This window comes from Drosophila subpulchrella, chromosome 3R (genome assembly GCF_014743375.2).
Source record: "Drosophila subpulchrella strain 33 F10 #4 breed RU33 chromosome 3R, RU_Dsub_v1.1 Primary Assembly, whole genome shotgun sequence".
Taxonomy (NCBI): domain Eukaryota; kingdom Metazoa; phylum Arthropoda; class Insecta; order Diptera; family Drosophilidae; genus Drosophila; species Drosophila subpulchrella.
In genome coordinates, this window is record NC_050609.1 from 3,810,106 (window position 1) to 4,367,509 (window position 557,404).

Sequence of the window (557,404 nt, forward strand, 5' to 3'; positions counted from 1 at the left end):
ATAAGCACGTTTTATCATTAAATAATATTTCTTAAGCAGCTGGCAATGTATTGTCTTAGAAAACCCAATAGACTGTTAGACAGTTATGTAAGTATAAGTCGTCTCACCAATTGTGTACTTCACTTGCCACAAATGTAAGCATTCCTGCAAAAGCGTGCCCTAAAATATTTTGTTTTACAGTAGGTCATTTTTAAAGAAGTCGTAAAGAACAAAAACATGTTTTTCTAAAATTTTGAAAAATTAAGTTGAATATGTATAATCCTCATAAACTACAAGGAAACTATAATTTTTTCATAAGTATCCGCAAAGAATATTATAATTTTCAAAATATAGATAAAATTGTGCTAACTATTTGTCATTAGGCTATGATTATTCTGTTCACCATGTTTTGACAAAAACCTGTGCAGTTTTTACCAAAATTGCTGATTTTTGTTAGGTAGTGTAGTTTATCGGCTTTCGAGTTCAACTAGACCTGCACAACTACATCTGAACTGCACAGCTGGGGGGACAACAGAAGCTGTTCAATATTTTGCTTACAGTCTGTGACTTTGTTTCAATTATATTTGGCAAATATGTAATGAAAGGCTTTTTAGTATACTGTAAGCATGGCTAAAGGCACGTATAAATAGCTGCCCGATCAGATCGAAAGGCAGTTCTGGATCCAACAGAGTACAACACTATCTAAAGCACCATGCAGTCCTCCACTTTCCTGATGACCCTCTTGGTGGTTGCCATGCTCATGTTGTTCAGCGCCCCGGCAACTGAAGCTACTTTCCTCATCATCGCCTGTTTGCTGCGGTCTCCACTTTGCCCATTCATCACCACGACCACGGCTACATGATGATAAGGACGCCGTTAAACCACTGATAACACCTTGGACACTTTTAGAAAATAAAATAATTTTTTGTTGCATTACTTGTTGCTTTTTCATTGAGGGCAATTTTACCATTGTTTTTTTTATCGTGCTGTCAAATTTTAAATATGCCGCCGAAAAGTATACAAGACTTTTGATATTGCAAGAAATTGTATGAACGTACAACAAAAATAAAAGGGAACAGAAAAAAATAATTAATTGTTCATATAAAATTCATTTTCACGACACCTTGTAATAAAAGATAGTGAAAGTAATTTTTTGTCTTGTATTTTCTTCAAAAATATCATAAGCATTCACAATTTTTCGTTCACAATTGAAATGCAATTGCTGCACTAGTTAGCTAAGACTATGTTCAATTCCATTGGTAGTTTTTACATTATTGATATTTTACAGGGTGCAAATGGCCGAGTTGGCGACTCATTGGATGCGATTGGTGACGGTGGACTGTTGTACGTAGTTGGCCAACCACTCGCCCACCTGGGCCTTGTTGACTGCCAGCCACTTGATGTTGGCCTTCACCGCTTCCAGGGCCTGTTGGCGTGCCGTAGTTCCGGCTCCAGCCTCGGGATACTTGGCAAAGAACTGCTGCATCTCCTCCAGCTTCGTTTCCGTGGAGAAGCGTGCCGTGATCGTGGGGATCAGTCGACCCAAAGTACGCTCATTGATGCCGAAGCGCTCTACCAGCTTCTCCCAGTTCTCGCGCACATAGTCCCACACCAGACTCTGACCCACCGGATTGGTAGATATGTAGCCCAGCAGGGTGAAGTAGTCCTGCCGGCGCACATTGCTCTCGTCCCAGGCCCAGTTGATGTATCGCTGCAGGAGCCACGGCACCTGCACGGCTGCCAATCCGTTCATCAGCTTCACCTTCTCCTGGGCATCGGTCTCGTCCAGGTACAGCTTCCACATCTGATCCCAGGCAGCCTCCGTGTTCACCTGCTGCAGGCCGTAGTAGTAGACGACGTCGCGAATATCCGGACTGGGTCGGGTCTCCGGACTGGCCAGCCACTGGTTGAACAGCGTGACAACCTGCTGCAAAGAGCTCTCGTGTCCCAAACTGCAGGCTGAGCTCAGCACCTTGATGCGAAGGCGACTAACGAAGAGAAAAATATGATTAGTTAACAAATCTATCAAGTTTAAACAGCTCGGCTATTTAGCTTTTATCAATTTCGAAAAAGTCGACTAGCCAGTAACAGGAATCTATTAAAGAAATATACATTATTTCAAGGTAATATCTTACTTCTCCAGATGATCGGTGCCTACGGTAAAGGTGACACTCTCCGCAATGGGCGTAAGCAGTTTGCGGGCGTAGGTGGTGTAGTTGGTGTACAGATCAGTGTAGTAGACGCGATTTCTCAGCGAAGCCAGGGTGGCGGTGCCCACGCTCCAGGGCACGTAGTCCCTCTCGATCTCCAAGTAAGAGATCAGATCCAGTGCCAGGGAGTAGCTAAGCTGTCCGGCAGCGGCCAGAGAGTCGGCATCATTTAACAAGTGAGCGCGATCAGCTGTGGTAAACGTTTCCCGGGAGGCTTTCAGAGCACTGGTGATTGCTCCCCACTGCTCAGCGGCATAGTTCACTCGATAGTATCCGACCTGATTCGTGTTAATCTTAATCCAGCTGGCATCTCCCGAAAGCGTGATAGTGGCTTCGTTATCGTTGTGGTTAAAGATCAAAGATTGAACTTCGCTGTTAATGCTGCTCGTGTAGGTGATGGGAATCGACCAACGGTAGCTGTTGAAGGGTGGGAATGGGAAGTTAGGATTAATTACAGTGTTAAATTTAAGAGTACCCATATTTCGACTTACTTAAAGGAAGATGCTTCAGCCTCGGCTGCATAGTCATCCTCGTTGGCAAGGAATCTCTTCTGGGTGAGCTTGTAATTGTTGCCACTTTTCTCGACCTCCACAACTGGCAGACCCATTTGCTCCGTCCAGGTCTGCATGATCTGCCTGTAAGTTACATAGAGATTAAAGCTTTAGACGAGACATCCTTTTAAGCAGCGTGTTTTACTTACTTCACTTCAAAGTCCAGTCCTTCCTCCTCTTCAACGGCGGTGAGGTAATCCTCAGTGGTGGCAGTGCCGTAGATGTGACGGATTAGATAGCGAGTCGTCGCGTTCCTCAGCTTCTCCTCGCCCACCAGATTTTCCAGCATGCGAACCAGGGCGGCTCCCTTGGAGTAGGTGATAGTATCAAAGTACTCAGTGATCTCGGCCGGACTCTCAATTGACTTGACAATGGGATGAGAGGCCAAAGTGGCATCAATTGTCAGCACCGGGTGAAGTTCCTCAATCACGAACTGATTGTCCATGTCCCATTCTGGGTGCATCTGCTTCACACCCTTGTACTCGATGAACGAAGCGAATCCCTCGTTTAGCCACAGATCGTTCCACCAGTCCATGGTCACCAGATTGCCGAACCACTGGTGGGCCAACTCATGTGCCACCACAACTGCGACGCGCTGCTTATTCACGCTGGAACTGGTTGATTCGTCGTAGAGGAGAGCAGTCTCCCGGAAGGTAACCAGTCCCCAGTTCTCCATCGCTCCGGATACGAAATCGGGGATGGCCACTAGATCCAGTTTGGGCAGGACGTACGAGACGTTGAAGTAGCTGATGTAGTAGGCGGTAACTCCGGCTGCAGTGTCCAGGGCGTACTGGGTTTTCTCCACCTGTGCTGGCGGAGCATAAACCCTCAGTTCGATGCTGGTTCCCTCCACGGTGGTGTTTTTGAACGCGAAGTCAGACACTACAAACGCGGCCAGGTAGGTGCTCATGGGCACACTCTCCGCGAATGTCACCTCGGTGAGATCGCCGTCGACATACTCGCTGGCCACCGGCATGTTGGACAGCACATGGTACTGATCGCCACTGGGACGGGCCACGGTGATGGTGAACTGCGCCTTCATGGCGGGCTCATCGAAGCAGGGGAAGGCCATACGGGCGTATGTGGGTTCGAACTTGGTGCTCACGATCGGCCTGGAATGAGAAATATTGGAAAATACGTTAGTCCTATTACTTACAAGACCCTGAAAGGAAGCTGATATCTGTTATACTATATGTTAAATAATAAAGTTAACATTTCTTATTAGTACAAAGGATTCGGAATCCGAAATATATTAAGAAATGAGAAATACTTTTTTATAAGATACGATTAGATGATTCGTTTTCACAAAATCACCCAATAATAGGCCCATATTCTTATAGCAATGTTAGTGGGTTGCATGCTGGGGGATTTGAGTAGTTAGTAGCCCGGCTACCTTTTGCGGTTCTTCAGCTTGTCCAAGTAGGTGCTCTGATACATCCCTGTGATCCGATCTGCGAGAGATCCACTGAAATTCAGCAGCAGTGAGTAGTTCCCCGCCTCCAGAGGCTGCTCGAACTCCGTGACCCAGTACTCGAACTCCGGGTGGGCGAAGGTCAGCGAGGGGGTGATCTCCTTGAGTGGAGCCCCCGATTCGTCCAGGTGCTTCACCTCCACGGTGCTCACATTCAGCTGCTTAACGTGGACTGGGATGAAGGAGATGGGTTCCAGAACTTGCAGGCTGATGCTTATGTTGCCGGAATAGTTCTTCTGGTCGAGATCGGGTCGCAAGTGGACGCGGTACTTGCTGGGTCTTATTTGCTTTGGCAAACGGAATCCCAGATTTTGGAGCACCTTGCTCGCGGCTTTCACGGCGGGCGCTAAGGTGGCCATAATGCTCGACTTTCTGCTGGCGGGCACTTGAGTTGTGTGAACGCGGTTATCTATAGATTATTTGTGCGATTTAATAATCAGTTAGGCGCCAAATCACTATAAATTATTCATCTATTGTACTATCAAATCTCAAAAAAGCTAAAAACAGTGTGGCAGTGGGTCGAAAAAGAGTTGGTTAAAAGTGCTTTGTAATGTTAAATACTCCTAAAATACCATGTCAAAAGTACAAAAGGTGCAGAACTTGGATAGAACCAGTTGGTATATTTTACCCCAGAAAAAGCGCCCCAAATTCAAACATGATTTCACGTTACTTATGATTTTTCTTTGCATTTTCTAAAAATACCTGTACAATCTGACAATTATGGAAAAGACTGACAGATTTCTCAACAATATATTCCAATTAGAAATCAAAAGTTTAAATTTAAAAAAACAGTAACTACATATTTTCACGATTTTAATATTAAAATTTTATATAATGAATGTTAACATAACATAAACCAAAAACTACCAACAGCTTATAATTTTTTTTGTGAGTTATTATTTTTAGTAGACTACTTTTTTTACCTTTTCAAAAGTTTGGAAAAGCGAGTTTGCACTCATTTGAAAATGCATAGTATATTTTTTATTCTTTCTAAATAAAGCTCATTGCACTTGTATATTTTACTTATTAGGTGACCCCGACACTGACTGCTATTTTGCTTTTTCAGAGATATACTGATACTTTTTCTCACTACCCAAGACGAACCTGAGAGCACGCTGAGAATGGGCTTTGTGGAGAGCAACTGGTCCCGGTCCACGTAGACTGTGCGGATGGTGGAGTTCAAGGCCCACTGGGAGGCGTTCGAGTGCTGCTGCCTCTGGTGCTCCTCGGCTATATTCTTGCCCACGTAGACGAGGGCGCCCAGCAGGAAGCCGCAGAGGACGAGCAGGAAGACGCAGAAGGCGGCGAGGGTCAGGATCGTGTTGCTGGGGGCCTTGTGGGGCCGGTTGGTGTCCTTGATCCGGTGGTTATCGTCAGCGGAGAGACTGCTGCGCGGGCGTACGTTTTTCGCGGCATACATGACTTTTGTTTTCTTTCCTCTTTACAATATTTTCTTATTTTATTTTCACTGGGCTGGCTACGTTCTACAACAGTAAATCACTTGGTATTATTATTATTTAAAGGGTTCTATTTTTAATGTCACTGCCACGATCTATGCTCCACTTTAACTGTAGTTTTATCGCAGACTGAGGAGAGGCTGCCCCAAAACGCCACAACTTCATCCAATCCATTGTGTCATCGGCGAGGTAATTCGAGAGCATCATAAAAAAAAGTCGCGTACTGAATTACATGCGTCGCCGCTGCCATCATCAGTTTTTATAATCTCCGAGCAGCTTATAAACAAGCCCGGGTTTGTTTGCCCGGCTTTTATGGAGGTGCCAGTTTGGGAGGTGGAGGAGCAGGCGGCTTCCGTCACATTTCACTCCATCTCCAGGTTGAGATTGCCTCAATTTTGTCTCACTGCAGATCAATCAGATGCCTGTAATTTTGATCCCCCCATCCCCGCGAATGGTCACGTAATGAAGTTGGTCATTTCGTGAAATTGTTACAACAAATACTCGAAGCCATTTTTTAGTTTAGTTGGTGTAGTTGGTGCTGGAACTGGGCTGGCTAACCGCAAGATTTGCAATATGAATCCCCGGGCTTGGTGCAATGATACGGCCACCACAGGCAACTTTCTACAGAGGCGTCTCTACACAAAAAAAAATTTGATTCAAAGTACCCGAAACGTAAATATGCCGATAACATCAATTGTCTAGAAACTTGGGGCCATAGAAAATTAAATAAGATGAGTAATGGAACCATCTTTTGAGCGGGATCACTTATGATAAGCAGAAGCAGAATTCAAATGATATCATACATATTCGTATTACTTTAATTTGCTTTTAATGTATGTTTATGTTATTTAAGATCATTTCATTAAATTGGATCAATTTTTCCCCTGTGTACGATTGATTGACGGTTGAAAGGTTGTTGGCTTTTTGCTTGTCAATTTACAGAGTCTGTTGCACAAATCTTTGCAGATTGTGCGCTGGGAATATATTGCAGATGCCATTATTAGCAATGGAAATGAATTGAATTGGACGTCGAGCCGTGATCCACGTCTTGGGTTTTGACAATTATGTCAGGATAAAGGAGTGCTCGTCCCAAGGTATTCATTACGAGAGAACAATATACGATGCAGCGGCAGTATCACACGAACCTTATTCACTATAAATTGTGCGAAATGAGGAATTCGAGACTGCAGAATATGCTAATTTTCGTCAGCCGCCGGGCAATTGTCTCTGATACCCATAGTCTACCCACAGTATTGCCCCCTTCCATCTTCCGCGGATGATGTAATGCTGACTCAATTAGGGAGCGCGCATCGCACAAAGCCACCGCGCATCGGAGGCAACCAAATCGCATGACTACCACCTTATGAGCGGCTGAAAAATACAGCCAGAAGATCTGCAGACAATGGTCGGGTCTAGAGTACGTATATGTACCAGATGTATACATCTCCGACTTCCAAGAGGCAATCGGACACGCCCCATTGCACAAACGTGGATGCGGATATCGTGGCATTCTGAAGCCGATGAAGCGATGATCGCGGGGGCACAAGCCATAACATAACAGTTCTCATGCCTCACTAATGAGTCGCATAAATTTCACTTCTTTAAAGATCGAGTCGAGTGCACGCAGAATAAAAATGTTGAGGCACTAGAACATCAGCAAACCCGTATGTATTATATTGACCAACTAATTATTTTTAGAACTATGAAATTCTTACATTAAAAAGTAAATCAAATTCTTGGCATTTTTACATCAAACATGAATTTGTAGTAGTCCCAACACATTGGTATGATTTAATTTACAAAACATCAAAACCATGTCTTCAGTTCCTATGCCTTCACTTTTTTTGTTTATAATAATATTAAAACTTTTTTAAGACCTTTTTAAGGTAAAAATCATTTTAAAATCATGAAAAATGTATTAAATTTTTACACTGCATCATATAATTGCTTTCTTCAAAGCCAAAATGCATTGAAATTTTGATTGTTTGAAAATTGAAATTGAAAGCTTTAATTTGAAACACGTTCTTCAGACTTTTTAAGGTCATAACTTTCACAATACACAAAGTTACCGAGTAATAGCAACAAAAATGCAAATCGTTATACGTGACAAGAGCGCCCCAGAAACACCCAAAACTCGAAGAAAATCCCAGAGAAGTACGAAAGACAACCCATAACACCCGCGGTGGGATGACACTTGACAAAGGTCGTCTATACGTGCCTGCAATTTACGATATTCACAAAGGAGAAATTAAAATAAAAACAATAAATAAGCGGCAAATGGGTTGACAAAGAAATGATTGCCACAATTTGCATGTTTGGGGTTAACGGAATGTGAATTTAAATTGGTATCAATCAATGAGTTGCATCACTCTCAACAATGCTAGACCATAAAAATTAGCACACGAAACTTTAGCCTTGGCAAATTTTTTTTTAAATAGTACAATTTTGGTTATAGGCTAGCTTTAGGGGTTACTTAAAGTAATTTATTTATTAATTCGCACTGGCAGTCAATAAATATTGGGAACAAGTAAAATCAGTTTTGTTTTATTTACAAACATTTTACTTTAATAAAAACCTGTCGACTTGTAAGGTAAATAAAAAGCGTGTTTTAATGGGCGATCAATTAGATTGACAAGCAAATCACACTGAAAATTAACACATTTTATTTTAAAGATCATTGAACTTTAAAGCATAGAAAAAGGTGTCAAATGCCCTATCGATTTCGCCAATAGCAATTAATTTACAATATTAACACCAAGGTCCAATTAAAAACCCCACACTTTCGAAGGTTCTTTCCCACACTTGAGAAAAACCAAATTTCTATTTCGCCCAAGAAGAACAAAAAAGAAATCAGTGTCAATGAAAATGAAAAAAGATTTGACCACCGAGCTTCGAATGAACTTTCAAGAACAAAACAAAACGAGAAAACACGGCGAGAAACGGGGAAGGGAAAAATACTACGACAACAAGTTGCTTGGCAGTCAATGATGTCGACCCATTTCGTTTCGGCTTTTGGAAGAAAGTATTTTCTCAGCGGCCATTGAGTATCCGCCGCATTGGAGATGTAAACACGACGCATTTCTTGGCCAACAGCTAGAGGTACACAGCGAAAAAAGCATATTTACACTTAAATACAAAAAAAGTCTCAGAATAAATGAAATTTTTAGCGATCTTGAAACTAAGTAAGATGCTGAAATGTTTAATAGTTTTAAATATTTAACCGAATAAGCTAAGAAACCCCTTTAAAATAAGGATGTAATACGTTTTTATCTCAGTTTACTATTTTAATATTGTTCATGATAATATTATTCTAAACTTTAAGATTCGATAGTTATCTTGATATAAAAGTTTTTCTTTTACTTACAGATTTGTTTGAATGAAAAAAATTGTTGTTTTGATAATAATCGTATAAATATCTCGGAATGCAATTGAGATCAGATGATATGACGAATACGATTTCATTCTAATATTGGAATATCATACACAAGAAAATCATTTGGATACTTTCATATACATATATTAATAGACTTAATTTTATCTCGTGTAAAGCAATGGTTTTCGAAACTGTTTTGCCAGTGCAGCGACTGTGGCCGATTTAAGGCCAAGAACTTGCGCGGCAAGTGAACTATGTATGCATTTGGCTCCAAGCCTGTTTGCAGCGGGCAAAACAGAGGGGAAAAAAGGGGAGCGGTGCAACCTGTTTGATTTAGCCATGTGGAGTTCTCTTGGCCAGCTTGCGATGGCCCGTTGTTTATCGTACTGCCTGCCTGCCTGCTGAAAGTCAAAGTTGGCATAGAATCCAAACGGTTGGTCGCATTTCAGCAAATATTAAAATTAGTAATCGCATCAATGCGTCCAATTAGAACCAGAATTTCGATCGCATAACGGACACGGCGACAATGGAGCTTTTGGAGCGGACTCAACGGTATCTGATTGATCTGGAGCGCTTATTATCTATTATATTTGTCGCATTTCGCACTATGCCTTTTACTTGATTTACAGTTGGAATCACAGCTTTTCGTGTCACGTTTTGTCTACGAATCGCATTAATTGTCACTTTGCCGGGTCCGAGAAATATTCCCTCAGCTAATTTGATAACGGCAATTGGCGGACAACTATCATTCTTGATTCAAATCGTAGGCGCGCGCACTCGAGAAAGCCGGGAAGAAAGGGGATCGAGAATCGTACTGCGGGAGATTGAGATCGTATTCCAAGACGCGACCCGCTCTTTTCTGCGACCGTCGCGCTCAGCTTTGGACTTCCAAATGAATCCGAAGCGCGGCTCCAAAGCGGCCACGATATTCGAGCTTCTCCGGAAAGCTCTCTCATCAGCTGAGACCGGCTTTTGATGGCCCCATCAAGCGGTAAACTCCAACATTGGGGGTATTCGAACATGCTTGGGGTCGTAAGATAGCTCACACACAGAGAGAAATATCCAAGAACATTGTTCATGAATTGAGAACATTTGTTTTCAAAAACCCTGTAAGTACATTTCGGTACCAATGCTCTCAATATTATAACGAAATGTTCTCAATATTAGAACGAAATGTTCTCAATATTAGAACGAAATGGTGAGAAGAGAAAAGTTAAATTGAGCTTATACTTTACTTATATACTTTTGATAAGTATACACTACCGACTGGACTAATAGTTTATTTGTTGAGATATACTGTGCAAATACCGCCAATTCAACTTGATTCGAGCAAAATAAAAACATTAAAAATGTCGTTCTATTTTTAAGAACATTTTCAACTCAATTGAGAATGTTAGAATTTTCTCTGTGCAGTTTCGGCAGCTTCTAAAATTAATGTAAGCTCTCAATACAAATATTGAATTTGATCACAGAATGTTTGAGTCAACTGAATTGCTTATGTAATTTGGATGTTTTATAAACAATGTAATGCTATCACTCCCTAAATCCCTTCATTCAAATAGCCTTGTAAAGGTACTCACGTTTCAACTCCTTCGGCGTTTGTGTAGTTGCTTATGTAGCTTCCCACCAGGTTGTTAAGGTTGCAATCGAAACTGGCGGACAACGTGAAGGCCTTGTTTAAGCTCAGCACCTCCCTCAGATTTATCAAGATTATTTCGCGTACTGCGTCCAACACGACACTATCGATGGCCACCCGGATGCGCGCCATCATGTTCAATATGCTGATGCTGTGCACATTGAGGTCCTTGGCGTGCAGGACGATCAGATTGGTAACGGCGTTCAGCTGGAACTGAATGGACACGTCGCCCTTGCATTCACCCGTCTTCAGATTGGGCTGGATAAACACCTTGTACTTGATCGGCGTCAGTTCCGTGGGCAGGCGCCATTCGATCTGCATGGTTGTAAAGATAATTCAATATCCACCCGATCGATAATAAGCTTGTGGCCCTATAAAGTGAGCAATGCCATGATAAGGTGACGGTGGTCAGGTCGTAAACAAAGTGGACTTCGTTGCAACAATTTAGCCTTAGGGGTGTATACTAACTGAATATTGCGAAATTGGGTTCATAATTTAGGAACTTTTTTATTAACCTGAAGACATTTTTAAAAAGTTGTATATCTCAAAAAAGTTTTGAGACCCTCATTTTTATTGTTTTCTGTCATAATCTGTAGTCAGCAAGTGACTTTGAATGTATTCCTCCAGAACATCCAACATTCTTTTGGCTTCGTCCAACTGCAGCCACAAATTATCCCTATGGACGACCACAATTACGAGAGCAACGATCAGACAGGTGGACAGCAGGCCAAAGAATATGGCAACTCGTTCCGCGGTGATCGAGTCTATGAAAATATATATTTCTGAATTTTTCCGAAACTGGTCCTTCAATTGGAATAATTACCCTTAATCCTTTCATTTGTGTGGCCCATTCTTGTGACTCTTAACTCTGCGTTGGCCGCAATTAAACTAACTTAAAAGACCAATGGAATTAGCCATGTCTTGTATTACTATAAAAATGAAAAAAAAACGGCTGACCAAGCGATAAGCATTTGATATGACCAATATACTGGAAAACTTGATAAATTTGAAATTAGTACCCATGCCGACTTTATGATCACCGCTGACCACCATTTGGGAAAGCTTTTCTAACTGACGTGGGGGTTTTTCTGAACTATCAGGTATTATATTCGTATGTGCAAGTACCAAGTAATATAACTTACCTTTTCAGGATCTGGAAGTCCTGTCGGCAAAGTTGGGTAGATAGGAGCGCTGCTGGAGGATGTGGAGGCCGAACTGGACGATTCTCCTCCTGGAGAGGTTTCTCCTGGAGAGGATCCTCCGCTGGGAGTTGTTACACCTCCTTCGCCGGGTGAGCTGGTGGTTCCACTAGGATCATCCGTTGGCCTATTAGGATCTGCAGTGGTGGTCGTCGTGGTGGAGGTGGAGGTGGAAGTGGTGTCCGCTGTCAGGGCATCGATCTTATCCAGGGCGTCCTGAAGATCGTTCTCCAGATCGGCGTTTTGGACTGCCAGCACAATGGTGGCCACACAAAAGGCCGTGGAGGCCAGGCCTAAAAATATGGCCACTGACTTGACCGTCAGCCCTGTAATTATGTCCTATTAGTTTCAGTTACATAAGACTCTTTCTATATAAAACTCACAGGCAACCATTTCTAGGGATAATCCTTTCTCACGGAGAACTTTTGACTGCTTCCACTAGGCTGGACGCCAAATTGGAAACTGAATGCAAGTCGCGAATCTGACCTTACAATTTGGACTTAATAAAACTGATTGCTGGCCGATATCTAGACTATATACTAAATAGCACCATGTCCAGATAAATACAGTTTATGCTACACCATAACCCCGTGGTCTTTTACGTTCATGTTTACAACAAGGCCATATATCGACTTTTATGACTGGACAGTCTCGGGATAATTACGCACGGTCATGATTCCATTTTCCATTCTGACCCTATACTCGTAACCCATATCTACGGCAATTCTTGGAAGCCATAGAAATCGCCACTTGCCCGGATAAAATTGAAAATATAGGGGGGGTTTTATTTATGATTTGATTTTGAAATTTCATTTTATTGAACTCGAGCGGAAATTTCGCTGGTTTCTTATGCAATTCTAATTAGTGGTTAATTGGCTTGTTTTTATATACATAGAGTTTACAATAGATTTTTCTTGGTCAGCGGCGAGGCCGTTCCATTTAGCCAGTCGGTGATGTCAGCGTGGTTTCTGGCCAGCCACTCGATGTTGTATTTGATGGTCTCCACGGCCTCCAAACGTGAGTTTGCTCCTGCACCGGATTCGGGATACTTGACGAAGAACTGCTGCACCTCCTCCAGTTTCACAGAGCTTGCAAAGTTGGCCGTGATCTGGGAGATAAGTCGGCCCAAGTTGCGGTTGTTCAGGCCAAAACGAGCGACGAGCTCGAGCCACTGTTCACGGAAGAATTCCCAGACCACGGATTCACCCACGGGATTGGCGGCTATGTACTGCACACAGGTGAAGTAATCCTGGGAGCGGACAATGCTCTCATCGCCAGCCAGAACCAGGAAATTGAAGAGCGTCTGGCTGTTCAGAACACCAGTCAATCCGTACATCAGCTTCAACTTCTCGCTGGCATCGGTTTCGGCCAGGAACAGTTGGAACAACTGCTCCCAGTTCGACTGGCTGGTGGATTGCTGCATTCCATAGTAGTAGACGATCTCGCGAAGATCGGGCGAAGGTCGGCTGGTGGGGTTCAGCAGGAAGGCGTTGAAGCGCTGGGCAGCCTGCTCCAAACAGTCTGGAACTCCCAGAGCGCAGGCGGTGGTCAAAATTGAAACCCTTAGGCGGCTGGAAAGAGAAAAAATGGATTTTTTAATGATATAAAATTCGTGGGACTTTAACTATCAGACCTAGGAATTACTTACTTTCTCAGATGGTTGTCGGCATCCACAGTCCATCCCACCTCCTCGTAGACTCCGGCGATCAGACTCCTGGCATAGTTGAGGTACGTCACATAGCCCTCGCTGAACATGAGGCTGCGATGGAGAGACCTGAGCTTAGTGGCAGCCACATACCAGGGCACAAAGTCGCGCTCCTGGCCCAAATAGGCGGTCATCTCCAGGGGAATCCTGTAGGAGAGTTGGCTGGCATCGGCCAGGGCAAAGGCATCGTTCAGGAGGTGGGCACGATCGGCGATTTGGAATGTTTCGGGATAACTGGTCAGCTGCTGGATGAGCAGTGTCCACAGGCTCTCCTCGTAGTTCACACGATAATAACCCGTCTGATTGACATTCAATTTGATCCACTGTACAGTGCTGGCTACGAAAATGGGAACGGTTTCCACATCGTAGTCGTAGATAAAACTGCCCTCTGTACCTTCATCTGTGATGTAGGTGATAGGAACACTCCACTTATAGCCGTATTCACTGTCAGAAGGAGCCTCATCATAACTGGCGGGATTGGAGAGGAATCGCTGTTGAGTGACCTGGAAACTGCCATCGGCCTCCTTTGAAACATTCAATACCGGATAACCCATCTGCTCCGTCCAGGTGAGCATCAATTTTTTGATTTCCACATCGGTTACCACTGCCTCCACTTCGGTGAGGAAATCATCGGTTACCGTGTTATTAAACTGATGCTTCACCAGGTAATTGGTCACCGCCTCCTCAAACTTCTCGGAACCCACGAGGGTTTCCAACATGCGGATTACGGAGCCACCTTTCTCGTAGCTGATGGTGTCAAAAAGGGCGGTGATCTCATCGGGCGATTCCACCTTCTGGACAATTGGGTGAGAGGATAGCTTGGCGTCGTATACCAAAACGGGTTGCAGGGCCACAATTTGGAATTGCTCTATCTGTTTGGAGATTTTAAGAGATACTGCGTGAAAAATCGATCCTTAATGCATATATAATAAGACTCCTACCATTCCCCAGTCTGGGTGGACAGCGTCGACTCCCTTGTACTGCATAAAGCGGGCGAATCCCTCGTTGAGCCACAGATCGTTCCACCACTTCATGGTGACCAGATTTCCGAACCACTGGTGGGCAATCTCATGGGCCAAGGTCCCGGCTATCGATTGTTTGTTTGCCGTGGAACTGTAGGTGGTATCGTACAGCAGGGAAGTCTCCCTGTAGGTGACCAGTCCCCAGTGCTCCATGGCTCCCGAGGCGAAATCAGGGATGGCGGCCATGTCCAGTTTGGTCAGTGGGTAGGGCACCTTGTAGTACTGAATGTAGTACTCCGTGACGGCTGCTCCGAACTCCAGGGCGAACTCAACCTTGTTGATCTGATGGGAAGTGGCATAGGCCTGCATGGAGAAGTCCTCGCCAATGCCGTTGGCCCTGACTGTGGTGGAGTAGGAGGAGAAGTCGGACACAATGATGCACACCAGGTAGGTGCTCATCGACACGCTGGTCTCGAAGATGGCCTCGGTGAAGTCGCCCAAGTAGTTGGATTCCTAGCGGGGATATTCAATGGTCTTAATAGAATTTATGCAGAATCTAAGTCTGATCTCACCGTTTGCTGCATATTGGAAACAGCGTGGTAAGAACCAGAGGGATGAACCACAGTGATCTCAAATGTGGCCTTCATTGCTGGCTCATCAAAACAGGGAAAGCCCTGACGGGCATAGGTGGGTTCGAATTTAGTGGTGGAAATGGTCCTGTAAAAAGAATTTAGGTTTCAGGCAAAACTAACTTAAGTAATACCAGAAGGAACTAAAATCTATAGCACACCTTTAGGCTTAATTTAAAAACTACAAAAATTACCTAGTATCTCCCGCCTCATTTAGGTAGGTACTGCTGTACAGGCCAACCAGCTTGTCCTTCATCTGTCCACCGAATAGGATTCCCAGGGTAATACTGGCATCCTTCGGCAGCTCCTCCGTCAGCGTGATGATCAGAAACTGACGCTCCTCCTCAAGTTCGTACTTATCCACCTCCCGGTCGAGAACATAGACATTGGTGATGTCCAGGAGGTAGGAGTGCAGAATAATCTGGTTGGTGGCCTCCACCACATTGATGCTGATCCTCAGCTGACCGGTGAATTTGCCCGTTTCCATATCAGGATGCCAGTAGAGGTTGTAATGGGTGGGCAGCAGAGCCGTGGGCAGGCGGTAATCAATCTGATAATCAAACATAATAAATCGATTAAGCTGATTAAATTTTCCCAACCGTTACGCACCGTGTCTTCACGCTTCATTCGCTTGATACTTTCACCATTCCAGTCCTCGTAAATATCGATCTTGTTCTGGACATCTTGGAGGTCCTTCTCCAGCTTAGCCTTCTGCACCGCCACAACCACGGTGGCAGTGGCAAAGGCCACCACCGCCCAGGAGAGCGCCACCTGCAACCAATAACCCGACAAGAACATCTTTGCAATCGCACCTATCGCGAGCGACTAACTAGCGGCTAAGTCGATGGATCCAGCACTATCCACTCGTTGCCCAATATTCGACTCCTATCGATTGGGGCCACTCGAATTGGTTTATGTTCGCCCACACGATTGCGATAATGATTGGCCAAACAGCCGCGATTACGGTCAACCGGGCGATAGGGTACAAACCAGAGATCTTGGGTCCCAACGGAATAGAGGTGGGGACATACGGATCGAAAGAATTGGAATTCGCGTGGCTTATGACACACTATAAGTATTATGGGTTCAATCACATCATTCTATACTTTTACTTTTAGCTTAAAACCAATCTGTATTATTGTTAATTCACCATTTCAATTTATTTCGCTTCGCCTCACAAGGGAAAAATATATGTAAGTTATCCAAATGTACATATATATTTTATAGTCATTTTTTGTAACCTATTTTTTAAATAAATGAAATAAAAGTTTTTTTTCGAAAAACAAAAGTCATGTTTTTGAATTAACTTCTTAACAACATTTTGTACATTTGCCATTCATACTATGAATTTGCACTTTTTTGGTAATGTTGTGTAAGATAGACTATAAATGCTTTGATAATTCCCTAATCTTAAATAAGCTATTAGGAGATTAAAGCTGTCGGTTTTTTTGCTATATTTTATTTATAACAACTGAAATGAATTGGAATAATTGGAAACTCTTATACTCTAACTTCTTTTGTCAATACGTCCTTCTATAAAATCCTTTAAATAAACTAGCATATTTGGGGTTTCATCATATAACAGGGAATATTTCCATTGCTTGTAAAATTTAGACCGGATATTTGGGCCTGCAATAAAGTCAATCAAATCAGGTATTGTCCATTAGTCACCCCCACCCAATCCTTGTTATCAAATCACATATCAATGGATAATTGCTTATTTATAGAGCTGTAATTTCAGTTTTCCCCACAACTAGCTAATCTTTATTTCCACTTGTTCGGCATATGTTTGCTTTATAATGGCAATTAGATGAGTACAAATTTAATGCGGTCGATGGTCGCAAGACCACTTCCTCCTCGGACTTTCCTACAGTTGCTGCTTGTCCAGCCAGGCGTCCACGCCCTCCAGGTTCTCGGCCAGCCAGACGATGTTGTTCTTGACCGTCTCCAAAGCCCTGACTCGGGCAGCTGTTCCCGCTCCAGCCTCCGGATATTTGGCGAAGAACTGCTCCATCTCCTCCAGCTTGGTTTGTGTGCTGAAGCGAGCCGTGATCGAGGGTATGAGGTTGCCCAGATAGCGTTCGTTTAGGCCAAAACGATCCACCAATCGTTGCCAGTTCTCGCGAACATAGTCCCAGACCAGGGGTTCACCCGCTGGATTGGCAGAGATGTAAGTCAGGCAAGTGAAGTAGTCCTGACCCCTCACGTAATCCTCATTCCAGGACAGATCAATGTATCGTTGCAGGATCCAAGGAGTTGGAATGGCAGAGAGGCCGTACATCAGCTTGGCCTTCTCGCTGGCATCGGTTTCGTTAACGAACAGCTCCCACACTGTATCCCAAACCTCCTGGCTTCCCACAGATTGTATTCCATAGTAGTAGACCGTCTCACGGACATCGGCCTTGGGCCGATCCTCCGGCTTGGCCAGCCAGGTATTGAACTGCTCTCCGGCTTCCGAGAGGCAGGACTCCAGACCCAATGAGCAGGCGGCACTCAGGGCGGTGACTCGAAGACGACTGGGGATAATAATGGTATAGAAATCTTAAGATCCCTAAGCTGGCCAAAGAACACTTACTTATCCAAGTGATCCTCGCCAACGGTCCAGGTCAAGTCCCTATAAATGGGCTCAATCAAGGCAGTGGCATACTTCTTATACTTGGCATAACTGCTGGTATAGTACAGGGTTCTCTTCAGGGAAGTCAAACGAGAGGCAGCCACACTCCAGGGAACATAGTCAGCTTCCTTATTCAAATACCTAGTCAGCTCAAAGGCCGTTTCATAGGGCAACTGAGTGGAATCAGCCAAGGCAAAGGCATCGTTGAGAAGAGCAGCCCGATCTCCAGCGCTAAATGAGCTGGGTTCAGCCACCAGTTGATCGGCCAGAGCGGTCCACAGATCGGTATCGTAATTAACGCGATAATATCCCACTTGATCGAAGTTAAACTTGATCCACTGGACGGCAGATGGAACAGTTATAGTGACTGTCGAAAAAAAAGTTTAGAGATCAGCTATCTGGGAACCCGACCCGTGGATCTGCATACAGATGGCACCACTTACTTTCGCTCTGGCTGTGATAAAACCACGCACGCTGCACCACCGACTCCGAACTGGTGGTATATGTGATGGGGATCGACCACCGGTAGCTGTGCGAAAATAATGTATGTGCGAAATTCGCAATCAGATACCACATATCCAGGCAATAAGTTCTGCTCACTCACTTGAATTCCGAGGGCTCATGATCTTCGTTATAGTCGTTCGGGTTGGACAAGAAGCGCTTCTGCGTCAATTTGTATTCCGTGTCGGAGACCTTCTCGATCGTGACCACTGGCAGACCCATCTGCAAAAAAATAAAATAAAAAATCGATGGGGTTGAAACACTTGCACATTTCATGGGACTTCTACGGTTTTACCTGGACCGTCCATGTCAGCATGATGTCGGTGACATTGTAGCCCAGTTCCAGTTTGTCGATCTCTGAAAAGAAGTTACCCGTTTCGGCCGTGGAGTATTTGTACTCATTTAGATAATTGGTAACTGCCTGACGGAAGGTGGTCTCTCCCAAGAAATCCTCCAACATGCGCACCAAAGAGGCGCCCTTGGAGTAAGTGATGGTGTCGAAAATCTCAGTGATCTGATCGGGATTCTCCACCGTCTGGATGATGGGATGGGAGCCCAGAGTTCCATCTAAAGTGAGTACGGCGTGCAGGGTGCTCACGATGAATTGGTCACGCTATGGAGGTTAGACATGGGAAATCAGTTCCGATAGTCATTTTGTATCTTTGGGTCACTTGCCATTTGCCACTCTGGGTAGACGGCGTCCACACCGAGATACTCGATAAAGCTAGCGAAGCCTTCATTTAGCCACAGATCGTTCCACCAGTTCATGGTGACTACAAGAAGAAAAGTAAGGAAGAGCTATTTTAAATTATATGATATAAATTCAACCTCTTAAGCCAGTGGTCAACAGAAGCAAACAAGTCGGCCCGCGGGATAGAAAATGCCACAAAACACCCACGCAAAAATAATTAAATATGGTTCTGATGGCCCCTGCTATAAACCCAACCCATATTAACCCCTGTTCAGATTTTTATAACACCCCAGGGTATATCCCCAGTGGGTTAACGTACCCAAATTTCCGAACCACATGTGTGCGAATTCGTGGGCAATCACGCTGGCGATGCGTTGTTTATTGGACGCCGAACTCGTTTCGGCGTCGTACAATAGCGAAGTTTCCCTGTACGTGACCAATCCCCAGTGCTCCATGGCGCCGGAGACAAAGTCGGGAATGGCGGCCATGTCAAGTTTGGGCAGCGGATACGCAATTTGGAAGTAGTCGATGTAGTACTCGATGACTCCCTTGCCAATCGTCACGGCGAGGTCCACCTTGTCGAGTTGCTCTGGAGTGGCGTAGACGCTCATGGTGAAGGTTTCTCCAATGCCCTTTGTGTCGATGTCCACCTGCTTTGAAGTGAAGTCGGAGACAATGAAGCAGGCCAGGTAGGTGCTCATGGGCACACTTTTCGCAAAGGTGACCTCCTGGAAGGCACCCTGATTGACACTGGAATCCACGTTCATGTTGGACAGAGCATGGTAATCCTCCCCGGAGGGATGAACCAGGGTAATGGTGAACTCGGCCTTCAGCGCCGGTTCATCAAAGCAGGGAAAAGCCTGGCGAGCATAGGTGGGCTCAAACTTAGAGGTGGCAATCCACTTGCGGGTCTCATCCTCCTTCAAATACGACGAACTGTACAGACCCACTATCTTGTTGGCCATCGATCCCTCGAATCCGATATGCAGTCTCACTTCTCTGCCCTGTGGTAGCTGTTCACTCAACTGGAAAATCAGAAACTCCCTGACGGAATCCACTGTGGTCTCCAGGACCTCCAAAGTATCACTGCCCGTGTTCATTATGGCCACACTCGAAATGTTCAAGTTTAGGGAATGCAGGACAATCTTGTCGGTGGCCCCTACAACGGTGATTGTAATGGTCTCCTGACCACTGAACTCCCCTGTTTCGATGTTGGGGAACAGATAGAGATCGTAGTGGGTGGGTATCAGATTTCCGGGCAATCGGTAGTCTATTTTCTCTTCTGGAGCTGCAGTGGTGGCAGGTGAGGCAGTAGATCCTGGAGAAGCAGTGCTTCCAGGATCAGCTGTGGGTTCTGTGCTTATAGTGCTGCCAGGACTCGCAGTGCTCGAGGTTGTCGGAGCAGCCGTGCTCGTAAGCCCCGCCTCGAGGAGGTCCAACTTCTCCTGTGCATCGCGTAAATCACTCTGAAGACTCGACTTCTGGACGGCCAGGACAATTGTCGACACGGTGAAGGCCGTGAGCGCGAGGCCCAGGCCAATGGCTACCAACTTGGCAGTGATTATCATGGTCACGTTAATCCAGCACGGGCCGAGTCCAAAGCGAAACTAAGCAATCTCCACGGCGAAATAGCGACAGGTAACTTAGTTTGGGAACCTCAAGTGGGCCCCTATATCTTAATTGACTGGCTGCGTTTGCAGATTGCTAATCTAATCGCCCGTCGATGAGCCGCCTCAATGGTATTAGCCGGAACATATGTATATGAAACGACGGCGAGTGCGGCTGACAATCGCTCGAATTTATGGACCCTGTCATGGCGCTTTGATTAAACTTAGAAATGCCTAAGATCTGGCGCGTTTTTCCTCGGCCAGTCGGAATTCCAAGCTGCTGAGCCCCGAGGAACTTCCAGTGTCAAGGCCCATATGTGTGTGATCGTAACCCTCAGTTACTCAGGCTGACGGAGCCCAATTGAGCAATTTGTTTACTACCTGCGCCCCGTTTTCTGTTTTACCCGGCGCTTAGATCCTAAAAAACCCTTTTCCGGTGCTATGCAGACGAGACGTTCGACCTAATTAGAGAATCGGTATTTTCATTGTGTTAAAACCCAAACATCGAAATTTCCGCACACATTTTCGTAACGCCTGGACCTGGAGTGCTTATAATGACTTTGGCTTTACGAGCTGGAAATGGGAAGTTCCCCATAAAAAATATTTGCTAATTATGGGTATTGATTTTAATAATAGTTTAACTCGACGTCAATAAAAGTTTTGTTTTGTATATTTGTTGATTTAATAATTAAATGCTTCACTTTTACTAATCGCATTATCTTTGAAGTGCCGACAAGCTTATATAGGCTATTTGCAGGGTGTACCTTTTCTTTTCATTTATTATCTATCAGTCCATTATCAATCAGAGATTATATAAATTTATGTAACATCTTATCTTTATCAGGAAAACCTATCAACTTTGTATTTTTCTTTAAAACGAACATTCTAAGAAAATGCGTATTTTCAAAAAATATTACTCGTGTCGCCTCGTATCGTATCATGTATGAAATCCCGGCTCAAAAAATTCCCCTTATCAATGTCTGGATTTTCGTCCTTAACATCAACTTTAGCTAAATATGGAAACAAAGCCGACTCACCACAAAGCGCAATTAATTTTCCAGATTATACTTACTGTTTGTCATATGTTTTGTTATATAATTGGCTTGGCCAGTCCAAAACCCAAACAAACCCGAACCCAAAACCGGGCATTGATGTTGTGCAGTGGGAGAACTGGGAAATCCGGGCGTATTGAATGGAATCGGATGGGTTTCATTCATGAGCACGTAGGGCGCCGTTCCTAGGATCTACCTGCCTAAGCGTGGGAAAGTTGCTCACAGCGAGGAAGATCCTCCAGGTAGTCGCAGGAAACTGGGCTGCTGCTCCGCAATTGCATCGCGGGCTGCCAGTGGGTTTTTGTATTTATCCGTCGCTGGGAGTTCCTACCCCCTGCCCATGCAAAATTTCCAAGTGGAAAACGGCAAATTTCCGGTTTTTTGACCAGGCCCAAATTTCCCACGGGCCGGCCCCAGGAGGGCGCCCAGATCATGATCGCCAGGCTATATAAGTCTGCTGACCAGGATCGTCATCATTCAGTCGAGCTAACGACATCGCAAAGAAAACATCTAATATTATTATCACTATAAAATCAGACAACATGCTTTTTGCAATCACATTACTTCTGGAAGTTACCTCCACCTTCGCTGGAGTTTTGGAACCCATAAACTACTATCAGTACACCCAGTATCAAGCTCCACTCTCCTGGGAGGATATAACCGGAAAAGGATTAAAACAGGCTCTTGGAAGTTGCCAGCAGAGCTTCCAGTGGCAGCGATGGAACTGCCCTAGCCAGGATTTTGTACAAAAGAACTCCAAGCCAGAAGAGAAGTCTCCGAATAGGGAGGATGTCTATGTGGCGGCCATATCCATGGCAGCCATAGTTCACACTTTGACCAAGGATTGTGCGAATGGCGTGATCGCTGGATGTGGATGCACTGGGAACGCCTTGAATGTTCCTTGTGCCCATGAACCCTCCAAGGCACTGGAGCAGTACGTGAAGCAATTTGGAACAGGATCAGGAGCCACTGCTCACAATCGACGGGTGGTTGGAGCTCTTCTAGAAAGATCCCTGGAGCAGGAGTGCCGGTGCAAGCAGCCAGGACCTGTGCAGGGCAACTGCCAGGAGGAGGAGTGTGTGGCTGTCCTCAAGCCCTTCGAATCCATTGCCCAGGACCTCCTCCAAATGTACGACGATGCCATCCAACTGGACAGTGCCAGTAGCAATCTGAAGATCATGTGGGAGAACATTCCCCTCGACTCGCTCGTCTTCATGCTGGATTCGCCCAACTACTGTGAGCACGATGCCCGGGGATTGTGGAAGGGAACTCGTGGTCGCCAGTGCTCCAAGGATGGCAGCGGTTCTCTGGAGGAGCGCCTCTCCTGCCAGCAGCTGTGTCGCGTCTGCGGATATCGCGTTCGATCCCAGCACTTGCGAACCGAGCGGAGGTGCAACTGCAAGCTCGTATGGGGATTCCGACTCCAGTGCGATGTGTGCGTCCAGCTGGAAAAGCAGTTCTCCTGCTATTGAAAAGATGATCCATAAGGAAGCCGGGGCGCTGGTCGAGACCCATGAAGAAATAATACCATAATTTAAGTTAAATTATTTCAACCCACCGCTAATTTATTGCCACAACAAATAATATTAATAAATTCTTAATTTTATATATATTATACATAACATTTTGCAATCACTTTTCTTCAAGTTTATTGGGGTTTGGTTTTTTATGAAGTCATTATATCATCGAAATCGGAGTCACTTTCTGCAGGTGTTCGTATATAAAAATGAAATAGCCTCTTATTCACAGTCTTCTTTTAGCAGGTATGGTACTGGATATCTTTTAGCCAATTTAACATGCTAAATTCTTCAGTTGCCTAATAAAATCAACTGCGGGTTCCATTTTACCCATGATATAATTATATATATAACCCAATATCTAATTGAACTTTATTTCTATTCCGACCCAAGAGAAAACACAGTTAATCAACCCGATTTGTGTGTATGTTTATTTCGAAGCACTAATAGCCTAGAACCGAACTTATAGCAATGTGAGACTGTGTTCCCCCGATCTAGCTGATCCAGGTGGTCGGTTTGCCCTCAACCCGATAGCCATTGTAGGCGGCAGCCGCCGAGGAGGCAGCGGCGGCCAACTCCGACCTCCGACTGGGTTCGCCGGCCCAATATGAAGGCACCTCGTAACTTTGGACCATCTTGTTGCCATTCTTGATGGCCGAGATGATCAGCAGGAAGATGGCCAGCTTGCCCACCAGAATGGATTTGACCAGGAGCAACTTCAGCTTGGTGACCAGAAATGGTACAATGGCCGATTGGATGAGGAAGGGGAGGATGAAGAGTGGTAAGACTTTGGTGATCATGTCGTACTTCTTGCCACGACCTAAAAATATCACAGAGTGTGTTATTAAGTTTTCAGTAATTTTCGAGGTATAGAAACCCACCTTCTTCACTATTATCTAGGGTTAGCCAACGAGCTCCCATGATCTCCTTGAGATTCTCGCCATCCAGCTTTACGTGCACAATGTCGTTGCTCATGTCCAGACTGACATTGAGTCCAGGACCCACATGATACCGCTGTATGGTCTCGTTCTCTAGGTCAGGATCACTATCAGGTTGATCCGTTTCGGCTTCCACCTCCTCCCGCCGCTTGTTGCGATCCTTGCGCTTGCGTTTGCGCCGCTTTTTGCCAGCTAAGGATTCACTATCATCGTAATTTGGGGATTCGGTTTGAGCCTCCATCAAAGCCTGCGCCTGGGCATCTTGACGGATCTCTTGGACCAGTGAATCCTTAGGGTCCAGCTGTTCGGGATCCAATGACTCAGGCGTTTCGTTCTCCGCCATTTGGGGGGCACTCACGCGATCTCGCAGCCTTTTTTTGTACTCACTGGTCGTCTTGTTGCCCAGATAGGTGCTCTTGTAGTTCTTGTAGATGCCCATGAAGATGTGCGAGTTCTTGCGCAGCGCCTGCTTGTCCTCCGGCTCATAGCTGCTGGCCAATCCTCGGGCTGCCTCCTGGCTGGCGGTGGATGTCTCCTGGTTGCCATCAGTATCACTATCCTGGCCAAAGGCCAGCGAGCTGCAGAGCACGCACAGTAAAAGGAATCTCACCAAGTGGCCGTTCATCTCTGTTGCATGTCCAAGTTAAATTTGAGTCCAAGGTAAATAAAGCTGCCTGCAACCGCTGCAATGGCCAGCCGCAAAATGTGGCACGATCGGCGGCGGCCAAGCGTTTTATCAACTCCGAAGAAAGCTGAAGAAAAGCAGCAGCACGGCTGCTGTATAAAAGCCAAAGCTAGCTGCATTCTGAGACTGGAATGGAGTTGGCACTGGAATTGAGCACAGAGACAGCTGAAAGAGTCGAGAAGTTGCCGCTGCAAGTTGCAATGTTGCAGGTTGCCGCCGCTAGAACACGATTCTTGTGCTGGATCCTCTTCAATTAAATTGCCACTAGTCCAAGTCGATGTCTGTGTTACAAGCGAAAAAAATACAAATATCTAGAGTAGGCCTGCAATTTCTCAGTGATCTCGCTCATTGATTTCTTTTAGCTTTAATTGCCCCCGGGACCCCGGGACACCGCTGCATTGGCCATAAATAAAGCCGGCTGTCTAGGTAGCCTGCTAACGGTTCCCGACTCTATACTCTATACTCCATACCCCATGCCCCATTCTTTACCGCACAACTTCAGACGCCTCCAATTAACGCTTGACGGCCATCGCATGGGAAAGTTGTTGACAAAACTGGCGCAGGCGGCAGGCAGATCGCTCTCAAAATCAAAATCCAGAGTAGAAAGTAAATTCTATCCATCCATTAGCTTTTGCGAAAAATCCGCTTTACGTATTTGGTCACCTAATTTACTTTCACACAATTAGCAACCAAATACTCCAATTCGCAATAGGGAAATCTTTATGCGGATCGATTGCAGTAGCTATGGCTTTATTGTCCCAATAGCCGTGTTTTATGTCTACCATATCAAGGTTAGATAACAAGAAGCACATACTAGCTTATCTTATCGTTTATTAGTAAAAAAGTCGGATAATCCAATCTAAAGAGTAATACACATATGACAAACAAAATCCTTAAAAATTATGGTCATAACATTTCTGAGTCATAACCGTTATTTTGCTATTTTGACACCATTAAAAGTTTAAAAGTACATAGCATATTTATTTAAGTGAATTAAATTATTATTTAAGTTCTAAGCATTTATTTTACAAATGCAGATCTCTTAAAATTAATGAATTTATATATACAAAAACTCCAAAGACTGAAAAGAAGGTATGGGCTTGCTTTGCATTTTGATTTATTTCCGTTAATGAAAGTGAATTGCAGTGTCGAAGACGTGGTATGCCAACATTCATCAATGAAAATCCGTTACGCAGCCATCGTATAAGACAAAGTAGCCGTTTTTTAGTACAGCTATTGATTAAACATTAAAATGCAGTACCTCATTGTTAATTAGCTGATAAATCATTATCGACCAGCGACGAAAAATGAAAGCGAATCGATCGCTAAGACTTGGGTGCTGCCCTCAATATAGACACGCGTCGTGAAAGAATGCCCATGTCCAAGTTTTAAGTCCGAGTTCCATGTCCAAGTTCCTATGCAGCACACCCCCAAATGCGTTGGGCCCTTCAAAGGCAGTGAAAATAATGACAGACTGCATGCATATTCAAAGGAGTGCACAGCAAAAAATCATAAATAAAATTATAAATATAATAAATATCTAATTGTGTTGACACAGACATTAAACAAAAAAGTATATAAGATTATACTGAATATTGTAATTTCTAAGCATAGTTCAAATCACATTGCTTAAAAAGTTAATAAGATTCAAAGCAGAAAAGAAATCAATACAAAGCCAAAGCAAAATGCCATTTTTCTTAGATTATTCTGATGAAATATTATAAGTTCCTTAAAAAAATATAGTTATCAATTTGTTGTTTTTTCTCAGTGTGGCTGGCGGTATGAGTCGTATCGTATGGCAGCGGCACGATTTGCTTGTTTTGGCGCACGTTCGTGCCACGCTGCGGCTGCGCGATGTCCGGCTGCCGAATTTCAAGTAGCCGCCCAGTGAGCCGGCCCAAACACAAAACCCTCGTCGATAAAAGCCAATGTCAATGTGAGCCCTCCATTCAATTGTTAGCCAGTGCCGGAGTCGAGCAGTGCAGCAGTGTCAAACGGATTACCAGATACTCACCCTCAAGTAATCAACGATCATCGAATCAAGTCGAAATGGCCGCCAACCAGAAGATTGTGTTTGCCCTCGTTTGCCTGTTTTTGGCCTGTGATTTGGTGCTTGGTCAGCAGCAGGCGGCCAACAGCTCGGATGCGGATTCGGATGTGGCGGGTTAGTGGAAAAAATAGTTCTTGAAGATATATCAGAGAAAATTTTACGAAAGAATGACATGGTTCAAGGAATCTCTCAATGAAATCCTCTCTAAGAAACATATTTGTGTGCTTTTACTGGTATACAAAATAACTACGGTGGAATCTAATTGTGAAACCTTTATAAGTTTGTGAATAAAGTTAATTGGTCCACCCTTTCTTCCAGAAAGCCGTACTTTTGGCCACCATTTCCTGCGGCGCATCAGCTTCGCCCTGGTGCCCGGCGCCTTCGTCGTGGGCGTGATCACCACCCTGCTGGCGGCCTTGACCGTGGTCTCCATCAAGGGACTGGGCGTGGGAGTCATCCTGCTGGTGCTGGCCATCGGCCAGATGCTGTCCCGAGCCCTTCCCGTCCAGGCAGCCGCCGCCTATGCCGCCGCTCCCCTTCCCGTCCAGGCACCCGTGCCCGTGGTCTACTCCCACTCGCACACCCAGCAGCCCGTCTGGTTGGAGAAGGAGTGGTAGATCGAATAGTTCACCTTTGACCTGGATTTGATGCAAGATGAGGGAAAACGGCGAGCGGGTAGCGGGCCAGGATTCAAACTTACCTCAGCCTCAGCGAGCATGCAACCAAATAATAATTTAAGTCTAGTTTAAATTATTTATTTAACTTATTTATTGATTACAAGTAAAGGGATGGCAAAGGCATTCAGCAGAGAATTTTCGTTGTAAAATAATAATGAATATTAGTCTGCTGAATGAATGAATACAATTAAATTCTCAAATGTTTAAGAATGATTTCTGCTGAAAATTGTTCTATTGAAAAGATAATAAATAAAGGCATATGTTACTGAAAGAATTCAATTAATTCGATCTCTCATATTTTTTTCAGCAAAATCTACCACTTTTAACATTTCTAAAATGCCTATCAGTTGTGAAAATAACAAATCAATAATCGAAATTTCCTGCTGACAGCGCCCATGGATTTTATTGGATTGCGTATGTTTTTCGGCTGCCCCTGTGGAAAGTGAAATTTCTATCTCATTATGAATTCAGCGGAGGGCGTTCGTGATTTACGGTTCTTTTAACTGCTCTTCCGCAGTGCCACACGTATAGAAAGTAAATTTATACTCCCAGTTCCAAAATAATCGAATTGGGTCACACTTAGTCGGAACACCAACACCGATAATTGGCTGCCGCCCGGATTTCTCCTTGACTATACTCATACCTCATTATGGGTAGAGACTAATTAATTAACTCTCACTTGATCCATCGTCACTTAATTCAAGGCGTATCGATTTTCTAGCGATCTAGCCGCTCAATCATTTCGAATCCGGCTTTAATTGTTCCACTTTGTGGCAATTTTTACAATTTTGCACACTGTCAACAAAGTAACAGATACACTCGAAAGATTAATATGTATTTTAATTTATGTAAGTTAGTATAGAAATTTAAAAACAACTAATAAAATACTTAGTGACATAATTGGCAAAATAACTCAAATCAAATGGTATAGTAACACTTCCAAAGTTCTGTAAGCAGTAAAAAAATGGGTATCAGAATATATATTCATAAAATTTTATTATTCTTAAAGATTTTTATTTATTTTATTTTTTTTAGAAACAGAACGAAACAAATTTAGTTTGAAATTCGTGCAGACTAAAAAAATATACATTGGTTAAAATTATGTTCCTTGGGTTTCTTAACTTTTCTATTTCGATTTGTTGCCAATCATGTCCCGTTGAGTTACTTTTACTTGCAGACGCACTAGTGACACAGTTAATGCGAATGAAAAATGAGCCAGGTGCGCCAGATTCTCGGCTGGAACAGATTTGATTCTGGCAGAGATTAGTGGCATCACAAGTGGCCCCAGAATTTTGGCTGTAAACAATCGAATGCATTGGCCGTAAGTTAGGCAAGTGGGGCAAGTAGCAAGTGGCAAGTTGATAGCGGCAAGTGAGAGCAACTGCCGCCTGACCCGGTAAACTAAATCTAAGAGGCAGCCAAGCGTTGGCGAGGCAATCGCAAACCAGTTGGCCCGGCCGGAGGAAAGTAGTGGCCAAGAATCGACGAGACAATCGGGCTAGGATGGCAGCTGCTCTTGGCCAAGATGTGCATTCAGTTTTCCACTGTCACTGCTGCGGTGCAGTTGTGTTGTTTGGGAAAAAAAAAAACCAAAATATAAACAGAAAATGCGTGCCAACACAGCAAGATCCCTATCCTGGCACGTCCTGCTCGGACTTGGCCTGTGTCTTCTTCTAAACTTCACCCCACTTCTTGGCCAAGATGCAGTGACTCCTAGCGAAGACTTGAACCAGACCACCACAGGTCGCAGTCAGTCGGCGAATAGTGTGTCATACTTTAGGGCGTCGATTCCGATGCGAATCTACGAATGCCTACGGGAGTTCCCCATGCTACACTGCACGAAATTGTATGTGCTGCAAAAGATGGATGAACGCCGCCAGATGCCCAATAGCGGCAATCTCACCCGGGACTTTGTGGACCAGTTTTTCGGGGAGGAGACCCAGATGGGCAGTCTGGTGGGCAAGAAGTACCAGAAAATGTCCGAGAAGGAGCTCAACCAGCGGCTGGTGCTCAATTTCCAGCGCTTCTTCAAGCACCGCGACCTCAAGCTGCACTTCCTATCCGGAATGCTGGTGAAGATCGTCCCCAGCAAGGACAACAAACTGAAGTTTTCACTCAAGAAGAGTAAGTATTTATCCCAAAATTATTATATATAATACTTACCTTAAAATATTATATTATATTATAAATATTATAGTTTTGCTTTGATCTTTCATGAGAGTAAATATGCACAATACACCTATCTCATTAAAATTCATTCACTTGATTTCTAAGAACACCTATTAATTTACTTTCTCACATTTAAATATACTATATTAATGTGGCTTTTCATATAACTAGTTTGGTCGGGTTGATATTGAGCGTGGCTTTAATCAATTTAAAATATTCCGCGCATGCCCGAAATAAGTGATGCAGGATTTTATGCAGGGAATTTCAATTGAATAGATAATAAATATGTTTGAGAACCGGAAATTGACAGCATAACTAAATTTTCTCTAACACAATACGAAGTTTTAATACTGATTTACGTATATATTGTAGAATTTTGTTTAAATTTAACTCTGTTCTTTCCTTTAAAGCCCCCAAATCCAGGATGGGACGTGCCCGAAGACGTGAGACCGAAGAAATGGAGCTGAACCTGATGAATCTGCCGTCCATTAGCGGTGGAGGTGCCAATAGCGGAAGTGTGGAGAACTACGAACCGGAAGCGGAAGGGGATTCCAAACAGCAGGGCGTCTTGGGAGGCGGTGGGGGCGTGGCAGGTGGAGAGGGCGGCGGCGGAGGGGTGTTGGGTAAGCGAAAGAAGAAGAACTCGTACAAGGTCACCATGATGCAGGTGGCGGTGCCCATGCTGATCTTCCCCGTCGTCCTGCTGGGCAGCCTGCTGCCCTTCATCCTGCCGGCCCTCAAAATGGCCACCATCCTGTCGCTGGTGATGAACAACGGCGCCTTTATGGCGGCTCTACTGTACGCCGCCCGCACCCAATTCAACACCCACGAGGAGCAGCACATCAGCTACAGTTAGCTCCCTAGCTAATGTCCACCCTTTGTCCACTTTTACAATAAAAGCTCTATCCTGTGTCATGGTTTTATTTTTCCTTAGTCAATAGCACTTTTTTAAATTTCCAAACAGTATTTTTTTAGCCTTGGTAAGTATTAATTTAACAATATCTTTTAGTTAATTACAAAAATTTAATTACTTGGATTTTTAAATAGGGAATATCACCAGATAGCCAATATTAATTCAACCTCCCTTAAACATTTTTCAAGCCATATTTGTTGCTTAGGAAATTTAACCCCTGATATATATCATATAGTACTTTCGCAAAGTTTATTTCCCAAAAGCCTGCCCTTGTCCAAATAGCGAGCGTGAAAAGCTTAAAAAGCAATTAAATGCTAGCTTAGAACAAATTACAATAATAAAACTTTCCTATGGTGTTAATGGGTTAATAGGATGTAATAAATATAATAATGTCTGTCATGAATATAGTTTACCCGAGTTAAGAAGAATTGCATTTAAGTGGCTTGGTTATTTGAGCGTAAAATTGCCATAATAGTCGGGATTTACATGTATTGCGGTAGGTAAGTGTCTAATAAACTTCGCTATAAATGGATAATGATACTACTTAAGATAATTTGAAGAAATTCGTAAAAAAAAAATATTTCTTCAACGAACAAACTATCTAACAAATGCTTTAAGATTCCAAAAATATTGAAATCTTAGAGGCTCATTTAAAATTATCTTTTGTAGACCATTTTGCCACGAGGACCATTTCTTATTTAAAAAAAACCTTTCAATAACAAAATGCAAACAATTTTTTTTAAGTTTTATATACTTTTTTTAAATTTTCAACAATAGTTGGTTTTGAAATGTACAATTTTAGACCTACATAACTAACACAATGTACACACACATAAAAGTCGATGCTTAAAATAGATCTTAGCAGGTACGCTTAATTCTAGAACCTCTTGCGTAAATATACAGTTATATATAAGAATAGAGATAGATATAAAGATAGGGAGATTGTGGCAGATGTGTTCATTATCCCCGAACGACAAGTGCGAGAAAGCGATTGTGTAGAGAATTAATAAGGTGCATAATTTTTTAACACTCTGTTGCTGCCAACGAGTTGCTTTGACTAATCTCGAATAGTTTTCATTTGTTTTGTTCTTTTTGGAATTGAAGCCATTGATATATAAGATGTTCTTGCTGCCATCGGATCGGGTCTCACGGTCGGAATCCCCCTTGATTTTGGCTCTCTTTGTCCTTTCTAGTTTGTTCAACAGCCACCATTTGAATGCGTAGGCAGTTTGGAGAAATAGGCAATTAATATAATTAAATACTGCGGCCCGATGTGGCAACAAGAAGTGTAATCGTTTGGGTGAACTCCCCAGTCCTCCCCCAATCCTCTAATCCAGCTTGCACTCGGACTCCTTGTTCACCACATTGGCGCTCTTGCGATCCTCCTCGCTGATGTCCTTGTCGTCCCATCCCCAGATGGCGTGCTCCTCCTTCTCGTGATCCAGATGGGCCACCAGTTCGATGGTTGGGATGGCACTGTTGTTATTGGCATCCAGTAGGGCGGCAATGTGCGAACCGTCACCAGTGCGCAGGACTCGCTTGTAGACCATCTCCTGGGACACGAACTTCAAGTCGTAGGCTTGTCCTTTAAGAGGGAAACCAAATATGTACAAGTTAGTAAATGTTTTGGTATCATATGCGATCCAATAGAACTCACCGATCTTAGCCATCACATCGATGAAGGCCGTCGTCCAGTTGTAGCTGTAGGTGCCCAGCTCAGCTGCCTTGTAGTCCCAGGGGAAGACGTGGTGGTAGTTGTGCCATCCCTCGCCGATGGTCAAGGTGGACACCAGTTTGTTGTTCATGGCACTCACATTGACATCGTAGGGCTTCATGCCGTAGAAGTGGGCGGCACTGTTCACCAGCCAGGTGAAGTGGAGCGACAGGCAGAAGCGCAGCATCGAGCAGGTGAAGAAGCAGACGCGCAGCGAGCTGCCCATCACGTAGTAGGGGAAGATCATGGGCAGGGCGAAGCAGCAGATGGGCATCACCACAAAGTAGAGTCTGGAGAAAGAATATTAAACCATATTATAGTAGATACAAAAAGGAGGAAGAATGGTAGTCCACATTCTGTGTCAAGTTGAAGTGGGTTTAAATTTTTACAATAAGTATGAACATGTTTCTAAAGTTTGAAAATATTTTTTAAATTTAAAAATCTTCTTGGAGATTTAAATTCTCCCTTGAAAGCCTCGAAATGTAGGCTATGAAAAAGTTCAAAAAAGAAAACTTATATCATTGCCTACTTTCAGGAACTTAGAGCATTTGTCACACCAAACTCAAGAACACCCTTATTTATGGTAATTTAAACAAATAATTTTTTGGAAAAACTTCAATCTTCAGGAATTCTGTACTATAATTCATATAGTTTCCATTGCCAATCACTCACTTCTTCTGGAACATGACGACGGGATCCTGCTCAATGTCCTCCATGGAGATCTGCTTGCCCTTGCTGGTCACATCGGGGTGCTTCTTGCACATCAGCCAGCCCATGTGGGCGAAGAAGAAGCCGCGGCGGGAGTTGTGGGGATCGGCGTGTGTGTCGGTGAACTTGTGGTGCACACGGTGGTCGCGGGTCCACTCCCAGATGCTGTTCTGGAAGGCCAGCGACTGGCACAGCATCAAGAAGATGCGCAGCGGCAGCTTGGCCTTGTAGGCCTTGTGCGACCACAGACGATGCACTCCGGCCGTGATGCCCAGACCTCCGAGGAACATGGTGGCATAAACTGAGGGGACAAACCAAAAGTTATCTAACTGCAGACGGGACTCGGTGATACCCAAACTCACCTGGCAAGAGCTCCAAGTAGGCACTCTCGGCGAAGACCAGGTACAGACCGTACAGGGCCATCGAGTGGAGGATGATGAAGAGACCCACGTTGCGCCACACTATCTCCATTTCGTAGGGCTTGTTCTCGGGCGTCTTCGTCTCCGCCTTCTTGGCTACCTTCTGGGTGGGCGTGGTCGTGGCCGCAGGGGCGGCAGGGGCGGCGGGCGTGGCAGCCCTCTTGTTGTTATTGCCATCGGCAATGGCCGTCTCGGCCAATATAAAGGTACTGCCTATTATGTTGGGCGACATCTGCAAACACAACCGGAAAAGATAAAGTGTATTCAGTATATTAGTAAGCCAATTGGTATTCAAAAGTTTTCTTCCTGATTTATGGCCTGTCGTCTCGATTATGTGGAGCCGCCAGAGATGGGTGCTCCTCTATCGACAGTGCCTTTCCTCATTGAAATGCAGGACAGGCCACTATCTCTCTATGGCTCGCCATATGTAAGGCATCACCCCAGCTGCACGACTAATTATGGACCACAATTGAGGTGAGTGCCGAGCGGCGACCTTCGCCAGTTGGCCAGCTTCAATGATACTCAAAATGATACAAAGATAGCAAGCCGGAAGCGCAAAAAGAGAATTCCGAATAAAACGAAATCCGAACCCCAAGCCAAAACAACAAAATCCCCGCCGAAAAACAATCAATATTTTTTTTTATGTTGTACACGACCAATGGATTATTTGCATATCCATTCTTTACAAACGCTGGTGAGTCTATCAAACGTTTGGCAGTTATTGAAAACCAGAGAAGGTTGTTTAAGAACCCGAAAACATGTGGTCTATAAATAAATATTCTTCTTTATGAAAAGTTATTATAAGATTGCTTGTTGATAATTAGAAAAATTACTTCTAGAGCCTCAAAAGCCTGTACTGTTAATTTAGACATGAAAATTCTGGAAAATGGTGGAAACTTTTTCGAAATGCATACGCTTACATCTAAGGGTGACCAAGAGTCATTTGCGATTTAGGTAGACCATTGCGAATTTGAATAACTTTGTAATTATGCAGAGCTGAATTAATTCATGAGTGGAGGTCATGAGTTCAGTGCGACACATTGCACATACGCCCGGTGGGTCCATTAACCGCAATGCACTTTGAAGCCATGCAATTCGTGTTTCCACCTGCCTTTCGGATAATTGATATTTGCGGGTGCTCAACCGCGGCATCGCCACCTGAAGTTGGCAACAGAAATAAGTTGGTCAAATGGCTGATCTTCAACTCTCTAGAATAGATAAATTAGACAACCGGTTGACCTCAGCGCGGTTGCATGTCTCGTATGGATTCAAAACAAAAGTATTCTTACGGCTGGGGGCTTTGCGCATAGATTTGAAGCCATTAACTGGCTGCGGTTCAATGTCAAGTCGTGTGTTTTGAATTTTATTCGCCTGCTTAATTCAGGCTTTCGGACTAGGTGGCCAGGTGATATGTAAACCACTGGAAATTAGACTCACTATTAGGGGCAATTCGTTATCGTGGCAATAAGGGAAGTGAAATTGAATAAACGATATAGACCTTACTAGTTAATATCATGCATGTGCAACGCGCTGGCTGAATTAAACTAGTTTTGCCACGGGTCTTCTTCAGATCGAATCCGACAATCGGATGAGTCCAGCACTCCGTCATCCTTACCGGAATATTAGCATAGTTAAGTAACCACGATCAATTTATGTATAGAACAGCTTTTGTTTCGGGTTCGGGTTTTGGGATCTCCGTCTGCGAATCAAGGTTGGTTTTGCCAACGAGTTTTGGCGATTTTGGCAAGGTTTAATATTTTGGGTTTGGCTGGGGTAGGTTCACTTGGCTCTGGGCTTCTCGAGACGAACTCTGTCCGACCACGTCACAAATCAGTCAGAGTGGGGGTAATAAATATATAGTTATGGAACCTGACTCAAATCTAATGCGGGACTGTGATTGATACCACGGGTGGAGCCCCATTGATCGATTCGAGCAGCGCACGCAGGTGGCGACGATTGGCGCATACCAAATACACCGGACTGACTGGATGGCACCCAGAACAAAAACTGGGAACGTGACTTTGGTCTGGTCAGTGGTCTACGGTTCTCCAACTACCCATCTAAACAGATCTTCCCCCGACTTAATATGCTTATGGTCGCATTATGCGTGGCATCCATACTCATTAACGCTCACTTTGACGCATTCGCAATTAGCGTGTGCGGCTAAGAGCAAAGAGATTCGACTCTGTAGAATTCCATTCGGTCTATTTAGGGATAGCATAATTTTAGTATTATGAGGGTTACGTGAGGCGTCACTGGCCACCCCTTTTTGGTCTTGCGTCAGCCACTTTATAGGATTCCTTTCATAACTATATTTTACTGCGCGGTGGAGTGTTATTTCCTATAGTGAATCACATGGTCGATTGGCTATTGACGATCGAAGTTGAAATTCGGCTCAAACTTTTACGATAGTCAATCGAGATGCTATTTTTGTTTCCTGATTGCTTTGCTTCCGCAAAGACAAAGCCCAAGCAAAATCATACGGGTTCTTAGTCTTTATAGGAAGAGATTCCGATTTCTATTCCCTCAACCAAACACACACTCACCTTTAGGGATTGAGTTGCAATATAAAAGTGTAGAAAGTCGAAGTAGAGCACTCAAAATCCGCTGAGTTCGGTTCGCTCACAACACACTAGATCACTGTTGGCACTCGAGTTCGTTTCGAATCGCCTCGATAAGGACGACTCGTTAGGTGGTACGTTGGTTTTCTGAGTTTGTTTTCCACTTTTTACAGCCACAACACACGGCACGTCCACGAGGCGCGATGAATGCACGGCGTATGAGGGATCGGAGCAACTGGCAGTGCTTTTTAAGCGCCTAGTTCAAAGAATTCGCACAGTACCGCGATCGATCGTTAGACGCTGAGACTTTGAGACGCTGATCGAGTTGAGAGAGCAGGCGGACGGATACAGTGCCTCAAAAGTTAACCAACACCGAAATTTAAAGCCGTCTCTCCGCGACTTCGACGCTTCTGCCGCTGCTTCGGTTCTTGTGACGATCGTTTCGGATTGTATTTCGGATCACATCGGATCGGATCTCGGATATACGGGGCCGGGGTCGCTTATGCTATATCTTTTGCTTGTGTGCGTCGCATAATATTCGGCGCGTGGCTGTTAGGGAACTTTGTTTCAGACTTTCAGACCGCTCGATCAGTTAGCATAGAATATCCAGATCACTTGCACTTTCCGCTGAAACTTACTTGTAGCGGGGGGTAAGTCCCCGTAGAAATCAAATCAGTTAATCACGTACAAAAACACTTTAGACAATTTGTTGTCTTTTTTTTGGATCTTCACAGGTCAAGCGGCCTGAACTATCGGTCAAGTGAGCTTCATCACGTCCGTCGAAGATTTCTTTTTCGTTTTCTAGTCTTTTTCGAAGCTTTGCACTGCCTGCTAATGAAGTGCTTGGGAAACATGTTTTCGAATCTCGACGTTATTATATAACGTTCTTAATTCACTCCGGATCTGGGCCATATATAACGCGATGTATGTCAGATGCCAAACAGTTAACCAGTTTGCCACCTCGGCCTCGTCTCCACATGCATATTCAGATATTTGACGAACTGGTCACAGATTCTAATTGGTTTTTTTCGGTTTATCTTCAGACATTTTCCTGCCGCGTGGCCGACATTTAATTGTTATTTAGTCCGCCCAAATATTTGACCAGTCAACCCATGAAATGGGCCAATAATTGCTCTATTCTTTTGGGTGTTTTTTGTAGTGCTCGCTGGGCAAACAGCAATTACCGCATCGTAGGCCGAGAAAAGGAGGCCGAAAGTGCGTTTGTTGACAGTTTTCGCGTTCGCGGTTTCTGATAATTGCCGGGTTTTCACACCAACGCCGCAAAAGTTGAAATGAGCTGTGTCTAATTTTTTTTAGTGGCGGCCACTAAAATTGTTTGCCATCTGCCAGCATATGGTGTCAAAAACCCCTAGGCGAACCGAAGGTTTCGCGGCCCCGAAGGTCAGATAGTGCATCTTGCAGTCTAAAAGTGCATAGTGGTTAGTCAGTGGGTTAAATAGCGCCGGGTTAACCGGTTTGCCATCACGTTTCCAGTGATTCCCAGCCCAGTTGGCCTGTAATCGCACTACCCTCAAAAAAAAAGCAAAATAAACAAACGCGGTTTTACGGCTTTCGATTTCAATCAGCATAATTCCAGAGTTTATTTCCAACACGTGTCCCCTAAAGAGTCATTTAAAGTGAGTAATCAGAAAATCAGAGAGAATCAGAATTATTGCTCTAAGGAAAAACAGAAAATGTTATAATCTATATTATATTAACTATAATTTTTCATAGAGTACCAAAGCCTGTTAACTTGGTAAACTCACCAATTTTTATGTCTTCACACGAGGCAGAAAATGTAAGATAATAATTACTTTGAGTGAAAATATTTCCTGTTACAAAAGTCACAGCTTAAAGTCATATTTTAAGTTGTAAGTATAGAAAATGTGTGTTTTTCAAAACATTTTAAGTAAAATATTACTTAATTGCTAGGCGTCAAGGAAAGAGTTATCGCTTTTGTAAAATGTCATCTTCATAAATAACACTTTTCCTAATGGGGTAAATTAAAACATTGAGCCTGAACAGTTATTATTAATAGTTATTGCCTTTAATAATAATGAGCTGTTAACAATAGATATATAAACAAGGCTTTTTCCGTAGATCAATGGAGGCAAGTTCCCTTAGCGGAAAATTAATTACATCTATAGCTTATTTTTATTTGCATGAGCTGGCTGGTAAATAGTTTACTAAAATTTTACTGATACTCCAGTTTAATTCATTCCCACTGACGGGTACTAAGTGTGACTAATCACCGTAACTTGAGTATGTCAGTTTCTTAGAATCGTTAGCCACTGTGCCAAAGGCACTTGTGGAAAAGTGCTAAGTCAAGTGCCGAATTGCAACTGAACTCCCTCGCAAACCTCGAAGCCTTCCTCAATAAATTAAAGACGAAATTAAAAGAATTATCTAAATGACTATAGTCATTGCAAAGTGTGGTTAAAACTCATACAAATGTGACTGGCAAAATGGCAGTAGCATCTCGAAATTTGACAGGGAATCGTGTGACGGTGGGTCGTGAGTTAGCCAAGGTCGTTTGGTGTTCTTGAGTTCTTGGCGAGTTCTTGAGTGGCGAAAATTGCACAATTAAGTACAAGTACGATACTTGGATACATATGAGTACTGCCAGTGGCGGATCCACGGGGGGGGAAATTAGGGAAATTTCCCCCCCCTTGGAACCATAGAACCTGAAAATTTTACTTGTTTGCTAGAAAAATATTCTCTGCAAATATTCTCTGTAACCACTTTGTTTACCTAAAAATTGGGATGGATAATTTTTGTTTTATAATTTGTACTGTATTTCTCTCGCAATAATAAGTTTGAACCCCAAATCGAAGAATAAGTTCAATTTCCCTCCCCAAGAATCGTCTCTGGATCCGCCACTGGTACTGCGAACACGTATCTTAACCTGGTCTTAACCTGGCCCCAACCCTTGGGGCGTAACCAACTCAAATGAAATTTCACTTGTGCGGCAACAGACTCTGAAAGTGATGCGATGCCCGAACTAATTGCAGCTAATTGAAATGCACAATGGTGGCTGTTGCGAAAACACTGTTCAAATGACGCAGCCGCGGTGACAAATTGGCCGAGTCAGTAACTCTCGAGACGCGTTTTCAAGTTTAAAGTGCGTGAAAATCCGAATCAGTCCTACAGGTGCTCGCGATCGCTTTAACCAAATATTTATGCAAATTCCAGATTTGCCGCAGGAAGAACACAATGTCACGTCAACACAAGCCTCAAATGTGCCATGAAAAATAATAACAAAATCAAACAAAAGCCTCATTACATATCCGTAGATGTGCGTCCACATACTTAAACACATACATACCAAAGCAGGCAAAGATACAGGTACAAAAACCTGAAAAGGTTCATTTTATTGCTCTAATAATATATCGATTATATCTTTGATCTAAAGCATAGAAGATGTATGATAATAAGATCATCTATAAAAATCTCACAAGAGATCTTTTTGTTGACTTTGATATTTTTCTAAAATTCTTCTACACACAACTGCGCTTAAGTTTATATCACTATAAATTTTAATTATTAATATCAAACTTTTTCATTCTTTTTAATGTATTTCTTTCTTTCTTAACCATTTAATCTTATAAATTAAAAATATCATTGAATATATAGACAAGAGATACTTTTTGTTCTGTGTAGATACAGATCGGATAAGGAGAACAACCTAAATGGCTTTCCAGGGCAGCGCGTCATGGACTTTGCAATACCGATCTCATTGTCACTTGTCACAACGCGATCAGCAAAATCTGCATAATATATGTTAATACTTTTTTCTCGTTTATTTGCTTTTTCGGAATACATTTCTTTCAGCACACGCTTCTGGCGAATCTGTTGGCCGAATGCCGTTGGCCGCTTTGCGATTCCCAGGCCGTCCGTCTGGTCAATTTATCAAACATGGTTTTACGATTTCGAGGTGCTTGTCAGGCTGCATACAACCCAAGTCCATTAGGGTTTAGCACAAGATAATAAACCTGTACCCCTATTTTTAGACTATTCTTTCGGCCAACAGACCCACGCCCATTCATATGACTTCTCGTGGCTGGCACGTTTTTTTGTTGAATAAATGAATTTAATGAATAGATCTATAAACTTATTTAAGTGCACTTGTGCATACTTGATTAAAAGAAGTAAAATTATTATTTCTAAATATCTGGGTAATTCTGAATATTATCTTTTATAACCGAAAAGGTTCTTAAGAAACTTTCTACTTACACTAACTTATCCAAACTGAATTTCGTATTAACCTTTCCTTGAATTTAAAATTTTTTTATATATTTACTTTTTATATTGAGAATAGTGTTGCTAAAAATGGCATTGAATATGTTATCCCCGAGTAAAGGTTGTAAATAAACATTAACACCAAGTTCTTGGCCCAATAAGACTTGTTAGCAACATAGGATTTCCAGTATAAAAACATTGAAAAGCTTCTTAAAAGTGGTAAACCCAGGTAAATAATCAACATTCTTGAGAAACCCACAGGGCATTGCCCATTCGACGAAATATAAGAATACTCCATGCTAAACATTGATAAGCCATAAAACGAATTGAAGTCGCTGGAGCTCAGAAATTAGCAAATTAATCACGTGCCCCAAACTTTTTCTGCTCGCCCACGCCCGAATTTTTCGGACATATTTTTTTCGGTTTTCTATTTTGGCACAATAGCATTTCCGTACACTTCGAGCCTCAGAATCCCCGGCCCCTGGGGAAGTTTGGTTAGCTGGCTTAAAGAACTTGTCACCAAGTGCTCGGTTCTTTTCATTAACTATTCGATCATGATCAGCGTCGAAAAAAACGAGAGCCTGTTTAGAATTCTGCGGGAGATCGCAAACCTGATTGGCGTGTTAAAATGCCTTCAGCCTGTGCGCAGATTTATATATTTCGGGGTTTCTATTCTTCACTCTTTGCTGGTGTGTAAGTGGATTTGCATAAATATGCATGTGCTTTAAGCGAGCACTGATTACCAACATTTATTCGCGACCTGATACCCAATAGAAGTCGCCATGTGGCCCTTCAATTTAGTCTACTGAAAACCAGTCGGGCGACTCCATAAATCGGGGGGCAGCTCATTTAACACCCATCCACCAACGATATCAGTCAAGGCGAATATAAATAAAATACTGCCTAGAGATATGCGTCATAAACTTAATCAAGAATTTTTGTGATCGACGAACAAGAGATGCCATGGTTAAACACAGACATTAAACAGACATTGAGTTCGAAATTAAGGAAATACGATTTAGGACAAGATCTACAAATAGTTAGGAACTTACAATCCTAGCTTGTTGGATTTTATCGTCAAGATCAAGTCGTAGGAAATTCTTCGAGGATAGAACCAGTTTTTGGCCAACACGGGTCCCCTGTTAGAGCTGAGCTCACGGAGTATAAATATAAACACTGCAATTCAAAAAGATTGAATTGTACTCGTTTCCAGACTCCCCAAATATAACCGCGTGACCCGTGGTCTGGTGCGTACAAGGTTATCGGTTCCCTATTATTTACCTATTACCGTCAAATCGATTCCTAGGTCTCAGATGATTTTGAAATCCCCCGCCTCGTTACACATTACCCAGCCGATGGATGTGGAATCGGTCAGACTTCCGCCTCGCCTCGAACTCTTCCGCATAGATGTAACAGTAAACAAGTTGGGGACCGGACCTCTGCGGGGTTCGAACCCTACCAGCAATTAAAATATGTAAATGGAAACAAAGCCAAACAAAAAAGGCCAATGCTGCGCGAAAAAACGACGCCAACAGAATCGAATCGAAGCTAACCTCGCGCTTGTCTTTGCTGCAAATGAAGAGATGGAGATGAAGTCGAGACCGCATTGGAGCCATGTGACGGTAAAGAAAGACCAGGCAGTATATGGAATACCCTCTCTATTAGAGTTTGTAACTATATCACACAATCGGCTTTAAAATATCTAATAGCTAGCAGTTTCTAAAAATGGTAAGCGGGTTCCTGAAAACAAATTTTTTAAGGTAAAATTGTTTATACAACTAAGATTTTTAATCTTAAGAGATAAATAGTAGATCTTTCGTCATTTACTTTTTTATAACACTATATCCGATATAATGTATTTTCAATGATATATAAAATATCCATTAATATCTTATAAAAATATTATTTTTTCAGGTCCAACTACAAACAATATAAGAAGTATAAATTCCCTTCAGTTAGGGAAGTGAAAAAGTGAACCCCGAAATGGATTTGCTGTCTCGGTTTCGTCTTCAGCTGGCTGATTAAACATCAGGAAATACAAAATGCTAAGCAGGCAAAAGCAAATTGTAACAGGGCCCAAAGTCACAAACGAGTTCTCGGGCCAAATGCAAAAGCTTAGACCGGAGTCGAAGCCGAAAAGCTATTGATAAGCGGCCAAAACTCGTTCGCATTTCGACCGTTTCCATGGGCCGCGGGTGATGGTGGGGAGTAATAGAGGAGGGTTAATGCCAAATAGCCCCATTGACTGATTATTGTTATTAATGCGAATGCGGCGGAGTCTTGCTGGTTTTTTGCCATTTGCATTGACATTGACTTTGACCGAGAAATTATAAATCGGAGCCAATGTGACGCATACGTGCGATGCCTGGTTGCGTTTATGCGGCGTTGGTGGTGGTTATATGCAAATGCGGTATAAAGACTGCACTTTATTGCTTTTATTGGTACTCTACAGTGTGGTAAGGTAGTGATTAGCATGCAGCTAAGTATTGCATTTACATTCTGTTTCCCAAATTTATGAACTCGTGCCTGAAGAATATTGAACGCATAAATCTGATGGAAGTACTTGAAACCATTATTATTACCCAGGACACACTTGAGAGACCACCGAACCACCCAGTAACCCACCAACCCACCAACCCATCAATCTTGCCACCCATCCACCCACCGCAGACATTCGGCATTCAGTCATTGGGTCAAAGCCAATGTTCGTTCAAGTTCAAACCCCAAAGAGATTAGAAAAATTACTCAAGACTAGATCAAAAAACGACATTGACCGGCATGTCATGGCACCGGCACGGCACACAGTCAAAAATAGAAAACTTTAGTCGCCATTAGCAGAGATGTCGGTTGGTTGCTTAGTTTATTTGCATTTAGCATAGCAAGGGGCCAAACTTCTGCCCAGCCAAACCGATTCGATACGATCCGAGTGTCCGAGATCTTCGCATTTCGTTATTGTCTTCTACTTCCTGGTTGGATCCGCTTCGCTGCCGACTATTCGGCATTATCATTTATTAATTGTTGCATATTATAGCGACAAGCATTGACCTGAATTGAGAGATTTGATAAACACTACATACGTGAAGCAGAACGCGTAAGTAGATGCGAGTTTAAACCCACTAACTTTTATGGGATTTTTCTCATATAGATTCATGTCTGCTCATTTAACTCTCGATATCAACTGAGACTGGAAATTTACAGCTTAAGAAGCTTGACTGTGTAAACAATAATTTGGTTGAACTTCATTTATTTATTCTCCTCTGAATACCTATGGTAACATTTCTTGACTCGATGATTCGGCACAAAACGTTTCTAATGATATATTCTGGTTAAATCTCAAGCAATCGTTTTGAGCTTATAAGCATTTATACCTATTATACCATTTAATTTAAAATTAATGTTTTAAAAAATAACAACACGGCTGTGTACACCCCCGAAATTAAATAATGGTTGCGCTAGTGTATTATCTGAAGCTTCGGTTCTTTTCCTTATCTTAGTTTAAGCTTCTTTTTCCTACCTTTTTAATGAATATGGTTAGCACAAATATTATATCAGGACACTTGAACAGACCTGATCTTTAAACTTTAGAAAATGTACTCTTCTTTGTGGTAAAACTCCATGCCTCTAATACAGGCTATGACTTAACTTTTAATAGAACTTTTATAATTATTCTTAAGTCACAAAAATTTTGTAAGTAAACAAAAAAAACGAATAACCTTGAAACTCAAACTTGGAATAAATTTCAAATTAAAATTTCGTTACTTTACGGTATTTTTGTAAAACGACAAAGAATGTTTTGGTATATTGACACGAGTTGCAGCGGATGGTATATTTCAACGGCCGCTCGGCGGTCACATTGTGCGTTATCTCCAATTGGAATTGGATCCACTTTCTTCGCAAAACCCCCATTGTTTGCTTTTATTTGGCGCCACCCCCCCTTGAAGCTGAACTGAGTGTGGACATGGCAACGGAGCGGATTGCCGCCTGCATTTAGTCCCCAGCCAGCGACGAGCGATGACCGTTTGGGGCATAGAGGCCATCACACTGAACGGATCGGCGGTAAAGGAAAGTGGGGAGTACCTTCCGGGAAAGGGTGAAATTCTGGTGATTCCGGAAGCGGGAGCCATGAACTCCGTGGAGCGCTACCGGCAGGAGTGGCAGCTGCTGCTGCAGAACCTCGATGCGGAGCCGGAAAGCCTCCGGCAGGCGGCATTCGCCGGCGACCTCAAGATGTCCAAATTCCGGAGTGTCCACTGGGCCCTCCTGCTGCGCGTCCTGACCTCGGAGCACAGGAGCTGGGTCAGCCAGCGGCTCCAGCAGCGAGTGAGGTACGACAAGTTCCGGTCCGACTATGTCCGGAATCCCCACCAACTGGCCGTGGACTGCAACGATGATCCGCTGTCGCAGTCCACGCAAAGCGTCTGGAATCAGTACTTCAGCGACCAGGAACTGTTCGCCGTCATCCGGCAGGATGTGGTGCGCACCTTTCCGGGCGTCGACTTCTTCCGCAAGCCACTGGTGCAGAACGCCATGGTCAACATACTGTTCTACTACGCCAGGGAGCATCCTTACATGTGCTATCGCCAGGGAATGCACGAGATCCTGGCGCCCATCATCTTCGTGGTCTACAGCGATCACCAGTCATTGCTGCATTTCAGCGAGCTGGCCAAGACGGACATCAATCCCACGCTGCTGGACGTGCTGGATCCCGCCCACCTGGAGGCGGATACCTAGTATGTAATACAAGCAATTTGTAATGTCCATATCTTATCGTAAGTGCTTCTTCCAGCTCTTTGTTCTCCCGCCTCATGGCCTCCGTGGAGTCGTACTATCGCGTCTCAAATCTGGTCTCCACACCCGGTGGCCACATCGAGCAGCGAGCCGAGGTGCGTCGCAGTTTGCGGGTGCAGCAACCAGCCCTTATCGCTACCCATTCCTCTTTCAGAGCCCCGGGGACAATGGGACGCCGTCGGAGGCAGAGGTTATCGGCCAGCTGAACTTCATACGGGACAAAATACTCGCCAAGCAGGACCAGCACTTGCACCACTATCTCCAAAAGATGGAAATCCCGCTGCATATATTCGGCATGTGAGTTGGAAATGAGATATGGGGGTTCCATTTGATAACAACTGAGTTGGATTCAAAAAACGCTAAGATTGAATTCGATTTTAGTTTAAAATTGGATAGTTATTATAGCAATTTTTGGGATAATTTAGTAATAGCCCCATGAAATTGTATAGCATAAATATTATATGTCCATATAGACGGATGATGATGTCATTCACTAAAACTTAGAGACCTACCCACGATAACTATATAGCCGTAAACAAATTAAATTTATAGGGGAATTTCACACCTAATCTTTACTGGCAAGATCATACTGAGCTTTCGCTTTGATTCACAGTCTTATAACAAGTATTGAAATAACATATTTTTACCATTTGCATTGCAGTCGATGGCTACGACTTCTCTTTGGAAGGGAATTCATGTTACTGGACCTTCTGCTGCTCTGGGATGCCATCTTCGCGGACAGCGATCGCTTCGACCTGCCCAACTACATTCTGGTGGCCATGCTGGTCCACATCCGTGATAAACGTGGGTATTCCCTTTGGGTGCTTCCCGCTCTGAAATGATGGCGTAACGAATCCCGATTACAGTGCTCCTAAGCGACTATACCACATCGTTGACATATCTAATGCGCTATCCCGGCAATGTGGACGTACATCTGGTGCTGCGACATGCCCTGTTCATGCTCAATCCCAAGCAGTTCGACTATCCCGCGAATGCCTTCACCTGTGTGTCCTTCGCCAACAGCTCTGCGGCAAAGGAAGTGCCTCCACCAGCGGGTCATCGCCCAAGAACCGCCTCGGAAACCTCATCGGTGGCCACTAGTGGCAGCCAGATCGATCGGCAAATCACCTTCATGCAGGAGCGCAATGCGGAGGATTCTTCGGCTTTGGCCAAACTGCACGACACCCACCGCGTGGCTATGGACGGATATTTGGAAAATGTAAGTGTGAATTGGATTTTGTACAATTTTGAGTTACCACATCTTGAGGGAAGTTTGTTCTACCATTTTGTTTTTAAGTGGAAAAGATTCCCCTGGATCATTTTTGAAATTTTTATTCGCAATTAATTCATAACAAAAAAATTAACTACTATTAAGATGTAGTTTAAACTTAATGTTATACTTATTGCAAATACATTAAAATTTCCTAAATTAGTAATGCAGATAAGGAAAATAACATAACACGAATAATGTAACAAACCGTCTTAACATTATTTTACTTGCATACTCCAGAGTCCTGAGCTACTCCGATTGGAGCTGAAGAATGCCCAAACAGTTATTAAGATAGCTCGAAGCAAGTTGCAGAACTACCTGGGCACGGTGCGTCATCATGTGGGAAAGCAGGCGAATGGCAACGAGGAGCTCAGCCGGACGCTGGACGGGATCGAGGAACTATGCAGCTTCCTGGACGTTAAGTTCATGTTCCCGCTGCACGCGCGATCTGCGCCCATCGACCAGGCTCTGGAGGCCAACGAGCAGAAGCAGCTGAATACGAACAGCATGCCGCCCAAAGCCACTTCCGCTTCCACTCCCACGACTGCACCAATCGTGCCTTCTCCAGCTGGAGGCTATCAGATGCCCGAGAACGCCTTCATGCACAGCTCTATGCGACGTCTCCTTGGAGAACTAAAAGAAATCGAGCTGTCTACGATAACTAGCGATGAAAGACCGGGAAATGCGGTGCTCCAAAACGGATTGCCAGCTGCGGAGCCCCAGCAGCGGCACCAAAACGAATTGAGCTGATCGCAAGGTGATCTTCTAACGACTGAACTTGAATTTAGACTTTAATGGAGCAACCACAAAGTGGCTGATTCAGAACAATTGAAGAGTATAATTAAAAGACCATACAGTTTATATATATTTGGGTATGACTTTGAAAAGTCTGTTAACCTTAAATCAATCCAATTTATAATGTTCTTAAACAAAAAAAATATATATTTTACTGGTGCAAAAAAAAGGGTCCGGGACAAAACGTCGTTATAAACGTGCATCTTTCGGGAAAAAACAGATTCAATTTTCAGCTGGCTAATGTAAAGAGTTTGTGCTTATGATAATGAAAGGAAATTTTTTGTTTTCGCACCTCATCAGGATCGGTCAATCTTCTTTTAAAATAATTATCTTGCTTGCAAGTATTCATCTTTAACATACAATATTAACTGATTGAGGCGAATATTTAAATAAATGACGATGACAAAAACTATAACTATGTATGATGCTTATTTCTAGGGAGCTTTATGGCCTACGGTTATGGTTTACCAGTGAACGGAACGTTGCCATCTGGGCGCCGTTGGTGTTCGGACCACCTCGCATAATTGGGGTCGATGTTAAGTTTGCTTGCGGCTGATGCATGGGTGCCTTGGTAATGGTGATCATCTTGGAACTGCTGTTATTGTTTACCCGTATCTGCCTGAGCATGGCCAGAGTATTTCCATTGGTAATAAGATCCGCCTGTGGGGTGGATGGGGCTTCCGAGGAGCCCCCTTGGCTGAGTCGCCCGTTCCCGTTCATCCGACTCTGTGTTGTTAGCTTGTCCAGCGGCACACAACGCACGGCATCCGTGTCGTAGCGGTTGGTCACCTGCATTTGGGAGGAACTTAAGATCCGTCTTATATTCTCCGGCAGGTCCTTTTGACTTCCGTTGATGGTCACTTGGGTAGAGGAAGTGCCGCCTACCGACTTTTTCTGAACGGGTTCCACTTCGTTGTTATTGGTCTGAATAGTGTTGTCATCATCTTGGATGGTGATAACATTGGAATGCAATTCTACTTCAGCAGGAGCAGCGGGAACAACGGGAGCCGAAGCTGGGGGAGCCGAAATAGAAGGAGGAGCTGAAGGAGGAGCCGAAGCAGAAGCAGAAGCAGGGGGAGCAGAAGCAGAAGCAGGGGGAGCAGAAGCGGTAACAGGAGCAGGAACAGATGGAGGGGAAGTTGTAAGTGGAGCAGCTGCACTAGCTGTAGAAGACGATGTGGAAGAAGCTGCTACTGCAGTGGAGGCTGACGAATTTCTTTGCATGGCTCGAACTTCCAAGCCACACACAAGCTGCATGATTTTGGCCTTACCCTCTGCAGCTAAATCTGCCGGTAGGGCCTTCATGGTCGGCGCAATGCTATCGAAGAAGAGATCTAAAACATGACGGGGCTCTGGTGGCTGGACTGGTGCCGCCTTCACCGCCGGCGCCTGCGCCGTGGAATCGACTTGAGTGGCCGACTCCCGCTCCAGAGTTCGTAGGCGCGAAACAATATCGAACGAGGAGCATATCATGTCCTTCGCCATGTCCATCTGGGAGCGCTCCTCTTGCCGCTTGCCCATCGAGTCGCGAAGGGCGCGTAATATGCGACGAACCTCCATTGAGCGTCGGGATCGCTTTGCTGGTGGCTCCCCCATGCTCCCATCGGATCTACAAGTAAATATAGTGAATAATAATTTTGGCATTAGAACGCCACTAATTGATATTTAGAAAACAACTACAACCCACCTAGCACTCATGTCGCCGTCGCTTTCCTTGTCCAGTCCAGACTCCTGCCTTTCCGCCTCAACGGTGGAAGTGGTGCTAACGGATGGTGCATCGGCGGCAGCGGCGGAGTTGGCCCGATGCCGCTCCACACTCTCGGCGTGCTTGCGCGAAGCGTCGTGCTGGCGCAGATAGAAGACCTTTATCGGCAGCCGGGTATCGCAAACACGGCAGTGGCAGTGGTTCTCGTCATTGGCGTCAGGATCCAGCCAGCTATACTTGGCCTGCAGCTCTGCCATGGCCGCCTTCTGTCTAGCCTCGCCGCTGGCCAAAGCCGAAGCTGTGGCCACAGCGGCAGAGATTTCAGCTGGGCTCTTGGTCGCAGATGCTACCGGTGGTTTGCCACCATTCTTCTTCCGGTCGATGCGGAGGCGAATGTGTCGGGAAGTTCTCTGATGCTTGGAGGCCCACTTGGAGGAGGGCAGGTAGAGGGACACCTCGCAGAGCTTGCACCAGGCATAGTTCCCACGCTGCTCGCTCTTTTTGTAGGAGAGCCACGGGAAGCGGCCCTTCCACACCATTACCTTGCCCTTCATGGTGGCCGGAATGGGCTTGCCGAAGAGTTTGGAGGCCGGTCGAGCCGTCTTTCTTGTCAGCACTGTGCCAGAATCTGTGTTGCTCTGCTCCTCCTCATCTTCCTGATCCTCCTCCTCTTCCTGCTCCTCCTCCTCTTCTTCCTCTTCCTGCTCCGGTGCCACCTGTGCCTCTTCCTCTTCCTGCCGTTTATTTCTAGTCTGCTTCATTGAGCCCTGCGGCTGTTTTGCTTGGCGCGCCTTGAACTGCTTTAAAAGCTTTACATGCCGGGCACTGTACTCGTGCCGAGCCTTTGCCGATTCGTTGTGGAAGCGAACGCGGCAGAACTTGCAAATCTGGGTCTTGCGATCCTTAGAGTAGCAGAGCCACGGGTAAAAGCGCACACCTGCGCGGGCCTTGGCCTTTCTGGGCTCGACAGCGGTATTGACAGCGATGCTGGGATAAATTAGAAGATTATTTTGGGTTATTTGTTATTCAATTGAGTAAAAATAATTAAATGACTATAGAGGACCTACCCCTTTCCACCCTTCTGTGTTTCCGACCAATTGTCATCGTCATTGTCTTCGGTGCCGTCGCTGTCAGATCGAACCTCCGACTGGGGTCGCTCATTGGCGGGCACCTCCTCCTCAGCTTCCCCGCCTTCAGCTTCGGCATCGTCTTCGTTCTCGTTCTCGTTCTCCTTCTCTTTGGCCTCAGCCAATCCAGCTTCGATAACTGCCTTCGCGGCGGCCACTGCCGAAGTATGCTTTTCGGAATTCTCGTGGTTTTTGCGCTTGATCTCGGAGTTTCCATACATAAAGCGCTTGCGACAGACGCTGCAGTAGCTAATACTAGGGTCCTCGGGATCGGCGATCAACCAGGGATGCAGGTCGGCAAACACAGCCCAAATGCCGCGGACATCTGGGGAACTAGAGTGCACAAAACAACCACAAGGCAATTAAGAATGTTAATTATAGTTTTCGCTTTCTGTCAAGAAAATACCTACCCCTTTTCGGCAGGTGCCAATTGCTTTTGGCAGTGCAGCCTGGTTTTGCAGTGCCGAAGATAGCTAGTGATCGCCATTGTGCAGTCGCAGAGCGTGCATCGGCACTGCTGCGGATTTGTGTCCGGAATCAGCTCACACCACTTGCTGGGATCCTCGTCGGCGTTTATCTCGCCGTTCATCATCACTACGGCGGTGTCCTGTGCCTCCTCCGGCTCCGGCTCTGGCTCAGATTCCTTCTCTTTTTCCGGCTCAGCCTCCTCCTCGACACCGGTGGATTCGCTTGTGCTCTTGCTCCTTTTTCGCTTGCGACTCGTCTTCTCGGTTTCCTGGTTGCGCAGCGCCTCCATGTGACCCTTGGTGGTCTCGTGACGCTTGCGCAGATAGACGAACTCCACGTTCATGCGCACGTTGCAGACGCGACACATACCAATGGTCCCACCGGGCTGAGCGCGCTCCAGCCAAGGATGCCAGCGAAGCCAGCGCAACCAGTTGAAGTTGTTAAAGGCCTCGATCTCGGAGACCCGCTTCTGTTTCATGGCGGTCACATAGCTCTTGGTGCCGAACTCGTGCTTCACCTCGTTGTCGCTGGTCCTACAGGAAACCGGGATTCAATAAGTTATGGTTAAGAGCAGCAGATGATTTTGTACAGAGGCTTCAACAAAGTACTGCTTGTGGACTAATAACATTTTGTTAAATATTCTACCTGATCTAGGACATCTTCTTAAAAACAAAGAGTTCATTTTTCGTGAAACCGCAGACCAACGAACTTTGCATAACTAGTTGCATTTGTAACTACATATTAGAACACTGCACTTTGTGTTCGACAAATAAGACACGTAGGCAACTGAGTGCTTGGCTGAATGGGAGTTGGTGTACTGCGCCTATTTTTTAATTCGAATTTAATCTGGTAAGGCTTTTTAAATATTTTCAGTTTTTTTGGAATTCAATTATATGTTATGTAATCCAGTTCGATTTTTATCAGTTACACATTGCTGTCAAAAGATAACTTGCTCTTTTGTTTGTATGGCCGCGTCCAAGACTAGGAAATCAAGTGGGGCACTTATAATAGTATAGTTTCGAGAAATGTGATCTCTACTTTGAAATTTTAAACGTATTTTGTAAAAAAGGTTTGGAAAGATGCGGTCTTTGGGGATTACAAGTTCTTTGTTTCTTTGAGGCGTCCATATACGGGTCTTAGTTGTACTTTAAAAAGTGCGAAGATATAATTTTCTATGGGCCTTATCAGCAATATGATAATCAACAGGTTGTACTGCAGTCTTCTAAATTAATATGTACTGGTCTGTTAAATGTATTGACTAGAGACAAGGGATTATAAGGACTCGTTTAAGCCCAGGCAGTGGTTATAATCTTCTATTTTAAGCTAGTACTCACGCTCCCCGAGTGTGCTCCTCGCTCTTCTTGAAGGCCAGGTAGTTGGCCTCGCGTTCCTGGTGATAGAGCGACATGTTGTGCTGGTTGATGTGCCTGGAGCGGTTGTTCACGTTGATGTTCATGTTGCAGTAGAGGCAGAAGGCGAAGGTGCCGTCGGTGGGCTCGTGGAGGATCCAGGGCCATCGCTTCATCCAGATGAGCCAGCGCTGCGAGCGGGACATCTTTCGGCGCGTAGATCCATTGCCGCCACCAGTGCTGCCCTCGTCCACACTGAAGTCCTCGTCATCGTCCTGGCTGTCTCCCCCGTCCTGGTTGTCGATTCGCTCCAGCAGGCCCATGGGATCGTGGTACGAGTGGTTGCTCTCCGCATCGCTCGAAGGCTCTGTCTTTGTGGACATGGTGTCGGGCTCTCGATCCGGATCTTCCAGGAGGGGATCCTCGCTTTCCGGTTTGTCATCTGGGTTATTCAGCGCGGACTGCAGTTCCGCCACCATGGGAACATGGTCGTCGTCCACATCGTCAAGGCCAGCGTCATCCAGCATCGGCTGTTCGACCTCATCCACGTCCATCGCCGCCTCGCCCTCCTCGTCGTCCACAAGGATGACCATGGCCGCTTCCGGTTCCTCGACGGGATGATCCACCGCCACCGCCGCACCTCCCTCGACATCCATGATTTTCAGCTCGTGAGTTGCCGACGCCAATGGTTCGGAATTCGCAGACGCCATTTTGAGACCGGCGTCCCCTGAACCTTCGAAGTTTTTCGCCTGCGCGCTATTATCCTGATCCATCGCCGGGTGCTCCAGATCGCTGCTTGTCCAGGCACTTTGCAGATCTCTTTGCCAGCCGTCAAGCAATCACAGCATGCGTTTTTTTTTTTTACAAATAAGGAAAATTGCAAGCGAAATCTCGAACTTGTAGTCGCTGTTAAGTGTGACCGTTCGACCGCATCAAGCCGGCGGGTGGCGAACCCGCGCAAAAATACCTAGAACTGAAATGGCGGTTCTACACTGATTGTCGCGAAAGTGATCGTTTACACTAGATCACCATTGACGATCTTGCGAAGACTTCACTTTAATAACTAAATATTACATTAAATCTTCAATTGAATTTGATATACGTAATTTATTAAGATATATATTTATATATATGTCTTTTACTACCATGATCTCATAAAAAAATTATCTTTTTTCAACCAAGCAGTTTCTAACTTACTTAAACTGCCTTTGTTATGCGGAATTTAAAGAACTAAGTACAGCATTTTTATTGTATTTTATACTTTCTGGAGTGCATATACGCAAATATTTTATGTCTAATTTTACCTTATGCATAAATTTATTAAAATTGTAATCGAATTAAAATCAAGAAAAAAAGGCGTCAAACGCGTTTTGTGGCAGTTACGGGTCAATTGCAGCACGGTCATACCGCACTTGATTTTGTTTATATTTTGGAAAATCGAGTCCAAAATGTCGAACCTCCAGTTAACTCAGGAAAAACTGTAAGTATTGCTGTGCACCAGACCGGGGGTTTTAGCTAACCGACTGTATATCCCACAGAGATGCCCTACGCTCCGAGTACAGGCCACGCCGGCCGTGCGCCCTGCTGAAATACCCACGACCCAAGACGAAGCCCGAGTACCAGGCGATATACCCGTGGCTGCTCCCAGATGAAACTGATCCGCACTTTGTATTCTGCGCGGTCTGCGAGTGCCGGCTCAGCTGCAAGAGATCTGATCTGGGCAAGCACGAGGGCAGCATCAAGCACTCGGAAAATGCCCAAAGAAAAGCGATGCCGGTGAAAGAAAATCATACGGAGGCGGAGGGTTCCGCTGCCGGAGTGATGAAGTGGGAGTACAACGAGGACGAGGAGGGTCTGCTGCCATACGGAACAGATGCTCCAGACGACGAGACCGAGGAGGAGGAGGGCGATGCAGACGAAACGGAAGTGGATTGCGAGGAGGATGACGAGCAGCCGCAGGAACTGGAGGCCCAAAACGATCTCGAAACGGAGCCCGCCATCAAGCAGCAGCGTCGCATCTCGGAGACGGACTCACAGCACTCCGGCATGCTGGACTATCTGCCACTGCACGTGACCATCAACGAGTTGCCTGCGAGTGTTCCGTCCACTAGCTCCTCCTCCTATCCCACCTCTTCGACGGCCGCAACAACGGCTCCGTCCTGCAGGATCACCATTAAGAAAGTACCCGCTCCGAGTACTCCGCCCAGTGGGGTTTGCCAAGCTCAGGAGATCAGTTCCAAGGCCACTATTACGCCCATACACACCACGCCCTCCTACGCCGCCCGCCAGCTGCAGTCCTACCAGCTGCAGCAAATGTCGCCCATAACGCCGCCGCGCGACTCCCTGGAACTCTTCTTCGACAGCATATGCGCCACCGTCAAGAGCCTACCGCCCAAACTGGCCACCGAGGGTAAAATACGAGTAATGCAGCTTATCGGAGAGCTGGAACTGCGCGCCCTCGGCGAGCAGGAAGCGTCTTCTCAGTGCGCCGGACCTCAGGGTCTCGATCTCGCCGGAAGCTCAGCATCCGGAGCAGCCGAAGCGCCCGGCAGTGGTCAACAGAATGCCACGGTGGCCTCCACCACGAAATAAATCAGATGTGAAAAAGGTTTTAAACCGGGCTCAAGTTGGCGAATTAGAATATCTAGTTTTTTTTATGTTAACATTTTGTTAAATGCTTTTCTTTAATAAAACTATTAATTAGTTGTTGTCCTTTTTTGATAATTATTGTTTGTATAACACTGCTGGTGTTAGAAGAAAACTAATTTAAATACAAAATTAAGCAGAATTCGAAACTATTTCGTTTATCCTTAAATTACTACAAATTCTTTAAAAATTCGAAATTTAATAAAGGCTGTGTTGTGACATTGTCGTTAGGTTGTGAATTTTTTATTAAATGTTCTTTCTTCAAATCAATCATTGTAATACATATCTTGAGCAATGGAAGGTGGATAGTTTTAAATTTATCACAAAGAAATAACATGGTAATTCACTAGACCTGATAAAGTGATACGAATTACCGTTGTAAAGATAAGCAGTTTATCGAACGATTTATAATTCATGATGGGAATTTCCCAATAGTACAAACATGTTATTTATGTGTGCAAAGTAACCATTTACCCCAAGGAATACATCTTTGATTATCAGTTAGGGCCCCGTTAAAGAATTAGAATATAGCGCGAGAGGATTTATAAATATCAGTTAGTAAATCTTTATTTGTAAATTGTAAAAATGATCGAAAACAAGAGTTATAAGTAAGGCACTTAGTTTATTGTTAGGCAGGAAGGATCCCTCCTAGAAGGCTGCCTTGCCCTCCAGCATGGCTTTTCCACAGTAGAACGGAAATTGCACTCCCTGAAGCAGAATTTCCGATATGCCCTGCGAATGGTAACAAAACGAATCGGTTAGCTGTGTTTTTTTTAGGGAGTGGTCCGAAATCGGTTCCAGATATCGGTGTTGCCCATAAGCCCCGGTATGATAAGTGCCAGAAATGACTAATGGGCTAGAAATCTGAACGGCGCGATAAGAAAATTGCCTCATGCAACTAACTGGTAAGATAACTGACTCACCCCCGTTATAAACTTCTCCCCTAAAAACCCATATAACATATAACCACTTACCGTCAGGGCGGGAATGCAGGAGGCAAATGCGTAAACCCAAATGTAGAAAAAGGCGCAGAAGAATGCCACGAAGAAGGAGACGAACCAGAAGACCAGCAGCCAGAAGATGAACCACAGTGGATTAGGCATCGTGATGAGTTGTGTTGTTTGTTCAGAGCAGTTCCAGCTGCGCGATAAGATAAATACAAGGGTTCTTATTTAGTGGGAGGGCGAACAAACGCAGCTTATCAGTCGCAGATCCCATTAAAATTTTAAGACTTCGGAAAGAACACGACCGTACAGAACCACTTTTTGATAAATTGGGTGGATTTGTTATTAAAAAGCACATGTGGAATACGTAATATTATGCGCTATTTAAAGCTAACATATCGGTCGTGTATGCTTTAGCACACGTCTATATATACATAATTCAATTAATAAAACGTGACGTAATTTATATTTAACATCACTCTATCAATGTCGAAATTTAAGATAACGAATGCCATATCTATACAGTCGAGTAAGTCCTTCAATAAACCCCATTTGAGTCTGAAATCTCAACTCATTTAAAAATAGTTTTTAGTCACATGCATTCATAATTAGTCCTATTTAAGGTTTAAAAAGATGTGCCAAAGTGTGATTTAAATAATAAATACTATTTCGTGCCCTGGTAATGGCTGTCGTTTTTTAAATTGTAAAATATATAGCTTTCTCCAATAACTAATACGTAACTCTCGTTGAATATTATTAAAATATGCATACACTCAGGTTTTATCATCCAAACTGCATTTGAATGGCTTTCTTCTGCATTTAGATTTCACTTTTGAGTCGTGACAAACATGCAAACGACCGATTTGGTTAGGTTTTGAAACTGAATTTAGAAACTCTGACGTCAAAACTGATTATGCCCAAAAAGAGCCACCTGTGGAAGTGTAAGGCCAAGACCTCGACCGTAGATTTCGAACCAAATTCCACGATCAGGTGCTGATTACAGACCCCTCAAAACAAATGTCGTCATTATGCTAATTTGTAGTAAGTACTACTTCACGGGTGTGTCGTCTTAAGTCATCCCCGTCTGAAGTCATCATAAAAACAATTGCAGATCGCCGACAACCGGTTGACACAATTAATTAATTAGACCAGCTGAATCTGAAGTATGTGCCAATTAATAGGTGCACGTACTATGCGTAAGTATCCTACAAATACTTTTTACCGCGCACCCACGTAGAATCGAAAACAACTTAACAGCAATAGAGTGCCAGAGAGGCAAAGCAAACAATAACAAACCAAGTAGAAGATCGTATCGGAGGCCGAACGTCCGGGGGGATTCGAGAATTCTTGAAGACTGAAGACTGAGACCTGTAGAATCGAAAACCGGCGCAACAAGTTGCATGGCAGGGTTGTTACCTGTCGCACAAATTGTTTTCTTCTTCTTTCACCAGTGTTTTTGGACCAGTGTTGTGAAACGAAGAACCTTACAACAACATACAAACACAACGTAAGTGTCAGCAAACGTAAGCCACCGTAAGTGTCAGTAAAAAAGGGAGATAGCCTCAGCGTAAGGTCAGTAAAAAAGGGAGATGCAAGATCACTCTCTGCTCTCCGAGAGAAGCGGAGTGAGAGCGGATTCGAGAATCGAAAACCGGCGCAACATGTTGCATGGCCAGGGCTGTCACCTTGTCAGCAGAGCTTCGAATGAAAGCTTGATAAACAAGAAAGGAGTAAATTTCGGAAAGCCGAAGTTTGTATACCCTTGCAGCTATAATTATTATATTCTTAAAAATACAACGCGTCCGGGGGATTCGAGAATGTAAAACGAAATGAGAATCGAAAACCGGCGCAACAAGTTGTATGGCCAACTGCAGGCAGGGTTGTCACCTGTCGCTCTTGGCAGCAGAGTTTCAAATGAAAGCTTGATAAAAAAGAAAGGAAGGCAACTTCGGCAAGCCGAAGTTTGTATACCCTTGCAGTTATAATTATTAAATTTAATTCGAAATTCTTAAGAATACAAAAAATTATATTCCCAATAGTAATAAGATAATATGTCAAAAAACACCGAAGGTATAATTTATTTCATATTATTTTCCCATTCTTTCCATATTCTTGCTGATCAAGAATATATATACTTTATGGGTCGGAACGTCTCCTTCACTGCGTTGCAAGCTTCTGACTGAAATCATAATACCCTCTGCAAGGGTATAAAAAGCTTTTGCCAGCGAGGGTTGATTTGTAAGTTTGACACATTGGAAAAATTAAAAAAGTTATTTCTCTATGAATTTCCCAAAAACGCACCTTATTTAAATTTTAACTACCAACAAAAGTTATTTTTTCTTTAGTGGCTCAGAAAGTGTTACTATTTGTTGCAAGTGGATCGCATCAGTCCAAAATCAGCCTTCACTAAGTTACTATAATTAAAGATTTTTTTTAGTTTTCCATATATTAACTAAGAATAAATGCATAGATTCGTTGTTTGTATGGTTGAAAGCGCCAAAATCTTATTTATTATGCAGTATAGTCACATAGTCGTTTTGACATACATTTATAGCATTTTATATTTTTTTGGAATTCAAGAGGTAAATTTATGGCTTTTGATACTGATACTAAAATTGTATTTATATATGATATTTGAATTTAATAACTACTGATTAACAATAATATATGGTAAAATGTTTATTTATTAACAATGTGTGTAGTATGTGAGATAACACACTGTGAATACCCTTATCAGCTGAATTTATCAGTCAAACGTTTGGCCATTCCGTTTAGGCCTTTTAGCGCTTATATTACCCAATGCCGCATTCCGTTTCCCGGCAATCAATCGAAGCTAAGAATAAAAACTTGGCCAACCTCAGCTTCGTTTTGGAAAAGCTCTTCGCCGCAAGAAGAATTTCCATCAGACCAGCCGAAAATGCTAAACTGTTATACGCCAACAACAACTGTGTGCACACAGCTGAAGGCTAAAAGCTTTATGCGGCTGCCTGTCAATGTTTTCATATCAAATTTAGAGCCCCCTTTTCATTTCCATTTCCATTTGCACAGGTGTGTGTGTGAGCGTGGCCAAAAGTTTTTCATCCCGGACGCCGACGCCGCATTTTGCAGCTGTTGTTGTGGTCGGCTGCTGTTTTCTCCGATTCTCCGCATTCTGTTGCGAGTCGTCGGTCAAGCTGGTTCCGATTCTCTTCCGGTTAAGAACGAAAGAATATGTAAAGAAAAAATATATATAACAAATATTAATAAATAACTTTAACAAAATTAAAAAAATACAAATAATTCCAGACTTGTAACGGTTTAAACAGAGTTTTTAAATCTTGGCCAAATTGTGTAGCATACTTTGCGGCTCAAAACAGCTGCATGCCCCTGTGTGTGTGTGAGAGAGAGCAAAAGAGAGAGAGAGCTGACTGTGTGTGTGTGTTACGGACTTGAAACGTGTGCGATCGATTTTCGGTTGTCTCAAGAAAACAAACCAAAACAGTTTAATAAAAATTCTAAAAAAAATCGTATACTTGTTAATTTGCCTAACGCTTATTAGCAATTAGGAACAACAACATTTTCCCAATTGATAGCCTCTCAAACAAACAAACAAAGCGGCCACTTGAGATAATGAAATTTCGTACGGTTCGCCAGAGCAACAACAAATGCGGCAAAGTGTCGCAGGCCAAAGTTTTCGATTTTGATTGCGAACAAAAACAAGCTAAAGCTTCAGGCCAAAAATAAAGAGAGAGAGGGTATAACAGTCGCTCGAAAGCTGCGGACAGAGAGAGTGAAAGCGTAGCAGTCCCGCTATTTTGGCGAAACACGGAGAGCGAGAGAGAGCGGAAAAGCCTTTACCGTTTTTCCGCGCTTAGCCTGTGTGCCTGTGTGTGTGTGTGTGTGTGAGTGAGTGTTTGTGTTTTTCGAACAGTTTAAAGTACGCATTGCGATGCCATTTGGCTTCAGTTTAGCTAGAGAAATCGTCGTGTTTTGAGCGGCTGACACGTTTTCGGAGTCCAGCGGATCGAGCGGTCTACGCCACACTAGTTCTCAACGCAGTGCGCCAAAAAAAAAACCAAGAAAAACAGCTTAAATAGGCTAGATAAAAAGAAGACAACGGCCCAAAGTAAACACAAAGGCAGACTATTTTCATTTTCATAGGGAAGAGCCCTTCGCTTTCTGTCTTTTAGCCAGCTCTTTTAAACAAACACACACATACACTGGCATGCATATGGCATAACACGGCCAGAAAAGGATATTCATTAGCCAGATTTTGTGTGTGATAAAGTGAAGTTTTGGTGCTAAAAATCGAGTATTCAATGCCAGCAGTCCCTCAATTTACTTACAGTTTGGAAAATCAGTAAATCGGAGGTACGGAGAAGGTTTTAAAGAACCATCGTAGGGAGAGACATGCAGTGAGCGGCCAAGGAAAGAATTTTCAGCACACAATAAGGTGAGTCTTTAATCTCCAAAAAATACCAAACTCTTGTAATTGCTAATTTGCTTTTAAACCATTTGGAATAGCAATTAGTAAAACCTTAAAATTGTTTGTTAAATCACCCCAAAATGATTAATTACCCCTCTACCTAGTGGCGTATAATGATAATATTTAATAACCCCCTTTGTTGTCATAATATAACACTTTATGACTCAAAAAATTCAATTTTTGTAATAAGTCGAAAGCAAAATGGAACCTCCCCCGAGAAGTATTGTTTTGGTTGTGGAATTTCTTGTTCGACTTTAGCATTTAACGATTTTTGATGAGCTCTGTGATCCGTGAAGTCTCCAGCACGCACACACACACACAAAAGGGAGACAGATACAGGGGAAAAACAGGATACCCGGGAAATGGGAGAAGGTCTTACAAATTCATAATTTGTCTGTTTACTGGTCACTGGTATTGGTGGTTTATCGACAGGGGCTGCCCTAATGTCCGCCACCCCGCCATTTCCCTAAACGAAAGCTAAATAATTTTTTTTGGTTTTTTGTGGGGCACGTAGGCTCTATAACTTCCGCTCGGTCGGCTCACGCGCACACCTGTACCCACTCTCATACACAAACTTATACACACTTTTTGGCAACTCACATCGAGGGCGAGCACATTTAAAATTCTGATGAAAAGACACTTTTACTTTATTCATTCACTCGAAGCCACACAGAGGAAAAATCATGAAAATGCCAGGTGTCTTTAAGGAACCCATTTCATGTAGAGTAAGATGGTTCATAGGAAAGATAATAGAATCTTTAACAATGACCAAGACAATTGAAAACATTGGAATACCTTGTTAGAATACTGTTGGAATAAGTATTGGTTAAGGCTCTTTAAAATATTTCCTGGCTTTTAATAGAAGCAATTAAAAAAAATCACTTTTGTCCATAAATGATTTGTTCTTTTGTACTTTTTTTTATGATATGCCATTAATTTTTTCAGTGCATTAGCCATTGGTTGTTTCACTTCTTTCGATTCTTGTGTACCCGAGTGCGTGAGTTCGCTTAATTCGTGTGTGTGTAAATATTTTGCCTGATTCTCCAACGCACACACTCGCTTTCCCTCCCAGTCGCCCACATGTCGCTTAATTCAACTGTCGATTTATCACACTTAACCCAAACACACGCCGTGCACTATACACCGTACACTACACACTATACACTATATACTATCCACCGTAATCCGCACATATCATGCAGCATCATCATCATCATCCCATGATCATCGCGTCATCATCAACCGGCGGCTTATTAGGTACAAACGCTGATTAGTTGTCCAGATTCGTGCGATTGCGTGCTGGGCTCAGTTTAGTTTCAGACCTATTCCGTATTCGATGTTGTGTTTTATCTCTTTTGGCTGGGGAACTATTTACATACCGCCGCCAAAGATACATTTGTATCCATGCATCCATGGGATAGCGCGAATGCGACCAACTAGTTTGCTGGGCTGTGGGTGTCTGATATGGTTGTTATGGTTCCTTTTTATGGGTCTGTGAACTGCATTCTTGATTGAGATTTATGTTGCATATATGCGCTTTTATTACACAATTATTATATATTTTGTTACACGTTTTTCGTTCACAATCTACACGAATGTTGGTTCGTTTTGATTGTAAATTTAATAAAAATCTTTTTTATATTTTTGTGCACAAGTTATTCTTGGTAGTTTTTTGATTTTGCAGTTTTCGTAAAATAAATATTTTGTTCTACTATTTTTGGAAGAAAAGTCAAATGAAATATTTGTTCTGTACATATATTTTTATAAGCGACCCACATAAAATACTGGTCTGTGTTTTCTATTGATTATCACATAAATTTTAAAATATTTTACTGAAACTCACGACCAATTCCCCGGGAAAAAAAGTTGATTGGTATCTCTGGCCCAGTTTTTTATAGTTTGTTACCAAAAACTTATCTTTAGTTTGTTAAGGTACATCTTTTTTCATATGACTGATATACAACACAAAATACTTTTTAAGTAAATTACATTTTGTTTATAATATTCATTATTATAAGCATAGGTCAATGTATTTTTCTTGACGTGTTTAATTCCGGGCAAACATTGCACTTTCCAATTCGCAATCATCCATTGCTTAACAATTGCAACACGCATTTAAATGCCATTAATTCAATCTGTCATTTGTTTGCCTTCAGGAATTAAATGTAATTGGATGCCGCTGCTGCGGACTTCCGTTTATCAGTGGTTATCCATTATCCAACCGAATCCATCAATTCGTCGCACAATGCACCCCATAAACTGGCCTGCAATTCTCAAACTCCGACTCTTTTGCGCCGAGGGAAAGTGCAATTTCCCTGTGCCTAGTACTGAAACTCTCTGGCATGAGATGTTTAAGTTAATTGAATCAGTTGCAAAAAAATGATTAAATCACAAAGGAAACCGCCGGGCGTGGGAACTCCGACGCGGTTCTTTGACTCGAAATAACGTTCCGAGGGCTTTGCAAACATAAAGACCGAGCACAAAACACCAAACACACAGAAAGCAAACAAAGAAAAGGCGCGAGGCTTAAAGCGTGAAACACTTGAGAATTGTTTTACACTTTTTCGTTTGCTTTCGGGCTTCCATTCCTTTGTGTTGTATATATATTACCGGAATTTTTCCTCATATATTTTGCTGAGCGCTGAAAACCAACTGGCAGGCAGAATTTTCCCATTCGGCAACCAAGGAATTGGAGTTTCCCTGCAGCCCGTGGGGAGTGCAACGGTTTTCCACTTGGCTCCTTCTGCATTTTATGGCGAATCGACAAACTCATAAAAGTGTTGTATTCGTGTACCAAGCGGGTAACACGCGAAAATATGTAAATAAAATTCCATAAAACAATGCGAAGGACAAACAAACAGGCGAGCATAAAAAGCCAGTAATAAAATTGAAACAAAGGGGACAGTTTTATACCCTCGGCTAATATGAATATTGAATGTCGAGCTGAGAGAAGGCCAAAGAAAAAGTTTCGTATCCCATATTTCTTGTGTGAAAGAAAGTCCTATTGACTTAGGATTTCTAAGGCACAAAGTTCTGAAAATGTATTTCTTCAGGACTGAAAGTCCTTTTAAAATGTAAATGTATTAGGATTTCTGTTAATTTATGTGTTTAAAAGTTTTTCTCATATTATAGACTGTGATTCATTACCTTTTAAAAACAAATACACCATTAAGTTTTCGGATTAAGGAATGGTTTTGATTCCAATTAAAAAATGGTTTCAATTATTTTTCTTCTTAAAGTAATAAAACTTTACAAGCCAGGTTTAAATAAATATTTTTCAACTCAGCTTTATCCAAACTGTTCGTACCGTAATCCTCTACAACTCGGGTATTCCAAGGAGGAGTGTGTCTGGACTCGTACGAAGACAAGCACTTGGTAAATGGGTCGTTGCTCGTCCGTTGGAGCAGCATTAAAACGCAATTTTATTGCATATCCTCGGGGGCTTTGGGCGAGCCATCATGTCTTAAGGGTCCGGCGATGACAGACCCAGCTACCGAATTGAACCCAACCAAACCAAGCCAAGCCAAAGACACTCACGCAACACAAACGGAACCAAAAAAATAAAACAGAAAACAGACAGAGGGCCCCAGACAAAAGATACAAAACGCAGGGGCAGCAGGGAATTGTTTAACATTAGTTTTATGTGATCCTTTTACTTGTCTGTGCTTTAGCTACTTTTATGAGTTTTCTTGTGGTTCTGGCTCCTGAATGTTGGTGTTTCCCTCTTCGCCATTGCCCGGCGATAATAACGCGATTTGTTGTCTGCTGCAGTCTCATTAGATTTAATTTGTTTTACGCAAGAGAATCGGTTGCAGCAACATGGCACAGTGGAATGCGATAAAAAATATGTATCTTAACTTCATATACTGTGTTTATGCTACGCCTATTTCATGAAATCAATTCATAAACACCATTTCATGAATTCGATTACACACGAAAGTTGACTATGATTTCAGTCCCAATGCATAAAAAATTCTAGGTACAGCCTACTTCACAGCCTACTACTCTATAGAGCTCTATATCAAATTCAAAAAATTTGACAGCTTTACTAATATCATTTCATGAATTTGTCTGTGTTGTAAAAACAGGGGCTATTATAATTTAATGTATTGGAGAATGCATGAAATTCATAGCATAAACATAGTAATAGCTGCTTTAATCTGCTTTTTTACGATAACTTTTATTAAAGTCTTAAATTGATTTAAAGTATCTTTGTATGGTAATAATATAATAACTTGTGAGTGGTGTCTTTTCCCAGACATTAAACTAAAGTTCATAGTAAAGTTTCAAATGCTATTTGCTCTACACAATAATTACTAAATTGTTATTCCTAAAAAATGGGTCATATTTCAAATAGAACCAAAAATTTTTAAAAAGCACGATAGTCTCATATACATTCTAAAATAAATGCAAATATAAATTCCATAATATTTAGTCGATATTCAATAACGTTCCCGTCAACAAACGAAGTTTAAAGTGTTTTTATAACCCGTTTTGCGGACTAAAATGCGCATCAGTGGATGGGACTATAAGCTCCTACTTTCTGCGCCATTTTTACAGGCAGATAATCACTTATAAGCATACACACACACACTCACACACGCTCACGCTTTGAGACCGTGACGTGTACTGGGAATAAGCCGCTTGATGTGTGTGTCTGTCTGCGTTAGCCGGCGTGTGTGTGTTAGCCCTGGTGCTCTGGGCATTAAAAGTAACCCAGGGTAAAATAAAAGCAAGTGCCAAGTGTGGCGCATGTGCCACTCAAAGGCAAACAAATGCGAAGTTCTTCTGTTTCTTGGGGAATACGCGGCGTATGCGCGATTTTAGTGTGATTGTGTTCGCCCGGCTTTGCCTGTAAATCGCTCACCGAGGTTTTTGCAGCTGTAATCGCCGGTGCTACCAACTTTGGCTTTGCTTTAACGGGCACAGATTAAAGTTGATTTGCGTGAGCGATTTGAAAAGTCTTCGCGACCCTTGGATTTTCGATCCATTTGAAATGCTTTAAGTAAAGGCAATATTTAAGAGCCTATAAATTCAGTAATTCTATAAATCATATCAAGTCTGATATTATAAATGCCCATACATTTAGTAAACTCGAACGGAAAGTTAATTAAGAAGTAAACAAAAACAATTTAGTCACATAAATGCAAAACTTGTTACCACAAAAATGAATCTCTTTCATGTTATGGAAAACCAAATTAATTCCAATTCAATACATCAACATTCGAAGCCATTAATTTAGTTTAACTTTTTATCAAACGCAGCGAAGGAAAATAATTAAATGAATTAAAACGTCAGACCGCAATCACATTTTAATCATAATTAATGAGTTGACTGAATTTATGTTTTTTATAATCAGGAAACCAATATATATTAATTTGATTTTTTCCGGTTAAGTGCATGTACATATTTGTGTACTTAGCAGAAAAATATAATTTTTTAATCAACCCTAATTGCATGAGCCAGACTAATTGACAGGCGGCGAGTCAACATAAATATTAAATAACTGTGTAATTATTGTAACAAATTACAAATTATTGATGCGTTGCCCAATTAAAATTCAATTTAATTTTCACTTAATTTTTCGCATATTGTTTGTGCTGTTGCCGTCGTGTGATTGCTGTAAATTGTAATTGTTGCTGTGGCTGCAATTTGGCTGATATGCCATAAATTGAATAACTCAGGCAAGTGCACACGCCCATATGATATGTGCATATATATAATGTGCCTGGTCCCGGGGCCCCAGCGCCACTTTCTATGCCCCGACGGGCGGTGCTCTGATTATTGTAATAAGCAGCCCAATTAAAACTCTTACGCTCTTACGAGCATAATTATCGGGGGAGCCAGCAAGGGGGTCTGTTATCATCGCAGGCATCGCAGGCCACAATATTGATTGTTTACTCGGTAGCCCCTGTTTTTGTGGGTCCGTTGATGCGTGTTGTTGATGGATGCACCCCGATTGCATTATATGGCCTGAATGGCTTGAATGGCGCAAATTGAGTCAAAGTTGCGGCAGGACGTTGCACATTCACTACGTATTCCGGATGCTCACGACGTTCCATGCGATTAATTAACCCGCCTCAGGTAAATTGCTATTCTACTGGGTCCCTTGGCTTGGGATTTTGTGGTCAGGATATACACGTTCATATATGTAGCTAGATATGCAGGCCTTTATGGCCGTGACGTCACATGCCAGGATATGGCTGGTAGATGTGGCAGCTGTGGCAGATGGATGGTTGCCCTTTGCCAGTGGCGCCCCAAAGGCGAACGCTTTTATTTCTTGCGTCATTTCATATGAAAGCAGCACTCACATTTGACATTTTACAGCATCATCAGTTGAAAAGGGACAAAGGGATCAGAAAGGACCGGTCATCGGGGATTGGATGCTGAGTACTCATAATCATTTAGGCCAGAGAGAGCGAACACATGGCGCATACTTGACATTCAATATGATTATTGATATTTTATCACAGTGTGTGTAAAGTAACGTTCAATATATATATTATTCAAATTGAGAGGTTCATATAAATGGTTTGACTTTAATATTTATATATGTTGATATTATAATAGCTAGTTTAAATACCCATTTTATAAATATTCAAGCCATTGATTTCAAAAAATAAAATATTAATAGCCTGCAAATATAAAGTATTGCTTTCGTTCGCTTAAGGTTATTTATCTTCTGCTTGCCCTCTTTAAAATTCCATTACCAAATCGTATTTCATCTGCTGCTGCCACTCCGTCTCGTGGCGTTCCACATCTTCGGAGGGTTTTGCATTCTCTCTAGGTTAACGACTCCATATATTTCATAACCAAGTGCAAGCTGAAAAACACATAAATATGGAGCGAAACTGCCATAAATTCGAGTCGAGACCTGCGGTGCACGTTTTTGGGTCGTGTGCCGAGTACGTGTCCCGGGGACTCCCCAACTCGCTCAGGTTACTTAATATACAACTTTTGCCCCAAAAACACACACACAGACATGTCCCCTGTTTCTTTTTTTTTGTGTCGAAGGCAGGAGGCAGGAGCAGTCAGAAATGGCGGCTCCGCCTGAGTTCAGCTCAGCTGCTGTTGGCTGTTGACTTGTCATTCCCCGATTATTGATTTTTTATTTCGGCTTTAGGTGCAGCACACCCACGGGTAAACCAAGCCGAGAAACCCAAGACATCGACACCAAGGGCAGGGGCAGGGGAAGGTTGGAGGGGTGTGGGTGTGTGGGCTCGAGGGTTAGTGTCGTGTGAGTTGGGAGCCCGGCCGAGAGGGATTCGCACATGTCTTGGACGGCACGGGAAAAAAATGTATAATATTGATGAGCAATCGGGTACTGGACTAAAGAAAAACAGAGAACGGATCTATTAAAGAGATCACGATTTTCAAGATATTATATTCTTTTCGAACTCAAGCCTGTGGTCCAAAACTTTTTTAGTGCTTTAGTAGAATTATAGTTAACTTTAAAGATTTAATATTCACAAAATACCATAACTTGATTATCAACCAGTAGTCTCTTTATAATTATCTAAAAATGATTTAAGGGGCAATCAAGGAAGCTTAAGTATTGAAATAATTAAAAAATGCCTAAAACTGATAATCTGAATCTCTTGGTCATCCATCAAGTCACCGATTATTATTGTCTAAAAAAAATCTAATATTTATGTTATTCTTTCTTAAGGCCTAGTATTCAACCTAACAAAAAGTCGTCACAACATTTTTGTGACGTTTTTTTCATATACAATTTTTGGTTTTGGACGACTTTTTGTTAGGTTGAATACTAGGCCAAAGGAAGAACATTTTTTATAATTTGCGTACTTTTGAAAATGATATATTTAACGGAAGTGAAAATTTTCTACGAATTTTCTCCATGTGGGCATGGGATTGGGCGGGGAGCACGAGCAGTGCCAGGAAGGGAACTGCTGCCTGGGATGACGATGGCCACGACGACGTGGCTGCGGTGATATCATCAAGGTCAGTCACACGGGCGCAAGCGGAGGCAACCGGAGGCAAGCGGAGCGCCAACCTGAATAAGTCGCGCTAAATTGAGCGTCTCAGCGTTAACGAGCCCCGGTGACGGGCGAGTGCCACTAAAGCCAAACTCGTGCACCGGACGTACTGCCGGCGCCACCCACTCCCAACCACCTGCAACCCCCTCCGCCTACGCCCACTTACCACCCACTGCCCCTCCCCCCGAGGGGGTCACTTCAATCGCCGCAGCCGCCACATGCGGCGCCATGCAATAAAAAACTAAGCGCTACTGGCTGCCTACTCTGGTTCTCAATCTTTTTTGGTCTCATGCTGTGCAATTTCCACGATTTAGTGGGTAGTTTTTCCACACACTCATGCGATAAATGGAAAAAAGAAAATTATTAAGTCATTTCGTAGTTTTATTAAATGGATGTAGAGCTCCACCACCTTTTCTTCTTATTACTTGAACACTTCTTCCAAGTTTTATACCTTTTTAATATGGTTTCTAATTATTGAATAAAGAAACTTGCATTATCTTAAGCTAATATCTTATTAATATTTAAATAATGTCGAACTTATCAGCAAATACAATTCCTTCTAGAGGTGATTTTAATATTATTCTGAGCTTATATAAATCTATTGAGAACTTATGTTATAAGCTGTGTATGTTATTTCCTCGGAATAAAATTAATAATTTTAATTTCTGTCGTAAGATGAACGAAAGTTCGTGGGAACACGATGGTTCTTTTGTTTCCTCCGCCCCTGAGCCACGCCCGAGCATTTATTTTATAGTTTGCCTGGCGCCAGACATTCGCCTAATGGCCAGGCTAAAGGCCTGCGATCGGAGTCCTGCTGCCTGCCGAATGAAAAGGTCAAATGGTCAGTGAAAACTTGATGATGATTGTGCCTCATTAAAGCGGATGGCCATATTTTTCGGGGTTTAATGATTGCGTGGCGTTTTATAGACCGGAAGAGAATGCACGGAAATGGCCTGGAAAATATTGAATAAGATTTGCTTAGCAAGATACACATTGTTATTTCCTTAGCTTTAACTCAGTGGCTTGTCAAACATTTCCTTAATTTTCAAATTTCTTTTACTTTCTTCTATGTTTCTTCGCCAAAACTTTTATTCCTGCAAGAGACACCATTTTAGACAACAGTCCTGTTGGCATTCAGCCCATAAAAGACACCTGTCCCTCACTCCATGCCTTCAATTTCAGGGGGTATCAATTAGGCTTCGCTGACTGGCGGCGAACCTGCCTGCCACTACCCTCTTCAACTCATCAATTAAACCAGACACATCTAACCGCATGCACAGAGATTAAAGGTTGATTACCATGTATCAAACAAAAAAACATTTCTATTTTGAAAAAAAATATTGTTATGGTGTGTAAGTCTAAATTATTTTAAGACTTCCACTTAAAGCCTAACTTACTGAGTTTTGCAACTCTGTGAAAATATTTATGTTCAAATATGGAATACGTTTTTCTATAATGTAGTTTGTGAAAATATTTATGTTCAAATATGGAATACGTTTTTCTATAATGTAGTTTGGTGAATATTGAAGAAAAATAATAATCGAAAAAAATGCCTGCGATATTTCTTAAGGCCTGGGAAAATGTAAAGCTGCAAAATAAACTTTTTCCGAGTAAACGGTTTATAATTAATTTTTCATATTCCAAGAACATTTGTTTTAAAGTTGTGCAACTAATTTTTCAAGTGTATATAGCTGGTACTCACCCAAATAAAGGGAAACAACACTAATAGAAACAACATGAACGCCAAACATCAAGAGTCCGTAAACAAAAAATGAAAACACAAACAAAACAAAGTTAACTTTTCCCCCACTCACACCGCTTTCCACAAATATTTTTTTGTCTTTCCATTTTTTGGTGTATCTTATTTTTGTTTTTGTTTCGTTTGCCTTTGTGTTGTTTACCCTTTGGCTTTTACAGTTCGTTTTGGCGTTGGCCATGTTTTTTAGCATTTGCCAAATTTTGAAAACAAACGCAAGGGAAATAAACAAACGGATGGGGGTGGTGAAAAAAGGGGAAAGGTGGGAAAATAGAGAAAGTTGATTGGGAGCAGGGAAGAAGTGGTGGGGTGGGCCAAACCTTTTTTCCCTGCTGTTGCTGTGACCTTTGGCCAACAAAGCTGACCCGACGGCGAGAGGGGGAGGGGCGTAAGAGGGGGTGGGTGGTGCCTTTCACCTGTACCACCTGGTCATGTCCTTGTCATCGTCGTCATCAGCAACGCTCACTGCCCTTTGCGCGCCGAAACTTTTGAAATTATAATTTAATTTGAATGTCATTAAAATTTTCGCGCTCTCATCTGTCTCTTTCGAACAGCTATCGCTGTCCCGCTCGTCGGGCTATCATATCCATGGCAGCATTCGAAGGACTTTCCATGAAAAAGCTAAAAAAATAACAGAAAAATCTAAACAAGTAAAACTATTCCACAATAAAATTCTCTACATCTCAATTTAAATATTTTAGGTTTCTTTTTGTGAATAAATTGTGATGTTATAGTAGTATAAAATGGAAAACATCTCCGTTTTTTCGTTCATCAACAAACATTCAGGATTAATTAAGCTTAGATGCATATTTCTTTGAGTTATAAAAATAAGCTCATGAAATGTGGAATTTTCCCTGCTGCTGCCTCGAATTAAACTAAGACCGCTTCTCATAGCTAAAAAACACACTTCTCGGTTTCTTAGTAGATGCTTGAGCCAACTTTGAAGTTGCAACTTTATGAACACATAGTTGGCAAGAAAAACTGCTCGTGTCAGCTGAAATTAAGCGCTTAAATTGTGAGCAGTCAGTGGCTGAACGACATAAAATAAAATAAGATAAATACAACTTCTGGTCGCTTTTCCCTCCTCCTCAAATAACCCCTCGGTAACGTAGGATAAAAAATGCGCATGTTTACGGAAAAGTTCCAGAGAAAACTGCGACTCGGGAAAATTAAGGGGGAAAACTGCTGCAGCCGCAGGAAATTAAGGAAATATTCACTTAGGCCGGGACGTCTTATCTTCCGAGTAACAGGCGGCTCCCATGTTGAGACACCCATGGAAAAGCTACTGAAAGATTGCGACCGTTGCCTGGGAAACTCGGGGAAAATGCAAAGAACCTGGGGAAAATTGAGCTAATTTAGCTAAAATGTGCACTTTCTCGACGGGTGGTGGGGGCAAGGAGAACAAATTAAATTGCCAACTTGAAACTCGCATTTCGGTGGCGTCTTAATGCCATTTTAATTGTGCGGCTAAATAACATTTAAATTACTGCGGCGCCAGCTGAGAAAGCCTCTTAGTTCCTTTGTCCCTTTGCAGACAAGTTACCGGGCAAAGGGATACAGAATATTAAAAAAGGAAACCCTAAGACTCGGGGCGCTGCAGTTGCAGGGGGCGTGGCAGCGGTGTTATTACACCGAGCAACTTCTAATGGTCTGTCAGCATGCAAGGCCCAGTCCGAACCCAAGTAAAGTTTCTTGGCTTAATTCGATGCCAGGAGTTGCTGCAATTCGAAAACGTCAAGGACATGGGCTGCAAAAGCCATTTGCCACCCAAAAAAGCTGCCTCTCCTTGCCAAACTGCAGCCTCCCAGGTTTAATATATCGAGATAGGATGGAAAACAGGAAAATACTTAAGATCGTATTGTAATTTTTATATTTGGTATTCATTTTGGTATTCTTCGATTATTATGAAACTTAAGGAAGGAAATGGTTTCATATAAAACTCTACAAATTCAATAGGATACATTTCGTATTCTAAAATATTTCTGGAATATGGTAACACGTTTAATTATCTAAGAGATTTCATTAATAATGTTCTTTTTAATGGTTAAAACTCACAAAGAAATGTGAAACTAGTTTCAATTAAATTTCAAATGATGTAAAAGCTTTCAATTAGTTTCTTTGTGAAATTCAATTTTTTTGTTAACCATTTTTTCCTTTCATTGTAGGGGTACCCTTTTCCTTTGCGCCAGGGCCACAAAAATATCGAGTCAGTACAAAATGTCGAAGGGGTCCATTGGTTTACTCGACTGCCTCGGTTTGAAAGGATATTTGCTTAAATCGGTCAAGTGACTCTAATGAAAGCATATAAGAAAATATGTTTAACGACGTTGCAGGCAAAGCCTTAGAGAGCGATATGCGGCACTCGACAGAATCCTAGAATCCTGTGAGTGGGCCCCCCAAACGCAGGTGTGTGGGTAACCCAGTGGGTGGTGGGTGGATACAGGTGGCACTCAGAAAGTTTTGAATGCAAACCGAGACCAAGAAAGGAGGCAGCTTTGCATCTCTGCTCAAGTGGTAAACACACACACTAACCCAAAGGCAAACACATAAATATTGCAGCATACAAACGGGGGCAGACGACACGCACACAGACGCAGACACAAGCACCCAACAAGTCAGCTCGTCCTTGTGCTCGTATGTGTGCGGTGACAAAGCACTGAGAAAAATTGGGCTCACTTAAACCAAGCGATTTTCATTTTCAACGTAAATGTATATATCATAGAAAATATTTAAGTTAATGAAAAAGTTTCAATAAAAATATACATTTTTAAGGATTTATAATAGTTTTAAGTTATTTGGGATCGTTGTTATGTGTAGATAAATGTTTTTAGATATCTTACAGGGACGCTCGGAGTATTTCTTTGAAATATTTTAACAACAATTTTAATTGACTTAAATTAGGTCCCTTTTTTTCGTCCGTGTAGCCACAAAAGCAAAGTACCCTGCCAGGATGCCAGACAAATAGTTTAATGGCTGTTCTTTCTGTTTGCAGTTCAAACACAGCCGGAGCCGGAGCAGAAAAGCCGAGCAGCCGGAGCGGGCGCTGCAAAAGTGCAACAGCTGCGCAGGAAACCGAAGCGAACTGAGATCCCCGGACAAAGCGGACCACCACATACTCATATCGAAATCAAATCAAAACCGAGTGCCTAGCACCGAGTTCCCATCTGCCAGTTCCCAGTAACCATCCAGATTCCGGATTCCAAAGCTGCTGCGGCGGGAGAATGTGTAGTGCAACACACGGGCGGCAGCTTCAAGTGGCAATTGTGGCAGCAGCGGCGAACGCAACCGGATAATAAGTTGTGGATGCGGCTTGCAGCGCCGGGCAGGCATCCCGAGTCCGAGTCCGAATCCGCCAGAGAAACCAGTTCCGCACCTAGATACCCAGCGTGCAGGAATCGCGAATCGCGAATAGCAGCAACCAGAGACAAGTGGTCAGTGCCAGTGACGTCAGGCCAAAGTAGGACACCAGCACCGCCACCACCCATCGCCACCGCCCCAACCTCCCATCGCAGAGCTGCGCATCCGCGTCATGGCTTCCGCACGGCAGAGCAGCCTCCTGCCCAAGTCCCTGCCCCTGCCCCTACCCCTGCCGCTGCCCCTGGTCCTGGTGCTGTCGCTGCACCTGTCCGGCGTCTGCGGCGTCATCGATCGCCTGGTGGTGCAGACGTCCTCCGGACCCGTCCGCGGCCGCTCCGTCACGGTGCAGGGCCGCGAGGTCCACGTCTACACGGGCATCCCCTACGCCAAGCCGCCCCTCGAGGACCTGCGCTTCCGCAAGCCGGTTCCGGCGGAGCCCTGGCACGGCGTCCTCGACGCCACACGGCTGTCCGCCACCTGCGTCCAAGAGCGGTAAGTTTTCTTTTGCCGGTTCGAAGGATAATTTAAAGCTTTGGATACGAAAGTAATTGATAATGCCGTTTTAAGGATCGCGTTAATTCCACTTTTAATACTTTTTCCAATAATGAAAGAGATATAGTTATTTTTTGAGACAGTTTTGGATTGATTTTATTTAAAATATGTGAGCTATCTTATTTTAGAAAGACGTAGGTTTTTCGTGTAGATTTTAATCTGGTCTTTGGCTTTTAAATAACTTTTTATCGAAAATAAATTAACATTAATAAAACGTACTATACAATGGGTTGAACAACACATTTTCATTTGGGTGGATACTGAAACTTTATTGAAGAAAAATAGTATAATACTTTTCAGAAAAAATATGCAGGGAATTCCAAAAATAATCACTATAGGATGGTTTGCAAAAATGATACAATGGAATCGATTTTCATCTGGTTGGGTACTTAATTATTTCGGCAAAGACGGATACAAGTGGGTCATACCTTTCCGGAAATACAAGCATTTGTCATCACTGGCCCAGCGGATTGGCGGGGCTCAGAAAGGGTTGGATGTTGGCACGCTCCACTTCGACGTTTGACCTAGAAAGGCGAATCGCAGCCGGGCTGCAGCGGCAGCTCGCTGTTGACCTAACTGTTGCCAGTGACGTCATGCCGCATGCAAAAAGCCGGCCAAAACGGAAAAAGCCAATTGGAAACTTTGCCCAGCATGTTGGCAATGCCAATTGCAATCGCACTCTGTTTGCCATTCAATGTTTGCGGAAGGGGAAATATATTGTTTGCAGAGATACGACTGCTGAAAATAAAATATTTCATTTTATTTATTTTAAGGACTGATTTCAACGATGATCAGAATAAATGTATAAGAGTAATCATTTGTTAAAGAAATCTTAAATACCATAGCTGTTCGCATGGCAGGAAGAGAAAAACGAATAAAAAAACTTACCCCACTCCAATTCCATTTATTTAATCAAACTCATTTGGTTTGCTTTACTTTCGCTCTTGAAATAGAGAAGCAAAGTTTTTCCGCACCCCAAAGGGAAAGTCATCAAAGTGTGTGCGGCAAAAGGAAATTAGAAAAATATAGTGATAAAGGCGAACGGCAGCTGGCGTAGGAAACAGAAATCGCCTCTGCTCTCGGTCTGTGATAAATTACTTTTATGCGAAACGGCAAAGTTAATTTTAATGGACACGAAGCCAAACACACCTAAGCACACACTCAGCAGCATATATAGAAATACATATGTGGTATAGAGAGGTATCTATAGAGACGGACAGACAAATGCTGAGCTTTGTAGGAATGCGTAGGGATATCGATTGGAGCGATTCAACATTTATAAAGCGGAAAAACTATGTCAAATTGTGGGGGACTTGGACTACAAGGCGTGTGTGCCTGTGCCAGTGTTTCTGCGGCGATACGGAACCCAGAATAAGAGTAAACCGAGCCAAACGGAAGAGAGAGGGAATAAAAATAAATAACACAGCTGGTCGGTTCTTCGTAATTGGTATGACCGAATTTCAGATGGGGGACAAACAGCCTTTGATTTGCATATGGGTCACCGGCTAATCAAGAACTCTCTTCTCTTCTCTCTTCCGGAACCCAGTTACGAGTACTTCCCGGGCTTCTCCGGCGAGGAGATCTGGAACCCCAACACCAATGTGTCCGAGGACTGCCTCTACATAAACGTCTGGGCGCCGGCCAAGGCACGACTTCGCCATGGGCGGGGAGCCAACGGGGCAGAGGTAAGTTTGGGTTCATATGAGAAATATGTTTCACCAATAAATTAAGGTTACCATATTTAATTAGCTTAAGTACTTAAATTATAAAATAAATCATTTTTAATGGAATATACGCAAAAGCTAGGATAAATGGATATATTTGATTAATTTGCCTTAGTATAAAATTTAAAAAATTGTATTTCTACGAACAATACGTTTTGGCAATTTTATTAAAACGTTTTAATAAGATTTGGAAACTAGTTTTAAATTGTAGGTGTCTAAAAGTATGCAATAAATAAAAGAAGTCGACTTTTTGAATGAATGCATTGTACTTCTGTGTTTAAAGTATAATGTTGCATACTTTTAGGCACCTAAAATGTTACTCAAAAGTGATTTAAAAATGCCAGTGATTAAGAACGTTTAAAAACAAATAAGAATGTTTTCAATTGTTTGATTGACAATATCCTTACTAATAATAACATTTGCCATTTCCTTTTACAGCACGCGAATGGCAAACAGGCGGACACGGACCACCTCATCCACAACGGCAATCCGCAAAACACGACCAACGGCCTGCCAATTCTGATCTGGATCTATGGCGGTGGCTTCATGACCGGATCTGCCACTCTGGACATCTACAATGCGGACATCATGGCCGCCGTGGGCAATGTGATAGTGGCCTCCTTCCAGTATCGAGTGGGTGCCTTTGGATTCCTCCACCTGGCGCCGGAAATGCCGTCGGAATTCGCGGAGGAGGCACCCGGCAACGTGGGCCTCTGGGATCAGGCTCTGGCCATTCGCTGGCTGAAGGACAACGCCCATGCCTTCGGCGGAAATCCGGAGTGGATGACCCTCTTTGGGGAGTCGGCGGGATCCAGTTCGGTGAACGCGCAGCTCATGTCGCCGGTGACCAGGGGCCTGGTCAAGAGGGGCATGATGCAGTCGGGCACCATGAACGCCCCCTGGAGCCACATGACCTCCGAGAAGGCCGTGGAGATCGGCAAGGCGCTGATCAACGACTGTAACTGCAACGCCTCCATGCTGAAGGTGAGTTTGGTGATTAAAATGGGAACTATATTATATAGATATTTAAAATGGTAAGATAAAAAAGTGAATTTTCTTGTGTTATCCTTTAATTTTAAACCGGTAATATATATATATCCAGTAAAAACAACCCATCCTTAAAGACATTATGGAATATAACAAATTTTTTCAGTATCACAAAGTAAATACCACAAGGAAATATACATTTCTATAAAAAAACAGTATAACAAAGAATTTCATGATTAACTCCCATTAAAAGTCCAGCTGAAGACATTATGGAATACAGCAAATCTGATTAAAATTCCAACTAAATTATTTTAAGAACAAGCATATCTGATAAACAGATTTCGTTTGAGATAATAAACCTGTTTCCCTCGACTTTTTCATCTTTTATACTTCTAAAATATCCCTATTATTAATGGATTATTTTCCCTTCCGTTTCCAGACCAATCCCGCTCACGTGATGAGCTGCATGCGCTCGGTGGACGCCAAGACCATATCGGTGCAGCAGTGGAACTCCTACTCGGGCATCCTCAGCTTCCCATCGGCGCCCACCATCGATGGAGCCTTTCTGCCGGCGGATCCCATGACGCTGCTGAAGACGGCGGATCTGAAGGACTACGACATCCTGATGGGAAATGTCAGGGATGAGGGTGAGTGGTGCCGCAATTTCCTCCCGCCAGTGACTTCATCACGACTATGCCCATCCCCATCCCGACCCCGGGTCCATCTTATCTATATACCCTCCAATTTTCTGGGTCGTCCTTGCCGCCATTGTTGCATCCTTTGCGGCTGACGTCAGCGCTAAACTTTATCCAAAACAAAGTACTACCATTGCCAATGTTGTTTGCCAAGCTTTTTAGCCCAGCTTCCTTCCTCCGCGCCCCAAAAACTTTTACGCTGCAGCTCGGTGCTCTACATCCATTTGAGATTTTATTACTTTTCTGCAAAGCTATATATATATAGTATATATATTTATATTTATATACACTTTTTGTTGTGGCCTGGCTGGCAGACAAAATGCATTTTATTCCCGTCATTTTATGGGTGGGAAGGTGGCTTAGCCGGGGCTGCCTTTCAGAAATTTCCGCTTTTCCTCTGCACATTTCGAGCACTCGTAATGCATTCGGTGCTTTCAGTTGGCTCGAGTGCTTAATTTTTATGGTTTATTGCATGACACTGAGCGGCGAATCGAGGGGGAGGTTGGTGGGCTAGTGGGTTTAGGTTGTGGGTTTTGGGGTTTGGGTTTCTGGTTTCGAGGACTACGACTGGCAGTGGTTCTGGTCCTGGTTCTGGTGGTTACATTGTGCTCGGCTTAGTTCTGGCTTGGTTGTCGCAAAACTGCACTTTGTGTAATGTCCTGTATTGTTGGCTTTTTCGGCTTTGGCTTTTGTTTTCTCCCCTCTTAGCAGCGCACACAAATTACGTTTTCGTAAACTTTAAATTTCAAGTGTGGGAAATGAAAATGAAATGCCACTTTAGGTTGGAAACTGAATTTTTAATGTACAACCTTGTACTGCAATGTAAGAAGAGTACAAAAAAATAATAAAGTATCTTTGTTATTATATTTTGGTATATATTTTAATAAGCTTAGATTTAAAATGGCTTAGAAGTAGTTATAAAGTATATTCCCCAATTAATGTAGTATGTCTCTTAATTGTTTTTGAATCAGAACAAAAATTTAGTAGCTGAAGCTTTGAAGTAGGACATGAAGGGAGTTAAAAAATATAATTTTTTGGCTTCGAAAAAAGAGAAGGTACTACAAAGAGTGTGAATTCCTTACTGGCAGTTAGTAAAAAGCTTTTGTTAACTTTTTTCTTGAATCTACCTCTTTTTTTAACTCCACACAATAATTGCAAATTACGAATGTAGCTAACTTGGTACCCCGAGTGCGGCATGTGTCAACGCACCGGAATTACCGGAGTCAAAATACCGAAAAAATTCCAAAAGCCGCCGAAACTTGCCAGACTCGCCCATGCAAATTGCGGTGACCCCGGGAAAAAAGCAAAAACATCCGTGCCCACACACACACGCACTCAGATATGCCGCTCAGCTGTGCGGGACGGCATCATAAATTATTTAAATATATTTCGCTCAGGTGACAGCGGGTGGCGTTGGGAGTTGGGAGTTGGGCGGTCTGTGGGTGGTCTGTGGGTGGTCTGTGGAAAAGCGAAAGCAAAAAGCGAGCCCTCAACTTGATGAACGGAACGGGACGCGTGAGTGCCACACGTGCCACAGCGTTATCGGGGGCAGGAGGGGTGGTTTTCATTAAAGAGGGGCAACAAACTATTACCGCTAAAAGTTGGCTTAAAGTTCCGCCGTAATTATTTTTTATTACCCAGGAAGGCAAAATGCTAACCGATTCCCTTAGTTCGCTATAAGTTAATATAGACAATTGTTTGTTTTGAAACAAAAATCAATTTAATACACACCATTGAATCAAATTTAATCAAAACAATCAATCAAAGCAGTCGGTATAGGTACACACACATAGAATTGCAGCAGGTGATAAAGGATATATTAAAGTACTCTTTGTATTTATTTACGGATAATATTTGTTTAAATTTAATATTTCAATGAAAAATGTTTATATTTATTGTTAATGTTGTGGTCTTGTTTCCTTATTGCTTTACAAGTTTTCAAATGAAGTTTATATCTATAAAATCTTGGGTTTGCTTTTAATTTTCTGTTCTTAACTAACATATTTTATTTGGTTCAATAGTTCAGTTTAAAGATTTGTTTGTTTTTATACAGAAATTACCTTACATGAACTTTAATTGTGTGTATTCTTTATTCTAACAATACCTATACCACGTTATCTTGTTTTCTATGTGGCATAAGAAATTGGCATTTGAAACCCATTTCGAGTTCGTTTGGAACCCTTCCTTCTGCTGGCAAAGGCTGCTGTTGATTCTCCCATAATTTCCCCGCCTTTCCTTATCCGTATCCCCATCCCTTCGCTGGCTGTTATTCTTCCCAATCTGGTGCGTAACTCTTTGTGTGCATTGTGTTGCCAGCTTTTCCGTGCCAGGCCGTGTAAGTGGCGCACTTGTAACAAATTTTCCGTTTGCGTTTTCCTTTTCTTATTATTTTGCAAGCCGCCACCGCAGGATGTCGTTGGGTGGTGTTTTTTTGATGGGTGGCAGTGGGTGGGTGGTAGGCCCTTTTCGTGGGTTCTGTTTTTCGTATAACAGATTGAGGAAGATTCTCGGGGCTTTTGTGGCAGTTCGTGCTTTGGCTTTGGCTTTGGCTTTGGCTATGGCTTTCCTTTGCTTTCCTTTCCATTTTCTTGTTGCTGTTAGGCAGTGGATGTTGCTGGTGTTCTTGGTGTTGCAGGTTGCCAGTTGCCAGTTGCTGTTGTTGCGGCTACCGTCTTGCCAGGAGCAGAATAAGCCAGCAGACACGTGTGCTTTTCTGCTTTTCTGCTGTTCTGCTTTCTGCTTTTCTGCTCACTTTCACTCATTGCTCACAGCTGCTGCTTTCCGCTTTCTCTCTGCTCCTGGCCTTCTCTCCCGTTCGCTCTCTCCAGTTCTCCAGTTCTCCATTCTCCGTTTTCCATTTTCCGTTCTCTTTTCTATTTTCTCTTGGCCAAAAAGGTGTGCGTGCATGGCCGCCAGGCAACTGCCACCATTTTCCATGGGTACAAGTGCCGTTACTCAGCTGAGCGTGTGTGCGTGTGTGCTTGTGTGTTGTGGCTGTGTTTGTGAGTTCAAGGTCATCTAGCATTTGCAACAATACGAATACAAATTCAGATACATTACGATGAGCCGCGCACATGAAAGCATCCTTTTCTGTTTGTTTTTGACAAATTCGGTTGCCCTTCGCGTCTCTTTTGCATACTATATAGATATTATATAAAAATATATATATAATTATTTGCATGTGTCTGTGTGCGCACCTAATGCTTATCCTAAATAAAATATTTCCATAGTTCAACTAATTGTCCTGCATGGGGTTTTTGGTAATTAGTTTGTAATATATATATTCTGAAATGCATTCAGAAATGTTTGCCTAATGCATTTTTCAAGATGATTTTAAGATGAACTAAGGTTAAACAAGTTCATCATTTTAATTTATAGTTTCATATTTTTTTGGCTTTAAAAACATAACGGTATGAAACTGTTTAAGGTGCTTTTAACCGCATTAAGAATTTTCTTTGGGCTGAAGTGCATCCGAAAAGTATGCAATGAACTCGAGGCGCCAACTTTTCGGTGCTTAAATAATTCATTTTCGGTGGCAGGTCCTCTGACTCGCGATTGCATGCATATCCTGCGAGAGTGTGCATGTATTTGTGCTGGTGCTTGTGTGTGGTGGTGTCTCCTTCGGCTGTGTGTGTGCAAGACAGCTTGTTTGCTCGTTAATTGCTTCGCGTTCCGAGACGGCCAACTTATCGCCGGGCTCCGTAGTTGTAGACCCGAGTTGTAGTCCTGAATTGCGCCCCTGGCATGGCCAAATCAGCTGGCGTTGTTTTTGCTGCTGCTAACTCAATTATACACTCATTAAAACCGTATTTACATTTCGCCTGCGTGCATAGTATATGAGGGAGTGAGTAAGATTTGCCGCAAAAAAAGCTAAGAAATTTGTGGCCACAGAGTGAGTGTGTTGTTCGCAATTTAATTAAAAGCGTATGCCCGCCATCCAGTAATAGTTGAAAGGCGCAAGGTCGTTTCGACATGTAATGGAAAATAGGCTTATGCATTTTGTACGACTCTTCAAAGCATTTGAATTAAATTTATGATTCCCTGTAACTCAATCAAATCAGAATGATATTATCGACATATAAACTTAAACGATCCCTGCTTTAATGTAAATATATGGGCGAACTCTCCCCTTTTTCTGGGAAATACTTATCGACTTTAGTAAGCGACAGTTTCCATCAGCTCGTTCAAGATTGTTTGCAATTCAAGTCAAAGCCCCTCGTGCCTGGCTTTGCATAAGGTTTTGACCTTAATGGAATCGAAGCAAACATAAACACAGTGGGCCAGCAAGATAAATTGGGAATGGGTTGCACGTGCCCTCGCTTCTCGGCCCACACAAACACAGATACTCGACCATTTGTCCTGATGTTGCTGCTGCTGCTGTAAGTGTTGCTGCTGCCGTTGTTGTGTTGCTGCTGTCGTCGCTCATAGGCAGCAATTATGGTTCGTTAGTGTGGCCCGTATTTGAAGTGTGCGACAAAGACAAAAGCCAGAGAGAACAACAACTGGGCCAACAACAAGTGCCATAAAAATTAAGTTAATAAAAGGCAACTACGAGCCGCTTTGTTCTGTCGCCCTGCCTTTCGTACCCTTTATTATTAGAGGGAAAGGGTTTATTGTTTATGAGAAAATATAGGAAACCGGGTATGGTGTAGAATGTTCATTGAACATTGTTTAATAACGCAATATCATTTGTATTTTGACAATTTATTGGTCAACCAATTCTAAGATTACTTACATAAAATGTCCTCGTGACTCTGTCATAACTGAAATAATAAAAGCGAATAATTTTTAGATATTAAAATATTTTTTTTTTTATTTTTCTTTTTGTGGATTTTGTGTAGAATTTCAAAACGGAAACTTTAGTTACTTTATATATGTTGCTCTCATCAGAGAATATGTGAGTTCCAAACCATCCTGCAAGCTCAGGTATCTTATAGTACAATTCAGTGGTCTTTCTTGTTTCAGGCTTCTGTTTTTGTAGTGGGCACGAGTTTTTAGTTTATTCTATTTTGCACTCTTTCACTTACTTCTCCGCGGCTTCTGAAACTGTTATGATTGCTGTTGCCGTTGCCGTTGGTGTTGGTGCCTCTACTGCTGCTACTGCTAAGGACCTGGGGTTAATGCTGAGCGCGGTGTCCTTGGCACGGCCCCTCCATTGTGAGTCGGCATCTTGAAGCGCCGCCTGTAGTGGTAATTGTTTTTCCAGATTGGCCAACATCCCTCCTCGCGTCACTTCTCACCCAGCACCCAGTACCCCGCATTGTTATGACATGACCTCGCACGGGTTAAACATTTATTCCCCTGCTCTTCCACTTTACAGGCACTTACTTCTTGCTGTACGATTTCATCGATTACTTCGATAAGGACGATGCCACGGCCCTGCCACGGGACAAATATCTCGAAATTATGAACAACATTTTCGGCAAAGCAACGCAGGCGGAACGCGAGGCCATCATTTTCCAGGTAACTTTCCATTACGCAGTTGCATCCGCGGTGCAACTGCAATTGCATCTGACAGATACATTGAAAACATTTTTATTTGTTAAATTTAGTATTGGTAATATTTTTTAAACATTTTAAAATTGGTTTGGCCTCTAGCTATAACATATAACGTTACCCTTTAGTCAAGTTTTAGTTAGTTTATTTTGCATGGCAAAGCCGTTTCCAAAAGCTAATATTTTTGCCAAGTACATCCAGAAAAATTCCTTAAAGTGCATTTGTGCAACGTGCGACTGCTCCGTGTCACCAGCAGCATCGTTGCATGTTCTAAACACGTTTAATGCGACGTCCACGGTGACGGCTGGCTGATTGAATTGCATTTAGTGGCTTTATTCATTTACTCTGTTCTGTAGCCGGGAAAACTCATTTTGCGCGTTTTGCGTCAGCAGTGGATATGCTTTTGACAGTTGACAACGGGCAGAGTCTGGAATTAGCTGGCCCCGGAGATTCTCAACGAACCAAAAGCTCTAAAAGAGCGAACGCAAATTGGCTAAACTGACAGTTAACTTCATTTCGTGATTGGCTGGGGATTTTATTTCCGTGAAGTTAGCAAAAATTCCGAACTAGTCTTCATATGATGCGAGCAAAAAACTATTTTACCTAAGAAGCTACGCAGAGAATTTAGTTTTTATACCGATTTTGCTTTCATTAAATTCTAAAACTATTTAGAAACGCCATTCTTTACGGTTAATTATCTGTGGTTGCCAGTAAATATTATAATAGAAAAATACTGCTTACATGTGCATTGGTTTAATTTAAATGGCGCCCAACGTGGGGCTTTTGTCAAAAGGACTCTTTCGATAGGTCTTGCTTAACACCTTAACTATTTAAAATGAAAACACTGATCCCTTGAGTTAATATTTTCTCTCCTTTTTCAGTACACCAGCTGGGAGGGCAATCCGGGATACCAGAACCAACAGCAAATCGGACGTGCTGTGGGCGATCACTTCTTCACCTGCCCCACCAACGAGTATGCCCAGGCTCTGGCGGAGCGAGGCGCCTCCGTGCACTACTACTACTTCACACACGTGAGTACCACATCGGGGGTGACCACTGTATCCGGACCAAATGGACTGTACGGCCTGGCGGCCATTAAATATTTCTCAGGCTTTGACACGTAAGATGGCGTTGAAACGCGTGCGTCCAATCGTAATGCGGTCAAATGGGGCGCAAGTGGCGCAACGGCACAAAAATCCACGATGAACGCAGGCCACTGCAATTTGCGTGTCATTAAAATTGCACACAAGGCTAATGGCAGGCAGTAGTCCAGCTCAGCCCCAAAGTGGATAACTGTCGCAGGTATTCGACACTTGGGGAACTTCTGTTTCAGTCCAAGAAATTTCTACATTTTTTGTAGTATTTAAAATGAAGATAAGTCATTCTTACTTTGGGATTACACTACGAAAACTAGGACTTAGAGTTCCTATTTTATTAATTTTTTTTTAATTTAAAGAGTGCATTAAGAAATGTAACTCTTAGCATGATGCATTTTTCTCGATGTACTCCACTGTGGCTGCATCTCCAACGAAAGCAGTTAAGGCTGCGTCAAATGTCAACGCGACTGTGTGAACCTTAATAATTAATGTCTGAATCATGGTGGGGCGTTTCCCAAAGACCTATGTGTAGCACTGGGGGCTGAAGGGAACCGCCTGAAAAAGCACTGCTTGCGGCTAATCTGCAGCACAGAAAGTGAAAGTTTCTTTAGTCAGAATGAGGTCAGGAGCAGACCCTAGTTGATTGCTTTTGGCCGAGAATAGCTCGAACATGAAGACAAGCCAGTGTTATTTCATTGTCTATAATTATTCAGGTAATGAAAAGTTCACGAACAGGCATCTGTGAAGGTTAAAGCTAAGATAGTAATTAACAAAAAATATTCCAACTTACGTAAGTGATTGGTTTTCCCTTGAATCTTAGAATATTAAATTACACAAACAAAAAATTAAATTAAAATTAGCTTTAAAGTTTAGTTATTTATTTTTTAGATTAAGTCATTATGGTATAGACAATTTTACAAACTAACTATTTCACCATAACCGATGATTACCAATAGGTGCGTTGAGTAAGTGATGTGGTACCGATTTTATTGGCCAATTAATGCGTTAACCTCTTGCGATCGTTCAAGCACATTTTCCATGTAATTGCTTTATTTGTTATGATTGAAAAATCACCGCCAGAGGATAAAGATATCTGCCCAGTCCTATGTCAAGTGCAATTTTACGTGGCGTGTCCGGTCACTTCGTGTGTATTTTTCAATTAATCAAGCAATTTGTTGAAGACAGCCAGAATGCGTGCAATCCATTTGATTGGACTTCATAATGTCACACCTATGGGGCAAGGGTCATTGTGTTTGCTGTTGTCGTTGTCGTAGTTGTTACTGCTGTTGTTGAGTTGTTGGCTGGCAACCTTGGCCGCCATAATTATGGTAACCAAAAGTTTCACGCAACACACGCCCACCAGCGAGTGAAGAACCCCTTGCTCAGAAAAGCCCCTCGTTGGGCGCCAATTAAACTATACGCACACGCACAAGCTGAGGAGGTTGGCCGCCCTGGGCAGACAGAACAGAACAACCGTACAACTACACAACTACTTTGCGGGAACAGGACTGGCAATCGTTACTGGATCGCGACCCTTCGAATGGGAATGTGGGGGGCGTAGGAGCATGGTGGCGGAGTCGACTAATGAAACTTCAATTTACGAGGTCACGGCCCGCATGCCCTGCACGTGTGGGCCATAATTTCTGTCAGTTATTTGTTTAAACGACTTTGGCTGCTCTGCTTGCTGCCTATGGCCGTCGATTGATATCGGCTTGTTGCAGGCCCAGTTGGATCGGCCTAATGATTAACAAATACACAGCTCTCAGAATGCGTATACGCAGTGTGGCCTGTGTATTATATTGATTTTTCGTTCGCCATCTTCGATTCGTTGAATACATATTTACTAACAGCAACAATTCGAAGTCGATATTGACCGATGATAAGTGGTTATTTTGCTGAAGAAATCACTGCAGTAGGCAAATCAATATTACGTATACGCAGTGTGAAAAAAGAAGGGCTGCATGATGTAAAATATATCATTTCCTGATTGATGTTTTACATTATAACTATTAATTTAAATCACTACCCTTCACTTTTGATTTATGGTTCATACCGTGGGCTAGTTGACAGTGATAATCAAACTGTTTTCCCGTCGAGTTGTCGCTCCTTCCGGCTGATTGCACAATATGCAAACTGAGTGCGTGCCGGGTGCCAGTTCGACTGCATTGTTTATACCAAATCGCCCGTTAATAATCCAATAGACTAGCTGGGGCCAAAAGGCTGGCGGGCTAGCTGGCAGGAGTTGGCTGGTTGGCGCCCCAAAAAATGGAAATGAAAGCAAATGAAATTAGTTTTAATTACAGCCGTCAAGTTGCAGCAACAGAGCTCGTAACTCACTTTGCCCATAAACGGGGCCGCGATGGGGCGACGAAGCATGGCGAATGGGGTCGCCAGCTGCTAAAGTGCCTGCCAGATTGTCTATCTGCTTGGCTGGTGACCAGGGGGCAGTCCAATGGCCACATGCTTGACTGGCCAGGCAGCCAGCCCACTTTCCTCCCACTTTTCCCAACATTTTCCGACCCTCTTGCCCGGCTCCTGTTTCAGTTTCATTTTGCCGTTCGCCGCTGACTACTGCAGCGTGCAACGTGCCTGGCACTTAAATAAGTTTTCCTTCTCAACTGCTTCTTGTCCTGATCCGACCCCCCTATCCTTCAACCCATTTTCCGCTTTGGCCGCACTCCACTGTACTTTACTCCACTGTAGTTCACTACTCCTCTCAACTTCTAGACTCTCGACCACGGCGTTTCTCATTATGACCTCCGAGTCCAAGTTTCTCTGCTGTTTGCAATTTTGCGCTTAAATCAAAAAAGTTTAGTCCTCCGCTCCGGCTGCGTACAATTTTTCATTATTTGCACGAAAAGGCGTAAGGACTGCAGGACTTTTATGTTACGTGTGAGTGTACATATATAGAGGACGTGTGTCCTGACAGCCAACGGCCAAGTCGCATAAATTTCCAACGGCTTGGCAGGAGCAGAAAGAGCAAAAGGAGCAGGAGCTGGAGCAGGAGGAGAAGCCCCGCATTACCAGAATTACCCTTGGCATATCCCGGACGCTATTCATTATGCGACTTGGCACTTGGCTGCCAGCCTGTCAAGGTGCAGCTCAAGCAGAGCCCGACTGTGGCCAACTCAAGTTGAATGGTTAAGTGGTTAGCCCTCAGCTTTCAGCTCTTGGCCAGGCCTAATGGTCAGCAGAATCGCATTGGCGGGCTTTGGTTTTTCGCCTTGCACGAGATTGCATTTTACAAGGGGATTGCCTAATTAGCATTTGGGTTGGAGTTGCCGTTTCAAGCGTAGAATTTAAATAAGCAGATAAAAGCTAAGAGTGGCTACAGTGAAGTAGCTTTAACGAAGTTCAACAAAGCCAAAAAGTATGCCTCCCATGTTGTTGAGTTTCAGAAGCTCTTCAAAATTGAATAATTTACTTTGTAGTTTTTATTTACGTGCAGGAATATTTAAGAATAATATTTTTAGATAGGTAAATTAGATTAGTTAAACAACAAAGAACATATCAATTTTAACAACAATTTTTTTTTTGCAAAGTTATGCTTTAAAGTTGCAACCTAAAACGGGAACATATGCATTTGCTCGTCAGTTTTTTGGTCTTATCCTTAGGAAGATGTCACGGCGGACATGGTCCGTTGTACAATAGGACGGATACGCAATGTGGTCGCACATGCACGTACTTATGGCAACAGCCTGTCCTGTCCTGTCCCGTCCTGTCCTATCCTGTCCTATCCTGTCCTATGCTGTCCTGTCCTGCAATTCCGCAACATCATGGTCCCCCAGATGCAGTTGCAGTGCAAACTGAAACTGCCGTGAGATACGTGAAATGGCACCACACGAGAGCATTTAATGCCGCTGCCTGTCAAGGGCGCCAGGGTTTTGGGTCTGAAATGCTGGATTCTGAACTGGCTGTCGACCGGGCGTTTACTTATTTATTCATTCGTTTCTCTTTTTTTTTTACCCGCCGCTCCAGTGCGCGGCATGCTGCGACAATATTTACAATTTACAGGGAACGCCAGCGAGCAGGCGAGCAAAATCAAATAAATAAATAAGAAGGGTAGATGTTTATCTGCATAATTTCTGGCTGAGTTTACGACAGTGTCGCGCGGCTCTGTTCTCATTTTTCGACGGCTTTTCACGGCTTTTCCTTGGGTTTTTCTGTATTTTTTGTTGTACTAACTTCATTTCCCCCCTTTTTTGCAGCGCACGAGCACCTCGTTGTGGGGCGAGTGGATGGGCGTGCTGCACGGCGATGAGATTGAGTACTTCTTTGGCCAGCCGCTGAACAACTCCCTGCAGTATCGACCTGTGGAGCGAGAGCTGGGCAAGCGTATGCTCAGTTCGGTCATCGAGTTTGCCAAGACGGGGTGAGTTTCGGGGCACGAGCTTCTCACCAAGAGCTTTTCCCCAGTTTTATGGCAAACTTAGCCAAGTTTTCCACTCGAATCCCATAACGAAAGCTTTATAAAATATCCCTCGAATTGCAGAAATCCAGCTCAGGATGGCGAGGATTGGCCCAACTTCTCCAAGGAGGATCCCGTCTACTATATTTTCAGCACGGACGATAAGATCGAGAAACTGGCTCGAGGTCCTTTGGCGGCCCGTTGTTCGTTCTGGAACGATTACTTGCCAAAAGTCAGGAGTTGGGCAGGTGAGTGATGATGATATACATATACCTAGATTTAGCAGCCCGACACACTCCGATCCGAAGGTGAATGAAAGTACAGTCATCGTTGGTGGTTTTTGTTTGCCATTATATTTCTCTGTCTGTGTTCTTCTTGTTTCTGCCTTGTGTTGTGTTGTGTCGTTTTCGTTTGTGTGTAAGTTTGGCATACAATTAACATAAATTTGGTATTCGCTACGATATATCGTAAAAAATGACATTAAGTCCGCTAATGGCTGTCGGCATCATCGGAACCACACCTCAAGACGAGCTGCGAATCGGGTTCACTCTGGTCAAGCGAAACATACGAGTCCCGAGTGGATTATTCACTCGGATAATGTGTGCACCTGTGATTCCGGCAATTAAAGTGCCAACCTATCCCAAGACTTTCTTTCGGGAATCTCTGGACAAAGAGCAAGTGTCAATGGGGCTCTGATACGATAAGATGAACACTTACCGTTCGAATGATTGATGATGCCTCAGAGGTGCACTGGGAAAAATATTATTATTTTTACTATTTTGTCAGTTATTTTAAAAAAATATTTATTTTTTTCTGACTATGTTTTCTGTGTCTGTTTAATATTTGAGTAATACTAAAACCATCTGATAACATCGATGATATCACAAATATAATATCATCAAATATTTTATATGTTGAATAAAATTATATCTTAAATAATTTATATGTGTAAAGAATAAATGGAAAGACTTTATTTTTTTCTGTGTGCTATACAGTTTACCTTTGTAAGCTCCTTTCTTTTCACTTAGTCGCAATAGTGAGTCATGGGGGCTGACGCGACTGTTTCGGTGAAAGATCTTATAGTTATGATTTTTAATTTATTTCATTTATGCGTAGCATCATTCGCCGCTGTCCGTGTTTTTTATTTATGGCAATGTCAGCTTTTCAAAATGTGCGCATCAATCAGGGAAATGAGTTGCGAGACAGATCGGACGACTGACCGAGAAAGAAATGTAAATATGCATGTGCCATAAGCCAAAAGTTTTCAGCCTGGCCCTGACAATGATCAATGGGTAGGCCCGTAAAATCCGAATGTCTCTAGATATAGTTTAAACTGTGTGCTGGTGGGCGTAGCGGCTCTTATATGTTTGCACTTAAGACTGTAAAAGCTGAAAAGCCATTAAAGCGAGTGGACGAGTTTATGGGTTTTGGGTGAAAGATCACCATCGCCGAGGACCGCGCCACCAAGTCTGGCGCGCAAGCGAACCACTAAACCACCAAATCGATGAGTGGCACAAAAGAAAATTACTGTCTCACAAATTAATAAAAACTTAATTTATGCTAATTAACCATGGTGGTTTTAGGAGCTAATTTTGGTTTTTAGTTTTACATAAATCCGATCGATCGGGTATGCAAATGAGGCTGGGGGAACGAACTGGGGGACTTGTCGCGAAAGGGCGGGCGGTGCAGCCCCTCTCCTAATGCAGATATCTCCTCAATCGATCATTCGACGGGGATTTGGATTGGGATGTGTGTATATGACAAGCTCCACTTTTGATCTGGCTGCGGTAAAAGTTGCCACTTAGCACCCGAAGTTTTCTAACCTCCCCTTATTCCCCCCGAAATCCTAAAATCAAAGCAAACAGGTTTTTGGCAATTAATTTATTCGCATTTGTATATGTAGCGGTTTATTCTTTATGGCAAACAGCGCTTGCCAACAATGCTTCCCATTTGCCTTAATGGCCATTTAAAATTTCACCCAAGATCTAGTTTGTATTCTTATACAATGGGAACTTGAACTGGTCGTCCTGCTGTTTTTACCAGACACGCTGGCACCGCTGGAGTCGAGAAATGTCACCGGCCGCGATAAATACGCGATTGCCATGTCATAACTCAGGCGCACGCGTTGAGATACGGATTAAAGACCGCTTGTAGATACAATATCTTTTGCATTTGTATGGGCTTTTCTCTTTCGACTCGCTACGTTTCGTTTCGTTTTAGGTTTTTGGTTTTTGGCTTTTAGCTTTTAGCGACACGTGTTTCAAATATGCTCGCCGCATTTAATTCGTATGTGGTTTTGGTGTTGCGGCTGTGCCAATTTATTTCTTCATTATCCGAACGTATAATCTATGGTTTGGTCAGCCTTTTAAATTCAAATTAGCAAAAATTAAATGCACGCGACAGAGTGGCTCAAGAAATATGAACAATTCGGATATTATAAAAGCGATTTATTGCCCAGCTCAGACTGAAGATTGATTTCGAAATTGATTTGCTTCGCTATGTTTTATTGCCTTGCTTGATTTTAAGTCATTTTGCACACTTGCACTTCCCCTGACGGGTATTATAAATTATAAGTCGTTGAGCAAGTTATCCCTGTACTTTAAGCAGCAGAGAAAAAAAAACACTTTGCCGGTCTTTGGGCCTGGTTTGGCGTGTTGAAATCTGATCGCCGGCCGGGCCATTTGAAGTTTGTATCTTGTCTGGTTTGTTGTGGCCAAACAACTTTCGAATGAATTAGCACACGAATTTTGACTGAACATATGTTTGCATAAATGTAAAAAATAATGATATGACAATGCAAAGCAGACCGTTCTGAGGGACTTTTTGGTCAGTCAAAGGTAAGTTCGCGTGAAATTCTCCCTAAGTTTTCTTTTTTGGTTACCTATGCACCGAAACTCGCACCGAAAACCAAATGCTTTCCTTTTTTTTTGATTATACCTTTAAATGTCCTTATCATTTTTGGCTTCACTTGATGGCTTTTGAGCGAAAACAGAGCAGTAGATTAGAAAACATGGCTTTTTGTTGAGAAGAATGGAATTTCATGATTTGGAGAACCTGTTCCAGAACCGCCCACATACATAAATACTCATTATTGATCTGTGCTATATTTTATTTTGAATATAAACTCCGTTATCTTTCTTTTTTCGTAGGTACAGGCTGCGATGGCGATTCGGGAAGTGCTTCCATATCCCCAAGGCTGCAGCTCCTGGGAATCGCTGCTCTGATCTACATCTGCGCCGCATTGCGAACCAAAGGGGTTTTCTAAAAGAAAACCACTTCCGGCGGTAACCACACACAGACACAACCACACACACACACTGGAACTCACACACCATCACAGCCACACCCACACACACTTAAAGTTAGAACCAGTATATAAATAAAATTTAGCAAGCGGAAGGAAACCAAATTTTTTGTAGGCGCAGACATTTGTGTAGGAGCAGGAGATTTGTTTACGGAATTTAGTAGGATCGGTTTGAGCAAGTCGATGGCAATTGCTGAACATTTGTAAATTGAACTTAGAGCTCTACGCACCCTTAGGCAGTCGGAGGGTCGGGCAGGGTCCTTGGAAGGACCCTGGACACCCCGGCCAGACTCCAAAGACCACTGTAGCCACATGCCACACGCCACGCGCCATAGGCCAGGCCCAAACCAAATTGTTTTGTGTAGCACAATGCTAAATTGCTTAATTTGAGAAAGAAATTGGCCAAAGAATGGACGGACGGAATTTTTGATAAATATTAATGCAAATAGAAGAAAAATGAATGTTTGTCATGCCTTCGCTGGCAGCCAAAAAGAAACAAAGTTTACAGATACGTTTACCGAAACGGAAAACTCGCTCAGATGACAGACACTTTTTGCCACGCCCACATTCTTGAGCGATCTTTGAGCGCATTTAATGGCACAATTTTTAGCATTCAATTCGAAAAAGTCCTTGTTGCCTAACGATATTTGGCCAAATTGCATTGGTTTCATGCTTAGGTTGAGGGTTCGTTTGATTTCGATTTACTTTCCCAAGGAAAAACCACACACGAAAATTGTAACCACACAAAATTCTTATGAGAAAAACCCAAATGGAAATTTTCGGAAAATCAACAATTGTATTGTACAAAAATTGGCATTGGTTTATTAGAACGAAGGGAGTAAAAATTAAAACCAAAAAGGAAATGTAGCCCCAAGTCAAGCACTACCCAAGACAAATTTTTTCGAAGCGAACAAAAGCGAAACAAATTGATAAATTGTAATAAAGAATCGATCGAAAAATGACGCTTAAGCATAGTTCGGGGCGAAGACGAAGACGACGATGATATTTATAATGCAAAACATATCAGTATATTATTGTATTTGTACTAAACGTTTTACAAATTGGCTTAGTGAGAAAAGGGGACGGAGGAATAATGAAATGATTTAATACTGAATAATGGTAATTAGAAATTTTATACACATAGCGAAATTGGATCAATGATTAAACACAAAACGTATTGTATAATGAGTAACGTACATGTACTTGGTATGTCTATATCTATAAATAAATATTGTTCAAAACGTAAATCCAGAAAATGAAAGATAAAGATCATTGTCAACCCTAGAGTTCAGTGTGTGTCGCAGACTAAATGAGAGCTAATGAGTAATCGTAATTGTAATCTGTAATCGTAACCGTACTCTGTAATCGTATTAAAGGCATATCAATATGTATTAACTATGAAAAATCGAAACCCTTTCGAAATTTACTAACGTAAGCCACACTGATATTAATTAAGTTATTTTTATCAACAATTATTATAATACCACACACTATCTGATAATACATAGATTCAACAAGTATTAGACTTATGAAGAACAACAACATTAACTGTTTGCTAACATTTGAAAGTTTTAAAACCAACCAATAAATGAGAAAACCCCTAAACCAAAAACCAAACCAAAAAACGAAAACCAATGGACAACCAAAATAAATAAACGATTATTGTATTGTATTAGGTATGAACTGTGGTCGAGGCCTACTGAGCGATGTTCGCTTTCAACTGTAGCATCTAGGAAAATTTATGTGACCCTCTAGCCAGGTGACGAATGCACTTAGGACACTGTGTTCGATTTCGTTATATCTGATACTACTCGTACTCAACACCAACACCAATGCAAGCAACGATATCAAGCCACTCACTTAGAATTCTCCCCATAGTTATACGACAATTGCACCGCGATTAACGAATAATTCAACAATTGTGCGCGAAGCGAATCGGAAGAAGAAGCAGCAGATCCACAAGGCATTCCTAAGTTATGCATTACTTTAAATACATTTTAAAGGGACAAACAAGACAACTAACAAAACGAAACAAATAAAAACACTGCATGATGCGAAATAATACCTTAAACAAAAGGATTTTTTAAGTATATGTGGAACATTTATATTTTTATACCATGCAAGAAGCGAAATGAAAACAAAAACCGAAATTGCGTAAAATGGAGATATTAACAAACGATGAATAACTTTAAAATTTTGTACTAAGCCATTGTCTAAAACTGTGGACACGAAAAAGTGTGAGACGAACTCCAAGATAACTAGCTTTAAACCCTATTCCCTATCCCTATGATTGCACCACGTTCGCCTCTTAACCGAAACCAAAAAAAAGAAAAAGTAAACCTAGGTATATAAAGTAACCGGTTCCAAGACTAGACTTGATAGTTAATCCATTCTGTAGATAGAGTGGGCCAAAGCGAGTGCTGCCTGTGCCAGGACCACGCCCACTTGGCCGGCCTCCAAGGTCAGGTGGGGTAATGGGGTCAGAGGTCACCAAAGGCAGTGTTAACTGTGCGTCCACTCACAGAGAGCATAGAGTTAATAGATATCAAAGAGAAAATGCACGGGTTTTACGTGTATTATGCCTTCTGCCTTCGAATAAAAGAGAAGTGAAAAGTACTCATTCTACGACTACGTTGATATTACCATTGATATGCATTTCCAACACCCCCAACCCCCCTTATTTTCGTCTCACCCGAAATTAGGAATATTTTTTTGTCATTTTGCATGGTTTTCGGCTCAAGCCAAAGAATTGACAATATAATATTTCGCCTTAGAAGCAAAGGAGCAAACGAATGAAAGACAAATTCCAAGTGTTATGCTTATAGATCTAAATTTTTATACATGGACATGGACATGGACACTTCGTCGTCTCTTATTTTGGTGAACGTGCACTAATCGCTACTCGTATGATTTGTATAGATTATGGCTTTCGTTGCGGTTCTTCCAGGTCATCTTTATAAAGTATATATATTAAAGGATAGGACAACCACACACACGCACCAACTCTCTCACACGAACACATCTCAGTGTGCTTTTGCTGTAGTAGTCTGCCAATTGTAAAAGAATTTATATATAAACGAATCGAAACGGAAACGGAAACACTCATATTCTAATCTATGATAATAATGAAAGCATGCTGGTCACACACACAGACACGCACACAAGTACACACACACACATCATAGAAGGACGAAGCGTAGGAATAGGAAATACACGAGCAGCATCCTTAGATGGTTATTGTGTTTGTGTTTTGTATAAGAAATCGAAACCCAAACCAAAACGGAGAAAACATAGTTCAAGTTTTTGTTTATTGTGTATTAAGAACAAGTTAAAAATTGTATCAGCTACGACATCTGATAATAAAATCGAAATCTAGGTGGTAGACAAAACTCTCTGTACAATGTAATAAATATGTTGATTGCTATACAATAGAATACAATACACACTCACATAAAAAGCAGATATATAAATATAAATCTGATGAAGTTAAAACATATGATACGATAAAAACTGAAGAAACCAGGCACAGAAATGCATTTGACATCACAACAATTCTCACAATTAGAATTAAACGGCAGAGAGAAGAGGTTTAGTAAAATAAAAACACAGAGTCTTTTATGTATAAAAATCAAATACATATCAATATATGGCCTATTGTTTATTTAGTTTAATTATATATTATGGATAACACACTTGAAAGCAGCAGGTGTGCAGTAAGGCTCTGATTTATGACTTTTTAAGTAGGAAATTTGTATAAATTAAGCAGCAAGCAAACACAATACAAGCAGAAACAAGCCAGAGAACGGAAAACAAAAACAAAGTGTGGTTAAATATGTGTTCTTACTTGTTAGTGGTAATAAAACAAAGGTAAAAGTATAAAAAAAAACAATTAAGCAACCAAAACTGTAATTATAACTGTTAGCTTTTAATCATGCCAAGCATTTTCCGTTGAATTCCCCGAATTTCGTTTCGAAAACTCGCTTGAAGATATATGTTTTCACTTAGAACACACGGATTAGCTTATATTGCAAGTTGTAGTTGCCCCCCCCCCACACACACACCCCCATAAAAACACCCACACAGAGATAACTGCCCATTTGAGTAATGTGTAATGTCTATGGAACTACTTAATGGCAAACAAATACTCGAGTCGGGCATCACTAATGCAAATAAAGTTAAAAGGTAGCTAAAAATAACAACTAAGACAACTTTTGTTCACGCAAAAGAGCAAAAGTCAAGAGCAGATCGAAAATTAATAAATCGAGACTCATAAAAGTGAATACAGACAACCATACTCATACAGCTAGTACAATGGCAGCTCCAAAAGTCCTCATCTTGTGTTCCAAATTTGAATATATCATTTGATGGCGACGCTTTAGTGTTCAGCAAAAGTAAACAGATACAAACCAAAGGCAAAAATTAATGCAGAACTCTATTTAATGTATATGACGATGTTTGTTTGTGTGTCAATGACGGAACGTTGTTAACGATTAAATTATAATTATTATTGTCGCAGAACTTACTTTAAATTCAAGGAAGACGAAATGAGCATTCATTTCGTGAGGTGCCGGCCTCGCGCAGACAACAGATAACATATGCAAACCATAATTGCTGTTTTAAGATATTAACTATATATAAAAAGAAACATATATATATACAGACATACATCTAGATTGAAAAATATGACATGGGCATACAAAATGTAGGGATCATTTTACTGAATATTATATACATACTACTACATATAATCGAAACCAAAAAATGAAATTCTGCTAAACAAAGAAACAAATTAAAATTGAATGCTAAATGTAATACGATTACTGAAACTCAAGAGAAAGTAAGCAACTACCAAGAGAAAATGTAATGTGTAAACAATTGAAACCCGCATTGAAGCAGCAAAATGAATACAAAAATTTAAGTGAAATTATATTACGAAATATATTGTATATCGATACAAGATGGATACAAGTAAAATACAAATAAAACTCATGTATCATGTACTAAACAAACAGCAATCCGCTTTTATTTCCCGCCCCGGCCGTCGATCATTTGCACATCTGTCCATATTTTCAGTAAGTCATCATCAGCTTCAGGAAGCGCCCCTTGTGAAAAACATCAGAGACAACGGCTCCATCACTCCCGACTTAGTAACTGCTAATTACACCGCACTTTGCATTTGCATTAAATCAATAAAAACTGAAATGATAAACACCAAATAAAATCGCATATTTACAGCTCGCTTAGCCGAAGTGCAGAAAACTTTAATTTATGATGCATATAAATCCACAATTATGCCGCCACTTCCGCGTGCCGACTGCAGACCGAGATATGCAAATTAATCACGGCAAATTAAAAGGAAAGGTGCCCATAAATGCCCACCGTAGTGCTGCCCCGTCCACCTAATTTGCGTGCCAACATTTGTCAATTTGCCCAGGGTTCAGGGCTTTTACGGTCGCCATTTCGTGCCCGCAATAAAACTTAAAGTGGCCCCGACCCCAGACACTGGCTTAGCTTTGTGAAAAGTCTATCTCAGGTATTCCACCGGTTAACGAATCTCCATTGCTCTTACTCGGAGTTATAAAAAATCAAATCATCTTGAGCATTACTTTCCATTACAAATATTCATAAAATAATAACTATTAACTAACTAACTATTTTTATTTGGCTGAGGCCTTTGTTAAATATTTCCAATTATAATCAAAGCAGATATTATCTATGATTGGTAATATTTTATTACATTATTTAAAATGTATTTAAACTACAGACCATTTAAGTTGGATTAACACACTCTGCCTTCCTCTTTTGCTTTACTAAAGCCATTAACCCTATTTTATGAAAACAATTCTCGAGAAAATTATATTCTTGAAGTTAGCATATAAATTAAATCGATTTTTATCTCTTCACACTTCGGGAAAAATAAATTAAAATTGTTGATAACTCTTCTAATTGTTTTACTAGTTTAAGGGAGATCAAACCCGAAAAGTCCTAAAGTTAAAGAACATTTTCTAAAGCCCAAAAATTCATAAAAATCTATGGACAATATTTAAAAAGGGTAATAAAAGGAGGAGGATGCATTGTCATTAGGCCTTGGCTCCCAACGCGGTCGCTGGCATAGAAGAGCCGACAGCTCTGTAAATGCAAATTAGCATTGCAGTCGACGGGCACTTTATTTGAGTATTTGAGTACATAGTCGTTAAGTCTCTTTATGCCCGGCATATTTAGTAAAGTTTATGTTGTTTCTGTATCTTCTCTTGCAGAACTTGCGCAGCAGATAACCCGCGTGGCCTCCTCAACGTTTGTCTACCTGAAGACCTGGCTAATTAGTGGCTAAAAGGAGTCTTTTTAAATACCTCTCACCAAATGTTATAGTTAATCAGGGCACTATTCAAATTACTTCCACGGAAAGCAACAGAAAGGCTGGATAGGATAGGTAGGCTAAGAATGTGATAATAAATTGGTAAGGGAAGACTGTAAAGGAGACATTAGATAAGACGAATTTAGGAACGTAATTCCCAGGGCTTCGAAATTCAGTTTGAAACTGAGTAAGATAAGATGAGATAAGATATCGAAGAGGACATGTGCTGGACACCCTCACAATTAGAAACTCGTACTTCCCCACTCCAAAGTTATTCACAAGAAATACAAATAAAATTGTTCCGCTTGATTGATGCAGACTCTGTCTATTTGCGAAGTTTAAGTATTTCCGTTTCTAGCCGGTTTCGCGGACGCCATTACTTAGTTTTAATCGATCCGCGGACAATCGCCGAGCGGAGTTAATCTTGCGATCAAATAGGTTTTTACACGCGAAAGGCAGCAGCAGCCGCAGCAGCCTTCAACCTGACATATGAATAATTTAAATTTCGCCATATGCCGTGCTGCGACTCTATAAACCAACCGAGCTGAGAAGTCGAGCCAACTCGAATCGAACCGATGAGCCATAGCCGGCGCAGACTTCTTGGCAGCGTTCCTGTCCATTGACCCAGCATGGAGCCCCAGACCCGAAAGAAACCCTCGTAAACTGGCTAACAGACAGGCCAATGAAAAACTCTTGGCCCGTCATAATAAGCCGGGAAGAAAGGGGCATCTTGTGTTCGGAAGATATATATATTGGCCAGATAAATGAGCCAGCACACGGCGGAGACAACCAGTCACCACTCGTCGTAAATCTTCGGTTCGCTTAGGTTTTCTGTGGGGATGGATATGGAGATGGGTCTGGAGCTGGGGATGGGCCAGCTAATTCTTCAATAGAAACAGAACCAGTTTCCAATTATCGTTTTGCATTTGGAGGTGGCCTGGTCGGGCTTTCGCCGGCAACTGTGTTTTGCTATGGTAATTTCGACGGAAACGTGGCTAGATGGCCTGTCTTTGTGAAACAAATTGTTAGTGTCAATTAACATATATGGGCTGTGGCCAAATGATGCTGCCAATAAAAAAGCAAAAACTAAGCAGCTGCACAGTGAAGCACAAGCGATTATAATGGTGGTAAATCCCTTTGATCTAGTATAAATAGAAGGGGATTCCGGCGACTGTGAACCATTTACAGTCGCCAATCACTAATGACCTGCCCATCCACAACCGGACCGGCGGCTTAATCAATTCCAATTAAATGTTCACAGCTTTTCGCGATATGTTTTGGGAACTCGCCGCCTCGAGGTCACTGTTCCTGGGACTCAAAGAAGGTGTCGGGCTTAGTTCCGTCCAACTGAAACCAATTAGCAGGTGGGGTTCCATTCCCGGACAACATATGCTGTCTACAAATGATGTCAAGTCTGGTATTGGAAAGGTTTTATGGGCCGGGAACTACACTCAGAAAGAAAATAAATAAAAGATAAAAATCTTTTTATTAAATTTCCTAATGAGAATCTTCACAAATTTTAAATTAAAATATCCATAAATTTTAGTTTTAAAATAAAGTTTAAATTTATGTTAGCTAACATTTTTTTGATAAGACTTGTCAGCCTTTTTATTAATTGTAAAATTCTTCTTTTACCGAAAAGCTTAGGATAAATAATAGTATACCAATGAAATGTTTTATTCATTTTAATCAAATCTTTTATGAGGGTGTACTATCCCGAACAATAAACTGCAGCATCTCTATTAATATTCTCATTTATGGCCACACTAATTCGTAGGTGAGTGGATGACTCGCTGTGCAAATATTGTGATTCGATGGAAATTGTCAAGCTGCGTATAATGCGCCATCAAAAACAATTATAGTAATGTCTTGAGCAAATATTTTTAGCCGCCTTCGACGTAATCTAAAACCCAACCGCTGACGCAGTGTGCGAAATCCAAGTTCAATGGAATTGTTTATGTCTCTACGGCTGAGAGAAATGACCCACTTGCCTCGAATATACCACCCACACGTGCGGCGCTTCTTGGCCAAACACTCAACTTGGCTCTGTAACATGAGTTATCAGGTTATCAAGTTGGCCAAATGCAGAGCACACGCGTCGCTCCAAGCGTGGAAGATTCATTGCCAAGTTCGTTGGCACTTCCGGAAGGTCAGGAGAAGATAATGGCCCACAAATCATACCACAATTGTGTCTCTGTTTACAGAATTGGCCATGGTGTGGCTTATATAGCCCAGGGTCGATCTTCTATCGATCGCGGCTGTTGACAAAATGGTTTGTCGCCGCGTTTGCCAAATATGGGGCACTTAACACGGTGACTCAGGTTACGTTTTTGGGGTATCCAATTTTCAAGCTCTTCAACTTGCCAATTGTTCTGCAAAATTCGGAGGTTTCCTTAAGTAGTCAAAATCACTACGGCTGATTGTGTTTCCTTAGCAGAATTAATTATTATGAACTTGATTGATAGATCAGGTGAAATTCCACTTCACTCAACACTCACTACACATCCAGTTCAGATTGGTTGGCAGCTGTCAAATAAATTACAAACCGAACACATTTTTTTTTTCATGCGAGAGCAAGAGTTTTAAAAATTTAGAATTTTTAGAGTAACGGTTTGGGATTTGCAAAATTTACGTGAATGTTGAGGACCGTCCAGACCTGTGCCGGCCAACAGGTGCGCTGCCTGGCCAGCTATGGCTCCAGGTTCACGTACCAGAGCCACTCGATGTCGCATCCCCATGGTCGGATCGAGAATCACTACCAGGTGCTGAACGTGCCCGTGGGATCCAGCGACCGGGAGATCAAGAAGGCCTTCATCGAGCTGTCGAAGAAGTACCATCCGGATGCGAATAGCCAGACGCGTGACTCGGAGGTCTTCATGAGGATCTGCGAGGCCTATCAGACGCTCCATCGGCACAATTCCCGGCAGATCTATGACTCCCGGCTGCGGATGCAGCACCAGAACACATCCCCACCGGAAACCACGTTTACGGGTGGGCATGTCTATACGGTTTGGTCGCAATATCAGTCCGCCGTGCGAAACAAGCAGATGGGAAGGGGTTCCAGGCGGTTTGGAGGCGTAAAGACCATCATCTTTAAGGGAAAGGTGGTAAACAAGTGGCTGCCGGTGCGAACGACCCTGGCCGATCTTCAGAGGTTGGGATTTGAGGGATCCTGGCAGGATGAGTACTCCTTTCCCAACAGCCCCATCTTTTACCTGTACCTAGCGGGATTCTGCGTCGTGGGCGGACTGGTTATAGTGGATGTAATCAGCCGATTTCAACAGCAGCCAGTACCAGTAGAAAATGAATGCGTGGATATCGAAATAGATCCTGTGGCCTCAACAACAACACATCCAACCATCCATTCTACCTAACTTTGTTTTTCTAGCGAATCAGCGACAACTCATGCATATGCATAGGACACTGCCTTCGTTGTACTCCCTGGTCTCGTTTGAAAGAAAAATATATAAATCTGTTCGTTAATTGTGTGAATCTCTCTGTGAAACTACAACTTTGTCTGGCAGGCTGATTATGCATACATAATTTGTCATTCCAGCATAACCGATCGGATTGTACGAACAAGTTTCGCGATTCACGACTTCTAGTTCAGTTTTCGAGCTAATTAAGAATTATGAAACCTAGCGCATTTGCTTTTCATCTTACCCTAGGATAAATGGGTACTTGAGAACTCTGATGACGTTCAAGACTGTTAGGAATAATATAAAATCAAATGAGTTTTTTTAAAGATGTAATTAAGAACGTTAACGACGTTAATGCTTGTGTCAAAGTTTAGAACGGGTTTTTAAGTGACGTACTTAAGAGCATTCATGACGTCTAAGGCTATAATCCCCTATTAGTTATGGCATATGCTAAGGAACATTTAAGAAAATTGCTGCCGTTTAAGGTTTATTAATCCTCCTATTGGTTATGATAAGTTTATTTATTTATTCTCAGGTTAAAAGGCATGATAAGTTTATTAAACATGTTCATAGTGAGGGACTTAAAGTGTAAGAAGTTGTCTCGAATGTTTTGGTGACTCCTATAAATTATCCAAACTGGTTAAATCTAATCAGATTAAACCTTTCAAGTCATTGGCGTAAACATCGAAAGACTTCCGTACTTCCCCTGCCTGCCGTAAAACTATTGCAAAAATCACTGATAAAAACTCTTTTAAACTGAAAAAAATGTCATTGAGTTTGAATCACATGAATCACATGATTTTATGTGAACTAAAATCATGAAAAAGCTAGACGACTTAATTTCATAACGTATATACATTTGGTTTTGACATTGATTGAATATGTTACCTATATAGTCAGAAAGAAGCATAACCTTAGTTTGAAATCTTGAATGTCATTCTCGACCTAGCAAGATGGTTTCCCAGTGTTTTTTTGGTTCCTCTCACATTTGGATTATTTCTAATGCTATCTATTCATCGCGATCCCGTTCGGGTTTCGCTGAACTTCCGCGCTTTGACCTTTAATGAGCCAGCGGGCAGACGATCCCAGATAATAGATACGCTTTGGCTTAAGTATGTTCTATTATGATGCCATTAAATGGAACGTACAGTGGCAGCCGAAAAGCAAGAAGCTCTCAAGGCGAGCGAGTGGCGGCTCAAACATGGGTCGGGTCTCCAATCAGAGAGAGATATATGCACGTATTCCGGGCTTGTTAAGATCGCCGGACCACCTATGGCCCCATCGTGGCACCGTTAGTCAACCAGTAATAATAGTTTTGTTAATTTGAGTATTGTATTCTCCTGTCTTTCGGGTTGTTTAGTTTTTTCCGGCTGACAGAAGTTGATAAATTATGATCGGTGCTTAGCTTTGATTAAGTTGTCGTGTCTCTCTTATGAATTCATCGAATGTCAAAGGCACCAGAGGCGAAAGATCAAATGCTGTGATATAGTTAGCCACCAAGTTCGAATGCTAAATTGCGAGATATTCATTCCGAGATGGCAAATAAAGAAAAAATCGAAGCATAAATCAATATTCGCATCGAGTGTCGAATCGCGCGCATGCGCAGCGGAGCGGCGCGATAAAGAGCGTTAAAATTATGTTCTGTCGCCTGGCTGCGCAAAATAAATACATACAGCGATCGGACCCATAATGAAGCCTATAAAGAGCCGGGGCGAAATCGGCTCAGCAGGCGCAAAGTGAAAAAAAATCACCAGATCACAAAAAATGGTCAAAATTTATTGTACGCTGACGGCTTTTTAATGAAAAAACGTTGGCTACCAAAGCGAATTAATGAAGGTGTGTGCGCATATATCCCAGTTCCCGAGTTCCCGTGTTTAGCTTACGAAACCCTCATCAATTTCTGTGCCGGCACAAGTTCAAAAAATGGGAAAAAAAATGTATGAAAGAATTGATCAGCATATGAATCGATTTAGCATAAGAATAAAAACGTTTCTCTAATGAAAATTGTTAATGGTTCTACGACCAGTGGTCATTCATTCATTCAAACACGTGTTGCTCTTGGCTTATTGACTTATTTTCCCTGTTTGACAAAAAACAAAATAATGGAGGAGCTCCCAATACCATTATCATACAGATTCCGATTCCAATTCCGATTCTGATTTCGTTTCCAATTCCGCAATTTGTTAATGGAGCCTCGCCGTTCACAACTTCATTGTGAGCACAACCAGTATGACATTTTAGTTATGCGCCTGTCAACCAGACTGCCTGGCAGCCAGCTTTCAATTGCAATTAATTATATTTTAATAATAGTCGTTGTCCCCGGCGGTTGAAAAAAACTAAAGTGTTGTTCTGGAAATGTTTTGTCACACATGGAGAAATTGATATCCTAAGGGGGTTTGCATCCCTCGCTGTATCGTCTTAATGAAATGGTTTGTTCGACTTATCAACCAGATCAGTTGCCCAAACCCTCATTTATCTCTGCCTCCGGTCTCGCCCCAAATGTTTTCCTTATTTATTATTTATTTTGCCTAAGCAAATGTTGATCATCAGTCAAGTTGGGGAAGATTTATGGTTGCGGAAGCGATCGCACCTATAGAACAAGGATGCGCCGATGACACTTGACACCTGCATTGCCAAGTGGCGCATTAACAACAATCATAATAACGATATCAGTGCCTCAATGACAGTTTCGGGGTCGGAATATCTGTGTTGTTATGAGCAAATGTCAGTTGGCAATCATATTCGCAAACTGCGGGACGAGTGGTTCCGCAAGGCGATCTCTGAGATAAACAAACTACGGTCGAGTGACTGATTAGAGAAATTATCAGCAACCTTCGTTCGTTATATCATCAAATGGAAAACCCATGTTCGCATCACTCCCGATTCGCGATGACACGGCTGATGACCTTATTGACGTTCTGGCATTCTGACTTTCTAACCGATTGTGGGCAATTGGTGTTGCATATTCATTAGCTAAATGTAGCCACCAATTTATTCAGCCTTCGCCGGTGTCTTGTTTTACTTTCTTTGGCTAAAAGTTTGAAATATATAAACAACATATGTGTATATTCCTAGCATGCGAGGGTCCACAAAGAGAAACTCGTTTTCCTGAAGCCATTAAAGTGTTGTCTATTTTGGGATCGAATAATATAAGCGTGTGCTATAAACGTTATCTTAAATTAAATTGCTTTCGGCACTCCCAATTATCTCCCACATGTCTATGAAATTGGGATATTAACCTCTAATTTGTTAGAATTTTCATATTAGTTTGTGAACTGCACTTTAAATATCCAATAATTGAGGATATGTTTTTCTATCTGGTGAGTCCCCAAAGTCATTTTTAAATGGACTCTAATTTATATGATTTTTCAAATTAATTTGTTTAATTTTATATTTTTGCCACTTTTATCAGAATTGATCAAGACAGACAAACAAAATGTTCTACCTTTTGAGTCCCCCAAGTTGTTATCTAACGGATTGTGGCTTATACTATAAACTTGCAACATATTACGGACCAGAAATTTCCTGCAACCATTCATTAACCGAAATCCAGTGACATTTCTCCATCGGAATGAATCAGTGCACGATTCACTTTCCTTGAATCGATTAAAAACCACTGGGTCGCGTGAGTCACTTAAGGTGAAGCGATGGCTTTACTAAAATTAATATGCATCCGACTTGTGAAGTCTTGAGTGGTCAGGGAAAAAAAGATACAATAAAATATAAGAATGAAACATGCTGGTCCAGTGGGTGGCAGCCGATGTCCAAATGGACAGCACACGCGCAACGCAAGAAAGACATTAAATTGAGTCATAAAACTACACAAAGGCAAATCGAAGGAAGAACTACAGAAAAACATACAACCACGATAACCGGCGGATGATGCCAAGTGCTGTTAAATCGAGTTAAATGAGGTGTTGGGAATTTTTTTACCTCGCTTAACATGCACGAATGTACATCCATACATCCATAGGCAGACCGAGCGGACGGATTCACGCAGGTTTATTGAAATGCAAACACCGACAATCGCCGATCGACGATCGACAATCGAAGGCCAATATTGTTTGCTTAAATCTTAAATCTTAAATCGTAAGTCTCAGCTGCAGCACAAATAAAATCACACTCGAGTAGGAAATGTAAACTAGCCGCGAAACAAAAACATCGACAACCTGGGGAGCAACAGCGAAGAGGAACATCAAAGAACATGTATCGGGCATATGTTTATTTCATATTTCTGTAAAGCATAATTTTTAATATTTATGTAGTTTTCGCGAAATAAAATAAATCAGCAGGGCAGCGGAGACGTCACTGGCGGTGCCCGATCGCAGATCACTTGCCTCCGATCGCCGATCGTTGTACGTTGGTCACTGGTTACTGGTTACTGGTCCCTGGGATTGGCAACTGCAACTGCCACTGGGATTGGACGCGAATCTGGGAAGGAGGAGAAGGAGCCAGGGCCCGAGTCCAAGTCCCTCGCCCAAAACGTCATGTGTGGCATCAACATGGTCAGCGGCATCGGCGGCCCTAAAACGAGGTGAAATAAACAGAACCAGTTGGCGGTGGCCACACTAAAAATAATTCTATAATATTTAGATACATAAGGTATTAAAAAAAAAATACAATGTAATTTAAGTAAATGAGTTTAAGAACATTTTTAAAATTTTTCTAACAATATTTAGGCTTTGTAAATATATTTTTAGGGAAATTGAAAAGGTTTTTCTTTAAACCATACATTTCAACTTTACTAAAAATATTTGCAATGTATTTAGAATACTTCTTAAAATCAAAGGCTAAAGAAACAAATGTACGCATAGTAAGCACTAAAATTCTCTGAAAAATATATTTTACTTTTTTAAAAATGTAACCAAACTATAAATCCTAAAATTGTTTCGATTATTACTCCAATCAACTAATATTTAGAAGTGCGTTGAATAATGGAGAATATATTTTATAAGAACCCAACTCTTTTCTAAATTTTCGCCTGTTTTCCTTATTTTTTCTCAGTGCATTGGCAGGGATCTGCTGGCCCAAAAGAAGGCTCTGCTGGGCCGGCGCAATCGTTTGTACTTGTTAATGGCTTTGTACGCGTAATTATTTTGGCAAGAAGCCAGCGCGAAGCGGAAATGCGCCGGCCAAAAGCGAACGGGGCCAGTTCAATTCTGGCGATTCTGATACTCGTACACATGTGAATGCCCCACTAGCGATGATGGTGAAAGGATCAAGTGGCATTTGTTCTTGTGCGCCGCGACTGTGCATTTAATTGGGTGTTTTTATTGGTTTTTAATGATACGCGAAATGATCGAAGCTTCGACTGCCAGTCTGCCCGCAGGGCACCTGCTCGCCGTTTTCGCCGTTTTCGCGGGTTCCGCAGTTTTCCCAGCCAGCCCGGCCAGCGGCCACGCCCACCGCGAAGGCGAGTGATTGTTGCCGAACCAGCAGGATGATTAATATAAAGTTCAATCTTCAATTACGCCGGCTAAAGAACACAAAACGACACAGCAGTAGCAGTAGCAACATGTTGCCGCCGTCGATCCACCAGCAACATGTTGCAGCTGCTGCTGCGACGTTTGTGCTTTTTTGTGCGTTTTTGCGTGCGTCGCTCTCTCACTTTGCTCACCTTTTCTGGCCGGGCAATCAGGTAGCTTCTTTACCTGTTGCTACCGCTGCTGCCTCTGCCGCCGCCGCTGCCGCCGCCGCCGCCGATCGGCGGTATAAAATCGTTGGCGCCGCCGAGCGGTCAACCAAACAGGCGACGCCTTCAAGTCTAGCTGCACGTACACGAGAGTGGAGTTGGAGTCGTCGGCTTTTTTTCGTGGCGCTCTTTTTTTCGGTCTCTGGCAAACGGCGATACACCTCCCTTACCGCCCACCGTTCAAAATTGTGATACAAAAATTTCTAGCAAAATTTCAAAGCTAAAGTGTATGGAATACCAAATATAACACTGTCATATATGAAAAGGTTATATTTGTAAAATAAAAACAAGTGCCTAAATAAATAAAAAATATATTTAAATCAACGTGTTGTTTAAACCCCAAATTACATAATCAAAATGATGCAGCCAAGTGCTCTATTACTAACCACCATCATGATCATCTCCTGTGGAGTGGCATTCGCCTGCAATGGAAAGATAATTGGTAAGTATTTTTTTATAGGCAATCCAAGCCAAGGTCCCAAAAAAAATCTATATGCAGCTCAGGGATTTTGGGTGTACCCCGTAGAAAACAGATTTTCGGGGCATGTCTAGCATGATTATTGAGCTTTTTTTTCTAGTTCATTTTGGCTACACGTTTCAGCCATTCGATGTGTGAATGAATACAGTGAAGTGCAAATATTTGCCCATAATCATATATGCTGTTTAAACTGCGCTCGCTTTTTTCAGCGAGGGGCGCTCGAGAACATTGTGCCATTTGGCCCGTATGTAAATTTCGCCTAATGGGCCAGTTTGGCAGGTCTAACCAAAAATAGACACGCAAGTCACCTTTCTTCATTTTCCAGTTTTAAACAGTGTATATATTGCATAATGAATAGTTTAGACAACCGGCAAAACCCGGCGAAAAATTACTTAAGCGTCGACCGGGATGGAAACCGGTTCAAGTATCGGGTTTATTATATATCATATTATATTTGACAGTGCCCAAATGGATTACAAGTATTTTAGGTGGCTGACCTGTCAACTGTCAGCGGATCATCCAGCCAAAAGGCCACTCAACTTGGCTAAAATCCCCTTTCAAATGAGATCAGAGCAGGAGCCTCGTAGAAACCCTTGAAAACGATTAGTGGCGTCTAACAATCAGGCGTGCAAAAAGAGCTCATTGAACTGACTTTGACGTTTTAATTGCTCCACCAAGTCGGGCTTAGAATTTGTAAACAAATTAAGTTACCAGGCGTCACAAATGCGCTGGCAAAATTATACAAATCGCTCGATTTTTAATGGGTCATTGAGCTGAATGGGCCACGCTTATGAATTTTTTGATAGAAATGGAAATAAAAATAGCTCGTTGTGGTCGAAAAACAAACTTTTTGATGTTCTTTGTTCTGCACACGCGGCGCTAAAACACCCAAAAAATTCCCAATCCACCATTAAAAAAAGGGGAAAAAAGATTTTATAGTGCGCGTGTGCGTTGCTGATTGATGGTTGCTTTTATGCTTTTGTCTTCGATATCGCCTGAATTAAATGGGGTTTCGTCTCGGGGACCGGGACCCCAATTTAATCGCATGTCACTGGTATCATCGTATCATATGTATCGCGGTATCATGGCTGTTAAGCCGAAGCGTTTTGCTGCGGCATCAATCAAAAGGCCGCCGTGCTAATAATGTAATTAAATATGTTGGGGCACAAGGCTAGTTGTAGTGATAATCAGTAAATGATAAATGAAAATGAAACGAAACATAAAGCATAACTATGAAAATTAACTCGCGTTAAATGCGGCGGTTATTTTTCAACGTCTCTCGGTCCTTGCCATTTTAGCCCCCTTCCTTTGGGCCCTCTTTATTTTGCCTTTTTTTTTGGATATTTCGTTCAAGGTGAAGTCAACGCCTGGCCAAGATGCACTGCAGTTAAGCACTTGTTAACATATTGTCGGCATTTGGCTGAGCGCCTCGAACGAGTTCGCTGCTTGAGTCTTTCGTTTCGAACAAATATGACTGCGAGCTGTTGACGTTTCGTTGTCAACATTATCTCAGCGGTTTGCTTCGTCCGTAAGCGGAAACTGATCGACAGCTTTATGTGCAATTTGTCAGCGAAGGTAGTTCACAAATTTGCATAGCATAGCGCCCGCTGGACGCTGCAACCGCAGCATCGATATATAAAATCCGAGTGAAAAAAGCGAAATACGAGGCTTTGCCGGATGATTGATGCCCGGTTGCCGACTTAAACACACAGCTCTGGGCCTGGTTTTTGGCTTTCGCCTACCGGTTTTTGCATTGATACAAATGTAGCATAATTTGACAGCTCCGTCTGGGCCAGGTCTTTTGGATTCTGATTTCTGACTCTTCGATTCTGATCGATCGCTGCTCATGGGCTATTTTTAGTCCCAGCCTTGAGCAGTATATGTATTAAGATTAAGTCGAGGCAAACGCCGTGTTTAGCATTCTCGGCTTTTGTTTGGCCCCAAAAGCCCCAGTATTGACATCTAGACCCATATATTTGTGAAGCTTTATTTACCCAACACACCGATCAACTTTGGGGCGCGTCAAGTTGTCTGACTTTAAATCTGATTCCGACAGGCAGACACGTCCCAGCACTTGACCGGCCGGCAAAAGCCATGGCCAAGTTGGAAGTTGGAAGTTGGTAGTTGGAAGCCTGGCTTAAATGCTATCACGTCGCGCCGGGCAATCAGCGCCCATCGCCTGCTCCATTATTATAATTATTAAAAATTATTAAGCGCGCGTAATTATTTAAATGAAATGGGGGCCCTCCCCAAGGATCCACTTCCGTCTCGGCCCCTTGTTTTTTGTGATTTTCAACCGATCTCTGGGGTAATTAACACCCCGGGGCAATTCGGCTTAAACTGCAACCACTTTTCGTGCCTGATTGGCTGACACACTTCAAAGCAACGTCATGAGTCAGGCCTTGTAGGACCCTGACTTTGACATTAAATCAAATCGCATTCAACTAACGTCTTTTAATTGACGCCTTTGAGCAGCACGCGCCCGCTCGCAGTTTGCATTTCATTTGATTTTTTATACCACTCCGTTTCGTTCTGTGTTCTATTTTAATGGGCAAACTTTATCGCAGAACCGGTTCGGATTGGGGAGCTTAAACGCTTTAAGGAAAGTGACACAGATGTGTCTTGTGATCCGGCCAACCGGCTGGTTACATAAAACTAAAACCCTAATAGCCGGCAATTTGGAGCACACGTAAGTGTCGAATATTATGTCGGCGTGGGGGTTAAGTAATTAAAATATATGTAAAACTTAGGCCAGTATAAATTGGTGGCCCTACTTGGGATTTCTGTGAGGCGCAGCCAAAGCGACTAAGATTTCGACAAATATTAGCTTTATAGAAACCGGCTCTCGACTTCGTGTCTCCATCTCCATCTCCATCTTCATGTCAAAGGAGAAACACCAGCCCGAAGAAATCTACGAAAAATCAAGCATTTTAATGCAAACAAAAATAGAAATGATAATATTCTCCAGCTGTGTGTGTCTTTCATGCATGTTCCTCCATAAATCCCCTTAATTTATGCGAATCTCGACCTAATCATTTCAGCATCGGGCATCACCACGGAAGAGAGATCAATCATCTTGCAGGAGCACAATCGCCTCCGGCAGATCGTGGCCACCGGGCGGTACCCGGGGCAGCCGGGTGCCGAGAATATGCGCGAGATCGTCTGGGACGACGAGCTGGCCGCCCGGGCCCAGAAGTGGGCCGATAACTGTCAGTTCCGTCACGATCCCCACCGCACGATAAGTAAGTCATCTGATTCCATATATCCTTACCAGTCCCTATCCCATCCCACACATAAAGTCCAGGAGTTGGAACCCATAGGCGGTATGCATGGGGCGCGTACCTTTTGGTTTGAGATCTGCACGATTCGGGTGGCCATTACAACATAAGACTCACCTAAAATTCTTCGATTGAACATCGTTATTTATAGCGAACGTATAAACCCAAAAGTCTAATTTATATTCATCAACTTTGATGGCACCTTTCACAGCCATTTAAACTAATTTCATCAATTAATCAATTTGAAATACCTTATGGGAGTTTTCGGCTTATAAAGTGATTCATTTGGTTTTAATCAGTGACTAATCACTATAAGTTGGAAATAGGTCTTACTCATAAACCAATCAAAGAAATTATTTTTAAAAAATTTTAATTTTTTTTAAATAATGGTCACTCCGAAGCGTTTAGTTTTTAAGATCCATCATATTTTCCATAATTTTCTGCCTGCACGAAGAGCTTATAAAACACTAAGACTAACCTTGCATGCTCAGCACCTCACCTCCATCCTCCAAAATTCCATTTCTAAAATAAAAAATGAAATCAATCCTAACTTGTGACCTCCATTCATTAACAGATCGCTTCACGATGGGCCAGAATCTGGCTATCATCTGGAGTACGGCTCCTCTGGACGCCGATGACGGTGATTTCCCCTCGCGCATACAAAGTTGGTTTAACGAGGTGCAGAAGTACTCCTTTGGGGATGCCTGGTCCCCCAAAACTGGACACTATTCTCAACTAGTTTGGGGCGAGACCAGCTTGGTGGGCTGTGGATACGCCGAGTACAAGGATACCAGCAAATACAACAAGCTATACGTCTGCAACTATGGACCGGGGTAAGTTCAATACCTTTGGTTATGACATTTTTAAATCTTACACTATTTGTATATCATTTTTTAAAGTAAGCTTTATAAATATTATTTTAATAGTCTCAAAATCTCGTTTTCAATAGACAATAAAAACTTCCTATATAATTTGAACCGAATAATTCGTTTCCGTTTATACAATGCGAACAATAAAGCCATAGGAAATCTTTTTATTGGGTCTTAAAAATTATGTTAAAATTTGAATTTAAACTTCAATTTTTAAAGGCTTTTATTGCAAGAAAATGTAACTTTTGAAATGTTACATCTATTTAAAGTCAAGTTCTAACGATCTATTTCTTTTTTTCCTTGCAGTGGCAACGTGGTGGGCTACAATCCCTATGAGGTGGGCAAGCCCTCGTGCTCCACGTACGGCATGAAGCCCTCGTCCCGCTACCAAGGACTCTGCTCCGCTCCAGGATCCTCGCCGGCATCGAACAGCGTTTACGGAGCAAACACAATTGAAACGTATGAGTACGGCTACAACGGCAGCCCCAGTCAAACCGCCAATAACAAACCGCCGACTAACAACATTAACAAGAGCCAGTTCAGCTATAACAACCCAACCAGACCCAAGACCGCCCCCACCTTCAACCCCTCCCCGTTCAACCCACAGGCAGCGGTACAACCCTCACCATCATCACCGTCGACCGGCGGCGGCAGTTCGTTCGGCAGCACCTCGAGGGGCGGCAGCCACGCCTTCACCACGGAGCCATCCCAGTCGGCAGGGCGGTATCAGCACAAGCTCGAGGCGTATCGGCCCAGTGCGGCCGAGTTCGAGAAGTCCGTACACAAGCATACCATACTACGCACCTATATAGAGCAGAATCAGCAGCGGCAGGATAACAGCAATCAGCAGGACAGCCAGCAGGTGGATCAGCAGCCCGAAGCCTCGAGCACCAAGAAGCCCAGTCGCGGATGGAGCCTACTCACCTGGCGCGGCTAGATCTAAAGCCCCTGCCCCATCCAAAATGCCGCTCAATGTATTAGGCCATTAATAGCTACTGTGTAGTGCCATTAGCCAACCACCAGGATCCATCCTCATCTAACCCCACTCCTGCCCATCGCCTTGGAACCCTAGCGAATCTTATTTAAATACCCCAACAATTGCCATATGAGTTGTAGTAGCTTTCCATCCTTAATAAGAGAATAAAAGAAGCGTAGGCGGCGGATCATTCATGCCACAGACGAATATTTGTATCAAATGTTTGCCACCCCACCCAAACTGTCATCCTGTTAAACCAACCAATCGGCATTCAACATCGATCAGCTAGTTGTAGTATTGTGTTCAATAAAACAAGAATATTGATTTGTAAACGTGTATTTTGTTTGACTTCGAGAGTTTAAGTACAAGGTGTTACTAATTAAGCAGTTGTTAAAAAATTGGGAATCGCATTTGCCTACATTTTAAAAACCAACTTGGTATAACATGCCTAAATATTTGAATTTAAGTGATTTTTCAAAATCGAAATTCGAAGTGCATGACAAAACCTGTTTGAAATCTAGTAAAGACGATTGAAAAAACCTCACTGCTGTAAAACCTAAACTTAGTTTGCGACTCGAAGAGAACTCGTTGTTAAATAAAAATCAGTTAAGAGCTTGGCTTAAGGGAGCGCATGCGTGTCGATATATTATAATATTTAGACTCCGCTGAATTGAAGAGAGATTACACTTGAAATTTCGAGAAAACGAAGGGGAAATTGCTAGCCCCTCCGGCTAATGCTTTAAATGCAACAATGCCAACTTACAATTAAAGCCGGATATGAAAAGAGCAAGGCAACAATGGGCTAATGAGCTGCAATAGGTAATGTATCGAGTTCAAGGGTTTTTGGACCATTTAGGTTGTGTGTGTGAGCTGCGCAGAATTTTGGGAACCTTGCACCTGCTCAAGGTCGTCCAGGTGTCTCTCGCCACCCACTTTGTTCGCCCGCACAGCAGAAAGTTTCCCCTAGATGGCAGTCCACTTTGCTTCCTTTTCCTGCCCAAAAAAGTTCCTTGGCGATAGCCTCTTTCAAAGTGGCGATTTTCACCGCATGCGGTGACTTTATTTCCGGTTTTAATTGCTCCGTTTATCAGCCAGTTAGCTGTCCCCATAGATACATTCCCACAGACACTCTCATACCGAAAGTGCCAATTTCGTTTGTGACAAGGAATTAAGATAGGCAAATATGGCTGTCAATTGTTGTGGGGTCGCCCCTATGACAGTCGTAATATACGCATATGCCAAAGGGTTAAACTTGCAGTAATGTTTGTGCCCCATGTCGCAATATGCTTTATTTATATTGCTATGGGTATACACGGACAAATATTTCTGAGCATTTTGAAGTAAAATTCAACAGGTAAAAAATTAGGTAAAGCAAGGAAAGATCTTAGGAAATCCAAAGGTCCTAGGGAACTTGCTTTATTTATGCTTTTTAAAGTCATGGCAGCCTAGAAAAAATGTTTACAGCTTGATAAGATCTAATCAATCCATATATTAAATCAGGTTTAGGTTGTCATGACCTTTTGAAATGTATCCAGTGTGAGAAGGCCATAGTAAATGTATAGGAAATATATTTCTTTAAATATTTAATAAAAATCCTGTTAAAATACACCAAAAAATATTAATAAATTTCTTTAAATTGTTCTCTCTGCTTATATATAATGCCTCCTCGTGGGCAGACGCACTTCATCATCCCGGCCTACTCTCAGCTCCTGGCAGCGTGAAATTAACTGACAGAGTTCTCGGCAGGACAACTTTTTATTTATACGCAGTCATACATTTAAATATGACGCAAGGCCGCAGAGACAGCGAGTGTCCTTTTCCCTGCTGTCGGGCCAAGAAGATGATGGCCTGGTTCTGGATCTGAATTCTGGACTCTGTATCTGTATATGGCTCGGGACTTGACCCGCAGCCCGAAGGACTTCGCGCTTGTCCGGGCTGATTTATGGCATTTTATACAAACGTCAATTTGATGCAGCTGTCACTGCAGCGGAAGTGCAATCTGCGAGTTAAATGCGTGCAAAAGCCATTTCCAGGGCCATTTCCATGGCCAAGAAAAATAAAATTAAATGGCCGCATGTAATTAAGTCGCTTAATGTGCCTCAAATTGCCAACTCGCTGAAGCCAGAAAAACGTCCGGGGCTTATGAATTTCCACGCATTAATTTTATTTCCCTTAATTTTCGTACCCTTTATGCGGCCTTCTTTTTTCCTTCCTTTGTTTATCCCCAATGTGGGCACTTTTCCGCTGCCAAGTGTCATTTTTGATTGTAGCCAAAAAAAGTAAAGGGAATTATACTCTTTGCCTTTTGGGATAATTAGCGAAAAACTTTAGCCAGCGTTTGACGCGGCTGGCAAAAGTGGCCATTCAAAATGTGCTATTATCGGATTTCCGGCAGACTAAAGAGATTTCCCTGGAAATGCCTTTTCTCTTTTTTTAATTCTCTGTGATTGGGATGACATATATAACTTTATTTTCAATTTGCACACGTCTCACCTGAGTTGGCAGGATTGGAAAATTCGCAGAGTTTCCAATTGAAAGCGGGATTAGGAGTGCAGCTGCATATCATAAATGCCACGCCCTCGGTCCTCCGCCCACGAGGAGCCACTGAAATGAAACAATAAAAATATATCCACAAAGCTGCATCCCCATACGAATATAATGCAATAATAAAATGGGTAACGAAAGCAAGAAAAAGCACATATTGGAAAAGTTTTTCAATTTCAGCAAAGCTTTTATTTTACATGCAAAGATCCCGCACTCCACTCACACTCTTACACCTCGGAAAATCTATTTTTCCTCTTTTCCCCATATTCCCTATTCCCCACCACTTATCTCCATTGGGGCCAAGTGCAGGCGGGAAAACCAAAACTATTTTGTTGTGAAAGAGAAATCCTCACACACACATCCCAAAACTCATCCCCCGATCCAAGGAAAATACAAAATTAGAAATGGGAAACCCGGCAACAGAACGCAAAATGTAAGCAATAAGCGAAAATGAAATGAAAACTCATGAATGGCCAACGAGAGGAAAGCGAAATCAAACCGAAAAAGCATTTTCCGAGTATTATTGGTGGCCAACTCCCTTCCACTTGCCCTTCATCCACTATTCCATCTCCATTTCCATTCGCATATCCATTTCCATTCCCCATTCCCATCGACATTGGTATTTGTGCTCACTATGCAGCTGGAAGCCGAGTTTTGCATGCCGCAACGCAGTTGGCCATGAAATGGAAAACGAAGGCCAGCATAAGCTGAAAATTACCGAAAAACCCCGTATCCGTATCCGGGAAATAGAATCAAAAGAGCGAAAATCGCGCAGACGAAGCGTGTTATGGAGTTGCTCCTTTATTTATGAACGTCTGCGGTGGCTAAGCGCCGTTTTCCCACCCAACTGCCCATGATAGGGTTTTCCACACCCCCACTCCTTAATTAGTCCCTGGTCCTTGGACCTTGAGGCCGATCTCTGCGACTGCCCTTAAATACACATTGAATCTGCACAGCTCGGCAAGGGCTGTAAATCATTTCCATTCGGACATGGCTCCGTAAATGGCCAACATGCGAATAATTCATGAGAAACACTTTGGCCAAGTCACAGGGAAAAAAGGGATATCAACTGGGATCTGTAAAGTTAAAAAAGTGAAATACTAATAACTGCAGGATGAGTGCTATTTTTGGCGCCATTGAATTTGATATACATGTGTTATGAAAAATATACTTTAGCTCTTTATATCATTAAAAATAGGCTCATTCATAAGTCCAGAACATAGAATTATAAATTCCGGTTAAATTTTTGAAAACATTTCAAGATGAAAATGTAAATATATGTTCAAATGTTTGTTCTGTTGTATTTCTAGCAGTGCGGTTATCAGATATCTGTAATGTATAATGCCTTTGGCCATTCCCCCTTTGTTCCCTTGATGCATTGCCGGTTATAAGTCTCATTTTCAGCCAGCCAACTGTTGACTGCGATTTCCACAAAAGTAGAGGGAATATTCAGGCGTTTGTACAAATGTTAAATCCTTTCACTTTCCTGCCCTTGACTCTTGACAAATGTCAGGCAATCTTTGGCAGTCGCCTTCAGATCCGATGGAAGCCATCAGAATTCGCCTTTGACCAAGGCATTGAATCGAACAAAATGTACCCCATATGAGTGGGAATTTATGTGCGGTCCACGCAGTGCTGTAAAAATCCTGCATGAATTTGCATATTTTCGGGAGCACAAAGCTCATGGCATAGCTCAACACAAAAAAAGGTAAATAAATATACGAAATTTGCTAGAAGAACTGCGGGGAATACGGGCTGCTTTTGTTGAACTTTACGCGTCAAATTTTACATAAATCTTTATTTTCCCAGTGCGAAGGAAAATGTTTGCTTTGAAAAATGTGCTGCATACTTCTGGGCGAGTGTGGGAGATTGGAGTGCGGCCTGGGATTTGGATAGAAATGGGAATGGAATGGGAATAAAGATTCCCCCACGCTGCGTATCAGATGAACATGAACTGTCCCACTGCCTGGCAACCGGGGCCAAATGGAAAGCAAACTCGAAACGACAGATTCGAACTGCCGTTAAATCAAACATAAAACCCAGAAAACTGTAGAGAGTAACTCGCCTAGCAACGGCCACTAAACCGAACAAAGTCAGCTTTATGGGCCATCAAAATTGCACAACAAGCCTCCGCTTTTGCTGTTCTGGTCCCACAGGTTATGTTCACTGTTTGCCGACCAGATTGGCATTGGTGGGTATGTGCCACGCCCCCAGGTTTTGGGCGCCTTGATTGCACAAAATATTGTAGCGGGTGTCCGTTTTCAATCTAAAATGTGTTCATCAAATCTACATAATTCGACCCACAGGTTCAATCAGTCCGGCAATCAGAACTTATATTGTTGCTAATCAAAGGTCAACCGCACAGATTGTAACGAAACAGAGTTTTTGGCTAGTTTTGCGGCCAGCATCCGTTCATCGTCGCTCCGGTCGAATCTCATTTCTCATTTAGTGTTGGACCCCCTGCCCGTTGGCAGCTTTCCATCATTTTGGATTCGGTTTCGGATGCGGATCCTGATCCCCATCCACATCCACATTCGCAACACGTAGTCGACGCATTTGTCGTCCGTTAATCAGTGCGTTGATTTTTGAGGATTTATGACAGAGCCGAGTGCAACTGTAAGCTGGGACTATCCTGCCCCACCTAGATTGCGATTTTAGATGGGCTTTCAGTGGCAGGACTTAACAGCTTTAAGCGGTTTGCGATGCAAACAAAAATTCACCGTTTCCATCAATTAATTGCTTTATCTGAGAGCTCCTGACTTACGGATGCACTGGGGAATATACAGTTGTACTGTTATACAATAATCAGAAAATACCAAAATTAAAAAAACATTTATTTTATAAGACACATTCCAAATCCCTATAGGAACAGTAGGACGTAATATATATTGTAATTATAATAAAAATAAAAATGATGTATTAAATATCTTTAATATATTTTTATTTATATTAAATTCATTTTGTTTTTAGTTTAAATAAGTATTTAAATTGTTAGCTTCTTAAAGTCATTAAATTTTTTTACATTTGATATATATGTAATACTTTCCAGTGTAGCCACCCCATCCCGTATCATGGCTACAGCCATTTGCACTTGGTATCGAGTATCGGCATTGAAATCGGCCCTTAGGAGGGAGCTCATCCCTTCGGATCAGGCATTGACTTGTACAAGAAAAACCAATTAAAATGAAAACATGCAACGTGCCATGGAGCAATTTATTGCATATGTATAGCTGTTGTGCGGCTTTCCTCGCTTTCATCTGGGAGTAGCTCCCTGCGATTACTCCGCCTGCGACTCCGATCCTATCCGATCCCATACCATCCTGGTCCTGGTCCTGGTCCTGGTCCTGGTCCTGGTTTTGGTCCTTATCCTGTGTGCGCATCAATGACTCATTAACGGGGCAGGGGAACTGGCTATGAAGTATTCCGCACACTCGCTCCAAGCTGATTCGTTTAATGCAACCGATTCAGTTGAAATCTGACCGCCTCCCCCGCCACCAGCCATCAACACAGTTTACTGATATAGATTGCATATTTGTTTTATTGCTAAATACCATGGTTTCTTGGCTTATTGCTTTTTCCACTTAGGCAAACATACCCACACACACAGACCGAGACTGCCACATATCAAGTTGATTAATTAATTCCTGAATTATGTGCTCTGCCCCAAGGAATGCGTCTTTTATCCAACATATTCATTATAGACGAACATCATCGGTGCTGCATCGGCATTTGCCCAAAAACTGTTGACTGTGGGTCAGAGAGAAACATTATTTTAGCATTAATTGCCTGTTCGGCCATTGTGTTTGCCCAATGCCGGACCTTTTACTTTCCGCTTGGCAGTTTATTGAGACCCGACAGACTTGTTGAACAGTTAATAATTACATTTCACTGGCTTAGCCCTAAGACCTTAAAGTTTTCCGTGTTGCTAATTTAGCTATGGCTGATAGGGCTCATTTCAAAGCTCTCGGGCACTTTATGCCTTGCTGGGTTTCTAAAGCCGAGACTAAGTTTAATAACTATTGGTAGTTTTCCAAAGGCTATAGGATAGTTACAATTAAATAAATATTAAATGCCGATAGCTTGGGATTGTAAGTAACTAAAAATCCATAAAATCAAACTATCCAACAAATATTTTTTTAATGGGTTCTGTTTTTTGATGGAGCAAGAAATTTGTCTTAGCAATTAAATAAACTTAAGAGTCTTCTGAGTTAATACAAATATTTTCTGTTATTTGCTTTAATGCCTCCAAGCTCTGAAAATGTCCTTAGCTGAGATGGTGTTGCTGCTGTGGCTGATGTTGCCGCAAGTCTGCAGCGGATGTTGCAAATGCCAGAACAAGGGGCAAGATTCCTCAGTTTAGCCAGGCGGCAAGCAAACTTTAGCTGCCGTTTGTGTCCTCGAATCGAGCTCAATTGAAAAAGTGACACATGTGCCGCATTTGTTGTCTCGGTTCTTGTTCGTGTGCATTGGCGTAATTAATTTGAAGCGGCGCCAGAGGCGGAAGTGCCCCCAATGCCCCTCTTTCATGTGCTAATTGTGCGCATCCGCATCCGGCGGTGCAAAAGCCTCCGAAAATGCACCCCAATGATCGCCGGCTTTTGCGGCATGTCAATTAGAAATTTTCACAAAATCGCAAAAATCCCACTCGGTCTTTAATAGACCGGTTTTTCCTGCCCCCTGCACATTTAAGCAACTTTATGGCTCGCAATATTTGCATTATTTCTCAATTTTCCGGGGCCTCGCTTAAACATTCGTACTTATATTGCCGCCATTTCACACAGCTGACACAGAACCATTTGGGCCGTCAGTTTCCATTTTCTCTTGTGTCACTTGCCACGACAGCTGTTTAAAATTCAATAAAAAACTGCAAAAATATGGCAAGGCATGTAAATTGAGCCTAATAAAAGTCTTATTGAATTTGCAATATGCCAGCGTGAGGACGGAATTATTTACTCTGTATTCAGCCTACATACTACATACGTGTGTAAAAACATCAATGTGTACAAAACACGGATTTACATTTAAAACAGATTGTAATAATATATCAGGATAAAAGGAAGGATAAAAAAATGTATGAACAAACTACAAGAGACGGGAAAAACTAACAATAATTAAATGCCACAATTCCCTTAGCCAATCGCCTTTCTCTATATATTTCAATTTAATTAAAAGCTAAATCTGGCAGGAAAAATGTTTATTCCGCGGAAACATCAAAAGACATTAGTTTATTTAAAAGCAATTAAGTTCGATTTTTGCGTAATTCCGATGGTTTTTGGAATCGGAACTTAAATAGGCTCCTCTAAATTCTATAACTTGAGTTATTGGATCCCGATTCAGACGTGGGATACCTCTATGAGTTTGTGGTTGAATTCTCTAATATTCTACATCAAAGTTTCTATATTAAACGAGTGTCAAAAGTGTCATGTTCCAATTTTCCGTCTTTCCAGTGGCTTTCAAAATGGGAAACCAAAACTGCACTTCTAAATTCCATAACTTTTAATTTTCCAAGTGGGTTTGGGGGTTAATTCTCTAATAATATTCATTTAAATACTTTATTTATTCGAGGGTCAAAATATTAACCCATTTTTATGCTCGAATTTTCCGTGTTCCCAGTGCACAATGGGCGATTTGTCGATTTTGGCGGCATAAAGTCTAAAAATAAAGCTAGAGACATATTTTTTTTTTAAATGTTCGTTATATTTAACTGTAATTTCGGATTTTTTTTTTCGACAATTGGGTCACTCCTTTTTTTCCGCCAATAATAAGTGCATTTATTTAAGAAAAAATTAAAAATGTTCAACTAAAATTGAAAGAAAATAAAAAGCTTTATTTTATTATACTTAGACATAATATTAAATAAAAAAGATTACAAATTTTTATTCATATATGTAGTTATATTATTAAAATCTTTACAATTAAGCAGTTAAAAATCTTCCTCATCTAAAACGAACGAATATTCATTGATGTTATCATAATCTTCTTCGTCATCTGTTTCACTATCCATGTTATTATTATTATTAAAATTAAAATTTTCATTATTATTTTCTTCAGATATATAGCATGAACTTATATTTAAGGTTGGAGTTTCCAAAAACGCAATAACTTCTGCAGGAAGTGATTTTTTTTTAAGCAGTTTTGGAGTATTATGTATATTCAAGCTTGAAATTAGAGGGTCGGATGAGTCAATAGATCTATAAAAAACGTCAGTTATATTATTTAGCCTGCAATTTTTTCTAGCATGGGAACGTCGGTCCATTTTATAGAGTTTGTTGCGTGCCTCTGATGCATTTTCGCCCAGGCACCCAACAGGAACTACAAACTGATCCATAATATCTGATCCGTGAACTATAATCTTGTGAACTGTTGGGGACATTGGGTACCATGGATACGCCTGCATATACAATAAAAATGTATCGTTGCAAAAACTTCGAAATTTGTCTGTGTTTATGGCAAATTCACACGAAATTGCTATTAATAAATGGTGGAATTTATTTAATAGGACCTCGTCAAACAATGTGATTTCTGCAAAAAGTTTGGTATTTGCAAAGATTCGCCTCGCCGTATTCCCATCGTTGCTGTTACCAGATCCATTCTGTTTTGGTATGCTAATATGTAATCCCATTTCCTTCCATATTCTTTGGTGGATTTCCTTCTTCCGCGATATCATTTTGTTTTTATTCTCTCCTTTTACGTGCCAAGTTTTAATATCGATTCGATATGATATGTTTAAAACGAATTCCATAAACCTGATCCAGGCGTGTAACGGACTAACGCCGTATTTCAAAGAGTCAGGTTTAGGTTTAAAAATTTTAGAACTGAAATCATTAATGTGCATAAGCGCTTTTGGATTTATAGCACATATAGGACAACATTGCGTAGATTTCGTATTTGTTAAAACATTAAGTACCTTGCCGTCAATCAATGTCATATATGTTTTAAAATTAACCGAAATGTTTGCGCTATGTGATTTAAAATTGTGCAAGTTTGCTACTTGCATATCTAAATTATGCTTTTCTTCTTGGATTTTTGCAATGCTTTCTTTAGCGTATTCAATTTTAATCGGCCTGCAGAAGCGTACAGACTGGGGGCTTTTGTTTACCCAAATTAAACGATTTAAAGAATCCACTAATCTTATTGGAATCATAGTTGCCACGAATAGAGAACTGTCGGAAGAATCGGGTTCATCAAAATCGAATTTCTGTTTATAGGAACTTTGACCGGTCGACCCATCAAATCCATAACATGCAATAAGTGTGCACTCTGTAACATTTTCCATTTGTTCCAAAACTTCCTTTTGTAAAACTAAAATTCGTTCAGCCGTATGGCTTAGCAAATCCTGCAAAGAAACCTTTGCAACAGATTCTGTAATTTGTACTCCTGTTGGTCTGCACTGCATCTTCGTTTGTTTTATTGCATCATAACCAGGATATATGTCGTTCCCGTACGCCTTATTTAGTTTCTTAGTATTAATATATTGTTGTTTTGTTAGCCCATTTTCCAATATATAGGCTAAGGCTACATTATTTGACATTTTTAAAGGCTCTTTGTTTGACACATTCTTAATTTTTTTTCTATATTGAATTCCTGCTGCACGCCGACTGCTTCATTATTTTTTCTTTTTCGCGCAGATGTTGAGGCTGCATGCAGAAGTAAAGGAGTTGACATGTCATTTTCTATGGCAACTTCTAGAGCCATTTTCCTTCTAAGCCTTGACCCGGCCTCTGTATACCCTAATTTTGGGCGTCCTATTTTGGAAGGTGATGAATTTTTGGTATCCTCCATATCGATTCGTATTTCAAAACTTTTTGAAAACCATTCTGAGTAAATCGACTTAATTTTATCCAGATCTGCGTGATGTTTGCGTAAATACCGTTTAATATGTTTTACAAAAATTGATACTTTGGCTTCTATTGCATTCATGTGCGATATGCTCAAATCATCTTTATTTATTTTTGTTAAAATAAACGACGTTACAGCGCTTGCGTTACGATTGTTGCCGTTCCAAATATCGGCAAGCTCGCTGTTGGTAATCGCAACAACAACTACAAGTGCATTTTTTGTATAAACGGGGGAAAACGGGGAAATGAGATTTTTACCAAATGAAAATAGACATTTAAGTTAGTAACTTGCCATTATTAGTTGCCTGCTCTGGCTTGCTCTTGATATAGAAATACTTCACGGAACACGATTACAATTGTTAAAATTTTAGTTCAAATACAACCAACAACAACACTGGACAAAAACAACAACACAAATATTTATGTACTTTTGCCATAACATACAGATTATATATACCTTGATCTTTGTTTTCCATACTAAATATATATATTAAACTGCATAAAAACATACGCACACTGATCAATTGCAGAAGTAAAATTTTCGCGGTAACTTTTACAATCGAAAGCTGCTTGCCATCAGCTGACTTTAAGAGGCTGCCACATAAAGAGAGTTGCCACCCAGCAAAAAACAAAAATTTTTTTAAGCTTCCTGAAGTGTTTACTATTAATAAATAACAAGGTTTTTTTAATATTCTATCATACATTACTTACTTTTTTGGGAAAATCGCCCAATGTGCAGTGGCTTCAGAATGGAAACCCAAAACGGCACTTCTAACTTTCATAACTTGGGTAATTGGATCCCGATTTAGAAGTGGCATACCTCTATGAATTTGTAGTTGAATTCTCTGAAATTCTACATTCAAATAAAGTTTTTTATTGAGGGTCAAATTTTAAGCCCATTTTCATGTTCAATTTTTCCGTATTCTCAATTGCTTTCATAAGGAGATCCCAAAATCCGCAATTCTAAATTCCATAACTTGAGTTATTGGATTCAAATTAAGACGTGGGATACATCTATAAAATTTGTAGTTGAATTCTCTAACAGTTTACATTTAAATATTTCTTGTATACGAGGGTCAAATTTTTAACCCATTTTCATGTTCAATTTTTTTGTATTTCCAAAGGGTTTCAGAATGGGAACCCAAAACTACACTTCTAAATTTCCTAACTTTGGTAATTGGATCGCGATTATCAAGTGGGATACCTCTATAAGTTTGTGATTGAATTCTCTAAAAATCTACATTTAAATAATTCTATTTTACGATGGTTACATTTTAAACCCATTTTCATGTTCGATTTTTTCTAAAATCCATTGGCTTTCAGATTTGGAACCAAAAACTGCACTTTCAAATTTCATAACTTTGGTATTTGGATCGCGATTATTAAGTGTGATACCTCTATGAATTTGTAGTTTAATTCTTTAATAATATACTTTCAAGAATTTCTTATATACGAGGGTCAAATTTTTAACCCATTTTCACGTTCGATTTTTGCGCATTACCAATAGCACATTGAATGAGAACCCAAAAACTGGATTTCTAAATCTCATAACTTCAGTTATTGGATCCCGATTTAGACGTGGGATACCTCTATGAACTTGTGGTTGAATTTCTTAACATAATTTATTAAAATTTCTGACTCAAGCGAGGGTCGAAATTTTAACACATGTTCAATATTTTCTTTTTTCCAATGCATTTTAAAGGCATTGCAATGCCACCTTGAATGAGAACACAAAAACTGCACTTCAAAATTCCATAACTTGAGTTTTTGGGTCCAGATTTACACGTGGGATACCTCTACGAAATTGTGGATTTATTCCCTAATATTGTGCATTAAAATTTCTCAATTTACCAAGGGCTCAAATTTTAACCCACTTTCTTGTCCAATTTTACCAATTTACCCTTTTTAAATTGATGTATTAAATAATTTAAAGCGACTAAAATAGATCAAAAAGGAATAATCCATAAGACAGCAGTTAAGCAGAATAATAAAATAAGTACACGAAAAGTAAAAAGAGGAAGCCGAATCAGACAGACCGCAAATCTGAAGCGATCGCATATACTCGTAATCTGTCGTATTGGAAGTTGATTTGTCATGCACGTAGCGTTTGTCACATCAACACCACCAGTCCGTCGGATACAGACAAGGATATGTGGGGATGTATCTGGGGGATGGACGAGTGATGTATGCATTGCCAATTGTCACTTTTGTTGACTGACATTGACGTGAAATGTTTTTCATAAACTACGCTCCGGAATTTGTGGGCAGCTGCCGGAGGCTATTCCTACATCCATCCCTCCAACCGGATGTGGTCTAGCATTGAGAAGTGCCATCCCTACACACCAAAATGCTCGCTTTCTTTGACTTAATGAAAAAGTTTTTATTGCCACGTCAGAGACACATACGCGTAAAAGAAATGTGCCGGCGAAAACTATGAGGGACGACCTCGAATAATAAATGAAGCGCCCTGGGCGTGGCCAGGACCAGGACCAGGACCTCTCAGATATACATATTCGCCGCCAGGAGATTGATGACACTCTTCAAAGTGCCGCCCAGGGCGGAGCATCAGCAGACAGAGGCTTTCATGTCTAATTAAAAAGAGCACAAGGGCCTATCAAATGATGCGAACCCAAAGAGCCACATTACTCATACGTTATAAACACATTAAAGGCGCCGTCGCGGTGGCAGCATAAAATCTAAACAATAATTACACATGCGACTGCAGCCCAGCATATGTTCCTGCGATGGCTCCCTGGAGAATAACCTCCATCCCGCCGTTTTCATGTCCGTTTCCGTGTCCGGGACTCGGGTTTTGGGTTCTGGGGTTCTGCTTTCTGGGTTCTGGGTTCGGTGCCCATAAACGTAAGTGAATTAACCATTCAACTAACATTACGACCATTAAATCATTTTCGTGTGCGCTGCGTGCGGATGGCAAAGTAAAAAGCAACCCCGCCAAGGAAGCTCATGGAACTCCTGACCAGGATTCAGATTGGGGCGTGTGCTCGTCTGCTTTCCTGCTCTTTTGCTGGCTTGCGCTTCTGCCTCGTTTGTTGCATACTTTTCAGGGCGCAACTACACGCCGAGAAAAGGTTTCAGTTATCTAAATTACAAAAATGTATAAAAATAACTAGATTTGCAGTTAGGTATTTCCAGTACATCTTATTCAAATAAGGTCAACAATTATGTAAATACGTTAACAATAAATAAAAATCATAGTTTATGAAACTAATTACAATAAATATAATATTTTATAAATATAAATTATTGTATTTATTTTAAAGTTTAGGTAAGACACAAATATAAAATTAAAAAATAATTATGAACCTGTTTATATCAGATATGTACCATACAACAAACCATTTTTTACATTAAGAATACATTTTATTTGCTACATACTATTACTAGAAATTGTATGTTTTTTAAAAATAAAGGACTAAACTTCAAAAATATATATTACCACTTCGACAATAGTTTTTTTGCCAGTGCACTCCCACAAAAAAGAACATGCAAACTAATTTCATGTTTGCCGGCAGGCCCACCTTTGCCCCGAAACGCACTGCCCTGTGCGTGTGCTTTGCAATTGAAATTGAACTACAAAGTGTGCTGATGAGTGGTTGGGCCCTGCGAAATGGAAGGGCATGTCGAAAAAGTGTTTACAGCGGTGCAATAAATTGCGCACCACACGCAACTCGGTGTTCGGAGGGTCGGAAGGTTGGGTGTTGGGATGAGGGTGTTCGTTTGTGGGTGGTGGGAATTGAAGGAGTGGCCACTCCAGCCCAAGTGCAATGGCACTGGGTTCCCGAAAGGGAAAAGGTGGTGTAAATGGAGACGGATCCCCGCGGTGGAGGGCATTAACGAGGCGTCAAAAGGTGCGATTAAGTCGAGCGAAGCACCACACAAAAGATGTCGGGCGCAGCGGGGAAAATCAATTTATGACTCACGCACACCTGCCCTGCAAAGCGGAGAAATGTAGAAATGGGAGGTGTGAACAGTTTAGCCCGACAACAAACTGATTTGATTCCATGAGGCGAACAATGGAACTAAATAGGTTGATATGCCCTCAATGGGCTTATGTGTTTCGCTGCCTTAATTTTGGGCATTCTGTGCATCACAGTTCCATTACAGATTTGCATTTAAAGGTAATGGAACTTGTTAGTTATTAGCTTATTAAAGCCATCACTTATAGTTTCATTATACTAGGCCATCAATAAGTATCTTCGTTGAATGCCGATAGATTGGAAAATTTATTATGAGTTCAATATTTCCAGATTGCCAGTGATTCCAGAATCTAAAATTGTAAGTTAAAATAAACATTTGGTAAGTTTTAGTTTCGAATCTCACAATAATAAATATAACATAAATTTGTGTGAAAAACAGAAGACCGTAAAAAGCGAGCTTTATGAGTCCGTAAATTTAAAGTTACCCCCCATTGCGCAACGCGAACGACACTTATCTGACAGACAGGAAACACAAACAGGCCATCAACCTCCAGCAAATATATAAAGTCTTCGGGCTGCCATATTCTATTTGCGAATCGCGGATGAAAGGACGCTATCTTTATGCGGCAGTAAAGGTGAAATAAATATCTTAACGAGCCGAGAGCGGCGCTGAAGTGCGTCGGCAAAATGAGCCGTAAAAGCAATCAATTTGCCATGTGTTTTGGAATGAAAATGCAAATGTACGCCAAATCAAATAATGTATTGTGCGAGTGCTCAGAGATTGCAGGCAGACGTCGTGGAATTTGCACAGATTTATTTGCATTCGTCTGGGCCAGGTTCTGGTTCTGTTTACGGCTGGGTGTTTGGCTTTGGGTTTGGGCCAAGTTGCGAGCAAACAATTATGAGCCGGGGCTAAATCGAAAGACTGCCGGGACTCCCTTTGAAGGCACACATTTTTTGATAAATACGATATGTAATTGCAAATATTTATTTGCGCGCACGTATGACAAAGCCTACACACGCTGAGTTAGGGCAAAAAATAAAGAAAATTTTCCACTCACACCCAGAAAAGGAAAACGTGACGCTGTCAGCACTTGTAATTTTTAATGGCAACTCTCGGAATTTATGGCGCCAACTCTTGGCCCAATACCAGGGCCACATGTAACACGGTGGCTGGGTGAAATGCTGTCTGCAGCATTTAAATGCCAGCTGGGGAAAATACTATCCCAGAAAAGGGCAATTTAAAGGGGGAAAATATTGTTCGAGGTCACTCCATCCATTTTCGGGTCAAGCATCGCCCACAGAATATGCAAAAAATAGTAAAAAGCTTTGGGAAAAACATACCCTTCCGTGTACTCGAAATTGGCAGAAATTAGTTCGAGGGGTGCATAAATTTATGAAAATATCAGGGCGAGGGAGTGTCGCTCTGGGTTGGGTCGAATTTGTTATTTAAGTGGCATATGCACGCATAAATGTTGAATTTATAATTGATTCCAGCAGATTCCGCTGCGTGGGGAGAAAGCTTTTCAATTAGGGCTCATAATATACTATATTTGTACAAGGGGCGACCGAGTGCTTTTAGATGCTCATTGGGTAGAAACAACAATAGATCGAAATGAATAATTAACTTACGTGGGTGCTATAGAAAAGTTAAATTCTGGGTTGGGCAGAGTTATTTTTATTGAATATCAATAAAATGAATTTTTAAGCTTGTTAAGTCGTTTGAAATAAATGCCAAGCATTGGTATGAATAATCTATCAATGAAATTCAATTTCTCTGAATAAAATGATAGTTATCTTTGACAATTATGACCTTATTTTTATTACTTTCTGTTAGAATACTGCTTGCATTTCCAGAGTAATACTCTTAGTATGAACTACAGTACTTAAAGATGCAGAATGGTCGTAACTAGTTCAGTACGGCGTCTTGAGTATTTTTCCCGAAACTCGTAGAAGCATATTAATGTTCTTAAGTACCCATAAGCTATGATGTTATGGCAAGAGTGTGCTGTTAATTAAATGTTCATGATATGGGGAAACGACAGCCATGTGCTTAAAGTTAAGGAGATTGCGCTGTGAAGTGGTGTTCTAAATAAGGAATCTTTCTCATTTCACCTATTAGATTTATATATATACCCAAATATGAAGTTCTGTTTAATGCTACAATTTAATATCTCTACTAGTAATCGTAATAATTATATTAACCTCCATATAGCTATCTATAAAGAATTTTTAATTTAAAATAGAAGGAAATCACTTAGTTTCTTTTACAAACCCAATCTTAATGGAAAAGATAAACGATGACTTCGCAGCGCAAAAGTTTGCCCTCTTTATTCTTAGCTGACCATTGAAATGATGGATTATAGCACTCCTGAGCAGCCCAAACACACACATAACTGGCCAACAAAAATAACAGAGCACCGCAATTTACGTACTGGCAAACTAGGAAAACAAATGGAGGCGGAGGTCAGGGGTCGAACGTGAGCACTCCCCGCACACACACAGACACACACATCCAGTCACGCTGAAAAAGCAACAGGAACTTTGGGGAAACTTGCAAGTTTGTTTGCCCACTGGCTGCCATGGCTGTTTGTCTTCTTGGATGGGTTAAGCGGATGGTTAGGGTTTGGGTTTGGGGCTGAAAGTGGCACCACAATGGGGGAGCCACCTGACCCAGAACCACCACCACACCCGGAACACCTGGCCGAGTTGCTTAATTGTGGCCACGATTTCGGTGGGCCACGAGTATCCTTGGACATTGGTATCGTATCCGGTGGGCTTTATCACCGGCTTTGCAGTCAGGCCGCTGACATTTTAGTTGCCGTTCATATGTTAATATGCGGGGCGAAAGGTCGACGGGCATTGTGTGCCTCTAATTAAAAGCCACACATATGGGGCCAAAGCGGAGACTTTGGCCTAGGATTCGGGCTCACAGTTTAACACTGTCACGCATGGTTTCGTGCCGACTTCTGGCCAAAAGGTAAAGGCCTGGCCTAATCACTGAGATGGGTCGAAATGTACGCACGCCCGCCCAAGAGTCACAATTAGACTAATGAAAGCGGCATCAGACTGCGTAATTTTGTGGCTAATTTTCATTTGTGTAGCCCCGGCAGGGTTTGTTTGTCTTATGCCTGCATTTGGCTTTTGCCAATTAAAATAAATTATAATCCAATTTATTCGAAAAAAGGGGCTAACGAGTGGGGATCTTTACACAATTACGCGTAGATTTCAACAACTCTCGACTCTTCTTGTCTCTGGGGAACCAGTATTCATTTGCTTAAAATGTGAAACGTATAAAGAATAATGAAAAGTGTTCGGCGCTTCGATGGGATGCCGCAGACAGACTGTCTGGACTTTCCTTTCTTTTTGTTATTTGCCTGCTTTTGGTTTGCGATTTTTTTTTGTCTGCTTGCTAAAACAATTTTCCCTTTCTCATCGAAATCGACAGGCGGCGATGTCGAAAGCATTTTGATGAATTAAAAGTTAAATGGTAGCGCCGCGGGCTCCGCGGGATATTCCACATTTTCCACTCACTGGCTGTTCAATTGCAGGGTCCTTAAAAAAATGAAAAAGTTTCCCTGAAAATTAGTGGCTACCGCCTGGCTCTGGCTTCACTGATTTATGCAATATGGCTGCTAAACTGAGCTGAATTTAGTTTCAAAGAATTAAAATTTATGTAAAACAGCTGCAAAAACTAATCAAATTAAAATCAGTCAGATGAATTTTCTAGATACTCGATTTTTCTCTTAGTAATGAAGGTAAAAATAAAGCCGCATTGCTAATTGATTTTATTATAGTTGTGCCCTTCCATATCATAAAATTTCATACATGTGACAGTTTAATCGAGACCTCCTTGGTTATTGAATATGACTCTTTGACTTGCCTTGGACCCTTTGATATGTGACAGTTGTAATTAGTGTTAATGGCAATTAAAACTGATAAAAGTTGGGTCCAGCCAGTCCAATGTTGGACTGTCTGCCCTGTATGTAATGTCCTGGGTAGTTTTTAAAGCTCCTGTCCCGCCCGACTGCAAAGTTCGAGCGCTGACAGCTCGACGGCAAAGTGTCTCTCGGCAGCAGACACCGACTCTAAAGTGGTAAAAACTTTTGCGGTGATAAGCGTCGTCCTTTCGGGGCTGAAAGGGGCTGAAAGGGAGTGGAACTGGGGCATTTCTGGGGTCTTGATGCCGATGGCTTGTGGCGGCGCATAAAAGTATGCAACAGTTTTTAGCTTCCGCATTATGCCCAACTTGTTACTCAAGCCACAAGGAAGTCAAGTTTGCCGCTCCTGGCTGCCGCACTCTGTGTTTTGCCTCCGTATCAGTTCTCGTCTGAATAGACACGTTATCTGTACAGTGTACACAATATGGCTTAAAGTGAGCGCGGAGAATGATACTACCCGACTGAACATGAACCCCAACCTCAGAGCCCCGTGGAACTCAACACAATGTCGTGCACTTCTTTTGTGTTCTCCAGTTCCATTTTTGTGCCCCCTGCAGAAGACGTGCCATTGTGTTCACACAATATCTGGGAAAGCCATTTCCCATTTATTTCAAAAGTGCCTGAAACTTTTGGCCGCTTGAGCTTTGCCTGCAATTATCAACTGCCACATACTCGAATGCAAATTAATCAACCGAAATAAATCTAAATTAGAGCTTGACACCAGCACAACGCACCGAATTCAATTGAAATTTGAATTTCAACAAGTTGAACTAAGTTGGTCCTGGCGGCCACAACAATGCAATATTTTATTACCCCAGTGGAGTTTACCTAAACAGAAAATACTACTGGGAATGCAAGCCTCTGTACTTTGTAACACATAAATTTGATTTGTTCGACAAGCCTACAAGTAGTAGAAAGGATATCTGGCACTGAAAAAATATTCTTTACTTTATAAAATAAATATTAAAATAGTAAGGTAGGAGAATACTTTTTATTTTATAATTTTGAGGATTGTACAATTTTGTAAGCATACAAATGCTGACCAGTATATTCCCTTAAAAGCAAACCTTACTTTATTACTTTACAGTGCACCATAAAAGCTACAAACTCTGCAGCAAAGTTCAAGTTTTGCATTGCACTTTATATCATTGGACGACACGCAGATCGACATAAATAATTCATGCTTGATAAATTAAACAATATACTAAGCAGCCATTTGTTATGCATAAAGTATGCGCCATATGCGCCAGACTGTGGCACACCCACACAGTTACAGACACACACACGGAGACAAAATGGCGGAGGCTGTCGTTGCAACAAGCGACAATTGCAACGCCTGTAAGCCCGAAAGAGCGGAAACGGAAACGTGCATAGTGCATGCTATTTGCACAAATGTGTGTGATGGAAGGGGAAAAGGGGAAAGGGGGTGGGGATTGTCTGGCCAGCCACCACTACCATTATGCATTGTGTCTGCCAGGGAGTTGTTATTGTGAAGAGCATTTATTTATGGCCACTTGGAAGTAGTTGCACTCCAAAAGTTCAGCACCTTTTCAGCTCGTATCTGAAGAACGTAGGTTAATGACAAAATGTATCTTAAAGAAAATATCTTATTTTTCATCTATTAAAATTACATCTAATATTTTGTTAACTCTCCATAACTCACAACTGTAGTGAGTGGCATAATAGTTGGTTCAACATCCACATGCAATGGCTGTCCCCCAGGCTAACGAGATTCCCAACTAACCTTGACAATTACTCATAATCACTGCTGGTTGCAATAACCTTTGCCCCAGGGGCGACTGCTGCTTGCCACAGTGCAAACACAACAGTAATTATGTAATGAATAAAAGCCACATTCAACGTTGCAGCCTGGCAGTGAACGTGAGTGTAGTAGGATGGGAATGGGGTTGCGGAGGTGGATGCGGATGTGGATGTGGATGTCCCTAAATGACGCTTGTCGTGTGTGGCGCTCTTTTTAAATGTCTAGGCAGCAGATACTATAATTGAAATGGAAATTACGACAGTTGGGTTGCATGAATGGCCATGATCTCACCAACCAACCGTTTTGGCAATTGCAGAACAAGATACAGTCAGTTCTTAAAAATGTTATTAAAATATATATGATTCTTTTACTTTTGTTAACATTAAAGCGTAAAAAATACTTAGATAAATAAATAAACAAATCTATAAATATTTTTAAATAAATAAATAGTAAATTAAAATCTCAATTTGGCTACAATCTAGCCAGGTGGTCTGCACTAGATCGGCCGTTGGCTTCCGTAATTACGTATACGTCATGTGTTACGTGGCAGCATAATTTAAGTTGAAATGTCTGCAAGAGCGCGGTACTATTTGGGCTAAAGGCAAAAGGCGAAAGGGAACAAAGTAGCGTTCGTGACGAGCAATTTACTAGCGCTTTGTTGTTCAGCGGGCGGAAGATTTTAATGATGCCACCAGAGGCATCAGCAGCAGCATCAGCCGCTGGCATTTGGCATTTCCTGCAGCCATTGCTGATTTAAATTAATTACGGCTAAATATTTGCTCTGGCTGCAGACGCCGATCGCAGACGCCGCTGAAACTGGCCAGAAAGGGGCAGAAACTAAAGCTGAAAGTTGGTGGATCGATACACGTATCACGGAGCTAGCGTCATAACGCCCAGACGCCCCGAGAACAAGGGAAACAAAATTAATTTAATTTGCACACAGAGCTGGCTTTCGGGAGCGTGTCTGTGTGCGAGTGGCTGGGATTACGTTCCATGGAATTTAATGCAATTTAAAACGCATCAATTTTGCTGTGATGCTGCAGCGGACATTGTCATGTCCTCGCAAAGGCGGAGAAAGGATTTTCCATTTTCGCAGCACACACACATGCGCTGCCGGCAAATGCCATTTAAGCTGCAATAATAAAGCTGAATCACAGGATGCATCTGCATCCGCTTCCTTGCGATGTCCGTGTCGCTTTCTCCACGTAGCCATCGCATTAACTTCTGACGCTTGGCTTTCGGATATATATCCTTACGGATTTCTCGGCACTTGCTTAATTAATGATAAATATTGCCCAGAGCCGAGCCACCAAGGCCAGCACGCAATTCCCCACGCAGCTGTCATCGAGTGTTCGCCCCGACAAAAGCCGGATAACAACTCAATTGGGCTAACCCAATTCCCGGAATATTCGGTTGACCATGGTTCATTAGCCGGAGTGTTCTGTTGATGAGTCTCAGCAGAAAGCACCTTAGGTCGTGACTTTAAAGCTGCTTACTTTCAGACCGACTTTGTCTGGCTTCTGGGTTCCTAACTGCCCCTGGAATTTATTGTTTCAGCTGGCCAGGACCCTCCAGGACTTTGCGATGTTGCATGCACAACTTTGACTTGGCCCGAGAGTTCATAAAATATTTCTATTTCCTCCAAGTTGCAAGAAAATGTCTTGGCTGCCAGTTGACTTTATTTTGGTTTTAATGATGAAAGCTGCAGGAGAAACTTTATGGATCAAATTCTAACCTAAAATAGATACAAATGTTTAAACCTTAATAATCTTCCTGAAAATACTATAAGTTAGCTAATTTAAAAAGGTAATATCTACATTTACATAATTTTATTGCGAAGCTAGAAACCATAGCCAAACGTTTACAGGTTACTTATACGCCCGTTAATAATCAAAGAAATCGTAACAATTTAGGAAAAATATAAAGCACTTGGCCCCGTGGCCACTGAGAAGAAACACCACATCAGGCACGCGATGATGGCGCAACCCACTTGGATCCACTTGAAGAATCGCAGCATAGTCCCGATCCACGGATACTCCTGAGGAACCCGCATCACCACGGAACAGAAATCCCTCTCCTTGGTGTTTTGATCGAATGCCTGTTCCGGCACATCCTTGGGATCGTTGACCACGAACCAGTTGGGGATCTTCGAGTCGCAGAGGTACAGACCCGTGGGGCGGGGTACCAAACCCGGCTCGACCAGGACTTCGTTATCAGCCTCTTGGGCCTCGGGTCCCTCGCCGTGGAACGGCATGATGTCCTCGTACAGGACCAAGCCGTACCGACAACGCGGGCACCGCGGAGACTTACTATCACCCACTTTGGGCCACAGGCAGGCCCAGCAAAATAGGTGACCACAGATGGTGATCACGCCACCACGGACATACTGGTGGCACACGTTACACAAGAAGGGCGCCAGGTGTCTATTTAAGCGACGAGTACGAAGTCCCGCACCAAGTTCAGTGGCCCCTTTGTCATCTCCTCCTCCCAAAATTGCCTTCTGCAGCTGCAAGTCCCCTGGATTCACTTGGGAACCCCTTGAAAGCAGCGGAGCCACTTCCACAGCAGGTTCCTCCTCTTCTGAAATTCAAAAGGTATCATTTTATGTAACTTTCTAAATCCCTTTTCAATGCCTCACCCTGTATAGCATGTAGACGATTCTCGTTGGGTCGAAGTACTGCTGCCGCTGGGCGGACCCCTTCTCGATCCATATCGCGAGGATTTGGAATAATGTTAATACGAGAAAATCGCTCCATTTTGCTATGAATTTTTGGACAATCGAAAACGAACGATCCAACCTCGACGAGTAAGTATATGTGTCTGACCGAATTCTACCCGAGGCATACCAAACTGAGTTTGACAAGTATCAAAGGCCTACTATGTTTTAAAATTTGCATTACAAATGTATAAAAAATACATTTGATTTATTTATTAATAATATAATTTAACAATTATCCAAAGGTGTCTTTAAAATACAGACATGGTACAAATATTATTGTTATTATTAGGATTTATATAAAGTAATTATTACTTTAATTATTATCATATCGTCCATATCCTCCAATGAAATTTTTAAGTGATTGACACTTGATGGTGAAGTGATTAATGACGGATTTCGATAGTACTGCAGTTTATGCCTGATTAGGTTGGTTGTAGGCAGCATTTAGTGACAAGTATTAAATGTAGCCCTGCATTTGGCGCAATGCCAGTGGCAATTAGACGAAAGCTGTTGCCATCCCGTCAAAAACTCGCAAAATTGCGACCCACACACGTCGGGCACTTGGCAGATCCGGAAAAAACTGTTGAAAATCGAAACTCTGAGCCAGAGCCTTTATTCGCCAGATGTCTGACATATGGCGGCATAATTTATGCGAACATTGAACCGGATAGCGAGTGGAAACTTTGCGGTCCGCTGGCGCTGCATTTAAATTCTGACAATTGTTTGCATTGTCCTGGCAGCACGTCTGCGGCATTGTTTAATCCCGACATCGCCGATTTTTCGACATCGATTCGATGGGACCCAATATGGCTGCTTGTTAATTGACCCACATTTGTGATCGGAGTACATAATTAAAAGAAAATAAAGCGCGAGCCGAACCAAATAAACTCACAGACAGGCCTTCGTGTACACATAACAATGATAATAATAATAAAAGTGAAGCTTCACAACGGAATTACACACTTGTACAGTATTAAATAAATGATGATTACGCGGTGATGTGCGAGTGAGAGTGTTGTGCGGTAAAATATTAAAAAATACAATTATTTTCAAGAGATTTCAAGAACCTGATTGCTTTAATATTTTGAAATGCACGCCGCCGTGCCACATTTAATTTGACCAGTGAATTGACAACTAGGGGGAAGTAATGCATATTAATTGCGACTTTTTCACATTTTACCAACTGCCGACATTTATCAGGCATTAATAATTACGTGTTAATACGTGAAATATGATTAAATTTTTATCAGTTTACATGAATCACTTTCGCACGTTTGCGTGCGAACAAGGCCGTTTTATTGGCTTCATTTGGCGACGGACCGCAGCGCAACTGACGTTTGCCCAATCGGAATCGGAATTACAATCGCAATGCCTGTGGTTCTGCCTCATTTGGCATCCTATATCCCCGTCCGCAAAGCGAATCCCTTTGGCTTGGCCATTTGCATGGCCCGTCATACACTGCGTATACGCGGTGGCGACTCCGCTGCGTATACGCAATAAAAAGTGGTAAAGGCGAGTGGCGGTGGCCAAAAGCGGATGGGACAACCGCCTGCGCTGGCCATTAAGTGCAACAATAAATTCAGCAGTTCAACTCGAGTAGACTTTGCCACTCCAGTGGCATGCCCGAAATTTAATTAGTTGGCATTTAACATTAAGCATTTCCACTGGCGCCGCTTTCCGCTGGCGTCTGTCATTCGGTTTTGTTTTCGTTTTGTTTTCGCTTTGCTTTTTATGTTATTTTTCAGTTAATTAAACGCACGCCAACATTTCGCCATTCTAAATTGTGCGCAATTAAATTTGGAATTACTTTTAACTGAGTATATTCTGCGTTGCTTTTGGCAGCGGCGCGGCAATAACTTAACTGGAAATTTTATTGTAAGCCCCTGCCTTGCCAACTGTCACTTTTGATGGGCAGCCATTGGAGCGTAATTAGGCTGCCACGTCCCCTAACAACCGACCCCTTAAAAGAACACCCCATTTCCATTCTTGACTTGAAAAGCCAACTTAAACTTTTACGCTCGGTAAGTTACTGGCAAGCCTTTAAGTTGTTGTTTAACTTCGTTTGTCTGCCGCTGGAAATTGCACTGTCTGCCTGTTTCATTATGCAAAATGCAATAGTACACACGCTGCTTGTCTTCCTTATGAGTCTCACTGCTCGGAGTTATCCTGGGATCCTTATTTTTTTTTTCGGCTCTGAAGCACTCACACATCAACTGCACCAGTCTGATGGAATTTTTACACTCCATGGTGGAGAAACATTCACATTTTTATAACCATTACTCTTAGAATTGAGCACATCCCTAGCCTTTCGCTTAAAAATAAATATTTCTAGAATTTACGAAGACATTGCCACAATTATTATTCAAAACACTTCAACATTTTCAATATTTTAAACTATAAAATATAAAAAATATTTCACAACATATGATCCAATGTTTTCCTGCCGTGAGTGCATTCGTACTGCGACCTGTGAGGGCGAGCTCCTCTGCTCCTTTATATATTTTTTATATCACCTGCGAAGAAAGCACACAGACAGAATCTGTGTGTCATGGGTGAAAACATAAAGGAGGTGAGCAGTTCGTGTCTGTCTGTGCCAAACGACGTGGGAGTATAATATTTATATTATTGCAACTGCGGCGCCACATTGCAGCGACATGAAATGTTTGGCGTTGCATGAAAACCAAACTTAATGCTCATCCCACGCGTTAGGGTAATTCCTTCCCTGCAGCTCGATATTATCACTGGATTCCTTGTTCTTGCGTCTCCTTATCGACTGGATGATGGTCACGATGAGCAGCGCCATGATTACGATTAGCAGAAGAATGCAGATGATCGACATGGCCAAGCTGACCGATTTGGAGGTCACCGAAAATCTGCTGAACAACAAGAACAGTTCCATCGATTCCCCGAGTTTCGTAAAGGACTCTTCTATTAGATACCAATAGCAGGCTAAGCCGTTAAACACCACCATCGCCACAATCATGGCCACCAGCTGCAAGAAAAGGATATACTCTTATAAATTCTTTGACGGAACTGTCATCCTGCAGATAAGACCACCCACCACAATTCGCATGTGCAGACGAGTCCTGGAGTAATTCGAGTGGTACAGCCAGGTGCTGAAGGCGTAAATCAGGCAGATATAGGCGGTTCCCACGCTGACAACCTGCAGGCTCACCTGCTCATAACTGACGTGGAGGGGCAGAATATTTGCAAAGAGCGACGCGTTCAGCACACTGATGATCTGTGGAACTCGGGGAGAGGTCACAAAGTCAGATGTTCGTACTCAGGTGCAACTAACCGCCGTTAGGAGGAGCAAAAGCGATACGATTTCCTTTCGGGAGAGAAACATAATGGACCTTAAACTGGTAATTTATAAGTACAGCAGCAGTAACTGATGTTATACTCAAGGAACGCCCAGTGATTGTTTTTTTTAAACGGAATGCGAACACATTTATTTTTGTATATTTTTTTACAAGTGGAGAATTTTTAAATATCATTAAACAGCGATTTTTTTAAATTGGTAACACTGTAGTTTTTAAAAAGTCGAAACCAAAAGTGTGCTTTGAAATCTATATTATTTTATTAAAAAATAAACAATTTGAGTTAAAAGTATACTAGAATAAGTATAGTTCCAATATCATAATTACGAAATTGTTAAGAATAAGCCCACGTGAGTTTCACTTTTATACTCGGCAGTTTCCAATCAATATCATCGAAAGTTAGAAGAGAGTATGCTAAACCCCTTGGTTTTTCATTTGTGCGATAATGGGGCTAATTATATAAAATATTTGAGCTTCATTTCCACCTCCTCTTGATGGATGGCCCCACCTTTTTGCTTTCGCTTCGGTTCCTTGGCAGCAAGGTTGTGGTGCTGTCTTCCTAGATTGCCGGCCTATTTGATGAGCGCAAAATCATTCAGAACAAATTGAAATTTGCACCCACCGGAGGAAGCTTATCTGCGCCACGCAGGCACTTGCACTGCCGTTCCTCCGCATTCCACTCCAAAGAGAAGCGGCTGGCAGCCGGCGCTAATTCATCAACAGTAAAGGCAATTTAGATACTCATCTAACCGGATATCGACAGGCAGGCAGCCGGCAGGAGGCAGAACACAGCCATGTAAGCAGATACCCTCGTCCTGTTCCGAGGACTCGCCGGCCAAACCATCCAACCCATTCCGATCCAATACTGCGGCTGCGAGCATCGCGGAGCGTCCTGCAGACAGGGTTTCATAAAATATTGATGGACGTGAAGTTGGCAGCGCATACTCGCTTCCTGTTCCGTGTCTGTCGCAGCCATAAATAATTTGCTGTAAATGCAATCGTGGGGTTACATGGGCCATGGCATGGAGTTCCGTGTGGCTCGAAAATTGGGGTGGTGGGTGGATTTTGGGTGGTTTGGGGGTGGCCCAGTGGTTGGGGGCCACTGCGATGCTAATGGCAAGGCGCACGGTGCGAAAGTGTTTCGTATGAATTATTCGCCGGCAGCCAATTTGGAGTCACGTTTGCCGGCACAATTGAAACTGAACACCGACCATCGAACCACCGGTCATAATGCCAGTCCAGTGCTGGCGATTCTGGATTACAAAAGGTAGCTATTTTTGGAGCTAAATATATAGATCATCCCGAGTTATTGTAGAAATACTAGTTTAGCAGGAAACAAAAAATTCTTAAGCTGAATTTTTGGTAAGAAAAGTATGTACTTAGGTTTTAAATACTTTCTTTGTAGACATAACATAGTTTGGGTTTATTTTTTGAAGTAACTTTATTTTTATTTTACTTCTTCATATAAATTTGTAACTTTAATCATCCCTATAATACAATTATTCCTAAACTATAAGTAGTTACAAAAATATTTTAGCTATTTCAGGTAGCTCAAACATTTTTTATATATTTTTAACATTTACATATATATTAGCTTTATAGCAAAAATCCTCAAAAAATGTAGCTAGAAAAAAGCCCATTTGGCAGCTCTTGGCTTCTGTTTCGAACCGCCTGTCGAAATGGCGTAATTTGTTATGTCTGCCACTGTAGCCGACCATGTCTATCTTCGGGACGGGCTGCTTTTTAATAGCCATTCTCCCGCTGGCCGACTGTTGCGTTGTTGTGCCTTTATCGCCGGACTTGGACTGCCTCCTGTCCCCCGCCTGTCCCACTGCCTCCTGACTTCCTCCTCCGCCGGCAGGGTAATGTGTATTTAATGACGCCATCTCATGTACAATGCCCGTATCCGTGCTACCATGATCCCGGCCTGCTTCACGGACACCGGTTGTCCTCCAGCGCCTAATGTCCAGTGACCGCAGCCATCTGCAGGATAATGCCCCCTGCCGCATGCCCCATGCCCCATGCTTCAACTCCTGGTCGACGGGTGCCAATAAAGCTGCGCCTGTTGGCAAGCATTTCAATTTCGTGCCTGCCCCGCGCTTTTTCAATATTTTTAAAACGACTGCCATAAAACGTGAGCGGTAATGTGCGGACAAGGCAGTTTAATTGTACCCCTGCCCCATGGGCAATCAGCTCCTGCTTGTCTCAGATTATGATGGGATCGATGTGTTTAAACAATAATTGAATTTAAGTCCGTTCACCAAACAATTGCTATCGACCGAAGCAATTGTAACCCAAGGCTTAGGTGCACTGATAAACAATTCTTATAAAAGCTAAAATACAAATATGTTTCAGTCATTTTCTTTAAAGTGTTTTCTCTTTTAAAAAAGATTTTAAACTAAAATCGAAATCTCTTTTTTCCTGCTCTAAAAAATCATTATTTTGGCTGCCATAGTGCTCTTCGAGCTCGTAGTATAGTTTCCAATCCATTGGCATTCAAACTTGGAAATGTTTAATTTTGTCCATTTTTCGCAAAAAATTGTGAAGTTTTAAAAAATGTGAAAATTGGTCAAAAAATAAATTTCCCCTAAAGTGATGGGGATCGTTAACATAGGTACCCAGCTGCTCAAAACAGTCGGTCTTTTAGCTGTACGCCTTGATTTGACTAAACTACGATTACAAAACCGGCAAAAAAAGAGTTTTTTTGATCCAAATCCAAATCGCCTTTTTTTTCTGCTCTGCAGTATTTTGGCTGCCATAGTGTAAATAATGGTCAGAATGAGGAATGTCGTACCTTGTTAAGCTCGTAGCTTAATTTGCAATCCATTGGCATTCAAAGCTGAACATTTCCAAATTTTGCCATTTTTCGCAAAACATTGTGATGTTACCCCTTATAAAAAATGCGAAAATTGGTCAAAAATTAAATTTCCCTTAAAAGGATGGGAATCGTTAGCATAGGTAGCCAGCTGCCCAGAACAGTCGGTCTTTTAGCTATACGCCTTGATTTGACTAAACTACGATTAAAAAACCGGCAAAAAAAGAGTTTTTTTGATCGAAATTCAAATCGGCTTTTTTTCTGCTCTAAAAAATCAGTTTTATGGCTGCCATAGTGCAAATAATGGTCAGAATGTGGAATGTCATACCTCGTTAAGCTCGTAGTTTAATTTGCAATCCATTGGCATTCAAAGCTGAAAATGTTAAACGCCTTGATTTGGCTAAAAAACCGCTAAAATAAGATTTTTTATACCCGTTACTCGTAGAGTAAAAGGGTATACTAGATTCGTCGGAAAGTATGTAACAGGCAGAAGGAAGCGTTTCCGACCCCATAAAGTATATATATTCTTGATCAGGATCACTAGCCGAGTCGATCTAGCCATGTCCGTCTGTCCGTCTGTCCGTCTGTCCGTCTGCCCGTATGAACGCTGAGATCTCGGAAACTATAAGAGCTACAATACTGGGATTAGGCATGCAGATTCCTGAGATTCCTGCGCAGCGCAAGTTTGTTTCAGTAGAGTGCCACGCCCACTCTAACGCCCACAAACCGCCCAAAACTGTGGCTCCTACAGTTTTGATGCTAGAATAAAATTTTTAGCTGAAATGTATTGTTCTCATCAATACCTATCGATTGACCCAAAAAAAAGTTTGCCACGCCCACTTTAACGCCCACAAACTGCCCACAAACTTCAAAAAATCGTAAGTATGAACGTGGATATCTCGGAAACTATCAAAGATAGAGAATCGGGATCTCAGATTTAGATTCCGTAGCTTTGTACGCAGCGCAATTTTGTCACGCGAATATGCCACGCCCACTATAACGCCCACAAACCGCCCAAACCTGTGGCGCCCACAATTTTCATGCTAGATACAAAATTTTAACTGAAATTTATTGGTCTCGTCAATACCTATCGATTGATCCAAAAAAAAATTTGCCACGCCTACCCTAACGCCCACAATGCTTAAATCTGTCTTCCGCCGGTAGGTGGCGCACTTAAATCTCGCTTTGCTGCTTACATATCTTCATTTCCCGTTGGTCCCTTAAGCTGAGTAACGGGTATCTGATAGTCGAGGTACTCGACTATAGCGTTCTCCCTTGTTTTTTACTAAAATCTGAATCTCTTCTGATAATGCGGAAAGTCGTACCTCAAAGTTATCAACTCATAGTTCAATTTCCAATCTACTTGCATTCAAACATGGACATTTAAAGTTTTTCTTTATTTATTTGTCTTTATAGAAACAATGTTATCATTTGATATCCTCAGTGCACGGCTGCCTATTTTATGCAAGGGCATAAGCAATGGTCCGACTAAAATTAATTAATTCGTTACCCTTATCTGGGCGATTCAATAAGAAGCTTTCGAATGGCTGTTGTTGCAGTAATAATAATACTCCTAAGAAGGGTTAATAAGTGCCCTGCGTGTTCAAATGCTTAGCTGAATGACACTTCCTCTCAAACAATTGCACCTAATTGCAGACACTTCAGCTTAGTTGCACATCCATGTCCGCCCCCTCAAGCAACCTTATATCGGGGGGTATTATATATGTATGGGTACATCTATAAACCACCCCCACAATGCAATCTCCTACCCTGTTCAATACAATTTCCATTCAGCTTGCAGCGCAGCAAAGAGAATATGATAAGAAGCAAGGGAAAATTTGCATAAAGCTTTTAACCTAACGACGCGACATTTGCTTTTTATGTGATTCATGGACTCCCCGTTTTTTCTGCTTTTTTCTTTCATCACAGAATGCAACAGCGACCAACTTCCGCACAATTATTCAGCAATTTTAAACACAACAATCGGCGGGCAGAAGGGCGAACTCTGGAGATCTGGTTGCATGGCTGATTGCCTGCGGGCCAAAAAGCTAGGGCCTTCGATTCCGACCTCGACTTGGTCGCTTAAGCAGATTGAAACAATCTCCGGGGTGGGTAAAAGCTTACTGCTGACGAGGGGGTTTTCTTTGGCTTTTAACTTTCGCCTCGGCTGCCATTATTATTATTCTCCGGCGTCTGCCTGCAACTGTCAGTTGGGTAATTTATAATGAAGTTTCCTTATTGACAGTGGCAGCTTCCAACTCCTCCAGCTCCGAACTCCGAATTCGCGCTTCCGCTGCAGTGATTCTCGACTCTCCTGCAGCCCGGCATAAATTATGGATCCATCTATAGAATATATCGCCATAAATTGCTTGTCAAGTCGCGAGTCGACAGGCGAAGGCAGCTAACTAAGATGCCGGCAAACAAATAACAATCAAAATCACTTTTCGACCCCAAGTCGATTTATATGGGTAAAATCTCGGCTCGGGCACTGAGGCCTTAATCGCTGGGGCCAGCCGCATCATGAGATCGTCAATCGTTTTGATTTATTGCTATTTTATTTGCGCATATCCTTATTTGCCTTGCTCCCGAAACTTCGAACCCCAATCTCCGGGGCGAGGCTATTTTATTGTTCGATAGCTTATCAGCAGGCAAAGCAAACAGGCCGAGCGCCTCGGAGGATGGCAAATATCATAATTTTCGCAGGACACGCTGCCCAGTGTTTGCTTTCGTCCTGTCACAATGCCGTGCAGGGCATAAATCTGAATTAAATGCCTTTTTGAGCGGCTCCCAAGGAGGCTGAGAAGCAAAATGTTTGTATTCAGCACATTGTCACTTGTTGTGGCCACTTTCTTGGTCTCCGACTCAAACTCTGGGCCCTACAAATTCCGCTGGGAAATGCTGCTCAGTGGCCCAGGGAAATAAATATTAATCATTGCGTAATAATTTTCTGCTGTCAGCTAAATTCAAGCAAAGTATTCATAATCCACAAGTAAGAACCGCTTTTGACAAATCGCTTTGCGGCCCACTCGCATAAATATTTATATTTATATTTATATTTATATATATTCCACGTTGGACGGCCGTTAAAATGCTTTTAAAGTTGCTGAAAGTTGGGCCCCACTGGCTGATTTGATTTCTTTCAGCGATGTTTCCATTTGTTTTCCGCCGACTTTCGGCAACTGTAAATCAGTTTGAGATCCTTTGATGTGTTCTCGGGTCCTGCGAAACGAGATTGCAATAATCAAAATGTAATAAACAGGCCCTCGCACACATCAGCCGCTTTCAACTCCTTGGGTCAAACAAAAGCGTTGTTTATGCATGGCTATGTGGCTATAAGGTCCTTTGTACGTGATTTGGTGTGTGTGTGGGATGGCCCCTCATCTTGTCCTTTGAGCGGCTCTCTGTATTCGATGCACGTAACGCATTGTTTGAATTTCATGGCGACTTTATGAGTTTTGTAATCAGGTTTGTGAGCAAACAGACCCAAGCACACACGCCGCCTCGCACTCACGTGTTAACCTGCACATAAATATTGTTTCTGGTCGTGGGTTCTTTGGCTCTCAGATGTGGGCGTGTTGACAACCCGGCCGACCAGCCAACCGCCCGTTAATGCTAATGAAACCCAAAGTTTCGGGACCCCGTCCCCTGCTCCACAGCCTATTAAGCCATTTTGTGGTCTGCAAAATCCACTTAAAACGTCTGGCGGCAACAAAATATTTTATTGCATACTTTTATGCGCAGACATTACCTGCACCTCAACCTTAACAATCGGTAAAAATGCTCAACAATGTGATTTATACACACTGGAAGCACTTAAAACTAGACACATACTTTCACAATAGACTGGCCACGCCTCCAGAACTCCTCTTTTGTTGTTTGCTGGCACTTTTGGAGCTCTTCCAAGGCTCCGAGCTTAGTCAGCACACACAGAAAAATATAAATCAGCTTACTATCTGATCTTTAAACAAAAATAAAGTTAATTAAAAGTCGTTTCAGTTATTATTTAGTTATGGTTTCTTGCTTTAATATTATTTCTTTCTTAAAAATCTATAGTACCAGAACAGGCTTCTTAAAGATTTTCCAAGAAACATTACCTTCATAAATATTTCAAAGTACTTCCTTAGCTTTTTTTCCAGTCATGTGCCATTGTCTGGGTGCCAAACAAAAGCCGCTCTGCAGTTTATGACCAGAAATTAACTAAGCAGCAATAGCGGCAACAAACTTGTTAAGCCCGAAACAATGGAACAGACTCAAAGACTAGGCCCCTGCCCCATTTTCACCAGCATTCCCACCCCCAAAAGCAAACAAGTAGTATTTCCAACCACCCGGTTTGCATGTCTGGCTATCGGCTGTCCACTGCGGAGCATTAAATAAATATTTGCCATGCTCTGCAGGAATTTTGAGACCCCAGTCCCCAAGAACACATGCCAGGCTGCCGGGCTGCCCGCCTAGCAGGCTGAGAAAAAAATATTCTAAATATCATATCATCAGCATTTTTCGATAGAGTCTCGCCCTGGACATGGGGCCATGTGCTCTCGGGGGTTGGGATCGTCCAGTGTTTACCATTTATTTTTTGATTTGGGTATTTAAGGTGTGGATGGATGTGCGAAGGCGGGCGTGCGTGTCCTGGAGAGTGTCAGTGTGTGAGTAGAGGGGTGACTGTGTGTGTGTGTGGAGGCAGCAGAGTGTTGACAACTTAAGTGGAATTTTGCTTGCCCAAGCGTTGCAAGCATTAGCTTTTATCAGATGACATTAATATTAAATGAAGGACAGTTATTAGATGGGATAAAAAAATTAGTATTCTTCGTTGTATATCCCAGAAATTCCATTTTTGTAAAGTCAAACATCAAAACAATTCGAATTTTCTTAGGTCTTCTTGCGCACATGGTGATCATATAATATCATGAAACCATATAGAGGCGACCTGATCATAGAACGCCTTACGTTGCTGGAAAATGGGTTCTTTTTGGTGGTGACCGGAATGTTCTTGTGATCGCCCTTGTGGGTAAACATAAGACCATGCTCAGGATGGGCTACCACTGTATAGTTGTCGTTATCATTCGCAAAGATCTTTCTGGTTTTCCAGTCGTAGAAGACTATGTCGCTCGGCTGGGGCCTAAGCATCTTTTGCTCCTCGAAAACTGCACGCCAGTCAACTGCATTTGGTCCTTTGAATCTGTAGTTACGCAGACTGGCCTCAAAGTCGATATAGCCGGATTTTGAGAAACCGCTTCTACCACTTATTTCCAGAAAGATTATGGTCTGATAAAGAATTATTAGTTTATAATCCAATACTTAATATAGACCTACCGATATCTCCTGCTGGACATTGACATGTTCACGTTCGGCCAAAGCCCAAAGAGCAGGATCGGATCCCTTGAAATACTGACTGTAGTATATCTGTGCCGAAACCGTGGGATTTAGGAGCTGTTCCACCTGCTTTTTTACGTTTAGGAACTCATCTTCTTCGTAGAAAGTACGGTGCTCCCGATAACCGAGTTTCGTGAGAGTAGTGACGGTTTTGTGAAAAGGCAAGTACCGAAAGTCCTCGACGGTGGTGAAGGAGTGCAGATACTCCTGATAGTTATTAAACTTGGCAATGCTAAAGTCCGTCATTCTGGTATTATTCCGTGTTTATAGAAAAGTGTTGTCAGTCTATTCATTTAATTGAAGTAAATATATTTGTGATTATAGGAATCAAGGCTACTAGGTCTACACCCATTCACATTTTGAATAACTATTTCGGATCTGTCAATTAGGTCTACTTCTGCGGTGCAGTGGCCACAAATAATGGATCTTTGGTTTTTAAAGACACTGAACCAAAATACTTTTTATATAATAACAGGCAAAAACAATATTTCAATATAAATAATACTTTTGAAACCAAGAAATCTAAAAATTATTAAATTAATTAATTACTACAAGTATATAATGATGGTTACTAAATATTTGTATAATCTCAAAACATCTATGAAACATTTTCTTCAGTGAATACCATTTATTTGAATTTGGTATACGGGGGCGGGTATAGTTCGATTTTGTTAGGTGGCTCCAGCACGTTCTGGCCAAAACCGCAAAAATATTAAAATAGTTTAAATAATCCGGATCATGAATATGTCGATTTTATGGAATTTTTTAATAAATTTCGGTTGAATAGCACTCGCTGTGGCGGATTTTCATTTGGCGCATTATCCGAATACCGCAATGGGCAAAAATATGCATTTATTCATTTATTTTATTTGCCATCCCCGTCGAGCGTGTTCAAATGAGGGTTTGGTGTCCGAAAAATTCCAGACAGCACCAAAAACATGCTCACTTCTTATAAAAACCCATGCCTCCGAGTGGCGAAAATATTAAAACCATGCTCGACATTCCATATTTGGGATATGCAGATGCCAATGTGGTTTTTTGGTTGCACGAAATTTCGGGGCTGGGTTCAGTAACCTGCGGAATATCCTTTTAAATTTATCAACACTTTCACCAGTGACGTAATTTCCGGTTCGGCACGCACACATAAACAAGCGTGCAGCTGACATAACAATAACAAAATGGCCGACGCGTGCTCAACATTTGAATTCGAAATAATTAACTTGAATGCTAATTAGTTGAATTATCAGTAGTGGGCTTTGTTCACCAGTCGGCCACGAGTATTTACTGACATTAAATCGACACGAGCGAGGCGTGGCACTCGATGTTTATGGCCTTTGGGGGCTTTGGCCGTGATAACTTGAATGTGTTTTAGCCGCATATATCCCCATTCAGGCGATGGGCTCTGTCGCCCGTTTAAATGTATATCAAGTGGCAGCCCAGATACTCACTATTATTTACATGGCCCCCATCAACAACTGCAATATCAGCAAGTTCTGCTCGGCGTGTGTAATTTAAGACCTCGGCATAAATCATCAGGACACCCGCTCAGACAATTTTGTAAAATACTCAGAGTGTCCTTGCCTTTCGTTCCGTTTCCTTTCCTTTCGTTCAGTTTCCTCGGCTGACTTGGCATGTGTTGAATAAATTTATTGTTGTGCATAATGCTGCCCAAGATGGCAAGCGTAAAAAATTGCCATTATGAATATGAAGTGCATTGCGTTTAAGGATGCACGATGACTGCTCACACGCGGACGCGGATGGGTGGGAGTGTGAATGATGGCGGCGTTTAAGGACACGTTGCATCAACATCAGCAGTCGCATCTCGTAATTATGAATATTAATTGCAGGGTAAGCGCCAAAAGTGCCAGCCGCAGGATGAAGGCGTGACCCTGTGAGGCTATGCAAATATACGCAAAACTAATGGTGCAAGAACGGAGTCTATGAATAAATCACAGGAGATTAGGTCCCAAATGATGTGAAAAGGGATAAAGGGCGCAAAAGTGTCCATCTCCCCCGATAAAAGCAAACACGCACACACACGCACACAAAAAACACCAGAGAACCTAAACAAATAGGACCAAAAAGTATTGGCATAGAAAGAGATACGACCAGAGGAAGCACACAGTTCATATCTGTATAAATGCAAGTCTTCATTAAATTTGCATATGTCGATATTTTGGGGCTTGCCACACATGCCCTTGCAGAGTATCTCAGAAATATATGCGAATGTCTAAACAGCTTACAAGATTCCAAACGCTGGATGGAAATCGTCAGTCCAATTAAAATTCCCTCCACACTTCTTGATCCTCTTACTTGACTGCCAGTAAAAATTATTCCATAACAAGCTATTTCAGCTGCTCAATATAAAACCATAAATTTCCAATCGAAGGACATTTTCATGGGATTCGGTTTACGATTTTATTGAATTTTATTTTCCTACTCTCAGCCCTGTATTTGGATTTTCTGTAATTATTTGCCATGTGCTTCGGAGAACTTTGCCATTTTTGTGAACGAGTGCACTTCAAAGTTTCTGCGCCAAGTGTTACATGGCGTATACGTAATTTTTCATTTCGTAACCAGATTCAAGGCACTCACAGTATGTCTGTACAATCTCCTCCCTTTGGACTGTCATGTTTTACATGCCCCCGTGCGTGTGTGTAGTTTCGAGTGCTCCCTTTCCCGTGCCCTGTTGATGTTTAGTTTTTAGACAAGCCGGCAAATATATTCGAATTTTATGCAAATTTTAATTGCTTTACTTTGCGATGGAAATTTATGACCGCAGCCGTGGCAAAAAAGAAAGAGGAGACTTCGGTGAGGGAAAAGGAATCATCTGCATAAATATTTTAGTGGTGCTAAAATAAATAATAGCCATTCTCGGTGGTTAATTCTCGACGTTGTCGGCAATTAGCCGAGGAGTCAGTGGGGCAACCGGAAAAAAGAGCATCGCACTCAAGCAGGATTTTATTGCCCATCTCGGATTTTCCTTGGCTAGAAGATAAAGAGCTTTTCTCGCACAAGCTCGCCAACAGAAACCAAGGACTTGCGAAAAGTTTGAAATTAATTCGCAGAAATCACTCAAAAGGATTGCCAGCATCCCAGCAACACATGTGTCCATGCGACTTTCTCTCCGACGCATTTCCGGCTTTCTTTTTATGTCCTCCCACCATTTTCGGACAGTTGACTTGCTAGACAATTGACCCAGCTAAGTTTTTTATTTGATTTCCTCTGACTTGAATGCTCTTTTAATGGTTTTCAAATGGCCGACCATGACGTTTTTATCGTTCTTAGCTTGGACAGTTTGTTAATTTATTTCCGCTTTCCTCTGAATGCAAACATGTTGTTCATCATTTACTTTTTACGCATTTCTTTGCAAGAGGGTATAGTTTAAATACAATGAAACATTCGATTTTCGTAAATTTATATGCTAAGGTATTTTATACATTTAACAAAACAAATATATCTTAACAAGCAAAAATTATTTTTTATTTTAAAAAATAAATTTTAAATTGTTCTACCAAAGTGTAATTTACTAACAATAAATTATTAAAAGAGAGAACATATTATTACGAAGTTCTGAATCTCTTAATTTGATTTTCCCTTGCTGTTTAATAAACAACTTCATATGTGCAAATGTTTTTTATACGACAAAATCGAGTTTGATTTCTGCTCCACCCTTGTTTAATACCCATTTTGTTATTCCACCTAATATCTTTTTAATCTTTTACGACTCTCAATATTGAAATAACATATTGTATTGTCCCGGGGTCCTAAGTCTGGGCCCTGGGGGCGTTTCCCTGCAGTTGTTACTTTTTACGAGCATCAATTTCTGCCACATTGACATAAATGTGCATAATAACCGAAATGCCTTTTACATTTCCGCTGCAAAGGAAGTCATAAATAAGCCAAACGCTGACGGGGCAGTCGAGGATGCGAAATCCGGCGTCTTCATGGTCCGGCTTCATCCGGATGGGGGCGTGTCGCCGCCCATATTTTTGTGCTGCATCTGCGTCGCCACAATGGGCGCAAATCAAGTTATTACGGCCCATGGCTGGACTTTGCGACTGCGTCACATATGGCGAGCATAAATAGCCGGGCACTTTGCACCCATCCGCCCTGTTGGCCGGCTGACTGCCTCACTGGCTACAAACTTTCTTTATGCGCTTTCCATGAACATTTCGTGGCAGGTTTATGTATTTAATGGACTTTGCACAACTTTCTTTTGCTTTCCTTTGGACACTCAGACGCTGGCCCTTTCTTTTTGGCAATTGAACGAGTTTCGGACTGGGGTTCGGGTACTGCATCGCTAGTTTGGAAGGCTCGGGCGCATTATGTCCATTGGCAAAGTTTCGTGACGCCAGCATTTATAAACGAAGAGCTTTAGCATCCATTTTGATTATTAGCCGGAGATACAAAAACACAATGCGTGGGATTTTATGTTCAATTATTTTTGTCGCCTGCCCGGCACATTGGCTTTATTTGCGGCGCCAGACGATCCATAAATAATAACAATGCATTTTATGCCTCGGCAAGATCAAATCCCAATCAAAATTTCAAAATTAATTTCTTTGGGCAAGCCATCAAAGTCGAAATCTCTTTTTTCTATCTCTTTTATTTAGGGAAATGCTTTCAAACTGGCTAGTGCTAGAGGCATTTCACCGACAACCCTGGCATTTTACGCAGCTCTTGGCTCACCTTGAACTTTTGCCAGGAAAATGGAACCGAGATAGCCAAAAGGGCACTCTTTGTTCGCTCGGCTTGAAAACATCTTTTCAAATAGCAAATGGAAAGTTCATAAGTTAAACCAACACTCACAGGTAAATATGGTAAGCTTTCAACTGCCAATGAATGTGTGGAATATTCCCATTAAATGCAAAATTTATCTCGGCAGCTTTTTCACCTATTTGGGTGTGTGGAAAACTTCTCGTCTTGCCATGTTTAATATCCAGCTTGTAAATGTGTAGTCATACATTTGCCAATTTCACAGAAGGCATTGGTCCTGGCAAAGAGCCTGCGAGGAATAGACATCGTGAGGCGGCAAAAAGCCAACACATAAGATGGCATTCCGCTGTCGCCTTTTGCCTCCTCCGGCGGCTGTCCTGGCAACATTATTAAAATGTTGTCAGGCATTCCGAACAAGTCAGTGTGCAGTTGCAGTGCAGTATATTTCATATTTGCAGGCACACAAGCCCCACTTTCCTATGTGTTGCATGTTGCAACTGAAACTCTAAACGCAATAAGGGGCAAACAAGCTGCAGTATTGCTTTAATAAATCTTCAAAGTGGCTCTGATATATTTTTTAGACTCCAATCAAAATTCAATGCAAACTTCATTTGGCTTGTGGAAACTCTATTTTAAGAAAACAGAAAATATTATCGTTTTTTCAACTGCAAAGACCCGATATTAATAGATGAACGAAATGACGAGATGACTAAGTATTTGATGATGCCATGAAGTGTATAAAAATCGACAAAATGAAATGGTGAGCATCAACAAGCACTGACGACACTTATCGAATGCGAAATTGATGAGCTAGGCAAATGACAGTCCGGCTGGGAGGGCTCACGTCCCTCATCCTCATCAGCAGTACCAATCCGAGTCCCGAATCCCAATCCCCAAAACAAAAATCCCCTGCTCATCGCCAACCCCAAGGCATAATGAAGGCCCGGCCAAAGCCCGGCGGACTGTGTTCGATAAATTCCCGAAATTGGTTCTGACTTAAAGTCAATAAAAGTCCACTTAAGGCTTCATTGTTGCCCGCTTTTCGCGGGAGTTGGGGTTATCCTGCTGCCGTTTTGCCGTTCACAAAAATTGTTTTTTAATGCGCGCACATCAATAGACAAGCCAAATAGTCCATCGCAAATTTAACTACTACCATTTTCGTGCTCAATTTTGTAGCTTCTGCAGAGTTCGGCATCAGATATTAAGCGACAGCATGAATGGAGCCGGTTTTCCAGGGGCTTGAGGTGGTTTCCAGGGGTCGAGAGATGGTCCACTTGGGGGATGATGCTTTCACAGTCAGCTTCACCGCCTTTTACCTGCGAGGCCAAGGATTATTAGCGCGATGCCCAACAAGTGGCAATGTCGAGAAGCCAGGGTTGAACAGACTGTGAAAACTACCCAATCGAACCCTTTATCCAGGTCATAAGTTAAGTAAAATAATAATATTGGTACTATTAAAAGTTCCAATTTGTGGTATTTAAATTTATTTCTAGTTACCAGAATATTTTAGTATATTTTTTAAAATGATTTATTAAAATTGTGTTATAGATTCATGATTTTAAACATTTAAAATTATTTTGTATTTTATATTACAGCTTATATTTTATAAACTGAACATTTTATTTCGACTCCATCCCTGCCTCAAACATTGGTTTGTTTCATTCTCCCCTCATAATTTAAATCTTTTTTCGGAAGCTTTTGAAAATAGCCCAGCTTACGGGTAGAGATTTTGGAAGGGAAGCCTTAGCCTGCATCTTTGTTGCGAAAACAATAACTTCGTATGCCCCTTTGGTCTTCTTTAACGGGCTAATGCGAGTTTCCCCAACAAGTTTCATCCGCGCTAAAGTTTCCCCAGCAAGAACAGGTTGCAAAACCGGGGATGAGGAAGTGGAAGCGCGTGTGTTGCTAATTAGAACACATTTCTCCAATTTAACCCCCACAAGAGTCAGGGAAAACATAAGTAAGTTTCGAGAAAAGCTAAAAACTCCGGGTCCGGGTACAGGTTGCCTTAATGGAACCAAATGGGGGTTGAATACCCACTTATGATGAATATATGCGCAATTATACCCGAAGGTAATACACTGTCATACCTTTGTTAAGTCGATACCAATGAAAACGCTTCAAACTTTTCCCATGAATATTATTGTTGTTGGCTCTCGCGCAAAGTTGTTGTATTTGACAAATATTTATGCTAATAAAGGCAGCATCATCACCGGAGCGGGGAATCCGGCCCCCCCGTGAAACATTGTAGTTGCTCTTTGCGGCCAAAAACTTTCCACGGGAGTTCAAACTCCAGTTGCGAGCCAAACAACCAACAACCAAACAACCAAACATCCAAACAACCACTGAGGGACAACCCACTGCTGCGGTCGATGAAGCGAACTTATCCATACCAGAAAGTAGAAAGCGGTTCTAGATGTTATAGTAAAATTATTATTAATTTATATACCCGTTACTCGTAGAGTAAAAGGGTATACTAGATTCGTCGGAAAGTAAGTAACAGGCAGAAGGGAGCGTTTCCGACCCCATAAAGTATATATATTCATGATCAGGATCACTAGCCGAGTCGATCTAGCCATGTCCGTCTGTCTGTCTGTCCGGATGAAGACACAAATTAACTTTCAGTTCAACATTTTATAATAAATAAATGCCTCTCCTAATGAAACCTGTAATCCTAATACCTTCGAAATTAAGCGATTCTCCACAGCATAAAATAAACAATTTAATGCCCCTTTTAGGTTGTTTTGCTTTTCATTTCCCTCTTTCTCCGAAGAAAGGCGAACTGTTGCTCAATTAGAAATGCCACAGCCCTCTAGCCAAACGGGCTTCCCGGCTCGACTTTATTAAATTAACGTTTCATGTTCGTTTAATGAACAAAGGAAGACGAAAATAATGATGCCACCAAGAAGGAGGCGCATTTCCACAAGGAGGGTGGCAAATTGGGGGGGCAAGTAAACGTGTCGCATACTCACCGAAATACAAAAATAAAAGACGCAAATGCGAAAAATGCCGCAAGATGTTGCCGGCGGTGCTGATGTTGCTGCTGTTGTGGCTGCTTTTTGCGTAACAAGCCACTCTAATGACAATATTGGCACTTACAACAACAATGGCAACAACCACAGCGGCCGCAACAACAGCAACAACAATAATAATTTTTGTGGTTATTACCAAGATTACAACGGCAGCAGCAATGGCAACTTTTTGTGCCCCACACCAAGGGCATGTACACTTGGAAACAAAAGATTACTTGAATTTCCAAGGGACCCTTAGGAAACCAAGTTTAAACAAGGAAATTATAAAGAAATTACCTTATTTTTGAAAGAAAGTACAGTTTTTTATGCTTACTCAAATTCATTTCTAAACCTAAAAATAATAAGCATATGTAGCCTTGAGTTTTCTAGAAAAAGATTATAAACAAAGTATTAAATTCGTATATGATTATGATTATGATTTTTTTAAAGAATTTTTGTTAATTATGATTTAAAATAAATATATTTATTAATTAATTAAGCAAGGACCTTTCAAAAATAGAATTCTTACTCAAATTAATTTCTTAATCTAAATATCATAATTATAAGTATGTAACGTCGAGTTTTCTAGAACAAGAATATATAACAGGATATGAATAATATAATGATTTTGTAAAGAATTTTTTATTATTAACAAAGTGATGCAGTGCTTCTGTTAATAATAACTTACAAAAAAATCTAAGTTAATTTATTATCTTTGATTTTTTAAATATATTTATTTAATAATTAAGCGAGGACCTTGCCCCATCTTTTTTCACCGTGCACACATACAGACCGCCGAGGAAAGAAAGAGAAACATGTCGCACCCAAGGAAGTCAAACCCACACACGTGCAGACGCACCTACACATGTAGCAACATTTATAGTCTACTTAGAATTTAGCGACATTTGCCGTGGAGAACAAGCATCAAAGAAAGGCAAGAAAGGAAGCTGGGTATAAGAAGCAGACGAGCCGACGACGGAATGTTTTCATTTTTAATGAAGGCACGTAAAAGGCGAAAAAGTCCTACGCACACTCACATGGACGGGCTTTCATAGATTTGCTTTAATTATAATTCCAGACGCGTTTATCACATCAACAACAATACAAGCAGACCCGCACACTTGTACTTGAGTTATTATATGCCACTCACACACACACAGCAAGCCATTACATCTGTGTGGCCACAAAATGTTTTTTCATAAACTAACACACACGCAAGAAGGGGGCTGTTGAAATTTTAGAATGTCCTGTAGGTGGTATAAGCCTTGGAAAAACCAACCCAGCCAACCCCCTTTTGTCTTGCCTGTTATCCTGTTTTTTGGCATTATTTTTGGCCCTTTGTTCGGCTGAAATATTTATGCATTCGTATGACAAAAATTTTACAACAGTTGTTTTGTATACATATTGTATATTTGCCCTTTTTGCATGCTACTCATCCAACTTCTTGGGCTTGTGAATTCTTGATGCGGCAATTTTGCAACAAAAATTATCTCTTCTCCTTTGGATTATCGCAAACTTTTGCCAAATTGCAATTTGCTTAAAAGAAAACATAACAAAATAATGGTGTAGTAAAATTTGTTATGCCTTACGTGCTGAGTATACATGTGCTAAAAATTGACAGTTCTAATTAGTTACAGATTTTATGAGTGCAACCTGTGAATGTAAGCCTTAATTATTTTTGGGTGAACTTTAGTCGCCATGTGTAGTTAAATATTTAGCACAGAATTCAAGCTATTTATGCAGTGAACTAATCTTTTAAAGTATGGAATTTCGTTCTTTTGTTTACCTTACGCTCTGCCAAAGCAATTTGTGAATTGTTTTCATTTTCGTAACAAAATATTTAGAAGGTAACATGAGCTACAAAATATATTTTTACAAACGAATTCATTTATTTAGCAAGTAAACCATTAAATTTTAATGACTGCTTTAAATAGTATCTTTTTGGCCACCATTTTGTCATTGTCTGTATAAATTTAATAATAACTTTGGTATTTTGAAAATGTGTATTGCAACATATGCAACAAAAGGCTCTAATCCCGGCATAAGCCCAATGCGTTTCGCAGAGCAGCTGTGCTTTATGGATCTGTCACCCCAAAAAAGGCAGACTCCGACTCCCATGGGACACTGTTTACCCGCTTTTTCCTGGTTTGGGGATATATTAGAGGCGGAATTCGTAAACAAAAACTTATTTCCAGAAGTGATAAACACTTGACTCTCAATTGGAGCATCCACAGACACCTGGATGTCAAAAATATTCCTGCCGTCAGGGGGTTAAGCAAACACTTGAAGGGCACGCCAAAGACTAAGCTGACAAAGAATGCACTCAGATATGAACGGCAGGACAAGAACGATATGCAGCCAAGATTGGAAATAATATTTATTTGATATTTCCCGTTGCCATCGAGGGCAGCAACAAATGGCAAACATTTGTGCAACTCTGGAGCAGCAAACTTAAGCCAAAGTGCACACAATCCATATCCATCGTCCTTATCCTCGTCCTGCGTCCTTCGATTCCATCGGCCCACAGGATGTGCTTAGGCATGCAATAATCTAATGTGCAAATATGAATAGTGAATGTGTGAGGCGGGCGAGCACAACATGTTACATGCCACTAAAAATCTAAATAAAGTGCCAAGAAAGGCGGCGCAGAAGGGGCTGTCTTTCATAAGGCGCAATGCAGTGAAAGATGTTGGTTCAATAGCTTCATCACATACGTTATATATTGTATATGTATACCAGATGTAGAGGAACTTTGCCTTCGGCCTGTTTGCAGAGACCCCGCCGCAGACCGCCAGACCGCCAGACACGTGCACTTGAAAACGCCAAAGTCAAACCCAACATCGACGCCAACGCCCGGGCCAAAAGTCAATAATAATAAGTTGGGGGATTCGGAATACAAAAAAATCCAGCCAGCATCTGGAAAAAACGGGGGCCGGAGGAGTAAAAATACTCAGACAAATTCGCTTGAAAAGGGTAAAGGAATGTAATAATACTTAAAACTTGAAATTCGACTATGGTGAGCCGACAACAAGTGCAGGAATGCCAAGTTGGAGAGAAAACATTTGATGTTTCTATATAAAAATAGAAACATAGCTAAATATCATATTATAATGTTAAATACCTATAGGGAAATTAGGCTATATACTTTAATGAAATCTTTTTTATTGCTTTTGTTGCTAAAGATTATTGTATAGTTGAAAAAATATTAGAAAATCATTGCATATGTTATTTTGTATGTTGCGAAACAAAGAAATGGTAAGTCAGAGTTGTATATGGAAACATTCCTGACTTTCCTGAAGAATTCTGAACTTACTGAGAATTCTTATTCCTATTCAATATAATATAAATTATTTTGTAAGCTGAATTTATAAAAACATTGTATTTTTCTTATACTTTTTGGGAAGCATACTCTATTTTTTGTTTTGAATAAGTTTCTGACATCACTGAGGCGCACTGTGCTGTCCCCTCACCCGGCCCACTAGGCGTATGAGTTATAAGCGAAGTTGCTGTAAGCCTTTCAGTGAGCTCTGTCCGCCCTGTGAGCCCTGCCCAACTGTCTGACTAGCTGGCTGCCAGGCAGGATTCGAAGGATTGTGAGGAGGATGAGGACGATGGCATGGTGGGCACGTCCCTATCTTCGGCTGACTGTTAGCGCTGCCTGCTTGACTTCCAAGTGGCATTTACTCATTCTTTTCTTCACATGCTCGCCCTGCCTCCGCAGCCGCTGCAGTCTGCCTGCCTCGATTTGTCATTTTGCTGCCAAGACGAGACAGAGGCTGGCAAGAAAAAAAAGTAGAGAAAAAGATTGGAAAAGCCCTCAATTCTGTGCATACTTTTGTGTGTCGAATTTGAATTCAATTTCCGACGCTGAAAGGTTTTTAATCTTGTTATCAGGCAGCTGCTCAACCGCCCCGCATGCAAAACTCGAGGATTTTCTGGCCAGCAACCCTTGTTAAACGTTGAGCAGTTGATTAGCTTAACCTTTTTCCTGTTATCCAATGCCTTGTGGCAGGCGATTGTTATTCACATATTAATAATTCCACATATTCGGCTATTTCAGGCTGGGGAGCAAAAGGAATTCCGTTTTGTCTTTCGAGAGAATAACTTGGTTATTGATTGGGAGGAAAATTTCACACCCTTACCGATAAAATGATTTTCCAACGCTCAAAGGAAATTAATGTAAATCTTATAACTAAGTTAAGGATAGATGTACTTATAGGCAATGGGATTTCACAAACACACACATTTATTTACATTACATTTATTTTTTAGGCCTTTCTGATAAAGAAAAAATAAAATTGTCTATATTTAAATGGCAATAGATTGGGAAGTATGTCTTTAAATGCTTCAATGTTAGTACCTCTTATTTTGGTGAAAGTACTAACTTTTTATAGTGGAAAAGCAGAAACTCTTGGTAAATTCTTATCTCTCCATAAAAAGTAAAAAGGAGAGTTATCTGCTGAGGACATCCTATATATCAGTCCTCAATAAAAAAGAGCATTTGTCACACAATTCGGGAAAGATGGGTAAAAGGATTCCAATGTCCGATGGCCAACGGTTGTCAGACAGTTAGACACTTTTTAAGGTGTCCTTTTTTGGGGCTTAATTAATTTCTTGATAGGATGGTGTTTTGTGACCGCACACGTGACATTCGACAGTTTGAAGCACGGCCAGTTCCCAGGGAACAAAGAACTCCAATATTTCTCACAACTGCAGGAGGGGACTCTGAATAGACGAATGGTACACCGAGCTATCGATCCCACGCCGGGGCTTCATTAAAACCACCTGCAGTTGTATATTGCCAGTCACCGGGATTTATTTGCGACCATTAAATGTCAGAGTGGGAGCAAACTGGAGATTGCAACGGCCTATCCCAAATCGCAACCGGATAGTCAGCTCACGCATTTTGCAAATTTACCACCGCCCAGCGGGCCAACACCAAAGTTGCGGCAGATTATAAACGTAATCCCGGGCGCGGGCCACGTACTCCGGGTCCTATAAACCGTAAACTCACGCACTCGCCCGCAGCGGTGGCAAATGCCACGTAGCTCTGGCAACGGAAACGGTGATCCCACAGCCCAGGGCCCAGAGCTCAGGAACACAAAAACACAAAAACACAAAAAGAAGCGATGCAAAACACACATTAAAAATGGCAAACAAAATGGCAAACATATTTCTACTCGACGCGTCGCTTTGCCACAGAGGTGAATGAAATAAAAATAAGCACCGTTGCCAAATTCCACATTTGTTTAGTGTTTAATGCTTAGCCACCGCCGATTTGCATGCCAAGCAGGTGCTACATAATTTATCAGCGAGTGCCCGTCGAGAAGCCATGGATCTGATTTATATAGTCGTTCTAGGCCCTGGGCTCTAAAGTGTGAAACGCTCTGGCCGAAATTGTTTTCGACATTTAAATGCCAACTGACAATCGGCAAACCAACACCTGGGTCGCCATTTTGTCTGGGCAAATAAGGGGGGCATTCGTTGAAATGCGGGGCAAGCCCTTAGTGTTCCCAAGAACTATAAAACTAAAAGAAAATACAAAATTATTTGAAAATTAAAAAAAATTGACTTAAAGCCGGCCTAATAGATTTCATGGGGCGTATATCATTTTGGCTGTTAAAGTAAATCATACCCCTGTACTAATTACAGTTTTCATAAAATAGCTCTATAACCAGGGAATATTATACATTATTTATCATTCCTAAAAAAAAATGTATCATGGATCATTTAATTTAACGATCTATACTAATTATAGTTTTAAAATCATTTATAAAAACCCTACAGATTTCGGGAACGCCCTAGGGACTGAGAAAAAAGCAGTGATTTCGATCTGCGATTGCAGTTGCCATCAATTTAATCAACAAGGTTGCAACGCGAGTGCAAATAAAAAGCGAGTGCCGCCGCCATAATTTTGGTTTATAGCCGGGAATCTGTTAATGCGATGACTCTCAGTCGGCGCTTTACTCCGTCTCCCTTGGCCCCTCGTCCATTTTTCGCCTCTGTCCAATGGCGCTCATAAATAAAAATCACTGAGGCTTGAATTTTGCATAATTCCCTTTTTTTCTTGTTTTGCTTGCACGCGTAGCTCTGCAAAAAAAAATGGCTCGGAAAATTGCCCGTGTACATATATATAGCATAGCCAAAGGTGTGGGTATAACAATCTGGGTGTGTATTTCTGAATGGCGCCAGGAGAGGGGGCGTGTCAACGGCCTCCGCCACTCCCCCAGTGGTTCATGCATCATGGTGTGGCAATTTTCAGCTTGTATGTATTTATTGCACATGAAATGCATTCCACAATGCGCCGGTAATTTACGTAGTTACGTGGCGTTACCACCCACTGAAAGCCCACTGAAAACCAACTTCAATGCAACTGCAATGTGCAAATACCAGATATTTGCCGTTAGGGCTTCTGGGAAAAGTAAAAACCGGTTATTTCATTTGTGCGTGCCAATTTGTTTCTGCGAAGCTATGTTTTTAAAGCATCCATGACAAATTTTGGAAAATGTATCGACGATACAAGGTATTCAAATAATATTGAGCGAATCCAAGGATTAAAACTAGTGCTTATTTAAACGGGTCTCATATCAATTTGTATGCAATTTATCCCATCGATCCTATAGTAACATCGTTTTAAAATAAAATCGTATAGCCCTTGAGCCTAAAAGATTAAGAGGTGGTTAAGTAATAAAAACCAAGGGAAAACGTGCTATAAATAAAAGCACTTCAGTATTTTTGAGTGGTGCTCTCAGTTAATAGCATAAGTGTTCCATGAGATGTGAAAAACTCTGTGAATATTCTTTGACCACGGCAATTAGATTTATCCGAACGTTAAAACTTTCTCATTCGTTCCCTAAATTCGCGTCCCTCAAAAGCCGAAAAAGGACTAAAGTTTCCCCGCTTTGCAGATCACGAAAATCGTTATACTTTCAACCGCACTCCCCATAAAGAAATTGGCACATTCGCCATCCAACCGCATTTCGCCTACCATAAATCCAGACAAAGGAAACTTTTTGGCAAGCGAGAATTTATGCCCGGACTGCCGGCCGACTTCTTAGCGATTTGTTCGGGCTTATAATTCATGTTTTAATTGGCTAAAGTCGAGGGGCGAGACGCAGACGTCGAAGGGGCGCATTTATTTATGACTTGTTAAGTGTAAAATATCTGGCGCAAAATCAAAAGATGCAGGAAGCCCACACCCAGCCGACTTACAGCCCGTTCTAAATCATATGTCTGTTTATGGGGACTCCCTCGAAATAGGGCTGAAAAAGCCGCTGCCAAGTTGGCAACCATTAGGCTAATTATAAGCGTTCTTCTAAAAGCGGCCAACACAATGCTAAGCCCCCTACGTCGAGCATTTGAAACGATAAGTCCCGTATACGGGATCACGAGGGTCACTAAAAGCCCCTTATGCCTGGGTACAACATAAACTACAATAACAATTAGTCGGCTTACAAAGTCGGAACTCGGGGCCCGGGTCCAAAGACCCAATCCAACCTAACCCAACCCTCATCAGGCGTAAAAGAAAAGTGTCCACAAAGTTTGTGCGTAAGCCGTTGCAAACAGGGTGAATATTTTGGGGGGGTTCGGGTTGGTTAGTTGGTAAGATGGCTAGTTAGTTCGATCCATTGGGGTTAACAAAGGCCGTTCCAGACTGTCATTGTGCCAAAAGTGGGCCGGGCTAAAGAGTGCATGACATACGCTTTTTACAATTATTTACTGACACTTCCGAGTCACGCCCTTAGGTGTCCTGAGAAAGGACCCCAAAAAACAGGGACTTCGTTTGCTGGTACACATGTGTAGATTAAGGCCGCTTTTTGCTGCCCTAAAACAAAGCATGTGCAAATAGAGATCCTGAGAACACTTAGAAAAATAAATGATTTTTACAATATCATAAACATTTAATAAAACATTTTATACAAACCACCTAGGGATTATTTTTTTAGCTATTATTAACTTCAAAAAGCTCATTACTCAGAAGGAAGTCCCTGAGCTAAAAGTTATTGTTGGTACTTGATTTTAAGATACCCGATTTATTTAATTTACCAACTTCTATTCAGTGCTTCTGGAAAAGCCTTTCGGCAGAGGGCCACTAATCAAAACCACTTCATCCGGAGTATAAACACTCGACTAAGTACGCCGGCAAGTGTATCTCAGCCTCAGCGTTTTGAAAACAAACTTTGCCCGGCTGCTTTTGTTATGATTTCCCAAAAGCCAAGACGGGACACTGAACTGTGTTTGTCATCGGGTGACAACAAAGACTGGGAAAAGGAAGACCTCTCCACAGGCAGTCGGTGAAGTTTTTGCCAAAGTGCTTTCTTTGCTCGCAGTTCTCTTGCAGCGAATCCTGCCAGTCCTGTGAATCCTGCGAATCTGGCAGTGTGTTTATCACACGTCAAAGGCGCTTTTTGTCTTTGCCCAAATCTGCTTCAATTTGAGCCGAGATGAGCGGCATATAAAAAGTTTCTGTTGTATAAACATTGTGTGATTGTTAGAAAAACATGTGCCGGGGGCACAAATACACACTCGCAAAAAGAAACGCCCCCACAAAACGGAAACTGAACAGAAAATAATTAAATTCGAGGTCTATCCTTAGAATACACTTCATAGGTCAGAAAAAAATTAAGGAGAAAAAAATATATGATTGTACCTACTATTTTAAATGATATAAAATTTATAGAAATATTTTATAAAGGGATAAACATTAATGTAGATATCTAACAATGTACCTAAGAATGACTTTAAACTAACTTGGTTTATTGTCAAAAAAGTATATTAAGTTATTTCAAACTCAGTAACTAACGTAGAATACCTTTGCAAGAGTATAATGAGAGAATAGTAGGGAAAAATCGGGAAAATCCGGGGAAAGCAGAGAAGCGAACTCATCAAACAACGCCATCATCATCTGCATATGCCACGTCCTCGTCAGCGACATTCTCATTCCCATTCCCGTTATGATGAAAAGTCGCAAGTTTTCCGAGTGCAGAATGACAGGGTGTGTGTTTGTGAGTTTGTGTCACAATATAGCCGCCTTTATAGTCCCCAGATTAGGTTAATCCGCTGGCTGTTAGCTGTTGGCATCGCTATCTGCACGGCCTTTGTTCTAATGATGGAAATGAGCGTGTGAAAAGCCCGGGCAATAACTCTTTCTGTTTTGTTGCCCTAATGAAAGCAGTTACAGTTTATTGTGCTCACGCACACACATTCCCCGGAAAAACTCCATTTAATGAACCGCTCCTGACAGCAGCGAGAAAAAGAATATTCAAGTCCCAGGTCGCGCTTTATCATAATTTACGATGCATTAAGTGATTTTAAACATGATGTTTGCCGTTGTTTTTGTCATTACTGCTGTCTTGCGCAACCTCTTCGACCCACTTTAAGACCTACAGTTCATGTAAAAAGATTAGTACATTGATATAACAAAATATTAACATGCAAAATGTTTGCTTACATTTAATAATATTATCCCTAAAGTTTCCTCTTAATTTCCAATACAGAATCCAATTTTTTTTCTAGTCCAAACGTGGAATAAATATTCTATTTCAAATGCATAATTTTATTTATTTGATTATAATACCTTTTAAGCACTATTCACTCTACCTCCGCTGTAAACGACGCCACGCTTTTTCCATAAAAAGGTGTGGCATTCTTTTGAGGGCTCATGCAGTTGACATGTGCCAAGGAGGTTGATTAAATTAATGAAATAAATTATGAGCTGCTCATCACCGGCTCGGCTCACTCGCTGTTGCCTTTTAAATTGAGTGCGCGCCATCTTGAAATTAATAATGTGACATGTCACAGGACGAAGTGGGTGGGGGTGGTGGTGGGCCCTTCACTTTCTCCTTGGCAGGTGCCACACACGTGTCTCGAGTCCTTTTAATTCTGCTGCAAAATAAATGAAGTGCCTAAGACGAGCGCCAAAGGTAAGTCGCCTGTCTGGGTGCTGATTTATGCACTAGCTTGGATTTTTCGCAGCCCGCTCAAATTTATGCACTTAATTTCATTAATCCGTCCAGTGCGACATCACGCATACGCCCCGTTGCAACCCAGTTGCGGAAGCACCACAGACAGTTGGCTCTGATTATTGATTATTGAATTGAATTGAATTTGCTTTTAAAATGGCTTCCCAATCAAACCGCATTCTCATCTGTGGCCGAGTAATTTCCAATAAAAGTGTCACAAAATAAAAGTCGGTCTCCGGCTGCGAAACGCACCACAAATTCGTTAGACGTGCAGCCCCAAAAATCCAATAAAAACACAATATGACCGAGGACATTGGCCACTGACTCGTATTTTGCTCTCTGCTCGCCCTCAGAGGCTGCTACAATGCAATGCATTTAAGTGCGATTATTTCTTCCGACAATGTGGATTGTGTGTGAATTGCAACTGCCTGCACAATGCTCAAGTGGAGCATTTGCATACGGAGTCGAATACGTCGCTACCACACCTGAAGAAAGTTATAAAACCTAAAAAATATTATTAGTAAATGTATTTCCTAAAATATATATTATTTGTATATTTTAGAAAATTTTAGTTCCAATATGTATGACCTAGAATACAAATAATATAACTTTCTTTTTTTAGACTGCTTCCCATGTGGTGCCAACTAAGACTAGTTAGATTTCTCCAAGTGCATGCCTTTTGACCCTCGATCCAGAACTGAACCTGGGACTTGAACCGTCTCGCCCTGGCCAGAAATTAACAAAATGCATTGCACGAAGCGAGGCAAATGCTCACCCCAGCCAGAGCATCCGACCAACAAAAGCCACCAAATTAGCAGGAGCACACAAAAGGCTCTGGAGGTGGAGCTGCATGTGCTGCTCACAATGGACCAGCACGAAATGCCATCAAGTAAACTGGAGGAATGGCAGAGGTAATAGAACTGGCCTGAAGGGGCGTGCCACTGCTGGGAGGGGGGTGTGGGAGTCTAGGCCATGTTTGCTACCAGACAGTTACAATGGAGTTGGTTGACTTTGGGTACCCATGTGGGGGAAGCACAGTAGGCAAAACATGATGTTTATAAATGGAACATGAATGTTTCCTTTCCTTGTTACTTAAAATCAAAATAAATATCTTTTAAGTATGCATAATCACAGTCGAAATTATGGTTACTTTATATTATGTTCTATAAATAAATCGGCAAGAAAATTCCTTAAAAGCCCACACTTATTTTGCACATCTTATACCAATACACTCAAATAAGTATCCCCTCAACTAAATATCCTTTCGTAATCAAATATAATCAAAATACACGTTATACCCCACATAATACCCTGCTCTGCTGGAATGCGTAATGCCATAAAAGCAGTACTCGTACTCATTCTTGACGAACATGACAAAAGAACAAGCAACAGCAAATATGCAAATTAAAAGTTACATTTATTCGAACTTCCATTCCGGTGAGCTATAAAATCAAAAGCAGAACGGGAGTGCATTAAAAATCATCCTCATCATCGTCATCGATGATGGCCAACCGACGCCGCTTGGCCGGCTCGCCATCGACTTTGGCTGGCTTTTTGCGAGCCAGAAAGCTGGCCCCATCGTCGCTGTCGTCCTCGTCGGCTTTGGGATTGGAATTGGCATCCGCATCACCATCCTCATCCTCCCGATCGTCATCGCTGCGCGGGCGTTTGTTTGTCTTGTCGGCAGGCAAGGCGCCATCATCATCATCATCATCATCCGAGTCAATTACATTAACGCGACGTGCACGCTGCAGGGACTTATTGGTATTGTTCTCTTTGTCCTCATTGGCACCGGCATCCCCATCCTCGTCCTTCTGCTCCTCATCCTCCAGCTCGAGCAGCCGGGCACGATAGTCCTCCGAGTTGAAGTTAAATGCATCATCGTTCGCCTCTTGAGCGGCCTTTGTTGACTCATTTAGAGCCATATCGCTCAGTTTGATTTTAGTGGCTCGCTTGGCTCTCAATTGGTCAAATAAATCATCCGTGTTGGGTTTCTCCAGCGCTGGTTCGTCGGCCCCTTTGTCACCAGAGTCCTTTGACTCCTTGGCTTTGTCTTTGGCCTTTCGCTTGGCCTTCTTTTCGCTGGCCTTGGGTTTGTCCTTGGCTTTTGGCGGGGCACGCTGCTCGGTTTCGTCATCGCTTTGGTTGAACATGAGGCTATCAAGTTTTCGCTGCTGCTCAGCCGCTATGTTCTCCTGCCTCTGCCGGCTGTGCTTATCGAGGAAGTCCTCCTCTTCTTCACTTTCCTGATTATCTTCCTCATCCTCCTCCTCATCATCATCATCATCGGCAGCCTCGTCTTCGGGCTTCAAATCCACTTCTTCTCCTAGCAAAATCTTAGAACGCACTTGCAAATCCGCCGCGTTTAAGTAGGTGGGAATACGCCAGTAGGTTTCCATGCCTGCAATCGGTGGCTGCATCCCCAGGGCAACCAGTACCTTCTGAAAATCGCCATCCTCCATGGCATCCTTTTGATCCGCCATTAAGGGCAACAGTGGGACGCCATCTTCATCCTCTACCGCCTCCTCTGTATCCTCGCTAGCATCCTGCAGACATTCCTGTAGCCACTCGATGGCCGATTGAAACTTGTCGGCATTAACCTGAGCGATTAGAGCTTTAACTGTGCCCACATCTAAGGGTGTTCGGACCACCTGACGTTTCTGCGCTTTCTTGGGTTTTGATTTGGGTTTGGCTGTGGGCTTTCTATATCCCTCCTCCTCGAACATGGGCTCCTCGGCAAAGTCGTACTCATCACCCTCGCCTCCAATGTCCGGCAATTGGTTCTTGGACTTGCCCTTGCCACGCCCCTTTTTGGCGGGCAAAATCTCCGACTTGTCGGCTATCAGGTGAATCTGCAGCATCCGCTTGATGATCTGCTGCTTGGAGCGCCGCTCCGCAAACTCATGGACAATACGATCCAGGCAATCTGAAAAATATTACACAAGTCAAATTATATACTTTACATATTTAACATTTAATTAAAATTGTTTAATTGATTAAAAATTTGAATTAGAACCGAAGTGGCTTCCTTGGTTATTGGCCCAGAACCCAATCGAGTAGGCTTTGCTCTTATGTCCTCGATTGGGCCTGCCATCATCTATCCTTTCCACTGAGTACTCAAACTGATTGTCCACTTACCCGGTTCAATGCGATGCTGATCGTATAAGCTCCTTAGCTCTTCGTCCTCTTCCGGCTGCCAGAGGTTTTTGCCGCCCTGGGCCGACTTGGTCGAACGTTTGGTGGGTGCCTTGAACATCAGGCCCAATTCCTTTAGCTTCTTCAGGACAGTGCGACGGTTGCGCGTCTTGTCGGCCAAATTTTCCAGAATCCAATCAATCACATCTGAAAGAACAGACACAATTGGGTAGTTCTTTTCCATCTATTCCTGGCCATTCTCTGTCTGCTGCAATTGGAGTGGCTCGAGTGCCCCAGCTCTGATTGCTTCTATTCATTTACTCCGAATCGAGTTTTAATTTACACTCCAAGTGGATTTTTGCTAGGCAAAAGTGGATGCAAAGCCAGCAAAGTCTATCAAAATTAAGCCTATATGAGGTTTAGAATTTTACTGGATTTTAAAAGTAACTTTTGTTCAATTAGATGATAATTAGAGATAGCCAAAATTGAGAATGGACCCTTTACTCGTTTGTTTTGGATAGGCTTATAAAGGCTTTGCATCCCTGGATCCCTGGACTCTTAGTAATTACCCTTATCGGTTTCAGGATTGCGCTGGTTCTCCTCGAAGAGGAATCGCAGCTCCGACTCCTGCTCCTCGCTCCAGGCTCCCTTGGTGCCTCTGCAAGAGAAGTTAATACAATAGATATATAGTCAGGACTTTTTAGCAGTCTATCTCCCCGTGGTTTTGACTTCCCCTGCAGAGGATCTAACCTCTGGACTACTGTTACTGGGGAAGTGCAAATACAATGGACTCTCCACTCTGGCCGCTGGCCATCATTTATCATGTGCCAACTAAACGACAGACGATGAAGCCCCGGCTCAGTCAATCATGCGGCCATTGTGATGAGGAGGCCAACCTCAGATGGGGAGACAATGCCCAAAGTAACCCGTACTCACGCTTCGTAGGCGTCACAATAGCCCGACTCCAGCTCATTTGCCTCCCTGATGCCTTTGTAAAATAATAACTCTGCATAGATTTTGGGATTAGTCGGGGCCACCTCGACAAATTTGCGCACCACAAAGATGGCCAGGCGACGCAGCTCCTCCTGATGGACGTCACGTTCCACGCTGAAGACTTGTTGAAAGATGCGAAACAGCTTGGCCTGATGGACAGAGGGGGAAAACGCTGGTTAGGTTGTGCTTGAAATTCAAATGAAAAGTTTCTGGAAAGACAGCAGCCACAGCAGCCGCCACCTCGTCCTTCTTCTCTGGAAACTAGAATCCTCTGCGGTTGCCGCCTGCGGTTGTCTCTCTGCTGAGCAAGATATCATTTGCAGTTGGCAAAAACTTTATAAATGCCACCCAAACCCCGTCAACTAACCCTAAACACCCCTCTATTCTCATTCCCAGTCCCATCCCCAACCAGCCAACCGAAAGCCCCTGTATCGTTGTCGACTGTCGTCGTCCGTATTTGGAATTTAATTTATCCTATGATTGCGCAGACCCATTAGTGGTTTTGACTTTGCATATGATGCTACTTTTGTTTTGCTTGTGGCCAGACTGGCAAGCAGCAGTCTGCTCCTTTTGATGGCCACATGGACATGGATAGCTGCAGCCGTTCACTGGAGAAAAAATCCCATTTTATATTAACAAAGAGAAAAAAAATTAAAAACAACTGATATTAATAAAGGCTTACATTTAAGAAAAAGAGACACATTAATTTTACATTTTTTCGGATACTTAAAAATGTTTCTGAAACGGTTTTATTATTATTTTACATTTACCTACATTTGTTTTTGAGTCAAACCAAAAAAGAATTCATAATTAAAATTGAAAAAATGTATTGGCAGAATTAGCCAGTAATTATTAATTGCTAGGATATGCTTAAATACTATTTGGCTTTTAGTATAGATAGGAAAATAAATGATTGATTTTAAAAACAGTTTCTCTGCTGCTTCCATTTAAACCTTTTCGAAAACTCCTTTTGAAGCTCTGATTTTAGATAGATTTTTCCCAGTGCTCGGTTCCTCATTCTCGTCATCGTCCTCGTCATTGTCGTCCTTTAATCGTCGCTTGTGCACAGCAGACACTGAGCCGGCTTAGATGACGCTGATAGGGAACCAATGGCGCCCGAAGAAGGACGCGGGGCGAAAGATTGAAGACGAAGGACGGAGACACTCGACAACGGTTCTGTTCCCCAAATGCGATGCCGTTTTTGGCCGCTCTAGTGATTAGCCATTCTCCAATGGCCATTCCCCCGCGGACTCTGCAGTGGTTGCATGCCACTCTGTGGCCCGAAACCAAAAACCGAAGGCTTTAAGCACCGCTTTAAGCCGATGAAAATGGCAAGAGCCCGGTGGGTGGAAGAGCGAAGGCCGCGCAGCCTGCTGCTGAATGTGATTTATGAACTCTGCCCCAAAAGAAAAGTTTAATTGCCAGCCGTGAAAAGCAGCATAAGCAGTTGAAAAGAAATCCGGAAAGAAGTGAAAGCCAATTGTAAAAGGTACAAAATTAAATGCTCTATAAAGGGTGATGAATAAGAAGAAAGTATATTTTATAATTTAGTTATATAATTTTAGCCGAAAAAAAAGGGTTCCAGAAATGCCATAACAAATTAAAATTCTAATACAGCTAGGAAAACGGCGAGGTCATATTAAATCTAAAGTAAAAGCGTCAAATAAATCCCGCAAATATCTTTAAGGTCCAACTTCAAGACAATCGCGTTAGACTCTTCCCCAGGGACTGTGCCAACTCAAACTCAAACACAGACATTTGAATATTTGAGTCGCTATAGAGCCCAACCGCTGCTCTGGCTCAAGGCAGCGCGTGAAAGGCTTAAAAAGTTCAAATTCCAGCTGACAGCGGAGGGACCAGAAAAGGAAACCACCGAGCCCATTGCCGAACCAGCTTAAAAAAAATATATATATGCGTACGCACAGAGCAGTAAATATCGTTTGTGGCTTTGGACAAATAGAAAAAAGGTCCGCTTAATTTGTACAAATTACCATAAAAATGAAATGAAAGCAGCGACAGTGAAAGAAGGAGAGCAAAAAGAAAATGAGCGGCGGGTAGCTTAGCTGTGGCATTTGTTTTTTGCATTTGACTTTGATTTATGTACAGGTCCTTTAAATGGTTTCAAAAAAGAGCCAAACAGAATCCAGCAATTGCATTTGACCATTATTGGGTAGTTTTTAATTTAGCGAGGAATACTTTCTAATAGATCTAGGGGTCGATTTCTCAAAGTCGGGTTAATTCTTGTCATGGAGTCTGAAAAAAAAATAACATCACATTGAGAAAACAAACAATTTACCTTAGTCATAACTTCCTCTGACAGATAACAAACTAGATCCTTAACCTGACATTGAGAAACCGGTCCTCTATACATTTTTAAAATTAAGATAACCCTTCTCACCTTTCCCTTAGTTAACCCTTCCCTTACATTATCTCACTCACCTGAAAAAGCATTCCCGAGCATTTGCAGCCGTAGGCGATGCGATGAAGAATAGTTACTGCCGCCTTCAAGGACCGCGTGGGTATGTCCGCCCAATCCGATAGCACTAATGTGCAGGCGCGAACAATTTTCGGATTCAGCAGTCTGAAGGAAAGGGGACAAGCAGAAACACAGATGGGTATTATAAACCAAACTCCAATCAAATTATGCTAAATTTAACTAATTATGATTTAAGAGTTTATCCAAGCAGCGGAGCAGTCACCCCAAAAAACACCATCGACCACGGCAACCGCAAATGTTCTACACTCGGCGCAAAAGTTTTAGAAACATTTGAGGCAACAGCAGCAACAACAACGTGAATGGCAGCGCAATTAAAATACAACGGGCAAACCAACTTGACGTCATTTTATTATAATTGTTGTGGCAGGGTGAGACCTGATGTTGCTGCTGTGCGGGCGATGTTGCTGCCGTGCTGCTGCTGCTGCTGCCGCCGATGTTGCTGCCGTTCTAAGCTGCCCGCGGCATCTGTGTGCGCCGGTTCCCAGTTCGAGTTCGAGTTCGCGGCCATAAAACTTTTGGCACAAGTAATTTCTGACACTAATCCTTAATTAGTAGCCACGAGCACTGACTCTGGTCTGCCTTTCAATTAAAAACACAATTACAATTTTCAACACCACCATCGGCACACAGAACCGCCGTTCAACCGAGCGGGCGACCATGATAACTTTTCAAATAACAGCAGTAAAATTTAAGCGTCCCCATCTCCCCTTCCCCGGGATTATATTTCCCAAAATGGTAAAGTGTCCACGCGGTTTGGCCTTGATTCGAAAACTTTATGGGCTTAAGGATAGGATCCTTGGTCTAGGCCTACTTACCTGCGAGCGAAATCATCAAACTTGAACGTTTTCTCTGTGAGTCCATTATCTGTCGTGGGGAGAAAGGGAAATTTGGGGTGGGAAAACAGGCAAATGCCATTTATTAGTGGAAATTTCCTCAAATTATTTTCATATTTATCACAGATTTATGCGATGAGTGCTGTTGGGCTGCTCTTACCCTGCTCTTCAAATTCCTCGTTATCCAAGTCATCGTCCTCGTCTTCGTCCTGCTTGTCCTCGTTTTCATTTTCCTTCTCCTCGGGTTCAGCTGAAATTGAAAATGTTTATTGAATATCAGGGGTCTAATCAGAATGCCTGTAATGGTGATTGAATTTCGAAGGAAATACTTAATTGTAGTCAGACGAAATAGGGAAAATCCTTAAAGATAGCAAATTAAAGATTTGAATTTCGAAGCAATTAAATTCAAGGATAAATATTCTTAAATTCTCAAAGTAAATTCCAATACTTCGGGTTCAGATACTTTAATATATACAGTTTACGATCAGACAGGAAATATGGTATATGAGGAAAGTTAATACTTATTATATAATTTATAATTATATATAAAATTCAAAGTAAAATTTAATGAGCTAACTGTAAAAACATTAAGTTTAAAGCATCCATCATGATTTAATCAATTATGCAGGAGGTGCACATAAAGATAGATGAGGGCACTCCGGGGAGAACCCCTTTAGCTTTTGCAACGGCAACACAAATGGCCATTAACAATAATTATGACTGCTGCAATGCATAAACAAGTGTACTTGTGTTCCAACAACCGGGCACAAACACAGAGGGAAATATAGAGAGAGGGTCCTGATAAAATGCAAAGCTAGTCGAAAGCACACTTCACAGGATCCCTTTTGGAAACAGTGCAATTGGAATGGAATACTACGTATGAAAGGCCATCCGACCCTGGGCTTTCGCTTGGAGGTTGGAGGCTGCTGATGTTGCACCTGCTGCTGCAGGCGAAATGCCCCAAAAAATGTCAGCCAAACCCGAGAGCCGGACTTTTGGGCAGGTAACAACTTCATTTTGGAAGTGCCGTTACCGTCCTCGAACACCCTCGTACCCCCTCGCACCTTTTGGAACACCCTACACCCATGGAATGTGCTGCGTGTGCGTCGCTTTATTAACGTCTTGAATGGGGGCTCCACTGGCATGTCCTTGTTCCTGTCCCTGTCGTTGGCAGTGACGCTATGCTCCGTCATTAAAATACAATTTTCTGTGTCAGGTTCAAGCTGTAAGCCCAAAAACATGGCATACAGGCGGGGGGGGCAGGGGGGGGGGGGGGTGGGATTTGGGGAGAAATGCAACACGGACAGCACACGATATTAGTGCATGTCTTTTGGACTGCCTTTGTAGCTGCATTTGTTGGCCCAACACCCGACAGGACTGTGGATATAGCCCTATATAGCCATCCTCTCCGGCACAACAACACCTAGCTCCTGCTCCATCCGAAGGACTGCGACTGCACGGCCATTAAACATGAACCTCGTTACGGCGTTGTTGATGTTCTTGTTATAAGCGGTAACTTCAGGGTAGTCGGGCTATGTGCCGAACAGAACTAAAGTCTGGAAGTCATGATGGCACTTTCAAACTCTCACTCGGAGACTGTTGCAAGAAATGTGGCTGGATAACGAAGAATTACATGATGTTTAACGGGAGTTCTTTTCTATTAAAGATAAAAGTTGGTACGAGACCATTTTTTGCATGTTTACTACTAGAAGGAGAATCCTTTAAACATGATTAAGTTGAATAACTTGAAAAACCCTTTTATATTATTGCAAACGTTGACAAAATTAAAAACGGCTAAGGGCTATTGAACATGAGTTCTACTATATTTTAAACTTACAAATTGGCTATCCCCAAAATGTACAGGACTTGACAAGATACTTTAAACATGTGTATTATTATAACCAGAACATGCTCATGAACCTGTATTTTTAAAACTCTTCATTGCTTGTCCAAGTGTTTTAGGAATTCCTTTTAATACACTTTTATACTTTTATTTATAATGTTATTTAACTGTACGCTTGATTTATGTTCAATTTCGGACAACTTTTTCAACTGATTCCTTGCGTAATAGGTACAAAGTTGGTCTAGTAATTTATGCATAATCGTTTGCTCAGCTTTGCAGGCCATCCTTAATGACTTTTGCGCGTCGCTTGCACCTGGACAACACCTGAACGCATATCTGCCACGCCCCTTGTTTGAAGTCCACCCACTGTCCGCTCCGCCCCCCTCCCCTCCCCCTCGTCACATGACCTTCATTGCTGGATATTTTGCACATCCTGGTGGCATGCAAAACGGGAACGTGCCTGGTGTTTGGCCTGCGGTCAGCGGCAGACAATGTCCTGCCATGTCCATCCAAGGACCATGTACTCAAACCCATGCCCATGCACACACCCACACCCACAGCCACCTATACTTTTGGGCAGCAATTAATTTGAAGTTTAGCACGTGTGTGTGCCTTTGTGATTATTACATAATGGTAAAGACAATGTCAACAGCAGACTTAGCTAACAAAAGGGGAGTGGAATGGCTACTGGGTGGATTTCGGTGGCTCAGGTTGTGCAAGAAGCCTGAGCCGGATTTCAAGGACTCGCAAATGCTAACAGGTGATGACAAAAACACACTCACCGAGATACACATTCTGCTGGCAGGGACATAAACAAAATAATAACAAAACGCAGTCAGCAGCTTGAAGAGCAAAGGAGCTGGTTTCTGGCCATTTGAAAGAGAAACGGCGCAGGCGCATGGTGGCCATTTCGAAATTCGAACTCCACAGGCTGGCTTAAAAGCATGTCCTGGCCGAGTGAGGAGCTCAGTCTAGTGCTGAATTCATCGAGGCCAGGACACGCGACCCGTGACAGTGTCGAGTTAACCAAAAGAACCCAAGTGCCAAGTGCCGAGTGAAGAGGCCACAACTGACTAACTAACTGCCTCCAGAAACTGTGCGATTTAAGACCAAAAACAAAAACATAACTACCAGGTAGCAGATCGAGCCTTTGTGTATATGTGCTGTGCGTGTGTTAGCGGTGTGCGTTGGTATTTGTGATGTTAGCCAACTTCCGGTGGTAGAAGGCGAAATGTCAAACTTTTTTTTGCTAGCAGACAGCAAGGCGTCGAACCGGGAATTGGGATAGGGATAGGAGTATCCTCGTATATAATACATTATTCACTCAAGGGATAAATAAGAATGGTATATTTATATATCTATGGATTTATAAGATACAGATGGCTGTGCTCTAAGGAGTGAAAGAGGAGATTTCATGTGATGCTGAGCAGTAAGCCGTTGTTTAAGAAACTTGCAGGCAAAAGATTTTCTTCTTAGGACATAAATGAAATATTTTCCATTACTTATCTAACCCCTTAATCTGTTTATAATCTTTAGAAAATTAAAAACCTGAAGATGGCTGCTAAACAGAATGCAGTTAAACCTATTAATCTCTATCACACAGGATATTAAGAATGAGTTTTACTATAGCATACTTTTGAGCACCTACAAAATTTAAAGCAGTTAATACCAAAGTTTTTCTGAAAGTAATATTTAATCAACCATTTTTAAAGGTTTTAGGGATTTTACAGGAACTCTTGATAAAGTATTTTGCGCATCCCACCCATTTCCGCCCGTTGAATGTATGTGTGTGCCTAATGTGTGAGTGTGTGTGAGAAACTGCCTCATTTCCGCTCGCCTGCCAAAACCAGGTGAAAGCTAGCTCGTAAAGCTCACGGTAGAATATCCATTTGCAGTGCATCAGTGCCCGGGAAAAACCTTAAAGCAAACAGCCAGCGAAGTGAATTAACCATAAACCAAAGCCCCTAAAATAAACCGAAGCAGGGCGAAAAAACGAAATTTAAACGTCTGTGCATATTAATCAGAACGAGAAACGTGAAACGTGAACAGGATCAAGTCCTAGACAACTTATCACAGAGGATTTACGTGGCACCAGACAGACAGACAGACGCAGGACACGAATGCGAGTGTGGAGCAGAAGGCGGCGCTAATCAACGGCCAAAGCAGACGACAACCACGCCCATAACCCCCCTTTTCGAAAAGAAAAATAACAAAAAAAGAAAAGCGAGGAAAAACCAGGAGCTGGAGTGCAGGAGCCGCCTCATTTGGCCACTGCGGATTATGTTAATTAGGTAATTTTTGCTTTGATTACTCATACCTTGGGGGCCCTGCAATTTTGTTTGCGTTTCTCCCCCATTTTGTCCACGGTCCTCGATTCGACACCCACCGTCCAGCTTACATATTTATGAATTTCCCATGCAAATCAAGCTAATTCATTCACATTTCGCAGCTGCCGTTGCTCTGTTTTTTAATTCTCCGCCTTAATTGCAAGACAATTTTTTTTTTCGCTCGCCTGATTTGTAGTTAAGAACTCATTATTACCAAGCGCAGTGGAGAAAATTGAAAAACTTTTACTCATCTCTCAAACCCCCAAAATAAACACAAATTGAAATTATTTTTAGCTTAATGTAACGACAACACGGTGAGTTCATTAGGAATGCTAATCAAGAGCAAATGAAAAAGCTAAATTTAAATGCTTCAGCTGGCAGATATAATTACCACTAGGCAAATCGATTTACAACCCACCAATTATAATATATAAATTAAAATTACTAAATTTCGACTGCTGTTAATGGAATTGGAATTAATTACTAGCCAGATAATTTATTTAACAGCTGACATTTCATGGTCAAATGGTTACGGACCGTGTCAAGTCGTCCAAATTTAGATTTGATTTAGCAAATAAAACAATTTGCAGCCAGAGCACTATCGAAACTAACTACCACCCAGTACACCCAGTCAATTGAACAATTCGATAAATTGAGGTCTAAATTCACAGAGCAGAATGGAAAATTGTGGGCAAAAGTCCATGGATCCCCTGGGAGGACAACAGAGGTCAGGGGTTCAGGGCCAGGACAAAGCCGAAACAAACTTGCGAATGGTAATGGAAACAAAAACAGAAATTCCCAGTTGCCGGCAGGCATTCAAAACTTTCTACTCTGCCGTTTTACCATCGATAATTAAATTGTGAAATTCTGAGCCTTGAATCGACTATGCGAAACTATGAAAATGTGGCCAGAAATCAGTCTCAAGTTTCTGCCACAATTCAGTACTCCCAGCCTACAATTCAGCTGAGGGTTAGATTGGTTGGGCAGCCTTATGATTTTCATTTTCAATTTAATTTGATTGATTTTTGCCCTGTTTGGGCGTCGGCACATGAAATTCATTCTCGTGAATTATGCATGCAAAGCTGCCTTGCAAAAGTATTATGAAATTCCTGTGGGCAATTTATTTATTTACGAGTATATTGCGCACAAGCCAGAGAAGAACATAGAACACCATGGTTGGTAAATTATGTATATGAATATACCAAACACCACACTATATATATTACCTACAAAGAAAGTCTGTTTATTTTCTGGTGGAATGTCAAGCGCAAATTAAGCAAACGCTAATTCGACTTTTATCTGTTATGGCAATAAAACTTTTGGTTTCCGCTCCAAGGAATCTCCTACCTTGAAAAGCCATAAAGTCCAAGTTCCTGGCATTTAATGCAGCCACAGTGTCTAATTAGATGGCAGCAAAAGTGCCGCCAGTTCAACTCAGATAGCACACGCACCCCAAAACTCGGCTGGGGTTTTGTACAGGTAGCACTCCGTATAGGGGATGTTATCCTAAGGGGGCGGCGGTGGCCCCAATTAAGTGTGCCGGATGGGGGTGTGGCACAAGTGGCTCTTGTGCGGTTAAGATGCTAGCACCATGGCATCGTAATCTGATATCACATCAAAACACACGCCCCCAACTCAATTTATTTTGACTTTCAATCAAGTCAGGACTCAACAGAATTATGGGAAATGTTTCCATTGGCAGCGCAATTATTTATTTATTTAATTACTCACTGGAATAACCCTACTTTTGTGACGACAGCTTTGGGTGAAATAATGAAAATTAAATTTTGCTCTTTTCATCCATATGGAAATTATTTGTTGATAGAAGCGAAAAATGCCTAGAGCTATTAGTGGTATCTGATTACGGGTTAGTGCTCGAACCATTTCAAATTAAAATCATTCAATCAAACAGAGGCCCATTAGGCTAATTATATTTAATACTTTTAAAGTTGAACTGAAACAATTGAACTCAATTAATTATATAAAAGGTTACAAAACTGGAGCTCTAAAACTTCAGCAAGCAAATATTAATTTCCTAAGGCAAATAGTTAGGCTTATTTATTTACAATTTTTAAAAAAGGTTTATTAAATAACATTTATATTTATGAGCAGAGATTATTCATTAATTTTCATTTAACACTAAATAAAAGTTTTATTTATGATTTTATTTTTGTATTAGATAGTACAATTTGTTTTCTTTTCTGTTCATTTTGGCTACTTTGTACAACTCCTGCGTGCGTATATATCATAATAGTATTTGAAACTTGAAACTCAGAAATAATGATTTCTTGCGGTCTCTGTAAAAAACTTTAAGATCAATTCATCTTCCCAGTCGCAACCACTGTGCGTATGAGTGATGCGGGTGGGCGGCACTTAACCACAAGCCTTTCCAGATGGACCAGGTTTGGCACAGCCCACAGACAGAGTGGCGGCATTGTTTGCGGCCAACTCGGGCACTTGCAATCACGTGCCCCGTCTCGTGGCAATCAAAGTCGTTAGCTGCAACCCAGGGGGAACCCAATCCGATCCATCCATGTGCGGCAACCTCGGCGGCGAATAATCAAATATTTCCTTGACTACAAAGGACTGCGAACCCACACACACAAAGGCACAAAGACAGGCGGCTGAAACTTAAAGCCAGTGAAAGTAAATCCGATTTAGGACTGGAAAACGGCAGCAGCGGTTTCAGCCGCAGCGGAAGAGAAATGCCGAGCAACGAAACGAGAAAGACTCCAGACAATTTGCATATTTATGAAGAAGAACGGCCTTTGATAAAGCTGCAGAACGCAGCTTTCGGGCTGCTTTAATCTGATTCAAATTGAAAAACGCAGACAGCAGAGGCATAAGATACAAATGTAAATGGTTGTGACTCTTAGGGGTTTTGGGGTCTGGGGCTAGCAACAATAATCTGCGCTGATTTACGATTTACAGGCGCGAAATAGACAACGAAAGTTCCCAGAATGGGGAGAAGGCAGACAATTTGCGTGCGCAATTTGCAGTTGATGGGCGACACACGCCTTACTCCCGCCCCAGAAAAAAAAAGAAAGTTAAACCAACCACCCTAAATTGTTAAACATTTTTGCGAATGCGTAAAAGCAAAAATATTACACACTGATTTTGATCGTTTCGCTTTTTTCTTAAAATAAACGCCTGCTGAAAATGGCAAATGAAGAGCTGTCTATCCATGGAATATATTTCACGCTGAGTTTGCACAAATATGCCGCAATGTAAAGCAATCGAAAGCCAATGGAGCATCGGGAAATGTTCTATTCATATTTTTATATCCATTGTATTTTAGAAGTGCCATAAATTAAAATTATAAAATATACCTTTTTATAAAAAACTCTAAATATAGAATATTTAACTTAATATAGGATTCATAAGTAGAACAAGTTTGATTTATTAAAATAAACCCTCTCTTATGATTATAAGGAATACTAATTACAGTCGAGCAGCTCATAAAATATAATTCTCAATTGGAAAGTCAGCCACATTTGCACTTTACTGATTGCCAAGCGAAAACTTGTCTGCATTTGCAAATATTTATAATTAGTCAAATGCATGCAAATCTCAAAATCCCCAACCAGTTCACCTCAATCTGTCTGCGTGTAGAACTCATTTCGCAATCACTTCTGATATGGAGCAAATTTGGGTTTTTGTTCAAGTTGCAGTGCAGTAAAAGCTTTCAGCTTTCCCCACTTGACATGTCGTTCCCCAGAACTGTGTCAACATAGTTTTTCAATAACGCTACGACATGTGTGCATACGTATTTAGTGCAAATATTGGTAAGCAGTTGGCATATGAGGTTGATATTACCAAAAACCAACTTCCGTTTTCCGCACATTGCCTCGCACTTAAGCAAACACAAGCTGATGCACATATGCAAATTTTCCCTTCACAGAATGACTTTAACAATGCAAATGGAGCACTCAAATATAAATGGAGCACACACATATATATTTACCAGGGATCTAGTGAAGAGTCAGGTGCGTAGTGTGCAATGCAAAGGGGGCTTCTTATGTAGTTTTATACTTATCATGATATGTGATATAAGGAATATAAGGAATATATGATATAGGCGAAACTTTTCAATGCAAAGGGGATTTCTTGTGTAGATGTTTAGTTATAAGATTTATACCTATCATGATGTATGATATAAGGAGTGATATGTGGTTCAAAAAAAGTAATTATGGAAATAAAGGAAAGGGGTTTTCTTGTGCAATTCTTTTAATATTAATATTATTAATATCTTTAGAAAAAGGCTTAACAATTATTTATGCCTCAAGATATTTAGAAAAGGAATGACATCTTTGTTTTTCTTCAACAAATATGTATCATAATCTTAAGGCATCCCTTTTGGTTACGCTCCGGTGTTTGAGACACTTGGAAATCTCACCTTAATGCCTAATCCCCGACATTAAAGTGTTGCGCCAGCAAAGTGATTTGTTGTATACAAAGCGGCAGCATGCTGAGGCACCCGGCACCCAGAAAAACCCCCTTAAGACCCCTCGGAATCACCATTATTCCCCTTCATCAGCATCGCACAATGGGAACGAGTACGGGAACGACGGCATTGCAAATAATCTTTGCAGTAAATACGCAACAAGAATGGAGAGGAAAAACCCCTGGCTGGGGATCATTATTTGGCCAAGTGGGAAACAAAACGTTCCTAGGAATAAAGGAACAAAAAAAGAGTCCTGCGAAGCAAATGTCGCACATGACTGCGGCAACTGTGTGCGTGTGTGTTTGAATGTGTAATTTAAGCATTAGAGACGCGTAAAACCTTAACTTGGCGCACACGCACGCATACACAGAGACATGAAAATTGAATAAATTATGCGTGTCATCACATGCCGAGAACAGGCGGAAAATGGGGCGGGGACCCATCCCCCATTCATCCAGGATCCAGGACTTTCCTAGGAAAATCGCAATTTGTGTGCGACGACGGCATTTAATTAAGCATTTTGTATTCATCGGAAATGTCATAAAAATGACGCTGACAAGCCGGTGGCATTCACGTTTGGATTTCAACGAGCTACTGCGAATGTTGCAGGATGTTAGTACATGGCAAGTTGCATCAACGGCTGCAATGCGGCTGGGATTTGCCAGAGAATAATTACCCAGCATCTGTAGATTTTTGTAGATATTCCTTTTATATATATTTTTTATGCTGGTAACTTATCTTCTATGCCTTTGGGCATCCCTTAAACGCAGAGTCACGTAGCCGAGCGACAAACCAGAAAGAGAAATAGTGAAAATATGCAAAGTAGTTGGGCGGTTCGAGCGTATCGGATTTCAAGGTCTCAGCTATCCATAAAAACTGTGTGGGGAAATCGAGCCATCGGATATCCTGCATTGGCTTTGAAGCCCGTTCTGGGTTCAGAAACTTGCCTTTTAAAATATATGGTATTCATACACCAATAAAAACGAAAATAATATATCTAATTAAGAACCTTTTAATATTATATATCGTATTCATACACCATGAAAATGAACAAAGTAGATCTAACAAGCATCTTTTAATATGGAATGCACAAAACAAGAAACGATTATTTACTTTATCATTTATGTTTTTAAATTTGTAATTGTTTAAGTCATGTTTTAGTTATAATAAAACAATTTATTTAATTCTTTATATCCAAGTCCTTAGAATATTTCTTTCTTAAAAATATTCTTTTAAACTATTGTAAGGAATACCCATTCTAATTGGGTAAAATGAATATTATTTGTACTTGAATCTAAAATTCCATGATGTATTTTGAATATTTTCGCTTGGTGCATCGATGTTTTGGAACCCTTTTGTCGGGAGCGCCTCTAACGAATGGTAATCCTTGCGAGGAAGCGGGAAACAAAAACAATAAGCACTTGGGCGACAAAGTTTTGGGTCGCATACATATCCTGCTTCTGTATGCACATATACGAGTGGGTCGTGTAAAGTTATCCTTGAAAATATTTAGCAGCCACTCAACTGCGTTACGTATACGCACAGTTAACCTGGCATCATCGCAGCTCAGGACACCCGGGGGCACCACCTACAAGTCACCAGGCACCTATTCCCGCCGCCTGTGCGAGTGTAGAAAACTTTTTTAGACAGCAAACACTTTCGCATCGATTTTCCTGGCCTTTTTTTGCGTTGCGGTGGCACTGCTATCTATCTGCCAGCCGCCTTAGTGGTGTTTGTTTTTATTTTCACACTCTGGCTTTGGCTTTTAGTGCTTCCCACAGTCGGTCTCACCCAGTCAAACACTCAGACAGACCGACCCACCCGGCATCATCATTTCGTATTCAACGTGGCATTAAGGTCAGGATATCTGGGATTTATAAGTTTTGTTAGCAGCTCCTCGAAGGCCGACGGCACGCGTTTATTTATGCAGGTCAAAGGAAATTGCGAAAGGCATGTGGATTGCACTTTGGCACATCATAAGTACCAGCTCCTTTCAGCTGGCATTCATAATTTAAATCAAATTAAACGCCTGGTTATCAAAATAAAGTTAAGACTTGCCGCCAACTTTCGGGGCACTTTCCTTTACATTTTTTGTGAGCGATCCACGCATAACTCCACCGCCTTTTCTTTAAACTGTTTCTCCATTGTTGGACAACAAAAGTTTCGAGGCACGCCCTCTTGACTGCCCCACTCGCCTGCACTTTCGACACTTTTATGCCTCACGGTCAAATTGTTATGGCTTATAATGAATGCCGAGCCGAGGAGCTCGAGAAAGGCGAACAATAAATGTTGGAAATAAAATATGCGAAATGCAGCCAACACAGCCAGTGGGCGTTGGGAAACGCAAGCAGCATAACAAATTAAAAACTTTGGCCGGTTTCCTTTTTTCCATCTTTTCGTTTCAGTCGAGAAATGCCAGCAAAATGTTTTGCCATTAAAATATGAAAAATTGCTTAATAATTCAGGCTGGCTGGGGGCAGGTTAAAACGGCAACAAAACAATTCAGAAGCTACGGATGCTGATGATTTCTGAATTCGATTTGGAGGATATCAAATGAACAGAAGTATAAAGGCATGAAAATTCACTTGTCAGTTTGGACTTCATAAAATGCCAAATTTATCTATCAAATTTGAAATATTTGATTGCTAGCCATTGTTAAAAATAATAAGAAATAAATAAAAATCAAAATATAAATAGAAAAGCTGTTTTTATGGAAAAATAAACTTTTATAAAAACTAAAAATAGTAACATATCAATTTAATACTCTAAAAACCTGCTAGAAGTGTATACCTTTTAAAAATAAATGGTAGTGAAGTAAGTAATTCCCGCTGTGTATCGATACTTTACCAAGAACAATGATGGTCTTAAAAATAGGCAATTAAGCAGCCGGTACATTTATATTTTCCGAAGCACATGATTTATAGAAACGAGTTTATGTGTAATGATTTTATAATTTCCCACAAAACCCATTAAAAGATGCCGCTGTTTGGGTGGGTGACAGGCCTCATTTGAAACGCATTAGACATATTTCGTATGCTAATTCACTAATTGCCGGTCTAATCATCGGCGCACAACGGGAATTACCAGCATATATCAAGCGGCTCAAGTGCTCCTCCTAAATGGCACGAATGAACCCTTGCAGGCCGCGTTTCGTGCTCAACTTGTGATTTCCGCCACATTAATTTCAATTTCACAAAAAGACGCCCCCAGAAGGAGCCATCCCTGTTTAGTGGAAAATACCAGGCCAGTCCGGGGACACGAAGCATTTGGTAAATGCCTTAATGGCCTAATTTTTGTTTTCCAGCGCCGAAGACAAAACGGGCCAAGAGTCTCCCACTCGCACAATACAACAACAAGAAAAACGAAAAAAAATGTACGACAGTTATGCGTGTAATATTTTTCCTTTTGCCAGGACCCCGGGAAAATCCGGGGGTGGAGCTGGCAAATTATCATTGAAGTTGAGCAGAGAGAGAACAACAATCGTTAAGGGTTCGTGGGCCGAGGTTCGTTGGCTGGGTTCTGCCTTGTGGCCCATGAAATGATGTCGTAAAAATTTAAAGTTTGCCGTCTGCCTTTTGTTGAAACCCCGGAGCCCCAGAGCTTTGCCATAATTTGATACTCGAAAAATTGAGCGTAATGTGCGTTAATGTAAATGGCGCGTATTACTGACAAGTGCCTCGTCTTGCCTGATAAATTGCCCGCCCTGCAGATTTATGCGCAGACACATGCGCTAATTGTCAAAGCAACTGGGGTTTAAGTTCTACTTCCGTTTCCTGTTTCGCAAGAGTCCCCCGCATATCAATGACAGAACTTGTTAGTCGGGCAAATACTAAGAATTGAGAACTGAGAGCTGAGTTTTCCTCGGGCAGCCAATCTGTCAGGGGATCCGAAACCAGCGCCCGCCAGCTATGAAAATTAAAAGACACAAAATGCCAAAAGTTGACGACACAGCCGGCAGGAGGATGGGCAAACAAGCGCCGTTGACAACCACAATCAAAATAGCAGACGAAATTTGCAGATGGGGATTCAGTGATGTCGAGGGGCGAGGACAAACAGAAATCTACTTTAACTGCTCGGATTTTGCTCTATTTTTGGCACTCATCGCCTCAAGAGCTATACACACAAATATTTACCTAGTTTAAACACAAACATAGAAAATGTTGGGAAATATACTGAAGAAACTTTAAGTAAGCTTCGGTCTACTTTCCACAATATAATATTTGATTAGATTTATCCTAGGACTACCTTAAACATTACATATAATATTGGATTAAATGTATTCTATGATTTATTCTTAAATGCTACCTATTCATACTGGATTATACAATTATTTCCCCTTTATACATATATTTTAAAGCATTTTCCCCTTTATCTCTTAAAATATTATCACAAAGTAAGCTGCATAGCTCTCAATTTCTCTCATAAGCCACCACCAATTTATAGCAAGCACACTTTCAAGAGTATCATCCGCTTCGCTACCGAAAATCTCCTCCGGAAAAACAGAACAATGGCTCTGGGCCAAGTCGACGACACCTAATCCGAGTACATTTTTGGTGCAGTTTTTCGGTTCTATTTTATTTTTTTATTTCTCGATTCTGCTTTGCAATACGAAACCACTTGAAAGGGCGGAAGGAAAAACGCAGCCAAGCCAAGTTATTGATTTTGCACTAGTCACAGATTTATTTTCACGATTTTCTATGGCCCTCTGGGCAAAGAACTTTAAGGACTTCGGCTTTAAGGGGCCAAAAGAAGGCGAAGAATGATAAGGGGGCGAAACTCGATGACACCACACTCGAGGCGAAGGATGCTGCCAAAAGTCTCGAGTTATGTCCTGGCCAGAAGAATTTCGTCTAGCTGACTGCTCCTCAGACATGTGGGGGCGTTGGGCGTGGGGGCGTGGCAACGAGAGTATCTGTGTGAACATAATCCGGCTATCACACAGACACGTATCTCAGATTTAATGGTCAACCAAAGGCAATTTGGCAAATTATTAGAAAATCATTGTGTCACTTTATGTGCTGGACAAGGAAATATGAGCGCCTGTGGTTGCGAATCAGGAGCACTTCAGTCTCTGTCAGCCACACAATTTGTTGGGGCTGTTGACCCAAAGTGGAATTGGTTTTCGCATTGCTAAGAGGTCATTTCATATTACTATATTAACTACGAGTAATATTCCAGCCCAAGAGCTGGCCAAAATGGGCCTGAAAGATGGTTATACTTTCAGTAATCGAACAATGGAGTGGGCGGCCAACAATTTATGCGTAGTTATTGAAAAAGTTTTTCAATTTCATAAAAAGCTTTGCCAGAACCAAACTAAGCCACGACAAAGGGGTTAAAAATATGAGTAAGATAATAAAAATGAGTGCACCCATGCCAGTCCACACACGGAAAACCCAATCCAACCATCAGAGTTCCTTTTTTTATTTATCACAAATATTCTTTTGCCGCATTCAAGGTCCCAGGGAAGATAAGCTGCTGCGAGCAAAACCAAAATTGGGCTACCAAAATAAAGCCCAAGACGAAGTCAAGCACACAAACACCCAAATACCCCAAAAATATATATAAAAAATAGAACGAAACGGAACAAAAACCGACCAAATAAACATACACAAGAGGCCCAAGTTCTGTTGTGGCGGCCCTGAGCCTTCAGCGATTTTTCACAACACAATTTAACAAATAAAAGCAGAAGGAAAACTACAAAAAAAAAAGAATAAATAAAAGGAAAAACAAAATAAAAACTTCCCTGAAAGGACGCACACAAATAAAACAATAAAGGCCCCACACTCACCCACTGACAGGGAGAACAACAACAAGTTTATTACAGATTTTACTTATGTGTTTTTGGTTGCTTGGGATGGGCAGTGGGTGGGGTTTTCCCAGGGTTTTCCCGGGGTGGGTGGTCCCTTTTTACCGCAGGGCATTAATAAGGAGCACAACATGGCGGCAGAATTCACGGAACGGAAGTCAATGACATGTGCTCCCCAGAAATCTCCCGCTGATGGGAATGACAAATCTCGTTGATATTGTAGGCCTCATATATTGTCTAGAAAACCAGCAACTTGTACAGTACAAGGCCATACATAATATCCTTGGGGATCTGACAAGGCTTTGTAAGAATATTAAAAAATATTTGTATAAGAATTTAAGAAAGGATTGATATAGAATAGTAAGATACCCGATATGACTAAAATACTTATAAATATACATAAAGACTAGACTTTAGTTTGTGATAGAAAAAGTTTAAAACCAAAAATTAAAGCAGAGAAAAGTTCAGTCAATCAATTTAAACAAAACTTAAACTTTTTTGCGAAACATGAAAAGAAACCAATTTTAAGTAGGCTCACATTTCAGACCCTACCTGCACCTCAACAGTTTGTTCGATATTTTCGCTATCGATATGGGTTTCCTTCCACCCACTTTGTCTGCCAATATTTTAGACAGTCTAGGCCGTCGAACTGATGCTGCTGCCAAATTGCCAGCTCGTTCAGCCTGACAGTCGAAAGCCAGAAATAAACTTTAATTTGAAAACTTTTATGCGCAGCCGATAAAAAAGCAAATCGATGTCTGAAAATCGAACAAGTGTCGTGGCAAATTGTTCGCCAAGTGCTGGACATTTTGCTTAAAGATGCCAGACCTAGAAGCAGTTTAAGTCCCACATGCATATCCACGTGCCCGCACGTGCCTGACATTGACACAGATGCTGGGTTGCAGGGTTTTTGCAGGATAGCTGACTCGCACAAATTCCCGAACACTTGGAAAAATAATGTGGAAAATAGCAAAACAAAATTTAAAATTATTTCATACAACAGAATAAAGAGAAACTGCAGTGAAGCAGGAAATTCTTTGCCGAAATCCAGTAATAAAAAAAATGTTCATTAAAATATTTTATAGAAAGAGGTAGCTTCATAGTATGGTATCTTATCAATCAAATTTACTGAGTACTTTTTTATGATATATTATAATATGCAGTACATTTTTTTCCCAGTGCACTAGCGCACCAGCATCGATGGCATGTCGCTCACACAAGGCGATCTCTATGAAGCCAAGGGTAAAGCGGAAGTTTATTAAAACTACAGCAAACAAAAGGGCGCAAAGGGATAGGATGAGAAAAAATAGGGGGGCAAATGCATTGAAAGAAGCGCAGGAAGCGCACTTAAACAATAAACATGCCGTTAGTGCCGGGCAAAGAAGATCCAAGCACAAAGACACCGCTCGGGCCAGCAGTGAGCAGTAACATTTCCATACAAATAAAGCACCGAGCGCGATAGAGGAGTAAATGCAGCGCATTACGTATACGCCAGCGTGTCTGGGTAAATGCAACCAGCCGCGACTGCCATAGAGATACTTTTCTGTGAGTATGTGTGTGTTTTGTTGCACCATTGAGCGCACCACTGAAGCAAAAAGCAGTTGCAAAGGAAAAAAGCAGCGACTCAATGAAATGCACTGGTGCAGGAATGGAAGGACTGCCATGTGGCCATGTCCTTGCTCCGTCAACTGCATTTGCATCCGTTGATAAAGCCATGCTGGGTTCGGGGATTCGGATTCGGGTTCGGGGCATCTAAATACGTTTAAAATAAATCACAGACGTATGCTGGGCGCTCTGGGAAAAACAGGGGGGGATGCAAAATCCAATTTCAGCTTTCCCAGTGAGTGCGCCTTGGCTATATTTAAGCAGCTTCCTTTTTATATCCTGGCAGAGGGTATGAGATGTCTGTATATCTTGGGAGCGATGTATATAATTTTTTTAGAACAACTGTGGAAAATTAAAAACTTTGTAAAATCTCAAAAATACTTATAGTTACTTATAAGTTGCGTGCCAAAAATGGTATCTATAATATGTTTATTTATAATTAAAATTTATCTTTGTCTTCCTTATACATTATTAAACATTTTATTTCAAAAGAAATTATACCATTTACTGAAAGAGAATATGGAAATCGGCTTCCGGAAGTTACTATACTTTTTCGTTTATATGCTGGACTTATTTTTTTGCGAAAGTTTTTCGTCCTTTGTGCTCTCCTGGCATTTGCATCTCCGAATAATGTACTTCAACATTGCAGCCCTGCAAGTTATTTGCTTTGTGCACAGCATTTGATTAACTTACAAAAATATGCACTAACCTAAAGAACACAAAGGCGGTGGGGTTGACATATAAATATGCAATAAAGTCGCTGGCATATTTCAGCAAACAACCCTCGCTAATGTCTGAAAATAAAATACATGCCAGAAGTACCAGAAAAATATGGCACAGCAATTTGCAAATTATTTTGAAGCCGGCATAAAATAAACTGACAGGCACCCTTGGAACCCCCTAACCCCCTTTCAAATAAAGGACACCACCCCCCGAGAAACTGTGGGATGCGTCAATCTTCTCCTGGCAAACAGACAGCTCACGTTGTTGCTGCTGCTGCTGTTGATATTCCCCCATTTGTTGCTGGTTTTGAAATCGACTTTCATGTCAATTGACTTGCGTACTTCTGCCCGTCTGAATATCTGGCTGAATTGAACGTCTGGGGGTGTTACGTATTAGGGGGCGGAATGGGTGGCTGAGTGTCGCCAAACTTATGGCCCAAATTTTACTGTTATGTAAGCAAACGGCAGCAGATGAAATGAAACGCCAGCTCCTTAATGATATTTGTCAATAAATTTAACGTAAACCCAGTCAAGGCCTTTTCCCCGTATTTGAATTTGTATATAAAAGTCTCTGGCATGTGGTTCAACATTTTTGTGTGTAATGGCAAGGAAACCATGTACAAATAATATTATAATATTAAATTGCTTCATTTTTATTAAATTGGTATGCTCGGTGAGCTTTGGAAACTGGAAAATCATTGAATTAAAATGATATTTTGTATTTCTTAAATTCTTAAAAAATAATGTTTTATATACAGAAGATATTTTTGAATTTGTAAATATATTAATATCAAGCTTTTATTTCATAAAAAAACAAAATCCAGCAGTATTATATAATCATAAAGGCATTTAATAACTTTTCAATCGCCTTTCCAAACCATCCATCAATAAACTGCAATCTTCCCAAACAAGTTATTATACCTCGCTCTTGGGTTATCAAAATGCCATGCTCGACTTTAAGTAGACATTGACAAATTAATTTACCAGGATTGGGTGTCCAAGCCCAAAAAAAGGGAAGCAAGTATAAAATACTCCTGGGATACGAGGACAAGAAAGGCCAGAATGCGTAGCATACATTCGAGCGTCATTAGGCCGGCAATGAGTAAATCAAATTTGCCTCGTTTTGGGGCCAGCTGCTGTGGGTTGTCAGTTGACAGTTGGGTTGCTCAGTGGCCTTCCTGTCGCTTGTCTACGCCGGAAATGAAATGACCCAGTTAAATGATTTATGGCAAGCACACACATACGCCCAAGCGGTTAGCTGGGGTTTATTACCGGGACTTAGTGGCAAGCGGCTGACAGGATTTGAGAATATCTGCCATCGCGAATACCATGGCGTGTTGAAATTATAATTTCATTAGCTGCAATCAACATAAAAATAACACTAAAGGCAACTGCCAAAGCGCTCTGATGTCGTAAAGCCAAAGTAGAAATTAAAATGCGATGAAAAGAAAAGAAAAGAAAACGAAAACCAAGGGAAGGTAGAGAGATATTTAAAAGCAAGTTTTTTACCTTTTGCCACCTTTTTGCATCCACACACACAGCACAACACAGCCAACAAGAGCGTAATTACAAGCAATTTTTTCACGTTTTTTTACAGATTTTAAGCACGCGACGACAACGACGCCAGGGGAGCACTTGGCATTGTAATGTGACAACAGTTGGCTAAAAACAACAACAGGACCAAAACCAGGGGCGTCAGGAGTAGCAGGAATGCTCGCTTTTTAATTGACATTTGCTCGAGTTGAGTTGCGTTTTGTTCAACAGCAATTAGCATTACGGAGGGGAAAAACACAAAAAAAAAACACTCCGAACAAAACACAAAGGAGCGCAATTAAAATTGTAAAACAATTGCAGAGCGCTGAATTGAAAGGGGGGAAACAATAACAGACGACCCGGAATAGAATGATCAAGTTGATTTAATTAAAAATTCACCATCACCATCAGCATCAGCATCTGTGTGCGATGGAATTCGGGCACGCAGCTTGAGCAATGGCCGCCGGACCGGAAACGCAGCCATTGCCCTCGGGCAACTTCCGCTTCTGACTGCCGCCGACACTTGTCACATGTTTGGCCAAAAAGGCGCGCACGTGACGCCCCCGGAGGACCAGGATAACCAGGCGAGTCCGATGAACGAGGAAATGAATGAGCCAGCAGCCATATTCAAAATTGAACGTTAAACGTTCTCACGTACCGAGCATAAATTCCAAGTGAAATAAAAGAGCCGGAACGAACCAAAAAAAAATAACTAAAACAAGAAAAACGTAACCTTTTAAGGCACAAAAAAACCCAGAACGGTTGAAAGTGGGGCGCAAAATGGTGAAAATCGTGAACCAACACTGTGATCTAGGCCTGGTCCTACTCCTCGCCTGGACATGGCTAACAAGGCTGGTGGTTTCGGCCCACCTGCCCCTCGAAGTGCCCACCCCATCCCGCCTGGCCGCCGAAAGGGAGGAGCAGCAGCTATCTCTGCAGAATGTGGGTCTCAGCTACCAGAGCATCCATCGGATGTTGAGGGACGAAAACGAACCGGCCAGCTTTCGGGGGGAGTTGCGATACCAACAGAGGCGCCACAAAAGGGAGCTGGAACTAAATGCTCCGGCGAACAAGCTGAATCTCACCCACCGTGACTTGAAAACCTTCAATAGCACTAATGGTCAGTGGAAGGGCGACTTCCAGGTGATCACCGCCATGGATCTGAGTAGCAATCGGCTCGAAAGCCTTAGTTTGGACAACTTCAATCAGCTGAGGCAACTGGATTTGGGCAACAACTCCCTGGAGGTTATACCCCTGAGCTTGGCTGACACCAATAAATCACTTCCCCTCATAACACTCGATCTTTCCTGCAATAACTTTAGCCACATTTCCACGAGCTTCTTTACCCAGCGATTACCCAAGCTGAAAAATCTCAACTTGGCCCACAATCAACTGATAAACATTTCCCGGGAGTCGTTCTACAATTTGTTGGAGCTACAAACATTGATTCTCAGTCACAACAATATATCGGACATAGACTACGAAACATTTCTGGCTCTTCCGAACCTGCAACATCTGGATTTGTCCCATAACCGCTTGAGTGGTTCTGCCATACGAGCTCTGCAGGGAATTCCGGATCTGGTCAGCCTATCGATTGCCTACAATCCGGAAGTGGGAGTGGCCATGCAGGAGTTCGTAGCCTCCTGGAGTCTCAAGGAGTTGGATGCCAGCGGTACGGGGTTGTGCCAGGTTCCCGCAGCTCTGGCCCAATCTGTTAGGACTCTCAAGTTGGCCGACAACTGGCTCAAGGTAAGTGAATGAAACTAAGATATTAAATATTTTAATGATATCTTAAATTATGTTGGATAATTAATGTTGTTAAAATTTGGCATTTTATGTTATATTTGAAAAATAGCTATTGTATATGGGTCATATTATGTTTTTTTACTGTAATTTTTACTGAATAATTTTTCGAGCACAAACATTTAAATTTGGTACCGCGAAAGGTACTAAAAATGTTGAGGAAAAGCTGTGCTAAAACCGATAAATTACCAACTGGACTTAACCAAATAATAATTTTTTATATAGTAGTTATTATTATAGGTCGTTCGGTTAAAATGTAATGCTTTCTTATATTTTTAAAATAGTTATTGAATGTTTTAAACATAATTTCTACCCACTGTTCATTGTTATTGAACAATAGATCTGGGCTTATGTCAGAAATAAAAATAGTCCCCCTTATATTGACTTTTAGAAACGTAGGAAGAAAAGTGTTGGGGGAAACGCTCCGCTTTGATCGATAAATTACCAACTCGACTCCCCGAGCTGAGCAAGCCAATGAACCGCAATTCGACGCATTTGCCGGCAATTAACGGCACATTCCCGACAGACACTTGCCATCTTTGTCCTTGGCTTCAGATTCAGACTCAGTTCCAGTCCTCAGTGCTCAGTCCTCGGATCCTGCATCCTGCAGAAGGCTCCATTATGGTGGCTCCTTTGCCACAGCCGCCATTAATTAGCATCTGTTATGTGGCCTGTGCTCCGTGCTGCGTGCTTGAGTGCGTTTTCCTGAGACCCCTGAATTTTCCCCGCTTTCTCCCCGTGATTTTCCACCCACCCACTCACCAGGCGAAGCAACCGCAAGGCAATCTTACCACGCGTATGATTTACACTTTGTTATTTTTAAATTTTATTCCCCCTCAGCCATTTTGTGCGGCTCTCTTTTGCTTCCGCCTTCGGTGCGGAAGTGGGAAGAGGAAGCAAGAGGAGGGAGACTGTAAAGTTGTATGTGGTGTTAATTTTAGCACTGGGAGCTATTACATAAAAACAGGAAATTTATATTATTGATTCTGTGGACATTGAATTTATCTGGAAACCAGTTGGTTGGAATATTGATTTTTAAAGGTTTTGATATGGCAAGATATTTTAATTCCTCTTAAAAATACCCATATTTTTCATAACTAATAGAAAGATAGAACATAGGTGCAGAACATTAGGAAATTATACATTTGTTTGGTGAATTATGGTCCTGGTATTTTCCAGTCGAATACATAAAGACGAGTATAAATTTTAAGAGATTATCAAGCGATATAAAAAAAACTCTTAATTGGTATCATATTACAATAGGTAGCTAAAATTGAATTCCCAACAACACTTTCCCTGTAAAGCAATATAAATGAAATGGGATATTATAGCTAATAATCTCCTGCGAATAATCCAATTTAGAGCGTTAGGCGCGATGAGGACGAGGCTAGAAAAGTATTCTCCTTGAGTGGCAGTTGCAGGCATTGTTAAGCTGTTAGTCCGGCTAAGAGGACACGCCACTCAAGTCCAGTTAAGAACGTAATTAAGACACAATGTGGCCACACAATGGAATAGCAAAGTGCACTTCCCACTTTTCAACAAATGCGAGTGGAAAACAAAGGGAAAATAATGGAATGGGCGCTCAAGTCTTAATAAGGAAAGAAAAGCAATGAGAAGGGGCGATGGAGAAGGTTTCCCAACTGGACTAGGAGAATATACTTGGAATAGGGGAGGAATCGGACAGGTCCTGTGGACTTGATTGACATAAGCAGCAACACGAGCTGGAGATTAGCGTTACTCCTCAGATTGCCAACACTTACAAACACACAGAAAAACAGAAAAAACAGCAAACAGATTTAGAGGGGGCACAAAAATAGACAATCCCGATTGCATTATGGGCATAAAGCTCAGCAGGTCCGCAGGCTTCGTTTCACCCAGGTATTATCCTTAAACGGCTTCAAGTGTAGACAAACAAATGCGGCGCATAAATTGAGGCTGCCGCCGCCTTTGTCGCTCTGTCGATTATGGCGGAAGCCATAAAAGGTGCAAAAATACCGCTTCGTAAGCTGTTTAGGGCCAGAGACAAAGGCTCCCAGGCTGCCGGGAGAAGTGGGGGGAGCAGGCGCAGTAGCAGGGGCAGGAGCAGGAGCAGGAGCAATAGCAGTAGCAGGAGCCTCAGCCCGGTCCTGGGCCTGGGCATTAATAAAATAAGGATAATTGGCATAAGCATAATCACGTTTAAGCCAACAGCCAACGTGCAGCTGAGACGGCTGAGACAGGAGCTGGAATTAGAAGTACACTTGAAACACTTTCATTTTAATGGGGCATTCAAGCAGGGATTAAATGTTCTGCAATAAAATTATAACAATAAATATCCAATGTATTCCGATCATTTCTTTTATTTTAACTATTTTTTTTTTTTTTTTTCTATTTTTATATCTTTTAGGTATTTTCAAAGAAGCTATTTATAGTATTATTATGTTTTTTGAATTTTTTATATTGAACCAATTCAGCCATTGTAAGCATTTGATTTCAGATTTCGATGTCAACTGTTTTTTCTGCCGATTTAATCCCCCTTTTTTTTAATGGTACTTGTAGTTATTTTATGAATATATATTTCTTTTCATGACCTAGATTTTTTTCAAGTGGCCTAGCCAACTATCTGTGCAGTCGCTTTTGCCAATCCTGCTGCTCCTGCTCCTCCTGCTCCTGGAGTGGCTCGTCACTGCTCCCGGGTGCCTTTGTTGCCAAGCCATTTTAATTTGTTCGCCGGGCCAGGCCGACTGCCTTTTGCCACTGCCTTTATCGGCAGTCAACACGCAGCCTTTTCATGGCAAATTATGGCGTTTAGGGGCCGCTGGTTGCCCATCCTGAGCCCCCGAATCTCCTGCCCGTATTCCACCTCCGGCTCTCCAATCCCTGTGCCATCATACTTTCATTTCTTCAGTGGCCCCAGGACAGAGACGACGGCAGGCTGTCTGGCTTCCTGGTTGCGTGGCACTCGTTTCATTTAACGAGTCGCGTCTATGTTTACTTTGGTGCCAGACGAGCACCGCCCCGGGCATTTCAGGCATCGCAGGGATTGCGAAAAGGGGCAAGTTCGCATTAGCCGTCGCTGTCGAGTCCTTTGAAGTAATTATAATGGCAGATTTAAGTTAATTTTTAAACAATGTCGCATGGGGCTATGCATCTGGCACTTTCCCTCTTTGTCAGCCACTAATCAAATTTCCTCAGACTTTCGCCGAGAACAATAACTTCTTGAGTGCTCGCAAAGTCAGCGGCTAGACGGGGATTAAATCATAAAAGTTGTCGTACGTAACCCTTTGTGGTCCATTTTCGAAAAACTGTTGTTGGATTTTAATAGCTCAAATATTCTGTTATACTTTTGAAACATAATATTCAATTACTTTATAATTTAATCATGCAAAACCAATTTCAAAATGTTTAATTTAATATCCATATATTTATTTTTACTATTTAGTTTTTATCAGTTACAACATTCCGCATAATTTTTTATCCGCATCACAAAATGTATATTCAACAGTTATAACTTTATACCTTTAATTTACAGGCAATCAATTGTGGCGATATGGACAGCTATCCCCTGCTGCAGTACCTCGATCTCTCGCAATCCCGCATTGCCCAAGTGGAGGACGATGCCCTGGGGCGACTGGAGCTCCTCGAATCCCTGTTCCTGGATCACAATCTTCTTATGCGAGTACCTAGTAGCCTGCCAACCTCGTTGGAGCACCTATTCCTGCAGCACAATCAGATAATGGAGCTACCGCCTCAGGTTTTCGTTGGCCTGGTCAATTTGCAGACATTGGATTTGTCCAACAATCGTTTGATCTTTCTGCCCGCCCTTTCACTGCCCAAATTGCTCACCCTGAATCTGCAATCTTCTGGCGTGGAGAGCGTTAGCCAATCAATAGTGCACACACTGCCCCAGTTGAGGGATCTCCTTCTGGAGGACAATCCTATCAAATGCAGCGATTTGCTGGGAATTGCCGAGTGGGCCAGTCCTTGCAGGTCAGAGGATGTGGGTCAGCCAAATGGGAGGATTGTTAGTGGGCGGGTAGACCTGAAGACGGAATATCTGCAGTTCCACAATTTTCACGAGAACTTCAACAGACGAGGGGAGTGCGGCAAAAGGAAACCGGAAGATGACACAAAGCCACCTTCTTGCAGCCTTACAAGTGCAGTAGAGACACTAACAACAACGCCGAGAACTATGTCAAAAGTTAAAAAGTCAAAGGGAGCAGACACGGCAGCAACAGCAGAAAAAACAGCAGCAACACATACGACAGAAACAGCAGCAACACCAGCAGCAACATCAGCAGCAGCAGCAGCAGCAGCAATCCCAACAGCAAAAGCAGCCAACCCAACAGCAACACCAGGCAACCCAACAGCAACATCGGCAATGCAATCAGCTGGCAACAGCGTTGCCCAGTTAACCACAAAAACTTTGCGGCCAACAGAAACAACTTCGTTAGAGGAACTGCAGCAGCGGCAACAAATGCCTGGCATGCCGGCCAAAACAACAGCAATGCCAGCAAAGAACCTGCCAAGTTTTAACCAGACAAAGGCAACAACAGCGGTTCCCATTTTGGCAACGCCAGCAGCAACATCAGCAACTCCAACAGCAACACCAACAGCAGCAACAACAGCAATAAATTCCTACAAGCCAGCGAACATTAGCGGTGCCACAAAAACAGCAGCAACATCGGCTGAACCAGCAATTGAAGTGCCACAAACAATTTTGGCTGGTAAAAAATCTGACAAAATGCCAAGCGATAAGGCACAGGAGACTTTATTAAAATACCCACCACCAACGACACCGGGGGACAACACATCCGGTCAAGTGGCAACACCGAAGCACAAACATGCAACATTGCAGCTGCACGTTAAGGATCGACATCTGATTGGCACACCGCTGCTGATGCACAAGGGCGATGTCCTTTTGGTGGACGCCGAGCAGTTGTTGCTACCCGGAACGGCCACCGTTGCGGATGCGGATGCGGAAGTCTTGGACTCCAGCCAACATCATCTGTCGACGGATCAGGAAAGGCACCAGTCAGCGGCTGAGGAAGCAATAAACGGCGACTCCAAGTCGCCACCAAAAAGCCACAAAAAGAAGCCATCGCTGAGCATCAAGAAAATGACCTACAGCACCAAACATGCGGTAAAAAAGGTTGAGGAAGTAGGAGCCACCTTGAATCCATCGCCACCGCAGCATCAACATAGTAGTGTCAACACTCCAAGGGAGGCCTCTCCAGAGGAACTCAGCACCTTTGCCCAGCTAAAAGCTTATGTGGAGCTAAAAAGCGAATCGAAACCAGAACATCTGATGGATCAAAGGAAGGAGAGCCTTCACAATCTCACGGGAAATCATCCTGGTGTCATGTTGCTGGTTGCCTGCGTGTTATTCATTGTATTACTAGCAGGCTTGGCACATGTCTATCGCTGTGAGCTGCCCTGGCAGAGGAACAATCGATCTGGGCAACTGCGACCGCATCATCAGAGGCATCTTAACGAAACCGATGATGCCCACAGCTTCCTGCACTATCAGGGATCTGTGAATTCTTCTGGAGACCCGGCTCGCCTGCAAAAGTGGCATCACAGCACCCGGAGAGAGGCTCCTTATAGCTCCCCGCTGCACAATCTCCAAGCTCGTGAGCTGCAACAGCAGCGATGCCAGCAATTCTACAGCTCATCACTGGCGGACAAGAGCTCCTCCACCACCACATCCACCGCTTCCTCGTCGGGCAGCAGTCGCAGTAGCCTGCATTCGCCCAGCAGAGATGACAGCTACTACATAGAGATGGCGCCCAGTAGTCCAACTGCATCCACCCTGCCCAGTTTACCCATGGAACTGTTGGGCAGCAGGAGTAGTAATCTTGGAATCCGTACAGATCGAGTGGCTGCCACCGATCTGGGCGGCACCACAGCAGCGGTACCTTCTTCGGCGGCGGCCATCAAGTCGGTGAGCAGCAGACTGATGGCCCCCAGTTCGCGGAGGCTGGGCATCTGGTGACAAACCGTCTTTGGTCAGCGACAATATGCGCCCTTTCAGTAGAGTAAAAATGTAAAATTTAATGGAGCCCAACCGACAATCGTCAGCTGCCAACTACCAACCCAAACGAGTCAAAAAGCTAAGATATACTTTAAAAAATCAATACTTATCTAGTTATCAAGAGTTCAGTGTTCAAAATAACTCAGAGTTAATCATATTCAATTAAAGAATATTGTTGTGGCTATACAATGTTGTTAACGAAAAGATTACAAAGCCCTTAAAGCCCTTAACATATTTTCAAGGCATTTCTTCTAAAGTCGGCTACCACTTTATGTACACATCTGTTAGATAATTCCCATTTCGTATGCTTTTCAAAAAGTTCAGCAACTTGTCTGCTAATGACTATGAAATACCATTGAGGATTAGTACTTTCGCCTATTTTTAGGACGCTAAAAGGTTAAAAATAAAACTCTCAAGTGAACTCCAAAAAGGGATACATAAATGCCAGCAGCTTTATGTCTATATATATATTATTTTGAGTTCCTTGGCTCCTGGCTTGATTTATGATGGCTCAGTGGCCACACGTTGCAGGCCTCTTAGCGATTCGGTTAGCAGCAACAATTTGTCATAAATTCCTGTTTCGTATATGCCGCATGTAACCGGGCAATGGCGGCATGGCGACGAGCGTAGACAAGCGGCCAGGCCAAGTGGAGAAATGGCCAAGGAGCCAAATAGCCAACGCCAGCAAAGTTTTTACGAGCCATCCGAACCAAAGTCGATGTCCATCTTGTGGCCGTATTTGGGTCAGTTTACTGGCCAAGAGACCGCCGTGTGCGGCCCAGTTAACTTTATATAAGTGCCTGTCCGTTTGCCAAGATTAAGTGTTTTGATAGTCATGCATATAAAAATGAAATATCGATCAAGTATTAAATAACAATTTAGTGTATGACAGACCCAATTCAGTAATCAGAAGTTGTGCCAGCAGATGCTGAGCAAGGCGGATAAATCGAAGGAAATTGGCTGAGAGTAAATTTAATATGGTTGTGGACGCTGAGCAGGGACATCATTTCATCCAAATTGGTAGTTAGTTGGGAAAAGGAGTTCGGAAATATATAATTCTAATACTTCTTATACTGACTTGTGTTATGTGTATAACTTTACTATTCAATTTTCTCCCAACCTCACTTTCGAATTTTCAACTTTCAAGTATTTTCCTTCTTGTGTTTATTACCCTTTAAGGCTTCCTGTTCTCCTAAGTTCGATGCTTGGCAAGAACTTAACCCACTTTTCCGGCTGCTTCAGATGCCAGAGTTTAAATTGCAATCTAATTAAAGTTTCGCCTCTGTCCCTTCGACAATTTCCACCCACCCTCTGGGATGGTAGAAGTGTTTTTTGCTATCTTCGCCGGCATCTAGCATTCTTCACCCCATTTGAAGATGCTGGGGGAAACCCTCCCTTAGAATCGGCCCTGCACTTAACCTCATTTTACAAATTGACCAACACAACATATGGTGTAAATCCAGCCAAATGGCCAGACATCTAATCCGCCACGCCAAAAGTGAAATGTTGTAAAACTATTTGGGGGCTATGTGGCTATGCACATGTATCTAACGGACATCAAAATAATGTGGCAGCAAATCAAATTACAAGACACGCGGCTGGATCTCCAGGGGTGGCAAAATGGTTAGGGGAATGGCCAAAGGAACGTTGAACGAACATAGAACACAACAATTACATTAAGACACGATAAAAAGTTGTGCAACAATCTTGCGACCCCAACCACTGAACTAAACCGAACTACGCCGAACTGAGCTGAACTGAGCAGAACTGAAGATGTGAACACACCACCTCCACCTCCTCCTACAGAAGGACGAACCACAGTCATTGCACAGCTTTTTCAACTTTTTGTGGCTTTGTAATTGGAATACAAGAAGAAGGCGCGTGCACACAACCGACAGCAACAGGAAACAGTCGGAGAAAGTGAAGTGGAGAGAGCTAGATTCGGGTTAGAAAGCACTCAGAAAAATAATGAATTCTTATGGACTTAAATATATCTAGAAAGGGATTTACTTAGCTCATGGAATAACTAATCCTACATGCATGTGCTTAAAACCTTTTGATATTTTTACATTATATCAATTATTATAGTATTTTAAAATAATTTTCCTTGTTTTATTAACTTATTAACATGGTTTTTCAATTGAAAAGTTTAATGCATTATACTTCAACAGAAAATTAAATCATCTAAAAATGTATCTTTTTATCTTTATCAGTGGTCGCGGAGTGCAGCGGTGAAAGCGTTTCCAATCCCGCGGGCCACCTGCGCTGCTGCTGTTGACCACTGGTTAAGATTTTCAAATATATAAAATAGACAGCACACAATAGGAATTATTTTACAATACCCAGATATCTTGAAATTGTCTTTTAAGTGTGTGAGCAATCAATTTAAATTTAAAACTTAAAATTCGATACCTAATTTTGTCCAAGTGCAGATAGACAAAACTTTGTTCGGGGTGGGAGGTTGGAAGGCGTTCAAGCAGAGTCCGCTTAAGCAATTCAGAAGGATTTATTTTCGGCCACAAAAGCGAAATGCCCGACAAAGCGCTCCGAACAACAATTAAAGTAATGCTGACCAACAGCCCACGCCCGGTTGGGTGGGATTAGATGATGATGGCCGAGAGCTGGCGGGGAGTCCTTCCGCCCCTTTGGTCCTTCTCCTTCGAGTGTTCGAGTGCTCGTCCGATGCCAGGACGCACAAAATCTTAATTAAGGAACTTCCACTTCCAAGTGGAAGCAAGTGTGGGGCATTTTTTGAGCGTCTTGCAGGAGGGCCGGACCTTTTTATTTGTCGGCCTGCCAGCACAGCACAAAATTCGCCTACAAAAGAAACCCTGCGGCTTGAGTGACCCAGAGAGTCCGAAGTCCGGTTGGATTTAGTCCTGGAGCATTGTCAAATTTAATGAAGGTTTCCCTTTTTGGACTTTTTGCTTATGACACTGGCCAGCTGGCCAAGATTTAGGAAGTTTTCCAGCCGAGGAGAACCAACTGAAATGAGTTAATTCGATATTTGACACTTTCGGAGCTCGCATTCCACACAATCTCGGTATGTGATGGGTTCCAGATCCAGATCCAGAAGACCCTGGGCCAGGGACCCTCGGCTTTTGTCTCTCTGTGCAGTTAATAAAGTTGGTCCGGGGCAGAACGTAATTATTTGCCTGCTAAATGGCTTTTGGACGACATTTCGGGTCCGTAAATGGGGGCGATTTAGAAAATTATGTGAAAATAAGTTGCCTTTTGTTTGGCCATTGGCCATTGGGCATTGGCCGTTGGCCGTTGGCAGTTGGCGGTTGTTGGGATCGTAAATAACGTTCATAATTGGGCAGACTCGAAAAGTGGTCGGCGGCGGTTGGGGAGAAGGCAAACAGAACTCGAAATAAACGTCTCGGCCGTATGGATAGCAAACAATAATTAAACTTAATTGCGCTGTACATTGAAACGTCAAACTGTAAATTATAGTTATTAACATTTACTTGTAGCAAAGTTTACTTGAACTAACATTTCAATTCTGAATATTGCATGTACAATTTCCATAGAGTATGTATTTAAAATTTACCAAAACAAAACAAGGATTTAAAAGTAAAATAGAACAAAGCGACACAGCCAGGAAAACACAATTCGAGTAACGTTAATATTTGCATTTAATTTGTCGAAAATCAAAGTAAAATGCGATAAAAACCCACAATAACAACAAAAACTAATTGCCAAATATTTGACGTACAGTTTGTAGCGTTAGCCATTAAAACCTTTATATGTACGGTTACATATATAAATATATATTATATAGAAACAAAGAAATGACAAAAAAACAGATACATTCTGGCGTAAAGCCGAGCAAATAATTATTAAACAAATACTTCTATTTACAAAACACAGCAAATATTTAGTTAAGCCAAAATGACGCGCAGCATTTTAATTACACAACAGAAAATCGAGAGCTCTCAGAAACAGATGCGTGTTGCAGAAATTCCAATAAGTAAAGGTAAACAATAGTTGCAGCATAATTTTCCATGTGTAATTGTAAATAGACAACTAAAACCAAATGTGAAAATACAGAAAAAATGCTGGGGCAAACCAACCAGCAAACAAACAAGGAATATTCCACAAAAAATATCTGCTGGAGGAGGAGTTCCAAATATATATTAATGTTAGATTTAGTGCTGCCAAAATCGTAGCGTCAAGGGTTGATAAAAACAAACTAAAGATTATATGTATGAAAATTTAAAATAACTGTAGCATTAAGTGAAATGTATTATGGATATAGCAAATATGGATAGCAATTAAAAGTGTAAAGATAACATGGCAAACATTTTATGAAATCTTCTCAAAAAAATCAACACAATTTTAATGCAAACAAAATAAAACCAAAAGAAATGTGAAAATAATAAAATTGAGAAATTTAATTTGAAGGAGTAAAATCACTACGTCATCAGTGGCATTTTTATTTGGTTGAGGGATTAAGTTTACTTATATTTTATATGATGGCAGAAGGGAAGAAGACCTTTATTGCTGAGCATCGAAAGAGAATATCAATTAAGTGAAAGGAGAGAAGACAACGAAAAGCCCTCAGAATTTGAAGAAGGAAGCAGGAGAATCAATAATATTATGTTTTCACGGATTTTTACGGACTTTAAGCGATCCCATATGGAAAACAATTGGCTGCAAATATCGCAGCAAACTTTAATACGAATTAAAAGTCCGGTTATTGTTTTAATAACGAAATAAAATCCGACGGTTACCGTTTAACATAATTAATTTTATTTTTCATATAACGAAAATAAAATTTGAGTGATTATTGTTTGTTCTTTAACAGAAATTATAATTTCTTAAATGAATTAAAACATTAAACACGTTATTCATTACCAAAAATTAAAAAAAAATGTTAACAGCCATATTGAAGAACAGGTTTATCCCGACTATCAGCATATACAAAAGCATCCATGCACATCTTCCAGATCAAGAATGACAACCCATAGTGGAAACAAGATCAAACCAAGCGAGCAGGGCAATAAAAATAAACGTTAAATTAGTGACACATGCTGGACGTAAATGTGAATGAAGCCACGGCTAAATTATGCCAATACACACAGCCCGGAGTCCCAGGAAAATTCCCGGGGGGAAGTCAAATGGTCAGGACCCAACAAAAAGGGGACATTTTTATTTCAAATCCAATTATTTCACATCGAAACTGCAATCAGATGATTGCGTTCAGCAACAGGAAGTGTTCACATGTACACGAATACGTGTGTGGTGTGTGTGTGTAGTGGTAGGTTCGTATGTGTATTGGTGTATTGGACAAACGACGCTGTGAAAATGGCCGACAAAATGAAAGTCAATTGGTTCTTTTTATTTTTTTTTTGTTTTACCTTCTGTTTTCATCTTTTTGTTCTCTTGCCCTTTTGTGGCGTTTTTGTTTCTTTCGATATATAAATGTCGTTAGCAGTGGGAAAAGTGGGGAAAACCCGGGGAAAACCCGGGGAAAAATGGGAGAAACTGTCGCCACATTGGGGAACTCGGCGCACATGTCAAGAAATTGTTATGCGCCCTTGGACATTTATTCGTATGGGCGGGAATTAAATATTCAATATTGCATCGGGACAAACACCCGGCATTCAATATCGTCAAAATTCCTTCATTTGATCGAGGGGGGTGTCGTGGAAATGCGTGCCCAATAAAAAGGTTAATGGTAAAATAATAAAAACATAACGAAATTTGTGACATGCGGCGACACTTTGATGAGGAAATGCCATTTTGTATCAATTTTTTTGCCCCACATTTTGATGGGTGCAAAGGTGAGAGAGTGAGCCAGTGGCAATGGCATATTTTGCCCAGTTGCTTGGCAATCCACTTTTTTCGATTCCCATGCTGGCTCATAAGTGCCCTGTCAGCAGTTAATGCAGTTGGCATTTGACTGATGGCAAAGCCATCCACAAAGTCTAGGCCAGAAGGACATTATCTCTGATTAACCCAAATAAGCACTGAGCGGTGGGGAAAACCAGAGGTGGAGCTCTGAAAGTACTTTCTGTCCACACAGAAAAATCAGGACTTTTTTAATTGTCAGCTTAACTTTTACATGGCATGTTTACCTACAATTAAATTAAACTAATTGATTACCAATTACATTTATTTCAATTTAATGAGAATTTATTAAATTATTGGGCGGGAAAGTTCGCAATTTTATGTAAATATCTTGTTTGCTTTAATTAAACAAAAATAAGCTATAATAAATAAACAAATAATTATATACTTTTAGATCATCATTTGCTATAATTATTTCTATATTTTCTTCAGTGCAAGACCACTTAAAAACGATCTGCCTTTTTCCCCTAATGAGTTTGAGAAGATGAAGAGAAAGTGGGAAAAATGAAAGCAGCAAAGTGCAGGGCAATGGAATAATTGCCCGGGCAGCCATTGAACTGTTAATTTTTATGCAATTTACTGCAGCGGCTGCCCAAAACTGAAATGAAAAATGTTTGACTCTGTTTAAGAGACTGTATATGTGCATTTTTTCCCCATACAGCTATATATAAAGGAGCACAGCTGGGGGAAAACTTTATCTAATTGATTTTGGGAGCAGTGCAGCCAAATGGTGCTCCATTAGCGTCACTCATGCCGAAAGAGAAAAAAAACGGAAGCCAAACTAAATATTTTTTTCTTTCGCTTTTTATATAAATATGCAAAAAAAAAAAATGTGCGGGTTCTTGATGTGCTTTGGGACCCAAAAAATACACACAGATAGCCGTACACCGAGGGGGTGGCACACTGGCAACTTTAAATTGCATTCATTTTTAATGCAGCGCCGCCAAAAAGCATGGCCACATTACGTATACGCAACGTAGTATGCTCCGGGGACACATTGCTTAATTCCAGCCACCGCCCAGGCCATCATCCGCCCAAGTGCGTGCCAGGAGCAGGGAATCGGGAACGAGGAGCAGCAGTCCTGTGGGTGTCCCATCCATGTGTGACACTCCCAGGACATCCAGCATACACCGCCACACACCCTCAAATGTCGAATGTAAAAAAGGCGAGTTCGCATTATACAATAAACCGCGAGTTTTTATACGCTTGCAGCGAGTATTTTCAACCTTGCTGAAAGTTCACAATCCTATTAATATAATTGGGAAAAAATTGAGATTCAATCTTTAACCAAATATTTATGGATTCTTGTACACCAGCTTAACATATTCTGATACATTTTTTATTTTCTTTAATAAAGTAACTATACCTCTTAGAAACGATATCTACTTAATCTCTTCATCATCACATAAAATAGCAACCAAATATTTATTATAAAGTTGAAAAGTAATTTTGTTCCCGAACAAGAAATAAGACAATTTTTTTTTTCTAGCTATAGCAAAGGTAAGCGATTTTAGTAAACACTTTTGTGGAATACGGAAACGCATTTATTTTTTATTCATACATATTTTAAACTGCCATTTTCAATTATCAATACAATTTTAGAATTTTGTGGCTAGGACTTGAGATTTAGGAAAGACAACATAAAATCCACATGTGTCAGGGTTTGATAAGGGTATTCCAATAAACCCACGTGTTTCTGGAGAATCAAGTGTGTTGGCTGGGACGGTAACGATTTCATTTCATGGTTTTGCACTCGTTATGACTTTTGCCTCACGCTTTACCTCTTTCTATTCCCAGTCCCCTTTATTTCCCTGTATTTTCCTGAACTCCCCTATCGGGTCTCTCCGCTTTGCTTGGTTTTTATTGTCGCCCAGTTGCGAAATAGTGTCCCCAAAGTATGCAACGTTTTATGTTTACTAGAGGTAAAATTCCGCTCTCGAGTTTTTCCGTTTATTTTTATTTTTTTCAAGCAGCATTGTAAAGTCTCTGAGCCCGCCAACAAACTTTTTTTTGTTTTTCAATTTAAAGTTACATTTTCGGTTACCTTTTCGCATTACATATTTTGAATGTCATTGCCGCCAACTGTGGCCGGCAGTGCGAGGCCCCAAAATCCCAGGAGAAAAGTGAGAGCCCAGGTGTGGTTTGTGTGTGTTTATTTATGAATAGTAGAAAAAAACAGCGAGACAAATGGACAAATGAAAAAACACAGGCTAAACGAACATGGGCCATGGAAATTCAGGTAAATTTAATCTCGTTCTATCCAGCGCCAAATTTGGTAGTCCATCGAAACTTAAAACCTTTTCATGAAACTTGTTATTTAAGTTTTTAATTGATATTATAAAGCAAATTTTACATATCAAATCACTTCGTTAAAGACATTTTGGACCTATCGAATGAAAATATACTTCACAAAATAAATAAAATACGTGAAGCTAGCTTTTCTTAAGGCATTATTGAATTATTTGTAGAATTGAAAAACTGAAAATGCATTCTGTACGAGGAAAGGCCAACACAAGCGATGACTAAACTAATCAAGGTAAACGAATAGGATGTCTCTTCAGCAGAAAATAACCACCCAATAAAAATGGCCAGCAGAAAGGCAAATCAGTGTCGAGAAGAGTCACCTAATTGAGTAAGTGTCATCACCGGACCATCCGCCTCCAGATCCGGAACTCCGAGTTTCCTATATATACCATGTGTGTGCTGATGGGTGTTGTGGTTGACGTCTGGTATCGCACTCTTTGTGCCAGTGGATTTGGAAAACGGGGACAGCAGACACGACACGTCAGCTTGCAAATATACAGCTGAAAGAGGCGGACAGGATTCTTACACCAAGAAAAAATATATTTAAATATGTAGAGGTTCAAAAGTATTAAAATTCCGATCTTAACTTGTTGAAAATACTAACAACTAATAGTCAGCGGAGTGGAGACATCACATCCGGTTGATATCAAATCATGAATATCATTAATAAATATGAATATTTGATATTTAATAGATTGAAGTAAAGTGTCTAGTTAAGGGTAAGTAAAAACCAAAGCTACTATAATACTTTGATATTGATTAAATGTCTTGATTTTTCTCAGTGTGCAGTTCCGATGTGGCCAAATGACTCTGTTCTTGCTATGTGCTGTTGTGGATATTTTATTTCATTTTATTGTATTTTATTCCTTTCCCGGCTCGTATTTTTTTGCGCACTTTCTGTTGTTCTTGGACGAGCTTTGTTGTGTGCTTTTGTTTTTATTTGTGTTCATAACATAAACTTTGTATTTTTATGCGGGACAAAGTGCGGGGATCAGGGGACTGGGGACAGGACACGGGATTCACAGGACTTGGGACCAAAACAAGGACAACTGGAGAGACCAACTTGTTTGCGCTGGGAAATCAGTTAAGGACTTGGCGCACAGACTTGGCAGGACTTGAAATAATACACATATACACAAATATATTCACTGTCCCCGTTAGCGCTTGGCACTTTTTTTGTTGTTGTTCTTGTTTTAACACTTGAGTGGATTTTTGTGTTATTTTTGTACGAGTCCTGGGCGTTGATTTGGCTTGCCGGGGAGGTCCGGAAGCGGCGGGACAAAGGACTCCTCATTTATTATGCGCGCCACAAATCGAAATCAACGAAGCAACTTGATTAAGATTTAACTAAGCAAACAGACTCGCATGCAGCATTCTCACACCTCGCATGCGATGTTCTCTTTTTCCTACGGAATTAAGTTTGCATTTCAATTTGAAATTGAAACAAGGACTGCATATGTTTGCCAGGGGTACGAGTGCACAGACAAGTGTTATAAATTATGCAAAGTGTCAATGCACTTGCTGTTTGTCTTGCCCATTGGTCGGGGCTTTTACACAAAGCCAATTTAATATGAAGTGTAATAATTAAATGGGAAGGATACACTTCGATTAAACTCAATTATACCCAGTTGGATGGCTAAATAAATAATTGATATTGTAAATGAGTGACAATACTTGATGCGAGGCTTGAATTTAAAAGCAGTCTAAGTAAAGATTAGTAAAGAAGTTCTACAGAAATACAATATGAAATATTTTTTCCGAATTAAACTTTGTATTTATCAACGTTTTTTCAAACATTTTATCTCATTTTGTTTAAATTGAATAAAGTTACTTTAACTTAGAGAGCTTATTGTTTAATATTACGTCAATTTTCTCAAGGTAAGTATGATTACGAAATTGCTTAGTATTGTGTTACCTTTAATTTGGATTCTTTTCATATCATAACTGATATACACAGTACTTCAAAGGGTAAGTGACGTAAAAAATATTAATTAAAGCCAAACCACAGGCAGGGAGCATACTACATGAAGTTTGCGGTTGCCAGTAATTAATAAAATGTTCGAGGGCAAAAAACAAGGGGTCCGAACACCCACAGTCCTATTCAATGGCCACTTTGGGGACTGATTCGGTTTTTATGGCCGGGGCATTAGCATGAGCATTTTATATAAATTTGTGGCTGTGGGGGGACACAATTTTTTCGATGCCTTTTGGTAAAATGCATATTGTTGCAGCCGGGAAAACTGTCAACTGAACATCAATCTATTGACGGCCGGAGGGCATTAAGCTGCCCATCAAATCCCATGGTCGCTATTAGAAAGGGTCACGCTTTTGTTCGGGAGCTTAACGAGCTCAACCCCATCGATGGGTTTGTTAAAAAAGAAAAACCGATGACGCAGACATAAAAGAGGGTTTCAAATGCTTTAAGCGCTGCGCTTGCGACTGGATTCGACTCTTTCATGTGGACTGATGGCCGGGTGGACGGACTGGCGGACGGATTGCAGGCGCTCCAAGGCACAGACACAGTCGAAACAGTAAAAGGATGCGCACCTCGCCCACGCAGTCCTTTGCCACGCCCACTGGTACACCCAAAAAGGGGCATTGTCCGGCCATTGTTCAAATTATTTGTAAGGGAACACGGGGATGCTACTTTAAATTGAAATTTAATTAAATTTACCACACAAAGGGAATGCTTAAGCATACATAGTGTATGCAGCGGTGTTTAAATGAATAATCAAAATAGTGTTTGTGAATTAATATAAATTATTCAACTAAAGTTGTAGTATAATAAACGTTATGCAGTATAACTACCAACACTTAACATGTAAAATAGGGCAATGTATTTTATTTTGCATGAAAAAGTTCTCAATGCTTTAAAGAATAAACTTTTTAAAATAAGTAGTTCACTCGTAACTCTTTGTTCAAATACCAAACCTGATATATAAGTAACACAAAAACTCATGAGATAAGTTTGCTTCCTCGGCAGAGGAAATCATAAATTTTCGCACACAAAAATCTCGATTAACTGCATGGCAAAAGTTGAAAACTTTTCCGTTGGCAGCGACATCTTTGGTGTCCTTGTATTGTATAAATTTCATTAAAAGACAAAAAAGTGTGAGCCATGGATGCGTTTTAAAGCGCTTGTCAAAAACTTATCCGTGCAACCGCAGCTTTCAAATTCTGCAAAGCGAAATGCAAAGAAACGGAAAAGTGCATCGTAGCGATAAGATACATAACATATATGTATAGAACCAAAGATGCAACTTATCAAATACATTGCACATAATGCCTGTCATACCCCTAATGCCATTAGAAATGTCTAAACAAAATCGCGTGGCTTTGCCTTTCAGGTGCTCTAAGGTTGAATTGAAAAGTCATGTCAAAAATAAACAAAATATTCTGGTAGACAGCAGCGAATTGTCAACGCTTCGCTGACTTTCAAATTGAACGAATCCAAACAACAGGAATTTCACAAACCAATGCACTTGGCAGGATGGGTAAACAAAAATAAAAAATAAAACAATTACGCGTTTAATATATTTTCATTTAGTCCGGCAAGGCTAAGGGCTGCCAGAAAACAACGCAGAAAATATATATAGATATATAGGGATAGGGGACCAGGGAGTGGCAATACTCGTCCTTTGCTGCCTCATTTTTTACTTTTAATGAAGCGCAAGAATTTCTGTTGGATAATTTGTTAAGCGAACTTCGGTGGCCCGAAGGACGAGGCTGCTTGGCCAGAAGGCAAAAAGCCAAACGGGGCCTGCAAAAACTTAGACAATGCAACAAGGATATTCAGACATACATACAGAACTGAAAGTTGCGCTATAATTTGGCTTATTTCAGCTACCAAATTTATAGAGTGGAGATGCAAAATGCTGCACCGGAAGTGGCCCCAACTGTCCAGGACTGCGAGATGCTGGAGCCAGGACGAAGGACGAAGGACGAGGGAACAGACAGCGCAAGATAAATGACACGCAAAAGCCAAGTGGCAGATTTTCATTTTTAATTAAAACAACGGTCAGGCAGAGCTTTTGCCAACACGCTTCTCCATAATGCATAGTAATAAACAATAATTAAAATGCCCGACCAATGGGTGGAGTTGTCCTGTTTTTCACCGCACTTTACTATATTTTCACTCTCTCCCTGCCAGTTGGTTTTTTTTTCACTCACCTGTTGTAATGTTGTACATGAAAATCTCACGCAGGAGCAGCAGCTCGTCTTCCGGTGCAGCGGAAATTGCACCGAACACTTCGTTCTCAGGCCAAACTTCCCTGTGGAATACAAAATCAGGGGAAGCGTTAGAACAAAAGCAGAAAAATGTATTCCATTAAAGTTAAAGCTGGGATGTGGAGAGGAAATTGAATTACCAACCAGGATATGTCCTTACCATAACTAATAAATGTGTTTAAAATAAAAAACATCAGTGTATGTAATGTGTTATAAAATATTTTCTTAAATTTGTACATAAATTGATTTTACTTTATGTTTTCCTATTTCCTAATAATTCGAATATTTATTGCCTTTACTGAAACTGTTATTTTCACCCCAAAATTAGACAAATGTTTTCCCAATTTTACCCTTTTCATTACAAAAAATATTTGTGAATCAAGAATAAAAATGCCAGCCATCAATTTTTCCCTTAAATGATATCCATTATTTCTAATGGAATACAGAAGCAACAAGGTTTTGATTACATGGAATTATGGGCCTAGCAATTCATTCGCTTTGTTTTCGCTTTTCTCTTTGATTAGCAGTAGTTCAGTTATTTGATTTATTGAGCCGGCCAATAATGAAACACATAAACCATCATGTAAATGCAAAATTTCCATTTTATTCTCCATTGAAAACCAAAGCAAACTGGCAGACAAAAGCTAATACTTGCATAGCTGCCAGCTTAATAAAATCGTTTGATTTAGACGGAGAACATTCCCCAATTTCAACAGGAATAACTCTTCTCATAGGCCCATAGAAAACGTTATTATTATCATCTATGTATATCAGAGCGTCAAAAAAAATATCGGAAATAACATCAAGCTGCAAAAATCGGTTCGCTTTTAGCCCTGGCAAACTGAAATTGATGCGTTTAAAATTGCATCAGGATGCAACGCCCGTTCTTCTTGGCCAACATTTCACATGTTGTGTGTGTCCTGCTTTCTTTCTTTCCCTTTTGGGAGCCTCCCACACAATATAATCCCCAGCGCTCTGATGATGCAACGTTGCAGGCTTTTCGCAACGTTGCCGCTGTTAATTTAATATTTGAAAGCAGCTTAATATGCAACGCACAGCAAAAACGTAACGAGAAAGAGATGGAACAAATAACGGGGAGGGGAATCGGGAAAGTGTGGATGGATACGATACACTACTGTAGAGAAACAATTTTTGGATTCTAAAATAAAAAGACGGTACATTTAAGTAATCAGATTTTTTCCAATTATTACATTTGACTAAAAAATATATACCTAATATGGATATAATAAAAGTATTCTATAAAAAACAAACCATATTAAATCAATACAACTGACTTTTTAAAGAAATACATTTTTTGAAAATAATAGAACGTGTTGTTTTAGGTACATTAAGGGATGAATGCAATAACGGCCAGTGAAACAGTGCCCATTTGTGTAATCTTGTATTATAAAATTATAGTCCGAGTTGGCGTTATTGCACTCTCCCCATTTTAAAATTGTAATATAAAAAAAAAGGTTGGAATCGGTTAAGGTATAGATTTTACACGACTGTCTATTAAAAAAGTTAATATATGTTCTTCAAAAATGTAGAGCTTCTAGGTGTTAATCCAAAAAATTGTTAAAATAGCTTGTTGATGTTTATAATTATTAACGACATTTTTAAACACGATTTTATATAATTAAATATTTCGAAACACTGATTTCTCTTGAGTTCCATGTTCCAAAAGCTCAAACATTTGTGTTGCAGTGTTTGTAAAACGGCCTTGCCCGCGGTGCCAGTTCAAAGCGCGATGTTCTTGGCCATATCAGTGGCAGTCAGGCAGGCAGGACGGCAGGAAGGAATATGGAGTAAGTCCCTCTAAGCGACATATTTATGCTTATTTGTGGCCATGCTAGTAGGCGATAGTGCAACTTATGTTTCCCGCTGTCGCCCAGCCAATAAATTGACTGACATGGCCATGGCCACGCCCCCGGCCCATTGTGTCCTGCATACGCTATGTGCCCCCATTGTAATCCTGGGGGTCTCATTTTCGGAGCTCGTTAGTTGCCACCAGCAGGATGCAACACAGCATCATCCTCGGTGGAGTGGACTGAATTTTTCGGTTAGCGTCAACATTTGCCCGGTCTCATTTAAAAGTTATGCGACATATTTTGCGTACAACTTTTACAGCGATGCGGCGTGGCGATAATTAGCGGTTTTTAGTATGCCACTATACTGGTCACGAGGCGAATATTGGTTAATTATGGACCATAAAAAATCTATGAAAAACCAATGGGGGCTGGCGGTTTGGGGCTTTTGGCTTTTTCAGTTCGATAATATTCAATATTGTTGCGCGCAGCAGATAAACTATTTATTGCAATGGAAAATATAGAGTAGGCTGGATTCGCTGGAGCATGGCAAAACATTTTTAATCACATTGAATGAAACAGGATTAATTATGAATCGATATGCTGACCAATGCTGGATTATGTGAGCTAAAATTCCAGGTGTTTTCGCCCCAGAAAATCTGTGATTAAATTTATAATAAACCATAATGAAATGTTTGGAAATTTTACGCGCTTCTCACAGAGACCAAATTTAAATTTGGATATTAACAGAGAAAAATGTCCTCTGGCAAACAATTAAAAATAGATGGCATAGCAATTGCATTAAGGTGCTTAAAATTCAAATTATATGCAAAGCTGTTCAAGCAAAGCAATTTTAATTTTCCAGAGTACGTTTTTTAGTAGAGGCTATATAAGGAAACCTGAGGGGCACAGAGTTAGTTTTGTATGATTTCTAAAACTTGGAATAGTTTACTTACAGCTCCAATGAAGGTTTGTTGAATTGGGAAAACGCGACTTAAAAGCTGAAAATGCTAAATATTTCCAGTCAACAAAATCAACAAGAGATGTGCAAAGACGAAATAAAAGGCGAAAGCCGTTGCTATGCTAAATAAGCGCATCAGCAGACGCTTAAATAAGCTTAGTTAAAAGGCGGCCAAACTGGGCGGGGCTGAGTGAGGAGCTGAAAGTTGCAGCCAAAGTGAAGTTTGAATAAACATTTTGCGCATTTACTTCACTTAAAAGTTTGTTTTTTCCAAGCACATATTTCTGGGCACCCATTAAGCCAACGTCGGAGAAAGCAAAAGCAAAAGCAAAAGCCAAAGCAGCAGCTGCAGTAGGAAAAACCAGCAAACGCTACCAATTTTATTTTCTCCCTTTCGCTCAACTTAAATGAAAAATCCCTAATAGTGTGACTTGGCAAGTATTTAAAAATTCTGGACACACTCACAACCGTGCAGCACATCATCCTCAATGCACTTACATGCCAGGCCAGACGCAAATTCACGGATGTGAATGTGTGTTGTGCCCACAAGCTCCAGTTTATTTTCAATATTTTGCTCAGCCAAAAATGCTCTCATTGCCGGCAGATAGGAAGTAAAACACAGGCATGTTAAGTAGATTATATACCCTGAACATGGGAAAGTTATTTATAGATATTAGATTTAAAGTTCAACACACTTTATTCCCTGATAGTTCAAGAAATTAAATAGAATAGCCATTAAATGGCATGCATTTTATATGCTATTAAAACTGAAATAGCAAACAAGTTTACGCTAAATAAAACACCCAATGATTTGCTTTCAATTCCTAATAAATAAAAAACAATCGTAAAAAATATTAAAATCACAATAGGTATAGCCTACAATAAACAATTGAAAATGAAAAATTCTAACTTGATAATAAATAAATAATAGGGGCTTTTCTATCGTTTTTAAAAACGACACTTAAATACAAATTTTATAAAATCTAGATTAGAAAATTTAATAATCCAGCATTGTCTTAAAATAATAACTATTAGTGAGATTTTTTGTAAAAGGAAAAAATTATTGGGACTCTTCTTCAGGGTATTCAAAATAAAGCGAGTGTAACCTCAGGACAAAAAGTGCTAGGCAACGGGGCACAAAAAAGTTCCAGACAATGGCCAGACAAAGGAGTAGGTCCCGGGGGCGTGGTCGTGGGCGTAGGCGGTGGGTGCAAGCTTCGGGACTGCTCTATATGCATATCGCATTTTAATTTATTAGCACAAAAAGCGTCTAGACCTTTTTAAGCTACCACTGCAGCAGCAGCAGCAGCAGTCGAGTGTCAAGCAAAAATTGTATTCATTTTAATGCAACAATTTTCGTTGGCAACAATTAAAATATACATAAATTTCGAGGAAGCATGTACATAAAGGAGATGGCTTCTCACTGGCAAAAACTTTCCTCTTTCACTCGAATATATCCAATCAATTTTGCAGAGAAAGAGAAAAGGAGCCTCCAGCATGGCACAGTCTCCTATTTGCCGATGCCATCGATTGGATTCCTTTGAGACGAGTCTGCCAACCAGAACCAGAACCAGAACCAGAACTAACAGGCAGCAGGTGGAAAATTTTAATGAGGTTGTAATTAAATGACTTGGAAATATTTAAGCCACGTTTTCGATTGCTGCGGCCCAACCAGGCAGCCTTTGACACCCGGCGACATCTGCCGATGTTTCTGTGTGTTTCTGTTTGTGCGGGTGGTGTCGGCCTTATTTAAATGTTGACGCGCAAAAGATAAATTATTTTCACGCAATTTTCCCGAGCAAACAATAAACATTTCTTGAGCGCATCTTCAATGGGCTTTACATAATTGAGCGGGCAATTAAATTGAAAGGCACATCCACTGGAGCGCTGGGATGGAGCTCCTCTGACCCGGTTGCGCCACCATCTCGCCATCTCGCACCTGGCCGACTCTGTGGTTTGTTGACTGAAAAATTGCAGGCTGCTGGGACAAAAACCCAGGCTCCGAGAAATTGTCGTTCTGAAATGCAGGGGGCTTTCAAAAATAAAGAAGGAGAGCAAGGAGAAGGAATTCCGGGCACTGCCATTATCTGTAGTTACCGGGTTGCCAGCGTGCTCTGCCTTAACAATAAATAAAAACTATTTAATTTGAGGGCAGCAACGAGCAGCAAAGGGCTTCGTGCCGGAGAGAAAAAATATGAAAAATAAACAGGAAGAAAATAAAATTCGATAAAACCCAGGGAAGTCGCATAAAAGAACGCCAGACCAAGCGGATTTTTTCCCGCTTTGACTAGAGTTAATTTATTATGCGAATTGCTTTCGTACCTTTCGTACCGTTTCGCAGTCAATGTCAAGTTATTAAAAAGTGGGGTTTTTAAGGGGATTACGTCTGCAGCCCTAACAACAGAGTTCAGGGACCAGCGAATGGCATTTAAAGAACTCACCTGGCCGCGCGAAGAAGGGCGATGGCCTGGTCCACTTTCTCGGAACGCAGCAGTTTATTTATGCGAATCATGCAATCCTCGCTGAAAGTAGGAAAAGACCAAGAAACATAATAAGAACACGTTGTTCAATTGGAAATCGAACTGGCTGCGCGTTAATAATGGGTTGTTCAGGAAGGTAAAAGAAAAATATAACAACAAATGGGAGCTACTGCAACTCACTCACCGCTGGTCATCGATGGATTTCTCGGATGCGGCATCAAAGGGCATCGGCTGCTCATCCTCCGGCATTTCCAGTTCTGTGGACAGCAGGCTGCACACTTCCGTTGCCAGCTCGGCCCATTTGCTCGACAATTCTTCCTGCAATTATGCAATAATAAATTATTTATGATTCGCCATTGTTTGCAATTGGATGATAATCACAGAGGGAAATTAGTTGTTCCGTAAATATGAAACAGCAGAATTAATTATACCATAGCCAGTGGTAATTATAACCAAATATCTAATAATACTTGTCAGCCATTTGCAGGTGACAGATAAAACAAATAAAAAAGGAATAATTATAAATGTTTTCCGTTGGAGATAAAACCTCATAATTGGAATTCGATTTTATAAAATAACTAAGGGGTAGTTGGAATTCATTTGAAAGTTTACAAAGCATTGTCATCGTTTTTGGAAACAAAAAAAAATTAAAAGGAGTCTGGGATACAATGGATACCCCTTATCACATGTTCCTCAAACAGAACAGTATATGTTTTATTTTCTATCAAATTGTATTTGAATTTGCCTTTTATTATATCAACATCTGATGAGTGTTATCAGGTATGAATGTTAAATTTGCTGATTACACCATTGAATGCAAAAAAGGGATGCATTATTGTTTTTGCCTTTTTTGCCTTGTGCGAACTTTTAACAATGCATATTAATTGAACATCAATGCCGGCATCCTTCTAAATACAAGGACATTAAAGCAAAGTAATTTTATTTCATTAAATTTCAACATCATTGGAAAAAAAATTTAAAACGGATTAAAAAATTCATTGTAAAATAAGTTGGAATAATAAAACACACGCTTTAAAATAAATGTAAATATTTGAAAGATTGCAACTAGTTTAATAATAAATGTTTCCCAATCATGTTCATTAAATCATACTGAAGGTATCTTAAAATCAGGCGCCTCATCAGATATTTTTTGCATTTATTTTATTTGATGTTTGCTTATTGTACACGTTACACAATTCCATCCTTTTTGTTTATCGCACATTTAACTTTTTGCTGAAAGGGGTAACATGCAAATATTTGTGAACGTGTGGCGTTTGTCATGTTTTTCGCTCGGCGGCAAGGACAAATATTTATAAATTAATTCTTGAAAAATTGATGCGTTGAAGGCGTGTGCGTGGGCCAAAAACAATAGCACGGCTACACGACCGCAATATACAAATAAATATGTCACAAATTAACACAATTGAAGGCTGCAGCAAAAAGTAAAATTAATCTTGTTCGTGTCAGGCCTCGCAACCCTGAAAAAATTTCCATGTCCTCGCCGGACGACCACCTCCGGGCCACAAGGGCTAAATCGTAGGCCACAAAAATGCTCTGAAAATGCCCAGCCATCGCAGGTTGCAGTTGCAAACAGTCGTGGAAAACTCCAGACCCCAGTGGCTACTGCCCGGAAATCACGCTCAGCGGTGCGTCCTTTTCCCAGCGCGACAAAGTGTGCAAAAACAAAAGATGGTTAGGAGTACAAAAGGTTCTAGGAACTCTGAAAAATAAACGGCTTTAAAATACTCTAACAAGCTTTTGAGAATTTTTTGATTTATTAAGAGAAAAAAATATTCAAAAAATGTTGTCCCTTTGAGGTTACATTATTTTTTATAAGGTTAACATCAATGACTTTTTAATTTATAAATTGTTTTAATTAGGTTTTAAATGCTAATAGCATTAATTGTACTACCTTTATCTAACTGTATTGCGGTAAAATAAAACCCAACAAGTATTAAACGCAGAGCTGGGCTTTTTGAAAAGGTTCAAAGGGGCGGAAAAACAACGGAAGCCTGGTTGACCCCCGCCAACAAAAGTTTTTCACATTTTCTGCGAGGGTGTGAGAGTGGTGGTATGTGGGTGCGTTAACTACTAAGGTCATATGCAATTGTGCACCATGAGAGTAATACGCACACGAAGAAGAAAATACACAAAAGCCCGAGTCATAAAAATTGAATAAAATAGAAACCGTCGCTGCTGCTTTTTCTGGCTTTTTTTCCTCCATATTTTCAGTCAATTAAATTTCACGATCAGGCACATAAATCTTCAACGGTCACAGCATAGACGACAATTGTTTTTCCAGTAGGGCTTTCTCTTTGCTTTGGTTTGCAATTCGTTTTAAATTTTATTGGCAATTTAGGGTATATTTTATGGCCTGGACAGCGGGTGCTGACCAGCAGGCTAAAATAAAGTTATTTAATGCGGCCATTTATTTTTAAAACATTAAACAGAATTTATACTGTGACAGTGGAGCCTCACCCTTCTGGCATGAAATTTCGATTATGCTAGTCTATTAATTTGAATTTTAATAGTTACACTCAAGGTTAAAACCTTAAAAAATGTTAAGTATTTGCGAAGTTTCAAAGAGACTTATTTAATAATTAACTTGGACCTTACCTCGGTGGGTTGTGGTGCTGTTGACGGCTTGGACTTCGTCGCCGGCTGCTTCTTCTTTCGGCCACCGCCACCACCTCGTTTTTTGTCCTGCACCACCACAGAGTCCTGGCAGAAGCGCTCCATCATTTTAATGAAAACGTTGGCCGTTTCTACCACATCGCGCAGAAAAACCCTGTGGAGTTGGAGTGTAGAGGTTAGTTAACAAAATGAAAATATATTGTAATTAAATTCTTTATTATGTGCGTGCACACGTATCCAAATTGAATTTGTTGCATGTTGGCCCAGTCGTATCTTTATGAAAAATGCATGCCACATATCTCAAAATTCAATTAAATATGGCAAATGCTTAATTTTTTCAACTCAATTTAATTGGGTCGAATTCAATTTATAAATAAATATTTATGTTCATTCAAAACCCTCAGCCATAAAAAAGTGTGGCTGTCCAGTATCGTGATCGACTCAAAATTTAAATGGTTTGGCACACTTCTATTTTAATTTGAACTGATTAACACCTATGTTTTTTAATTTCGAACAGAAAATAGACACAGCCATTAGTTGACAAAATTTTAATCAATCTTCAGCATTCAGCAAGCAATTTATGGTAAAAAATCAAAGACGAATAAAATGTTTGCAATAAATATACAATTATTATTCACACGAATAATTAAATTGCCAGGAAACAATTTATAACAGATATTTTTTGGAACAAGCAGCATCATTCAAGTAATATATTTTAACTTTACAAAATATTTATTTAATATATTTAACACACTGTGACATGTAGATAGTTTTAAAAATCTCTCCGTTACCATAATGGCTTCTAAAATATTTTGTATTTTATTGGTTTTGATACACATTTATTTAAATTTAAAAAAAAATACAAATGCCTTAAAAATGTCCTACACATACGAAGAATTTCAAAGGAATAAATCAAAGTCGAACGTCAATAAGAGACTTTTGCCCGGCCCAAAAATATTTATTGAATATCATCGAGTACATTAAAAAAGGCCAAGGGCCAAAGGCCCCGCCTACAGCCTTTCCGCCCACTCACCGGCCCCGATGAAAATCCCCCACCATGACTGACTAACCAACCCAACTCGATTCGGGCTGACTGATGATGCGGCGTTGCCTTTGCTGTCGAAGCCGATGACGCCTCCAATTAGCAAATTACCCTCAAAATGTGAAAAGGCAACCGGCGAAGAGAACAAAAAACCGGGCCAGAAGACAGCCGCCAAACTGCCAAAATCAGCTGCCGCTATGCAGAGCTAACTTCCGCTTTGTTTTTAGCCGGCCCGAACCCGAAAAATAAAAGCCAACGTCATTGTGCACGTCAATTTGTTAAAATGATTGATTGCCGTTTGAATAATGAAAATAGCGCGAGTCACTGAAAAGGACAAATCGAAACAGGCCGAGTATGCAAAGTAGACAGGCTATAATGGGATTCCCAGATATAGTAACCAATAAAAATACATGAAAATAAATACAATTGGCAGACAGCATTGAGAGTTCAGAGGTTAAATAGTTTTGTTAGAAAGTATATAGTATAAAATACCATTCAGTACAGACATTAAATTACTCAAAATTAGAAGACCGTATTATTTTATTTGTTTAAAATACCTATCTATTTTTACATAAAAAAAACATTATAGAAACCAAGCTGATTGCGTAAAGTGGACAGTTATACCTTAAATATAACATCACATCTTTAAAAGGATTTTTCAATATTTTCTAGAACAACGTGGGAGTAAAGCCTTATTCAAGTCGTTCTTTGTCCACTCTAATTGCCGGGTCCCAGGTCCATAAAAATGGCAACATTGCGTTGGCGATGAAAATGGCAAAATGTCCAAAAAGGTCGCTGGGTTGGCACCGAAATTTATGCAAATTCATTGCGAATTTTAATGCCCCGCGTGAGCTTCGCTGCAGGAGCTTCCAGCATCATCGGCATTTTCGAATGCGGTCAATGTGCCACAACGCAGCTGGCTTGGTGATCCTGGGAGCACGCGACCAGGGAAATGAATTTGTAATGAAAGTGGTTATCCGGCATTCAGTGACCGGGCCAACACGAATCGGTTGTGTAGATGCATAGACTTTTAGCCAAATTAAACAGGCAAATAATTTAAAGGCGTGGGTTTTCTATATATACAAAATCAAACGCATGTACCCACAGCTAATTGAATACAGAGATGTCATTTTGATGGACAAAACTGATTAGTGGGTGACCGGAAGGTTAGAATTTAGGTTCCTGAGAGGGTTGATTATGTATATTGGTTTATAAATAAACAATAGAATTCAACCAATAACTCATAGAAGTATCCCACGTATGATTCGGAATCCAATAACTGAAGTTATGGAGTTTAGAATTACAGTTTTTGGATCCACATTCTGAAAGCCAATTGAAATACGGAAAAATTAGATACGAAAAAGGGTTTAAATTTGGACCCTTCTTTATTAGAGAAATTTTAATGTAGAGTACTAGGGAATTCAACCACGAATTCATAGAGGTATTCCACGTCTAAATCGGGATACAACAACTCAAGTTATGAGATTTAGAAGTGCAGTTTTTGGGTTCTCACTCAGGGTGCCATTGGGAATATGAAAAAATTTGACATGAAAATGGGTTAAAATTTTGACCCTCGGTTAATAGAGAAATTTTAATGTAGAGTACTAGGGAATTCAACCACGAATTCATAAAGGTATTCCACGTCTAAATCGAGATACAACAACTCGAGTTATGAGATTTAGAAGTGCAGTTTTTGGGTTCTCATTCAGGGTGCCATTGGAAATATGAAAAAATTTGACATAAAAATGGGTTAAAATTTTGACCCTCGGTTAATAGAGAAATTTTAATGTAGAGTACTAGGGAATTCAACCACGAATTCATAGAGGTATTCCACGTCTAAATCGGGATACAACAACTCGAGTTATGAGATTTAGAAGTGCAGTTTTTGGGTTCTCATTCAGGGTGCCATTGGAAATATGAAAAAATTTGACATGAAAATGGGTTAAAGTTTTGACCCTCGGTTAATAGGGAAATTTTAATGCAGAGTACTAGGGAATTCAATCACGAATTCATAGAGGTATTCCACGTCTAAATCGGGATACAACAACTCGAGTTATGAGATTTAGAAGTGCAATTTTTGGGTTCTCACTCAGGGTGCAATAGGAAATATGAAAAAATTTGACATGAAAATGGGTTAAAATTTTGACCCTCGGTTAATAGAGAAATTTTAATGCAGAGTATTAGGGAATTCAACCACGAATTCATAGAGGTATCCCACGTCTAAATCGGAATACAATAACTCAAGTTATGTAATTACAAAATGCAGTTTTTGATTCCCATTCTAAAAGCCATTGGAAATACGGAAAACCCAACGAACTTGAATTAGTTGACAGAATGTTAAACGATGAAACTAGATCACAGATCTATCCAATAAAGTAAATCCACAACTTATGCTGCAGCCTCTGGCTTAGCCACGTGAATTATTCTACGCAATTAGGAGCCCAATAAATTACTCGTCTATAATAGAGCTAAACTATCCGGAGATTAAACAGCCGCATAAAGCAGCGATGAATAGAAGCCAGTTAGCATTTACCAGCCAATTCCAAGATATTTGGCCATTTGTATTGATCAAGAACTGTCAGCAGTGACCACAATTGACAGGAGGTTGGGTCTGGGGCATTGGCAATTGATGATAAAAGGGCTCAGTTGACTGCAAGGCTGTGGAATGGGAATGGGAATGGGAATGGTGTGTGGTGCACGTGGATTTGAAATTTGAGTGGTGCTATGTGTGTGCCTCCCTGACTCCGTGCGCCGTATCCATATCAAGGCTCCGCCTGTCTAGTTTGCGGGTGCTGTGTGGTGCACATTTGATGATAACTGAAATGTGAAATGAATCAAGCGCAGCCACGTTGACGGCGATGTTACCGCAAGGATGTCCGTGGTGGCGGCATTAACAGCAGGCATAGTGCAAAAACTGCTGGTACTGGCGGACTTTGATGGGTTCTACTATGAACAAGGGTTGCCAATCTGGCTATTTTGCCAAATTTTAGATGATTACATTTTTAAAAAGGTATGAAAATTAAAAATATTCAAAGTGGCTAGGTTTACACGACTAATTAAAAAGTAAATTACATAAATTTAATCCTTATTTCAATTTTCTAATTTCAATAATAATATAATTAAAATTGGACAACAAAAATTATTATATTTCACAAGATTTCTTTTATATATTTTAGAAATAAAATAAATCTTGAGATACTTTTCTAAAAGAGTTATGGATACAGATTGTTTTCAAAAAACAGATTATTTGCCTTTTAGCTATTTTATTATTATACAAGTTGGCAGCACTACCCTTGGTGGATGGAGATGGTGGTGATGGTGGTCCTGCTGCAGATGCAGGTGCTGGTGGCACCTGACCACAACTCCAAGTAACCGCAGCGGATAAGCGGGTGGGCGGTTTGATAGTTGCACAACATATTGCATGCCACAAACCATTTTACAAGCGGATCCAAATCGATTGCCCACCTACACCGCCCTAATGATGCGCAGGTGCAAATCGAGTCACCCCACTCCCTACTTCAACTCCCATTTACACTTATACACAGAGAGAAAAACTTATAATTTCATACCGTAATTAATTACTGTGATATTATTCTAAAAAAATGATCTACATAAGTTGGTAGGGGTTTAGTTTAAAATTTATAAGCAAACACCATTTGTTTCTATAAAAGATTATGGCATTTAATCCGAAAAAGAAGGAAAACTTTAACTTACATAATCTTTAGTTTAGAATGTTATATTTAATGGAATATCAGTAAACAAAAAATGTATTCCGAATTTTTAGATAGATTTGGAACTTAAATAAGTGTTTCCCGCAATATTATATCGAATTTATTATTTCACTTTTAAGTAACAGGAATAAAAACTAGTTCAACTTGAGACTCATTTTACAAAGTTTAATTATTCATTTACAAATTTATCAAAGAAAGATAACTATCATGTCCAACATATTTGAAAATTCTTATAAAATCCTTAAATTATTTTCAGTGCACACATACTCAATCTCAAGCACATGTGACCAACGAAGCCTGGCAGCAGGACAAAGATAAATCGTTAATAAATTATTTATAATTAATTTGTATGCACGCGGTTTTGTAACTTCTGGCTGCTTTAGCAATTGCCTGTGCTGCTGTTGTTGTTGCGCCTGATTTGATATTCGCGTTTACGCTGATTAAATGGACGCCAACAGCCACAAAATGCCAGGGAAAATGAGAGGAAGAAGTTCAAGTAGCAGCAGGTTGAGCATACAGAATTAATTAGAACACTTGGGTGTTTTCTGGGGTTGGTCAGCGCGTTCATGGGTTTGTTTTAGGGGGTCAGGGGTTGCGGATCGGAAATCGGGAACAGGGAGAGGAAGATGGAGATTGTCTTCGCGCCGAGCTTGAGCGCATGTTGAATAAATGATAAAATGTAATTGCGCCCAGACACCCACCGGCAGGCCGACTATTTGCGGGCAGTTTCCCGCGTTGTTGTTGGCATAAGACGTTTATAATGAAAATATTATTAATTATGACAGCCGCAACAACAATGACTGATGGGCCTCGATTGCGCAGGTTGGAGCTAACGCTGTCGTCCTAGCCATTTAATGGATATTTTAAGCGATTTTGAGAGTGGAATAACAAAATAATGGAAGGTTGTGAGAGAAAATATAATTCCTAATTCCTAAAATAAACTTTTCTTTGTAATCTTTTCTCTTTATTATTATTATATGATATTTTTTGAGAGCTATAATATGGTATTATTTATAAAACTACTATACTTTTGTATATCAATATGCCATAGGAATTCTATACTATAAACCCATTTTACGACAGAATATTGTCGCCAAAAAGCAGACAACACTGCGGTCAAAGTGCCTTCGAATTGGCGGAAAAGTGGGTGGCATTAATCTGAGGGTGGGCAGATAGGTGGCTTGGCCCGCTAGTCGGGGTCATAAATTATTCATCTTGACACCGAAAAATCTTTAATCTGTCAGACACTCAAAACACTGATTGCAGTTCAAAAGGCATCAGGATTTACATGATTGGGCCTGTTTAATTGAAAGCTGTTCAACTCGCTGATGACGCAACTTAATGTTTAATCGATTAAATTATATAAACCAACTATTTTCAACTCACTCCGCATTAATCATGCTCCAATTAAGCCACAGTTGCCGTTCGAGCAGCATCCCACAGCTGCAGTAACATGTGAGTATCTGTATCTATATCTGCGTTTTGTATCTGGCATCGCAACGAGTTTCCTGAACCCAGCCATCCCTCTACTCGAAAACCTCTGTCAATTTCATGTTTGCGCGCTAAATTAATTTAGTCAAAGCTTTGAAATTGCCAGTGCCCCAACTAACAGACTCTCAGACAGTCTAACTAGAGCCCGTCCAACTGGCTGATTTGATGCGTTGATAGTCGACAGTAAAACCCGACAGGCACACAACAATTTGTTTATCTGTTTATGTGTCATTCGATACAGTGGAACTTTTAAGAAATTGTGTCTCATATTTCAGGATCTAATGACAGACAAAATAAAATTCTTTGTGACTAAACTATTTTAATAATGCATGGTCCAGACCCTTGCCCTTAAATTAAAACTAAAAAAAGTTGTTTTTAATTAGTTTTTACATTCCCTTAATTCCCCAGAATATATTCGCCAAGTCATTAAATTTGTGTGATTTAAATAATAATAAAACAGATGTTCAGCTTAAAAGATTATGATTGCGGTGGACTATGATGTTTTTACTTGTTTAACAAGTATTTAAATGCCAATATATGAAACTTTAGTGAAATAAAAAACGGAAAATTATGGAAAAAAAACAATTGCCTGGTTCAAAAGCATGCATCGCATAAATAATTCAAATTAATCAAAAATTTTAAAACGCTTTCGGACAGTTTCGTTTTAGTTTTTGTGCCAATTGTTAGGTTTTGCATACACAAAACAAATCGGAGACCCCCGTTGGGTGCATTGAATAACAATATGTTCAATTCAAAATTCAACAAGGCTTATGATTTCGTTTATTTTCCGTTCATAGAGAAACGTATACTTTCTAAAAACTTTTCATGTCAACACAAAAGAATCTTATGAGCACGACTCACATAATTTAATTAAATGCAGACTGACAAGCTTAGAAACTTTTTCGACCCATAGTATATCTTTGCCACTGTCATTCGAGTCTGTGACACAGAAATACATTTTCAGGCATTTATTGCAGGTATCTCCCTCTACACAGAGCTCTTGGAGTCGAGTTTGTTTGACAGGCGAATTTGTGCAGCCATTTAGAAATATTCAAGTGGCTCTAACTCTTCATGTTCGGCACTAAAAAATTGCAATTATTTAAATGGATTGCGCAGGTGGAGACATTTTGAAAAGGGATTGCCCATACCACCATGTATTTATTTTCTTTTCAGAGGCATTTCAAAAAGCAAACACGCATTGAGAAGCGGAAATGTGTGATGATGTACTTGATGCCTATCCAATTGATGGAAATAAATGGGTTTATATTAGGTGTTTTCTGTGTCAATGAACCAAATCTGTCAGATAAACTCGATTAAATATAGGTAAAACACTGCAAGCCTGCAAGTAAATCATGAAAATCCGAGCTAAATCTGTTGAAGCTGCACTCTATTAAATGGTCTGCAGCGATTTATCAAGTATACGTAGTGTGGCACACGCTTCGATTGAAATAATCTCGATTCAGCTTTCGTCCGGAGAACGCGCTGTTAACTCGGTGCCAAGGTGCACGATTTGCTCTCAAAAAAAAACACTGAGCTCAAGGGTTGGCTTGTAGGAAATGGCATAATTTTTATACCAGAGCACGCGTACAACACATGCTTCTAAAATCAATTAAACTTCTAGCCAAACTCCCAATTCCACCTCGCGAGGAATGTGCAACTAGTTCATTTAGCGATGTCGGCTTTTAGGGGAGCACACGCATGTTGGTAGGGTAAACCACATTTAACAAACTCCATTTAGGGCCAGTGGTGGCGGCTGCTTACTAGCTAAAAAGAACTAATATGAAGCTATTTATATTGCTCAAAAATAAATAACTAAATAAAAATTGTTAACAAACATTCACTAGCTATATTTATTTAAAAGAGTCATGGCAACATATAAAAAAGCTTTAGAGTATTTTATGGATTTATAATCACATTTAATCGTGTTTAGGTTCCCTAGACATTTTAAAATAAATCCAGTAAGCAATAAAGAATTTGTCTTAAGCCCTTATGCCAGAAATGAACCAAGTGTCATAAGGCCTAATAGTTATTCTTGAGGTATTAAAGGTTTCGGCTGGGTAATTTTATGTGCAGAAACCACTACTTTGGCAGCACTGATAGGAAGCTCTGGTGACCCAGCAGACATCTGTGCAAATAGCCGAACAAACAGAGCAGGACTCAAGACAAAGGCATGCCGCCAAGACAAACAATGCCTGATTGTCGGGGCGAGAGATCCTGGCAGAAAGGGCGATATCCTGACAGCCTGCACTGCATATTTCGGTGGGGAGCAACTACACCGAGTGCTCGTAGTAATCCCATTAGAGGATGTGTGTTTGGCTTGCTTATTTGCGGATGCCACGGGGTCGTGGCCCCCGTTATCTATCAGAAATGCAGCCAGGCCGGTATGGTTTCCGAATTTCGGGTCTGGATGGTGGGGAATAATGATGGGGAATGATGGCGATGAGGGTTTTAGCATGGCCGGAAGGGCAAGTTATTTTCAATCGGAATGTATGTGCATAGTTGGAATGGTTATTCGCTCGGGTACTCACTTTGTGCTGTGCGCCTCATTGTAGTTCATTAACAAATGCAGCACTGTCTCCCGATACTCCAGGACATAGCACACGTTGTTCAATAACATATCGAAGAGGGCCCTCGCGTTGCTGTCATCCTTTAGCTTCTGCAGTGCCAGCAGGCTTTGAAGCAATTCCCGGAATGTCTTTAATTAAAAAATTGGTAAGCATTAACTTGGCAGACGTTCAAGCACTTGATTGGAAAGAGCTGCAATGGGGTTTATATGGTTTGGTGTGTGGCGCATTGTAATGAGTCTTGGATCTAGCTATTCGAAGGAGACTTCACACTTGTGTGTAATTACAAACGTTCTCCTTTGCTTGTGGCCAGTCCAAACATCTTTGATGTGAACTGAATTGATTGCTTTGACTTGGGTTTGCTTCTCTTAAATGGTAATGAAGCTATTTCTGGTCTAATCCTGTCATTACTTGAACAATTCCTTAGTTTCAGCTTGATAATCCCGAATTCCATCTCCTTATATGCAAGTACCTTTAACAAAATACTTGTACATTTATTTTGATATGCCATTTGTTAAACATTTAATTGGTGTGGCTCATGAGCTCATATCTGCAGCAGGAGGATCAAAGAAACCTTTTGTGCCAGGCGTTTTTAGCTAATCCCCGGCAAAGCTCCCTTTTCATTTGAAGTTTCTCAGTCATTCCGGCGGGCTTAAGGAATGCGTGGTGCTTGGCTAAAGTACTAGGAACGGAGCACCGAGTACCAACTACCGAGTATCCAGCCACCCAGCTTAATCCAAGGCAAACGTCGACCGGCAACAGAGTGCCCCCAAAAGTGCACTTAAAGCTCCTGAGCAAACAACAACAGACCCGCACACACTCTTCGCACTCGGCTTAGATGGCCACCAGGATCAGGATGAAGAAATGGAATGGGATGGCATGATGGCACATGACCTGGTCCTGGTACTGCAGCGGGAGTGACTTACCAAAAGGGCTACATGCAGTCGCTTGGCCCAGAGACGCGCCTGTTTCTTGTCGCTCACAATCATGTCCATGTCATGTTGCATGCGCGTCAGGACCCAGTGGAAGCATTGCACGCTCAACGATTCGCTGCGAATGAAATGGAAAAAGCCAACACGGTTACGTTACATTCAGATACACAGCTGTTTAAACTCGAGACTTAAGTATAGGAAAGAGATATACAAAACTTACACTAAAACTGTATAGTAGGAATACTACAACGTTATAATAACAAAAAAAAAGAAATATATCGCATTATTATTATAGCTATAAAACATGTTCACCAGAATCTTAAATTTATTTAATGTTCATTGTTAATAGAAATATATATTTAAAACTTCTAGATAATAAAAATGCAATGTGACATTTTTAAAATTGAAAATAAGTCCTACAGACTAAATAAACATAGTTTGCTTTTTATAACAAAAACATTTTATAAAAAACAGGGATTATTTCACTGCTTTCTTTATTATTAATATAATTTTAAAGGCCAAACCATAAAAGGATTTTATTACAAGGAGTACTTGAACTGAAATCATTTTTTAATACTTTTTTGAAGGACTATAAAACTGCAGTTTAAATATTTTTTGCTGCGTGATATTAATAGGTATACATTTTTTTATGAGTGTACCAAGCATCACATATGGTGTGAATGGTTGTGTTTGAGTGCATATTTAAGTAGTGGAATTCAGCATTAAAGTTGGCCAAAGTTGGCAGTAAGGAGCAGCCGGCAAAACAGGTAAGCAGCTTGCCGTCTGCCACTTGCAACTCGCATAGCGAAAAACTCATTAACAAAATTAATTTTTAAGTAGCGCTAGAATTGAGCGCCAGCCAGCCTAAGTTTCTCTTGCCCCCTCGTCTTCCAAAATGCGGGGACCAGTGGGCGTTGACATGCCGCACGTTTTCCGGTTGCCACCAAACCACCCAGCCACCCACCACTCACCACCTAACAGGCACCACCCAAACTAAACCATCCACTTCCGGTGGCTGCAGCATTTGCCTGCAACTTGGCTAAATTAGCAGCGCTACGTCTGCTGCGACCACCATTAAAGTTCTGCGACAACGTCGAGAGCATTTGAAGAGGCATTAAAAACAAATTAATTACAGATGTGCGGCAGCAGCAGCGGCAGCCATAAGAACCTAAATAAATAAATTATAAAATCAATAAAAGTGCAATGAGCAGCCCAACGATAATGTGGTAAAGGGAACGAGCGGAAAACGCTTTGATTGATGTTCAAACTTTTATTGCAAAATTGTAAAAAGCAAGCAAACTAATTGAGATTTTTACTGCGTGCATTTACTCAAAACAAGTTAGCAAAATAAAAGTTTTAAGAGCAATATAGTAAAGTAGTTAAATAAAATGGCTGATCTACTTTTTGTTCAAATAGCTTTAATAATTTTGTTAACCCTTATTAGTTTGAAGATTCTACGATAAGCTTTTAAAAGTTTTTCAAGGAGGCACATAATCTGATTGTTTTTATTTTCATCAATTGAATGTGTGCCATAAAAGTGAACCGTGTATTTTTGCAAAAACCTGATCATTTTCAGACTTCAGCGATTGATTTCTGTATCAACGCTTTGTACGTGTACTCGCATAAACAAAATGACAAACTCAATTTCACTTTTTTTCGGGTTGCTGGTTGGAAAAGTTTGCCCATCTGAAAGCCCATACATTACAGCAATGCCATGCTTTATATAGTGCAAAATCAGTAGAAAATGGCAGACGATAAAGAAAGTTCAGGGCGGGGCGGGGCGAGCGTCAAATTGCATTTGAGGAAATAAACAGAAAGTTTTATGGTTGGCGAGTATATATACTATATATAGATGCGTACTCTATATATACATATATATTCAGAGAAAAATGAGACAAAAAAGTCTGATAAAAGGCAGAGGGACATTGCTGAAAATGAAAAACAGGAGCTGGAGCAGGAGCTGCAGAAGCTGAAGCAACCAACTTAGAATAGTGCGAGGGAGTCGCCTACAACCGGGAAAAGGGGAAAAACGGGTCTGGGAAAACTTTGCGCCAACGGAATGACAACATTTTTGCAAAGCTTCATTGTTGTCATTCAGAAACTAATTTGAAAGTAACCAAAACAATTTTAAAGAAATTTCCCACCACACAGTCGGCGAAAGGGACCAAAAAGGGAGCCGGATCCGGATCCCGACTCCGAGAAGGAGGAGCAACGTCAGCCGGATGACAACATAAAGAACGCAAAATTTTATTAACAGCATGCTGGACAAGGACGAAAACAACAACAAGTACAGCTGAAATACCGACAGGGGGCAAAATATATACACTGAACGATAGAATAAAAAAATATAGTTGAAAAAAAAGTAGATACAATATATTTTAGTTTTTGTATTTTAGAAAATTATATATAATATATAACTAAAGGATTAAAAGGACTCCATTGTGACTAAGAACTTCGAAAGACCCTATTTCAAACTTTTCTTATAAGGTAGAATAGTTGAAATGGCATTACCACCACGTTTCCATAATGATTAATAACTAATAATATTTTTTAAATAGTTTCATTATTTACAGTTACATAAATGTATAATTTAAAACATATATTTTTTAAGTGTCTCAAAATCGCGGTATCGGTACGGTTTGTTTGACAACTTTGGCCAAGAATATCATGGGGCATGTTGTGCAGTCCAACGTAGAACTGAGTAGCCTTTCAGTAGTTGTAAAGTGGAGAGGCCAAGTGCCGTGGGTCAACAATTGGCTTGGTGACTTTGATTTGTGCATGTGATTGTTGTCCGCTGCCAAAAAGTAATGCAATAAAACTCTAGTGACGAAGCTCTGATGATGACATACAAATTGTATTCTGACCGCAGACAAAAATTCTAGGGTCCAAAGCAAGAGAATCACTTCACATTTCGCATTGACACTCTGCTTGACCAATTTCGGGAAAAGTGCTAAAGGCAAAAGTGCGAAATTGTCATCATACTAAAGTTTATTTGCTGCGCACTTTCCCCCTTTTGTTGAAAATAGGGGAAAGAAGCCAGCAAATGGAAACCATTGAAAATAACCCTATAACAGCTCCCTACGCTTCTCGCCTCAACAGTTCAGATGATGGATTACGCTTTCGACAGATAACAAATAAGTATTCGAAGCTTATTCGCTGGCGAAAACATTTCAACGAAATCAATTTTAAGTTTATTGAAAGTGGTTGCAGAAAGGGTCTGAAAATGAAATAAAATCTTTTTAAAGAAATTTAATACATTAGAACAGTGAACTTTAATGAACAATCAATTGTTTAAGGTTTTCTAAAACCTAATTTATTAATATAAGAAATAATCAACTCATTGACAACCGCATTGAAACAATTTTTCCAAAAACAATGCCATTGTGCTATCAAATCAAAAAGCTCACCCCACAATAAATGTGTATAATCAAAAATTGCGTGAGATGCAACATACATCTTTAAAGCATGGATTGCCATTAAATTCAATTAAATCTGATTAAACATGTGTTAAATACTTAAGCATTTAATACATTAAACAGGTAGCCACTTGTTTAATTTCTCATAGTTCTTCCCCGGATGGCTTAAGCTACTGCGATTTAAATTCCAACACCCGATTTTGCTTCCATGAGCAAAAATATCCAAAGTCAGAGTGGCCATTGAAATAAAAGTTTGGCAGAATTCCCATCATTTGAAGAGTGTTGCGAAGTAATTTGATTAAAAGCCTTGATGGAGGCGGTTTGGGAGAGTAGCTTGTGCGTTTAGGATTTGCATATCTGCTGACTTGGCCAGAGGACGAGGTCAGCGTTTCATTAGCTATTGAAAGCAGAGCTCGTTCATCAGCAGCAGCATCATATCACTTGTGAAAACTCGACTGGATCTCCATTAAAACTTGTAGGCAATTAATTTGAACACTTTGGGCAACCAGTCGCATATCGGGGGCAAGTCATGCTCATACCAGAAATCATATCTTATCAGTGATGCCAAACTATCATATAAACAGAGGGAATTATCGGTTGAAAAAAATAAGAACAATTCTATTTATATAAATATACAAGATCAGTAACAGCATTTATCATACCAGTGATCCTAACTTAAAACCTTCTTCTAAACAGTTCTGAAAACTCTTAAGATTTTTAGTTCTAACCTTTTATAGTACTTAAACAAATCACATATTAAAAACAATATACAAATTGGTGATATCATAAGTGAAAAACCCACAACTACCTTTTCTGTCGACCACATCCGTTTGATAAAATACGCAGCTCTGTTGCAAACCCAATTGTGTGGCACTCACCTGACTAACTGCAATTGTAGACCACTCAAACGATTGAACTCCATGAAAAATCGTATGGCCCACAATAGATAGGAGTCATCGTGACTCGAAGAGCCGGCATTGCGTTCCAGGACTCGACGCACCTGCCTCACCAGCGTGTTGTAAGCGGAGCGCAGCACCTCGATGCAGTATTCGCGCAGGCACAGTCTGCAAAAGCCAGGAAAAGTACGTGAAAAAAATGTGAGGGAAATCCAAAAGCTAAAACGGTTGCAGGGCGAGATAGAAAGAAAGACATGAAAAATGGTTATACCACAATAATATTGATTGAAAGCGAACGCCCTCTATCAGTTTATATAACAAATGCGGACTCTGCAACGGCATTTGGCAGCGCTGATGCAATAAATTTCGCCTGGCCAATTTATTTGTGCAAAGCTGGCTAAAAGATGCAACCAACCAGCCAGGCCAGCCCAGCCCACCCATCCCCAATCCTTTCGAGCGGAGAGCAATCTCTGCCAGCAGGCGAAACACAAATCCAACGCATCGATGCCGACGCGGATTAATTTATGCCAAAAAGGAGGCGAAACAGAAAAAATTGGCATACCCAACACCCCCTTGTCGGCTTATTGCAACATGCACTTGTGGTTGGTTGGCTAACAAATTGTTGGGGTGCACGGTGCTCCAACACGTGACATTGATGAACTTTCGCCTTTTCCGCCTACGTGCCTCGCCGGCCTTTTGACTTGGCCATTCGTTTGCGGTCGAATGGGACATTTGGAGTTGTCTAATCACAGCCACCGGCGTCGCCTCGGTCACATTTGTTCTGCTCCATCAATTTATGGGCGCCTAAAGATTTGGCCAACCGACCGGGGCTAAGCATCTTGCCCCATAAACCAGGCCAAACTCTCTGGCCGACTAACAAGAAAAAATGCTGCCAGCCCGTTCGAAATCGCAGCGGCAAATGGGGGAAAAACCTTTTGAGGATTTTACTTGAAAATTGCATGCCTCGCCGGGCCAGAGATCCCAAAGTCGATGCCGATGGCAATGGCGATGCAGAAAATGCCGATGGCGCCGCCAAGTTGCTGCTGCAGTTTTATCTCTGTACGGGTTTTTATGCTCCGTGCCACAAATTGAGGAAAAACCCAGGGCTTCACAGGCGAACTACGAACACCCTGAGGGTTGAAAAAAAATGTGTCACATTGACTATTAAAAACGTTTGTATAAAACATAGAACTAATTGAGGAATATATATGGTTGTAAGTGCCCTGTAAAGGTCATACAACTTAAGATTAACCTTTCTCTTTTACTTCATTTGTCTTTTAAATTATAATACTAGGTCCAAAAACATAAAGCTACTTATTGGAATTCAATAAGAGTGTTAAAAATGTATAAAATGGTATAAGAACAGTCTTGAAAAATACTATACGATTAAAATTCATTAAAAATATAAAACACAACTGATACTGTACTATATAGTGGCCAAAAGCAGTGTTTAAATAATATTGATTTATAAACATTTAGGAGGCGAAACGATTTGAAAAACAGAAGGGATGTAGGGTATGTTTTTCTGTTACCAAAAAAAAAGCTGGGATGCGGCGAATGCATTTACTGTAACTGTTCAAGAAGGCTCGGATAGCGGCATCCGGGCATCTTGGCCTGCGGGCGCAGAGGCAGAGCCTTTAAGTAGTTTGTTGGTTAGCGGAGAAGCATAAAATAGCTGCACCTGGTGGCCATTAGGGGGAGCGGGGACAGGGGCGCTCGGCGCCAAGATATTGTTTAGCCCGGCCAAGTCAGGCGGAACTCGAGAGCCTGGGAGCCAATATCGTTTGTGCGATTCTATAAAACAGCAGGAATTACAGGCAGTTGGGACGGGTGAAATCAGGGGGGCGAAGCGAAAGGGCCAAAAGGAAATGGCTTCATTTATTATTGAATATTATTTTATACGCTCGCTCGGCTGCTCACTCGCTCCGGTCCAATCTCTCGGTTACGGCTGTCCTGGCAGCGTAAAATCGAAAATCAATGGCCGGGATGTGGCCCGCAGTCGGTTGGTGGCCATAGTGGCCATAACAATTCCGATGCTAATGGCCACACCAGCAGCCACACAATAGGCACCGAGCCCAGAGTGCCAAAGTGCAGGAAGTGGCCACAGACAAATGGATATGGGAGTGGGATACGACGACCCGGTGACTCACCTCACGGTGAACGCACTGCGGCGGGTCACCTGCGCCTCCTCCTGGATGTGGCGATGCGAGCGCTTCTGGTGCTCCTTCTCCCGGTCGAAGTCGATCGAGGTGACCCGCTCCAGGGCCTGGTGGCATATCACATCCCTATCCGAGACAGATTTCATGTTCCTAATGACATAGGTGCCACCAAAGCGGGAATGCCGCCCTGGAGGTGGACGTGCCTGGCGGCGGGCACGCTCCCGGCGTCGTGCCGCCAGCAGTTCCTGCTGATCCCGCTGCTTCTCGCTGAGACTGCGCTGCAGGGAGGCATCCGCCAGGGACTCGGCACTCTAAAAATACATAAAATTTAAAATATAATTTATTTAAAATGTATTTATTTAAACATACCTGTTCCCTAAAAAGCAGGCACACAATCTCCAGTCCGTGCAGATGGAACTGCTCCTCATCCGGCGAGGAGATCACAAAAAGCACCAGGTCCAACATTCCCGTTTGGTGCAATGCCCAAATGACCTGATCATGCAGACTGGCATCGTTGTCCGCCCGGCACTCGGCTTCGGGATTTGCTGGCACCTGCAGGACATTCCTCACAAGCACCAGGATGCGCTCAATCAGCAGATTCTGCTCTTCGCTGCGAATTGCAAAGGCCTGGGAAGAAAGAAAGCCGAATGCCATGTCAGTAAGTGAATGTAATAAAACGCTGCAGCAAATCCCAGTCTAAAAATCTAAGCACCAAATCCCGCGAGTCAAGTTAAAATAATCAAATGAAATTAAATTAAATTAAATTGCAAATTTATGTAGCTCGACTGTAAAACGGAAGCCCCCCGACTCAAGGCAAGACAAGCGATGGGACCACAACAAAGTCAAGTTGAAATCAATTTGAGCAGGGTGTGGGCGATAAGAGGAAGTGGCTGGGTGGGCGTATGGTCGGATGGGCGGATGGGCTCCCAGGGTTAGGGTTGGGCGCCTTTGGGGGTTCCAGGGGAGCAGCAGGACATTACAGTTGCTGCTGTGAGCTTAAAAATAAATACAACTAATGCGGCTTTTGTGCCTACAAGCCAGCTGCGACTCCTCCACCCGGACATGGACACCCACACCGACATTCAACCACTCCAGCCATGTGCCAGGAACTCGGGGCTCCAGACCTCAGGACCCCGAGAGCCCATCTCAAAGGCAAAGTTAATAATGACTTCCGTTTTTGGTTTCCCTACGCAACAAAAACAACACCAAGGGCCAGGGGGCGGCGGCTCATTCAAAACTGAAAGCTTTCCTTCGGATCGGAGAAAGTGGAGGAAAGGGCAGGAGCTCCTCCTACTCCCGCCTGTCCACTTGGCTGCTCGCCGCGCATACATCAAAGCGTGTAAGTCGGCGCGACGCAAATAAAGAAGTAAAGCATAAAAAGTCAGACGCCACGATACACTTGAAACAATTTTAGCGAATTCTATTTATACAAATTCAACAAAAGAATTAGATAATCAATTGAATACAGCCTTTTAAAGTCAAGTCGATATGAAAAACAAGTATCTATTTATTGTCATAATAACAAAATAAGTCAATAAGCTCAATAAACTAAACATATTAAGTCTTTTGTAGTTAAGGCTTAATTTTAAAAATATTCTTTTCTACAAATGCAATTGCTTTATAAAAATATATCTAGATACATATGTATATTTTATTATTACAGAACTCCTTTTTTTGGCTGTTTTTAAAAGAAAATGTAGCAATCATAATGCAATAATGGGTTTTTAATCTCAAATACAAAGAACTCTTGTTGCAGAATTTTTAATAAATAATTTAGTTATAAATTTATGATTTTTTGAGTGCAGTAACTAGGAGGAGGGGAGGATCCGCTAGAGGCAACAGCGGAAAAATCCTCGTACACATTCATTATCAACGACAACAGCCGCACAGCAACAAGAACAAATAGAAAGCGTCCATATAGAAATCCGCCTGCATTTAACCTAACAAAAAACAGAGAACCGGGGAAAACGGCACAAATAAAAGGAAAAGAGCTCCCTAAAAAATGGAAATGTAAAGAAATCCTCGGGCGACTCTTTGGCAACGCAGTGCCATGAAAATCCTTTGGAATTGCTCCCCGGAGTGTTATGAATGTCGATTCAATCGGCTTTAAATGAATTTATTTCGTTGTGCTAGGCGATGGGTGGTTGTGGAGTCTAGGAACTCTGGCGGATGGCTTCGCTCTCTCATCTCTGAGATTTACGTTTTCACTTTCCGGTTACCAGGACTTAACTTAGGATAATTGTTGGGAACATTTATCCTCCATTTGGTTTGGGTTGGTCGCTGTGAAAAATATAGTTGGAGCCACAGACAAACAACTTTTCTATTCAATGTAAATTTTCAGTTACATATTTATGGCAATCCAGCCAGAGCTCATCCATAAATTGTACAAAATATGAAGGGATTCTGTTTTTATTTGAAATTTTTGTTGGTGCCCGCAGCTTATTTCGAGATTTTCTAACCATCCACTTTTAATTGTGAGCCGCGGAGGCAATAATGTTCCCATATACCCTTAATTTTTAGGAAATTACAAAAAAAAATATAAAACAAATAATATTCAAAAATACTATTATGGGTTCAGGATTATGATTATGATATCATAGTATAATATTCGGATAAACTAGTTACTAGTTACCAAATGAATGCAAATGACTATTTACCATTTTGTAAGGGTATTCAATCATCGCTTTTGCTTTGCTTTTTTTTTAAATCTAACAACTAGCAATTGAAAGGTTCTAAAAACGCAGACTGCTCCCTACACACACTCCCCTCGATGGACAATCATCGTTCCTGGGGTTTTGCTTTTGTGGTTTCAACAATGTCTCGACCCACCGATGTTGGTTCAATTCTATTCGGTTTGGTTTAGATTTTTTTTTGGGCCTGGTGCCGACACAACTCTGTGGATTCGTCTAGGCCAGAATGAAATTCCTGTTCCCAACTGTGACGCGTTTGATTTGAAGGTGCCTTGTAGTCATTGGCTCGACAGAAAAACTCCCCAACCGCAAACTTGTCGTGGGTGTTGATTAAATCGACTTGTTGCGGCTTTTTCTTGAACGTCGTTGAGCGTCGAGTAAAAGACGGGAACCCTTTAGAGATTTGATTTCATATTGTGAGATATTTTAAATTAAATTCCCACAAAGGAGGAGAACCACTCTTTAGCAGCTCAACTTGGGCGAATAAAAGAAAAAAGGGTGCTGGGCACAAATAAAGAAGATAAAAGTGAGCAGATATGAAGTTCAAATTAGTTATGAACCCACAAAGGAGACGAGCTGAGTCATAAAGCCAGATCTGGCCAAAACAAACTTCAAGTGGGCTGAGCAATGTGAAAAACATTTTCTCTCCCCATGAAAACTTGACTGCTGCCAGCTGCAAGGGCCATTAAAAGTTTTGCGTACCCGCTTGCCCATTAATACATAGATTAAAAAGATTACAGGAATAGTTGCACAAATGCCCGAACGATAATTGCCTGGGCTTTAGAACAGGAGACCGGCCCACTGGGGTGGGTTAAATTATGAGGATAAAAGGAAATTCAGGGATGAAAAAATCGTAAAAATTTGTTGTTCACAGAAATATTCTAGCGTAGAAGGAATCTTTGACGATATTATTTTTGTATATAATATATACTATATATTTCATATAATTTTTAACAGTCTGAGCGTATCTGGTACACTGTGCCACCGTAGCAAAATCGAACTAACCACTAATGTGGAGCGGGCGGCTTTAAAAAAGCATTCAACGTGTAACAGAATAGAAAAATACGAAATTCGCTTCAATGGGTTTGGAATTTGGAAAACGCGTAAAGTTCAGCAGCCAGCTAAATGCCATTCTGGTACATGACGAATAGGAACAGCATGATGATGTAGGTTAGCGCGCGCTGGAAGAGCATGGGGTCCAAGTACTTGCGCCGGGTGGGATGACAGGACAGCTGGCGCAGCATCTGGGGCGGCAGGGGCCTGATCCTTGGCATTGCCTCCGGCGGATATTCGATGTAGCCTCGCATGAACATGCTCGCCTCGGGCAGAATGGCCAACTCCCTGACGTATTCGCTGCTCATGACCATCCGGCGACGATGCTCATGGATGGACCGGCAAGAAAGCGAGCGGTCCAGTGTCTTCGAGTGACGCACGGTGATGAGCGTGTTCTCGCCGACCCGGGATTGGCAATAGGGGCACTTGGCCCGGGCACCCTGGGTGTTCATCCAGTCGCGGATGCACTTGGCGCAGAAGTGGTGGCCACAGAAGCTCACCCTGGGAATGTGGGCCGTGCGCATGCACACCAGACAGGTGAAATAGCTGTTGTGATCCTTCGCCGACCTCTCACCATCGTCGCTGTCCCCGCTGCTGTCTTTTTGATTCGATTTGTCTTCCGCACGATTGACTTGAGCCATGATTTGTCTATGTCACGTCTTTGCAGTCCGAGTGTCAGAATGAAGTGGGTTTTACTTAGTGTCTACAACTAGAACTCACTATTTCCAGGGCCTGCTTGAGTTTCTCGAACAGGGAGTTCCAGATTTTGTCCCTGGCAAAGGCTGCTTTGTAGCCCTGCAGAATGTCGATGAGCTCCATGAACACTTTGCGGCCATGATTGTCCTTGGGAGCCCCATCTCGGTAGAGCAGAAGTGTAGGGTTGGTCAGGATGACCAGCAGGCGGATCAGCAAGTCGGACAGCTCCTCGTGATGCACATAGTCCGGCAGCATGTAAACCAAGTCCGTTTGGAGCACCTTGGATCTGCCCAAGTGACGGCGGTACTCGTGGTTGTCCAGATCGCGACGCAGGATCCAAATCAAGTGCTGGAAAATCAGTAGTATATAAGATTTAAGGGATTTTTGGTAAGTAAATAAAGGATTTACCTTGAGACCCTCGGCGGCATCGGGTTCCGCCTGATATTTCTGGCCATCGCTGTAACCCAAGGCCGCACAGGTGGCATCGATGTCCGCCAGCAACACAGACATCTCGAAATGCACTTATCACTTATTTGTTTACACCAAAATACAATAATTTTACTCCGCGATATAAACAAACAAATTTTGCACAATGCTTTTTGCATGAAAAGCGCGCGAAACTGATCAGCTGTTTGCAACAGCTGAGCGATCACTTATCGGTTCGGCACCAAACTAAGACTTAGCAGTGACACAACCCACTTAAGTGATATGCAAATCGATAATACCATTTAAGGTTATCGATCATTTTAGACCTCAATTGTCTTTTAGTACCTTTTTTAACGGAGACTCAAATTTGAATTTAAATAGAAGTTATCCATAACCCTTTATGGCTCCCCAAAATGTTTTAATCCCAATGAATCGAAATGTATATTTACTGAATTTAAGAACTACATTTAAATATGACAGCTTTATACTTATTATGCTAAAGCGAACATTCTATGGCATTTAAAAATGCAACATACATATACTTTCCAAATGTTTTCTCTTCTCAAATAATCTATATATACTTTAGCATAAAATACTTTTCCAGTGCGTATGTAAACTCATTCGTTTCCATTTTAAATCGATTTAAATCGAAATTATTTGCTTGCACAATTTGCCCACGCCCACGCAGAGCGTTTTATTTGGTAAGCTGGGGATATAAGATCCTTGAAGAAAGCAAGAGGAAGTGCCTTTTGTGTGTGCTTGTCTCCCAGTGCGGTAAATTTAAATCTTTTCACCATTTTCATTAGTCATTGGAGCAGGAAATTGCTGAGGCCAGACCATATGAGTCATGCAAATAGCCTTGGTCAGGATTGTTCAGTATGCAGCCGCTCTAATCACCCGGACACATTAAAAACCGAAAGCAAAAGAAAAGGCGAAATTAAAAGCAAACATCGTGGCTGCCGACCAGGATATATTTACCTATGATATGAACAAATACGACGAGCAAACTTTTCCCAGGAAGGATGGAAAACTTGGGGGCCAGTACCTGCTCTGCCCGCCCTGGAGCGCTTCACTTGCTCTCTTGCCTCCGCCTCCGCTGTCATTTCCCTTGGCCGAAGAAGTTGAATTTAATTAACTAAGTAAATGCCCAGACATGGGCTTGCTTATTTATCAAACTTCTCAGGACTGCGATGATGGGCAACTAGTGCACTGCTAGAAAATCAAACAAGTAAGCCATTACTTTTCATGATTTCTCAAATTAGGAAGACCCCGAAATTCTTTAATCACCTTTTTAATCCATCTTTCGGAAGCTTGCTTACTTTTTAAATTGTTTAGAGATGAGGGGCTTCTTTTTGATTTTCGGTTTTTAAAATAACATTTTAAAATAGGCTACTGAAAGATATATTTTTCATATAAGTCAAACACTTTCTTAATTGATAAATACTTAGCTATTCGAAAATACAAATAGGTTATGCGTAGTTCTAAATTAAATTCAAATTTAACTTTCGCAATATTTTCCCGCAGTGTAAGACTTGAGCTAACTACAACAACTTGCTGACCAAATAAGCAGAGCACGTCAAAGAGCCCAAGTTGTCGTAGAGCTCGGGGGACCGCTCAGTGACTGAATGACTGACTGACTGACGACTGGGCGAAGGACACTATGCAAACCTGATTATAATGTGTCAAATCCATTATGTGCTGTCAGGCTTTTAGGCACAAAAAGCGCTCCCCTTCCCCATGATTTTCCAGGGGTCACCGAACGAATTTCTCAACTTTCGAGGCAACTTTGGCCCCGTCAGGTTTTGTTGGCCAGACAAAGTTAATTATAATTCTGGGCCTCAGTTAAGCTGTCGAGTGCCGTAGGCCCAATTAAATGCAGCGCCACAGAATTTACTGAAATCGAAATTCATATTCAACATATTTTCAAATGGTCTCTACAAGAACTAAATTAATTGTATTTGATTGCCCTCATAACCCAAGGGAACTCCACAGGGGTTTCATTTAGATGAAAATTTCAAACACCTCTGAAAAATTAGAAAATAGTTTGTGTATTATAATTAGTTAAAGAATCTAATTTTAATTGAGGTCAAAAATATTTAGTATTGTCCTGGCCTTCGGGTACTTCAATTTCGTTATGGCGTTGATTCTTCACAAACTGGCCATTGAAATTGAAGTCAAAAGGATATTCGGCCATATGCTTCCATGTTTGAGGAATGGCAGGATGGGCCTGGTATATCCAGAAACAGCAATAGTTTTCAATCATTCTTCCTGTCCTGTTTTTTTCACTAGGCAAAGTTAGCTCTTGACGAGTCCTTCCCTGAATGCGCTTCAGCCGAACAGGACCCAAGATATCCTTGCTTTCACGTAGTGTGGTTATTTCCTCAGGGATTTCGAAGTCATCCAGGGCTTCCAGGGGATAAGTGATGTGCGGCAGAAAAACACATGCCACTATAACTAAATTATTCCAAATTGGTGCTCGAACAAAATGATAAATTACCTCCTTGCTTACCAAATCCTAAAAAATGTCTTTTCATATCGAGCGTCTGTTCAATGTGAAGTCTTTATTTTGAATAATAAATAGTATGATGAAGATAAAAGTTGACTATGAAACGCTTAATTAAACGTGAAATTACAATTATTTCATTCGAAACATGTAAAATTTACAATACATTACATACTAAGTGTTAGAAGCTTTAAATGAAAAGGTGTTTTACATATATTGTATTTTGAAAGAAATTTATAAATGGTTCAATTTTTTTTTAAATAGATAGAAAAAGCTTTTCGGAAGTAAAATATATTCTTTGTAATTTAACTTATATCAAATGGGCATTATAATTTAACTGAAACAGATTTATTCATATACTTATACATTTTTTAAGTTACAGCTGAAATAAATGGCCAACGAGGCAGGGAGAGAATAAATGTTTTGAAACACCACCTGGCCATTCAGTCCCCAAAAAAGTGTTCCACTAGGAGCCTTAATTCCCGCGATCGACGTCGCCACATGGAGCTGCTCGTTAGTGGCTCCTATTTGGCTCCGGGTGAGCCATTGTGAGTGCTCAGCCGGGCTCGGCAAACAAAGTCCGGCCGGAATAGGACGCGCAGATGGCCGACTGCAGCCCAAAGGCAACTAAAAGTGCAGCGGAATAACAGCATCTGACAGATGTCAGCTGCCATGTTGGCTTTGCAGCTTGTGGCCGCCATTTTGCCAGCATTTGGGCCACCTCGCAACCCGACGCTTCTGCTGGGCTCCCAATCCTGTTCCCAGTGTTGTTGGGTACCAGTACACCCAAGGTACATTTTGCCTTTCCAAGGTACTGCTATCTCTTTAAATTCAACTCATATTATGTTTCAGAAATACTATTTACAAAATTAACCATTTTGAAAACACGTATAAAGATGGCTAAAAGTATGCAACGATTTTTTAATTTTGAAAAAGTAACATATTTATAGTTAGAAGCTGAAACTATATTTTGAAATGAATTTTTGCATAAAATATATTTTTATTTCTTTCCGTTTTTGGTACTACCTTTTATAGGAACCTTGACCATCACTGCCCGTCCCTTTCGCGGCCGAATTCAATTGTTTGCAGAGCCTTCATCTTGCATTCTGATTGCGCGGCTTAATTGCATAGCAGCCGCGAACTGGGCCAGATTTGGTTTTGGTTTTGTGTTTTCCGTTGGCCGAAAGGTGAAAGCGAAAGCTGAGTGCACTTCTATGGAACCGCAGCCAGGACGAAATGAAATTACCGCCAGGCCACAAGGAAAACAGACCCGAACTGCGTGTGGCTTCCTTTTCATCCTACCAAAACAAAGCAAACGGGGAAACAGCAAAAAAAAAATGGGGGGAAAAAAGGGGGACTCGGAACAAAGCGTAGAAAACAATTTCCAAACAAATAAAACTCACACCTGAGACTTTGGAGCCCACAAGTGTTCTGGTCAGCTGGCTGGGGTCTCACAGCGGTTGCCCCGGGCGAAAATGGATTGTTGTAAATCAATTTGTACCAGACCAGGAAAACAACAACAATCCGCAATTACATGGGCGTTTTTCAATCTGAATGACGGAAAAATGAGAGTAGTCTACGCAATTTGTTCTGATGGCCTACGATTTGTTTAAAAAGTGTTTAAAGAAAAAAGTTCAATTACCATTTTCAAGCATACTTTTTGGATTCACCAAAAAAAAGGTTAATATTGCAAATAACAACTGTTGCTCTGCAAATTGTTAACATGAAACTCGTTTAGTTTTCAAATTAAATCAAATTCGGTTTTTTTTAGACTTATTGTACCAATCGCTTTTACCTCAAACTAAGTGTATAAGTAAGTTAGGAAAATTGAAATTGTTACACATTTTTTTAAACAAAATTAAACAATCTCTTCTTCTTCCTTTTTACGATTTTTTTGAGGATTATAGTGAATACAGAAAAATAATGTTTAGTGATCTGTGCAATATACTATATAGTAATTCTTTTATATATAATTTAAATAATCATACCTAAGATATAAATTATATAAACCAATATACTTTTCCTCTTAAATGTAGGGCATCCAGGCGTAGTGCATTTCCACCACAAAAGTGTCACGAGATGAAAGCGAAAGTGCGGCAAGGGCTACCCTAGTCTCTATATATAAGTTAGACCCACACTTCACCCCCGGGCGACAGATAGTCCCATACCCACTGGAAACAAATCAAAGGGAAATTGTAAACGACAAGTTAATCTCGCTTGAAGTATAACCGGAAGCCATTTTATGACCCAATGGACTGTGAGGGGAATACATGGAGCTGCATCCTGAGCACATTTGCACCGAGTAACCACTTAAATAGAACAATTTATTCTGCGCATTTAGCTGGGTCTGCTGCAAAATGAATTAAAGTTCAATAAAATTGAGGAGGAAGAAAACGGAAAAGTTCCCTTTACGCCATGGCAAGCTGCGGCTCGTAAGCGTCTTTATCTGCCTTTGGCCTTTGTTTCTTGAGTATTTTTTCTGCTTTTGGTTTTTCCTTTTCTTGCCCCCGTTGTTGTGGCAGCGTTTTTCATGATGTTTGCACATTCGCTCCTTGTACCGCCCCAAATTTTGAGTTACAAAGCCAAAATCTCAGCAATCTGGGGCCGGCAACGAAAAAGCTGAAATACCTTTTGCATGCTTCATTGGCATTGCCTTTCTGCTGAGTGAACATCAAATGGGATTTGTCTGCCGGGGCTCCGACCGCCGGACATATGTATCTGAATCTGTATCTCGGTATCTGTGTGTGGCTTCCTGTTGCGTAACAGTTCAATGGTGTGTTAAGCGCACATCCACATCCACGAAAGCTGAACCCAATTGATAGATGGATGTTTATGTGCCAACAGGCACATCGGCATCCCCAACATGACCCACAGCCCATAAAATAACCCAGAAAGGTGTCGATTCTATTTGATTCTCGGTGCAAATGTGGAATTGCAGTTTCTGTCGTGCCTCGGCTGCACTTAGGCAAATTAATCCCATCAACGAGATGATTGTTAACCGCAATCGTAAACCCAACTCAAACGGCGAGCGTTTGACTTGTGTCCTCGACAAAACTCTTTGAGAACGACAATACACACAACATGCGACGCCGAAGGCAACCCACAAGACTCCATACTCACGAATTGGGTTGAGATTCAAGTTTGCCGAGGCTTCAGGAATGTTTAAAAAGTTAAATAAAATCGGAATTTAACATTCAACCATTTAAAAAATGTTAGTCCTTAAACATTCTACAAATTTACAATATTAGAAATCATAACGATCATTGTTGCAAATGTGCTAGTGAAGCTAATGCTAGGCTTATTTCTAGGCTTTTTGCAAGGCTTGTTGCTAGGCTTTTTGCGTGGATCATTGCGAGGCTTCTTGCGAGGCTCATTGCGAGTCTCATTGCGAGTCTCATTGCGAGGCTCATCGCGAGTCTCATTGCAAGTCTCATTGCGAGTCTAATTGAGAGGCTCATTGCGAGGGTCATTGCGAGGCTCATTGCGAGCCTTATTGCTAGGCACGTTGTAATGCTCTTTGCGAGGGTCATTGCCAGGCTTAATTTGAGGCTTTTTTCTATGCTCATTGCGAGGCTCATTTTTAGGCTTATTTCTAAGCTCATTGCGAGGCTTCTTGCGGATCAATGTACAATAAAGAATGCATTGTTTTAGATCCAGCAGTTTATAAATCTTGGACTAGAAGTTTGGGTAATAAAATAACTTATTTACCTGTGGTGATGTAGAATTTACATATCTATCTGTAGGGCTTTAATCGCATATGGTTTCATACGCCCCTTTCTTCCCCCCTTCGATGACTACGCCTGTGTATCTTTGTGTACACTTCGTTTTTCCCTGCCATTTATTTGTTTTTTATGTTTTTTAAGCGTCTGCCAGGCGCATAACTCAAAGTGCTTGAGTCTGAGCCTTCGATGCCGTGCAGATAATGATGCTAAAAGTGTCGCATTCGGTGGAGGGAGCATCTCAGATCCAGGTAAACCGAATACCTCACATGTGAAGCAGGCAGGAATAACATATCGAAAAATGAATTTCATTGAGTGGGCTGGGTGGTAGGGCTTGGAGGAAAAAAGCCTCGGGGCTGGGGAAAGTGAGCAAAGTCAGCGAAATCTGTTTCAATAGCTTTTGTCGGGGGTTTAGGGCTTTTGGAAGGGGGTATGGTATGGCATGGGGGTAAGGAAAGCCAGCCAAAGTCATAAAATCGCGAGAGGAGCTACAAAACATAAACAAGGAGACAGAGTGTGAGGGAGCAGCTATAATAATGTTAAATATATCGCCGGGATTTTGGCGACTTGGAGAGTCAAGGTCTGTGCGTGTGCTGATAAAAGCCAGTTGGGGGAGCAAAATATAAAGCCAACTGGCAGGAATAAAATAACAAAATGGGAAAAGTGTTGAGAGCGCGTGGCGAGCACTTCAAAGTCACAAACAAATGCATAAAATATCAGCTCCATATTATTCAATTTGTTCTAATAGCCGCGCTTAACTTACCAGCCAGCACACATGGCGTATGCGCAACGTTTAGCGCCTGGAGCTCAGGAAAAGATTTGGCCGCACTTAATGGCCGACAAAGAAGTGTATTGATGATGTCGAGCATTTCAACTTCAATGATGCGCAATTTTATGCATAAGTCTTTTACATAAATTTCGCTTCCCTCGAAAGCGTTTATGTCTGCACGAAAGGATTTGCAAAGCGCCAGCAAGGAGATTTTGTCTTTCCGGGGCTTTTAAGTCACTTTTTTTTGGTTATGGGATCGATGGGAAGTGCGTAAAAACGTTAATACGTCTTTGATATGCGCCTCGTATTTTGCCCTCTGCCTCTTTGATTCACATTTATGACATTTGCTGATACAATTTAGGAGAAAGCCAGGCCTCGGGAAAATACTTTGCATTTATGCAGATCAAGGCGAATTTATTGAAATTGCTGAATACTTGCCGAATTTATGCGCGATAAATCTGTTCAGATTTGGGCCATAAATAATTCAGGAAAATAAACTTGATTTCTCCTAAAAACACTAAAAAATAATTGTTCTATAAATTAATTTTCTTAGTGATATTTAAAATATTCAAGAAAAAAATGTAAAACTAAGTTTATTTATTCGTTACCTTTTGTTGAAATATAATGAGAAAAAAAATTAAGTGCATTTTTTTTTCAAATATTTTAAACATTTCAGTTTAATAAAGTTAAATTCAAATATTGTTTACGCAAAAGAACCACATTTTGTAAAATTATAAAATAACTTTTGGCTTCCCCTTATTTTTAAACAGTTTATCCACTGTATCCTTAAATAAAATTTCAATTATCAAACCCATAACTTGAATCTGCTTAACCCACAGAGCTGAGACATTTTTCGTAGGCTATATTTTACCCAGCTCGCAATTTGCTCAGCTTCGATTTCAGCAGTTCCAATTACCATTCGTGGGAAAACAGATAGAAAGCGTTAAAGGGGTTAACTGGGTGAGGGAAATTTATTAAGTGATAAATTTTGGGGCATTGCGAAAAATGTCAGAGAAGGTCAATCGAAAAGGGAAAGCTGGCGTTGGATTGGAAAGGTTGGAAAGCTGCGTCTTTGGGACACACCCGGAAAACACACTCAATCAGAAGTCCGTCCGTTGTCAACGAAGCGAGAAAGGAGGTGGCCAGAAGAAGAAGTAGAAGGATGCCGCCTCCAAAGTTGGCCAAAAACGAAGTGAAATGAAAATGGCGCACAAAACAAAAGCCGCTCAGAACAAATTACCAGAGACGTATTTTCTATGGCTTTGCCTTTCTTGCCTTTTGGAGGTGGAGGCCATTTGGCTCCGGCCTGGTCAGGACCATTCCCTTTGCAACTTTTCTGTTTCAACTGTTTGCCAATTGCACTTTTCAACTGGCCCCATTCGGTGGGTTTTTCTTTCCTTTTTTTTTGTATTTTTTCCATTCGAAGATGGCCAAAGTCCAGTTTTAATGCCGCCGTTAGTGCGATATGTTGGGTTGCTCCCTGGAGGCAAATGTGTGTACAGCTGCGTTTCACGTTCACTCGAGTGTAGGGACAGGGACCCAATTCGGTTTGGGTTCTCGGGGTGAAATGGCCAAGTAGACAGTTTTTCAGGGGCCAGTCAGCCAGCCAGCCAGCCGGCCAACCCATTCACCCATTTAAACATTTATGTAATAGGCTTGAAATTTCCATTTGGCAGCCGCAAAAACTGCACAGCTGTATGGCCACAATGAATTGTTAGTGTCTCCAGCCGGACACCTTGGAGTCCTAGGAGTGGATCCTATCTAATCCCATCCCTTCCTATCCCATCCTATCCTGCAGCTGCACCTGCACACATCTATTAAAAATTTAAAGCAGTTACACACAGTTTTCCTCGCCCAACCGCAATGAGTCTTAAGCAGGTAATCCTGCCGACAATGACCCACTCCTGGTTATTATTCAGTTAGAGATGAGCAGGCGAATTGGAGTATCCTGCAGGACAAAGGTAACCCACTGAGCTTGAAAGACAAAGGATTTGAAATGACAGCTGCGAAATTGGGGCAAACGAAAAGGGAAAGAATGAGTGATAACAATAAAGGGGTATAGCTATACTAAATGGTATACCATTGCAATTGAATTTAATTATTTTAAAATTGGTTTTAAATGAATAGAAAATACAAATTTAATTTTATATATTTTAATTACATTTTATAAATTTATGTACTTGTCTTAATATCTAATAAAAATATTATAGGAACACAGAAGAAGTTATGTATATTTCTAATTTATTTTAATATTTTTAAGGCTAATTTCCTCAAAGATTTAGAAATCCATTATCACGGTCTGTGGAAATATCTGTGTTTAATCGGATAGATCAATAAAATATAAGCTTTACAGATGCTTCGATCTCTCTTTTACCTACTTCTTTACTGCTATAAAAGTTGTCCAAAGGAAAATCGGAAAAAAACATTATTATATTGATTTCGTTATAACTTTTGCTGTCGCTCTGCAGGCGTTACCATGAATATATTTTGAATGGATTATATCACCATTGGGTCGCCGCCTTGCATCTCTGGCACTGAGCTCGCATTTCATTTAATTTCAGTATGCCACCGGCACACACTTTCGGACTTGCATTAATTTGAAATGCGACCTGGTCGCTGGATGGAAATGGGAAAGTCCTTGCTGTTAACCAGGACAAAAGTGCAAGATCTGACCAGCTTGGCACGTAAGCTCGTTACGAATTTTAAATTGAAATACTTTGCCCTGGTGCAGGAGTACTTGCGTTTTTTAAGACCCGAAATTAGGTTTGCATTCCGGAATGCTAGCAATGTTCCCCAAAAATGGCGTAACTTTCATTATTAAAGTGCATTTCGTTTGGAGTTCGGTTCGGAACGGGGCAAGGCCAAAAGCCGCAAAAGGATTGGAAGGACGAGGAATGCTCTGGGGCACTGGAGCAGGAATTGCAGCTCCAGTTGGATGCAACTCCCACGTCTATTTTTTGCGTTTTGCTTTTGTTCATTTTTAATATGACTTCTTTGCCTGTTGGCCATTTTCTCTCCTTTTTCCTCTGTTCTGGCCAAGTTCTGCTTTCTGTTTTCTGCATTCTGTGTTAGTGAGTGGAAGTGGGAGTCTGTCCTGTGTGCGTGCTTCAGCCAGAAAGTTGCGGTTTGCTTGCACTTAAATTATTGCATCGGAGAAAAGTCCTTGAGCCGCAAAGGCATTCGCCTTTTGGGGGGCACGGCCAGATGGCAATTAAATAATTTGCGGTCTATGTGCTGGCGAGGCGTAAACTTTTCAAAATGCTTCAAGAAATAAATTAGCCAAGGGCCTTTCTGCCAACGGAAACACAAAGTGCAAGTGCTCTGGCCGGATTGAAAAACGCCAATTAGCCCGGCCCAAAGGAGGTCAGGCTTATCTGCAGATAGCACATCCCTAGAATAGAAAAAAAAGCCTACTCGGCTGGCTCACACAAAATGGCAGGCAATAAATCAATGGTCCATTCTAGCCACACCCTCCCCCGCACACACAAATAGGGCAACTATTTCATCTGGGGCCAACAAACTTGGCCAAAAGGGTTTCTCCCGCTTTGGCTTGTATGTTTATGCTGCACCAGCAGCAACTTTGGCCAAAAGCAAACAGTCTGAAGTACGGATATGAGAAATTGGGATCTTCGATTAGTTTTCATTACGATATAATGCTGAGAAGAAAATGAGGTAAGGGATTATTTTAGTGTAAATCAAGTATGGTTTTATGAAAACGAAATACTAAACGTTTTCTAGTTTTTAAGAAGTTATCCTCAAAAGAAAGGCCAATAGGGTACTCCAACTAAGTACTTTACGAAATTTATTTAGAAACAATAGCAAGAAATAGTACTTACAAAAAAAAATTAAAAATACAACAATAAGTATAGCGCCAAGTTTAAAAAAAAAACAAAAACAATCCATAAAAAGTTTAAGCTGCTCATTTCTTTATTTTGGTCAAATTACAAGCTGAAAGCCCTGTTTAAAACTTATTTACATAAACATGCTCAGCTTACAGGTTTTGGTATGTAAACACAAGGTGGCGCGAAATGTAGAGAATCCTTGTGTAAGATGTATGTAATATATGGTGTAACGTCTGATTTTGGAACTAAATTTGGCGTGTAACTTACCATGTAAAACTGGATGTAGATAAACATGTAGATGTGTGTGTAGAATGTAACCTAGAGTCAAATATATTGAAAAAAACGATTTTTTCAGAACGAGGGGTTTAACTGAAATTGTCATAACACAGGGAATTTTTTGTGGGTTAAAGATTCAAGAAAAATGTCTAGAGACTTTACTATTAAGATCAAACAAGATTGTTCCCAGACAAGTTTAAAATTTAAAAGTGCCAGCTGAAAAGTATTAAGCAGCTGAAAAGTATTTAAGCAAAAAGAATAAAAATAAAACATATTTTTTAAAAAAAGAAAACAACTCAACAACTTATAATTTTTGAAAATAACATTTTATTTGTAAGCTAAGATTACTAAATTAAATAAAAACTCTACTGTAGCAACGTGGTTTCCAAATGCAGCCCGTCGAATTAAGGGGAACTCGTTCTCTTATTGTTCACCCACGTAATAATTTGTTTATTCAAATTAGAAAAATTTGCGATAATAGTTAATATTACATTTACAATTATTTACTTGACTTATGAAGATCATATTCGATATCTGCATAGTGGAGCGGACCCTGCACTATTTACACATTTTTGCATATTTATATACATAGATATATTCATAGATCGTACGTATTCATGATTATGGATTACGATATAGTTATGTATAAGTATGTGCAATTAGTTTAAGTTAGTTTGTATGAACATTTTACAATTAGGCCTTATAGCTATTTATTATAGAATTTGTATTTGCTTTTGCATTTGTTAACAAGGATCTTTCTGTATTCTTTCTCTTTTTTGTTATTCGTATCAATTTCTTTGTAACATTACACTGAACTTTTTAACATGAACGCAATGGGGAAGGTTGGGGCGGATATAAGACATTCAATAAATAAAACAGAATAGAGAGGTTCTAGAAATTCAGATGTTTTTGTGGCTCAGCCACATATTACAATTTGGAACTGAGAACTCAGAGGCGTATATAACATTGCAACAACTTGAATCCGGCGGAGGGGGCAGTCGGCGTTTTAGAAACAACAACAGCAGCATAAGCGGCGGCAACATCGAGTTGCTGTTAATGCACAAAATCGTTGGGTATATAATGCTGGGGCTCCACAATGACGCTAGTGTAATGGGGCGTGGCAACCACTGCCGCCGCCGCAGCAGCAGCATTTACGCTCTTGAAACTCTCGGCAAAATCGCTGACGACTCTCTGATGTTGCTGCTGTTGCTGTTGCTGCTGCTGGTGGGGCATGGCATAGTGATATTGCTGGTGTTGCTGCTGCTGCTGCTGCTGTTGCGGATGCAATCTCTGCTGTTGCTGCTGCTGCTGTTGCAGGTGTTGCTGCTCCATCAAATGTTGCTGCTGGTGCTGCTGCTGATGTTGCTGCTGCTGTTGCGAACTGTTGTCGGAAAAGTAGCTCAGCTCGAAATTGTGACTCAGATCGCTATATGTCGTTTGAGAGGGCGATGTACCATTCACAATCGAGGCATTGCCGGTGGACAACTGGCGCTCGCTTTCCGAACTGCTGGAACAGCTATTCGAATTGGCCGAAAAGGGACGAATCATCGATGTGGCCACATCCACCGTGGCATCGTAGTCATAATAATAATGATTGTTATTATTGTAGTACAGATTGCCGGTGGTGGTGTCGGGATATTGCATTTCCGTGGAGTAGACGCCGGAGGACGAGGCCGAGGCACTGGAGCCACCTCCCGCACTGGAGGCAGTGCCTCCGCCCACACTGCTACTCGAACTGACCACCAGGTCATTGAGCGGGGGATATAGTTGGGTGTAGCTCAGGCTATCGTGATCCATACTGCCCGATTGCTGTTGCATCTGATGGTGGTGCCACACGCCATTATTGTTATTGTTATTATTACTGCTACTGTTGTTGGACGAGGGCACGGGCGTGACGGCATTGGGCGGCTGCAACGGCAACTCCGGCTCGAAGTAGGGATCCAACTTGGGACTGGCACTCAGGGCCAGGCTAACGGGCGTTCCAGGACCACCCACCGGCTGACCCGTTGCGCCGGCGCATTGGGGCTGCACCACCGCCTGTTGGGGCACCACCACCACCTGAGCCACCTGGACCGCTTGGGCCGCCTGAGCCGCTTGAGCCGCCTGAGCTGCCTGCGCCGCCTGGGCCGCTTGAGCCGCCGCTTGTGCTGCTTGGGCCGCTTGGGCCGCCGGCGAGATGGGCTCCCGCTTCACAACGCCCGTCTGAATCTCGTTCAGCACCAAGTCTTTCACCTCTCGTTCGCTCAGCACATAGTTCACGCTCACGATGAACACTTCTCGCGAGGATCGCGAATTGTGCACCAGGGTGGCGTACGACTGCACCCACACCCAGCCACCGCCCTTGGTCAGGAAGCGGTAGTATTTGGTGGTCACTTGTCCTTTGTACAGCACTGCAAGGAAAATATAAAGTTTTAAATTAGTGGAGGGTTCAACAAATCAAGATCCATTTTTAAAAACGAATCTCTAACATTTCTTTGATACACTAAGCCATAAGCACAAATTTGTTTAGTTGTAAGTATTTATTCGAACTTTTTTATTGATTGATGATCAATTTACTCAATAAAAACTAGCAGGTAATCTAAAATATGTTATTAATGTTAAATGTATACTGCTTGAAATACTTGTAGTATAAATCCTTTTTTGGTATTTTAGTTAAGTTTACTTTAGTTTTATTAGAATGATGCTTGTATGCAGAAATACTACAAAATAATCTCAGGATTAAACGCACCTTGATTCTAATTATTTTAGCAGTTAGTCATGGGATTTTTAGGAATGACAAGATTTTGAATACTTAGATTTTGTGATTAATAATAATAAATATTTAATAAAATCATTGCCTTTTTAAGACTACATAAATCATTAAATCTTATTTTAGTGCAAGGATTCTGTTAGTTTTTTATACATAAGGTTAAAAAAATGTTCAATCTATTATTTCTTTTTGTACTTTTAGTTATTATTAAGATTTTGTTCAGTGCATGGCTCAGTGCACGCGACATTGCAATGGATATGGAGGTGCTTTCTTACGGATTTGATGGGAGCAGCGCATGGCCATGATGTCCGCGGCGTGGATGTACTGATACAGGGTCTTCTCGATGAGGTCCTGCGGTTCGTATCCGGTTAGCTGCGATACGCTGTAAGCAAATAAACAGGCGTTGGGAGTTAGTTGGATCATTTCTGAGGTCGAGGGCAGCAGTTTCGCTGGCTTGTCCAAACAATGAATGGTCATTGGTGTTGCCTTTGTTGCTGGTGTGTTTTATTCGGCTGGTTTACTTTTGTCGACTCCAATTCAATTATGCAGAAAAAACAAAAAAGCCGCGAGGGAAAAGGGGCTGATTTTTGCTCACCACTTTGGGGTTGTTCGGTGCGAAAAGGAAGGGCGCCAGAATGGGATGGCAATATGCCGTGGCATCATGAGGGTAATTGAGTGACAATAATGTCAGACAAAGTGGGCTGGTTTTTTGGACCGCCAGGCACTTACACCGAGTCTTTTTCCCCCTCAACACATACAAACACTCTCACACACACACACACACTGACAAAGGAAAATCAAGCTCAAGAGGGAAATGATTTGTTTTTCTTTTCGTCATGTCGCCCCGTCTTGCTTACATTTCCTTTTTCCTATTCATATATTTTTTGTTTTTCGCCACTTTGAAAACATTATCTTTTCGGGGGCGGCTGCTGGTGCTTTTTATCGTGGTGTAAAAAGCGAATTCTGCGGCCCGTTTAAATATTTGCCTAGTGTCGAATATACGGCAAACAGGCAAAGGATACTTTACTAAAGTGGCGTGGTAGATAAATACAGACTCCTGATTAAACAAAAGTGTTTCTTTTTGAACTTGGTTGTGGTATTCTTTAAAATTTAAATTATATCAACCCAATATTTAAAGCAAGAAAATCTCTAACTATATTACAACATTTCCCTAATGTACTTCTACTTGAAATACTTCAAAAAGGGTTTCAAATTCAAATATTAAAATGGTATTGGATAATAACCTATGTTCTCTTTCTTATAAATCTTATTAAGGTCGTACTAACATTGTATCTCTCGTGTATATTTTTTAAATATTTATTTTTTAAATATTTATTTTTTAAAACTCCTCTTACCGTGCATCGAAGAAGATGAGCTTCATGTCCAGCTTGGCCCGGAACATGAACATATTCTGGTGCAGCTTGATTTCTGTGATGGCAGATGAAGGCAACGAGTGACCGACGGCCACCAGGCCGAGATTCTGGATGAGGCTGCCCTGTCCATCCCCGCGATCGGGATAGATGCGAGCCTTCAGATAACCGGAGCAGTGTATCACCTATAAGAAAAACAAGGGAGATTATATAAATTATATAAAATTTAAGTAAATTTTTAAATGTATTATTAATTTCGAACTTTAAAGTATCATTAATGTGATCAAAAATAAAAATACTGGTTTATAACTTGGATCTTCTAATGATAAATTCAAAACTAAACGATACGTTCATTCCCTTTATAATGATAGTTTTTTATATCACTGTTTCAAGGGGTGTTGCTAACCCGATGATGATCTTACCTTAAAACCGGAGGTGGTGAGGCCCGCATTCCTCTTGGCCAGGACACACTTCATGCGCAGGAAGAAGGTCTTCTCGATCTCGATGGTGTGCGATCCGCGGTCGTGGTCGTAGGCGGATGGGTGCTGGACGCCATTGGGACTGCCGATGGGCGTGTGCGTCTGGGCGAGCTGTAGGGAGTTGAGAAAGGCGGCCTGTGGCGTGAGTACAATTCAGAGTGGGATAGGTAGAGAGGTCCAGAGCGAGAGAGAGAGAGAGGACAAACATTTTGAAATGTTTCCAAAAGATTGTATAGAAATTCAGGCTGTACTCACTGGATGCTGGTTGATGTGCGGATGCAGCGACAAAATGGCGTTCATCTCGTCCTGATCGTAGTTGTGGATGTACTCGAATATCGAGTTGCCCGTCAGCTCAACCTGGTTAAAAAAAGATGATTGAATTAGAATAATTATGTATTTGAATAAATCCATTTAAATGTAATGATTTATACAGCTTTAAGTTGTTTGAAGAATGTTTATATATCTTTTGATACCATTTCTATTAGCAATATGTAAACATTTTTATTTTTAGCGACTTTCAGGATTTAATAAATGTATTTTATACACAAATGAAAATTTTAAAGCAATATAGAAATATTTTACATATTTCCTAAGCCGCAGTGAGTGCCAATTAGTGGGAAAATGCAAATGAATCGTCTTTTCTGAAGCCACAACACTTGGGCCCCTGCATCCAGGCCCATTGACTTGCAAATGCAAGTGGTGGCCAGGATACGAAAAGGCAAATTCAGGTGGCCCGGCAATTTATGCGCATAAATCAGGACAAGAGATCCCGACACTCACCTGACTGAGGCCCAAATGTACAGAGGCCGTTTCCGAGATGTACATGATTTTGCCATCCGGAGCCACCACGAAGATGAAGCCGTCCAGCGTCTGCAGCAGATGGGAGCCCAGCTCCTTGATGGTGGCACCACGTTGCATGGCGGGCGAGGAGCCCCAGGCTTCACCAAGTCCTGGAAAATAGAAATTTGGATTTAATAAAGGTCTTACAATTTGTGGTGCAATAATTATAAATTAAATATAATTACTGCCTTAAAAGAAATATTATGTTAATAAATAAGAAACGAATATTATATTCCCCACAGCATTATAAACTCAGCAAACAAAAAATATTAACATTTAACTAATGCGACAATTAATTTATCTTGTAAAAGATGATGCAAATGAAAAAGATTAATAATTAGGCAACATCGTAGACTTAAAGTCGATATAAGGGGGCGTGACTTAAAACCCCTTTAAAACTTTTATGTTAGTTTTCTAATATTTCCATTTAGTTAGTAAGCCTTAAAATATTTATATATTTAGTTTAAGGGGCAGTCAAACAATTTCATTTACTGCAAACCCTGATCCTTTTGACAAGTTAGCCCTAATGCCTCGAATTAATTGTTTGTCATCCGGGCAAAGTATCTTAATTCGCAAAATTCCCACCAGCAGAGGCAACGCACGCCCTACTTGCCACTGCTGACGTCTAAATATTATTCCCAATTAAAGTCATCGAGCGCCGTAGGTGGCCCATTCACAGCCCGCCGGCCACCCCCATTTTCCACTGTTCGCACCATATATATTGTATATGTACCACATATATTGTCATGTATATGCCATAGCACTTCCTTGGACCGTCCGGATCTCGTTGTTTGTTGCCTATTATTAAAATAATTATTTCAATAAAGGCAGAAAAGAAAAGCACAAAACGGTGCGGCAACAATGGGAGCGACACCCACCTCCCACCTCCGCCCACTCATCTTAAACAACCCTCTTTGTCAGCAGAAAATCTCAGTGGCGCACACTCGCCCATGGGCGGGGATGGCAGGGGGTCGTTGGAAAATCAGAAGGGGAGCAAGATTTCCAGTGCGACTCTCGTTGCTCGCTGCTTTTTGAGTGAAACAACAGACGCCATTGTGTTTCGGCCCACCCACTTTAGCCTGCTGTTTATTGTCTGCCCATTGTTGAGTGGTTTTCCCTGGCCTGTCCTCGCAAAACATATGCTTTAAACAAACATCACCGTTTAAACTTGAAAACTTGCAGGCAAGAAAAAACATATACACATATGCAGGAGTTGAAATGAAAACAAAGGACCTGCTGTCCTGCTGCGAGGATACGTCGAGGTTGGATTATAATGAGCGTGGCGGTCGCGTGGCTGTCAAACATTCCGCATCATTTGTCATAGCCGCAAGGCGTAATTCACACGAGATGAAAAGCCAAGACCGGCGACAAATTGAGCGGCAATCAAGTGAGTTTTCCTACCAATAATAAAAAAAAAACGAAAACTTACCATCGGGAAAGACCTGGCGCATTTTCAAATACGATGTGGTCAGCCGGATGACGGAGGCCTTGTCCAGTTGCGAAGTAATCGCCGCTGGCAGCGGCAGTAATTTGGCCAATTCGCAGAATTCCGTGTTTTCCTTTTCACGTCGCGTGCGTGCCGCATTTTTGCTTTTCTCCTTCATGGCACACGTTTTTGCTATATCTGGAAAATCACAAAAATAAAAGATTGAAACACATATTGAGTAAGTGAAGGGAACTTAAAAAAAATATATATTCCGTTTCAGAAAACCACAACCGACCATGTAGTCTGCTTTCATAGCAATCCTTGCGAACTCGTCGATGGTTTGTCATTGTAAATGTTTATTAACGAACGAAAATATAGTCCTGTTTTATAGATCCTGCTTTAAAACTCAGCACTTGCTCATATCCCTGCAATCACCTGTTTGCAACTGAGCTGCTTTCCTCCGGCACAAGCAGTTTTAACAGTTTCCCAACTGATCCCGAAAAGGATCTTCTACCTGATCCGGGAAAACAACCTGCCATTGGCTGAACTCTATTTTTACCTGTTTATCCCCGGCAATTGACTTTTCGCAATGTTACTAATTCGCCCTGATCCTTTCTGCTGAATGGCAAAACGGAAATAGTTGCCATCTCACTCGTTTTGACTCCTGCATTCAACAGGTTGACTTTGGCCGACCGCAGGAGTTTGACTTATATCTATATACAATGTATATTCGTGTGTCTGCATGAGCACATAATACTCAAATGATGTCCCACGCACACACTCGCCCACACAAAACGAGAGTTTAGGAGGTGGCAAAATCTATGTGTACCAAATGCCATACATTCGCATTCAGATTCAGGATGACCCACAGCCAGCATCTTGCCATTGATAGTTTCCGAACGTGATTTTGGCGCAGTTCTGGCTGAATCTAAGCCATTGGGACTCCTGCTGATTTATTTTCCATAGAGTTACTATTTTTGGGAGTTTTAAGGAACTTGTGACAGTGAGCAAAGAATTCGCACGTAAATACAAGTTTATTGACACACGTCACGTATTTTTAATGCAAAAAGGTTTGCCGAATGGCCCCTTAAGAAGTCAAATGTCTTTCAAGGTCAGATTGGATATTATATATGTATTAAGAATAACATCCCTTCTTAAAAATGCTAAAGCATAATAAAATATAATATTAAATTAATATACATTTTTGTACAATTTTTAGGGATACCAAAACATATACCAAATAAAATATGAACTTTAAGTAGATCATAAAATACATAAAAATATTTAATCTGTATTATGCAAGAGTGTTATGAAGAAATAAATTAAATATAAATTTTAAGATCGGAAGCCCGAATAAAATTTTTGTATTGCATTGATAGTGTTTTTCATTCATTAACCATTCAGAAAGGAAACATTTGTCAAGAGTCAGAGATTGAAAGAATTGCCGACATCCGTTACGCATTCGCAGGAGCAACAGATTTGCTCAACGATCATAATCCTAAAGAGTATGCCGCGCTAATCCGCAAGGCAAATGTGCCAACATGTTCGTCTGAAGTGAGGTTGCTTCCCTTTCTGTGTGGCAAAAACCAGGGGAAATAGGGAAAAACAGCGAGGCGTTCCCATTTGGGCCGCGATTATTATAAATGCCTCGCGACCCGTGGACAAAATGCGGACAGGAGTCAACCAGGGGGTTGAGTATCATATGCTGCGAAATCCATTTAATAGGATAGTTTACGAGCAGTAAGTGGGTCAGAATTATTCAGGATGTAAGATTTTTTTGCTAAAGAACATTACACCATTTCATATAGCCATAAATATAGGCATATCCAATGATATATCAGCATTGGTGGCCATAATCTCAATCGAAAATGAACGGAAGTGGGAATATTAATTCCAGAAAGAGGAAATTAAAAGTATAAAAGCATCTTGACGTTTAGGATATCATTATTAAAGAATTAATTCTACGATACCATTATTATTATATAAATTGTAAGCCAGCTTAAAAAATCTATAGTAATTACAAAAATGTATAAGAAACTTATATAAATTACAGCATCTGTCATGGGAATTTACATTTTTTCAAACAGCGATTGCTTAAAATAAATTAGTAGAGTAAAAATGTTCCCTTAGGCAAATCAAAGAGTAGAAACTCAATTTGCCAGCGCTTTAACAAGCAACTCAACGATCTCTTCCCGGAAAGTGAATAAAACTCCGACTCATGCCTCGGATAGAAACTCAATGAACCGGATCTCAAGCCGAATCCCAGCCCCCGCCAACCAACTTGACCTTAATCTGGTTACAGGCAAACAGAAAACTAAAAACAAATGGGTAAAAGTTTAAAAATAAAGTCAACACAAATATTCACACTGAACTTGAACTAGAGAGTTCCACACATATAAGAAGGGAAGGAAAGTGATGGGAAAGGAATGGTGTTGTATAGGGACAGGTAGGATGTGAAAGATTCCCACGCAGTGGTAACTAGAAACTAGAGAGTCCATAAAGCAATTAACAGGACACTGGCCGCTGGTCCGATGCTAATGTGGGTGTTGCGGGCGAGGCGCAGTTTCCTACATCCCACCATATCCAGCATACCATATCCGATCCTGCTGCTAGTTTCCCATCAGGACGATCCACAGGTATGGATATGCTAAAAACCCGCTGCTCGCAGCTCGGTTCTCACGCCAGCGCATAGCCATCCGGGAATTTCCAATCGGCCAATTGATAACCAGTCGGGGAAAAACGGCAGAAAAAAGCAGCACATGTCCTGGAAGTGTGAGAAACTTCCGAGGCAGTCAGGTCTGTGCATACCTGGTATTCGTAATGGTACCTCATCGAGATTCCCACACATTTTCGAGGGGTCCTATCAGGTGGGAAGCTGTGGCGGGCGGAAAACTCGCCATACGCTGCAAATGTGCGTAACATATGCCAGGGCCAAAACGATAAGAGCTCTGCTCCTGTTAATGCCAAAATGTTCAAGCACCTGGAAAAATAACTAAACAATGTTGTTGATTTCGCCATATTCAACTTTTTAAAATACTGGAACTATTTTTGATAACTTTTCCAAGCCAGGAAAAATTATAATACCTATTTTGGAATCCAATGTTTCAAAGAATATTAAAATATTAATGTTCCAAGAAATTACAAACACAAAATAAGGAAAAATGTAAAATCTTTTACTATAAGTTCATATTGTTAAAAAAATCATCTTTCAATGACTGAAAAATATGTAAAAATTCGTTTTTAAACTTAATACTACTGAATGAAATCTTAACCATTATGAAATCCCTCAATTCCTTGATTAAAGAAAAATGTAAAAAATTGTTTATTAAATTATAAAAGATATTTTAATCTACCAAAAATTGCATATTCCATTTCATTAAATTATTATAACTGATTCTAAACACAGACAAATTCAGATATCTTCTAAGATTTTTAATTAAATATTTTTAAATAAAATATCTTGAACCAGGAATTAATCATAACAATTTACAATTTATTAACAATCAGCAGGAAATCAAATTCTTAAACCTTTTTCGCAGTGCATTTTTTTCCACCCAACCCCCACATTTTCGGTCCTTTGCTCTTTTTCCGTGTGTTTTTCCAACGCACATGAAGTTTTTATCTTGAAACAACAGTCGGCGTCGCGTCGCTGAAGGGGCAGCCTCCCTCGAAATGGGTCGCAAATTTTAATGCTCAGCTCGCGCTTAATTTTCGGATTAAAACCCGTAAAGCAAACAGCGGCTAAGGACACCAGGATACCAGACCAACTGGATGCGGATGTGGATGTGGACTCGCATCCGGACTGGCTGCCTCCGTACATTAACCCAATTCCAATATGCTTTTTGATTTGTTTGCGCGGCACTTTAACATTATCAAACAAAAGTTTATGCAATCCGAAGGGGTGTGTGTGTGTTGGTCTTTGTTTGGGGGTGTTTGAGGGTGTTGGGCGTACGATTTTAATTGCCTGCAATAACACGTAACGACGGTCATAACAACAACAACGACAACAACCAGCCACCGAAATCTCAGAAACGAGGGAACAAAGCGTTGGCTTTGTTTTTGGTTGCCCAAATCCGCTAATTGCGCACAGTTGTCGTTGCTTTTGCCCCCGTTAAGATTACAATTGGCCCTTTTGGGGCGCCCTAAATTATGCGAGGAACGGCCTATTGATTAGCATAATGGTTTATGAGCAAAGAATTAAGCAAGGATTGCTCCTAGGGATCCCAGAGTTCCGCGAAATAATCGCCCTTTGACACTTGGGCATACAAGTAGCTTCTTAAAAATGTCAGAAATTGTAATTTAATATATTAGGGTACCTAAAATAAATTGTTAAAAAGGGTTATTAACAATAAAATAAGTTATCATACATAATTCTCTGTCAAGTACTAAAAACGTATTATCACAATAAATATTAATGTGTTAAATTGTGAGTAATAATACCAAGAAATTTAAAACTTTTAAATTATTAAATGTTTCGATGCTTCCAGAAATTCTTAATTAAATCAAATTGCTTTTATTTATTCTGTAAAATCCCTTGCAAAAACTATTTACACGAAATTAAATCTTCAAAAGCCCCACTGGCGTAAATGTACACTTTTAATGGCCAACAATAAAAACCTCGTAAAGCTCTGCAAAAATCAACAGAACAAATTTTAATCCCTTGCTCTTGCATCAGTTGCAAATGCCAGTGTAAACAGCAAATAAGAATTTAGTGTAGTGCGTTTGTAAATTGGAGCTGAATTCCACCGCAATGAACTACAATGCAACCAATATAAATTATTTTATATTAATCCGGCAAATTATTTTGCATGAACTTTACCGTAAATCAGAAATAAAACACAACCAATGCAAACATTTGGCAGGCAGCGAAGTGAAAGCAAATAAAATCCAATCGATCCGTCCGACCAAACCCATAATCGTAATAATAATCAACCAGCACATCATAATCATTGTTTTCATTACACTATATTTTCATAAATAATTATGCATGTATTTTATTTGTATTTGTTCAACAAACATAACCAGAGCTGCCGGTTCACAGCATCCAGTTTGGAATTATGTGGTGTTTTGGGGCTGGGGGAAAAAGTGGAAAGGGGGCGGACAAATAGCCAGAGCAAATACGCAAAGCGATGAGGCGTTCAAAATGCGAAAGTAAACTTTCAAATGAAATAAAAAAATATATGAACAATGTACATACATATATATATGTACAGTGTACACAAGCAACAATAACATGGGGAACAACAAATACGGCAGCAGCGAAATGTGTACCAGGAGCAGCCAAGCTATAAATACGGAAAATCTCAGAAATATCACGTAAAATCGATCAACAATACAAACTTGCAGCCAAATGGCCGATGGGCCCCCATAGGCCATAGAACAATACCGAAACCAACATTCCCCCTGCTCGTGGAAAATCAAACAAGTCAAAATGTGCTGCACGCCAACAGAAAACAACAGCAACAGCAACTCGCCAAGGGTCAAATCGATAATCATAATTTGAGGCCCCGAACTTGCAGCGTGTGTATAGAGCACACACATATGTCCGACCTCACCTACGCGTAAATGCCCAAACACCTCCATTATCACTTGCTCTGCGAGGTGCAGCCAGTCCATCGGAACTGGACTTCCAACCGAACCGCCATCCATTGTTGTCATTGTTGGCCGTCGTCCGTACGTGATGTTCACCATAAATTTGAATTTGATTTTGAATTTGCTCCAAAACACCAGCAGCACTAGGAACAACAATGGACTGCCGGACTTGGAAACCGGCTACGGCTACGGCTACCATTCCCGATGGTAGACACTCGACAAATATTCTGGCAAATAGACCAACAGGAACGGAATGTAAACACGTTACACATAGCTTATAGCAAATATGGCTAAAGATTTCGGTTGACAAGATGGGAGCGAAGTAGCATACTGAAATAACTCCATCATTATATACTCTAAATCGCATTTTTATAATATATTTTTGATCATTTTTAATTTCTTAAACACTTTTTCATTTAAGAGAAGCTATATTGGTATTTAATATCTTCAGAGCTATATCATGTATGTTAACCCGCACCATATTAGTTTATAAGCATACAAGGGTTATCATCAGATATAATTTCTTACCGAAATATAATTATTACAATCCATTTTTGGAAACATCATTATCAATCAGTCGATCAAAGGTCAAAATGTATAATGATCAATCAATAAAAATACAAATTTCAAAACGTTAGAAAAAATTGTGTAAACCAATAAACCCAAAAAAACTCGAGACTCCTTATCCATTGATAAACCATTTAAAAAATATATGAAACGACAATGTGGTGAAGCTTAATAATCTAAAATATTAATTCTTATTCTATATAAAAACAAAAGTAGCTTCCATCGTTCATAAAATTCCCCAGAACTGTCGCTTGTCGTTTCACAATTAATGACAATATTAATTCCATATCGAAATGGTTCGGTAGCCAATCTACTGCATATTCACTTGGCAGTTGACGATACCATTTTTCCGCTGCAATGAAAACTGCAACAGCAAAAACAGCAGCAATAAAAAGAACAACAACAGGGGCAACTACAGCTACAACAACAAATAATGTGGCTCAGTCTTACGCTCGGGTGTAAAGTGAAACAAAAGTATGGTTGGAGAAAAATCAATACAAAGTCACGTTTTAGAGAAAATCACGTTTCATTAGATACCTATGGGTATACAAGCGCGACTGCATATATACTTATATACAGACATATATCTTTATATACCTACAAGGCATTAACATTCCATTGTTGAATCGTTTTATGTAAGCGAAAACTGTAGTTTAAAATTAAATGAATTACTTTCAAAAAGTGTTCTGAAATTCAAATGCGGTTGTCAAGTGAAAGGCAGACATATTGAATGTCTCTATTTAGAAAATACATAGGCACCAACACATAGAGATGGCCTATGAATATATAGTTTCGTTTTTCCCTGAACCGCAAGCGCACCTTGAAATTTACGACACTTTTCACTTTATTATCAAGGCTATCGTTTCAGTGGCCTTAAGTACCTAAAAATAGTTGCAATATCATTTTCTGGGGGTTGATCGGCAGGCGTGACAGTGAGTTCCTCCCCTAAAATAAAATCCCCCAGGAAATGGAGGTGTTAAAGACTTTCTAAGTCAGGGTAATTAGTTGGTTCCCCAAAATGGTGTTGAAATGCTGAGATTTTTGTGTTTTTATGCTGGGATTAAGGGATTTTGTGAAACTATATGTTTTGGATGTCAAATATCTACTGATTAATTGATTTAATCCCTATGGTAAAAACATTTTGGTCAAAGAATTTTAAAGCTACGGAGAAAATATATGAATATATTCATATTTATGAATCTATAGATTTAATGTCTATAGACATAAAAGCAATCAACCTTGAGTACAAGGTTTGCCTTTAATTCGTTAAAAAGGAAAATATACATATTTTTCGATCCTATTAATTTTAAATATTCTCGAAGCTAAGGTCAACTCATTCCAAAACAAAATAAGTTTATAGGATGCCGTTAAAGGAGGCTTAACAATTTTAAGTGGCTAATGCATCAAAACCTTTTGTGCTTTAATTTTTAAGGATTAGTAACATGTATAGTATATTTTAAGGTGCCTCACCTCACTTAACCATAAGTGTACAAGGAATTTGCACATTAGCTTTGCTTAAAATTGTTACACTATCAAAGTTGACGTGTTCGTTTGAACAGCGCAGCAAAATTACAGCATTAAGCGGATTTCCTCACTAGAAGTCAAACACGCACACACACACTGGCACTGCTGCACCCATACTAACAGCCAAGATAAACACTCACCGACGCTGAGGAACAAGAAGAAGAACCCGAGCAAACACCCTCAGAAAAGCGACAAAGACCCTACATGCAACGTACATAGAGCATTCATCAAAAAAAAAGTTACGAGACAAAAGAATTTAAAAAGCATCAAATCCTAGACGAGACCAGAAATACGGCAAACGAGCACAGGAAACAATCCAAAGCACACGGCACTCACACAGGCAAACAAACACATTGGGGGGAAAAACAACAATACAAGAATAAGAGCGCAAGAAAATGGTGTCTCAGTCCCTTTCCCAATACCATATCAAGACCCATTCCCCAGGTAACATTTTAGAGACATTAGAAGCGAGGCACAGTGGTGCATCTGCTGTCAAATATGGGACCAAAATAGATACGCCAAAGGTCGCTGACTCTTAAGAGTAAGAAAAATTGTTTTTGGGTAGGAACACGTCGATGTAGTACGTATCATAGTTTCAAAGCCCCTCTCCCTAAGTAATCAATTTCTCAAACAAAAAACATATTTTTTTTCCCAGAAGTAATCATTTAGGTTACACTCTTCCGCCCCCTTTGTGATTACGTATTGTTTTTATACGGACAGCCCTTGTTCAGTGCACTTGGATTATACAAGTAAATATTAAGTCACAGCAATAGTAATAAACAAATAAGTAAGGGTTTCAGGTATCGTTAAATGTATTGTTTTTATTAAATTAATAATAATTATTAAAAAACAATATGATTGAAGAACCGTTGCGATTAGTTGTGTTTTTTAACTTTATCCTTCTTATTAAGAGAAAACATATTTTAGTTCGGGAGGTCTTAACTCATTTAATTTGGGGACAGCTATAGCTGAATATATTCAAAACTTTTGTGCTAGAAAGTATGCTACAAAAATTCCATCTTCACTTGTGCCAAATCCCTCTTAATCCAAGTCTCCACGAGATTTTACATGATTTAATAAAATGTTGATATATTTTTTAATACATTTAAATAAATTAAAAAAGGTAATAAAAGAACATGATTGAAAATCACCTTATGATAGTTTTGTTCATCTAGGCGTATACGTGATATTGGTCAACTTGCAACTTTTAAGTTAGATTATGCGAATATTTTCTAAGGCAAATAACTATTTTTAGTTAAACGAATAATGTTAATTAGGTTTCTCAAATGTTTCATAGATGTGACAATTTTGATTGAGTTTTCAAATAGCAGTAATTTTCTCTGGATATAGTAAGATAAGAAAACCTATAAAATACATACTGAAATTTGTATTTTTATTATAATATAATCATATTTATTTATAGAAATAGCTTTTTTAATAAACCAAAAATATCAAAAATAATTGTATTATATTTTACAGTTTTAGAATATTATGATGCCCATAGCCACTGTGCGTGGTTCATTCACCGACCGATGCAATACGGCTGCGCTGCTTTTGCGGCTGTTTCAAATGCTGTTGTTCAGTGTAACAGACTGCGTGCTGCGATGTGGGGTGGGGGGAGGAAAACGGGTTCCGCAACTCACACACACACACACACACTCGTGCACTCGTGGAACAACCACCCTCTCCGGCAAACAACAACAGTGCGCGCAAGCGAGAGCGGAAGAACAAGAAGAGCGGTGAGCATTACACAAATACACACACAAACACGCAGGCAACAACATTTTCTCATTGGCTGACTCGGCACACACAGACACACACACAGAGAAGGGGGCCTGGAAACTGGAACTGGCGTTGGTGTGAGTGTTTACGCTTGTGTTTGTATTTCAGTTTGAGTTTGTATCGCGCCACCGCTCCGCCCACACACACAGTGGCACATAATTGTTGTGTTTGTGTTGTGTGTGCCTGTCTGGCAACGCCTTAATAATTGTTATTTGAGTTTCATTTTGTTTTCAATGTTTGTGTGGGTGCTTTGGTTGTACATGTGTGTGTGTGTGGCCCGTTACACTCCATTAGCGAACATTTCTGGCATTCGAGTTTTAAGCTTTCTCCTTTCGTTATCCTTTTTTTGTACAGAAACAATCGTTTTTTACACATTCCAACTGCGCACAACTACACACGCACATTGAGCACTTCCGCTCGTCAAAATTCAATGTCAGTTTTGTCACTTCCGTTTGTATTGGTGCTCGCTTTGTCTTTGTATTTGTGGGCTTGAGGGGCTTCCCCCTTTTTGTGTGGCCGCCATTTTTATTCGTTTCTGTCTTCAAAATCTCGTAAACATTTGATATTTCCCCTTTTAAACGCATAACTCTTTTATGTCCCATAAAAACATAAATTCCATTTATTTCTCTGATTCAAAATGTCCAACATAGGGTCCATAAATGTGTACTCAACAAAACTAATTAAATGCGACAAACAAATAAAAATGTAATGGCAACGACATTTGTAAATAGCAGGACCGTAAAATGATGTTTCCGATAAGTTACAACCTAATGAAGTTGATAGATCTCTTCACGAAGCTTTCTTATATATGACAATGTCATCTGAGAAAATATCGATACTCTAGTCAAGAAATCAAACCAGTTCTAATATACTTTTCCTATTGATTTAAAAAAACATAAAAAATATTTCTATTATCGAAATAAATTGATGGCTTTTAACTTTTCAAAATCTGTTTGCTCATATTAAATATAAACTTAAATCTTTGATTCATCATGAAAAACTTTCCATATTTTCACACTTTACAACTGAAATTGTAATTTAATATGTTGCAGATTAGATTTCAAATGCACGTTGCCACAAAACGAAGGCAGTTCCTCCCAACAACAACGCCAGAGAACGTTGCCAATCCCCCGCCCGGAATCCTCCTCCTGACCCCCTCACTTCTCCTGTCGACTGGGCAGACAAAACAAATCATTTTCGGTGGCTACCGTATGCAAACAAAAAACCAAAAAAAAGTCAAAAAACAACAAGAGCCCCGAGACACAGTAAAAACAAACACATTGCAGCTGCACAACACAGGAAAAAATAAAATAAAAGTATTTTTCAAATATACTTGGTCAAAAGAGTATACTCATTTCCATGCCTTTTAAATTTTTTCAAATCGGAACTGACTGAAAAAGCAAAAACGTTTTACTGGACTTAAAATGGTTTTGGTCTCAAAAATACTACTAGGTATAGTCCTAAAAAGAACACGTTTGTTTTAATAAAAAAAATCCACAATTCCAAATATTGTATCGAAACCTTTAAATAATTAATTAGTTGTCCTCTTAAATTATTGAAAATTTTCAATATATAAAAACGTATCATCCCTCAAAGTATTATTTGGCTGATAATATTGGGTTTCTTCATATGTCAAAGTAAAGATATTTTTTAAAAATATTTTTTAAATTCTTAAAAGCCACCAAAACTTAAAAATATATTTTACTAAAAAGCACTTCTTAGTCCTTTGGCATTTAATATTGGGTTAGAAAAAAAGTTTGAATTGATCGTTGAGAAACCTGAAGATTTCTTTATGTGCAGCTCTGGTTATTCCTTTTGGCTAATGATTACTTTTTGGATCCATCTCATAAGCGGTCTGCCGGGAGTGCAGGCTGCATCGCTTCAGGGATTCGCTGGCCAAGATGAAGTTGCAAGACGTCCGCGAGATCGTAAACTATGCCACATAAAACGCGCGCGACAAGGGCGTCCAAAAAAAAAACAAAACGGCAAAGACGACGACAACGAAGACGACTTGGTCACTGGGTGCACTGTGCGACTTGATCCAACACTAAGCTGACCGCAACTAAAACGCTCCAACCGTCAACGGCGACGCCGCCGTTCAGAGACCGAACCGCTCAGCTTTTTCACTGGGTTCTGTGTTCTGGGTTCTCCGCCGTAGATGACTTTCGATTGGACTGCGACTGGGTGAAAAACCATATGGAGAGCTCGAGCTTGAGCTCTGGAGCGGAGCTGAGCGGAGGTTCCAATGTCGCCTTCGCCGCGGACAATGTCACATGCTGGCAAAAATAAACAAACAAGAGCAGCGCGACCATGACTTGTGCGGCGTTAGCAAAAAGTGTTGCATTTCACCCGAATCGCAGCGACTTTACTTTCTTCGCGACATTTGCTGAGCTCTGTAGAATCGGAGGGCGACGCCAGTTATAACAAAAGTTATCCAAGCCCACCGTTGACCCCTGAATCAGATATTTACGTAGAGGTCTGATCAGCACTTAACCCCTTGGCAGCCCACTATTTAGCTCTGTTCTTAGATTTACCAAACAATATAGAACTATATAAGTGCTTAGACTTAAACAAATTTATTTAGTATTTAAAAAATCAATAAGAACTTTAAAAGTAACCGAAAATAAAATATATAGTTCAAATTCTTAATGGATTTGAAATAATATATTTTATAACCATCAAGTATAATTATTTTAAGTAATCCTGATAGTGGTACTTGAAATTATTTGTTTCGGTTATAAGACACAACCATAAAATGGTGTTAAGTTATAATTTACCATTTGTCATCATATCGTATTTTGGACTTTACGCGATTCATTCATTGATCGATCACGAATAGTGTGAGTATCTTTTGGCACTTGTCAGCCGGCCACATGGCACGTGTTGCCGATTTGTTGTCGTCGCCGATAATGCCTTTTTGTCCAACTGCCAGTGTTTTATGTCTTACAATATTTCGGCTTCTTTTTGTCTTTGTTTTTTGTTTGTTTTGCTGGCGTCGATGAGCTAATCGCAAATGACGCTTATAATTTCTTGCACGCGCAGCACAATTTTTGCCCTCAGCTGCAGCAGAGCAGTGTTGTTGCTGCCGCTGCAACTGCAACATCTTTCATTATCTTGGCTCAACGTGCAAAAATTTTAAATATTCTTTTTCATTTCAAGTCCCTCCCACCTCAGATAATTTAGTAAAGTGATTCACTGGCGCCGCAGAGGAATTGAAAAAAGACCTGGGATCTGTGGCTTCAAGTTGAGGAAGGGTTTATTAGATAGAGCAATTTAGTGGTGCTCGATTTTAAAATATTGTAATGGAGATGCTTTCGCATTTAAATTAAAATACTATAAGAATGATTGCAGAACTCTTTTCTTTAAAAGCATATGGTAGATCAGATTACAATATACTATTTTTATAAGGTTTAAGTTTTTGGTTATTTAAAAACTTCATCATGGCTTAAAAAATTCCTTTACTTTGAAAAGTTACACCTAAGTTCACATGCAAGATTATTATGGCTCAGTTATTGTATGTTAAGGAATGAGTTCCAAGAAAAATTCTAAAAAGAAAGTGTGAGATGTAATATTTCTATGCTCTAAGTCTAGGGGCTACGTCGGATCAACCCTCAACTTGTCCATGCTTACATATCAGCCAAGCCCACAGATCTAGATGCATATCTCAAGACGTTCGATGATGGCATAATATGCACACATGCCTTTGCACATTGGACACAGAGATTCGGATTCCCATATTTTCAACACAAAAACCTCGAACCCTTTTTTCGTAAAGAGAAAAAAACTTACAAGTTTGAAGCGCCAAAGATACGGATACATGAGGACGAAATGCGGGGTCTGTTATCCGATAGCGGAATGGCAAGGACCAAGATGAGGACAATGGATCCAGGATCTCAGCTATTCCTCGACGCTGTTCACTTGGAAACAAAGTTGCCTCTGAGATCGAACCGATTCGATATCGGCGCGGGAACGTGATCCAAACAATGGACACAGGACTTGTGGCAAGGACTGTCCCGAAAAACGTTCAGTGAAATATATGTATGCCACAAGGCAAAGAATTCGTGTCTTCGCATAAATTAAACCATTAACCGATAGTTGTAAAAATTAGAAAAAATATTTCAACAGATCTGGGTATAAATATAAATATAATTTTTGGGTGTGAAAATGGTTTAACTGTTGCTCCAGCTGCAGTTTACGGTTGGATGCCACCCCTCCGCTTTTGTTTTTACGGAAGCTGGGCGACCGGAAAAACTACGAGCCGATCCCCCGGATTCATGGCAGAGCTGGGCCGACCAATTGGATTTGTGGCAGACATAGTGGCGGCAGTTGGACAGCGAGAGTACAACCTGGGGTACTTAAAGGAAAAGGAATCGGGAAGGGAACGGCTGTGCGGCTCAATTACATCGGCGATTGAGCGTGAAATTGTAATGCATGATTTGATTTCACGTGACAAAGGGAAACGACATTGAAGACACTAGCACATGGCTTAGGGATCCACTTAGCGAAAAACGAAGTACAAATTTAATACCAATACAAGAAATAACAGTTCTTAAACCACTCAACTAATCAAATAAATATAGGTGGTATCATATAGCATAAAGAAAAAATAATACCAAACCTATTCTAAGACACAAAAATGTGGTTCTTTGACTCAAAATAGAGTTATGAATATAGGAATTTTTTTATATACCTTATATTTTATTCCTGATTATTATCAGTTTTAGACAAACTTTACAACATATTTCGTCAAACTTCCGCCGGAATATTATTATTTTAAACTATTATTTTCCCTTTAAATATTCCTGTTTGTCAATGAAAGATTTTGTGTGATTGCTTCGAAGTACCTAAATAATTTTCTTGATCACTTGGCCAATATATGCCATGTGTTTTTTCCAACTGTTTAAATATGTGTGAGAGTTTTAGGCGGACTGACATCCTCCAGAGTTCCAAGGCTCGTTTTCGAATTGGACACACCCGCTAATTTGCTTGGCGCGCGACACCTTTTGGAGTGGAGTGCATCTGGAGACGGGAAGTCGGGGAACTGGGTATCCAGAGACCTGGGGAGCTGGAACTGGCGACCCGTCATGGTCATTTCTCTTGGCCAGCGACTAGCGACCAATGTCCAATGTCCGAGCCGAATGCTGTTTTGTTTGCTCGCCGTGCTTTACGCCCTTCGGTCGGCACTCTCTTCTCTTTTTTTTTTTTTAATTTTTTTGCCTTCCTGGAAGTATTATAGTAAATTTCTCGCATATCTCTCGGGTGTCATTGTCGCCAGGTCCCCGTATCCGTATCCATCTCCATATCCACATCCATCTGCGTCTCGGTTTCCGTTCACGCTCTTCCTCCCTCTCGGCCAGATTATTAGTTATTATTTTTGTCATAAATGCAAATTAGCTATGCGCAATTTGCATATTCTACATTAAACTTGAGCCGCATACTGTCTCGGCAACTCTCGTTGGGCATTGTGTGGACCCGTCTGAAGTCCGGTCAGTAATGTGGATATCTGTGTAGACCCCGGGCTTTACTCCAACTTGGATTTACTTTGCGATTTCGCCGTGACAGAGTTGTTCACTGGTTAGACATATTTTGAATGCAAGTATGTTTAACTTTCCTTTTCTAACCAATGTAAAGTCGTTATTTAGTTTCATTGCAAGAAAATATTTTTAGGGAAACCGTTTTCGGTAAGAAGATACCTGTCCCTAATATTTAATAATACCATCAAAAGCAAAGTTATCCAAAGCTGAAACGATCGTTTGAATATAAAGCTATCTGCCGAAAATGTATGTTGTCTAATATTGAACTACAAAATCTGTAACTTTCATAGAAAAATTATCATTCATATCTCTTTCTATCCACATGAAATCTTAGTCCCAAAAAAATAAGTACCAAAAATCCCGAAAAAATATCAAGATTTAGTGAATAATATCTTAAAAATTAAGAACTACGACATTCTTAGAATTCCTTTAAACCAACATACCCGTTATAAACTCAACCAATCACACCAACTTAAAAACCCATCCCACTAGTTTCGAAAAAAGTCGTATATAATTTTGTGTAGAATCCAGATTCGACCGAATGAAAGCTCTATAAGACCACCGATTCTCGGAGAGGACCATAAAGAAACAAAAACAATCGTTGACTTCTGTTTTATGGGGACTGCAGCGGATTCTGTGGAAAACCCGGGCTGATGACCACAGCGTCTGGGATTGGAATCGGGGATCTGGAGTCTGTGAGGGGACATTTTTAAGTGCAATTCGATTTGCTGCTTTTCCCTTTTCATAATTATAAAAACTCTTTTGGCTGGGCCCTACGAAATTTGCATTTGGCAGTGGGGCGTTTCAGTTTATGGGTCTCTCTTTTTTTCGGGGCTATATTATTTCGTTTTATTGTTATTGTTGCTAAACAATTATTTCTGATTCTTGGTCCCTGAAACCGGGAAGAAGAAAAGCGAGGAGCAACCTCCGCCGACGGCATCGTCGCCGTTGAGGGCGTCATATTACAGACGACTGGGTGACATGCCCTCGATGGCGATGACGATTCCATACTCTTTGTTTGCCCTGCATACATATGTTGTTTTTTTTTTCAAATCTCGCCTACAACAATTCGCATTGAATTTCACTTGTTCACTGCCCTGTTTTGCTCTTTTTTGTTATTAATTTTTATGGCGTAAGAAGGTTCCTTTGAAGGGTTATGAGTCATCCAAGGCGCACTCACCTCGGGCAGCTATCCGTTTTGCCGCTGGTATTGTTGCAGTTTGGCCACCGTCGATAAATCCCAATAGGAAAGATCCGTTTAGCGCAAAATCCAACTAAATGGGCTCTTTAAACGCTAGCACATTTTTTGTTTCAAGTAGATGATTTAAAAGTAAATAAATTTAAATGTGTTGCGGCCGAATGATTTTTATGTTTTCGACGGAAAGGTTTTCAAATGGGCCCCGTTAACGGCAATTATTGGATTGTGTTTATGGCACTGGAGCAATTTGCTCTTGCTAGAATTCTTTATTTATTTTTAATATATTTCTTTTAACACTTGCAGGCACGATGAGGAAATTATCCAGACTGCGATATGGATATTATATAGATAGAGATATTGGGACAGACGGCGTGGACGCGCAGCTGAACCAGCGAGCGGGCGGCGAGCGAATGAGTGACTACTCAAATGGACCGAGCTCAGCCTGCAGTAACTGGGGGCAGCAGCAGCAGCAGCAACAGCAACGGCAAAGGCAGCGGCACGGCAGCAACATCACATATCAGCAGCAACATCGGCACGGCAGCAACACCAACACACAGGCAAGTGATGTGGAGGCGCGACGAGTGCGCACGCACACGCACACAGATGCCGCACACGGATACAACCCACCCATACACTCACAGTTCCAATCCCTTGACTGGAAGTTGCTTGTGTCGCTGGTGTTGCCCGTGTTGGTGGTGGCTGAACATGCAACTTTCCAGCCTCCTTCCCGTTTGTCCGCCTGTGTGCGTGTATTAATGAATGAAACGCCAATGCCGCCACACCACCCCGCCTCGAAACACCCCTGCCAACTATTTCTCCCACACCCTGTATGCATATGGACTCACGTTTCTGCCGGATCTGGTTGATATGGACGTGCCCGGGGACCGGTGTCAAAAGAACTGTGCTACGCATGCGTGCGGTGTGCAAAAAGGTATTAGCAAGGGGGATCGACATTTCCAGGTTTCATATACAGCATTTTTATGTTTGTATTTTCGACTCCCGGAGTAACATCTTTATAATCAAGAGTGCTCTTAGCATACATTTTGCATTAACATTGAATACTAAAAGAAAATACGAGATAAGACTACTTTTAAAAATCACAGAATAGTTTCCAAAATATTACCCTTAATGAAAAAATAAATATTTGGAATTTGATTGGATTAATGGCAATTTAATAAAATTAATATGGTTAGGCACTTTATACTATAATATATAAAGACTACAAAATGTAAGATTGTATAAAGGCAGCTTTTATATATTCAGCTAACATTGAAACCGTTGTATAATAGGGTATTTAGAACTCGTCTTTCTATTAGAAACATCTTATTTAAATATGAATAATACTTATTATAAAACCAAAACCACTCAAAATTTGCAAAAGTTATACAATGCTTGCGTATGTAAATGAACGTAAAAAGTAAGTAAATAACGAGACATTATCATCATTGAATAACTTTATTCGTCGTTTTCAGTAAGCAATAAAAAATAACTACTTCTCTACATTTACGCGCATTTAAGAAACTAAATTAAGTACAGGAAATCTTAAAACAGCTACAGAAACTTAACATATGAACAGATGAAGAAAAATATTGTCTCGCTAAATATAAATTTTGGGATGAAACCAAATTTATGATTTAACTCAAAGCCATATTTAAGTTTTTTTTATTATTTAAGAAAATGTAAAGCAATTGTTGAATTGAAAAAAAATGTATCAAAAAAGAACGCAAATAAAAGTTAAAGATAAATTTAAAAAAGCCAGAAAAACAATCAAATCAGACCAGAAACCCTTTAAAAATACCCTTGCTTTCATTTAAAATTTTGGTTTATTAAATTAATGCGGGACTGTGGCGCAACTTTGAAAGAGCGCGCTCGCGACGCACCTAAAACAATTTTTTTTTGCTACATTGTCAATATTTTTTCGAGCAAACACAAACGAGGAACTCGAAACTCGATGAAACATCGTGTACGATCGTCGTAGCATCTAGCACGAAGAGCTTCGAATGGGTAGTTACGGGATTAAGCGGGATACATGGTATCGAAGTTTCATGTACATTTAAACAATTCGCGTCGAGTTAGTTCCATTTCCAATACTTATATACAAACGTCCACAAGTCCTCAATGCATGCGTGTGAGGTCCTCGACTATCTTTATGACATCTTCCACATCCGCGCCCTTTCGTTCGCCATTTAGAGTGAACTGAAAAATAAATTTTAAACTTTAAAAAGAGGTTTCAAATTAAACATCGTAACTAGTCTCACCTCCAATCCCTGAACGGCATCACGCATCTTCTCTCGACTCAAGTCCAAAAAGCTTTCGATCAGGTCTCCATCGATGAATCCCTCGCTGGGCTCCACTTTGGTGTTGATTTGGAAATTGCGGTAGTACGTATGTTCAATCTTCCCCACCGACTTTATGATTTTCTTTAGTCGCTCCTCCAGTCCGTGCAGGAAGTCGTAGAAGTCCTGCGGTATCTGGGTCACAATGCCAATGGCTCCGTTGCACGTGCCGTACAGTACACATCCATTGATTGGTGTTGTCCGCTCACCCACATTCTGCATCACCAGGGATCCGTGACGGAAAACATTTACCGTATCGCCCAAGTGGAATCGGGCCAGCTCCGGCAGCAACTGACGTTCCTCGTCGGTTGTGGCGGCACTAAAATAATACAAAATGAATTTATGTTGTAAATCGGAGTCATACAACTCATTATTTTCATATTGCTTATGGATTATCTATATCTAGTATGTTCAACTTATTTTTAAGCTCAACAGCCTGTTAAACTCACCTGTCCTTCTGACAGACGAACAGATTTCCATTTGTCTCGGAGCCCAGGAACGTATCATCGTCAAGTATCTCAACAGCCCTCATCCATTTGGGTTCACAATCGCGGGCAATCTCAACAAAGATGCCCTCCATCTGCTTGTGCTGTAGCAGCGTGATGGATCGCATCAAGTCTCCAACCAGGATAAAGTCCCCCTTGGCCTTCAGATATAAGGCGGCAATCATGTTTTGAATGTTGCACTCCATTCGCAGCTCCTTCTCATTGGTCCACTCGTATAGGCGCACAAAACTTCCGATTCCGGCAAGAACTTTGCCATTGAACTCAACCAGGGCATAGCAGGTTCCATCGACCTTAGTCTCGGCCACCTGGGTAAGCTTGTTGTCGTGATAGTGGAAGATGATAATCCTTCCCACCTTTGGCTCCGGTTCTTCTGGAATTACCAGTGACGTGGCCACCACGTAGTACGTATTGGGATCGTCGCCCAGCTTGGCGGACATCAGCGAGGATATAGTTTCGGGCGACACGAATTGGTGGGCATGCAGAACCTCGAACGTGTTTTGATCAATAACCAGCAGGTTGTGTACATCGATCTCTTGACCCACTTCCGCATTGGCAGCCGTGGAATTTCCACCACCCGGTTTGGGCAAGAAATTTGAGCTACACGTTATGTTTTGGGCCTGTGTGGAGGCACTATTCCGCAATGGTTTAGCTCCACCTCTTCCATGGACATCAATTCGTAGAGTGGACACAGCAAAGGTCTGCGATGCTTCCTGATAGGCAATCCTTCGTGGTCCCTCGCCCAGCGGCACTGTTCGAATATGCAGCTTCTGGATTTCGTCGATGGTGCCCAAAATAACTGCGTTCTTGTTGGCCAACGCCAAACTATCCGGATAGGCCTGTGCATTCAGCGAGCACATGTGGTTCACCTCCTTCAGATTCACATTTGAGAACACCAACTTGTGATTCGAAGAGTAAATCACCGTGGGACGATCGGAGCAGGCAAAGACATTTGTGGTGGATAAGGACCGGAAGGTGCGCAGCGTGGTTGGTTGCGTACCAAGCGTAACCTTCTTCTTATCCGTCAACTGCCCAGTGGTCTGATCCATGATAAAGTAATACATAGAGCCGTCACCCAAAGCGCAGAGCAGATAATGGATTCCCTCGAAGGTGGTCATCAGAATTGAGCGGGGAATGATTTCTTCAAAAAACAAAAAAAAATAGTTCGAAAATGGCATCGGGAAGCTAAGTAATAACAAACCTCCGCTTAGTTTCTCAGTGTAAATGGTCTTCAGATCCGGCAGCGAAAGGATTACAGCAGAAATATCTGTCCACAAGCCCACGGCCACCAAATCCGACTTCTTTTGCGTCTCATCCAAGGGAGTGACATCCAGGCAGGCCACCTCATAATCCAAAGTCCTGCGACACTGCTCTCTTAGGCTTCCGTTTTCAATAATGATGTAGAATATGTCGCATGCAGAAGCCACCACGATTTGCGTGGTGTTGCAAGATACGACGCCAATGGAACGATCGCCTTGCGGACGCCACTCGGCCACGAGAGCTTTGGTGGCACTACTTACTAATCGAACACTGTCCGAAGTAACTTGGATCAACTGAAGTGGAAGATAGATAGGAATTTACATTCTTGTCTCCTAGTATTGATAATGCTGAAAGGCTAACCTGATCATAATCCACATTTGAACAAAGGAAGGTCTGGAGATCGCTGGCGAATCCAGGAATCTCAGTTTCCTCCACCTCTTCGCCGGACAGTGTGAGGATCCTCGTGTGACCCACAAAGGCCAGTACCAGAGTGTTCTCGTACGGACTCTCATCGACTCCCACCTTCAAAGACCACATGCCCTTGATGCCAGGCAGGTCAATACAGGCATGCTCCTGGATGCCAATACCTATGCGAATAATTCGCAGAGATCCATCCTTAAAGCTTCCTGAGCACGTGATGATCTGGCCCTGTCCCTGACGATCCAGATCCACCACAGCAATGTCCAGGATCGGTGCCAGATTGGTGAAGTTCTCTACGGGCACGACATAGGAGCCATCAATAGCCTCCGAATTGAGTCGAACCAATTGAGAATCACCGTGACGAGCTCCGATGTAGAGGAACCCATTGTCCAGGTAAGTAATGCACTCTGGTATAGAGATCTCGCCCAGCTGCTCCACCTTAATGTCCTTTACAGTCACTCCCTTGCTCGTCTCGGAGGTGCCTAGGAACAGCATATACAGCTGGCCATCCATGTTGCCCAGCAGGTAGCGCAATCCATTGCTACTCACACGAGCGTAGCAGTTGATGGTGCTTTGGCGGAAGGTAAGCGGCGCCACCGCATGGTAGTTGCTTCCGTCATGGTACACAATCGACTCCCGTCCGATGACAATCACTCCACCGATGGGCGACGGGACTGGGATCAGCATGGTGGCCTCCGTTTCTACGTTGTCCTGCTTCCAAGCTATTTTCATGAACTCTTTCTCCCGCAGGTTGATCTCGTGAGACTTTACGTGCCTGCCGTCGTTGTCCTTGTGGATGACTATGACGGTGGGGTTGAGGCAGCCATGCAGGAACTCCACATCGTACACGTTCAGCTCATCCATTCTGGAAGGGAGAAATTTGGAAAATTGTAGTGCAATTAAACCTCTTTCATCTTATATGAAAATCAAATACAATATGAAAAGTATGGTCTATTTTTTGAATGGTCATATCTGAAAGATCCATGCACACATGTGGATGAATCATCTTGAATTTCGAAATATGTTCATCCTAAGTTTCTTATGGGTTAATGTGTTATTGATAAGAAGCATCCATTATAAGTATTTTATAGCGTAGCGAACCTTAAATTGGTAGCCTTCAGCTCGCTGGCCTCCTTATCCATCGGAATTATGGTGAACAGGCCTTGGTACAGGCACATCCCGATGACCCTGGCCTTGGGATCGATGGCGGCGATGACGCCTCCCTCGGAGGGAATGCCCACCGAATCGGACACATTGCCATTGGCCTTGGTGACCACCGTGATGACATCGTTGACCATGCGGGCCTCGAGGATCATGACGTTGTAGCGACGCGTCAGGATGAAGAGCAGGTCCTTGTTGCTATCGGGCGGTCTGAAGTGCCGCATCACGGCAATGGTGCCATTGATGTTGATCTCTTTCAGAGGACGCAGTCCCTCCGGCGTGACCAGATCAATTTCCACCTGGTTGTTCCGGGCAATAATGAGATTAAGATCCGTGGGCGAGGTGAAGTTGCCTGGTAAATGTGCCGGTGTTTAGCAAACATATGTATATTTAGGCTTGTGTAATCCGGCAACCGGCAAACATGCTTGTTTCTGTTTTCGCCGGGGAGACCACATAGGGACCCCCTTTTCTCCCCTCTGCCATACTTACCAGTTAAACAGGCAACAACCGCCGTCGGCTTTTGCGCCGTCACCACGTAGTGATGCGACATGGCTGCACGGTGTCCAGGGTCGGGTTATCCTTGATTCAATAGAGCTAACAAGCTTTGGATTAACTAGCCACCACGAGGATTGCAATTGCTTTTTCGTTGCGACGCGCTAAAATATTTCCTGCCTGCAGTGTGACCGGTTAATTGCCAATCTGCCGGCGCTAAGAAATATACCAAAAATATTCGAAGCGGTTACGCTGAAAATCGATATATTAATCGATAATTTAACTTTTCGCGGTTCATGTCATGGCTAGCCGTTGTGAATTTGGCGCTTTTCTTATCAGCTCTTAATTAACTCCATCAAATGTTAAGCTATTTTCACAAAATCTTTCAGAGATTTGGGAATACGCAATAGCATACATTCTTGTCTTTTTGCAAAACCCTTCGAAATCGACACTTTACATTTTTTGGATCTAATATAGCAAGTGCATGCAAGAGTATTTTTGAAATATGACAGTTTGTAGTAGTTTGTTTAAATAAATACTTATTTTTCCTTGATTACGCCCTTAACTGACGACAAAATTCAAATATATAAAAACCCAATGTTCTTACTTCCCCCTTCAAATTCCACTATCAGCCATAAAGCTCTTAATTTATATTTTAAACTTCTTTGATCCGTAATGAGAGATAACATTTAATACGAACACATGGACAAGTGTAACTGACCTAACTAGTATTAATGATAAGAAAGTCGGCGAACCGGTTCTCTTTGGTAATTATTTGAAGAGCTCATATAGCAATGTATATTGTATATATACAAGATGCCGGCAAGAGAGACCCAGTATAAAGCTTTCGCTCAACATCGGGCGATATTCATTTAGTCGCTGATCATCGTTCCACAACAACCGCCGAGCCATGTCCAATAAAAGTAAAAACAAGTCACATATATGTATATATGTACTTAGTATTACAAACACACGCCTCGAATCTTTGATAAAGTGAATACAAATCCCGAGCAATTTTGATAATTAAATTGTTTTTATGCAGCCTGTTGCCGAGGACCGGGTTACGCAACCCCGCTGGATGCTATGAGGAGTGGTCCCCGCGAGAAACTGCTCTACACTGTTACCGTTCAACCCAACCTGGATGAGCCCCATGGCGATTATCTGTCCACAGTCGATGTGGATCCCGAGAGCCCCACCTACTGCCAGGTAAATAAATCAGGTATCACCTATAGCTCTACCTACGTTGAATGATCAAATTCAATCGACGTAGGGAGCAAACCATATTAAGTACATACATAAATCCCGAACTCAATTGGATTGTAAATAACTTTGTATCTTTCAATATTCTATAATTTTATATTATCCGATTAAGATAGTGCACCGTACATTTACAAATCGGAAAGGTGACGAGCTGCATCACTCTGGCTGGAACGCCTGCTCCAGTTGCTACTATGTCGATGAGAACTCTAAAAGCGTTCCAAAAAGAGATAGGCTGGTACTGCCGGCCTTGAATTCAGACTTTGTATATATACTCGATGTGGTTACGGATCCCCGAAAGCCAGAGATTATCAAGACCATCGATGGCGATGTATTGAAGAGCCACAATGTGACGGCTCCCCACACCACTCACTGCCTGGCCAATGGAAATATTATGATATCCGTAATGGGCGATGCTGAGGGATATGCCAAAGGTGACTTTATCCTCTTTGATTCGGAATTCAATTGTATCGGAACTTGGACCAAGGGAGAAAGGAAGGCGTTGTGTGGTTACGATTTCTGGTATCAACCATATTTCGATGTGATGGTTTCTTCGGAGTGGGGAGCCCCCAACAAATGGAGACGGTACGTGGAAAAATAATAGAAAACATATTTTACAAAAGGTAACTTAATTATTTTTCTGGTTTTAGAGGCTGGAAGAATGGTGACCTCGACGACATGACGCAGTACGGCTGCCGTCTCAACTTCTACAAATGGTCCACGCAGACTCTCTATCAAACAATCGATTTGGGTTCGGATGGTATAACCCCATTGGAGATTCGCTTCCTTCACGATCCTAAACGGGCAGAAGGATTTGTTGGTTGTGCCCTCAATGCCAAGGTGTTCTACTTTAAGAAAAAAGCTGATTCGGATGAGTTTGAGGCCAAAAAGGTGATCGATATTCCCGGAAAACTGGTGGATACCGGCAGTGGAAACGTGGAGGATATGGGGGGCATGATCTCGGATATTATCATATCCCTGGATGACCGCTTCCTCTATGTCAACTGCTGGCGACATGGCGATGTGAGGCAATATGATATTACTGATCCTGAAAACCCGAAGCTTACAGGGCAGCTTTTCCTGGGAGGTGCCATATGCAGTGATTTGCCCAATGTGATTGTTAAGGAAGATAAGGAACTGAAGGTAGTTACAATATTATAATTGACTTATTCAGTTTTAAACGCTTTTCTATGTTAGGAGCGACCACCAGCTCGGTATGTGAAAGGTCGCCGATTGGAAGGAGGTCCACAAATGCTGCAGCTTTCTCTTGATGGCAAGCGTTTATATGTCTCTTCGTCTTTATATTCCCCCTGGGATAAGCAGGTGAGTACATTTAAAAAATCCTTCATGAATTGCGGAAATGTAATACTCCTTACTTTTTAGTTCTATCCAAAAATGGTTTCCCAAGGCGGTCATATTGTTCTGATTGATGTGGATACCGTGAATGGAGGAATATCCCTGAATGAAGACTTCTTGGTTGACTTTGGCAAGGAACCCTATGGTCCCAGTCTGCCCCATGAAATGCGTTATCCTGGCGGTGACTGCACTTCCGACATTTGGCTGGCTAATGATGCTTAAGACCAAGTTTATTTCTATCCTTATACAGACTTGATATTCCAATATATTTTACCTAAAGCAAAGCTTTAATAAAGTCATTCTTTTAAACAACATACTTTAAAAATCGATAAATCTATCTCAAATTTTTTATAATTTCCTTGGAGACATCTCCATTTGCAGTCACAAAATAGGAGATATCTCCAATTTCTCTTGTCACAGATATCGCCCGTAATTGAGAGGTTTGGCACATTCAAAACCCGTTTAAGGTTAGATAAAAATAATTTATGCATATCGTTTATAACGTCATATGGTAAATACCCATTTATTCCAAGCTTAAGTGCCAATTATGATTTGGTTGTGACGAGTTAGGATTTTATTTTTTATATAAGCACTATCAAATTTCAATGTGTATATTTTAGTAGTAAGTCAATTCTTTTTAGTACAAAATTTAAAACCAAAAAGAGGTTTTTGGTGACTTATTCGCCGTTTCTATTATGGCGTTTATATCGGGAAGGCTCATCAGATCCAATAATCGCTGGCCACTGTAATTGAATTTGGTTTCTAAAGGATCTATTGCATTATCATTTACTTACTTCTTATCGCATGTACTGTCTATGAAACTCCGGGCAACCTCGTTGAGATGCCGTTGGTGGTAAAAGAAAATGTGCACCAGGTAAGCCAGACAACAGGGTATCAACAGTCTTGACCAGGGAATTTTTTGCATTCCAGAAAGTATCGGATCTTTTTCAGCTTTAAGTTTGCACACCTGTTGCCAAATCACCTGGATCGCCGTCACAACAGCAAAACACATGAAGGTAAGACGATTTGGTAAGAGGGCAAAGGAAGCACCACTTATAAATGACGCTAGAGCATTAACCTGCTTGACATCTAAACTATTAAACGGGAGTAATTGTACCAGCTGGAAAAAGATGCAAGATATTAACATTTCAAGTTAAATATATATTATAAGCACCTTAAACAATCCTATGTAGCCTGTCAAGAAACTGGTCATCTTTGGTCGCAAGAGCTTCAGGTTTCTCTTCATTATGGGATTTATAAGATCCAAAACAAGTCCAATGCCCAGGTAAGATCTTAATTCCCTTAGACCCTGAATCATTCGCCTGGAGATGGTCTCTTCCTTCTGATCCTCGGTCAAAGAAGTCGGTCGGATAAACCAAAAACCAGAATACTTTCGGGTCTGCTGATAGTGCAAGACCACTACAGAGGATATCATAAAGATGAGGGTCTGAGCCAAGGGGGAATGTACCAATCCGACGTCAAAATACCTCAGTAAGCTTTCTATGGCCTGTAAATGATTTGCATTTTGGTTTTGGTTTTATACGAACTATTCATTTACTTACTGCAGGTGTTATTCCCGTCACGAAGAAGTGAAGAACCTGAGGAGGCATCAACCAACTTAGTTGGGAGGCAGTCCAGCAGGGCAAATATGGTATAAAGATAAACACAAATCGACCATTGAAACGCCTGCTTACGCACATTAAGTAAAAGGTAATGGCATTTATAAAGGCGGCGAAACTGAAGGATTGCAAATAGTTTTTCAACACGGAAAGTACGAAAGTTTTAGACAGACGTCGCCAATTCATGAGCAAGGGTAGCTGCAATGAAAGAAACTTTAAATTATCATATGTGGATTAAACTTTGGACACGGTTTTAGTATGTTACTTTTGCGTTAAGTTAGATTGAATCTCAGTAGCACGTTTAAGTTAACTGACTAAAAGTTTCTAGTTAAATTTAACATTGAATCATTAAGTAACATACTCCGTATAGAGTTGTTGTTTGTTAAATTAACGCCACATTGAGAAAACGAATTTGTCTTCCTTAACAATTTAATTGTATTTCTTTGTCAGCTAACAAACTAGAATGGCTTTGAGAAAACAACACCTTAACTATAAGATTAAAATCGATCTACTACCAGACCAGCAACAAGGGTGAATAGTACTTCGCACTGGAGACATGGTTGCGGTACAGGTTCCAAAAGAAAGCTTTTGTGCAACTCTGACCCGGTAGACTGTGTAGAATGGCGCAGTGCAACCGATTTAGGGGCGATTCCAGAAGTTTGCTCGGTGCGACGGCCATTTCGCGACAAAATTCCGTGGTAGACTGATCGGTAATACCCAAAAACCAAAGCAAACTCTAAGCTTGCCAATGGGGGATCACAGGGTTAATATGCAAAACATTGGAATCGTATATTTATACGAACTTAATCGATTCATTGCAGTCGAGCTATCCGCCTACTGATGTTTGCACTGCTGTTGGAAAATAGAAAACCATTTATTTTAAGTACACGGAAAATCGATTGGACTCACTAGTGCTGTGGTGCTGTTCACGATAAAGCTATTTAACCGTTGGCATCAGAGTTTTGGACAAAAAAGATATACATTTTACATCTTTATGAAAAAAGCGACTCCCAATGTAGACGGAATATAGAGCAATGTGTATCGATTAAGATCAGATAAACAAATTTTACATTTTCCAGACTTTATAGATTAAATTTTATCTGATACCAGCAGTTTTCAAAAATATTGTCTTTAAGACACCTCACGACATCCTCAGTTATTGCTCTAATTTTTAAATGATCATTTGAATGTAAGTATTGGGTATTACATATCAGATTAGACAGTACTTAAGACAAAATTACGAGATGTTCGTTTTTTAAAGATGTGCCTAGAATTTTTAAGAATGTTTTTAGCATATATTTTCAATAATTATCTTTTATAACTCGGACAATAAAATGAAATAGAGACCCAAAACACGACAAGGGCACTTCAATTTATTTTTAAGAAATAAGGTATTAAATAATACATTTTCAATAGCTGAACAAGTTAGTACAGGAACTAGTCCACCTCCTCTACGGTGGGATGAGAACCCTTTCCAGCCGACGACGATTGTTTGCCCTTGGGTCCGGCATGGAGTTTCGACATAATGGGACTGCAGATGCGCTGGCAGTCCTGGAGATGATGCTCGAACTCCTCCTTCTCGGCCAGAGAGTTCTTATCAAGCCAGGTTGCCTCGGAGTTGCACTTCTCGCGCACCTTTGAGCGATCCGACTCGGAGAGGACACCGGATGGGGCCTCATCGACGGCCTGGCGACAGCTGTAGATATATCCCTCGAGGTTGTTCCGGGACTGAACCCGTTCCCTCTGACGATCGTCCTCCACCTTGTACTTCTCCGCCTCCGAGAGCATGCGATCGATCTCCGCCTTGGAAAGCCTACCCTTATCGTTGGTAATGGTGATCTTCTCGGTCCTCCCAGTGCTATTATCCTTGGCATTCACGTTGAGGATGCCGTCAGCATTCAAATCGAAGGCCACCTCGATCTGGGGCACTCCACGGGGTGCCGGTGGAATCCCAGTGAGATTAAATGTCCCCAAAAGGTTATTATCCTTGGTCATGGCCCGCTCTCCCTCGTAAACCTGAATGGTCACCGCATTCTGGTTGTCACTGTAGGTGGTGAAGGTCTGCTGCTGCTTGCAGGGAATCCTAGCATTTCGTTCCACCAACTTGGTCATCACACCTCCAGCGGTTTCGATGCCCAGGGAGAGTGGAGCCACGTCCACCAGGAGGAGATCCTGGATCTGGGAGCTGCCTACGCCGGTGAGAATGGCTGCCTGAACGGCGGCTCCATAGGCCACAGCCTCATCTGGATTTATAGACAGATTCAGCTGCTTGCCACCGAACAGATCCTGCAGCAGTTTCTGGATTTTTGGGATGCGCGTGGAACCACCCACCAGGACCACATCGTGGATGGCCTTCTTGTCCATCTTGGCATCGCTGAGGGCCCGTTCCACGGGCTGCATTGTGGAGCGGAAGAGATCCATGTTGAGCTCCTCGAAACGAGCCCTGGATATCTTCGAGTAGAAGTCAATGCCCTCGTGCAGGGCATCAATCTCCAAGGATGCCTCCGTGCTGGAGGATAAAGTCCTTTTCGCCCTCTCACAAGCCGTCCTCAGACGTCGCAAAGCCCTGGCATTTCCCTTGATATCCGACTTGTGTTTCCGCTTGAACTCCTCTGCAAAATGGTTCACCAGTCGGTTGTCAAAGTCCTCACCACCCAAATGGGTGTCTCCAGCTGTGGATTTCACCTCGAACAGGGAGCCCTCATCAATGGTCAGTATGGAGACATCGAAGGTGCCGCCACCCAGGTCGAAAATCAGGACATTGCGCTCCCCCTTGAGGTTCTTATCCAATCCGTAGGCCAAGGCAGCCGCAGTGGGTTCATTGATGATCCTCAGCACATTCAGCCCCGCAATGGAACCCGCGTCCTTGGTCGCCTGACGCTGGCTATCGTTGAAATAGGCTGGCACTGTAATCACGGCGTCCTTCACCTTGCCACCCAAGTACACCTCAGCGATTTCGCGCATCTTGGTCAGCACCATGGAACTGACTTCCTCGGGAGCGAATCGTTTGCGTTCACCCTTGAACTCCACCTCGATCTTGGGCTTACCGCCCTCACTGATCACCTTAAAGGGCCACAGCTTCAGGTCCTCCTGGATCTTTTTGTCGTCGAATTTGCGACCAATCAGACGCTTGGCATCAAACACCGTGTTCTTAGCATTCATGGCGACCTGGAAAAATAAGATATTATGATAAGCAAAATGTATTTTCATGCTCCTCATATAGCACCAAGTTTTAAATCATGTTTACGAATTTATAAATTTCAAATTATAGTCTTGGGGTGCAAATATATATAATTGTTTATAAAAGGACACGTGTCTCCTAGTGAAATAGTAATTAATATATCAGTTCTTATTAAAAAAAAAGCGTAAGGAACATTAAAAATATTTAAGAATTTACATAATTATATAATTCATATGCAAATTCAGGTTTGAATGTACTTATAAGATTCATATCTCAACTTTATAAATAGTCAAAGGTAAGTTAAAAAAAAATGATTTGAAGATTATATAGTTTAAGTTTAAGCATAAAAAAACACAAAATAAACGTATATTTTAATCATAGGCAATCTATATAATTATAAAGTAATTTCTTCATTTTATAAGTAATTTCTTATATTTTATTTTATAAGGCGACCGACCAGCCACCAAAATTTTTCCCAACTCTAGTATTTATTTTTGTATACAATTCCAATCAAATCACTCGCAACACATAACTGCGGACGGCAATTTGCACCTGGCCATAATTGTGCTCTACAATCGACGTATTTGGACAATCACAATGGGGACCCTGACTCACCTGGTTCTTGGCCGCATCGCCAATAAGGCGCTCCGTATCGTTGAATGCCACATATGAGGGCGTGGTGCGGTTTCCCTGGTCATTGGCTATGATCTCCACCTTGCTGTTCTGCCAAACTCCCACGCAGGAGTAGGTGGTCCCCAAATCAATTCCTATAGCCGGTATCTTAACCATTATTTCTATATTTATATATTGAGATCTTAAATCTCCACTCCTTAAGATGCTGCAGCTGGTAATGCCGATTTTAGACTGAAAAAACGCGATTGTTGCTCCTGTTTATATGGTGCAGGCCTCGCACATTTTACGAAACGATTACAATTTTGCTTCTCTATAATATTCACACGCCGAATTCGGAAAATGTGTTCGTACTTTGGAGATTGTGACGTTTGCTCTAGAAATATTTGCCACTGACGTTTAACTTTGGGCAGGCTGCGTTTATTGGAATTTTTTGTTTTTGATCGATGATGTCTTGTTTTGGTTTCATAAAAATAAATATGAACACGTACGCACTCATTTATGCAGGCCAAGGGGGAAGCACATTGAACTTTTACTTTCAATATCAGCTTAAATATTTATAAAAAACATATGATTTAATTTAAAGAATTTATTACAGAAAACAAAAATTTTGTAAAGTAAGGGATACTTTACTAAAGTACATTTATTTTATACTATCTCTCTTAGCGCTTTCCCTTCTTTTTCTTTTTTTGCCCATCTGGCCAGGCAAATCCTCTTGATTTAAGAACGTCCTAAAAAATTGAATTAGTTAAAAATAAATAAAATAAAATCTGTAAAATTACTCACCTGCACATTATGGCACACATAGTATGCATTTTCCATGGCAGCATCATTGAAAATGTCACAGCCTATGGACTTTCCCACGCCCCCTTTCTTTTTACCGCCTTCTTTCTTTTTTTTCTCCTCACCTTCACCACTTCCGGCATTACTGGATGTAGAATCCTTGCTATTCCTTTTCTTTTTGCTTTTTCCGACCATTTTAAACTTATTTCTATTCGAAGACAAATTTATTGACCAAATAAATCATTTTTGTATAACGCTGCACCTAGCAACCATATGAAAATAACAAAAACCGTTTTAAGCCAAGTCACCTTTGTAAAGACACCTTACTAGGAAGCTTAAAAAAAACAAAATTATATCCAACTCATAGCTTTCTGATTGCACAATTTTATTACTGACTACATTTATTGATTAGTAAACTCGCTATAGTAAGTGGGCCACACTATAGATGCTATCCAGTCGATATATGAAGAAACGCGCGTGTAAACACCTGAAAGATTAACGAGGTTATAAATTAATTTAAAAATATTTTATAAGTCAAACTTAGTTACCGGGGAATTCACTGCGACAATAGGCTCCATAAGATGTGATTCCCACGAGGTAGTAGCGATAATGCCTGCGGCTTCTGTGCCGGCGTCTTCGTCGCTCCAAGTTCAATTGAAGTGGTCCTCCGGAATCGCCCTGTAAAAGGTTTAAGAGATGGGTTACAATCTTAAACAAGTACTTTTATTCATTTGAAATATTTCAATTTTGTATTCTGGACAATATTGTAAATGTAAACTTGAAGTATTAAATAACAACCATCTAATTAGATACATAATGATTGGTCTTTTAAAAACTTTATTTCTACCCCACTGATATTACTAACACTCACCTGACAAGTATCCCTATTTTTCTCATAGTCATGGGCGCAAATCTGACTCGTGAGTATTCCCTGGGGAGTACTTTCATCGGCGGGCAGACTGGTATTGCACTGATCAATTGGCACCACCGACAGATCGAGTTCCGTGAGGATGTTGGTCTGCGGCTGGGCGAATCCTGTCGATCCATATCCCATGGTGTGCAGCTTGCCGTAGGGTATCTCATTTTTAGGCCACAACCGGGCGGGCTTCACAAACCAGGTGTACTCCACAGGTCTGTTCAATTCGATAAGTCCGATGTCATGGTAGTTAAGAGTCGAGTTGTACAGCGGGTGCAGATAAATTTTCTTAACCCGTCGTCTTTGAGGGGCCACGTCGTTCTCCCATTCCTTTAGCTTAATGTCTCCGATTTTTACCACATCGGGAGCGGTTCTGTAGGGAATTAATCGAGACACTAAATATATTTTTTAAAACTAATGGAATCAAGTGCTCTCTTTGTAATGTACTCTTCCAAAACTCTGCTTTGTCACCTATTCCAAATTTATTTATATTTAATATTGGTTTGAATATTTTAAGATTGAAATAAAAATAAAAATACTATAATACTATCTTTTTACTATAGATTAGTATAGAGGACCTCTATTAGAGGTATATTCTCTGAGGTGAAAACACTCAAATGACCCAAGAGAGCCCACCAAGTTCCGAGCAAACTGGAAAGCTTACCCGTGAGTAGTAAGACAGTGAGCGGCGGTGAGCACAAAGTTCTCACTGATAAGGCTGCCTCCGCACTTGTAGTCGATCTCCTGGTTCTCATTCCGGAATCCCAGAGCGGCCTGAGATCGAGATCGATGAAGAGAGGATTAGCTAGACCCAATAACTGTTATCATATGGTTTAGGGCTTCGATTCGCAAGTCAGCGATCGGTTTTTAGTCGTATTTTTGTTGTGAACGGCGGTACTTTGGCGTTTCCCCCATTCCGGTTTCGTGCGATTTTTATTGTATTTATTTTTGGGTTTTTGTGTTGATATTTGATTTTTGTTTGGATTGCAAATACTAACCATGTGTGGGTACTGTCCAGGTGCCACAATGGATCGCCCATTGAAGTCATCATGCAAATCCTCCGTCTCCGCGGTCTTGTTGAAGTTCTCCTCGTCCACCTTACGCTCCATGTTTAGGAAGATGTTGTGGAAGTTCATATGATGATTGGGCGGCGGACGACGGGGTTGCCATCGTCTGGGGCCATTTTCCCCGTGACGAGGTGGCGGGCGTGGTGGCGGACCTTCAGGGCAACCGGGTGGCGGCCCCGGAGGAGGTGGACCCGGTGGCGGAGGTCCCGGTGGTGGCCGTCCACAGGGCGGAGGAGGAGGTGGTGGCGGTGGCGGTCTATAATATCCGTAGTTGTTAGAGTAACCCGGCGACCACTGACCGTTGTAACCGTTGCTATTGTAGTTGTTGAAGTCCCACCTGGTTGGATCCGGCTCTGGATTGGGATTTTGGTTCGGATCCGTAGGCTGATTAGGAAATTCCCACTGTCCCTTCACTTGAAATCCGCCAGACAGCACACAAATTGCTATATAAACACAAAGTCGCTTCGAATCCGCCATCTGTATAGGTCTTGCTCGATTGACCGATTTAATCCGACTGGGATCTTCCAATCTACCATACGCGAAAAGAAACACAGCAGCGCAGGCAAACAGTTTTATTGAAATTCAGCCGAATTTATAATTGAGCGCCCGCATTAATTAATAAAAATACATTAAGCAAAAAAAAATACACACAGACACACAAGAGTTTGATTTGACACAGTGGTGGCAGACGATTTAACGCATTTCAGCTATAAGATCAACAATCAATGAAGTGTTTAAACTGCTTAGATCAATATATAGAACTAAGGGTAGACGACAATCTTCTGAAAATTGTGTTTGATTTTCTTGATATTTTCTTAACTAATTTTAATGATTTCAACATTTTCATTTAAAATTACATTTACTGCAGCTCTTTAATCAGAACGTGTGCTAAGAAGTAAATAATGAAACCTCAAAAACTCACAATAGAATGATAATACTTTGGTTCCTAATCGTACATCTTCAATTGACGTGCCTGCATGTGCTCCTGCAAACTCAGCAAATTGAGGGTAAGTGATAAATACTTTACATATTATTGAATTCCCCTATATCATTTTCAACAGCTCTCGATGCCCTTGAAATAATCAATTACCAGACCACCAAGTACACAATCCCCGAAGTTTGGGGAGATCAATCAACTGCTGAAGATGAAGATGCCCTGGAAACGGAAGAGGAAGAGAGTTACCTGAAGTTCGGCGACGATGGGGAGGTAAGGACCGCGGTTTCCGAAGGACTTCCCGAGGGTGCCTTCTGCCGCCGGAGCTTCGATGGCCGAAGTGGCTACTGCATCCTGGCCTATCAGTGCCTCCACGTCATCCGGGAATATCGTGTGCATGGCACCCGCATCGACATCTGCACCCATCGGAACAATGTTCCGGTCATCTGTTGTCCTTTGGCGGATAAACATGTCCTGGCTCAGCGAATTAGTGTCACCAGTGAGTACATTGTTAAGGGTTGAATCTATAATTTTCAAAATGGAATAATCTTTCGCAGAATGCCAGGAATACAATGCTGCCACTAGGAGACTCCAATTGGCCGATACCGGACGCACTTTCTCCGGGAAGCAGTGCGTGCCCAGCGTTCCTTTAATAGTGGGTGGAACCCCCACCCGACACGGACTATTCCCCCACATGGCGGCTTTGGGATGGACACAGGGCAGTGGCAGTGGCTCCAAGGACGTGGACATAAAGTGGGGCTGTGGCGGTGCCCTGGTTAGCGAGCTGTATGTCCTGACAGCCGCCCATTGTGCCACCTCGGGTAGGTAAGTTGCAGGATCCTTGAAGGCGGAACTAAATCAATGTGCATTTTTGATCCCCCAGCAAGCCACCGGACATGGTTCGATTGGGTGCCCGCCAGTTGAACGTGACCAGCTCTGCCCAGCAGGACATAAAGATCCTGATCATCGTGCTGCATCCCAAGTACAGATCATCGGCCTATTACCATGACATTGCACTGCTCAAGTTGACCCGAAGGGCCAGGCTGTCGGAGCAAGTGCGTCCCGCCTGTCTGTGGCAACTGCCGGAGCTCCAGATACCCACCGTTGTGGCCGCCGGCTGGGGACGCACCGAGTTCCTGGGCGCCAAGTCGAATGTCCTGCGTCAGGTGGAGCTGGACGTGATTCCCCAGATGAGTTGCAAGCAAATCTACCGCAAGGAGCGCCGTCTGCCCAGGGGCATCATCGAGGGTCAATTCTGTGCGGGATATCTGCCCGGCGGCAGGGACACCTGCCAGGGTGACTCCGGTGGACCACTGCATGCCGTCCTGCCGGAATACAACTGCGTGGCCTTTGTGGTGGGCATCACCTCCTTTGGCAAATTCTGTGCCGCTCCCAATGCCCCTGGTGTTTACACCAGGCTGTACAGCTACTTGGATTGGATCGAGAAGATTGCCTTCAAGCAGCACTGATACCATATATTATGAATTTAACTTATTAACTATACTTTCCGTAACTTTAAAAATATTTTATTTATTTTACACACATTTTAAATTAGTGAATAAAAAAACACCAAGTAAGTTATTATAAGCGGCACGAATTTAATAAGTTTCTATAAATACATTTTATAATTTAGAAAATGTTAAATTGGAACCCATATGTATTTTTGACTCATTCCCACACCTGTTGCTCTATCCACTGAATGTAGTGGACTATTCTCACATAAACACCGGGCTCTCCAGTGGCACAGGCACCTCCAAAGGAAGTTATTCCAACCACATAAGGAATCCTATCGTGGTGATTCCGCTCTTGTTGGTGGAGCAGCAAAGGTCCTCCAGAATCTCCCTGAAGTAAAAGATGTTTAACCAAAAAAAATATATTATATTGATAATACCGATAAAGAAAATATAAAACGAGTTGATCAGTATACGGGTCCTTTCCTGTTTTCACTTTGCAATCGATATGATTGATATATTGTCTATATTGACTCACCTGACAAGTGTCCATTTTGCCGGAGTAATCCTTGGCGCATAGTTGTCCCGGTCCCAAGCCATTAACTAATTTGTCATCGTTTTGCAAATGTCTCTGGCATTGTTGAACGTTCAAGTGGTGAAGCTTTATTTGCAGCAGATCGTTGGATTGTGGGCCAGCTGTTAAATATTTAATAATAATAAATTGTTTATTTAATAATTTGAAATACTAACCGAACTTGGTTTGTCCATAGCCCAGGGCAGTTAGCGGGCTTTCGGGCAGGGTTTTCTCGTTCCACAGGCAGGCCACTGGATTGTAGGATCTCTTGGTTAATTTGACCACCGCCAAATCGTTGACCAAAGTATCCTCATCGAAGTCCGGGTGTTTGATAATCCGCTTGATTTGAATCAGCTGCCCGCGATCGCTGTTCAGCTCAACGCCACCAATCAACGCCACCGACGGGCGTTCCCTGTTCGTTTTGAAGAAGCAAACCCATTAGCATTTCGAGTATTTGTTGTATTTTCGTTGCTCACCCGCCGAGTTCGGCACAGTGGGCTGCCGTTATGGCGAACCGTGGCGCAATCAAGACGCAGCCACAGTTGAACGAATATCTCCGCTGGCCTGAGCCGTCCGAATGAATCAATCTATTCGTGCAAGATGGCCAACCGAGGGCACACTGTAAGTCAATAAAATGAAATTAGAGGGCTATTCAAATAAATTAAAAGTATTGATCTTAATGTTTTTCATTTGTCTAGGATATTTTAAGATACATTTAAAAGCAATAGTTCTAAAAAACTATTTATTCGTCTTCTATTGATTAAAATTTGGAATTCATAGTCAAAGAAAATAAAAGAAGAAAAAGGAAGGCCACACTCTTATTTTATATGCTCAAACTTCGTTTTATTAAATTTAGATTAAAATAATACCTAAAGATTTATCATCCTTACTTTACAATACCATTTCAAATAAAAATTCCATAGTTATATTTCCTTATATTTGTAAAGACTTACCATATAAGGATGCTCGTTATCCAGGGTGGATCTCCCACCAGCCAGGAAATCTTCAATCTGTTTGCGCTTTTGGATAATGGGCTCAACTACTTCCACTTGTTCTTCATTAGGATCAGAATTTCGACGACGTCGACGGCGCTTATAATGATCTCTTGGATAGGCATCCGAACAGGCTGTCAAAAGAGATGATCTCTACACTTCTGGATACACAATATATGCCATACACACCTTCTTTACTCCTTGAGACCAAGGGTTCCTGATTCACATGTCCGCCAAGGGGACAACATACCAGTTGAACGGGCCACAAGGAGGGGCAAAGTAAGGGCGTCACTCGGGGTAAGGATCGCATGGCACTGATGCAATCCTCGTAACTCATACATCTTCCAACCAAAGGACGATCGTGGGCATGGCAATTTCCGTAGTCATCAATCGAAACTTCTCCATTCCAAGGCGTTCTCTGCTCATAACCATTGTAATAATAATCGGCCGAAACAAATGACGATGCTAAAATGAACACGATCTTAAAGAGCAAGCAATTTAGCGACCTCATCTCTGATGTCTACGCTCCTCGGCTTACGATCACCGAATGAGATGCTCACGAAAATCCCTTCTCAAATAACCTGAGACCCACTCAGAAACGGCTTCTATTTGCCGTCTTCTATCAAGAGGATTTGCTTAAAATAACTAGTGAATAAGAGCCTTTGATATACACCATCATGAGTTCACAGAAACTACATTGATATCATATGATGACCAATTATATAACCAGAACCAACGTTTAGTTTTTTGAAATTTTTTTTTAAACATTTAGGTTTAATAACAATTAAACTGACAATAATAATAAGTATACATAAGGTTTATTTTTAAATCAAGGGTTTTATGTATATCCTTTATATTCAAACATTTATTTGACTTAAATATGTACAAAACCAAATATACAGTTAAAAACAACTATGAAAACAATTTCTAAGGCACAATGTTCCATGGAGTGAAAGTTCCTGCCTCGGGTAAATCAAGCTGAAAAGATAAGAAATGACAATTAATAGATCTCTCCATTTATGTCTTGTCTAGGGGAACACCTACCAAATTGGTGAATTTATCCTGACAGGCGATGCGAATGCGAGCCGAGGTGGAAGGCGCCTCCAGGGGGAAGTCTCTACTCAGCCCCTGATCCTCACGAGCAGCTGCAATGGCCTCCTTGATGGCAAAGAACGCTGATGATCCTATGAAGAGCGGGGGTTCCCCTACCGCCTGATAAAAAAAAATCAAGAAATTAGAGATATATTCCATGGTTAAATTCTTCACGGGCTACATATCTTACCTTGGAGGAGTAGACAGCTCGAGGATTAGGTGCACCGGTCAGCAGACTGACATTAAACTCTCCGGGGATGTCCGCAAATCCTGGCAGCTTATACATGCCTGGTCCTCTGGAGTACAGCATGCCCTGTGGAGAATACATAAGCTCCTCTAGGGTAAAAAGTCCATAGCCCTGCATGAAGGCGCCCTCGATCTGACCAATATCTATGGCCGGATTGAGACTGGAACCGATATCCATGACGATGTCAGTGCTGAGCACCTGATGGTCGCCAGTCAGGCAATCGATCTCCACCACACTGACGCCGACGCCATTGGTATAATAGCTATAGGTCCGGGCATTGGGATTCGTCTCGGGATGATAGCCAATTCCCGGCATGGCGTAGAAGCCAGTGGCCGAGAGACTGACCCGATCGAAGTACGCCTTGTTTATCCACTCCTTCCAGGTGCCACCGGGCAGGGCCTCCTTGATGGGCGCCAGTCGCTTGTTGAGCTTCTCACAGGCATCCAGCACGGCCATCCCATTAAGATCGGATCCCACACTCGCCGCCGTGGGAGAGGTATTTGGTACTTTATCCGTGGCCGTCTCCGAGATGTGAATCAGTTCCGGAGGAATACCCAAAGCCCTGGCGGCGCACTGAATCATCTTGGTATTTAGACCTTGTCCAATCTCAACGCCTCCATGGGACAATAGGACTGATCCATCTCCATAAATGTTAATCAGGGAACCAGCCTGATTCAAATGCATGACACCGAAGGCAATGCCATATTTCGTGGGCACCACGGCCATTCCACGCTTCCTCCAGCGATTCTCCCGATTAAATCGAGCGATCTCCAAGCGCTTTTCCTCGTACCTCGACTGCTTGAGGCAATCCTCCAAACATCGCTCGATGGGAAAGTGCTCCAGCTGCTGATGGTAGTGTGTGTAGTCGCCTGTTTTGTAGAAATTCAAGCGCATCACATCCACCACATCACGACCCACTATTCGGGCCACATCCCGGATGATGTGCTCTCCGGCGTACATGCCCTGAGGACCTCCAAAGCCTCGGAAGGCCGTATTCGAAGGCAGGTTCGTCTTGCACACCCATCCACCCACTCGCACGTTGGGAATACGGTAGCAGTTCTCAAAGTGGTACATCGCGCGCTCCAGAACCTGAAAAGATAGATATATTAGGCTAGTTTAGAAAACTCTTTATATAACCAGAACCTTTGGTTGGAAGCATTCTTTCAATGTTTTCTTAAGAAATTCAGAATTCACACCACTCAGATGAATTTGTTTGATGATCTAGTATCAATTTCTTTAAGATTCAGATATATACAAGTTTATTAATTTTTTATATAACCAGAGCCCTCAGATGGTATCTTTCTTTTCTCTTTTTCCAAGAATTTAAGAATGTAGACTCACTTAGCAGATGTTCTATGGATGGTACACAGGTGGGTATTGAAATAACAGTCTTTTGTGATCTTGCTAACAAAAATATGCAAGTCACGTGTAAACCAGTTATCTTTTACAAATTTCCTCAAACCTATTTATAATGTTGTTATTTATATTTTAAATATTTTATTATAATATTACTGTAAGAATTGAAGTATAACTTACCGAAAAGGACAGATCCATGGACCATCCAGCGTTGTTGTAGCACTCTATGTCGCAGGCAGTGATTAGACCCTCCTTGGTGAAGCCCACCTTGTATTTAAAGAGGAAAGGGTGGCGGGTGCCGGTGATGAGCATGTCCTCATCCCGATCCAACATGCAGCGCACAGGACGACCCATCCGGTAGGCGGCCAAGGCCACCGGAAGGGCTACGCAAATGCCCCGCGACTCCTTGCCACCGAAACCTCCGCCCAAACGCTTGGCTCGACAAACGACGCGGTGGGCAGGAAGTGTGGTGACATGGGCCACCAGTTTCTGCACCTCCGAAGGATGCTGTGTAGAGCAGAAGAGCTCCAACTCATCGCTGTCGCGAGGAACTGCCAATGCCGCATGAGTCTCCAGATAGAAGTGCTCCTGTCCACCCATCCTGCAGGTGCCCTCGTAAGTGTGATCCGCCTGGGCCAGGGCCTCCTCCACATTGCCCTTGGTCACGAATCGCGGGTAGTCCGGGAAGTAGGACTTGTGCTCGATGGCCTGTTCGATGGTCACAATAACCGGGCTCAGCTCCTGGTACTCCACTTTCACCAGCCGCGAGGCTCTTTGGGCCAATGCCTTGTTGTCCGCAGCTATGGCGCCAACAATCTGACCATAGCAATGAACTTCGCCGGCGGCAAAGACGTGCTCATCATGGAAAACGGGACCCACTTCGTTCTCATGCTCGGTTAGATCCTTGTAGGAAAAGAACTGATGGACTCCGTCTAAGGCCAACGCTTCACTGGCATCCAGTTTGGTGATTTTGGCACGTGGCTTTGTGCTCAGGACAAAGGCCAAGTAGACTTCCCCATCCATGCGGGGAATATCATCTGTGTAGATCGCCTCTCCGGTGGCCTGTTTCAGGGCAGCTGCATGGACTTGTGGTCTTCCTATGGGATCGCAGGTGGGTTGCTCACTGCAGACACGCTCAAAGAGCTGGGCACTTTTCAGAACTGGGGTATGGAATGTCTCTGCACCACTTCGCTCTTCGGGTGGCAGGGCATCGGAGGATATTATCCCCGACTTGCTCAACTTCAGAGTGATGGCCAGGTAGGCCTTGAAGAACAGGCTCACCACCAAAGCCCGACGATAGGCGATCATGCCACCAGGAGCAGAGGCAGCCAAGGGCAACTCCGTGCACAAGCTCTCCGCCACTCTCTCCACCAGTTGGTGATTCCACTCCTGACCAGCCATCAGTTGGGATGTTTTGGGAGCCAGGACTGTGGTGGGAGCCATTCCACCAAAGGCCATAGAAATCTCCTCAACTATATTGGATTTCTCCTGGAAGCGAACATTTACGGCGGCATTTACAATGGCAATGTCATCATCTCTTCTCCTGGCCTGCTTGAAGGCAACGATATACTGATCCGGAGTGGTCCTCCTGAAGTGGATGCCCAGCAGAACCTCATGGGCTTCAATGACATTTCTTCGGTAGCCGGTGAAAAACCCAGTTCCCATGTGGACTGTCCTCCTTTGAATCTTGCCATTCACAAAACTGGCCACGTCCAGTTGGGCTCCAGCTGCCGAGAGCACGGGATTCATATCGGAAATGGGACTGCCGGTCATGATGTTACCACCCAGGCAGGCGACATTACGGATCTGCTTTCCGGCAAAGTAGTGGAGCATGTCAACGGTGCATTGGAACAATCTGGACTCCGATTCCGGCAACTCTTCGATTCTCTGCCGGAGCAGAGCATCAATCTCCATCAAACTAACAGCGGCACCAAAATAGATGCCATCCTGGGACTCCCTGATCTCCAGCAGATCCTTCACCTGAGTGGGATTGATGAGGTGCGGGTACAGGAAGTGCTTGAACTTGATCTCAACGCCCACTTCCGTGTTGCCCACGACCAGCTTGGCAGCCGGATGCTGGGCCTTTAGTTGGAGCAGCTCCTGCAGATCGGTGGGACGATACCAGGTCACCCACTCCGAACTGAAGACCAAGCTCTGCGAGTCGAAGGCGTCACTCAATTGAAGTTCCGGTGGGAAGATGGGTTCCTGGCTGGGATCCAGAGGCTGGAACTCGCTGCGCTCAAAGAGCTTGTCATCGGTATCCGGATCGGGGCCACATCCTTTGCCATTCACCTTGCAACACTTCTCACCCATGCCGCAGGCAAACTCCTTGGTGAAGGTCTTGTAGCCCTCGAGAATGGGTCGATAGCCAGTGCAGCGGCAGAGGTTTCCCTGGAAGGCAACCTCCAAATCCCGCATAGAGGGTTGTTCTGCGTTCCGGAGGAGAGCGTACATGGACATCACGATGCCCGGAGTACAGAAGCCGCACTGGGATCCGTGTGCCTTGGCCAGACGCTCCTGCACCGGATGCAATCGGGTCTTGGTGCTCCCAATGCCCTCCACCGTGGTCACCGCACACCCGTGCATGGCACAAAGCGGAGTCAGACAGGCGTTGACCGCCAGGTGACGGATTTTACTGGCTCGCCGGTCCAGGCGGGACACCATCACGGTGCAGGCGCCACATCCGCCCTCCGCACATCCCAATTTGGTGCCACACAGCCGCAGCTTTTCCCGCAAATATGTGAGCAGCGTGCATTCCGGATCCGGACTCACTTCGGTTACCTGGAATGCATACAAAAATTGGTTGTTTAAATAAAATTTTCCTTTAAAAGGCATTCCGTGGAAAATTACCTATCTATCTATCTAATCCTAATAATATTGCTTCTATCTAAGATAATGTCAAACTTTATTTGATTAACAAAAAGGGGGAAAAATATAAAGTTTTTCTTGTTTCCATTTATGTATTTTTAAAAATGCAATGATAATGAAATTTTAAACCAGCTTTTCAAGTCATAGAAACATAAATACTTTGTATATAAAAAATCAACATCAAAAACTCTTATTATTTTTAAAAGTAATACTCTGATCACACTAAATATTTCTTCTGAATTGTCTTTTAAAAAGATATCTTATTTCATATTTCCCAAAACGATTTTAACAGAACATTACGATATTTTAATTTAAGTATTTGCTGTTAACATTTTCATTAATCGGCCAGCCCTGAGTTAATAAAGGCCACTATCTATCACTATCAAATGCCGGCCCCACGAGCAACAGGTTATTTATTGGCATACCACTTGGGCCCAAGCTGTGGGCGTAAATCTAAGAACTTTAATTGCACTTTTCCAACACCAGTTGGTAAATATGGCCGGCTTTATCTAGATAATCCAACTGGGTATACTTTATTGTGTGCCACAATGCAAACATTGTAGAGCCAGACGGAATTTGTGGATTAGAAGGCCTGGCTATTACGCAGACCCACATTCCCTTTCCGTGTGAAACTGCTCCCATTCGATTGGCAAATGCACGATGTTGATAAGGTGATAAGGGGCCACCAGCAAACATCGCTGCTCTACTTAGGGGTCAATTGTTATCAGGCACTGTATGCTCAATAAGAACCATATATTTTCTACGTATTCGACAATCAATTGAACATGAAGTCAAATTCCATGATGTGCCAGTTAAACGCAATTAAGACAATAAAACAATAGAGAAAATCGATATGGGGATAGCACAGTACTGCAGTCTAAATTTAATCGACACCAAAAACACGCAACGGATCCAAGTATCTTAAAGTACCTTTTTTCCATTCACAAAAAACACCAAAATCGAGTTCGTTTGATTGCCTGACATCGTTGTATCTGTTGTATCTCTCGGTACCAATGCCTATATAAAGTGCGAGCCTGCAATTACGTATCGTTTACATATATGGACGGTTCGTTCTTTGAATGCAAAACGAAAACAAGTTTTTTAAATTAGAGAACCGAGAACCTCATGCGCTCGTTGAATAAAAAACACAACCGCCTCGCGCCGTTAACGAAAACGTAATGAATGTGCCAACGACCGAGCTTTCCATCCAAACGCTGACTTTTATGAGATAAGGCTGACTGCCAGACGAAATGCAGGATCGCATGTGTGTAAAAACAAACAAACTGTGGGTCTCGAGGCGGGGTTTCTAACATCTATCATCTCACAAGGGAGCAGCCCCACTCATTACAGACCCCAATAGTCAGATAGATGGGAAAAATGTCGGATTACACTTTATTTACCATCACTCATCCTATCCATGACTTTCATTATCTTGTCGTGCTAAAGATACACGACAGCTTAAGAGGTCTACACTTTACATATTATCAATGACAATCATCAAAATAATATCTATATATCTATAAATAGGTATCTTAAAATAGTATAAGTACCATCTCAGCTGAAAGTAGCTACCATTTAGATACCCTATCAGTCAGTAACGAAAGAGCAAAACTAATATTAGATACTATTACATTTAAAATTACTCAAAATCTCTTAAAAAAACCTTTCTATAAGACATTTTTTGCAGCAGTCTAAGTAATTAAAAACTTAACTTGGTAGTAAACTATATTGAATGACGTCTTGCAAAAAAAAAGTGGTAAATTGCTCAACCTTTTTAAGCATCACCACGTGAAAGCACTACGATATTTAAATCTTTTATCAGTTAATAAACTTGCCAAAGAAAACCATATTATTTAATTTTAAGAAGAAGGAAATAAGTTGGTTTTAAATCCGATTTTCAAGAACATTTAAATAAAAGGCGCAATTCAATTAAAAAAGGTTTTGTGAAACGTAGGACTTGACTAGAATTCTTTAATTAATTTCTTTTTTAACAATAAAACACGTCAAGTCATTAATTACTTCAAGGTAAGACTTTACTTACAATGTATATATATAGCTATTATAAAGCTGTTCAGTAACAAAAGGTAATTTACAACAATAGGGGTTTAAAAATACCTGAATTATTTGGTACCCGAGCACAAACACAAGAATCGAAATGGTGAAATTGGTCCGGAACTGACTTATGCTACGCCGACTTAAGATCTAAATCCCGCTCGACTTCGGTGCCCTCATATAGGGCTTGTCGTCGCATCGCCTCCCGAAGTTGCTGCTGCTCGAATCTCCTCGCGGACCACTGATATCTGTGGGATTAAAGTACATATATTATTAAATATAACCACAGGGATTAGTCCAAATTAAGTCCACCCACCTGCAGGACATCCAGTAGGCGATGGTGCCGCAGAAAAAGGATCCGAATCCCACGTGGGTGGACAGATGGGTTCGCGAGGTCCCCAGAAAGGTTAGCAAACCGATTCCGATTCCGCCGCCGATTCCGTAGAGAAAACTGTTACGAAAGCACGGAATTTGCGCCACATCTCGGCCAAAGATAACGAAGCTCTGCGGGGATAAATGTGGGTTACGGCTTTTCTTGGCAATCCTTGACCAATAGGTTTATGTAATGCCCACCTTTCCGGGTTCCTCGGGTTCTTCGGCCATGCTGCAATTCCAATTTAAAAAGTCTTGTTGCAAGCAAAACAAAACAAAAGTGTGACCCCAACGTAACCGTTTAAAAATACCAAACATAGAGGGCATTCTTGAAACTGAAACTCTTATACCCCAGTAAATTCTAAGAAAATTACTTTGACTATTTGGAATGGTTTTAAAAACATATCGAATAAATAATTTTAGTTTTTACAGAAATTCAAAACAATTAAAATCTCACCAATACAATAATCAATACAAAATTAGTAAATGCTCACAAGTACGTAAGAGACTTTTAAAAATTACACATATCAAGTAGTGAAGAAAATACAAATTGGAACCATTTTATTTTACTATGACAATATAAAAAAGGTTCATTTTAAATCTACCAGCTTATCGGCCCTAAAATCGATAACAATTATTCCGTATAAGAGTAGCTCTTATAATTCCAGTTCTCTTTTCAGAGAGCTCTCCTTTTTTACTGACACTTACGTGGCTTACGTTTGCTGACACTTACGTTGTGTTTGCTTGTTGTTGTAAGGTTCTTCGTTCCACAACACTGGTCGACGCTAGGAAGAAGAAGAAAACAATTTGCCACAGTCACAATTTAATTTCTTTAGTTTTTTGGGTTTTTATTAAAATTTAGAGCACGCACCGAATCAAAACGGCGATAAGTGGCAGCCGAACTGAGTTTTCAATCCGAGGATAAACGTCAATTAGGGGTTTTGCTGATGCAACCCAAGCATTCAGCAGGGCAACAACAAGACACACACTAAATACAAATTTTCAGGTGAGTAAATTGCAGTCTTGGAATGCCCAGGTTAAACAAACAGAATCATGGTATAAAAACACAATATGTATGTGTACATATGCTTGGGAGTTTAAAGTCAGTCGAGAAAAAACGACTGCCCCAAATCATCTGGCAATGTACGACACGTAGGCAGAAAAAGTGATACAAATTTGCAGTTTGCAGAGAGTAAAGCAACGTATTATCTATACATGTCTCTGATAATCGCTCTTCAACTTTTGCACTCCACAGTTCTTTGCCAGATGTTCATACGTCGCCTCGCCATCAACCGAAACCGAATTTCCACTCGCAACCGATTCTTCCAGGCATCCAACTGAACTCCACCATGGACGTATCCGCCTCCACGTCGTTCGAATCCTCGCCGGATAAGCGGAGCAGCACCTACGTGGGCGACAATACTTTATATGACAGTGCCCTGGACCACCAGCTGTCCACCACGGCCTACAAGTCCTGTAATGGTAAGCAGCCAACCCATTTCAAAGTCGAGAAACAAAACAGGATTCCGAAAAAGGAGGAGCAGCTGGACCACATCTTTTTGGGGAATCGCTCCCCGGCCACCAAAAGCTATGAAACAGACGGGCTTGCGGAGCAACTAGAACAGGAGTTCCGCCTAACAGACGAAAGGGACAATTTAGAGCAGATGTTCCAGTTCATTCCCACTCTGCCAAAAGACAGCGAAACCTATATCCTTTGCAAACGCTGGCTGGACACCTTGAAGCACACCCACAAGCTGGAGAAGCACACTGTTCACCGCCTATTGAGGAAAATGGAGTACCAGTTAACCATAAATGGTCGACTTAGCGCTCCCTTCACCGATTCCGCCAACCTGGACGATCTCTTAGAGGAAACCAGCAACGAGCCAAGCAGCGAGAAAACCTCCGATTCAGGAGCTTTTTACCTGCAAAAAGACCTCAAGGAAGAGCATTTCCACCTCGAGCGCAAAATAAACGCCGTAAAGCTCAAGATTGCTGCCTTGCAAATTCAAACACACCATCAGCAGCAAAAGCTTAGGAAACTGAATCTGCAGAACAGCCACAAGTCTAGCTTCAGCAGGAGTATAAAGAAAAGACTAATGGGTGCAGCTCACAAGAGTCTTCAATCCCAAGCCCCCGAGACGTTTCCCAATCATTTTATATCGCAAATCTTTGAGGCCTTTGCCAGCGACGAAAAACTTAAAGAGCATTTTAAGACCATAGACTATGAGCTAAGGAAAATTGTACATAAGATGTGCCTTCACGCCTACGAACAACAGAAACCTTCAATAGAGGCCTCTATAAATGAGAACGTTAAGAGGCTCAAGCAGAAGCTAATACAAAAATATGAGAATCAGTTGTCCAAACAAGAAGAAAGCCAACAAAAAAATGCTTTGGCCATGAAGCAAAAATGTTTCAATATGCTAAAGCAGGTCTTATTGACGGACTGCCCGGATCAATGTTGCGGAGAAGAATACCTCAAGCAGCTGGAAGTCCTATATGAACAAGAAATCTTGAAGGAATAATTTATATTTTTGTTTTCTTACTCCTTAAACAAGAAATTCCCACCCCATTTATATATATTTTATGTTATAAATCAGTAAACATGATGTTATTCTTGATGTACTCATTTTTTCTTTCAATCCACAGAGAGCCTTATCAGCGAACTGAGCCAAACTCCCTTGACCTCGGCCAACAAAACAGGCGGTGCGGAATTTGGCAATGAATCGGCCGTCTTCAAGGCCTTTGGATCCCCGGCGCCGGCAGCTTTCAACAGTCCTACGCCAGCTCTCAATGCCAGCATGCTGCTGATTCAATCCGAGAGCACTGACACAAATACCTCGCAGGAGGAGGTGGACCCCAAGTCGCAGCTGGCCAACAAGACAATATTCAAGACGGATAATCCCAACCTGTCAATTATAGAGATTAACGATAACTCGATTAAGGAGGAGGACCTCGAGAAGGTGGTGCTGGTGGAGGGGGACAGCGTGATGAACCTCCTGAAGAAGTCGCCCAGCAAAGACACTGCTGCGAATGCAGATAAGAGACGCCGCAAGGAATCGCTGCTGCAGACGAGCAAGCAAAAGCTGGACATCTCCATTGCCGAGGCCTCGGCTGCTGCTGATGGCGATGGCGATAAGCGGGATCTGGTGCCGGTCATCGATCAGCCGCCGCAAACCAAGCGCGAAATCACAATCTACGATACCATTGAAGAGTTCGAACAGAATCTGCCCTCGACTGTGACGTTGCTGAACACGCCCTTTGGCAGCAAGGTCTATCTCGTGGGCACGGCCCACTTTAGTGAGGAGTCGCAGGATGACGTCTCATATGTGAGTGCCTTTATTATCTCCTAGTTACTTTAGTTAAACATACTCCTTAAGGTCATACGCAATGTCCGTCCAGATGTGGTCATGGTTGAGCTGTGTCCCTCGCGTATACACATCCTGAAGCTCGATGAAAAGACGCTGCTGGAAGAGGCCAAGAGCATCAATATTCCCAAGGTAAGGAACTGAATTAAGAGACTCGTAACCAAATATTTAAATACAACTATAATCCCCTTAGATACGCGGAATCCTGCACACTCATGGCTACATCAACGGCATATTTTTCATCCTGCTGCTGCAGATGAGCGCTCAGATCGCCAAAGACCTGGGAATGGCTCCGGGCGGAGAGTTCCGGCGTGCCTTCGAGGAGATCCACAAGCTGCCCGGCTGCATTCTGCACCTGGGCGATCGGCCCATCCGCATCACACTATACCGCGCACTGCGTGCCCTGTCCCTGTGGCAGACCATGAAGCTGGTCTGGCGCCTGACCTTCACGGACAGCATCAGCATCGAGGAGGTGGAGGAGTGCAAGCAAAGCGATCTGCTGGAGAAGCTGATGCAGGAGATGGCCGGCGAGTTTCCGGCGTTCTCTGATGTTTTCGTGCGCGAGCGCGACCTCTTCCTGTGCCACTCGCTGCAGCTGGCTGCACTGCCCCAGGCGGCGCCCGGTGCCCAGCAGATCCGTCCAGTACGCGTGGTCGGAGTTGTGGGCATCGGCCATGCCAATGGCATTGCCAAGATGTGGGGCACCGTGGACCCCAAGAAGATTCCGGCCATTCTCGAAATTCCACCGGCCAGCATAGGCCAGCGCGTCTGCAAGTATACGCTAAAGTACGGCCTGATTGGCCTGGGATGCTACGGTGCCTTCCGCTTTTTCCGGCCCCGCCTGACCCGATTCTTTTAGTTGGATTGTGGACCAAGTATGAGGCGACTGTCTGCTACGTTGTTGATTTTATTTTTTAGTAACTAACGAACCCCTGCGCTGATTTACACATTTAAGCGTACGCAGATGAAGCGAATTAGTTGTATTGTATTTTATTGTACAATAATGTTTTGATAGACTCGTTTATATACGAAATATATCCATGGATGTATACACCTGCGTACACAGATACTACCAAACACAAACAGAAAAGACCATTACACATAATCTTAGTTATAAAAGTCAAAAATTCCTAGAAATCAAAAAATGTCAGAATGTAAGAAATCGGTATATCGAAAAGGTTATCATTGTTTCCAAAACATTTTTGAATTTTTCAGTTTTAAAATGTGTTATTTACAAACAAAGAAACTATCACAGTTCGAATAAGCTTTGATCTAGATTTCAAAAAGTAATAAATTGTAGCTAACCTATTCGCGGGTTTTATCACATTGTTATTGTCCACCTGATTGTTAACCCAACAGAACCACATTGTATATGAAACTTAGTTTTGGATAGTTAGGGCATCGTATTCCATGTTGTATGTAAAAGGTTTCCTAGCAGGCCTGGCTTGTGTTAGGCTCGAGAATGCAATGTAAATTCCAAGAACTCAACTACATATAGAACCCGCCTCCGCATTCGCATTACATTATCTTCCACTCCTAATCATAGATGTTGTTCATTCCGTAGCGAAAATCTAAACGTTAGCTAGTACTGTTCTGAATAGAGGGAATACGTGATGGTCCTTCCAATGGCCGTGTGTTATAAATGTATAACTAATGCTAAATGCTAAACAAAGAGGAATTTTACAAAACGAAAACCGAAACATACCAACCCAATATGTACTTTATTACCTATACTATATACCATACTATATCTGAGCGTTGTAAACGTAACAAAAAAAATGTTTTAGAAATACGAATACCAAGCGAACTATAAGCAGTCTGTATGTATTTTGACGCATGATTATTAGCTGCGTAGATTTGCTAATCCGTAAATGGTGTTATGTAGCATTTAGAATAGAACCAACCACCCGAAGCAAACGAGCCTTGTTTGTAACTGACTCAAATAAATGTACTATATGTATTCCAGTCGATAAAATGCGTGTGTCAATTCCATTCCATAGAAATACAGGTGTCTTTCGCTTTTCTTTTGTTTTTCTTTTATTATGTACTTTAAACGTATCTTAGCACTAAACGTCTCTCTTGTGTGTTGCTTTTGTTTTGTTTCTAGTTTTTTTGTTTGTTTTTTTTTTGTATGCCATAATTGTGTTTGTTTCTCGTAATTAAAATTTTCCAACATTTGCATTTGTTTTTGCGCTTATATGTAGTAACATATTTTCACTTACAATTTGCTGCAATACAAATAAAAATCTTAAATTGTAACTGTAAAATTCTAAATAGTTACAAATTAAAGTCTAAATATGTAGTAAATTTTGAGGCGTGTTGTGTGTGTGGGATCATCATAACTATACTCCTCATCGAACTCCTTCTCCTCCTCCTCGATTTCCTGCGTTGTTTATAATGTTGTGTTTCGTTTTATTTTGTTTGTTTTGGGGGGGGAAGGTTGGTTGGTAATGCAAATATGTATTGTATTTTAAATTAAAACATAGAAACTTGGAAAAATTCAAATCAAGCGCTGGCACAGGCGCACAAGGAATCCATTTTACAACCGGAACAAGAGAACAACAGCACGGATACGGGGGACTCCACACATTTGACAGATGACTACTGCTGGGGTTTTTTTTTCTGTTTAATCCTTAGGGTTTCCTCGGGGTTTTCTCTCCATTTGATCTGCTCCTCATCCTTCGCCGCCTTCCGTTGGCCAGCTGTTGTGCTGGACTCCATTGCGCCACTGCCCGTTGCCATCATCAACTCCAGCTCTCCGGCTCCGGCCACTGGGACAGCAGATGCCTACGGCGCCTCCGTTGACTCGGCCTTCACCTCCGTTTTTATGCTCGATGACAGATGATTATTAGGGTCGGGCGCACTCAGGGGCTAAAAGCAAGAGGATGGTCAAGGATTAGCAACTCGGAGCAGGGAACTGAACACTCGGTGAGCAAAAGCCCTAGCCTAGCCAACACTGAACTACGACTAACTAGCAACAAAACACGGACTAGAGCTGGGAGAACCACGCACACGATATTACCACAACAACAGAGTGACTCTCATGAGGAGTCTCGCAACTTGGCTAGCTACTAGCTAATTGGCAATTAGATGGTAGTAGATAGATAGATAGATGGCAAATCTTTTTTATTTGGCAAACAACACACACAAACACAAGACAACAGAGGGGTAGGATTTTTTTTTTGTTGGACGTTTGGACTACCTACCGATTGGCTACTCACAATTCCAAGTGGCAATCCACCGACCTGGGGCGACAAGTGCGGCGGAACCGGCGACGGCAGGAGGGCGGCGGCGGCTGCCGCAGCGGCCACGGCTGCGGCGGCAGCTTGAGCGACTGTCGTCGGACCGCCTCCTACGGTGCTGCCCAGGTTGGTTGTACTGTGGGGGCCATCGTGCGGCGTGGTGCTGTGTGCCCGGTGATGCAGTGCGCCTGTATAATAGCCGCCATTTAATCCTGGATTGTATTTCGATTTGGTTGGTATTGATTGGTATTTGGTATTGGTAGTTGAAAGTTAGGTAAAGATTATGAAATGTTGCTGTTTGGTTGGTTGGTTGGTTGGTATTATGTGTTTATCGGGTTCTGAGGTTCTGAATTGCCGAGTCTTTGTGTAGTCAAAGGGACTAGATATATGAGAGAAGTCTTGGTTTGGTTCGGTTTTTAGTGATGCAATGATTAAAGAGGAACGGTGGCGCTTTGCCCCTGATATACGATATAGGGTATACGAATCTCTATCAATCTCGGGGCCTTCCGTTCCTTAGAGCTAGATACAAATTGCCTAAGGCTACGGGGGCTACGAGTACGAATACGAGTAGGGCTACCAGCGGTTCCATTCATTACTGACTTTCGCCGGGGCGTTAAATCTTTAAACTTAATGTGCTCTGCTCTGCTGCTCGCTCACAATATGATGCCATCATCAACTTCCCAGGATTATGTACATTTTGGCGGCAAAAATAACATTTCAAACAGTCTTGCAAACAAACACTACTGCCACACATACAAAAAAGGAGGACAACAATTTAACAGCTTTTCCAATTGGCAAGTTAAAACAATAATGGGTTCATTAAAGATTTTGTTTTATTTGTTTTTATCTCTTGTTCTTTTTTTGTGGTTTTTTTTCTGGAAAGGTTTTCTTGGTTTTCATCAAATCAACTTCTCCATCTTAACTTTTTGTTTCGTTTTTGTTGCTTCATATCGTCAATTGTTACGCTTTTAATTTTATTTAGCTTTCACAGTTATTAAAAATATCCTTTTATACATTACAAAATAACAGTATTTTATTCTTTTGTCTCATTACTCATTACTTTTACGTTTACTTTTTATTTTTTACTTTTACTTTTACGCTTATGCTTATTTATGTTTTACTTTGCTCATTTGTTGTTGCAGCTTGCTATATAGGATCGCGTGTGTGTGCGTGGGTGTATGTTTGATGTGTGAGTATACTGCTCTGTATCTGTGTCTATGTTGTGTGTGTATGCGTGTATGCTTTGTGCTTGTAAATGTTTCAGATATTACAAAAAAGTTTGTCCTTAAAAAAGAATATTTAGAGAAAAAAATCGGAAAAACGGGATTGGATTGGATTGGGGTTGTTTTTTGAGCGTTATCGGATAGACTTTAGACAGTTAGATATATAAAAAATAGTAGAAAAGAGGGAGAAATTCATCCAAACTGCTTGAAGCTTTTCGTTTTTAAACTTAAATTGCAAAATTGTACAAAATGATAGTCTTACAATTGTTGCGCACTTTCGATTACACGTAAATATATATTCTCGTTAAATAAAATTACAATTTACACGCTAACAATGTTTAATGTGCCGCTCGCTGACGATTATATCCTTGTTATCATCGTCGATCAGCTGCCTTTTTATCGTTAAGGTAAATCTAGATTCATTAATATTACATGTATTATCTTTTTTTGTTTCGTTTTCTTTTAGCATTTTTAGTTGCATTTTCTGGGTTGCTTTAATATAATTTCTGTTATATTTTAAATGTACATAGACTATGCGTTAATTTAATTGTAGTTTTCTTCTTTCTATTTATAGATGTGGTTGAATCTAACGCGCCGAGTTGTCATCTATTTTATATATATAGTTAGTTATTTACTTTCTCGCTGTTTGTTTGTTTGTTGTAGCCAATCGAAAATACAAGAACGTACGTAAGGCGAAAATAAACTTGAATGATGAGATCATTTTGCAATATAGAGCAGAGCTTGAGCAACAGAAGAATATTAATTTCAGTTAAACACAGTGTCCTCTGGGATGTGTTCTTTTTTTGTGTCTTAATCGAACCGTTTAACAATTGAAAGTCAGCAATGAATGGAGCAAAATAAGGTAACCAATTTTATTCTTAAGCTTACAAAATGTGTTGACGTGGGGAGAGTTACTCGTATTGGAATCATTTGCTTGGTTTCCATGATAATATTAATTTGTAAATACATTGAATACATGTCTAAATACACTGAACATAATTACTTTACATACTTTCCGCTGATTGTTTCTAGTTTCTGTTAAAGTTAAAGCCGGGGTGTTTTTCTTTTTGTGGGAGGGATGAAGGGAGGTCGCGAAACATCAACAACAATAATCCATCATATTGTTTACTTTCACCTTGTTTTCATGTGTAAATTATCTCGAAACTTATTCATTTATATGTATATTCACTATGTCACTATATATGCACGTAATTGTTGTAGACTAAAGTGAAGATAATTGGCCACATGTAAACGCTGAATTTAGAATCATGGCTGAATGGAGCTTCAGTCAACGGATAGGATATATCGAAAAACAAAGTTCATAGCGAAGGAGCATGGGAACTCGGTGAAAGCACTCTAAGCATACGTATCTTAGAGATGGTTTTCAAAGCGTTTTCAAGCGTTTGCTTTAGTAGAGCCAAAACAATGCATATACATACACAGACACATATTGAATAAACGTAACTTTTGGCCAACATCGGCTGCGTTCTAATCCTCCTCATCGACGTCAAACATTCTGATCTTGATCTCGGTGCAGCGCTTAGCCACTCTATATATATATATATAGATCTATATATTTTGTATAGCTTAAACTGTGTAACTTATATATCAACTCTTATAGCGTGTGTGTGTTCTTGAATCTTGCTTCAAATGTTATATACTCTCTCTGGCGCGCTCCACTCCCGTCGTCTATATATATATTTACTTTCGAATGAGTCAGAGAAAGAATAGAAGTATGTTGTTTGGATGCTTGCTACATCTGTGTGCGTGTGCGTGTGCTTGTGTGAGTGTGTGTTATGTTATGGTGTGTGTGTGTGTGTGTAAAGTATGTGTGAGTTTAAACGATTTCTGGTATTGTATTTTTGCTTGGATTTTGTAGGTTGATTTCTTATGTTCTTGAATTTTTTTTTGTTTGTTTCGTTTTTTTTGTTTTACTTGTAATAACGCTCCCTCTCGCTCGCCTGTCTCTGTCTCTCTACTTTTCTTGATTTGATATCATTTGTAGTTTACCTTCGGGATAAACAGCCGCCGCCACGCCCCCGGCGGCAGCGGCAGGCGGCGTGCGCATGAAGTACTCCTTGTTGACGCAGTTCCTCAGCACGTCTGGAATATTGCCGACGATCGCCCGCCGGATCTCGGTGGCTGCCATCTCGCGCAGCTCCGTGGCGGACGCGTCGCTGAAAAAGGCGGCGTGCGGTGTGCAAATCAGATTGGGGGCATCCTTCAGTGCGCCCTGAAAGCCAAAAGAATGGTGGTTAGTCGCGATCGCATTCAGCGTGGGTGCGGCGCCAACTCAGATTGCGTAAAATGTCTCGTTTTACAACAATCTCTTACTTGAAATACATTGTAAGGTTCGTTTTCGTGAACGTCCAGGGCGGCAGCTCTTATCCTTCCCTGCTTCAGCGCCAACGCCAGGGTCTCGTCATCGACCAGGCCGCCTCGGGCGGTGTTCACCAGAAATGCACCAGGTCGCATCTGAAATGATATGATATCATTAGTCAATGTAACACATGCAAAAAGCATAAGAAAACCAGAGTATTCCTTGAAATTAACTACCCTGGGCCAATTTCTCAACGTCAGGTTAAGGTGCTAGTTTCTTATCTGTTATGTTAACCATAAGTTACATTTTTCGAAAAGGCCAAATTTTCTTATCTTTGTAATGTTAATTTTACGAACCACAAATCATCCGAAAAGTCTTCAAATGTAAAGACGAACTTTTGTTGTCACTTCCTTTTTGACGACCGTCAATTTTAACTAGAACATGACCTCAAGCAAAGTTTTCAGTCCGACAAAACCCAACATGATACTAATGATACTAACTAATGTTTTCCGAAAACACAATTAAACATAATTATAAACGTTAATATGCTACTGAGAAATCGGTATTTGAAGTTTATTCATAGCAGAGATAAAACATAACTTTAATAATTGACCATGTAAGTAAAATACTCCCGAGTGTTAAAAATCTATTAAAAACAACTGTTCTTAACCTTTGTAAATTGTTATATTTCTGATAGCTTTCTCAGTCCTACAAGTTCTCTGTGCCCCCCATAGAATGAAATCTTTAACTTACCTGTTTAATTGTGAATTCATTGATTAAATGATGGTTGTGCTCGTTGAGCGTGCAATGCAGTGAGACGCAGTCGGACTGGAAAAGCAGGTCCTGCAGCGTGTAGACGCGAGTGAGGCCCAGCGACTTGTCGATGCCGTCGGGCAGGTAGGGATCGTAGAAGATGACGTTGAAGCCGAACGCCTTTGCCCGCAGGGCCACGGCGCTTCCGATGCGGCCCAGTCCGACCAGGCCCAAGGTGTCGCCGCGGATGCGTGCACAGCCCTGTTGAGCGAGAATGAACGAACAGATGGTGAGTTTCAGTTAGATGCATACAAAGGTGTAGTATAATCTATATCGATTGAATGTTAATGCCGCTTGCCTGTGTGCATATATATTCTACATCTCCCTACTAATTGTGTGTTTACTAGCTGGAGAGCTTGCTTATATGCAAATCCTATTTTTGAACACAATTTGCATTTGATTTTGATGAACCCATTTGTATACGGGTTTTATCCACAGTTTATAAGCTATATTATAGCCATAGAATTTAATCTTCTTAGCAATAATTCGAAAATATGAAGTTAATTAACATACTACCAATGGAAAATTATCTGTTTTATCAGAATTGAATAGCCCTTTATAATATTAGTTACAATTTTTTTTTATTTAATTTAATTTGAAGTAGTCATCTACAAAAAATTTTCTTTATATGTTTATCAACTCGTATAAAGTTTATTTTAGCTAAAATGTTAGACCTTAAAACATACGTGATAAGCTACTGAGCAATGTTCTCTTGGGGGCTTTAAATATATTAGGAAATGTCTTGATAAGAATGCCTATTTTAACCGCAAGGGGTTTTTCTAAATGCGTTGAACTAAACTTGTTGGTTTATAACTTTTTTTTATCAACATTTTGTATAGTGATCCTTATACATTTCCTGCAAACCACTTACATGCGCTGCCTCCCGCACTTGCTCGGGTCCAGTGAACTTTTTGCCCTCGCGCACCATATTCGCCAGCCAATACGTCCGCCGGTAAAGGTTGAGGATCAGGCACATCGTCGTGTCCGCCACCTCCTCGACTCCATAGCCGGGAACATTGCACACTGCGATGCCCAGTTCGCCCGCCGCCTTCACATCGATGTTGTCTGTGCCGCTGCCGATGCGCACGATAATGCGTAAAGCTTTGAACTTTTCAAGATCCTCCTTTGTCAAGATGATGGTGTGCCACATCAGAGCTCCCACTGCCTCGTTGAGGACCTATTATGAAATTAAAATAAATCCCATTAGTAAAGATGTAACAAACAGAATCGGAGAGAAAACCGTACCTTCTCGTGTATTTCGGAGGTGCTCTGTGCATCGCAGAAGGCCACCGTGGCCACATCCTTCAGGATGGGCATCTCGATGGAGCAATCGCGTCCATCGAGAAGGGCCACCAGTGGGCGTGCTTGCAGCGGTCCGTTGGCAAAACTGCCCTTGACATCGATGCGCGAACGCTTCGGCATCATCAGATTTTTGTCCATTTCGCTGTTTCTGTATCTGTGTCTGCTGTCCCTCTGCTCGTCGTCGTCGTCGTCGTCGTCGTTATAAAACTTCTGGCCTTTTCCGGGCTGTGGTTCCTTTTGATTCTCAGTGTCAGTGGTTACCGTGTTAAGAGGGCGCTGGGCGCAGGCTGGTGAGGAATCCCTTTGCTCGTTTTTCTGGCTGGCCAACCGCTTTCGGTGGCTCTAATTAAATCAATGAAAAAAACCTTTTCAAGACTACGATGCAAACGCTGCAATCATTTTTGGCGCTTCATATTGAAATCGAGAATCCTGCAAAGAAAGCAACAAAAACACATAACATAAATTAAATGGAAAACATGAAATGTGATGTAGAAACAAAAAAAAAAACCAAAAACCAAACCAAATAAAAAAAACCAGCTCATGTCAGCAGAATTCGGCTGATGACAAGTTTCGTTTGGATTTCGCCAACATCAGCGATAAAGGCTACGTTATTGCCGCACTCACAACGCTGCCCTCTTTTTCCCTTTCCCGCCTTATTGGGTGGCTTAGGCGCAAGGGGTTGGGGATTGGGGCTTGGGAGTGGGATTTGGGGGAGGTGTCATTGCAGAAACATAGAAATTTAACGCTGTTCACATGCTACCATCAAAATCGACTGGAGCGGAATGGCCTGTGCCCGGTTGCCTGTCTGAATTTTCCCCCTTTGATTGTGTTATAGCATGAAAGGGCGTTTCTTGTTGGCCAGCTGGCCCAAAAGCTCCCCTGCCCATCCAAATGCAAGTGAACTTATCGGACGGTTGATTAGACACAAGAATGGGTGGTTCGGGAACCCAGAAGAGCAAGTTACTGTATCCACACATCTGGTTTGGTTTGTCACCGAGTGGATACGGATTACGTGTAGTAGCACGCCTTATCTTATCACCACGACACTTCTTGGTTATCTGACGTGGAACGGCGTGGGGGCGATGGATGGTGGGTTTCCAGCTCGGCGTGATGGCAATGTGACCGATATATATGATGGGCTTCAGGTGAGTGTGAACATCTATAAGATGGTTGAGTGTACAGCACGTTGGCAAACGTTTATTTGAAGGATTAATAGATGAAGTTGGAATCAGATCACTATTTTCAGATGATAGACGAGGAGTTTCCATAGCAACTTCTAACATAGTATATGGTGTTTAACTAATTAATCGACTTCGACCATTGGTATTGCAAATCTACTTCCATAATAAGAGGCTAATCGATATTTTTGGTCTACATAGAAAACCAATCATTGTACTTTAGCCACTAATGACATTATTTTATGATAAGCCTAAGCATTATCCAAATTTCCAAAACTTGTTTTTCTTATCGCCACTACTAATTCAAATGACTATCGTATTTATAGGAGAAACAGCTGAGTGAGAGTGGCTATCATTAAAATTATAATTATAGCGATCACATGAAATTACTTAAAGCGACAGTTATTGTCCGAACCCAAATACGAAATATATATCGCATGAATTGCTGCTAGGTTTTTTTTTTTGATATATATAAGCGGAGATTCAGTTCGCAGCGCTGATAAGGGCCGCAAATCGGAACAATAACAAACACTTTGACAGCACAGATATATTTCTATATATACTGGTATAGTATATATGTTGTGCGTGTATCTGCGGTGATAAGCCGTCAATGACTGCCTCCATAGGCTATAGGCTATGTTTAGACACACATCTGAACCGCCCCGAGACCCTCCTCCGCTCCCTCCCTCCCTCCACCAGAGACACTTCCCATCAGCCATGTGTCACGTATTGTGCAAAAGTATGAAATACGTTTAAATGCGGCAACCGACGAGACTACAATAATAATAGCAAAAAAAAAAAAACAGCAAAAACTTGCACAGATACTGCGGGGGGAATAACGCTCGGGCGAACGTTCGCAAAATCGCAAGCCAAAATACAGAAATACAGAAATAAGCAACGCAATTATGACATCGGGCAATGGAAAAAAAATATCCCAGCACAATCACATCACCCCAGACCCTCTCCAAGCCCCTCCCCCTATACCATACTATACAATATACATATATATATTTATCAAGTGAATAGCCAAAGTCAAGTGGGCGCAACGCTTTGTTAATTTTCAAGCAATTTCTCTATGCCCAGAATTTGTAGCTCATGATGTGGCTGTGGATTTTTGATTCGCATTTGTTTACTCGGAAATACATTTCGCAGAGGTTGTCTGCGTGGATAACCGGCTTTAAAAGGAATGATTCACTTCACCTATTGGAAATTCACTTGAATATGTTAATCCACTTTATGGAAGCCGCGTGCTTTCTTTCCACCCCGTTTTATGATTATAATGTGGAATTGTTCGAGAACATATATGAACATTATAAAAAAAAATCCGGCTTTATCTTAACCAAACTACTATCTGAATATGAGAAGTTTTGTAAAATTAAAATATTCCGGATTTTAGAACTGATTTAGATAAGACCATAATACGATTGTAATTCACTCACATATTATTTGCTCATGCTGTGTCACAAAAATCACTGAAGCTAAAGTTATACTTTTGCACAACTTTGCGGCAGAAAGACAAACTTCTTCGAAACACAGTCGAAATGGAAAATGTCAGTTGAGAGTTTTTAAAGCGCGCCAAAAACCAGTTTCACTTCAGCTTGCTTTTTTGTGTGATACATTTTTTTTTGCTAGTGCCTGAAGTTGCCACAGGATGTGGCATTCGCAGTGTGCGAGCGCCCACGCCTGTGGGAGAGGCACTTTTCACCCGACGACTCGCCTTTGCGAAACCAACACAAAAAAAAACACCAAAACCACCGAATCCACCGAGAAAACCTGTTGATGCCCGCGGGCAATGAATAGGAATAAATATCAAATCAAAGCGTATAATGCAGCGAGCGAAAAATCACATCCAGCGAGGCATTATAAATCACAACTAGCGCCAGAGTGTACAGTAAGTCGTGGCCGCGTATCTAACAGATACATTCCGAGTGTGACGCGCTGCTACCTGAGTCCGCTGGCCCGATGATTCCGATTCCCATTCGGATTCCGATTCTGATTCCGTACAAGCCGACTGGCCGCCGGCTGTCTAACAAACAAGCCGGTCACATTTGGCAGCAGAGCAGCCAGTTTGGCTGGTTTATTATATATGAGGAGGTAAAGATATGACTTGGTAGCCCAATTAATCATGTGTGCTTACAAGATTTTGAAGAACTTTTGGTTAAAATAGCAATTAAAAAGTTATTAATATAGGAGTATAGGAATGAATTAGAAATATAAAGCCAAATCATCATCCCTGAAATAGAAATATGTATCTATACTAATTTTTGACCACTTTCTGTAACAAGTTCACTTAAATCGCAACAGTGGTCTTAATAATTGGCCGATTGATATGAAACTTGGTATGTGGGTGCAGTTTGGAAAACCCAATCATTTGCCTTTGGGCTGAAAAGCTATAACTCATCAGCTTTGGCTGCTATTGTCAAGTAACGATTGTAAATTTCGTTAAAAAAAGTTACTAAACAGTAGCTGGGTTGGCTTTAAAATCCAGCCAGCACTGCCCGACCGAATGAGCAGTAACTCCACTCCGGCAACGATGACGATGGCCGCGTACATATCTTTTTATGGACAGGGGACAGCAGCAGGCGGCACAGCAACAAACCAAACCAAACCAAGCCAAAGCGAAAAACCGGTTTATCAACATGAAAACGAGGCAGACGATAACAGAGTGGCGGCAAAAGAGGAAAGTCAGCGCTAAAGAGCCGCTGGCAAACTCAATGGCTGGCCTTTTTTCACTCATTTTATTTTTATTTATTTGCTGGCTCTTTTTTCTTGCTTTTTTATTTTGCCACAATTTCAGGCAGGAAAAGCCGTGTTCGCTTAAATTGTTTGTTGTATGCTTACTGTATGTGTGCGTCTGCTTAAAACACGTTTAAATAAGTCATGCGCATTTGTGGGCAACAACTTTTAAAGCCCAGCAGCAGAGATGCTGGGGGAAAATGGAGGTGGAAATTCAGGGGGTAGGAAATCGGCAACTGCAACTGGAAAATTCAATGTGCATCTGCTCATGCGTCGTTATTGCGACGACTGCCTGCGATATTTCAACTTAAAGTCGGTGCTCGTAACTTGTTTTTTTGCCTGAATTAACGGCTGCCGTTTTGTCGTGACGTTGCGTTCCCGCGCTTTTCCGCCCCGCCCCCGCCACAGCCTTTCCTTACTGGTTTCCATTTCTGCTTTCCGTTTCATGCATATGCATTTAAAGCCGGCTTTCAAGATGACGCCAAAAGTCTCGTGGTTACCAGAAAATAAAAATATTGCCTGCCCATTGAGCGGCGAATGATATTAATGCCACAATAATGTGGCTCTCGCAAATGCCATTTTTAAAGCCGTATGGCGAAAGTTGTGAGAATTTGATTCATAGCCTTACATCATAAAGTGTTTGCAAATAATGCAGTCACCATCTTTGAGTTCGTTTGAATGGATTTTTTCTTTTTCCATCTTGAAAATATGAACTCCTGAGCAGGAAATCCTTAAGATCGCAAATAACACTATCAATATTGTGATTTTGATTCATTTCTATAGTTCATCGCTGTTTAATTTGTTAAAGATATATTAGTGATAGACATTTCCGAATTCTGGGTTTTCTGGTGAGCAGAATATATCGATTTGAAAGGTTTGAATCACCAGAAATCACACAGAATTCCAAAAACATCTGTTACTAATATTTCTTTAAGAAACTATACAGCCATATACCATAGAAATGAATCATTAGGCCAAATATTTTGTTTTTAAGACTGTCATTTTCATAAATCACATTACCAGATTTGTGATAATATAAACCACAATAACAAAATAATATTTAGTGAAACCCTATACCACATAAACCTTCTAGAAAGTTAAAACAGAATAGTCTAATAAATCAATTTAAAGTTAGGACTGCTAAAAATCCGATTATTCAACCGATAAGTCGGTGATTGGCTAACACCAATAAATGGATAAACACCCCAGACCTCTATATTAACCAACCACTTGGCCGAGTAAAATTCCGAAACGATAATAGTCGGTGATATTTACTGCAGTGCCGTAAAAAGTGCAGATAAAGCGATTACGTTTGGACCTTCAGCAATAATTTAAGCGACGATATTTACTGTACTACCAAAAGAAACCACTTAAACTGTTTGCCTGACATTGGCCAATGTTTTTTTTGTGTATTATTTGCCTGTATTTGTCATTCTGCGTTGCTTTCTCATTGTTTTCCCTCGCTTTTTTCTCGTTTTTCCCACTTGTTTTTTTGTATAATATTGATTGGTGGTGCGCGGTCTGCGAATGACGCAAATTGAAAAACTGCAAGCCAGCATAGCGAGTGGCAAGTGACCAGAAGTGGGAAAAAATCAAATGAAATACAACTTATATGTGTATATATTATTGCCCTCGCACGCTTACGAATTGCTGATGTTGCGTTGTGGCTGCTCTTGCTATTATTATTGCCATGCTATATCTATATCTGTTCTTCTAGACGGATTTTGGCCGAGCCATCTGAAAGTGTGTTGTCTGTTTTTATTTGAAATGCGCTTACGCAGGGTACATAAATTATGGTGAGATGTTTGCCAGCTATAGAGTGATGATCTTTACTAGAAATGTTTGGAGAAATTCCATGTTTTAAGAGATTAAACTGATTGACTTTAACCATATTTTGTTAAATATCATTGGAAATTTATATATCCCATCAACATTAAGAGTATTTGACAAGATAGGATATGTTTAGAGTATATGAAGAGATGATCTTTATAAAAAATTCCATGTTTTAGGATATAGAATGATGGACTTTGCCCTTTTTTTGTTAAATATAATTAAAAATTTATATACCCCATCATTGTCAAGAGTATCAAACCCTCGACTTCCCTTTATTCTTTAGATCGATAGAGATAGAGGGAAACAAGTAAGGCACACATGGCTGCCATTGTGTTTCTGCCCGAACTTTAGTTTCACAGACTTATATTTAAATTTAAACGTTTTGCTGCTATTTCTGTGGCTGCTTTCGCTTTGTTTTTCCCCCCGCTCATCGCAAAGTGTGAAATTCTTTGGGCAGGTGTGCATTTTTTCACGCGCGCACTCGGCAACAAACACAAAACAACAAACATTGCGCAAAAATACAGAGCATCAAAGTGATAAGGGGGCGTGGGTGGTGGGGGGTTTGAATAGTGGGTGGCATTGCCTGGCATTGACAATAAATAACGGTTAGAGAGTGGGCGTGGGGGCAGCCATACACAATCAAATTTATTATTGCCCAAAAAAGGGCAGTGACAAGCAATCGAAATTGTTGTTGCGCCAAAAAACATCCAACTACAAATTCAGCAATGTGTACAGTTATCGATGGACTACATATAGAATTCCATGGCAATGCAAATATTCAAGTGGATACGAGAAAAGGGGACTCTGCAATATATTTCCATATTTCTATCGGTTCTATTTGGTGTGTATTGCTGATGTAGCAAGAAAAGAAAAAAGTTTGGGAGGGAGGAATAAAATATTCTGCTAAAGATTCTAGTACAAACTTTCTGAAATTTATTTTACAGTTTCTTTTAACCAATCTCTTTGGCAACACAGATTATAAAACTTATTTTGTTTACATTTCGGGAACATTTACTTTCCAAACTTTTTAATAAATTGTTTTTTCCTAGATTGATTTTATGTTTAAAATTTCTAAGGAATTTTTACAATTTTATAAAGACGGTAATGATCGAATTATATTTTATATACATTGTGAACTTATTAAAGGCTAAGCATTCCGAGAAACAATAAAATACTAAAATTCTTTAAAAAAATACAGATCATTTCAGAAACAGGTATCAAATAAAGCAATCATATCAGTTAAGATACTTTCTGATCCACCTTTAAACTAAAAGTTATTTCCTTCACATGTTTGGGGCTACTCTGAAAAGCTCTTTAAGTAATTTCAACTATTTCCGCATTCCAAGGTTTTTAAATTATTTTGATAACCCAAAAGTGCGCAAAAAGTTGCCAAGGGAAGAGGGGGAAAAAACTAAATAAATAACCATCCGTATAATTTGAACTCTTTATGCTGCAGAAGTTTGCCTGTATTTCCGTTTTGGCAAAAACAAAAACACCATTTGTAATCCTCTCCGGAGTTTTGAGTACTGCAGAGCAACAACACCAACAACTTTCCCGTTGCAAATTCGAGTGGGTGGGGGTAGGGAGGTGGAGGGGGAGGAGGGAGCCCAGAGTTGCTTGTCTGTCTGCCTCTTCATGTGTGTGAGTGTGTTTCTGTCGTGCATGTGCGAGTGTTTGTGTGATGGGTACAGGCACGTCGAACAGTAAAAGGGCGAACGAAGAAAGAGAGAGAGGGAGCAACGACAAAAACACGACAAGCGCAAAAATTGTAATAAAACTAGAAACAAGCGTCAATTTGAATGGACATTCGCAACTTTATCAAACTTTTTCACTTGGCATTTTGTGTATTTAAATCGGCATAAACACACGCACACAACTGCAGCGCCATTCCAACGGTAGCCGAGTGTGTGTGTGTGCGTGTTTTGTATGCTTGTACCTTCCAATCAATATGCGGGCGCAAAGGAAAACAATTTATATACTTTAAAGCTGCGATTCGCGGAGAAGAAACGCCAAAATGCGATAAGCAGCACTTTCACCCTTTAAAGGCTTTTTAGTCCGGAGGAAAGAACGAAAACTCCCGGTTGAAATGTGTCAACATGAGGCTTTAGTTGGTTTCCAAACTCGCTGCTTTCGGCCTCTCCCCCTCTCTTTCGCACCAAATGTGGCGGCGGCAAAACAACAACGATGAGACAGCATGTTGCAGTGGCGTGGGCAAAAGGGGGGTGGTGGTGGTGATGTTAGTGGTGTAGAAAAGGGGGGCGGGGGGTGTTGCGCAGTGAACCTTGCGTGTGTATTGTCACTAGGCGGGCGCAAAAAAAAAACACACATATTTCAAAGAGAGAATGTATGTATCTGCGACTGTGTGCGTGTGTGACTGTGGGGGGGAGGGGGGAAATTATTGCACAATTTTATTTATGTTTTGCATAGAATATGGCAGGCGTTGCTCACTCGCTCACTCACTCACACTCACGCACTCGACTTTGCATTAAACCGCAACAATACTTGGCCAAGTGTGCGTGCACCCACTCGAAATCACACTCACACGCATACATATATTTCACCCATACATGTTAAAGTAGTTCCGCTTTAAAATTCATCAGAATTCTGCACGTTTAAATTTTTCTTGTACACGTTTATCGCACACACACTCTCGCACACTGACACAGGCGCACACTCGTTGCAAACAGAAAGGCAGTAAATGGAAATATATAAGAGTGTAATCCGTAGATAAATCGCCGCTGCCGTGGATTTTAGTATTATTAAATTGCTGAAACGCAATCAGCGGCGCACAATTTGATTTTCTTTTCTCTCGTTTTTGCCTTTTTGCTCTCGCTTATTCGCCTATTCCTTTGTGGCGGCGGCGACGGCGGCGTCGGTTTTTTTCTTTCTCTTTTCTTTTCTTTTTTGCGAGTTCACAATTGGACTGAAATTCACGTGCCAAAAACGCGGCCACACACCATTTTCGGGGGCAAACACTTGGCGGCGGGGCTCGCACACCGTCGCCGACCACTTTTCACAAATTTTGTGCACTTTTCGGACAGTTTTCCCACAATTAATTTACCAGCAACGCGTCCAAATTCCACTCGCAGCTTTCAAAATGGCGGAATACGAACACGGCGGATTTTAGGTTTTAGTACAGCAAATGACGCTATCATGCCAAATAATCATGTATCGATAATTTTTAAATAAAAATAAATATTTATATCGTGATATTTTTTCACCTGATCTATCGTATATCGTTATTTTATAAAGATATTTTTTTGATATTTTATAATTTATAGATACTAAAAACGCGAAAAGACACACCAGGGTATATTTATTTTCTACATTTCTCAGCGGTTTGCGGATTGTCACACAGTCAGCTGATTTTGAATTTTTATAAATGTATACATATAAAATTATACATTTCAGAACCAAAGTTCCATTGTTAGTAATTTAAGTCTTTTACACATACGTGTTCAATAGTCTTAAATTTGAGTATTAAAGTTCCTTATGGTTATATTACTTATTAACTAATAAATATTAAAAATACTCGACATATCGATATTTTTCGGGTAATAAATATTTTTGATTTCCACACAAATGTTAGGAGAGTGTCTTCGCTAATTTATCGATAGCCCATGAAAACACCTGCTTGCCATCCCTGATTTGCAAGAGGGATTTTTAAAAACAGTCGCCACGGTCACACTGCTGGCAGCAATAACAAAAAACAAAGAGGTTTTTTGTACAAGTAACTGCCAGTTAATAGCTCTACCTGACTAAACAGACCTATTCGGGATATCGCACCAACATGTCGGCCAGAAGAGCAACCCACGCAGGCAGCTGGTACACGGATTCGGGTGAGTAATTGCCCATCCATGAAAAAAAGATAACACAATCAATTGCACTTGCACCGTGTGTGTGGGTGATATACATGTATGTGGTGCACCAGTGTGTGTGTGCGGGTAATGAACTCTAGGATGAACCATAAAATAAGTAGAAATATCTTCAATAATTGGCCATTCAGAAGTTCTTTTCCGGATCGGAACCCACCGCATTGCGAATCTCGTCCATGCGATCGTAGGCTATTTCGGTGGCCCAGCACAGGCGCTTCTCCAGCTCGCTGTTGCGCCGTCGCTGCTGACGCAGTGCATCCAATCCGTGCTCCAGCTGCGTGCACGCCTTGAAGAACGTGCTCAGCTCCGGAATGTCGCCGAATTCACCGGGATGGCGGCGGAATCCCTGCGTGGCGTCCGTGGTCAGCTTGTCCAGGCGATTCTGCAGAAAGCGCTGGTCGAACATCTTCTGCAGCTCCTGGGTAGTCGCCTTGCCCATCTGGTTGTTGGAGTCGTTCAGGTTCAAGTCCCGGATGCGGTTCTTCAAGCCCGTAAAGTTAACCGACTCGAACTTCTCGCCGATGCCCTGGAAGAGCTCGTAGCTCTGCTTCAGCTCCAACTGCATCTTCTGCACGTCGTCATCGAGGCTCTTGGCCGCATGCGATTCCATAAACTCGGCTCGGGCACTGCGATCCTTGGGCGGGCCCTCATAGCCCGATCTCAGCGAATAGCTGGAGGAAGTAGAAGTCGCACCCGAATCCTTGTTCGGGCCATCTCCTCCCGCCAAGCGATCTTTAGACGAACCGCTTGCCGCCGACGAACTCTTTGCACTGCCTGCGGATGAGGTCTTGCCCACATTCTTCTTTGATTTCCCAGATTTTACCGGCCTAGTCTTCTTTATTGCCCCGAAAATGGGCAGCGGATTGGGACTCAAGAGCAGATCGTTTGATTTCTGCCTCTCGGAATCGCCAGTTGCTCTGTAATATATACATAAGAAAATATATCATATTTCCTAAAAGGTATCTGTTATGATGCCTGTGAAACTTACTCCTGCGATATAATGGCTGTCAGCTCATTCCGAATGCGAGTCATGAGCTCATCGCTGTGCTTTTCCTTATCATTATCCATGGCGGAATGTTCAACTAAAATTTTAAACAGTACTTAATAACTTATATCGCTGCAGTATTATGTCGATTCAGGATAAGTCTAATAGAACTGCTGAAACTTTTTGTTTGTTTGCTGCTAGGCAACGCAAAGCCAACTAAGTCGGCTTATATGAACCCTTTTTAATGTTTTCTAGTTAACCATGTTAGTTAACATGTTACTTACCAATTAGTAAAGTTATTATAATTAAATGTATTACTATTTAATTACATATTCATTTTTCCTACTTGTTTTTCAGGCACTGAGCTTTCCAGGCAGTTGGACCGCTGGTTGGGTGCTGCGGATCTTTCGCATGGTCCTGCTCGCGCAATTATTGCTCCGTAAGTTAAAATCAGATTTAAGCAGATATCCTTATTGTATTTCCTGAATTCTCCCCAGACACGCTGGATACACGTACTGTGGTGCCTGCGGAGCGTTCGCCTATCGCCAAGTCAGCCCTGTTGTCGTGTAAGGACTTGAAATTATAGCTTTCAATCAAGACAATTGAACATTTGCTTGCAGCAAGCGAATCTTCATACTGGGTCCCTCGCATCATGTGCGCCTGCGTGGTTGTGCCTTATCCGTGGCGAAGAAATACAGGACTCCCCTCTACGATCTCAAAATTGATACTCAGAGTATGATTGTTCAGAGTGGCAAATATCTGATTTTTAATTTAACTACCGATTGATTTTAGTCAACGCTGAGCTGGAGAAGACTGGACTGTTTTCTTGGATGGACATGAAAACTGATGAGGATGAGCACTCCATTGAGATGCATTTGCCTTACATAGCTAAAGTGATGGAGGAGTAAGTTAAATACTTTATTCGCTGAAAGACTCTCTTATACTTATAAAATTCCTCCAGCTACAGGGACCATTTCACCATTGTGCCTATCCTGGTGGGCTCGCTCAATCCCGAGCAGGAGGCGCAGTACGGTAGCCTGCTGGCCCCCTACTTGATGGACCCCACCAACCTGTTTGTGATATCCTCCGACTTCTGCCACTGGGGCCAGCGCTTTAGCTACACGTACTACGACCGCTCCTGCGGCGCCATCCACAAGTCCATCGAGAAGCTGGATAAGCAGGGTATGGACATCATCGAGACGCTCAGTCCGCAGTCCTTCACTGAGTACTTGCGCAAGTACAATAACACGATATGCGGCCGCCATCCCATCGGAGTGATGCTGGGCGCCGTGAAGGCCCTGCAGGATCAGGGCTACGACAAGATGAGTTTCAAGTTTCTCAAGTACGCCCAGAGCAGCCAGTGCCAGGACATGGAGGACTCCAGCGTCAGCTACGCCTCCGGATCCCTTGTCTTTGAGATTTGAACGCAAACAAGTATTTCAGCCACTCCACAGAGCATCTTATACGTGAATCTTAAGAATAACGTTTTTATAATTACTAGCATCAAATTGAAAATTTAAAATAAATCCAATTATCTCATGAAGGTGTAATTTAGATGGGCTCGTTTGATAAAATAAAAGCCATTATTAATTATTAAAAATTAATTTAAAAAATATAATACCCATACCCTCAGAATACTTTATATTCAAATGTTCTTGTCAATGAAACCACCGTGCATGTGAACTTCCATTTAAGTTAATTTTTTCTTTATTTTTTTCTTTTTTGTTGAAACATTGAAATTGACTCCTAAGCCATTTTAAATGATTTCTTGGATGCTTTTCTGTTTTTTGTATTTTTATGTTTCGTTCTTTTCTGGTTTTCATTAATCGTTTCTCAGCCCTATCGATGAAATGTCTGCGTATGTGAGAGAGTGGGATGAATGTAAGGAGTTCAAATCAATCTGCTGGCCATGCAGCACCTCTTGTCATGTGGCTCACCACCAGGCGGCGGCCGCATTGGCGGCTCCTCCGGCGGTGGCATCCGCCGAGGGGGCATCGCCCGGTCCACCACCGGTTGCCGTGCCATTGAGCCGCGAGCACTGCTCGGCATCGCTCGCGATCTGCAGCGCGCTCATGTTCTGGACGAACGTCTCCAGGGCGGCGGCACTCTCGTCCTGGCTGTACGGCGAGGTTCGCTGGCTGAGCGGACTGCGGCGCAGGAATTCGTTCAGGTCGCTGGCCACGCTGGCCGCCTTCGATCCTCCGCCCGGCACCACCGAGGGGTCGAAGTCGTAGCCAAAGGGATCCGGTGGCGCCGGCGGCTGTGGCATTCGCGTCAGCAGATTGTTCTGAACAAAGAGGTGGGAATCTAAAAGAGGGGAGCTCGTCATTTGGGCAACTACATTAGCTGATAATCACTACTCACCACTGCCATAGTCGGCGGCCACGCTGTCGCAGTAGTTGGCTCCTGGACCCTGCTGCTGCTGCTGAGGATCGTAGGCGTTCGAGGAACGCACCCGGCTTCCAAATACGCTGGTGATCTCCACGTGGTGCGGCGATGGCGACGCATTGTTGCGCGTGAAGTTGGACTCCGATATATTATGTATGGAGACCTGCGAAGGCAAATTCAATGGATTAGGCAAGTCTGCTTATAAACAAATTATTAAAAGATTAGACAACTTAATTTCGGTATTATTTTTCATTCATTAGTACGATTTTTTAATTCAAATTAAAAATGTGCATATAAATGATTTGATCAGGATGAGAAAAATGAAATGAATGGATAGGTTTCATAGTTCCAAATGGATACCGGATGGTTTGGGTAGTTCAAAAGGACCTCTTGCCCGTAAGACCAGATCCCAGACCCGTCACGCACCTCGTTGTTGAGATGCTGGCCCGGTATCAAGTTCTTGAGGAAAGCGGCGTCGTCGTAGCGAATGACCCCGGTGTTCGGGATGCCCTCCAGGTAGGAATTGAAACCGGTGATGGTGGGCGGCGGAGAGTCGTCGCCACAGCTGTGATGCATGTGGCATTCGCTCGATCCACCGCCGCTGCCAGGACCTTGTGAAGCGGCGGCAGCTGCCGCTGAGAACACCTCGAAGCCGTTGTAGTAGCTCGACTGCTGGTACTTCTCCTGCAAAGGAACGCCTCCTCCTGCTCCCGCCGAATTGTAATCCGACGACTGCTGCTGCTGGCCATAGCCCGTCCATTTACTGTCCTTGGCCTTCTGCTTCAGCTCACTGCCAATGGCCGAAAGACATTTCTGCGACTGCTTGGGACGGGCAATCACTGCCGCATCGCCGACCAGTCTGCCAGGACTGTTGCCTCCGCTCTCGGCGTTGCTCGGGGGAACGTTGGTACAGCTAATACTGATATTGTTGTGCGTCCCGTTGCCGCCATTGCTGCTTCCGCTGCTGTTGCCACTGGCCGATCCACTGGAGAAGTAGGAGAAATTCGAGGTATTGCTGCTGCCGACGACTTGGCCGCCAACTGTGGCAGCAGAGGCCTGCTGATGCTGCTGCTTCTGCTGCGTGGCTCGAGCAGCCTCGGCCACAGCTTCCTGGGGCGTATAGTAGTTGACATTGCTGCCGAACTGCCGGTAGCCGCCCATGGCCAAGCCATTGGTCACCGCCTGGTGAAGCGCCGGATTGCGTATGGTGAACATGCCGTTCTCGTTCTTGATGATTGCGGCGGGTTGATCCATGGCCATGGGTGGAGCAACGGGGAGACCAGCGGCAAAGTTACGCACTGCAAAATATGTGCATTATATTATGGTTGCTATATTTCCAATTTAATAAACTCACCTGGGGGCATCGGGTTGGGATTGGGTGGCATCATACCTCCGCCAGCCACTGGCCCATTGCCCTGGTGGAACATTGGATTGCGCAGGGTGATAATATTGCCACTGGCATTGGCTTCGATGGTGGCTGGCGAGACCGCTGGTTTTTGGTTATCCGCAGAACCATTTCCGCCTCCTCCTCCTCCCGATCGCTGCTTGTTGGCTGCTCCAGAACTGCCAATGTTGCCGCCACCTCCACCACCGGACTTTCCACGGTTGCGACGGCGGCGCCTCGAGGATTTTCCGCTGGCACTTGCCGCCGAGGCCGCTGCAGCCACGTTTGGAGGAGCAGAAGGAGCTTGGCTATTGCGATTTGGCCGCGGATTGGCCTCAACCATGATTACACCGTTGGGATCCATGCCAGCGGCTCCGGCTGCTCCATAGTAGCTCGACAGAAGGTGCGACGGCTGCTGGAAGTGGTGCTGCTGTGGCTGCTGCTGCTGCTCGGCCAGAGGCTTGGACAGCAGTCGTATGGACTCGCTCTTCTGGCGCAACTGCTCGCTCTTGGCCGGGTCCACCTTGGTGAGCGTGATACCAGGCGGCAGAGAGAGATGCTCCACCTGCACACCCCGATTCAGCTGGTCCATGATGCTGCAGTTGGGAGACTGCGATGCCTGCTTTGAGCTGGAACTGCCACCTGACTGGCCGATGCGTAAGTGTTGCATCTGCTGGGTCAGGGTGCTGGCATAGCTTCCAGTTTGCGGGGGAGGTATGGCAACTTCGTTGGGATTGAAATAGCCCATGTTGTGTGGAATGCCGGAGAGATCCTCTGGATGCGGGGAAAGAACACAAATATTGATTGGATAAAATTGTAGTTACCAAAATGCCGTGTTTCAAAAATTTCCCCTTACTCACCCTGCTTTTGGCGATGTCCGCGCTTACCGCGCTGTGATCTCTTTGGAGGAGCACTCGCCTCAACTGAATGAGGGTTGGAGTGCTGCTGGACCTGTTGCTGTTGACCACCGGTTGAGGGCTTGGTCCGACCATTGCCCCGTCCACCTCGCGACTGCTGGTGCGTCTGCGGAGGCGGCTGGCTTGGAGCACTGCGATTGGATTCAAGATGCCCAGGAGCCTGCTTCTGCTTTCTCGCGGATTCAGCAGGACGCTGCGACTGGCTCTTGGCAGGTGGCGCTTTTTCCTGCTGATACTGCTGCTGCTGCTGCGGCGGATTGGACTTTCCAGCGGAAGCAGAAGAAGACTTGCCTCTTGTCTGGGCTTGAACCTTCGCGGGCTGCGGCGCCTGCTGCTGTTTTTGAGGAGCCTCCTGTTGCTTAACCTTCTTGATGGGAGCGGCAACTGGTGCCGGAGCTGGCTTCGGTTTTGTGACAACTGGGGGAGCAATTGGCTTGGGCGCAGGAGCAGCTGGCAGTTTGGGCTGCTGCCTAATTGGCGGCGGCGCTGGTGCTGGGATTTCCTCGCCGTCTTCCGACTCACTGCCAGTTTCCCACTCGCCCTCCGACGAATCCTGCATGTGCAGCGACTTGAATGGATTGTTGTCCAGCTGGCCAGGGTCCAGCCTCGACTTAAGACGCTTCTGCTTCTTCTGTGGCTCTGGCTCTGGAACGGGCGCTGGCGCAACTTCCACCACCTTGGCTGGCTTGGCAGCCGGCTTCTTGGGTGCAGTCTTTGGCTTCACACTGCACACCGAACTCTCGCGCGTGCTCTGCGGCGTCTGGGTCTTGGAGGAGTTGCTGCTCCCAGTGGAACTCGATGCGGTGGCCACAGCGACGGCTGATTTCTTCGCTTGCTTCTTGCTTTTCAGCTTGACTTCCTTTTCCGCCGCAGCAGCAGCTGCTGCTGCCGCCGCCGCTGCCGCTGCAGCTTCTGCCTCCGCCGCTGCTGCTGCCGCCGCCGCTGCTGCAGCTCGCTTAGCCTCTTTCTTCTTGGCCTTGGCGCTCTTCTCGGGAATACTTGGCGCTGGAGCCGGAACTGCGACAGGCGGAGAGGGAGTTTCTTCCGGCTGAGCCGGACCGGAAGCCACCATGTGCCCGTTGACAAAGGTGTATAGCAGTTTGTCCTCGTGCGGAGCACTGCCCTTGGCCACCACGGTCACCTGCTGCTCGGCGCCCGGATGGGGCAGCTGCACTCGGCGTATGGTCACTATGCGCTTGGAGGGATCGGCAGTGATGGAGTTGGCCGCCATGGCGGCAATCACATCCCGTGAGAGTTGAGGCGGATGTTGCGATTGCTGGGGAGGAGCAAAACACACGGGGGTGTTCTGCTGCCCTAATCCTGGTGGTGAATAATAGGTGCTGCTACTGAACTCTGGATACTGCGGAGCCTGTCTAACGGTCTCGACAGCGGGAGCGGTCGAGACTCCATTAAGGATTTCCTCCAGCTGGGCCATCTTGGCCAGCTGTTGCTGCTTCGTGGGCAGGTAGGAGAACTTGAACTCGTTGTTCGTCTGCTTGACGGTGGCAATAAGTTCGAGGATCACCGTCTCCACCTTAGCCTTGGCCCGCTGTAGGTTCTTGATATTCGCCTCCAGCTCGCCGATGCGCTTCTTCTCCCTTTTCCGGCCGCCCGCAGCCGTCAGCGCCTTCATTTCGTACTTGTCGATGAACTCCTTGAAGTAGATGTCCAGGAACTGTCCGCGTAGGTCTTCAAGTTCCTTGATGCGCTTCTCCTCCTCCTTGCGCATCTTCTGCTTGGCCTTCTTGGCTGCCTTCTTCGGGTTGGCGGTCTGCGGCTGCTGGGACTTGCCCTCGATAAAGTTGAGGGTCTCGTTTATCCAGCGCTGTTGGTCCTGTTCACGGGTATAGGTATAGGTGCCCAGGAACTCGGCAAAGTCCTGCATCATGTCCTCCTTGCTGTAGTCCGCTGGAAAGCCTCCTCCACGTTTGAAAGCGGCCACGGCAGCCGCTGCTTCGGCCGCCGTTGCCGCAGCGGAGGCATCCGTGGCATCTGTGTGCATCTGAAGCCGCTTGCAGAGGCTGTCCAGGCGCAGCAGACTGTTGTCGCCCTCCTGCTCCTCCTGGTCACCAATCTCGTTTAATGCTGCCGCAGCCGCTGCAGCAGCTGCCGGAGGCATCTTCCGAGGATTGCTGGAGGACTGCAGTTGTGCCGTGGCGAACACTTTCAGGCTTGGTGGCTGGTTCGGCGGAAGGGATTCGGCCTTAGGCGGCCGCTTCGGTGGGATCGCTACCGGCGCGGGCACAGCAGCTGGCTCCGGCATGGTAGACTTAGCCTTGGATGGCGGCGCCTCCTCCGTGGACTTGGTCTTCCGGTCGTTCACAATCTGAGAGAGCTTCTTACGTAGACGGTCACGCGTCTCATTGAATCGCGCATGGTTGCACTCCTTCTTGACACGTTTCTTTGAGTGATTCTCCTTGCAGGGCTCACCAATATCCGCATAGTCGGCACAGCCTAAATGATGGCAAATGAGAAATTGATATAACCCACAGAATAATTGGATGTATGGCACTCACATTTGCGCATCTTTTCCTTGCTCTTCTTGTTGCCTGCCGCATCGCCATTTCTGCCTCCGGATTGCGACAAGTTCGACTCTCCAGCCTTGGATTTGGCACCCGATAGACCCGTAGTGCTATCTGGTTTAGTGCGTTTTCTGCAAGGATACATTTTATTGGTTTAGTTATTAACAGATTAATATTTTAAAAATGTATGAAATTTGTTTTGTCTATTGTTTCTTTTTAAGACTTACATTATCTGAGAATCGTGCAACATCATGAGCTGATCCACTCCAAACTGCATCTTCTCTATGTTGGCATCACCCAGCGTAAAACTGCAATGGGAATTACAAATATGAATAATCAAGATTATCTTTTTCAAGTCCTATTTTCACATGTCAGTCGCTGTCATGCGAAACAGCAGCCTGCTGTGTTACAAATTGTCAAATATTTGTAATCTATCACTTTGATTTAGATTTTGTGATTTGTGTTTGTATAATTTATTATTTTAAATTTTCTTATTATTATTTATATTTTTTAGATATTTTTTGGACAAGTATTTACGAGATTAAAATGAGTAATGTTTAATTAAGCAACAATCGATAGGGGATAGTAACCAAGTTGCCAAGTCACTATATATTGCAATATATTTTATTTAACAACACTGAACTCATTAGAAAGATGATTTTCACAAACTTCCATGTTAAATCTATTTATTTGTATATAAATTCTAATTAAAAAAGGTCAATACAAATGAGTACTTTTAATTTCACTTCTATAATATATTAAAAGGGCAACCCTAATCGATTGCTTAACGGTGTAGAGAGGCCCCATTAAAAGCACCTGTCAGTTCACAAAAGTCAAAAAAAGAAAATCTCAGTCCTTGCAAAATGGTTTGCAGAAAGCAAAAAAATTTTAAAAAAGATGAAGAATAAATGTAATGTGTACTTAATCGCCATACTTACTCATCAGAGATTTTGAAAGGTGAGTATCTGCAGAAGTTATAACAAATTGTTGGAGAACATTCGATTTGGTAAGCACTTTGTCAAGAACTTACCCAATAACCTGGGCCAAAAACTGCTCGAACCGACCGTCGTCCTTGTCGCCAATTACACTGTTCAGCCGCAGGCGAAGATCCCCCTTGAGCAGTTCCAGGTGACCAAAGTCCGTGCTGCTTGAGTTGAATTTCACAAAGAAGTTGGCGTAGATGGAGAGGACGAAGGTCCAGTAGGTTTTGTACACGTAGTGCTGGTTCCTCAGCTCCTGCAGCTCGGCGGGACTCGGAGCCAGCTTGCGGTTGAAGAACATCAGCGAGGGCAGCGTGGAGCGCAGCTCCTCCCGCGTGAACGACAACGGCTGGAAGCAGCGCAGCAGATACTTGGTCAGCGGCGGTGACAGCTGGTTGGCCAGGATCTTTCTGGCCAGCTGGCAGGCGGAGACCCGACAGTTCTCGCCGCAGAAGAACTGCGCCTCGATCGACTCGTGGCGGTAGCGCTTCCTGGTGGTCAGGTGCTGAAACACCGCCCATGCGATGTGATATGTGGTTCGCAGGGTATCGGTCTGCTCCGCCTGTCGCCGGAACACCGATCCGCTGCTGCTGCCGCCGCTTCCGGATGGTGACTCATCCTCCGGGAGATCGCTGGAGCGTCGCTGCTGCTGCTGCGCGGCGGAGGAGCTCGAGGTGGCCGCCATAGCCGCATTGTGCTTAGCCTCGTCACTGGTGCAGGTGCTGAGGATTTTGGACTTCATCAGCTTCGGATCCTTCTCGACAATGCCGAGCGTTGTGCACTTGGCACAATGGCCCGCTTGTCGCGGTCGCAAAGGAGTGCCGGCGATGGAGCAAGTTATGCATTTACAGTTCCTGCCGGAAGATAAATATGTAAGTTAAATTTCTTTAAGAGTTTTTGGAAAATTGTTCAGAATAATCTGTTGTTCAAGAGATATTGAATTCAATCTTTTCTAGCTTTTTTATTGATTGATTTGGATATAGAATCCGCTTCTAGATAAGAATTTGTATACTCTTCTTTAGATCTCCTGACAACCGCAACTTACTCGTTATGGTGCTCGAGAAGCGAATTGCACTTCTTGCAGAGATCCTCGTGCACCAGCTTATTGGGCGGATCGTAGAAACCGTCGGGCCACTTCAGCTTTGTGAAGGCCATGATGTTCTTCCAGGCCAGCTGGCGATCCACGATGCGCTGGAAGTCGATGAACTCATCGTCGCTAATGTCCGGCAGCGAGAACGAGGTGGCGTCCAGGACGACCTTGTCGAATATGTTGTACACATCCAGCAGGCCCATCCGGCGCTCGTGCTCCGTGGGCGACAAGTTGAACTTGTTCAGCTCGATCCAGATGTCCGTCCAGCGCCGCTCGATGGAGTGCATGTGCTCGTCGAACAGCATGTAACGCTTGATCAGCGCCGTCGTCTGGGCCGATGGAGCCGCCTCCTTCAAGGACAGGATGCAGGCCAGCATGGTATCCGCCAGGGGCGTGAACACATGTTGCTGGAACAGACGTTGGCACAGGAGCACCCACGAGAGCTTGAACTTGCGCAGGAAATCGTTCTCAAACGCAAACAGGCTGAGGGAGATCTTCTGCGAGATGCAATTCAGATCGGAGTAGCCGTCAAGAATGTCTGAAAGGAATTAAATGGAAGAGAGATTAAATAAATAGGTAAGTACAATTTACTATCCCTTAATTAATGCAATATTCATGCAATCACTTGAAAAATATATTTTGAACCCATGTATAAAGCTTGGTGCTTTCATATTGCTCTTACATGTCAGCATCCTCTCTGCGGAAATCTTCTCGTTCTCCTGTATATTCTGGGCAATCTCGATCATGCCCTCGGAGAATGCCTTCACAATGCATTCCACATTATAGGCGAGTATTTGTAGCAGCAACATCGGATTGTTGGCCATCAAGCTGGAATCGAATTCAAGGCTTATAAGCATGGAGTAAACAATACTGGTCTTCGGTGTTTACTTACATGGCGCTGAATAGCACTAATATCATATTATCGGAGATCGCTGTATCATCAATAAAATCAAGATATTCGGCATTCTTATCGTAGAGATAGCCGCTAGTAATCCAATAGATCTCCTTGTTGCATTCAAGCAGCTTCTCAAACTTATTATAGGCAGCATCGTTTCTGTAAAGAAGATTTTTGATTATTTCATTAATTCCATTTATTAGATCGACTTTAATATAAGAATAACATTTTTTCAGATTTTTTAAGATAATCCTTACTTCAACATGGGGCTGTAGGCCTTGATCAGTACGTCGAGCAACATGACCACCATGTGCGCAGCCTTAAATTGATCCATCATGATGGCCATGATGGTTTCGCGGTATTCGAGACATTCCTTGCAGGAACAAAATGTGAAGAACTCCTCCTTCCGGTGCTTCACAAATATGAAGGCAAGATTCTGGAAATATAGCTACAGTGGATTAGGAGTACGTTTTATTTAAAGAGTTCTATATTTCAGGCGAACGCACCGTAATTGCACGCAGCTGTCCGTCGGCGTCACGCAGCGGATTCTTCGGATCCTCAGAGAAGAGACGCATGTTCTCAATGGCCATCTGAAAAAGTGACAATTTGAGTAAGTAAACCTTAGTTGATAAATGATAAAAATATAATATATAACACCGAAAATAGAATACAAAATATATTTTTTTAATTAAGCTCATTTTAATCCATTTAAGTATTGAGATAGACACACTCATATGGAATCTAAGGAACTAGGCAGCGAGTAAATATATTTGAATTGTAGAAGACCTATCCAATAAGCCAATTTTTCTATTTCCAGATCTAATTATGATGAAAAATCGATCCAATAACTAGTATTGAGCAGTCCTGACAAGTAAAAACATACCTTTCTAATTATATTACTTTTCATATTTTCAGAATAATCCAATAGTAATAAACAGTAAAGTAAATCTTATTCTATTTCCGTGTTTCCCCAGGCCTATAACAGTGGAACCCAACATATATTATCCAATTCCCTTTGGCAAACCCACCAAGTACGACCGCGTCTCATCGTTGGGATCGCCGCCCTTGTGCTCGCACTCGTGGAGCAGCTTGTCGCTGAGCTCCAGCTCGATGGCGTTGTCCTCCCGCTGGCTCCACTGCATCAGCGACACCACCTCCTTGTAGACCGTCTCCGCCTTGGGGGCGGGGGCATAGGGATCGAAGGGAGGCAGTGCGAGGATCGTGTGCAGCGTGTTGATGATGTTGCCCTCGGGGAAGTTGAGCCGCTCCAGGAGATGGCATGGCGGTGAGCTGCTCCGTGCCGGCTTCGCCTGTTGGACACCAGCAGGCGGTGGCGACGGATTCAACTGGGAAGTGGAGCTGGATGTGGCATCCGCCTCCGCATCCGCATCTACATCAACATCCGCGTCCGCATCCACGTCCATGGCGGACAGGGACATCACATGGCAGCAGGGAGGCGTCTCCTCCCCCGATGGCAGTTCGCCATTCACCAGCGGCTCATCCGCATCCGTTTCTTTGGTGTGCGCCACCTGATCGGCCATTTCACGGGGTTTCACACGGCGGGGGCGGGGGATTAGCCCAACCAACTCTCAATCCCCGGATCCGGATCACTTGTTAGTCTTTGGTGCTTCTGCTGGCCAAATCCGCGTATGCGCGACGCATTATTATATACGAAATCACAGATGTAGATGCACTTTCACTCGTTCACTGTATGCGCGCGCGTGTCTGTGTGTGTGTGTGTGTGCTGGTGCTGGTGTGTGAGTGTGGGGATTGGATTGGTTTGGTTTTTGGATTCGGAATCGAAATCGGTTTGGAAAAGAACGCAACGCGCTTCGCCCCACGAAACGCGCCAAGTGCGCCTCTGCTTTCGCGCTTTTCACTGGCGTGCCATCCGATTTTCCGGGTCTTCGTGCCGTTGCCTCGCAGTTCAGTTTCCGTTCCGTTTGCACCCACGATTGTTGTGATTTTCCGCTTTTTGTGATTTTTCGCCTGCTCGTTGCAATTCGTTCGTTTTCTCGTTGCAATTGGAACGGTGTGACCGTGGCGCCTGCGAGTCGGTTCACCATAACGCGAGGCGGGGGCACTGGGATTTAATGGTCACACTGATTTGCACCTGCTTTTTGGTGGGAAATCTATTTTTCACGTTGTTTTCCGGGCATGTGGACTGTAATTATTAACGTAGCGCCTCAATGGGCGTATAGATGGTTCTAGGATCAGACAGGTGTCGATCGACCTTCGCGCCCAAAATTCGATTGAGCCTAGATGAACAGCGTTGCCAGACTTTCACCCGCAAATTACCGTTACTTACGAATTTAAATAATGAAAATTGTACCCTATTTAAATGGATTTGATCTTAAAACAATACACACAAGAACTGTTAACAGTTTAGGAAGAAGTGAATAAAGTTGTTTTAATAATTTAAATTATACACAGTAGCAAATACATTTATTTATTTATTTATATAAAGCTAGCTTAAAGTTAAAACTATAGGCTAACTAAATTAAGAGCTCTAGCAGCTAAGGCCTTAAGCTCGTCAAATACATAAAATAAGCTGAATAATCTGAAGATTTTTTCCTTATAAAACGACCGAATGTTGGATCTCTCTGATTAAATACAAGACAGAATAGGTTGTAAAAAATTCATTTTTAGTCATTATCATATGTGTTTAAACTAATTAAAAATTGTTTACCTACTTTGTATTTAAATTTAAAGTCTAAACTTCAGTTAACGTAGCTTACTTGATTTAAGATCCCAAAAATAAAACAGAAAGGGTATACAAAAGTCACTATTTTTATAAAACTCACATCGCACAGTAGTAATCGGTATTATCTATCGGCTCCTTGGCAACCCTACCCGAATTTCGTAATTCGAAACGAACTGCAGCGATTTCCACCGGCGAGCAGAAAATGTCCGCAGCGACTGATCAGGACCCCGTGGAACTGATGCTAAAGAAGACGGGCTGCATAGAGCTCCACTACAAGGTGCAGGAGTGCATCGCCGAGACGGGCGACTGGAGGGCTTGCCAGGACAAGGTCAAGGAGTTCCGCGCGTGCATGCAGAAGTACGTGGAGCAGCAGAGCCAGAAGTATGCCCACGTCAAGTAACCTCCTGCAGAAGTTCCTCAGCAACGGTTTGGCCTTCGGCAAGTCCACCAAACTGGCGCTGGTGGTCCGTTCCGACCTCAAGATGTCCAAGGGGAAGACGGCGGCCCAGTGCGCCCATGCGGCGGTCATGTGCTACCAGAGCTCTGTCCAGGGGACCAAGCTGCAAAACGCCATCCTGCAGCGATGGTGTCGCCTGGGACAGCCGAAGATCGTGCTGCGAGTGGACAACTTCGAGCAGCTGAGCTCGCTGGAACAAAAGGCCCAGCAGGCGAACGTGGTGGTCGCCATGGTGAGGGATGCTGGGCGCACTCAACTGGAATCCGGCACGGCCACGGTCCTCGGATTGGGCCCTGCTCCTGCCGAGGATCTGGACAAACTGGTGGCGCATTTGAAGCTTTTGTGAACTCTTAGGTTTATGCAACGTTACAAATAAAGTACAAGTAATTAACAACAGATTATGAGGCGCTCTTCTTGCCCTTGGAAACCGTGGATATGGTGAGGGACACCGCCTGGCCGAACATCTCCACGAGGTCCGAGGTAACCCTCTCCGTGATTTGCCTTAGCTTTCCATTGCCTTCGCCGCAGATTAGACGTTCAATTCGCGTGGTGGGGCACTGAACCTGCACAGAGGTGTAGATCACATCTGAAAGAAACGAATCTGGGATTAAAACGAGTCTTGATAATGGGAGTGGGATCCTTCTCACGTTTCTCCACACTATAGTACTCCATTTCGCACTTGAGGTTGTAGGGGATCTCTTGCGGCAAGTAGTCCAGCAGGCGGGCTCGCACGCTCTCCACAATCTGAGCTTCTGGACTTGAGTCGGTACGGATGTCGGCTGGGTATTTCCAAGACCTCGGCTTGGCTTGGCCCACCAGGTAGTTCTGCAGTTCCGGCAGGCCATTGCCCGTCAGGGCGGACACGAGGAACACGTCGCTGAAGTGGCTCCAGCTGGACTCCTTCTTGTTGATCCTCAGCTCCTTGGCCAGGGGATCCACTGCTGCAGCTCCTCGTTTGCCCACAGTCAATGTGTCGTTAGTGAGGGTTTTGATCATGTCCAGCAGCAGGCGCTTCGACTTGAGGGCGTCTATCTTGTTGAGGACCAGGAAGCTGGGCAAATTGCTGTAGGCCTTGAGCGTGTCCAGAACAGTGGGATGCAGTTCCTTCCTCGTCCAGCCATTCGAGGCATCGTGCACCACTGCAATGATGTCCGCATGCTGGATGGCATGGCGATAGGCGCTCTTGAAGTTCTGGTCCAAGTGGTGCCGCCGGATCTCGTGCTGGGTCACCAATCCAGGCGTGTCGTAGAAGACCAACTGCGTCTGGCCGGTGGTGCAGATGGCCGTGTTCGACTGGCGGGTGGTGTGCACCTTGGCCGAGGTGGGACACACTCGGTGGTTGACCGTGTTGTTGATGAACGTGCTCTTGCCCACATTGGGCACTCCGATCACGGCGATGTGCAGCGATCGCTGCTCCTCCCCAGGATTTCCGGAATCCACTGGCGGTGGTCGTGGGGTTGGAGCCACTGCATCATTGGTCTGGGCGGCTCCGGTCAAGCTGCGCACGTTGACAACCAATAAATTGTGGGTTTTCGTGCTATTCAGCAACTTTAAGGCACTAGCAAACAAGTTATACCGCATTTTGCTAGGCCTTACAGCAATTTAAAGCCTATTTACACTACTGTGGTGTTATGGGGTGATGAGGGTTTTTGTTGTCGATATCGATGGGCGGTCAACAAGAAGGAACTATTTACATCACAACGACGACCCTGATACCGATACAACTATCGATTTTAATGAATAATCGAATATCACTCGTTGGTTTTATATTGTTTGGCGCCAGATTCGTTACATTGCTTTAACTTTTCGCAATTATTAAATATTTTACTGGTTTATAAATCATTTTTATTTTATGTTTTAGTTACAAGTGAAAAGGTTTGGTTGTGTTTTGCTTGTAATTATAAACTGTACCTGTTAATCAGGAACTTATTTATAATAAAGTTTTCGAGAAGTCTTTGACGAGTTCACTTAAACATCTGAAAAAATAAGCTTTTATTCAAAAATATTATTTTTTAATGAAGAATTTTTTAAATGCCATGGTTATTAATGTAAATACATTCAAAAGTCACAAATTTACAAACCGCGCCTTAACCTCGTTTTTTATAATTGTACACATCTCGTAGACTTACTTTCATTGAGCGAAAAGGAAACCAATTATTCGAGAATATTATTTCTCTCGTACGATTTATAAGTATGCAAATAATTCAATCTTAAGTGCCGATTAGTATTGACAATATTAATAACAAGTCACAGAACCGGTTTGAGAGCTCGTGAGAGTCGGACTCTTATCAAAATCAATTGTAATTTTCAACGGAGCGTGAGAGTATAGATTTCCGTTGGGAACATATTGACTTTGGCTTTCAGTCGCTATTGAAGTCTCAGCTTGGGAAGACGAACATTATTCAGATCCCCAAGCCTGTGTAGAGCAATGTTATCGCCACAATTTCTGATTCTCTGCCTAATCGCAGGGCTAGAACTGCTTTCCCTGGCCGATGGTGATCCCATGATAGAGGTCTTTAGATGGAAACAGATGGACTTTTACAATCGCGGGGATGGACACCCGGTGTTGGGCGGCAGACGTGACAGGCCCAGCCACTCAGGTGAATTTTAAAAAAGAAATATGTGCTTTCTAAACATTTGCATAAATCTAATTTACTCATAGCTTATAATTATTGTGACAATTTGAATATATTATATCGTTAATATGAAAAATGTACTTTACAAAATTATATTTTTATTTATTTTAGAAAAATAATAATAATATTAAAAATTGTTTCCCTGTTTAACTAGCTCCCGTTGTCTTTCCTGGGAGATATTCTCGTGGGAAGCGTGAAATTATGACCTCTCGCGACTCTCCGGTAGTAATAAAGAGCCGTGTTGACAGTGATGACCCCAATGCCCCCTACATTCCGTACAACAACGTTCCCATGGGCGCTACTCATTTCCGGGGACGACTATTTGTCACGATGCCCCGTCGCCGGGTGGGCATCCCGTCCACCTTGAACTACATCGATGTGGCCAAGGAGGGATCAAATCCGAGCCCCAAGCTGCAGGCCTATCCCAACTTTGCGCTCAATCAGTTCAACGCGAGTGCGGAAAACATTGTGTCTGTCTATAGGACCTCGGTGGATGCCTGCCAGCGCCTCTGGTTCATCGACACTGGAATGCTGGAGTACCCAAGTGAGTTTAATACATTCGAATTTTCGTAGGGCTTTCGTTTTCCGATTTTAAAATCAGATTGCATAAGGAAAGATTAGCTCTTTGTAAGAGCTTAGAGTAATTTTGTTGGTAAATGAGCACGGATTCTCTCTAATATTTCGGTTTTTAAAAATACTATTACAAATTATTAACCCTTTTCGTTACTAGATAACCGCCAACAGATTCGGCGTCCCAGCATTTGGGTAGTTGACCTGGCCACAGATCGAGTGCTGAAACGCTTTGACATTCCGCAGAGCATCGCGGAGACGGGACGCGGATTGGCCAGCATCACCGTCGATGTGAAAGCGGGTCAGTGCGGCGATGCCTACGCTTACATTCCGGATCTGGTGTACCGCCGACTGTACGTCTACCACCTGCGAGACGATCGGATGTGGGCCTTCGAGCACAACTACTTTAACTTCGATCCGCTCTCCGGGGATCTGAGCATTGGTGGGCAGACCTTCCGCTGGGACGACGGCATCTTCTCGGTCACTTTGGGTGCCCACAAGCCAGATGGCAGCCGGGATGTCTACTTCCATCCCATGGCCAGCACGAATGAGTTTGTGGTATCCAATAAGATCCTGCAGCAGGAGTCCAATGCAGCACGCTCCGATCACGGCAACGATTTCCGGGTGCTAGGAAGCCGAGGCCCATCCACCCAATCGACTATGCATGGCTATGATCCCGGCACCGGGGTGATATTCTTCGCCGAAATCCAGAAAAACGGAGTCGGATGCTGGAGGCCAACCATGCCAATCTCCACGGGTAACTATGGCTCTGTGGATTCCAATGCTATGGATATGATTTATCCCAGCGACTTGTCGGTGAGTAATAAAATCAATAAGCCATTAATTCTTATTGATCATAGATCATAGGGATCATTTTAACTAATTAATTTTTCTTATTTTAATAGATCGACGAGGATGGCACCATTTGGGTCATGTCCAACTCCATGCCCATCTTTATCTATTCCACGTTGGATACGAATATCTACAATTTCCGGATCTGGAAACAAAACGCTTCGCTGGCCAAGATGGGCACAGTTTGTGAGTGACTTGTGTAAAATTGCATTAAAGAATGTTTCACAAGTATGTTTTTTAATTATAAGTCAATTGAAATTAGCCACTGGGCATATGTATATATAAAATAAAAAAATTTGACTAAAATTAGAAAACTCTTTTTTTTACATTCCAAAAATTACGAATTCTTTTGCGAGAACATCTTATATGTAGACTCAACTCAAATACTATGAATGATGCTGTACAAAACAGCAAAAAGTAAAAGAGTTTTATAAAAATCTTTTTAAAACAAGAAAGACAACGTCTGAGTGAGATTCGCACATCTCTTATAATTTTATATATTTCACTTTCGAGCCACAGATCAAATTGATCACCAGTCGCAAGCGGAATATCAACCTGAAAAGACGAACGACCGGAACATTGTACAGTTTCCATACAGTAACCCATATTTATAAATGTTATCTCCGAATTTTCTGCTCCTCTGCGCAATCTCTGGGTTGCTATTGCTAACCTATGCAGATAGTGATCCCATGATAGAGGTCTTTAAATGGAAACAAATGGACTTCTACAATCGCGGGGATGGATATAGGGACTTGTGGAGCAGGCTTTGTATACCAGGTAAATTAATTACCAGTCATAAAAATAATAATCATTTGTGAATGTTTAGAGGAAACAATTAAAATTATGGCTCGGCCATTAACTTATTAGTATATAATATATAGGCATCGTTTAAAGTGAAAAGTACACAGTTTATCAGGCACGTTGAAATTGATTATAATAGTAAATATGTAAACCTGTTTACCAAGATCCGCATGTCTCCAATTCACGTCCCACATGCTTCGGCCCTTCCAATTCCGGTGGCATCCGCAACGGATCCTTTATCCAGTACAACAATGTGCCCCAGGGTGTAACTCACTTCCGAGGACGCCTCTTTGTCACGACTCCTCGGCGCCAGGAGGGCATCCCTTCCACCTTGAACTACATCGATTTGGCCAGGGATGGATGGAGCCAGAGTCCCAATCTACTTGCCTATCCCAACTTTGCTTTGAATCAGTATAACGTGAGTGTGGAGAATCTGGTGTCTGTCTATAGGACCACTGTGGATGCTTGCCAGCGCCTCTGGTTCATCGACACTGGAATGCTGGAGTATCCTAGTGAGTATACATAATTTGTGGGGCTCCATATATGAAAAAACTATACATTTTTCACTTTAGATAACCGTCAACAAATTCGGCGTCCCAGCATTTGGGTTGTTGACCTGGCCACCGATCGAGTGCTGAAGCGTTTCGAGATCCCGCAGAACATCGTGGAGATTGGACGCGGATTAGCCAGTATCACCATCGATGTGGAGTCGCGAAAGTGCGGTGATGCCTACGCCTACATTCCAGATCTAGTCAATCGCCTGTTGCACGTTTATAGCCTTCGAAACGATAGAATCTGGTCCTTTAAGCACAACTCCTTTGACTTTGATCCGCTTTCTGACGATCTGAACATTGGTGGGCAGACCTTCCGCTGGGATGACGGCATTTTCTCGACGACTTTGGGACCTTATCAACCAGATGGCAGCCGGGATGTCTACTTCCATCCGATGGCCAGCACGAATGAGTTTGTGGTTTCCAACCGGGTTCTGCAGCAGGAGTCCAATGCAGCACGCTCCGATCACGGCAACGATTTCCGGATCCTCGGAAGCCGCGGTCCATCCACACAGTCTACGATGCACAAGTACGATCCGAACACCGGTGTGATCTTCTACGCCGAGGTCCAGAAAAGTGGTGTGGGCTGCTGGAAGACCAGCAAGCCGTTCTCAACGGAAAATCATGGATCTGTTTATTCCAATGCTACGGAAATGATTTACCCCAGCGACTTGACGGTGAGCTAAAGAATTATAAAAAAAAGAGGATAAGATTTCTTATTAAGAAACTTAAATTGCTAATTTGTATAGATTGACGAGGAGGGAACCATTTGGGTCATGTCCAACTCAATGCCTATATTCGTATATTCAACGCTGGACAAAGAGAAGTACAACTTTCGTATCTGGAAGCAAAAGGCAACGCTGGCCAAGAGGGGAACAGTTTGCGAGTGATTTGTGTGGAATTGCTTTAATGAATGTTTCTCAAGGTCGTTACATCAGTAATAATAATATGTTTGTCGAAATTACCCACTGAAACTTATATATAAAATAAATCAAAAAGCATTTACAAATGTACCGTTAAAAATTGCCTAAATTTGAGTACTCATTTTTATCACATCTTAAAAGTTACGACAGATGCTTTTGTCTTTTCGCACGAAACAAATGGAAACATGAAAGAAAACAACATCAATGAACAAAATCAGAGGCACTCCAATATTGCATAAGGATACTAAGTTGCACAGGTTTGTGTGATACGCGTGTATATGTTAACCTAAAATACTTGAATTTCATGTTGTAAATTTCTTATAACTTTTCCGCATCTAAACAAATTCGAGGTGTAAATTTGGTAACCCTTTTCAAAGTGTCAGCTATACAGTGGTGTATATAGATATATATATGTTCGATTTGTATATATATGTATGAGTTCATATAAAATTTTGCAAAAATATATATAGGTTGTTTTTGTATATGTTCCTCAACGCTACTCCTAAGTCCTTTAAGTAGTTTCGATCATAGTAAGTGTGGTGTGTAGTACGTAATATAGCGAAATGATTCTACCAGTTCTAGTTGACTATATAGGGGATCCGTTCATTGACATATACGCGAAAATGGAATGATTACTGGCCGAGAGCTATTCGAAATTGATTCGCGTATAGCAACTTATTACAGTTACGAGTTATGTGTGGTTATATGGAATCGATCGTTATTGCTGGGGACTACTGCACTAAGTAATCCTTGTAGCCGCGCAGGGACTTCAGCTGCTTCTTCAGCTTGGTTATCAAATCCGACGGTTGCACCAAAATTGATATGTCCCTGCCCACCGAGTTCAGGCGATCGCGTATCTCCAGATCCTTGAAGAACAGATTCAGTGAACGACCATTGATTTCGGTCAACATCCAGAAGGTTAGTGAGCTGCCATCGCACGATTGCGTCTGAAATGGTTGCCATTATTAGTATTCATCAAGCGTAAATCAATATCTTGTTCATTTACCTTGGGTGGAAGGCCATGTCGTGCGGCCAAGCTGTTTGGCACAACATCCACGATTGTCGAAGTGTTTCCATCCCGAATCAGCCCCAGACACTGACCCTCTCGGTCACGTCGAATGGCATAAGCCCGACCAAACGGAATGCGTCGAAGCAAGACCTCAACCTGTAAGGATTATAAAACAAATTAAATATTAAAATTTACTCTGAATTGATTCGACGGGTTTGTCTTACAAATAGCGTGTTGGTGTTCCTGATTATCTTGTTGGCCTCCGCAGCACTGCTGATATTCACGCCTGCTATGGAGAGTAACTGATCTCCGATGTGAAGGGCATTATATAGAACAGGATGCTCCTTTTGCTTCCAGCCCGCAATCCTGTAAGTAAAGTCAATTAGTAAATATCGTAATACGTATTCGAAAAATGCAAACTTTGGATTAGCCTACATACAATCTCTCATAAGATGATCTGGAGTTCTTCCAAACTTACCAAACGCCTCCGAAGGCATCTACCCAGGCAATGGAGCCCACGCAATCCTTGCGCCTTAGATTCAATCGTACTCCACCCGGATGCATAATTTCCCGCCGTAGCTGCATTACCTGCTGCTCCCGCAGGGTCAATCGCTTATTGGGCGACTGCTGGGCGGGATTGGTACTAGACGGAGGTGCTCCCTGTGGCGGTGGCTGCATGCGAAAAGCTCCGTTTCGGGATGGCGTAAACTCGTTGTTGTTGGCGTTTCGTTGCGTTACTTGCTGTGGGATCCGCTGAAGGGGCGCCTGAGCATCGGAGGTGGACGAGCTGCGCCGGCGCTGCTCCTGGCTATCATCCGTTGTAGTTGAGGTGCTGTTCCTTTGCCCTGGCGTTACTTGGGCACTGGTTGAAGTGGAAGTCGGTTGCTGTTCAATGTTGTTATTCGCGACGCTCGTTGATTTACTAGTTGTCTTGGTTTTCAGCGGAGTGTTCAGCAGCTTCAGGTAGTGGAAATCCCTTCTGCTAGGTCGCGAACTAATCACCAGTTCGGTAAGACCTCGTGTCAACTGCGGAGTCGGTCTTACTGCTGCACTGGGAGTTACTGGCTGTGTAGTCGCCGGTGAAGCCAACCGGCGGCGTGGCAAAGCTGGACTTCCATTAACCACCGGCTGAACGGGATTACTGCTTGCCGCTCTTGTGGGACTGCTTCTGCTGGTTATGGGAATGCTTGAGGAGAGGAAGACCTTTTCGTAGTGCACGTTTCCACTGATTATGGAGTCGCTGCCCTGTTCACTGTTCACACTAATATTCGTAATGCCCGAGGTGTTGGCACTGAGTATTATCTTCTTACTTAATCTCGGCGTCTGCGGCTTGGCAGGAACAGTAGAGGAAGAGGCGGCGGAGGAGGTGGTGGCACTGACGCCATGCGCTGGATAGCAGGTGCCGTAGACTGCCACCGTGGTGGTGGCCTCGCCGTCACCCAGCACCTTTACTTTCGTGGTGCCGGAAACCTGTGAACTCGCGCTATTCGAAGAGCTTTGCTTAACAGGCGTTGTATAGGGATTACTGTTGCTGGGCTGTTTGCCCAGGACTTGGATGGTACTGGTACTGCTACTGGCATTGGACGGAATGATTTGTACGTTGCTTTTATACTCGTGATGGGGCTGAGATGACTGTTGATTGGCATTCGTCTGGGACTTGGTCTTCACCTCTGGAAAACGAAACACCTCGGCTGTCGTGACGTTCTTGGGCGGTAGTTCGGGCGGCTGCTCCTGGCCATTGTGGCTGATGTTCGACACCTGGATGATTGTGACATTGTCCTGAGAATCCTCATTCTTCGCGACTGCGGCAGTGGAGGATTGTGTGTGGAGAGGTTTACGGGGCGGTCTCTTTGATTTGTCAGCCGCGCCAGCGGACATGGACCTTGATGTTTGAGGTCTACAATTAAAGTAAGGAATTTAATTAAATTAGAAATAAAGTATGTAAGTTTAAATTAAAGAATCAGTAGGGAGACGTCATAGTAGACTGCTTTTAAAGGCAAATCAGCTTGTTATACATATCTGTATACAATTTCATGAAACATGGCCAAAAGGTTCTCGTTAACCGAAGAAAAACTGGACGATCTTTTTGTGGAGGAAGTGACAAGTGTGGTAAAGCTGGTTGGTCGACTGCCAGCTAAAGATCACATTGCGCCTATCTGCACAAGATGGCTTAACATTTTTCGGCAGTCGACGCCGAAGGAAAGATTTTCCCGAAACTATATGCTTCTGCTGCTTCACAAGCAACTGAACGAACATAAAACTCTGTCTTATCCATTCACGAATCTCAAGACTTCCGAGATGGATTTGCCCACTATACACCAGATGAGCCTCAAGATGGATAACAAAACGGAGCACCAAAACGGCTTGGATGACGAGGAGTGCAGATCTAATGAGAGCTTGGATGAGGAGGAATTGTCCTCTTTCAGTTCCTGCGAAAATTTAGAGGAGGCCAACCTTAGATTGGTTGACGAAAATACAGAGTTGTCCAAGGAGTTACAGGAGCTCCAGAGTACGTATAAAAAATTGCAGGTGAAGCGGGATAAGGGCGAGAAAGCCATTCAAATGCACAGTGAACAGATTAACATGCTCGACAAGGAGAATCGCTACCTAAAGCGAATCTTCGCTTGCTCCTCGATCTACGCTCTTAAGCAACTTTGCACCGGAAAAGATCCGGCGTTGTTCTTCGACACCCTGTACAATGTCCTTTGCGAAGAGGAATCAGACTATCAGCAGGTGAAGCACTTTAATGAACACTTCAAGGCCCTGCTGCATGCCCACATGGATCACTTCCAGCGGCAGCAGCGTGCTCCTTTGTTGGAGCAGGCTAGCAAAAGGTACGACAAGTTGCGATCAAAAGTGAGCAAGAGATACAAAAATGTGATGGCCCTGAAACTGGATGCCCAGGGCCAGGAGCTGACCCTCAGTGCCATGCGCTATCTGACCGTGCTGCGGAGACTATTCCTCGCCACCTTCGAGGGCAAAGCAAACACTAAGAAGGCAGTCGTCAAGATTCTTCAGCAGAGCTACGATCATATGAACGAGATGTTGTAGGGAATGTGTAGCTCACCTGGGAATCAGCCGTTCGCATTGCAGCATATGCTCCAAATTCAGGATTTGATCTGCAATTTTAATAATATATTTTGTAATGTTTACGTAAAATACAGGGTTATTCGCTTAGATAAATCTAGTCCTACATCTAAGCGAATAACACCAAATATTAAATGTCCTTACCGGCAGAAGCACGCTGTGCAGTGGCTGCCACAACGTCTACGCGTACTCCATTATCGGTAAGCACACAAGCCTTGCGCAGCAGGGGCGACAGATATTCATCGTCCGAGAGATTCAGATCAGCATCGCTGCTGGACGGTTGCTCCTCTACGACTCCCCCAGCTCCCGCTCCATCCTCCTGCCCAGAGCCTGGCTCCACTGACTCACTGATTTGCTCGCTGTAGGTGCTGATGGGATCGGAGAGCATGTTGAGAAGGTGCTGCGTCAAAGTGTTGGACATGGAAGCCGGAGCTGGGGCAGGAGGAGCGGGCGTGGTGGCCACAGGACTGGAGGGCTGCTCAGGAGGTGGTGGTGCTGACTGTGCCTGATGACTTGCAGCCACCACGCGCTCCACTCCCGGCACCAGAGCGGCCGGAACTGGAGGCGGCGGAGGCAGTGGCGATGTAGGATCCCTTGTGGGCAGCAACGGAGCGCGCACTTCAGGTAGCTTCGTGTAGAGGTTTTCGCGCGGCGACAGAATCTTCATTTCGCGCAGCTTGGAGCGCAGCGTTTCCACCCACTCTTGCATAATCTCCCTGCGAAAAGCGAAAGTAAATTGTGAATGGTGCAATCTTAATTGGCGTTGCGTGCGGGGAGCTTTTGTTTTTACCAAGAGACGGCATGGAAGCGCAACACCTCGTGGCTAAGCGTGACCACAAACTCGAACTCATGCGAGTTGGGGATGAGGGCATGGGAGATGTGTAGAGTTTCCCGCAGAGAAACGGCCCACTCGGGCAGATGTCCAGCTGCCTGACGCGGTTCCGCATAGCCCTCCAGCAGGGCCTCCGTGTCGTCGTGGACGCAGAAAACCACCCAGCTGCATTCGGATTTCTGGGAATGAAAGATGAGAGATGTAGTAACCTCGTATGCAATGGAATTCCAATGTCCACCCACCTTGGGACCCACGGTCAAACGCTTGCCATCCGCCGTCAGCCGCTTGAGCCATGTATTCTTGTGTATTTCCCGGAACTGGGCACTTGTTCCCACACCACCTGCCACGCCCCCTCCTCCGCCAGGGGCCGTCGAGGGCAGTGGAGCAGGTGCACCACTCGCATTCCCGCTGGACGTCGCGGGTGCTGCCGTCGCCGCCGCCGCCATGTCCGCTTCCCAAGACTTCGGTCTAGTTTCCTGCCTGGGATGGGCTTCTTTTGCATGCCTTGGGCCTAATCTCACATTTCACTCGCTTCTCTTTGGGGGAACAACATGCATTTTCTTTTCTCACGGAATTCACGACGCCATTTTTTGTGATTAGTGTGACCGTTTTGAAATATCATGCATAAAATGGCAGTAGGGTGTCTTGGCAGGTACAGTGTCTTCGCTAGCCTAGCAGAGACAACCTCCTAGAATTTTGGCGCGACTATTTGAATTCTTAACATTTTTTAGTTCACTTCAGTTAAATGTTAAATTTACCAGAACCACAGAATATCACTTATTTTTTTTATTCAGACGAAGATATATCTGCTTTAGAACCCATTCAAAACCATAGGTGCCATAAAAACACGACATTTTATTCTATAATAATACTTCTTTTTATTGAGATTTTTAAAATCATTTTTGATATTTTTTTTGCTGGTTTTTTGTATCTTTATATCACACGTAACGTAAGTAATGTAGTAGATCTTTTAATGCTGTCTTAAGTCACTAACTCTAAGCTGATTGAAAAAATAGAAATTCATCTTTGTCTACATGCCGAAACGAGTTTTAACGATATTAACAAAAATGGATTTGGGATTTGTGCATCTGCCCGGGGGGCAGACGTTTCAAAAGAATTTTTCACTTAAAATTAGAGAACTATTTGTTATTGCAGCATTGGTTTTGTCTGTTATCCGTTCCATTAACACTAGATATACATATTTTTTTTTTGCATGCGTTTTTTGTTTGTATAAAGAGGGGCGTTAAACATTAGTATCTCAATTCGTTTTAGTACACTAAATTACAATTGTAAATTACAAGTATTGCGAGAGTCAGAAGGGAAGTTAACAAGCGCTTCTCGTAACTTGGGCGTAGAACGTACAACGAGTTAACAATGGTGCAAAATTATGTTTAAAAAAACTAGTAAACACGTACATATATTCCACAAAATGGTCAACTTAAATCGAGTGTAGACAATGGGCGGGACGTTAAATTAAATACAATTTAAACTACAATTAAAGTCTTTGAATAGAATTTCAATTTAACGACATGACAACTACAAATTCTGTTCGTTTCTTGGTTTGTTTCTAACACAATCGAGTCTTGTTTGTTGCTCACAGTTGCTTTAGCTGGAAATTGGCATAGTGTTTAGTTGTAGCTTTAGTTTTAGTTGCTTGTAAAAAGTCATTTGTTTTCGATTTTGTACGTTAATACCAAAGTTTTCACTAGCTTCAGCAAGCGCCTGCGTCTGCGTTTTTCGGTAACATTTTGGGTTCGGAATTTCTGGGGCTGCGGGGAACTGAGTTCCTCGGCAAACAATTCGTGTTTAACTCTAATTACAATGTACTGTGATGTACGTGGCATAGTTGTTAATTGTTATTTGTCGGTGTTCTTAATTTTTAGTTTAGTTTTTTTACTTTTAAACATTTTTTTATATTTCTGCAGTGATTTGTGTTGTTTTTATGTTTTTTTATAATGGTTTTTAAAAATATGATTCGTTTGCATTTCGGTCGCCAGCATTTGGAATTGGCTAGTATCTTTAGTTGTTTTCTCCAGCATTTTGGTATCTAGAAACTAGATAGCTTTGAGCTACTTCCTCCGTATGCTCTAGCTGCTCAACTTGGTCAGGATATAAATCTCCATCTCATTGGCGGAATTTGTTAGTTGAGTCTTAGCAAAAAGGATCTTCAGTTTATCTAAGGATTTGCGCGAATGAGGTCCACGTGTTATGGGTTCGGGGTGGTTTGTGATTCTGTGGCGGGCAGGGTATGAGCTGGCTTTATGAGGCAGGGAAATCCAAGACATGACTACGCGGAATAAACTCATCGGCCATGGGATTGAGAACAGACTTTTCCACATTACACTCGCTCTTTGGCAGTGCGGAAAGCGCCGTGTTCTGTTCGTCCGTTCTGTGGAAATCGGTATCTATTAGATTTCACTCTTTATAAAGGTTTTCCGGTGGTCACTACTCACTTGGCCTTCTCCCACTCGTTGATCTGCTCTTCCAGCTCGTCCTCGATCATGGCTTCGAAACACTCCTGCATGATCTCCTCCTCCTCCAGGCGTTGCAGTTCCTATAGCCAGATAACCAGATTGCTTTATCAGTTAACCTTTCGAACAATTGTAGCTTGTTTTAATCTTACGTTCTTGTCAAACTCCTCCTCGTTCTCCATCCACATGTATTCGGAGAAATCTGGCTCATCGTCGATGTCTGACAGCGACTCCTCGTCGTCCACAACGTAAATTATTTGATCCGTCCAATCCACAGATGGCACTTTTAACAACATGATATTTGCTGCAAGGAGATATGATTCGGATTACTTTGGCTAGCTTTAAAACAGTTGGTCTTTTATGTTGAGATATCTTATTTAAACTAAATTGACACCATTGGACATATAAAGAAAATATGTTTAAAGTGGTTAATACCATCTTATTCTTAAGTGCCACGGATGTGTCTAACTATTAGGCACTTGATTGATTAAGTTATTTGAAAAAACTTTAACTACCACATTAATCTCAGCAGTTTCAGAGTTCTATGGAGTTTATGAAGATTTTTTCAACGCCTACTCTGCTTGAAATGTATTATCAATTTTTTTAAACTGTGTGATCAATATATACGGCAGTTTAAGATAAATATGGTGTAGATTCTGTAGAACCTAGTCATATCATATAATTATTTATAATGTTATGGCGTTATAACAAAGCAGGTATACAAATACATGTTATATAGTTTCCTTGAGGTAGAAAAACAAATAATTAGCATTATGATAAGTTCAGATTAAAAGTGGTTTAGTTTAACCTAGCCAAGATCTTCTGTATTTGAATTTATAATCGTATTTCACCGGCATGAAGCCGACCAGTTGTGTTTTTGTTCTAAAAAAACCGGTTTTCCGACAATCTGACGAGATAAACAAAACAAAAATCGCACCCATACAGGTAAAGTGTGTTACACTAATACCTATTTGTTTATATATTTAAGCGAACATTTTCTCTTTTCTTTTTGCGCAACGTTTTTTTTGTTTATAAGCGAGCGATGTCTATTTTTTGCGTTGTGGCCGCGGCACACAAAAATTTGAAAACAAAATGACTCAGCTTTTAGTGCAAGAGCGAAAAGAGCCCCAAATAAGTGGCCACATTTGTATATTAAATACCTCGTACATATGTACATATGTATATATATTACGCCGATTTTATTACTCGTATCATTTTAGCCCCATTAAACATTTTAAGGCGTATAGAAATGCCGTTATCAGGTAAAACAAAAGGAAACAAGCGGGCAAACGTGTGAAATAACACGAATGTCAAAAGTGGGAATTTATGCAAAAACGCAATAAGCCAAAGGCGATGATCGTCATCGGTCAAAACTAGGGGTTCATGGTCGTAACTATCAAGTTGACCGCAGCTGTGCAAGTGATTTTACATTTTTTATAGATTTATTATAATTGGTAATTAAATAATGGAGTTTTTATCATTTAATAAAAAATTAATAAAATATGTATTTAGGTACACTTTAAAAACGTAGTTTAAAATCTACAATAAATATATGATTTTTGATAATGATATCTTACATACCTCTTTCTTTTAAGATTATCTTAACGTCTTTTAAAATTAACCCACTTATCAATAATATTTTTCTTTTATTTATTTATTACATTTATAGGCTGGGAGTACCTATTAATCTTCCCGCCACTGTGCTGCCATTTGTTTACTGTTGCTTTAAGTTTGTGTGGGTGTTTGTTCGACCTGCGATTTGATTACAGTCGATTATACATAGCTCTTTTCATTGGCTTTGGCAGGTCTTATCACACTATCAATAAGTGGAATCTTTTTCGCTTCCTCAACTTGTTTACTTAATTATTTATAGAAATCAGCTGGTATTTATCAGCAAAGCAAAACACTTGCAAAACGAAAACAAAACTGAGCTGGCAACTCTGGCCTCTTGTTGGTGTACGTGCCGCCACACACACACACATACACAGGCACAAAAAAGCCCATCGAATTGCAAGTAGAAGTTAAGTTAAGCGGCCATATTTCAAATGAAATTGCGAAAATTAAAATGTATTTACACGGCGGACTCGACGAATTTCATGCATGCATTAAGTAAATATGCATAAAACACAAAGGAGGTAAACAATCACACGAACACACAGCTGCCTTTTCAAGTGCACCGGTGTTGGTGTGCCCGATTGAATGAACCTCCCTCAACCCAAAAACAAGAAAGAAATAAACAAATACAGCAGCGGCAATGATAATACAACACCACGTATTATTCAAGGTAACAAGTGTTTAAAGTTTAAGCATTAATATTCTTGGGGTTTGTGTACTTGGGGAGTCGTCTAGCCTACGCACACGTACACCGGAAAAAAAAGATTAAGGGGCTCAGGTAAAAATTATGCTGAGTTCCATTTTGCATAATTCTACATTTTTTAAGTCGAATATCCTATTTGACAATAATTATTTTAAAATAACGTTATTAAAATAATATTGAATCTTTATAAGCTTGGTTTATGTGAAATTATATAATACGATGTTGTTGTTCAGGATAACAATCTGTTAGCCCAAATTAAAGTGTTTTTTTATATCTTGGTTCCGTTTCCTCATCCTTGTGATAAACTAAAATTTAGTTTAGAGCCTAGAAATTGTATTGAAGTCAAGAATTTAAGACCTAGTTTTAGTTCAACATGAGGATACAAAAATAGTCCTTAGAACTGTGAATTATTCTGAAAATTGTAGAATAGCGAATTCATCTACTTAACATTTAACATTTACATATACCCAAGAAAAGTAAAATCCTAATATTTTAAAATCACATCAAGTTTTCTCAAGTGTAAGTACGGGGACGACAAGTTAATGGCCGATCCGACACTTGGCCTTTATTGATTTGTCAAGAAGCGGTTTTAAGTGAGCGTTTAAGTGTTTTGGCGGAAGCGCCAAAAGGCAAATGAAAAACCAGGAAGCCAAGTTCTCTGACTTCCGCCTTTCCCCGCGCTCGTGTGGGATAAGTTAATTTGAAAGATCACTTTTTTCCCCATGCGATCCCTTCGATCCGCACATCTACTCACTTCCAATCCCGTCGAGAAGCCTGGGCGATTTCCACTTGGTATTTTGGAGCCACTTCCTCCGGACGACTTCTTGTTATTATCGGGGATGGTGAATTTGTTGTTATGTTGTCAATAAGGCCGTTCGTTTTTGTCTTGCACTGAGAATTTTGCGTCGTTAGAAAAGCGGGAAAAACACTGGCAATTTAGTGTTGCATCCAATCCAGATAGAATCCACACGGAGAATTTTGATATATCTATTGCGAAACGTATTCGAGTATGTGCTGTGTGCGGATACACGTCCGAATTGAACGATTTTAACGAATTGAAAAAATTGAAATGATTAATAAAGCAAGTGGGGTAGGGGTGGAGAAACATCGTTGGCACTATCGATGCATCGATACTTGCCTATCGATATTTTCCATCCTCAGAGGAAAAGCTGCGCAAGAACATACTGGATCAGGATCTTAAAAATATCCTTAAATATGTACATTTTTAATATATTACACCTTTAAGATTGGTCAAATCACGGTTCCTGCCTCTGCTAATTCAGCCGCGACTCGAACCCAAAACGAGGGATGCCAAAATTATCCGTTAAAACATACAACTATCGATAGACTTTCAAGTGATCCCGATGCACCTTCGACCTCCAATAGATGTCTGATTTAACGCATATTTTTGTCCAATAACTATGATATTTTTGAACTACAATACCGAAAGTGTCTGTTTAAGAAATAAGTGTTAGCCTGCTCTGTGCAAACCTAAAACTATCGATAAGCTTTAACTATCAAAGCTTTCAAATCATCGCGCATTTTTCAAAGTTCGGATACTAAATCTTTCAATATATAAAACAAGCTTGTTTTATTTTGAAAATTCGAGTCGTGAAAGATTAATTCTAATCCCTACAAAACATAATTTTATTTAAAAGTAACAGAGTTAAAATACAGAAAAGTAAAATCAAATAAAACATGGATATGCAATCATAATGTTAACTCAAGATTTCTTTTGCTGGTGCAGATCTTGTTTTCTTCTTTTCGCTGCGAGGATCCCAGGGTTGTAGATTTGTACTACTGCAGAACCAAAATACCAACATGGCCATCGTATTGAATGCTATCAGTGTTAACAGCACCGTGTTCCATTCCTTTTTACTACCCTATGAGATAAATAAAAACGTTAAATTATAAAGCCCAATTTTCATTTTCGCCGATCTTACAGTGTGCACCAAAGCGGCGACAAGGTGAGGCGCCAGGAATCCGGAAAGATGGGCCATTCCATTGGCCAATCCTGAAAGTAATCCCGCGAAAGAGGGCGCGAAGTAGAGCAGCGTGGGCCAGTAGCCACTGAAACCCATATCCGTAGAGGCCATCAAGAAGGCAAACATCAACAGGACCAGTATTTTGTCTTCACAATCAGCCAGGATGATGATCCAAATCAAAGACGATGTCAGAATACTGCCTGTTATTAAGGGAAAAAAATAAAGTTTAATGAGATATACTATATGCTATAGATTTCTGTACAGGTTGGAATCCATAATAAGGTACAGAGATAATTCTAAACCTCTGCAGATATCTGTGCCATCCTTGATTAATATCAATTTATCTTACAGATTCCGTAGAGCATTTTTCGCATACAGTTCTGATCGGGACCCACTCGTCTTTCTACATAGCTGCCACCCAGGATGCACACTGCTTTGGAAAAGATCCCGCCCAGATACGGAGCAGCCGAAAGAAAGCCCACCTCCCGCAGGTCTAATTCCATGGCCTCGCGCATAAATCGCGGCATCAGAAGACTTATAATCAGAAAGGTGTAGTTGTGGAACATGTGGGTCAGGACGAAAGCATATGCGGACGGAGCCGTTAACAGCTTCTTCCATGGAACCCTCAGAACCTATAAGGAAGATACAAAGCATGTCAAAAATCTTATGTGGCTTACAACGTTAAAAAACAACATATTTAGGGAATTCAATTGCGTTGCAAAAGTGTAAACTTTGTAAGTTTGCCAGACGAGAATTGTGAACGCTCTCTATTTCGAAACATCGTTGCAGGAAATTGACGTGCAAAAGAAAGATAACTTTTAAATTTTTGTATTGCTCCAACATATAATCTAGGACTTTATTAACTTCGCTCTCAGACCATCGCTTAGTTTTGAGATCCCTGGCTCTCTTTCTTGAGGGTTTTTCTTCCATTGAAATTGTTATTCAATGATTTTGTTTAATAGAAGACAAATTTTTTTCTTTTGCATTTAAAATTTAAATTTGTTTCTTTCCTTTCACTGTCATTACCATGGATTTAAGCCCAACTTTTCAGTATATTTTTAGTATTTTAGATAAAATTCTTACCCATTATTAACCCCCTATTTCTACACAAGTACAACAGACTTGTATACATAGGCTGGGGTGTTGTAGGCCTTGAAAACTATTTTGTATGGAAATTGTTGTTGGAACTGCTTACACTTTTACACTTTTCAAACGTTTGCAACGCAATTGAATACCCTAATTGAAATATGAACCACTCACCTGCTGTTCCTGAAGTCCCAAATGGCTCCTTCCTTGCATCAGGTAATCTACCTCCAAATCCGAGATGCGGGGATGCTCCTCTATGGTGTCGTACATGAGAAAGCAACAGGCGATGCCGAAGAAGAGAGTAACTCCACCGACGACATAGAATGAAAGCTCCCAGCCAAAGTTGCTCAGGTAACTGGCCACCGGGTAGACCAACATGGATCCCATTAGAATTCCACTATAGGCGAAGGACAGGAGCGCGGTTCGCTCTGTGGGATGAGCCCAGGTGACAAATAGTTTGTACATCGCAGGATTTCCACAGCCCTGTCAAGAATTATGAATATCTTTAGTGGTATTTGCCTGGTACTTGATCTTTATTTATTCTCACCGCTAGCAAGCCGCATATTACCAGATCAATAACCGCCGTCTCGAAACTGAAATGGGCCATTAGAGGGAGCAGGATGTATGCGATAGCCTCGAGGATCAGCGACACTATGAACAACATTTTGCTGCTGCACCGATCTGCCAGATAGCCGGACAACGAAATGGAAACCACGTAGCCATAATAGTAAACTCCCGGAAAAGCCAGCTCCTGGTTTCGGGTCCATGGTAAGTCTCCCGACTGCAAAAATGTTATAAGACTGAAATATTACAAAAGGTATTAACGAATTTAAAATGCTTATTACTTAAAATTTTAATAAATTTAATATTAAAGCTCTTTGAAAAATCATCTGCTTAGTACTAAAAACCAACCGCACAAGTTACAGAGAAAATCAATTAAGCCGTATATTTTTTTTATTCTAGAAAATTTTTAATAAAATAATATTAAGTTTTAGAAGTACTATCGCTTAGTAGTATTTTAACAAATTCAATTTATTGCTTAAGACAATAAATAACTTACTAATTTATGTCTTGTTTGATTTAAGCTCTTCGATGGCTATTAATCACTATCATCATTATCAGCACTTTGTATTATTCTTCATGACTTCACTAAAACCTTTTTTCTGTTGCTTAAGATGTTTTATATCCCTTATGTACTTATAGTAATTAGAATTTCACTTGCAGATTTGGTTTTTTAAAGGTAATTCGACCTGCCTGAGTCTCTTGGATCAGTGGGTGGATAACTATCCGAGGAGATCCGCAATGCCCTGTAGAGGTGATGTTGATCTCATTCAGTCGAGCCGATTCCGGCGATATATCCAGTTCATCATCCGGCCGAGGCATGACCATTTTGAGGATGATCATGCCCAGCATGTTCCGCATGGCGGCATGGAGGCAAGTGGCCAAGAAGGCGCAAATCGCGTAGGTCAACCGCACGGATCCCAGAAGTCCGTGGATGGACGCACTTGATTGTGAGAGGCGGGGCAGCGTCCACGACTGGCTGCTCATGGTGCCGAAATTTAAAAAAAAACCTATTCAAACATATATACGAAACACTAATTGAGTATTTGGAACAAAACCTAAACCAAGCGTAACCCGAGCTATGGAGCGACTGATTGGCATTTCGTCGGCGGTGCAACTGGGAATGCCTGCTGATCGGTTGGTTACAACGATGTTACAACGCGAAATTATTTGCCATTTGTCACGATTTGGCGGCTAGTTTATCGTCGCCCTCTCGCCGAAACATGGAGAATTTATCTGGCAACTGTAAACCAGAAAGCAACACATGTAAAACGGACAGTGGCGATAAGAATTCGCCTCTAAACCCAAGCTCAGAAAGCTCTGTCGTACTCGTACCTTTCTTATTTGATCTTTCCAAAGCCTAAAAGCTCAGATCTGAAGAGTTATAATACAAGTTTAAGTCTTAAAATTGGATATATTTGAATTATTATGTTCGTGGTTAAAAAACCATTGGATTTTTGTTAACTCTTAGCTTAAATTTATCTGTAAATCACTTTTCTTAGATACCTATGATTGAGTGCGTTTTACTTTAAAAACTTAAAAAAGAATGTCTTGAAGTAGAAAATAATCATTTCTATTAATAATCTATTGTCAATTATTAATCCGTTCTATTCTTTTCCATTTAATTTTAGGCCGTCTCAAGGATTCTACTTGGTCAATGCATATTTAAGGTGGAAAGAAAAATGAAAGGAAAGGTAAACAACAAACAAGTGAAAGCCATCCCAGAAAAAATTGTAAACAATAATGTGTGGATGTATTGTGGATGGCACGTCGGAAAACGTTTTTCACGTTCCGATTTGTGCAATCAACTGAGCTGCACTTTGTGGGCAGAAAGGAGAGACGGCTCGTGCAGTCGGGTCAAAGTGCACGCTTTGACCAGTCCAGTCCTGACAGCCAATTGGCTTTCGCATGGCCCATGTCAGCCATGTTTTACCCCATAAACTGGGATTCACACACGTTGGAGCTTAAGTTGCTACACTAAAAATTATGGGTAAGGGTATGAACTAATGTATTTCTATTATAAATTAAACTATTATTTAGCTAATATGTTAGAAACACAATATATAATTACACATTTACCAACAGTTATGAAAACTTAAGCGCTTTTTTATAAAGTTCCATATCATATGAGGTTTAATGTGAAAAACAAATAGTGGGTTTTATAAAGAGAACCCATTTTCAACTGTCTTTATTTGCCGAGAATTTATTGTGGCTTAAGTTTTTGTACCTACTTAATTATTCACTTATTTCAACAGTTAATTTATGCATTGTATTTGCTATTACTAAGCAAAAGTATCTGTATTTTAAAATGCACTTTGTAATTTGGCGGCATTTTTGAAACAGCTGCTTAACTAATCTGCAAAAATCCCACAAGTAGGTGAATTTAATTCATAGCAAAGTTCTTAATTACTTTCTATTTCATTCCGTTAAACGATCTGTAGTACAAACTGATGTATTAATTTACTAATAGGTATTAAAGCTGAGCTGTCGAATAAGTGCGCCGATTAGTGAAGTATTGGGCATTATTTTTGTCCCTTATCCATAAATCCATAAATGCATTTGCAGACAACGGCATGCACTTTGCTTATCTATTTGGGCGCATCGCTCAGTCTCATAGTGCCGTGTTCTATTTTTCGCTTCACCTGCACTATGTTTCGATTAAAATTTTGAATTTTTTATGAGCCGCACATGTTAGTAGTCGTTATTTCTGTTTCAGTTTCTGTTTCTGTTTCCGCCTTTGTTTTTGTTTTTGTGATGTTCCGCTGTTAGCTCATTTGGCATGCATATGGGAATGTGGGGGAGTTGATGGGACATCAGAGGTACTGGGTCGTGGGTCCCAGGACCTAGGACACTTTATATATTTACAGACTTTTTGATTGATTTTTTATTTATAAACCGCATATGTCGCCCCATTCGGGTGACTAAACGTCGCGCCCTCCAATTTCCCATTTTCCGCTTTTTGGGAAATACCTTACTCTGGTATTCCTCTATTCCTATTTGCTGTGGGCGCATATGTCGACATCGAATCTCGAGGGCAATGCATTGTTTGCATTTGCATAGCCACCAACATGTTACCATATTCGCCTGTGACTCCACCGTTAGCGTTACCTTGTCCTGGTCGCGTGTCCTGGCCAGCAAAACACTTTGTTTTCGGTCCAAAAATAGCCCTTTTGGCCAAGCCAACAACCGGGAAAATCCAAACGATTTCCATACTCACATTCTTTGGGTCGTAAAAACAAATGTTGTGTACTCGGAACATGCATTTGCTTATCCTAAAACCGAAAATGACAAAAATTAACACCATTCGAGAAGGTACGAGTAGGTATACCATTTCAAATGATATTATTTTGGCCATTCTTCATATATATAAAAGATTGTAATAACCCTCAACCGAAGTCTTTTAATAGGTGGAGAGTGGGATCATTAAATATAATTGCTTAAAAGCCAACCACTTTAAAACTTGTTCTTATAATATTTACCTCAAATAATATATAATTTACAGAAACTTTGACAATTGTACAGCTGGAAACTAAAAGGTTTAATAAGTGTTTACGTTGTTGGTCAATCAGTGGCCAGAAGTGTGGCAGATGGCTAAACGGTGCTATTAAAGGAGCCGTAATGACTTAAACAATGTACCCAAAGGAACTTAAACAGAGACCTTACTACAGAACAGCATATGGGAACGATTTTGTTTCTATTTTAAGAATATTTGTGAGTTTACGTACTATTTCGAATTTTCTAGGATATTTTTTATAAAATTAAAATGGTATCTTAATTATATCAAAGGAATATATAAACTTACACACACAGAGAGAAATATATAAGAACATTGTTCTTGAATTGAGAACATTCGTTCTTAAAAACCGTGTAAGGTCATTTCGGTATCAATGTTGTCAATATTAGAACGAAATGGTGAGAAGAGAAATATTAAATTGAGTTAACTTAACAACTTTTAAAAATACACTACGGACTGAACTAATAGTTTATTTGTTGAGATATACAATGTACATAAATACCCCCAGTTCAACTTGATTCGAGCAAAATAAAAACATTTTCAACTTAAAAATGTCATTCTATTTTTAAGAACATTTTCAGCTCAGATGATAACGTCAGATTTTTCTCTGTGCATATATGTCCACCAAGTTGAAAAACACACCTTTTTTGTGAGAATATCACATCTGAAGTAATCCAGATAGTAATAAAACCATAATTAATCTCGGACAAGCTCCTTGTTGTTGTTCTATATATCCTGTAGGAAGTCACACTATTACACCCACCTGACCTTTGCTGACCAACAACATTATCCTGTCGAGCGAATTGCCTTCCAGTGGTATTGGGTTAGACCCAGTCCCATTTTTAATACACTCTCGCGCTCTTTTTTCTCTGTAGTTTTTTTAGATAGTGTTTTTTTTGTGGTTAAACATTTCCGACGAATCCTTTGTATTCCCACCTGGCCTGGAGAAAGAGAGAGCGAGCAAACAAGTGCTGTCCGAATTTCGTAGAGGGCTCAATTCCAATGCGGCCACTTGACCCAAATTTGTTCCCTTCTAAACTTTCTGGCAGGGATTTATGACGGTTCATGTAAAGTTCGAGGGGTTGCCTGTTTTAAAAGGAAATCATTTTGTAATAAAAACCTGGCTAAGTGCTTGAACGTAATTTTCTATAATTTATTTTTGCTGCTCCAATTTTGCTATCTTTGGCGGGGTGAGTGGGTTTTTTTTTTCGCCGCGAGAACTTTTTGAGCCCCCTAATAGTGCATAGTTTTCATGACACTACCACGACACTTGAAGGGCGGAAAATTGTTGCTCTGCCAGCGGGTCAGAATACAGTTACCGCTGCCTTTACAATTAGGACCCGAAGACGTGACTGAGCCACGAGCAGAGTTTCAGGTGTCTCTCTCGACACTAAAAAAAAATGTAGGCCTTGTAAGAAAAAACAGTTACTGATGATCTGTTGAACTTGTTTATTATTGTTTCCCTAAGATTTTTTAAAAGCGTAAAGTGATACATTTTTAAAACATACTGAAGTATCATATAGCATATATCATTAGCAATATGATTGGCCAAGTATGATGTTTCTTAATATTCAGAACCGCAATTATTAAAAAAGTTGACCATTTTGGCTGCGCCTTTTTAAATATTCTCTGATAATTGGCTTTTATAGAAAAACATTTATTTTCAAAAAACAAAAAGTTTTCTAACCAATTTCAAGTTATTATTTACAGAGGGTCTGTTGTTTGAGGAAGTTTCAACTCTAAAGTCCTTGCAAACAGTTATTAGATTATTAAGCGAGTTTAATATGAAAAGAGTTTTCAGTAAGGTACTTTTAAAATAAATGGACTCATTACTCATATAAATATAGGGGTATGTTTTATATTTTTAAGGGTTCTAACAGGTTCCAACAATTTAATGATATTTTTGTGGGTGTATTACCCACCTTCGTCCTGCTTTGACATTCCCAGTTGCTCTCCTGCTCTCATTCTCACCTTCGCACTGCTCTCAATATTGTATGGACTTCGCTGAGAGTCGTAAACATACGAAGCCAAAGGTGAAGCCATTAGTAGCGGCTTGAAGCTCGCTACGAAAGGATCACGATTCGTTCGTCCTTGGATAACGTCGCACCAGGAAAGAGTCCTGTGTTAACGGAGTGCGCGTAAAAGAATGCAGTGATATTTGAACGTGTGCCTAATGAACCAATCAACCGCCAACTAAAAACAAGAATATATTTAAAAAAGTAAAATAAAACACATTTATAAACCGAATTAAATTGAGATTAACGGTGTGTCACTCTAAATTAAAAATTCTTCATTACATAATTAAGCAAATTACGTTGCAATTTATGTTAAAAACTTTAATGAGTATCGATTCGGCGCTAAGAGTAAAATCATGTTTTCCACCGGACGGGTCATGGAGGTCATCACATTCGTCGCGCCAACGTATTTCTTTTTAACGTATTTCAATCCATTATATGCATAACCACACCAAAATCACCAATACACTAACCAGCTCACCAATACCAAAGCCATTAATAGGGCGTCATTTATTACATATCGAATGTGGAACTCATTCCCATTTCGATTCCCATAAACATCCCCATATCCATTCCCATTCCCATTCCCATTCCCAGCTAACTAACGACCCCAATAGCATGTGTTCTTGAAATCCACTAATTTAGTTTATTATTAGTATTATTTGTTGACTTCATTGTTGCATGCATTAGGTTGATTAAAGATGGACTCGAGATGTTAACCGAAACTGGCCAGATTTTGTATCAATGATAAGTTCAAATTAATCAGAGATCCTTAAATGCCAGAAAAAATACATATTTAAAAGTGATAAGTGATAAAAACAGTGAATAGTGAGTGTTCTGTATATAAAAAACAAAACCTGATTAAACTTCTGCATTTTAACTACGCCATCGATAGCAAAAGGAGAATCCCATTCGGCCAAATGTGAGTAGACCGAAAAAATCCCAGTCAGAACTTAAATCGGACAATACAAGTCGATAATTCAGGAGTGCGTCCTTGCACTTGTACCGAATTACTTTGGGGCATATACAAATCCATATCCAAGTGTATACAAAAAGTTGTATATAATATGTGTAGTAGTCTAGTTGGGGTGGATGGGTGGACAGAACTTCTCTTGCACCTGTCGCTGCCCTTTTTACTACATCGCGTGCGTGGCAAAGCATTTTTATAGCCACAAAATGTCCTTTCACGTTATGTCTCTGAAAAAAAACGAAGGGAAAACTACAAACAATAACAATACCAGTTAGCGGGAAAATTCAAACGCGGTCAGGAGAAAGCAACAAACAAAAAGAGAGAGTTTTACGCATTATCACAGCCCTCGAAACGCCATTCATTTGGTTCTGAACTACGCTGAAATCTGAAGAAGATTGTATATTTTGGGATTAAAGCATTGCAGATTGCAGTGATTGGTTAGCCAAAGGGCAGAGCCATTCCAATTGTGGCTGTCACTTTTTTGGCCCCAAAATTAACCCCTTTTACATCGATTGCTCTTTACTTATGGACAATCCGATAAACACTTTCAAGGTCGCCTCTTGCGGCACTCGTGGCCGCTATTTTTAACACATAACTCATATTGAATTATAAATACACTACAATTAGTAATTTAAAAGGCCGTCACCCTCACGTGAAAGTCGGTGGAACCAGTAGACACTGAAGCGCAGTCTCAGAAGAAAAAAATGGATGGACGCAGAGTGACCTTCCAAGTGAAACGCCCCCTTAAAGAGTCTCAAAACTTTGTCTTCGCTTGGGATCAACATGTAAAGTTTCAAACTTTTGCAATAGATCCCCTGTCTTCCCAAGTTTTAGCAAATACAAATAAGAGATATGGGGTTCATAAATGTTTAGCTTAGGAAAATAGCAAAATATAAGTGTAAACGGAATTTAAAGTTTAAGCTTTTTGTAATATAACAGAACAAAAAGAAATATATTTTGTTATCTTTAATGGTTTGGCAAAGGTAGTTTTATAAGTGTTATTTGTTTGTGACTAACAGCTAATTAGTAGATAACGAAAATTGGTAGGTGAAATATCTCTTGTCTGTCACTTTAGTCATTAAACGTTATCCAACTACTTCGTATTTGAATAACTGACAGTTAAGTAATAAATCTTTATTATCATAAATATTATCAGTGATTATGGCATTATAAGCTTTAAACGCATTTAAATATGACAAATATTGAATTATTAAGGTAGTTTTGTCAATGAGTGAATCATAGATTAGTTATATTTTTTGGTAGCGAAGCAAATAAAGTGAAACCAAGCCATCGATATAAAATTGCCGTCTCAGCGTTATCAGCTTAACTCTTGGCCAGAGACCAGAAGGGGTTAACATTTTACTACAACCATTAGACCGACGAACAGGTGTGCCAGCCAGGTGTTGGAAGCTGATAAGAGGTAGTCGTAATCGGTACCACTTAAAATACCCAGAGAACCTTTAGCGATGGGCCAACAAAGTGGGTAATCACTGTAGCCCTGGCAACCAATAACCGATTCCGGTGACATTTGGCTTAAACTCCACATAGCGATAATTCAAATTGGGATTATCAGGAAAAACCACCATACAACACACTAAATGCCTCCGGTTAATCATAGATGTATGAGTATTTTTATGGCCGACTCATTGATAAGATTAACCGGAATTGGGCACTCGATATAGTCCAATCCCTACGCGAAATGGTCAGTTGCCTTTTGGCCATATAAGCCAGCAGTTCGGGGAAATCTCTCTTAGCCCGGGAAAATGTCAAACTTCCATTGGCTTCTAACGCTCGGCGTCCTTTCTTGTGCGGTCCTCAATCCTAGAGGTAAAAAAAAAATAAAAGAGAGAGCGAAATAAAAACAAACGGTCGGGGGAAATCATGAGCGATTTCCGGTAATTGAATTAAAGCCATGATTAATCGGGTGTGAGGCCATCGAAAGGGCAGCCGGCCAATTTGGTGGACAAATATAACGTAGGCGTACGACAGTCATAACATTAAAGAAACACAAGTAATTAATGCAAACGCAATCAAGGTCAAGTACTTTGCCCTATTGACCCCACCACCCCATCACCACCCACCATAAAAAGGACTCTCACGAATGTCCAGGTCCCAAGGTCCTTTGCGGTTTGAGAAATTGTTTTGCCGGCCACGGAAAATGGAAATTAAAGTGGCAAAGCGTCGAGCGCAATTCAGCATTTCTTTAGTGTGTGCTATTGTTATTGTTATTACCATTTTTCGCGTTGTTTCTGTTGTTAGTGCTGCGTTGATACTGTTTTGTATGGAAATTTTTTCGTTGCCGCAACCTCATCCGGAAGTCGTTGGCGTATACGTAATAAATTGCGGCCCCGACACGTTGCGTGCCAGAAGAAGCTTTGCCGTCGCGACGCGATGCGGGGAATTTGGGTTTTAGAAGGATGGGATCGCCCTTATAAGGCTAATAATCAGCTGGGCAGGTATATAAGGGGGCGTGGCCAGGCCATGATTGACGAGGATGTTCAATCAATTGGTAATTTATCGCCTCAAGAATGGGTTGCAGGAAAGGATTATAAGAAAGGATTAAAGATATAATACAACTCAAAGCTTAATAGCAAAATCGGAGTTTAATTATTTAAAGTTTACATTTTAAACCATTTCTTATATCTACAAAGTTTCTGAGGGTTGCATTTAAGGAGAGTTACTTAACATGGAGTTAAAATAAATGGGAGTTAAATAAAATGAATAATTTCCAATTATATTTGAAATTACTTAAAACCAGCTTTATTATATTTCAATAAATGTTTACCATTTGATGAGTTTTTTAATATTACTGAATCTGAATATTATATTCACATATTATAATCACAGAGAAGAGTTCTTAAAAGTACCTATTAAAAGCATTTTCGTATAAATATAATTTTAGAAATATTAATGTATATGAATACATATTTTAGTTAAGAACTCATCTACGAGTATTTCATGATTGGCAACATTTAATTACAACTTAAAGACTTAAGATGCGGTGGAATAGGGATTTTCAAACTGAATTTAGCTAACTCCCCAGAAATGAATGAAAATGTGGCTACTCAAGTGTGGGAACTGGAGCCTGTTTGAATAATTAAGGGCGGCTCGAGGGGGAACCGAAATGAGGCTCGAAACTAGGTTGACTCGACACATCCGAGTGTGGTCACAGGCACCGTCGAGACGTTAATTTTTAACCAACCAGGCTGGCGTTTCGTCCGATTCCGAATCCAAGCCCATGCCCTAACCCATTTCCCTAACCCATTACAGGCGACGGCGGCGCGTTGGCCGTATTTTGGCCATGTGAAAGCGCTGAGGACTGCACAGCTGACGGTTCGAGCTGCGACTTGGCCAGCGGGCAGTGCGAGTGTTCCACATTCGACTCGGTGCTCGCGGATAACTTCACCCAATGCCTGGCGACGTCCCTCATTGGTGAAACGTGCGACGACAGCGTCCAGTGCAATCTTATGCCAACGGGGGCCAGTTGTAAAGCCGGGGTCTGCGATTGCGCCGATGGCCAGAACTATCTGCGTGGCAAGTGTCGCCCACTGAACGGACTCGGCGAGTCCTGCGAAACGGTGAGATCGGAAAGGGATCCTATATATATGTTCTTTTAATTTTCAATGGATTTTTAATGCTGCTTACAGGACTTGGACTGCTATTTTGGCTACGATCGTGCGTCTGTGAGTTGTCAGCAAAACGTGTGCGGCTGTGCAAATGGCTATTATAACAGATATGGAAACATCTGCCGTCGAAAATCAATGGGTGAGCACAAAGCGCCAATATTTAATCCAAAGATAATCAACAATTTTTGATAGACAGATTCACCCTATTAAATCAAATTATATTCGGGTTTCGTCAGAAAGTGTGATGTACAGGGTAGATGTCAATATCTTTTTAACATTTAAGTTTCAAGTTAAATTGTTTTCTCGGCTAAATTCAGTTTTTCAATATCATGTTAGTTTTTATTTGACTGACCTTAACTAGAAGTAAAGTTCTAGTTAAATTTGATAGTCGATACCCTTCCTTCTTAAGGTTATAAGACCGAACATTCAATAAAATCTGTGGCAATAGACTCTATTTGTTTTTTTCGATAAATGTTACTTGACAATTAAACAATTATTATTATAAATCTGACAGAACCTTAACATGACATTGAGAAATTGGCACTAACTGTAATATTTGTCATGGTTACTTTTGGAATTTTAATTTAATAAAATATTATGACACACAATTTATAAAGGTTTCTTAAAAATAATTGTTCTGTTTATTAATTTAATGGAAAACTTAGAAACATTTTAATATTTACATTTAAAATTAGTCGTTAACTAATTGCATTTTAAATTTGCAGAAGAAAACGATGCCTGCGTCGTTAACGAGGACTGTGATGCACTGGGCGCCGGTGCCGAGTGCGTGGGGCTAGTATGCACCTATGTGGACGAGATCACAACGACTCCGGCGGAGGACACGGAGACCGCCAATCCGGGGGATGACTCAACCACAGCGGAGGCCATCACCGCCGAGGCTGAGCAGGAGCCGACCTTCAGGAGCCGCCGCCAGCTAACCAAGGCCTTTGTCCACGCCCCCCCGCCCACTCACAGCGATGCCGCCGCCCAGGTGTCCTTCGCCCAGCTCACCAATGGCGACACCGAGCCACTCATCTCCCCGCGATCCCACGAGATCGCCGTCCAGACGAGCATCGAGAAGTACGAGCTGAGGGAGGTGGGGCGCAGTGTCCGGAATGCGGCCACCACCACCACAGCCACCGCCTCCACGAGCACCAGTAGCCGGCGCACCTCCAGCCGGAACCAGAGCCACGCCCTCAACCAACGCCGCCGATTGCCCGCCCTCTTCCGCTTTGATGACGAGGACATCAAGACCTATTCCACGCTGGGATCTAGCCGCGATGACGACGACGCTGATGAGAAGAAGTGTGAGTACTTATCACACTCCTTTAATTTGAATTAATCCACAAAACGCGAATTCTTCAGTCCGATTTCTACTTTGCCTACAACACAAGACTTTTCTGGAAAAATTTAACAAAGTTCTTCTTTAAACTTTAACATAATTGCTTATAATATCTTAATTAAATATTTTATATAATTATTTTAATTAAATCCTATTTCTTTACCTAGATGGCAGCAGCTGTACGGATAATGGAAAGTCATGTTCGGGTCTGCCGCACTCGATTTGCACAAAAAATATTTGCCTATGTCGCCAGGGTTATTATGCCCGCAATGGAAAATGTTTTGCAGGTGAGTGAAAGTTAATTATATTGTTTAAGACCTTATAAAAGTCTAATATTTCCATTGTAGAACTGGGTGAAATCGCAGAGAGCACGGACGAGTGCGAATATGAGTTCGACGAGCTGTCGAAAACTTGCGTATGCCAAAAGAACTATTTTTACGAGAGGGATTTGCGGAATTGCAGGAAACGTGAGTGGATCCTTTGGTTTGATCCTGTGAATCTATTTAACATACTCTTCATCAAACAGCCATCCAATATCACCTATCCTGCACATCGAACAGCCAATGCAGCCCGTTCGGAGCCTCCTATTGCCATCCGGAGATCCCGAGGCGGTGCACCTGCGAGGAGTACGCCCTGTACGATGCCATCAAACAGCTCTGCGAATATAAACAGGGTCTTGGGGCAGAGTGCGAGTCGAATGATGCCTGTCCCGTGGATCACTCCGTCTGCTCCAACCGCCTGTGCGTCTGTGCGGACAACTACTTTGAAAAGGACGAGCTCTGTCTGCGGGGAATCGGAGCCGACTGTTCGGTGGAGGATGACTGCGTAGCTGAGAACACCAGCTGCTTGGAGAAGGACGAGGAGGAGCAGTCACGCACGTGCCAGTGCCGAAAGGGATATGTGCACTTCAAGGACCAGTGCCTCAAGGAAGGTTAGTATATTCTAAAATAATATTTAATGATTAAAATGCTTTACTATGAAATCAGTTTATGACATAGCTTAACAAATTTAAATTTTTAGAATTATTAAAATTGTTTGATCCTTACTATATAATACTTTAATATTTTCATAGCTGAGGAGCTGGAGGACGAGTGCGTCGAGGATGAGCAGTGCAAACCTCTCCTGGCCAGTTGCAATTCGGAGGGCAAGTGTGGTTGCACCGATGAGCAGCACGAGAAGAAGGGAGTCTGCGAGACAAAGCGCGGTAAGTGATCCCTTCTGATTTTCAAATTCAAAATCTTTTTTGAAAAAAATAATTTTTTAATTCCACAGAGCTTGGAGAATCTTGCACGAAAGCCACCGAGTGCTATATAGAGAAGGATCCCGAGAATGTCGAGTGTCGCAACTCCGTGTGTCAATGCAAATTCGGTTACACGGCGAACTCCGAGCAAAAGCAGTGCATTCGCGTGATGCCCAATAAGAAAAGTAAGTAAAATTATCCCCCAAAAATTATTAAATTATTTAAAGATAAAAAACGAAGAACTTCAAAAATAATATTTAACAATCTTAAATCTTACTAAGAATTAATAATATAAACAATGGACAGATGAAAGAAAGAGATTTAACTAGAACTTTAATCTTAAATGTATAATTTGTTCTTATTCTAAAACAAATGAACATTATATTAAAGAACCTAACATTTATTAAGATTATAAACCCCTTACTAAAGTTTTTTTATCTCCCCCTATCCATAGATTCTTCCGGTAGACCCAGTGCTCTCAAAATCATCACCTTCATGCTGATTGGTTCCGCTTTCCTGATCACCAGTGCGGCCATTAAGCAGGCCTACTACTAAAAGCAATCGTAACCCTTTTACAATCGTTGTGAGGAATGCCGAGGATAATCGTATGAGGGACACCGGGCGACGGCCAAGGATCCCGGGGGGAAAATGGGGATCTTGGGTGGACTGGAGTGGCCAGTATTAGCCAAGTTAGCGGCATGGAAACTTGTCCATGCGCAACGTGAATATAAATCAAGTAGTCCGTAAGCTGATATTTAGGAGTCGAAGCAATATTTGGAGAAGGGTCCCCAAAGGGACACTCGCTTATCTAATACGGCTAACAATAACGACAATTTATCTCTAAGTTTGAAGTTAAACTGCTTGTTGATAGGCTAAGCAAACAGTTTTTAACCAAATTGTAATATACATCATAATAAACTAAGGCCAACGAAGAGTTGTATCAAATTCAGAAAATATGTGTTTAAAATTGTTGCTTGTGTTTAAGTAATATATGGTTTGAAATTCAAACGAAGGTATATATATATGTTGTCCTACATTTTTTAAAGCAGATACCCTTGAAAATTGTATCTGTATTTTGGGTTTCATTTTGTTGTCAATATTAGTATTTCAAAAGACATCGAACAATCGAGTCATTCCAATTTCCAAAATTTACTCAGATAGTGAAATAGTTGTATATTGTATAATATCTATATGGAACCTTATGTAAACGGGTTTTTTAGTTACTTGATGGAAAACCAGCTACAATGTGAAGACGTTGAGATGGAGGATGCACTGCGTCAGGGCGCACAGAGCTGGAATGCCCTAAGCTGTAGAGAAAAGAGTCGGTATCGGTCAAGGGTAAGATAAAAATAAAGGCATACATATACAATGTAAGAGTATAAAGTGCGATTACCTGTAACGGAAAAACTAATCCCTTTAGAACATGAAACGTAAGATGAATAAATGCCCTAATCGCCGTCGTAGGCATCAACCGGAGAAATGCAAAAGCGTGAGGAGTTGTCCCAAGAGCACATGTATTGGGAGTGGTCACAGGATGAAACCTTCTTGCAGGCAAACAATCTCCAGGAATAAATATGGCCTACGAAAGTGCATCTCCAGGCGCTCAAGGCGTTCATGCTTACTAAAGCGAAGAACAGAAGTAAGTCTCCAATATCTATTATTCTTATTATATTTTTTAAACATCCAATATCAAGCAATAATATGTAAAGCACAACAAATATCCCTATTTTCATAACATATGATTTTTATTATTATTAATATATGATATACTTGTATTTATTATAATTTAATTTTCTCACTGATAAGTTTAAATTACTTTCGTTTATGGTCAGGATTAAATGTTATCATTTATAATAATAAAACGCCGTATCAAATATTGGCCTTATTGCTAATTTATAAAAAAAATATATATATCCATATCTGCAGGGATATAATAAATGGCATTTTTTGAAGTTAGTTTAGAAATGGTATACTTTAAACCTAAAGAAACATGTACATTTCTTTGTAAGTACAATATAATCTTACAATTGATTACATTATTTGACTTGTCAGCGTAGGTTATAAAATAATCAACAGTAAATCAACAGAAATAATCAACAGTCTACCAACTTGTTTTTAATTTTTTCTTGGGGGTTTATTTTTGTTTTTGTTTAAATTGGCCATTAGTGAATGGCAGACGTCTAAATTGTGCAATTTCCTTATCAACTCTCGGGTGCCCATAAAAGTGTCAATTAGTAGCCAGGTCAAAATTGTCTTGATTTATTCTTTTTAAATAACACCGATTTATGGTGATGTGAAATTGTGTTGCCTTTCCTAGTCATCTGGGAATATTCTGTCAAAGAGTTATCGATTATCTGAAGACCAGAAATCATTTTGCACTCTGATCCAAGACAACAGGACAACAGTGTCAAAATATTCTGGGGGAAATTTCAAAGTACAAATAGGTGAAGTCTATTTTGTTGTGAGAATTGAATTGCCTGTAAATTTCAAGTCTCAAAATGTCCCACACTTGCCCGGTCCATAATAAGGACTCAACTGCTTTGACCATGTAAGTTTTGAACGGATTTCTTTTCGCGGAAAATGTTTCCAATTCGGTTCATATCTAGTACCAAATCCGCTAATTCGGACGACACCAAGATCGCGATGTGCGCCTCCTTGGAGCTGGACAACTGCCGGGCTGAGAACTACCAGCTGAAGAAGAAGCTGATCGAATACGAGGCCACCATTCGGAGCCTCGAGCAGCTGGTGTCCACCATTGCCGAGAAGCAGCACCAGATCCTCAGCGAGGTGGTGGAGCTGCGCAAGGAGAGTAGTGCCGCTCCGATGGAGAACACTCCCCAGGAGGAGGACACAATGGGCAACTCGGCCGGTATCCTTCAGGACGACGACGGGGATGAGGATGGCTATAAGCCGGATTCGGAATCGGAGGCCAACGATACCCAGTCGCCGCTACTCTCTGCCCATTCCTCGTTGGCTTCGCTGGTTTCCCTATGCTTTTCATCGACCAGCTCGCTGGCCACATCCTTGGCCGATGTTAGCTCAGATTCCGAGTACGAACGGGATGTATTTAACGAATTGGATTTGACAGATCAATCGGAGGAAGATGAGGAAGACGATCCGCTTTCAATCACACCTGATCCAGAGTTTTCGCCGCTACAGGATTACTCCTCTGAGTCCGATGGCGAACAATAAACCCAATCGCAAATGTATTTCCACATAATTGCCGAAATAGAGTATTATATGTTGCGTTAAACAAAGTTGAGCTTCTGGTATTATTTATATGTTAGAGAACCCAAAAACAATCTTAAATATTTTTGATTGTTCTCTTTCATGATATAAAATTATTATTATTACTTGAATGTTATACAAAATGATAGAAAAAAGAATAGTAAATATGTTTGGAATATATTCCGACAATTTATTATTTGGATATCCCAAATTAGATGTCTTAAAATAAGTTAACTCTAATAACTTGGATCTTTTCATTGTTCAATGCCGATCTTTTAGTTGCACCCAGAAATCGGGTGGCGAGATAATTAGTCCGTTAAGGTTCTGGGACAGATCGGGCAGTCTATCATTGGGGCCCAGGACGAAGTCAAACTGTTGGCACATGGTGGCCGTCATCAGGAAGAGCATGTTCCTGGCGAAAGTCTCACCGGCGCAAAGCCTTTTTCCCGCTCCGAAGGGCAGAGAGACATCCAGCTTCAGGCTGAGCTTGCCCTGCGAGTCGAGGAACCTTTCCGGCCGGAAGTGCTCCGGATCTGACCAGACTCGAGAGTCCGAGTGGAAGGCATACAGACTGGGAATGACAATGGTGTCCTAGATAAAGAAATACAAAAGTTTTTAGTATTATATAAATTAGAGGGCTTATAACTAGCACCCACTTTGGGTATCCGGTAGCCCAGCAACTCGGTGTCCTCCAGGGCTTTGTGCGGCACATCCGAGGGCACCAGCGTTTCGATGCGCAGACCCTCGCGAACAGTGGCCTCCGTGAAGGACAGGTTCTTGCGATCCTCCAGCGTGGGCAGTCTACCGCATCCCACCACCTCGTCAATTTCGGACTGGATCCTTTGCAAAACAGCCGGATATAACATGAGATACTGAATGAGCAGCGATAGCTGTGTACCGATGGCAGTGAAGGCCGGAAAGGAGAAATCCACCAGGCCCATAATGAACTGATCCCTGTTGAAACCATAGCCAGCAGATCGACGCATCTCCGCTATATAGACATCCATGAAGTTGCGTTCCACACCCTCTTCGTAGCTATCCAAATATCGATCCACAAAGTCGGAAAAGAATTGGCGCACAAATAGATTGGATTCATGCAGCTTGTTGTAGCCACTCCATTCGGGCCAAAAGTGCCTGATCCAGGGAAGGATGCTCAACATCCTGCCATAGTCATCCGCATTCCTTTGAAACTGCATGCCCATTTTACAGAGCTGCACTAGTCTGGCCATTTCCTCGCGACTCTGGCACTCATTGTACAAAATGTGAAAGTGGCAGTTGGCCGAGAAGGGGTTAAAGAGCAGTGGAAGGAGCACGCGGTATCCACCGGGCTTCACCATTTCGTGCTCATGCGGATACTTCGGACCGTTGCGGATCATGTCGAGCATGTCGGTCAACTGCTCCTGGATGACCAATTCCAGTTGTTCGAATCTCCGACCGAAGCCAAAGTCTCGTAGATAGCGCAGGATAAAGCGACGCTGCTCCTTCCACAAAGGTCCATCCTGAAAGAAGATTCCTGTAAGAGAAGAAGCAAAATTGAACTCGGTATTAGTAATAATAGCAATTAAATCCCATGGGTCTTATCAGTCATGGTGGCAAATGTTGATATCAACATGCTTTGTTGATGTTCTTTAAAAAAGTATAACAAGTCGAAAGCTATAGGAAATTTTAAAAATTATTTTTAAAGTTAATCTTACGAACAATTTATTTTTTAGTATATAAAACAAAGAGTACGAAGAAAATCGGGCTTTTTCTTTCTACGAATATTAATCTATAAGAGATCTCAAAGTAGCCAAACACAAATAAGTTTACTTTCTTTGACTAAAGTGCAGCCAGTGCTAATCGGTGTGAAGCGATAAGAGTGTTTTGTTCGCCAGCTGCGACAATTAATTCACGATTGACCTCAATACTAAACAACGCCATTATAAGTGTCCACGATCAGAGGCCGATATGATAAGACTCACCTCGGATATCTTGGCCGGGATCTCGCATAGCGGCCACGTAAAGCTGGGGACGTCCGTCGAACACCTTGTTGTTGAGGATCTGGCGCACTCCCTCCGAACTGTGGACGACAGCCACCGGAAAAGGACCGACATACAGCCCGATGATATCCGATTTATACCACCGACTGAGGGTCAAGGCAGCCTTGTGCAAGTACTTGAAGTTTATGAGCAGCATGAAGAGATAGCTGCCGAACATCGGTATCCTCGGAGGACCTGTGAATAATCCAATTAGCTTCGGTTTTCCTAGGCGTCGATTCCAATCCAAAACGAACCGGGAGGAAAACCGCAGGGTCGACCAACTGCATATCGATACGAAAGGAAAAGGAACACCGCGGTGCACACCGCCAGGAGAATTGCCGTGATCATCTTTAAGTCCGGACACCAACTGAATCCGTAGCTTCCGTGCTGCTGCGTTTTGTAGCCACGATAAGTCACTCACACTTTCGACGGACAATAACAATTAAGCAACGCCAATCTATATGGATCGGCGTTTATTCATAGATCGGTTAGCCGGTGGCACTCTGTCTCACTTATGACTTTTGTGATTTCTCGATTAACAGCGGCCGTCAAGACAAAAGCTCGAAAATGATTATGTACTGAATAAAATCTTTTAAAAATAACTTTCTTCGTCCCATTTTCCTTTGTTTTTAGAGAGAATTTGCGTAATATGATTCATACTTTTTGTGACAACCAAAAAATACTTTCCTTGGGGTATACAATTTTGTCATATTTTTAACGAGATATGTATATCCTGTTTAATAATTTGGCAAGAACCTCAAACCTTATATTAAATGCTATGCTAGTTATGTGAACAGAGTTATTGACAATGTTAATATTTCAGGTACCTACTAAAAAACATCTAAATAAAAAATGTATTACTTGTTTAGCAAGTATTTCTTTCGAGCATTTAAAAACCGATCAATCAAATCGACAGATTACGAGTACTAGATATGGGTTCAAAAACATTACAATAAAAGGCCCTCAAGGATAAATAAATTAAAAATTGAAAAAAGATTTTTTTAAATCAGTGTATTATATGAATTTTTAAATATTTTTTCGTTGTAAACTAACTTATACCTTATTACTGAAAGGCGATGGAGTGATCGAGACATCTCCTAAGAGCTTTGACCCAATAGCGACGAGAATGTGTTCGTAGTGGAAAATTCGCGTTTCTTTAACTTTTTACTTTTTTTTTTTTTTTTTGTAAATATATTTATCAGTGAATCTTATCGTAGAACAAAGGAAAATAACTACGAATGCTATTTAAAAAGGTGCTTAACACGCTAAAAATAACTGCATTACTTCAGATAAGACCGCTAAACGGTTTAAATAGCAATTAGAATTAACTATGCTATTATTTTGTCGCCAACTATTTAAACCGCCAATTTGAAGTGCTATAATGGCAATGGGGCTTCAACAGGCTAATCGGAACTCAGTTCTGACTCGTCGGCGAGGTGAGATCAATTATGGACTTGCACATGGCGCTCTCCTTGGGCGGCGTACTAGAAGCATGAGAATCCGTAGCTGCTTCCGTGGCCAGGGAGACTAGCTGCCGCCACTGAACTACGTCGACATTTAGGCTTTGAAGATGCTGACAAAGGGACTCCAGTCCTTCCACATCGGTTGCCTTCATATCAAAGGGTATCAACTGGTCGCCATTATCATCACGCAGTACAGTGACACCTTTCACACGTGCCGGCAGCGCTTGCTGATTTATATAGGTCCCCGTCGTCTTCGACAGCGTGTGAATGCTATAAAATTAAACAAAAGAACATTGCTTTTATTATTTCGTATGTGATGTACCATGTGGGTCATTGCTTGATTATTTGTTTGCATTGGAAATCGCGCGCACAATAAATTGGGCAAATGTTTGATGTACATAAGTGGGTTCAGAAATACTTATGGGTTTCGACCTAAAAGTCTACATTTAGTCGTGATGGGCTTGTTTTATAGTGTCAAAGGTTAAAAGTAGTAAAAATTGAAAAATAATTAGCTAAATGGGATTAAAAAATACTTTGTTCAGGCGTATGGAAACATATTATATTATATATTATGATTTATAGAGGACCTTTTGAGATCTGTCGACATTTTAGGACTTTCTTTTAGTGTGATATTATATATGAATGAAACTGGAGTTGGAAAACAGGTACGGAAATGGATCAAAGAACAATAACTATAGCATGGAAATATTAGCTTTTCAAAAGTACAAATAAGCTACATCTTTTCAAGATAATAAGATTCCTGAGTGCTGACCTCTCCATGATTTCATTTTTGCGCTGTCTGTCCAACATTTTCAGCTGCTTAATCTGTTCTTTCATCACCAAATTCCTCTGTTTGGTGGCCTCCAGTTTCTGAGCAAGTTCCTCCAAGAAGGAAGCTCGCTTTTCCATCTCCTCGCGGCGCCGAGTTTTAACTTTTTCAAACTTTCCCACTTTTTGATGATGGCGCACCACTGCCTCCTTGGCATCCACTAAGAAATCCAAATGGAATCAATTAAAATACAAAATTGGGAAGATTATGATTGCAACTCACGCAAATTGCTGTTGAATTTCGAGACTTTCTTGATGACGCTCGCCTCACGGGCCTCCATTCGTATTTGCTTCTCGTACATAGCCCTTACCCGCTTTTCGTAAGACTCGTCAACCACGATTATAGCCATGTTTTAACTTATTTTGCTCGAATTTCTTAAGTTCTTCAAAAATTCAGCGCCTTTTTACTTTCCAGACGCTTGTTTTTTTGCCCTTCCAGTTAGAGATAGCACTTTGGCTAGGTGTGACACTTTCTAGACCTAGCAGAGCTGCCATATCAGCAGAAAAATTGTATTCTCCTTATATCGATAGTTCAAAGTTGCATCTCTGAGGGCGGAAAAATTTTAAACAAATCTTAAAAATGTTCGGATAAATTCCAAGTAGAATGATATAACCAAGAATACACAATATTAAGATTTTTTGGCTAAATGGCCTTATTCGGTGACATCTCTGCCGATGATTAGCTAAAACATAGATAGCGCTAATATAAGCGCCGTGGTATATTTATTTTGATAACAATAACAAAACCTTTTTCCAAATTCATTTCAATATTTAAAATAAAAAAATCATGTTGCAAAATGTTGTACGATAGAAATATATATTTTTTCAAAAATATCGATATATTCATATTTTTAGATACTTGGCACATCTCTAAGAGCCGGCAAGCAAAAAAAAATTGCAAGTCAAATTGTCAAAGCGAAAAAAACTAAAAAGCCGCGTTTTCAGGAACAGTTTGTGCAATTAGTAAAGTAATCAATTAATGCGTTTGCTTTTTGGTGTAAAGGCAATTCGCACCCATCTCGCTCGCACTTACAGTAGCAGCCGCTTTGGAAAGGTGAGCAAACAAACAGGTACAAAATGTGCAAAAAACATTTTGCAAATGAAGAAAACTCGAACAAAGGTTCTATAAATAGAGCATATAGAATTTGCATAATACTTTAAGATAGAGCTATCTTCCATTTCTGTTTGATATCATTTGTTGCCATGGATGGATAAGATATTCCTCCACTTATTTTGTGGAAACCCCGCGAATCGGTCAACGACCCACTTGTTGTTCTTGTCGCGACGAACTCAAGGTCACGCTGGCATTTATAATTTCTAGTCAATTTGTTGCTTCAATCTTTCTAAAAAACAATAGAACTTAATAAAAACTAAATTTATACAAAATTATATTTGGATAATAAAAAAAAAAAATTAGCGTTCTATACATTTCTGCATTTTAAGATTTTATCGTCTTAGGAAAAGATAACATTTTTTCAATTTTATAACAAATTTATACTAATTTTAAAATTATGAATACATAGGTGTATCCTATAACGCCCGTTATTATGGTAATTTTATTTGTAGTTTTATATTTTACTTCCATGGGCGTTATTTTACTGTTATAGACAATAATATCGTTATGCAAATAAATTGTTTTAAAATATATGAAATCATTAATTAAATATTTTTTTAGGACATTTTAAAGAATACGTCAAAAAATGAAAATGTTTGCCTTATGCGTATTATATCAATCGGCCTCCCTTAAAAAATGTTTCCATACAAGTTAACATTTCACTTGTACTGTACTCAGCAGCCCAACGAGTAACTCCTTCGTTAGCCAAGATGCCCCCACCCTTAGCCCGAAACCCGCTCCTTATCTCGCCGCCTTAGCTCTCGTGATTTATGGGTGGCTGCATCAATTGACCGCCTGATAAGCAAGTGGGGCACTTGGAGAAGTAAACCCCAGATTAACACCGATAAGATAGTACCAGAGGCTTATCGCCGGGATTGGGCTGGCAAACCCTTGTACCTCAAAATCCAAATCTTTACTCATTCGCATACATCTTTCTTTTCCAGATGGCCACGGACGTGAAGTTCAACGACTCGCTGAGCTGCAGTGATCCGCAGTCACATCCGGTCCTGATCATCGGCCAGCTGCGCCATCTGAATCTGCTGAAGTTCAGCCATCTGGAGAGCAAGCTCAGTCCGCGTGTCACCGAAGAGACCTTCCTGAATGCCGTGTCCTGCCTGCATCCGGCGCCCACCGATAAGGTGTCCCTTTATCTCGATGTGGCCACTGTGGCCGCCCTGCCTTTGAAGGCATCCCGGCATAATACCGCCTCCCGGGCTCATGCCATTACCCGATTGGTGAAGAACCATGTGCTCAACGTTTCCGAGGAAAGCGTGGTGCTGGTCTGCGAGCGGGAGAACCTGTTCGCCAGCGCCTGTGCGGTGGTCCGGGCTTTTCCCCTCTATTCCCGCAAAACGGGCAATCTGCTGGCCACAAACCAATCCAAGGCACAATTGGGATGTGGGGATCAGGGCGATGGCAACAAGGATGCAGGACGCAACGTGGTGAACGTTGAGTTTCTGCTAATCAACAAAGAGGGCGGCGTGGAGTGTGAACCCCTGACTGAAGACGAGCTCAATTGCCTGAATGAGACCACCCGGGCCATCCGACTGACTGCTCGCATTGTGGACATGCCCTGCAACGAGATGAACGTTGACCACTTTATCCAGGCGGTCGAGGACGTGGGCAAGGAGTTGTGCATCACGCCGCAAGTAATCCGCGGCGAAGAGCTGCGCGAGCGCGGCTTTGGCGGCATCTACGGCGTGGGCAAGGCAGCGGCTGTGCCACCGGCCCTCGTGGTGCTCTCTCACCAGCCGAAGGGCGCCCAGGAGACCATTGCCCTGGTCGGCAAGGGTATCGTCTACGACACTGGTGGCCTGAGCATCAAGGCCAAGACCGGCATGCCCGGAATGAAGCGCGATTGCGGAGGAGCGGCGGCGATTCTCGGCGCTTTTTACGCAGCTGTCCAGTGCGGATTCAAGGACAACCTGCACGCTGTTTTCTGCCTGGCCGAGAACTCCGTGGGTCCAAATGCAACGCGGTGGGTTTTCGCTACTAGATTAGCTTACAAATTTGTACAGAAATTTGTTAAAATTATTGTTTACCTTTGTGTTCTAAGTATAAGATTTGTATGCCATATGATTTGATAACATTTTGTACATCCTAAGTGTACATTATTTTAAAGAACTGTTAAATTAGTATTATAAGTCTTCTATTGTAATTGATTTGACTTGCTTAAACAAATTTGTATATTTTTTATGCAGTCCTGATGACATTCACACTCTTTACTCGGGCCGCACAGTGGAGATCAACAACACGGATGCCGAGGGCCGCTTGGTGCTCGCCGATGGCGTTTGCTTTGCTAACAAGGATCTGAAGGCCAATATCATTCTCGACATGGCTACATTAACTGGAGCTCAGGTGAGAGATACTAGTAACTCTATAAAGATTCCCTCTTTCGATAAGAACATTCTACTCAACACGTGATTAGTGAGGAAATTCTCTGCCTTATCAGTTAAATCAAATAGCTTTTTACGTAGGCATTTCTGAATGAATATTTTATAGGATAGTGAACCGTACTGTGCATTATAAAAAAGTTAATTTAACAAAGACGATTTAATTTCATTAAATTCTCTATATTGTTACTGTCAGCTTTATCGTATGCCCTTCTCCTCGAAACTCGAATTATTTAGAAACTTTTTTGTATCCTCTTAATCGCATTAAAGGCTACAACTCACCAGATTGAATGCACATTTCCGCCACTAATGCAGCCAGCAAATTATTTCGCCGGTGTCCAAGGTAATTTCGGTTTCGAGAGATCTTTGCGCCAGGTAACCAAAGGGGGTGGTTGGGATGGCGATGGCCTTGGATGTACTGGGTCTGCTGCCTTGTTATGCGAGAATTTATGCCACGCTTTATAAAAGTCACGAGGTTAATTGGAAAAATAAATTGCAAATTTGGTTTTCGCTGGCAACTTGGAGGAATAGCAGCGGCAGCATTGGCAGACCAACAACAGCAAAGGATTCGTCGTTTGTGGTCGATTTTGGGTTGCAATGTGGGGTGTGCCAGTGGGCGGTGGGAGGTGGGTAAATAGGCGGTGGTGGGGTTTTCGATTTCCACTGCAGCGAAAAGGGGAGGAACAATGCGGGAGCCACTGAGTAGCTGCTGCGATGGCGCACAATTACCATAAATCTTGACTGCAATTTGCTTAAAATATGATGCCAATTTACGTTATTTGTGGTTCGATGGGAAATAAATCGAAACTGGTCAGAGGGGCGTGGCATCCATCCCCCTCCCCTCCCCAAAAACTGAATTGTTCACAGGGAAATTCCTTGGATACCCAGCCTAAAAACACCCAGCACTAACACTATGCTCTTCTAAAAATTTCCACATTTTGTTCAGAATTCTCATTTTTGGCGCTTGTTGTGCTTAATTTCATTACACCCAGACACACACCTAGACGGGATGCAATAATATTAATTGCCAGCATTGGGGCAAACTGCCACTGCAAGAACAAAAAGCAGGCAACCAACACTTTTTCGCTTTTACATTTTATGTTCCTGCTGCTTGTTACACCTTTTGTCGTTGTTTTCTGTTGTTTGTAGCGGCTACTGAGCACTGGGAAAAAATATTGTAACCTCCTTTACACTTGGAAAGTAAAGCCAGAAATTTTTGCAAGATTTATGATATAGAGTTTTATACATTTTGTTTAAATATTTGATGATCGCTGTAATTGTGAACATAGGGAAAATTTTATAATTTAATTGTAGGATCTCGGCGAAAGAAATTTATAGAAACCAATTTTTATGTTATAAAATCCTTAAATGAAATGTTATGTAAGCCTAAAATTCGGCATGAAATCTTATTCTAGAGCAGTCTATTTGTAAATGATAACTCTGTTTTTAAATGTTGTTTAAATGTCTGTTTTTATTAAGGCTGCCTTAAAAAGCAAAAGTTTACCAAAGTATAAAATAAATTACAATTAGAAAAAATATTTCCATATAGCAGGACAATTGGACAATTGAATCCGCTAATTTTATTACATTTATTTTGAGGATTAACCCATTTGCTATAAAAAAAGGTCTTAAAATATGTATGTATATAAATAGGTTCCATTATATTTTCTCTGATAAAACCTAGTTAGTAATATTTTTCACAGTGTAGTGCTGCTGCTGTTGCTTTTGGCACTGCTGTTGGTGCTTTTGTTGCCGCTCCTGGTGCTGCCTTTGCCTTCATTTGTCCAGCTGCAGTTGAACACGCGCCACGGAGTCCTTGCCTCTTGTTTGGGTGTTGCTCGTGCTAAATAACCTTGCACCTTTTTATTGCCAGCCGCGTCGGAAGCTCGCAATTTTGGTTCACCCCGTGCTCAGCACCCCAAACCCCTTTGTCCTATCCCTAACATTGTTAGTTGCTGTACAGTTTTATTGCTGGCATTTTGTTGATTGTTGCTTGTTTTCTATCAAACCCTCCCCAGCGAGTGCGAAACCCACTCTTAAATATATCTCCGCCCAGTGGCAGATCCTTGAATATTTCATTTGCGATTTCTCACAAACACACTACAACCAATATCTCTCTTTATTCTCATTCCAGGGCGTAGCAACAGGCAAATATCATGGTGCCGTATTGACAAACTCGGAGACATGGGAGGCAAAGTCGTTGCAGGCCGGACGCAAATCCGGCGATTTATTGGCGTCCATAATTTATTGTCCCGAATTGCATTTCTCCGAATTCGCTTCGGCCATTGCTGATATGAAAAACTCGGTGGCGGTAAGTACTTTCCTTGTCCCATTCAAAATAGCTCTGAAAACTTTATCCTGCCTTCAAAACAAAAATGGAATCCCGCGATCCATATACCATTGGAATTTATTCATTTTAATTTTCTGCATTGAGTACACCTAGAAAAATGTTGGAAAATATTTTCCACCAGGCCATCGAGTTTAAAAATGGTTTTATTTTTCTTTTTTAGCGCGGTTGATACAAGTGTATTTATAAAGCTGTTCTCAGATTGTCTGGATTAAAAGTATCCCGCATGTTCTTAGAATATGCTAAGTCATTATAGATTTCAAGTCTATTTATAAACTTCTACATTAGTTTAGGTATTGTAATTTATACAAAGTTTTTGCAAAGTTCAACCTAGCTGGTTACCTTTTTAGGTCCTCTTGATATCAGTTTAAAAGCTTTTTTCCTGTCCACTCTCCGTCGAACTATCTGCGGCCTGCCATCTCATCCTCGTCACTTCGGCTACTTCCTGAATCCTTCTTTGGGCATTTCTTAGATTAACGGCGGTCTTCCCCCAAATCAATCCCCAAAAGTACCTTAATTTATGCATTATCGAAGACACCCGTGCTGTGAACTTTTCCGGCTGCCCGCATTCGATAGAGAGAGCTAGTGACTTTGAGAAAGTTTTAATCAAGTTTCGATGTAACTTTATTCATTTGTTTTCAATTCATTTTCATTTTGCGATTCCCCCACATGACCATCCTTACACATCCATTCTCCTCTGCCTTTTGCCCTCTCCAGAGATATTTTACACACATTTTTAATTAACTTTATCGCTTGCACTCAATGTTGTTCTTTTGTCTTACACTCGACCGCACCGTTGCGGAAAAATGATGAACGTCATGTTTGGTTTAAAGATTGATTAGTATTACTCTGATTTATGCCACACACACACACTATACACACCGACCCATGTGGCATTCGCATGTATCAAAAACTTTGGCGTTCAATCTACGCCACCAGCCACTTTCGCAGCCATTAGAAAGGCCAGCCGGAGAGTCCTGGGAGAAGGGAGGTGGTCCATAAACCCATCTCTGGGCACTGGGCGATGGGCGCTGGTCGCTGGCCACCGAAGCGAGGTGCGTCGTAGCCCGGGGCTCTCTTCCTCGATTCGGTTCAGTTTGGTTCGGTTCCAGTTCCTGCCACAACAGCCAACCAAATCGAGTTACCTTATTGTACGTCGCAAGCGCCTCGGATCAATGGTCATTCATCATTGTCACGCCGTGGTCTGTGGGCGGTGGGCGGTGGGCGGTTTGGGTGGGTGGCTGGAGTCTGGAGTTTGGACTGAAGGAGAGATGCTAGGAAGGGGCGGAGGAGGACTGACTGGCTGGTGCGTAGATGCGGGGCAGGTCAAGTGGCGTGGCAATTTTGGCTACCTGCCAATCGCCCACTCTGCAACCTTTCGATAAATACACCTTGCGAAAAAAAAACCATCTACAAATTATACTTCTTTAAACCATATAAATTTGAGTTGAAATTACTCCTATATTATAATGTTCCACCTAATGTTAATTGTATAACTCTATTCAAACAAAATTATAATTTAATGGAATTTTTATATATACTGTACATTTATTTTCTTATACAAATTCCAGATTTCTGGACTATTTTAATTAGTAATTTTATTTTAAAAACTCTAGCAAAATATCCAAAAATATTGAAACCCACTTTTATTAAGTTTAATATTAAATAGAGGATATATTTTAAAAAGGATAGGATAGGATATAAATGGTAGCATTTTTAAAATTCTGCGAAAGTGGAGATCCTATATAAAAATGCAATTTGAAGCACAAACTAATTTAATGAATTTAAACTGAGCAATAAATTTTCTATTTAGTTTAGCTATAGTAGTTAAGATAGTTTATTTAATCGTTTTTCATTATTTTTAAAGATAATTCCCTCCGTGTCCTTTTTGGAAGTTGCCTGTTTGATTTTTCACCAGTCTCTCCTATCTCGTCGTTCGAAAAAAAAATGGGAATCAAGTCAAAATATCACACCATTGCAGGCTTGCCCATGCCATGCCACACACACAGCATACACTACACACCGCACCTCTTGGCCCGCTTAACCCCTTGACGCCCCTGATGCAGTTGATGTGACAGCGCCGCGCACTTTGTCAATGGTGTCTGTGATAAAGTGTTTTAAATTCCAAATGCATTCAACGTTAAATGCGAAAAAGGTGAAATACCCGCCCACCCATCAGCCATTACAACCCATCACCGTCGCATTTTTTCTGGCTTTGAGGCGAATTCCCACGCGCTGCGTTTAAATTACATGAGCTCACTTTTTTTTCGCCATTTTTTTTTTATTGTCTTTCGGGTGTCTTTTTTCCCTAGTTTGCCACTAAATGGAGGGATTATGAGTGTTGTTAGCGGTCGCCAGGGCGCTTTGTTGGCCGCTGGCTTTGGCTTACGTTCTGCGGCCCCATTCAGCTCATTTTGGCAAGCATGAGCCACCAGCTGGCCAGGTGATGATCCCCATTCCCATGTCTCTGGTCCTTAAATAACCAATTCCCATTTGTTTCACACGCCCTCGTCCAGATGTGATCCCCTGGCGCGTGGACATCTGGATATCTGCGGCTGTTGGCTGTCGGGGGCGATGTCCTCGATTACATGCTGCGTATTGGCGAATTAAGCGAAACCATTTAAGCCGATAATTAGGAGGTTCTCCTTTTTGGTGCCGGACTGCAGAAATCGATGATGGGGATTCGGATCTGTTGGGTGACCACTTTTGTAATAGCCTATCTGTGGGTTTGCTATGTCAAATGCTGGGGTATTTTATTAAGGGAAGCACTTAAACTTTCTTTATAAATAATGATATGCAGAGCAAATATAAATAATAATTTTAAAGCAAAGTTAGTAACCGTTTATTTAACAGTTTTGCTTTGAAAATAACTTTAAAAGTCATTAAATTCTTAACTTCTGGTGAGAAAATGAAAAGTACAAACTAATTGGTTTGGGATATATCGATTTTTTTAAGTATTATATTTGCGATAAAAAGTAGTGAAAATGAGTAAGCCGAATAAAAGTAGTGACGGAAAGAAGGGAACTTTATTAATTTTCCATGAAGGAAACCTTGCGCTGTATCAAGTGCGTCAGCAAACGCTCATTAAATTTCAATATTCTGCGAATCACTTTCCGCTTGTCTTTAACCTTTAGGCCTTTTTGCTTTTTAAAACCAAATTCCCTCTTCCAGGCCATTGAGCAGAAGCAAACAAAAAGTGAGGGAAATAAAAATAATATTATCCCGAATTTGGACAACTTTATGACTGCGCGAGACTGTCCGTCCTAGAAACCAACCATCCATCCATCCATTGAACTGTCGTCTTCCGAGTAAATCAGTCTTCTAGCTTTATTTTTCTTGGGCAGGGGATTTCCTTGGGGAGGGGTCTCCACTGTGTCATAAGTAAAACATAAGCAACACGGCGGCAGGACAATAAAATTTGCTTAAACATTTCCAATTGTTTCTCAATTTCCCGAATTTGCCGGCGACGGCGCGAAGGAATCTAAGTCGAAAGTTACCCGACGTTTTATGACTGTGAAATTTTCCCATTGTTGGTAATTGATTTTTATGTTAAATCGTAAAAAGCTGTTCCCAGTTTTCCTGCGAGTGAAGCAGGGGGCATGAATTTTAGATAAACCCATTCCGTGGCGGCAACGTGTTGCAGTCTTTTCCTTTCACCGCACACGCGGCGTATGCGTAATTGTTTTTGTTTTTGGCCTCAGAACCCCCAAACCCCCGACTTCAGTTCATTTTTATTGGGCGTCGACATTTTAAATTCAATTGTACGGCGACTTTTTACGTGGTTTAATGAATTAAATTGAACTTTTTATGCGGCAAAAGTTTTTTTATGGCCGGACCTCCAGGCGCCGAGTATTTCATCGTTGTTGCGGTTATGCTTAGCCGGGGTTAAGTTTTTTGATTAAAGCCAGCCACAGCAGTTTATAAATAATGCCCAAGCTCAGTGGTTTAAATGCAGATTTCGCCAGAGAGGTCGCCATGGTGTTGCAAAGGGGGATTGAAAGTCACGTAATGATCCCCATTTCCGCTGCCTACTTGAAGGGGTCGGCGATTTTGTTAACACAAATCTTTCCGCTTGTTATTCCTCGGTTTCCGCTAACTTTCGCAGCCGCCAGAGATGCCCAAAATTATATTAAAATTTATTTAAAATTAAAAAATATACAAATCTTTCTAAAATCAAAATAAAGTTAGAGAATTAGGATACAGGGCTGATAAATAAATTTCAAATATTTATCTATATTTGTACTCTAAATAAAATGTTTTGATATTATATTTAAAATATGTCGTTGGTAATTAAAGATGACTTCTTAAGGGCTTACTTTACACCTAAAAAAATGTTTGTGTTTATAAATTATCAGTTAAAAGTCGAATGGGCATCACCAGAGTTCTAATATTTTCTTTTCCCTTTCTGAATCCCCTCTTTGTAAATATATATATACATTTTTTATCCGCGTTTCGCCTGCGGCGGCAAAGTTTTTAAAGTGTTGGCTGCGACATTGCGAAAATTGAATAAAAACTGTAGACGCCTTCAGCGAAACCATTTGATGGCATCGATGGCAAATACTTTTCAGTGCTCGCCTCGATTATTGAATGAATGCGTAATTGATACTCCCAACTGGCTGTTGCCACGGGGCGTGAATCAGTCACCGATGTAATCTCACACCACCCCCGCCAGATATTCGATACATGCAGATATCGCAGATTGAATATCACCAACGGCAGCTTAAATGTGAGACAATGTCGCCGTTTGGCTAATTTCAATTCAAGTTAATCGCAAATGAATCGCATCGTCGCAATCGCGGATGTTTAGGATGCGGATATGGATGGTGTTGGTCTGGAATACATAGGCGGGGTATATGTCACACAGGGTGGTTCCTCAACGGTCACGTTCCAAACCGCAATTAGTCGGCGACCCATTGTCAAACTCTGGGGGAGATTTGGGTTTGGGTTCGGGGATGGCAGGGTGATTTGATGTTGCTTCGTTATTTACAAAAGGCCAAGAGAGATACAAACTCACATCATCGGGCCCACACACACAGACAATCAGGACCGGGCCTAAAGCAATCAATGTTAATGACATTATGTTGACAAATGTTTGCCATTATTGATGAAAGGCCGACTCGATTCGACTCGATTCTACGACCCTGCCGGAATCCATGTGCGTGAGTGCTCTGATCAGGCTCGACAAACGTTAAACATTTAATTAGCGCCACAGTTACATCGAGACCCTTGTTGACCTTTCATTTTTGGCAGTAATCCCAAATCGGTGGTTTTGTTCTGGTTAAAGGTGTTCGATAGGGATACTTAATATCCCTTCTTGATATGTTATTTTCCAATAATAATATATTAGTTAACTCTGAAGATTATAATAAATCTAAAAAATATTTTTTATAATATAATTATTTCTTATATTTGGAGAGTATTATTGATATTTTTTTCAATGAATATCCTTATGGTTAATACAATACAATACTCTTAGAATACTCTTCATATAATTTAGATTAGTTTGTCTCCGACTTTTATAATCTTTTGCTGTGCTTTAAACTGCAACAGCAACTCTGTGGCTTACCACTTCCGCTTGCCTTCGACTAAATTGGTTCATTGGGAAACATTGCATTTGGAAAGTTTTGGTAGCACACACACATGCCGCTCCCCATCTCCAGGCAAATCAAACCGGAGTGGAGTAGCCAAGACATGCCGGCTTTGTGCACTATCGGCCAGAGAACGTCAGCCGCAAGTTTCATAACAAAAGCTGGTTATTAGCTGCAAAACCGCCAAAAGCAGTGGCGGTAGTAGTACTAGGAGGAGAAATACAGTTTCGTCAGCAGCAGCAGGAACAACAGACACTGGAACAATTGCTACACCGAAAGAAATAACTTGAAACCCAAGATTTTTGTTAGAATTTTTTATTTGTATAAGAAGTAATTCAAGTCTCAAGAAAATCAATTACTTTTTATCAGGGAACGTTGGTAGATATTGCTCTTATTATTAAACAACAATCGAACTCATATTTATTGGTATTTTTCTGTCTATCATATAGATGTATTTGATTTAAATGTAGTTTATCTTCACATAAAATTTTTTTTTTATTTTAATTTTAACTAAGGAACTTATAGTACTTACCAATCGACTATATAGCTATACATATTAATTTAACCAAATTTCTACAATTTCTGAAGAAAATAAATAAAAGAAATTAGAATAGGTAACTTGATATATTTAGCATAAACTTTTTTTTGGGGAAAAAATGTAAAAAATAGAGTTTATATTTCATAAGAACCAGTTTCAATTATCAAACTTTGTTTTACGTGTGATAAAGGAAACGCTGACTGCAGGCTCCAATTTTCTGAATTCATTCTTCAAGTCTGGTTCTGGGGTTTTGGGTCCTGGGTTCTGGGCTCTGTTGCTTCAATGGACTTTTGACTTCCGCTGCTCGACGAACGATGTTTGCACGTCCCCAGTGTGTGTGATTTTCATCTTGAGGAGGAACTGAGCGCGTTGTCATGTAATTTTCACAGCACTGCAGCCCAGAGTCGTCCCATCGTCCCATCGTCGTGTCCGCTCAATGCCGTGGCTCCTGCTGCCGGAGAAGTCTGCCAGTTAACTCCTTTTTTTGGCCAACTGTCAGCATGTGTGCGTTGGTTCCTCCTTTATTTGGCTGGTCGTGCAAAGTGTACTTTATGTTTGGCATTTAAGCGCTGCAATTTCCGCTCAAGTTAGTAGAGCGACTGCTTCCGCTACGCAGCTGCCAGTGCATGGCATATAATTTAGGCATTAGCACACCCAGGCTGCCACTGGCGAGGTGCGTTTCAAAGTTATTTAAAAGGCACCGAATGAATAGGGAAAATATGTAAAGTTCTTGTACAAGAAACAAGGGTTTTTCATGGCTTTTGAGAGGTCTAGAATCTTTTTAGTTAGTTACTTGTATTTCAAAATGTTATAAATACATACATATATTTTCCGAACCATCTATGCTTGTTTCCGATTCAGATATTCAACTCAATTCCAATACAAAAAATATATTTATTTGTATTTAAATTAATTTAAATTTTTGATTTTAAAGTACATATAGAAAAGATCAACATAATAATGTTCTTGAGCCACCCTCGTTGGTTCATCTATCTCTATAAATATATTTTCTTGTTGCGCTGCACCACAGGATGCTTTTTTAATAAAGCGACGCCAAGTTTTGCTTGTTGCATGCCGCACAGCACATCCGCAAAATGCTCCCCTCATACATAAAGAAATACCCACATCCGAGCGTATATGTCACCATGTCTAACTGAGATTTCCCTTCCGCTTTGCAGGATCGACAGAACGCGCAATCCTCCTGCGCCGGCCTCTTCATTGCCGCCCATCTGGGCTTCGACTATCCCGGCATTTGGATGCACGTCGATATGGCCACGCCCGTTCATTGTGTAAGTGATTCGATTCAGCTGCAATCCGCTTTATTCCCCAGCGTATTTAATATGATTTCTGTTCTGTTTCAGGGGGAGCGGGCCACTGGCTACGGCGTTGCCCTGCTGCTGACCCTCTTCGGTGGCCACACCGACTCCAAGCTGCTGCAATCGATCGCCCCCACCGACGAGGAGCCGCCCTCAAAGCGCCTGTGCCGCGATTAACTCAGCCTGCCTTTTCCTGTGCCATGTGCCTGACCGATTAATATGCATTTCAATCATTTTATTATGTCCAATTGTGCTCCAGCGGCAGCAGCCGCTCTGTGTAGCCGATTGGCGTTATTATTTAGAAATACACGAAGTATCAAATTAAATTGGATGTTTTTTTAAATACTTATATAGTTCTAGTAACATGGTATAGCAAAACTCATGGTGTAACACATTTAAACTGCCTTGTACTATTAAAATTTTGTAATACCAAGAATAAATTTTAATAAAATTAAATCCTGGTATATGAGGTCTTAAATTTGTTGTGAACTTTCTGTAAAACAGAAATATGAAGTAATAAACCATGTGTTCATACTCTAATTCTTGTAAATTATAAGTTCAAGGCCTAAATTTCATTTTATTTTATAATATTGTTTTGTATTGTTGAGACTTAAATAGCTTTACTTTAATCCAAACCCTTATAAATTAGTTGTGTTTCTTGAGCCAATTTAATTTGCAGTTTGTGTAGTTAACATGCCCATGTCCACGTGTAGTTTGCCTGCTTTGTCTTTGTCTGTCATTTCGTCCTTTGGCTGTTCAATTAAGCGACACTCTGGCTGCTGCTGATGTTGCTGTTGTAGATGTTGCTGTTGCTACTGGTGTTGCTGCTGTCCCTGGTGTTGCTGTTGCTGCTGCTGCTGTGTCGTTGCCAGGCGTCCGACATCTAAGTGGATTCATCAGCCGCGGCATGGCCATCGCCATTCTCATCATCGTCAGCGTGATCATCACCAGAGCTGGCATTCTCTTTGCCGTCAGTGCAATTGTGTTGGTGGCAACCATTCCATTCCATTCCGGCTCCATCCCCATCACCATCTCCATGCCGTACCATTCCATTCCCGCCGACAATACAAATTAAATTGCAACATCATTGTGCCACGTCGTCACCGTCAGCGTTGCAATCCCATTCCATCGCATCGCATCGCCTCGCTGCCGTCTTTGTTGCCTACTTTTGTGCGCTCCAGAGTTTCACGCTCGCGAGTTTGTCAGCTGTCAGTGGAGGAGGAGGGTGCCACGCCCACGCCCACACCACCCACCATACCACCCAGCCAACGCCCACCGACTAATGCCAATGCCGTGCACTTTTATTTGCTGAATTACCCGAACATCCGCCCGCCTCCATTTTTATTTGCTTTGTTATTCCATTTGCTTTTTTGGGGGCGGTGGCGTCCTTCTGCTCTTTTATTGTTTAATTAGCTTGAAATGCGTTTATTTTCATTCGTAAGTGCTGTAAACAAGGCGTCAGGTGAGGGCACATACATATATATATCTATATATATCCTTAAGGTGATTTGTTAAGCCCTGGTAATTCTTTCACCCTTTTCCCCTCGGGTATCATTTTGCTTAAGCCAGCAATTGCACTTGCAATTGAATGGTGGCACATGCTGCAAGTGCAGTTAGCATTCCGTAGTGGATTCGAGAGTATTTACCCCTTTTCTGGGGTTTTATCCTGCTGAACGGATCGGGTGAAGTCGTCGTTTCAGGCAAGTGGCAATATCGAGGGCATCCAATTGTGTTTTAAGCGGTGATTTAGGGCTCAGCTACGTTTTGTTTGTATAAAATATTGAGTAAATAGTCCTCCTAATTGGTTCGCATTTAAGAAAAAACGGTACTAGAAGGGTAGAGCTTGATTAACTAAAGGAATAACACATTTAAAAACATGAAAGAGTATTGTACATTTTAGTAGTTCATTAAAGTGGGATTATTAACTACTAAAAATTAGCCAGGAATTTACCTATTTTAAAACACGCATTCAATTATAACACGAATATTTTGCTTTTCGTTACACGCAAATATTTTTTAGCCATGAAAAGCTTTGCATAATTCAATTACTAAACATAAACTGCCAGCTTAGCAGGCGGGATTATTTGCGCTTTGCACACAAGCCAAATTATAACAGCTTTTTATTAAATTCAAACCAATAATAAATATTATTTGACTGATGTGGGAAGTTGTGTCTAGGACGAATTTTTGGATTTTAGTAAAATTAGTTCCCTCCTTCACCAAAAAGGGTTCTCAAAAATGCATGCAATGAAGAATATTTTGCATTTTTAATAACATTTTGGTTCTATTATAGTTTATTGCTTGTTTTCCCTCGGACATCTAAAGTGGTAAACAAAACCACTATGGTATCTGTGACATCAGTTGCAAGGGAATTACGAACAGCCATTAAATTGGATTGTTGACTGCATGCGTATCACTCATACGACGCGTTGGCGGCAAACGATCGACCTCGACCCCATTGGGATTGAACCCTAAACGGCTTACCAGCGGGGCTCAAGGCAACTGCTCGATGGACAGCGCAGCAGACACCATCTACACTGGACATCGGCCATAAATATCTTCGCACTGCCACTTGGACCACAGACTTTAAATGCACTAAGGAAACTTCATAGTCACTTTAAAGTTAATTGTAAAATTTGTATTAATTTTAAATGCTTTAGTTAACTATAAGCTGTTGGCAATTGGATTACAACTAAATTATCTTAATTGGTTCTATTCAAACCGAATGTTAAATTTTAATATCACAGAAATATATTTTTTTATCTTAAGGTTGAAAATTTGGAATAAATAATTTTTATAATGTATGTATATTATTTTGTATATTTTATTCTTTTATAATCCAATTTTAATATTGTATGTATAATATCTTTTATAATTCTTTAGTCACCCGATTCTCAATTACTGAAAAACTTAAAAATATTTTAATTTATTAAATTGGTATTCATCTTCTTCATCGATGTTTTTTCTCTCAGTGCACCATCGTTCATTGTCCAGTGTCCTTCGCAGGATGCCTCTGCAGCAGCAGTTGACTTTTGCCGCATTGGCGCTTGCCCCCTAGAGCATTTGCCCGGGTTTTTTATGCTCACAACTCAATTTGAAGCCAACTGGCCGAAGTGCGTGCCCGGGAGCCCAAGAGGAGGAGCAGAAGGACCAGAAGGAGCACAAGGAGCTGGCCGAAGGAACAAAGACAATATTAGAATTTGTTGCCGAGCCGTGCGGCTTTTGTGGCACTTCTCATTGTTTTTCCCACAGCATCCTTGTTGCTCCTTGTGGCTCCTTGTTGCTCTTGGTCGACAGCACGACAGCTTAACCCCAGCACAGCGTTTAAGCTGCACAAGTTTCGAAACAAATCCCGCCCAGATCCATAATTCTTTTCCGCACCTAAAGTGACAGAGATCTCGGCTTAGTGTGCTACCGTCGCTGTTGCCATCTTAATGTTTAATTTTTATGCCAGCCCCATGAATATTGCAAGGCGCCAGGGAGCCACTGAGATTTGCCCCCAATTCCCACCGCTTGATATGAAAAATAGATAATAATTTAAGCCAAATCACAGATAAATAATGGAAAACGATGGGAGACACATAACAAATTGTCAATTTATAAAGTGAAAGTTTTAGGCCGACTAATGGATACCAAAAGTTGAATAAATAATAAACTAGCCGAATACTTTTGTGGCCATCCTCGAAAAACAAAGCGAAATGAGCTGAACAAAAAATGCGGGTATGATTCTCTGCGGAGCAATAGCTGTCATAAAAAAAGAAAAAAAAAATAGAAGGCTGGAAAACGTGAAAAGGCGCAAGGAAAACCGCAGAGCAGGTGGCAGCGGGGGGTGGTGATTTTCCTTTTGGCGGCCATGGGGCAATAGCTTAAAATTAGCCATAAGCAAAATTACTGTAAAATGGTTTAAATGAGTGTAAGGGCAGAGGAATATAATAAGCCCGAAAGAAGCGCATAATAAAAAGGGCAACGCCGAGTGGTCCGCGAAACAAAGGTCGCGATGGGTGGGCGCCACATTGCCACATAACCACCCACCTCCCGTGGGGCGGGCTGTTAAATGAAGAATAAAGCAGCAAATACAAATACGAAATGTGCCTTGCAGCCTGCCTATGAACAGTCATGGAAAAACAATAGTTATCATTCCATATTTATTATGGCAATGGGTTTACTTAAGACGTTAGCTGTCATGTAATTGTAAAATCAGCAAAAACTGTTTTATTTTAGAACGGGATTGTGATTATCAAAAAATTGGAAAATATTTTTCAAAATACTGAAAATAAATTAAACATAGAAGTTTAATAGATATTTAGTAATATGACATAATATTTAGTAATATGACATAATAATTTGTATGTGTCTATTTTTACCATCTGCCTTTTTAACCTATAGAAAATGTGAATTTCCATATTTGAGAGAACATTACTGATACTCACTGAGAAATTAGAAAATATTTCTTGAAGTACGCAAAAAAATCCATGAATTTGAATAGATATTTAAAAATATGATATTTTGTACATTAACTTTGTGATCCTTTTCCTTTTAAAAAATATAAATTTCAATATTTTGAGAGAACATAATATATTTTCCTATCTTTTTATTAATCTAGTCTTATAATTTAATATTATATTGCGTAAATTTCTATTGTATTGCCCACCGGTGTACTACGTTGTGTGTGTTGGAGTCTGAGGGCAAACATATTTTATGAGTTTTATTGTTGCTGGTGCTTTTTCTTGTCTCCTGGCGAGGCTGATAATAAAACTTGGCCGCTGGCAGGCAGCGCAGCCCGCTGGGAGCATAATCGAGCCTTTTACATTGGTCCTGGGTGTTGGCACATGTAGCTGTGTGGGTGCCAGCCGGTGCGAGTGAGTGTGTGTGTGTGGAAGTGTGTGAACGCAGCTTGATTTTGGGGTAAAAAATCGAAAAAAATAGCCAAGTACCCGCACGTTTCAATGAATTTTACACACACTTTTAAATGTAATCAATTATTTTAATATATATTTTTTCATAAAGGATCCAGAAGATATATTCATCACTTTAAGGAAATTAAAAGAAAGAACAAAGGCATACAAAATTCAAAGATGACGCTGCAGTCTTTATAAAAATATATTAAATGTAAATTAAATGTATAGAGAATGTATTTTTTATAATGTAATTTAAAACTGAAATATATAAAAAATCTGCAAGGACATTTATCTCTTTTGACTAAGGTAGATATACCTCAGTACATGGGTGAAGTGCATGTAGTGCTGCCTCCTCACTCGACCATTTTATATGTTTTTTACTCGTATTGTTACCGTTCATGTTTCAACAAAATTGAAAATGCAGGAGTGCAGCAGTAGCTGACTCACCTTAAATACCCAAAGGGACTTTGACAAGCCTCATTAAGGATACATCGACAGTGTGCAGTAATAAGGATTGTTATAAAATAATGCTGTCTCAAATTTAGCTCCCTTGTTTGCTCAAGTACAGATAATATCGTGCACTTATGCTGCTTAATATGCTTTTTGCTCAAGCATTTTTTCCCAAACAGGTTGGGAGAATAAAATGCTTTAAGGCGTTGGAAAAAGGGACCTGCAACAGGATTGACAACAGCATGAGCATATATTCAAATTGCTTTCGGGCAGCTAATAAAAAGCTTGTAATCAAGTGGGACGGCAGTGGAGATGATGGGGTGAGTGGGTAGCAAACTTTTAGCTTCAGTCAACAACTCACAAACTTGGACATGTTAGGGAAAAAAATAAAAATAAAATAAAAAACAAAAATAAAAAAAAGGGGAAAATATGCCACTAGGATATGCATGAGCAGCAGCTTATGCACAGCATAGCTCATGAGTTTTGCATGGGGCTGTGCAGTTGATAGTTTGTTGCAGGACGAGATGGAAAAGTATTTGGAAAAGGAGCTGAGCAGAGCAGAGCAGAGCCGAGCAGGCGGCTCTTTGCACTTATCCGAGTGCACAAAGCAGCTAAGCAAAACACTCGTTGCAGCCAACTTAAGGCTAATTTAAGTGACTGAATCTGTATCTATCCGAGTGAGTGGCTGTGAGTGTGCAGAGTGCGTATCTCTCACTCGCTCCTCCTCAAGGACTCCAGAGCTCCAGGACTCCCGACCTCCCGACCTTCTACCGCCCGCCCATCTGGACTCCCAAAGGAGCTGCTTCGACTTTTACCTGGCCCAAAGTGTCCCGGGTTAAGCTGCTCGCCTGCCTTTTCCGTTCAGCTTGCCATCATCAATGAAAATGCTCGTAAATTATGCAAGCCTAGGAAAATAAGCTGCACTCAAGTGCGTTTCCTTCCTCGCCTTAAGAGTCCTCGTCCTTCTGTTCCTTGCCAGCACTTTTGGCTGGGCTGCACGGGGCGTATGCGTGATATCCAATTATATTACATAATGGCAACGCAACGTGGCCGCCTGCAGCACAGTATCGATCATTATATCTTTACATTTTCTTTTAATTTTTAATCCCCTCTTTAATTGGTTATTCCCTGAAAATTGCTAGTTTTCTATAATTATTGGTTTATGAGTGTTGTGCCAATAAAAGCACACCTGCAAATCCTCCAAGGGCTTTCGTGGTAAAGGTGCCAATTAACTAAGTGGAGCTCCACTTGAAAAAATAAGACGTAATAATGTTTTTTATTTAAGATTTTTTTAATTCTAACTTTTATTAAGATTTAGCCTATGTAGTCCCATGTATTTATTATAAAAAATTTATTTTTATTTCCAAAAACTTTTCAAGAGTAAGTATATAATCAAATATTTAATGTCAGTGCTTTTAATTTTCTATATAAAGTCATTACACTTTTGGTTTGTCCCCAAAGAAAACTCTTATATACCGACATGAGTGTCCAGCCTATCAAAAAACAACTGAATCTCAAGGAGGTTCCCATCAAGAACCACGAGAATGTGTTTCCTAAAAGCGAGCACTTCTTTAGGCTACCAGTGATGTTTTACCACACCATTGGCCTGGATCCTTACGAGTCCTCGAGTTCTGAAGATAAGCCCGGAGTTATGTTTCACATTTACTTCCTCTGGCACATGATCAACATGATGTTTGTGGTGTTCATGGAGATACTGTTTGTTATTATATCTTTTCGGAACAAAGACAATTTTCTGGTTTCCTGCATACAGATGGGTTGCATAGGGTTTGTATTCGCGTCCCTTGGCAAGGTCATTTCCGTAATGTATCAGAAAAAGAAGATGTCGAACCTGGTAAAGGAGCTAGATTCCATGTTCCCACGACCCCGGCAAAAGGAGCAAGAGCAGTATAATGTAAACAAATATCTGAAAAGCAGCAACCGCTATAACAAGACATTCGTAATGGTCTACGTAATTTTGGTGGCAATCAATAGCATGTTCGAACTCTTCGAGTACATCATCTTATGGCTGATGAACTCGCCGAATGCCGAGCCAACGATGCCATACGTTGAGCTTGCTCCCTGGGACTATAACGAAGGATGGAAATTTTTCCTGACCTATATGTCGCAGGCGATTGCGGGCTATACGGCCACCTGTGGTCACATCTCAGCAGATCTCATGATCTTCGCCGTCACCATGCAGGCCATCATGCACTTTGACCGTTTGTCCCGGGCTCTCAAGGAGTTGCAGGTGCGAGAGGCTTCAGGCTTCAAAGGAGGAGCTGACGAGAGCCTGAGGGAACTTCAGACTCTGATCGCCTATCATAACAAAATTCTCGGGTAAATCCGATAGAGAATATCAATATGGTTCTTAGACAGATCCATATAAAACAAATCACTTTTTACCTTAACTCCAAGTTAACTGACCTTGTTAAAATTAAACTTAACTTTTATATTAACTTTACTTATCTTATAGACTCACCGACGTGATAAACGTGGTGTTCGGTATTCCACTCCTGATGAATTTTGTGGCCTGTTCAATGCTCGTCTGTTTTGTGGGATTGCAGATGACCGTTGGCATTAGTTCTGGGTACTTTGGAAAGCTTTTGGTGACACTTGTAGCGCCTACGGTGGAGATATACCTTCTTTGTTCCATAAGCCAAATGTTGATCGATGCGGTAAACGGAGTCCATTTGAATTTCTTACCACGCCTTTATTCAAAACCTAACGTTTCACTACTTACAGAGCAAAGGAGTTTCCCTAGCTGTCTATGAAATGAACTGGCCGGAAGCGGACTCGCGTTTTCGAAAGATGCTTATTTTTGTGGCTGTAAGGGCTCAGAAACCGGTATGCCTAAAAGCGACTATATTCCTGGATCTCTCCATTGAAACCATGAGCATGGTTAGTTCTTAGAGATTTTGTATAATGTGTTTCAACTTAATTTTTTTGCAGTTTTTGGGAATGACTTACAAGTTCTTCTGCGCTATAAGAACATTGTGTCTTCATTAATGATAAATGTTGGATAATATATTTATGAAAATATTTGTCACGATCGAAGAAGCTTTTTTTTGCAAATTGGTCTTGAGATATGTTTTTTTATTTTTAGAAATATTAAGACATTTTTAAATGGAGATAATCGCTTTTTGATTTATGTAATCCCTTTTAGTTTAAACGTGTGTAAGATTTTGCCTAATTAATCTTTGGTAAAAGGGATATCCAAACAGAAATCCAATTTGGAAAGCCAACTTACACTATTATAGAACATATTTAAGCAGCTCTTTTTGACATTTGAAAGGACATACCGTTAAAGTTGTACCAGTAAAACACATCTGCCTAACCGCAAGCAATTTCCCAAGGAGAGGACAAACCAAAAGCCGCAAACTAGTATTAATGTCTTACACTGAAAAAGAAGTGTCAATAAAAACTTTAAAAATATATCTTAGATAATGTAAAGTTTATAAGTGGAATTTAAAAAAAAAACACGGGAAAATAATTTTTTTTTTTTTTTTTTAACAAACTTATTTAAGATTTAAAAAACACATACATTATACCCGTTACTCGTAGAGTAAAAGGGTATACTAGACTCATCGGAAAGTATGTAACAAGTAGAAGGAATCGTTTCCGACCACATAAAGTATATATATTCTTAATCAGGATCACTAGCCGAGTCGATCTAGCCATGTCCGTCTGTCCGTATGAACGCTGTAATCTCGGAAACTATAAAAGCTGCAATACTGGGACTAGGCGAGCAGATTCTAGAGATTCCTGCGCAGCGCAAGCCTGATTCGTCAGTTTGCCACGCCCACTCTAACGCCCACAAACCGCCCAAAACGGGGGCTCCTACAGTTTTAATGTTAGAACAAAAATTTTAACTGAAGTGTATTGTTGCTATCAATACTTACCGATTGACCCGAAAAAAAAGTTTGCCATATCCACGTCCATGAAAGCCTAAAAATCTCACGAAGAAACCGATATATGTGTATCCTACAAACGAGGACTTCTTAGGGCTTCCATTGCTATACTACCACTCTGTTGGCCTGCCGACTGGCATGGTATTATCATGACGGATGGAGGTTTTGCTTGACCTATATGTCGCAGATTCAAATTGATGTATCTGATTAAATCTCACTGTGAGAAATAAAGTACAATTTTTATTATGTATTTTAAAATATGAAGGTTATTTCATGTTTTTGGTTATTTTAAGTAATATTATAAATGTTTCTTGACTTATATATTCTTGTTCGCTTTTAAACACAAAATGAAAGTAAACTTTTTAATTGGGCTGTCGTAGTTTACGCGACTTTCATAAGACTTTAATGATTAACGTGGGGAAGTGTGAAATAACCAGCACTAAACCTGGGGAAAATAAACCAGTTTTAATTCAGACTAAGGCGACTTTAAGCGACGTCACTGGGCTGTAAAGAAAACGTTGAGCAGTGCAGAGCTCAAAGCGGAAAAAAGAGTACAGCCAAAAGGAAAAGTTGCACAAGGTGAAATTCAGAAGAGGCTAGAACACTCCCACACACATGCAGCCGCCTTTAACACACACACACAAAGAAGAGGGTAAAAAGAAGGCGTGACACGGTCGAAAAACTTCAGCCAGCCAGCCAGCGTTGAACTTTGGCCTTACCTTGGCCGTAAACTTGTCCCAGCGACTGGCTGGCAATTAGTGCACCTTTCACAGGGCAACATCACTATGGGCCAGCTATGAGAAATGTTAAGGTAAGAATACATTGAAAGTAGTATTTTATAAAAATAAAATTATGCAAACTATTTTTTTTAGAACATTTTTTAATACCAGTACCATCTTTTTCTTATCGGGGGCTTACCTCATATTACTTTTCTTAGTCCGAAGAATTTTTTTTTTTAGAATTTTAATAAACTTTTTGGTATACTTAACACAAGCTTTACTTATAGATGTAATATAATTTAAATACAACAATCATTTAAAGCAATTAAAACATTTCTGATTAATTTTACTTTTGGTTAAGTTATATTTTAATTTATATTTATTTATGTTTTGATATTGACTTAAGATTGAACTTAGTTTATTTTTAAAAATAACTACTTATTATTAAAATCTAATATTTTATTTATTAAAATACCTTAAATTTTAATTCTAAACTAAATGAATGGATCTACAAAGCCTAGGATTGAGCTCATTTTATACAGTTAATACTTAACTTGTATATTATATCTTTGATAGTTATTGAAAGTGGTAATGCTTAGGTCTCCTGTATGTTATTGCTTACGTAGCTGAAAGAAGTATCTTTACCCTAACTCTTATTACCCCCAAGTGTGTGTGTGAGTATCTGTGTGTGGGCGTGGCTATTTAATTCATTTTCAGGAGCAACAGAACCAGGAAGCACCGAACACTGTCGCTTTTGCACACAATTTCTCATTCAGTTCAGAAGTTTCGCTCGCTCACAAGTTTGTAATTCTTGGCCTGTTAACAAAGTTCATAAATACTTGAGAAACTTGGTTGGGTTTACCCGGCCCAAGGCCATAGAGCCAAAGGATAAGCGCAGGAGCCTGATTTCGCAGCCTCGTAATTGGTATTGTACTTGATTCATGCTCACAGGTGAGAACAGGTGGGATTGCAGTTCATTATCAGTTGATTGGCGGGATGAGTGACCCACCGGAATTTCAAGGGAATCGTTAAATTCCTTAGATATTTGCAGTTACGTTTTATGGCCAACTAACTACCAGTTTTAATGGCTGCCAACTATTTGGTAAGTGCCTTGGCCATAAAATCGAATCGGGCATATTGAATACTTAGTTATATATTGCACGGTGTCCGGAGAACAATTTCGAACCCCTACAACCCACCGTCGAGCGATTTTCCCCCATCGGCAGTCAAGAGCACAGCAATTGCAATTGAAAAGCGAGGTAGGAAATCGGTGGGGGGTCTGCAACCCACCGTTTGCCAATATCAATGAGATCTCCGGAACCCGGACTCAATTCGCTTTGTTGCTCACTTGCCGCTTCGCCCCGTCTCTTTCTGCCCCATGCTCGGCCGTCTCTTTCTTCCCTCCAGCGAGCATTTGAAATTTTAATTATAAAATATTGCTGGCAAAAGTTCTCAGGTCGGCAACGCTAGACCAAGCTGGTGTGTGGGATGTGTGCCATCAAAGGCGGTGGCTGTAGGTACAGTGAATACTGCAGAAGGGGGAAAGAAGCTTATGCAATATTCTTTTGATAATAACTGGGGAAGCCAGAAGGTCTTTTGGCAATTTTAAATAAATATATTTTAAAGGTCGTAAGAAATATGGAAAGTTGAATTTTTATTATACGAGTATTGACAGCAGAAGATTTCTTCGATTTAAAAGGCTCATCAAATATTATAAAATAAACATATGTAGTATTTTATTATACATAAATTTATTATCCGTAACTTGTAAAAATATAAATGTATTTATTTTAATTAATTGATATAAATTTATAAATCTTTATTAACTGCTTATAAAATATAAAATATATTTTTGTAGGGCTTAACCAAATATGGAATTTCTGAAAAATTTTTCCCAAATATGAAATAAATTTATTAAAATTGTAATACATTCTTAACATGATAATATAATATTTTCGTTTGGATGATTCTTTTTTTTTTGGTAATTTTCTAATTAGTTGACTAACTTTATTGTTTTTTTCCTACAATAAATTTGACATATATTTTAAAAGGCACCTATAAGTATCTCTGGAATCCCGACAAGTCGATTGAGGATGCTCTTAAGCGGTTGGAGCTTTCGGTGACACCCCTGTAAGTCGCCGTTCCGGGTTCCCAACGCGCCCCGAGTCTTCCACACTGGTGACTTCACCTCCAGCTCCACCAACCCACTCGTAATCACGTTACACACACTGTGTCCATGCGTCCTGTCAGAAGTTCGAGCTGCAGGCATTCCGTCGATGGTTCGTTATCTGGCATTTGGCATGGGGCTAGATCAATGTGGCGCAGGTGAGTGGCACAGGTGATGCAGTGGCTCCGTGGAGGAGTCTACAGAAGGGGGGCCTTTGCACTACTTCAAAAAGTAATTGTTTGCGATTTGGAGAGTGTGGCGTGTGTCGGGCAGACTTTTGCCGGGGATTGGGATGCAGTGAGGCAGTCAGGACGGCGAGACTCTTGAGACATTTGAGTGGCCAAATGGGCGGGAGGAGGTAAGGGAGGAGCTGGAGATGGAGCTGGAATCGGGGCATAACGATGACAGCAAACGAGCTGCAGTTAAAGCTGCCTTGGGCTCTCCATAGCCATATTCCCATCTCCCCCCATTTCTCTATCATTGTCTCTATCTCTGGCAGTGACTTTCGCTTTAGGAACGAGTTTATTTGCAGTCGAAATATGTCCCCAGACGGCAACAATAGCAATTAGTTCATTGTCAATAGTTTGCTCGTTGAAAATTTCAGGACTAGAAAAGGCAAGGACATCGTTGTTGGAGTAGAGGGAGGCGGCAAATTTAACTAAATTGTAATCGGAATATGCGCATGCAAATGGCATTAGCCTGAAATGCAAATTACTTTACGGCATGCCAGTCGCAAAATTCAGTCGAAGGATGCGACAAGGACAACTGCCATGATGCTGATGATGATAATGATGATGATGGGGATTTCTGGGGGAAATAGGATGCACTCAAATTGCCAGCGCTTAAGTGAAGTAAGCTAATTAATTTTGCATTGTGTTCTGACCCTTATGCCACCATTACCAAGGACTACCAACCCCTCCGCCCTTCGATTTTCGGGCCCTGTTGGATTGCGAATCCTTTGTGCCCAGGATGTTTACTTTTCATTAATTGAGTTGGGCAAAAGTCGTCCATAATTTCCATGCGCCTGTCGCGCCTGCTGGCCATTAAACAATACGGAATACGGCGATTCGGAGCAGTTTTCCTTCCACAATTTTCCACCTACCTCTCGACCCCCTTGGAAACTCCTCCCTTGGCGCCAGCCTGTTAATGACGTCGTTGAGTGTCTTGGCGGCAATTGTGCAAACTTTATATTATCATCGTCGCTGACATGGCCCAAAGAGCATTTACCCAAGGAAAATCCTTTTATTTTCGCCGTAATTTTATGTATTCCCATTGGGTCGAATGGAGTTCACCAGGCAGAGATGGAGTTACTCTCAAGGATATCGATACGTGATTGCTGCGTACGACCATGCCCTTTGGGATTGCGATGGCTTAATGCACAATTATCCACTGAAAACTTGTTAATTTCGCATATTGTGTCTCTCCGTAAAGACAATCGCCCGGCCGGAATGTTCATAATCCAATAATTGCAAAGAGCCTGTTATTGTTTGGCCGTATATGGTTTCGTGCAATTTCAATTTCAAGTTCTTGTTTGGCTTAATTACAACTTGTAATTGACTAATTAAGCTGCTTAAATAGCCAAGGCATTTCGGTTATATATTATCTTTAGGTGTATTCTTGATATTATTGTAATAGAGATTGTTTTGATGATGAAATGGAATTTATTGATTTTTATTATAAAGTAAATATTTTTTTAGGTATTTTAGATTTTTTAGTTACATTTTAATTACATTTATATTGGAGTATTGGAAATTTATAAAACGTAATCTAAAAGAAGTGTCTTTATATAAAAAATATTTTTTAATCATAATCCTTTGTCATGGGTATTATTTATATTATCTTATAATTATATTATCTTATTTTATTATCTTGACAATATATGAATTACTTCTGAAATAGTGGAATTATGTCGTGTGCAAAAATAATAAATAATCAATTTTCCGACGACAATGTGCATCTGTATAAAGACATAGGCTTCGAGATGCAATTTCTGATGTCACTGGGGGCACAATTTCGTGGAGGGTCATCGGGTGAGCTCTGATTTAATTTCTTTTCTCCAACATATGCCATCCAGCGAATTTCCGCTTCATTACGCTTGCAAACAAGTTGAGTGTGAGTGTGTATTCTATATAAAAAGGATCAGAGCAAAGTTCGGGATGCTTTTTTCTTGGATTTTGTTTTTTGCCATTAGATTGGCAAACTAGCAAAAATAGAAGATTGCGAGATGGTTGGCCGGGGAAAAAGAAAGCAGCAAATAGAGGGAAAAGAAATGAGCGAAATGGTTTCTACGGCATTTGTGTAACCAAGCATAAAGATGCTCACAAGCAAGTGGGCGGTACACATGCATAAGAGCTGGGTGGGCGTGGCAGTGGGGTGGGTGATTTTGCATTTGGGGGTGGTGATGGGTGTGGGGGTGTGTTGACGAGGTCGCGCCCAAGACGACAAATTGAGCGAATGGATGACAATTTCGATTTGTGTTGTAAAAACTGCAGTAAACTGCAAAAAAACATCAAGCAATAGAATGGAATGTCAGTGGCGGGAGAAAAGGGTATAAGGTTGTTGGAAAATTGCAAAAAAACACACAAATACACGCAGAAAAAAAACGAGCTAGATTGGAATAGAAAATAGCTGGAGCTGGGGAATGGCCACTCTTCGCATGTGCATAAACATTCGCTTGTTATATGTTTAACTTTTTCGTCGGGCAGAAAAAACATTTTTATGGAGTTTTGTTTTCATTTTATTTGCCATGTTTGTTTATTTTTATTTGCCGCTCGTTGTCGTTGGTTGTTTGGTTGTTGTTTCCCCCCGATTTTCCCCCGGTTTTTCCTCCCATTCCCATTTTCCAGCTGCTGCTTCTGCTGCTGGTGTTTCACTATCTCTTCAGCTATTTTTCTTATATTTTGTAAATTTTTTGTTTGCCCTCCTTGTTTCGCCTGCACATTATGCTGTCTTGCGCTGTGTCCTGGCCATATCCTTCGATATCCTTTTTGTTGTGCGGCGCAACGAGCAAATGAAAAATAAGCTTTGAAAACATTTTGTGCCATTTAAAGAACAACATTTTGTTATTGTCGTCCCCTTGTTTGTCTTATATTACAAGTTCTGGTCACCCGAAATGCTGGACATTCCATGTTTTTGTTGTCCTGAGTCCAATTTGATTTTTATTCGCCTTCATTTTTTGTTGTTGTGGTGCTTTCTGGTTCGTGTTGTGTCATAGATGAAATGAGTTTCTCGGCATTTTCCAGTTGATGTGCTTAATGGTGTTTGCTTTTACAACTTTCCATTTGCCAGTTGTTCTCTGGCCGCATCTTTATGCTAATCTCCATGTCACATACACATACAGATGCGGTCAAGATAATAGTGGGGTGGCTTAGAGAACATTTAGGCAATCTTAAAATGCTCTTTAACCCATGTTTGGCTTTTGCCTCCTATGGTGAATAAAATTATAAAACATTTTTATTATTTTTCAGAAATATTAAACAATTACCAACAGTTCTTAAAACTATATCACAACTTAAAAAAATATGTATATATTAATCTCCAAAAAGTAAACGTTTCAATTTATTTAAGTTTCGAACAAGCATCATAATAAATAAATAAAAAATTTATCTTATATTGGTCAAATTTTAAGATTTTTTTTTCCATATATAATTTATAATTTTGTTAAATAAACCTAAATTTGTATTTAATTTATAAGCCCAAAAATAATTATATTGTTTTTTAGACCTATATCATTATTTTGAGTACTGCTGTACACACATAGCTGGATGGACATCAGATGAAAACCTACTTCTGATGATGAGGAGAGCTTTGAAATTATCTGAAAAGGGAGTGTAACCAAAGGAATAGTCATTTACACGTCTGCTGCTCAGTTGCTTTTAGTGTAATTAAAAATGCAGTCTACAAATCTCTCACCACTTTCACCGTCTTCCATTTTCCATTTTCCGTTTTCAATTCGCTGCTCGCTTTCTTATGCATTTTCCTCTTGGCCCCGCTGCGGTTTGTTGTTGTTAGACGAAACCTTTTGGCCGCCATCCTGTTTTAGCCAGCTTTTCCTTGAAGGCTTTAAGATGCCTTGCTGAAAATGATTTAATTTACCGCAGTTCGCAATTAAACGCAAGGCGTGGGTAGCGAGTGCAACACTAATTGCATTTTTTTCACGCCATTTTCTGTTGATAAAGGGATTTGGTTTTCCTCGGTGCCTGCAACTGATTTCGAGGGGGCTGGGGATGGCCAAAGGGGGTGTGGCACAAACTTAATTAAGCCCCAATGCCAAATGCCTACGGGCGGGGAAACGTGGGTGTTCAATGGGTTTGTGGACCAGCATCTTTAATAAAACGTGGCCGAGAAGCCAACTTGGCCGCAGGTAATGAAAATCCCGATGACAATTTTTAGTTGCGCCGCCATGAAAACATTTCAATTGCGGTTGCCAAGCGGCGACGGAAGTCGTTGCGCCTGATTGCCAGGAATGGCCAGGATCTGACAAGATCTGGCAGGACAACAGCTAAAAGCAAAGCGGATAAAGTCAATTCAAGTAAATGCTCACCCACTATGGTTTCACTTTACTGCTCCCCACTTTGACACTGAAAGGAATGTGCAAAACAGGGAATCGCCCTTAAAATGTAGGACAACAAATCTAAATAGTCGTAATAAGTTGATAAGGGTAAATAGATTTTAGAAACATTATTCATTTTCAAAGGACTTGCTTTAAATACCTATATTTTCTGTTGTAGGAAGTGGTATTTCTCGATTGGTAAATAAAAAAAAATTGTAATATAAAACTTAATGTATTTTCTTGATACTTTATTTTACATTGCATTGCATTATATATTTATATGAATATATGAAAATTTTTGAAATATGTAGAAAACATAAAATCAATAATATTCTAAACTTTAAAGTATACTTTTCCCAGTGCCATTCATTTAGCCAGTAATTACGATAGACAATATTGTTGTTTTTCCCTGGCTAAAACACTTTCTGTTTTCCAGTCCTTATCGGTATTTTTCTTTAAAAACCCCTGAGGAAATGTACGCTGCTGCATTTAATCACTCTGGTTGGGTTAGGAAGCGGGAATATTTAGATAGATTTGCCACATCCTGCCGCAAGGACACACTCGGCTTCATTAGCTGCACTCGCTGAAGAAATGTGCTGGCATGGCAGATTGCATGCAATCTCAGCATCTCGGTATATCAGCATCTCAGAATCTCATCCTGCAGGGCCCAATTTCTCTTTTTTACCCCTCAGGAACTTTCTGCGTGAGCTTGTGTGTGTCAGTGTGTGTGAGGCTTAAATAAATAATGGTCGTATATATATTGCACTTTGATGTGGAGCAGATCGACTCTCGATGGATGTTATTTTCTCGTTTTTCTTAAAGGCGCTTAATTTTCATTTTGGCTCGGGCATTTTGTGCGGGCTTTCCCGACTGCTATTTACCCCTCCTATTTTCCCCTCCAGTTGGCATAAATGCATTAAAAACAATAAATGTGCAAAGTGGAGCGGCGCTGAAATGCTCGTAAAGTGGAGCAAGCTAGACGAGAAGCCAGTCAGGATGTGCCAGTATGCTTCGCTGGTTACCCCTTTTTCCCATTTTCCTCTGGGGGAGGAGGAGGGGGGCATTTCCCAGCCCCCCGTCACGGTCATTGCAAATTAATGGCCTTCAAAGTGGTTAAGCAGCAGGAGATGCAGTTCGCTGGACGCTTGCCGTTTGTTGGCCACCATCTCATCGAGTCCACAAAGGAGTGGCGGCGAATTTTATGAGTTTCCACGGTGAAATAAGAAATTTTGCACAAAATAATATTACCCCAAAAGGGGAGGAGGCAATGGGGAGTTCCTGCTCCTTTGGCTGCCTTTTTCCGTGTTGCCATTAAGTGCAAAAGGATTTTCATTCTTATGCGCATCCTGTGCATAATACAGCAGCCACTGCACACGCAAAACTCATTGTGTCTGTGAGTGTATCTTCCAGGATCTCATGTGAATTTGTGTGTGTGTGTGTGGGCTGGCAAGGATATGCCAATTTATTGCACACACGAGTGCATTAGAGTGCCAGAGTCCTTGCCATCCCCCCATATATATATATATATATATGTATGTCCGTTTCTCTCGCTGGGCCAAAGTTTTTGTGTTCATTTGGCGATTGCGGCTGCTGCATGTCTGGCAGAAATTACTTAATCCTTGCGGTTTTCTGGAGCAGCAAGTGCATTCTGTGACCATTTGCCTCAATCCTGCATTTCCCACAGCCCCTGCCCCTGTCCCTGCCCTTTTCATTCGCCCATTAAAGCATTTGTAATTGGCATTTGTTGTTATTATAGCAAGCTGGCAAAATCATTTATTTGCCTCCCTTTAAAGAGCAACTGTCCACATTGTCTGGATGTATCAACTGGACTCTGGACAGGGGTAGCCTGTACCCCCTTTTCATTTTCCCCAACCGTTCCTGGCTTTTTTACCCCGCTTTTGCGATCCCAATCTCCTCTGCTGACTGCCCCGCCTTAGCGCCCTTAAATATTTGCCTGGGCCTTTGCCAGGACTCTGCTCCTGCTGCTTCGGCCGTGGCTTTATTGCCCACTGAGATGAACTGGATCCTTTACTCCGCCTTCGTCCTTCGTACACAGAAAAACATAGTTGATCATGGTCATAGAATGCATATTTGAATAGGCCCAGAAGTTGATTTCCTCAAAAATGATCATAGTAGCTGCAGTTTCTTTATTTTTATAAGACAACATTTTTAAAAATATTTTAAAGTTGTTTGGCGTAGATTGAATATTTTCATTAAAAATTAGAATTTTTTTTTAAATTTCCATTTATTTTCTGTTCATTTAAATTTGTATACTTTTTTTAAACCTTCAATTTTGTTCTGTGCATCCTGTGCCTGGTTGCCTGGTCTCAGAACTCGGATGCTGAATGCTGAAGGGGCCCGCCCGTCCACGTCGCAGATTACAAATAAATTATCGCTTAATAGTCTTTTTACGCTCCTCGTTTGCACTGCCGTTCCCGGCCGGCAACTTTGATCCCTCGTTTTACATGACGCAGCGGGGAAAGTCCTGTCCATTGGGACGTTTTAATAAGGCAATGCACCTTGGGGATGTCATAAATGTATTTTTACAAAATGTTATGTTTTTCGAGGCACTTTTTAAACGGGGATTAGAAATTAGGAAATTTTAAAAACTAAATGAACACTTTAAAATAGAAATACTTTGATATATACCCAATATTGTAGAAAAATTGTATAACTACATTTCTGTATTATCTGTAAATGAAATATTAAGACTTTTAGAAATGATACCCTTGAAATACTTAACAGGAAACATGATAAATTCTCGGTAATCTCTTTACCTTGATGCTGGGTTTTATAGACGTAGCTCGCCCTGAGAAAGAGAGCCCCATCAGCTTTCAAATGGGCTGAAGGCCTTAAAAATGCATGGAATATAAAAATAAAATAATAAAGGCATGACAGGGGCAGTGAATTGCTGTCTGTGTTTGCCAATAAAATAAAATAAATATAAATGTTAAAGGGCAGGAAATGAATCGAGTGGGTCTTGTCTTCAATATACTACTGCATGCGAATTAATGATAAAAAGGTGTATTTGACACTTCAATTAAAAAAATGTTTTTTCTTTCCATAAAGAGACCCAGTTGTACAATAATTAACTTAATATTGGCTTAATTTTTGCAGGGAGTCTTTAATGTAAATTATTTAAAATATGCGCAAATTAAGCAAAGTGTAAGGTAATTTTTAAAATATTAAATCTCCTAAGAATAAAATATTATCTCCTCCTTAAAATCATTATGGTTACGTTTTCATCTGAAATGTAGAAAACCTTTCAACTAATTGACTTACCTTCTAAGCTTTTTAAACTAATATTATTTCTGAAAGGATAGATTTGGTAGATTTTTTTGATTAGCCTTTTGAAGTTAGATTATATACGTAGGCTCCCACACTCCCCTTCGAAACGCCAGGGGCCTAACTTTGTTGTGCAGTGTCGGAACTTTTATGAGGATGGTGATGATGTTATGGGCTGGCCTTTCCAATGCCACAAACTTGCGTATGCAAAGGGGGATTGCAATCGAATTCATTGAATTCGATTTAAAAGCGAAATGAAAACGAGACTGACGCTTCGATGGGGAGTCGGAGGCGGGAGGCGGGGGGCGGGGCCGTTGAATGCCTTTGTGGGCGTGGCGCACATAGCTGATGTGGCCAAAGGCATGCGAGGCATGTGCCTCAAAAGGCAACAAAAAGCACAAAAAAATAAGTGAAACAATAAAGCTCAATGCGAACCAGAAAAAGGGGGCCCAACAGCATATTTAACGGCACTTTTGCGGTTATCTGAGGGTGGCAAAGAGTTGGGGGCGTGGCTGAAAATGGACAAAAAAAGTAGGAAGCCAAAAGAAGTCATTTGTTTGCTTGCTTGTTTATTGACGATGATTTCATTGTGTTCTTATAATTCGATTGCACACTTAAAGGCTATTTACAGGATTCGATTGCCTAGACTTAAGTTAATTTCCCCCTCGATTTTTCTCCGTGACGTTTATTACAATTATACATAAATATTACATTGATTTTTGTTTGTAAATTCTCACGTGCATTTCAGTTGCTTAAAGCTACAAAAATGGATTAAAAACAAGTATATAACGAAAATACAAAACGCAATCAAAACCGGAAACTAGGAAAAATTCATCGCGTAGCCGCCATTTTGTAGCGCGCCGACTTCCGTGCGCCATATTGAAATGTCAGCGGTGTGAAGAGTCGCACTGCGGTTATCGTCATCGAAATGGCCACCAGCAGCAGATGCAGCACTTGTGCATTTCGAGTGGCATCTGCAACAGAAAGAGGCAGAGAGAAAGAGTGTGAGTGAAGCTGAGGGAGGTAAAGGCAAGAGGATAGGCAACGGGGTCAGAGGTCACATTTTTATTAATTTGCGTTAAAATTGTCCAAATAGCGAGACCGCGAACGGACTGTCAGTCCGTGTGGAAACGTATTTATTTTTAATTAGCGGCCGCTGACATTGCGGTCAAGTGCATTAAAAGCTAGGGCGAGAGAATACGCTTTAAACACTAAATACATTTTGCACACATTTTCTGCTCTTTTGGTTTAAATTTAAATTAATAATTAAGATAATTTGGTAGAGGAGAGATAAGAACTTGTAAAAGCCTTAATAACGTGGTTTTTGGGACGTCATTCCCGAAAGATAGGATAGTTTAAATAATTTATTCTTTTAATTTATACAAATTTTGAGATCTTTCTAATATGTTTTTTAAAAAATCACCTTTAATTGTACTGTTTTATCGCCTGATCTTACCTGATCTCGAGTTAATCAGCTTCTGGTTCTTCTGATCGATTTCGTCCCTAAAGAGCTGCGCGAACATGCTCCCCTCTCGCTGAAGACTAGGATACCGATCGATTTCGGCCACACAACGCAATTCCAGGCCCAATCGTGCAGGTGAGATTGTCCGCTTTTGTTGGATTAGCTTTTGTAGTTGCAACTGATGAAAACGGGGCTCGTTGGCATAGAAATTCAGTTGGGAAATAATACGACGCATACTGTATCCATGGGCCACGATTGTGGTCTCAATGCTGGGTAGAAGATCAATCAGGGAAACCTTTAAAACAGAAAGTGTTATTTAACAATCAAGATAGTTGTGGGCTATCCCTTACCTTAATCCCATTGACGTACCAGGTGATCCGAGTGAATAGACTGGAAAAGTCTGTGCTACAGTTGACCTGTACGAAGTCGTCGAAGCGATAAGTTGAGTGAAAACTGCTGATGAGGGGATTGTTCTGGGGAAGTGCTGAAAGGGAAATAATATCCTTAGAATTATCCATCCATCCATTGAAAATTATAAAGAATTTTTTTTTTTCGAAAAGGTGTATGAAAATGTATTTTGTTTTATAAATTTTAAATGGAACTGGTACGTATACTTAATATTTGGAATGTTGTTTAACTTGAACACTAAATATTGTTCATTTCAGAACTAAAATTTGTAGCTCAAATATTTTTACGAGCTTTAAGTAGGGCCCCTTAAGTATTTTTATGGTTTTAAGATAATGGATTTTGTTTTTTTTAGCAACTTTAAAAAACATACATCTCTAACAAGCCGTAACAATGCTGAGTTAAGCTACAAGGAAAACCTTATGCTGTATCCTTAGCGAGAAAGGAGCCCACTCACATATGCGTGAGTGTGGGACAGATGACTTTTTCCCTGGCTGAGTGCATTTCAGCTCTCAGTTACGTCCTTAGCTAATTTTAAACGCACATTACACATGCAAATGGCGCACCTCCTTTGCTCTGGTTTTTATTTTGCTGCTATTCCTTGGCGTTCTGTTTGTTTTGCTCAACTTCTTTATTTGCTTTTGATAAATTTTTAAAAATATTTTAGCAAAAGTAGAAGCGCCGGGGAAAAGTAGCAGAGCAGAGCCGAGCAGAGCAGCAAAGCCCGAGGCACGACTGCCCCGCATCTACAAGATATTTATTTTATATCAGCGGAAAAATAGATGATCATAAAACACATGCAGAGAAACATCCTGTGGGGCAAAAGTAAAAGCGAAAATAAGAGGAAGGCGAAACGCACACGCTGCGAGGGAAGGAAAAGCGGGGAAAAAAGGGGGAAAAGCGGAGGCACTGGCAATGGCGGAGCTTTTCATTTTAGCGATATCCTTTTTAAGCATAAAGTGCTGCCGTAAATCACAGAGCCGCACACACAGATACAGGCAACTACAAGGAGCAGCAGGAAGGGTGCTCCGTGTGTGTTTGTGTGTGTGTACGGATGCGAATCACATGCATCTCTTGGTTACATTTTATGAACGCTCACTGTTCCTCTCGCGAGCACATCCTGAATGCCTGGCTGCATCGCCTCCTTCAGCTCCCACCCCACCCCCTTATTCCTCCTGCCCCACAGCTTATCCTGTGCGTGTGCCACACCACCACCCACTATCCTGCAAGCACCCAACACCACCCAACCACCCACTGCAGAGGCAGCCACTTTGCCAGCTCGTCATATATGCAAACGGCCCTGCATGTTTCTTGCAGTTTTCTTTCCCCGTTGTTTACTATTAAAATATCACGGAAATTACACATTTTACTCTGTTTATGCTGTGCAGCAGCAAAGGAAACACGACGGGAATACGCGAACGAGAAGTACACCTATACACTGCAAAAAAAAATGCAAATACTTGGAATGACCAACAGCTTGGTGTTTGAATTTTGGCTGCAAATTTGGTAATATTGTAATAACAAAGTTATTTATAAAACATAAAATAAAGATTATCAAAATACCAAAAATTGTGTTTTGTTTTTTAAAGGATCTTAAAGAAACTATAATGAAGTAGAGCAAATAAATCCACAGATACATAACATAGAAAAAAAGGAGGGTTTATTTTAAAAATAAAATATAAATAACATTAGAATGGTTGAACTTATAGAATATTCTTGTAAAAATTTCTTAGTGCAGAGTATTTTTTTAATAATTTAAGATAATTGGTGGCCTAAAAAATCCTACTAAAATTTAAAAATAATTATTTAGCAAGCTTTTATAAAATAATATTATAAATCAATTGTACACCATATTCGAAAATTTTTCTCAGTGATCTTAATGTTTTCCTGCATTTGCATCACGCCCCCGCAGATAGTTTTTGAGCACGTGCTTGATGTGGGAGATGATGCCATGGGGTTTGGCTTACCCACTGGCCCACTCTCGTTAATTTAAGAGTAACAATTGGAGTTGCATTTCATTACTCAAGCACCCGGGCCACTTTCCAGGCCCTTTCACCAGGTAAACTCACCTTCAACGGTCATGTTGGCATCGCGTGCCGTTAGCTGGAAGTGGGGGGCATCGCCGGACACTTCGCACCTGTAGACGCCCGACGACTTGACGCCCAATAAATTGAGTTCCACGCGACAGGAGGATTCGTTGCACTCGTTGCCGTCATCGATCAGCTGCACGCCCTCCACCGCGAACGGAATGTAGGTGGGCGGGGTGAGGGGCGAGTATCTGCGGAGTGATAGGTGATTAATTCAGATACTATATATAGTTGTACTACATTTAGTGTTGCCTCCAGTAGGTGCCAGAATAAATGCTACTTTAGATTTACCAGTAGCTTAAAAATATTCTAGATGCATGATATGTTAAATAAATATACTTTAAATAGATATTCTTTATTTAATAGTTTACTTATTTTTGAGTTACATAAACAAGGCAAGCCTCCTTACATTTTTTTTGGGGTACCCATTATTAAACTTTTTAAGATATTGATCGACTTTAAAATAGTTTTGTTAAAATGTTTTATTTTTCCTCAACATATTTTTTTAATAACGTTGAAGTTATGAGCCTGACAGTAACACAGTAACACCTTTTTTGATACCCTTCTTAAGTACTATAAATAGCCTTTCTCTAAAAAATAGCCAAGTTGACGAAACACCAGAGGTGGAGTGGATATGAGCTGGCAAAGTGGCCGCAAATTGCAAAGGACCTCCTGCCTCGCATCCTTTCGAAAGCCAACTGATAATCTGCAGATGTGTGTCGTAGGCTTGGGTTAAAAGCTTTCAAAGCCATCAACGCAAACCGGCCAGGAAATGGAGGAATCGTTTCTCTTTTTCGCCACTCGCAGACAAGTGGCTTACATGCACTCAACCTTAACTGATTGCCAATGTGGGTTCGACGTGTGGAAAACCGGCAAAAGAGTGGCAAGCGGGTTCGAATCGATGGAAAAAGGGGGCAAGCCAGGGCCCTTTAATTTGTTTTGTATTGTGGATTGATGCTCATTAATCCCACAAATGCCTCAAAAACATGTAAAAAGCGGAATCCACAACAAAAAGTGTTCAAGTGGAAAACTTGTCCAGCACACACACACACAAACACACAGAGGCCAAGTGGCTTTTCCTCTTGCCACAAAAAACCACATAAATAAAATCCTAGCTAAGGCAAAAAAAGCGTTGCCTACTTTTGTGCGCTGCCGTAGTGTTGATAAGTCGCCTTCGAGCGCCACTTGTTAATAGCCATGATAGAAAAGGGGGCGTGGCAGGGGGTTTCCCGGACCCGATTTCGCATTATTTGCGGCTTAGGCGGTAACTGCGGCAGCAAATCAACAAATTTGATAAGCAATATAAACGGCAACCGCCGTCGTCCGATGCTCGTTACAAGGGGATTTGTTTGGGTCAGAAGCAGGATAATGCCTCAGTTTCTCTTTGTGGGTATCTAGAAAAGGCAAACTAAAATACACATTAAATTAATTTTACCACAGAAAGAAGAGAAACATTTGTGTTCTGATCCTAAAAGCAAACAATAAATTGAAAACTATCAGACAGACTGCTGTGATATCAACATCACAAGGAATGGTATTTATGAACTTGTTGAAAATACTAAATCTTTATTTGACATTTACCGAAATAAAAACCCTGACCGCTTGGATATCAATAGTATTTTATGCACTTATTAAAAGTAATAATTCTTAGAATAAATACTTATTTGGGATACCAAAAACTAGACCAATTAGAGCCAATTAAAAAGTGTCCTGTCTGTCATAACACAAGATTGGTGCTTTGCCAAAATGTAAGAGAACAGTATTATATAAATTATATTTGAAAAGCTGCTGGCATATCCTTGAACTCTGAGCCATTGGCAATTAGTTGCCCAAAAACTCAAAGAAAAGAGAAATGTTGCAAGTTATTTGTGAACTTCTGGCGCTCGTTTTTTGTTGCACTAGTGCTAGCCTTAATTTGCATTCGGCTGGCAAGTGCAAGTGGAATTGCAATTTGCCTCCAGTTGACTTTTACGTGCTGCTGTCTAATTAAAACTTTCGCTCGCCCCATGGGACTCGCTAACTGTCTCCCTCGTTTTTTTCTTCTATTTTTCCATTTTTGCCAGCTTTTCTCGCAGATTTTCTCTGTAGGGGAGTTCATATACATACATGCACTGTATGCACTGCTCTACTCATTTTTAATTAAGCAAAACGCTCGGCAGGCAGTGTAGATTTTTTAATTTTCGCAGTCAAAAGAGCTGACAATAATGAAGTGCCCATCTTGCCACTTGTTTATGGCTAACTTTCGGTCAAATGGCCTTTTAATCATCATATTTGCCTCGGCCAGCCGAAATATGTGCTCTTTTGGGCAATTAATTTGTTGTTTGCTGTTTTCGGGCCCCCGTTGCAAACGATGTGTGCATAAATAATAAATGCCGCTTAACGGCCAACTTGTGAAGGGCTCGAAGCCCAGTGTTTGGCCAAACATTTAAATTAATTTGCCAACGCAAATTAATTTATTTAATAATTAATTGAGCAAGAAAATCGGCTGACAATGAGTATATACACATTTGTGGGTGCGTGTGCAGAAAACCACTCAAGGGGTCACAGGTCATGGCCCAGATTTTCATGCATGTGGCATCTGCGTGTTGAAATAAATATCATAAATTATGGTCAGCTACAGTCGGCTATCAAAACTATCAGGTCAAGCGATCATTTAATGCGTTTAGTAAACAAATACATAAATGTTTTGAAGAGCTCATTTGACGTTCTGAATTGGTTTCTAATAATTTTGCAATTACCCACTTAAAATAATATTTGAATTAATGTATATCTAGAATGTGATAGTGAGATATGCTATCACCATTGTCTGATGACAAGTAGTTTTATATATTTTAGTTTCAACTAAATGGACTCTTGTGTATAGCAAATATTATTAAAACTAATTAAATTCAATTAAATAGATTGAAATTTACTTATGCTACAATAACTAACCAACTATATATAACTGTGTCACTCACTGTATGCATTATATAACGCTCCATATACTCACCTAAAAAACTCCTTTCCGTTTTTGTACCACTTAACCGAATTTAACGTGTGACCACTTATGTCATAGCTGCAGGATAATGTCACGTTATCACGAAAATCAACAATTTGTGGCACATTGATGTCAGTCACACGTAGACACTGAATGCGCCGCACAACTGGCAGGGTGGAAATGTTGGGATTTTCCGGGGGGAAAAGGGGGTGAAAGAGCAGAGCAGAAGGGGAGAATGTTAGTCCCATGCAGCGAGATGAAAAACGTCAGATAAAATGATGAGAAATGCCATAAAAATGCTGAATAAAAAAGAATAAATACGAAAAACTGGCAACGAAATGAAAATGTTTTGCATTCGTCTGCTTTAAATTGAGGCATTAAACCAGTCCCATAGAATCTCGATTCCCTGTCAGAGATTGTGTGGTAATAAAAAATTATCATTTGATTCTTTTTCCAAGGCAAGAGAGAAAAACTGGGGCCGAGTAAAAAGAAATGCTTCGAAAATCTTATTGGGGAGATCGACTTTGTTCCTCGATTGGGCTAAACTAGATTTTTAGTCTGTTTTGGGGCTGTTTTTTTTGGAAAAAAGTAAAATTGTGTATGTTCTACATTTAATCCTCATGAAACATAAAAACATGGAACTTTAAAAACACATTTTTAAGCTCTTACGCCACTTTTTTCGCTTGAGACTTACAGTAAAATATGTGCAAAAGAACTTTTACCAGCATTATAACAATATTATAGTAATACTGAGAGGGAAATGGAAATAAAAAATTTGAAGGCCCCTCTTTGAAAACTTTTTCTGCGAGATAATAATTTGAATTTAAATCCAAGTTTTATTTTTATTTTTTAATGCTTACTAAATAAAATATTTCCATGCCCATTAATTTTTTTCTCTTCTTTTTGTTTTATTAAATTATGACAACTACATTTCTGCTGAGAATAATTACCATTTTCCCCTGCTTATTCTACCGATGATTCATTGTTGCAAATTGAGAAGCACTCTTAATCGCTGCTCTGCATTTTAAGCTTATCAGAAATAAAATGAAAATGGGACGAGCTAAAGCACTGCAGGAGCAGAAATGCGAAATGCGACCAAGAGCAACCGACGCACAACTCCTAATTGAATGAACTTGTAGAAATGCCGAGCACTAAAACTCAGACAGAGTTTTCCTTTTCCAGCAACAAAAACACACTAAACGCTGCCGCCGACAACAATAGCAATAACAGCAACCAACCGCGTGCTGGTTTTTACAATTTGCAGAACGCTTTTAAGTGCAAACAGACAGAGTAAAAAAAAAGGGGAAAATGCCGGAAAAAATGGTTAATATCATTAGCTGCAATGGGGGTTTTTTTTTTGTTGGTGTTGCTGCGGTGTTTTGCCAGCTCCCTGTATAACGCTAAATGCCAAAGTTGCTGGCTGGTACAAAAATTTCCATAATCTTGGCCCTGTCAGTTGCTGCAGTTGAAGTTGCAATTGCAACTGGAGCACACTGCCGCACGATAAGCAAGAAATCCGCGAGACGTCGCCAAGTGGAAGCCAACAACTTGTGCATAATTTTCGCAAATCGCATTAGGTAACAGCAGCAGCAGCAGCAGCAACAGCAGCAGCGGCATCACCAAATACACGAGCAACATCAACAGCAACCTGCAGCAACAGTTGCAACTGCAACACTCGCGAATTTAATTTGTCGCAGCTTACAGTTGAAATAACTTGCAAGGATGTCAAAAGTTGCGATTGCCGTAGGCACCACAAGCAGTGTATTTATTTTTCGGCCTGTTCGCATTCGTCCTTCGAGGAAAAACTCTTTGAGTTTTCGGGTGCAACATCTGGAAAATGGGAAAACGGCCCCAGACAAACTTGTTTAAACTTTCAATAGACAAACAGACAAAAGTGCCTGACTGATTCGGATTCTTATTCTTGTACCAATGGTTATTCTGATTCTGATTCGGATTCCTATCCTCCTGACATGAGTCCTTTGAAGCATGTCAAAGCAGCCGACGAGCAGCAGCAACAACAATACGGCCAACAAGGACGACAATGGCAAACACATTTGCAAATGGCAGCGGCAACCGCAGCTTAATGACAGCCGTAGAGGAAAAGTAAATGGAAAACTTCACCTGCGCGACTAAAAAGACAGGACACAACTGTTGTTTGTATGTGTGCCGATCCTGCCTGCCTGCTTGTGTATGTAAATAATAAAAATAAGTACATCAAATACAGACAAACGAAACTTTTTGCACGGCAATCAACGCACTTGAGTGAACTTTGCTGCCTAACAACCAAAAACCAGGAGCAGAACCAGCGGCTCAGACTGCGGATGAGACCGAGTCGAAGGAACAGCCAAGAAAAGACAGCACATCAATTCGTTGTTGCTTCTATGCACTCAAAAAAAATGTTAGTAAAATCACCTTGCCATATTAAAATGATAAAAAATAATAAGGACTTCTGCAGTCAGAGTAACGTGATTCTAAGAATCTAATCTTAAATTTTCATGTCCAAATACTAAATGGTCAAGATAAGTCATAGAGATTTTTTTTTGTAATAATAAAAATAATAAATAAACGTATCTGTAATTCTAAAAGGGGTCGATCTTATACCAATTTAAGTTATTTTAATAAATAGGTTGACCCAAAGTGTTTTTAATAAATTACTCACAACTCACTTGTAAAGTTATTCTGTTCATAAAAAAGAATTCCTGTGAATGAACTTTGTTGAATAATGTAAAAGTTGAAGACAAATATTTACAAGAAAGTAACTTGGCGTTTAATTTTGTTAGCCATGAAAAGATTATAAATAAACTTATTTGCTTTTAAAAAAATTTACTCCAAATATTTATTCCCAAATAAATTGCCTTTAAAATTCTTGATGACTTCAATAATTTTGGGTAATTTATGATTATAGTTTTCTCCGGAAAAGTTATCCATATATTTACACATTATTTTCCCCGAGTGTTTGTTTCCCATTCTGTGCTCGTCTGGCGCAGCTGTTCGCTTGTGGCCCACGAAGCTCCGCAAACAAAGAAGACATCTCAGCCAGCTCTAATGAAAGTCAAGGGCCAAAAGCAGTTCAATAAGCTCTTCTGCTCCGAAGGCTTTGAGACCGCTTTAATGGTGGGACTCTAGGATCCTGAATAGTTCGGGGAAATACGAATTGTATTTTTCCTACATTTTGCCAACGACTGTGATCAAATCCGCTTTAAGCATTTGCCGCCGAACGAACGAACGATAAACGCTCGAACAGACAAATCTGCAGTAAACCAAGGGAAAAGTAAGCAGCCCAAGGAGCCGGAAAAGCGGGAAAATCGAGGGGCCAGGCTTCTATAATTTGCATACAAATGCGGGGCCAACGACGACAAGTGGGACATTGGATTCTGGGTGGGAGTTTGTTTTAGTTTGGCTCTGGGCTGTGCTGCGGCAAACAAACACAAATAAAGATGCTAATCTCAGCAAAGCGCAGTGGCTTCAGCAAAAAAAATCACGAGAAATAAAAAAATAATACAAAAAAACAAGCAGGAAAATCGAGCAGCTAAACGAGCAACACGAGCAGACCAAGTTGGCCAGAAAAAGCTTGGCCAAAAAGCATGGTCGAAATTTCTCAGCTGATGCGTGGCTCTGTTGTTTTTGGCCTCCGTTTTCCCGGTTTCCTTGTTTTTGTGCAAATCCCATTTGGTATGCAGCTGCAAACGCGTGAAAGTTTAAACTTGATTTGAGAGACTCCAGCTTTAGCTACAGTTTCAACTGCAACTTCAACTTCAGAATTGGCAAGCGGCTTTGTCAGATTTTGGGCCAAAATGACATGTGGATGTGCCAGCCCGATTTTCGAGGGCGGAGATTTGTAATTTTTGTGTGCAAACATGGCAGAGACATCGCATCGTTTACACAGCCTGCGGGGAGAATGGGAAACGCACACTTACTAAAATTGAAGACACTTATAAAATCGGCAATTTGTTTAAATAAACTTTATGGCACTTGGGGCCGGAGACTCTTTCTCCACTGTTGTAGCCAAATATTTATTTTCTCAGCAGCCAGCCAACCAACCAGCCAGCCAGTGTTTGCAGTGAATTTTAGTAGCGTCTATAAATTTTAGAAAAGTGCAAATAAAATATAGCGAGCGAGTGAGAGAGACTTCATTGCCACAGTTTTTACACAGTGGGGTAAATATTTTAGGGCGTACTCCGGGTTGAAATTGTCGCATTTATGTTTGGTTTATGCAAATGTCCTGCCATCGCAGCCGAGTGTGGTGGCATTTGTCAATGTCTGTGGGCATGTCCTTGTCCTTGCCATTTGAGGTTCCTCAAACAATGCATGAACTCGTTAAAGGGGAAACTCCGCAAACTGTGCAAATCGTCTGACATTTTGTTGGCACTCTTTTTTTGGGGTAATGAATATGCTTTGCAAATTGCAAATTTGAATAACCAAAGATCATTCAATAAATTGGGAAAATAGTAAACGAGGCCAATTCAATAGAAATTTAATTTTAACGAGCGCCAGAAAATAGCGCGGCGAATAATCTTTAGTAATTTGATATTGTTGGCAGTTAACATGTTCATATTTAAAACTCTCTAAGAGATAATAAATTGTGTTATATTTATGTCGCAGAACGTTTTGTGAAATTTATTTAAAATTCATCAGCTAATCCAGCTTTGTTTTTGTTATTTTTCCAAAAAACGAGTAAAATTATGTTTATAAATGGAATTTATTTTCTATTTATAGCTTAAGCTCTTTTTTTTGTCCCTGTTATGATATATGATGTAGTATATTTTTCTACGTCAAATATAGCGCATTCGCCGTGTTGCCAGAGCAACAGAAAAACGCAGCTTATCTGCGACAGACACATTAAAGCTAATTGAAATTATTATTTTTATTCCGATGCCAAGTCCTGACCGTCTCGGTTCATTTTGCCTTTCATTGGGCCATAATTAAAAGTGTATTTAAAAAACAATTTCGGTGGCATAAAATTAACATAAATTGATGGGGTCGAGGTCGGTTCGGGTCGGGTCGGGTCAGGTCAGGAGAGAACATCATCCATTGGCCGGGTCGAAAGGCGGCGACACCCAAACAAACACATTTATTGCTATGCTAATTTCGTGTTCGGGTCACACAGAAGCCAAATGCACAAAAGCGGCATGCGGAAACGGAAATGCCTAAATGACTATAGTGTACGTGTGTTTGAGTGTTTGTGTGTGAGGGAGCCACAAAGTTGCCGACATCGTGGACTTTGTCGTAAAAAAGGTTTGCGGCGGCTTGCCAAAGGATTAAAAGCAAAAGGCAATAAAATGAAAAGTTTCAAATATTTTCATTATTACGGCCGAGAAGGACATGGCCAGACCAGGCCGGGCCAGACTCTCTCTATATCCTGTGACCGGGAGTTTGGCTTTAACTCAAACTTACCCAGCAGCATGTGCACGCCCAGCTGCAGCAGCCAGCGGCCAAGGTCCATTGTGGCCAGTCGCCTTTAAAGTCCCCAGCTGATTTCGATCCTGCTCCCTGCTTGCCACATGGAACAATATCGCAGGACGCCGAAGGACGAAAGCGGCAAACTTTGCTCTTTTTGGCCAAACTCAATGGCCGGCCATATTTTCTATTAGTCCAAACTTTCACGGGGGGGAGCCGAAAACTTTTTCTGCTCTACGCGCCGCCTCTCATGATTACATCGTCGTCCATCTACATAGATATAGTTTCGATATCGATAAATGCCATTGACAGGTCAGCGGGCCAATGAGCTAGAAAAATAAATGGAGAATCCTTGTTAGCAAAAAGAAGTCGTCCGCAGTGGCTTTTTGTTTTAAGGTTATTAAATTTGAAAACTTTTTTGGCGTCAAAGCACAAAAAACATTCATCGACAAAATATTTGTGCACAGAGAGAAAATACATTATTTAAGTGGAGTAGGAAACATAAGTTTTTAATATTTAATATTTACAATTAAATGTCCTTTAATTTACATTTTTTCAATTTGATCTAGGAGAAAATATAAAAACAAAAAGTAGTGTGTAATGCTTTTGACTTAAAATATGTTTAATGTTATTGTAAATCTATATATTCTATAAATTATATTTTTTCTTGGTGTATCTGAGTTTTCTCCTCCTCTCACCCGCATGTTTCTGACTTTTGTAAAGTTTCGGTTTGGCTTTTTTATTAAACTTTTCTCGGCTATTTTTTTCGCTTTCATTCTGTTTGCGCCCACTGCATTTGTTTATTGTCATTGTCAGCGTTATTTAAACGTTGACAGTTTCCAAAAATTCACCAAGCTCCGACAGCAGGAAAGCAAAAACCAAAAAAAAAAACAGGAGAAATTCAAAAATATGGCAGACAACTTTGTCTGCCTCGGAAGCCAAAAATTCACATAGCTGGCCGGGGTCCAGGCAAAAATCTCAAAGTCTGGTGAACAGACATCCTGACCTCGGCAGGACGCTTCGGGCTTTGTGGCACAAAGTCCTTTAATGCTCTAATCAAATTGTGGCTTCTTTTTTGTGGGCTTCCCCTCGTTAATGCTGTTGTTATTGTTGCTGATGCTGTCCTCATTGTTTTGGTTTCATTGACGCGTTTATTAAAATTACCGTGGCAAAGTTTTTCCAGCGGAACGGCACTTTATTTAAAAAAAAGCAAAAAACAGGCAGCAATTGGAGGTGGGATGGCTTCTGGCTGCTGAAAATATTCGCCAAATATTCAGGAAGTCGAGGAATCTGAACGAACAAATTACAATTGTGATTGGACCAGACAGGAAAGCAAAAATGGCTAAGGGAAGGAAGGAAGGAATAACAGCAAAGTGTATCAGTTAAATATTTGATTATTATGGCTAAATTTAAATCAATGCGGAGAAAGCACAGTCAAGGATGCTTGCTTTGAAATTAGTATTATTTTACAGACAAGGGAAAGGTAAAGTTTAATAATAACAATGAAATTGATGTAATAATTTTAATTTTCAACATTTCAGTTTTATCAATTTAAAAATCAGTCCAAGCATAAGCAGTTGAAGTAAAAGAACATAAATATTATCTCTGCTATAAAAAAAAATAAATCATAAATTCAAAATTGTTATTCAAAGGTTTTTGTTATGTTAGACTTTAAGCTGTAATTCGTTATCTGCCATTTTTAGCTGAGTAAGCAAACCAAATCATTGTCAAATTAGGTAGCGAAATAACATTGTTATATTTCTGAGTCCAGTTTGAATACTTGTTAATTCAATTATTTCTATGCAATTTATATTGCTGATTGACATGATCTTGCAGGGCAATAAATGCCAGACAATAAAAATATTTGGACAGAAATGAATGATTTGCAATTCCCCAAGCCAAGAATGCCACTCAAACATGCATATGACAGATAACGAAATCAAATCAAGGACTAAGCCAAATGCACAAAAATTCTAGAGACACACACAGAGCAAACGACATGATATCAATTGATTGTTGCCAAAGCAGACTTCGCTTATGCAATTAGACAAATCCTTTGTGCTGACTTGCTGATGAATCACAAGGATTCCGCCCCGAGGCGGCTAAATCTCGAAATTCGTCTGTCTTCCAATTATTGTATAAATATCAAATTAATGGCAATATCGCCTCGCACTTGACGTTTTCATTTCCATTTCGATTTCCATTTCCACTTCCATTTCCATTCCCAATGGCAGTTGCAGTTGTTTGGCATATCAATTTGCTCTCAATTTGTTGTGCATTAACATGGCGTATACGCAACATGTTTCCCATCGACAGGGACAATGTCAAGCACCCACACACACAGACGCATTCGCATAACCCTAAATGGAGCACACACACACATGCACACTAGAGTGAGAGGGCGATAGTGACTTAAACAGCTCTGCTTGAAGCTGAGTTAATTACTTAATGGCAATGTAATGTATACACATACATAATTAACAAACATTTCATTGACTGGCTTAAATGACACACATGCACACACAGACACAGTTTTCTCTTTTCCGCATACATACCCATCTCTTTCACTCCGGATGTCTAAAATCTACACAGAACTTTTGAAATATTTATGCGTTTTTCAGCCTGCCCATGCAGTTGCATTTGATATTTTATGTTATGGAGCAGAAAATTAGCATAAATCCATAATTTCCCGGCATCTGTGTGTGCGTGTGCCAATTTCGATGTCCTTAAATTTCCTTTTTACAATAATTTAATTTTTTAAAATTTAGTATTTCAGTTTTCCGTGCTTTTGTTTTGTTGATGCCGCTTAACAACAACAGCTGAACCGTACCGCTCCGCTCGGCAGCGTTTTCCCTTCGTACCGCTCCGCACCAAAGTTGCCGTGAAACTGACTCCGGGTTGCGGATGCCGGATTCGGGACTCCGCCACGGATTCTGGTTATGAGCAACTCTTTGATGCCGTGGATATGCTGCCGCAGGACCTCCGCCGATGCAGCTTCGTTTTTACTCGGAAAATGTACTCATCTGAAGAGAAGTCAGGATATATAGTTCTGCAGGGAAAGAGAAACCATCTGGCGATATCTTTGGGCGCGGTATATCTCTTGGATACTCCCTTGCTTCTAAAATGTTTGGGATTCTGTTTCTGTTAGCTTGTATCTTTGTGGCGTCTGTTAAGTTCCTTTAATGTTAAGCTAACAGAGTGGAGACTTTTATGGAACAGCTCTTAAGACCGAATAGGAAATGTTAGTCCAAGCATAATGTTAAGCCTTTAGCAAGATACATATGTTAGAATGTAGAACTGGCTGTTATTAACAGCATTTTACCTTTTAACTAAAGAAACTTAAACCAAGTTAGAAATAAAATATTATTCCAATTATCTATTTTCCCATTTTTAATTATTAAACTTCAAGGGATGTAATTAAGAAATACCTTAAAATTTAGGTTTAAAGTTAATAGAAAAAACCTTAATGATAAATATTTATATTTTACTGAAACGTTGAAAGAGAGCATTGAGCTAGCGTATGATAAATTGTCTGAAGTTCAATTCAGGAACACTATTTTCTTTTATTTAAAAACCTCATTGTAACTATAAAAGCAAGTCAATATGCAGAAAAAATAATAATCTATTGTTGTTTTCAACGAGACGTGAAATGACTACCTAGCGTAGCTTTCTAGGCTGTGCTCGTCCCGGAAAAATATTGGACAAATCTTTTGCTAAGCCCAATCCCCAACTGCTTAGTGCTGCATTAACCCGCGGCGGCCTTGTGCATCGGAGTAGACAATTGAAAACTACATTTACCGCCCACCTTCGTCCTTGCCCCCCAAGTCCCGGCTATGTGGCGGCCAAATCCTATTAGCCACATGCCAGTTCTTGTCGCTGTTGGCCGCATTTTGGCCGGCAGACATGGCGGAATGCATCCTGCAGCTTAAGCCGCAGCTGCAGTTGCAGCCTCGCTCGAAAAGAAATGAAATTTCGCCGGCAAGCCGCTTAGTTTCTTATCGATTTCATTTGTTGTGCTTGGAAAGGACCTCCGGCGGTTGGTGTGGAATGGTGGGAAAAGGAGGGGGCGGGCCAGGGCAGTTGGCGAAACAAATGGCAAATGGCTGCAGTTATCAGTCAGTTGCAGCTAGTGCTCTTGGCAAGGCCAAATCGGGGTTATCTCGTCCTGATCCTGATTCTGCAGCTGAAGCTGAAGCCTCTGCAGCTGTCAGCCAAGCTGATGTTAATGTTGTGCTGTGGTTTGCTGCACTCCTGTCATCCTGATGGAACACACTGCCATTGTTGCAGACACTGAAAAAAACTTGAATCATACAAATATTTCGTAAATATAATAATAATCTGTAAAACAGGAGGAATATTACCAATTAATAGTTCGTTTTTAATTTCATATTGTAATTATTCAGTATTTTATTTTCAATGAATTAAAGAAAGATACTCAATTAGGATTACTTTTTAGGGATACTGCTATAATGGTAAGCCCCGTTTATTAACATTTTTTAAGACGATCTTATTATAGTACAATCCTAAGTATTACTTTTATCATGTTTCCTTTTTGTAATGAAATCGTTAGATGTTATTTTTAAATTTTTGAAAAAATATTATATTTGGATACCATCCTAATATGTTTTGTATGTTACAACACCTTTCATTTTCTCCTATAGTGCAGTAAGATATGCGCTGTCAAAAGAATACCCTGAAAAATATCACTCTATAATGCAATCGAGTTTGTCGTAACGCGTTGCAAGTTGATGGTTAAATTAAATTGTGTTAAAAATAAAATCAACTCAAATCAATTCAAATGAATTTTCCACTCTGCTCGGCTGGCAATAATTAATTTTTGTAAATTTACGTCACAGCCATTGGAAGCTTGTTAAAAATCAATAAAGCTTATGGGCTTAATGAGCTCGCTAGGTGGAGTGCCACGCACACGCCGTTCGTCCGCATTAAGCTGATTTAATATTCAAGTATTTATCGAATATATTTCGCACACTTTGCGACCAACTTACATCGGCATAAACTGAAAATATTCGAGCATATTTATTTAATTTCAGGCATTATTGTCGCCTGTCCTCTCCAGGGGATTTGGGCTAGGTCGCGAGGCGAGCTCGTAAACTATGTGGAATTCGGCACAATCCGATTACTGCCTTGTTGCTCTCGGAATTAAATGTTAACAGAGTGATGTGAGAGTGTAAAATATGATTTTTGGACTCCAAAATCACTCACTTCTGAAAAGTTTTGGTTTTGAAATAATCTATAGAGATGTCTATAAGTATGCAACAATATATTTTTTGGTCCGATTAAGCCATTAATTTTTTTATTGCATACTTTCTGACACCATTCTATTATTTTGAATTTCTTCTTTTTTAATGAAACACCCATATAATATATAGTATTACACTACAGAGACCCTCGGATGTTGCGCACTTAAATGCGTGAAAAATTGATTAAAATGTGGACCGGAAAGTATGCCGATGCAATGGCAAATGTATGACCACAGCGATTTCCCCCCGGTCAAAGGCCATTCTCGTATTTTGGCGTTGTTGTCGCCGGCGAAGTTCTTGCGGTAAGGTTTTTATTTTGGCCTTTTTCCGGGCAATAGCTGCATATCCGTAGATGGCACGTGAGTTTCCCGTACCCGGCGCATGACCAAGGGACTAATGGCACTCTCACACACTCGCACACTTGTCACGTGTTTAGACTACAACAAATATGCTAAAAATGTTATGCCAAAAGCCATGCAGGCGATGGCAAAAAGGGAGCAGGGCATTTGGATTTTGCATTTTACAGCACCCGAAGGCAGCGCAGCTGCTAAACTTGGCGCCGTTTGTTGCCATTTGCGAAAATGCGCGCGAGTATTTTAAAAATGCATTCCCCCACCTTGCACCAGGCGAATGGGAACCGTTGCAGCCCATTCCGACCATCACGTTCCGGCCAAGTTAAGCAAGCTGAAGCAGGAGCTCATGGCCGTATGATACTGAGCGGATAGTGCCACTAAACGTTTTGAGAAAATGGTAGGTACTTCCATAGGATTCTGAAAACTATTGGAAAGAAGAAAACATAGATCATGAAAATGGGATACAAATTTGACCCGCATTAAAAAGAATATATTGGAGAATCCAACCACAAACTCATGGAGGTATCCCAAGTCGAGATCGGAATAAATTAATAAAGTTATGGAAGCTAGAATTGCAGTTGTGGGTTCCCATACCGAAAACCATTGGAAATACGGAAAAATCTAACATGAAAATGGGTTAAAATTATGACCTTCATTTAAAAGAATTTTTTAAATGCAGATTATTAGAAAATGTCACCGCGAATTCATATAGGTATCCCACGTCAAAATCGGTATCAAATTACTCAAGTTATGGAACCTAGAAGTACAGTTTTGGGTTGCCATACTAAAAATCCTTAGAAATACGGAAAAATCGAACATGAAAATGGCTTAAAATTTGGACCCTCATTGAAAAGCATAATTTAAATGCAGATTATTAGAGAATTTGACCACAAATTCATAGAGGTATCACACGTTTAAATCGGAATAAAATTACTCAAATTATGGGATCTAGAAGTGCAGTTTTGAGTTCCCATGTGAAAACCATTGGAAATACGGAAAAATCGAACATGAAAATGGGTTAAAATGTTGACCCTGGCTTAATAGAATAATTTGAATGCAGATTATAAGAAAATTCAACCACAAATTTAAAGAGGTATCCCACGTCGAGATCGGAATAAAATTACTCAAGTTATGGAATCTATAAGTGCAGTTTTGGGTTCCCATACCGAAAACCATTGGAAATACGGAAAAAAACGAACATGAAAATGGGTTAAAATTTTGACCCTGGCCTATTAGTATAATTTGTATGAAGATTATTAGGGAATTCAACCACATATTCATAGAGGTATCACACGTTTAAATCGGAATAAAATTACTCAAATTATGGGATCTAGAAGTGCAGTTTTGAGTTCCCATGTGAAAACCATTGGAGTTACGGAAAAATCAAACATGAAAATGGGTTAAAAATGGGACCCTCATAAAAAAGCAAATTTTTAATGCAGATTATTAGAGAATTCAACCACAAATTCATAGAGGTATCACACGTTTAAATCGGAATAAAATAACTCAAGTTATGCATTCTAGAAGTGCAGTTTTGAGTTCCCATTGTGAAAAACATTGGAATTGAGGAAAAATCAAACATGAAAATGGGTTAAAAATGGGACCCTCATTAAAAATAACAACTCGAATGCAGGTTATTAGAAAATTCCACCACGAATTCATAGAGGTATCCCACAACATAATCGGAATCGAATTACCTAAGTTATGGAATCTAGAAACGATTGGAAACACTGAACAAACATGAAAATGGTTTGAAAGTTTGAGCCTCTTTAAAAATAAAAACTTGATAAAGATTATTAGAGAACATGAGCCCAAACTCTAAGAGGTGTCCCACTTCTAAAGTTTTCATCTTTCCTTGGAACCGTGTCATACTGGCATAAGGGTTCGGCTAACGGTTTGCCATACGGGTGGGTATGTGTGGTGTCATCTCGGTTCCCAGCGGGTTAATGGTGTTGCAGCGGACGTGTCGTGTAGGTGGTCCTAACATGGCCACCAATACTGCCCTTCTTCCACCCGCTGGATAAACTTCAAACATGATCGGGCAAAATTTACATTGAGTCAAAGTTTTTTGGCCAAAAGTTCTTGGCTCTTGATTTTTCATGAACTGCCGTCGTCGTCGTCTGGCGCTTGGCGGCTCATTATACGGATGAGGAGGAGGTGCTGCAATGGATGGGGTGGGGGAAGGTCCTTTTTGGCCACTTGGCTCGCCACATTCCTAGGCAAATACTCGTAAATAAGGAGCCGCTGTGGCAACAATAATGCGACTATTGTCGCTGCGCCCAAAAGTATGCAGCGAAATGCGAAAAGCGAGAAAGGAGCCGCGGCAAGTTTATTAAAAATCTGAGTTCTTCCCGCCTTTCACCCACGGCCCCTGGTGTATTATTATTGTTTTCTTTTTGGGCTTTCTTGCGCCTGTTTTATTTCATTCCTGCTGTTTTTTTTTCGTTTGTTTTGTGATGTTTTTCGACGTCGGTTTGTTTTTATACCCTAATGAAGAGTATTTCAGTTTCTCACATAGTTTTGTAAAATAATAAATAATATATTTGATGATTTATTGTTAAATGTTATGATGGCTTTTTTTTTACCAATATTAGACCCAACTGGGTTTTTAGAACTTGGTTTAATAACTAGTAGCAAAGTCCTAGTACTACTTAATGAAGAAACGGAAAATAGTGAACAATATATTGAATTCGTGCAAGGGACATCTTCAAAAATACTTAAATGTACACAATTTTTATATTCGGTCTCCTTGGATAGAATATCTCATATTTCTGTCATACTAGGACACAATAGACACACGTTGTTTCACGTAAACATTTTCGCTCGTACTCTTTCACACAAGTGGATGTAGCGGCAATCGTTCATAAACTTTCATAACTGCTTGGTCGGCTCTCTTCTGGCTTTCCTCGCGTTTCTTCAACTTTGTTTTGTCTCCGGATTTACATAACCCCATCTATCGTAGGCGCTTGCTCTTCCTTCTGACCATTAGATTCTCTCATCAATAGCATTTTCTCAGCATTTGCATCAATTTCTCTAACATTTGTTTGTTGTACATCCGTACCATAACCATTTTCTTCAATTTTTGTTGTTTGTTATAGATCATATGAATATAGTTTTAAGGATCGAAACAGCGAAAATCGTATTTATTTAGTATAATCTATTTTTTTTATTATCAAAAAAAATTCCATAATGTTCCAAGAGTTCTTTTGAGAGGGTATTGTAGAGTTCGCCTAAAAAACCTATAGGTTTCATGTTTTTTTTATTGTACCACTTGGCCAGGCCAGCGCTACATGCACTTGAGTTTCATTTGCTTGTTCTCCGGAATGGCCCCCATTCACCACCCCCTTTTTTCGCCCATCCCGCCCCCTCACAATGTCAGAGAGTGCATTAAAAATTGTAGTGGCCCGAAAAGTTTTATGTACATTGCCAGAAAAAGAGGGATCGAGGGGGGCGGTAAGGGCTGGCGAGCGCCAAAAGAAAACCACAACAAAATGAAGTCGAAATGTTGCTGCCTGCTGTTGTTTCGCCGGTTGTTCTTGTTGTTGCCCCTGTTCTGGGCCATTATTATTGCCCATGATGTCGTTGTTGTTGCCGTTGTTGCTGCTACTGCGGTGCAGTTCACTTTGTTAAATTATGTGCAGCATTTGTGGGTACACTTTCTAGACGCGGCGAATCGACTGACCTTTGTTCCCCACGCAAACGAACCCCCAGGGAAAGAACTCCAGCCCACTCCCCTTTTCTTGCGGTGCATTTATCTTGGGGGATTCCGTGGGCGGGGAATAAAATTAATTATTATTCGCATAAAAAAACTCGACCTCAAGGATGAGTTATGAATACAATTTATAGTGATTACCATTTATGCATATTCAGTAATGGGAAATACTTGAAAAGGCGATTACATCTACAAATATTTGTAAAATATAATAGTTCTAAGGATCCTACAAAGATCGAGTCTGTGACTACAATAAGCAACAATTTTTAAAAGTATTCCCCGGCTGAAAAACTGAACCTCAGTCCTTGGGTTCCACTTCAAATTTTGATCACTCAACTGATGTGGTGAAAAATAGGTTTCAGAAAATATCTCAATAGTATTGGTGTGGTGATAGATCGGTTTCAAACAGCAACATTTGGATATCCTATCTATTCTATCCGATGAGTAAGGAATTCAACGCCAAGCGGCGGCCCCGCGGAACCAAGCCTCGTGGCGGTGGAGCACCCGGGAAGCCCTCTCATCCCGATCCACCGAAAATCAGCGCCATGAACTCAGTAAATACCACCAAGAAGACCTCGATTAAAAGCCCTAACCAAAACTCGAAGAAGCCCGCATCCAAAACCTCCAACAAGAACTTGAGAAATGCCAACGGATCCGAAGGCGCGGCTCAGTCTCAGACTCAGACTCAAGATAAGGCTCAAGGTCAGGTCAAAGATCAAGGTCAAGGTCAGGAGGTGAAAGTGGAGAACAAGACTTATAATGTGCACACCGATCGCATTGAACAGCATCGCCATTTCGGGGTCTATTTATCCCGAAACCGCTTCGATGCCATCCAACTGCTCACCCGGAATACAAGTTCCAGTTCAGATGATTATGGGGAACAGCGGATCTCTTTGGATTTCCGTGGAAAACGTTGTGAATTCCGTGCCTGGTCACCATTTCAATCCAAACTGGCTGCCGGGATCATGGGTGGTGCCTGCGATTTGCATCTGCGAAGTGGGTCAAAGGTGCTTTACTTGGGCGCCGGTTTCGGGCGATCGGTGTCCCACATCTCGGATATAGTGGGTGAATCTGGGATGGTCTATGCAGTGGAGCAGGGTCCCTGGGCTGGTCGACAGCTGACGACTCTGGCCAATAGTCGTTCGAATATTGTACCCGTTATCGAGGATGCCACCATGCCGTATAAGTACCGACTTGAGGTCCCCGCCTGCATTGACATTATCTTCTCCGATTTACCACAGGCGGATCAGATTCGTTCCCTGATGCTAAATGCTAGACATTTCCTAGTACCTGGTGGTCATTTTGTGCTCTACTTACATGCGGCCAACGGCAGTGGTGGGGTGTCCAATAAGGAGGCCTTTGAAGCCGACAAGGAGCTGCTCAGGCAGCACAAGTTGGAACCCATCGAACTGGTTCGCCTGGAGCCCTTCAAACCAGGTTACGCCCTCGTCGTGGGCGTGTCCACGCGCAAGGATGTGTCTATTTAGATTGTTTTACTCAGTTGTTTGCATGTTACTTTAACAGAATTTTGAGTTCAGTCAATAATAAAATCAAGCCCTTGGGCTGGTAAGCAGTAGATCAGGCTTTTAAAGGTATATAATATTTCTTGAAGCTATTGAACAAGTCGATGTAGTTTATCGCCATATAATTATTTGCAAACGCAATTGGGTATTCAGTAACGTTTATAACCATTAAATTATATTATGGCGCACTGTGCACGAAATTGAATTAATCTCAAATTATTTATGCCTCAGTGCCGAATGAGAATACATCAACATATTAATGAAAGTAGCTTGCATATAATTAATGAATTAAGTGAAATGCTTTACCCATACAGAAGCAAATACATTCGAGTACACAGATATATGAAGAGCACTTGAACAACTAAATCATTTTGAATTGGGGTTAAGCAAATATTATACAAACATGTATTTACTATAGCACGACTGCTTTTACAGATTATTTCTGATGTCAATTAAAATTGAGCATTTAAAGGGGCATATACCGGCATATATCTAAAACCATTTATAATATAACTAGTTTTGTGTTTACTTTTAACACCCTGCTAACTGAAATTAAGGTAAATTAATCACTTATCACCACGAGAACATAGGTTAAACTGTTCTTCGTAAACATTCGAATATTTCCCCAGTGATTAATGAATCAGCCATGCCTGGCATGAGACTCGCTCATAATCTAATTCAACATTTATCATATATCACGCATTCAGCCCGCATTTAATTAGAGGGAACAGTTTTAATTTAATTAGGGATTACAACTAATAAAACTTTTTCATTTCGCTGACTCGGCTGGATTGGAGCACAAACACCATTTGTTCAAACAAATGCATGGCAAAATCTTAATTAACCTCAGGGTGCAGAGCATAAACCAGCGCACACCCATCCTCGTGATTATATATCTACATTTATATACATATATAGGATATATATGTACGATGTCTATTACGCGAGGGTCTCGAATGAAAGAAGGCAAGCTGAGCAAATAAAACTATGTGTGTGCGCGCACATATTCATTTCGTATGTTGCGCACTTTATTCCATCTATCCCAAAGACAAAACCAGTCAGTTAACCAGCACACCCAGACATCCCAGTCTATAACCCAGTCCTTACATATATCTATATCCCAGTACCCCAAAAATCCTCCTCATCATTCTCATCCTCATCGTCGTCTTCGTCCGCCATGTGAAGCGAAAATTTCGCTGCTCGGGAATTACATTAAGCGTTGGGCATAATAAATTATTCCGTATGATATGATTCTGGTACATGATAAGCGTTTGTAATTTTAACTGTCAGTTAAATGAGTAAATGGCACAGAGTACCGAGTGGGGAATTCGCAGTGGGTGGGGTGATGTTTGGTTCGCTTTTTTCTGGAAGAGAGGGGAAGTACGAGCTCGGCATGGCAACGATTTAGAATACTTCATATTTATCTTTTGTTGGAAACTTGAACATTTGTGTGCGTAAATAAAAGTTGAGCGTCAATATTTGCCAACCTATACACTCGCACACACACACACACACACAAAGATACTGTACCAACACATGCACACATGTGTAATTACAACTCAGCGGTGGGCGGGGTGACAAGTACGTGACTATAATCATCGCGATTTCGCCACTGCCACCGCCTCATAATCTGCACAAGCGCCACGCCCCCACATCCAGCTGACCCAAAACTCCCGCCCTCTCTAGGTTTATACCCCCCCCCCCCCATGCTCAAAAAAATCCCCTCCGCTATTTGCTTTGAAATTAAAAAAGTTTCGCACTGAGCTCTGTTAGATTTTTCGTTTCTGCCTCTGATTTACATGTTAAATAATTTCGTGCTGCTCTGGCTGTTCCCCGTGCTCCTCAGTTGTTCACTACACTAGTAAAAAAACTGGCACCATATTTAGGCTTTTAAAAACTATACAAATAGTTAGAGTTATAGATTCTTGTCTACTATTTTTAAATATTTTTGTATGACTCTAAAGACAAGTTCGTGTAGCTCTGGCTGTTCCTTTCTCTTCTCAGTTGCTAACCGCACAGATGAAAATATGTAGGTACAAATAACTAATATGTTCAAACAAAATTATAGCAATATCACATTTTGTATAATATTTGTATCTATAACTTAAAATTTCAAAATCTAAAAATTTTTGTTGATATATGTTCAAAATTTTAATTTCCGAATTAATGTTTTTTTTCCAAGTGCATGCACTTTGCCTTCCTGTCACATTGAAAAACTGTTTGAAACGCATGGCACAGAAGTCAAATATGAGCGGGATGGCAGGCAGATGGGTGAAAGAGAGAGGAAGTTAGTCAATATGTGCGTTGCCATCCCGGATCGCGCATTTGCCAAATCAACAGTTCATTAAATCATGTAGCTTATAAGGGGAAAGCAGCCGGACATGTCCATGAAAACCCCAAAAACCCAACTGAGAACTAAATCAGCATATTTGTAACTAATATTGCAAAAGCTTTCTCTTGAATATTAAAGTAATTTTGATTTCAAACGACTTAACATTACATTTAAACCAGTAAAACAAATTAAAGTTTTCAGCATTTTTTGTTTCCAGCTGAAGCATGCATTTCGATGTTTGCCAGAGCTCGCTAATTGAGTGGAAATAATTGTAATTTATTTATTTTGTATATCACTCTGGACGGAAGTCCACGTAGTGACGAAGCGCATCAGGAGAGTGCGCAAAGGCGACTACAAAAAATACAGAAAAAAATCCAAAAAAGAGTGAAACACCAATCGAAAGGTATAGAAAAAAACTAAATGGATTGCATCCCAACCCTTTTAAAATTTTTGTAAAATTGGTTTGGATGAAATGACAGTCAAATTGTAAAAGAAAAAATTTAGAATATTTGATTTGTTGGGGGACTTGGGAAAAAATTCAGCAGTGTATTGGTCTAGTTGTAATCTTACTGAAAATACGCGGCGAATGACACCTCATTTGTCAAAATCCGATGCTACGTTTAAATTTTAGGGGATTTTTCAAATTGAAAATGTTAAGGTTCTAGGGTTCTGGAAATTTTAGATGATGTTAATCAGCTTAGTGTTATATACTTTAGTTTTACTATTTTTCGAAAACACCTATAGTTTGGTGGGAAAGAAGGTATGAAAAGCAAAATTTCTTACGCACTTTACTCGAGAATTACCAAAGCGACAGACTTGATATATATGAGTGATTATTTGTGAAACGTATCGAGATTTTCCTAATGTTCTCAAAACGATTTCATAATTCTTTGAAAAGGTTCCACTAACTTGAGTCGTCTTAATACAACAGTTAAAAAACTATTAACTGTTCCCTTGATGTTCCCCAACATCATCGACTCTTTGATTCGCCTATATGATTCGATTCTATGATTCGGCTCTATGATTCGACTCTATGATTCAATTTTTTGATTAGACTCTGTGATTCGACTCTATGATTAGCCTCTATGATTCGATTCAATTATTCCACTCTATGATTCGATTCTATGATTCGATTCGATTTATCAAAATCGTACAGCTAATTGCGTACACATGCACATGAGAAAAATTTAAAAACTGTATTTATTTAATAGATCGTATAATACATTTTCATCTCAAAGGTTGAAATCAGAACTTTTATTTGTTTAAGTTGCGATCGTCACTAGTTTTTTTACCTCGTTAAGAGGTGTTTTTGTTTGATTGTAATTGACACAGAAAGGTTCGAACTAATATGCAGTGCCCCCGAGACGTCTACCTTCATTACAATAAATTCGAATTGAAATCAACTAAGCCCCAATACACGATTTCGCAATTAGACTGGCACTTTTTGTATCGGTGAAATATTCGCAAATTAATTAGATTTACTTATGTATATGTGGGGTCGGCTTCTGGGGACTGGAAAAGCTGGTGCAACATGAGGCTTGCAGCACTCACAATAAACTAAAACAGACATTGAGCGCCGGGACCCTTTGCAAAAAGTGAAAATCTACATTTGAGCTGGGCTAAACAAAAACAAAAATGAAAAAATATTGCAAAGTGGCAACAATGGCAAGTGGAAATTCGAATCGCGCGTGGAAATATTATGCCCCAAAGTCACCGAAATGCAATGCACAAAGCGCTGTCGAGGATTTTTGCCGCTGAAAGCAAATCGCTGGAATCGCTTGGTGTGGGCGTGGCGATGCAAAACAACTTAAAATGTCATATGAAATTTGTGGCGTTGCTGATTGCGCGTGTTAAACAGTCAAAGCGGGGAATTGGGAATGGATGTGGCACATTCGAACCCCCGAAAAGGACACTTTTTTCTCTCCAGGACGAACAGCGCGTAAATCCAGTCACGCCCCAAACACACACCCACACACCAAATAAAAAAGAAGGGAAGGGCGGTACTAAAAACAAAAAGGGAAAATTCGCCAGCCGCTGGCGAAATGTGAAAAAATAAAAAGCGAATGCGGGAAATCACAAATTCCAGCGAAATCTTTAAATCCCACGGATTTATGCATTTTTACGCTGCATTTTCTTTTCCACGGCCATTGCATGTGGGCTGTCTCTGATCTCCTCTGTTGCCCCCTTTTCCACACTTATGCTGTGTTTTTTTTTGGTTTTTGCCATCCTGTGAATGCGGGCTAGGAGCTGGACTTTTCCGGGCGGCGGGTTGCAGGGCGTGGCGTTTATGTGATTTCTATAGTTTGCCAACAGCGCCTCAAGGTGTCACTGCACTGTGCTGCACTCGAATCTCCAACTGTCCCTGCCCCCACTGGGATGATTTGCTCTAGGGTGGTCTTCAATCCAGTCCTATCAAAATGGATTTTTTAAAATACGTGGACAAAATATTTCAGAAAATATTGAATTGGTTTGACTATAACATAATCTCTGACCTATATTACTGACCTATATTACTCATTACAGTTTCTTCTTTCTTATATGATGAAGTTTTTACTTTTAAATCGATTACAAAAGTATTGTTAAATTAAAATTTGTTTTTTCTTCTTTAAGACTTTAGTGAGTTACTTCTTATTTAACATCTAGAATTTGACAACTAGTAAATAAGTAAAATAAAACTTATAATTTTAAAGGTGGTTAAAATACTTTAATAATTTTAATTGTTATCCTTATCATTTCACAGAAGGTCCACTCTAATGTGCTTCCCCCAACAAACAGGACACAGCCATCGATGACGCTACTGCACTTCGTCCTGTTCCCCGCGGCTCTCTGAAATTGCTGCTGCAGTCTGTCTGTGCTCGCTATCAGGACGACGACAGCAGCAGCAGCAGCAGTAGTTCGGCATTTCCCCCTGCATTTTCCACGATTTCCCCCCGATTTTCCCGAGAGTCAACACTTAACGCCACCGAAAAAATGCACACAATCGATTGGCGCTGCCTGCAATGGCGCCCACAATCACCGACAGCAGCAAAAGCAAAAGCAAAAGCGAAGGCAACTGCTGGAGCAGACGCAGAATCGAAATCGGAATCAGGACCAGAATCAGAAGCTATATAGCAGTGAGGCATTCGTTGCTGCAAACTATCTGGCGCTTTTGTTTTACGATTCCTTTTGGTCCCGATGATCGTTGTCCCTGTCTCCGCTCATGGCCATGGGCATAATCGTGTTACTGTTTGCTGCATTGGATGTTTGTTTGTCTTCGGTGCTTTCCCTGGTATTCCTGGTATCCCAACTCCTACTGCCTCTCCACCATTGCCCCCACTGGCACCTCTTTGCCCTTTGACCTGCCACCCACTATTGCGATGCCACGGCTGCAGCAATCTCTGTGTAATATTTTATTTTCAATTCGCATTTAGTGCAGCCGTGGCAGCATCTATGGGAGCGGGAATAAATTGTATCTGACAATTGGCAATTGGCCTATCCGACCGTTTGATAGTGTCCCAGTACCAGCACGGTGCCCAGACTGGGCCCCATTCCCGTCCAACTTTTTTTGGTATCACAGTCCCAGTTCCAATAACACCTGGAAAAAGTTAGCTAAGATGGGGATTCCGATGGAGAAAGGTACGATTTTGTGTGATTTTAAAAATTACTTTCTATTAAAAAATCTTTCTATAACTACATATATATACATTTTTTAAACTCTTATATTTCAAAAATGATTTTTGAATTGTTATAAAAAAGAGTGAAGTTTAAGTACAAAATTTGTTGTAATGGATACGAACGGTCGTATTTACTGAATATTTATTTGGGTCTTATCTAATTCATTATTTCCGATTAATTTTACCGCTTAAAATAATTATTACTAATTATATTTATAGCAATCTTTAAACATGAGCTTACAAATTAGTAGTGTCTAAACAAATATTTAAAATATTTATACAAATTTTTAAGAAATACCTATATTTTCCAGTGCATTAGCAACTTTTAGGGCTTGCCAATAAATCCATTGGGGGCGTAGTGGGCGTGCCGAACGGCAGTTTATGCTGAATCACGAATTACATTAGACAAGGCCGGGCTTTGCCACAGTGGCACACACCCGCAATCGCCATCGCATCGCAGTCGCAGTCGCACGGCCACTGCCACAGTGCCTGCCAATTGGATTATCACATTGGCCGGGGGTCTGGTTCTCCATTTCCATCCAATTCCATTCCGTAGGATTTCGGCTGATTCCCCCAAACACACATACATACACAGGAACAGTGGCGCATTCGCTGACAGTTTTCATTAAAATTTCGCACTGCCACCAAAGTGCGTTTGGCATGCTTCAAACGACTCCATCAATGACAAATCCCGCTCCTGGCGGCCAGCGGAAAATCGAAAGTCGCCAGTGCAGTGATAAATGTCAAATCAGCTCTGCCGAGTGTCCTGGCCTCGTCCTCGGAAAGACATCTACAAACCCATCCTCAAATGCTTTTTAAGCACTCACATGGCTGCCGTCGCACTTACGAGAGTTGTGAATGGATCGGGGGAATACCTACATACATACTCATATAGGGGGACCAGATGTCCGGGTCCATGTTGGGGCCACATTACGAGCAAACAAAAATTTGCGCTGTCAACTAAATGTCAGAAAAATGGTTCGGCAACGATTTCCGCCTTGGAGCATAGCGCTGCAACCTTACACTGAGAGATAAAATATTATGGGAATCTTTTGAAATCATTATCATTACATAGATTGGATATATATGGAACCCCCAAATAAACCATTGTAGTAGCAATTGAAGCATTTAAGAATTTTTGAACAGTACTTTTTTTAATTTTCGATTAACTTTTGAGTTATGAACATAGTTTTTCGCCCAGTGAAACAGCCAGTTTGACACTGTCCCCGGCACGCACGCACTTGATCAATCATGCGACGCCATCGATGTTACCATCCTGGAGGACGAGGATGTGGGTTTTGCGGAGGATGCGGTTGATGATGTGGATGTGGATGTGGATGCGCCCATAGACGGTGCTGACAAGTGCGCTGCGTGGTATTTGCATTGATGACAACTACACGTCCGCAAACGATTATGGAGCACCTTTCCCAATCCCCGATTTGGGTTTGAAATGTGGGCAACACTTCGTTTTCCATCGCTGGTCCATCTCCAGACCATCTAGCCCATCTAGCCCATCGAAATCCCTTCACCTTGTGGCCTGGGCATATTAATAAACCGCTCCGCCAGACATCGATAATAAATCGATGGCCATTCATCTTGGCGACCGAAATCGGGCGACATTAACCACCAGTCGAGTGGCGGTGCCCAAAATAATAGCTAAAAATTATGTGTATAAAGCAAATATTGGAAAGCGACAAGCAAATCTAAACAAATGTTAGAGCTTTTAACCGGGATTATCGGCGCGTTATTTATGCATCATCATTTGTCTTGAGCAGAATTCGCGGCGTGGAATCTGTCTGACCGCAGCATCTGTTCTCTTTAAGAGTAAACTCCCCAGGGAAAAGGTTAATTTAAATACAATTTTAGGGCTGCCATTATCTATAATACCTCAATTAAGTGTTTGTTAAAGTAAACATATAAAAAGTGTAAAGAAATTTATTTATTTTTTTACCATGATTGAAATAACCAAGAGCTATCTTCACTAGTAATATGAAAAACTTTATAATAGAAAGGATTGAATTTAACATAGATATATTTATTTTTACTGCATCAGTTTTTAACCGGTGTTCAAAATTTAGATATGTAATTTATACATCCAACGTTTTTTGCTATCAGTTATTTTTAAAATGTTTATCCGAACTTTTTATACAATTTTTTCTGTAAATAGTTATTTTTCACCATGTATATGTGATTCTGGTAAGCCCATAAATGTTATTTGTTATTAAATTCTAAGGTGAACGAATCTCCATTAGCAGTGGTCGTTGTAAATTCAAATGAATTCACTTGGGCGAGTACTCTGGGTTGTGTGAGTTCACTCCGCACTTAATTGAAAGTGGATTAGCGGAGTTTTATGCTGGGGCACGTTGCCTCGCTGGGCAGACTGTTTTGCTGGTTTTTGGGCTCTGGTGCTTTTTTTTATAATGTTCAAGGGTCTGATCCTACCCGCAAATACATTGAAAATTAATTAAGCCACACGATGAAACCATGTTAACAAGACGCTTAAAACAAAATGCTGTTCTTGTGAAAACAAATGCCAAGCACCGCCCACATTCGCGATGATGTTTTCCTTTGCGTTCTTTTCATTTTGCGGTTACCTAAGATTACGCATACGCAGCGTGGCGCGTGTGAAAAATACTTTGCTAGAAAGTTTTATCAGGCCGAGGGAAAAGAAAATGCTAAGCCGGTCGCTACCTAGCTCTCTCCGCCTATTACTTTAATGGATTCACAAAAGCCCATTTTTCATTAAGGTGAATGCCAGCTAGGATCTCGGGGGGCCAGCACTTGGGCTTTCTTTTCGGGCAACTTTATCAGACACCCAATTAAAAGGGCTTTATAACAATTAGAGCTAATAACACGCTTCAATTGTGCTAGCAAGGCCAGAGGGCCATAGCCACCCACAATTTGCCGCCTTTTTTTTTGGAAGCTGGCTTTGGATTTTTATTGGAATTTTTGTCGGGCGATTTTTATTTTTATTTTTGCGGAATGCGGCTAGCGGCAAGCGGCATTGCGGCGGCAATTAAAAGGCAAGACCACAGCAATTAGCAAATTGACAACCGGATTTGTTTATGCATTTAGCAGGCTTAGGTCGACTTCTACTGCCGCTGCCGCTGTCACTTAAATAATTGAAATTATTATGGCCATTGTTTCGGCCTCTGTAATCTGTAAGCCAAGTCGAAAGCGAGTGGGCCAACTCAAACAGAGAACGAATCTCTGGAAATTTGATAAATTAGTTGTGGAACTAAAAAAGTTTTACCCTATTTTCGTTGAGCATTGCATTGGCTTGCATTTCTGTGAGCGGCTTATCCCAGTCCACTGATGGGCGGAAACTTTTTCCTCGGCTTTTCCCGGGCTAAATGCAAAATCCAATTTTTCGAATGAAAAGTCAAACAGGAATTTAACTTTTGATCCGTTTTTGGCAAGAGCCGGCAATCAGCGGAGGAAAACTCGGCAGCTCTTTTCCATTTTCCCGCTTAACAGCTAATAAATTTTTTGGCCCTCAAATCAATATATATAGGTTTGTATATTTCGAGCCAGCTAAAAACCCTCAATGAATCGATAGCAATTTCAATTTGACGCTCATTCTCGGCAAACTAATTTGCAATCATGAGAGTTTTTGTTAATTTTAATTTGATTATACCATATTACGCGTATGCCACCTAATATTCCATTACCACAGCCATTTTGAATTTGGGTCTGTCAGTTTTGATGGCTCGGCGAAAAATCATTATCATTGGAGGCACATAAAAATAATATTTGTCGATTTGTGTTTGCATTTTATGCAAGCGCACTGTCCTCATCGCACGGCCATTGTTTTCGCGTTCTATTTGCTTTTGGCCATGGGAAAATATTCCAAATTCAAATCTAATTAACATTTGGCGCAAAAATGTTTATAATGGCAGCAGGCAGAGGGGATGATTTGAATTTTAATGAGATGCGATTGGCATTAATTGCCGGCGTCGGCCTAATGACAGGCGAATGCGAATTATTTACATAGCATGTAATTTAATAAGAACCATCTGAATCACATCCAATCATTGAAATTTATCCGGGCATTTCGTGCGCAGAAATGTGATGTGGTGTGACAGCATAGAAGTTCGATTTAAATCGAGTTTGATTATTGACAAAGCCGCTGTAGATCTCGTATCGCTTTCTGGCCATAAGTGACAGTGCAACAATGCAACAAGCGGAGCAGCAAGAGCGCAACAATGCCACAACTCGCACACAATATATCACGCATACGCACCCGTGCCGTCACTCAGGCATTCAAACACGCAGTTACAGATACAGATACAAAGATACAGCTACAGATGGAAACTTAGGAGCATATGGATGTGCCGCTGCAAACACATGCTCAATTGAATTGAAATTGAATTTGCAATTCTATGCGCTGCAGCTAACGCCATTTTCTTTGCCGTGCGGGAAGCCCCATCACGAATGCCATCTCACTCGCTCACCAGCTCCCACTTTTTGTAGTGTTTTTATTTTATTTACCCTGGGGAGCAAAGTCTCCCGACATGGTTATGAACTTGGTCTGCAAAAAGTTATGCCCTCTTGCTGCCGTATTTGATAGCCAACATGGCGCAAAACAGTTTAAACTCCACTGACTGGAAGGCTATGGAAATGAGCTTAGGTGCGGGTAAGGGAAAAGTGCTAAAGATACAGGTTCCGAATAGTATGATCCATAAATGACAGTATTTTAATAAACAAAATCACAAATAAATCTTAAGTAATTTAATCTTAGCTTTACAAATATTGGTAACTTAAATTGCAACAAATATAAAGGTTTACTTATTTATTCTTTTTTATAAAATAAATATATCAAAAGCAATTTAAAACTGATATTTGTAATGCAATCAATTTTAGTTTTACAATTGCGTTCCACTTGATTGCCATAAACTTTTCTTGACTACCAGATAAATATAAATATTATATAGTACTTGGTTTTGATGTGAAATATTAAAGGATAAATTCTGGGGTAAGGGCATCTGCATATTCCTGGTTTATCGGCACAATTTGTGGCCCGCTTTTTTTTCAGATTTCCTTGCCGGGCACTTGGCAGCTTTCCATTCGCCTGTGTGCCATTCGATTTGCTTTGGTCCTGCCGTTCTACCACTTTTCCACTCCTCGGATCCTTCTCATGCGTATTTGTGTGTTTGCTTTCGCTTTTTGCCGTATTTGCATTTCGTTATTGAGACTGAGACAAAGCGTCGCAAAAAAACTGCTCCTGCTCCTTTTTCCTGGTCCTGGTCCCGCTGCATTCAATCATCAATGAGATTTTGCATTTTACACTTTTCACTCCGGTTACGCTTTTGCCGGGGACTCCCCGAATCCCTTTGCCCCCTTTCGGTGCAGCCCTTTGTTTGGTTTTGCCAGCTGGTAACTCGTAGCTCCTGCTCCTTTGAGTCCTTCAGCCAGCCTGAGTGCCTCTTGAGCCGCTCTCTGCCGTTCCGCATAATCGTTGCCCACACTTGAGATCGAAGTCCCCCCTCCTAGGGCGATTTTGATTGATAAGACCCGGGCAAGTGTCTCTGATTTATTGATTAGTTGTCAAAGCGATTGCCATGCATTGGAAACACTTGCCGGTGGTCAAAGTAATTAAAATGTAAATGTGACAAACGTCGTGTTAGGCTGTAAGGACAGGAATGTGCACCTGCATACCAAAGCAGGGATACTTCTTTGTACACATTCGCATTATGTGCTGAGAAAAGGAAAACGTTTTACAAAAAAAAAGGTAAAAGGAAAGTGCCTCAAATGTATCTCCTTTTATCACCCTCTTTCTTAGGAAAATATTTCATCAAAGTTTTCTATATTCAATTTTGCTAAAAGTGTATCAAAATATTGTATCAAAAGTGGTAAGTATCGAACAAAAATTAAGGTCATACTTGAAAAATATATTTTGTTATATTTTGAAAGAATCTGCCCTTCGATTTTCTTAAAAAAATAACAAATTGTCATATTTTCCATTTAAGGGTTTAATGACTATCTAAAGATATGGTAAATATCCATCCTAAATGGATGAATAACGTTAAACATCATTTAATATATGTAGAAACATAATAATATCCTATTTAGATGTGCCTTTCGAGAAAGATTATTCCGCAATCAAGACCCCTTCCTTAGATCTTTAATAGTTGGCTGGCTTTTAAAAGGTTTTGCTTAGAAATTCCAGGTGAAAATCCCAAAAAAAAGTAGGCTTTTCCCAGTGCTACTGGTGGCTTCCATGCCAGCTGCATTATGGCTCCCCACTCGACATTCGGCACTCGGCAAAATGATTTGTATGTCAGCCGGAGGACCGAAATGGGGGGCACATGTTCGGCATGCCAAGCGCCACAAAGTATGCCGCACTTTTGCTTTGTTTCGTTTGACTATTGAGGTAAGTGTGTTGCTTTCTTCCCGCCGTTATGGCTGTGCTTTTGCCAAATGCAAATGGCATTTTGCAAGGACAAGTAGACTGGAAAAAAACCACATAAGAGAACACAGTACTGAATACTGAACACTGAGAAACAGGGAACAAGAGCAAATTGCATGTAGCGAAACTTTTCCTCATTACGCAGGCGAAAGAAAAACAACGTGCCCGCTCGCTCTCATTTTCCCTTGGGGCGAGTGCTGTATTAAAAATTTAAAATGCCATTGGAGTTTCGGGTGGTGGTGGTGGTAGTGGAAGTAAGGAAAGAAGAAGCAGCAGAAGCTCTAGGAGGTATTACTACCCATTTCCGGACAGGTGGCCTCGCCTATAGATTCCCAAAGATCGTGGAAAACCATCAAAGAGCGCAGCCATTTCCGTATGCAAATTATCTAGCTGAGTGGCATCAAGTTTTTGCGGACCAAGGCCGAATGAAAGGCAACTGCTCGGGTTTTCCACATCCCCTGCTTTTCCACACCCCCCCTCCTTTCCAGGGGGGAAATTTTTCCTGCAAATTTGCAAAGACTTCTGCCCGAAGTTTTTTACGTGCGCCGTCATAGTTTGTCAGCTACTTTCGTTGGCGGTTTATGCAGCTGCATAAATGTTACTTCTACTTACGTAAATTACAAAATAAAGTTATTACGAAAAGTAATTTAAGTTAAAAATTTTCGTGTGCCGTCGCAAATGTGCAGCCAACTGGCAACTGGTAAAACTGGTAGCTGAAAGAACCAAAGGTGGCCTGTAAAATCAGTTAACAACTTGCGGGCTCTTCCTTCCCAGCGGGCTTAATTGTAACTTAAAGCCGTTTGCAAATTCGCTTAAGCAAAAAGTTGGCATTGGTGAAACACAAAAAAAAAACGGCAAAACAGAAGCGGGTAAATCAATTTGCATTAAACATTCAAAGGCAGCGAAAAAAAGAAAGGCAGCAGAAACACTCATAAAGAATGCAAACTGGGGCTAAAACCGTAGCACAAACTTTTAGTTTGCTTTGATTGAGTGAACGTGGCCAAAAGAGCGGGCAGAAAGTACCAACCAGTTGGCCACGCTTAATCAATGGCCCAATGGACAAAATGGCCACAAAAACAGGAAAAGCTCGATCGCCTACGTACATCGACTACATCCACCTGCAATCGCAATCATGGACACATTCACATTGCTCGACAACAGGACAACAAAACCGTAAGCAATTGCCAGTCGCATAATGTCCTGGCCATCGTTGTTGCTGTTGTAGTCGCTCGGAAAATCAAGTTGAAAGTTCCTTGCAACTTGAGGTGCAAGTGTCGTGTTTTTGTCAACGGGCCAACAGCAGCAATTTCCGTTTCCTGTTCGCCGCTGATGGAAAAACGAGGCAACGAGTCAACGAGTATAAAAGTTTAGATTACAAATTCACATACGTAACTGCAGCCGTACACTGGTCAGCAGTTGATTTACCGCTCTGTAACTGTTGTTGCCGTGCACTGAGCGAAAGGGGGGGTTAGTTTAAATTCAACAATTGTTGACTATTTGGTAAATTGAGAAATAAAAGGCGTTAATGTTTCACTTTATTTACAAAAAAACTAAACGTTTTTCTAGTTCCATTTTACAATTTTGATAAAAAATGCCCTAAATTAAAAATTTAGTTGGTAATAAATTTCATTAGATTTTGAAATTACGTACCAATCTTATAAATATACAATGCTCAGTTAATTTTTCTTACTATCTTTTTTTAACTTTTGTTGTAAGTTTGAGGGTTTATTGTCTGAGTTTTATAATCAAAATAGAACAAAATTGTATCAATGACATATATGTACAATAAATTCCCAAAATAAAAAAAATCATTGTGGATTTGAAGACATTGAATCATTATTATCTGTCCCTGATTTTAATTAAATACCAATTTAATATAATTGCTTTACTTATTTTGCGATGCTACAATCGAAACATGTTTAATTGTAATTCATTTTATTTTCTTTTATTATATTATTATTATTATATAAATTATTATTATTTATTATTTCGAAAATACCCTAAAACACATATTCAAAACTACCCTATTTAAATTTCATATATGCACTATATTTTCGGTGTAGCTTTCCTTTAGCCTTGTTTCGTTTGCCGTGTTTTCTTTTTTGGCCTGGCTTGTGTTGGCTTGGTTTGGCTTGGTTTTCGTAGCCGGGCGCATGTTTTGTGGTCAACTCGGGGCAATGGCAATGCAATTGGGGCCTGGGCTTCCGAAGCTCCTCCTTCAGATCCTCCATCTCCTCCAGCTGCTCCTCCAGCCCCAGCCGCTGTACTTTTTGCCATTGCCACTCATGCGTGCCACGTGCTATGCTTTGATGTGGTGTGTTCAGTGCCTCCTCCTCCTCCTCCGCCGGCTCAATGCTCCTCCAGATTCCAGCTCCTAAATAAACTTGGAATAATAAGAGGCAAAAAAGAGGAAACGAATTGCCACACAAGCTCGCCTCAAATGTTACTTCTGCATTTGGGCAAATTGGACTCGGCGAAAGCCACACGGAGACACGAAACTTTGTAAATATTTTATGCATAAACACATACCACCTGGAAATGGCTTTCGACACAGCATCAAATAATATTTACTTGGCTAACACAGACACACCAACACACATCGCTCAGAGGGCTGCTTGGTTCATTAGGCCCAAAGAGCAAGTTGGGCCACAAAACCTGCAGATCAAGTCCGGATTGCGGCAGCTCAATGAATTTACCAACGATTGGACATCCCACAGAAACGAGCTCGGGAATCCCACAACCCTCGTCCTGCGAGAAGGACTCGAAAGTCGAAAAAAGGATGTGGATCAGCTGTCGCAGCGGAAAGCGGTCCATAAATAAAGCAGCCTAATCAACACAGCCATTGGCAGCATTATTGTCACGTATTATTTTACATTTGTCTACGTTTGGCTTTCTCCATTTTTTTGTTTTTCGCATTTTTCCCATTTTTTCTGCCATTGTCCTTTCCTGGCAAGTGCATCCATAAATTGTGAGCTCTGTTCGGGCATCCTTTTTATTTATTTACTCCGTGTAAGTGGAGTTCACTTTGCAATGCAATGCGCTGAGTGCAAGCATCCCGCCGTCCCTTTCCCTAAAATTCCGCGTCTGGAATGTTTCTTGGCATCATCCTCTCCTTTAAGACGGAACTCTCCGGCTATTTTATGGACGGATCGATATATTTATGCACCTTACTGTCGGGAATTTTCACTCAACTTTGGTTATATGACTTAGATGTTATGAAATTCTAAATAAATTCAATAAGCCATGCTTTACTAAATTCAAACTACATTGTTCCAATCATTTATATTTTGCATCTCAAACTAAATTTTTTAAAAATTAAGTAATTAATACATTTATAATCATATTTGCAAATGTTGAAAAATACATAAATTAATACAATATTGTTTAAATTGTGATAATTAGTGTATTTTTTCATAAGAATTAAGGCCTTGTAAATAGTGTTTGTCCAGATTTATTGCTATATTTTGATAACCGGCAGTTAAAGTCCGCGGTAAACAAAAAATTTAAGGGAATATCTAAGCATGGAGGTCTGTATCCATTCAGGAGTGCTCCCAATTCACATTTCTTGGCTTTTGTGCTGCCTTATGCTAATTTTCGCCTTCACTCGCATTCTCGCTGGCAGCTTAATCATGCATGTTTACACGCAAGTTCGAGTGGCAAACTCAAACACCCTGGGTTAACAACAGCAAAGTAAATGAATTGCACGGCTGAGGGAAGGTGGCCCCCTTTTACCGCCCCGCCCCCATTGTTATTTGCATAGCCGGGGGCGTGGCAGGGCATTCGGCACCCGTTCCGTTCCAGTCCGTTAATCAACGAGCGCCTGCCTGAAGTCAAACATTTAACTAAATTAAGTTTGTTTGGCAAGAATTTTTGCATAAATAATTACAAATGGGAACGGCTTAGTCGGCAGTGATCAGAAACGGGTTGAAGCCAAAGACGCCTCATTCTATCTCAAAAGGAAATCTTTACTGAAATGTAAATAAATATTAAACAAGGAAGAACGCTATAGTCGAGTACCTCGACTATCAGATACCCGTTACTCAGCTAAATGGACCAAAGGAAAATGGAGATATGCAAGCAGCAAATGCGCCACCTACCGGCGGTAGACAGATTTAAGCGTTTTGGGCGTTAGAGTGGGCGTGGCAAAGTTTTTTTAAAATCAATCGATAGGTATTGACGAGACCAATACATTTCAGTTTAAATTTTTTATCTAGCACGAAAATTGTGGGCGCCACAGGCTTGGGCGGTTTGTGGGCGTTAGAGTGGGCGTGGCAAACTTTTTTTAGATCAATCGATAGGTATTTACGAGACCAACACATTTCAGTTAACATTTTTTATCTAGCATAAAAATTGTGGGCGCCACAGATTTGGGCGGTTTGTGGGCGTTAGAGTGGGCGTGGCATATTCGCGTAACAAACTTGCGCTGCGCTTTAGCCTACGGAATCTAAATCTCAAAACCCCGTTTCTCTATCTTTGATATTTTCCGAGATATCCGCGTTCATATTTACGATTTTTTGAAGTTTGTGGGCGGTTCGTGGGCGTTATAGTGGGCGTGGCAAACTTTTTTTTGGGTCAATCGGTAGGTATTGATGGGAACAATACATTTCAGTTAAAATTTTTATTCTAGCATCAAAACTGTAGGATCCACGGTTCTAGGCGGTTTGTGGGCGTTAGAGTGGGCGTGGCACTCTTTTGAAATAAACTTGCGCTGCGCAGGAATCTCAGGAATCTGCATGCCTAATCCCAGTATTGTAGCTCTTATAGTTTCCAAGATCTCAGCGTTCATACGGACAGACGGACAGACGGACAGACGGACAGACGGACAGACGGACATGGCTAGATCGACTCGGCTAGTGATCCTGATCAAGAATATATATACTTTATGGGGTCGGAAACGCTTCCTTCTGCCTGTTACATACTTTCCGACGAATCTAGTATACCCTTTTACTCTACGAGTAACGGGTATAAAAAGTATCTTGATTACGCAACAGAAACCCAGATGATTAAATTTTTAAAGCAACCGACATTGTTAAAATTAAAGAACTATTTTTAATAATTGTAATTTAGATAAAGGGTAGAATAACTCAAAATAAGATTTATGAACTCTTTGGCAAGGGTATTTTAAATTTCCTATTTTAATCTGCCGGCTTTCTCGAGTTTTCCACCTACCTCTGACACTCTTGTTATTAGACTCTTGTTTGTTTACTTTGTTGTTTCAAGTTTCACTGACTCGTTACTTCGTTTGAATTTCTTTCCGACTGTTATGCAAATGTGCCCACTTTTCTAGCCATTAACTCTTCTATGGAAAGAGTCAAGTCTGATTTGTTAATTAATCTTTTTTTGTCTGTCTTCAAACAACGTGTGTAAATGTATTCTTGCCTTTACGATCTCGTATTAATAATATTTGAGGAAGGAGAACATTGCCATTCCGCAAAGATATCTATGTGTTCTGTGTATGAGGGCTATGACTATATAATCCCCCGAATGAAAGGTTAATAAAATAATACTTTTTAATGGACTCTTCCAATAATAAATAATGAGCGTCATTAGGGCTTATCGATTATTGTTTAATGCGAATATAAGAGGGGACAAATCACAAAATAAAAATACTCTTTTGAAAAATTAGAACAGTATTATTTAGAACTCGAAATGTTTCGAACGGAACTGTCTGTGTACTTTTCTCTTTTTCTGCTCTTTTTAACCGTCCATGAAGTTCGTATTTGAAATTGTTATACTACCAAAACGTGTGTCCCGCTAATTATATATATCTGAAGGCCATGTCAGGTTTTGAGATGACAAATATTATATGCACATCGCTGGACGAATCTTATGCTTCATTTGAGTATTGTTACTTGAAATCCGTGAATCGAACTCATAAATACGCATCTTTGAAAGCAAAATTACACAAGGGGCCCGTTTATAAAATTAAGGTAAGGATTATAATAAGATGTTTCAAATAATCCCTTGTATATATTTCAGGTAAACTTTGCGATTTATCAACGGCTAAACGGATACAAGCCATTTCTGTATAATGTCACCGTCGACGGATGTAAATTCGTATTAAATCAAAAATCTTCTCCAGTGACCTCATTTATTTTTAACCTTTTCGCTCCTTATTCGAACATGAATCACTCGTGTCCCTATGACGTAAGTAAATTTTATCACATTTAATTATAATTTAGCAAGTTTATTTCAGAATGACATAATTGTGGAAAAAGTGCCTTATTCGTATTTAAATAGCCAGTTGTCGACTGTTTTGCCTTTTCCAAAATCTTCTTATGCATTTTGCAGCGATTGGTATGGCGATGCGATAAAACGAGCATCCGTTAATGTTTATGGTACATTAACATAGAACAATCATATTTTGCTAATTTTTTTCAATTTTTTAACTGACTAAACTAAACTGAACTCAGCATAAAGGGTCAATAAATTATGTATGTGTAAATAAAATTTTTTTTAATTGCAAAGCAGTTTTGTTTGATAAGTAGATCTCAGCAATTAAAAATGTTTTGGGTTTTTAAGCAATTTTTCGGATGAATGAACGAAATGAGAATTTAATGAGTTTGGTGCACAAAAAAAAGTATACCTATAGTATATTACCTAGGGCTGATATATACCTTAAGTTAAGCTTTAATTTCTTAACTTAACAAAATCGGAGTGCCTTAAATGGAGCGCCCAATCTAAAATTGTCATAATTAGAGCAACCAGCCAAGGGGCAAACTTCAAGGACCTGCAGTGGCTGAACGGCCGCCGACTGCAGTTAGAAGCCTGGAATGGAGAATGTCCCGACAATGTAGAACACCATCCATCAAATGTCAATTGTATGCCAACTGCCAACAAATCAAGCTGTCATGAGGCAATGGCAAAAGGCAGTCGTCGAGCCAGTAGAGCGTTCAACCAGAGCAAAGTATTTCTGGAGCTCCGCTCCATATTTAAAATTATGCCACTAAAGCAGGCAGTGCACTGAGAAAAATAGTTCCAGGCCCAAATCATAAGCAATGTGTTTTATTTGCTAACGATTATTAAATCCCTTGAATAAGTTATTGTAACAAAAATTTAAGAGTGTGTAAAATAGTAAAATGCTACAAAATTGTAAAGTAATTATGTTATACTTTTGTCAATTTTTTTTATTCTTCCTGATTTTTGGCCTCATTTTTAAAATCTATAATATAAATCATTTTTTTCCGTGTGGCTATGAGGCAGCTGGGGTCCCCTATATGTGCTCCATCCATCCATCCATCTATCCAGCGTCTAGTTGCAGCTGTCAGCGCTCTATTCTGCAGTTCATCATCATTGTCATTGACATTTTCGAGTGGCTACAATGGCTGAACAGAGGAAAACGCGGTGGCGGGTCGCACTGATTTGCATTGCTTTCGATTTATTTGTGCCTGAAAGATTTATGCGACTGTTGGGTGTCCTGGCACACTGCCACATACCCTAACATCCCACACCCCATCCTATATCATGCCCATTTCGGGGATGTGAGAGTATATGGCCGTGCAGTAGGCCACCACCAGACGCGTCTCGTCCGTGGGAAAGATGGGACCCAGGAACTCCAGCATGCTTGGCTGTTGCACCACGATCGATCTGTACTCCTCAAATGAGATGATGGCGTCTTGATCCTCATCAAATTTCAGGAGTAGAAAATCGACCATGTCCTAAATGGGCAAAAGAGACATTTACAATGTGATTGACTTTGATTTATTATAGCTCACCAGTCGCATTTCGATTACCTCGTCATCGTCCCCGGGGAAAAACCTCTCGACCGAAGATGATATTATCTCTCGATTGATGCCCAAACCATTTTTGTCATAGACCTGATATGGGATTGATTATATTTTAAAAAAATTCAAAATTGTATGGTTGTATTTAAATTTAAGTCAAGTTATAAGTTATCAAAAACTTGTATCATTACCATGTAGGCGAACTTCATTTTGCGCTCCATATCGCGAGTCATTAGAATGGTCATGTAATTAACGAACTCCATGGGCGTCACATGCTTCCTGCCCCCCGCGATGAGGGTTACGATTCTATCTACCACATCCATGTCGTATAGCTGCTGGAACCCTATCACTATGTTGACGAACTGGGAGGAGGTTATGCGGCGTGCTGAGGGTCCGTTCTGGAGACTGAACTTGTAGTAGATCAGCAGGATGCAGGTCACCTCGGAGTCGTTGAAGGGCACCAACCGGGCAATCTGAGGAACCAGTCCGCTGTATACCGACTGGAACCGCTGATTGAACCGATCGTTCATCGTAAGGTCTAACTTCATCTTCACTGGTTAGGAAAACAATTAACGGAACTCAAGTTTCAATAATAACAATAACATAAAAACAAACTGACTGCTATTCAAATGAAAAGAAAAACAATAAAGTGGTGATTGAAAATAAATATATAGGTATATTTTTAGATATTAAATTGATTCAACCGGAAACCGTGAAGAAATATTATCTGCGCCAAATCAAAATATTTCTGAAATTGGGCTAATAATAGAATTTAGAGGACGAATTGCCATGGATCCATTTAAATTTGGGCTGCAGGAAATTGATGCCATTAAGCTCTTGTCTGGCGTTTTAGTGCAGTCACCGGAAGTGGCTTGGGGCGTCGATTTATTTAAAGAAAAAATCAAAGAGCAGGAAAGTGAAAGTGGAGTGGTGGGGCAAGTGGAAAGTGGGCGGGGTGGTGGTGTTGGTGGTCGGTTGGGCGTGTAGGTGGACACTTTTCCGGGCAGACGCATACATCAAACTGCCAGACAGACGACGGCGGCCCACAACATGCATATCAGTCAATTTATCTCCAATTGTGTGTGCGTGTAAAAAAAATTACGCAATTTATACGGCAAGCGAAGGTCCATGGATGTGTGCCTGCGGACCCATTGAACTTTCCCAGAGAAATCTACATATTGATAAATGACCCCAGCGGCCAGCGAGGCAGAAAAATCGATGGACGAACCCCACTTGACATTTAAAGCGCCGTGGCGAATTTATGCGAATTTATATTGCCTTTGGGTTGGCCTGTCTTTGATTTCATTTAATCAGATGACGATAATTGCAGAGACCTACCCGAAAACTGGGTCACATTACTGGGCGGGCATGGATTTAACAAACTTAAAGTAAACTTTATTATGCACAGGCGACAGATGGACTGACTGCCCAGCCAACTGCGAGTACAACTGCCCGTGTCGGGGAAAAACTTCATCAAAATGCAGCCTCCGCATCCATGGGCCTTCCATGGGTTGCAAAATGGTGGAAAATCGCCGAGCGACAGCGGTAGCAAAGTGTAAAATAATTACTCGGCTTTTTCTGCATTACTTGGGCGCTTTTTGACGCACTGTTTCAAGTAATTAATTGAATAAGCGCCTTGGCCCGCAATTGTATTAAATTGCCCGCTGCATTCCCACTGATTGACTTTCCGTCTCTGCGCCAATAATTATTCAAAGTGGCATCGCACGCAGATCCAGCTGGGAGCTGGGAGTTCCTTGCAACGCAGTTTAATGTCCGGGACTCAATGATTTTACTTAAATTTGTCATCGCCTCACTGCGAAAAAATATGGAAACTTAAAGCTAATAAATTAATAATGTGTTAAGGATATTTTTAGAGTGGACTCCCTTTAAAAGAGAGCCCTGCTATATATTTTATATCTATATAATTGAAACAATATTTAAATATTTTTTAAGAAAAACAATTTATGAACTTTATTTATTATAGTATCGGTAAAATCTTACGAATCTTCTTTTTTCTCAGTTTTTGCTAAGAAATCTTCTTAAAAGAGATGGGTACAAAAATATTGTACCAAAATAAACAAGGAAAAGTATTTCATGGCATTAAAAAGGTAATTACAACGTGGTTCAGAACAACGCTTTGTTTGGGAAGGACTGTAACATCAAGGAAACATTTAAAATATATCTCATTGCCTTGACTTCTGGGTGGAAATGTTTTGAAGCAGTTTGGGTATTTGTGTTTTTAAGTATCTAGCTTGCATAACCTTCTCTTCCCCATAAAACATCCAGCCAAACTTGCAAAGTAGTTGCGAACTTTTATTGCCTGGCCAGAGCTTGTCGACATCGTCCTTTGGAAACGAGTGATCATTTTGTATTTTTTTGTTGATGACCATCAAAAATACATGCCTTGTTGTGAATCTCGGCAAACATGCCCTTGCATTGCATAATTGCAGCAGCAAAGTTTACGGGCAACATCTAGGTACATATGGTATATGCAAATGGGAAAAGGTTCTGGAAAATGGGGAAAAATCAGAGGCGGTAAGCGCTGCGTGAATAATTGTCTGTTGCCACATAGCAGGGAAATAATTTGCAGCCAAACGGAAAAAGCCGCACGGCAGCACACACGAAATTATAACATTTAATTTTTAATTATGAGTATTATTAACATGCCTGAAACTTTTCGCCACAGACACACGGCTGCCGAGGCAACTATGAAATAAATGGGAGAATAAAAAACCGCATGGAGATAGAGAAAGCAGCGAAGGGCAAAGATATGTGCATACGCGAATGTAATTATTTTGCATTTAAAAAAAGGCCAGGACTCGTGAGCACCGGAGCCCTTGAAAGCCGTTTGCCACCTAATTATCTTGACTAATTGCAAGGCAACAAAAGCCACAGCCGTTGCCTTAATAATATAACACTTTAGTCAACCCAATGGTCACCGTGAATGGCATTCCAGTTTGTTTAAAAATAATAAAACCAGGCATGTGGTAGAGGGATTATGTTGGGGCTTTCAGAAAATAAACAAAGGGTACGACAAACAATTAAACTGTTTTTAAGGAAAGGGTAACTTTAATGGAAAGGTTTCTAGGAACTTAATGATTTAAACGAGTATTTAGGTATTATACCATTTAAATTCTTATTAAGTAATTTATTAAATAAATACATATAGGTATTTTAAACCTAACATCTGACAGTATTCTCGGTTTGCTAAAAAGTAAGTAATAGATATAACAAGCCGACTAGGGCAGACATTAAATTGTTTTTCCACCTGGTTGATGGTACAAATGGTGGAATTATTTTGCATTTACATGCAACAAAAGCGATAAATACGATCGTGCGCCATTTGTTTGCTGTTTATATAGTGAAAAAACAATGCCGGGTAGTTGGCCACTGATTTATGGCCGGAGTTGAACCCGGGGCGTGTCACTTACAAGTCGAACAGCAGCTGTTGGTGCCGCTGATGTTGCTGGTGGTGCAGATGGTGCCGCTGTTGCTGCTGCGGGGATGCAATTTCTGTTGCAGTTGCATCTGTATCTGCGGTCGCGCTGGCTTTGTTTCCGGGCCACGTTCATTATTCATCAATAGTTTTTTGGCCAGACCGTTTTAATGTAAAGTGCGCCGGCTTTTTGTGCATGTTTATTTAAGCGCGTGTACTGCAGGTGTTGATGCAATATTAATGGCATTTTAAATGCCGCAAATGCCGGCTTGCGTAGAAAGTCTTTTTGATATTTTTCACCAATTAATTTGCCATTTAATTTTTAATTATATTATTGCCGACAGCGAGTGGCTTTTGTAACACGAGCGAAATGCACATTTCATATGCAAGTTTTGCGCCAAATTTATTGTAATTTACTTAAGAGCCATTCCCCCAATGAAACACTGAAACAGAGGACATTCGAACAGGCCGCGAGTGTATGGTAAAAATGCAATTTGCTTGTTATGTGCATTTTTAATGGCACGTAAATAAATTGCTGCCTCGCCGCATTAAGCTCAATGCAGCAAACCCAATTAACATTGGCTCAAATAGCTTGTCGATGAGTTGGGCCAACTTTAAGCGGCCAACAACTCCGGCTGGCAAATTTACGGCAAACTATTTACCGATTCTCTGGTGCCTCGTTAGCTGTTTCTGCTAGTTACGGGGCGTATGCGCAATGTGGAGCAATGCGAACGCACAGCAGCCGCTGCCCAATCATCATTGCGGGGGTCTAATATCGCCCCAGTGTGACGTTTGTCTAGCAATCATCATTACAGACATTAAAATGCCCGGAGGCCCAATTTCTTTGCAGTTAATCTGATGAGAAATCCCCAATATTCAAATGGCCAAACAAACACTTGGATGCGCTTCTAAAAATAATTTAAGTTCATTAAAAATCATACAGAATTTCGAGTTCTTATTAAAAATTCACAGAAATCATTAGGTTTTCAAATGAGTTTTAAAGGTGCCTAAAAGTATGCAACGATATATTTTTAGCACTTATATAGAAGTTCTTTGTACCGCTGCATACTTTTATACACCACGACAAAAGATTAAAAGTCTTTGTAATTCCCGTTTTAGGTTCTATAAAAGTGCCAAGGTAGTTAAACAAATAGGTAACCTGATGATGATCCTTGCTTGCTGGTGCTAAATCAGACTTCCCAGGAATTAAATCCGTTAAGGAGGTGTATCCACCAACTGCAGTCATCCCATCCAGTGGCTTATTCAATTTACGGCACTGCAATCTGGAACAATCGCCGGAGTGGAGTTTTCAAGCTTAACTCCCTGGACATCGCCGGTTTGTCTTGTAATTTACTTGGGCTAATTAGATGCAGTGACTGTCGCCGCCAACCAAGGACACACCCATCCGAAAGTTGCAGGCGGAGGCGGCCTTCATTTGCATAAATTTGGCATGCAACTTGTGAAGGCCCTCACTTTGTGTCGGACATGTTGGGTTTGCAGAAATTTCAAATTTGTCGCCGCTCATGACAAATACAGTGCCAGCACTGGGGACATAAATTAATTTAAATTTTAATTCGTTTATCGCGTTTTGTCAAGCCGGTGCGCTGTCTTTGCCGTAATTGCCAATCATCTGGTCGGGCAACGCCCCTCCCTTAATTTTTTTTTCGCCGCCCCCTTTAATGGTCAGAAAGTCAATTAGTCTTTATTAAGCTGCAGGTCGCTGACTCGACGGGCCGGTAATGCAAATGCTGTGTCTTTTGGCCCCATAAAAATGCAGCGCACAGATACGCGAGATTCGGATACAGATACTGGAATACAGATACGGGTGATACGGCACGGCGTTAATAATAAGCAACATTCACAAACAACAAAAGGCCATTTTAATGAAATAACCATGTGCGTGGGGGCTGAATCTCTCGCATCCTGGCCGGGTTCAACACTAACAGCGTGCGTGTACAAGATGGAATCATTAAAGGAAATGAGTTTTTTCCCCATCGGGTTATGACAAAAAATGCGTTAAAATAAATTATTTTAATGTAGTTCTCATGTCAGTGGTGTGTTTGAGATCCGCACCATTCCACCGCTTCCACCTTTGTGCGAGTGCGCGCTTTTAAAATATTCATGTAATCACAAAAGTACACATGTAATAAAAAAAGAGGCAACAAGAAGTGTGCGAGAACACTCGAAATGGGACCGAGTTGTGTGCAAATGTTTGCACAGCCTACGGATGCTGAAGGTAAGAGATCACACTGCGAAAAAATGTTGATTAAGTAAAGGAATATTTACAAGTAAAGATTGAAGCCACATGTTTTTGAAATTACAGTTTTTCAATCATCTATTATGCGAGCAGAATCGTTTTGTATATAATTTATTTTAAAGCTCTGGTTGTTTATGTGGTAAATCCAATTAGGTAATGCTTCGGTATAAATTTCTATAACATTAAATATTTTCTTCTGACAATAAAAACAAGAATCTAAAACTGCCCAACAGTATGTAATAAAAATACAAACATGGCATTTATTTTCAGTATGTAGCTGTATTGCGGCATTTTTTTGACACCTTGGGTTGACAATTTTTCTAAATAAAATAGTGTACCTTTTTTTTGACAGTGCGCAGTTAGTCTTACTGGTAATAAGCCCAGCGAATCGGAAATATGGGCCAGGGCTAGCGCCTTTGACAGCCGCAGCCACAAAGCCGGACCGGAGCTCAGTTCAATTTGTCTCAGCTACTGGCTGCTGCTGCGAGTACGAGTATTGGATTTATCGGGGTCGAGGGTCTGGCCTGTTGTCGCCTGCAATTTGTGCAGCTGCTTGGCCCCGAAACTAATTGATTTCGATTCTGGCCCAGGCCTACGCAGGATGCACAGGATGTAGGATGTAGGCTGGTGGAGGTTCGAGGCCCACCTGCTGACCTGCTGAGTGGCCATCGCCACCGCACACATAAAACAATGTCAGTTCGCAGAGAAAATGGAACTCACTAAATTGCTATCAACGATTTCAGGGGCTTAAGTTGTTTTAGATGCATTTTATATGTATCAACTAAAATATATGTGAAATTAAATCTGTGTTTATCAAGAAGGCATTTTAATTATCCGATTAGGAAGGCTGAAATATTTTGCTATTTTAAATTAAAAAACAAACATTTCACAAGGTCGATTATTAGGCTTAGAGGCACTTACACATTTTGATTGTCAGAATCGCTCAACCATTCATAATAGGCACATGGGATTTCTTGAATTGAAAGCGGCCTGAGCTGAGCTTTTGCCGGGGTCAGCTGAAGCGACGACTGGCTCTTTGAAGGGCAACGTGGCGTATGATTCATAAATAGAAATTCGCCCACATATCCGTACAGAAACCCATAAACGAATTAGGCAAATTGTTTTTTGTGCGGATGCTGCCATGCATTTGACACAAGTGGCGCGGCATCAAAATTCATCTGAAAAATTAGCCTCACATTCGGGATCAGCGACTCGTGTCCGGCGGGGTCAAAAACAACTGACCCCGCACAGGCGTGGCCGCAATTATTGAAAGCATTTCGGGTTTTGTGGTAAAAGTGCAGCTGCTGACCATGTGCCACGCCTTCGCTCCGACCCCTGCCACGCCCCCCGGCCACAGGGAACTCGGTTAGATAGCCATTATGTGTTTAACATGTTTTAATGAACACAAACTAACACGAGTTGGCACAAAAGGATGTATATACGAATGGCAAATCGCTGATTAACTATTACTAATTGGATGAGTAAGCAAAAAAGAGAGAAATGCTGGTCTAAAAATCACTATTATTTAATGAGAAAGAATTTACTCCCTGATTTTTTAAATATTTTTAGTAGCAACATCTCACTAAATAATGCAAATTGGCTTTTGTTTGTTAAATTTTTCAATTAAAATGCTTAGAAGTTAAGTCCACAATAGTTTTATCAACAAGGGCTTTGCAATTTATTAAGTTCTTGGATTCGCAGAAGAGCGATATTTATTCTATTTAAAGCTGTTTGTTAAATTAAAAAAGGGTATCTTTTAAAGTTTACTTTACTGTCCTTAAACTATTGTCCCTTTTCTTACCTCATTCAAAATCAATCTGAATATTTGACCAACAATTAATCGGTGTGAAAAGTGTCTGATTGTAAGCTCACTTATTACCAGGTATTACAGTCAAGTAGCAAATTTATTCAAATTGTATTTATTCAGTATCTCGTATCCAAGCAATTGAGCACCTGAATTGACATTTTAATTTTCGCATTAAGTAGTTGTCAATGCGATATGCAAATCTTTCGCACGGCAATCCACATTTAGTAAGTGCATCAATAATCGAATGGAATTGAATGTAATTTCAACTTGATTACCGACAAATTTACATTTGACTTCGGACAAATTGAATTCTATTTTTGCAAAAATTTACCAGGCGATTGGAATTTCAAATAAATTAAAGTCTACTTTGACGGATGTCCCCAGCAAATAGAGGATGCGCATCGATCAAATGTTAGCCGGGAATTTTTAATCTTGATATGGGATGGCTGTCAATTGGTGTTTGAAAAACTTTGACATCGCCAGCGTTGTTTGGTTTGATTTAAAATTCAATTAAATGCAATTTAATTTATGGATCGCAGGGCAAATGGAAAAAGCTCCAATTAATAATCTGTTTACAAATTATTTGCGAATTAATTCTCGCTCGCACACAATGCGCATGTAATGTAATTAAAAGCCATGGCCTGACAAATCAAAGTGAATTATGCAAAAACAATTTGAAAATGCGAGCAACGTCAGTGTTAATTAAAGCGGATATTTCTCTAAAAAAAATACTGTCTGATTATACTAAATGATAATCTATAGCAGACATTTGAAGTTTACCTGAAAAATATCTACACACCTGCTTTGTGTGAGAACAAAATCCTTTAAGAACAGGCCCAGCAGTTATTCAAGAGTTAAGCCCCTTCACACACTCCACCCACTGAGAAGTCGAGCAAGCTTGTTTATTTTACACAGGAGTATTTTTAGTCCTTTTCCTACTGCTGCTCCTGGGCTCGTAAATATATTTACTTTCGCTTTTTGCCGCTACAGAAACTTGGCCGCCATCGTCGCAGGCTCCTTTAGTTGCAGCCACAAATCTTGGCCGAAACTGAAACAATGGCCAGAAACAAAGGCCAACGGAATGACATCGACAACAACTTAAATGACAGTTTATAGCTCCCACGTTGAACACGTTTTAGGTTCTCTACTGCTGGCTACTGGCGGGCAAAGGTTATTAAGCGGCAGCGGGAACAACATAATACACTGGAAAAATTCGAATATAGCCAAGTAAGCATTTTTATATTTTTTAGTAAAAAGATTTTCAATGTAGATTTCCCTGTAAAAAAATCTTTTAAAAATATTTTGATAACAAATTCTTAGAATTTTTTTCGTAGACGATTTAAATAATTTTTTAGAACATTTTTACCAAATCAATGTAATTGATTTACCACTTTCTAATAAAATAAAAAATACTTTTATATGGTTACTTGTACTTAAAATTTTATTTTAGTGTATAAATGGCGTAGAGCAAGCCCAAAACGGCAATGAGCGGATTTGTTGGCACAAACAGCCGAGGCAATTTATTTTCCAAGCCAAAAGCGTAAAATGAACAGGGGGAATGTGAGAGGAAGGCGGCAAATCAGCGCCGGCGAAATGCTTTCTCTTTTTGTTGTTTTTCCAGATTGGTGTGTGCTTTTGTGTGTGTGGGGTGGTGTATGCGATTGTGTTGGTTTTGGCATCCACAGTGTCAATTTGATGTATCGATGCGTGTGGTCACCTCACCTCCCACTGAACTTCATCCAGCTCATTCGGTGGCAATTGTCCATTTCATTTGCAGTTGATTAGGCATTGCTCATGATATTCATCATACGCCGCGTGGCCGCCAAAACAGGACGTTCACACTGGAAAATAATAAAGAGGATAGGTATATAAAGAAGTACAAGTAAGAAATAAAAGGAGATGCTGTTTGTATATAATTTTTAGAACCTAAAAACAAATTATTCAATTATTTTTTATTGCCATATTATTACCGAATTGGTCTTATTTTTTTTGAAGTGTAAAGCTTAGCTTAGACATTCAAAACCAAATTATTGTCATCCGACGGAACAATGCGGGAATTCCGCCTGCCAGAGATGAGCAAACAAGCACATGTCGAGGAAAGTGAATCCCAAGGGGATCAATGGCGTTAAATAACTTGAAAATTGAGTCTTGCCCCAAGATGGGAATTGCCGCATAATAATGGCAAGTGAAAATATTTGGACAGACAGAGCCACAGAGGCGATTAGTTTGCGACGAGACATTGCCGGGGACATCAATTATAATCCAAATGAGCCGCACACACAGCCAGAAATTGTCGGGTCCCAAGTAATCCGCCTTGGCAATAAAATCAAACAAACTTCCACCCACTTGAAGTCTGGGCTCTGGCTTAGCTCCTCAATCGCTTAATCGTTTTGTTATTTATACATCTAATTTGATCTGTAATCGATGGCGAACCGCCCTCAACTGCAAATGGGAGTTCCTGCCTCATATATATTGCCGCAAATACATTTAGGATGTAACTTCCTTCCGCCCCTCTTCAGTCTGATACATGACACTTGTAAGCGAGCGTTTTGTAATCGAATCCTTGTTAGGCCCAGTATCAATATGTCGACGCAAAGCTGGGTACATAAAATGACAAAAATTATTGAACAGCGATTACAAATGCCACAACAATTGTAGGGGCTTACTATCTAGCAACATGGATTTAATTGTTTGGCAATTTTGGGTTTATTGTTTGCTTTATTTTGTCAATTTATAGACTTTTTTCAGGCGGAGTGGAAAACGTGAAAGGAGATCGGAGAAAAAATTCCTGATTTTGGTTTAATACTATTAAAAAAGAACATCTTTGAGAGACTTTATGTATTGAAAGCTTTTAATTTTGGATACCGCAAATTCATAGCTTCAGCATACCTCCCTTTATGTTGCAAAACCCCATCCGTAATTGAATACCAAGGCGGTCGCTCCATTCATGCACTAATCAAATCTTGGCGTACACATGTGACCACCATTAAGATCCGCATAAACCAAACCAAAACCCATACTGTAGCCCGTGGCTAATGGTGGTTATTCGCTTCCATTCCATAATTCAATAATAATACCACATCAGAGACGCTGGGCGCTAAATTAAGTTGCCAGTTTGCCAGTTTACCAGTCGAAAGCTGAAATCCCAATTCCAAGAACACCTACTGATGCCGCCGAAATCCCAGAGCAATTCCCCCTTTTCCCGATTTTCCACAGCACAGCACGCATTTAGCACAACTTCATTTATCTTTTGCATTTTCCTTTAGCATTTAATTAAAAAGACAAGTTCCCATTGTCGGTGGCGGCAGTCAGCCTGCCTTTTATCCTCGCCTGCTCCAGACATCCTGTTGGCTGCTAATGTGTGTCCTCCTATATATATATCTATATATATATATATATATATATTTATGTGTGTAGGTAGTCCTTTGTGGCACAACAACACATCTACAAGGACATATTTGCGGTTTCTGCGCCAACATTGTCGCCCCTGCGACTGTCACTGTCACATATGCTAGCCCAACCCTTGTGCGTTCCATTCCCGTTGTCTGCGAATTGTCTCCCTGCCCCGCCCCTAATCTCCCTTATCTCGGGGACTTCCGCCCACTCACCTGCCCATTAAAAGCATAATCATGTTGCCGTGATAAATGCCTAAATGCCGGGGCCACAGCTAGCTGCCTCCGATCAATTAAAGCCGCTGAAAAACCAGCCGGCAGGCAACAAATTTAAAGGTAGACTAGAGTCCGTTAATGTAAATACCCTTGAATACTTCAAATTAATAGAACACACCATAGAAATGTTTTTAAAATTCTAAAGAGGACTCTTACAATAAACATGAATCTGTTATTTCCTAAAATAAAATGTTGTATGATGGATGGATGAGCTATATTTATTTATACTGTTAAAACCTTAAATAGATATTCCATTATTTGTGTTCTAAGGATAAATAATAAATGTATGTATTAAAATGCGACATTATTAAATCTTAAATATAGATCTTAGGGATTGTTTTTGTTTTTAGAATTCTAAAGAGGACTCTTACAATAAACATGAATATGTTATTTCCTAAAATAAAATGTTTTATGATGGATGGATGAGCTATATTTATTTATACTGTTAAGACCTTAAATAGATATTCCATCATTTCTGTTCTAAGGATAAATAATAAATTAAAATGCCACATTATTAAATCTTTAATATAGATCTAAGGGATTGTTTTTGTTTTTAGAATTCTAAAGAGGACTCTTACAATAAACATGAATATGTTATTTCCTTAAATAAAATGTTGTATGATGAATGAATGAGCTATATTTATTTATACTGTTAAAACCCTAAATAGATATTCCATCATTTCTGTTCTAAGGACAAATAATAAATGTAAGTATTAAAATGCAACATTATAAAATCTTCAATATAGATCTTAGGGTTTTTTTTTTGTTTTTAGAATTCCAAAGAGGACTCTTACAATAAACATGAATATGTTATTTCCTAAAATAAAATGTTGTATGATGGATGGATGAGCTATATTTATTTATACTGTTAAAGCCTTAAATAGATATTCCATCATTTCTGTTCTAAGGATAAATAATAAATGTAAGTATTAAAATGCAACATTATAAAATCTTTAATATAGATCTTAGGGATTGTTTTTGTTTTTAGAATTCCAAAGAGGACTCTTACAATAAAAATAAATATGTTATTTCCTTAAATAAAATGTTGTATGATGGATGGATGAGCTATATTTATTTATACTGTTAAAACCTTAAATAGATATTCCATCATTTCTGTTTTAAGGATAAATAATAGATGTATGTATTAAAATGCAGCATTATAAAATCTTTAATGTAGATTTTAGGGACTTATAATAAATCCTATTAAATATTTAAATCCAATTACGACCTTTGCAGATAATTTTTACGGTTGATATTACAAATAACAAAAACCATTGTCATATTAAGCTTAGTGATTATGATAACAGCTTTTATTTTATTTTTGATAAGAGCACACATGGTCTGGTAAGCCTCCAAAAAATATAATATCCTTTAAAAAGTGTAAAATGTGTGCGAAAGGACGGAGGCCTTTGTAAAATTCATAATGCGACGTTGATGGCGAAAAACAGCAATTAAAGCACTCACCCACACTGGAAAAAAGAGAGGGGGATTGAAGTGCCCTTAGCACACACACACACACAGGCACAAAAGGCAAAAGCTTATTAACATTTCCACAAATCTGCGTATGCATGTGTGTGTGTGTGTGTGGGAGTGCGAAATTAAATGACAACATATTTGACACTGATTCTTGTCACATGACAGTGTGCAGCGTGTCATAAAAATTTATCAGCAGGCCCTAAATGCCCCCATTCCAAAGCCCCACCCCCTCTTTTCACTTTTACCTCAGCCCCTGGCGGCGAAAAAAGTTCACTTCACTTCATTTCAATAAAATTACAACGAGTGTCGCCTTACGCCCGCCATTTTCTTGTTTCTCTGCCACCTGACAAATGCTGAAAAATTGTCTTACATTCGCCGCAGCCTTGGGATTACCGCGCGAATTCTTTTATCATTTTCATTTTTGTGGCATGTCGTTAATTATAATTTTAATTCGATGGAATTCACCTTCAACCTGATTTAATTATGCTTTGCATTAAGTAAGATTAATGCGAGCAGGAAATTCCTTAGCACTTTAAATACGCTTTAAACGCTTTATAGGAATAAATTGGAATAAATTTATATAAAACCAATTTTGGCTTACTCAACAGCTAGCTCGGCAAACTTACTTTCTTCGGCTTACACGGAAAACTAATATTTAGTACAACTATAAAACGATTTTATTAGTTAAATATATGTAGTGAGCTTGATGGTCGTATCTTAGAGCCATAAATAAAAATTTTAGGCTCCAAAACTCATATTGAGTTAAGAAACTGATTTTCTCTCAGTGCAAGGCACCCAATGCCTGTTAAATTTAGGGATAACAATGTGTGCGAGTGTGTGCGGAGCGGCGGCACCTTAAAACATTTTCGTGTGATTTTGAAAAGATGTCAACAGAATTTATGCAAATGATATGTTAACGCTACTTATATGGAAATTAGTATAAGGAGTCAGAATGCGCCAAAGGCATCCTCGAAAGTCGGAGCTGGAAAGCGCCGGAGACACAGGCGGCGTAAAGGGGGCAGTGAGTTTGGGGGGGTGGGGGTGGCAAATGGGCGGAAAAGTGTCGAGTAGCAAGGACTGCTCCTTACGATGTGGCAGCAACACTTTCTGCACTTTTAGTCAAAGTTTTGATTTCGTGTTACATGTGTCAGAATTTTAATGATGCTGATAAAAGTCTGCTTCCCCCTCTCCGCCCCTGAAATTGCTTATTATGTGCCTCAGTGTGTGTGCAAGTGGGTGCCCAGGAAACTAAGTTAAAGCCAAAGAGTGTGTGTGTTAGTGCCAAGGTGTTGTTATCCTTTGAGCTCCTTGGCTGCCCTTATTCCGGGGCGAACTATTTAATTATAAGCCCACTAAGCCGAAACTAAAATTGTAAGCTCCTTTGAGTTTCGGGCCTAAAGAGAAACCAATTTTGGGTAATGGGGTAATAGGAGGGTTCGGCAAACTCTGCCAAACTCTCTATAAGTAATCCCATCTTCTACCAGCCAGATAAGGCAATCACCAAAACGAGACTTCTTCGGCTTTGTTCGTGTTTTGTTCCCGGCTTTGCATGTAAATCGCCAACTTCATGACGCAAATAAAACGCAAAATTTTAGAGTTAATAAACAAGGCATAATGATCATGATAATTACCCTCGAGCCAAGACGATTTTCAAGTGGTTAAGTGCCATAATTTAGCATTTCATTTCGTCGTTGGCGAAGCGTGCAATACCACAGTCCAGGTCTTTCGGATTGCTCACACTGAAAGAAAAGAATGAAGGCCACTTAATGTACTTAATTACGTTTACTTTGAGTCAGTGGTCAATTACAGAAGCAGAATTGGTTTGTGTGAGTGATTTGCTCAGTGAAACCTTTCGAAGTGTGAGTGTCGACTTCTTTCCTATACTGTGTGTGTGAACAGCGAGCTGGCAGAGCAGCAGCAAAGGCTCCTATCCCGCGGGCCGTCTGCGCTGGTTCTGTTGGCAACCACTCGTTTAATAATAATAATATATTATTAATAATGTATAATAATATACATCCAATGTCCTATAATTATTGGGCAGTTAAACTTAAACTTTCTTACGATAAAATTTAAAATCGGAAAAGCCGTATTTTACACTAAAGCATGGCTTAAATATAGAATAAACTCACTAAAAAATCACTATTAGATTGCATTCTGCATCTTTTAAGGTATTTTTGTGTAGTGCAATTTGGGAAAAGGACTACTTCAGCTGGCGGCGACATCAGCAGCTCCTGCAGCTCAAACACTCGCCAAAGGGCCAACTGAACAAAGCCACTTGAGGTGCGCTCGAGCACTTTAACGGCTTCATGTCAACACACACACACCCTGCCGCCCACAGCCACCCACAATGCTCAGGTGGGCGTGTACATTGGGTGGGTGGGTGTGTGTGGGCGTTTAGGGCTGTTTTAACACCTTTCGACAGGGGAAAGGAGAAGGGTCTGGGAATGGAAATGGAAACGGGCCGCCGCTTAGCGTTGCTGTTTAAAATGTTAATGAGCTTTCGGGGTGGCTCAGGTGGACCGGGTGGCTCGGTTGGGTGGCATTCTCTCTTTCGACCGGATGTGGTCCTGCCAGCTTCCGGTTAGCTGAGTCTTAAGCGCCTGCTACGTGAGTGGTGTGCAAATAGTTTCAATTGCGGCTTTTGCGCCCGTTTGTTTTATTTATTTTTATTAAAACATAAAGAGCTCGCGGCGAAAAGAATGACATTGACTTTGCCCACCTGGCGGTAAATTGCTCGGCGGGCATTCATTAAAAACAAGATGTTTAAGCAAACAAAGAGCACTTGCACGAACTCCCCTCCATCTACCACTTGCACTTTTTATCATCCGTAATTTTGCTCTAACCGAGACAATGGCAATGGCAGTGACAATGGTCGAGGAAAACACAATACACAAAAGGCAATGCTCAATAGTTGAAAACTTGAAGTGTATGCGCGATAAGGAAACAACTCCGTTGCCCCCCTCACAAAAATGTTGCAACAAACAGTGAAAACTCAGGGAAAACTAATCAGTACGACAAGCGCAGGACAAAGGCATTGAGACAAAGGAAAAAGGAATTTCTTAAAGAGTTAAAGTGCGGATCACGCATACGCCCCGTGTATCGGGTGGCTCTGCGCTGGCAAGGAACATAAATAAATTTCAATGCCCAGCAAATGATAATAAATGTAAAATAAACGCAAAATGCTACCAACATCAGTAGCTCTCGAATAGTGGAATTGTGGAAGGCAGATGCATACCGAAATTAAGAGCAAAGTTTTGCACAAGAAGTCAAAACAATAACAAGGACAAACATTTTGTGTGTCCAATTCGGGCGAGGTCTGCTTGAATATATTATAAAATTCGGAAAATGTTGTTGAAAAATATTAAAAAAATGTTTTGTAAAATATGTATGTGTATTAAAAATAACTTTAAATACAGCATTTTTTATATGCATTTTTAAAAAATATTAAAACGTTGGAGTAAATTTGTAAACCTGTTTCAAATCAATTTAATGTAAATTTTCTGCTTTCTTTGTGAAACTGACATGTATTTTGAGTGTGTTTTTAATTATTCAGAGTCAATTAGTAGTACTTAATAATGTTGTCATTGGTCCTCAATTTTCCAGTTCTATTCAACTACTAAAACACTACAGCAGACAACTCAAACAATCGAGTGGAAAATAGAAAAGAGTGCCGGCTCGAGTGAAAACTTTTCGAATCAACCCACTTGAAGGAGCTGGGCTTCGCTTTGTGCTTTTTGCACATGATTTTTACCATTGCCAGTTGTGATAATGTTTATTTTATCGGCCACGACACATTCTGCTGCACTTTTGGCAGCACTTAGCACAGAGACCAGACCGGGGTCAGAACAACAGAGAGCGCAGAGCACAGTTTTTCGTGCAGTTTGTCCATTAAAAGTTAATATCACTTTGCCAAAGTTCCAGTTTCCCCGCCCATCTTTCGGTTGAACTTTAACTGGAACTGAGGCCGAGAATGCAACTGTGACTTTCAGTTTCAGTTTCGGTTTGGAATTGGGTTTGGGTGCCCAACTTTTGTGCCAGCGACAATCAACGATTTTCATAGTCAGTTGCACATGTAAAACAAACAGACCTTCTGCCGAGGCCCATTCCCTGCTAATTTATTGCCTCATACAGTTGCCACCCGCTTACACCCACCGCGCAGCTTGCGAAAATTCTGGGAACATCCATTTGGCATTTAAGACCACTGACGATGACATTTATAGCGCCTTTCCATCGCTTTCTTATAATTCTCATAATCTTAATGCCCTAGCTAAAAAGCAAAATGGTGCACAGAAAGAAAAACTCAAGTATTTACTTTGTACTTTGGTATAATTTAAGTATGTGTTTAATTTAAATGGTGATTTCATCATTACGATCTGTTTCAAAGACATAGGTCAATATAACTTAAGATTGTTGAATTATCCTAAAGATGTTGAAGATTTTCAAATATGTTTGTATAATTTTTATTTGGGTGTAATGGAAATATTTACTGGTTGTTTTTTTACTCTTTATTTTTGGGCAGAGACCTTTGCAGTTGACCAGTGAAAGGAAGTCTGAATGCGGACCTCACCGTTCGCCGAGTGAATGATGATAAAGCGCTTTAATGCCTTTATTGCGAACGATTGTGCCGTAGGAAATCTGTTATAATCCACAGCAAGTGACAGTAAACGAGTTGGCTTAAGCCCGAGGATGAGGCGAAAGACGGGTCAATTGCCGAATGGGAAACTATCTCGTCGTTGTCTTAAGCCCCAGATTGGCCCAAAATATTCAGGTCGAAACAAAAGCCTCTCGGGCTCCTTAAAGTCTGAGTGTTGGCTTGCGCTTTGTCCCCAAACTTCGCGTTTCTAAAGTCTACATTATTCTTATTTTATCAGCAGAATCCAAAACCGAAGCCCCTTGCCCAGATTTCCTTTGAAAATTTAATTAGGTCCCGAGCCCAGCATACACTTTAAACTGCTTTAAGACGGAATCCGTCTCCGCTTATTTGTCTATCACTTTGGGGCACGTTTCTCCATTTGGCTTAGCACGTTTTAGCCACCGGGGCCACTAGGCCACATCCCTCCCTTTTTTTTTTGGGCGACAGGTCCATGACTTTATTAGTTCACGCATAATGACAAAAATGGGTCGGCACGTAATGCGTGTGCGTTGCTTATTTTGCTTTTGCTGCAAGGATTTCAGTGCCCCAGAGTCATAAAACGGGTGACAAACTCAAAAGAACCCTTAGACGCATAATCCGCATTGGAGGTCGAAGGATTTTTAATGTCATGTAGGAGCAAGCAGGACTCTTTAAGTTATTAAGATTTAAATCCAAAATTATCACGGAAATGTTTAAAAATTTTCTTACCACAGATTCATTTTAATTTTAAAATACCTGATTTCAATTCTGAAAAATAAACTCTTTATAGATATGACAAGTAAGGCAGAATAAATCATAGCCACGTTCTTCTAAAGAAGTGTTTTATCTATAACAGCCAGTTTAAAAATGACGTAGTTAGTGAAGAAATTTTAGGAACTATTTTATCTATAATATGTTTTATGAACTACCTTCCTGTTTAAGAGCTCGTTCCCCCTGCAGGATACTTGGTCCACGTATAGACCATCGATTGACACTCCCTTTGGATAGCTGAAATACACTTCTGGGGGGTCAGGTAATGTCACTCTGCAAGACGGTTCCATTTTTTATGCTTTATAATGTGTGATATCATGATTTATTGCACATTAAAGTTGCAGCCACTCCCACTGAGTGCTTTTTCACGCCCACTCACACCCCCACCCACTTTCCAAGACCCTTTTTCCCGCCATTCGATGAACACGGACAATGCAATGGATATGATATTGCCACTGCCATCGTCCTTTTGTTGGAAATCAATGTGATGCGATGCGTGGCACACATCAAAGTGTTGATCGGAGGGGCAAGGGGTGTTGTGAAAAGGGGGTGGAAAATGTGGAAAACCGGGCGGAAAATGTAGAGTTGCCAGCTTCTCCCACTGAGTTGTTGTTTACGTATGCGTGACGCATCATGCGGCCGCTAAGCTGCAAATCTCTTTAAGATGATACTTTGCAACATTTACAAATGTTTTAGTGCCCCCAATGTGCGTGTGTGTGTATTTGAGAGATGTGTCCTGCGAGTGTATCTGTGTGCCCTGTCTGTAAGTGTGTCTGTGAGTCTGCGTCTGTGATTAGCATTCCAGGCATATCTTACATTTATGTTGGATGTTTCCGTTGCAGCAAATATACGCATGTATGTGTTGGGGCCCAGGGAAAGTATAGAGGCCATGGGCGGAGGGGGGTGGAAAAGCCAGGGGGAAAGGGGGAAAATATGGGCGTTTGGGGGCGGGGCGGTAAGTGTACAGGGAGTCGTGTAATGTTACGGTTACGGCTCGTTATGCCCTTTTGCCAACATTAAGCTGTTACTGCTGCTGGTGTTGGATGCAGTGAGAGAAAATATATATTTAAATTATATATAAATATATAATAGAAAAAGTTAATTTTCAATAAGATAAATACACTATAATATTTATTAGTTTAAGGATATAGCTAAAGTATAACATCTTTATATTAAATAAAAATGATAAAAGAAATTTTTTTTAATATTTCAATCACAGTTTCTTTGGATTGGTAACCTCTGTTTTTTCATCAATAAGCTTTGTTTCATTTTTCTCAGTGCTCCGACCGAGGGTCTGTTGCTTTTGTAGCTGATGTATTCCTCAGACACAGATACATATGAATACATATAGCCAGTGTCAGTCCATTTATATTTGATTTTGATGTTTATGCTGGCTGATGGCTCAATGCAGTCACTCCGCCTCCCTTCCAAGTCATGTAAATAATTTCAAAATGTTTGCACTCCTTGTGTGGCTAACCCATTATGTGCGGTCGAATCCTGATTTGCAGTCACTCCTCGAAACCGAATGGATGTGGACGTGGATGTGGATGTGGAAGTGGTTGTGGATACGTATGCGAATGTGTGCGGGCATATGGACTCCCGGTCGTCACTTGAGTGAATCAAATTTAGTGCAGCAGGATCACAAAGGATAACTGTCTTAGACACCCGGCACATCCCTTTTGGCTTCTGACAATCATTTGTTGGTATCTCGTTCCTTGGCTCGTGCGTCGTATATTACTGCTCCTGCTCCAATTTCTTAGACGTTATATATGGTCCCTGCCACGCCCCCCGGTCCCATACGCCCTTTCCCCGGGGGGCAATGCGGCTTTTAACTTTTGCGCTTTTCTTGTTGCGTCCAAGAGCTGTGAAAATGAGATAATGTGTATGTGTGTCACATTTTTCGCCAACACCCATCCCCCACCCTGCTTTTTGCACAGCTTGCCATTGTTTTTTGCCAGAGACTTGAAATATGTTACCTTCACGTTGAGCTCATAAACTAACACCAACACCTTGACACGTGCACTTTTTGTAGCCAAACGCACACACTCACACACTCCTAGGTGGTTCGGGCTCACACGGTTACATATAGATGTCATTAAAATTGCAGTAAGAGGATGGCTCGACTTGGCTTTAGCTTTGGCTTTGGCTTCAGTTTGGCTTTAGCCTTAGCTTTAGCCACGACTTGGCAAGGACGAATCTCTTCCTGCTGGATATTCTCCGTTCTGGCACACGGTGCGACCTCATCCTTTGGTATCTGTTAGTTGTTCCCTAGCTTGGGGTAGTAATTGCTGTGCGAAAGGTTTCGAAAACAGAATGTTGGAATTATATCTTAAAATATTTCATTTAATTTAATAATTAATTAAGAGTATTGAAGATCCAAACGTTAAATCAATGATTATACTCAAGATCAAAAACTTATTTACATTTTAAAACAATCAATTCAGTTGCAACTATATCATTTAAGGAAGCATTAATAAAATTGGAATAATTAATGACAAACCTATTCAATTTACCACATAAATGGGTTTTGTATTCCTAAGCATGAAATGAATATAATTTTATTGGTTTATAATTAGTAAAATAATTAATAGGAATATATAAACCTGTTTTAAGTACATATTCTACTTCAATTCCTGAATGTAAATAATAGTGAATGTAATCCTAATTCAGCCCAGAGTACCTTGGCATCGTGGTTTATAGAACGACTTTGTTTATACTTTCCTCTCGGCTGTTCAAACCCACTTTTTATATTTCGCACTTGCACTCGCAGCCATATAGACGTTTATTTCGCAGAGGTCTGTGGGTGGTTTGGATGGTATATTTGTGCGGGCGACTGCTTTTGTTTGTTTGGATTGCCTGGCAGTCGGTTTCATAAGCGCGCTTCCCGCTCGCCACTTGATTTATTTGTCAGCTAAAAACGTGCTTAATCATATTAGAGTGCATTTGTGAGATTAAGTGTGAAGCCGAGAATGGGCGGGAGAATTATGGAGGCTGGGAGCATTTATACGTTCATATGGAGCAGCTTAAATCGTCTTTGATCACATAACGTGCTCGAAATGCTTGTGTACCTTTCTATGATTATTTTCAGACGATGTTCCCATGAGCATTATAAATAGGTAAAATCTCTGGTTTCCTTATTCTCATTTTGTACTAATAATTGAGCAACTTCAGCGGTCCAGAACCCACTTAATCTCGAGGGTTTGTTAACCAACCAAACTCATTATGCCCCATATGTCATGCATGCCCGATAAACATCCAAAGAGAGTCCTTTTTGAAGTTGGACTTGAAGTGGAGCGAGTACCTTTCCAAATTGGAGCCCGAGTTGCAGTTGCAACTGTGCAGGACGGGTCGCAGTTGAGTTCATCCGACTCCTGTCGTCGCTGTGTCTGCGCTTGTCGGTCATCAGCGTCATGGTCTATAACTATGTGACCCACTGGTGTGTGCTAGTCCACTGGAAAATTATCTAGACAAAGTTTTAGAAAGTTACTAGGAACTTAAAAGAAAAATTCAGACAGATGCATGAAGTTAGGAGCAATTAAATATTTAAAAATTCTTTTCGAATCTTTAGCTAATATTATGGAATATTTTTGTAATTCTACTATGCGATTAAGGGAAGTAGGTGACTGGATTTTCTTGCAGTGCCTCGATGGTGGGGTGTTTGTCGTGGTCCAGCGTGAATGGTTCCGCCGAGACTAAGCCTGTCAATGTCCAGAACAGAACCTGGTTTGACCACACCCCACCAGATCATTCCCACAGCTTCGAGCCCGGGACAATCCGCCCACCGATGTGACAGGAACGTAATGCACAAAGTGGCAGTAGTGAAGGTGGTGCACTGGGAGAAAAGTGGGTGGGCTGGGTGGCTCGTAGCGCTCCTTTTGCCTCCTGTTCTTCTTGTACGCTTGTGGCATGTGTGAATTTTTCATTAAAATTCAAGTGACATCAAAAGGGTTGACTGCGGCATACATACACACACCTACACACTCAAACACACACCGGGGATGTGGGTGTGTGGGTGTCGATAGTGACACAACTGTGACGACATACTTGCCGCTTGTTCGCTGTCAGCCACACACACACGCTATACAAAGTTCCCGTTTCCGTTTCCGATTCGAAATGAATGAAGTGAAAAGTAGTCTGAAGTTATAAATTGTGTTCATCTTAAATGGTTTTTTGGCATAATAGATTTTGTTATAGTATTAAATATATACTTGAAAAGTTATATTGCGTCTTAGATTCCAGCGCTGAGAACTTTTATCGGTGCCATTTTAGTTTGACCTAATTGGTTGTACCTACAATATTATTTGCATACCATTTTCATCCTAAAAGCAATTTAACCTGTTCTGATTTAAATTTCGCCTAGTTCTGTTGAAATCAAAAGCGAGAACATGGGTTACAATCAAATCCAGACTTGCATAAGTAGTTGCCTGTCATCACTTAGTCGGCTGTCAACTTCGTCACTAAGCCCAGTTGATAGCCAATAATTGTCAGGCGCTTTAAAATTGAAATTAATGCAGGAAGGTGGGGTGGGCAACCCAAAGAGGAGATGACATATAGCCTTCAGCCCGAGGCTCATTAAACACACAGATCCCGGATTCCAGATCCCGGATGTCGCTCGGCGCTCATCTATTAATAAGCGTAATTTATGGCCGACCATTTATAAGACACAAATGGCGGGGAGGCTGGGTGGCGGGGACAAAAATAATTAAATTTAAATATTAAACAGCTCACGCGTATTTGTCAAAAAATACTGTGGAAATCCGCACGCACGAGGAAGACATAATTCACCTAAGAACCACTTACCGCAAAACTGTGAGAAAGGCGGCAAGGGATGGAGTTAAGGACTTCATATCCTCATACCACATAGATATGCCGGCTGGGCGCTTTGTCATGTTTTTGTTTGCCACTCGGAGATGTGCTTACCGACATATTTAGCATTCAAGTTTTTGATGAAGTGCCGTCGAAACAAAAACAAGACTCCCTAAGAAAACTAAAACGTGAATAAATGGGCTGACTTCAAAGGTTGACATCGAAGTGTTTGCAAGCTTTTCTTTCTTGTTTGTGTGATGAAGTTATGCTAAGGCAAGAAATTTGCGCACTGAAAAAAAGTCGTACCAAATTTCAAGGTTTCAGAAAAGATAAGTATAGACTTTACAGAAAATTCTATAGCTTTAAATATTTAAATAAACATTTTTCTTTATTTTTTATTTGTATAAAAATTATCATTAACTTTCTGTCAGTTTTATTAAATTAATTTTGAATGAGATCTTAGCGTACTTAAAAAAAACCCATTTGAAATTATTATATATTTTTTTTTTCTTGGAAATTCTCTAACATGACATATATTATTACATTTTTATATTACAATCCATGTTTATATACTTTTTTATTTTTTTGAGTGTGCCTATCCAAAGTACTCCTTTTCCTTGCCTTATGAATATGCAGATCAAAGGTCAGAGGGTGTTTCGTGTTTTCCTCTCCTACTTTTATTCCTTATCAACTGCTGTGAAAAAAGGCTTGGCTTCCACAGACCCACAATTCAACCAGACACTCAAGGCCAACAGCAGGCGATGGGGGAAAATTAAAGAGGACGGTTTTGGGTTTGGGGCGGAAAATAGACTTTTGGTTTTTCGTCTTTGGGCCAAATTGTTTATGCAAATTTTGAATAAATAAACAAGATTGTTAATTTAGTTAAATATTTCATTTTTGTGCCGTTTTCATCAGCACGTTCGAAGGACCTGCCTCCAGGAGGGAGCTCCATCATCTGGATCTTTATCTGTATCTGTATTTGCATCTGTATTTTTGTATCTGCAACTGGGTGAGCGGTGAGCGTGTACGTGTGTAGGTGCTGCCATGAATTTTGATGTCGACTCTCATTAGGCGACGAGGATGTTTTCGGGACTGGGATGCAAAGGATTGCCAGGATCCGCCCGGCAATGCCTGCTGTCGATGCCTGTTCACTTTTTGCCCTGTTGTTTTTCGGGGCCCGGCTGTTGTCCCCATGTCAGAGCAGCAATAAAATATTGTTGTATTTGCTGTTTCCGTACGGCCAGGCCGGGCCCTCTCTTTTCGGCCCTTTCGGTTCGGTTCGGTTTGGCTCTGTTCTGGGGCTGTGTTTGTGTTTCTGCACTTGTACAAACACATGTTAATTGGCCGTAATTGTAAGTTTTGCTAACGCAACAACAGAAATGCACAATGTAAGCAAGTTTTTAAAGCAGAAACAACAAGACGGTCCGGCCAGAAATTATCATAAAACTTTTGCCAAATGTTTGCCGTAGTAATAAAAATTTAAATATTCCTTTTGGACAAGGAACTCATGCTGGTCCTTGGTCGAAACGAATGAACTACAACTGCCCCTGCCCGTTCGCAATCCCCTTTTTGAGGCTGAGGGTCACAATATTTATGGCGACGCGCGCCACATGACGTTGAACTATGCGTATGACTAACCGAGGGAGTCCTGCCCAGCGAGTCCTGTTCGGAGAGCCAGTCCGCAGCCCCCAGACCATCCATATCCACCTCCTTCAGCCGTCATTTTAATAAACTTCATATGTCGCATGTCGCCATTTTTTCTTCTTTTTTTGCACGTTGCTCACGAGGATGTTCCCTTCCTTTGGGGCCCTCACATAGGGGTATTTCCATTCTTATGTAGCTTTTACGCTAAATGATCCTTTCTGGGGTTAACATAGAAATATAAATTCTTTTTTGTAAGCATAAAAAATCCATAGGTAATCCATTAATAATAAAAAAAGTTACAATGAGTTCTTTAAAAAGATCGCTGAAAACATTAATAATAAAAATTATTAAAATACAAATATTTTTCATGTTACATTTGGCTTATCCTTCGTAAACTTTTAAAATAAAAAATGAAATTGCTATAGAACAATTTTTTTTTTTCTATATCATTTTATAAAGATAAGTAATCTCACTGCATTGTTATAAAAGCACTTATGCGATTTTAGATTTGCAGGGCTTTTAAGCGCTATGACTTACAATTCAGCTGTAATAATTTAAATGAAATGAAAAGACATCCCTAATTTTGACCTTGAAGAGTATACAAACTTCAGAAAAGCTGCTCCGCATTCCTCTCTTTTTTCTTGTTCATGCTACATTCAGTCTTGCGGCTTTATTAGTCCGTGATTTATGTAGTCAAAGATAGCGAAGAGCCGGTCCAGGGTCCTGGTTCCAGGGTCCGTACTCCCGATACCTCTCCCTCCACGGGGTCCAAGTGGATGTCGTGGCTGGGAAATTTATACATGCGCCGCAAGAAGTCGGGCGTGGACAAATGAATGACATGGCACCGCTTGGCTGCTGGCTCGATGCCGCTTTTTAGGCAGTTAAACTCGAACTAATCGCCGCGCCGGCATCTTGCCGTTGGCCAATCTGCTATGCAGCTTTATGGCTGCCATTCGAGGGGAAACCGAATTATGAACTGGCTCTCGATATTGACTGTATAGTACTATACATTATACTGAATGCTGTATAGTATAGTGGGGCATAACAGCCCGATCCTGTTGGCATTGGAGTCACGTATTTGACGCAACGTTTGCGCCTTTAATTCGTTGCGCTTAGTCGCGGGATGGACACGTCCATGTAATTATTTACGGGTAGCGGCGAAATGTGTATAAAATATTGTATAATAACACATCACTGGCATTGCATATGTGTTATTTATGACCATTACGATGGCAACATATTTATATATTTTTTCATGCACATCTTTATGGCCTGTCAGGGCAGATGTATGAATATGTTATTAGCTCGGGAGTGGGGAAGTGAAAATTAAGTGGGGAATGGCATCGGATATGCTTAATCCGAATACTGCCGTAGGAAATAAACCACCAAAAGTTTATATTTATTAAAAAAAAAGTGATTGAAAAGGTTGTATTTAAACAGCTGTTGTATCCATCTAAACATTATTTTGATTATTTTAAATACGAAGTGTCCTTTTTTCCAATCCGACGCAAATAAATCCAATAAATTTAAACTGAAATTCCATAAACACTTCCAATTTACATAAATTCTTCTATTTGATTTAAACTGAAAATGGCCCAACTTAATGTTAGTAAATAAAACTAATTTGATTTCAAATTTTTGCCTTACTTTACCAGTTTGCCACACAAACAGGTAGTTGAATTGTTGCAAATTTTTGGCATTTCAGTGGAATTGAAATGCAACCAGAGTTATGACTCGTCGGCGGTTAACCAATATTTATTCTCAATTAATAGACTCGGCCACAAAACTCATATGTGCAGCTTGCGGTTGGCTGGCAGCTACCGATCAAAATAATGCCCATGGAAAAGCATACAAATGCCTTGTTGCCGCAGTAAAAATCATCGCCGACTGCAGATTGCAGGAAATCACCAGCCGGAGTTGCGAAAACAGGGAGTTGGAAAAGCATGGGAGCGTTGAATAGTGTAAACATGGCAAGCCGAGGGAAAATATTTTCAATTTCCATTACAAAAGTGTGTGGAGACAGGGAGGGGTGGCGTTGAAAAGGGTGCTGCAGCTAGGGAATTGAAGAGTTCCTCCTCAGTATTATGAAAATTAAATTTTTCATTTCAGTGCATCGGCATCGGCTGCCTGCTGCCTGCTGCCAATGAATGAATCTGAAAACATTGCAGCCCAGACGGATGGGCCACATGGGCTACACTAGTTAACATCTAATTTTTCCTTGGGTCTTTAATTTTTTTAAATACTTTGCGATACAAAAATACTGTTTTTGTTTCAGTAATAGTTAAAAATACCACTAAAAACATTCAATACAATTATATACAAAATATTTTTTATATTTTGAAGTAAATTAATTACTTAATAAAATATTGCCTTTCATTTTATACATTTATTTTTAATTTTATGAGTCAATCTACTTCTTAGGCCTTGCAAGTCAGTGCCATCGATGTGAGTGCTTAGGTCGGTTTCTGGGCACCCAATTGGTAGATATTCAATAACCATATCCATGGCCAGGACATGAATGCGTTAGATCGCCGAGAAGATTATGGTCTATCTGATGGTCTGTCTGAATGTGTCTGGATGTGTGGCCTGGTAATGGAAATGCAATTTAACATTCGAATAAGTTCGCAATGTGCTCCCAGTTTGCTCGTAAAATCTTTGGTTGAATATTTCTATGCGTTCCATTGAAGTCTTTTATAAAGAACACGACTGCAATATTTCCAACGTTGGACAGGCATTTCAATATTTCGGCAATATAGTTAATTGAATTTCAAAAGTGAATAACTGGTCGTTGACAGAGAGTCTGTATCTCTAGGTAACTGACAGTTACAGTTTCGGCAGGAAAAGAAAGTAAAATAATGGTTTTTAACCATGTAAGTTCCGAGTACTGAGTGAAATCGTGTTACTTAACCATTATCATCCACAATAGTTTCAATCCTCATGTTTGTTTATGGGCGAAATCCAGTCGAATGCCTCTCCTCATTGTAAATTGCATTTTCGTTTGCGAGTACTGGATTGAGTTACCTCCGGAATCGAATTATTCCCATAATGAGGCGCCCAACAGAGTAACCATTGAGCTTTTGCTAATTGCTCGAAGGCTTTCCATGTCGCTTTCCGTTCGACTTACGCATACAAATGGCTGCGTGAGCGGCACTTTAAGAAATTGGATTTTCATCGGGTGTAGTTATGGCCACGCCCCTTTTGACCTCGCCGCCGCCTTTTCCTTTTTCCGGTGGCAAGGAAAGGCAGAGAAAATTTTACGGTCCACCATAAGCTGCGCACTTTATCCACTCGCAATGTTTATTAATGAAACTGTTTGTGATTTGCATTTTAATTTATGCAAAAATACAGAAATATATTTAATATGTGCAGGAGCCCGATGTGGCAGCGTTTCCCGATGCTCTGCAATTGAAATTCAAAGGCAGCCGGCAATTTTTAATGTTCGCCGCTCTGGTATTTTACGACTCCGACGATGGCGGCGATGTCTGCTAAACTGAATTGATAATTAACAAGGCAAATGCGCGTGTAATTAGCATTCAGTGGAGCAATCTTCAACAAGGACAACTTAATAGGGACTTGGAGAAAATTTAAAGCATACCCTGGGATGGTTGGAAAATGTTTGTGGATTCTGTATAAGTTAATTTCGAAAAATTTGTATTTCTAATTTGTATATTTGGTTTAAAATTATTAATAATATAAATTTATAATCTTACATATGTATCATTTTTATATATACAAATAATTATTTAATCTACAAATGTTTTTAAAAGCCTCTTGAAAAATAAGTTTTAAGCTAATTAAATTTTAGTTGAATTTATAAGAAATGTAAAGCTTTATCTGGCTTCAATGTTGGTAATTAAAAAAAGGAACAATGTTTTCAAAAATTACATATTGTGAAATTATAAATTATTCAGGCTGCCTAATAAAGGAATCATAAATAGTATTCTTGCAGCTGTCATCTTGGCATACCCTGGCTGTCTCAAAAATATTTTTTTTCCGGATGCCTCAGTAAAAATGCGAAATCCCCCGAAATCTGTAACCGCCTCTGACATTCGCAAATCCAAGCAGGCAAGCAGCCAGCGACTGCTAACAATGCTTATGTATTTATTTGCATTTATGCCCCGACTCGGGGGCTGCAATCGGCCCAAGCCCCAGGATTCCCCGAACATCCAGAGCCCCCAGAACCCCCGGAACTCCCAGAAAGCTCTTCCAATCCCGACTAGGGCCATTGTCTAAACCGTAATCCCCAACGAGTCGGGCTCTCAGTCAGCTACAAAGTCACTCACTGGATGCGCCTGAGCGTAAACTTAATATGCTCGAATGCACCGCATTTGCCAACAGAGGGCTAAAATAGAGTTTTGCAATCCTGCAGCTCGCTTTGCAGCTGCAGAGAAAGCGTGGCTTATTGCCATTTCTATTGTTATTGTTAATAATTTGCCGCCTTTGTTTGCCGGAATTACCATTCTGTCAAGCCGGGAGAGAGAGTGGGAGCCCTTCTGTGGACTTTCCCCATTTCCAATTTGCCGCTGCTTTCGTTTCGAAGTTAATTAAGTTGCCGGGGACCTTTGTGATTCCCAGATCCGAACAACCATTATTAGCACATCCTTGCAAATTCTGCAGCTGATCTATTGTTTGCCGATCAAATGCACTTCGATTAACACAACACTGATGCATCCTGATTTGGCAATGCTAATCAAATTTACTTCTACTCGGACTCAAGAAGCATTAAATTCGATTTTCCTTTCTTTGGAAAATATTCGTCTATGCAAATTCGATTCGCACCGAAAGTCGAAACAGTCTTTTCATTAATTTAGCTCTATTTAAATGCCTGATTCCTGTTTTAATGAAGAGCCGGGCTTTTGATTGTTATATCGGATTAATTGGCTCAACTTTGCTGGCTATTTAATTGGAACTGGAAAAGCTTATTTTTGGAAAATTTTCTTTATATATTGCCTATGCTCCTCGGGAACTACACTTTTCCCCCTTTACTGCACTTATAAAAAATGTTATTACACTTTGATAATCGGTACTTAACATTTTTAAATGGCTTGCAAACCGTATTACACTATTAATAACATATTGCCAAGTAAGGTTTTTGAATGTCATTAATGTATTATTATCTGAAAATTAATTACCTTTTACGTTTGTAATGCTCTAAATTTTTCAGTGTGCCCAAAAATGCTACTGAAACATTTTCCAACTTGTCGAGCCGAAAAAGCAGGAGCAACTGCAGTTGCATTTAAAACTTTTTGACCAACCAACTAATTGTCAAGTGGGAGTCAATGCCATCGGCCTGCCACATAAGTCACCGAGCAACCCACTAAATGGAGAAAAAATGCGAAGGCTCCACAGGAAATTCTGGCCAGAAGAGAAAATGCATTTGGAAGCTGTGTGGTGGCATTTGTTGACTGATTTCCAAAATGCCATGAAACGCACAGGAGTGCGGCAGATGGATGCCGACTGTAGGTTGTGGGTGGATTTGGACAGTTTTGGGTGCCTTCGGGTGGGGCACTGGTGGTTCGGTGGCTACGCAGCTGCACGCAGTCGACAATAGAAATTGGCAAGGGACATCCACTGACTGAGTGAGCGAGCGAGGCATTTGGCAATAGCAATAGCAATAGCATTTGCCCAAAGTGCCCGACTCGGTGTCCTATATATTTAGAAGCCACAGAGAGAGAAAATCCTTCTGAGCAATAAAATTAAAAATATAATATTTCTTAAAACAACATTTTATTAAAAGCTTTTTTAATAATTGTTATTTAAGTTATATCCCTTGTGAAAATATAAAAAAATATAATAATCACTTTAAGAGGTTGAATTGAAATTGAACTTCAAAGGTTAAAATTTAAATTTTAACTGAAATGTACTACATTTTTTTTCGTTTTACAATGTCATTCGAGCTAAAATGATCTTAAAAAGTTATCCAATAAATTTAAATATAATCGAATTTTATACATTCAAAAATATAGATGGCTTACATATAGGCATAAATGACTTAATTTACCTAATCTGAGGTTTTTAGAAAATTATTTTTTCAAAATTTCTCTTTGTGCACCCCATATATCCTGTATCCTGTCTCCCGAGCCTGCTGCAGTGCGTTTTCCCTTTGACAATATGCTCAACATGATGCTCCAAAAACTGTAAACTATGCGCCAACACACACACTCGCACTCGCACTCACACACGCTCGTATTATGCACGTGGGAATTGTTGCTCGGAGTGTGTGTGTGAGTTTACTAGAGAGTTGCAAAAATAACGTTGACAACTTTTTTGTTGGTGGTAGGGGGTGGAAAGGGTTGAAAGGGTTGAAAGGGGGTGGTTCGGTGGCACTGCGGGTGCGATGAATGCGGCTGTGGTTATTTATGGCAATTAAAGGACTAATGATGTCCCAGCGCAGCTAGCCGGTACATGATGCTGCCAAAGCTGTTCCTGTCCCCACTTTGGGATCACCCCCCTCGGAAAAGTCCTGCCGCCAATTGGAATACCCTTTTAAATAAATAAAAAAACTTTGCAATCTTTAAAAAAAATAAAAAATATTATATCAATAACAATTTATCTTAAGATGATTTTGAAATTATTTTACCTAATAGGTTTTTATAGGAACTTTCTTTCGACTTGAATTGCATTTTATCCAAAATAAGTTACAAATTTTCTTCTTCATTTTTAATTTTTAAATTTATAATTTAACAAATAATTAAATTAAAATTAAATTAAATTATTATTATTTAAGAATAATAATACAATTTTTTCAGAGCAAAATTTGGGACTTTTGACAAAGAGAGTACTTCATTATTTCAGTTAAAAATTAAATTTCAACAAATTTGTGTTCCAATTTTTTTTTTGTCGCAAAGTTTTTTTTGGCTTGTGGTTTTGTCTTTCCTTTTTTGTTTAATTTTTCATTTATGTTTTGTTATACTTTTCGCCGGTTTTCCTAGATAAATTTGACAACAATTTGGGAGGCCAAAGCTAAAGTTGCTTAAAATTCAATTAATTTGTGTGTGTAGTGCAATGAAAAATGTGGTGTTCAGCAACTTTCTGTGCGTGCCAGACGCGACGTCATTTTGTGGACGCTCCAGAAGTTGCCTCTTGGTCCCTGTCACATCGGCAAAAGGCTAATGAAGGAAGGGCCGGGCAGAACCGGGGCTCTCGAACTGTTTTTGGGCTAATTTGGCCGGCGACTGGGGTTCCATTCGCTGCATTTGCAGATAACCAAGGCAACCGAAGAAAAGTTGGTCGAGCCGAGAAATGGCAACCGGCAACCCAAGTGGGGACAAGAGAAAATTCATTTGTGTGGCCTGTAATTAGATTCCCATTTCGACAGGCAGGGAGAAGTAAGCTCACTAATCAGGGCTACAGCTTTTCATCGACGAACCGAGTCGAAACCAAAAAATTAAGGGATCTTTACAATGATGTGTAGTAAAAGGACACTTATTCTTATAGTTCAATATCTGCCTTATCAGCGTAGAAATATTATTGGTTCCACAGTGCATTGAGTTCGCCCTGAGGACTCCATGCATTCAATGGTAGCAGATCAATTAAATAAATAGAAGTTCGTCTGAGCCCAGGGACTGACCCACTTGGCCATGAGTTGTGGCCAAAGCTGATTAAATTATCAATCCGCTCGAAGCTGGCCGAGTGGCAAATCATCTTGCCAGTCATCACAACAATAACTATAACTCTGACATGTACTGATGGACAGCACTGAGGAAAAAACATAGCTTAACCTAAGTATGTTTGTAATATAAAATTAAATCTACATATACCAGCCATAATATTATAATAAATGATAAAAAATTTGTACTTTGTTATTCAACCTACTTCCCTTTTAAGTTTCTAATTGATTTATTTTTAAACATTTAATATTTAAATTGGTGTAAACATTGGCGTATTGCAGACCTGCTGCCGCTTTATTGCCAGTGAAGGATTTGGCAGGAGGGGGTATATTGCTGGGTGCATCTCATGACTGCACGCTCGGATGCTCATTTTAAATTGACTTCAAACGCTGCTGCGTGACGGTCTGCATGGACACGGAGTGCAGTCCGCAGGATGCCGGGCAGGATGCCAGGACGCCAGGCCACCAGGATGGGACCGATGTACCGAAGGACTGCAGGCACAGGCACGCACGCATTCTGATGGCATGACGAACGTGGCGAACGTGGCCCAAAAACCTGGCCAAGAGAACTGGCCGGCAATATGGTTAACGACGGACGCCCCGGCCTTTAATTGTGCCACATCATTTATGAGCGTTGGGGGCAGACGAGACAGATGAAGTGGATTTGGATGGACTTGAATTGCAATGAGTGCACCCATTTATGTCGAAACGATTTGTTGTGATAATGTGATGCATTACACTGGCGAAAAATAAGATATTTTCTAAGATTTATGTTTAAGCAAAGAGTAGTAACTAGTTAAGCACTGCACTGGTTTCTTATAATCCTCGTTTTCTTTGCTTTTGTAGCTTCTAAATAATAATCAAAATTAATCAATTTAATACAAATAATTGCTAAGTGTATAAGCTTTTCTGCTTTTATATATAAAAATTAATTGATTTCAATAAAATATGGGAAATTAAAATGAGAAATTATAGGATCTGCTGCGGTTATAAAAACAGAAATGAAAATAAAACTTGGAGAAAGAATCATCCGACAGGCCACACAAGAAACAACATAAAGTGAAAGGTGAAGGATGCGGCAGGATGTGGAAAAGTGGGTGGTGGGATGGTGGCCTTGGGTGGATTGAGGGGGCGGAAGGCGACGAGGGGTACTTTGTAAAAGTGTGCAAGAAATGGCAAACTTTTTGATGCTTCAAAAAACTCATTAAAAAGGATTTGACACGTGAAGTGCGAAAACTTTCTATTTTTATATTATTTCCCTTTTACATTTTTATGGCAACGTGTGAGGAATTCGCCGACCCCAATACCCCCCTCCCCTTTTTTATTTTCACATGAGTGTGTGTTTGATGTGTGCTGATTGCCGGTGCCCATCAAAATGCGAGTGTGTGAGTGTCGTCGCCGTCGTCGTGGCTCGTTAGAATTTGCGGATTGAATTTCAATGGCGATTGATGACGGCTGTATGTGTGTGTGCACTGGGAAAAAAGTGCAGTGTATTTATATAATTAGAAAAAAAATTATATATGCTTATTTTACAAATTTGTTTAATTAACGATCTCAACTTTATTACATTTTAAAATAGTAAATTAATAGAATATATAAAAACATCACGTTATCACAACCAAATAGTTTAAAAAAATTAATTTTTAATATAAAAGTATTATATCAACATAAGTTTTTCTAATTTTTCCCAGTGCATGTGATTGTGTGGTTGCTGGTGTGCAGGTATTAGCCGGCACAGCTTGTTGAGGGCCCAGAAACAACTTTGGCAGGAACTCAGACACCGAAACGCGACTCCGATCCGAGTTTCCTGGCTCATTTTATGATAATGTTCAAACCTGGCGTTAATGAGCTCTTAAGCTTAAATAAGAAACGTGATTTAGTTACTAAGTAAACTAGGAAATAAACGGCAACATCACATAGTGGAAGAGGAAGAGAAAAGATAGAGGAAAAGAGTGTTTGCCAGAGAAAGTCTTTGCTTAATTTGAAAAGTTTGACAACCCAGCCACACACAGCACCCTATCACACCAAAAAAAAAAGAACACCTGCAGAGCTTACCAGGTGTAATAAGCACACAACTGCACATACCCGGCAGAACTATCAAATCAGACCCTGTTCTTGGCATTCGCATCCAAACTTTTTGCATACAATATCCCGCCAATTAATTGGCCAACTCCGAAGGCCGACAAGCAAATGAAAAAAGTTTACCGATTCGTGTGCATCGAATGTCCATCATCAGATCTGATCAGTCTTGGCAGTTTTAATAATTTCCAGACCATCTCCAACTAATCAAAACTCAGACGGAGTCGGCAGTAGACCAAAAACGGACTTGGGTCCAGACGAGTTGACAGTTTTGGTTTGACAAACCTCATATTCAAAAAAATATTAAAGTTTGGTCGAATATTATATGCACTTAAAAAATTTAAGAAACTGAAAAATAAATATGTTTATAAAAATTAATAATTTCATAGTTTTTTTTTTCAAAAAACGTAATATAGTGATATGAGAATCCACAACCATCTACTTTATTAATTTAAAGCTTGTAAGTATCTCAAAAATACCTTACCCGTTTTATGTCCCAATTCCTTTATGCCCCATTATCAAAGAGCAGAAGAAACCCTTTTCATGAATAACTCAATTCAACTCGGTTCGGCTTATGAAATTTATGTAAATCTACTGGAAATTGAAATATGCAGATGCTCATTTCGAAAATTAGGACAAAGCCAAAGACGCTCGAGCAACGAAATGTATTAAAATGTATTTCGCATTTTATTAAATTTACCAACATGATAAATTCCTTGGTGTCTCGGCTCTGTCAAGTTCACAGGCGACCCAACTTAAATTAAGTAATAAGTTTTATGCGCCTTGACCTCAAGGGTTCACACAGCACACACACAACCTCTCTCTCAAGGATCCAAAGCTGAATATGTATTGACACACTCCTGGCTGACTTTTGCCTTTTGTGGTTCAAAGGTCGGGAGCGTGTGAAAAGCAGACAAGCAGATTTTCTTATTAAAATTATACAGATCTTACGGTCTGAAGAGGGGAAAGCGTTTAGGGTTAATTTCGGCACCGAGTCCCAGACCGACACAAGGCACAAAAGTTAATGTGATTAATGTTTACTTAATGAAATGAAGTTATCAAGTTGATTTTATCAATTTACACACAGGCGTCGCCGCAGACAAAGGCCCAAAAATTCTCGAGAGCCTGTCAAAACTGGCGCCGGTGTGATGAAGGTGCTCCTTGGGATTAGGTGAGAGTCGTTCTCGCTTTTGATGAAAAAGTCAAGGGAAAAGGAGCTGTCTAAATGCACTGGGAAAAAGAATAGTACATAAAAACGCATATTAAAATCTAGCAACTCTTTTATTGTACAAAAATAGTTGATACTATATGGTAATATTTAAATTGAGTTATTTGTAATACAAGTCCTTTAATTATCAAAAGCATCTCTTACTTTAATTTGTTTATTACCCAACTTTACTACTATATACCTATATTTCAATTACTTTAAATATTCTAAAAATGTATTACATTTTTTGCAGTGCACTTTTTCAGTTCGAATTCAGTTGGCTTGGCCTGGCTGAAAGACATATTAGTTAAATGTGGTTGACAACCAACTGCTCAAGTGTTGGCCAGGCAAATATTTGCCACAGTCTGGGGATCCTCCCATCTTGGGTTTTCAGATGGGAAAAGTTGGATGTTGCAATCAGTGGACGTGGCAAAGGGAATTCCGTGGAAACAAGTTCAATTAAATCCCAGTCTCTGCCGCATTTGCGTCTTTCGTTAATCAATGCGTTTAACGTTTTCAATCAAGCAACTGGCAAAAAGGCAAAAGCAGCCAAATGATTGTGGGGCAGGGGGAGCAGAGGGGAGCGGGCCAGTCAGTCAGTCAGAGAGACAGCTCAAATTCAGTTAAGCATTTCACTTATTTGCATATAAATTGATTAAAAAGAAAATACACGCCAGACACTCGCACACAGTCGCAGAGTTTTGAGTGTGTCAACATGGCAAAATGGCAAAAAGGACGAAAGGGTCCTGGTCTTCTTCTCGCCACTCCCTCTGCCTCTGTCTCTTTCCCGTGTCTGGCCATCTCTCTCCCACAGCTGAGGCTTTTCCTCTTTGGCAATTTCTGACACTTCAAATGCGTATGATTGTTTTCCTTTTGATCAGCGAATTGTGAAGTGATTCACTGATTGAGTTCAGGCTCAGTTGATGCGTTGACAACATCAATGCACACACTCTCCCGTTGAAAACCCGCCCATGTTTCACGCCCCTCCCACTTTTCACACACCCACACACTCAGACGGGCAGTCAGTCAACCGGGGGAAATGTGTGGAAAAGGTGGAAAACCTTCAGGTCATTTCCACTGGCCATTCGCTTGCCGCCTTTTCGAATGAAAAGCATTTTCAAAACCACGGTCAAGTTGTTACTTCTTATAAGAGCAGAGCGAAAATAGATTTTATTATGGGATTTATTTGCTTTTGAACTCAATAATCAAACATCTTAGCTATATACAAATTATAATGAATTTCTACATTTGAGTGAATAAATAAATAATAAAAAGACATAGTACAATATTTCTTGTAACACATTTATCTGTTTTTCTCTCAGTCGGTTCCTTGGCTAATAGGGGGTAACTCAAAGACTCAATATGAGTCACCTTTGCCCTTTATTTACAATGTGGCCCATTCATTGCCCTAGCATGTTGTGGTTCACCCGGTGCTGTTGCCTAGTTCCATTTACTTTTGCGGCTTATATTATTTCTGTGCCAAAGGTTGGTGGGCCGAATTTAGTTGTGTTTCAATTCGGTAGGCGGAATGTTCTTGAAGGAAGTCCGCACGAAGGGCTGGAGCCTCAAGGTTGATATAAATTAATCAATTATCAAACAAAAACAGCTGCTTATAGCGGATAAGCCGTTCAATGTGCCGGTTCAAAGTGCTTATTCGAATGCATATTACGCATACGCAGTGTCGGCCGCCGGCAGTGATTCATGACTGATTATTTGGGCCACGATAGACAAACACACGGGTCGATGAGAAAATATTGTGCTGTCATGTTTGCCGTGCTTATTTCCGTTAATGGTCGAGTGACATGGCAGAGCTCTCGGGCCGAATGCATATTATATGAGACAAATATGACCCGTGGAGCACGAGTAGCAACTAAGCCACCTTCATTGGAAACCTAAATCAGGGCGATTTTGCAAATTACATGTTTTCGTACAAGTAATTGAGTCCCTGACACAACAAGACTCAATCAAAACAACCGGCCACCCTTAAAAATTAAATAATCAATAGTCAGGGACTAGAGCACCTGAACATTCAGTTACAGTGAACCTTTTAGGTTGATATTAAAATGAAATGAATTACCATTTTAGCTTCCACCATTTTTATTGATTTAACAAGTCTATCTTTTCAAGCTTACTGTGATTTTTTAAAATTAAGGGATTTTAAAAGGGTGTTTTCTATAATACGTACAGCTAAAAACGTAGGGCCATAAGAATTTAAAAAACTGTGTGTGGATTTAACTTGGTTTAATGGAAAGTTTGTGAATCAAAACCAAACGTCCAGTCAAAAGCCAAAAATCCACTTTCATTCCCCAAACTCTTTTGAATGGCACTAATCAAACCCATCGCTTACTTAACTTTGACCTTTCTGTTTCGGTTGCATTGCAATTGCAATAAAGTCAAACCAAATAAATTTCAAACTAGTGGACATTTAGAGTTGCATTCTTTTAGGTGCTTTCATTCTTTTTATCTAGATCAATTTTACAGACCCCATTCATTGCGTTTTGTATTTTTTCTGTCGGCTCGTGTTGGTCGCAGGTAAACATTTGGTCAGAGACAGTCACGAAATTGGTGTGTGGGCCCTGGGAGCTAGCCACTTTTTAATTGAAATAAAATGTTTAGAAGGCCGGTATATTTCGAGGGCAGTGTTGACCGCCATCTGACTATTTCAAGGGGTTCGACCCTCTTCGTTTCAAATGGAAATGCACTTTCTACAATTTAATTGAAATAGAAAATAGAAAAATCTTTGTTTTGGTGATCTGACATTTTGATAAAATATTTTCCCCCATGTCAAATTAAAAAAAAAATTGAATATACAGTCCTAAACATTTTTTAATAATTCTTTGAATTTAATTAAAATAAAGCGCGACCTTTTTTATCTATTCAAATATTTCCTAAAATGGTAATATTATTGATATGCCTACATTAAAGAATATCTTTTATTTTAATTATAAGGAAAACCAAACAACGATGTCTAGTGATAATATCATCAGATGTTTTTGATTATTTAAATACATTTCTATTTAATTTTTGACTTAAAAAACAATCGTTTTTTATGATAAAAAATGCCATCACTGGCAGAGCGAGCGAGTTATTAGGCGGATGAGTCAGGTGAGTGAGAGAGATGGGGGCTTTTCTGTCTGGGCGAGCTGTCTGCTCTACATGAGCGTAAATGCTTTTTAGTAACTAGTTTTTCCCTCGCCACAAAAGCCGGCAAAGCTCATATTTCATTTCCAACCGTTCCCCCACCGCAGTGCCTCTCGCTCGCTCCCCCTATCTCCGCATCGCCCCGTCTCCCTTCCACCAGCGAATGGCTGTTTATTCATTGCCGCCGCTTTATTTTTCGCTTTCAGTTTGCATTTCAAAGCCACCAAAGTAACAAGTATCTTGCAGTTATCCATTCAGTTAGGCGACTATAAAAAACAAGGCTCCATCAAATTTTGTATAAAACTAGTGAAGAGGTCTATTCAGAAAAAATAACACCCCCTGTCATGGAGGTAAGTTCTGAGTTTGGGGTCTGACTTGTTTTTTTTCTCACATTTGTTCTCTATTTGGTCGGCGACCTTCACCTTGGGCTCCAATTAGAGAAATTGCGAAAAGGGCTTTTACCGAAATGAAAAACCTACCCCACTTTTGTTACTTGTCTCGTCTAGTAACGAAATCCATTGAAAACACTTTGCCTTGAAATTGTGACGAAACTTTAAGCGAGCGTCTTGAGAAATTCAAGCTCAGGCGATGCGAGTGATTCACGGTGGTTAAAGTGATATTTTGTTTGAGTTTACCCAGCGTTTCCAATTAGTTGATCCATAATTGGATGTTTTGGTTAGTCACTTTTTAAGGGGTTTTGCGTTAATTATATTACGAGGAATTGCCATATAATACTTGAGGAAAATAATCAACTACTCTCGTTTTGAATCACTTGGCTTTATTTGTTTTTCATGAAGATTATAAAAGATATAAGAAAAGTGATCAAGATAATGGCGAAAAATCTTTTATCTTGTCTATGTATCAAGATAATGTGTGAAAAAAGGCAAGATATAATATGGTATAATTTTGAAATCTCTAACTTACCACAAACATAAATTTACAAAATAAAAAACTTTCAACGAAAATTCATATATGAAATAAATATTATGTATTAGAAATTTTATACAATTAGAAAAGCTATCTCACGAAGTACTGTATTTTTATTACGAAACATGTGGTTATTAGTTTCATCTATAATTCATAGTAAACTTTTTTTAACTAAACACCTACTTGCAAAGTTCCAGAAAAGCAACTCAATGCCACAGGTGTTCAAGTTTACTGAATAAATCAATCGATACTTCTTTTTCTAATGAATATAAGTTGGAGTAGGCCCTGTAAAAGTGGCCTAAAACTATTTAACTGAACTAATCGTATGCATAACAACTTTTTCTGAAATGTCTTTCCAAAAGTCCCCGAACAACGACCTCTACACCCTCGAGGCTAACTTGGCTAGCCAAGCGCTTCGGGAACTGACAGATGGCGCCGACAAGGACGCCATTACCAAGCTGCGATTGCTGTGCTTCAGCCGCGGAGCAACAGGCATTTTGGGACTGGGCAGGTATGATTGCCTTATTGGCCTTTAACGACATTCTAATCGGCACTGCGATCAATTATGCAATAGTAACAGTTCAATTTCGAATTACTCAACGCAGGGCCTTTCGGGCGATGGACGACGATGGCAGCAAGGCGCTCAACGAGGAGGAGTTCATCACCGGCATTCGGGACACGGGCCTGGATGTCACGGAGGAGGACATTAAGCAGATGTTTGCCACGTGAGTGACAGGTGTGCCATTGGTACTGAAAGATATAAAATTATTAAATTTCTCTTATCTTTAAGGTTCGATGAGGACGGCAGTGGATCGATCAACATGACCGAGTTTCTGCTGAAATTGAGGGTAAGTTGGGAAATATTGCCAACATTTGTGTATGCCAAGTGATTAAATCCATCGATGTCAACCATCATCACCACCAACCATCAATTACTTACAACTTCCATAGCCCATACTCATATAATTAATTAAATGATTATTTCTAGTAAGAGTGGTAGTAGTTAATAAAGATTAAATGACTTTTAGCCTCCGATGCCGCAGAGTCGCCTGAATATAATCGATCAGGCCTTTGACAAAATGGATCGGGACGACGATGGTGTTATAACCATTCAGGATCTTAAGAATGTATACTCCGTAAAGGAACATCCCAAGTACCAAAGCGGAGAAAAATCCGAGGACGAAATCCTCACTGATTTTCTGCACAATTTCGAGGGAGGTCGTGGTAATTTAGATGGCAAGGTGAGTCTTCAGGAAAACCCCTCCCAAATATTTACTTAACAATATTATACACTTCAGATAACCCGCGAGGAGTTTGTCAACTATTACGCCACCATTAGTGCCTCAATCGACAACGATATGTACTTTGATTTGATGATGCGTCGTGCCTACGCCATGTAAATAATGCACAAATCTCACTATAACACAAGCACTCCACTAAAACCTCAATTACTTCACAATCACTTGCCTAGTATTTAGTAAAGCTCATGTCCTATTTATACACAACTCGGAAAATAAATAAAAATTAAATAAATCTCAAATAATGTTCGTATGGGCAACGTTCCAATTGCAAAGAAATGAAGTATCTCTGTTCATAATTCGAATTTGAAATACTTGATGGAGAGTTGGGATTGAATGGATTTAAGGCGTTCCAGGACTTAGGATTCGTTAGCAGTGAGCATGAAGAAGTGTTTGTTAAATATGCAGACTAACAAGTAACAAGTTTTCTCTAAACATTTGTTCGTAGTTTACATGGATTTAAGGCCTGGCTGGGTGGGTACACGGAAAAATATGGTAAAAGGAGTTGCACTAATTTTGAAATTTTTTTAAAAGCTTACTTCTAACTAATTTAACGAAAATTTATTATAATTTAAGTACACCTTAAATTTTATTGAATACTCTAGGCGATTTCCATAAATATCAGTCTTTCTTTCAACTTGTCTATATTTGTACTGCATACTTTTGGACACCCTTAGAGGTGTTTTACCATCTCTAACCCACCATTGCTTAACTCAACTTTATTTTTCTCAGTGTGCCTAAAATTTGTGAGTCAGAGTGTGGGCGTGGCTTATAATCAAGGCAGAGCGCCGAAGACGGCAATCACAGCAGCGAACAGAGAACCAAGAACCCAGCCCAAAATGCTTGCCAGACTCGGCAAATTGTTTGGAATTGTCAGCAGCAGCGAACTGATGTCCTTCGGCTGGATGTGTGTGTGTGTCTGCATGGTTGTATGTGTGCATGTGCGTGTGATAGTGGGTGTTCGTGCGAGTGTGCGGGTGTGCGCTGACTGGTTGGCATTTATCACACAGCCAGGACCGGCAGCCTAAATGTATGCTTTAAATTATGCAGACACCAGCTGAGTTTGTCGCCACATGCAACTGTGTGCATGTGTGTCTGTGTGCGGGCCTCTGTGTGGGTGTTTCTGCGAGTGTATTTGTTTGTGCGTGGCAAGTTTGTGCACTGATTGCAAGCAACTCATACAAAATTTTAATTGCCAATGTTGAAATTACGCACTGAGACAAAGAACGAGCGGGAGCCAGACTTCTACGAAGTGAGTGTGAGAAAACCCCGAGAAAACAGACTTGCCTAACAAGCCATACACGTGGAAAAAAAAAATAAATGAAAAATAAGTAAAACATTATGAGATAAAAGGAACTAGCTAAAGTCGTCTTTTGGGAATTTTTATTTTGAGTTGCCATTAGGATAAGTTTTGACTTCCGAAGTTACTATTATATTAATATTATTTATAGATACTTCGGAATTTTGTAAACTTTGTGAATTGATTTGATCATTATTTTTGTTTGCAACAATATAATATGAAACCAATGTTTTAAATAAATATAGTTATATAAAAATATTTAATGTGATTTACCTACAAAATATGATTTGGGCAAACTTCAATTGATTAATTGGCTCTCTCACTCGGATACCATTTTGATAATCGTGACATACACTATATTTTTAAAATAAGAATATTATAAAATAGAAAGAATTTTTCACAGTGCATATGCAATTGTGCCCTACTATCTCCGGGTCTGCTGTGTGTAAATCACACACTCACAACTTTATCGTATCATTTCATTAAATTTTATTTACAGCCTGGCAACTGTCGTTGGGTATCTCCTGCCTTTTGCCAAGTTTTTGGCCAAAGACAATTGAGAATTTGTGGCAGTTTTCAGTTGCCGGAAACTTCCTGCCGAAGCCCCAAATGGCTCGGCTAATCAAAAAATTTTCAATTGCCATTTTTGTTTCGGTTTGTTGTTAGGTTCGCCAGCTCAAACACATGTCACCAGTTTGCAGTGCCATTTCCATTTATTGATAGTCGAAAAACTTGATAATTTCGATTTTATGGCTTTTCAATTTTATTCAGAAGATAAAGTTTAATAATTTATTTTTTGGCTAGCAGCTTTTTTATGTTTAAATTTTTTTAAGGCATTCCTAATTTTATAAATAATACTGAAATAGAACATGGAAAATAAACTGTAAAACCAAGACCAACAAGAATTTGGCTGTGACAATTTTCAAACGTTGAATGTCGTACAGCGACGACTAATGCATTATTTAAATCTAGTTAACACTTGGCCATTTGCCGTTGATTGAAAAGGACGAAGCCGAAAGGTGAAAGGACAACACTGGCCGGCAAAGAGGGTGCCGGACAAATGGAAGAGCAGCACATAAAAATAATAATAATAAAAGGCAGCCGCAGGCCAACGGTCCTTGGGACATCATTGACGGAGTATTGAATACATTTCATTGCATTCGAAATGGGGAATCGGGAATGGAAAATGGGGAATGGAAAATGGAGAACGTGGAGCGGAGAAAGGATAATGGAGAGCGAGTGGGCCGGCAGAATGGTAAATGGCGAGAATGTATCCTTCTGCGGTAGGCATCGAAGTGACGAAACTGCAAAGTATTTCAGTCACGTTTTAAATGTAAAAATCTCAATCACGTGCTCGAAATGCGCGCATTCACAATATGCACAAGCTACGAGTACAAGCAACAAATAAAAGGGCAGTGGCGACCGAAACACTGAAAAATATTTGGAACAATTAAATATAGCTCGGTTATGCTTTTTCAGGAAGGCTAAAAAAATAGTACTAGTATTAGTAGTTACTAAAAAAAATATTTATATATTACTTAACAATAAATAATAATGTTATTGTTTTCAAGAACTTTGGAATGCCCTTCATCTTTTTTCTCTGTCGACAGTCGACACACGAAAAATCCCGGGCTCTCGGCCAAAAAGGAAGCCGGATCCCGAAATGCGGCAAAAGCCCTTAACAGGTACTTGTTGGATCGATGATTTAATGTCGCCATTGGCGGGATTGCGGACCAACTGCGATGAGCTGCCGCGGTTGGATCTAATGATGTTATTGTTGCCGCTGCAGCTGCATCATTTGTGGCCGCTCAAATTGCATAATGTATGCAAAAAGCTTAACTAACTGTGCGCATCGCTGATTGAAATATTGAAATCAAGTGGCATTTACAGCTGCCCAAGCACCAGCAGCGAATCGCACACATACGTACTATTTACACACACATGTATGGCTGCGGATGTGTTTACCTGTGGACAGCACACAATTCCCAGCAATTTCCGTTTCCTTTTCACGCCGCTCGTATGATTTTCACACCGCTCTCGCTTGATTGATTGAAACATTCCCTGATCAACACCTTATTTTAATGCCCTTCCGAATAAAAGAGAGTTTTAATTTTATTATTCGAAATAAAATTGAATTTTAATTAAATAGAAAAGCAAATAATTATAATTTCAAATAAGAATTCAAAAATTCGTTTATTTTGGCAGGGTATTAAACCTTTTTCTCTTAAATAACTCGATATTTTGCACCTTCTTGACATGTTGTTAATATTTTTTGCTGCTGTTGGGAGTTGGCATTTTGTAGCAATTTAACCCATGCTTTTTTTTACAAAAAAAAGTGAGCCCTTGTTAATTTTTTTTGTGAGTGGCGAGGGGACTGTCATGCAACGCTCGTTAAATTGGAGGCTATTGATACTCGAGAAGGGCTCTTGGGGATATTTAACTTAATTCACCAATGATTGATTGTTTCACAAATGTTTGTGGATAGCGTGGTAATAAAACGGTTAATTATTTGTAATTAATAAAAAATGCAATAACTTCATTTTTTCAATACATGAGAATAAAGTTTTTTATTATAAAAAGCTGCATAAGTGAGGGAAAATCCATTAGCAGTGTGTAGTTTCGATTAGGGTTTTACACTTATATGGCAATTATGAAAAAGTGTTAATTTTGTGGAGTTATAATGAAACATTTAATAGAAATATGCATCTTAGTGCTCTTGGTTTTAAATAAATTCAGTAAGATTCAATGATGTTATACAAGAGTAGTACTTAGCAAGGTTTTAATGATTGCATACTGAGAAAATTAAAAATAGTTACTTTTAATGGATAGGCTGTAGTATTCGTTGAAATACTTTATTATTGTTATGCATATTATGACTATAATGAGAGGAACATTTTATGATCAAAATGATTTTACATTCTATTTAGGCCTTTGAGTTCAATCACCTTGTCTATAAACCATCGAATCAAAAGTTTTTCCGTGGTTGTCGGCCACTCAATAAATTTTCATTGGCAGCGACTAATATGCAGAGGTTGCGTCAAAAAGCATTTAGTCGGGGGATATGGCTAACAAGCAAATGGCAAACGTTAATTTTAGGCACGGTCCGGCATCAGCCTTTTCGAATTTAGTTTAGCAAAATCCAGTTGTTTGCTTTTATGGCCGGCTGACAGAAATGAACATGCAAATGACCGTTTTATTACGGACATTTTATTATTGTGCCAAAATGTTCCATTAAATACATCAGAACGCTTTTCGCTATTCAGATGTGCGTAAGTCCCGTTGCGGCTTTGTGCCTAGCCATTTAAATGCCAAAAATTATATATCCTGTATATATGCGAGTATGTTTTGCGAACATGACAGCGGCAACAAAAAATCAATTTGTAAATGTTTTTAGAGTGCCAGCGATACGGAAACGGGGGAAACTTTGACATTCCGCGCAACTTTGGCAGCTGCCGTTGTTGCTGCTGTTGCTGTGGCAATTGCTGTTGCATATTTTCCGATATTGCTGGAAAATGAATCGAATCGCGATGCGACGCACGGAAAAGCTGCCAAGTGACCCCATTGGCAGCTGCAATGTCCGTTTTGTAATTAGCGCTCGATTCGACGACTCCGCGGGGAGTTGCCTGACCTCAATTACTTTGTCACCATTTCAATTTGCAATTTCAGCCATTAACTAGTTACACTCGATGCAATTAAACTTGCACTTTTCCAGGTGCCTTGCAGCCAGAAGAAAAGCGCAATACTTGCCACGCTCCTTTCAGCGAAATGGTGGCTTTTTCCCTTTCCCGGAATGATGACAGGGGTTTCCACCACACCCACAAAATGTTGTTTCCCAGTGAAAGTACTTCGTAGATACAGTAAACACCCGGCGAATCGCACAGATACAGGGGATAAAAAACCCTTCGCCGTCCAGCTGCATGTGCGTTCCATTGGAATAATTTGAAATTGGAAAATGGAGATTCTCCTCTTTTTGCCATCTTCTCGTTCAGTTAATTGCAAATTGGATGAAATTGTAATTTTACACTTCATTTGATTCAATTCATGGCTGATTGACAATTTAGTTTTTCATTAAGGTAACTGTGTAAAAATTCGTATAAACACTGCTACAAAGAATGTGTGTTTTTGTAATGAGGAAATTATTAAAGCAAACATTTGTACATGCGAACAGTTTTTATGGACCTAAAACTGCTCAAATAACACTAATGAAATCTATAAGCTGAATATTTATATAGGGAAAACCTTTTTTGTGTCTTAAGCTTAATGATGTGCATAATAAAAATAAAAATTATTAAATAAAGTACATTTTTATTTTATTATTCCAAATAAATATTTAAAATATGTCTCATATTTCGCTCAGTGAACTGCATCGCAGTTAGCGAGAAGCTTTCCCAGGATGAGCCATGAAATTGCGGCCAAATATGACGGCTCCTTGATTGCAGGCATCTTGCGGAACTTAAGGAGGAAAAGTGTGTCAATGCGATGGAGTCCTCGGGGATCGAAAGTGGCCCACAAATTTAAGGACGTTGCCTTCGATTGGCGAGGATTTTATTATGTAGTGCACCTTTTGAACAAGCTGCCAAAAGATAAGCCTTGAATGTGCAAATATTTACCAATTTATTTTATAAAATTTCTAAAATTTCTATCATACTATTGGCGAAATCCTAACATGACCCACATTGAACCGCAAAAATGACCTGAGTGTTGGGTAAATCAAAACAAATGAGAATGCTTTGAATTCAAAACTTCTAACGAGTATCGTATGAATAGAAAATATTCGTTTCATACTAAACTAATATATAGAATTATTCTGCTTTTTTAATCCAGATTTTGAAACTGATTGTAGCATAATGCATATCATTTTTATAAAGATCAAACAAACAGTTTATTCTATGTTTAACTCTAGAGAAGATATTTTCCAGCAACAAAGTATACTTACAAACATGCAAGTGGTAGATAAAAGTCTGCAGTTTGCCAGAATAATTCTAGTTGGTTCCCTGCATATTTGAGAATATCTTATTAATTATTAAGGCCCTTTGGGGCGGACAAGTTTCGTGAGTCTGTCTGTGCTTTTGAGGCGTTTGCTCCGCATATATGTATGTATATGCATGCCGAGCGTTACGCATACGCAGTGTGGTAACACGTTATAAACAAAAGTCATAAAGCAAACTTAAAGTTATGAATTTTTAAAATTTCTGATTTATTTGCAGGAAAACTTTTTTATTCCACCCTCGCGCAGACGGATCCCCACGTGTGTGAGTGCAGCGTAAAAGAAGTTGCCAGTTTTTTTTTACTTTTACCGCATCTCCTGCATTTTTTGGCAAGTTTTTGTGCACACCTCTTTTCTATTTTTATTTTTTTTCATGCTGCCTGGCATAAAGTTTGAGTTGTCACGTGACTTGCGAGCGGAGACGAGCGAAATTCGCATAAAATAAATAGCTGGCAGATAGAGGCAGGTGGCTTGCGAGGCAACCGGATCCGGAAACGCCATTTACAGCAAAAGAAAGTGTGGCATATGCTCAGGCGCACGTTGCTTTTGTTTTAATATTCATATTCGGGCATCAGAAATTATTCGTTGGAATTAAGTTACAGGACGAAAGGAAAGCTGGGAAGCGAGCTTAAAAGGGACAGCGAGCAAAATGCTTTGAATTTAAAATCTGCAATTTTCTGTTGATTGCCGCACCCAGCAGACTGCAGTTATATAGTAACATATAGCAGCAGGGGCAGCAACAATAGCAACAACCTCAAACCGTTGGCGGTTGGCAAAAGAAATAGAAGCAGCAGCAGCAGAAGCACCAGGAGCAAAAGCTGCAGCAGCAAAAGCAGCAGCAGCAGCAGCGGCAACATCATCACAACTTTTGCGTAAAATTCCAGTCATGTGTCCCTAACAAATCCCTGCATTATTCATGAAATGATAAGATGACTTTGTGCTGCCGTCGTCGTCATTCGCTCCAGAATCCCGCCCACACCAGCACCCCTTTCACACCCCCTCTACGCCCATGTGCCACCCCCTCGCCAGTAAAACAACCCCCGGTGCACGTAATATTTTTACATGCAGCTGCAACACCGACTTCTCCTCCAGTCTGCCCCGTTTGTTGTCTGCATTTAACTACCAAGGATATCCGTTAACTATAAAATTCGCACGCCACCAGCAAAAACCAAACGAAAAGGTGTTTTTGATTTCAAAGCAAACTTTTTAAAGTGCCCGCATTATTGGCAGGCCCGTATGAATATGTTAATCACTGGCTAAAATAAACTGCAGCCCCTCAGGGATTTTGAAAAAATGCAGAAATTTAGAGCACTAGATTTGAGCAGATATATTAAAATGGATGTACAAAGGAGAAAAGTATATATTAAATTCCTTCAACTAGTTATGAAATGAAAATAAGATAAGATAAGGATAAGCCTACAAAATTCTACCAAACATAAAACTTAAAAAGTGTCTCAAGTAACCCTTAAAAACTTAAATGGTGTCTCAAGTAACCCTTAAAATAGTTTAAAACTTAAAATCAAAAATTGATTTTATCAATTTGTATTTCAAAACCAATTTTATTTCCTATCCTATGACAAATATTAGAAGTTCCTCTGTCAAAATTCCACAACAGAAGTAATAAATGGTATGTTTAAGACTGTTAGTGTTAGAACTAACATTGCAGCTGTTAGGGATAACAGCCTCCATGCCGAAAGTCAACAGACAGGGCGACAAAGCTGCAAAATCTCAGCCACTCTCTTAGATGCGCTCTTCGGGTCCGTCTCTCGGGGCCCCCTGGGTCCCGTTACAGGCTCAGCTGTCGTGTAACCGAGCATCCCGAGCACCCGAGGTCCTTTCAGATGCTGAGCGTACGGTATTACACGATAGCCGGTCACGAAGGCCTTCAGCGGCTGCGGCGCCGACTGCGCAGCCGACTGCGTTGGCATCCGTGAAGTTGAACTCACGAATCCGAGTCCGCAGCTTCAGTCAGCTCGTAAGCCTGAAGCCGCGCGGAGATACTTTCCACGGGGGTCCTCGTTCGTCGACCGATTCGTGTTCAATAAAAAAAAACATAAAAAGACAAGGAGGCTATTAACTGAAAGAAAGTAAATCATGAGTATTTATTAACGTGCCAAAGAAACCTACAAACCTTAAAAACCAAATAGCCAAAGATTAAAGCTCCTGACGAAAGGTCAATTAACTGAAGCGTGCAGTCAATAATATTCCAGTTAACTAAACGAAACCAAGCTGCCAAAGTGAAAAGAATGAGAAATAAGTTCTGAAAGTATTTAGAAACCAACAAAAAACACTCGAAACAAGTTCAAATTGCACTGGACTGGCAACTTCCGCTTCCGTTGAGTGCTTCAATTTCAGTTTAATGTTAACTCCAACAAAACCCAAATTGACAAGAACAACCGAGACATAAATAAAGTGAACATAAAACAAGAACCGAAAAAAAGGTACTGATACACAGGGTCCCTGGCGGAAGGAGGCGTGGTCGTGGCAGGTGGATGGCTTTTTCAAATATTAAACACATGGATTCGTTTGAATTTGGCATTTAAATTATTTAAGTTGACACACGCACATACACTCACACAAGGAGAAGTACAACAAAACAGGATGCCAGGGCGTCTGCCACGCCCACACGTCCTGCTTTCTTTTGTTTTTTCCTGCTTTCCCTTTCAATTCGAGTTCGTACACAGAAAAGTGAAGTGCTCATACGACAAATTTAACCCAAATTGGAAATAAGATATTTGAAATCTCTTGGGTTATTTTTTAGGAAATTCACATTACAATACTTACAGAAATATCTGTCCTATCAATGGTTTTATATTTAATTATTATTCTTTGATAAGTGGATCTTATTTGTTATAAAGATTTATGTCCTCCAAGGTGTTTTAAGATCGAATATTACAAATTGTTATTCATTATTTTTATATTTTTAAGAGATTTATAAAAGTATCTAAAATTATTATGAGTTTATTTTCTCCGTGTTTTTCCTGTCTCCAGCTTCTTGGACGTCTTTACTTTTTTCTGGGCTGCTCTAACGTTTGTTATTTATTTATAACGACACTGACAGAGCGTATCCTTTGAACTTTTCTGCATGAGTTTGTCGCTGAGTTTATTTATTTATATTCTCCAGTGCTGTTCCTCCATCTCGATGAGGATTTCGTGCTCCCCGTTTCTACAGCTCCTTTTGACACAGTGCTCAATTAATTGAGCCACCCGTTTGACCTCCACTTCGTTGTTCGATTCTAGTTTTTTGTAGCCTCCTTCTCCGCACTCGAAACAAAGGGATACGGATCCTCCTCGAAGATACGAAAGGGGATAAACTGCATAAATCAACGCCACTGCAAAAGCCAAGAGCAACAATAACTGGAAGCAATTAATTTTATTCAAACAAGAGCAACAATAAGGACGACGACAAAAAAATGGATTACGGCTGGCTGATGTTTCTGTTCATCGCCTTTTTAATTGGTAAGTTTTTGTGACCCTCCGCCGGAATTGGAGGAAATTATTATTATTTTTTATAGTTTTCGGGGATTGAATATATATATATATATATACACACAATATTTGTTTGGTTAATGAAGCGCTAGCGGGGATTTGCGGGCAACGGTGCGTATGCGTAATGTGAGCGGGACAAATCGCCCTTGTCCGCTTATTGTGAATCGGTTTATTATTATTTTAATTGTTATTGGTGTTTGCCGAGAACACGAACCGCAAATCAATATTGGCAAAGTTTTTGCCGCTGGCTGTTTTAATGACTTTCGCCATAATTTCGACGGCTGCCGCAGTTGCAGTGGCAATTGCACTGGCACTTGCCCCCATCCCTTTTGGCATTCGGTAATTTCTGCTGCCGCAACTTTTGCTTTTGCTGAGGCAGCAGCAGTAGCAGCAGCACATCTTGAGTGCAGTTTAAACTTAAATTGTATTTTTGAAATGCTCGCAATTAGGCAGACTGCCAAAGGCAGCCGCTCTCCGCTTTTTCCCGCTTTTCCCACAATTTTCATTCCCTCCTGCACTCGAATTGCCAATGGCAATGGGGCAATTAATTTGGAGCGCATTAAATGAGCTGGCTCACAACGCTATTCACTCTTCCCAACGAAACTAGAAATTGTATTCCATCATGTGTTGGAAAAGTTCAGGAAATTCAGCTGGTAAATGGGAATAGGCAACTGCCAGAACAGGTTTTACTTTTTCTTATTTTTACATTGAAAACTGGAGTTGATTTAGAGTTTTTTTAAAAGCAAACTGATGCTAGGAATTGGGGAGCTATTATAGAAGTTAACTTAGTCACTAAGACTTGAAAAATCCGAACGGTTTCTATTTATTCGTTTCTAAATGAATTTGTTACCATCTAAACCATACAGATATGTATAAGTTTTTTAATATTCCACCTTCGACCTCCTTATAGAGTCCGATGGGGACTTTGTACATATAATTTTGAAATTCTTTCAACTGGGACTGACTTATTTTCCACTCACACACACCTATGAGCACTTTCATACTGGGAATTCATGCAATCCAGGACACGAGCACAAAGGCTTCGGCCACAAAGAAAGCCGGAGAAAGGATTTTGCAGGAAAAGTTCTGCTTCGGAGTCGTAGCTTTTCAATTTCTCTCGGCGCTTCTATATTTAGAGTGTTTGCCGGCAACAACAGTTTGGCCAGCCTAATGGAATTAAATATTGTCCATTGCGGGACGTCCAATTTACGATGTCGCCCTGGGTAACCGCAAAGCAACTATAACAAATAACAAATGCCTGGGACCTGTTTATTTACTTTTGAAAATCTGTTGGACTCTTCAGCCATACGGCACCCAATTAATTTGCGGATTTAGATGCAACTAAAAATAGGAAAAACACTTTGACTGTTTGCCAGCCTCTTATAGATTCTTTTTCTCCACTTTGTGGGTTTTAGTGAACAAGCAAATAAAATGAATATTTATGTACATGTGCTAACCACAAAAGACTACTCTCTGGATATTTTTGTATACACTTGGGTTCAAGAATTGTGTTTTTGAAAATTCATAATATTTATTTGAGCGTATTTAAGGTTAAATAAAAGATAAACACACTTTGTAGTTTAGAGTTTATTAAAAAGTTATAAGGCAAAATAAATTAGTACCTCATTATTCATTTACTTGTTAAACTAAGTAGTTTATTAAGCAAATTTCGAATTTATTTAGTCTTAAATCTGTCCTTTTGTTTTAACCAATTTGAATTACTTGAAAGCTAGTTCTACATAAAAATATTCCTTGATAGAAAGAAATACCCCGCCACTGAACCAAAGAGAGCTATTAAAAAAAACATGCCACAGCAAAAATGTTTGCATAAATGTCTCAACTTGGCATCTCTAAATGAATTTATCACCAAACTTGGACGTCGTTGGTCCTTCCCCAAAAATGCATGTGTACATTTTCCCCTAGGTGGGTTGGGATTTCAGGGGGTTTTGGCTTTGGGTAAAACCTATATGTACGTAAATGTGTGCTTGCCATTTCTCGAATGAAATGTGCAGGTTAATTATCAGCAAAGTTTTTATGTGCTGAGGTGTAAATACTTCTATGTTTGTATCTCTGTCCCAGCTTAACCCCTTCCTTTCCATTCTGTGTGGTTAAGTGGAAAAGGAACCTAGCCCACACAAATGAAATGAGTTTGTTTTGCCTCCGGAAGACTTAAAGTTTTAACTCGCTTTCGTTTATTTAAAAGCGTATAAATTCCAGCTATTTGCCGCATTTAATCACACCTATCTTCAATAAATTTAAATAATATATTTATTTTTGCAATTGTCGATGTTGTTTGCTTTCATGTTAATTTGCATATGTACAAAATGCTTAAAAGCTTTAGCGGTTAGTTCGCAAGGTATATGTATATTTTAAAATTATAAATTAAACATTAAAACAAAGAGAACTGCTTTGTAAATACAAATTTACATGTTTAAGCATTAAATGCAATCAAATATATATCTTCCCTTAATTCACATTTCTTACAAATAATCTAATTGAATTAAATGAATATTGATGTAGACAATCTTAATTAATTCAGGTTTATTCATTCCTTTTAAAGGGAAATTAAGCATCATTTATAGACAAAAATGAGATATCTACGGAAATTGCATTGTTGTCCAATAGTTGAAATTAAAAATTTCTTCAAACTTATTTCCAAACTCTGTATATTTATCATATCCTTCTCCAAAACTACAAACTACAAAGTAAAATGTAGTTCCTCTTATACGCATCTTTCGGCTCATGTTAAATTTATTTTTGCCCAGCAAAAGTCGACTCATTTGACATTTGGTTTATACGAATTCCTTATCATTTCTGAGCCAGCCACCCACTGGATGTTTATTCGGTTGGAGGCAGCCTTATCCGAATTGGGACCCCAAAACTGCATACTGGGGAAACTCCATATGCCAGTTACATATGGCCCTGTATCCATTGCACTTTGTTTCTGGCCCACTCCAGCTCCCTTTTACGTAGGTAGCCTGCCTACCTGACTAACTAACTGTTTTGCATATTCATTTCATGAAATTTCAAATTTATTCGATGTCTCATGTGCCAGAACTTGGCCACAAAGCACCTGCCGTTCCCCCTGTTTTACCCATTTTGCCCGGTCAGTCACCTGGGCAAATTAAAAATTACGCATACTACCCACCGCTGAACATGTCCCTGGCTTTTGGTCACCAAAATTGTGTCATTGGCCTGTGGGTTTTTGTATCCAACGTCCCGAGGATGGCACATTTCCATGTACTCATCCTACACATAAAGGATGACTGCCACGCCCTTCGATTACAGGAAATAGCCCAGTTCCACTGTTATCTAACAATATTCCACTGTATGTGTGTAGCTTTCGGCCATTTTAGTTTAGATTACATAAATTGGATATGTTGTCGTAAATGTTCATGCGGTCAAAGAAATATCTCCAGAGGTCGAATGTTTCAAAGGGCCATTCGATATGGATTTCAAAAAATTAATACGGTAGCCCATTGCTAAAATTGTGTAACACTGTGAATTCGAGCTTGTTGGCACATTGGTATAACTGTAACCTCATATTAACTTTAACATATTTTATTTATGCTTTATAGATTACCCAACTGCATATGCCTTGTTTGTAACGGATATTAGTGTGCCCGAGATTGTGGATTTCCGGGACAATGTGACCTTATCCTGCAGCTACGACATGCGTGGTCACACGCTAAATTCGGTGAAGTGGTACAAGGATCACGAGGAGTTCTTCAGGTAACCACAGAAAAAGCTCTATTGGAAAACCAAGCTGACAATCTATATCCCGAAATTAGATATTCTCCTCTGACGAGTCCTATTTACATGACTTTCGGAGTCCCTGGACTGCAAGTGCTGGACGGGAAGTACCTATGCAACGAATCGAGTTGCAGGTTGGATTTGAGTTTACAGGGGGCCAAATCCACGGGACTCTATAAGTGCGAAGTTAGCGGCGATGCCCCCCATTTTAAACTGGCGGACAAAGCGGACAACATGACGGTGGCAGGTTGGTACTCCTTTGGGTATTTATATTTTATTATAGTAACCAATTGTTCTTCAAAATAATTTCAGCTTTGCCCCAGATCGATCCGCTCATCGAGAGCTTCAATTCGATGTATCGCATGGAGGAGTTCCTCAGCGCCACCTGCTCCTCCGATTATTCCAGTCTGCCAACACGGCTCACCTGGTACATCAATGGCGAACAGGTTGGTTGAAAAATACATTTCAACACTAGATTTAAATTTAAAATTTATTTACTAAACATTTTAACGACCAAGTTTATTTGAAGTATTTTTTTTAAGTATTTAAAATGTACTTAAGTTTACTAAATTTCTTATTTAGCCCCTGCTGGGTGAACTGCATCCCACAACCGACACCAGCATTGCGGCCCACGATTATGTTCTGCGGCGCCAGAGGCTTCAGGTGCACTTCTATTTGCAAGGACAGCGCTTTTTCCAGGCCGGGAAAATCCTTGAGCTCAAATGCGTAGCGGAAATTGAGAATTATCCGGAGCTGAGGCGCGAAAAGACACTCAGTGCGTCGCTATCGCAGTTCGACAATTTCAACAATCAAATGCCGCTGAGACATGCGAATGCCAGTGAGTTACCCCTTCATTTAAATTCACTACTCCATAATGTCATTTTAGAAAATTACAAAAACTATTTTGCATTCAGTACTTAAAAAAACAGTATGTTTCGGTTTAAATTTTATATATTCGAAGTTTTGATTGAGCTTTATTAATTCAACTTAATTAACTTATACCCTGACTTCTCTTTTCCCATGTCTTTTCTACTCTTCCTCAATTAAAGACTCTGGTGCCGCACAAAGGAGCGTCAGGACATCACTAATTTCCGCCATCCTGGCGGCAATTCTATTAACTCGCGGTATGCGACGCCCTTCATGAACACTGACATCTATCACAGAATCGGAATCGGCGGAGAACTAAAATCCCCGTCTTCGGAATGGAAAACGCCTCGAATGGCAACTTTGTCAACTATATCATCACGTTAGTTAGTCAGTCAGTTAATCACATAGTTAGTTAGTTAGGGTAACAGACAAAGGTAAGACCGCAAACTAGTAAATAGGGAAAGCTTTTGAGTTGATGATTGTAAATAAAACTTAGGGACTAAGGAAAATATGTTGAAGGTTAAAAATGCTCAAGGAACAAGAAAACAAAAAGTCATATTGCTGTTTCTAACTTTTTAAGATCGTTTTCAAGTGCCCGTTTTTTAATAATTTTAGACATCTTAAACTTTTGCATTTAATACAAAAACTACAAGTTGATATTTTTGTTAATAAATGATTAATTAAAGAAATTTAGCGAATCAGAATTTATTTGTATAAAAAAGTAATCATTTTTAAATGACAAAGTCAGTATTTCTTTTAAAATTCGACATGTTAACACACATTTCTTTGCAGTGAAAGTCATGTTATCCTTGTAAATTGATATTTTCATGTCGGTTAGTTCAACAAGCATAGTGAATAAAAAATAACTGGAAATTAAAACAAACAAAAACTGCCAGGAAAAATTGATTTACCTGCCTGACACTGATACTAGCCAAAATAAGTCACTCTCCAGCAAACCGAACGAATTTCCAATATATGTATATAAGCGTAATTTTTTCGATTGTTGTTCGGCAATTGATTTTCATTCGTAGTGCACATGGACATTTTTTCGAGCAAATATATCCGCGCACACCCCATGCCAAGGGTTTGGGTAAAGTATAAAAAAAAATACATATGAAACACCATAAAAAATAAGTGAACACATAAAAAGAGAATTAATGGAAAAAAATGCGATTTTATCAGTGGAAAACGAGAATGCAGATGCTGTAAAAATTATTATAATTAAGTCTAGCATAAATATGTTGTAAATACAATTTTAAACATTCAAAACAGAGGACAAACAACTATAAATCATGTCACTAAGCCAGACTCAACCATATACGTATGTATATAAAGCTATTCGCTATATTTCTCAGCATGTATTTACTAAGGCCGACATAAAAAACAAACAGCTAAATCACATAGATAATAAAACATAACACAACGCAATACAAATTTCATTTAGCTGAGCAACTACAAATAGACACTACTCATTATCCGCCGGGTGAAGACCCTCTAAAAAGATCTGGCAACAGACGGCCAACTAAAAAGTATATAAAACATATTTTACCGTGGTATAGTAATAAAACGTTGCCTGGACATTTCCAAAATCACCTTTTTTGTTTATAGGTATATCCAATTAAAGTGAAACGCAGCGTGTGTGATGAGAAAACATGCAAACTATAAAATATAAATGTATAAATTAATTTACCTTCTCATTCGCACATCTTTCGGTTGTAAAGAATAAAAAACACACACAATATAATAAAAATAAACGAGAGCAAATAACGATAATGTATATAAAAGCATTTACTTTACTTTTTCATTTCGGCGAATGGCCATTAAATTGTGTAAAATATTTCAAAAGGCGAACTGCAATGCATTTGTTTTTTGTTTTCTTGCTGTTCATGAAAAATTCAAATAAATAAGATAAATAAATAATTCAATTTATGGATTTCAATGCGTTTATTCAGAGTTCGAATCGCTAATCTGTATTATAACAGACAGGTTGGTGCACGAGTTCCCTATGGCAGTTTTAATTGAAGGCTAGTCCTGGAAAATAAATGGGTTTGGCCGTCGAACAATATTTACATAGTAAATGAATTTTAAGTCCACATTTAAAGTGACCCTTGAATTTAAAATGACTTAAAAAATGTTTACTAATATTACATCATTTTATTTTTTACTATTAAAGAATCCTAAGCTGAAATTTTAATCTTTACAATTGAATCAGTCAAACAGAGTTTTTACCAATTCAAAATATATTTTAAATGATTTAGCAACTTTTCAAGCAACTTAACTTTTATTTGAAAGCCACATAAAGGCTCAGCTCAGGGGTCTCCGGATGACTTTAAGGGAATTATTATTAAATTCCCCTATTAAATTCGGCTTTTCGGCAGTGACGAAATGTACTCGTTTAATTTGAAATAATAACTTGTTTAACTACGCAAATTTGCACAATTAATTATGCTAATGAGGCGCGGCCCAAAAGGCGACGGGTGCGGCTCCTGAGAGCCAAAAGTCGAAAGCCGAGCGAGGGCTTAAACAATAAAAAGGGTTAAATAATTAATTTCAATGCTGCTGCAATTAGTTGCCACTAAATGTTGCATGAGTTCTGTCCGAAAGATAGGCCATGGGACACACACACACACCCGCGCAGAGCGGACAAAATGGAAGATGCCAGGATGAAAAGCCGAAAAAGAGGAAAATGCGAAAAATAAGTAAGAGAGAGAGAGATACAAGGACAAAGGACAAAGGGCAGGACCTCTTAACGAGCCTGGACCTGAGCCGGGGGAGCTAATCAAATTAGCCGGCCCAAGGACTTTTGATCAAAAATGCCGAAACTTTTCACATTTTCGCTTCATTTCGCGCGAGCCACGGCCACATGGCGTATGCGTAATTTATGTGATTTTAATTAGCCCGCCCTGTCCATCTGTCTGCAGCGAAAACATGCGTGACTTTTGAGGCATAGCTGTCATATCCACGATCCGGGAGGTACACTTAATTGAAATTAATTTTGAATTTTTCTCACACCCCGAAGATTTTTGTGATTTAGCCGACAGTCGGCGTGGAATTTCAAACATTTTCAATTAACAAACGGAAGGGCAGCGTCTGTCTGTCTGTCTGTGCGGCGCTTATCAAGTGGAAGTTCTTAAGTTGCGTCTAAGTTACCGAAAATAAAGTGAAGTGAATTTTTCGCGCTTTGGCATTTGTCAAAGTTTTTCACTCCCAGCCCCTTGAGTGTCCTTTTCGACTCGCTTTCTCCTCTTCATTTTTTTGCTGCAATCGTCGCCTGTTTGCGTTTCATTAAAATCCATTAAAATGCTGCAAATCAAATTAAAAGTTTCAACTTCGGTCTGGCAGTTGGCATCGTTGTCAGACCATCATCATCAGCCGTTTACAGATCTTCCTCTTCATTTGCATGCGCAACATTTTCAACTGACAATTGCAAATCCTTGGGCCGTTGTTGCTGTGCAGAAATTACTTTTTAATTTCTTTGCTAATTCGCTGAATTTGTGTTAAACCGAAGAGGCGGAAAAGGCAGAGCTGTCCATCGTAGTCCATCGACCATTGTTTATTAATTACATGGTGCTGGCTGGATGGCTGGATGGCTGAAAGCCATCAATAAACAAATATCGAAACGAATCTGTTATGACCCGTTGACCTATTGAGCGCTACGTGACCCACAATGGCTCATTTGTATTTTGTGTGTGGCCCGAATGGCAACCTCATAGGCCGCCTGCCACGCATACCAAGCAGTTGTTGATGTTGACACAAACGCTGTCAGCTCCGAGTTGCTTATTCCCAAATTGATATGCAAACAGCACAGGCTGGCTGAAAAGCTGAAAAGCTGGGAAGCTGAAAAGGCTGAACAGCCTGAAAAGGCCAAAACGGCTGACAGGGCCCAGATCGCGGGGACAAGGTCGGAAGTTCTCATCCTCGCCACCTAAATGCTCTTGTCGGCGCAGAGATTTCAATTTTGATTCAGGTCTGGCCTCGCTCTATATTGGATAATCAAAATTGGTAAATATTAAAAGCGAAATGGGAGACAGTTCGGGGAATATAAAATATCAGGAAACGAGCTTGGGCTTTACTTTGGGTTCCATTATATTTTAAAGTACTTTTGTCAGGATCATTTCGTCAGGTAATTTAATATTTTTAAATTGTTACCCAAATTATTATTTTCAACCTTTGTTTTAGTTAGCATATTTTTACATTTTTAAGTACAGTCAAAAAGCAAATAAAATGAGATAATGGCAACGAATTCGAGGGCAGATTACTCCGCCCCCAAAAAGCAGACAACAGAAAACGGCTTGTAAAACGCCCTGTAACACAACAATTGAAAAGAATTACCTCCTAAACCGAGTTCAAAACACACACGCACTCCCATTCGCAAAAATCTCCCACCGAAAGACAGACAAATGTATGCAAAATGCTTTTTTGGCAAAGAGGCTAGCATACGACTACTTAAGGCTCTAACCTCCAGTTTTTGGGGGCTTGAAAACGGAGAAGTGTTGTAACTTCGGGGGCAGGAATACCGAGGGCAAAACGTAAACTCTTCAATAATTGAACGTGTAGTCATGAGGAAGCGATAAAATCGAATTGCTTCCTTAATGTGTGAAATTGATACAGGAAACAATTTTCCACATTGTTATGGCTCGCACATGGTGCAAACGAAAAGGCAAAGGCGCTGCCATTGGCATTGCCACTCTGGCATCTTCATCGGTGACATAGGCCAGCCATCAGCTGAAGCCCCTCAGCCGAGATTACGTCGAATCTGCACTCGGGAAAGAATCAAGTGCTTCCCCTTCAATCTAAGCCCATTAGCTGATAAATACCACTTTTGTTAATCTTATCAAGAAAATAAAATAAATTGGGAAGCATCAATATGTGCTTGTTATTGATAAATTTTAAAGATACCTACATATCACTTATTAAAAACTTTAAAAATCTTTTTTTCCAGGAAACATACATACATATAACAACATTTTTCAAAATATAACATTTTTCAAGTTGAATAAAGTGTCCTGAATCAGGAATATTGATAATCCCGTAGTTGTAAACCATGATAAATTCTAACATCCTATTATATTTAAGATGCTGTTTAAAATATGTTTGGTATTTCGTCGAGTGTACTGAGCGGGATCAATTTCAAGTGATTCTGGCCAGACACAAGCCAAAGGCTCAACTCACTCGCAGCCTGGCTAAATATTATATTTCAAGGCACCGTCTATTGTACATCACCCTTCGACGGTGGTCTGTATCCCCACTCTTCCAGCTCCTCCCCTTGCGGTCCACGGTCCATCAGTGCTTGCAAATATGCTTTTGAATTGGTTCACGGCCATTGGAGCGCGCACATTAGAGGAGCAGGAGACCCACGACCCGGGATCTGCGAACCCGGATCCGTTTCATATACTGTATGGCATACCCCCCTCCGGATTGCATGACCACTCCTCGATGCTCCTCCGCCGTTCTGTGCGAGCTTTTGCTAATGGCGTGGCTAACACGATTTGCGGCTGGAACGGCAGCTGAAAATCGGAACCGAATTTACAGTGGAAAAAAAGTAATCAATACTATAATCCAACATCTAATTTTCAAAAAAGAGAAAACATTTTCTTAGTTTGTATAAAGGTTTATACATCTATAAAATTAGATTTATATTTTTGTAATTCATAAACTATTTTAACAGTTTAAAATATTTAAGATCCTAAGGGATACTCAATTTGTAAGAGCTTTCAACAACTAAAGGGAAACGATAATTTTCTCTTAGTGTGCCCAATGGACGCGAGTATCAAATGCGGTGAGTGGCGATTTGGAGGATGAAACCTCCCGGCTTCTTGTGATGCGGCGGCAACCGATGAAAATTATGAGCCAAATGCAATGCCTGATCAAACATTCCGATTGGTTGGGTGCCAGGATGCCATAATGTCGGATACCTGGACATCCTGGCCCGAAAGCAGAAAGGTTCTGTTTAGTTCATTTCGGTTCAGTTCGGTCCAGGACCTCCTGTCTCAAATACGCGTCAATTTCAAGCGGCGTGCTAGCCGAGAATATTAACAACGCGTACAACTACGGCAACAGCGGCAGTAACAACAACCTGGCTAAAAACATTGTTAGCTCGCAGAGAGCCGTGTGCCGTTTACATAGCTCGCTGCACTGCAGAGGGTCCTGGGGAATTCCCACGGAGCGATATAAGGACACAGGTCGCAGGACGAGGGGCAAGGAAAGGCAAGACGACGCGACGTTGCGCGACAATTTTCCGCTTGAATTACGCTCCCGGTTCATGCTTCGTTTGTATAACCCGTGAGTTGGAGGCGGGGAAATCGGTGGGCGGCAGGTGGAAATCGCGAAAGAACGGGCGGATGGCAGGGAAAAATAAATAAGCGGTAGCAAATTTCCATTTTTGCCAGGCCAAAGCGAAAGCCACTCCGGGGAGAGAAGTCCAGGAGTCCTGGCTCACGCACAGTACGCTTAACTAAAAATCCACCCAAAAACCTGCGGTGATTTCTAAAAATCGAAAATAAAGTGAGTGAAGGAATATTATAAAGAATAAGAGCGAAAATATGGATACACTAGATAATATAAGTTATGAAGCTTTAATAAAAAATTGTTTTGAAGGAACCATGCTGATAAAATTTCATAATACGATGTGAAAATTTAGGGAATTTCCAAAAACTCTGGCTTTGAAATACCGGATCATAAGTATTTCCATTTATTATTTTAAATCCTACTTCTAGATATATATAATTTAAGAATTCTTTTTATTTATTAAATACTTCAAAACCTATTTAAACCTATTAAATACCCATTATTATCTGCAGCTTTTTCACGTAGTGTAGGATAGCAGGTGCGCCAGGAGTCGCGACAATCGACGGTTTCTTCTTCGACTCCTGCTGCCTGAACCACGCCCCTCCCTCAATAGCATAACCCCCCGACCCCAGCGATCCCGCCCCGCCTCCTTTACACTAATTCTCCCCAGAGATAAGCCCTACGCAAATAATGAAAAACTATAAAAACTCATGTGCGGCCAAGCGGAGAGAAACGTGGGGGTTACAGGAATCTGGTTACAGACAACCGGGACGTTGAGAATGAGCCATGGAAATAATATCGGGAAAATAAAAATGTGCAAAAGGGCGGAAAATAATTCAACTAAACAATGTACACGTATTTACATAAATGGATGAAGCCGCTATATTCAATTACCCAGCTTAAAGGAGTTGACAGGGCGGGGGAAACAATAGCGATAAAATGTTTTAGCTCAAGGTGAGCGCGGTAAGCGGATGCTATAACATTACTTGTTACCTGGGCAATTGGCTTTTGGAATAGGGTAAGCCATAAAGTGCGTTGGAAAAGCAGTGATTTATTTGACGACAATAATCATAAACTATTTGGATTTATTTTACAAAAAACTGTTATTAGCTCAAGATTTAAGATTTTGTAATATCACTAAACGACTTCTGTTTATGCTAACACAATCGGACATTTTGTTGCCAAACTGACGGCCTTGAGAACATTTGCCATTTGACTATTAAATTGACAATTTTATCGAAGGAATCCTTTTCTTGAGCTCCCAACTCCTAGGCATCTTCGGCATCTTCAGCACGCACAGAGACAATATCAATGGACATTGTAATGCGCGCATATAAAATGATGGCAAACATTTACAAATGTATTGCGACTATAAAGATTTTGCGGAAAAACCAAAAGAACGCAAAACCAAGAAACGAAAATCGAAATCTAATAAAAATTTCCATTTTTCTATGCGCAGTTAACTTTATGCGACACTTGTTTGTGTGCGTGTGCAAAGTGTTAAGTGCACACGCACACACACTCGCACTCACACACACAATGGACAACAGGCGAAAGGGCAAACTTTTGTTTCTCAGTTGCAAAGCGCCGTGCCACGCCCCCTTTCCCCAACGCCCCATAGCCCCGACGATCCCCTTTTTCTCAGATCCCCTCATATCATAAAATCACAGTAGGCACGCACCAACGCCAAAATGTGTGGCACAGTGGTTCATATGGGGAATTTACAGAAAGTTTGGGAAGTTTCGGAGTATAATCGGTGAAAAGGGATTTGTCTATAGGGTAATGCTAGCTGAAGAAATTAATATTCCATTTGCGGCCTCAAAATTGTGGAAGAGTAAATCTAAAACACCAACTTATATAGTTTATATATGAATTAATTTTACTGCTCGTAGTATATTTTTAACATATTATATTTTCTATATTATTATATTATAAACTATAAAACATATATCTTTAAGGTCCTTCTATTGATTAAATCAATTTTTTCTCATTTTCAAATGAGGTACAAAAGAAAACACAAAAAAGTATTTTATTATTTCGGTTTATTTTAATTTTTATTTACTTAACTTTTTATACTGTATGCAAATTTATACTCACTGTGCCTTCTTTTTTTTAACAGCAAAAACGCTTATGGCACACGCACACACACAGCCGGACAATTTAAATATATGTATACGTGTATCCGTTAGATATATATTTCCTTTATCTTGGGTAAACTTTTAAACTTTTTTAAAACGCCGCGCCAAAGCCGAAATGAAAGAATGCCAGACACACTTCACAAGCTTTTGTTTCTAGAGCCAGGGGCGGGGAATTGACAGGGTGGGGGGCATAAAATGGGGTCCCGATAAAGGGGGCGGGGCAGGAGGCCATATTCCCCGTTGAAAGCCATTTTGCACGCCGGCAAGCATTATTTGGTAAAGAATATGCCCAGAGCAATGCACATAGATCCAGCTAAAAAGCGCCAGATCCTGGGGGTGTGCGAAATGCGAAAAAGGAGGAGGTGTTGCTGTGGCTGCGGCTGTGTGCGAAAAAGTATGTGCAAACTTTCGTAATTTATGTCATACGAAGTGTTAACCGCATGATGGCTGCACGCCGGATTGGATTTACATTGCTAAAACTCGAGCAGTCGAAACTTCACCGGCTACGACGTCGACGACTCCGGCTCCGACTCCGGAACAAGGACTACGGACTAGGGACTCCGGACTCCGGACTACGGACTACGGTCTACGGCCACAGCCATGTCCTGCTCCGGATGTAGAAGTTTCTTTTCATACTCTAGGTGGGGTATTATAGACGAAACCAACAGAGGGAGCTTTAAATATATTATTGCGGAAAAAGATACAAAATGGAATATTGGTCTGTGGTTATTATAATAATTATTAATATTCATAATATATAATAAACGGCGCCAAGGAAATCTCTTTTGTTTTTAAATGACTTTTAAATGTGTCTAAAAAATGTGTCTAAGTGATTTCAAAGGGCAAGAGATACCTACAAAACATTTAAAAATGTTGAATTTCAATTAATTGTTTAGAAATTAAAAAAAAACAAATAAATATGTATGTTTCTTTTGTTATCTAAGCAATGATTAGTACACATGAACTCGTACAACATATAGGTAATTTTGTATAAAAGAGGTTTGAGGAGGTTTATTTTGCTTAATCATTTATATATTTATGTCAATTTTTTTTTCCCTGGGGGAATATGCACATAAATACATTTAAATATTTTTGATAGGGCATTATAAATATTCGTTTTTAAACGCTATTTTATGCCTTCTACTGTAGTAACAACTTTTCATTGGCGATAACTCGACTTGTAGGGGAGAAATTGCGGCTCGGCTTTGTGTGGCCGCCTAATTGTTTTCAATTTAATGACCAGCCAGGAGATCAAATTAAATTTGTGTCCTCGGCTCTGGTCACGTTTTAAAGAGCCTGCCACGCCCCCCACTTGACCCTCCTCACAATTCGGCGACCAATGAAAGTTGGTTAAATAAATAAATTAATGTCCATTTAGTTGCGCCCTTTTTGTGTATTTTATTTAACTTTTTCGTGGAATTTCCTTTGTACCGGCCGCATCATGTCCTTAACCTTTTTTTTCTTTGCGCTCCTCAGGCGAAGCTACTTCTTTTCGTTGGGCGGTCCGAATTTGTATCTCATTTTCCATCGAGTGTCTGTGATTAATTGCCCTTCAATTCCCCAAAAATTATTTGAAAAAAAAGAGATACCACACAACAAAACCGGATGAAAGGCAGAAAGAAAGCCGACCCCAGTGCGCCAGTGTTTGTATCTGTATCCCATAACATTTGAATGGGCAAAGTTTTTTGCACGAGCATGGAGTTGGCAATTTGTAATTTTCCTACTTCTTCGACTGGCGGGTGGCTGGCGGTGTAATAAAAAAGGGACTTTATGCCAAATTTAATTAGGCGCAAAGCGAGGCGACCAGAAAGACGGAGTGAAAAACGAGCGGATGACTTCGATTTGAAATGTTGCCAAAAGAGCGCAAATTATTTTCGGGGCTTTTGGTCTTTGAAAAGGGTTGACTTTCGACTCGCTGCTCGTTTATTTTTTACTTTATTTTCCATCCCCAATTTTTTTTTTTGTTGGCCCGGCAACTTTAAAGTGTTTAAAGAGCACATTAATCAAAAGCTGTGAGCTAATATCCAGCCGTCCAGTTCGTTCGGCAGCTTTTGCATTATTCGCTCAATATTTCATGACAGGTCCGGCAAATTGCTCATACGTCATGTGGGCCGCATGAATAAGGTAAAGCGGTGCCTGCAATTTGCCGTTAATAAGTTGAACAATTCCGAGTGCGATTTCTGGCTTGATTTCTGGTCAACATGAGTGTGCCGGTGTGTGTGTGTGTCGGCGAAAGAACAACAGCATTAAATTGCCAGCAATTACGTTTTTATTGTGCTAAAATGCACCTGTGCATATTCCTGATGGCGCAATTTCGAACAAAAACAAACGACATTGGAAAGAACAACATTGCATGGTCGACGGCGGTTGAAGGTGGGTGGTTGGGCGGGATAGCTGGGTGGTTGGGTGGCTGGGAGGCGGATCGCCCGATCGGTGGGTGTGGCCGGACATGGGTGGCTGCAAGAAAACCAACAACTGCGGTAACAGTAGAATAACAGTAGCTTTCCCCGCTCCACGAAACGAAGGTTTTAGAAACGCGTGCCAGGCACAGCCCTTAACAGCCGAGATCAAAATAATAGCAGTACAGGCATAAGCATTTATATAAAATATTCATAAAGGTAATCTAAACTTTTTTGATTTAAGAAGGAAGGATCCAACTTAGATAACTAATAGTAATACTTTTTTTGTAGGTACTTTATTTTTATACTTTCAAGATTTATATGAAATAAAATACTGTATTTATTTATAAAATATATCTATATTTATTAGATATTTCAAACAGCTTTCAACTTTTTTTTTGCAAGTGTTGCTTTAAAATGTATTATTTTATTATATTGTAGGATCTCAACAATTCACAATAACCTAATTAAGAATCTACAAAATATTCTAGAATACCTTTCAATCTCTACACAGATCTTAAGAAATTTTAAATTATTTATAATTTGTAATTAGTAATCTTACAATGCATGTACTTAAGAAAAGTTTATTTTCCAATCCCCCACTACTACCTTTCTGACTACTGCTGTATGTCTGCATGTGGCCAATATTAGCACAGGTAAATGTCCAAAATTAACATTGAACTTTGCCAGAAAGGAGCACCGAACCAGACCGAAGCAGACGACTGACTCTCGAACAATATTATTGCAATTTTCCGGGCCCTGCATTGGGCTTAGTGTTAAGCTTAATGCCGGGGCCAGACATCCGACATCAGACATCCGACTCCCCGATAACGGGTCGGCACATGATGGCACAACTACGGCTACAACTGCCACTGCAGCTGCAACTGATTTTGCATCTGCTCCGGCAAATGACGATGTCCGTGTCGCATATTGTGATAGGCTCGTGCCCGTTCCCGTGCCCGCATCAAATTCAGGAAGTTTATCCGGGGTGTGAGGGGTGGGAATATGGCTGGAAACCGGGTGGGCCAGCGCCTGCTCCTGGCATGCATCACTGGCTGAGCAAACACCGGACCCGGACCCACCGGTGGAATGGCGAAATGGAGGTGGACATGGAGTGGGTGGTGCGGTGGTGCGTGCACGTGGAGAATGGCAATTGTTGGGCTTAGGCCAAATCATACGGCACAGTAGGACGATTTTCGAAAAGTGGGAATAAATTGGAGAGTTTAAATATTTTAATTTACCTCGGATCGTCAATCTAAAATTATGATATAAAATTGAAGACAGAAGTAAGACGAACTAGAGAAACTTTTTTGCTCAGGCAATGATGAGTTGAGATGCTTACCACGAACCCACCCTATCCGACGAGTTCAGCCGGTAAAATGGTGCCTGAACATTGGCCGCATCTCCCATATGTAACAAAAGATGAAAATATATGCCTTAACTTGTTAATTAATATGGAATAATTTTTTTTTTGATACTATGATGAGGAAATAACGTTCTTCATACTTTAAATGCGGTAAAAGACTTTTAAAAGGAAAAATTTGTATTGAAGTTCAAGAGTCACAAACTTTAAAAAGATACATTTTTATTTAAATAGGATTAACCCACTGTGCGTGCGTCTTGTTTGTCTATCATAGATTGACTTGCTGCTGTTTTGGCCACGGCAACAGTTGCCGTTCGCAGGGCAAATTCAAAGGAAGGCCAACTGACGCATCGGCTGGGCGGAAGGGCCAGGACGACCAGAATCGGCGACAGGACGAGAAGGAGCAGGAGGAGCACAAGGAGCCAACGGAGCTGGAGGAGCAACAATAGCCCAGCGCTGTTTGAACTTCATTAAGCAGCTGTAGTGGCAGTGCCACTGAAACTGGCAGATGGCGATTTAGAGGGGCGGGGGATAAATGTACGGTTGAATGGGCGGATGGGTCAGATCATGACTTTGATTTGCGGTGACTACTCAAAAGCAGCCGCAAACGGCGCATTATTATAACATTGTTGTAGAAAGGCGAACCCCCCAAAGCGACCCCACACATCTCCAATTTCGAACACAACTGTTGCAGGCATAACCGCAGAATTAGCAACATTTGCGGTGCGTGGCGTGTGCGTTAAGTTGGCAAATAATGCTTAAAGTTAACGTCAGAGCCTTTTGCGGTTTGTCACTTGGTCAGGCATGGCAACCGCCCGAAATATCCCATAACCCACACCCGAACACCAGGATATCAGGACATCAGGACTTAAGGACACCTGAGTGCGAGTGCGGTCTGTTGGCCATTTATGCGGCCGTTCACTCAACTCCATGCCTCATTTGCCGACCAAATGCGTCTCGCTCGGTTTGGGGCTCAATCTTCGGACTTGTCATCGGAGCCATGGTGCCAGCTCATAATTTAATATTGATTGGGTTAACAGCTGGGCATTCGCCCAGAGTGCTGCCATTCGAATCCCCACACGACCCGTTGCCAGGCCATTTGGTTATGTATGCAACTTATTACGTGGTCCAAAGGATTTCGGTTCCATCTCAGCTGCCTCCCAGTATTCACGTGGAGAAAATATAGTAGCTGCATAACCGGCATAATAAGCTCAGCCAAATGGGACACTTGTTGGCCCAGAGATGTTTGTGTGCGAATATTATTTATACTTGGCCAGGTCACACATTTAAAGTGGTTAGATTTATGATGAACACTTCCGGCTGATGTCTTTGATCTGATAGAAAATATAATGTTGCATTTAAATAAAATTTAATTTTTCCATTTGTTTGGCCAAACTTTAAAAGCTCTCTGTACAAAAACATCGATGGCACTTTCATTTTATAAACTCATCTCTCAAATGTGCCCTTTTTTCTTTGTGCTGTTTGATTTCCATATATTTTATTATATCATGACCTCACATAGTCGTTTTTGCCGGACATCAGGTGGTGCGACATGGCGACATTTATTTTATATGCACCATAAATTGAGAGCTGGCATCATTTGAGCGAATGTCCAGCTGGTAATCAGGCATTGTTCTGCTAACAATGACTCAATTCGGGTACAGGTAGCCGGGTACAGGTTAACGACAATAACGTGCAGCTTTAATTAACTCGAAAGTAAAACGAAATTAGATAGAGAGTGGTTGGGAGGGGGGTCATTGTGTGGCAGGGGGACAGGGTGACAGAAGGGCGGGCTTTAACCTTACTTTTTATATTTATTAACCCTCTGCTTGCCTTGGCCGCCACAATAACTGTAATTTCGCTTTATGACTGCAAATCACAACCGAAACATAAAGGCAGTGGCATCGGAACAACAACGCACTCAGTGAGTTGTGTGAGTGCACTGAGAAAAATATATATAAGGGTTTTATGGCAATAGAACTTCTACAACATCTGCTTCATTTATATTTTAAATTAAATAAAAGAACTTGAAAAATCAAGAAATGATCTAAAATAAATGTATGCCATTGCCATTTGATTTTAGAAGTTTCTGTAACCTATTTTAAATTTTTATCTTTAGGCACAATAGTTTGCGACCTGCTTTTCAGTGTGTGCACTCAATGGGTCTGCCGGACAACGCTGCGTATACGCAACCTTTTCTTATAGACAATTGATGTCTGCACTGCTCCAGTTTTCTCCATTTCTGTGAAAGCCACGGACCAAACAGACCGTTGTTTGCCCGCTGGTATTCAGTCCTCGGTCCTGAGTCCTCAGTCGTTGGTCCTCTTTGGTCGTTTGTAATGTTGTTGTTAAGTCCGGAACATGACATTAGCCATTAACTCGCTGCATGCTTGCCTTCGGTTTACATTCGCAAATAAAACACAGGCACAGGAAAAGGACGACGGGCTGCCCACAAAAGACAAGGGCAAACAGAGGGAATCACAGTTGAAATGAAAATGTATAAAAAAGGACATTTGAATTGGACTTATGGGACCACAACAAGCGTCGCAGCATCCCGCACACAGAAACACACAGAAACATTTTGTTCTTATTACCCCAGTGCTGCAGGGAAGGGTGGGCGATTGTGCAGATACATCTGGAGGATATGGCAGGGTATCCCACTGTTCAGTAGCTTAGCAGGAAGGGGTTAACTCGCACAATGAGCTGTCATTGTCATCAAGCGATCTGGAGAGCACTGCAACTGGGCAGCAGAAGAAAGGGTTCCTGGTGATGTCGGATGAGTGGACATTCCGAAATATATTACTTAATCTATCACTATATACCTTTAAGGTACTAACATCATAAAAACCTTTTACATTTTAAATGTTGGATAAGGAATATTTAATATTTATTCTCCTAGAAATAATATTAAGTTGTTAATTTTATTTTTATTTTCATTTTTGAAATTCAACTGTTTCCAGTCATAACTCTGCACCAGCGATCACTGCTCCTTCAGAAATCACAGTTGATTCACTTACTCAACCCTGGGAGTGGTTAAAATGTGACCCAAAAACAAAAGACGTGTGTGTCTAAAAATAATAACGACTTGCCAAATAAAAACCAACAGTGATGGCAGCCCAAAGTGCGTGGGTTGGGTTCAAGTTAGGATTGGAGTTAAGGTTGAGGAATTGAGCACTCGCTCGGACACTCACTCACAAGAAAACACATACAAGCACACATATCCCATAACATTGAGGTAGTTAAGAACAGCAAGACGAAGTCATCGCGTCGACGAGTCCGGAGTTGATTTCTTTTGCGTTCCAGCCTTGCCTCAATCTTGACTTGGCTAATACACTTCACAAAATACTGTACTATAATCGAGAAAAAATTGTCAATTGTTTGAATATTTTTTTTAAATATTTTTAACCAGATTAGCAGAAGTGTTACATAGAAAAGGGTTGAAGTTTCAGTGACATTCAGTTCAAAAGGTATTAGTTATATATGGATCGTTAGAAGACCGCCATTTATGAAGACCATAGCACCACCCTAGGTCTACGAATTCCGTTCAGTGTAATCCTGATCCGCTGCTCGGGTCCAGATTCTGGTCCTTGTACGAGTCCTGTTCCTTCTCCTGGGCTGCCTGCTTGTTTTATAACCTTTTCACTTTATTTCCCTGGGGCCAGATAAAAAATGAAGAAATCCTTATCACAGCGTGTCAAGGATTTGCTTTTGTCCATTCCGCAGGACGAGCGCCTCCATAATACGCTTATTTGTAACGCATTGTGGGCGTGGTCAAATGGGCGGCGTTGCCGCTGTGGGAGGGGGATGGGGGGGGGTTGGCTAACGAGGGAGTGGGGGGAAGTGCGCAGTAATGCGACTAGCAAACAAACAAAAGCAGCAGAGGCAACAAATAAAAAGTTAACGACGAGTTTGTTATGTTTATGTGGCCAACAAACAAATGGACCACATGTAAGCACTGGCGAGAATGAGAAAGGTATGTGGCCAGCCAAAAGAGAGGGCAATTTTGGTAGTAAATGAGAGGGGTAGATTGAGTGTAAGGCCAAAGGGCCAAAGACCCTGACCCACCAAACAATCAACGAAAATTTCACGACAAAACGTAAAAATGCGTAAATAAATTTTATGCGCCCCAACACCCCCAAAAATGCTTTCTCCATGCTCCCTTTCTCGCAAATCCATTGGCCCATCCTATCTTGAATAAATAATATATACAAAGCAACTTAATCACATCAACTTTAATGCTAAAGTACTTTTGCATATGGAAATTAATGGTACCCATAAAAAAGAGGGCAAAGGCATTTAAATGCATTTGGCAGACATGAACTCTGGTGAACATCTTGAAAATTGATTAATAAATGTGCTTTATAAAGAGTCATTATCCTAGTCCTTCTATTTTTTATGACTCAACAGCAGATGAAATATAGTAATTTATGATGGAACATGCGGTTGAACATGCCTTGATTCTGTTGACTAAATGTTATAATCTTCTGACCAATATTTCGATGTATGAAAGGCTTAATTAATTTCATTAGCATTTTAGCAGCTGTACACGTAGCGGAGAAGTAACATTTTAGCTCGTCCAGAGCTGTTTCTGTTTGATCTTGTAAAGGAACACAAGAAATAATAGAAGGACAATCATGGCGAACTGGTAAACATCATCAGGGGTGACATCGACGTGACTCTGACAATTTAAATGCCTTCGTGTTGGCCAGAACGGGGGAATGGTACTGGGTCCAAAGGGACCTCGGTGGTGAAACTGGGCTGTCAAAACTATACCACAGACTAGGCCCAAGTTATGCATGCATGTGTGACAGACGGACAGACAGACGGACGGACGGAGGGAACAAGGACAGCTGGTCGGGGGAAAGTGAAGAGGGGAGAGGGGCTCAATGGGGAACGCTGCCAGCTGATAAAGATGTCCTTCCTGTTGTTCCTGCCGCAGTCGCCCTTAACTATGCAGAGCGTGCCGTCCCTCCGGCTACTTTCGCTGGCCGGCGCAAACTTTCACCACTCTCTCTCACACACCCGTACACCCGTTCCCACACTCACACTGTCACACATTCGTTAGCCCATGGGCGGTACATCCAGATCACGTAGCCATCATTACGCCATCGGGTCTCCACACGCACAGTGGCCAGGATTTGGGGTTTACACATACAGTATCTAAGAAGTTATGGATTTCTGTGTCACGATAGATAAAGATATATAAATTTTTAAGTATTCTATAAAAAGGAGGGTTAACGAAGAACGGTGTTTGCATTAGGTCACTTATGATATTAAAGATCTTTGAAGTTTAGTTATTTTTAAATTAAACCAAAACATAACAACTTACTCTAGTTAGTGGTTTAGCAAATAAACTCCTAAATATAAAGCCATTGTGTATGCTTAATATTATTAGAAAATATTTAATCTACATCTAATATGTTATTAAAACTGCCCAGACTAAAAACCTTTAAAAAACTCCAACATTTTTTAAGCTGTTCAAAATAATCCCTGGCGAATCTCTATTCAATTGAAAATATTTTCAGTGTATTTTGCGCACTGACCGGCTACTGTGTGTGCAGTGCGATTTTGGCTAGCCGAGCCCCGAAAAATGTTGCAAATAAAAACACGCCCACACACTCTCCGCATCGCTCGACTCCTTTGATGGCGCTGATGACTTCATTAGAGCCGCTCTATCAGTGCAAATGGGCCAGCGTCATCAGCATAGGATATACGCTTTCGGAACAGGATGGGATGGTAGGGCCGGGATTTCGGAGCAGAACGTGCCGGTCCGGCAAAGTAGCGAGTTAGGGGCCAGAAAGTGACCGCAAAAGTCGTCGACCAGTGGTCAACAGTTGAGTGCATTAGGCCCGTCGGCGAGTTCATTAGCAATGGGCCGTGGGTCATTAGGCCACCGTCACTGCAATGAACTCCAGGTCAGGTCTTTAATGCACTAGGAAGCGCCTTTAGGCAAATTACAGAGGCAAGCTGCAGGCACCAGTCTGCAGAACAAAAATAGATTGGCACGCTTCATTGCCAGCACAGCGCAAAAGGCGAGTAGATAGGGACAGTAGGGTGAGTAGATAGGGATAGTAGGATGGGTCTGGAAGGGTAGATATGGAGCCCCAGACAAACACAATCGCACGTACGGCTAATACGTCAAACACGCTTACGCCAATAAGTCGTCATCGCTGCGAAGGCTTCTTGCCAACTTGCTCAAATCTTATTGCCTGCCTTCGGTGCAACCAAAACCAGACTAAGCCAGACAAAAATCAGACAGACGAAAGCCGGAGCACTAAAAAAAAAATATTGTAAAAATCATGCAACTATAAAAATATTAAGAACAAAAAGTTTTAAGTATCTACCTTTTAAAAGCTAACATATTAATTTACCAACGAATCATCTGTGTTATTAGTAAATCATATATATTTTTAGGCCTGAAAATAATATTTTTTTTACGTGTTCCGTTTTCTAGCTCTCGGCAAGCCTGATACGCTGGATTGGACCAGCACTTTTCGATAACTTCTTTATGCAACTTTTTATCTATTTGCAACTACATAGAGCTCTGCTCTTTCAGACTTTCCACGACCTGCAGTTTTTTCGCTGAGGAATCAAACGCATTACGTACAAAGCGCCGGCTAGCTGGATTTCAATGATTTTATTTTTGCGCATTTTCCAGTTTCTTTTTTGGGGTAATGAAGGATATTGAAAGAGCTCTCACTGGGAAATTGCGGGGGGCGATGTGGAGATGTGGATTTGCGATAGCGGCGAGCGGAGGAGAATGGAAAACTGTTACCTGTGGTCGAAGCTATTACTACCGAGAGTCCTTTACAGAACTTTGCACATTTGAGTTTGTTTGCCTGGCTGGCATCGGAATGGGAATGGGAATGGGTTAAGGGTAGGGGCTACAAAGTTTTGATGCTGATGGATTCAACAATTATGTTGAGTGGCTACCAACGAGCTGGGAACTCCAAACTGAGAACGAGGACAATAATTAGAACTAGTAACTTTAAGCAGTTGCCCGGCTGGATTTTTATGGATAGCCACTTTTTTGTTTGGCCTTTTTTAATCCTATTTCATTAGGATAGTTAAATTATTAAAGACTATGTAATTCGCTAGGATATGGCAAATCACTACCCTAAGTAATAACTTAATTTTCCTGCTTAATAAGGTCTTACTGTTCCGCAGACTTCAATGCGCTATTCTGCAAGATTACTCAATTTGCAAATGTTTTTGGAGGTTCAAAGCTGATGGAATACTGCAGCAATTATGTTCCTGCACCGAGCACATGTGTATTTATATTTTTACAGGGTAGGTACATATATTTTCCGACTTAGACGCAGGGGAATTTTGGAATTTCCTCTCCCGTTACACCACCGCTGGCAAATTGAAGCGCGTAATTAAAAATTAATGCCAAAGCAGACGTTTCCCACATCTGCGGTCTGTTTTTCCTGTTTTTCAGCTGCTCTGTCTGCTGTTTTTCTCCGCACTTTTATTTTGGGCTTCACTTTGTCTGTGGGATTAGAGAGGGTTTCATTTGGGTGAGGGAAGCCCCAAACTAAGAGTTTTCGCTTATAATTGAACTTCAAATAATTTGCTAATTGTTTTCGCATTTATTTGAGCTCTTATGAGCTTTGGCTGGCAAAACAAAATGATTTCTTTATGGAAAAAGATGAATTTATTGTTGAAAAAAGCTTTTTATACGGTGGTTTTTGTACCAATATTCTTTAAACAATTTAAAATGCCTTCAATATCGAAAACAATTGGTGATTAGAGATATATTTAAAACAAATAACACTTTATGGTTAGCAGGTGAATATGACACCGATTTAATTATTTGAAATACATTCAAGCTCGACGCGTTCTATTTAATTTGAATTTAAAGTGATTTAACCCGTCGTTTTCGTTCATTGGCATTCCAGTGCAGCTATGCGTGGCATACAATTAAAATTAATTATTTGCCATTGTTGCGGGCTGAGTTGACTAATTGTTAACAATTTTCTCCCGGCTTCAATTTTGCAAGCCCCATCCCGCGAAAGTCCAGGTGTGAGTTTTCACGTTGCCATGACAGAATGTCGGCCAGATCGCGCTATTATGATACATATAGTACATAAATGCATTGAAAACAGGGCTCTAATTAATTTACAATGCGCACACACCGAACTCATTACAATCGGTTCGGGGCGGAGATAAAGAGATTGGCGGAAGACAACGCCGGAAGGAGGGGCGGCATTTCGGATCCGAGAGGGTTGCTAATTAATTCAATGAACGCCAAACATTATTAATTATTCATAATCAAATATGCAATTCCCTCGCTTGTCGTCGCAGCTCGATGACAGGGCCCCGAAACATCGCGGGAGTCCCTTTTGAGGCCGAGGTGTGAGTCCAAATCATGGGGGATGCATATCATTGGAGTGTCTGCAAATTTCCACACTTTGGATGTGAAAGGGCGGCCTAATCACCAGCTTACATGATTACCAATAACGCATTAGGGGCTATTGTACGGTATTATTAAGGTCGATGGTAAAAAAACATAGAGTCAATAATATCATAGCATAATGTAATCAATATTAGATTGAGCGTCTCATTTAAATCTCTTGTTGTAAATATAATTCTGAAATAATCCAGAAACAACATGAGATTTAAATGAGATGATGGTTATTGTTAGGGTTTTTACCGAACCTTATAAAATATTTTACAGACCTTATGACGTTGCATTTAACCCATTTTAAGTTTTGGTAATACCAGCCTACCCTGGGGAAATTATTCAGTCATTGGGCCAAAACAAAACCGAGGCCCTGACCAAAAACCCAGAAGCCCAACCTCTGACCCGCTGGCCAGATGTTGGCACTGCCGCAAAATCTGCAATGTCCATCCGCTTTTGGTTGAGGGTAAAAGGGTTGGATTTGGGTTGGGGGAAGGGAATGCTGGATCCAGAGTGGGTGAGGTCATGGGGGCGGTATCGGTTTGCCGCCCCCTTGGCGCCGTCAGCGGTGTTTGCTGCTTTCTGCGTTTGCAGCGGTGCAATTTATGCAAATTGCTTTCAATTTGCTTAGTCCATTGCTTTGTGCGCCAAATTTCGGCCGACTCGTGCCGATTGCCAGCTAAAAATGCAGCAATATCGATGGCGGAGAGGGAGACCTATGTGCGGTTGTATCTGCCACATTTCGTTATCGCTTTCGGAGGCGTTAAATTAGGCGTACCAATCCATATTCCCGCATATCACATTCCCATCGCCGTCTAGCTGGTATTTCTCATTATGGCCTTGGGCACGATAAAAGGGGGTTCTTCAGCACTGTTCATCGGTTTTCGTTTTGATGAAATATCTTAAACTTAAGAGCCTAATTTACCTCTTATAAAATGTTCTTTCATTAGTTTTGTTTTTTTAGATTTTAAGAAAATTATTTTTTAGAAATATTCGATGAAAATACAAATCTTCTACTCCAATTTTCAGTGAAATATATTATAAACGCTACCAGAAAGATGCTTTTCCGAGGCCACTGTATCTATAAGATGAACATGTTTTGGGCAGTAAATCAAGAGACATGAGGAAATTTGATTTCTTATGCCATTCAGTATTCTGTTCTAAAACCCATTTTTGGCAGGACACTGCCATTTTCTCCCTCTGCGAATCGGAACAGGAACATGTCAGCTGCATTACAGAACGCCTACAATGGATCTGCAGATCCCAAGAAAATTCACATTTGCAACAGCTTGAATTTCCGGCCCAGAAAGACCGCCCCCGAAAATTGCAGTACCCGTGCGAGTCTCAATTTTAGCATACAACATTCTACTCGAACACTCGGAAGCCTGGGCACCTGCTTTAATAAAGCCTTCACCTGCAGACAGTCGGCAGGACAACAAAGGACCCCGCAGCAGGAACAGGAACAAGGACATCGCACAGGCTTGAAAAGTTGCTGTTGTTGCAGATGAAGTTACAACTTCACACTAGCTCAGTGATTACAAAAATGGCTGAAAGCCCTGCACACAGTCTCTTTCAAAACTATGCATACTGTGGCAGGGGCAAATATTGGAAGTAGTAAAAAATATAATATGATTCCAATTATCCTTCTTAGCAAATAAATAAGCAATAATTAATTAAATATTTATAACTATAGCTACTAATTATTGTGATACAATATGAAGTTTTTAAATTGTCACTCATTTTTGAATAATATAGATTTTATTTAAAGTAGAAAGAAAACGCAAATTAACAGAAAGTATTTAACTTTTGAGACCAAATGTTCTTAATGTTTGATACTGGTAAGTTTTTATGTGATATATCTAATCCGCGTGTGCACCTTTTTTTTAAAGATAAAATCAAGCAATTTTTTAGTTGGAGTTCCTGCAATATAGTTTCGCTACAATTCGATTGCGAGTTTCAACCACCCTTTTTACGCCATTTGCATTGTGCCAATGTGTTCAAAGTCCGCATGTATCCATTGTCCTCAAGATTTAATAAAATCGCACATCGCCAACGACTGGAACCTCTCCATCCCAGAACTTTTGTCTGCAATTAATAAGAACCACACGGGTTGGACCTGGATGAAAAAAGAAATGATGAAAAGAAATGTAACTGAGTGTTGTATTGTATTCGCATTTCGTCTTCATTGGGGTTGGAGTTGATCCAGTGGCCCATCCACTATTCAATTCCCGCTCTCGTTTGAAATTTATTGTTGCAGATGCTCGGACGGAGATCCTTTTCCCATGTGTGGCGCATATGTTCTCGTTTTTTGCATGCAATATTCTATTGAAATATTTGCAAATTACTGGAGGATTTCACCACCGTCCTGACAACGACGTTGATGCCGGGTCCCAGACAATGGACAATTTGCGGCACAGAATCAGGTATTTAAAATGTGCACTCCATGTGGCTCTAGATGGGTAGATTTAAGCATATATGTACATAGTGTGGACCATGCCTGGAAGGCAGCAGGAGGAGCTGTCTATGGCCATAATTTATTACGAGGAACAAAGTTATTTTAGGCGTTGCACACGCTCATGTTCATCTATAAGGAGCACTGGCTGAAAAATTTATTCATATCAATTAAAAATTCTGACATGAATGTATTCATTACCGGTAAAACTAACATGAAATGAAAATATTATCATTAATAATATGTAGGCAACCTCTAAATTCAATTTAGATTTTTTATTTCTTACTAATTTACACATTATACAACATATTAGTTGTATTCATAACTTAGTATTCAAAGAATTTTCCACACTCGATTGTATTTAATAATGTTTTTCATATTTTATTAACATATTTTGTTAACACTTTTTATCTCAGTGTACTAAACGAGCACATATCCTTTGTTCTGCTTGCCGAGCCGGACCATTCATTAAATAAAATAAAGTTAGCTTGTAGTAATTGTCAACGACAGTTTGATGTTTTTGTGAAATATTACAAGTAAATTGTTTTGCCGGCAGCTCCTTCGACCCATGCAGATTTCCTAGATGGTACGAGAATAAGAAAATATATTCAGGACGGGTCTTTTATTGACAGTGTTGCAATTTGCTAAATTCGATTACATCATGCATATGAAAATGCCTGCCAACCGGCGATGATGTATGACCCAACCGATTTTGGCCATGATTAATGATTCGTTCTGTGATTGTTGCCAAAGCGGCAGAATTGAGAGGGGTGTGGCAAGAGAAAGAGGAGTCCTCAATTAAGTATGCGGCAAGGTCAAAAACCAGAGCAAACTCAATTAATATAAGCGACGGGTCAACAATCAACAAGACCGCGACAACCACTTCCACTTTTCATGCGACGCATTTCAATGGCCATAAAACGCAGCTTTAAAGCCGGCTTACGTCCTCGTCGGCCATCCGTCGTTTCCACCCAGAGTGGGTGTGGGAAAATGGGCGTGGCTGTGGGTGTGGGCGTGGGAAATGGTTGCTGAGGTCGCCATTTCACTAATTAAGTAAATATTTGCCAAACGCTCTCCCCGCGCGGCCCCTCGCTCGGATTCTAGGCAAGCTATCTGGAATTTTGCACGCCCGATGCTTGGAGACGAAAACCTGGAATCGCCTTTCCCGTGGCTACCACAATAATAGACCCTAAGAATAATTCCTTGTCAACACACTCATAAATAATGGACTGAGTTGAGCTGCCCTCCATCCAATTTTTCCACCTGCTCCCCCATCATCAGCATCGTCATCATCATCAGCATTGTCAGATTCAAGTGGCCAGGTACAGACAAAGGCAAAGTATTTATCATAAGCAGGGCTAAAATTGGCTTAGTTCTGGATGAAGCACTTCTGAATACCCTAAAGCTAAGGTATTTTATAATTTACCATGCGGCTTATAATTCCTATAAATGTTGTCTTTAATTCCAACGGTCAAGAAATTAAGAATTAGAAAATTGTATAAGGGTAATGTCAAGACCTTTAAATTATATATTTTTAAATCCATTCGAACGAAAGTATACCCTTGTTCATTTATATTAAATGAAACGGAAATTCTAGACAATCTTATCTTCTATTTTCCATATTATATAACAACTTAAGCCCAACAACAATGAATTTCGAGGGCATTTAAAATTTCCCTCACCACTTTTATAGGCGACAAATTTATCAGTGCCACAAAATGAGTTTCACTGACGAAGTTTCCTCTGCCCCTCGGCTTTCACCTGGCAACGATTTGTCATCTTTTAAATACAACAACAGCAGAGTGAAGTGAATGGCTTCAGAGAGCAGGACGAAGGACAAAGGACATGGCAATAATGCGTCGCAGCATAAATTTTATTTATTTTATAAGCGCATAAAGCTCTTGCCATGGTCGAGGAAAAGAGGTGGCCATTTGTACAGTGACAGAAAATCGTTTAGTTTTATATTTGAAGTCAAAAGTAAAGTGAAGAAAATCTAAAATAATATTTTCTTGAAAGTATATGTGAATTTGTCGAAGATGCACAAGCACAATTTGATTTTCTTTCAATTTTAACATTTTTGAACTGGCCTTAAATGATGTATTTTAATGCTTTGTTAAAAAAGGGAAGTGTTTTTTTTTTGGAATTTTGGCTATAGTTTTTGTCTCAGTGCCGATCCACTACCTCCAGAGGCGACAAGTAGTTCCTCCTCACACATTTTCGTCCCGATGGCTGGCAACTTTGTTTGTCTAATACCTGAGATGCTTGGCCAACACTTTGTTGCCGTGGCGCGGTATTCAAAATAGGTTTTTAGTAGACTGTCCTGAAGGAAATAAACGCCGGCAGTAGTGCCACGCCCGCGGTTATGAATGGCCAGTACGCCCACGAGACCGGCCACGCCCCCCTGGGGGGAAAACGGTGTGTGACTGTGCGTGATATGAGCACCATTTCAGGATCTCGACATCGCAGCCACTTCATGTCAGGCTTTGAGCGTAATTTTTCTTGGAAAAATAACTTGAGCAGCATCGCTAAACGAGCTTTTTACGCTGCCCTTGTTATAAAAATAAAAAGGAGGCTGGTGAGGGGGTGTCTCTGATGTCGTGGCAACGACGCGCTTGTAAAAGTTGAAAGATTTGCATAAGTAATTTGACAAAATGTAGTTGACAGTAAAAAGCAGCGAGCCATGCACACATGCACGCAGAATGCCACTGAAAAAATGATATGGCCAAGAAGTGAGTGGCTTTTTTGGAGGGGTAAACGGGGGAAAGGGGCCAGCTGATGACAGCCAGCGGTTTGGCCAACAGGGAAGTGCAAATCTCCCCCACATGATGGGGCAATCTTTCTTACTTACAAACCCACGCGAAAGCAGCCGCATTAGAGCAGCAGCCATTTCATTACCCCAAATGAGAAATGTGACGAGAGCACTGACAATGGAGATAATAACGAGTGAACAAATATTTTTAGAATTTAAGGAAAGGCCTCAAAAATGTGGATGTCATAAGAGTATCTTTTAAGATATCTCATTAAAGCTCAGGCTGTCCCTAGATTTTGTTGGAAATCGAGGAGAAAGCTTTACGTTTGTTGCTGGTTCACTTAAGCTTAAATAATACCTTTTATACTTTCACTACATTTAAATAAATATTAGTTTTTTATTTCTCAATAAAACAATTACAAGACTGAAAAGCGCAAACCACCCTTCCCACCCTTCGGGTTCCAATCATTTTGTTCTCTGCAGCCCAACTTCCTTGAATTTATCTGCTCAATCGCAATATATTTTGATATTCATAAGAAAACTTAACAACCGTGACATTGTCAACAATCAAATCGGCACAAATAATGTAGGTGATGTAAGCAACGACTGAAATCCGAAGATTGGAGTACCCTTTAGCTTTCTTTTTCTTATACGTTAGGACCTTTTAGTATTTTTGTTTCCAAATTGTAAATTATTATTTTGCAAAATTATTTTTGTCATACCTTATCAAAGTATAAAAGCATACCCATCAATCGAACTATTGCAACCCTTCGAAGGGTATCAAAAAAATGAAATATACTACTCATAAAGCGCACATCAATTTGGCATAACGAAAGCACGATATGCGCGCATAAATTTTATGCACTTCGACACCACAAAAAGCGGTAATGATAATGCCGTGTCGCGTCATAAAAATGTGATACTCGTACGTCCCCAATCACCCAAAAATAAAATAAGGTGAGCACCCCAATAACAAACGGAAAAGGGGAACTTAAAAAAAATGTACCTAAACAAATGTGCGACAAGCCACAAAAGCTCGCGTAAAAATGTATCTATGCATCTGTTGGCGATTGGCACAAAAATAAGTGTGTTGCCAAGCTTTCTTTACAGTATACTGAGAATAAATTGCTTATAATGGATTAAGGAACCACATGATAATATGTACCTTAATTATATTTAAAGAAAAATAATAAAGAAGAAAATGATAGAGATTTATATATATTACTAGATCTATGTTTCTAATATCACAGACAAAAATATAAAATGAAAATTAAACTATGAAGAAAGTTACCTATCTTATATTTAACATATTAAGATTAAATTTCTGCAATGAAAACAAGGCTTTGTACCTGCTTCTCTTAGTTGTATATTTTTACATATTCACCTAATCAAATACAGTGAAATAAGTAAATAAGATATCATAGTATTTTGATTAGATAAGGAGGGCCATCCTATTTTTTCCCTGTGCACTTTGCTAGTTGGGTAAGGACGCCGCTTATGGCAATGGCAATAGGGTGTGGGTGTGGGAGTGGGCTCGGAAACTATCCACAGCTGCAACGGGTGAGTGGTTGCCCGGTGGTGGTGGCTTTTCCTCATTCGTTGCCAACGCTCCGCACACGCGACACGTGCGTGGAAAACTCCGTATTGCTGCGACATTGTGCATTGTGAAAAGTTGAAACTGTTGAAACTGGAATAAAATAATAATAGACACTGAGTGTCAGCAGCTGCCGGGAAAGGTAAAAAGTGTGGCAAAGAAATAATCGACATGTCTGTTAATTATGGTGAAAGTTTTCCCACACACATGTCGCTCCTTTTGCTGAGCTGACTCTGCTTTCTCCCATCCATTTATTCTTTGTGTTTTTTTTGGAGCGACAGCTGGCGTTGTCAGTAGCCGATACTTTGCTTGTTAGCGAAACAGGCGACATGTCATCGCATCTCTATACATTTCCGTGTATATCCGCAACAGTTTCTGAATCTGGAATCTGGTGAGTCGTGTCATAAAGACACGCACAAATCATTCTTAAACTCAGCCAGGTCCCGGGTCCATCTGCCGTCTTTTAACGTTGTCCTTGCTGCCTTTTGCTTAACTCGCAATTTATGGTTAATCGATGTTGTCTTTGAACGTGACCTATTTGCTTTATTTGCCGCCCTGCCGATGTCTCCTGTGCGCTGTATCCTGTATCCTGTGTCGCCATTATCCTGTCGCACTCAGCGTCCTGCTGACGTGTTAAATCGTCTTTTTGTTTACCCTTACCCTCAATAAAGCCATAATTTATTTTTCATGTTCTATCGCAGTTCGTTAGCATCTCTTGCTTTCGGCTTTCTATTTTTTTTCTCCTCGTTAGCTGGCATTTCACTTTTTGCATACGTGGCGTATGCGTTATATTATATCGGATGGTCGAAGTGCTCGGGGTAAATCGATACTCTGGACGACCTTGACATCCGGCAAGGATGCTGCAGCTTGCCATTCAGAGTGCATTTGTTGCCCGGCAACATTTGTTGCCAGTACCCGGGAAGTCCCCATTTAGAAAGCTCTACAGTTTTGCAGCCATTCGAAAACCTAACTTTCGGTTTAACAGCATTCGTATCTAAAATTATATCATTTTGGGGAGTACATTTTTAAGAGGGTTTTATATTTAAAAATATTATTGTTTCGTGTACTTCTAATGACCCTTTTCACTGAATATTTTTTAAAAAAAAGATATTTTTTTTTAGGGAGACCAACTTAGCGTGCCCTTATATAGTTTATTTAAAATTAATTTGGTTATAAACCAGACACAACTTTCCACTTTTAAGCTTAAATATTTATTAGTCTTATTGTAAGTTTTGATATTATTTTTCAGTGGCATTTTTCCCCTCTTTCGAGATTTTATTTATTGGTATGCTGACTTTTTCCAGTGACCTATGACCGAATGGCGTGTGGCATCTAAGGACACTAAAGTGGCACCTGGGGCTGCTAATTAGGGCACCGTTCATTACTCACGCCGCATTAGTCATGACTGTCTAACAGACTATCTAACGGGGTCATCGGAAACGGGTCTCCCAGTGGATGTATAATTATACTGTGTAGATATAAAAAACAGTTGAGGTAAAAGCTTTGTGAGGTTGTTTACTCAGCCCGACATGCCAGTTATTCAAATCACATCAATCGATGTTATTTTTCCGCCCTTTTTCTCAGTCAAGGCTTCAAGTTTCCCCTGAAATTCTGTATTTTCGTTGCCTTCTGAATAACCAAATCAATGTTATTGATTTGAAAGACAAACATTTGACTGTTCAGGGTCTGTTTACTTCATTACCGGCGATGACTACACGAATCAATAAATCAAAGGAAAATACTACTGCAGGTCAAGGATTTGCTTAAATGAAATATACATATCGAGTATTGTAATCCTTAGAAGATCCGTTTGCTGATTAAAGTATGCTTTAGTCAGAGCTATATATAAAACATATAATTTTATATGTACATTAAATATATTTTTACATATTGTTTCTGTTAGTTTAAGCTTTCTTATAAAATCTGGAAAGATAATAAAGCGTTACGAAAAAACCTAGGCTTATAGGTGACATAAAAATAGTAGTAATAAGTAGAAAAAGTTCAAGTAATCCTAAAATAAATGACTACTTTGCTAATTCATAATCAAATTCACTTAAATTCCCACGTATTTTCGAGTCAATAGCGATGCGCAGATGTTTTCATCGCAAATTCATACACATATCGAGGCGAAACTATTATGATTGCGAAGTGATGCGTGAAATATTGAGGTGAGTGCACACACTTACCCTCGCCGCCCGAATTGAGTGCTAATCAAGCTAGTTGGACCTCGAGTCGTCACAGTTCATTGAGCCAAGTGCCACCTGGTCAGAGTTTAGCCCCCCACCCGACTATCTATTCAATCTAATGTGATGGCAAAGGTGGGCACACGTAGGCGTTCTAAGCCACACTGTGAGAAAACCGTTGCATAAAGCTTTGAGCAAATGAATAACTACAGTATATAAACATACTATAATAATATTTTTTTCAATCTATACTGAAATATTTTTTTTTTTTTTTTTAAGTAACGGAATTGAGCTCAATAGTTATAATAGTAAACTTTTTATTGAACTTTAAATGACTTAATTTATTTTTTAATTCCAAACAAATTATTTATAGTTCTTAAATTATTGATTTAAAAATAACTAATTTCTTCATAACTGAGAATATTTTTTGAAGTGTATGCTTGTTTGCGTAACAACACAGTTCCTTAAATTTTAAATTGCTCAGAATGGTTCTTTTATCAAGACTCCTTTTAAAGCAGAGCTGTTAGAGCACATTTTGATTAAACAAGATTTTGTTTGATTAAGATCGACAATTAAGACAGAGAATTGCTGGCAAGCCTATCGATGCATTGAACCGTGAATGGAATGCGCCATAAGTGACTGACAAGTCATATTTGGCCACATTCATTTAAAATTTAAATCAACTCGGTAAATTACAAAGAGGCTTTTGGTTTTTCAGGGGCATTGGGCGACGGCTTTGTGCGCCACCTTCAAGTGTAATTAGGCGCCTTTGAGCTAAAGTAAATCAATTCCGGGTGTAATAGCCCTCGGCCATGGCTGTCGCAGCCTGGCAACCAACGCCCATCGAATTTCCCGGCCCGAAAAGTATTTGCCGAGCTGACAATTATTGTAGCAGCATAAACACAAAAATTAAATATCAAACAAATTCTCGTTAATCGCCCGCGGGCAATTGACAGCTTATAAGCAAGCTTAGAGACAACAAAGGGAAGTGAAATGTTAATTAAATCCGAGGGAAAACCAATGATGGAATGATAAACATGTTTCCATTTAATATACAAATCTCAGGCCATATTTAAACATCAAATGATGCTTTGCTTGGCATTTAAATTTATTGACAGTGCCTACTTGTGGTTATCAAGTAAATATTTAAAGTTTTGACTTATAATATTAAGTATCCACATTAAGGTAGCCTTTCTTTTGATTTAAAACCTTATTAAAAATGTATTTTTTAAAATATTTCTTAACTTTGAACTCATTCGTTCTTTAGCCTTATTTTCAATAAAGGTTACATTTTAAAATTTTACGGCATACAAACATTATGCATTACTTACTTATTCAAATTTTTTAATTTATAGTGGTTTCAAAAAGTTTTTTTTTTTCTAAAATCTTCAAAGGATTTGAATACGTGAATTTATTTTCGCAGATGCATCGCGAGAACGCCTACTCCAAGGAGGCCAACCTGAAGAATCTGGCCAGGCGGGAGTTGGCCAACGGGCTGGAGAAGGATCCAATTTACAAATTGCGCCTACAGTGCTTCAGTCGTGGTGCCACCGGCATCTTGGGTCTGTCCAGGTGAGTTGGCCATGGTAGAAAGCCCCCTTTTTACCCCCGATTCAATGAACTAACTTGGCAAAGAATCAGAGGCTTAGGCTTAGCTGAGGCCGCTTGTTTACATAATGGCTCCAGTTGTGTGTGTACCATAACCAGAGAGCTCCATGCGGTAGATTGTTTTCTATTTGTTTCTTATCTGCACACATTTTGGTGGGGTTTGGTTGAGGCGGAGTATTAATTCCCTAAAAATAGAAGAGTATACCTGAATATGAATTATGAAATCTGATACATGTAATTCAATAGCCCCTTATATATCACTTACTTTGGCAATCAATTGATCTAGAATAATGTATTGCCAGACCCAAATCCATTCATCCCTAGACTAGGGCATATAAGATTTGGTCAATAGGTTCGTTATCCCCGAAATGTGTGATATGGTCAAGTGCAGGATATATGAACAGAAATCCCCCTATATTCACCTGAGCTGCAGATGATCCCCTTGTGAGGCACCACTTCCCCGAGGGGGAGTATTAAATTGATGAAATCGTTGAGGGTCCGACAAGTGACGAGGCCGAGAACATATGGCCAAAGGAAGGGTAGGTGAAGATGGTCGAGGCTCGGCAGGAAAATATGGCAAATGAAACTGAAACTTTGCTGGCTTTTCCAGCTACCGCTGCTTCTGATTCAGCTCCTGCTGATGATGATGTTAAGTTAGGGCTCAGCTAGGCGCATGTAAATACGAGCATGCCGAGGTTCGAGTGCATGTTGAACTAACATTCTCGAAAGCGCTTTCAAGTGTGTGCAGGCTGGGCAGAAAAAAAGAAGGGGAAAATAGAAAATAGAAAAACTATAACTATGACGCTCGCTGAAAGACTGGAAACGGGAGGCGGCGACTGGGGGGAGTGGCAAAAATCGCTGACTGAATGCAAACAAACATAATTGGATTTCTGTAGTTGCTGTCGAGTAAAGCTACACTCTGAGGAAAGTCATAGAAATATATTATATCGTAATCTATTGAATTACTCAAGTTATCAAAGGTTAGTTCTTTTTAAAATTAAAATAATAAAATATTAAAAAGAACAATACAATGTTAAGGAATTTAGTAGCGGAATATTGGGGTCTCATTCTAAAATCTTTTAAAAATAAGGAACATTAAAAAATGAAAATTCGTTAAAAATTGAACCATGACTTAAAAGCATATTTTGAATGCAGATTATTAGAGGTATCCCACGTCAAATCAGAATCTAATAACTCAAGATGTGGAATCTTATAAGGCAGTTTTTGGGTTCCCATAGTAAAAACCATTGGAATTACGAGAAAATCGAACATGAAAATGGTTTAAAAATTGGACCCTCGTTAAAAGGAACCTTTCAAATGCAGATTATAAGAGAATTCAACTACGAATTCATAGAGGTATCCCACGTCTAAATCGAAATCCAATAACTCAGGATATGGGATCTTAAAAGGCAGTTTTTGGGTTCCCTTAGTGAAATCCATTGGAATTACGGGAAAATCGAACATGAAAATGGGTTAAAAATTGGGCCCTCGTCAAAAAGAAAAATTTAAATGCACATTATTAGAGAATTCAACTGCGAATTCATAGAGGTATCCCACGTCTAAATCGCAATCCAAAAACTGAAGTTATGGGATCTAAAAGTACAGTTTTTGTGTTCCTATAGTGAAAACCATTGGAATTACGGAAAAATCGAACATGAAAATGGGTTGAAAATGGGACTCCCATTAAAAAGAATAATTAGAATCTAGGTTATTAGAGCATTCGACTACAATTTCATAGAGGTATCTCACGTCACAATCGGAATCCAATAACTCAAGTTATGGGATCTAGAAGTACAGTTTTGGGTTCCCTAGTGAAAAGCATTGGAATTACGGAAAAATCGAACATGAAAATGGGTTAAAAATGTGACTCCCCTTAAAAAGAATTATTTGAATCCATATTTTTAGAGCATTCGAGCACAATTTCGTAGAGGTATCCCACGTCTAAATTGGAATACAATAACTCAAGTTATGGGATCTAAAAGTGCAATTTTTGTGTTCCCATATAAAGACCATTGGAATTACGTAAAAATCGAACATTAAAATGGGTTAAAAATGAGACTCCCAATAAAAATAATAATTTGGATCCAGATTATTAGAGCATTTGACCACAACTTAATAGAGGTATCTCACGTCACAATCGGAATCCAATTACTCAAGTTATGGGATCTAGAAGTGCAGTTTTGGGTTCCCATGTGAAAACCATTGAAATTACGTAAAAATCAAACATGAAAATGGGTTAAAAATGGGACTCCCATTAAAAAGAATAATTTGCATCCAGGTTATTAGAGCATTCGACTACAATTTCATAGAGGTATCTCACGTCACAATCGGAATCCAATAACTCAAGTTATGGGATCTAGAAGTGCAGTTTTGGGTTCCCTAGTGAAAACCATTGGAATTACGGAAAAATCTAACATAAAAATGGATTAAAAATTTGACCCTTGTTAAAAAGAATAATTTAAATGCGGATCATGAGAGAATTCAACAACAAATTCATAGAGGTATCCCACGTCTAAATCGGAATCCGATAACTAAAGTTATGAGATCTATAAATTCAGTTTTGGGTTCCCATTCTGAAAATCATTGGAAATATTGTTTAAAAGAATCATTTTAATCCAAATTATTACAGAGTTTGAACAAGCACTCACAAAGGAATCCCACGTCTAAATCAGTGTCCAAAGCCTCCATTTATGAGGTTTGAAATAGAATTTTTGTTGCCAGTGCAGGCACCTGCCACGCCCTCTTTCCACAATCCCCACAGTATTCTGCTCAGCCCACTGCTAGTTTTTATTTCAATTTGAGCTGCGAGCAGAGGAGAGAAAAACCGCTAGCACCTGTTCCGCCCACTGCCCCTTTCACCGCCTCCACCTGCTTTTCCCGGCCGGCTGTCTGCTAACAATTTCCCGCTTTGAATATATAGACATTTTGTACAAAATCCTCGCATCTGCAACATATGTACGGTGTGTGCATTTGTTTGTTTGTTGGCTTGTCGGTCGGATGGTGGCTGCGCCTATTGGCCTCGTCCTCGTGAGCGCGCATTTTCATTTGTATTTATGCAATTTGTTTGTTTGCCAGCCGGAAAATTCAATGCATCGAATGCATAGCTGAATGAGCGCCCCTACCCCCTCCTCACCGATAAACCACCCACTTTTCCGAGTATCTATCAATGGCATATTCTTATCCGGCTCGCTTTGTCCCATGGCAATAATAGGAATATATTTTCATTTTGCCATTCATATTGAGAATTATTTTTGCCATTCCCGTTCCGGTCTTCCTTTTTGCATTTCCAGAGCATTTCGGGTGATGGACGACGATGGCAGCAAAACTCTCAGCGCCGAGGAGTTCAAAAAAGGAGTCACTGATATCGGTCTGGAGCTGAGTGATTCCGAAATCGACGAAATGTTCACCAGGTTGGTAATTTTCAATTTAAATTTAAATGACAAATAGGGATTTGGGGCTTAGCCGACGAGGTCTGCTGAGTTCTTCAACTTATGCTGGAAAATGAAATAAGTAGTTGAGGGGATGCTAGCTGAAGTATTTTAAACTAAATCAAGTATTTACCCTAATTCACAGCATCGACACAGACGGAAGTGGCAACATTAATATGACAGAATTCCTGGTAAAACTGCGGGTAATAAAGCAGTAAATTTAAATGAAAGAAGTTTTTGCTTATATATTATATTTTTCAGCCTCCCATGAATAATTCGCGTATCAGCATTATCGAAAAAGCCTTTGACAAGATGGATGCCAATGGCGATGGCCAAATTACTGTTACCGATTTGAAGAATGTTTATTCGGTGCGCGAACATCCGAAATACCAGAGTGGCGAAATGACAGAGGCTGAGATATTCACGGCGTTCCTGAAGAACTTCGAGTACGGAGCTCCCAATCCCGATGGTGTTGTGACCAGGGAGGAGTTCATCAACTACTATGCCTCGATCAGCGCTTCGATCGACAACGATACTTATTTCGATCTAATGATGCGTCAGGCCTACAAACTCTAAATCGTGTTCCTCTTAGCAGCTAAAAGTTTAACGTCCATTTGCCGTCTTTGAAGCTTGATCAGTTTATTAAATTGCGCACATGTAATAATAACTAAATGCGAAGCCAATGTTTTAATTAAATGTACTAGTAATGTTGAAATCTAAAATGCCTTTTTCATATTTAAAAATCCCATATTAATAAATCCTATTAGTGCTATTCAAAATTAAATTCTATAGAAAACACCAACTGTAATTTAAACATTTACCAACGAAGCTTCGCATCAATTGAGTTGGACTTTAAGCCGCTTTAAATAACCTAATCTTTGGCTTTACCCAGCGATTTGCGAAATGACAACGCAAATCAGTCGAGCCGTAAACATTCCAATGCCCCCACTCCTCTTCACCACCCGGGTTGCGTGTAGTTTTGGCCAAATAATGCGCTATAATAATTTATTAAATTAAAGCCGCGTGCTAATTAGCATAAAACTAATTAGATTACTTGTACATGCGAAGCCGCAAAGCACGGCGTAACACTCGCTGAACGGGCGACAGAGTTTAGAATCGGGTTTTTGGTGAGCGGGCGGGTTACGCGGCGTATGCGCAATCGTTAGCTGTGTTTTTGTCGCTTTTAATAAAAGTCAGTTTGGCAAAAAGTCAGCCCGGCTCACACAGACAGAACAAATAAGCCTGATTAGCCCGTGTTTGTATGGGTGGGTGTCTGTTACTGCGTTTATACGATTCTCATGTTGCAAAACCTTTTCACAGAGCTGTCAGAAATGCCTCATTCGATTTTCATTAGGATTTTCATGATGGTGAGAGGTCTGACTTTTGGCATGTTCAAATCAAGTATCACATCACACATTGCTAATTAGCACATAGAAAGAGTCAAAAATAAAATTTGGTTTTTTGAAAACCATATTGCTGAAAAATGTGAGTGTATATCTGGATACATTTATCCGGAATTCCGGCCCCTGGAGACGAACTCTTGCCACCCCTAAAAACTTTCAGGGTTTCTGAGCCCGACCAAGTGCTTAATTACAGGCTTATTAGAGCGCTGACGACGGCAATTGCCAAACTCTAATTACATTCATTTCGCATCGATGATAAGAATACCACATTTGATTATAAGCCGGGTAAACAAGACTTAATATCCAGTGATATCGATAACAGCTCGGCAAACGTCTCGGCCTGATTATGCAGCCAAGTTTTTGTATGCCATGTAGACAATGTTAAAAGTTTGCCCAAGTAATTAAATCACTTCGATCTTTGCTAATTACAAGCTAAGAACATACATTTAGCAGCTTCGTGCTGCGTGCCCTTGTGTGGGTGTTCGTCTGTATCTGTGTGACTCTGTCTATGCCTGTCCGCCCCGTGAGCGTGTGAGTGGGTATCTGTGTGTGTGCGCAGCTTGTTAGACAAAGCCCGGCATCACCGACATCCTCATCAGGCCAAAAGGGCCAACAGCGGCAGCAACAACAATGTTGACAAGTTACCTGCCAAATTAATGCAAACATGAAACGTGCGGCAACGGGAATATTAATTAACTAACTACCTGGGACACTCACACTAATGCCCACAGATACACACGTAACATTGTCAAGGGCACTGCGAGAAATCAAAAGGATATCGATAAAGGAATGATTTAGGTTTACAAAATAAATTTGAATTGTAAAATACATTTTTGACAAGGTGGCTTATTACATTAAATGAAGCAAATTGCGATTTATTTATTAAAGTGCTGCGAGTGCACAGATCTTAAAGTAATAATGGTACACTGCAAATTTGGCCTTAATATGATTTTTTTATTTAAATATGTATCTTTAAAAAATACCTTATTTCATCTGATATAAAAACATGATGATATACTCCCGGTAAATTTTTTTGTATATCCTCAAAATCATTTTATAACAATTTAATAATTGTAAGTATTTTGGTATCTGTGGATCATAAAACTTTGAAACAGGTGTTGGTGTGGGAACACCTATGCTTGTTTTCAACAAGATACAATTTCGCTCAGTGCAGCTACGGGCTTCCAGATCTGACGGCCTTTGGCCTCCATGTGTGCCTCGTGTTGGCAGTTGGCACTTGGCATTGTCAGATTTGAAGGCGCATTCCCGGTTACATACCCGGTTTTGCTAACTAACCTGATCCCTGGCCCCATATCCAAAATAATTCCGACCGCTGCCAAGTGGCGTATGATTAATGAACGTTTCATTAGCGCGACTCGCATTACATACACGGTTTGCCTGCCAAGGGAGCCAAAGGAAGTATTTGCATTTCGGCAGGTTGCCGAACGTGATCACAATATTATCTCTTCATCAGCAGCCTGTCCGATGCTTTGGGAAAATGTGAAAAAATGTTAAGAAAAAGGTGGATATGTGATATACGCAGGGATGGAAAATGCCGAGATACTAGTTCTAGATACTTTTTCCCTGCTTATATACAATACACAAATATTTACCCAAGATTTATGAAAATAAAAACAAATTTCATGTGTACTCTATTAACTTCATTGTAATGTACCGAAGCCCAGAGATTGTACCTTTCCCAGAACTTAATCCCAAGTCGATCCAAAACTCCTTTTAGCCCCGATTCAAGCCATCTCTGCTCACCAGTCGTTGGCCATGTTCGAATCCTTTTTGCGGTGCGCCCATGTAGTTGTTTTTCCTCGGCTGCATGTCGATGGGTGGTGGTAAGTGAAACTGGCTTTTCTTACACCCCATTTTAACTACCATGGCAGCCGCTAGCGTTAACGAGTTACAATGATTTTCGTGCTAATTAAAATGGTTTTTGCATTCAGTTTACCGCATTAGCATTTCGTTTAGCAGTTGAGCAAACACCTGCAACATAAATTACGCATACGCAGCGTTGCTGGCAGTGCCAGTGAAACGAAAACGTTGGCCAAAAAGTCTGTTTACGTCGTCTAATGAACTCCCATATTTGCCATAGTTTTGGTCTCTTTTGTCACCTGTCTTGCCACCTCACTATCTATTTTCCCCACTCATCTCCCGACATTTTACGGTGCAGCCTAATTAGATGTTTCAGATGGTTTGACAGCTACGGATGACTGGGATCGAGCTCGTTAGTGGTTTTTAATTACACGTTCCTTGGTATTTTTCAACTGATGAACTTAGTTTCCATTTGTTTGAATAAACGTTGGTAACATTGACAGTTATTATGTGAAGTCAAAGTTACATTTAAACATAAAGTTTTAAAAGGTGAGCTAGATCTTATGTTCCTGGGGAAACTTATTTCTCCAAACCAAGAAAAGGTTGAAACTCAGAAGAGAGAAGAAAGCAAACAGTTAAGGTTAATTTAATTTTCTACAGTTATGGAAACTTAAATTTGTTTAAGTATTCTTTAAACTTACCTGAAATCAAACCATTCTTAAACGTGACTATAAGCTGATGTGTAGTGTGTTACGACAGACTTCAACCACTCATCATTTGTTTCCCAAGAACTCAGTGGAATGCTTTTCTCAGTGCACTACACAAATATGCACTCGTTTAATATCAAAATCCAACTTGACTAAACTGCTGCCACTTATGGCCCAATCTAAGCGAAGTTATACTCTCGAAAAATGGCTTACTCGATGCTCCGGGCACATGCCGTAACACGTGTTGCAAAGTTTTTAGCCAATTCGGATAAAGTTATATTTGGCCAACAATAAGCAAATGCGAGAAATGCTCTCAAGTATGTTTGCAGCTTCTAATGCAGGGCATTTTATTGCTGGCACACATACGCTCATGAGATTTGGCAGCTCGCATGCTGGACACGTGTAAAAGTTCGGCTTTAAACACTTGCAAACAAAATGTTTTCGATTTTTGAAGCGTTTCTCGCCTTTGTTTTATGAATCTCAGCTTCTTTGGGGCATGTGTGTGGCTCACAAAACGCACGGCAGGGAAATCCCCAAAGAGCTGGGGGAAACTTTTAGTTTCGTATCGCCCACGTTTACTGTCAATAAAACTTTTGCCTGAGCCGGCAAAATGAAAACAGAGCAAAAATCCCTTAAAAGAAATATTACATTCGGAGAGTGTGGGTGAAACAAACATGAAAACAGGATAGATTATGTTAGGGAAAACGGGGATGCAGCGCCGTGTCTTATAAAACATGCAAATGCAATGAAATTACACGTTACGTATACGCCCCTTGCTGCAGCCGGAAAAAGAGAAAGCAGCAACAGCAACAGCAGAAGAAGCAAACTTCATACACCAAAGGATTATGCAAAATTATGCTAAAAAAAAAGGAGGGAATCAGGGAAAAGGAGCAGCAGCAGCAATGTGAAAGGCAAAATCCACGCACATTAAATTAAAGTGCTTTCAATAAAGTCGAATCGTGACTTTGGCGCTAATGACGAGGACAAAGGACGAGTCGGCAAATCTCTCTTAGTGCTTGACAAATTGACTTGCAAATCCCTTTTTATTTTTCCCTGCTTTATTATTATTATATCTTTGATTCGGTGCAAGTATTTCATAATTTTCGATGGGCGTAGCCGAAGCGGATGCCGCACTAAAAGCGCACTCAGCTCAAAGACAACCAGCGGAAATAGTTGGAAAAACGGGCTGGCAGAAAAAGTAATATGCGACTGGTACACTGAGAAACTTTTTAAATAGAAACTTATTACTACAAAAATAACTTAACTATCTTGCCTATAGATCACATTTTGTTGAGTACAAATTTGTTCGAAATACATTTAGTTTCAATTTAACATATCCTAAAAATATACTAATACTACTATACTAATGATAGTAATTCTATCTTATGACTATATGAAATTATTTCTTGTATAAGTTTAAAAACAAAAGATATTTCGAGATTCAAAATAACTTTATGGATTATAAAAAAAATAAAAAAATATTTTATATTTAATAATACATAATATTTATATTAAATTCCTATAATTATCGAACAAAATATTTAAGGAACTTAGAAATAATATAGGTCTGATGATATCATATTTTTGCACATTTCTGGCACCCACTTTTCCTTTCAGTGTGCAAGTACGTGCCACGGGCCAAACAAAACACGCGACCCAGACGAGTCATAAGCAGCTGAAAGAGGGATTTCGGGGGGATGAGCAGGGGCTTGAGCCGTTTTGGTGGCCGACAATGACCCGGGACCGTGGGACTTGGCCGGGGGAGGGGTAAGGGGGAAAGGGGCAGGGGCAGGGGCCAAAAATGAAAGCCGCAGCCAGACGACCGCCATTTATAGCGAATGGATTCGGATTTTTCGGATTTGCGCACAAGATAATGTGCAGCACTATCCTTTCTGCCCCTCGTTCCTTATCCTCCCCCCCCCCTTCTCCTTACCCCCTGCCCTCCTCCCGATCCTTGGTTGCATGTGAGAGGGCTAAGCAGCAGCTCGAATGCAACGGAAATAGTTTTGTGTGAGATTTATTGCCACTCTGGAGAGTCATAAAACGGAAATTGTACACAAAATCCTTTCGGATGCTCGTTTAAGTTGCCAGCTGACCCACCTCCCCCCATGGACACCCCCTTTTCTCGCAGTGTATGGCTGTATGGGTGAGCATTTTTATGTGTTGTGTCATTTTTGTTTACTCTGCTCCACTCTGCTGTTAGGTTGTCCAAATGTTTATGTAAGTCATCGCTTCGTTTATTCGATGCCATCCCATTTTGAAATTATATTTTTGCCCATTTTGTGGAAACGCTTCTGATTTTCTGCTGGCTAAAAACTCTTTGCCCTGCAATTGCAGTTTATTTATTTTATTTACCACCCTTTGAGTGGGTCAAATGCATTGTCCACTTGGATTTCCCCCTCCTCGCCTTCCTCACCCTCTTGTGCCATAAATTTGCCCTGGCTTTCGCAGAGACACAGATTAAAATGCCCACTTTGCTGAATTGGTTTAGAAGTAAAAAGGGGAAATCTGGAAAGCCCTTTGTCGAGCGCAATATGGAAAAGTGCATTAAACTTTTAATAAGGAACTGTTTCCATTGAGTTCAGTACTTCATTAGGAAGCCGAATCAATGGAATGGTCGAACGGCAAGTTATAAATAAAAGCATTACTGTTGGAAAACTTTTGGAAACAAGTAAATTAAAATGTTTGAAATAATTATTCAAATTTTCCTTCAATGGCAGTTTTTAATTTTGTGAGTTATAAAACTGAAAACGGCTTACACAAATCTGTTGGGTTTGTTAAAGCTACAGTAAAAGATAGGGAAATACACTTTTAATTAAGACAAACATAATTATTTGCAGAAATGTTTTCAATGCTGTAATAAAAAAAAAGAATATTTCAAATTGTATAAGAAAAATGTAGATTCGATTGGGTTTTAAGCATCCTGTCGCAGCATTAATTTGAATTTTGCCAGCGCTGCAAAAGTTAAAATTCTTAGCTTCACTCATTTCAATTCCAAATCAGTTTCGCCACCTCTCCCCACTTCGCAAGCCATTCTTTCGATCTCAAACAGTTTCGAGTAATTTGGCTGGAAACCAAAAACCCAGCCGCTGCCGCCCAACCATCGACTGGCAAGTTTTTAGAGCGCTGTCTGGCAGTCGCTGGCATTTTGATGACAACCGAAAGATATCCCTGGAAAAGTGGCTGGCCAAGTTACGCAGTGAAAACGGTTTTCTATGGCCACCGAGGCCATTACCATATATCTAACGGTGAACTTATAGAGCAAACCTATTTGCCCCTCAGCTGCAGCTCCGCCTCTTCATCTTCATGCGCTCTTTTGTCATCTTGCGTAAACAGCAGAATTTTGTCGGATAAAAGCGGGCGATTCGGGGGATCAGGAGGAATGTTGCCACCGTCTAGGTTAGAGCCCCATTTGGGTGCTAACATGATTTTGCACCGGGAGTCCCGGTTCCCTGGTCCCGAGTCTTCAGTCTCGAGTCTGGGCCTGGTCATTTCCATTTCCGTGGATGACAACATTTTTGGCAAACGATTTTCTGCTTATTTGCCACAAAGCGAAACCAATCGAAAGAGCTCTAGTGATGGGAGGAAATTTGTACGTTCTAATTGCCTATCGATATATATATTGATTCAACGTATGTATAAAAAACAGTCTTATAAAAGTAAAGGCTTTAAAGGAAAAATGTAATTTGGTAATATCAATTATTACGTATTTGTATTGAGATTGTCTTTAAATTTTTGCCCTTTTTTTATTTTAAAAATCAAATATCTTTAATTAAATAAACATTTTCTGGACCCATATTATCATTATCTAGGCTTATTTTGTACATTTAGGTATACCCCATAAAGTTTAAGGGATAACCTTATTATCCCACATCCTCCTTACCAACTTTAGTTTATTTTACTTGAGGGTTTCTCCAGAATAGTAATAACAAGTTTATGCTGTCTTCAGATGCTTATACCTTCCCGTTTAACCTATCTGCCTGGCCATCTCTAGCTAAATTCATTTATCTCCCTTTAATAGAGTTGGCCAGACCCGGCTGCTTAGCATCGCTGAGACAGAAGACCAAAGACCGAGCACCGAGCACCGGGCTCCGAAGACTGGAACCGTGAACCGTTGAGTTGGCACTGCAGACAGCACGGCAGGATAATCATTTTTTCATAAAGTCATTATTGTTGTGGTTGCAGTTGGAGCCGTATTCCACAGACCCCACCTCGTACCTCGAACCTCGTACCTCTTATCCTGCTTATCTTCTCCCCTGGCAACTATTGTTCTCAAGTGTTTGTCGTTGGTGCGACTGTGGCAAGGGAAATGAAATTATGTTGCCGATGGCCAAGGCAGCCGCAGAAAACAATTTCCATTTAGTACGTTTTTCCTGCAAGTAAACACGTTCATGTCCTTTTGCTTACTATTAGTGGGCATCCGCAGTATGAAAGGAGTGTATTTAATTGAATTTAATATATGAATCATCTTGGCAGAATTTTCTTGAAAGAATGTTCTTGAAAAAATGTAGGGGAAAATTCTGTAATTACTTCTGCATATTAAAATATATTACATTGAACACTTAATTATTTAAATTTAAGTATAGCAACATAATTTTAGAAATATTGGTAAAGGTATTCTTAATTCTAAAAAATATTATTTAATTATACAATTTTCTTCAGATATAAATCCTTTGTTTTAATATGTGATTTGGCACTTTAGGTTTGCTTTAGTTATCTTGCGCTAATGGAACTAGCGAAAGCCTCAAAGAAAATGAGTGTAAAGTGTTGGGCGCGAGATGAGGGAGATTTTCCCATGGAAAATGTCCATTAGGGCTTGCATTCTTTTCCGATTCCGCTGTCGCTCTGTCAATTAACCGCGGCCAACCGGCTTAGCCTTCTATATCTTCAAGGCTTAGCCCCCAGAATTAATTGATCGAGCCTCTCCGGCTGAGTAACCATATCACATTTCAGGCAATTAGGCAGGCGCTTAAACTCGCACTCGCCTCGAAACTAAATATTCATTTTGAGTCATTTGCCGCAGTCAAATTCTAATAGGGTCAACTGCAATAATATCATTAGGAAAATTAAACACGGGCCATGGAAAATCGGAGGGGGTGGTGGTTCGGCGTTGGGGTTGGGTTGGGTAAATGGAAAATGGAAAATAGAGAAGGGATGAAGGAGGCCGCAAAGTTTTAGCCGTCGAGCAACGACACCCGGCCAAGTCGAGCGTATTATGCCTAATTGGGCGCTGCCAGTACCGGGAAAAAGATGCTGGAGCACCTAGCTGTCGCCTGTTTTCCGCTTTTCCACTTTTCCCCCGTCCACCTCCCACTCTCCCCGCCTGTCGTCAGCTCCTTGGCTTTTGCACGTTTTGTCTACGCGAGTAATTAACTTTAATTGCGGCCATTAAAATAAATTGGCAGATACCTTTAAATATTGTTATTGTTGCATACTTAGGCCAAGGGGGAGGCACTTTTCCGGACAGGAGGCGGACCATGTAACGCTTCATATTAGCACCGAAAGAGGGTGCCACCGAGTGGGCAGAGAAAATGGAAAAACTGGCCCAACTGCGAGGTTGGAAAAATGAAATTAAAAATACGTCCTGCTGTCTTGGCCAGTGGAGTGCAGTTTTGCGGGGCATCCACAGGGGCCATTATGTTTAAAATGCTTTAGGAATTGGCTAAAGGAATTTAAAAAGACTTCACTTGAGACGAACGAAATCACTTAACTTTAAAACACATTGTTTTTAGATATTTTCACAGATTTTAAACCAAAACGGATATTTTATATATTGAGCTAATCTACTTCATATCAAGGAATATTTTAAGCTTGACTAATATCAGTATATCGATGTCAGTATCGATTTTATCGATATTTCCGATATTTCTGATTCAGAACATTTGTAAATTTACACGATTCACAAAATAAGAAAATTATTTCTTCAATCAAATCTGTATCACTTTCTATTTAAGATGTTTATTTTTATTGGTCTTTCGCCAAAGCCATTTCCAAAATAGAATTTTATGTTGGGCCCAAGTTGCCTTCGAGCTGCTTTATCACTGCACACTTTCAATGACAATCGCAATCTGCAATTGAATATGCATGAGCCTGTTGTTCCCTCAAATGTCAAATATTTTGGAGCTGCGCGATGATGGGAATGGCTTCCCATTCCGCTTCACTTGGCAAAAATGCAAAATATATTCGGTGCTCACTTTTCGGTTTTTCCTTCTTTTATACTTTTTCATGTGCAGGGCATCAAATGACATGGACAGGGATGGAAAACGGGGACAAATTGCCAACGCAAAACTTCTTTAATTTTGTTGAAACGCTGTAAGCGAAGACTCGGCTCGCTAGACAGTGGAAAAACTAAAAATGTTTGGCCTACGGCAATAAATGTCAAACAAAGTTTTCTGCGCAGTTTTTTCAATTAGAAAAATTCATGCAATCCATCTTCGCTCTGCTGAATGTTAAATTCCCTTTGGTTTATGGCTTATAGCATTCTATAATTATTATACACTTGATAAATATTTGCAGGCTATAGGTTATTTACATTGTTATTTGATATTTAAAGTTGACGTCAATTATTCTAAAACATCATAAACGGCATATCAATATTTTTTATAAACTCAAGTTGGGATAAAGTCTAGACTTCGCTTTGTATTTATGTATGAACAAAACCAATCTGTAGCACGAAAAATCGGAATGTAGGTAAAATGATTTCACATATTATCCAGAGCAAAGCCAAAATAAACAACTTGGGCCTTTGAAAGAGTATAGTCACGAAAAATTTCGCAGGGGAGCCCTAAAAATAGTTGGCTTTGCATATACATATGTATTTCAAAGATCTGCTGAGCGACAACTGAACAGCGCTTACATATTACCCATATATGAACATACTATATATATATGTGCAGTGTGACATTAGAGCGGCAAAGAGTATGCAAATAACTGAAAGTCAAAAACAAAGGCCAAGTTGCCCCATATGGGGAACCAGGGACAGGGACTGATATATCAGACGCCGAGCACTTTGATATATAGAAACTGCTGGGCGAAATGGAATCTCAGCCATTATTTGCTTTGGACCCAGACAAAAGCCAAGGGAAAGGTAGCCAGTGAGCTGCAAAAAACAAATAGGAATTCGAATTCGCGTTCGAATTGCTATTGGTATTGGAGATACGCAGCGCACGCACTAAATTCGCTGTTCGATGGCAAACTTCCGTTTCCGCTTTTAGTTTCGAGCAGTTGGCCAAGTGGAGAGCCGCAGGCGTTAACTTGATATTTACTTTGTTGCCGTTACCTATACCGCCCAACCGCCGCCCAGCAAAGTTTCTTGGCTCACTTCCGTCCGGTGTCCGTTTGTCCGCTGTCCGTTTGTCCGCTTGTCCGTTTGTCCGTCAGTTGTCCGCCGTCCCGCCAGCAAATGCGTCCATCAAACTTACGGAAAAGCCCCGGACCACGCTTGACCGGGAAACTACTCGCCATCGCCATCGCTGGGAAAATGTTTTCGTTGATGAAAAAACTTTGCCTGCCTTCAACACTTCTCAACTTTTGTGTAGTTCGCCCAGTCTCTTTGGGCATACATATATATGTATAGGTCTATATACATAAATGCCTATCCATTTCGTGTTTTCTTGACCCCGCCCTGACCACAATTCGTTTCATCATTCGGTGTTAATTGTTTTCGTTTTCATCACAAAACCCACTATATATCGAAGGGCCATTAATGGGTCGCCGCCCAATACGTATACGCCGTGTTGATCGTCTCCGTTCTCGCTTGGCGCCACCAATAAACTGGAGATGGACTTCCGATGGCACTCGAGCTGGGTACACTCGAAGAAATAGTTAGGGAAACTTTAGAAAAAACAATAAAATAGTTTCTACCTTAAGTGCTCAGAGTAATCGAATTAATCTGTAGTGACAATCATTCAAATGGGAACAAGAATATACAGAACATTAATATATTAACCCTTGAGACTTTCCCCAGTGTCCTTTGCCTTCTAACTTTGCCCATTGTGTGTGTTTGTATGGAGAAAGCACAAATGCGCTTAATCACTTCTAGGATACTCTACTCGCATTTGGAGGAGAAGGAAAATAGGGTCAGTCACCAAGTAACCAAGCAAATGGGGGAAGAAAATCCATTCGAACCGAGAAGACGATGATGAGCTGGGAACCAGCCGCATATACCAACTGAAGATTGTGAAACTATGCGCATAGAAATTGAGAGAGACACTAATTGCTTTTCTTTCCAACCAACTCTTTTCTTTTCTAATTACTATATGCATGTGCGAGGGGACCCACAGACTGCTGGCGACTGTCGGCACACATTCTCCTAAGTAGGAAAATGATAGTTTGAATGCTTTGGTACGAGGGGGAAAATGGAAAATGGGAAAATGGCTAAAAGGGACGACATGCAGACAACGACTTGGACGCATTTAAAGCACATAATTCGGTTTTGATTATGTTTTGGTCTTAGCCGCCATTGCCACTCGCTCGAACATCCCCTCTCCACTGCCATTTCTGGCGCACTTCAGAAGTTAGCAACTTCATTATGGCTAAAACCCAAATGTGTTGATATTGCGGTCGGAGTGAATGGGACTGCTAGATGGTCGTTCGTTGGGTTGGGGTCCTCGTTCCAGGTTCCCGGGACTTTGGCCAAATGAGTGGGCCACTGTGCTTTTGCGCAAATATGAGCGTTTGTGATTATTTGCGGCTTAAGCCATGTTTACCGGCAGATAACAGGAGCCCGTTCTGAAAGAGTTTGGCCCAAGGGCCCTACCAATCATTCACTGAAAGAAAATAAAAATGGAATATATGTTTTAAATAAGTTTGAAAATTAATTTGTTTTTTAAACTTTATCAACTTATTGACAAAGAAG

At 41.0% G+C, this 557,404-nt stretch overlaps 62 protein-coding genes and 2 long non-coding RNA genes across 106 annotated transcripts; 30 read left to right on the forward strand and 34 right to left on the reverse strand.

Annotated features, from left to right (window-relative positions):
• The first annotated feature begins 641 nt into the window (after positions 1–641).
• Positions 642–915, forward strand: LOC119550558. Its single transcript, XM_037859346.1, has one exon. The coding sequence runs from the start codon at positions 692–694 to the stop codon at positions 839–841; it is 150 nt and encodes a 49-aa protein (XP_037715274.1). The 5' UTR covers positions 642–691; the 3' UTR covers positions 842–915.
• Positions 916–1,125: 210 nt separating this feature from the next.
• Positions 1,126–12,332, reverse strand: LOC119550548 (glutamyl aminopeptidase). 4 transcript variants are annotated; one of them, XM_037859317.1, is made up of 7 exons: positions 12,260–12,332; positions 11,820–12,202; positions 10,622–10,992; positions 2,890–3,852; positions 2,681–2,824; positions 2,115–2,606; positions 1,126–1,967 (listed from the first exon to the last, which is right to left on the reverse strand). In XM_037859317.1, exons 1-7 carry the CDS (start codon positions 12,267–12,269, stop codon positions 1,292–1,294), a joined length of 3,039 nt encoding a protein of 1,012 aa, XP_037715245.1. In that variant the 5' UTR covers positions 12,270–12,332; the 3' UTR covers positions 1,126–1,291. The 4 variants fall into 4 exon arrangements, with proteins under 4 accessions (XP_037715245.1, XP_037715223.1, XP_037715212.1 ...); XM_037859295.1 differs by lacking the exons at positions 10,622–10,992; positions 11,820–12,202; positions 12,260–12,332 and adding exons at positions 4,134–4,620; positions 5,316–5,695; positions 9,669–9,918; XM_037859284.1 differs by lacking the exons at positions 10,622–10,992; positions 11,820–12,202; positions 12,260–12,332 and adding exons at positions 4,134–4,620; positions 5,316–5,695; positions 9,660–9,918.
• On the reverse strand, positions 11,247–11,577 carry LOC119550552. The gene is made up of 2 exons (XM_037859333.1): positions 11,501–11,577; positions 11,247–11,441 (listed from the first exon to the last, which is right to left on the reverse strand). Exons 1-2 carry the CDS (start codon positions 11,526–11,528, stop codon positions 11,248–11,250), a joined length of 222 nt encoding a protein of 73 aa, XP_037715261.1. The 5' UTR covers positions 11,529–11,577; the 3' UTR covers position 11,247.
• A 331-nt stretch (positions 12,333–12,663) lies between the features above and the next one.
• LOC119554628 (glutamyl aminopeptidase) lies at positions 12,664–16,198 on the reverse strand. Its single transcript, XM_037865627.1, has 6 exons — positions 15,782–16,198; positions 15,367–15,722; positions 15,116–15,260; positions 14,523–15,056; positions 13,525–14,453; positions 12,664–13,447 (listed from the first exon to the last, which is right to left on the reverse strand). The coding sequence occupies exons 1-6, from the start codon at positions 15,968–15,970 to the stop codon at positions 12,775–12,777; spliced, it is 2,826 nt and encodes a 941-aa protein (XP_037721555.1). The 5' UTR covers positions 15,971–16,198; the 3' UTR covers positions 12,664–12,774.
• Positions 16,199–16,896: 698 nt separating this feature from the next.
• Positions 16,897–20,585, reverse strand: LOC119554618 (glutamyl aminopeptidase). The gene is made up of 7 exons (XM_037865615.1): positions 19,298–20,585; positions 18,963–19,060; positions 18,583–18,900; positions 18,391–18,509; positions 18,230–18,315; positions 17,748–18,153; positions 16,897–17,688 (listed from the first exon to the last, which is right to left on the reverse strand). The coding sequence occupies exons 1-7, from the start codon at positions 20,544–20,546 to the stop codon at positions 17,040–17,042; spliced, it is 2,925 nt and encodes a 974-aa protein (XP_037721543.1). The 5' UTR covers positions 20,547–20,585; the 3' UTR covers positions 16,897–17,039.
• Positions 20,586–22,179: 1,594 nt separating this feature from the next.
• Positions 22,180–23,109, forward strand: LOC119563477 (wnt inhibitor of Dorsal protein). The gene has a single exon (XM_037876901.1). It carries the CDS (start codon positions 22,180–22,182, stop codon positions 23,107–23,109), a length of 930 nt encoding a protein of 309 aa, XP_037732829.1.
• Positions 23,110–23,648: 539 nt separating this feature from the next.
• Positions 23,649–24,717, reverse strand: LOC119552061. The gene is made up of 2 exons (XM_037861826.1): positions 24,036–24,717; positions 23,649–23,974 (listed from the first exon to the last, which is right to left on the reverse strand). Exons 1-2 carry the CDS (start codon positions 24,715–24,717, stop codon positions 23,649–23,651), a joined length of 1,008 nt encoding a protein of 335 aa, XP_037717754.1.
• Positions 24,718–26,749: 2,032 nt separating this feature from the next.
• LOC119562958 (protein apnoia) lies at positions 26,750–27,577 on the forward strand. Its single transcript, XM_037876133.1, has 2 exons — positions 26,750–26,941; positions 27,146–27,577. Exons 1-2 carry the CDS (start codon positions 26,827–26,829, stop codon positions 27,442–27,444), a joined length of 414 nt encoding a protein of 137 aa, XP_037732061.1. The 5' UTR covers positions 26,750–26,826; the 3' UTR covers positions 27,445–27,577.
• Positions 27,578–29,111: 1,534 nt separating this feature from the next.
• Positions 29,112–30,529, forward strand: LOC119563436. The gene is made up of 2 exons (XM_037876822.1): positions 29,112–29,628; positions 30,084–30,529. The coding sequence occupies exons 1-2, from the start codon at positions 29,112–29,114 to the stop codon at positions 30,527–30,529; spliced, it is 963 nt and encodes a 320-aa protein (XP_037732750.1).
• A 790-nt stretch (positions 30,530–31,319) lies between these two features.
• LOC119562957 (stearoyl-CoA desaturase 5) lies at positions 31,320–36,273 on the reverse strand. Its single transcript, XM_037876132.1, has 5 exons — positions 35,974–36,273; positions 33,371–33,659; positions 32,973–33,309; positions 32,244–32,590; positions 31,320–32,171 (listed from the first exon to the last, which is right to left on the reverse strand). The coding sequence occupies exons 2-5, from the start codon at positions 33,657–33,659 to the stop codon at positions 31,915–31,917; spliced, it is 1,230 nt and encodes a 409-aa protein (XP_037732060.1). The 5' UTR covers positions 35,974–36,273; the 3' UTR covers positions 31,320–31,914.
• A 7,803-nt stretch (positions 36,274–44,076) lies between these two features.
• Positions 44,077–47,495, forward strand: LOC119546728 (TBC1 domain family member 5). Its single transcript, XM_037853222.1, has 6 exons — positions 44,077–44,957; positions 45,014–45,110; positions 45,170–45,312; positions 45,677–45,819; positions 45,882–46,234; positions 46,526–47,495. The coding sequence occupies exons 1-6, from the start codon at positions 44,239–44,241 to the stop codon at positions 47,033–47,035; spliced, it is 1,965 nt and encodes a 654-aa protein (XP_037709150.1). The 5' UTR covers positions 44,077–44,238; the 3' UTR covers positions 47,036–47,495.
• On the reverse strand, positions 47,127–52,654 carry LOC119546719 (protein suppressor of variegation 3-7). Its single transcript, XM_037853210.1, has 5 exons — positions 51,715–52,654; positions 50,323–50,913; positions 49,853–50,245; positions 48,768–49,772; positions 47,127–48,689 (listed from the first exon to the last, which is right to left on the reverse strand). The coding sequence occupies exons 1-5, from the start codon at positions 52,500–52,502 to the stop codon at positions 47,525–47,527; spliced, it is 3,942 nt and encodes a 1,313-aa protein (XP_037709138.1). The 5' UTR covers positions 52,503–52,654; the 3' UTR covers positions 47,127–47,524.
• A 461-nt stretch (positions 52,655–53,115) lies between these two features.
• LOC119563303 (protein suppressor of variegation 3-7) lies at positions 53,116–54,471 on the forward strand. The gene is made up of 2 exons (XM_037876635.1): positions 53,116–53,209; positions 53,268–54,471. The coding sequence occupies exons 1-2, from the start codon at positions 53,178–53,180 to the stop codon at positions 54,319–54,321; spliced, it is 1,086 nt and encodes a 361-aa protein (XP_037732563.1). The 5' UTR covers positions 53,116–53,177; the 3' UTR covers positions 54,322–54,471.
• Positions 54,472–54,916: 445 nt separating this feature from the next.
• On the reverse strand, positions 54,917–56,766 carry LOC119563304. The gene is made up of 3 exons (XM_037876636.1): positions 56,616–56,766; positions 55,350–55,515; positions 54,917–55,107 (listed from the first exon to the last, which is right to left on the reverse strand). Exons 2-3 carry the CDS (start codon positions 55,476–55,478, stop codon positions 55,024–55,026), a joined length of 213 nt encoding a protein of 70 aa, XP_037732564.1. The 5' UTR covers positions 55,479–55,515; positions 56,616–56,766; the 3' UTR covers positions 54,917–55,023.
• Positions 56,767–58,474: 1,708 nt separating this feature from the next.
• On the forward strand, positions 58,475–97,773 carry LOC119563437 (acetylcholinesterase). Of its 5 annotated transcripts, none has more exons than XM_037876826.1 (9): positions 72,915–73,386; positions 74,993–75,131; positions 75,609–76,154; positions 76,597–76,804; positions 82,173–82,315; positions 83,230–83,379; positions 87,654–87,817; positions 87,938–88,101; positions 97,415–97,773. In XM_037876826.1, exons 1-9 carry the CDS (start codon positions 73,067–73,069, stop codon positions 97,486–97,488), a joined length of 1,908 nt encoding a protein of 635 aa, XP_037732754.1. In that variant the 5' UTR covers positions 72,915–73,066; the 3' UTR covers positions 97,489–97,773. The 5 variants fall into 5 exon arrangements, with proteins under 5 accessions (XP_037732755.1, XP_037732756.1, XP_037732754.1 ...); XM_037876823.1 differs by lacking the exon at positions 97,415–97,773 and adding an exon at positions 91,003–96,166; XM_037876825.1 differs by lacking the exon at positions 97,415–97,773 and adding an exon at positions 91,009–96,166.
• A 2,238-nt stretch (positions 97,774–100,011) lies between these two features.
• Positions 100,012–100,995, forward strand: LOC119560561. The gene has a single exon (XM_037874082.1). The coding sequence runs from the start codon at positions 100,149–100,151 to the stop codon at positions 100,884–100,886; it is 738 nt and encodes a 245-aa protein (XP_037730010.1). The 5' UTR covers positions 100,012–100,148; the 3' UTR covers positions 100,887–100,995.
• Positions 100,996–106,688: 5,693 nt separating this feature from the next.
• Positions 106,689–112,556, forward strand: LOC119563296 (scoloptoxin SSD552). Its single transcript, XM_037876623.1, has 4 exons — positions 106,689–107,065; positions 110,143–110,343; positions 110,954–111,212; positions 111,555–112,556. Exons 1-4 carry the CDS (start codon positions 106,981–106,983, stop codon positions 112,183–112,185), a joined length of 1,176 nt encoding a protein of 391 aa, XP_037732551.1. The 5' UTR covers positions 106,689–106,980; the 3' UTR covers positions 112,186–112,556.
• A 21,505-nt stretch (positions 112,557–134,061) lies between these two features.
• Positions 134,062–135,082, reverse strand: LOC119560820. 2 transcript variants are annotated; one of them, XM_037874477.1, is made up of 2 exons: positions 134,886–135,082; positions 134,062–134,824 (listed from the first exon to the last, which is right to left on the reverse strand). In XM_037874477.1, the coding sequence occupies exons 1-2, from the start codon at positions 135,001–135,003 to the stop codon at positions 134,157–134,159; spliced, it is 786 nt and encodes a 261-aa protein (XP_037730405.1). In that variant the 5' UTR covers positions 135,004–135,082; the 3' UTR covers positions 134,062–134,156. The 2 variants fall into 2 exon arrangements, with proteins under 2 accessions (XP_037730405.1, XP_037730397.1); XM_037874469.1 differs by having other exon boundaries at positions 134,062–134,827; positions 134,886–135,079.
• Positions 135,083–137,325: 2,243 nt separating this feature from the next.
• On the reverse strand, positions 137,326–138,369 carry LOC119561459. Its single transcript, XM_037875115.1, has 3 exons — positions 138,265–138,369; positions 138,028–138,207; positions 137,326–137,958 (listed from the first exon to the last, which is right to left on the reverse strand). Exons 1-3 carry the CDS (start codon positions 138,313–138,315, stop codon positions 137,653–137,655), a joined length of 537 nt encoding a protein of 178 aa, XP_037731043.1. The 5' UTR covers positions 138,316–138,369; the 3' UTR covers positions 137,326–137,652.
• A 7,506-nt stretch (positions 138,370–145,875) lies between these two features.
• On the reverse strand, positions 145,876–146,794 carry LOC119562080 (cilia- and flagella-associated protein 299). The gene is made up of 2 exons (XM_037875394.1): positions 146,412–146,794; positions 145,876–146,363 (listed from the first exon to the last, which is right to left on the reverse strand). The coding sequence occupies exons 1-2, from the start codon at positions 146,715–146,717 to the stop codon at positions 145,968–145,970; spliced, it is 702 nt and encodes a 233-aa protein (XP_037731322.1). The 5' UTR covers positions 146,718–146,794; the 3' UTR covers positions 145,876–145,967.
• Positions 146,795–165,561: 18,767 nt separating this feature from the next.
• Positions 165,562–239,256, reverse strand: LOC119547514 (protein timeless homolog). Its single transcript, XM_037854411.1, has 18 exons — positions 239,066–239,256; positions 238,682–239,005; positions 234,588–234,845; positions 234,210–234,529; positions 232,042–232,227; positions 227,742–227,865; positions 226,780–226,946; positions 217,970–218,141; positions 215,538–215,671; positions 215,315–215,395; positions 210,048–210,148; positions 171,782–171,871; positions 171,604–171,652; positions 170,731–170,872; positions 168,235–168,440; positions 167,868–167,956; positions 167,302–167,505; positions 165,562–167,089 (listed from the first exon to the last, which is right to left on the reverse strand). Exons 1-18 carry the CDS (start codon positions 239,165–239,167, stop codon positions 165,636–165,638), a joined length of 4,203 nt encoding a protein of 1,400 aa, XP_037710339.1. The 5' UTR covers positions 239,168–239,256; the 3' UTR covers positions 165,562–165,635.
• Positions 174,451–190,418, forward strand: LOC119547544. Its single transcript, XR_005219232.1, has 3 exons — positions 174,451–174,598; positions 175,360–175,755; positions 189,966–190,418. It is a non-coding gene; the product is annotated as an uncharacterized LOC119547544 (long non-coding RNA).
• Positions 190,542–202,123, forward strand: LOC119547525. The gene is made up of 2 exons (XM_037854422.1): positions 190,542–191,650; positions 195,216–202,123. The coding sequence occupies exons 1-2, from the start codon at positions 190,682–190,684 to the stop codon at positions 197,676–197,678; spliced, it is 3,432 nt and encodes a 1,143-aa protein (XP_037710350.1). The 5' UTR covers positions 190,542–190,681; the 3' UTR covers positions 197,679–202,123.
• Positions 237,847–238,657, reverse strand: LOC119547535. Its single transcript, XM_037854434.1, has one exon. The coding sequence runs from the start codon at positions 238,600–238,602 to the stop codon at positions 238,030–238,032; it is 573 nt and encodes a 190-aa protein (XP_037710362.1). The 5' UTR covers positions 238,603–238,657; the 3' UTR covers positions 237,847–238,029.
• A 1,884-nt stretch (positions 239,257–241,140) lies between the features above and the next one.
• Positions 241,141–241,642, reverse strand: LOC119563009. Of its 3 annotated transcripts, none has more exons than XM_037876200.1 (2): positions 241,593–241,642; positions 241,141–241,537 (listed from the first exon to the last, which is right to left on the reverse strand). In XM_037876200.1, exons 1-2 carry the CDS (start codon positions 241,615–241,617, stop codon positions 241,170–241,172), a joined length of 393 nt encoding a protein of 130 aa, XP_037732128.1. In that variant the 5' UTR covers positions 241,618–241,642; the 3' UTR covers positions 241,141–241,169. The 3 variants fall into 3 exon arrangements, with proteins under 3 accessions (XP_037732128.1, XP_037732129.1, XP_037732127.1); XM_037876201.1 differs by having other exon boundaries at positions 241,141–241,531; positions 241,593–241,641; XM_037876199.1 differs by having other exon boundaries at positions 241,141–241,531; positions 241,581–241,629.
• An 8,860-nt stretch (positions 241,643–250,502) lies between these two features.
• Positions 250,503–273,666, reverse strand: LOC119563300 (protein single-minded). Of its 3 annotated transcripts, none has more exons than XM_037876631.1 (8): positions 273,236–273,666; positions 257,060–257,254; positions 255,571–255,740; positions 255,046–255,147; positions 254,734–254,925; positions 254,297–254,496; positions 253,217–253,323; positions 250,503–252,582 (listed from the first exon to the last, which is right to left on the reverse strand). In XM_037876631.1, exons 2-8 carry the CDS (start codon positions 257,232–257,234, stop codon positions 251,246–251,248), a joined length of 2,283 nt encoding a protein of 760 aa, XP_037732559.1. In that variant the 5' UTR covers positions 257,235–257,254; positions 273,236–273,666; the 3' UTR covers positions 250,503–251,245. The 3 variants fall into 3 exon arrangements, with proteins under 3 accessions (XP_037732559.1, XP_037732558.1, XP_037732557.1); XM_037876630.1 differs by lacking the exon at positions 273,236–273,666 and adding an exon at positions 268,352–268,568 and having other exon boundaries at positions 254,734–254,901; XM_037876629.1 differs by lacking the exon at positions 273,236–273,666 and adding an exon at positions 268,352–268,568.
• Positions 273,667–275,057: 1,391 nt separating this feature from the next.
• Positions 275,058–279,625, reverse strand: LOC119558427 (DNA damage-binding protein 1). The gene is made up of 7 exons (XM_037871981.1): positions 279,423–279,625; positions 278,874–279,285; positions 277,713–278,637; positions 277,294–277,645; positions 276,039–277,233; positions 275,512–275,908; positions 275,058–275,449 (listed from the first exon to the last, which is right to left on the reverse strand). Exons 1-7 carry the CDS (start codon positions 279,481–279,483, stop codon positions 275,369–275,371), a joined length of 3,423 nt encoding a protein of 1,140 aa, XP_037727909.1. The 5' UTR covers positions 279,484–279,625; the 3' UTR covers positions 275,058–275,368.
• A 615-nt stretch (positions 279,626–280,240) lies between these two features.
• Positions 280,241–282,350, forward strand: LOC119562986 (methanethiol oxidase). Its single transcript, XM_037876164.1, has 6 exons — positions 280,241–280,348; positions 280,468–280,631; positions 280,798–281,267; positions 281,333–281,825; positions 281,880–282,005; positions 282,066–282,350. Exons 1-6 carry the CDS (start codon positions 280,336–280,338, stop codon positions 282,258–282,260), a joined length of 1,461 nt encoding a protein of 486 aa, XP_037732092.1. The 5' UTR covers positions 280,241–280,335; the 3' UTR covers positions 282,261–282,350.
• A 14-nt stretch (positions 282,351–282,364) lies between these two features.
• LOC119562987 lies at positions 282,365–284,410 on the reverse strand. 2 transcript variants are annotated; one of them, XM_037876166.1, is made up of 5 exons: positions 284,178–284,410; positions 283,601–283,855; positions 283,213–283,545; positions 282,833–283,158; positions 282,365–282,781 (listed from the first exon to the last, which is right to left on the reverse strand). In XM_037876166.1, the coding sequence occupies exons 1-5, from the start codon at positions 284,334–284,336 to the stop codon at positions 282,688–282,690; spliced, it is 1,167 nt and encodes a 388-aa protein (XP_037732094.1). In that variant the 5' UTR covers positions 284,337–284,410; the 3' UTR covers positions 282,365–282,687. The 2 variants fall into 2 exon arrangements, with proteins under 2 accessions (XP_037732094.1, XP_037732093.1); XM_037876165.1 differs by having other exon boundaries at positions 284,173–284,374.
• A 577-nt stretch (positions 284,411–284,987) lies between these two features.
• On the reverse strand, positions 284,988–287,857 carry LOC119556345 (heat shock 70 kDa protein cognate 2). Its single transcript, XM_037868451.1, has 2 exons — positions 287,454–287,857; positions 284,988–286,825 (listed from the first exon to the last, which is right to left on the reverse strand). Exons 1-2 carry the CDS (start codon positions 287,625–287,627, stop codon positions 285,095–285,097), a joined length of 1,905 nt encoding a protein of 634 aa, XP_037724379.1. The 5' UTR covers positions 287,628–287,857; the 3' UTR covers positions 284,988–285,094.
• A 273-nt stretch (positions 287,858–288,130) lies between these two features.
• On the reverse strand, positions 288,131–288,554 carry LOC119556393 (small lysine-rich protein 1). Its single transcript, XM_037868572.1, has 2 exons — positions 288,255–288,554; positions 288,131–288,199 (listed from the first exon to the last, which is right to left on the reverse strand). Exons 1-2 carry the CDS (start codon positions 288,444–288,446, stop codon positions 288,131–288,133), a joined length of 261 nt encoding a protein of 86 aa, XP_037724500.1. The 5' UTR covers positions 288,447–288,554.
• Positions 288,555–288,609: 55 nt separating this feature from the next.
• LOC119556369 (serine protease snake) lies at positions 288,610–290,738 on the reverse strand. 2 transcript variants are annotated; one of them, XM_037868547.1, is made up of 6 exons: positions 290,572–290,738; positions 290,166–290,490; positions 289,832–289,941; positions 289,123–289,540; positions 288,800–288,929; positions 288,610–288,738 (listed from the first exon to the last, which is right to left on the reverse strand). In XM_037868547.1, the coding sequence occupies exons 1-6, from the start codon at positions 290,709–290,711 to the stop codon at positions 288,653–288,655; spliced, it is 1,209 nt and encodes a 402-aa protein (XP_037724475.1). In that variant the 5' UTR covers positions 290,712–290,738; the 3' UTR covers positions 288,610–288,652. The 2 variants fall into 2 exon arrangements, with proteins under 2 accessions (XP_037724475.1, XP_037724467.1); XM_037868539.1 differs by having other exon boundaries at positions 290,166–290,738.
• LOC119556354 (serine protease snake) lies at positions 290,051–292,729 on the forward strand. 7 transcript variants are annotated; one of them, XM_037868509.1, is made up of 5 exons: positions 290,051–290,086; positions 291,103–291,241; positions 291,328–291,667; positions 291,726–291,993; positions 292,052–292,729. In XM_037868509.1, exons 2-5 carry the CDS (start codon positions 291,212–291,214, stop codon positions 292,635–292,637), a joined length of 1,224 nt encoding a protein of 407 aa, XP_037724437.1. In that variant the 5' UTR covers positions 290,051–290,086; positions 291,103–291,211; the 3' UTR covers positions 292,638–292,729. The 7 variants fall into 7 exon arrangements, with proteins under 7 accessions (XP_037724437.1, XP_037724404.1, XP_037724393.1 ...); XM_037868476.1 differs by having other exon boundaries at positions 291,296–291,667; positions 292,052–292,728; XM_037868465.1 differs by having other exon boundaries at positions 290,064–290,170; positions 291,296–291,667; positions 292,052–292,728.
• A 13-nt stretch (positions 292,730–292,742) lies between these two features.
• LOC119552067 (serine protease snake) lies at positions 292,743–294,696 on the reverse strand. The gene is made up of 6 exons (XM_037861837.1): positions 294,375–294,696; positions 294,147–294,319; positions 293,670–293,812; positions 293,370–293,605; positions 293,158–293,315; positions 292,743–293,010 (listed from the first exon to the last, which is right to left on the reverse strand). The coding sequence occupies exons 1-6, from the start codon at positions 294,694–294,696 to the stop codon at positions 292,837–292,839; spliced, it is 1,206 nt and encodes a 401-aa protein (XP_037717765.1). The 3' UTR covers positions 292,743–292,836.
• Positions 294,697–295,032: 336 nt separating this feature from the next.
• Positions 295,033–301,996, reverse strand: LOC119556335 (xanthine dehydrogenase). Of its 2 annotated transcripts, none has more exons than XM_037868439.1 (5): positions 301,864–301,996; positions 297,061–299,661; positions 295,468–296,613; positions 295,230–295,397; positions 295,033–295,163 (listed from the first exon to the last, which is right to left on the reverse strand). In XM_037868439.1, the coding sequence occupies exons 2-5, from the start codon at positions 299,542–299,544 to the stop codon at positions 295,113–295,115; spliced, it is 3,849 nt and encodes a 1,282-aa protein (XP_037724367.1). In that variant the 5' UTR covers positions 299,545–299,661; positions 301,864–301,996; the 3' UTR covers positions 295,033–295,112. The 2 variants fall into 2 exon arrangements, with proteins under 2 accessions (XP_037724367.1, XP_037724357.1); XM_037868429.1 differs by lacking the exon at positions 301,864–301,996 and adding an exon at positions 300,679–300,925.
• On the reverse strand, positions 301,757–302,478 carry LOC119556382 (cytochrome c oxidase assembly protein COX20, mitochondrial). Its single transcript, XM_037868560.1, has 3 exons — positions 302,374–302,478; positions 302,117–302,304; positions 301,757–302,048 (listed from the first exon to the last, which is right to left on the reverse strand). Exons 1-3 carry the CDS (start codon positions 302,401–302,403, stop codon positions 301,934–301,936), a joined length of 333 nt encoding a protein of 110 aa, XP_037724488.1. The 5' UTR covers positions 302,404–302,478; the 3' UTR covers positions 301,757–301,933.
• Positions 302,479–302,935: 457 nt separating this feature from the next.
• On the forward strand, positions 302,936–307,512 carry LOC119563423 (traB domain-containing protein). Of its 2 annotated transcripts, none has more exons than XM_037876797.1 (5): positions 302,936–303,178; positions 303,428–303,654; positions 304,819–305,498; positions 305,550–305,669; positions 305,731–307,512. In XM_037876797.1, the coding sequence occupies exons 2-5, from the start codon at positions 303,522–303,524 to the stop codon at positions 306,394–306,396; spliced, it is 1,599 nt and encodes a 532-aa protein (XP_037732725.1). In that variant the 5' UTR covers positions 302,936–303,178; positions 303,428–303,521; the 3' UTR covers positions 306,397–307,512. The 2 variants fall into 2 exon arrangements, with proteins under 2 accessions (XP_037732725.1, XP_037732726.1); XM_037876798.1 differs by lacking the exon at positions 302,936–303,178 and adding an exon at positions 303,250–303,364.
• Positions 307,513–307,712: 200 nt separating this feature from the next.
• LOC119563424 (C-terminal-binding protein) lies at positions 307,713–323,357 on the reverse strand. 10 transcript variants are annotated; one of them, XM_037876807.1, is made up of 8 exons: positions 323,246–323,357; positions 314,381–314,866; positions 314,007–314,312; positions 313,076–313,336; positions 312,346–312,477; positions 312,013–312,235; positions 308,744–308,967; positions 307,713–308,408 (listed from the first exon to the last, which is right to left on the reverse strand). In XM_037876807.1, exons 2-8 carry the CDS (start codon positions 314,573–314,575, stop codon positions 308,325–308,327), a joined length of 1,425 nt encoding a protein of 474 aa, XP_037732735.1. In that variant the 5' UTR covers positions 314,576–314,866; positions 323,246–323,357; the 3' UTR covers positions 307,713–308,324. The 10 variants fall into 10 exon arrangements, with proteins under 10 accessions (XP_037732735.1, XP_037732734.1, XP_037732731.1 ...); XM_037876806.1 differs by having other exon boundaries at positions 308,759–308,991; XM_037876803.1 differs by having other exon boundaries at positions 308,744–308,991.
• Positions 323,358–323,853: 496 nt separating this feature from the next.
• Positions 323,854–326,598, forward strand: LOC119563363 (protein MEMO1). Its single transcript, XM_037876715.1, has 6 exons — positions 323,854–324,023; positions 325,402–325,483; positions 325,542–325,610; positions 325,665–325,777; positions 325,837–325,948; positions 326,006–326,598. The coding sequence occupies exons 1-6, from the start codon at positions 323,975–323,977 to the stop codon at positions 326,466–326,468; spliced, it is 888 nt and encodes a 295-aa protein (XP_037732643.1). The 5' UTR covers positions 323,854–323,974; the 3' UTR covers positions 326,469–326,598.
• Positions 324,071–325,231, reverse strand: LOC119563364. The gene is made up of 2 exons (XM_037876716.1): positions 325,048–325,231; positions 324,071–324,976 (listed from the first exon to the last, which is right to left on the reverse strand). The coding sequence occupies exons 1-2, from the start codon at positions 325,125–325,127 to the stop codon at positions 324,187–324,189; spliced, it is 870 nt and encodes a 289-aa protein (XP_037732644.1). The 5' UTR covers positions 325,128–325,231; the 3' UTR covers positions 324,071–324,186.
• A 125-nt stretch (positions 326,599–326,723) lies between the features above and the next one.
• LOC119563361 lies at positions 326,724–337,252 on the reverse strand. 2 transcript variants are annotated; one of them, XM_037876713.1, is made up of 15 exons: positions 336,249–337,252; positions 335,727–335,810; positions 335,478–335,656; positions 335,218–335,379; positions 335,008–335,153; positions 334,281–334,863; positions 333,286–334,089; positions 333,194–333,220; positions 332,483–332,563; positions 332,250–332,386; positions 329,677–332,187; positions 328,787–329,590; positions 327,859–328,730; positions 327,409–327,595; positions 326,724–327,351 (listed from the first exon to the last, which is right to left on the reverse strand). In XM_037876713.1, exons 1-15 carry the CDS (start codon positions 336,759–336,761, stop codon positions 326,978–326,980), a joined length of 7,464 nt encoding a protein of 2,487 aa, XP_037732641.1. In that variant the 5' UTR covers positions 336,762–337,252; the 3' UTR covers positions 326,724–326,977. The 2 variants fall into 2 exon arrangements, with proteins under 2 accessions (XP_037732641.1, XP_037732640.1); XM_037876712.1 differs by having other exon boundaries at positions 335,478–335,668.
• Positions 335,918–336,307, forward strand: LOC119563368. Its single transcript, XR_005222126.1, has 3 exons — positions 335,918–335,980; positions 336,038–336,091; positions 336,195–336,307. It is a non-coding gene; the product is annotated as an uncharacterized LOC119563368 (long non-coding RNA).
• Positions 337,253–338,074: 822 nt separating the features above from the next.
• LOC119563367 (cytochrome c oxidase assembly factor 4 homolog, mitochondrial) lies at positions 338,075–338,361 on the forward strand. The gene has a single exon (XM_037876718.1). It carries the CDS (start codon positions 338,127–338,129, stop codon positions 338,322–338,324), a length of 198 nt encoding a protein of 65 aa, XP_037732646.1. The 5' UTR covers positions 338,075–338,126; the 3' UTR covers positions 338,325–338,361.
• On the forward strand, positions 338,273–338,782 carry LOC119563365 (peptidyl-tRNA hydrolase 2, mitochondrial). The gene has a single exon (XM_037876717.1). The coding sequence runs from the start codon at positions 338,308–338,310 to the stop codon at positions 338,725–338,727; it is 420 nt and encodes a 139-aa protein (XP_037732645.1). The 5' UTR covers positions 338,273–338,307; the 3' UTR covers positions 338,728–338,782.
• On the reverse strand, positions 338,748–340,047 carry LOC119563362 (GTPase Era, mitochondrial). Its single transcript, XM_037876714.1, has 2 exons — positions 339,029–340,047; positions 338,748–338,967 (listed from the first exon to the last, which is right to left on the reverse strand). Exons 1-2 carry the CDS (start codon positions 339,960–339,962, stop codon positions 338,780–338,782), a joined length of 1,122 nt encoding a protein of 373 aa, XP_037732642.1. The 5' UTR covers positions 339,963–340,047; the 3' UTR covers positions 338,748–338,779.
• A 704-nt stretch (positions 340,048–340,751) lies between these two features.
• Positions 340,752–342,745, forward strand: LOC119546743 (L-dopachrome tautomerase yellow-f2). Its single transcript, XM_037853244.1, has 4 exons — positions 340,752–340,981; positions 341,172–341,561; positions 341,748–342,403; positions 342,493–342,745. Exons 1-4 carry the CDS (start codon positions 340,810–340,812, stop codon positions 342,631–342,633), a joined length of 1,359 nt encoding a protein of 452 aa, XP_037709172.1. The 5' UTR covers positions 340,752–340,809; the 3' UTR covers positions 342,634–342,745.
• Positions 342,746–343,053: 308 nt separating this feature from the next.
• Positions 343,054–344,814, forward strand: LOC119546751 (L-dopachrome tautomerase yellow-f). The gene is made up of 4 exons (XM_037853258.1): positions 343,054–343,216; positions 343,405–343,752; positions 343,813–344,468; positions 344,541–344,814. The coding sequence occupies exons 1-4, from the start codon at positions 343,054–343,056 to the stop codon at positions 344,679–344,681; spliced, it is 1,308 nt and encodes a 435-aa protein (XP_037709186.1). The 3' UTR covers positions 344,682–344,814.
• LOC119546736 (mucin-5AC) lies at positions 344,679–350,238 on the reverse strand. The gene is made up of 8 exons (XM_037853235.1): positions 349,885–350,238; positions 349,601–349,821; positions 348,955–349,526; positions 348,791–348,842; positions 346,202–347,620; positions 345,948–346,089; positions 345,721–345,879; positions 344,679–345,661 (listed from the first exon to the last, which is right to left on the reverse strand). Exons 1-8 carry the CDS (start codon positions 350,086–350,088, stop codon positions 345,446–345,448), a joined length of 2,985 nt encoding a protein of 994 aa, XP_037709163.1. The 5' UTR covers positions 350,089–350,238; the 3' UTR covers positions 344,679–345,445.
• Positions 347,728–348,952, forward strand: LOC119546752. The gene has a single exon (XM_037853274.1). The coding sequence runs from the start codon at positions 347,764–347,766 to the stop codon at positions 348,772–348,774; it is 1,011 nt and encodes a 336-aa protein (XP_037709202.1). The 5' UTR covers positions 347,728–347,763; the 3' UTR covers positions 348,775–348,952.
• Positions 350,239–351,530: 1,292 nt separating the features above from the next.
• On the reverse strand, positions 351,531–355,692 carry LOC119562570 (polyadenylate-binding protein-interacting protein 2). 2 transcript variants are annotated; one of them, XM_037875795.1, is made up of 5 exons: positions 355,670–355,692; positions 355,185–355,444; positions 352,266–352,417; positions 352,096–352,196; positions 351,531–352,031 (listed from the first exon to the last, which is right to left on the reverse strand). In XM_037875795.1, exons 3-5 carry the CDS (start codon positions 352,407–352,409, stop codon positions 351,902–351,904), a joined length of 375 nt encoding a protein of 124 aa, XP_037731723.1. In that variant the 5' UTR covers positions 352,410–352,417; positions 355,185–355,444; positions 355,670–355,692; the 3' UTR covers positions 351,531–351,901. The 2 variants fall into 2 exon arrangements, with proteins under 2 accessions (XP_037731723.1, XP_037731715.1); XM_037875787.1 differs by lacking the exon at positions 355,670–355,692 and having other exon boundaries at positions 355,185–355,495.
• A 368-nt stretch (positions 355,693–356,060) lies between these two features.
• LOC119563517 (sialin) lies at positions 356,061–359,085 on the reverse strand. Of its 3 annotated transcripts, XM_037876971.1 has the most exons (6): positions 358,756–359,049; positions 358,049–358,282; positions 357,676–357,984; positions 356,765–357,047; positions 356,374–356,615; positions 356,061–356,313 (listed from the first exon to the last, which is right to left on the reverse strand). In XM_037876971.1, the coding sequence occupies exons 1-6, from the start codon at positions 359,047–359,049 to the stop codon at positions 356,149–356,151; spliced, it is 1,527 nt and encodes a 508-aa protein (XP_037732899.1). In that variant the 3' UTR covers positions 356,061–356,148. The 3 variants fall into 3 exon arrangements, 2 of the variants coding, with proteins under 2 accessions (XP_037732899.1, XP_037732914.1); XM_037876986.1 differs by lacking the exon at positions 356,061–356,313 and having other exon boundaries at positions 356,462–356,615; positions 356,898–357,047; positions 358,756–359,085; XR_005222131.1 differs by lacking the exon at positions 356,061–356,313 and having other exon boundaries at positions 356,481–356,615; positions 356,678–357,047; positions 358,756–359,085.
• Positions 359,066–371,715, forward strand: LOC119563471 (prion-like-(Q/N-rich) domain-bearing protein 25). 4 transcript variants are annotated; one of them, XM_037876898.1, is made up of 11 exons: positions 359,066–359,199; positions 359,694–360,052; positions 367,832–368,139; positions 368,209–368,326; positions 368,913–369,494; positions 369,697–369,816; positions 369,877–369,996; positions 370,056–370,460; positions 370,602–370,733; positions 370,802–370,954; positions 371,224–371,714. In XM_037876898.1, exons 2-11 carry the CDS (start codon positions 360,049–360,051, stop codon positions 371,322–371,324), a joined length of 2,043 nt encoding a protein of 680 aa, XP_037732826.1. In that variant the 5' UTR covers positions 359,066–359,199; positions 359,694–360,048; the 3' UTR covers positions 371,325–371,714. The 4 variants fall into 4 exon arrangements, with proteins under 4 accessions (XP_037732826.1, XP_037732842.1, XP_037732833.1 ...); XM_037876914.1 differs by lacking the exons at positions 359,066–359,199; positions 359,694–360,052 and adding exons at positions 363,680–363,795; positions 364,282–364,513; XM_037876905.1 differs by lacking the exons at positions 359,066–359,199; positions 359,694–360,052 and adding an exon at positions 364,272–364,513.
• A 153-nt stretch (positions 371,716–371,868) lies between these two features.
• Positions 371,869–391,928, forward strand: LOC119563488 (probable aminopeptidase NPEPL1). Of its 3 annotated transcripts, XM_037876927.1 has the most exons (7): positions 371,869–372,107; positions 372,190–372,408; positions 380,365–381,398; positions 381,622–381,778; positions 383,948–384,124; positions 391,465–391,575; positions 391,648–391,928. In XM_037876927.1, the coding sequence occupies exons 1-7, from the start codon at positions 371,961–371,963 to the stop codon at positions 391,777–391,779; spliced, it is 1,977 nt and encodes a 658-aa protein (XP_037732855.1). In that variant the 5' UTR covers positions 371,869–371,960; the 3' UTR covers positions 391,780–391,928. The 3 variants fall into 3 exon arrangements, with proteins under 3 accessions (XP_037732855.1, XP_037732864.1, XP_037732873.1); XM_037876936.1 differs by lacking the exons at positions 371,869–372,107; positions 372,190–372,408 and adding an exon at positions 379,183–379,360; XM_037876945.1 differs by lacking the exons at positions 371,869–372,107; positions 372,190–372,408 and adding an exon at positions 379,357–379,376.
• On the forward strand, positions 373,137–374,026 carry LOC119563534. The gene is made up of 2 exons (XM_037877011.1): positions 373,137–373,317; positions 373,376–374,026. Exons 1-2 carry the CDS (start codon positions 373,268–373,270, stop codon positions 373,959–373,961), a joined length of 636 nt encoding a protein of 211 aa, XP_037732939.1. The 5' UTR covers positions 373,137–373,267; the 3' UTR covers positions 373,962–374,026.
• Positions 374,156–376,416, reverse strand: LOC119563508 (probable cytochrome P450 304a1). Its single transcript, XM_037876957.1, has 4 exons — positions 376,270–376,416; positions 375,959–376,210; positions 374,654–375,510; positions 374,156–374,588 (listed from the first exon to the last, which is right to left on the reverse strand). The coding sequence occupies exons 1-4, from the start codon at positions 376,361–376,363 to the stop codon at positions 374,259–374,261; spliced, it is 1,533 nt and encodes a 510-aa protein (XP_037732885.1). The 5' UTR covers positions 376,364–376,416; the 3' UTR covers positions 374,156–374,258.
• On the reverse strand, positions 377,171–378,747 carry LOC119563525 (kinetochore protein Spc25). The gene is made up of 3 exons (XM_037876998.1): positions 378,530–378,747; positions 378,251–378,467; positions 377,171–377,748 (listed from the first exon to the last, which is right to left on the reverse strand). Exons 1-3 carry the CDS (start codon positions 378,654–378,656, stop codon positions 377,430–377,432), a joined length of 663 nt encoding a protein of 220 aa, XP_037732926.1. The 5' UTR covers positions 378,657–378,747; the 3' UTR covers positions 377,171–377,429.
• Positions 391,929–398,430: 6,502 nt separating the features above from the next.
• On the forward strand, positions 398,431–400,016 carry LOC119552073 (odorant receptor 67a-like). Its single transcript, XM_037861851.1, has 4 exons — positions 398,431–399,287; positions 399,424–399,625; positions 399,693–399,848; positions 399,900–400,016. The coding sequence occupies exons 1-4, from the start codon at positions 398,431–398,433 to the stop codon at positions 399,954–399,956; spliced, it is 1,272 nt and encodes a 423-aa protein (XP_037717779.1). The 3' UTR covers positions 399,957–400,016.
• A 12,126-nt stretch (positions 400,017–412,142) lies between these two features.
• Positions 412,143–426,801, reverse strand: LOC119563124. 2 transcript variants are annotated; one of them, XM_037876373.1, is made up of 7 exons: positions 426,740–426,801; positions 423,907–424,238; positions 418,525–418,678; positions 415,518–415,726; positions 413,394–413,527; positions 413,038–413,338; positions 412,143–412,555 (listed from the first exon to the last, which is right to left on the reverse strand). In XM_037876373.1, the coding sequence occupies exons 2-7, from the start codon at positions 423,953–423,955 to the stop codon at positions 412,413–412,415; spliced, it is 990 nt and encodes a 329-aa protein (XP_037732301.1). In that variant the 5' UTR covers positions 423,956–424,238; positions 426,740–426,801; the 3' UTR covers positions 412,143–412,412. The 2 variants fall into 2 exon arrangements, with proteins under 2 accessions (XP_037732301.1, XP_037732300.1); XM_037876372.1 differs by having other exon boundaries at positions 426,465–426,779.
• A 6,758-nt stretch (positions 426,802–433,559) lies between these two features.
• On the forward strand, positions 433,560–434,787 carry LOC119560947 (rRNA 2'-O-methyltransferase fibrillarin 1). The gene has a single exon (XM_037874689.1). The coding sequence runs from the start codon at positions 433,676–433,678 to the stop codon at positions 434,720–434,722; it is 1,047 nt and encodes a 348-aa protein (XP_037730617.1). The 5' UTR covers positions 433,560–433,675; the 3' UTR covers positions 434,723–434,787.
• Positions 434,788–452,929: 18,142 nt separating this feature from the next.
• On the forward strand, positions 452,930–453,504 carry LOC119552082. Its single transcript, XM_037861861.1, has 3 exons — positions 452,930–453,082; positions 453,132–453,299; positions 453,349–453,504. The coding sequence occupies exons 1-3, from the start codon at positions 452,930–452,932 to the stop codon at positions 453,502–453,504; spliced, it is 477 nt and encodes a 158-aa protein (XP_037717789.1).
• Positions 453,505–454,313: 809 nt separating this feature from the next.
• Positions 454,314–461,576, reverse strand: LOC119560279 (calcineurin subunit B). The gene is made up of 4 exons (XM_037873652.1): positions 461,491–461,576; positions 455,068–455,429; positions 454,868–454,969; positions 454,314–454,810 (listed from the first exon to the last, which is right to left on the reverse strand). Exons 1-4 carry the CDS (start codon positions 461,492–461,494, stop codon positions 454,610–454,612), a joined length of 669 nt encoding a protein of 222 aa, XP_037729580.1. The 5' UTR covers positions 461,495–461,576; the 3' UTR covers positions 454,314–454,609.
• Positions 461,577–493,584: 32,008 nt separating this feature from the next.
• On the forward strand, positions 493,585–495,856 carry LOC119555588 (calcyphosin-like protein). Its single transcript, XM_037867075.1, has 6 exons — positions 493,585–493,739; positions 494,679–494,827; positions 494,922–495,041; positions 495,107–495,164; positions 495,345–495,557; positions 495,615–495,856. Exons 1-6 carry the CDS (start codon positions 493,734–493,736, stop codon positions 495,714–495,716), a joined length of 648 nt encoding a protein of 215 aa, XP_037723003.1. The 5' UTR covers positions 493,585–493,733; the 3' UTR covers positions 495,717–495,856.
• An 8,030-nt stretch (positions 495,857–503,886) lies between these two features.
• Positions 503,887–511,883, forward strand: LOC119551781. 2 transcript variants are annotated; one of them, XM_037861312.1, is made up of 7 exons: positions 503,887–504,342; positions 505,142–505,360; positions 508,969–509,122; positions 509,182–509,390; positions 509,456–509,589; positions 509,726–509,981; positions 510,193–511,883. In XM_037861312.1, the coding sequence occupies exons 2-7, from the start codon at positions 505,315–505,317 to the stop codon at positions 510,285–510,287; spliced, it is 894 nt and encodes a 297-aa protein (XP_037717240.1). In that variant the 5' UTR covers positions 503,887–504,342; positions 505,142–505,314; the 3' UTR covers positions 510,288–511,883. The 2 variants fall into 2 exon arrangements, with proteins under 2 accessions (XP_037717240.1, XP_037717251.1); XM_037861323.1 differs by having other exon boundaries at positions 503,971–503,988.
• A 25,501-nt stretch (positions 511,884–537,384) lies between these two features.
• Positions 537,385–545,338, forward strand: LOC119563091 (calcyphosin-like protein). Its single transcript, XM_037876322.1, has 5 exons — positions 537,385–537,539; positions 541,004–541,152; positions 544,479–544,598; positions 544,762–544,819; positions 544,878–545,338. Exons 2-5 carry the CDS (start codon positions 541,004–541,006, stop codon positions 545,190–545,192), a joined length of 642 nt encoding a protein of 213 aa, XP_037732250.1. The 5' UTR covers positions 537,385–537,539; the 3' UTR covers positions 545,193–545,338.
• Positions 545,339–557,404: the final 12,066 nt, after the last annotated feature.

What these genes read in the sequence shown, in the direction of transcription:
- LOC119550558 (XM_037859346.1), top strand. Translation starts at nt 692, where the DNA reads ATGCAGTCCTCCACTTTCCTGATGACCCTCTTGGTGGTTGCCATGCTC.
- LOC119550548 (XM_037859295.1), bottom strand. Translation starts at nt 5,631, where the DNA reads ATGTATGCCGCGAAAAACGTACGCCCGCGCAGCAGTCTCTCCGCTGAC. An exon ending in GCTGAAGCATCTTCCTTTAA is followed by an intron (nt 2,607 to 2,680) that starts GTAAGTCGAAAT and finishes ACCCTTCAACAG; the next exon opens with CTACCGTTGGTCGATTCCCA. An exon ending in GGCACCGATCATCTGGAGAA is followed by an intron (nt 1,968 to 2,114) that starts GTAAGATATTAC and finishes TCTCTTCGTTAG; the next exon opens with TCGCCTTCGCATCAAGGTGC.
- LOC119550552 (XM_037859333.1), bottom strand. Translation starts at nt 11,528, where the DNA reads ATGGGCCACACAAATGAAAGGATTAAGG. An exon ending in CACAAATGAAAGGATTAAGG is followed by an intron (nt 11,442 to 11,500) that starts GTAATTATTCCA and finishes ATATTTTCATAG; the next exon opens with ACTCGATCACCGCGGAACGA.
- LOC119554628 (XM_037865627.1), bottom strand. Translation starts at nt 15,970, where the DNA reads ATGTTCTTGTCGGGTTATTGGTTGCAGGTGGCGCTCTCCTGGGCGGTG. An exon ending in TCCACCCAGACTGGGGAATG is followed by an intron (nt 14,454 to 14,522) that starts GTAGGAGTCTTA and finishes ATCTCCAAACAG; the next exon opens with ATAGAGCAATTCCAAATTGT. An exon ending in GCCGACAACCATCTGAGAAA is followed by an intron (nt 13,448 to 13,524) that starts GTAAGTAATTCC and finishes TTCTCTTTCCAG; the next exon opens with CCGCCTAAGGGTTTCAATTT.
- LOC119554618 (XM_037865615.1), bottom strand. Translation starts at nt 20,546, where the DNA reads ATGATAATCACTGCCAAGTTGGTAGCCATTGGCCTGGGCCTCGCGCTC. An exon ending in TCTACCCAGAGTGGCAAATG is followed by an intron (nt 18,901 to 18,962) that starts GCAAGTGACCCA and finishes TAACCTCCATAG; the next exon opens with CGTGACCAATTCATCGTGAG. An exon ending in GGCGAGGATCACTTGGATAA is followed by an intron (nt 17,689 to 17,747) that starts GTAAGTGTTCTT and finishes TATTATCCCCAG; the next exon opens with TCGTCTTCGAGTCACCGCCC.
- LOC119563477 (XM_037876901.1), top strand. Translation starts at nt 22,180, where the DNA reads ATGCTTTTTGCAATCACATTACTTCTGGAAGTTACCTCCACCTTCGCT.
- LOC119552061 (XM_037861826.1), bottom strand. Translation starts at nt 24,717, where the DNA reads ATGAACGGCCACTTGGTGAGATTCCTTTTACTGTGCGTGCTCTGCAGC. An exon ending in CCTAGATAATAGTGAAGAAG is followed by an intron (nt 23,975 to 24,035) that starts GTGGGTTTCTAT and finishes TGATATTTTTAG; the next exon opens with GTCGTGGCAAGAAGTACGAC.
- LOC119562958 (XM_037876133.1), top strand. Translation starts at nt 26,827, where the DNA reads ATGGCCGCCAACCAGAAGATTGTGTTTGCCCTCGTTTGCCTGTTTTTG. An exon ending in TGCGGATTCGGATGTGGCGG is followed by an intron (nt 26,942 to 27,145) that starts GTTAGTGGAAAA and finishes CCTTTCTTCCAG; the next exon opens with AAAGCCGTACTTTTGGCCAC.
- LOC119563436 (XM_037876822.1), top strand. Translation starts at nt 29,112, where the DNA reads ATGCGTGCCAACACAGCAAGATCCCTATCCTGGCACGTCCTGCTCGGA. An exon ending in GAAGTTTTCACTCAAGAAGA is followed by an intron (nt 29,629 to 30,083) that starts GTAAGTATTTAT and finishes TTTCCTTTAAAG; the next exon opens with CCCCCAAATCCAGGATGGGA.
- LOC119562957 (XM_037876132.1), bottom strand. Translation starts at nt 33,659, where the DNA reads ATGTCGCCCAACATAATAGGCAGTACCTTTATATTGGCCGAGACGGCC. An exon ending in GTCGTCATGTTCCAGAAGAA is followed by an intron (nt 32,591 to 32,972) that starts GTGAGTGATTGG and finishes TTCTTTCTCCAG; the next exon opens with ACTCTACTTTGTGGTGATGC. An exon ending in CGATGTGATGGCTAAGATCG is followed by an intron (nt 32,172 to 32,243) that starts GTGAGTTCTATT and finishes TCCCTCTTAAAG; the next exon opens with GACAAGCCTACGACTTGAAG.
- LOC119546728 (XM_037853222.1), top strand. Translation starts at nt 44,239, where the DNA reads ATGACCGTTTGGGGCATAGAGGCCATCACACTGAACGGATCGGCGGTA. An exon ending in CACCTGGAGGCGGATACCTA is followed by an intron (nt 44,958 to 45,013) that starts GTATGTAATACA and finishes TGCTTCTTCCAG; the next exon opens with CTCTTTGTTCTCCCGCCTCA. An exon ending in TGGACGGATATTTGGAAAAT is followed by an intron (nt 46,235 to 46,525) that starts GTAAGTGTGAAT and finishes TGCATACTCCAG; the next exon opens with AGTCCTGAGCTACTCCGATT.
- LOC119546719 (XM_037853210.1), bottom strand. Translation starts at nt 52,502, where the DNA reads ATGGATCAGGATAATAGCGCGCAGGCGAAAAACTTCGAAGGTTCAGGG. An exon ending in ACACAGAAGGGTGGAAAGGG is followed by an intron (nt 49,773 to 49,852) that starts GTAGGTCCTCTA and finishes AATTTATCCCAG; the next exon opens with CATCGCTGTCAATACCGCTG. An exon ending in GACGGCGACATGAGTGCTAG is followed by an intron (nt 48,690 to 48,767) that starts GTGGGTTGTAGT and finishes ATTTACTTGTAG; the next exon opens with ATCCGATGGGAGCATGGGGG.
- LOC119563303 (XM_037876635.1), top strand. Translation starts at nt 53,178, where the DNA reads ATGTCGAACCTCCAGTTAACTCAGGAAAAACT. An exon ending in CAGTTAACTCAGGAAAAACT is followed by an intron (nt 53,210 to 53,267) that starts GTAAGTATTGCT and finishes TATATCCCACAG; the next exon opens with AGATGCCCTACGCTCCGAGT.
- LOC119563304 (XM_037876636.1), bottom strand. Translation starts at nt 55,478, where the DNA reads ATGCCTAATCCACTGTGGTTCATCTTCTGGCTGCTGGTCTTCTGGTTC. An exon ending in CCTGCATTCCCGCCCTGACG is followed by an intron (nt 55,108 to 55,349) that starts GTAAGTGGTTAT and finishes TACCATTCGCAG; the next exon opens with GGCATATCGGAAATTCTGCT.
- LOC119563437 (XM_037876823.1), top strand. Translation starts at nt 73,067, where the DNA reads ATGGCTTCCGCACGGCAGAGCAGCCTCCTGCCCAAGTCCCTGCCCCTG. An exon ending in GGGAAATGTCAGGGATGAGG is followed by an intron (nt 76,805 to 82,172) that starts GTGAGTGGTGCC and finishes TCCACTTTACAG; the next exon opens with GCACTTACTTCTTGCTGTAC. An exon ending in AAAAGTCAGGAGTTGGGCAG is followed by an intron (nt 88,102 to 91,002) that starts GTGAGTGATGAT and finishes CTTTTTTCGTAG; the next exon opens with GTACAGGCTGCGATGGCGAT.
- LOC119560561 (XM_037874082.1), top strand. Translation starts at nt 100,149, where the DNA reads ATGTTGAGGACCGTCCAGACCTGTGCCGGCCAACAGGTGCGCTGCCTG.
- LOC119563296 (XM_037876623.1), top strand. Translation starts at nt 106,981, where the DNA reads ATGATGCAGCCAAGTGCTCTATTACTAACCACCATCATGATCATCTCC. An exon ending in CTGCAATGGAAAGATAATTG is followed by an intron (nt 107,066 to 110,142) that starts GTAAGTATTTTT and finishes TAATCATTTCAG; the next exon opens with CATCGGGCATCACCACGGAA. An exon ending in CGATCCCCACCGCACGATAA is followed by an intron (nt 110,344 to 110,953) that starts GTAAGTCATCTG and finishes ATTCATTAACAG; the next exon opens with ATCGCTTCACGATGGGCCAG.
- LOC119560820 (XM_037874469.1), bottom strand. Translation starts at nt 135,003, where the DNA reads ATGGAGCGATTTTCTCGTATTAACATTATTCCAAATCCTCGCGATATG. An exon ending in TCGTCTACATGCTATACAGG is followed by an intron (nt 134,828 to 134,885) that starts GTGAGGCATTGA and finishes TTTGAATTTCAG; the next exon opens with AAGAGGAGGAACCTGCTGTG.
- LOC119561459 (XM_037875115.1), bottom strand. Translation starts at nt 138,315, where the DNA reads ATGTTTCTCTCCCGAAAGGAAATCGTATCGCTTTTGCTCCTCCTAACG. An exon ending in TTTTGCTCCTCCTAACGGCG is followed by an intron (nt 138,208 to 138,264) that starts GTTAGTTGCACC and finishes CGAGTTCCACAG; the next exon opens with ATCATCAGTGTGCTGAACGC. An exon ending in GTCTGCACATGCGAATTGTG is followed by an intron (nt 137,959 to 138,027) that starts GTGGGTGGTCTT and finishes CTTTTCTTGCAG; the next exon opens with CTGGTGGCCATGATTGTGGC.
- LOC119562080 (XM_037875394.1), bottom strand. Translation starts at nt 146,717, where the DNA reads ATGACGGACTTTAGCATTGCCAAGTTTAATAACTATCAGGAGTATCTG. An exon ending in ATGTCCAGCAGGAGATATCG is followed by an intron (nt 146,364 to 146,411) that starts GTAGGTCTATAT and finishes ATTCTTTATCAG; the next exon opens with ACCATAATCTTTCTGGAAAT.
- LOC119547525 (XM_037854422.1), top strand. Translation starts at nt 190,682, where the DNA reads ATGGTGAAAATCGTGAACCAACACTGTGATCTAGGCCTGGTCCTACTC. An exon ending in TGGCCGACAACTGGCTCAAG is followed by an intron (nt 191,651 to 195,215) that starts GTAAGTGAATGA and finishes TTTAATTTACAG; the next exon opens with GCAATCAATTGTGGCGATAT.
- LOC119547535 (XM_037854434.1), bottom strand. Translation starts at nt 238,602, where the DNA reads ATGGCTCAAGTCAATCGTGCGGAAGACAAATCGAATCAAAAAGACAGC.
- LOC119547514 (XM_037854411.1), bottom strand. Translation starts at nt 239,167, where the DNA reads ATGTCTGTGTTGCTGGCGGACATCGATGCCACCTGTGCGGCCTTGGGT. An exon ending in GCTCGGGAATGCTTTTTCAG is followed by an intron (nt 168,441 to 170,730) that starts GTGAGTGAGATA and finishes TCTGTCCATCAG; the next exon opens with GCCAAGCTGTTTCGCATCTT. An exon ending in TCAGCATCGCATTGAACCGG is followed by an intron (nt 167,090 to 167,301) that starts GTAAGTGGACAA and finishes AATATTTTTCAG; the next exon opens with ATTGCCTGGATCGTATTGTC.
- LOC119563009 (XM_037876199.1), bottom strand. Translation starts at nt 241,617, where the DNA reads ATGAAAAGACATTTTTTAGGATTTGGTAAGCAAGGAG. An exon ending in AGGATTTGGTAAGCAAGGAG is followed by an intron (nt 241,532 to 241,580) that starts GTAATTTATCAT and finishes ATTTAGTTATAG; the next exon opens with TGGCATGTGTTTTTCTGCCG.
- LOC119563300 (XM_037876629.1), bottom strand. An exon ending in TACATTTGGGCCTCAGTCAG is followed by an intron (nt 255,148 to 255,570) that starts GTGAGTGTCGGG and finishes TTTTTTAACCAG; the next exon opens with GTTGAGCTGACGGGCAACTC. An exon ending in CTCATCTTCTTCGATGCACG is followed by an intron (nt 253,324 to 254,296) that starts GTAAGAGGAGTT and finishes ATTTGCTTACAG; the next exon opens with CGTATCGCAGCTAACCGGAT.
- LOC119558427 (XM_037871981.1), bottom strand. Translation starts at nt 279,483, where the DNA reads ATGTCGCATCACTACGTGGTGACGGCGCAAAAGCCGACGGCGGTTGTT. An exon ending in GGTTGTTGCCTGTTTAACTG is followed by an intron (nt 279,286 to 279,422) that starts GTAAGTATGGCA and finishes CACATTTACCAG; the next exon opens with GCAACTTCACCTCGCCCACG. An exon ending in CACTGAGAAACTAAGCGGAG is followed by an intron (nt 277,234 to 277,293) that starts GTTTGTTATTAC and finishes TGTTTTTTGAAG; the next exon opens with AAATCATTCCCCGCTCAATT.
- LOC119562986 (XM_037876164.1), top strand. An exon ending in AGAGCCCCACCTACTGCCAG is followed by an intron (nt 280,632 to 280,797) that starts GTAAATAAATCA and finishes TATCCGATTAAG; the next exon opens with ATAGTGCACCGTACATTTAC. An exon ending in GCCCCCAACAAATGGAGACG is followed by an intron (nt 281,268 to 281,332) that starts GTACGTGGAAAA and finishes TTCTGGTTTTAG; the next exon opens with AGGCTGGAAGAATGGTGACC.
- LOC119562987 (XM_037876166.1), bottom strand. Translation starts at nt 284,336, where the DNA reads ATGGCCGTCGCACCGAGCAAACTTCTGGAATCGCCCCTAAATCGGTTG. An exon ending in GCTACATAGGATTGTTTAAG is followed by an intron (nt 283,159 to 283,212) that starts GTGCTTATAATA and finishes ATCTTTTTCCAG; the next exon opens with CTGGTACAATTACTCCCGTT. An exon ending in GACAGTACATGCGATAAGAA is followed by an intron (nt 282,782 to 282,832) that starts GTAAGTAAATGA and finishes ATTCAATTACAG; the next exon opens with TGGCCAGCGATTATTGGATC.
- LOC119556345 (XM_037868451.1), bottom strand. Translation starts at nt 287,627, where the DNA reads ATGGTTAAGATACCGGCTATAGGAATTGATTTGGGGACCACCTACTCC. An exon ending in GCGATGCGGCCAAGAACCAG is followed by an intron (nt 286,826 to 287,453) that starts GTGAGTCAGGGT and finishes TTATTTTTCCAG; the next exon opens with GTCGCCATGAATGCTAAGAA.
- LOC119556393 (XM_037868572.1), bottom strand. Translation starts at nt 288,446, where the DNA reads ATGGTCGGAAAAAGCAAAAAGAAAAGGAATAGCAAGGATTCTACATCC. An exon ending in ATGTGTGCCATAATGTGCAG is followed by an intron (nt 288,200 to 288,254) that starts GTGAGTAATTTT and finishes TCAATTTTTTAG; the next exon opens with GACGTTCTTAAATCAAGAGG.
- LOC119556369 (XM_037868539.1), bottom strand. Translation starts at nt 290,711, where the DNA reads ATGGCGGATTCGAAGCGACTTTGTGTTTATATAGCAATTTGTGTGCTG. An exon ending in CACTGTCTTACTACTCACGG is followed by an intron (nt 289,541 to 289,831) that starts GTAAGCTTTCCA and finishes AATTCCCTACAG; the next exon opens with AACCGCTCCCGATGTGGTAA. An exon ending in TTGTCGCAGTGAATTCCCCG is followed by an intron (nt 288,739 to 288,799) that starts GTAACTAAGTTT and finishes TTAATCTTTCAG; the next exon opens with GTGTTTACACGCGCGTTTCT.
- LOC119556354 (XM_037868476.1), top strand. Translation starts at nt 291,163, where the DNA reads ATGATAATACTTTGGTTCCTAATCGTACATCTTCAATTGACGTGCCTG. An exon ending in GCAAACTCAGCAAATTGAGG is followed by an intron (nt 291,242 to 291,295) that starts GTAAGTGATAAA and finishes CATTTTCAACAG; the next exon opens with CTCTCGATGCCCTTGAAATA. An exon ending in TCAGCGAATTAGTGTCACCA is followed by an intron (nt 291,668 to 291,725) that starts GTGAGTACATTG and finishes AATCTTTCGCAG; the next exon opens with AATGCCAGGAATACAATGCT.
- LOC119552067 (XM_037861837.1), bottom strand. Translation starts at nt 294,696, where the DNA reads ATGAGGTCGCTAAATTGCTTGCTCTTTAAGATCGTGTTCATTTTAGCA. An exon ending in CTATGGACAAACCAAGTTCG is followed by an intron (nt 293,316 to 293,369) that starts GTTAGTATTTCA and finishes AATATTTAACAG; the next exon opens with CTGGCCCACAATCCAACGAT. An exon ending in GCAAAATGGACACTTGTCAG is followed by an intron (nt 293,011 to 293,157) that starts GTGAGTCAATAT and finishes CTTTTACTTCAG; the next exon opens with GGAGATTCTGGAGGACCTTT.
- LOC119556335 (XM_037868429.1), bottom strand. Translation starts at nt 300,732, where the DNA reads ATGTCAGGCAATCAAACGAACTCGATTTTGGTGTTTTTTGTGAATGGA. An exon ending in TTTTTGTGAATGGAAAAAAG is followed by an intron (nt 299,662 to 300,678) that starts GTACTTTAAGAT and finishes TATGCATTCCAG; the next exon opens with GTAACCGAAGTGAGTCCGGA. An exon ending in CCATGGATCTGTCCTTTTCG is followed by an intron (nt 296,614 to 297,060) that starts GTAAGTTATACT and finishes CTATCTTTTCAG; the next exon opens with GTTCTGGAGCGCGCGATGTA.
- LOC119556382 (XM_037868560.1), bottom strand. Translation starts at nt 302,403, where the DNA reads ATGGCCGAAGAACCCGAGGAACCCGGAAAG. An exon ending in AACCCGAGGAACCCGGAAAG is followed by an intron (nt 302,305 to 302,373) that starts GTGGGCATTACA and finishes TTATCCCCGCAG; the next exon opens with AGCTTCGTTATCTTTGGCCG. An exon ending in GCCTACTGGATGTCCTGCAG is followed by an intron (nt 302,049 to 302,116) that starts GTGGGTGGACTT and finishes TTAATCCCACAG; the next exon opens with ATATCAGTGGTCCGCGAGGA.
- LOC119563423 (XM_037876797.1), top strand. Translation starts at nt 303,522, where the DNA reads ATGGACGTATCCGCCTCCACGTCGTTCGAATCCTCGCCGGATAAGCGG. An exon ending in GGCCTACAAGTCCTGTAATG is followed by an intron (nt 303,655 to 304,818) that starts GTAAGCAGCCAA and finishes TTCAATCCACAG; the next exon opens with AGAGCCTTATCAGCGAACTG. An exon ending in AGAGCATCAATATTCCCAAG is followed by an intron (nt 305,670 to 305,730) that starts GTAAGGAACTGA and finishes TAATCCCCTTAG; the next exon opens with ATACGCGGAATCCTGCACAC.
- LOC119563424 (XM_037876799.1), bottom strand. Translation starts at nt 314,575, where the DNA reads ATGGACAAAAATCTGATGATGCCGAAGCGTTCGCGCATCGATGTCAAG. An exon ending in CCTCCGAAATACACGAGAAG is followed by an intron (nt 314,313 to 314,380) that starts GTACGGTTTTCT and finishes ATTTCATAATAG; the next exon opens with GTCCTCAACGAGGCAGTGGG. An exon ending in GAATTGTGAGTAGCCAATCG is followed by an intron (nt 308,409 to 308,743) that starts GTAGGTAGTCCA and finishes TCTTGCTTTTAG; the next exon opens with CCCCTGAGTGCGCCCGACCC.
- LOC119563363 (XM_037876715.1), top strand. Translation starts at nt 323,975, where the DNA reads ATGTCGGCCAGAAGAGCAACCCACGCAGGCAGCTGGTACACGGATTCG. An exon ending in CAAGTCAGCCCTGTTGTCGT is followed by an intron (nt 325,611 to 325,664) that starts GTAAGGACTTGA and finishes ATTTGCTTGCAG; the next exon opens with CAAGCGAATCTTCATACTGG. An exon ending in TCTCAAAATTGATACTCAGA is followed by an intron (nt 325,778 to 325,836) that starts GTATGATTGTTC and finishes GATTGATTTTAG; the next exon opens with TCAACGCTGAGCTGGAGAAG.
- LOC119563364 (XM_037876716.1), bottom strand. Translation starts at nt 325,127, where the DNA reads ATGGATAATGATAAGGAAAAGCACAGCGATGAGCTCATGACTCGCATT. An exon ending in ACAGCCATTATATCGCAGGA is followed by an intron (nt 324,977 to 325,047) that starts GTAAGTTTCACA and finishes TATATATTACAG; the next exon opens with AGCAACTGGCGATTCCGAGA.
- LOC119563361 (XM_037876712.1), bottom strand. Translation starts at nt 336,761, where the DNA reads ATGGCCGATCAGGTGGCGCACACCAAAGAAACGGATGCGGATGAGCCG. An exon ending in CGGACATCGCCAAAAGCAGG is followed by an intron (nt 329,591 to 329,676) that starts GTGAGTAAGGGG and finishes CCCCGCATCCAG; the next exon opens with AGGATCTCTCCGGCATTCCA. An exon ending in TCCCAACCCGATGCCCCCAG is followed by an intron (nt 328,731 to 328,786) that starts GTGAGTTTATTA and finishes CATATTTTGCAG; the next exon opens with TGCGTAACTTTGCCGCTGGT.
- LOC119563367 (XM_037876718.1), top strand. Translation starts at nt 338,127, where the DNA reads ATGTCCGCAGCGACTGATCAGGACCCCGTGGAACTGATGCTAAAGAAG.
- LOC119563365 (XM_037876717.1), top strand. Translation starts at nt 338,308, where the DNA reads ATGCCCACGTCAAGTAACCTCCTGCAGAAGTTCCTCAGCAACGGTTTG.
- LOC119563362 (XM_037876714.1), bottom strand. Translation starts at nt 339,962, where the DNA reads ATGCGGTATAACTTGTTTGCTAGTGCCTTAAAGTTGCTGAATAGCACG. An exon ending in GTACTATAGTGTGGAGAAAC is followed by an intron (nt 338,968 to 339,028) that starts GTGAGAAGGATC and finishes CGTTTCTTTCAG; the next exon opens with ATGTGATCTACACCTCTGTG.
- LOC119546743 (XM_037853244.1), top strand. Translation starts at nt 340,810, where the DNA reads ATGTTATCGCCACAATTTCTGATTCTCTGCCTAATCGCAGGGCTAGAA. An exon ending in TGACAGGCCCAGCCACTCAG is followed by an intron (nt 340,982 to 341,171) that starts GTGAATTTTAAA and finishes CTGTTTAACTAG; the next exon opens with CTCCCGTTGTCTTTCCTGGG. An exon ending in TGGAATGCTGGAGTACCCAA is followed by an intron (nt 341,562 to 341,747) that starts GTGAGTTTAATA and finishes TTTCGTTACTAG; the next exon opens with ATAACCGCCAACAGATTCGG.
- LOC119546751 (XM_037853258.1), top strand. Translation starts at nt 343,054, where the DNA reads ATGTTATCTCCGAATTTTCTGCTCCTCTGCGCAATCTCTGGGTTGCTA. An exon ending in GAGCAGGCTTTGTATACCAG is followed by an intron (nt 343,217 to 343,404) that starts GTAAATTAATTA and finishes CTGTTTACCAAG; the next exon opens with ATCCGCATGTCTCCAATTCA. An exon ending in TGGAATGCTGGAGTATCCTA is followed by an intron (nt 343,753 to 343,812) that starts GTGAGTATACAT and finishes TTTTCACTTTAG; the next exon opens with ATAACCGTCAACAAATTCGG.
- LOC119546752 (XM_037853274.1), top strand. Translation starts at nt 347,764, where the DNA reads ATGGCCAAAAGGTTCTCGTTAACCGAAGAAAAACTGGACGATCTTTTT.
- LOC119546736 (XM_037853235.1), bottom strand. Translation starts at nt 350,088, where the DNA reads ATGGCGGCGGCGGCGACGGCAGCACCCGCGACGTCCAGCGGGAATGCG. An exon ending in GGAACACCAACACGCTATTT is followed by an intron (nt 345,880 to 345,947) that starts GTAAGACAAACC and finishes TAATCCTTACAG; the next exon opens with GTTGAGGTCTTGCTTCGACG. An exon ending in GACATGGCCTTCCACCCAAG is followed by an intron (nt 345,662 to 345,720) that starts GTAAATGAACAA and finishes CAACCATTTCAG; the next exon opens with ACGCAATCGTGCGATGGCAG.
- LOC119562570 (XM_037875795.1), bottom strand. Translation starts at nt 352,409, where the DNA reads ATGTTGTTAAAAGTGCCATCTGTGGATTGGACGGATCAAATAATTTAC. An exon ending in AGGAGGAGTTTGACAAGAAC is followed by an intron (nt 352,197 to 352,265) that starts GTAAGATTAAAA and finishes ATCTGGCTATAG; the next exon opens with GAACTGCAACGCCTGGAGGA. An exon ending in AACGAGTGGGAGAAGGCCAA is followed by an intron (nt 352,032 to 352,095) that starts GTGAGTAGTGAC and finishes CGATTTCCACAG; the next exon opens with AACGGACGAACAGAACACGG.
- LOC119563517 (XM_037876971.1), bottom strand. Translation starts at nt 359,049, where the DNA reads ATGAGCAGCCAGTCGTGGACGCTGCCCCGCCTCTCACAATCAAGTGCG. An exon ending in TGGGACTTCAGGAACAGCAG is followed by an intron (nt 357,048 to 357,675) that starts GTGAGTGGTTCA and finishes TCTTCCTTATAG; the next exon opens with GTTCTGAGGGTTCCATGGAA. An exon ending in TCGCCGCTTTGGTGCACACT is followed by an intron (nt 356,314 to 356,373) that starts GTAAGATCGGCG and finishes TTTATCTCATAG; the next exon opens with GGTAGTAAAAAGGAATGGAA.
- LOC119563471 (XM_037876887.1), top strand. Translation starts at nt 366,325, where the DNA reads ATGTCAAACTTCCATTGGCTTCTAACGCTCGGCGTCCTTTCTTGTGCG. An exon ending in TCGGCGAGTCCTGCGAAACG is followed by an intron (nt 368,140 to 368,208) that starts GTGAGATCGGAA and finishes TGCTGCTTACAG; the next exon opens with GACTTGGACTGCTATTTTGG. An exon ending in CGTGATGCCCAATAAGAAAA is followed by an intron (nt 370,955 to 371,223) that starts GTAAGTAAAATT and finishes CCCTATCCATAG; the next exon opens with ATTCTTCCGGTAGACCCAGT.
- LOC119563488 (XM_037876927.1), top strand. Translation starts at nt 371,961, where the DNA reads ATGGAACCTTATGTAAACGGGTTTTTTAGTTACTTGATGGAAAACCAG. An exon ending in ATATGAAAAACTCGGTGGCG is followed by an intron (nt 384,125 to 391,464) that starts GTAAGTACTTTC and finishes TCCGCTTTGCAG; the next exon opens with GATCGACAGAACGCGCAATC. An exon ending in TGGCCACGCCCGTTCATTGT is followed by an intron (nt 391,576 to 391,647) that starts GTAAGTGATTCG and finishes GTTCTGTTTCAG; the next exon opens with GGGGAGCGGGCCACTGGCTA.
- LOC119563534 (XM_037877011.1), top strand. Translation starts at nt 373,268, where the DNA reads ATGTCCCACACTTGCCCGGTCCATAATAAGGACTCAACTGCTTTGACC. An exon ending in GACTCAACTGCTTTGACCAT is followed by an intron (nt 373,318 to 373,375) that starts GTAAGTTTTGAA and finishes GTTCATATCTAG; the next exon opens with TACCAAATCCGCTAATTCGG.
- LOC119563508 (XM_037876957.1), bottom strand. Translation starts at nt 376,363, where the DNA reads ATGATCACGGCAATTCTCCTGGCGGTGTGCACCGCGGTGTTCCTTTTC. An exon ending in ACCCTGCGGTTTTCCTCCCG is followed by an intron (nt 376,211 to 376,269) that starts GTTCGTTTTGGA and finishes GATTATTCACAG; the next exon opens with GTCCTCCGAGGATACCGATG. An exon ending in TCCCGGCCAAGATATCCGAG is followed by an intron (nt 375,511 to 375,958) that starts GTGAGTCTTATC and finishes CTTCTCTTACAG; the next exon opens with GAATCTTCTTTCAGGATGGA.
- LOC119563525 (XM_037876998.1), bottom strand. Translation starts at nt 378,656, where the DNA reads ATGGCTATAATCGTGGTTGACGAGTCTTACGAAAAGCGGGTAAGGGCT. An exon ending in GAAATTCAACAGCAATTTGC is followed by an intron (nt 378,468 to 378,529) that starts GTGAGTTGCAAT and finishes TGGATTTCTTAG; the next exon opens with TGGATGCCAAGGAGGCAGTG. An exon ending in AAAAATGAAATCATGGAGAG is followed by an intron (nt 377,749 to 378,250) that starts GTCAGCACTCAG and finishes TTAATTTTATAG; the next exon opens with CATTCACACGCTGTCGAAGA.
- LOC119552073 (XM_037861851.1), top strand. Translation starts at nt 398,431, where the DNA reads ATGAGTGTCCAGCCTATCAAAAAACAACTGAATCTCAAGGAGGTTCCC. An exon ending in TATCATAACAAAATTCTCGG is followed by an intron (nt 399,288 to 399,423) that starts GTAAATCCGATA and finishes CTTATCTTATAG; the next exon opens with ACTCACCGACGTGATAAACG. An exon ending in GCCAAATGTTGATCGATGCG is followed by an intron (nt 399,626 to 399,692) that starts GTAAACGGAGTC and finishes CACTACTTACAG; the next exon opens with AGCAAAGGAGTTTCCCTAGC.
- LOC119563124 (XM_037876373.1), bottom strand. Translation starts at nt 423,955, where the DNA reads ATGGACCTTGGCCGCTGGCTGCTGCAGCTGGGCGTGCACATGCTGCTG. An exon ending in GGGCGTGCACATGCTGCTGG is followed by an intron (nt 418,679 to 423,906) that starts GTAAGTTTGAGT and finishes CCACCCTGCCAG; the next exon opens with TTGTGCGGCGCATTCAGTGT. An exon ending in AACGGAAAGGAGTTTTTTAG is followed by an intron (nt 415,727 to 418,524) that starts GTGAGTATATGG and finishes ATCACTCCGCAG; the next exon opens with ATACTCGCCCCTCACCCCGC.
- LOC119560947 (XM_037874689.1), top strand. Translation starts at nt 433,676, where the DNA reads ATGAGTAAGGAATTCAACGCCAAGCGGCGGCCCCGCGGAACCAAGCCT.
- LOC119552082 (XM_037861861.1), top strand. Translation starts at nt 452,930, where the DNA reads ATGTCAGGTTTTGAGATGACAAATATTATATGCACATCGCTGGACGAA. An exon ending in GGCCCGTTTATAAAATTAAG is followed by an intron (nt 453,083 to 453,131) that starts GTAAGGATTATA and finishes TATATATTTCAG; the next exon opens with GTAAACTTTGCGATTTATCA. An exon ending in ATCACTCGTGTCCCTATGAC is followed by an intron (nt 453,300 to 453,348) that starts GTAAGTAAATTT and finishes AGTTTATTTCAG; the next exon opens with AATGACATAATTGTGGAAAA.
- LOC119560279 (XM_037873652.1), bottom strand. An exon ending in AAATGAAGTTCGCCTACATG is followed by an intron (nt 454,970 to 455,067) that starts GTAATGATACAA and finishes ATCCCATATCAG; the next exon opens with GTCTATGACAAAAATGGTTT. An exon ending in AGGTAATCGAAATGCGACTG is followed by an intron (nt 454,811 to 454,867) that starts GTGAGCTATAAT and finishes TTGCCCATTTAG; the next exon opens with GACATGGTCGATTTTCTACT.
- LOC119555588 (XM_037867075.1), top strand. An exon ending in GGCATTTTGGGACTGGGCAG is followed by an intron (nt 494,828 to 494,921) that starts GTATGATTGCCT and finishes TACTCAACGCAG; the next exon opens with GGCCTTTCGGGCGATGGACG. An exon ending in GTGGTAATTTAGATGGCAAG is followed by an intron (nt 495,558 to 495,614) that starts GTGAGTCTTCAG and finishes TATACACTTCAG; the next exon opens with ATAACCCGCGAGGAGTTTGT.
- LOC119551781 (XM_037861312.1), top strand. Translation starts at nt 505,315, where the DNA reads ATGGATTACGGCTGGCTGATGTTTCTGTTCATCGCCTTTTTAATTG. An exon ending in GATCACGAGGAGTTCTTCAG is followed by an intron (nt 509,123 to 509,181) that starts GTAACCACAGAA and finishes TCCCGAAATTAG; the next exon opens with ATATTCTCCTCTGACGAGTC. An exon ending in GGTACATCAATGGCGAACAG is followed by an intron (nt 509,590 to 509,725) that starts GTTGGTTGAAAA and finishes TTTCTTATTTAG; the next exon opens with CCCCTGCTGGGTGAACTGCA.
- LOC119563091 (XM_037876322.1), top strand. Translation starts at nt 541,004, where the DNA reads ATGCATCGCGAGAACGCCTACTCCAAGGAGGCCAACCTGAAGAATCTG. An exon ending in GGCATCTTGGGTCTGTCCAG is followed by an intron (nt 541,153 to 544,478) that starts GTGAGTTGGCCA and finishes TTGCATTTCCAG; the next exon opens with AGCATTTCGGGTGATGGACG. An exon ending in ATCGACGAAATGTTCACCAG is followed by an intron (nt 544,599 to 544,761) that starts GTTGGTAATTTT and finishes CCTAATTCACAG; the next exon opens with CATCGACACAGACGGAAGTG.